General features: G+C 41.1%; 2 protein-coding genes across 12 annotated transcripts; one reads left to right on the top strand and one right to left on the bottom strand.

Moving 5' to 3' along the window:
- Positions 1–96,863: 96,863 nt before the first annotated feature.
- Positions 96,864–275,982, bottom strand: TSEN15 (tRNA splicing endonuclease subunit 15). Of its 10 annotated transcripts, none has more exons than XR_006705804.1 (16): positions 275,760–275,982; positions 272,874–272,955; positions 272,495–272,630; positions 217,341–217,437; positions 215,777–215,890; positions 191,829–191,904; positions 185,402–185,471; positions 182,863–182,926; positions 179,631–179,715; positions 178,590–178,886; positions 168,762–168,938; positions 159,024–159,132; positions 155,269–155,562; positions 140,963–141,067; positions 111,005–111,135; positions 96,864–97,455 (listed from the first exon to the last, which is right to left on the bottom strand). XR_006705804.1 is itself a non-coding variant. In XM_045452662.1 (5 exons), the coding sequence occupies exons 1-5, from the start codon at positions 275,880–275,882 to the stop codon at positions 247,951–247,953; spliced, it is 504 nt and encodes a 167-aa protein (XP_045308618.1). In that variant the 5' UTR covers positions 275,883–275,979; the 3' UTR covers positions 247,410–247,950. The 10 variants fall into 10 exon arrangements, 1 of the variants encoding a protein (XP_045308618.1); XR_006705807.1 differs by lacking the exon at positions 185,402–185,471 and adding an exon at positions 212,980–213,128 and having other exon boundaries at positions 275,760–275,933; XR_006705806.1 differs by lacking the exon at positions 179,631–179,715 and having other exon boundaries at positions 178,590–178,816.
- A 10,858-nt stretch (positions 275,983–286,840) lies between these two features.
- Positions 286,841–399,915, top strand: COLGALT2 (collagen beta(1-O)galactosyltransferase 2). Of its 2 annotated transcripts, none has more exons than XM_045452660.1 (12): positions 286,841–287,158; positions 352,775–352,885; positions 355,662–355,779; positions 358,251–358,385; positions 362,753–362,957; positions 368,767–368,886; positions 379,351–379,427; positions 383,506–383,612; positions 390,522–390,654; positions 392,023–392,150; positions 395,192–395,398; positions 396,876–397,060. In XM_045452660.1, exons 1-12 carry the CDS (start codon positions 286,896–286,898, stop codon positions 396,892–396,894), a joined length of 1,623 nt encoding a protein of 540 aa, XP_045308616.1. In that variant the 5' UTR covers positions 286,841–286,895; the 3' UTR covers positions 396,895–397,060. The 2 variants fall into 2 exon arrangements, with proteins under 2 accessions (XP_045308616.1, XP_045308615.1); XM_045452659.1 differs by lacking the exon at positions 396,876–397,060 and adding an exon at positions 397,067–399,915 and having other exon boundaries at positions 286,847–287,158.
- Positions 399,916–403,917: the final 4,002 nt, after the last annotated feature.

Below are 403,917 nucleotides of genomic sequence, written 5' to 3'. Positions count from 1 at the left end.
TTATGCAACTGTGGTCAACCCTTCTCTGGGGTTTTTAGGCCAAGCCTGAAGCCTCCTATGGTAAAATGAAAGAAACATATGACTAAGATGTGTGTGTGTATGTGTGTGTGTGTTTATATAAAAAGATCCTTAAGGGTAAAAAGCTTTTGTCTCCCCACCCCTTCTTCCCTCTTCTTCATAGACCACCCTGAATAGACCAACTCTAAAAATGTTGACCTATGTTGAATTCTATCCCTTCAGGGCTTAAAAACAGTGACTGATACTGTAGATTTTGGTGGGGTAAGGCAATGTAGATCTCCTTTGACTTGGTATCCTCAAAACTAACAGAAGGCCACAGGGCAAGTCCTTCATAAGTGTGTAAATTAAAGAGTATCTGCACTGTGAGCTTTTAAAGCAAATTTTAAATTATTCGAAGTAATATGTGTTCATTGCAGAAAATTTAGAAATTTTGGAAAGTCAGCCAAGTATGAAGAAAATAAAAGTCACATAATCCTATCACCCAGAGAGAAGCACTCAATAACTATTTTAAGTATATTCATTTTCTCTCCATTTATTTCATTATTATTTCAGCAGAAACCATATACGAAGTCCCTGGACAACTTCCTGAGGCAGAGAAAAGGTTGTAGGTTGTTAAGAAAGTGTTTGTTTCTCAGTAGACACTACTCCTTGGAATAACATTGTAAATGGTAGTGAGCTTCTCAGGATAGTCTGCAAAAAGTCCATGAAGGGATTCTGTAATTAAACAATAATGTTGACCACAAACCATCCAGGTTTTATAGGGCTGGATGCACTTCGAATTTGGGGAGCCATCTTCTGGATAAGGAAGGCAAAAGTACAAAAACCCCTTGGAAAAGTTCATGTAAATGAGGGGTCGTGAGAATTAAGCTCCTTTTAGCTTTTCAGTAAACCCTCTTTGGTGCTGTAATTTTTGTGGAAATTAACTGCTTTGGTAAACATTGCTTTAATGAGAAAACTCATTCTTCATTTCACCTGAGATCCCAGGGACACCTCTCCCCACCTCCTCCTCCACCACCCAACAGATCCGGAAGACATGGGAGTGGAGACTCCCACCACACACACACACACACACACACACACACACACACACCTTGGACTTTGGCAAGGCCTGCAGAAGAGAAGAGAACAGTGGGAAGTGGGGGAGCAGACAGGAGGGGGCGCCGAGGAACTGGAGAGGCTCCTTAGGTGTAGGGATGCTCCACAAACCACGCAAATTGCGCTTGTCCATGCAAGCTAAATCTACTAGACATTTAATCACAGGATCATCTCTCTAGCTATTCATAATTATTAAGATGACTATAAACATACTTATATAAAAACAATAAAAAACACGATTACCCCCTCTGGTCACAAGTAATAAAGCCCTCACCTCTTTGCCCTTACACCACACCAGAATCTCTGAATTCCATACCTTCAAACACTCTAACTATAATTTTGAAAGAAAAAAGATATCCATTTTGCTCAGAAAAGTTCATTTTTAAACTTCAAACTCATTGCTATTATAATTAATTTTTTTTCATTCCTAAAGTTTTAACTTCTAAATTCTTGGTACCAAAGGGTCATTCATAACAAGTTAAGTTTGAATTTTTTGTTTCCTATTTTTCTTTTAAGTAGATTGAATGTTTGCAATCCCCAAATTCCTATGTTGAAGCCCTAACCCTAATGTTGATGCTATTAGGAGGAGGTAGACCTTTGAGAGATGATATGAGGGTGAGGTCCTCATGATGAGATTGGTGCCCTGACAAGAAGAGAATTCAGAGCTCTCCCCCACAGCACTCCCCCACCCCCCGCCCCAGGACACAGCTATCTGGAAATGGGAGCCATGAAAAGGGCCATCACCAAGAACTGCAGGGTGCTGGCACCCTGATCTCAGACTTCAGCTTCCAGAACTGTGAGGACTAAATTTCTGGGGTTCAAGTCACCCAGTCTGTAGTATTTTGTTATAGCAGCCCAAGCTGACTAAGAATACAGGTTCCCTTTCTTATTGACTATCAAAAGGAAACCAAGGAAAATGCAGATTGAAAAAAAAAAAAGTAGTGCATGCTATATATACCACCTCCTATAATTTCTTATCTTGATCTACATAAATTCATTTCGTGGGATTTGTTTTTAAAAGGTACTACTCTGAAATGTGCTTTCTTTGTATTTGCTCTGCTCAATAACAGCTAGCACTGATTGCTGTGTATTAACATAGCATCATGTAATTCATAATGTATGTGAACTCAGTTCATCTTCCCCGACAATGCAATCAGATAGACACTACTGTTCTCATCTTTCCCACGCAGATGTGGAAATGGGAGCACAGAGGGGTAAAGTGATGAATACAAGGCCAAGTGGTAGAGCCAAGATTGGCTCTCACTAGTCAGATGCCAGAGCCCACACTCTGTTAGAAATAGGTTTTCTCTTCAATCTCCTCCACTTTTTTGCTTCAATTTTACTCATCCTTCAAGGCAAGGCTCCAAGTCTAACTCCTAAAGGGAGGCCTATCTGAGTAGTCCCAGCCTCTGAGTCTGAACTTTTGTAGTGTCCATAGTCTTCCTCGCATTTTTTTTTACAACCTTATGCTATTGAGGACCTTCCACATCTTTTATGTTAGCTCCACCAACAAGATCAGTAGCTAGTGGTTTGAGAGTAGGTGTGTGTGTGTGTATGTGTGTATTTAAACTTCCTTTGGGGAGGGACCACAATGCAAACACAGGTAAAGCACCCAGCAAGCAGTTGTGGATTGAGGGTTGTTTATAAACAGGTATGTTTATAATGGTTAATTCCAATGACACCACACAGCCTCTTCTGAAAGGCTGGGGCTACATCAGAGCAGGTAGTTTACAGTCAGTGCTAACAACTTGCTAATGGTTCTAATTGGTCTCTCAGTGATGTGTGAATTACTCTGAGTAACTTGCTTTTCTAGATCTGAAAATTATGACCTGACTTACATCTATTTATTTCTTCCCTGGGTTTCTCCTTAGGGTATGTATTTTCTTTGATCCCACTTTCCAAAGCTAGGTAGATAGAAGATAAAAACGAGGAACACAGTCACTTGAAGCAAGAAGTGTTAAGAACCCATAAACAAGGAGAGAGACTCAGCCCCATATAAAAGAGAAGAATGATGGGGTTGGCAGGGATCTCAGACACCAGGAGGGGGTCAGCGATTGTCTGCTTCCTCTCCTCATTTCACTGCCTTGCCCAGATATTGTAAGGTAGCTTTCTAGCATGGAGCCCCTTTTTCCAGGCCACACAACAGCTCCGGCTCGGTGGGTGTACCAAACAAATCCGTAGACACTCAAGTCACCCAGTTTTTACTGGTATCTGCTTAGAATATCATCCTACTTCCAGCCTATAATGTGTTCATGGTATTGTTATTTCACATGTTGGTCTTGTCTCTCCAACGGATTATAAGCTGAGGGAACAGGAGGTCTTGCTTTCTAGATTTCTGCATCATGCACACAAAACCTTCCATAATTTGGGCCCTGCCTACCTTTGAAGATTAGGTCCCAGTTCCGGTCGCTAACTGGAGGCATGGCCCAGCTACCTGGCTGCTTTGCTGGTTCCCATCCACATTCCACTATTACTGTCCTTAGGCCCTTGCACATGTTGTTCCCTCTGTGTAGACTACCCAGACCTCTACAGAGCTTACCTGTCAACCGATCCTACTCTTTCTCTGCCATTCACCAGCTCTGTGACCATGGGCAAGCCATCTTGACCTCTCTGAACCTCAGGGTCTTGTTTCCAACAAAGGGACCACCCTGTCTATACAGAGAATTAAAAATAAAGGGCTGGCGTTTGGCACATTTAAAGAGCAGATGTGGATGCTTCATGAAGGGCTGTTACTATGTTATCTGTGGTTCTTTATGGCCTGCCCTAAATGTCATTTGTTCTGAGAAGCTTTCCAAAATCTCTGTTGTCAGAATTGAGCTCTTCCTCCCCCACCTCCTGTTGACGTTTTGAGCTTTCTTCAAGCCTTTGAGATTTGGGTTGTTTGTTACAGTACTTAACCAACTCTGACTAATACATGACAGATACGTGTTTTGTAAATTGTACAATTTGGTTGTTTTTCGTATAATCTCATGACCGTATCACCATCACCACCATCTCATTCTGAAACATTTTTATCACCTCAAAGAATAGGAGGGTTTCCATTTTTTTCACATCTTCACACATACTTGTTGTTACAGGTCTGTTTTGTTGTAGCTTTCCTAGTGGGTGCCAAGGGGTATCTCACTGTAGTTTGGGTTTGCATTTCCCTAATGACTAATCACGCGGAACACTTTTTCATGTGCTCTGTTGAAGTTTGCTTGTAATTCTGTGATGGCAGCTGAAACATCCAGCACTTGGTTACTCTCCACATTTCCTATAACCCTCTGCTTAAAACTTTGTAAATTGTGGCACTGAACAAGTGTTTATTGACTGAGTTATTTAAACATTTTTTAAACATTTTTATTTATTATTTTTGAGAGACAGAGCACAAGTGGGGGCAGGGCAGAGGGAGAGGGAGACACAGAATCTGAAGCAGGCTCCAGGCTCTGAGCTGTCAGCACAGAGCCCCACGGGGGACTCATACTCATGACCAGTGAGGTCATGATCTGAGCCGAAGTTGGATACTTAACCAACTGAGCTACCCAGGCACCCCTATTTGACTAGTTATTCGTTGCTGATATCACCCAGTAGGTATCCTGATGTGAACTGACTATAAGAGAGAAGAATGGAGAAAAGAATAGACCAAAATATCGAAGAATCTGATGCCTATTATTCTGACAGTATACAAACATATGTTGAATAATGCTTTACAGCTATTAGAGATATCCTGGTATTTCTCCCAGCTGATCTGCTTTCATTGTATTTTTTTTCCGTGATTACTTCGGAGGATTCAATAAAGAAGTATCATGTAAAAATTAGGACTTTTTCGTTTTAAATGAGAAAAAAAAAGAATTAAACTGGAAAATGTAATTTTCAGCTCATGATGGTAATTGGAGCACAAGGGCTTTAGTAAAGCCCTTCATGCTCCTCCAAAGGAATTTTAAAAACAAGAGCAAACCTGTAACTATTGGAGACACTCAAAGTGCTACCACATTCTAGAAAATCTAAAAAAATATATTTGTTAGACACTTTTGTAAACAAAGTGAGACTCATTTGAAAGAAAGGGAAGACAATCTCTAATTCATGAAATGTGAAAGCAAGACTCAAGGAGCAAGGAAAAGGGGTTGGCAGTGAAGTCTCAGTGTTAGCCATGCTGGAGAGCTGAAGCTACTGTAGCCAGGGAGGAGTGAACTGATCCCTAGAGAACCTCCTGGAAGTGAACCAACAGCAATGCTCAGAGTTAGATCCCACTGCAGTGCTCAGAACCAGCTGCTTAGGGGGACTGTTGCACAGAGGGCCCAACCTAACTAACAGTGAACTACTTCATAACTGGAAAACCCAGCCACTTTCCAAGGCCGCCACACTCCCTTAGAGATCTGTGTTCGAGTTTCACGTCTTCCTCCTCAGGCTACTGATCTGATGTGAACTAGTGCCTTCGTCCAGCATGTGCATGGTGTTTCAGTTAGGCTTTATTGATTGTAAGGAATAGAGGCTTAATTATACTAGCTTGAGTCAGAGGAACCAGGGAGAATTACTGCAAGACTCTCTAAGACATTGTGAGAAACAGAGTCCTTCTGGAAATTCAAGAACAAGAACCCTAGAATGACCAGACCTCCAATGTAAAGATGTGGTTGGGGCGCCTGAGGTGGCTCAGTTGGTTAAGCCTCCGACTCTTGGTTTTGGCTCAGGTCATGATCTCCCAGCTTCGCGGGTTCAAGCCCTGCATTGGACTCTGTGCTGGCAGTGAGGAACCTGCTAGGGATTCTCTCTCTTTCCCTCTCTGTCTGCCCACCCCCCCCAAACTTGTGCTGTCTCTCTCAAAATAAATAAATAAACTTAAAAAAAATAAACAATAAAGATGTGGTTCCACATAGCTTCTACCTGTCTGTCCCACCCTAAAGAGTTGTAATGCCCCCTAGACCTTCTCATAACAGGGGAAAAAAAAAAAAAAAAAAAAAAAATATATATATATATATATATATATATATATTTATCTGTAATGATGGATGTTAACTAAAGTTATTGTGGTAATTATTTCACAATGTATGCAAGTCAACTTACTATGCCTTAAACTTATACACTACTATATGTCAATTATACCTCAATAAAATTAGAAAAAAAAGAAGTATAACACCAATGAATGAGAAAGATATTAGTATTGATATATCAGATGGACTCTAATTCATATATACATCAATCACAAGTTTAAATATTTTATTAGCAGTAAAAATTTACTTTGCAACACACCATGTCATATTGACCTCATCTTGATAACAATGCAGGAAAACTGGAAATGAATAAAAAGGAGATTTTTAAAAAATTTTTTTAATATTTATTCATTTTTGAGAGTGAGAGAGACAGAGCATGAGCAGGGGAGGGGCAGAGAGAGAGGGAGACACAGAATCCGAAGCAGGCTCCAGGCTCCGAGCTGCCAGCACAGGGCCTGATGCGGGGCTTGAGCTCACGGACTGCGAGATCATAACCTGAGCTGAAGTCGGACGCTCAACCGACTGAGCCACCCAGGCACCCCAAAAAGGAGATTTTTTAAACACACAGAAAAACTTAAAATACTCTCCTTGTACATAGTAAAAATGAAAATTCAAATAAGTGGGAATAGATAGATTATGCCATCAGTAGTGTTGGGACAAACTGATAGCAGTATGTAAAATAACAAAAGTGAATTCCTACCTTGAGCAATATAGAAAAATAAATCCCAGATAGATGACATATATATTTATATTTTCTGCCTCAATGTCTTCATCTTTATTTTGTTATTTTTTGATCTTTTCTTATTGGAGTATAGTTGACATAGGATGACACATTTAAATGTGAAAAGTAAAGCCACCTTTATTTTCTCTTCAGTACAAAAAAAAAACAGGTTTAAAATTTTGTATAAACATTTTACACAAATAAGCAAGGCTTAACTAAGCAGAAATCATAAATGAAAAGATTGCTAGTTTTGAATGCATAAAACAATTGTATATCATAAAAACCTCATAAACAAACCGAAAAGTAAATGACACACTGAGATAATACTTGCAATATAGTTGATAGATTAATGATTGGGCCATCGGTATGTAAAGAGTCCTATGAACCAATAAGAAAAGATGCAAATTCAATAGAAAGCTGATCAAAGACAAAATAATTCACAAAAGAGGAAATACAAACTTAATAGTTTGTATAAAAATTTTGTATAAAACAAATATAAAAGTTCAATGTTACTAGTGTTTAAAGAAAATAAATATGCTGCCATTTTCTCCATATCTGACTGGCAAAGATTTTTTAAAATTACTATCTCTAGGGTTCAGGAAAGTTTAGGGAAACAGGCACTCTCATGAACTGCTGATAGAGTAATTTATCAATATATATCAAAAGCGTTAGAAGTTTGTATGCCCTTTGCCCTAGCAATTACTAGCCTTTTAGGAATTTATCATAAAGAGGCATGCAGAATGTATAGTATATACCATGCTAAGGCATTTTTAATGATATGGGAAAATGTATATGCTACATTATACTATAAAAGAAGAGATTATAAGAAGGTTAAAATATATACACATGGGCTTTGAAAAATATTAAATGTGAATAATGGTGGTTTCTGTGGTGGAATTTGGGGTAGTTACTTTTTAAAATATATTTTTTCAAAAAAATTTTTCCTCCACTTTTCAAAGAGCCTAATTTATTATAGTTACAGAAAAAGGCTATTGAAAAAAGAGTCTACTCCTTTAAGAGTCAATTAGAGAAGTACAGCTATTGAGATTGGAAGTCACCTTTAAGATTTTTTAATTCAAACCCCCATTATGCTCCCTGCTAGACCATCAGCACTTCAACTCATGCTATAAAGAATATATATATTTTGGGGATGCTCTTTTATATCTATACACACACACACACACACACACACACACACATATTTGTTTATGTAACATTTTCAAAGGAGAATCATACAAATAATTCAAGGATCAGAACACAAGTCCTATGTGAACAGGTAAAGATGCTGGCATTCTAAGGATGAGAAAAAGGAGTGGCTATTTTAAGTCTTTGCTCTCTTGCAGCAAATATTTTGGCCATGCCTTTTCTAGGTTGACTAAGAGCCTGTAAGATACCAGAGCTGACTTCTGTTGCAGTCATGAAAATGTACCAGGAGACCTTCAACTAGAGAGAACACTATTAACCAAGAGCCCTGGCTCGCTGTGCTCTGAAACCTATTGCTGTGTTTGTGTGGAGGCCAAGCTTGTCTGAAATCTGGTGGTTTCAGACTATGGTTTTCCAGTGGCTGTTCCAAGCCAGTGACCAAGTGCAGCAGGGATACTACAGTAGACCCATTCCTGAGAGACCCAGGACTCCTTGTACCCCTGACCTTGCCCCCAGTACACTCTGCTATTTGCTGAAACATCCTCAGGCTCCATAGCAGCAGCAAGGGACAGTTCCCCCAGCCTTTAGTCCCTCCCTCCTCCTCTACTGTTCTGACTTGCTCTCCCAGGCTTCTCTGGGTCCCTCCCTATTTTTTTCTCACTCAAGTATTTTCCCTCACAAAATCCTTGCATATTTAATCCCATCTTGGCTGTTTGCTTCTCAGAGCACCTAAGCAAACAACACTTCCCAGCAGAATTGAAATCCCAAGCTTTGCTGCCTCCCCTCCCCCTCCTTCTCACAGTCAGTCACCATTAACGTCCCCAGTGCATGCCAGTGAGGCAGAAGGGAAAGAGAACAGGATTAACGGACAGACAGCCTGTTGCAGTTTCAGGCTCTATGAGGTAATAGACATAGATTTAGTCACATCTCATCCATTCAGATCCATCTTCCATTTCCATTACTGTGCATTTTTCATCCCAACTTCTTGGAGTCTGAATAAATTTCTGCTGAACACATTCACCAACGAGACCAGGGCTGTTCAATAGAAATATAACGTGAACCACATGTGTGATGTTAAATTTTCTAATAGCTGCACTGGAAAATAAAAAGAAACAGGTGAAATCACTTCTAATAATAAATTTTATTTAACTCATTTTGTCAAAACATTATCATTTCAACCTGTAATCAATATAAAAATTACTAATGATACATTTTACTTTTTCTTGTAGAATATCTTTAAAATACACTGTGTGTTTTATATTTACAGCACGTCTCAATTCAGACTAAGTACATTTCAAATGCTCAGTAGTGCCACATGATTAAAGGCTGTTCGGGCAGTACAGAACCAGACTATAAATGCTGTTGATATAGGAGTGATTTTTTTCCTTGTCTTCTTGTCTTACAAGAGCAACTGGGACTGGAACGGGCATTTGGTAGATGCTTCATAAATACCTGGTTGATTATTGTGGAACAAATATAAATAAATAGTTGCTTGTTGTGACATGAATGGTTTAGAATGTGTGTGATATAAGGGTCTCTTACTCACTTGGCTGTAAGGGCTAAGGAGTAACTTGGATGATGGCCACAGATGAGGTGGGGACTGAGTCGTGTGGGGGTGCCTTTCACCTCCAGGTGGTTATTGACATCTGTGGAAGTGAGTTTTTTGTACTTTATCAGGAGAGAACAGAAATCTGAATTTCCATGTGAAATCTTTCTGTTTTTAATGCCAGCAATCAATTCAAATTTAAAACGCGCATGGGTCAGTGTTAGCTTGTGGAACACAATGTTTGTGACTAGTACTCTCCATCATATGTACGTCCTTTGAAGGCAGACAAAATATAGTCACAGGTTAATTGGCATTAGCAAGAAAATTAAACAAAAAAATTCTAAAAGCTGCCATATTGCTTTTTGTTGGGAAAGGAGGGTGTCATATGTTCTTCAAAGCTTGGGTTAGCCTATGTCAGACATATTAAAATCCTGTGGTTTCAGCTATGGTTCTTCATCTCTCTCTAAGTGTGTACATATAGCTAGATATTTCTTCAACATTTCCCTGTAGAAATATAATTAGATGGGACAAAACAGCTTTAAATACTTGATATCACCACTGTTAACTGAACGCACGGGGCAGAAAATGCTTATTTAAATGAGACAATGTCCAAGTCCTTCCCACTCTCATCTACAAAAGAGCTTCAATCTTTTGTTGGTAGAGAAAACCTGGCGGGAAGTCACTTTGTGATGTACTATTTTTGCACCACACCGCAGCTGTAACCCACGCTCCTCAGAATTTGCCTGAGGTTCAGAGTGGCCAACAGGCTGAGGCCCCATCCTACCATAGTGTCACCTCTAGCGAAGGTTGAGGAGAGCATATGCAGTAAGAGATAACACCCTTGATCGTGACCAGTAGGCTCTGATTTGAAATATGTGCTAGTTCTCCTAACAAATACCTGTGCATCATCTAAGTTGACTGCTGCATCCATGTGGGTAGGAGATTAAGCACTGATTCTGTAGATCTGGGCTCCAAATGGGCGGAGCTGCCATCTCTACTGGAGGTAATTCCTCTGAAGACAGACATAACGCAGTGGCAAACCTCTGTGAGAAGGGTGAGAACCAACATTCCCTTCATCACTGGTACTGACCTGCTGTCACTCCCCCACTGGGTCTTAGGCAGAAGAGGCCATAGAGCAAGTCAAGAGAATAATTCAGGCTTTAAACCCAGGATCTTCTGATTCCAAGGCTTTTATTCTTCCATGATCCTCCCTGGTTACTGATGTTCATATATTGCCCTCATTGCTCTCTGTTGTGCCACAGTCTTGAAGCTGTTTTAGATCTAACTGGACTTTGCCATTGGATATAGAGGTGGAATACCAATGGTTGCAAAAGCTCATACATATTGAGGTTTTCAGTCCAGCACTAATGGTTTGACTTGAATCATTTCCGTTGGATCTTCATGACATCTGCATGAAAAAGATGCTACTATTATGCCCACTGAACAGACATAGAAAGACACAGAAGCTCATGGAGTTTAGGTCACCTAAAGTTGCAAAGCTAGTAAATGGTGATCCAGATTTGAACCTGGGTTTATTTCTTTACATTTATTTTTTATCTCATACCCTTCTGAAAGTATTTGAGGTTGGTATCATGAGCAGTAATGAATCATAGAATATACTTTTGTAAGAGGAAAAGATTCTAGTGGAAAGTGAGGGTGGGAGGGAAAATTCAGGGCAGGCTCAACCAAACCATCTTATACAGGGGGTGATACATCTAGACTAGTCTGTGTCTAAGACTAATTTAATTTAGGTTGTTAACTGGAAATTGAGGTAATATTTTACTGGGCTGTCCATGCTTGGAGCCATCAATCACTCCTCTCTGTTCTACACCTATTCAATCAGTTAGGACTGAATCTCCTCAGATTTGTCTCTTCTCTGCCCTCACTGCTGCTCCCCAATTCAGGTCCTCATCATCTCTTACTGAATATCAAAGTAGTTTCCCAACACATCTCCCTCCCCTTTTTTTCTCTCACCAAAATCTGGTTGCTTTTACTTCCTAAATAAGTCTTCTTTCCATCTCTTCTCCATTTTTTCCAGTTCAGACCCTGCCGTCTCTTGCCTGGATATTGTGGTCATCTAACCTGTCTCCCCTGCCCCCTGGCCTTGCCCCATTCAAATCCACACTCCACACACCAACTGGAAAATATCAATTCTCTGTTTAAAATTACTTAATGCCCTTTTGTGCATCAAAGGACAATATCAAAAAAGCAAAATGGCAACCCAAGGAGTGGGAGAAAATCTTTGCAAATAACATGTCTGATAAGCAATTAATATCCAGCATATATAAAGAACTCCTGCAATCCTACAACAAAAAAACAAATGAAATGACTCAGTTAAAAAATAGGCAAATAGTGGGAATGCAAGCTGGTGCAGCCATTCTGGAAAACAGTATGGAGGTTCCTCAAAAAACTAAAAATAGAACTACCCTACGACCCAGCAATTGCGCTACTAGGCATTTATCCAAGGGATACAGGTGTGCTGTTTCAAAGGGACACATGCACCACCATGTTTATAGCAACACTATCAACAATAGCCAAAATATGGAAAGAGCCCAAATGTCCATCAATGGATAAATGGATAAAGAAGATGTGGTATATATATACAATGGAGTATTACTCAGCAGTCAAAAAGAATGAAATCTTGCCATTTGCAACTATGTGGATGGAACTGGAAGGTATTATGCTAAGTGAAATCAGTCAGTCAGAGAAAGACAAAAATCATATGTCTTGACTCATATGAGGACTTTAAGAGACAAAACAGATGAACATAAGGGAAGGGAAACAAACATAATATAAAAACAGGGAGGGGGACAAAACAGAAGAGACTTGTAAATATGGAGAACAAATTGAGGGTTGCTGGATGGGTTCTGGGAGGGGAGATGGGCTAAATGGGTAAGGGGCACTAAGGAATCTACTCCTGAAATCATTGTTGCACTATATGCTAACTAATTTGGATGTAAATTTAAAAAAATAAAAACTAAAATTTAAAAAAATTGAAGGTGAAAAAAATAGGCAAATAGGAAGATAGATATTTTCTCCAGAGAAGATATGCAAATAGCCCATGAGCACATGAAAAAATGCTCAACATCACTAATTGTTAGGGAAATGGAAATCAAAACCACAATGAGATACCGCTTCACACCCATTAGAATGGCTACTATCAGACAAAAATACTAGAAAATAACAAATGTTGGTGAGGATATGGGAAACCGGAGCTCTTGAACATTGCTGATGTAAAATGGAACAGCTGCTGTGAAAAAGAGTCCAATGGTTCCTCAGAAAGCTAAACACAGACATATCATATGATACAATAATTCCATTTCTAGGTATCTACCCCCAAAAATTAAAAACAGGGACTCACATAGATACTTGTCCACCAACGTTTGTAGCAGTATTATTCATAATAGCCAAAAGGTTGAAACATCCCAGATGTCTATTAACAGATAAATGCATTAACAAAATGTGGTGTGTGTGTGTGTGTGTGTGTGTGTGTGTGTGTGTGTGTGTATGTGTGTAATTCGGCCTTAAAAAATGAAAACATGATACATGCTACAATTGGATGAACTTTGAAAACATTATGCTAAGTGAACTGACACAAAAGGACAAATATCATATAATTCCACTTCTATGAGGTACCTAGAGTAGGCAAATTCATAGAGATAGAAAGTAGAGGGGTGCCTGGGTGGCTCAGTTGATTAAGCATCTGACTCTTGGTTTCAGCTCAGGTCATGATCTCATGGGTGGTGAGTTTGAGCCCTGCATCAGGCTCTGTGCTGACAGTGCGGAGCCTGCTTGGGATTCTCTCTCTCTCCCCACCTCTCTCTGCCCCTCCCCCGCTCACTCTCTGTCTCTCTCAAAATAGATAAACTTAAAAAAAAAAGAGAGTACAATAGTGGTTGGAAGTAGACTGAGGGTGGAGCAGGGGGAAGTGGGGAATTAATGTTAATGAATAGAGTTTCTGTTTGAGATGATGAAAAGTTCTGTGAATGGACAGTGCTATTGTACAACATTGTAAATACACTTAATGCCACTGAATCGCCTACTTAAGAAATGGTTAAAATGGTAAATTTTATGTTGTGCATAAAATTTTATTTTACTACATTATTTTACCACAATAAAAAAATATTTACCGTCAATGGGATAAAGTCTCCTTAGCATGGCCAATAAAACCTTTCATGACATCACCTCAGGTTCAGTACCCCAGGTTCATCTCCTGCAGGTCTCCCTGGCCATGATAAGGTATTGAACTGTCCCTCCTTGCACCATGGGGTTCCATGCTCTCCTGCTTCATTCAAATCTCAACTCTGACTTCTTCCACCAGGAAGTCCCTCCCTCCCCTTGACTCCTCATGCTTCACTCAGCACCCCTCCCTGTACTTTACATATTGCTGAAACACACAAACTTCTACTCATTGCTTAACATGGAGTTTCATTGCAGTCCTTCTGGGAAAGCCCTCTTCCCTTTCTCTGGCAGGGTGGCTTCTTCCAGCATCATGTTCCTGAATCTCTCAATGTTCTCTTCCCTTTGTGTGGCAATCATTAATTCACTCATCTGTCTCTCTCACTAGCCCTGAAGCTTCTCCAAAGAGGAGCACCTCAACACACAGCAATATAATGAAGCAAAATGCCCACTCAGAAACCCTTTGGTGCACATTTGAATGTCTATGAGTGGCCACACTTCAAGACTTTGAAATTTGGACATGAGAAGAAAAGGCCTTTGTTGTCTTGGGAAATAGAGGGAGAACTTAACTGTACTTTCCCCATAAAAACCATAGACGGTCTTGTTTGCAACTTATGAGAAAATGGACTCTTAAAGACATCCATGGTTTGATTTCATTTTTGGTTACTTGGTTCGTTTTTAGTTCTAAGGATATACCATGAAGACCAAAAGTTGACATAATTCTAGCTTTAAGAAGAAGAAAAATACCAGGAGAAAAATAAATAAATAAAGTTTTAATAACTTCTCGAAAATGTGGTATTTTTCTCAAGCCATGTAACATACCCTCACTTTAAGTGCCATGTCTTCATATTTTTATTCTGACTGGTATTAGCCAATCTCTGCCTTCCTAACATAAATCATGATATCATCACTCCCTATAGTTTTCAGTTGTCTCGTCCAAAATCAAATGTTTAACTGCAGCCAAAGTTGTTCCTTTTTTAAAAAATAATTTAATTTTTTTTAAAATTTTTTGAGAGAGATAGAGGGAGTACATGCACACACACAAGCACGGGAGAGGCAAAGAGAGGGAGGGAGAGACTTTCAACTAGTCTCCACACTCAGCGCAGAGCCTGACACGATCTCACAATTGTGAGATCATGACCTGAGCAAAAATCAAGAGCTGGAGGCTTAACCGACTGAGCCACCCAGGCACCCCAGCACAAGTCATTCTTGACTGTAAACTTCCATGAAAGTCTAGTACAGAAAGAAAGAATAATAAGTACAGATTCTGAATACCTATTACATATACACTGCCCTCTGTTCACGCCACCCCTGTGGGTTTGCTAGGGCTCCCGTAACAATGTACCACCAACAGAGTGGCTCTAAACAACAACAAGTTGTTGTCTCACAGTTTCAGAAGCTAGAAGCCCAAGATTAAGGTGTTCACAGGGTTGGTTCTTTGGAGGGCTTAGAGAAAGAATGTTCCATGCCTCGAGCATCTGTTGGTTTGCTGGCAATCTTTGTTATTTTTGCATGTAGAAATATTACCCCAGTCGCTGCCTTCAGCCTCACATGGTGTTTTCCCTGAGTGTGTGTGTGTGTGTATGTGTGTATCCTTTTTTTTTTAATGTTTGTTTTTGAGAGAGATACAGACAGACAGAGCATGAGCGAGGGAGGAGCAGAGAGAGAGGGAGACAGAATCTGAAGCAGGCTGCAGGTTCTGAGCTGTCAGCACAGAGCCCGATGCAGGGCTTGAACTCATGAAGCGTGAGATCGTGACCTGAGACGAAATCAGATGCTTAACCAACTGAGCCACCCAGGCACCCCCAAATTTCTCTTTTTTTTAAGGAAACCAGTCACGTTGGATTAGGAGCCCACCCTAGGGCAGTATGACCTGGTCTTAACTAATTATGTCTACGGTGACCCTCTTTCCAAATTATGTCACATTCAAGGAGTTAGGACTTCAATAACATGAATTCTGAGGGACCATAATCAACCCACACCACTTTATTTAATCTTCCCAACAGCCTACTGAAGAAATGTGTTGCTATCCTCGTATCACAGAGGCTCAGTGAGATTGAGTAACTAACTCAAAGGAGAACAACCAGTGAGTTGCAAAGCTGGGGTCTGAAAGGTGGTCTTTCTGATTAGAAATCACAATGTCTTCTCATATAAGCAAAGTACCATTGCTTACAGTCTCAGCCTGATTTCTTCTAGGCTTAGTAACTACCTGTCAACTCAGTGAGCCTGAGCCTTTTCACTATTACACAATGATTTAGTTCCATTTCAAAATATTTACTGAGTGCTTGCTACTGTAAGTATTTCAGACACTGGGTTTAAAGGCGCTTAAAATGTAATGAAAGAGACAGACGTGTAGGCAAGTCACCATTTCATAAGGAAACCTTAACTGTTAGGTAGAGATTCAGACTGTTAAGGGATTAATACTGCTGTGGAGGGATTAATACTAATCAATAGGATTCAGCCAATAATTTTTATATCCTTGCGCAGATGACAAGGGACTGAGGGAAGCACATTTAACCCACACGTTTCCTATGCTCTAGTATGCTCTCCCCTCCTTCATGGGACGATTTGAGAAGGGCTATGCACCGAGGAATTCATTTCCGAAGCAGAATTAGCTTCAGAGAAGCCTGGTCTCAGCACGATATTCCTTTCTTTCCCTTGAGGTCATTCAATCTCTCTCAGTGAAGATGATCTGGTTCTTGAGACATTTAATCTTAGCATGAAGCAGTTTCCCTTCTTTGAGACAGATGATGAAGTTTCCACAAGAAAACAAGAGGGCATTTTCCTCCTTGCACAGGCTCAACCTGAATGTCACAAATCGGCCCTTTTCTGGGGGAAAGGGCACAGGAGGTTGAATGAAACCCATCTTTTCTCTACTCTAGCTACCAGAGTCAGTCTAATGGATGAAATAGTTCCAATGAAGGAGCTTCTTCAAAGCGATGTTACAGTCCCTTGCCCTTGAAGTCATCCAAATAAACTAGTTACTACAGAACAGACACAAGTGCATGTGCCTCTCAAAATGCATGCCGTACTCCAGTATGTCACAGACTCTCAACGAGCAATGACGGAATTCTTCGGGCTCCAATAATAATCTTCTTGTGGACATGAAAATACCTGTTTTAAAATTTTTCATAGGACCAGATCGCTTAAGGTTCTGAAACTTCCAAACAGAGCAAGTAAAAGCAAGAGCAAGAGAAAGAGCAAGAGAAAGAGGGGGGGGGGCACTTCATTCCTAAAAGGGGAGCTATAATACTTCCCACTCTGGTTTTAGCTAGATGTCGCAGAAAGAGGCTAGTTAGTATTTGGGTTTCGGCCTCACAAATACAGCCTCAAATATCTTCAATTCTCTAAATCCTCCTTGATGTGATATTTACAAATAATTAGAGTTTATTCATGCATTCATCCAAATAAACATTTATTGAATGACAATTATGTGTCAAGCACCGAACTATAGACAGAAGGTTTTGAGGAACTCAGACTCAGGATTACGGTATTGTCAATGTCAATGTTAACAACCACAAGCGGATAAAAATGTCAGCTGTTGTGTGGTAAGGACTATCCTTCGTTGTGTCTGTGCCTGGGGTGGATGGGATTACCATTCTGTTGTAGGTTGAGGCAGTATCAAAGTTAAGGGCTCACTCAGGTCTTCATGAATAACAGCGGTAGATATAAAGTACTCAGTGAGACATAGCTTTGTGTTGGAAACAAGAGAAAACTAAGAAAGGAATGAGTAAAAAAATGTTTCTCCCAACAGAAAAATCGCCAGTACTAATAGGTATGTTCTTGGAGTAAGCAGACACTAAGTATAACACAAGATTCTTTCAGATCTGATTATATGACTAACACAGATGTATTAATTAGGATGCTTTTGGCTATAAGAACAGACAATCTACCCAAAGTGGCTTAGATAATAAGGATACTTATTATCTTACATGACAATGAAATCTGGAGGTCAGGTGATATCTGAGTTCTTTAATTCAGCAGCTAACGAGCTCATTGTGGAGGCCAGATTCTTTCTATCTTTTTATTACATCATTTTCACTGTGTTGGCTTTTGGCTCCAGACGTATTCCCTCATGGTTGCAAGATGGCCATGGCAGTTCTAAGCATCATATCCTCACAAAACCGTATCCAAAGGCCTAAGAAGAAACATCTTCCTTTGCATGTTTTCACAGCATTTTGCACAGCAAAGAGAACCTTCCAAAAGCTCCCTCTGTGGTCTTCCTCTCAAATCTCATTGGCCAGAATTATGAATCACAAGCTTATTCCTAAGTCAATCACTGACAAAGGAAATGAAATTACTACGATAAGCCTAAATGGTCAAGAGTTGGCCCCTGGGTCTGGAGAGGAGGCCAGGTTCCTCCCTTGAGGAACATGGCTATCTGACTCTTGAACAACATGGGCACACCTACAGCAGAGAAGACAGGCAAGGGTGGTAGGAGGGAATGGGTATAAGGTAGGCAACCAAAGGGACCGCCACAGAAGAGTTACAAAGCAGAAGCACCTCTAGGCAAGGAGTGATTCCATTAAGTGAACCTTTTCTAATGACCACTGGGCTTGACCTTGCTTCACGGGTGAGCTTCTTTTACAGGAATGAGTTTTGCTGATCTTTAGGATAGCTGCTAAGGACACACTGTGCTGTATATTCTGCTGGTTCATATTACACCACCTTGACCTGAAGCCAAATTACGCATAAGAGTTCTAAAATGGTTTATGGCTACAGCAGGCTAGCTGATGTCATTTGTCAAATGTGGCACTCTAGAATTATCTTACCAATATAAAACCGTACGAAGACTTTCCCACAGAATATTTACAGGAAAATGTGATTTTGCAACAAGAATAAAACACCCTACAGCTTACTTGATGTGGAATAATGGAGCAATGGGTGCGGCCCATTGTAGTAATGGTGAAGAGAGAGTGGAATTAGTGACCAATGAAGATGTTTCAGGTTGAAACCCAGTGACGAAGGAAATATGGGCAGTGATTCTTGAGCTGTTCTTTCCTTGTAAAACTGAATTATGAGCTTTTTGAAATTGAGACGTTTGCTTTATATATGCAAATTATTCAAAGGTGGAAAGGACCATATTAATATACTTCTTTTATATCCCCAGTGTCTAGTGCTTTATATGCAGTACTGAATAGCTATCTTGATGAACTGATTGTAGTAAGATTCCTTCAAGAAATTGTCAAAACAAGAAAAGACCCCATAGTATTGAATCCCTTGGCAATATTAGTATTAAGTCTTTCTTTGCAGATGCAAAGCCTCTCCCCCAGCTCTATATGATGGGCTTCCAGCTGCAAATGCACATTGATTCACCTGCAGGGCTTTCAACACCTATGGTTCCACCCACAGAGTTCCTGGTTTGGTGTAGAGTGAAGCCTGGGTATTGAAATGTTTTCAAGCCCTCTAGGTGATTCTAACATGCAGTCAAGGGTGAACATTTACATTAAAATCACCTGGATGGTTTACTAAAACACAGATTCCTCTGTCCGTTTTCAGAGTTTCTGATTCACTAGGTCTGAGGTAGGTCCAAGAATTTGCATTAATGAGTTCCTGGGAGGTGCTGATGCCACTGGTGGGGCTCACTTTAAGAACCCTGACTCTAGAGCATGGTATAGCCAACCCCTAAACCCATATGGATCATGTGTCCAATCTGGAGTGCTTTTTGATAGCCTGTGAGCTAAGAACGGCATCACGTTTTAAAAGGGTTGTAAAGAAACAAAAGCAAAACAACAAAAACAAAGAATATGGAACAAGGACTGTAAAATCTAAAGATATCCAGTATCTGGCCTTTTCTAGAAAACTGCTCCCTCTCGAGACTACTGCTCTAGAGCATCAGGAAACCCTGATGGGAAAAAACAATAAGAATCTTAAAAGGTAAGAGAAAAACTGGTAGGAAAAATTGTTCTGGTAGGTATGGGGGAAACTGTAAACATAGCTAAAAGATTATTAATCTCCTACTAGGTGCCAGAAGAATGGCATACTTTTCATTTATCGTGACCACTATACATTATTACTACTCCCATTTTATAAAAGATTAGGACATTAAAGCTTAAGAGACATTAGCTTACTAGGATATAAAGCTAGTAACTGACACAAATATGATTCAAAGATTTCTACCAACCACACTATGTCATAGAAAATGTTTATAATTCTGCTTAGAAGTGGCAGGAACTCCCAGAATGAGTCTAAAAATATAATAAGTATTTAGAGCGGTATTTTTTCCCCCAGTGGCTCAACTCCATTCATTATTGACAGTTTTTCAAGCACTGTGCTATATATATATATAAAAAAAAAAACAAACATTACTCCTGCTCTCAAGGAACTTACTGTCTAGTGAAAGAAGCAGACATGGGAGGAAACCCATACAAAGTCCAATGAGGGCTTGAAGGACAGAGTGGTCAGGCAAGGCTTCACAGAGCAGGGCCCTTTAAGGATGTTAGTTGTCGAGATGGAAAAGCTCAGGAAGATTTCCTGGGGAAGTCTGAGGAAACAGTATTTTTATTAAGTTCATTTATTTAGAGAGAGAGAGAGAGAGAGAGAGCTAGCAGAGAGATGGAGAGAGAGAATCCCAACACAGGGCTTGATCTCATGAACCATTCGATCATGACCCAAACAGAGATCAAGAGTCAGATGCTTAACTGAGTGAGACACCCAGGCGCCCCAGAGAAAATAGTATTGATAATCCAGTATAGGCAAATCCCAAATGGAAGAATTTTACTAGCTTGCAGAGCCCCGCTGGATTCCTGCAGCCCATAGAACTCACCATAGCCTCAGCCTCTGGCTGTACCAATATGACAGCTAGGCAGCTAACAGAGAAGAGACCCTTGGCTTGCAAGGCTAGGAACAGACAGTGACCACAGCAGTGAGTGTGCAACAGTAAATGTTGGTCCAATTTCAGTAAAATGAGAAGCTTTCAATTCTGTTTCATGGTTTTGGGCAGTCATTTCCAAGCAAAGTTATTGAAAGAAGGGCTTATTTCAGTTAATGATTAGTCTGTTGATGGACGGGGAGAGTTGTAAGTGAGCATGTGATAATGATACAAGGCTTGGGTTTCATATACCACTTCTGGCCAGAACAATCTCAAACCACTAATTTTATATGTACCCGATTTGCTGTGCTGAGTTGAGAAGCAAGCAGGATTGAGTATCATTCCCTGATCCTGGCTTCAAGAGACTAATATTTTCACTTCTTATTTGAATTTGTTTTTAAAGGTAGAGGTGCAAATGAAGCCACTAGATAAGAAGTACTATTCTGATTGACTAGTACTGCGTTCTGAGGCTACAGAGATGAGTAAAATGGGAGACATGTGCACAAGGAATTTGCAGCCAGGGCAGGGAGGGAAGAAAGGCACAGAAAAAGATGATCTCATTAAGGCAGTAAATGCTGAGGGCAAGCCAGAGCAACACCACAAGCTAGAAGAGGAACCCCGAACCCTCCAGGGATTCAAGGAAGGCTCCTGGGGGAAGTGTACTGGGCAGAAAGCTTGCTTCTAAAGTCTGACAGGGATGCCTTTGACTATTTCTTTGTGACATTCTGTCTTTTTCTTTTTCCTAATTACAAGGCACATCTGACCCATCAGATTTGACCTGGCTTTTAGTAATTAAGGTATACTCTTAGAGAAAGTGTATCATCCAATCACGGAAGTGCACCTGCCCCCTGGGGAGGTAAGTTGAGAACAGCTTAAGGACATGAAATGTCAAAATGCAGAACCCAGAAAAGGTGCTAGGAGAATACTCATCTAATTTTTTTTTAATGTTTATTTATTTTTGAGAGAGACAGAGACAGAGTGTGAGCAGGGAAGGGGCAGAGAAAAGGAGACAGAATCCAGAGTAGGCTCCAGGCTCTGAGCAAGCTGTCAGCACAGAGCCCGACACGGGGCTCGAACTCACAAACTGTAAGATCATGACCTGAGTCGAAGTCAGACGCCCAACCAACTGAGCCACCCAGGCACTCCCGGGGAGAATACTCATCTAAGCTGAATGTTTATATGGAAGCATTCTAGAATTTTTCAGTTAGATCAGGCATTTCATTTTTTATTTCATGTGCTGCTTTTTAAAACTTGGGAGAATAATTTATGATCACTATGGAAAATTTTGGAAAATAAGGGAAAAATACAACGAAGAAAAAATTAGTTAATTAGCAAAACATAGAGTTAATGTTTTGGTATATTTGCTTCTAAACTTTTTCTACGCATATACAGATATATTGGTTTTAGGTAACTGAAACTACACTGTGTATATGTCTCTGCACACAGGTTTTTTTTTTTTTTGTCATTTAATATTATTTCACAAATTTTCTCATGATTTCACAATTTCATCAAAAATTTTCTCCATTACATGGTTTACTTATTTTAACCATTCCTTTTCTCTTTAGCCATCTAGATCCCCCCCAACCCCGCTGCCCCCATTTCTTGGCCATTGTAAATAATGTAAGAAAATAATGTGATACATACAACCTTGTCCTGGTTTGCCTGGGAGCCTTAAAGATTTTTGGCACATATTGCCAAGATGCTTTCCAGAAAATCTGTACCTTTGCCAGTATTAAATATTATTATTATTGTGGAAATATATACTAAAGTGATAGATCAGACTGAGTATCTCATTTTAATTTCCATTTATTATTATTAGTGTTGGCCATTTAAAAATGTTTTTAATGGTTATTTTTATTTTTTCTTATTAAAACTGTCAGTGTCCTTTGCCAATCTTTCTATTGAGAAATTACTTTTCTTACTGATTGTATGAGTGCTTTATAAATGAAGGCTATTAAATCTTTACCTATTCATGAAAATATATTCTTACTTTCTATTTGCCTTTAGATTTTTTGTGTGTAGAAGTTTAACTTTCAGGTAATAAAATCTACCATTTTTTATTAATGTTTTTATGGTTAGATTCCTTTTTTAAACTGTGGGGAAAATAAATATTCATCTAAATTTTCTTTTAATTTTTGCTTTATGTATTAATGTGTTCAAGTTTATTTATTTATTTTGAGAGAGAGCAAGCATGAGCAGAGGAGGGGCAGAGAGAAAGTGCGAGAGAGAATCAGAAGCAGGCTCTGTGCACAGTCAGGACGGAGCCCGATGTGGAGCTTGATCACATGAACTGAGAGATCATGACCTGAGCTGAAATCAAGAGTCTGCCGCCTAACTGACCGAGCCACTGTTTAACTGGCTGAGCCACTCAGGTGCCCCTAAATTTTCTTTTAATTTTTAAAAAATCATTTCACTTTCTGCATATACCTCTTAAGTTCCTCTAGAATTTAGTCTGGTTTATGGTATGTGGTAAGGATCATGCATATATCATTGAGAGAAGTTCCCAAATAAAGGCAACATTTTAAGACCAGGAGGTGTCTTTCACTCTCTCTAAGTGAAGTTCAGTAAGAATCAAATATCACAAAACATTCAGAATTAACAAGGCCAGAGTTATATCACACTGATCTGAACATGCAAATTTATCATTATTCAAATGCAAATTGTTTACTGGACAAACTTTCAAAACCTAAAGCCTGTTGGAGAAACTAACATAAAAGGGTTCTTGATATTCATTTATTCAATGAATATTTATTGAGCACCTAGGTGTACCAGGAACTGTTCTTGATTGGGAAGCATCTGGAATTACAATTGCTATGTTTGGGCACACAGCACCAGCGTGTGCTACACTATGGTGTAGAAAAACATGGTCAAGTTAATATGTTTCATATGTTCCCAAGAAGCAACTCTTCCAAAATCTAACTAATTCAGAAACGCCTTATTCTAGGACATAGCAATGTTGTGAGAGAATACAATGACAGAAGTCTCTGGCGAACTCTAAAAATTACTTAAAAGGGAGAGAGGAAGAGTGTTATTTTATAAGGGCTTACTCAAGGATGATACTATTTTTTAGTATCACGGTCATTAGGAAGTTATACTATGTAGTGGGTTGGCAGTTGTATCCCAAATGTAGAAAATATTCTGCAAAACCATCAAATTCCTTCTGGGATTATTCACCCACACTTCTTAGTAGCCTATGTTCTTTTTTTGGTATCAAATTAGAGCACATTATCTTGACCCACTATGAAACTGTCTTCACTGAATTATGCCTAAGGCTTATGCCCTTGGCATTTACTGAGGAATAGCCTTATGAAGTTCATTGCTGCATGTGTCATTGAAATAGGGACACTGCCTAACAAATCACTCATCCCTCATATGACATTCCATCCAAAAGATGTCCTTACTCCCTCCCACCCTTCCTCTCTTCCTTCTTTTTTTCCCCTCCTCCCTTCTTTCATTTTTCTTTCTTAACTTCTGAATCCAGTTAATTTATATGAAGTTCTAACAACATTAACTACATAAAGCCATGCCCCTCCCCTAGCTTGACTTCCTACTCCTTTTTATAATTCCTTAGTTCTGATTTATTTTTGCTTGTGTCATTTTATTTTCTAATTTTTTTTTTTTTGCTAACAGATCATTTGCTCTGATTCCATTATTGCCAATTCTAATAATTTTTTATTTCCTAGGTACCTTGGTATCAGGAAGGACAGCAACGGCATCAAGGTTTTATGTTGTAAACCAGCACAGATCAAGAGCAATGGTTGCCTGGAGTGCTGTGTTAAGAAGGAAAGGAGCTCTACACTCAATTAGCAATGTCTGCTCTGAGCATGGTATTAGAAACTGTTAGCACTTCTACCGGATATTTGACATTTATGTCTTAAGTAGAATACAGGAATACTGTAATAACAAAAAGGCATAAACAAGTTAATAAATTACTTTCTGATTTATGAGCCAATGATTTATAAGTTTCATTAGCCCAAATTCATTCCCCAAAAGCATGAATATACCTGTATAAAATGAAAAAAATTGAGCTTCTAAACTTGACATACAAATGGGATCTTTTTTAGGGCACCTGGTTGCTCAGTCGCTTGAACATCTGACTCTTGGTTTTGACTCATGATTTCACGGCTGTGAGATCGAGCCCTAAGTTGGGCTCTGTGCTGACCTTGGAGCCTGCTTGAGATTCTCTCTCTCTCCCTCTGCCCCTCTCCCTTGCTCACACTCTCACTCAAAAAAAAAAAAGAAAGAAAAAAGAAAGAAAAAAGAAAAGAAAAGAGAAAAGAAAAGAGAAAGAAATGGGGTCTTTTTCATAAATCTTACTAGCACTGGCTTCATGACTAGGTAAAATGGGCTCCTTCCTAGAAGGAAAGATTTAAGAAACCTGATCCCTAAATATCCCCTACTGACTTTTCAATATATGAATATTTACAATTGGCGATTCATTTCTGTAGATTCTAAAATCTAGCTTTTTAAATTTTTATTTACTTTATTTATTTATTTTGAGAGAGAGAGAGAGAGGGGTGGGGAAGAGCAGAGAGAGAGGGAGAGAGAGAGAGAGAGAGAGTATCTCAAGCAGTCTCTCCATGCTGTCAGAGCCTGATGGATGGCTCAATCCTATAAACCATGAGATCATGACCTTAGCTGAAACCAAGAGTGGTGCTTTAACTGACTGATCCACCCAGTCACCCCTAAAATCTAGTTCTTAATGACTCCTTTACTGAAAGATGAATAGTCCTATGGAGGGGTAATACTTTAGTTCTTACTAGCTAATGAATTGGTTGGCTGCTAGTTAGGAAGGAACTGGGAGAGTGGGAGTAGGGAGGTAGGTTAGGAAGATATGAACACCATAAAAAGAAGGGACAACAGAGCAATATTTTTCTTATTTCAGTCTTGTCTAGCTTAGTCTAACAGCTCACTTGAGGTAAGCACTGACTATGCTTATTATAGATGCATTTTTTAAAGTAAGCCCAATGTGGGGCTTGAGCTCATGAACCTGAGATCAAGAGTCGCATGCTACACTGACCGAGCCAGCCAGACACGCCTGTAGTTGTTTTATTATTGGCCATGCAGTCATTCTCTAACAAGAAGTTGAAAGAACTATACAGGCAACCATTAATGACATAAATAACAAGTTAGCATATGCAGATGGAGAATTCTCAAATTTTTCAGTAAATACTTCTCCCAAATCCAACAGACATATGTCTGAGAGAAGCTTATTTTTTTTAAAACTGGCATGTTAGAAGAAACGGGCACTACCATTCATTCATTCATTCACTGCATTCTGTGCATAAATGGACAAATGTTCCTTCTGTGCTTACAGGTACACATTCAGTATGCGAAAGTAATGGAAGACACAGTTCCTGCCTCTGGGGAGGTTACATCTCGGTTGGGAGATGAGTGATATGTACATGAAACAACTGGGGAAAAATACCAGGCTGTGTAGGATCAAGTGTTAGAATGTTTAGTTCAGCTTGCAAGCAGTGCAGAAATTCAAAAGCAAGAAAGATCGCACGAGGAGAGAAATCAAAGAGCAGTCACTCTGAAAAGGATTGTAAGAGGCTGGTCTTCATATCTCAGGTGTCTCAGGTGGCAAATTGTGGCTCTTATCATCCTGAAACAACTGAAATCAAGCCTGTGTGATATTCCACACCTGCCCTGGACAATTCCAGCACATCTCACTCTGAGCGCAGCCTACTAACCACCCACAGAAGGAACTCATCCATGGACCCTTGAAAGTTCTAGAATAGTTCAAAATTGGAAAAGCAAACAATTCCTATTCTTGGCGTACAAGTTCTTTTTGCTGAATTATTTCTCCATTATTTATTTCTCTCCATTCAGGAGAAAGCAGGAAGCATGAGCTATGGGTATGGAGATAACAGGTATAAATCTCAATCTGCAAAGTTACATTCATTTTTTGTTCAAATTTAGGAAGATACTGATACAATCCCATAATCTAATATGCAATACATATTTGAATGTATAGGCCAGCTGTTCAGTAGAATGTTCCTCAATTTCAATTTTTCCAATTGTTCCCTCATAATTAGTCATTTCATGTTTTATAACTCAACTTAATTTCTATGTTATGCCCCCATCAGACCAGTCCCTTGGGTATGGCAACTGAAACTCCCATTTCAGGTCCTAGCTTCAAGGATTTATCACGAGGCATTGCACTTCGTTCATGTTTTCTAAGCATCACTGAAATTAAATTTCAAAATTTCTGTCTTTAACAATATCCCAAAGAGCCTATGAAAGATGCTAACAGCATGGACCCTTTCAACTGCACTATGTTGGTTGTATCTCCCTGGATCCTTCACCCTTTCAGGGATGGCCTTGGCCTCATTCCTACATGGCGGTGGAAACAATCTAGGTCCATTTAGAGATTCCACCACTCTTCCTCAGTTCATGACTGAGTTCTGGAGGCTTATGAGGCACTAGGTATCAGGGTAGGAGGAGCCAATCTTCTCTATGAATTCAATTCTTCACACAGGTATAGATTGACACGCCATCATTGTGGTTGGTCCTTGGGCCTTGGTTCAAGAAGGCCACTTTGAAGATTGTTTGCCTGGCCCTTTGTGGACTTCTGGCTCTTTCTACTGCTTTCCTACAACATGTGGACAGCAGAAAACTCAGTGAGTGAAACTAAAGCCCTACCTGCCTGTATTTTGCTGCCTCCCCAGAGCCCAAAGCAGGCAGAACCTTTCTCTGTATAAATCCTGGACATGTCTATGTGGTCTTCACTTCTCCTCCCCACTCCCAGCTCCCCAACTCCTCAGCCCAGAAAATCTTTTTTTCTAATCTGGAGCCAAGGAAGTCTTGCATTTACTCAAGATCAGTAGTTCTCATAGTGGTCCCAGGACCAACAGCATCAATATCACCTAGGAACATATTAGAATGAAAATTGTCTTCCCTTCTAGCTAACCCTCCTGAATCAGAAACTCTTAGAGCAGGCTCTAGTGATCTTTGTTTTAATAAGCTTTCCAGGTGATTCTAATGCAGGATAAAGTTGGAGAACTACTGATCTGTACCTTGAGTTCTTTTTCTGACCCTAGTGCTATCAGTTCTCAAATTTTAACATAGATAAGAATTACCTAGAGGGCTTGTTAAAATGGACTGTTGGGTCTTGCTCACAAAATTCCTGATTCAGTAGGACTGGGAAGAGGTCTGAGACTCTGCATTTCCGCCCACTTCCTAGGTGATGCTGATGCTGTTGGTGTGGGGACCACATTTCAGAGAATCATTTCCCCAGAGGTCTTAGCTCCATAATTGTCAATCCTCCTCCTTCTATCATTCCTAGTAGGATTTATCTAATTATTATTGTCAATGTAATAAAATATATTTTGTAGAATCTGCTTATATATTGTTATTTCCAATTCAGGACCAATTCAGGACCATTGTTATTTCCAATTCAGGACCAATTTGACATAGGCATATACTAACGTTTTTCAAAGCCAAGGTCTGATGTTAGGTCAACAGTGCTTAAGATTTTTCACTCCTGGTGCCTCTCCAATTCAAAGGCTCCCATAGCTAGTCTACCTGTAAGATATCCCACAAGATTCAGAAAGAGAAAAAAACACTGTTCACCTTGTAAGCTCTGCTTTTCAAAAAACAGATCAGAGTTCCATTGGCTTCTTCCCAGAATCCAGAGATTGAGCAAAATATGGTTCTTGAGGAATACAGAGGAGTCAGAGAAAAAGAGTTGGACAAGAAGGTCAGAGGCAAATGAGTGAGAAAATGCTTTGAATGTCAGTTACTGTTTCTTTAAGGTGAAGACTTTCTGTCACGGTTTGGGGCTCTAGAGAGAAGCAATTTAACCCTATGAAACCTTGTAGTAATTTTTGCTTTCAATATCCCCAGACTTACAGAGAAGAGAAGGTGACTACTACCTCTACTTTAAGTCTGCAGGACACAGCCACGTTCTCAGCTAGACAAGGAGCCGCTCTGCCACTCTAGAGATCCGTGCTTATCCTACATTTGGTCTTTTTTTTTTTTTTTTTTTTAGGTGGCCCACATGGTTCTGGATGAAACTACCTATACCAAAGAACATGCTGAATATTTGTTACCGTAATTATTTGGATGGCTTGGCATCATTTATTAATAATTCCTGGCATTGCTATTATTAGGATAGTCCTGAGGGTTCCCAGAACATAAATAAGACTATTTCACATAAGCAAAGTTGCAAAGACTTTTCTGCTGAAACAGGGCTCTTGTGGCCATCATGGTGGTGAGTGCGGATTTCTTTCCTTACGCTTGTGTTCCAACAGCATGGGATTACTTGTGTTCTTCAAATACTTGCTGTGATTTTCCACCCCCATCTTTTTACCCTCCCTAACACTAAACACAGCATCTTACACTTTATCAACACTCAAAAAATATTTACTGAGTTGAATTAAATTAAAGTAATTAAGTAGAGATTAAAAAAATTTTTTTTAATGTTTATTTATTTGTAAGAGAGAGAAAGAGACAGAGTGGGAGCAGGGAAGGGGCAGAGAGAGAGAGAGAGAGAGAGAGAGAGAAAGATGGAGACACAGAATCCGAAGCAGGCTCCAGGCTCTGAGCTGTCAGCACAGAGCCCGACGTGGGGCTTGAACCCATGAACTGTGAGATCATGACCTGAGCCAAAGTCGGATGCTTAATCAACTGAGCCACCCAGGTGCTCCAATAGTAGAGACTTTTTAAAAGTAGGCTTCACACCCAGAGTGGAGCCCAATAAGAGGCTTGAACTCATGACCTTGAGATCAAGACCTAAGCTGAGGGGGCACCTGGGTGGCTCAGTAGGTTAAGCACCTGACTCTTAGTTTCCACTTAGGTCATGACCTCATGGTTCGTGAGTTTGAGCCCAGAGTAGGAGCTCCATCTCTAAATAAATAAATAAAACTTAAAAAAAAAAAAAAAGACCCAAGCTGAAATCAAGAGTCAGACCCTTAACCAACTGAGCCACCCAGGTGCCTAGAAACTTCTAATTAAAAATTGGAATGAAGACTTTTTCTATTCCACTCTTCTCTGTGAGCCCAACAATAACAAACCACAGAGAAGAACATGAAATAAAGCAACAGCAATGTCAGGGAACAAGTCTATTTGAGTAACTGTCAAATATAGTATTATGTGGACCAAACACAGGAGCACAGCAAGAATGGGCACATACCTTGACAGACCTTGAGCAGCACGTGGGTTTCCTCGAAGTAGTTGGCCCTAGCTGAGGGCCAAACCATTATTCACTTTCTCGAATCAGTAGGTCTGACAGGGTGAAGGTGGGGTTTGGGAGCATCCCAAGCATGGTTTAACAACATAGAGAAGCAGAAGATGAGGGGCTGAATAGTAAGACCTCTCATCTCTGCAAGAAGCTATCAATTTGATGGGATAGATGAATGAAGGTAGGTGATAATCAGCCCAACTGCAGCTTATAGATAAAGAAGACACCCAGGAACAAGAGTCACTAAATCACCACTTAAAAAAAAACATTGCATATAAGAGATAGGTGAACTTTCTGCTTACCCCAAAGGTAGCTCCAGAACGTTAGAATTTGAGAGCTTGCGGTATCGACAGCATGTGGCAGGAAAGTGTGAGAAAGTCCTAAGTCCAAGCTACCTTGTCTCTACTCAGTTTCTGAACCCTTCCCACGCAAACTTTTGTGAGTAATTGGTCTAGAATTGGTCCCTCTCAATGTTGACTAATAATCAGAAAGTGGCCACAAAGAAAAAGGTACATGAGAAACAAAAATCCGATAAAAAGACATATGCCACAGACTATGTTTCCTCCCGATAGCAAGTAAATTAAAGAAAATGTGGTCTCTAGAAATATGATATTGAAGGGGAGATAAAAGTTCAAATATAAGGTAAAAGAAGATGAACAGTGAATAGTCAAAACTTTGGAAAGAATGGAAGTAATATAAAACCATTATAGATACAGAAGCTACAAGAGAAGCAGCATGAGTTAATAAGGGAAAGGAAGACAGGAGAGAGCCAGATAGAAAATAAAAATGTAAAAGAACATATTTAAGGAGACTCTGAGACAAAACACACACACACACACACACACACACACACACACACACATACACAGAAGACAGTGGAAAGTTATTCTTGCTCTATTAGAAGGAAAGAGCAAATTAAATAGAAAAGAGAAAAGTGCTAACTGCATAATCCTGCTTTTGTGGACAGCAGACTCGGATCTCCTCACCTCACTTTCTTCAGGTCTCTGCTCAAATTTCACGGCACCTGTAAGGTTTTTCCCTGGTCACCATATTGAAAATATCCACCCGGAGTCTATCTTTCTTCCCTACTTTATTTTTTTCCGGTGTCATACTGGACATAAAATTATAAGGAATGGGATTAACAGCAGTTGGTCACCAAAAAGACCAAGCCATGATTAGAAGCTTGGGATTTCCAGCCCCACCCCCCATTCTCCAGAGAGGGGAGAGGGGCTGGAAATGGAGTTAATGATTGATTACGCCTATGTGATGAAGCTCCCATAAAAATCCCACAAGGGTGGGATTTAAAGAACTTCACATTTTGTAAAGATATGGAGGTAGAGAGGGAGGGGTGCACCTGGAGAGAGCACGGAAGCCCCGCGAGCCTTCCCCAGACCTTTCCCTCTGCATCTCCTCCATCTAGATGTTCATCTGTATCCTTTATCATGTCCTTTTACAAGGAAGTGGCAAATGAAGCGGTGAACAGTAACTAAACTGTCTTCCTAAGTTCTGTGAGCCACTCTAGCACATTAACTGAACCCAAGGAGGGGGTCCTCGGAACGTCTGATTTATGGCCAATCAGGAGCACAGGTGGCCACCTGGACTTGGGACAGGCATCTGAATAACTGTCAAATATAGTATATATATCAAATATAGGAGGTGGTGGTCTCATGGGACTGAGCCCTTAACCTGCGAGATCCAATGCTATCTGTAGAACCAAGTTAAATGGTAGGACCCCCAGGTGGTGTCACAGAATTGCTTGTTATGGGGACACCCCCACATCTGGTGTCAGAGGCATTGTGAGTGGAGTGTGGCAGTGGGGTCAAAGGGAAGGAGACACAGGGGGAGAGGCGGGTGTGTTTACATGTATTGTGAGGTTTATAACATACATAGAAAGAATGAAAATGTAGGCCAACAAGGTATTTGAGGGGAGAAGTTGGGAGTACACTTTTGTAAGGTTCTTAAAATACATGAGAAATGTTATAAAATTATTTGAAGGGAGACTGTGATGAGATGAAGATATCTATTACCAACTGCCAAGCAACTACAAAAGAAAAAGAGGTGTGCCTAATACACAGTAGTGGGTGAAGTGGAATACTAAAAAAATTTTTTTGGAAAGCAGGTAAAGGGGAAAAAAGAACAAAGGAGAGATGGGGCAAATAGGAAACGGATAGCAAAAGGGTAGATTTAAACCTAACCCTAGTCCATTTGTGTAAATGACACAAAAGAAATCCACCTTTCACCTAAAGACGTAAATAGGTTACAAGTAACAAGATAAAAAGCACTGAGCTAAAGAATGTTGACATGGCTATATGAGTATCAGAAAAAGAGATTTCACAACAAGGACTGTAACTAGGAGAAAATAATGCTTTTCAACTTGTTGTGCATGCTTTGGTTAATTTTTAGAATTTGAAATGATTGTGGTTTTTTTTTTTTTTTCAACAATTTTGTCCAGTTTTATCATTGTTTTTCTAGGACAGTATTTGCTGAGCTCCTCACTCAGCCTTTCTGGAAGTCCCATCCCTTACCTGGAGTGTCACAGGAATGATTGTTGAATTTATTAAATGCCTTTTTAGTACGTGTGATAGGACAGATTTTGGCCTTGTTGCTCTAAAGAATTACTTTGATAGACTTCCTAATGTACAACTACCTTTGTGTTCCTTGAATAAATCTTAATTATTTACGTTGTTTTATTCTTTCATTAAAGGCTAGATACTATTTGCCTTTTTTTAAAAAATTTTTTTAATGTTTATTTATTTTTTTGAGAGAGACAGAGACAGAATGCAAGTGGGTTAGGGGCAGAGAGAGGGAGACACAGAATCCGAAGCAAGCTCCAGGCTCTGAGCTGTCAGCACAGAGCCCGATGTGGGGCACGAACCCACAGAGCTGTGAGATCATGACCTGAGCCAAAGTCAGGCGCTCAACCGACTGAGCCACCCAGGCGCCCCACTATTTGTCTTTTTAAAAAGAAAATTTTGGAGATGCCTGGGTGGCTCAGTTGATTAAGCGTCTGACTTGGGCTCAGGTCATGATCTCATGGTTCGTGAGTTCCAGCCCCACAATAGGCTCTGTGCTGACAGCTCAGAGCCTGGAGCCTGCTTCAGATTCTGTGTCTCCCTCTCTCTCTGCCCTCCTCTGCTTCTGCTCTCTCTCTCTCTCTCTTTCTCTCAAAAATAAATAAACATTAAAAAAATGAAAAAGAAAAATTTACATTTATGTACATAAGCAAGATTGCAGTTATCTATTTCTATACCTTCTTTACAAAGTTTTGGTGTTAAAGTTGTTCAGGTTTTGTAAAATCAATAAGGAGCTTTTGCATTTTTTTCTATGGCCTAGAATCATTTAAATAACATTGGAACTAGCTGTTCTTTAAAGGTTAGGTAGATTTCAGCTATGAAACCAGTAGGTAACATTTTTAGTGAAAGATCTTTTTGACCTTTCTAGTGTCCTTTGTGATAATTAGCTTATTCAAAGTTTTTCATGTCTTCTTCTGTGGTTAATTTTGGTCATTTATATTTTACCGAGAAATTACCTATCTCGTCTACATCTGCAGATTTGTGGCCAAGGAGTTGGGTGTAGTTTCATTTTAAAATTTAAAAAAAAACTGCTATATTGTAGTTTGTCTCTTTTTCCGTTAGTAATCTTTTCTACCTTTCTCTCTTATTTCCTTAAGAAAGTTTGCAATGGGTTATGCTTATTACTGATTCTTTTGAGATACTAGCGTTTGGATTCATTTATTGTTCTACTAAATTTTGTTTCTCATTTGGTTAGGTTCAATTTTTATCTCTATAAATTCTCTCTTCCTAAATAGCAAAAAAAAAAACACAACAACTTTTCCTATTCATTTTCTAAAACCCTAGGTAGATACCAAATTTCTTCATCTTTCAGCTTATTTATTTATTTAAAGATTTTATTTTATTAAAAAAATTTTTAACATTTATTTATTTTTGAAAGTCCGAGACAGAGCATGAGCAGGGGGAGGGCCAGAGAGAGGAGACACAGGATCCACAGCAGGCTCCAGGCTCTGAGCTCTCAGCACAGAGCCCAACGTGGGGCTTGAACCCACAAACCATGAGGTCAGGACCTGAGCCAAGGTCAGACGTTTAACCGACTGAGCCACCCAGATGCCCCCTTAAGGATTTTATTTTTATAATCTCTACACTCAACGTGGGCCTCAAACTTACAATGCCAAGATCAAGAGTCACATGCTCTGCCGACAGAGCCAATCACGTGCCCCTCATCTTTCTTGCTTAAAATAATAAGGGCATTATGACTGTTTTTAAAGCTCTGAATACACCTTTGGCTGTGTCAAGTAAGTTCATGTATGACATGTTCTCCCTTTTCATTACTTTCTATACAGAATTAATGATTTTAGCTTTGAGAGCTTATTGATCTAATGGCTATTTAAAAATATGTGTGTGTGTTTTTCAAAATAAGCTCTATGCCCAACACGGGGCTTGAACTCAAGAACCCGGAGATCAGGAGTCACATGCTCTACTGACTGAGCCAGCCAGGCATCCCTAAAAGTATGTTTCTTAATTTTCATGTAGTCAATGCTTTTTACTTCTGGTCAATATTTTATTATTATTCTTAATTTTGATGGGTTATTTATAATCTCACTTTATGAAGTTTTCTTTATGAATATGTATATTATTGATTTCTGTAAATATTTTATGGTTTATGAAAATTGTATATTTTCCCCTAGAGCTTTTTAAAATCAATCTAAAATTTTATTAATTTGTATTTTTGATATGCTGTTCAGTCCCTCTTGTCCTTATTTTTACTCGAGTACAAGATTCTCTGATTCTGAAGGAAGTATCCTGACATCTTTCACTCTGATTGCACTTTAAATAGGTTCTAATAGGTTTGCTTTATGTATTAAGCTCCTATGTTATTTGGCATAAGCAAGTTTATGACTATTATAACTTCTTTATAAATATTGTGCTTTTTACAATTTTTTAAAATGTTTATTCATTGTTGAGAAAGAGAGAGAGGGAGAGAGAGAACGAGCAAAGGAGGGGCAGAGAGAGAGGGAGACACAGAATCTGATGCAGACTCCAGGCTCTGAGCTGTCAGCACAGAGCCCAAAGTGGGCTTGAACCCACGAACCGTGAGATCATGACCTGAGCAAAAGTTGGATGTTTAACTGACTGAGACACCCAGGCGCCCCTGATTTTCAATTTCTTGAAATCACTTTGTATGAAATGTTCTTATAATGGGATACTTATAAGGCTTTTAGGTATAGCACTGTGATAGTTGCTGTCTCTTTTGAATCTGTTTTATTAAAGTGTATTATACACATAGGAAAGTACACAAATCATAACTACAAATAGTTCATTGCATTTTATGAAATGAACACTCTTTATAACCACTACTGATTTGTGATAACCACTACAGATCAAGATATAAACCATCATTAGTACCCTAGAATGCTTCCCGTCCCCGACTCCCACAAAGTTAACCATTATTCTGATTTTCATAATCATAATTTAGTTTTGCCTTTATTGAATCTTATATAAATCAAATCATATAGTATGTACTCAGTTGCGTCTGGTATCCTTGGCCCAACATTATGTTTGTGCATTTTATCCATGTTTTTGTGTGTGGTAGTAGTTTGTTCTTTTATTGCTGTATAACATTCTATGGTATAAACATAATAACATTTCCTTGTCTCTTCTACCATTGATGAACGCTTAAGTTATTGTCACTTTTGGCAATTATAATGTTGGTGTGATAATTTTGGTACATATGTGTTTCTGTACATACATAGGTTTGATCCACTATGTCTATTCCTAGGTATGTACCTCACAGAAATTCATAGAGCTATATGCCTATGATCTGTACTCCTCCGTGTGTATGTTATATTACAATTTAATGTTGGCATAAGAAAAGATAATAGAGGGGAATGCGAATAAAAAAATGAAAAAGCAGAAATAATGTCAGTCTCAATCAAGATTTTAAAAAATAATAAAAGAGTATTATAATACCGGAAAATCTATATGTAATGGAGAAATGCCAAGAAATTACAAGATGTCAGAATTAGCACAAGAAGAAATGGAGAACTTAAATATATCAGCAAACACCAGTCATCATCTGCTGAAATGAAAATAATTACCTGCTCAAAGAAAAACCATCTCCCCAAATCTCAGATGGATTTACACATTAGTATTAACTAACATTTGAAGAGACAGCCAATATCCGTTTTATACAAATATTACAGAATAGGAAATGAATTGCCCAGACCATTCTGTGAGGTAAGCGTAATCTTGACTTCACAGGTATTTTAGGATAGCGCGAAAAGCACATAGACAAAGAAAGTGATAGGCTTATCACACTTACAGCCATACACGCAAAAATCCTCAATATAAGAGATTAATTATCCCTTTTATCCCTGGAATGGAGGGATGGTTTAACATCAGAAAATCTGTCAATATAACTTACCGCATTAGTAGAGTGTTGTAAAAATATTATTAAAATATTAAATATTTATTAACTTATTATTAAAACATTTTAAAACAGAATTTTATTAACATATTAAAATATTTATATTTATTAACATATTATTAATCTCAAATGATGTAGAAAAGCATTTAATCAACCACAAGTAAGTCAATACCTATTTATGCTAAGCCTCTCAGGAAACAAGGAACTGAAGGGACTCACTTTAACTGATAACCCACAACAAAAACTGTACTCCTGGAAAACCTTAAGAGGTACCTCTTGGTAGATTGGGAACAAGAAAACGGTACTCAGTATCATTGCCAGTGTGTTCCATAACACTGGAGGTCTTTTCCAAGCTGTCAGAAGGGGAAAAAAGAGGTGCACACATTGGAAGGGAAAAACAAGAAGCCTTTATTATTTGCACCTTGGTGGTGAGAAAGTAATGCTTAAAAATATTCAGAAGTGCTAACAATTGATTTTATCAAAGCAGAGACTTGCTATTCGAATAAGGAATAACACTGATAAAGTTGACAGATGATAGCTTGGGAGAAAATATTTTCATTGTTTACATCAATCAGGGAACATTTATAAGCATTTACAAGAAAGTCTTGCAAAATCAGCAAGAAAAATCAATAACCCCGGTGGAAAAAATAGGCAAAAGCCATGATCAGGCAAATCCCAGAAGAGACAGCCAAAAGGGCACACAAAAGATGCTCAAATTCATTAGCTGTCATAAACGTCCCACCTATTTGAGTGGCAAAATTCAGAAAGCTGGATAATGCTTAATGCTGGCAGGGACATTGGCAGGGGGAGATATTGGCCCCGTTATGCACTACTGGGGGGAACGGAGGCTGTAGGCATTCACGAGAGCAATTTAGCAGTACATTTCAAATTAAATATACAAGATTACCCAGAAATTTCACTCTGGTATGTATTGTAAAATAATTCTCACACAAGTCCACAGAAGTGTGACATTTATTGCTTACGGTGCCGAGGAGCAGGAGCCAGTGTAACTTGGGTGTCTGTCTATCCATCAGGGAGCAGATAGTCTAAGGTGGTGGATGCACTGGAGAGTTCTATGGAGCAGCCAGAAGACTCAGACTAGAGGCGACACGCAACTTGCAGCAGGGAGGGATCTCCACAATACGACACTGAGTGAAAAAAGTCAGAAGCTGAATGTGATTTACTCCACAGTATCATTTATATAAGTTAAAAATGTGGGTATATAAAGCCATCAACAAACAATTTATAATAACATGTGTAAAACACATTAGAATGGTTGCTCACATTACGGGGAGGAAATGCAGGTGGGGAATTTGGATCAAAGGAGATAAACAGGCCAACCGACTAACAAACAAGCGGGGGGGGGGGGTCTCATGTGGACGAAAGATGTTAATGTACCAACTAAAGAGTATGATTGACACAACTCCTTGCTTTTGAGTTCCTTTTCCCAGACAACAACGGCAACAATAACAAAAAGCCAATACTAAACAATGAGAGGTTGAGAACTGGCGGGGATTGTTATCCTAAGTGTAGCGGGAAGAAGCCACTGGAGGTTTATAAGGAGTGAGTGAACACTCTTCACAAAGACCGTTATGGCCACTGTGTGATGAATGCCTGAGAGGAAGCAGGTGGCCAATTAGGAGACTCTTGGCTCAGGTGGGAGATTGACGATGGCCCAGATTAGTCCAGAAGTAATGAGATGAGAGAAATGGGCATATTCAGGCTATATTTTGGAAAGAAACCTGACAGGAGCTGCTGAGAAACTGAGTGTTGGTGGGGAGGGAAGGAGAGAAATGCAGGACACCTAAGCTTTTGTCTTCAGCAACTGTGTGGTGCCAGTGAAATTGGGAAAGTGGGGGAAAAAAGAGGAAATCAAAACTTCTGGTCACTTAGCATGTTCAGTTCGAGATGCCTACCAGAGATTCAAGTGGAGATACCAATAAGACAGCTGGATATATGGTCTGAATTTAGGGAAGATATGCATTTGGGAGTTGAATCAGTATGCAGAGAGTTACATATTTGGCTCCAACACTCAGTAGTTATGTCACCTTGGCCAATTCGTGTAATTTCTGGGTCTTAATTTATCTATAAAATGACAATAATATTGTCTCTTTCCTAGCGCTGTTATGAATTTTAATCAGATAATGCCTTTAAGGAATTTGGCACAATGCCTGGCACATAATAAGTGCTGAATAAAAGGCCCCTATGACCAGGGAATAGTGAAGGGAAAGACAATGGCAGGTGAAAGAGGTTGACAGTGGAGTGATCACGTCAGAAGTTTTAGGCACAGTAGATAGTGTTCAGTAAGTGGCTATTAGGGGCCTTTATGCAAGGAGTGATGTGACCCGGCATCGCTAACAATATCGACAGATTATTTAAGTATTCACAGTCGATATTGTTTTGTCAGACTGTAGATAAACAGTCTGGGTTGTTGTAAACACAAACACACACATTTTAAAAACCCTGATTATATGAAAACGCGCTTAGAAATGATAACAAATGAAAACATTTTTATCTGAAAGGTATCAGGCTAGACGTGACAGTTCCTGAATCTGCAGTATTGTGAGGGCTTCTCTGCTATTCTGTGCGTAGCTCTATTTTGTACGTTGACTGTTCTTGAGGAGTAAGCAACGGGAGCTCGGGGACAGCTGGCACTTTGTAGCGAAGCAGAGTTCCGGGCCCATAAAGTGAAGCATCGGTGCTTTGTATTTCTCATGCTGCATTAACACAGATGCTGACATCAGATGTTGCCCAACATTTCAGAAAATATCTTCGTTCCGATGTAGCCAATGGCTTACATGTAGCCAGGAGATGATTCAGTTTCAGAAAAGTTACTTTTCGTAGAAGAACTATATAAATATCTAGTTATCACACAAAATCTTGAGCTTGTTTGCTTTTCGGGTTAGGTGTGCTACCGATCATCTATACTTTCCTTACCCTCGGCAGGCCCTGATGCGGTAACTGAGCAGAGGACCCTGGTGGTTCTGCTTTCCCATTTCTCTTTATTTATAGACTTGATGTAACAAGTGATGATGGGCCTCCACAATTCTTTCAACTGTTCTTATTAAGCCCACGAGTGGGACAGTTATAGTGTCACATCCGGAACACTACAGGGGAAGGTTTCCATGAAGCGCTGAAAAATCCCAGTGGCAACAGAAATGGGAATGCCCTATGATCAGTTTTCCAGTTAACTACTGCTGCGTGACAAAGTACCTCAAACCTTGGGGTTTTAAAACAGCAACCTTTTTATCATCGCTCACGATACTGTGGGTAAGGAGTTCAGGCCGGGGTCAGCTGGGCGAGTCGTATGAGGCAGATGTGCCTGTACCGTGTGATGTTGTGTGGGGTCATTCAGTGGTGTTCGCCCAGCAGTTGTCTGGTCTGGAAGGTCTAGGACATTTCCACTCACATACTTGGTGTCTTTTGGAGACTGGCAAGAAGGTGGGTGGGGTCAGCTGGACTGTCACCTCCTCTATGGAGTGTTAGGGCCTCTCCACGTGGTCTCTCAAGCAAGGTGTTTTGACCTTGTAAGGCATCCCAGGGCCCCAAGAAACCAATATAGTAGCTTCCAGTCTCTTAAAGGCTATCCCAGAACTGGGATAGTGCCATTTCTGGTTTACTCAATTGATTGAAGTGCTCACAGACCAACCCAAATTCACAGGAAGGAGAACTAGACTCCATCCCTTGATGAGAGGTATGTCAAAAGATTTTAACCCACACAATTAGGGACAACGATTTGGATTTAATAGTGACCAAATAGTATGATAGGTGGCATTACCTGTGGTGAGAACACAGACTCTAGAGTTGGACTATCTTATAACTTCAGCTGTAGGACTTCATAAATTTTTAAAAAATCAATATATGGAGATATAATTCATATGCAATGAAATGTATTCACATTAAGTGTTCGTTTTGGTGAGTTTTGACAAATGTATATACTTGTATAACCACCAATACTGTCAAGATAAAGAACATTTTCATTATCTTAAAATGCTCCCTTGAAGTTGTTTCCAGTTCACCTAGAAATCTCCAACCTAAGCAACTACTGATTTGCTTTCTATCATTATAGGTTAGATTAGTCTCTTCTAGAGTTTTCTACAAATGGAATCATACAGTGTGCATTCTTTTGTGTCTGACTTCTTTCACTCAGCATATTTTTTTTTTTTAATTTTTGAGAGAGAGAGACAGAGCACAAGTGGGGGAGGTGTAGAGAGAGAGACAGAGACACAGAATCCGAAGCAGGCTCCAGGCTCCAAGCTGTCAGAACAGAGTCCGACGCGGGGCTCGAACTCATGGACAGCTAGATCATGGCCTGAGCCAAAGTCAGACGCTCAACTGACTGAGCCACCCAGGTGCCCCATCACTCAGCATATTTTTAAGATTCATCCATTTTTTATATGTTTCACTGTTCCTTTTTATTGTTCAGAAGTATTCTATTATATGGGTATCTCAAAATTCCTAGCAAATAGTGTATTAGTTTACTATGGCAGCTACAACACATTGACAGAAACATAGAGGCATAGACAACACATATTTATTGTCTTCCTGTTCTATAGGTCAAATGCTCGACATGGGTTTCACTGGGTTAAAATTGAATTATTGACAAGACTGTGTTCTTTTCTGGAGACTCTGGTCATGGGGAGGCTCTGTTCCCTTTCCTTTTCTAGCTTCTACAGGGCATTCACATTCTTGGCTTATGGGCACCCTTCTTCCATCTTCAAAGCCAACAACAGTACATCTCTCTGTGTCTTCTATAGTCACATCTCCTTTTGACTGTTTCCTCTTTTCTACTTCCCTCTTCCACTTTCAAGGAATCTTGTGATGATACTGGGCCCACCCAAATAGTCCATGATAATCTCCCTAGCAGATTGGCTGATTAGCAAACCTAATTCCATCTGTACTTTTAATTTTTCTTTGCCATGTATCATAACATATTCACAGGTACCAGGGATTAGGCCATGGACACATTTGGGGGCCATTATTCTGCATACCATACATAGTAAGTGTTATAAAAGTGTTAGCCTTTCTTGGTATTAATATTACCATTACTACTAAAGATCCTTAGAGTTAAAGACTTGCATTCAAATCCTGGCTTTTTCACTTATCAGCTTGGGCAAGTTAAGCCTTTTCTGAATTTCCATTCCCTTAGCTGGAAATTTCAGACAATCATATCAGCCATATTTACAGAATGTTTGTGAAGAACACCCAAGACAGGATGAGTGAGCATGCCAATATCCCACCTAAACCAAACACATCTGATTTCCAGTTAAAACAGTAAAGTAAACATACCAAATTATCTTATCTCCCTATGGGAATCCCACTAAAGTGAAGTAAAGCAATAAAAACATGAGCAAAAAATACCAGCAAATTGTTGATAGAGGACAAAGGAGTCAACAAAACGGTGACCTACGTCCTAGCGGAATGAATACCACTGAGAAATGCACTCATTTGCCTGGCAGGCATCTGGGAAGGAGAACGCTAACAGGATCGGCTGTAGAAGGTGTGGATAAAGCCCCAGGCTGGAAATAGGGGACTGATGGAAAATCCGCTAAATGTCTAGGCTTTTCTCAGAAGACCAGCAGTTTATTCCCTGGAGAAATGGAACCAGAGAGGTGCTTGGGGGAGGGCAAGGGAAAGAATTATTAATGGAAAACCTAGAGGGCCAGCAGTCAGGTATACTACGTCCACCCCCACTGCACACAAGAATACAAATTTAAAGAATTTTTCTCTGCAGAAACCAAGTGTCCCCAGAGAAGACACTTTAAGATATTGACATACGGGGCACCTGGGTGATCATTCAGTTAAGCCTCTGACTTCAGCTCAGGTCATGACCTCGAGGTTCGTGAGTTCGAGCCCCACATCAGACTCTCAGATTGGATCCTCTGTCTCCCTCTGTCCCCATCCCTCCCTCGCCTTGTGTACTCTCTTTCTCAAAAATAAATAAACATTAAAATTTTTTTTAAAGATGCTTCCTCATAAAATTTCCAACTGGCCTTATTACTCTGCAGTGCTAAGAACTGCCAGCCAACTTTTTAGTGCCTCACTCAGACATGAACAGACAGTCAAGGATTGTAGACTTTTAGAGAAAGTCTTCAACATGAAGGACAGAGAAGGAAGCAAATAAACAAGAAGAAAGAACTTGGACGAAACAGAGGCAAGGCAGGAGCAGAATAAAACTGAAAATAATCGTACATTCTCAGAGAAAGAAGATATTGCATTGATTAGGAAGAACGATATAGTGCAAAAGCATAAAGCCAAAGAACAAAAAAGTTCTTGGGTATTCAAAATATAATTGCTGAAAATCAAACAAAACCCTTACCTATAATTGGAAAGCAATAGATGATGTCAAAGTTTATAAATCAGTAGATGACAGTATACTATAAGCATGTTATTTGGAAATATGCAGCAAATATTCAAATAATCAGTTTCCCCCAAATCAAAGTTTTAACTGGACACTTTTGGACTAGAGAACTGGGAGCTACAGATCAGTGTGACAGGGGTCAGATACTTTATCACATTTCAACTTCAAAGATTTTTACTTCCATTTGTCTTTTTTTTTTTTCAAGTAGGCTTCATGCCTAGTGCAGAGTCCAATGCTGGGCTTGAACTCACAAGCCTGAGATCAAGACTTGAGCTGAGATCAAGAGTCGAATGCTTAACCAACTGAGCCATCCAGACACTCTTCCATTTGTCTTTTTAAAAAATTATTACAGGGGCGCCTGGGTGGCTCAGTCGGTTAAGCTTCCTACTTTGGCTCAGGTCATGATCTTGAGGTTCCTGAGTTCGAGCCCTGCATCAGGCTTTGTGCTGACAGCTCGTAGCCTGGAGCCTGCTTCGGATTCTGTGTCTCCCTCTCTCTCTGCTCCTGCCCCGCTCATGCTCTGTCTTTCTCTCCCAAAAATAAACATTAAAAAAATAAAAAAAAATTATTACAGTAAAATACACATCATGTAAAATTTACCATTAATAATATTTACCACATTCACAAGGTTGTGCAACCACCACCATTATCTCATCTCCAGAATATTTTCATCAATCCAAAAGGAAATCTTGTAACCTATTAAGCAGTCACTCCCCATTCCTCATTCCTCCCAGCACCTGGAAATCACAAATCTGCTTCCTGCCCCTATGAATTTGTGAACTCTAGATATTTCATACATATGGAATCAAACAATATATGGATTTTTGTAAGTTGCTTCTGTCACTTACCATAATGTTTTCAAGGTTTAACCACACTGTAGCATATAGTAGTACTTCATTTCTTTTTATGACTGAATAATAGTCCATTGTATAGATATACCACATTTTCTTTATCCATTCACCAGTGTATGGACATTTAGGTTTGTTTCTACCTTTTAGCTATTGTGAATAGCACTGCTGTGAACATTTGTGTACAGGTTTTTGTTTGAACACCTGTTTGCAGTATTTTAGAGTATATACCCAGAAGTGGAACTCCTGGGTCATTTGATGATTCCATGTTTAACTTAATGTGAACCCACCAAACTTTTCCTTGGTGGCTATACCATTTTACATTCCAACCAGCAATGTACAAGAGGTCCAATTTCTTTACATTCTCATCCACACTTGTCCATTTGTCTTTTTTTTTTTTTTAATTTTTTTTTCAACGTTTATTTATTTTTGGGACAGAGAGAGACAGAGCATGAACAGGGGAGGGGCAGAGAGAGAGGGAGACACAGAATCGGAAACAGGTTCCAGGCTCTGAGCCATCAGCCCAGAGCCTGACGCGGGGCTCAAACTCCCGGACCGCGAGATCGTGACCTGACTGAAGTCGGACGCTTAACCGACTGCGCCACCCAGGCGCCCCCCATTTGTCTTTTAATGAAATAAAAAACTTATGGAACTCTAATATTTATTTATTTATTTATTTATTTAGAGAAAGAATCCCAAGCAGGCTCAATCTCATGACCATGGGATCATGACCTGAGCTGAAATCAAGAGTTGGATGATTGAACGACTGAGCCACCCAGGTGCCCCTTGGAACTCTTAATAGAGCTAAAAGCTATGTGTATGTAGCAATGTGACAAATTATAATTATTAAAATAAAACAATGAGGTACCACTAAGAGACAATGATGAGAGGAAAATTGGGGGACTACCAGAGCCTTACCAGATGTATTAATTTCCTGTTGCTTTTATAACAAACTACCACGATCTTAATGGCATAAACGAGTAGAAACTTATCCTCTGCAGGTCAGAAGTATGAAAGGGGTCCCACTGGACTAAAATCAAGACGTTGGTAAGGCTGTGTTTCTTTCTAGAGGCTTTGGGGAGAACCCATCTTCATGCCATGACTTCCTTGTTCACTTGGAGGGATTGCCAACACTCCTTGACTTGGGGTCTGTTCCTCCATATTCAGAGGCAGAAGCGCAGCCTCTTGTCTCCTCTCTGACCTCTGCTTCCATCCTTATTTCTCCTCTCTCTAACTCTGATCCTCATGCCTCCCTCTTACAAGGACCCTATGATTGTATTAGGCTCACATGAATGTCCAGAATAATTTCCCCGTGTCAAAACCCCTAACTTAATCACATCTGCAAAATCACTTTTGCCATGTAAGGTTACATATTCACAGGTTCTGGGGGTTTGGATGTGACATCTTTGGAAGGCTATTATTCAGCCTACCACACCATGAAAACCACTGTAGACTAGTCTTACTCCTGGAGAAGCAGCCAAAAAGGGCCTTGTCAAGTAGGAAGTGGCAAAGTGACTTGGAGAAGTGTTCAACCTCCCAAGCTTTAATTTTCTGTTTTGTAAAGGGATAAACATGCTATCTAATGTACATGTTGGGAAAATAAAATAAGAAAAATACATACTTATGCTACTCATATTTCCACCAAGAACCCTTACTGCTCTTAGCAAGCTATGGGCAAAGCTCATAGCTGCAAATTTTAGATATGACATTCCTTTGAAGTCTCATGTTTTATCTGAGAAATTCATGTGAATTATGCATTATAGTTAATAATAGATGTGTTTGTTTTAATACAAAGTAACATTTTAAATGTCTCACCAGCAGGAACAATAAATGGATGCTCTTTATTCTTTGATCTTGTATACCCCTGTCACATCTCTGATGATCTCTGTTTGACAAACAACGTTATATAAAAGAAAGCACCTTATAAGCTATAATGGACAAAGAAAACTCATATTGTTAGATTCAAATATCAAATATTGAAAACATCACATTGGCCTTAGCTCCACATACTGAATCTTAAGAGATAAAAGGGCATTCTTCTCCCCCTGCCCTCAAAAGTTAGGCAAAGCAGAACTCTACAAAATATATGATTCCTAGAATTTACCTTTTGTTAGTACAGAATGAGTTGTTCTTGACTGTAGTGTGGTAGGTTTCTTCAGTTTGGCTGATTGTCAGAGAGGTGTGTGGGGGGTTATTATCAAGGAGAAATACATGAAGGGGAATAAATGCCAGTGTATGTGAGTTTGGGAGATACTGGGGTGTCTACCCCTCCCATAATCTCCATGAACTTCTTGAAAATAATTCATTGAGATGGCTAACTGATGTTTTCTTTATCTTCTCTGGAAATTTGTGCAGCTTCAAAAAACATCACTTTCCCTATCCAGATCACTACTGTCTTTAGAAATTCCAGAGCCGTCATTTTTTTTTCCTTCATTTTGGAAAGAGAGAGAGAGAGAGAGAGAGAGAGAGAGACAGAGCATGAGTCAGGGAGAGGGGTGAGGGAGAAAGAGAATCTTAAGCAGGCTCCACATTCGGCACAGAATCTGACACAGGGCTTGATCCCTCGACCCTGGGACCATGCACTGAGCTGAAATCAAGTGTTGGACGGTCAACTGACTGAGCCACCCAGGCACCCCCAGTACCATCATTTTTTTTTAACGTTTATTTATTTTTGAGACAGAGAGAGACAGAGAATGAACGGGGGAGGGTCAGAGAGAGGGAGACACAGAATCTGAAACAGGCTCCAGGCTCTGAGCTGTCAGCATATAGCCCGACGCAGGGCTCGAACTCACGGACTGCGAGATCATGACCTGAGCCGAAGTCGGCCACTTAACCGACTGAGCCACCCAGGCGCCCTAGTACCATCATTTTTAAATCAATAAGATCAGTATCCACAAGAGTGCCATGAAAAGAGAATCTGGGGTCCCCAAGACCTCCTGCAAAATGGCAAAGAATTGGATGTCTAGGACTGCTAGAAACCTTCCCAGAGAGATCCGTGGGACTTGTGTGTGTTTCCTTCATTTGGTCTTAAAGTGGCTTTGGATCTAGTCACCTGATTAGCCCGAGAAAGAAGCAAAAGGAGCAGATTTCATCAGGGACCCCAGAAATCATTTCCATAATAAATACCACTAGAGGAATATTTCATCTGCTTGCAACTTCTTTTTAATCTCATTTATTTCTTTTAGACTGTATAAGAAGGACTTGGAACATGACCCCTTCTGAAGAAATCCTTAAAGAAAGCAACCCCCACCTCTGCTGTCCAGCAATTGTAAAATGCATAGTAACATTGCTCTTAGAAGGATATTGTTTTAGCACATTAAATGATAGAGATATATCACAACAATTGTATCTTTTATTGAGAAAATTACCGTCTAATTTTGGGAAATAGATGAGCTAGATAATATTCTAAAATGTGTAGTCAGGGTTTAAATGGCTGAAAAATTGAAGTCTAATGAGGATTTGTTACTGGAGGAAAGGAGGAGCTTGGACAGGGCATACAGAATTGCTAACGGCCAGTGTCAAAACAAGCATTCACAAGGGCTGATTGAGAATCCGCAGAATAAAACAAGCAGACACAGGCCTTTGTGAGTTCCTGTGATTAAACAGCTATAGGGGAGTCGGGTCTGCCTGCCTAAGAAGGCGAAAATGAGTGGCTTACAGCAGGAATTTCAAAATAATATTCCTGCCAAATAGCCCTTTTTGATTATTTTCCAAAACACGAAAAATGTTGCATGTTTTTATTTATGCCATGTGGGAAAATAAATCCCAATTCCTTTGCCTTCTACTCTGTAATAAATGATCAGTTTGCTTTTGCTTCTTTTTGGTAAAATGGACGAGTCCTAAAATGCTCTGAACTCCATTCTCATTCAAACTCTGTTCTCAAGCAAGATAAACTCGTTCCCTCTTTGTCCTCCAATACCCGACCAGTGTTCTATTTTTACCTCTTAGCCCTAGAATGAATTCAGCTCTCAATCTGAATTTTCCTCACCTTGCCCATGTTCTAAGGGAACTCGGAGACTTATGCATTTCGTTCACTAGACGCAGTACAATTCCCACTAACTGGTCACTGCTTTGAGCTTCACCTCGGGTTTCCATTATTCATACATCAAATTGCTTCTAGGGGTATGACACTTTGGACGTGATTGGAAGGCCAAGTGAAAAATATTTAGCAGTGTCACATGACAAGGCCACTTGGACAAAAGGACTTTGTACATGTGACTTCACACAATGGAAAATCATGAACTTTTTCTCACCCTGTGAGTGGCGTTGTGCCAGAATAAACTTAGAAGCTACCCTCTGGCATGATTCTGGAAATCTTTGCAGTTCTGATATGTGGAGTTTTTATACTAAAATATAAATTAACATTGGGAAGAACTTAATTATTTTCTATGGATTAAAACTATATAAGCTCCTAAATCTTGTTCAAGAACACTACCCTCTTATAGGCTAGAAATTTTATTCATTACTAACATTTTATTTATGTGGTATTTTTTTCACATTTGGGAATATATGTAAGAGATAAGAGCATAATATAGCAATAAGAATGGAAAAAACAAAACAGCAGATTTTATAAATTTTAATTTCTCTCTCTCTCTCTTTTTCTTCTCTCCTCTGGTTGTTTTTCTAATCAGGCTTTTTTTACTATATTCTTTTTGCACTTTTTCTGTATCTCCTTCTTTATCCTCCTCTCTCTCTTTCTGGATTAAGCCCTATAAATTCTTTGATTCTCTGCCTGGTCTTTCTAACCACCCCTATCGTTTTCTCTCTTAGTTTGGGATAAGGTTTCCTCCCCTCCCCTCTCCTTTTCCTCCTTTCCAGGATTACTTTAAGGAACAAATCAAAGCACACCTGGCAGGCGGTCCAATCCACCACCACAAGTAGTGAGATAAAGCAGCCAGGACTCAACAACAGAGTGCACATAACACCCTCCAAAAACATTTTCTGAAGTGCCAGGCCCTGGACAGTGTGTGACCCCTTTTTAATATAGTCGTGCTGGCAAGGGCAGGACACATAAGAAGATATTAAAACATGTGCAGGACAGAAAACTAGCCAAAATGAGGAGATGGAAGAATTCTCCTAAAAAGACATTCCAGGAAGAAATGACAGCCAGAGAACTGCTCAAAACAGATATAAACTATATTTCTGATCAAGAATTTAGAATAATAGTCATAAGACTAATAGGTGGGCTTGAAGAAAGCATAGAAGACAGCAGAGACTCTATTGCTGCAGAGATCAAGGAACTAAGAAGTAGTCACAACGGATTAAGAAATGCTGTAGGGGCGCCTGTGTGGCTCAGTTGGTTAAGTGTCCGACTTTGGCTCAGGTCATGATCTCATGATTCGTAAGTTTGAGCTCCGCATCGGTCTCTGTGCTGACAGCTGGGAGCCTGGAGCCTGCTTCAGATTCTGTGACCCCTCTCTCTCTGCCCCTCCCCTGCTCATGTGCTCTCTCTCTCTCTCTGTCTCTCAAAGATAAATAAACATTAAAAATTTTTTTAAAAGAAATGCTGTAAATAAGGTACAAAATAAACTAGATGCAGTGACATTAAGGATGAGAGAAACAGAGGAGAAAATAGGTGAAATAGAAGATAAAATTATGGAAAATGATGAAGCTGAGAAAAGGAGAGAAAGAAAATTACCAGACCACAAGGGGAGAATCAGAGACCTAAGTGATTCAATGAAACAAAATAATATTCGTATCATAGGAGTTCCAGAAGAGGAAGAGAGTGAGAAAGGGGCAGAAGGTTTATTTGAACAAATTATAACTGAGAACTTCCCCGGTCCGGGGAAGGAAACAGGCATCTAAGTCCAGCAGGCACAGAGAACTCCTGTCAGAATCAATAAAAACAGATCAACACCTCGACATATCATAGTGAAACTGGCAAAATACAAAGATTTTTTTTATTTTAGTTTTTAAAAACTGTTTATTTATTTTTGAGAGAGAGTGAGCATGAGCTGGGAGGAGGCAGACAGAGATGGGGACAGAGGATCCAAAGCAGGATCTGCACCCATGCGGGGCTTGAACTCATGAACTGTGAGATCGTGACCTGAACTGAAATTGGAGGCTCAACTGACTGAGCCACCCAGGTGCCCCACGAGAGTAGATTTAAATTCACTGTTCATTTAAATGAATGTTGTCTTTTCAGAAAACAACCTTTTCCAGTTAAAGATGTATTTCTGGAGCCCCCACTGTATGCTCTGAACTGGGTTGGATATTATGGAGAATACAGGGGACTAAAACAACCTAGATTCTACTTTCAAGATTAGTTTTGTAGAAAGAAGCATGTAATAAAATTAAGGAAAAAAACAGGAAACCTACAGTTAAATTTAGTACATGCCAGATACTTTATATACTTTGTCTTTTATCTTCACAGCAATTGTGCAAAGATATTATCCTTCTCAATTTATAAGAAAAATGGTTTAAGAAAGTGAAGTAGCTTCCCTGAGGTCACTCAGCTGATAAGTTGCTAAAGCAGCATTCACATTCAGATGTTTCTAACTTCAGAGAACCAAGTGCTTTTCACTATACCCAACCACCCCTATTTCAAACATACCAGTTTGCTTCCTGGAATGAGTCACTCTATCATTCCATGTATTAATTTCTTAGACTATAAAATGAAGAGGTTTCTTTCCTGGAGTGGAAATAGATTCTATTGTCTTTAGACTAACCCATGAAGCACCAAGAGACCAGTATCAGACGGGATGTCTAGGTGGGGTCCCCAACCTCCACACTCAGGACTAGGGCCATTAGTAAAGGAACACACAAATTCTTGGTAAGTGAATTAATAATATCTGAGAGGCGTGTAGATTCACTCAATATTCCAGGAGGGTTAATGAATTTGTCCTGAGCTACCCACTAGCCCCTGTTTCTCTTAGGAAAGCTCTTCTGCACTTCTACCTGTGAGAGAGGGTCCTGACTGAGGGTACCATGTTGGATTGTGAATGTCATTCCTCTGAGAGGGTGGAATGACTGGCCTCATTCAGGGGCTCAGCCTGGTGCAGGCCTGATGATGGCCATGCTCTAGCCAGCTTAGCTGAAGGATATGTGTGCGAGCATAACCACTCAGTAGCATAAAGTGCCACTGTTCAAGCTATCACAAGAACCATCGTCTACTAATGGTGGAGGAACTAGGTGTAAGACATTTTGTCCTTTGGGATTACCGCAATGCAAAGGAAGCCACAAACCCTCAAAAACAAAAGCAAATTAGGTTGATGAACTGTAATATAAATGAATAGTAGTTATCCAAGGCAACATTTAAATACAGTTGTGAAGGAAACAGACCCAAACCCTGCGCTCATGGAGCTTACATTATAGTGGTAAAAGACAAATAACAAGTAAACATCAACAAAAAAAGAATCTTTTTTCAAAAGATAAGGTCAGTTATCTCAGTATATTACTGATTTTGCCCAAGGTTTTAAAAGCCTCCTGAGCCATTATCAAGTTTCCATATATATGCAGGTCTACAAATGAAATATCTATTCTGTTCCCTAGTTCTATTTACCCATCTCTGCTTACACTCTTGATTACTCTCTAGCTTTGGAGTAAAATTTGATGTATGTTATAGCAAGACTCCAAAATCATTTTTCTACAAAAGTGGTTTAGCTGTCTTTATTCCATGTTCCTCAATATAAATTTCAGAGTCAACTCCCTGTTGGGTTTTGATCAGAACTGCATTGCATTTATAGCGCATTTGGCAAGAAATGCTTTCTCAATGATAATGAGTCTTCTCACAGGATAATGGTGAATCTTTCTGTTCTTAGGTTTTCTCTAACATCTTTCATTACATTTTTGTTATTTTCTTCATAAGTTCTTGCACATCTTTTATTAAATTTATTCTAATTTTTATTGCTATTTTTGATGTTCTTTGTTCTAAAACTACTTTCTCTAAGTGTTTATACTGTATATGGTATTCCCACTACCTAGGAATGTAATTTTTTAAAATACTGATTTTATATGTATCAGTTAAACCTGGTGAACTCAAATACTAATTCTGATACTTTTGGAGCAGATTCTCTGAGATTTTCTATGTGGATAATCATATTATCTTAGAGCAGTAGTTCATTCCTGGGGGTGATTTTGTTCACGAGGGGACAGTTGGGCATGTCTGGAGACATTTTTGGTTGTCACAACAGGGGTGTCAAAATTTTATAATCATTGACTCCATAATTATTTAGTGAAGTCCTATTGTGTGTCAGGCCCTATTTGAGGAGTTGAGTATTCAAAACAAGTATGTTCCTATCCACAGCAAATTTAGTGTTTAGTTTATAGCTTGCAAGCAGAAAACATAACTTCCTTCAAAGCACTCATGGAAATATAGAAAGTACAGGAAGTAATCGTATAATAGACCAAAAGAAAAACTGACAATGTTCCGAAGGGCAGAAGTTATATAAAATACATTCTTTTACCACTATTAATAATAAATGTTTAAGAAAGCAAACAACCCCTTGACAATCAGAGATCATGTGTCCTTAAACACTGTATGTATTTTTTTAAAAAGAATAAAAAGAAGTAAACCTAGGATATAACTGAATAAATTAGAAAAAGAATAAAAAAGGAACCACAAACATGACAGAAAAAAATCCATTAAGATTAAAGCAGACATTAACTACTTATTAAGCAACAGAACAAAGCAAAGCAAGCAAAACCAGTGGAATGAACAAATTTTAAAAGCTCCTTATTTGAAAAACACCAGACAAAGGAAGGAAATGGAGTATCTTTATGGTGGAGAAACTGGCAAACATGACCTCAGCTAGGTGACCAAGGTCAATATCAATGGTGATAAGTCATGTTGACAATATGCATCCTTGACATGATGTGATCAAGATGGTACTTTATCCTTGTGGTCCTCATCCCCCAAACCCATGATCCCAGCCTGGCCATGAGAAATCCCAACTGTGGAACATTCTAAACAATGTCTGGTCAGTATTCTTCAAATTGTCAAAGTCATCAAAACATGTGAGAAACTGTCACAGCCGTGAGGTGCCTAAGGAGACATGACTACTAATTGTGATGTGATATCTTGGATCCAAATCTAAAACAGAAAAAAGACATTTGTAAAACTAAGAGAATATGAGTAAAGTATGGATTTAGTTAACAGTAACCTATCAGTATTGGTTCATTAATTGTGACAAACGTATCATACTCATGTAAGATAGTAACAATAGAGGGAACTGGGTATGGAGTAAATGGAAATTCTGTACTATCTTTGCAACTCTTCTGTCCATCTAAAACTATTTGCACCAGTTTCCCATTGCTGCTGTAACAAATTACCACAGATTTATTGGTTTAAAATAACACAACTGATTCTCTTACAGTTCTGGAGGTCAGAAGTCCAAAATGAGTCTTAGGGACTAAAGTCCAGGTGCTGACAGGGCTGATTCCTTCTGGAGGCTCCAGAGGAAATTCCATCCCTTGTGTTTTCTAGTTTCTAGAGGCTGCCCACATGCCTTTACTTGTGGCTACATCTCTCTAATCTGTCTTTCTGGGATCATAATGCTTTGTCCTCTGTCTGACCTTCCCATGTCCCTCTTATAAGGAGCCTGGGATCACAGAGGACCCACCTGGATAATCCAGAATAACCTCCCCAACATAAAATCCCTAATTTATTTATTTATGTATTTATTTATTTATTTAAAGATTCTACTTTATTTATTTATTTATTTATTTTTTCAACGTTTATTTATTTTTGGGACAGAGAGAGACAGAGCATGAACGGGGGAGGGGCAGAGAGAGAGAGGGAGACACAGAATCGGAAACAGGCTCCAGGCTCTGAGCCATCAGCCCAGAGCCCGACGCGGGGCTCGAACTCACAGACCGCGAGATCGTGACCTGGCTGAAGTCGGACGCTTAACCGACTGCGCCACCCAGGCGCCCCAAAATCCCTAATTTAATCACATCTGCAGATAATCTATTGCCATACAAGATAACATTTACCAGTTCTGGAGATTAGGACATGGACACTTCGGGGACCATTGTTCAGCTTGTTCTAAAAGAAATAGACTATTCTAAAAGAAAAAGGTTATTAAAAGAAAACAATAGACAAATGTTTAGACAATCGAGTTGAGACAAAAGGGGGCACACAATTAAATACCAAAGACCAAGGAGGATATAAAAACAAACATAGAGATTTTAAGACTATCAGAGAATAATACATATGACTGAAATAATACATTTCATCGTCTACATGAAATGCTTGCCTTCCTGGGGCAACAGGGTGTTATGGAAAAACATTAGAAAAAGACCCAGGTGTGAGTGGAAAATGTTGTCAAAGAAGGCTTGGGGACAAGACTTTTTATAATGACCATAATTCCTATTTATTGAGTGGTACGAAGTAATGGACCGAGCTGGAATTCAAACCAGCATTTTTCTGGTTTCAAAGCCCATGTATTTTCACAGCATGATTTTGCCTCCTGTATGCATATGGATCAGTCTTTTCATTATTTCAAGGAACAGATTTTTCCTATTGTGTGTATTCTCTTTCAGAGCATGGAAAACTACCCAACTCATATTTAACTCTCCAGAACTATGCAGTACAAGCTGTAGAGACAGGCTTCTCTCTCCAGCTGTGTGATCCTAGCCTCAGTTAAGAACCTCTTTGGGCTTTAGTTCCTTATCTGTAAAATATAGATAATGCTATATCTAATTTTTAAATGTTGTAAAAATCATAACGACAAAATGCAGTGTTTGGAATGTCGTAAGCACTTGCAAAATGATCACAACTGCCATTATTATTACCAGTAGGAAAGCCTAACAAAGATAGGATAAAAAGAAACGAACTAATTTTTTAAAAATTTTATTGATATTTATTGATATTTTTTATTTTTATTTTTTTGAAAGAGAGAGGGCAAAAGTGAGTGAGTGGCAGAAAGAGAGGGAGAGAGAGAATCTCACGAGGGGCAGAAAGAAAGAGAGAGAGAGGGAGAAGGAGAGAAGCAGGGCTCACCTGTCACGGGGCTCAAACTCAGGAACCAACCGTGAGATCATGACCTGAGCCGAAGCAGGACACTTAACTGACTAAGCCACCCAGGCACCCCTGAACTAATATATTTTAAAATTCTAAATGATTTAACAACCAACTGAAGTATAAAAAAATATTTGAAAAAAATAATCCACCACAACCAAATAGAAAATGTCAGTTTAGTTTAATATTAGGAAATGTATTGTTATAACATATTGATAGGTCACAAAGAAAACCCATATGATCATTAAATTTTGAAAGACATTGGTAAAGTCATTTCTGATGGAAAAAATCTCTTTGTTACCTATAAATAGAAGAATCATTCCTTAAAACATTAAAGAATATTTTACACTGGTAGCTCATATCATTATTTATGTGAAAACAGCAATACAGACATTTCCATTAACATCAGGAATAAAGCAAGAATGTCTTCTTTCTTCCCTATTGTTTAATAGTAGAAAGCAGAAATAAGAAGTGTGATTACTGGAAAGGAGGAAACAAAGTTACCATTATTTGCAGATGATATGATCATATATCTAGAAAAACCCTAGAGAATCAGCTACAAAATAATTAGAAGTGAGTTCAGCAAGATGAATGAATATAAGTATCAATGGCTGTCAAACACATCAGCCACAGTCAGAAAATATAATGAGAAAAAAAATCTCTTTCACAATAGTAGCAGAAATATAAAACACCTAGAAATATAAGCTTAATAAGAAATGTGTCAGACCTTTGTGGAAAATATCGCAGTACAACTTCAAGAAACAGAAAATAAGGCTTGAACGAAGAAAGGCATACAGCGTGTCTGTGTGGACTGTTAGAAATGTATCAGTTTTTCTCACATTAATTTTTAGGTTTACTGCACTCCAATACACTTTCGATGGAGTTTTTCTTTGGGAGATTTGCTGGAAGAATAAACAGATGAGAACAGCAAAAGAAAATTTGGAAAGGAAAGCAAATGAGGAGGGGTGAATTTGTTCTACCAGACAGATGATACATATGGTAAGCAGTGGTATCGTCACAAGCAGGGATCAAGAAAAGATTTCTTTTTTTTCTTAAAAAAAGAAATCACTGGGGCGCCTGGGTGGCGCAGTCGGTTAAGCGTCCAACTTCAGCCAGGTCACGATCTCGCGGTCCGTGAGTTCGAGCCCCGTGTCGGGCTCTGGGCTGATGGCTCAGAGCCTGGAGCCTGTTTCCGATTCTGTGTCTCCCTCTCTCTCTGCCCCTCCCCCATTCATGCTCTGTCTCTCTCTGTCCCAAAAATAAATAAACGTTGAAAAAAAAAATTATAAAAAAAAAAAAGAAATCACTCTGTTAGAATGATTTGAGACACCGTAAAGGTGACATTACAAAGCAAGAGCAGGGAAGGATTACTCAATAAATGGATTATGGGAAATATCTAGCTGGATCCTTACCTTGCGCCGTATGTCACACGTGGTGATCAGTTCCAGCCATGTCCCTGTAACACAGCGTATGTCACAAATAAAACAACACAAAGAGTGGAGGAAAGTAAGGATTGCTCTCAGAAGAAGGACTTTTTGAACAAGGAAAAGATGAATAGATTTGATGAAAGGAAGTTTTTAACACTGTATATCAAAACTATCACTCCTTAAACTAAAAAGAAAATGTCACAGAAAACATTAAGTGACAACCTTGGAGAAATGCTTGCCACTGATGGCAGGCAAAGAGTTGGCAACATTTTTGCTCAGTTTTTATGAATCTGTAAGAAAAATACTAGCACTTTAGGAAAAAAAATGTAGAAGAGGGCAGAGGCAATTTATGGAGGAATTATAAATAGTTTTAAAAAAGGAGAGAAAGTTAAATGTCCCTAATACTCCCACAAATCCAAACATCACCTCTCACCAAATTGTCAAGTCAGGGATAGAGAGGGTCAGCAGGTGGATAGTGTCAGGTAACCCTGGGGCAGGGAGTGTCCCATGGTGCCATTCTCCTGGGGGGATACTCAGCAGTGTGTTTTAGGAGCCTCAAAACCCCTGGTCCTTTGACCCAAGGATTCTTCGACAATTCTGTCATTAGAAATGAATAAGAGGGGTGCCTGGCTGGCTTCGTCAGTAAAGTGCGCGACTCTTGATCTCTGGTTGTGAGTTGGACCCCCATGTTGGTGTCGAGTTTACATAAAAATAAAATCATTTAAAAAAAGAAATGAAAAAAGAAATGTGGACAATCCTTTTTGCAGAGGAATGTTCTTTATATTCTACTTATAATATCAAAAACTGGAAAGAAATTAAGTGAGAAATTGTATTGGCATGGTTAGGCTATGGTCCATTGATGGTTCTGAAAAAAAAATCCGATTTTGAAGAACTTAAATGATATGATAGTGTTTGCAACATAATTTTTAAGTAAAAGTGTAGAACTCAAAATTGCATCCTAGAGAAGTTATCTTTAGAATTTAGGGTAGGGCATTTTTTGCTGGAGTCTTTATTTGCATTTTTAATACTGGAATGTTTCTAGAAGAAGATGCATTGCTTCCAGAATTGAAGAAATAGTGTATGTGGGTCTATGTGTATTTAAGATGCAGTGTGTATACTCAGTCAGGATGCTCTTCAAGGAATTAATTGAACTTTGAAAATTGGATGTGGATTTCATTGACATTTCAGGATGTTTTCTGTTTTATTTTGAAATATACACTCTTCTCTCTTTCCAGGCTTATTCTGCTTTCTCTAAGAAACATGGTCCTATATGCAGCCCTTTATACTTATCCCCTCACTTTTTTCTTTAAGAGAAAGGAATATATTTAAGTTTGGATTTTCTTTTACAAGTTTATTAAAAGATTTTGAGATTTCACTTTGCTAAAAATGAAAAAATGTTAGAGAAAAAAAACGCATACTTTGTTGCCTAGGTAGCGGAAATGCTAATGCCATCAAATGTAAGATTTCTAAATAAACCTATGCCTAAATTAAAGTGATATTTCCAGATGGTTAAAGAGTTAAAAGGACATGGAGAACACTGGAGAGTAGAATCAGGTAGTGACTTGGAATGAAGAGGGAGAACTGAATCAATATCCACGTGAAAGCAGTTCACTGGAGACGGCAAACACGGGGATAATCCTCCCTAGAGCATCTGGGAAACGTGTTCCGTTAACTTTTAGACTTTTACAAATTTCTATAATAAGCGGAAAAAACTGAAAGGTACAGGAAAATACAAAGATAAAAACTCATCACCAACAACCCTATCGTCTGTTTAGGTGGAATTACTTCCGATTTCTCTTCTCTTTCTCTTTCCACATCCTCCCCCCACACATCATTTTAAAATTATTTACTTGTAACTCTGAATAAAATTTTGTTATCTGAATTCTTTTTCAGAATGAACTCTTTGGGGAGAAGTTGGGTGTAAATTCTTTAATCTCTCATCTGAGAGGCCCCGGTTTAATGGCCAGCTCTCCTCATGTCCAGCTGCCTTAATTCAATCACTCAGTCTGAAGTGAAATCTGACAGTTGACAAGCCCTACACATGCAGAGGGAGTTTTTATTGCCTCTTCCTTGAATATGAAATAAAGATTTATTTAACAAAGATTTATTAAATACCTGCTAGGACCCAGATAGTGTTCTGGGCACACAATGGTGAAGAAAAAAGATCAAACTCCCTGTCCTCTTACATTCTAGTGATGGAAGAGGAAAAAAAAGTAAGTGAATTATTTTGTTTTATTTTTTATTTTATTTTAGAAAGAAAGAGAGAGAAAGAGAGAGAGAGCATAGTGGGGAGGGGCAGAGGGAGGGGAAGAGAAAGAATTCAGAGCAGACCCCACACTCAACCTGGAACCTGATGTGGAGCTCGATCCCATGACCCTGGGATCATGACCTGAGCTAAAACCAAGAGTCCAATGCTTAGTCGACTAAACCACCTGGACATACCAATTATGCAGTGGTTTAGAGACTGGTGTGTGCCTGAATAAAAATAAAGCAAGGAAGGAAGAGAGATTGAGCACTGGGCATTTCTACAACTTTATCTGGGTGGTCAAGGAAGATCTCACTCTGATGTTGGCATTTGTCATTAGAGAATCACTATAAATTAAGTAGCGAAATATATAAATTCCTAAAAAAAAGAACCTACCTGATGACAAGAAGGCTTAGTGAATGTTTGTACACACCTAGACATAACAGCATGGAATTTGGGTTGTGGGAAAATAGCATTTCCAGACATGGGGGCAGGATTGGAGGGTGGGGGAAGGGTCAAATGGATGAGATCCAGATTGGCAGCAAATTTTTCAACAGTAACAGCAAATGATAAAAGAAAATGGATGAATATCTTTGAAGTACGAAAGAAAATGTCTTCTATTCAAAATATAATGCTCAGCCACATGATCAATCCAATAATAAAACATTCGGATATACAAGTGCTTTAAAAATCTACCTTCCCATGTAGATTTTTAGGAAGTTAACTGATGATGTGCTTCTCAACAAATTGAGGGTACAAGCTAAGAAAGAGTACTGATGGAAAAGGAAGTTTAGGTAGATTCAACAGAGGAAATAAAAATAAGTACTGTATTAGTCAGAGTCCTCCAGAGAAACAGACCCAATGAAATGTGTCTATATAGCTAGAGATTTGTTACGTGGTATTGGTTCACCCAATTACGGAGGAGTCCCACCATCTGATGTGTGTAAGCTGGAGAACTGGGCCAGCTGGTGGTGTTATCTGAAGGCCTGAGAACCAGGAGATAAAGGGCAGGATAGATATCCTATACCAAGCAGTCAGGCAGAAGGAAGGCAGTCCAAACTTCCTTTGCCTTTTTGTTCTATGATAGGCCCTCAGTGTCTTGGATTATACCACCCCAAAGGGGGAAGACTGTCTACTTTTCTCAATTCACTAGTTCAAATGCTAATCTCTTCTAGAAACACCCTCATAGATACACCCAGAACTAATGTTTAATCAGATATCTGGATATCCCATGGCCCAGTTGACACATAAAACTAACCATCACAAGTACATAGGGAAAAAGAGGGGTCAGAGGTAATTTTTTTTAAGTTTATTTATTTTGAAAGAGAGAGAGCATGAGCTGGGGAGGGACAAAGAGAGAGGGAGAGAGAAATCCCAAGCAGGCCCCACACCATCAGCACAGAGCCTGACATGGGGCTCGATCTCATGAACCATGAGATCATGACCTGAGCTGAAATCAAGAGTCAGACGCTTAACTGACTGAGCCACCCAGGTGCCCCAAGGGATAAGAGGTAAATTATGGACTTGCTTCAGCAGAAAGCCAATAACTAATCTAATGCTAATGTTGATCAGTCAAGAAATAATGGAAATAAGCTGAGAGATCATGGTTACTATCTCCATCTACGACGGTGATGATGTTCTTGTCAATGGAAACTGTAGAGAAATACTTCACCATCCACCTGGCCGTCAACAGTGAGGAGCTAGGTGAAGAAGGAGAACACAGCATAGGGATAAAGCAGAAATTGTGGACGTGATACCAGGGCTAGATGGTTTGAAGTTTAGTAGAGCTGAGAGTATTTCCTGAACTAAAAGGGCGAGTACTTACAAAAACCTTCCATAGAGAGTGGGGGGCCTAAGCAAGGAAAGAGGGCTTGAGGGCATTTTCCCTGCCAGCCTATCATGCTGACGCAAATATAGACAAGATAAAATACACTCACACAGTTTTCTTTTGCTTGTAGTTTAAATTTACACAATACTGTGAAAGCTAATTTATCAGCATTTCACTCATTAATTCAGGGGTTTTTATGCCCACTATATATCAGGTGCTATTGAATTGATGGAACAATAAAGATAAAAAGTCTCTTCCAGCAAAGATAAAAGTAATCATGTTAGGGACTCTGGTGAGGGGAGATAGGCATGTAATGATTAAATTGTATAAAATGTTATAGATGCTGGGACAAAATATGTTCAGGGTCCAAAACAGACACTAAGATAGAAATGGTTCCATTCTGTTTGTGGGAAGAGAAATTCAGGAACTGCCTGATAGATGTGAGAATTGTGCTGCCTTGAAAAAGAGCCCACCTTCATGTCTTTGCAAATATAATTATTCTTTTATGACTCTAGCCTAAGGATGTAATCTTAAATAAAGAAAAAGAATTAGGCGAAAACAAAGCAAAGCAAAACAAACAAAAACCTTTCTTGGTGAGTCAGCTTTAAAAATATCCTATAGCACTTACTCTAAGATTAAAATTTTTTTAATGTTTATTTATTTTTGAGGGAGAGAGAAACTGGGAGAGTACCATTTGGGGGAGGAGCAGAGAGAGAGGGAGACACAGAATCCAAGGCAGGCTCCAGGTTCTGAACTGTCAGCACAGAGTCTGACGCAGGACTTGAACCCACAAACTGAGAGATCATGACCTGAGCTGAAGTTGGACACTCAACCAACTGAACCACCCAGGTGCCCCAATTAATCCCCCCTATTGAATAACATTTCAGCTAGTGCGGTTTCTTCATCAGTATATTGGAGAGAACAATGCCTATTCTAAGGATTATGGTGAAAAGTAGAAACAATATACAGGTAGTTCTTAGCATATAACCGATACTCTGAAAGTTTCTGGGATGATGATGATGACAAAAATTTGTCTATAAATCTTCAGTGGTGCATAAATGTCAGGTGAACTCAGCATTCCACATAAGAACCCTTCAGGGAATCACAGAAGCTGGGAAGGCTGGAGCTGGCACGTGACTTAAAGACCAGTCAGTGTTTCTAATTGTGTGTGTGTGCGTGTGTGTGTGTGCGTGTGTAGGAAACTGAGAGACACAGAAGTTTAATAGTTTGCCAGAGAAATCTGCATGGAGCCTCAGAATGTTACGTTCAAGACCTTGAAAAAGACTTCTGTGTTTTGAAGCAAGAGACGCTGGTGAATTTGAGAGCCCTTCACTTTTTCCAAATTATTCAAATAATGTGTCAGTAAAGTCCTGTTTGCAAATCACAGACACAATGTATTTCAGGAATCTTTTATTTTCCTTTGAAATCAGTTGTTGACCCATCAGTCATGTACCAATTGTTCTAGGAGCTGAAATGAGAATACTCAAAGCTCACATCTTGGGATAGAAGCACTGCTTGGATCAAAGTGATGTTTTCCTCCTCTTTAGCATTACATCCTGTTCTAGGCCGTTTCCTACTGTGTCTGCAACTGACTATGTCCTGCAGTTGGTAAGGGGTTAAAGGAGACATTAGTGGTATAAAAGAACTTATAGAAAGGAAAACATTATAAATTCTATTTTCTTTTGTCGTATCTGACAAATAAGGAAGAAATTGACCTCAGTCACTATTAACCAGGGTCTATGTAACTCGTGGGCAGAGCTATGATCTCTTCCCTGTAGTACTGTAGTCAAAGGTAGGAAGCATTTAATACACTTCAGCCTATCACATGCATCCTTTTTGCCCTGGGTCCCCCTCAAGAGGAATTCTGCCTGTCTTATTTACACCTCCTTTCTCCAATGTGCTAAAAACACAGGAGTTCGCATTCTTTGAACTTCAGTTTCCTCAACTCTATATATGGAATATTAATATCTTCATTGGTATTTTGTTGAGATAATTTAATTAACCTGAATAGTAAAAACTATTGGATATATGTATATATGTGTGAGAGAGAGATAGATGGAGAGATAGATAGATAGATAGGACAAATACTACTTACTTTTCTGTCCCTCCTTCTCTGCTTTCCTCCCTCCTTAATCCCCTCTGCTCTCCCCCCCTTCCTCCTCCCTCTTTCTCTTTCTTTCCTCCACCTTCATGCTGCCCAAATGCATTGATTCCACTACCCAGCATCCTGCAATGATCACACCAGCCATAGTCCCCACACTTGTGGGGCTATGTCTCCCACTTTGTAAACTGGAAGAGAAGCATCTGTTTAGAGGCTTGGACCAAGACCCTTCCATCTCTAAACTTCTACAATTCTTTTTTTAAGGCACCAAACAATCCACTGTTAATGGTGGGAACGTTACCAGGGACACTTTGGTTATGAACATTTTTGCTTTGGGATTTGGGCTTTAAACAGCTTCTGCTTAGAATCATTCATTCCATTTTTTAAAAAGCGAATTAGAAATCTGCCTAGGTGGGAAAGAGCATACATTTCCAATGGTGATTTTTCACATTGTTCTGAAGGCAAGAAACTAAGATTGATTTGTATTTTTTTCATTTTCTAAAAAGAAGGGTGGACGTTCCATGTGCTCTTTTTATCTACAGTGGATTTGGGGTTGAAACAATTCTTCAAAAAGATAATATCTTGAGAACTAACCCGGAAGTTTGGTGTAAGTGGATTGTATTTGTACTAGATTTTTCATTATTTCCAATTCCCATTAAACTATACAACATTGCTCTGTGGTATTTAGTGTTTCACTATTCTTTTCCTCCTAAGATCTGGGGACCTGGATTTACAAAACAAAATGAACAAAAAAAGGGAGCATTTCTTGGGAATATTTTTGAAGTAGAAAGTCATTTACCTAGGTGAATACTGTGTTTCATTGCACCTATTTCAGGGAAAGAATATAGACTCAAATATATCATGACAGCAAAAGAGCTATCATGAGTATGGGAAATGAAAATGGGGTGTTAAGGAGAAAAAATTTTCCTTTACGCTCCAAGCTTGCCTAGGAATTAAATCCACATGAGACAGATTAACACAAGAAAATCAAATTTAATTATGTACATATGGGGAATTCACATAAACATGAAAGATTCCAAAGACGGGCAAAATGAAATATATATGTCACTCTGAACTAAGGAGAAGGGAGTAGGGTCCTGGGGTTTCAAAACGAAGGAAGACAATTCACACAGAAAATGGAAAGAGTAAATATTTGGTAATCAAGTGTTTGTTGGGCCATCCAGAGACAATGGGACACAGAGGAATTTTAGCAAACCGTCTTTGCTAGGTTCCTCCCCGTCTACCACACCTAATTCAGAGTATCCTATGGTTATCTGTGGTGATAGCTTCCTTCCTGGAACAGGTACTCTCTCGAAATTCTTTTAGGCAGTTAGGGGGAGAGGAAGGTCAAAAAGAAAAACTTCTCGAGTCTTCTGTTTCTTAAAAATAATCAGCCTCAAATAATGCCCATGCCAAAGAGACACATTTTGGGGTGGCAAGTTTTGCTCTCCTGCAGGGGCAAGGGAGAAGACAGAGAGGGAGGCGAGCAGGGAAACAAAAGACAGCGATGAATGAAAACAGATTCTTTCCTAACCTCACAGGCGTGGCAACCCTCAACCTTCAATATCCAAGTTTTGCCTAAGGAAGATTTTAAAATTCACAGTAGATATTATTTACCTTCTCCTCACACTGGGTGGTTGCCTGACTTAATGTCAGGATGAAAGCTTGGGTTTAAGGTTTGGGCCAGGCCCTTGCTACTTGAATGATACAGAGGGAAAAGTGCTGGATCACAGAGAGGAAGAAGTGAGAAGGTGATGAGTACAATAAAGCTTTGTCCACCCAGCGCTAAGTTTTCCTGGGGGGTCCTCTGTTCCTCAACCTCAAACCCTGGAAGGAGCTTCTGAAGGAAGATGGTCTCAGTTATATTTTTGCCCAGGCATCTACACAATCAAAATGATCTGTCCAGATGAATATATAAGCAAAATGTGCTTTGCACATGTGACAGAACATTATTCAGCCTTTAAAAGGAAGGAAATGATGGCACGCACTACCACATGGATGAACCTTGAGGACATTATGCCGAGTAAGATAAACCAGACACAGAAGGACACAGATTGTATGATTCCACTTACATGAGGTACCCAGAGTAATCCAATTCATAGACACAGAGAGTAGGATGGGGGTTGTCAGGGGCTGGGGGAGGAGGAAATGGGGAGTTATTGTTTAATGGGTACAGAGGTCTAGTTTGGGAAGATGAAAAAGTTCCCGAGACAGACGGTGGTGATGATTGCATAACAGTGTGAATATACTTGGAACTGCTGAACTGTTCACTTAAAAGTATTACAATAGTAAATTTTATGTTTTGTGAGTTTTACCACAATGAAAACAGCAACAACAACAACACCAATAATAAATAATTACTTTTTCAGGACAGAAAAAGTAGCAATGGAGAAAAGTTCTTTACAGAAATAAGTTGCCTCCAGATGAACTAATGCAAGGAAGTGAAGAGAAAGAGAATAATTTTTACTGTAAAAGTCTCCTGCTATTTCAAATATTATGTTCATGTTATCACACTCAGCAAAAACTCTGTAGGACAAATATCATCAGGAAACCGAGGCTCAGAGGTTACTAGCCTGCCTATTCTTACAGTGTGGGGGTGGGCCACGTAAGGAATTCGATGCCAAGCCTGCCTGTGACAAAGCCCACACTTTTCTTGTGCACTGCACTTTCTTTAAAGGGCTAGTTTTCATTGAGTTTGAAATACTGAAGATCATAACTCCATATGTAGGAACATTTAAGAAGATGCAGACATTGCTGGGATATGGAAAGCAAGGCAAGAAGAAAGAACCCCTCACAAAATGAGAGAGATGGTTAGTCTATGGCAGCATAAGAAAGTCCCTGGTAACTTCTAGAGATCGTTTTGGGTTTTTTTTTACCTCTCTTGACTTCTTTTTCTTTATAATTTTTTTTCTTAACATTTTACTTTATTTTTGAGAGACAGAGTGCAAGTGGGGGAGGGGCAGAGAGAGAGGGAGACACAGAATCTGAAGCAGGCTCCAGGCTCTGAGCTGCCAGCACAGAGCCCCACACAGGGCTCGAACTGCCCATGACCTGAGCCGAAGTCGGACGCTTAACCGACTGAGCCACCCAGGTGCCCCCTCTTACCTCTCTTGACTTCTGAATTTGAAAGTTCCATAGCACATACGTCTACTTTTTTCCCCTAATCTGACAAAAGGTGAGCTGGCCTTTTCTGGATGTTTTAATGATAATGGGGGGTTTGGCATTAGTTTTGACTTTGAGAGAAGAGAGGACCAATTCAAACAAAAGACAGCACAGCTCAGAACTGAATTAAAAACTTAGGGATAAGGCCTTATCTTAATATCAGCTATCTTCCCAGCGGTCTTCATAAAATGAGTAAATTGGTCTGTGACAGAGCGCTGGCACTGGAATCACAGAAGGATTTGTCTGTCATTAGATGCTCTCCAGTTGTGTCACTTTGAACTCTTCTCTTAACCTCTGTGAGCCCCAGTTTCCTAATACATAAAATGGGAATAATTCTGCCTGATTTGCAAGACTGTTGAAGGACTGAATCACATGAAAGAAGATGGTATATGTTGAAGTGCTTGGCACATTTTGATTTAATGTAAAGTGGCTGATAATTCAGCAGGCAAAAGATAATTTATTTTTCAAGCCAGTGGTCTTCTGGGTAATAGAATAAGGGTAGGCAAACTCAGCCCTCCCTAGATCTCAGATAAAGTTACTGATGTGAAAGGGAAAGTTTATTTATTTATTTATTTATTTATTTATTTATTTCTAATGTCTACACCCCCAGTGGGGCTCAATCTCATAAACCTGAGATCAAGAGTCACATGCTCTCCTGATTGAACCAGCCAGGAGCCCCGGGGAGATGTTTACTAAAAAAAAATTAAGCCTTTTTATATTCTGAAGCAAAAAGGTAACCTGAAGAATATTAACACCAAATGCAGATCCAACATACAAAATTAGATGGCGTCCTGCCACCATATTGTACTTTAGGCTGGTTATCTTTTTTAAATGTTTATTTATTTTTGAGAGAGAGAGAGAGAGGGAACAGGGGAGGGGCAGAGAGAGAGGGGAACAGAGGACCTGAAGCAGGCTTTGCAGTGACAGCAGAGGGCCCCATGTGGGACTTGAACTCACAAACCGGGAGATCATGACCTGAGCCCAGAAAGAGTCAGATGCTTAACTGGCTGAGTCACCCAGGTTGGTTATTTTAAAGAATCTCCCCATCTTTTTTTTATGTTTATTTGTTTATTTGGAGAGAGAGAGAGCATGAGCGGGGGGGGGGGGGGGGGGGCAGAGAGAGAGAGAGAGAGAGAAAGAGAGAATCCCAAGCAGGCTCCATACTGCTAATGCAGAGCCAGATGCAAAGCTCCATCCCAGAAACTATGAGATCATGATCTGCGCCTAAATCAAAGTCAGATGCTCAACTGACTGAGCCACCTGGGCACCCCTAAAAACCTCCCCACCTTAAATCTTTAGGAAAACTGAGGAATACTTTATAGCATAAATATTATATTTATTAGCGTTTCACATGCTAATATTCACAAAAGGAATAGTTCACTTGACTTGAGCCAACAAGTAGCTGGGCAGATTTAGAACCCATCTGTTCAAAGTGAGATTAATCATTAAAATATAAAGCCACCACTTCTTTTTAAGGTACAATCATTGGCTTCAGCAGAGTGAAAATTCTCCAAGCAACTGGGCTTTACAGTCTCTCATCAATTGCTTTGCAGTAAATGAGGGTGGTTTAAAAAACTAGTTTTGCACTCCTGGTCAGAGCTAGTTGGTCAGTGTCAATTGCCTGAAATGAGCCAGGAAATGGAAAGGTTGATGCGTTTGTTTTTTTTTTTTAATTTCTGTTAAAGTGTTCTGTATCTGTATTCTTAATTTGTACATGAGCATTAAGATAGGCAGAATTGCAGATACCATCCAGCACGACAGAGATCTTCCCCATCATTAATTGCCCATCCTACTTCATGGAGGGGGAGTTACGACCGGCTAGGAAAATCCTGACAAACCTGTAGAGAAACGAGAAAATGGATACTAGCTCCATAAGTGCACAGCTGTTAGCATGCTTATGATCATGGAAATCATTAGCTCTTTACTGGCAATGTGTTTTGTTTTATTGCTCTCTTGGAAGACAGTCATGTTACAGAATATTGTAAGTGTGGGGCAAAGCCGGCTTGCCAGCATTTTTAAGAAAGAAGAAGCAGGACTGTGTCCTGCTTATTCATACGAAAATTCAGCCCCATTGGACTTCTGGGTTAGCCCGTTAACATTCCTAAAAGACAAAAGAGCAGAAGATTTTATTTTTTCCTCTTTCATCAATGAATATTTAGAATGGTGCCACTTATAGGGAATAAATGTAGAGGTGGCAAATGTACCTCTCTATGGAGTACGGTGAAATTGTGATTTATTTGTTTATTGATAACAGCAGTTGAGATCAACTGGAAATCTGGTAACATAGCACCAGCTATTTTTTATGAAAATATCTTCGTTATTCTCAGTTTTGACATTCATACTTGTAGGAGTCACAGGGAGGGAAGAATGCAAGCCAAAAATCAAGATTATAGGCATCCCCCTCCCCCCCACCCATGTCAAAATGTTCCTGATAAAATCAGGTCCCTCTCTTTTTCCCTCACTCCCTCCCTGCTTCATGCCCAGAGGTGGGTGATAATAGTTCAGGACCTGAGCTGAATTTGACATCTTAATTTGATCACCCAAGTCATTTGGAATCTGCTGAGTGCCAAAATTCCAGTGATGATTTGGCATGTGTTAAAAAGTCACTAAATAAGGAAATAATTTCATCTCACTTCCTATCCTCTCTTTTTGCTCAAGCCGATACTCCACTGCTGGTGGCTCATCTGTTCCATTCTAAGACCCAAGAGCCACACCTTGACCCCACCTCTCTGGGATCTCATTCTCTTCTCTGGTTCACTTTACATTTAAACAGACTTCAATGATCCCCTTCTATATCTCTGAAAGAGTTTGTGTTTTTAACTAGATGCCAAATGATGGAACTTAATGGCACCAGCTTTTTTTTTTTCCCCTACTGTTAACTGCTCATTCCTTATTGTAGTTTGATATTGTTATTCAACTACTGTAAATAAATGCTAATTAACAAAATGTCAATTGACTTCCAAAGCAGCTGCAGATGGCTTTTACTTTTCAAGAAACAGTTTCATCTTTATCAGCAACAGATGAAGACCCACCATATCTGACAACGCAGTGATCCATTATGGCTCCAACATATGCATTTTAAATTAGGCTCAATACAATGTCTACTGAATGATATATTTTAATTGATTAATAATGCCTAATGCGATTTTAATAAGTGGGCCTCATTGGGTGGATTCTAAATATAGTTAAAAGATATTTTTTTAAAGGCGTTACCAAGAAAAGGGAGGGATAGCAATGAGCGTAAGAACAGACTTACATAGAGTTGTCTCATAGTTTGTTCATCTTGAAAAAAGGATGGACTCAAAAAGGAAAGGGCCAAGAAGTTATTGGGGCCAAGTAAATGTTTGCAGAATAAATAAGGAAACTCCACTTCTGAAAAGCGGGAAGAGCCTCACTAAATTTGAGAAATTTAGAAATTTGCAGACTAACCTAAAACTTGAAAACACAGATTAAGGAAATGTGTCTTCCCAGACATTGGACTAGAAGCTTACACCACAGCAACATTCAACAGCCAGGTTCTCTTACTTGAAGGCCCAGACATATTCAGAAGTGTGATCTGGGTAGGCTTAGCCCTAAAGTAATGAAGCCTGAAGACCTTTAAGTAGTGTTGGAAGAAGATTTTCACGCATCTGAGAAGGAATCTAGAATGAAAATTTTTCTTGTTCCTGACAAAAGAAGAAAGAGGAGAGCAGAAAGATAAACATGTTGTGTTTCTATTTTAGGAAGCTCACCCTACTTCTCGTTATAAGGGAGTATCTCACAGGCCACGTCTCCTGTTGAAGACACCCAAGAAATCCGTATAAAACACAAAATACACATTTTTCTAAGACATCAAAGAGCAGCCAAGGTATCTAGGACTTGAAGGGTATGAAGATCCGTGAAAGGGAGAGGCTCATTAAGGTGAGTCCAACACTCCCTGTGCCACATTCAGGAAATGTGATAATTTTTGGCCTGAAAGGAAAGGCAGTGATGCTAAGAGGCAGAGAACTTAGCAGAGATTTCAGTGGTCTTGTGCAGCTAGAGGGACACAAACTGGAGGTCAGAGCTGCTGAGGCCGACAGGACCTGAGGAGCCAAGATTGTCTGACAGGAGAGGAGGAGAACCTTTCACCTGGAGGCATTTGTTAAACTCTTAAGGTGTGCAGGCACGAAGCCAAAGAGGAAAGCAGGCAGAAAGCAAAAAGGAGTTTGAGGCAGTGTCATGAGGGTGAGGAGATAAAAATTGGAGCTCAGCAATTTGCCAAGGAGGAGGAGCTCTAGCAAATACCGCAGGCTCTCGGTTGATATGCCAGAGGTATACAAAACCTTAATAAGATTACAAGTTACTTGAATCATCTCACTTTTGGGGGTTTACTATAGCTGTCCATCAGAGGATAGGATAAATCCCCCCGGAGAAACATGACATCGTCCTGAACATCTACAGTTTTCCATAAACAGTGTTGTATATTCCATAAAATATTACTAGAAATACCAAGAAACAGAATTAAAAACAAAACTGACAATTGAAGCAGACCCACAGTTAACCTAGGTATAGGATTAGGAGACATGGACTTAAAAAAACTGATTAATGTGTTCAAGAGACATAGATGTCAAGAGGGAGAATTTTATCAGAAAACTGAATTCTGTAAAAGAATCAAATGGAACTTCTACAACTAAAGAATGTAATAACTGAAATTAGGATCTTAATAAAGGGTTTACCTGCATATTGGACATAACAAAAAAGAGGATGTGTTAACTGGTTGATAGGTCAGTTAGAATATTCAGACTGAAGTACACAGCAGAAAAGGATGAAGAACACAGAAAGTCACATAAGTGATATGTGGACCTTGGAGGAAAGATCCAACATACATATAATTGGAGTCACAGAAACCCTGGGGAGAGATAATAGTTCAGAAGCAGTAGCTCAAAAAATAACAGCTGGGATCTTTTCCAAAATTAATGAAATATATCAAAGAAGTGTTACAAACTCCAAGCTGTATAAATACAAAGCAAATCACCATGATTAAGCTCATAACTGTAAAACTTCTGCAAACCAAAGTCTTAAAAGCATTCAGAGAAAATAGACACATTACCTTTAAAGGACCATTAATCAGAATGATAGCTATTTTCTCAAAAGAGAAATAAAAGCCAGAAAGCAATGTGATGATATCTTCAAAGTGCCAAAAGAAAAAACAAAAATGTCATGCTGGAATTGTTTATCCAGTAAAAATATCTTTCAAATATACTTTCAAATACATTTCTAGACAAATTCAAGCAGAGAATTCCTCACCAGGAGACCTGCACTAAGAGAAATGCTAAAGGGAATTCTTTTCTGGGAAAGTTATCCCAGAAATCCAAGAAGGAATGAAGACCAGTAGAAAGACTAGATGGTAAATGTAATGTGTACTGATTGTCTTATGGGACTTAAAATATAGACAGAATTAGCATTCATGAAAAGCATAACAGAAAATTAGGACAGAGGTTTCAATTGGACTATAGTCTATTATAAGAAGCAAAAAAAAAAAAAAAAAAAAGAATCCTATTGAATTGGTCAAGTCCTGAGGGTCCGTGTGAAGGCATCTGGACAGAGTTCAATCACTGTGAAGTTAGTTACTAAAGCGGTTGGGGGACCTTGGGAGCGTCAAGCTAAGGGCAGCGTATGGGGCTGTTTGAGGAGCACGATTGTGCATCCCTCTCTCTGAGCAGTGGGACTACCAGGGGAGATAATATTCTCATGTAGAGACTTTTCAATAGTTTTAGATGAAGAAATATATTTATAAGCACTTCTTTCATTGTTTTTTCCTCTACTCTCAACTTTGTTCCTGTTTGGTTATTAACCACAAAGACTCTTTGATCAAAGTAGCAGGCTGTTCTTTCTTCATTTCATTATCTAGAGCAAACTGAAACTCAAAGGAAGAATTGGAATTCCACTGCGGCAGATCAAGTGGATGTGCTCATAGATCAAAATTCCTGGACAGGACAAAGACATCAGTGTCCTAGTGGCGTGGTGAGGAATATGTAGTCAGGGGGCAGAACATGGCATCAAAACTGGGTTAGAAATTGTCAGTTTGATATGGAGACGGGGTGAATTTTTCTCTTTCCCTTAGCAATACAAACACCTATGACCACAAAGTTGGCCACAGATTGAAAAGTTTGTGGGACTTTAGGTTCCAAAGAAATAAATTTATTTTTTGGGGTACTTACTACCAGTGGAATATTGGCCACCTTTTTTTCCCCCCCAAATATGGGGCTTCTAATATCTAATTATCTCCTTTGGTGTGTCTAGTCTGCTGTTAAAAACTTGTATTAAGTTTAAACTTTTGGTTATTTCATTTTCCCTTCTTATAAGTTCATTGGTTCTTTAAAGAAAAATTTACACTGTCATTTTTTTATGGCTTTCTGCTATCATGCCTGTTCTTTTTTTTTCCCCCTTTAAGAATAGTAAACACTCTTGCTCTGTAACCTGTATCTGATAACTCTACCAGCTAAATATTTGCAAATCTGTTTTAGTTGACTTCACGGTGCTTTGTTTAATTGTAACCTTACGTTTTTGACTATATGCTAAGTCCTTGTGCTTGGAAAATCATTTATAGGAGTAATTTGAGGCCCAGGATGAATTATACATACCTTCCTCTGAAAAGAATTTATTATTTGTTTCTGAAAGATGTTTGGAGGAACTACAGCCTTAAACCAAATTTCAAGGCTTCAGGGTCCTTGACCTACCTGGGGATATGAAATCCACCCGTTTCTTTGCTGGAAGGCTGCTTCACTTCTGGCTCTTTTACCCCAGGGGTTATTTCTTTGAGGTTCACCTTTATCATAGGGGTGATTTATTGGTAGACGTGGTAGCTCATACAGTCTCTAGGCTTTGATTTCTGTCCTGATCACTCCATAAAGTGACCAAAAGTTCCATTTTGCCAGGATCAGCAGATAGTATCAAGGCAAAAGTTGCTTCTGTGCTTTCTTAATAATTTCCCTCCATTTCGGTCTGCTAGTCCCTTTCTAATGTGTTAGTTTTGGGGTGCTTTTAAGCAGGTGCTTTTCGTATTGTATTTAGCATTTTTGGTTGTTTTTATTGGGATGGCTGGTCTGGATAACTCACCTGCTTATTCCCAGAAACTTAAAGCCGATGATAAAAAATAATCTGCAATATGAAGATATTATCCCACAGAATTTGCAGTTCAAGTAGTTAATATGCACTTTGTAAGCTGACAATAGCTGTTAAATTGTCAGTTATTGCTAGAAAGTGGAAGACAGGGACCTAGTTATTATGTGCTGGCGACCATGTGGGGGTGTGTCATCCCCTCGGAATGACTTTGGTTTTGCAAGCTCCCACTCACTATTTGGCCAAAGAAGAAAACTTACTATGGCTTTACTACAAAGCAGAGATCGCCAAACTATGACCGATGAGTCAAATCTGGTCTGTGGCCTGTTTTTATAAATAAAGTTTTGTTGGAACCCGGACACCCTCATCCATTTGCATGTCGGCTGTATCAGTGTTTGTGTTATAAGGACACAATTGAAGAGTCTAAGCAAAGCCTGCATGGCCCACAAAACATACAATACTTATTCTTTGGCCCCCTGCAGGAAAAGCTTGCTGGAAGTAGTAAGTTTTGCTGCGAAGCATTATTCCTCAGAAGTCTGCCTGACCAGTTTACGTGCTGGGAGCAGGTCAACACTACCCACTTATTTTCTGCATTATCTCCCTGCAATTTTAATTCCGGGAAGCTCGGACTCGATATAATAGAGCGTTCAGTCATACTGAGAAATTTAAATAGAAAAGCACAATAAGAGCAAAATATAAAGTGTATCTTCAAATAAGTAACACAGAAATGAAATCATTACTCTTTAAAAAAATTTTTTTAACGTTTTATTTATTTTAGAGAGACAGAGTGCAAGCGGGGGAAGGGCAGAAAGCAAGGGAGACACAGAATCGGAAGCAGCCTGCAGGCCCCGAACCCGTGAGCTCCTGACCTGAGCCCACGTCGGATAGTGCTTTGTTCAACTGTAACCTTCAGTTTTTAACCCACTGAGCCACCCAGGCGCCCCTGAAATCATTACTCTTAAGCAGTTCAGAAGAACTTTCTTTTCCTCGCACAGGTATTAGTTCACTTAGTTTTTTAGCATTTGTTTTTAGAAAATGCATTTCCCTCTTCATTTATAAGTTGGATTCTTTGCTTTTTCATGGCTCTACTTCTCTGGGCTGTGTGGAATAGAGAAGGCTTAGAGGAGACGGGAATTCACAAGCAGCAAGGAAAGACAAAGGCAGGCCCCGATCGTTTGTGATGGCGTGGATTTTACCGCTCTTTGTGGGGCGGGGGAGCCAGCAGGCATTTACACCAAAGAGCAGTGTACTCTCTGAGACAGTTCCTGCCTCTCAGGAGTAACAGGAGAGACCTTAGCAGAAACATCAAAGAAAGAGAAACTGGAAGAGGAGGTTATAATCAAAGCCCAGCACTACGTTTCTCTTTTCCTCAGCACCAGCTCCAATGAACAGATTCGCTGATCCCGTGTATGATGTCAATTAAGCTACCGCTTCGGCTCCCAATTGCGCATAGGCTTTCTATACATAGACAGTGGTGATGTCATCTGTGCTACCGATGTTAAGACGCAGAACTGTCTTTCTGCGGAATCTTGTTTTAACAGTGACTGCCACCGAGTCAAGAAGATGACCGGGTTGAGATGCATCTTTCTGAACTGAATCAGGAGTCTCGGAAAATGCACTACCCCGCGGGGAAAGTGTTTGTGTTGCTAGATCAAAAATAAGGAACATGATAATTTCGCCCAACCCAGGGGCCTGTTGGCCAGACGCCTTCCAAGACGTGGAGGGGAGTGGATCCTAGGCAGTGGATCCAGAAGTGAGGAATAAAGAAAAAAAAATGAAATCATTTCTTTATAGAGAATCGGCTGCCTTACATGCTTGCCACTTTGTTTATTTATCCATCCGAAATTCCCTGGGGATTTGGAGCTGGCTCTTTGCCTGCTGATGAGTCTGTAACTCTGTGACAATTAACTGTAATGGCTTGGAGACAGACCCTTCTAAATCACCGCCTGGTCCTGGGCTGCCAAAAGCCGTCTGCACCTGGGTGGCTGGCTAACAGCACCCCCATTTTATTCCATTTTCCATGTGGAATTTACTGTCCTCAGTCTTCGCTGGAGAGCCAAGACTGCTCTAAATTCCCTTCTGTGATGTGGAGGGGCAGGAAAGGGGAGGCTGCAGCCCGAGAGGGGTGGGAGGGGGTGGCTATGTGGGAAAAGCTAAGGGGCTCTCTTCTCTAGGACCAGGACACAAAAAGCCCCTCTGTTCCCGACCACCTGGGCTCACCAGGCTCGTTATGTGGGAATCCGAGGCTGGCCCAGGCAGTCAGAGGACCCAGGAGCGTCAGAGAAGGGAGTTCCTATGCCGCCAGTTCCCGGTGGTGCCGGTGCCGGGTGGGAACTGCGTGAGGCCGCTGGTAATTTTCCGGGCACTCAGCACGCCCCGCGGTGCCCCGCACAGGAGCGCGAACACAATGGCCACGTGGCCGGGAAGCCAGATGGGCTCTATTCTAGGCAAAGGCAGAGAAGGGACCGCAGGGTCTGGATTTGCTTAGCTCCTTAGCCTTGCTGCTCTCCCTCTGTCTTCCCACGCTGGCTTTACCTTTCAGTGATCCCCAAAGGGAGGGCACATCCCAGCAGGTCCCCTGGAAGCTGTAGATGTGCTGATTTGCACCCTACTTGTGCATATTTTTATGTGGACTGGGAAAACAGATGGCTCCATCCAAGTCGCTGAAAACCCAGCTGGTTACTGCTGCACTAGAATGACCTGAGTTTGGGGATCTGAGTTTTCCCTGCCAGAGCCCTGGGCAAGCTGGGAAATGTGTCTTTCTGAATTGAGCACAGATGAGGTCTGAATCACTGTGCGCTCTCCTGTGTGCTCTGGGGAGCACAGGCACTGTGACATTAAGCACAGCACGTTACACCCAGCATCCCTGCTCCCTTACATCCTTTTTTGGAATTAGGTGGGTTAAAAATTAATTTTAAAATAACAAACCAACAACAGTCATGTTCCTTTCTTTCCTATTTCTTCTTTTTTCTTTTTATTATTTTTAAATATTTTTTTTTTCAACGTTTATTTTTATTTTTGGGACAGAGAGAGACAGAGCATGAATGGGGGAGGGGCAGAGAGAGAGGGAGACACAGAATCGGAAACAGGCTCCAGGCTCTGAGCCATCAGCCCAGAGCCCGTCTTTTTATTATTTTTAAAATGTTTTATTTATTTACTTTGAGAGAGAGCATGAGCGGGGGCAGGACAGAGAGACAGAGAGAGAGAGAGAATCCCAAACAGGTTCCATGCTCCCAGCGCAGAGCCCAACACGGGGCTCGATCTCAAGAACCGCAAGATCATGACCTGAGCTGAAATCGAGAGTTGACCGTTCAACCCACTAGGCCACCCAGCTGCCCCTCTTTCCCACTTTTTAAACCAAACCTGCACCCCATCCCCCTTTCTAGGTAATGACATAGACTTCCATAAGAGAAATTCAGAAATCATTTCAACCCAACATTTACTGAGCTCCTATTTTATTCCAGGAATTATGGTAGGCACTGGAAATACAAACTTGAATAATACATGGCCTCTGTAATGGGAAAGCTGCAAGTCTAGCTGGAAGAGATATGTGTGAAAAGAAGACAGCTTTTAAATAAGATATAAGTGCTCTCATAGAAATAGGTAGAGAGTGGCATGGGAACATAAAGAAGGACAGATTTTTTTCCCCTTGGGACGAGTAGAACGAGCCCTGGACGGGTGACCGGTGAGGGAAAGTAAGACTTTGTCTGCGGCAGTCACGCCTGTGAATATGCACTCCTGCTTAGACCCTACCGGCTGTCACAGCATCGGTGCCCCAGCTCTTCCTATCTAACCTCCATGTCTTCTGGTGGTGACCTCTGCTAACATGATCCTGGGGAAGCTGACCCCATCTCAGCTTCAGGGGCAGATCCCAATAAGTCTAAGACAGTCATGGCAGCCATGTTCCCGTGAAGGTTGGACTTAGAAATGGGTACAGGACCAAACTCTGATCAATGACACATGACATCTCCTGTGGGGTATCTAGGAAAGCTTCCTCTCTCCTAAGAAAACAATACGTGAAGACATGGCCCCCCTCTCTTCCCACAGATGTTGCCTTGCTTCAGCTAAGCAAAGGGAGGGTGTTCGACAAATCAAATCAATATAGTTTGATTGTGGGTTCAAGTGTAGCCAGAGCAGGAAGCCCCACTGTGAGGTGGCTGGAAATACCTGCTGAAGGGCCTTGGATGCATCAGGGGTTCTACTTCCCAGGGGGCAATGGGGTCATCCCTGCAGCGATGGCCATGGCATAGCAACAAGGAAATGTCTTAATTCAGGCTGATCTTGTGCTGGGGTAAAAAAATGGTGCAGGCAGGTGAGATAGTGCAGCTCTAAAAACACAGGTGGCTTCTTGTTAGCAAAGATTGTGGCCAAATGACACCCTCCATGGAAATCCTGAAGCTTCACACTAGCCTTTTTTAAAACAATGTATTTATTAATTTTGATAGAGAGAGATAGAGAATGAGTAGGGGAGCGGCAGAGAGAGAGAGAGAGGGAGTGAGAGAGTCCCAAGCAGGGTCCACTGCTGTCAGTGCAGAGCCCGACTCAGGGATCATGAGATCATGAGATCATGACCTGAGCCGAAATCAAGAGTCAGATACTCAACCAACTGAGCCACCCAGGTGCCCCTGCACACTAGCCTTTTCAGCCACTTTTGTTATCATCATCCACCATTAAAATAATATATGTAAGGTGCTTGGTAGAGTTTCACAAACACGGCAAGCGCTCAGTACGTGTTAGCTGCCAGCGTTATCACAGATAGCAAAGGATCTTTTCTGGATGCCAAGGACAGCAGAATAATTTACAAAAATAATCCTGGGGGTTCTGTCTCCCCTTCTCTGCCAGTTGGGAAGTCGGTTTGCCTTGTTGCATTGTTGCTTCATTTACAACGTTTGTCTTCTGTGAGTTCTTCCCCCTACCGTTGGGCCAACTGGAGTGGTGTCACCGCATGCGGGGCCCCGGCTGCCGGCTGCATTTGGCCTTTATTGGTCCAAATCCACAAATTTAGGTTGCCGATCACACAAGTGCGAACCTCTTGGCTCTGTGTCTGGGCCTCTCTGCTTTCGGTTAGACAGGAAACCAGCGTTGGGCAAACCTCCAAGGTTTCAGATGGGCCTTCTGTTCAGATAAGCTTCCAAGGATGTTTCTGCTTGGGAACAGTAACAGCTCAAGTTCTTTCCTGGGTTTTGTGCCTCTGTGACATACCAACAGATTTAGAACTGACGTTATAATCGGAGTGAAAATGCCCACATGTGACTTGAATTAAACAGACCTCTGTGGATCAGAGACGCAAGGCTAACTAATCTCAGGGTGTTAAGCTAAAATTCTCTGAGAGGCACCAAGCATCTACCCTGTCAGAGATAAGTCCTTGGCCTATGTGCTTATTTTTAATTGAGTTCAGTTTCACTTTGGGATACAGAGAGCAGCTTCCTTAGTGCCTTTGAGAAGCAGGGTAGGGAAATACGTTTTGGGTCCCTCTGCCCTGAGTTCAGATCCTTGCTCCAGCCCTTATTTGGTGTGGCCAAGTTATTTAATTTCTTTGATCCTCAGTTTCTAGTACCTTTCTCATAGGATTATTATGACGACGAAATTAACTATGTGTCAAATGCCCAGAAAATGATAGACGTTCAACGAGTGGTAGGTATTGTTTCTAGGTCCCAAAGGAGAGGAGATTGCGGTTGTACAAATTTATTTTACAAGTTCAGAAAAAAATCATGAGAATAAAAGTAATGGGATCTAGAATTGAGAACTTGCTACACGCTAGGCTTTCTTCTACACATTTACATGTTATGACTCATTGAATCCTCATAACACTCTTTATTATCCCTGTTTCATAGATGAAGAAGCTCAGGCAGTGAGAGTTATAGATTGTGCCTCTGTGATGATTATTCAAAATAGGTTATTAGTGCTTTTGATGGGCCAATGTGCTCAAAAGAACACATTTTTTTTTTTCAGACATTCTCATCATACTTGGTTCTTTCTGGGTCTTTCTTATTGGTTACCCAGTTTTAAGAATTTCCCATTGTCCCCTAGAAGCAATATATTAGGGACAAGTTCTTTCAAGCATTGCTAAAGCTAATAATAGTGATTTTCACTCAGTTTGGAAGAATGAACATACCCTTGAGGAAAGGAAGTTCCTACTCTACCTTTGCAATAGATTTGGTTTTATCAAAAGCACAAGAAAACAAACTGATATTAAAAAACAAACAGAAATCAACAAACAGAGAATCTCTGTCAGCGTCCAACGCTTGCCCCTTTTAGAAACAGCCCTGACTAGGTGTGGCCAAGTTATTTAATTTCTCTGATCCTCAGTTTCTAGTACCTTTCTCGTAGGATGATTATGAGGACCAAATTAACTATGTGACAAATGCCCAGAAAATGATAGATGCTTAATAAGTGGCAGGTACCCTAGGCAGACAATGAGATCTTTTCATCCAGGTTCAGATTCACTGAAATATGTGAAGTTGCGGTATCTGTGAGGATTTGCTCAGTGGATGCTCTTTTTTTTTTTTAATTTTTTTTTAATGTTTATTTATTTTTGAGAGAGACAGAGACAGAATGCAATTGGGTTAGGGGCAGAGAGAGAGGGAGACATAGAAGCAGAAGCAGGCTCCAGGCTCTGAGCCGTCAGCACAGAGCCCGGCGTGGGGTTCCAACTCATGAGCCGTGAGATCATGACCTGAGCCAAAGCCAGACACTCAGCCGACTGAGCTACCCAGGCGCCCTGCTCAGGGGATGCTCTTTGAACACCTACTATGTGCCCAATTTGACGGGTTCAGAGATTGTAGACAGAGAGCATGTGTCTTTGGTCAGATTTGAACTTGAAGGATTCTAAAGTGAGGCCTTTCCAGCCAAGAATCTGAAAATTGAGACTCAAGAATGCCCAATTCCAAGAAGCACCATGCAACTGGACTCCAGAACATGATCTTGAGCCATCAAGAGGGCGACTTCTCATCCATTCTTTCGCTTCTCCTTGCCCTGGTGGAGTCCTTCAATTTTGTTTTCACTTATCAATTATCTGAAAAATGGCTCTCAAAATATAATTCATGGGACTCCAGTTGGTAAGACCAGTTTCTTAAAGTGTTTATGCTTAAAACCGAACAATAACAATACACTTCTCCACATATAATTGCTTATTTTGCCCTATGCTTTCAAATCCCATGCAATTGGCTCCTTTCAGCATTATTACTCTTATCCCACTTTTTTCTTCATTCCCCAGTACTCTACAAGGTCCTACCTCTTCCTGTCAAAGTTCTATATCTTATATCAAGGCCCTGATACCAGGAGCATTTCCATAAACCATAGCTGAAATAAATTAAAAAAATTTTTTACCATTATAATATTATTGTATTCACCCCACCAAAGTAGCTGAGGTGTTGAAATGCTTTTGAGGGCGAGTAGTTGATTGGTAGCATCCCTTCTCTGTCAAATCTGCCTGAGGATGGAAACCACTAAGAACAAGTGGTCTAATGACTCCACCTGCCGGGACTGTCTTGGGTCACTGCCATCCAGTGGGTTTCTGTGAAATGCCACAATGGAGCTGTGATGCCATTATTGCTAAACCTGTTGCCCTAGTTGATATCTGGGAATGGCTGGCGTTGTTTATGCCTCAGATGACCACATTTTAATGATCCAAGAAAATGAGCACAAGTTGCCACTTCCAGTAAATACTAATTTTAATAACTAAGTGCAAATAATTGTCGGTGAAAATGAACTCCTTTTGATTGCAGCCTCCCTGATTTACTTTTGCTGCAGTGGGAACTCTTGCTAAAGGCTGAAAGAACAGCTCATGTTACAGACGACAGCCACCTTTCACCTCCCATCAACTCTGGAAGGTGCGAGCGTATCCTGGTCAGGGCTCTGGACTTCCAGCCTCCCAAATGAAAGTACAGTCTGTACTAGCCAGGAAACACCAGAGATCTGCATCCTCAAAAACATGCCATTTGTTTCTATGACAACACTGGAAACATGCAAATATTATGCATTTAGCAAAATCCCACATGTTAGAGAGCAAACTCCTGGCTGTCTGAGATGTTTGACAGGATTCAGTTTTACTTGTCATATTTCTTTCAAGTCTAGCATTTCAAGCAAAAAGGATATTGGTTGCCTTAGGTCAAGCTTTGACTTCTCCAACATCCTAAAGGGAATTATGTCACAAAGTTCTCCAAGAATTTGCTATCAGGACTTTGTTCAAAAACTCTCAATGGCTTCTTTTTTCTTTTTCTTTTTCTTTTTCCTTTTCTTTTTTCTTTTTTTTTACATGCAAAATCCAAACCCTTGAGGACTGTGTAACCTGGGACAAGGAACCTTTCTACCCTTCTGTATGTTCACCATTCCTGCCCTTTTCTCAATACCTAACACTCCAACTAAATGGTGTATAACTGACTTTTCTCTAAAAAACTTTTGTACTTTTGAATCCCATGCAGTTTGCTCCTCTTAGCACTATTACTCTATTCTACCCTTCCCCTAATCCCTCAATACCCTCCCTCCCTGATTCTACCCTCTCCTGTGAAAACTCCTGCATCCTGAATCAAGGCTCTGATTCTATGAGTCCTTCCACAAGCCAAAATACATTTAAAAAATTTACCACTATTATAATAAGAACCTGGTGTTGTTATCGCCTGCTTACAGTTTATTCACTTTTGAAATCTTTTGAACTTCTTCATCCTGGAGCTGGCACATAGTATATACTCATTAAATGCTCTAATGTGTGCTGGGTTGAATTAAAATAATGGTTCTGGTTTACTATGACTATCATTTATTAGCATCACCAAAGTAAGTGTTCTAACAAGTATCTTAATTCTATCCAAAATAGATGTACACATGACCCTTTTGCATGGACCAATTTTATCTTTCCTAGATGAATCCAGAGCTTGTTTCTTGGCATTTTCTACTCTTTCAATCCAGCATCCCATAACATTCCTATCAGTCACAGTGAGTAAGGTGTATCTTTCTTCTTAAGAGGTATCAACAAGTTTGTTGGATGTACTGCAATAGGCAAAGTGAGAAGCACAAAAGAAATATTATACATTGTCTCAGGAGCTTACAGTCAAGTTGCGGAAAAGATACTAAAACATATACATTGTTTAGGGAATATCGAGCGGTCACAGTACCAGCTAATAATGTAAAAGGAAACCAGGGAAAGAAGAGTTAAGCGGGAACAGCAGTGGTGGGGTTAGATGTTCTCGAGAGATGATATTGACATGAGCCTTGACAATAGGTAGGATACGAGGCATACAGTGGAGGTGAAGGCATTGTCTGCTGACAGAGAAACCATACAGAGCCACACAGCTGGAGGGAGTGGGGTGGGAGGGCTGTGGGTATGTTGATGGCATAGGAAAGGACACATCCCACTGAACTGGAGTGGAAAATCTTTGTTGACTGGGTGGAACAAGGAGGGTGGCAAACAGATTTAGGATAAGTAGTTGAGATGAGTCAGATAATGAATAAAATAAGGATTTTAGGGGAAAAAAGAAACACAAATAGGGAGCCATTATAGATTCTTGAACAAGTGCTAGGAAAAAGCAAGTCTTTGCCTTTATGGACATTAGTGTGGAAGCAGATTGCAAAATTGGTTGGAGGTGAGAGAGACTACCAAAGGCGAAGCAGGTGAGGAGGCCAATACTGCCTTGTAAGAGGGAGGTGAGGAGGTCAAGGCCTAGGATGGGGGGACTGCATGCAGAGTTGAGAAGGACCACAAGGGATTCTAGAAGAAGAAAGGACTCACTCTTGGAAGGGAGGGAGTCAAAGAGGAACCACCATTCTGGCTTGGCAGCTTTTGTAGCAAAGGATAGTGATTTGCTTTTTTCTTTAGGGAATACTGAGAAATTCTGTCTCAAAACAATATTTTTGGATGATGGTTGCACAATTATATATTAAGTATTGATCAAAACTTATCAAGTGTCTATAACCTTCTAAGTTCTGTGAATGCAGAGGCAATTGAGCATAAATTTCTGTCCTCAAGGAGTCCAAACTTAGTGGTAGCTGTGGTCATAGGAAGGAACAGTGGATATTATCAGGATACCTATCAGAAGGCTTTCTGAAAGAGGTTCCTTGAAGAATGACCAGGATATGATGAGGCAAAGAGGGTGGTTATGAATGGAGCCTCCAAGTTAAGATAGAAGCTTGAGCAAAGATGAATAGAGCTGAGAAACAGGGGTTCTACAAGGGTACTGATGATTGACATAATAGGTTTTGCAATCCGCATGCCAGCATGATGCTTTGATAGATTGGACTCTTGCCCCATCCATCATCCCGCACCTACCAGGAGAACAGCAAAGGAATGTCGAACAACAGCAGCAGCAACAAGAACACCAGCAACAACAACAACTCAGGCATAGGTGGAAGCAAAGAATCCACCTCTGAAATTTGCCATAAACAGTGAAAGAGATTGCTGTTTATCCCTGCTGCAACTGATCTTGAGCTATTTAATGATGCATCTACAGACAAGGGGAAAACATTCTGCAGTGAGAATACAAATGTGAGCCCTTTGTCTGACAGATGAGGTAGGGCAGGAAAACTGTAGTTGGAAGTGAAATTCTGTAAATCTATACTACAGCCAGTAGCCCCTATGGATATGGAAATTGATTTAGTGCTACTAACCTTCTTGGTTCTGAATACATTACCCAAATACCATCTAAGCATCTAGTGGGCTAAGTGAATGTTAAGACTGATCTGCAAACATTTTTTTTTTTTTTTGCAGACAACTCATTGAGGGCAGATGTTCCTTGGTTACGTCAGATAATCAAAGCTAATGAAAGGACATTGCATAAAAGCATGCTTATCATAGGCGTGAACAAACACATCATCTCGGCAAGAAGACGGCTTTTCAAGGAGTGTTATCTATGTTAGGGACATGGTATTATAAGCTGGAGTTTTCCTATTCCTTTGTGATTCTTCTGATGTTTTGTGCATTTTAAGTTGATTTGCTACTGGAAGCATATAGTGGTTCATGGTATGGTCTGTAGTGTAAGGAAATTCCTCCTGAAATCCCAGAGATCCTGATGATGTGATTCATCTCAGACGAGGTCTGGACATCAGTATTTTTTTTTTAAGCCTGAACTTCTTTCTTTAAATGTTTATTTATTTTTTAGAGACAGAGAGGGACAGAGCACTAGGCGGGGGGGGGGGGGGGCAGAGAGAGAGGGAGACACAGAATCTGAAGCAGGCTTCAGGTTCTGAGCTGTCAGCACAGAGCCTGATGCGGGGCTCGAACTCACGAACTGTGAGATCGTGATCTGAGCCAAATTCAACTGCTTCACCAACTGAGCCACCCAGGCTCAGTATTTTTTTAAAAAGTATTTTTAGACTACTGGACATCAGTATTTTTTTAAAAAGCTCCCCAGCTGACTGCAAAGTGCAGCCAGGGTGGAGAGCCGGTTCTGACCAAGAGGACCCCATGGAAGGTGGACATTTGGACCTAGGGTGTCAGCCTAGCCTACAGGTGAAATCCGCACAGCTGTTCCTGGGCTCCCACACTCCATGCAACATGACACTGTGCCCCTAAACCCGGCTGAGTCACTCCCACCCAGGCAGTGACGAATGGAAGCCGCAGGCTCGAGAGTTCCTTTTTCCAGTTATTATCTCCTACTCTTGCTCCCGATCTGTGGCTCCTACAGAGAAAAGGTGCAGGATGGAGAGATGGGGGGCTGGGGGGGGGCAGTGTGGGGGTGATGAGGGTGGGGGTTGGGTGGAACTCTGAGGCTAGTAGCCTCAGGGGTGAGTCAGTCATTGGAGCTTTTTGGAGGCAGGCTGCCTGCAGCTGGCAGGGAGCCTCTGAGGAAGCACCATTGCTGGGAGGGGGAGCTTTTTGGTAAGTACTTCTCCCCTTCCCATTTTGTACATGGATCTCCTGCCCTAAGGTGACTTGTGGCCAGTGCATATAGGGACAGACTGCTGACATCTCCTCAGGAGAAGATGAATTATCATTCCTATCTCACCTGATCCCAGTGGAAGAAACAAGTGTGCAGGACAGCACGGGTGGGGTGAAGGGGAAAGGGCTCCAGGTGGGAGAGTGGGCTTGTAATTTATGAAGATAGAGACCTGAAATATCATTTTAAACAAAAACTTTAGAGGTTCGCTTCATTTGCTTCTCTGAATTCTGCTCTGCTTGGGAAAAGCTTTCTAGTGCATTCCTTTTGCTTCAGCAAAATATCTTAATCTTCAGTCTCAGCCTTTTTTTCTCTTATTCTGTCTCCCTTAAGGAAGACAGAGATTCGTAACTGATAGGCGTATAATTAAAATGAATGACACAGTTACTGCCTGCCTTCCTCTCCTTCTGGATTATAAAAATACTGTGAGACCTGGGAGGACCCGAGGGCTCAGCCAGGCCTCCGTCCTCATTTTACAGACCAGGGAACGGAGCTCCTCAGAGTTGAGGTTATTTGTCTAAAGTCGCATAGCTAGTTGGTGCCAGACATGTCTCCTTTAACCTCCCCTCATAGGTATTCTTTTCCATCCCTTCAATCATCTTGACAACTTTCCTCTGAAAGTTGCCCTTCTCAGCTGAAGCTCCTGGAATTAGACACACGATCCCAGAGGGGCTGATTTTATCTGAGTAGAAAGAGAAGATTGCTCTGGTGTTCCTACATTCAAGTCTGCATTCCAAAACCACACCAGCCCCAGCGGTTATTTCTGACAATGACCTTCTGGTCTATTTCTGACGTGCTTGAACACACTTTCCCCTCTCACGTGTCCCGGGTCTGGTTTTTCTGCCCCAAGTATAACGTTGCCCTTATTGAGTCACGTTGTGCAAGGGATAAAGCCTCAGATGTTCAAAACTGCTTTCTTTCTGGAAACACAAAGCACCTTTCCAAACTACCAGCCTCCTCGATGCTTCGGTAAGGGAGGGTAGGCTGCCAAATTCCAGCTTGGTGGACAGACAGATTGAAGCCTAAGGTTGAATTGATTTAGCCTGAATCACGCATGGAGGTGGCTGAAAATTATTCTGGAAAGCAGTGAGATGTCTTAATCGCTCATCAGCACTGAGCCCACGAGTCCACACTTAGGGCGACCCTCCCCCTCCCTCCCTGCCCTCAATTCTAGCAAATGCCTCTTGCTTTATTATTACAGTGGCTCTCCTGTATTCAGTGTACACGTTTTCCATTCCATGGCAGATATGACACAAAGCAAATCAAAGATGCTGAAGCCTTGCCCTTGCAGGAGTTTACAACTCAGGAATTTTTAAATAATTGGGGGACCTGTTAATTTTAGATCCCATCAAGCTACATTCCTATACATAGGATGATATGCCACCTCCACGGTGCTCCCTGAGCATTTTGTACATTATTTTCTGTCCCTGCACGTATCCCATTGTCTTGGACCTGCTTACCAGTCTCTCCCGCTGCCATACGCACCCCCCCTCCCCGGAAAGCCTGGGAGCTACAGCCGGCAGGGTTTGCCTGCAGGGATGGTCTGTGCATGTTTGTGGAATGGGTGTATGCCCCAGAAAGGTGCCTCTGCAGGTCCTTGCCCTCATCTCTGGGTGCCACAGTTCTGCTCTCTTGGCTGTGTCCCACGATGACAGAAAAGCACTCCCCATATTGAGCTTGTGGGTTCTGCTGAGGAGTTTGGATTCTGCTTCATCCTCAAGCCCACGAACCGGTGGCTGACTTCCAGGGAGTGGCTGTCTCTGACACTTAGGGCTGATACCTGTCCCTGTTGTCTCATGTCAAAGGGTCACAGGGTGGATATTAAGCAACTATGACCTGGAGTAGAGCAAGGAATAAATGACTGCCAAGCTGACTCCATGAATTGGATGATTTTGGTACCCAGCAAAACTGCCTTGGAGAGAAGACATATCCAATCAGTGTTCCTTGACAATTGTGATTATAATCTCTTCATTGTCTCCCTAGAAGTCTCCTGAGGAAGTCTCCTGTCTTCTGCAGTTTCTCTTGCTTCATAAAGTCTAAACCAGACCGCTGAGGACACAGCATTCTAAACACTGAGCTCTCTTGGGATGGTGCCCAGAGCAAGGTTCTGGGAACACAAAATATTTCCCTAATCCCTAGGGTGAGGCTACTGATGGCAGCAGCTGAGGTGAAATCTCAGCTTGGGGCTGTGATTCCCCGCTTCTGTCCTCTGTCTTCCAGCAGGGTTGTAAGTAAAGCCTGTGGCCAGCCCTCTGCAGCTCCTCCCCAAAGGGACAAGTGGCCATTACTGTTGGCCAAAGCCATGCTCCGGTGCTCAGAACTGCTGCACGTGTACGTGTGAGAAGATGATGTCACTGAAACAATCCTACAACTAGCTGGCATTCATTGAGCAATTTTTTTGTTTTGTTTTTTAAGAGAGAGAGAGATTGAATGCAAGTGGGGCAGAGGGAGAGGGAGAGAGAGAATCTTAAGCAGACTCCACAGCCAGCACCAAGCCTGATGCAGGGCTCGATCCCATGACTGTAAGAAATCAAGAGAAATCAAGATTTCTGAGCCAAAATCAAGAGTTGGACGCTCAACCGACTGAGCCACCCAGGAGCCCCAAGCAGTTATGAGCGGGGCTCCTCGGATGGGTTATCTGATTTAATGCAACCCTCTGAAATGGGTACTTTTTTGTCTGAGTCACAGATGAGGAGGGTATGTCGATTTCCCACCATCACACAGTTGAATAAACTGCAGAATTGGGAATTCTAGCCAGTATAGGTGAGGTGCTCACGGGCCATCCTGTTTACATCTCATGGCACTGCTTCTCTGATGGTTGGCAAGGTAGCCTTGGGAGGATCAGGTCTAGAGAATTACCAAGGCAGCAGGATGGAAAAGCAGCAGAGTCAAGAGTTCATCTGGGGAAAACTGGAAAGGTAGCATGCATGCTTTATCCAACAGATAAAGCTCCCACACGGTGACTCGATACTGACTAAGGTTCTTAAACAAAAAGTTCTGTCGGGGAGGCCCAGGGATGGGGTGCATGGCCTGGCAGCCTTTCTAGGAATCTCAGATGCATGAGTGTGTGCCTGTGTGTGCATAGACACACATTCAACATGAAACAGTTCACGAACATCAAAGGCACAGACAGCCTTCTGTTCCCTTCGGTTTTCTGGATTTCTGACGATCTGCGGTGTATCCAGACAGAATTCATCAGACTGAAATTGCAGATGGGAAGTCAGTGGCAAGACTCAGAGAGGAAGCTTCAGGCGAGAAACTCTTTGCCTTTTATCTGGAAAGTATCTCAAGAGAAACACAGAGCCTTTTCTTTCAAGCCATGTGAACCAAACTGAGAGCCAGTGAGCCACCAGGCAACATGGAACACTGGATATGGGAAAGGATTCGCCAGCTATAAGGACCCACACCACAACTTACTCCCTCCATCTTAGAGCTGACCACTGCTTCCTTGGCCCCCGCTGCAGCTTATACATTCCTTTTAAGTGACTCCTATAATACTTTATTGCATCTACTTGTTAATATTCCATCTCCCCTTTTAAACTGCAAGCTACTTAAGGGGTGAGTTTTTGCCTCACCCCTTGGTGACTATGAAACATGGAAACTCAGTAGTTATTTGAGGACCTTGTATTTTGGGGTGTTGTTTTCGTTTTTGTTTTTGTTTTATTTTGGTCTTTTGTCAACCAAGCCAGACAGAACATTCTGCTTCTTCCTATACCTGAGATCTGTATTTCAGTCATCGTGAACTTGAACTGATGTGAACCTAGAAGGTCTTCTTTCAAGGTGGTCAGAAAATGAGCCCAGGCTTGGAAGTCAGACAACGCTCGGTTTGGGCTTAATTCCTGGCTCTGCTACTCACTTAAAGGTTACTTGATTTTTCCACCCTTCAGCTTCTTGTTTGTAAAATGGAATTTCCAGGAACCTCAGAGAACTATTGCAAGGTGAAGTATTATTAATACAACAATCATAGGGATTCTTTAAATTTTTTTTTAATGTTTATTTATTTTTGAGAGAGACAGAGACAGAACGTGAGTGGGTTAGGGGGAGAGAGAGAGAGAGAGGGAGACACAGGAGCAGAAGCGGGCTCCAGGCTCTGAGCTGTCAGCACAGAGCCTGACGTGGGGCTTGAACTCATGAGCTGTGAGATCATGACCTGAGCCGAAGTCGGACACTTCACCGACTGAGCCACCCGGGCGCCCCTGGGATTCTTTAAAAATGTACATTAGACCATGCCACCTGTCTGCTCAAATCTGTGCAATGATTTATTATTTCACTCAGAGTAAACTCTTTCCATTGACCTGCAAGGCCATGCAGGAACTGGCCCCCATTACTGCTCCCCTCTTCTCAGCCATGCTGGCCTCCATTTTCCAGCGAACACTCCAAGGACACATTTTCTTATGGCCTTGTCATCGGCTGTTCCTTCTGCATGGAGCCCTCTTCTGCAAGATACCCATGTGGCCAATATCTTCAGCTGTGTCAAGTGTCACCTTCTTCTCAGTGAGGCCTCCCACCATCGTCACCTGATTTCACATTGCAACCTGACCCTCATCCCCACAGTCCTGATCCGCTGTGCTCTGATCTATTAATTTTTCAAAGGACTTACCCCTTCGAACATCGTCCCCACTTCCCTATGTGTGTGCGCGTTGTCCAGTGCCACTCTCACCCCCAAATATGGTTTCACAGGGGCCAGGATTTGTGTGGGCTTTGTACACGGATATGTCCCAAGTTCCTAGAACGGTTCCCGGCACACAGTGTGGGCATTCGGTAAATGACTTTTGAATGAATAATAGTTGAGTGAAGATAGTATAGAGCCTGGCGCATAGAAGATCTCCATAACTGAAGTTGTCATCCCCACCGCCTCCGTGGTCATTGTGATCATGCTCATCCTCATCTTCATCATCACTGAAACCCCAGTGACTTTCTTAAAGGGCCCTGAAGAGAATGAAAGAGTGAGGGCATATGATGCGTCTGGCACCAGGCTGATACACAACAAATACTTGGTAAATATTACTTCCTTTCCTCTTCTCTTTTGTAGCTTGTTATGTTGCTGCTTTTTTATGGAGGACCCCCAGGACAGAGTTGTAAAGCAAAATCAACTACCCAGTCCACAAAGAAGTGTCATGTAGGGCCATTTACAGAGTACTTGGGAACTGTTTTTTATCGCTATGATTAGCTGAGCATCAAAATTGACTTTATGTGACTTTGCATTCTCTTGATCATGATTCTCTATATTAAGCACACTTAATAACTGCTCCTTTTTCTAGAAGTGACAAAGAAGGAGGAGGAAGAGAAAGAGAAGGAAACACTAAATTTTTGTTTTCATAATGTCTGGGATTACACATATACCGGGGGGAAATATGCCTGTAGAACAAGAAAATTAAATTATCAGTTTAAGGTTGAGCATTCTCGGGGCGCCTGGGTGGCTCAGTCGGTTGAGCATCCGACTTTGGCTCAGGTCATGAGCCGTTCGTGAGTTCGAGCCCTGCATCAGGCTCTGTGCCGACAGCCCAGAGCCTGGAGCCTACTTCAGATTCTGTGTCCCCCTCTCTCTCCGCCCCACCCCTGCTTGTGCTCTGTTTCTCTCTGTCTTTCAAAAATGAATAAACATAAAAAAAATTTTTAAATAAATAAATAAATAAATAAATAAAGTTGAGCATTCTCTAGAAAGTTCTAGAAGCATAAAAATCATACTGAGGAATACAAAAGTAGACATTTTCATCCAAGTAGCTAGAAATATCAGGCTACAGATGTTTTTGAGCCAGCGAGATAGTCACTTTTTGTTTTACATTGTTTGTTTTTTTTCTTCTCTTTCCTATGTCAGTGTGGGGGGAATTATTTCGAATGTTAAGCACGTGCTGATGTGCAAATTCTGCCTATTGATAGTTAACATAAAATCCAGTAATGACATCTCTGTCTCTTGGAAGTTGCCGAGGATGCACTGAAAATGCAGAGATCTTGGGCAGGACAGGCATCAGCAAGACGAGCTCCCTCCGGCTGTCAAATCCAATGTTCACTTTAGGCTGGAAATGCACCCCCACTGCCCTTCTTTCCTTAAAACTCCAGACAATAGTGTATGGCTCGTTCATCCTTACACTTTCGTATAACTTATTTTTTCTTTCTTTCTTCCTTCCTTCCTTCCTTCCTTCCTTCCTTCCTTCTTTCTTTCTTTCTTTCTTTCTTTCTTTCTTTCTTTCTTTCTTTCTTTCCAAATCAAGCAACCTCAAATGCTGCATGGAACAGCTCCAGCAGTTGTTCACGGAATTGTCTTTGCTGTCAGCCTGGTGTTGTGCCATTTTGTTTTTCTGTAAAATGCTTTTACAAGAAGGCATGCTTATCATGTCACATTAGAAAATCAAATGGCTCTTTTATAAATTTGATACTTCTCTGGTTGAAAATCATGCCCAGATGCCGAGTATTTTATCATGTCAGTAAATATATCTTCTGCATAACATGTGAATTATCTTAATTTCCTACCTGCCAACCTTTCTCCAGTTTAGGGGCTATCCAGATATGCAAGTTTGATATCCAAGTGATAGCCAAGTGTATTTTGTTAGGGGTGGTTTCCTGGCGACAAAGCTAGGGTGGGATTCATACCCACATTTAAGTACAAAATTCAAATGGTAAACAGATGCAAACATTAGTCCTAAAGGTCAGAGGCTGGGCTGAAGTTAGAATCCTAAAGCCAGGAGTGAGACTTATATAGAGCTACAGCAAACCAAGAACAAAGGTGTGGCCTGGAGGGATAATTATCTCAGAAGCCAGAGAATGCAAAAGCTAGTAAATGAGTGGGTTAGGTTATCCTAAAGGGCAAGGAGCAAGGCAGAGGTGAAGGCAAAACCCATTGGGCAGTGTTTAAGACTGAAAATAGTTTTTAGTTTGTTTTTGTTTTTGTTTTTAAGTAGAGCTTATTGAACACCATACAAAATGGATTAAAGACTTAAATGTAAGAATGAAACTCCTGGAAGAAAACATAAGGGGGAAACTTCAAGACATTGGTCTTGGCAATGATTTCTTGGATATGATGCCAAAAGCACAGACAACAAACGCAAAAACAAACAAGGGGAACTAAGTCAAACTAAAAAGTTTCTGCACAGCAAAACAAACAATATAGCAGAGTAAAAAGACAATTTATGGAATGGGAGAAAATATTTGCAAGCCATACAGCTGATAAGAGGTTAACATCCAGAATACACAAGGAACTCCTTTAATTCAAAAGCAGAAAACAAATGACATGATTTAAAAATGAGCAAAGGACTTGAACAGACGTTTTTCCAAAGAAGATATAAATGGCCAACAGGTAAGTGAAAGACATTTAACACACGAATCTTCAGGGAAATGTAAATCAATACCTCAATGAGATATCACCTGATACCTATCAGGGGGGCTAGTATCAAAAAAACAAAAGATAACAAGTTTATGAGGATGCAGAGAAAAGGGAACCTTTGTACATTGTTGGTGGGAATATGAAACGGTGCAACCACTATGGAAAACACAGGTGTCCCTAAAAAAAATTAAAGTAGCAATAGCATTATGATCCAGCAATTCCATTTCTGAGTATTTATCCATAAGAATTGAAATCAGGATGTAAAGAGGTATTTGCATTCCCATATTCGTTGCAGCATTATTCTCAATAGCCAAGATACGGAAACAATCTAAGTGTCCCACCAACAGATGAACGCACACACAAAGAAAATGTGGTATATACACACATACAAAGGAATATTATTCAGCCTTAAAAATGAAGGCAATTCTGCTCATGTGGAACAACAAGGATGTACCTTAAGGACATTATGGTAAATGAAATAAACCAATCACAGAAGGACAAACACTATATCTAAAATAGTCAAGCATGTAGAAACAAAGAATAGAATGCTGGTTGCCAAAGTTGCTGGGGGAGAGGTAAGAGGGTACTTGCTACTCATTGCATATACAGTTTCAGCCATGTAAGATTATGAAGGGATCTGTTGTACATCATGATGCCTATAGATAACAATACTGTATTGTGCCCTTAAAATTTTGTCAAGAGGGTAGATCTTGGGGCGCCTGGGTGGCGCAGTCGGTTAAGCGTCCGACTTCAGCCAGGTCACGATCTCGTGGTCCGTGAGTTCGAGCCCCGCGTCAGGCTCTGGGCTGATGGCTCAGAGCCTGGAGCCTGTTTCCGATTCTGTGTCTCCCTCTCTCTCTGCCCCTCCCCCGTTCATGCTCGGTCTCTCTCTGTCCCAAAAATAAATAAACGTTGAAAAAAAAAAAAAAAAAGAGGGTAGATCTCATGTTAAGTGTTCTTGCGACTTACAAAAAAAAACCTTACTGATTTTCTCAATATACCTGCATGATCTTTATAGAATATTTGCAAGACATTTTAAGCACAATAAAGAAAATACAAATCATCCTCAATCCTACCAATAATTCCAATCACCAGAAAAACCCACACATGCCATTTTAAAAATTGTATGTTTCTAGACAGCAGCATGACACTGATTATCGCCATGATTTATTGAACACTTACTATGTGGTGGACACTGATGTAATGGCTTCGCATGTAATTACTTCACTTAATTCTCAAAACGCTCCTGTGAGGTAGGAACTACTATTTACCGCACTTTGCGCATGAGGAAACACAGGCACTGAATTTAGAAACCTTATAAGACTACCCAGCTAATAAATGGTGGAGTCCGGGATCAGAATGAGATTGATTCTACTGTACCCACATCAAAGAATTCAATTTTAGATAAACATATTTCATAAATCAAAAAAAATGTTAAAAAGTATATAATAAAAGTATCACTCCCATCTTTGTCTCCATGTGCCCCATGTCCCCACTGTCACAGGTAACCACTTTTATCAGTTTTTGGAATAGTATTTAAAAGTTTCTTATGCACATACAACCAAATACAAATACATTGTTTATTTTGTTTATTTTTTCTTTGCTTTTTAAAAATAAACTTTATTTTATTTTATTTATTTGAACCTTATTTTATTTTAAGTTTATTTATCTATTTTGAGAGGGTTGGGGAGGGGCAGAGAGAGAGAGAGGGAAAGAGAGAATCCCAAACAGGTTCTGCGCTGATAGTGTGGAGCCCAACGGGGGGCTCGATCTCACACACCATGATCCTGAGATTCTGGAATAGCCTTCAAGAGTCAGATGCTTAATGCACCGAGCCACCGGGTGCCCCCAAAATAGACTTTATTTTTTAGAGTTTTAGGTTCACAGCAAAATTGAGTGGAGAGTACAGAGAGTTCCCATATACTGCCTGTTCTCTCATATGAACAGCCTCTCCCATTGTCAACAACCCCTACCACTGTGGTACATTGTTGCAATTGATGAATCAACATTGACACATTATCAACCAAAGTCCATAGTTGACCTTAGGGTTCACTCTTGGTGTTGAATGTTCTATGGGTTTAGATGAATTTATAATGACATATATCCATTACAATAGTACCACACAGAATAGTTTCACTGCCCCCCAAATTCCCTGTGCCCTGCCTAGTCGTTCCTCCCTTCCCCCAACCCTGATATTTTTATTGTCGCCATAGATACCCCTTTTCTAGAATGTCATATAGTTATGATCATACAGTATGCAGCTTTTTGAGATTGGTTTCTTTCACTTAGTAATATGCATTCAAGTTTCTTCCATGTCTTTTCATGGCTTGACGCCTCATTTATTTTTGGTGCTGAATAATATTCCATTGTCTAGATATACCACAGTTTACTTATCCATTCATCTACTGAAAGGTATCTTGGTTGCTTCCAGGTTTTGGCAATTAAGAATAAAGTTGTTATAAACATTGTGTGCAGGTTTTTGTGTGGACATAAGTTTTCAACTTGTTTGGGTAAATGCCAAGGAGGGAAATTGCTGGATGATATATATGGTAAGAGTGTGTTTCATTTTATAAGAAACTGACAAAATTTCTTCCAATGTAGCTGTCCCATTTTACATCCTGACCAGCAACGAACAAGAGTTCGGTTGCTCTACATCCTTATCAGCATTAGGTGTTGCCAGAGGTTTGAATTTTGGCCATTATAATAGATGTGTAGTTGTATCTTACTATTTAATTTACTTACTTATTTTTTTAAGTAGTCAGACACTGAGGGAGGACAGCAAAGGGAAAGGATTCTCATAGGAAATACATTCACAGCATACCTCATTTTTAAAATACGGTGTTAACTACAAACTCTTGTTAAAATATTTTTGTGGAGGGGCGCCTGGGTGGCTCAGTCAGTTAAGTGGCCGACTTCGGCTCAGGTCATGATCTTGCGGTCCGTGGGTTCGAGCCCCACGTCGGGCTCTGTGCTGACAGCTCAGAGCCTGGAACCTGCTTCCGATTCTGTGTCTCCTTCTCTCTGACCCTCCCCCATTCATGCTCTGTCTCTCTCTGTCTCAAAAATAAATAAATGTTAAAAAAAAAATTAAAAAAAAATATTTTTGTGGAAATCTACTTCTTGTGTTTTAAGCATTCTAATTTGTTATACGACTCTGTTAATTATTGTTTTAATTTGCAATTCCCTAATGACATATGATATTGAAAATGTTTTCATATGCTTACTTGGCACTTACATATCTGTGTCAGTGATGTGTTTGTTCAGGTCTCTTGCCCATTTTTTAATTGGATTGCTCATTTTCTTATTGTTGAGTTTTTAAAGTCCTATATATATTTTGGATAACAGTTCTCTATCAGATATGTCATTTGCAAATATTTTCTCCCAGTCTGTGACTTGTCTTCTCATTTTCTGACTGTTCTTTACTTTTTTTTTCTTTTTAATTATAAGTTCTAGCACAGGGTACACATTTTTCTGGATCTTACTTCTTCACTTAATATTATATGTTGGGGGCACCTGGGTGGCTCAGTCGATTGAGTGTCCGACTTCAGCTCAGGTCATGATCTCACAGTTTGTGGGTTCAAGCCCCACATCGGGCTCTGTGCTGACAGTTCGGGGCCTGGAGCCTGCTTTGGATTCTGTGTCTCCCCTCTCTGCTCCTCCCCTGCTCACCCTCTGTCTCTCTCTCAAAATAAATAAAGATTAGAAAAAATTTTTTTAAATATTATATGTTGGAGATTTTTTCATTTGAGAATGTAAGGAACTCATCCATTCTTTTTTCAGAGGCATTCTATTCCATCGTATGGCGTTATCTTGACCAGCCTCTTACTGAGAAACACTGGGTTTTTTCTAATCTTTGGTTAAGGCAATGTTGCCATGAATAATCTTGTATGCACATCATCTGGTATGAGTGCAGGTGTGTCTGTAGGAGGCAGCTTACATTTCTTCACCGTGTTGAGCTGTGTATGCTTATGGCATTTTGGCAAATCATTTACTGCATGCCCAATATTGTGTGGTTTGCAGGTGTTTCGTAACTGAGGTTGAGCTCTCTGTGGTCATAGAAGTCTCTACTCTTCAGAGATTACCTGGGGCTCCAAAAGAACTTCACACTCTGCTCTGAAGTCACACCGGCTTTCTGGTTCCTTCTCACCTCTGCACTTTCACACAGGCTGGACTGCTTGTCCACACTCTTCCCCTGCCAACTCCAGCTCGTCTCAGCCTAAATGCCACCTTCTCAAAGAAGATTTCCTTGTCTCCCCTAAGTGATATTGCTTCCCTCTCTTGCTCATCCTCATAGTTCTCTAGATCGTCACAGCTCTCTAGATCTTGCGTTTGTATGACCTACAATAACCCTAATTCGTGTATATTTAAATGGTGATCTGTCTGCCATTGCTCCATGATGGCAGTGACCTTATTAGTGACGTTTGTCTTATTCCATCATATCACTGACATCCACCCCAGAGGTTTAAAACAGTACCTTCGTAGAATGAATGAACTTCAGATCATTAAGCAACTGTCTTCTCATTCTTCAGGTCAATTCCATCTTTCAAAAAAATGTTTTTTAAAAAACATTTTAACGTTTTATTTATTTTTGAGAGAGAGAGAGAGACAGAGTGTGAGCAGGGGAGGGGCAGGGAGAGAGAGGTAGACACAGAACCTGAAGCAGGCTCCGGGCTCTGACCTGTCGGCACAGAGCCTGACGTGGGGCTCGAACCCACGAACCGTGAGATCATGACCTGAGCTGAGGTCGGATGCTTAACCCACTGAGCCACCCAGGCGCCCCCAAAAATGTTTTAAAATTTTAAAGTTTTGCTTGCGTTAAGTCAGGTTTGAGAAAAAGCAAACACTTCAGCTGGCTCTGGGTCGGGGGACATGACACTTTCAAAGAGACAAGCCAAGCAGTAGCCACTGGAGTCAAGAGAGCATCAGCTTGTATGTTTTCCAGAGACTCTTAGATTGGCCATCAACTGAAACAGTACCTGGGAATTAGCCAGCCTTAGTTTCCAAACATCTTTTGTATACCAGTCCCTTGTACATATCACAGCTCAGTTCTAACGACTGGGGTTGCCATCTTATATTCTGGGATTCTGATTGCTAACCTCTGGTAACTTCTGAATGGGTACGTTAAGAGAAGTGAAAACACATGTTATGGCCATATGGACTGGTGACTAGAAAATATTAGGAGGAAAAACAAATAGAATTTTGCCTCCAAATACCTATATTCTTCTCAGGAGAGGGAAGGGAGTCACATATCCAATTCTTGGGTGAATCCTAACCTTCTAGTAAACAGCTGAATGCAATGTTGTAATTGTCATGACACGCAATCCCTCATGAGCTACGTGCAACGCATAAAGGGATTCCAAGAACAAAAAGGATGACATTTGTTGTTATGAAAGTTCATGTTTCTGAATATTAGGGAAAAAAATAGGCCCCAAAAGATGCTGCCAAGTCTCCTGTGCATATTTTCTGTATAAACTTACTTATTCTGATTCTGGACCAATGGCATTTTCTTTTTCCAAACACTTCTTTCACTTAGCAAAAAATGACTCATAAGCTGCTGCAGAAGAGGTCAATGATTTGGTTTAATTACTTGTCCAGGGACATGAGGAGAAGCTCAGGTAAATAAAGAGATGGTTTTCTGTAAGAGAGTAAGCATGCATATGTTAACATTATCTTCCCTCCCACAGAGGCCCTAAACGACAGAAGAGGGAAAATAAAAAAAAAAAAAACCTCTGCTGATCAGCATTTGTATTTCAAAGATTAACAAGCTACTTCTTATTAGAGCTCCAGAGAGTCTGGGAACTTCAAACGAGATAAGATTTGATATTGACAAACAGTGTGCTTCTTCCCAGGAAGATCATTTCAAAATGTACACGACTTCCTTGGCTCTGCACATTCATTCCCCATCACAAGGCTATAGAATGCATATTACAGGGCACTAAATGACGTTTTTATAACCCACTTTATATGTAACCGAAACTACTGCGGGTCCTGTATGTGTTCCGCGTCGGTGGAGGCAGTGTCTGGGTACGACGGAGAGTGTCCATTCCGGGGGCAGGCAGGTGTGTGCCTCCTTCTCGCCTCCTAAGGTGGGACCGTGGGCCTCTTTCACCGCCTCTTGGAGATTCAGTGTTTCCATCTGTAAAGCTGGATTGTTTGCATGGATTAAAGAAAACAATGCACATGAAGTGTTTACCAGCTTATCTGGCATCTAGTTAGCATACAATAATCAGCATCTGTTCTTACGGTTACTATTACCAGGCACCTCTTCAGTGCCTGATAGGGCCCCTTGCCCTCAACAATCCAAAAATCCAGTAGCAAGACGAGGCTGGACAAGTATGAGGATAACTAGAAGTACAAGGCCCTGCGCGATCCCTGCCACTGATTATTTGAATGAGGTAATAGCATATCTTGCCACAAAGTCTGAAATTTTTATGTAATGGCAGGTGGAACAGGATCATGCTTTCATATATTTTGCCATGTTATTTCAACTATTAGAATTATTAAACATTTTGCCTCCTCTGGAAACATGGTGGGGGAGGGGTGCATCTAGCTTCCTTCCTTTTTTTGATGTGTTGATGGCATTTTTTTTTTTTCCTAATGAATTTCAGTTTACTGCAATGTGATTTGATCTTACCAGGTCACTATATGAGGTAAAGCGCATCCTGTTACGTGTGTTGGGTGTTATAAGAATAAGCTAAATATGTTGAAAGAGGTGTGAGAAGATAGTATATTCATAAAGAAAGGATGGGATGCTCTGTCAGTTCTAGTCCTCTGGGAAGCAAAAGCCAAGATAAAGTAACCAGTATGAGAGATATATGGGGGTTAACGGCTGTGAAAGATAAAGCCCCCAGGGGACAGGAGGAAGGGGGAGCCTTCAGTCTGTGATGCAGGTCTAACAGCTTTCAAAGGAGAGGGGAAGAGCTTCAGACTGCGGGCCATCTGAGAATGTCTCAGCCAGCCCCCTGGGTTATTGGTGGAAAGGCTCTGGGGTCCCCACCATGCTCAGTCATTGCCTGCGAGCTTCCAGTGAGTGAAGGCTCGGGGTGGATGCTGCTGTGGATTCCAGAGATCTGCACCTGTAGGCGCTCAGTCAACCACACCACTTCTGGCAGGTTCTTCCCAGAGGGAGATTTGAAAGGTACACCTCCACAGCTGCCATCCGTGGGCTCCAAAATGGAACAATCGGAGAAGAATAAAGAGCTCCCTGGGGCTGAATGATGACTGAAACTAGACATTCAATTGAAAGATTGAAAATTAAGGTTGAGAAAACCTCTCAAAATGTAGAATAGGTCAAACAGATTGAAAATATAAAATACATAAAATTGTAAAATGAGGCATTCAAATAGTAATCCAGGAAAGCCATTTTTTTTTTATTAATTAAAGCTTCAGAAAAAAGGGAGGGAGATAAGAAAGAAAATTATATTACAAAGAGAAGTTCCTAGAACTGAAAACTAGGTAGAGCCTTCCCCACAATGAATTTAAAAAAGACCCACACCTGGATACATCTTCGTAAAATCACCGAACACTAAAAAAAGAACATCCCCCAAAGCTTTCAGAGAGATACAACAGTTCACATGCAAGGGAAGGGGAATCAGATTGTCACCAGACTTCTAAAGAGTAAGTCTGGAGGCCTGAAAACAAAAGATACAGTATTTTAAAGATGTTAAAGAAAATTATTTATATCCCCAGACTCTGGCCAATAGTGAGACAAGATTTCAGCATGAAAGCACTCAGAAAATGTAATTTGCAAACAATTTGTCTTAATTCCTGGAGGATGTACTACTCCACATAATTGGGATAAAAAAGAAAAAGGAGGGGTGCCTCGGTTGAGCATTTGACTCTTGGTTTCAGCTCAGGTCATGATCTCATGGTTTGTGAGTTTGAAGCTTGCATCGGGCTCTGGGCTCACAGCACGGAGCTTGCCTGGGATTCTCAGTTTCCTTCTCTCTGTCTCTTTCTGCCCCTCCCATGCACGCTCACTCTGTCTCTCAAACAAATAAAACTTAAAAAAAAAAAAAAAAAAAGGAAGACATAGGATTCGAGAAACAGTCTATCCAACCAAGTTAAAACAATGATGGGAATTTTCAGGGTGACATTTGCAGCAACTCTAGAGCCCCAGTCCCCACTGGAGCAAGAGGCCAGATGGGACCAGGAGGGAAATCTCTGTGGAATAAAATATGTGATTAAAAATGGCATTAACTGAGAATATTAATAAAAGTTTGAAATGCCAACCTCTAATAAATAAGTAAGGGCAAAAAAGACTCTGAGAAAAACAAAGACTATAAGAAAAGTGCTGTGCAATAAGAGGCAATCCAAAATGTGGTGTCAATTTAGGCAAATGACATAATGGAAAAAGGGAAATCTATTTGGCTTTGACGCTAGAAAGAGCTTCTTTAAAGTGGCCCAACCCTGGCACTATAAAGCCTAGAGAAAATGAAAAGTAACCCTAATACACTGCTTTGCGAAGCAGTAGACAGTAGTTACATTGTTATACTAACGCAAACACTGTTTATTCATTTTTCAATTTCAGAGTCAATCCACAAACAAAGCAGGAATATTGGTGAAATCTCAGGACAAAATGTAATTATGAATAAATATTGGATGATGTAAAATAATATAGAGCTGATAGATGGCAGTGGGGGTAGGGGAGATATGGAAAGGAAGGATAAGGCAGTTTTCCAAGTTGGAATGACTCAGTAGAAAATCAATGGAAACAAATAGTTTAATCATATTATTTCATGTTACAAAAGTAACCAATGGAAGAATTAAAAGTCGTATGAATACTAAATATCGGGAAGAGGATGCAAAAGGGGATGTTAATGCGAGGTAAATTTTCATTTCTTATGCATTAATTGATCATAATTATAAATGATAATAAGACTACAGTGTTATAATTATAGTACCTACACTTCTGGAAATAAAGAGTTGAAAAGAGAAACAATACAAAGAGATGAAAATATATCAAGAGGTAGTTGGGGAAATGCCAAGCTTTATGAATTCTTTATTATTTGATTTTTACCACACACAATCATTATTTTGATAAAAACTGAAATTAAAAACAAAACACTTAAATCTTAGATTTTTAAAATTTATTATTTATTTATTTATTTTATTTATTTATTTTTTATTTATTTTTTATTTATTTTTTTATTTATTTTATTTTTTGTTTATTTATTTTTGAGGGAGAGAGACAGAACATGAGCTGGGGAGGGGCAGAGAGAGAGGGAGACACAGAATCTGAAGCAGGCTCCAGGCTCCGAGTTGTCAGCACAGAGCCCAACACAGGGCTCGAACCCATGAACTGTGAGATCATGACCTGAGCCAAAGTCGGAGGCTTAACCGACTGAGCCACCCAGGCGCCCCAACACTTAAATCTTACCTTGTTTAAGGCAATAGTGGTTGCCATAGCAATATTGTATCATGTAGATTTTAAACCCTTTAGGTTTTTTGTCCCTTCAGTGGGCAGAAGATTATGTAGCTCATATGTCCACTTCTTCCCCTCCCTCTGTCTGTCCCTCTGCCCCACCTTCCCCCACCCCCAACAATATTCCAGAATGAATAAGAAATTGGCACATTTCTTAAGGAGACACAAATAGTCACCATTTTGAACTGCCTGCCGTAATTAAATTATTATATCATGTCATAAATAAAAATGTGCAGGCATTGGCATATTGCATTAAATTTGTAGTGACAAAACAATTAGAAGAATATCCTATAGCCACTGACTTGGATATCATCCAGATCTCAAGCCTGTTTCTTATTTAGTTCTCTCTTTGGGCTTTTCAGGGCTCAGGAAAAAAAATGTGTAGTTTTTAATCTCATTTTTGGGTCAGTAGTCAACTTGGTTAGGGAAATGGCTGTCATTGCTAACATCATCATCATAGCATATGAGAACAGCTTCTCTGTTATTCAGAAGGTCACCTTGCTTCCAACATCCTTCTACAGCATAAATGGTTAGATCCCAGAACATCTAGAGTATAAGCTTCCCTCTGGGGCATTTGAGCCACTTGAAGTATGACTAGCATGATGACAGAGAGCCTTTCCTTATATGTTGGCTTTTACAACTTTGTTAAGAGCCAGAAAGAGAATCTTTTGCCACACCTGCTACCAAGATTTAATCCGTGAGAAGGACACTGGTCATTCTCTTTTAGTCGCTGTTGAGGGGCGTGCCTATGTGCCTTGTGCCATGTTAGGAAATTTGCATGTATTATCATTTAATTTTCGCAACGATCCTGGGAGGCAAGGACCATTATTACAGCTGTTTTTCAAACATAAAACTGAGCCTTAGGGGAATCAAATTAGTGTTAAGTAATGGGGACCAGGATTTAAAGCCTTTGTGCCAGTTCCAGATTCTAGACGGTGGTCTACTGTAAGCTTATGGTTTGAGTTTCTCTTCATTAATCTAAAAGCTCTTTACCTCAGTGATACTTTAACAAATACACTATTCTTCTCTGTTTATATCATCTTGTTTTATCCCTATAGGCTCATCCTTTAAATTTTTTTTTTTTTTTTTTTTTTTTACTGGGGCTCCTGGGTGGCTCAGTTGGTTAAGTGTCTGACCCTTGATTTTGGCTCTGGTCATGACCTCATGGTTCATGAGTTTGAGCCCCACATTAGGCTCTGTGCTGACAGTGTGGAGCCTGCTTGGGATTCTGTCTCCCCCTCTCTCTCTGCCCCTACCCTACTCATGCTGTCTCTCTCTCTCTCTCTCTCTCTCTCTCTCTCTTTCAAAATAAATAAATAAACTTAAAACAATATTTTAAAAATGTATGTAGTAAAATTGACCAAAATAACTTCACAGGCTTTATTGCTACTATTGTTTTGTGCACTGAGAGTATATCCCTTCTGCTTTTTTCTAGCATTTTACATCACAAAACCTCAACTAGAATCTGTCTTCATTTACAACTAAAACATTTCTTTGGAAGGGAAGGACTAATTCTGAATGATCAGATCCATTAAGTAATTTAAAGCATTTTACTCCCATAGAAACCTAAAATCTGTCTGTACTGGATAAAATTCTCAGAACACTTTTAAAACATAAGTTGAAATTTTGCATCACTTCCAAAATATTGAAGTTTTAGTTTTTTAAATAATTAAGCAAGAAATTAAATGGCAAATTATAAACACAACATGTTGGTTTTAACAGCACTTTCATATTCATTTATAATGTATGAATATTTAAACAGCGAAAGTTTGTATAATCTACATTTTAGCATATAGTAACAGTAATATGTAGTATCCAATGAGTAGATGCAAAAACAGTGCTATTCTATTAAGAGATTAAATATCGGGACGCTTGGGTGGCTCAGTAGGTTAAGTGTCCGACTTTGGCTCAGGTCACGATCTCATGGTTTGTGAGTTTGAGCCCCGCGTCGGGCTCTGTGCTGACAGCTCAGAGCCTGGAGCCTGCTTCAGATTCTGTGTGTCCCTCTCTCTGCCCCTCCCCTGCTTGTGCTCTGTCTCTCTCTCTCCTTCAAAAATAAGTAAGCATTAAAAAATTTTTTTAAAGAGATTAAATGTTGAGTGGAAGAAGATGTGTAGTTGGGTTTTTTCTTTATTTATTTTGAAAGAGAGAGAGAGCAAGTGAGCATGAGCAGTGGAGGGGGAGAGAAAGGGGGAGACAGAGAATCCCAAGCAGGCTCCACACTGTCAGCACAGAGCCCTGTGTGGGGCTCAAACTCAGCAACCATGAGATCATGACCTGAGTTGAAACCAAGAGTAGGACACTTAATGGACTGACCCTCCCAGGCGCCCCTGTAGTTGGGTATATTTTGTGTAAGTGAATTTGATTAGGCAGAAGTCTGTTATTAAGTGGGGAAAAAGGCAAACAACATGTCATTTGTGTTTAAAATTTTCACTTGTGGGCCAGTTTATTCTTTTGCAGGAAGGAACAAAAATCAGATTTCTCTGAATAAAAATAGACTAATGGCACGAAAATAAGACAGAAAATAAATCCGATGTTTGAAGTGTTATCTTGACTAAGTATTACCTCTAGTTTTTTAAGTCAACTTTATTTAGAAATAATTTGCATACAATAAGATGTACATTCTTTCAGAATACAGCATGATGAGTTTTCACAAACGCTTACAGCCATCAGCCAGCCACCTTCATGGTCAACGCATAGAACATCATTCCAAAAGTTCTCTGATGGTTCCTTCTAGTCAACCTCTTCCCTCCACTCCCAGACCCAGGGAAGCACTGGTCTGTTGTCTGACACTATACATTAGATTCATCTTTTCACACATCAAACCCAGTGGTTTGACTGTGTGTCTACGTGTGGTTTTCTTACCTGCTTAGTAATCAGAATCCTGCTTGGAACAGACTATGCTTCTGGGATTTGTAAGTCAGTTAATCATCAAATCTAAGAAAATGTGAACCATTACTTTTACAGAAATTTTTTATGTACCTTCTTCACTTTGTTTTCTTTCGGGCATTTCAATTACATAGATGTCAGACTGTTTTCTATTATCCTACACATCCCTGAGATCCCATTTTTAGAAATATTTTTATTTAATGTTCTTAAGTGATAATTTCTATTAATTTGTCTTCAAGTTCACTGATTATTTCTCCTGTCATCTCCATTCAGGTATGAATCCTTTCCAGTGAACTTTTCATTTAAGTTGTTGTACATTGTAGTTCTAGAATTCTTATGTTTTTTAAAAAATAGTTTTCACTCCTCTGTTGAGATTCCCATCTGATAGCTCACTGAGACCACATTGTATTTTAAATCTTTAAAAATATTTATGGTTGCTGCATTAAATCTTTGTTTGCAAATCAAATCTTTGGACCATCTTGTAGTCAATTTTTATTTTCTACAATCTTCCTCTGATTTTTGTTCCAGGAGGCAATTCAATTGCTTGCTGAGCACCTTAAATCTACATAAACATGTTTTATGCTTTCTTATGGTAGATATGTGGAAGGTGCTGGTGTTTTCTAAGACTCTGTAAACTGGGTAGAGTCAGCTTCCAAACTCTGATGGCTCTACCAATCAGAAGTCTTGTTTTCAGGTCTTGTTACTGAGTCTATTGTAGGCCTTGCTAGATCATGATCCTTAGTACTAAAGCATGGTGTTTCTGGTGTCTCGGCTGGATACCCAGGGTGTTAATGAGGTCTCTACTCTCTGGCTGGGCTGGCACACCAACATTTCCCAGCTTCATCTCTCAGATCCCTTTGTCCCACTCACATAGAAGCCACTCTCTGGTAAACTTAGAACATGCACAGCCTAGTCCTTAGCCAAGGTCAAGATTTTTGAGTCTCACTTCTGTGTAACTCCTCCCTACCTAGTGTCTTGCTTTGTCTTAAAGATCCTAACTAGTTCAGCATCTCCAAACTCTGAAGTCATCTCCAGGCAGAGAGAGATGGCAATCATAGGGATCACCTTGTGAATTTTTCCTGGTCTCAAGGACCACAGACTTGTGCTGCCTGTTGCTCAAAGCTTGACAACAGTTGCCTTATACATTTTGTACAGTTTTAGTTGTTTGTGGAAGGAGGGCTAATCCCACACCGGCTATTCTGCCATGGCTCAAGTCTTATTTATAGTTTTAAGGAGCTACCTGATGAAATCTGAGATCCATTAATAACAACATCTGAGATTTTGTGGTGATATTCAGGTGACTGAGAAAGGAAGATATAATAACTAAATTCAAAAAAAGAAATGAGAGGGGTGCCTGGGTGGTGAAATCGGTTAAATGTTGGACTCTTGCTTTCGGCTCAGGTCATGATCTCACTGTACTAAGATCAAGCCCCTCATCAGGCTCTGTACTGGGTGTGGATCCTGCTTGAGATTAGATTAAATTTTTTTTTAATGTGTATTTATTTTTGAGAGAGACAGAGACAGAATATGAGTGGGTTAGGGGCAGAGAGAGAGGGAGACACAGAATCCGAAGCAGGCTCCAGGCTCTGAGCTGTCAGCACAGAGCCCGATGCGGGGCTCGAACTCACAAGCTGTGAGATCATGCCCTGAGCCAAAGTTGGACGCTCAACCAGCTGAGCCACCCAGGTGCCCCCCTGCTTACGATTATCTTGCCCTCTCCCTCTGCCCCTCTTCCCCATTCTTGCTCTCTCTCTCTAATAAATAAATACAATCTTTAACATAAAGAAATGAGAGTCAAATTATGGACCAAATGATCACGAGACCTCCTAAAATGTACATTATGTTTCTATCTTCAGTGTATCTTCCTTGGAACAACCATCTTCTACTCGCTTCCTGGGTTATGAGTGGTTTTCAATTGTGGTGCCTACCTAACCACTCCCAGTCACAGATGTGGGCATGCTTGTCCAAGCTGAGCCTATCAAAATATTCCACTCCAAGGACTCCAGTGGCTGGTGCAGGAATGAGCACCCAAACAGTGTCAGAATATTTCCCGAGTTTAACACATGGATATTGTAAGAGAGATGTTCTCTTTCTTTTGGGGTTGCTGCCTGGGAAGATTTGAGCTGAATCTCTTGACAGACAACTTGCCCACTAAAAGGCCAGAGTCTGTATATTAGGGGTTTGTCTGTCTTGGGCTGCTCAGCATCCAAACTTTCTTCCAATTTGAGATTTCTACTGTGTGACTCTTGGCAGGTGGTACCATCCTGCCATGCACCCTAGTTAACCAAACATTCTCTATTCTTACCCTCTGGAAGCTGTGCTTCAGCCAATCGGATTGAGTCTCGTCAATCCAACTCTCTTACCCGAGACTGCAGACAGGAAGGTTGTGATGTGAAGATGGAGAAAGAATGGTGACCATTTGTACAACAGTAGAGGACTGGAAAATGCAACGAGAGCAGTTCAGTGTCCAGTGATGGCCCCTTCAGACGTATTTGCAACACGCGCCGGGGTGGTGCTGACAGTACATGGGCCCTTTCTGGACTTGGTTGTGCCCACAGCTGTCTGGGAACCCTTAGGTGTTTGCCTGCTTTTCTGTTCCTGGTTTTCAAGCCCTCCTGATAATCCTGTGAGCTACCCAATAGCCTTCTGTAAATTCCTTCTTTGTTAAAGTGTGTTTGACAGACTGCTAGCTGTCCCCCAAAATGTGTGTATAAGTGGCTGGAGAAAGACAGATGGATACACACACACACACACACACACACACACACACACATCTCGAGATGTCAAGATCTCGAGGTGGAGGGGAGGAAGGGAAAGAAGGAGGAAAGTCAAGAGAGGGAGAAAGAAAGGGAAAACTTTTGTTTTTCATTTTATATTATTCTGTACTGCTTAAATGTTTAATAAGAAGCATGTATTGTTCTCAACCTTTTTTTTAAAAAAATCAAGTGAAGAAGATTACCTTGACCTCAATTATCCAGACTTCAGCTGCTGTATGTCTAAATGCTCTCACTATTTCTTTACCAATGAAATTATTCCATAGACAATGTAATGCAGGGCCTTGGATGTGCCGTTCTTCCTGAACTTCACTTTGAAAAAGAGAGCAACTGCTCTCTGTGAGGTCCTTTCCTTCCAGACATTTTGGAGGCAGGAATTTATAGCCCTATGTGTTTTGAGGAAGGAAAAAGAATTTCTTCTGCATTGAGTTTTCCTTGGAAGATTTTCCCATTTGCTAAAATGTACTTTCCTCTACAACTGTGTCTCTCTCCTTCACTAGAAATTTCTCCACTGTGAGGAAAACTCTTTCCCCTCAGCCAGTATTCAGCCAAGCTGGTGGTTTTTATTTGTTTAGTTTGTAATTTTTTTCATGAACATGGCATGTGAGTGACTGACACACATAAATGGTTTCTTTGCTTTCCCTACTTTTGGACCTATACCTTCATTGGAGTTATTGCAAAAATGGCATCTGGGTAACCACTGGCAAGATGAAAAGCGATATATAAACCACATAGCCTGCCAGACTAACATTTTGTCCAGGATGTGATGACGACCACCTCTATGTTTACCCATAAAGTCCTGATGAAATGATAGGAAAGTTATGATTCCTTCATGGCTAAACCCTTTGGATCAGTGCTTCATCACTGTGACCCAATGAAATCCTCCCTGTTCCATATAGTTCTGTGTATATATGGTACCTCTTTATTTTTATTAGTTGTATAATATATACGTCCTATAGTGCAATTTCACACATAGGACTTCCTGTAGGCCTTGCAGCTCAAAAAAATTTCCCCATAAATTCCACTTGGGATTTGGGATTAATTTGGGCTAAACTGGCTACTTTAAAATACGAATGTCCTGCTGGGTGGTAGATTCCACTTCTCCTCCAGTAAGAATTATTTAACTAAATAATATGTGTGTAAAGTCTGCCCCAACAGACCAGTCCTTTACCTTTCTCCACCTGCTCTGTGTCCTGAGTTACTGATTTTTATTGGCCACATAGCCTCGCTCCCTTGCCTTCCGGATTGGGCAGGTTTAGTCCATGGACAGTTCTGGGAGGAGATCAAAGGGTGGAAGCAAAGAGAGATTAGGGTATTTATTCCTCTGGCTCCTTCCCTCCTGGGCCATGACTTGGCACTGGCTGTGTTTCTCTACCTAAGGCCATAGCCCTTACCTGGCTTTGGTAACTGCTTCCTCCAATCCTTGCCCCTTTCTGCTATTATTGTACTTAGGGAGCTTTATTATCCCTTGTTGATTTCCTTTAATCCTGCCCACATCTTTGTAAATTGCCCCTTCATTAACTATTTTTCAATCATGGCTTTTGTTTTTTTTTTTAATTTTTTAATGTTTATTATTTTTGAGAGAGAGAGAGAGAGAGAAAGAGGGAGAGAGAGAGACAGAGCATGAGTGGGAGAGTGGCAGAGAGAGAGGGAGAGACAGAATCGGAAGCAGACTCCAGGCTCCTAGCTGTCAGCACAGAACCTGACGTGTGGCTCGAACCCACGAACTATGAGATCATGACCTGAACATGTTTAACCGACTGAGCCACCCCGGTGCTTCCAATCATCACTTTTAAATGTGCTATTTCTTTTCTGACAGGACCCAGACTGATGCAGTGGTCCCACTATGAATGGCCTCAAGAAATAGATCTCCCAAACTGTACATTGGGATTGTATCGTGTGGAAGGCAGAAGGATGCCCTCCCCAAAATGTCCACATCTTAATCCCTGGGATCTGTGAACATGTTAGGTGGTAAAGGACACTTAAGGTGGCAGATAGAATTAAGGTTGCCTATCAGTTGACCTCAAGATAGGAAGATTATCCTGGGTGGGCCCAATGCAATCGCAAGGATCCTGCAAGTGGAAGAGGAAGGCAGAAAAGGAATCAGTGCCAGACTGGTGTGAGGTAAGAAAGACTGACCAGCTGTTTCTGACTTTGGACATGGAAGGGCGTCATGAGCCATGAAATGCAGCCAGTCCCTAGAGATGGAAAAGTCATGGAAAGAGACGCTTCCCTAGAGTCTTCCGCAAGGATACAGTCCTGCTGATACCTTGATTTTAGCCCAGTGAGACCCGTCTCAGAGTTTTGACCTACAGAGTTGTAAGATAATAAATATGTGTTGTGTTAAGTCAATAAGTTCATGGTAATTTATTATAGTAGCAATAGGAAACTGATACAGGTTGCTAACACATTCGATGAGAACATAGAACTTTCTTCTTTTTTTTTTTTAAGTTTATTTATTTATTTTGAGAGAGACAGAGACAGTGCAAGTGGGGGGAGGAGGGCACAGAGAAGAGAGAGAAAGAGAGAGAGAATCCCAAGCAGGTTCCATGCTATCAGCTGCAGAACCAGATGTGGGGCTCGAACCCACAGACCATGAATTCATGACCTGAGTAGAAACCAAGAGTCTGAGACTTAACCTACTGAGCCACCCAGGTACCCCAGAACATAGAACTTTCTTGATGTAAGAAAATGGAATATGTATAATCCATAGTATATTATTAAAATTATTACTAGTAACAGAGATTGGGATGCCATGCAGGTGAAGGGCAAGGTATTAAAAAATCATTTAGCTGTGGTCCTTAGGTGCTATGATGACAATGGTAATTTTCAAGACAGTGGGGTGAGTTGGCTTTTTCTGTCAGTCCTAAATAATGTACACAGATAAAAGTACTGATTTAAAGCTTTGGAGATACAGTCAGGGTATAAGTAGAAAGTTAAAAAACCTCTCTGGCAGCTTTAAACAATGCCTAGGGGCACCTGGGTGGCTCTGTTGGTTAAGCGTCCGACTTTGGCTCAGGTCATGATCTCAACGTTCATGAGTTCAAGCCCTGCGTCAGGCTCTGTGCTGACAGCTCAGAGCCTGGAGCCTGATTCAAATTCTGTGTCTCCCTCTCTCTTTGCCCCTCCTCTGCTCACACATTCTCTCTCTCCTTCAAAAATAAATAAAAATTAAAAAAAATAATGCCTACCTTTGAGACATGGGCTGGGAGTATTTGGGCAGATGCAGAAAAGACAAAGAACTCTGAACCCCCAAATTGTCTTAAAACTTTCTTGCATATAAGCACCCCGATCCAGTTTAGGGGTTGGAGAACAGAGAATTGGTGGTAGATGAAAGAAGCCATGCCTCTCAACTTAGTCCTCACATTAGCCTCAGAAACAGCACTGTGCAACTGTTTTATGTTAGTCATTTTTTCCCCTTTATTTCTCTGAAACCTTATATGAAAGGCACTGGTAATGGCTGACATCTGACATTTAGGTGGGATTTTGGCTGAATTCATATCTCCTACAATGAATGGTAGCTGTGGGCCCTCTGTATTGAGGATGTAAGTTTTTTTTTTTTTACTCAGATGAAAGGATGCTGAGGCAAAGTGTGGCTTAAGGTGAAAGTGTGTTTCCATTTTTCTCCACCCTGCCTTGTGTCCTGAGAAGCTGATCTTTATAGACAGCATCAACCAGGCTTCCTTGTCCTCTGGCTTCTGGCTAGGTTTGGCCAATTTAAGGCACTGGCAGAAGATTAGAGGATGAGCTGGGAGAGAAAGGGCAGGGGATTTACTTTCCTGCCTCCCTCCTTGCAGGGCTACAGTTGGCTACATTTGCCACAGCCACTATTTTCGAAACATAGCTAGAGATCCCAGCCCATGCTGGGCAGCCTGGGTCTACAGCTTGCTGTTGTTTCTACAGTTTCCTGGGGTCCTTCACCTAACCCTTTCTGGGTCTCCTTAACCTTGCCTTTACTTTTCTAAGTAGTCCCTTTATTAATCTCTTCAAATATCCCCTTTTTCTTGCTGGAACTCTCACTGATACCATCATCATCATTGCCATCATCATCAGAGCAACTAACATTTACTAGTCACTTATTATGTTCCAGGCACTGTGCCCAAACTGCTCACACAAATTACTTATTTTATCCTTACCAAAACTTTATGGTATGCATGACTATTGTTACTCTGTTTTAGAGATCAGGAAATTGGCATTTAGAAATTGGTACACAGCTTTCCCAAACTTACCTAGCTAGACAAGATTTGAATCCAGTCTGCAGCATTTGAGAAAGCATGGTAGAGTAAGTTTAGAAGACAGGTTTTGAAATCAAAGACACTTGGTGACAAATATCAAATGATGATCTGAGCCAAAACACTTAGTCCCTCTGAGCTTAGGTTTCCTTATTTCTGAAATGGGAACTGCCTTGCCTCAGCTAGTTAGAGCTCTTTTTTTTTGCAAGCAACAGAAGCAACACTAGCCAATCAAAATGACCGGATTCCAGGGAGTTGTGGAGATAGTAACAACTAATGAATGCATTCTTCAAGGCGTCCATGTTGTCAGTTCCAACCATCTTCCATCCGTGGCTGACTGCTCAAGACTCAGATTCCCAGGAGAGGGTGCCTACCTGGTCTGGCTCATGTTACTTTCCACACCTTTAATTCAGTAGGGTAGGTCATCAAGTATTCATTCAGTGATGGAGAGTTCATCTCCCAAGGAAAACTGGTGTGATTTTACCTGAAAATGGGGTAAGGGATGCTGTAAAGGCAAAAAGGAAACAAACACTATAAAACGTGGTTTCATGAAAGCTACAAAAAGTAAAGGAGATAGTTTAGGCAAAGCACCTGACACAGGAGTCAGGGCTTTCTCTTCCCTTTTGTTGAAACATTCAGAAAAGGGGCATTTAATAGTAGTATAAGAAATGATATTGAATAGAATTTATCCTCCACTGGCTGTTTCTATTGTCTACCTCCTGATAGTAGACAGGAACTATCTGATGTTAACCTCCCTCTTATTCTGCCCAGTGACTGCCAACCTTTCCCCATAATGCCTGTGTTTATATAGATTTCTCCCCATTGCTTATAGGCATCTTTCTATGGTCTGTCCATACTAATGTGCTAATCTGAATCATCTCATTGGTGAGCATCCTGTTTTTTCTCCATCGTTACATTTTTTAAAATTTCAAACATATAGAAAAATTAAAAGAATCAGACAGTGAGCACCCATAAACACACCACCTAGATTCTACTATTAATATTTTAGGTTATTTGCTTTATGGCATGTCCATCCAACTGTCTGTCCATTCATACATCCATTCAAGCCCCTGTTTGACAACATTGTATCTTAATGGATTAATAAAGATTTTTTTTTTTTACAATGAACCAAAATCTTTCCTATCAATGTTAGCAAAGAACCAAATGACAGAGGTCCCAGCAACAACTAGGGGTTGGGCCAGTATCTGTTGGTTAATGCTTTGAATAGAAGAAGTTTTTAAAACATTTGTTTCTCACAGAATGTAACCATCTGTTCTTTCTAACAGGTTCTTGACTTCTATCATTTCTAACTGTCTCTAAAATAGATTTTTCAGAGAACTGCTTTTGGAATGATTGGGAAAGTGTTCTTGGGAAGAATTCACTGACTGAAGTGAGCCAAAATCAGAAAAGTATACGGATGGAGCATTTCCTATGTAATAATAATAATGATAAGTTTTGAAAAATGTCTGGTCACCAAAAATGTCTGTCAGGAGTCAAAGACTCTGAGAGGGATGGTCCCAATCTTGAGAATCAGATAAACAACTCAACTCCTCAGGGCTACTGGAATACCAAGATAATTTACACACCTCACATTGCATTCTATTCTTACTGACTAGGTTTCACTGTGAGACTTGTGGTTTCATTCAAGCTCCTGAATTCAAAATTTAAACATCTGGGTTTTTGTTGATTTGCATACTTGTTGAAAAGAGATGTTGAGCCAGTGCTGGTCAAATTTTAGGTGCAAAGGTAATAAAGTGGAAGAAACATAACATGGCCATTTTTGAAGTGTAAATACAGTTCACATTTAAGTCTACAATACGGAATGTCTAGTCTTGGTGCCATTTGTCTGTGTTCTGGCATGAGATTTTTATATCTTGATGGGTAAGTAGAGGTGGATGAGTGTGTTTGGGGAGTACTAAGGTGGAATTAGCAGGTTGCTGAGGAAAACTTGCTGAGAAAAAAAGGAGATGGAGGAATAATTCTGCCAGCAGGAGAGAGAAGGTCTAATCTGTACTGGAAAGAATAGTGAAATGTAAATAGAATCTCAGGACATGTCAACGAAGAAGAATAAAGATGAAAAGGGGATAACATAGAAGAGAAATGCAAACAACACCTAAATAAGTGAATATAGACTGAATGGAGAAGAGACATCTCTGAGTTTAGGTGAGAAATTCTCAAGTAACCAGGCATGCTATGATAAAGACTGGCCTGGGGTGACAGGATATAATAAAAAAGAAATGAGTACTATAGACAGGTAAAATACCAGGGAGAGGTTCTTATGTGCTTAGGCCAATCAGCACAGCCCATCAGCCTAACCCCAGTCAGCTCAAACGTGGCCACAGAGCCTTTTTAAAAATGCTTGGATAGAAAAGTACTCTCTTCTGGTTGGTGTGCTGTGTGGACCTGAAGCTTGGAACTGCTGCAGCCATGTTGACACCATGAGGGAAGACAGCCTTATGATGATGCTTCCCCTTGAAAGACAGAAAAATCAGGTCATCCAGGACAACACCGAGCCACTGATCAACCTTCTCTGAAATTCAAACCACCCCGGGATTTAACAAATTCAACCTCATCATTGAATAGCTACAAATTGATAATGGTGTCGGTGTAGCCCAGAAGGCATCACTAACATAGTTAATGGTGCCAATTTTACATCCTTATTGGAAAATAATCTTCTACCACATCCTCTGGCACATAGACAATGTTCAGTTAAAATATAAGTGGAGGGGGAAAAAAATCTAGCTAAAAGCCAAGGTTCGAAGCAAAGGTAAGATATCATGTTTGTGACAGCAAAGTGGTGTTGAGTAGGGGGTTTGTGGCCATGCCATTGTAAGGAAGAATTAGCAAAAAATTCTATTTTTCCCATTCACCATTCTGTAACAGAGATAAAGCACCTGAGGATATAGAAATAGTGATCAGAAAACAGGTTTTCTCACATTTTCTCAGCTGCTTTTTCAAATTCTTTCCATTCTTGACAGTCAGCAACTCACAAGATAGGGAGGATAGTACACTTCTCTTCTAATTTTTCAGGGCAGAGGGAACTACCTAAAAAGGAAAATAATGTTCAATAGTGTAGTATGGGAGCTCAGTTCTGATGGTGACTTTTTTAAGGAACCATTATGTCCCCAAATAGTCTCTACCATCAGTAATTGTGCCCCCTTCTCCAAAGCAGGGGTGATAAACTAATACAGTCTTTCTGAGAGGCTTGGAAAACCTGCAAATGCAAACTACTTTAGAAATAGTCAGATACTAACTGAGTAGAGAGTAGAAATTACACCCTAGAGGAAATAAAAACCGCATTTTTCTTAGTCTTTATTTCCAAGGTTTGTGTACAAGGCTAGCGGTTTTCAGTGAGTGGCACTCTGGAGTCCTTTCCTAATGACCCTAAACAAATTTCAGAGATCAAGCAAAGCATCATTTTGGTTAATAAACAAGGTCATAAAGTGAATATGCCAATTTCAAAGCTACCGTTGTGTGGGGGAAGATTTTTTCGTTATGAACTAAACATATTAACTTTTATGGCAGCTCGTTGCCTTCTGAGAGCACTCATGTATCCCATTTATCAAGGCTGTGTGTAGCCTTGAGATGTGCGTGCTGTATCACTGGGAGACAGAGAGTTAATAAATACGGTGCAAATTAAAAAGAGTCTCACCTATGGGGAGAAATAAATGAGATGAACAGAGTGAATAAAGAAAGCATCTTACTCAAGCTGAGTACTGAGGCAAGATTCTCTAAGAGCTACAAGGAAGCATGAGTATAAATAGTGGGAAGGACAGAAATTACCTATGAAGTAAATATCTGATGACTTCTAGGGCTTAGCCTGGAATAACAGAGAGGTCAAGGTTATCATTAAAGCAATGTATGCACTAAATACATAAAGAGGTAAATGAGAAAGTCTCTGTCCTCCTAAGATTTATACTCTACTTAGGAAGACAGGTTATGCACATGGAAAGGTGCTATAGCATGCCCAATATTGACACTTAAGGGTTAAAGGAATTACAGTCCTAATGGTGTGGGAGCTTAGAGGATTGCTGTGGGCTTGGGTAGCTGGGGAGAAAGAGGTGATTCTGAGCTGGGCTTCGCAGAGAGAGTAGTCCCAAATGGGTGAGTGGATGAAAATGTATGTGAAGGGAAGTCAGAAAGGAAGAGGGAAAAGACAGATGAGATGGCCCCCCTGGTGCTTCTGGGACATCTACAGACCCCATGAATTTCCTCATCTCTCCCTTTCAAGCAATAATACTGCATTTAAAGGAAGAGGATTTGAATGAATAAAAGGAGGTCTTCTAGAGATCCTCAAAAAGAGCAATTCTATTGTAGTGCTAGCTTTCTATGATATCTATGTGTATATTTGCTATATCAACACAGAAGTTACGGAAAAAAGAAAAATATAGGCTCTAATCATAATCATGATGGTAACTGACTAAAACCCAACAGGTATTCTTTCCAACAATTTAAAAATAGCAATAACATCATCACCTGAGATTTGAATTCACTTCAGGCACAAAGTAAAATATTACAAAAATAATTTCCCGGACACCTACTTAAGGGGAGATTTCAGGTCAGAAATCACATTAAGGAATTAGTTACTAAGCACCAGGACAAATCCATTAACATGGCAATCTTTGTGGTCATCTGCCATATTGCCAACACAGGTCTCAACATCATCACGTGGACAGGAGGGAAAACATTTTAATATGGGAAATGATGAGCACATCTTCTGTAAGTATCAAAGATCTCAGAGATCTTTCCTGGAATTACTGAACTATTTCCATCTTTTTAGTGAGAAATACCTCTTTAGGAAGGCAGCAGTTGATGTCATCTGGACTGTAGAGTCCTATTAAAGATGAGTTCAACTCAACCACCTTGTAAATAATAATATTCTCATCACTTGAAATATTAAAGCCATGTGTACAGAGCTTACATCATGACATTATCTTTTTAATTTCTTCCCTCACCTGTAGCAATCTCTTTAGCCTCCCATCTTGGAGGATGACACCACCATCAATCCAGTGACCTAATCCAATAACCCAGATGCCTATGTTTTTTCCTCACTGCAATTCCTGCTTCTTTCATTTTCACTCCCTTAGTATTCTCCCTGTCTGTGTCCACCACCCTATCCCTACTACTGCCATTAATCGGGTTCTCACCACTGCACAACTGGAATATTACAGTCTCCTAACTGGCCTCCTTTGCTCTCCTGTAGCCTGTTTTCCTTAATGAATCAAGAGTAACCAATTCTGATAAGCACGATTCTGTTAATGGTACTGGCATAGGTTAAATCTTGCACTGCTTCTAGAAGAAAGCTCAAATAATTCGGCTGGGATAGAAAAATCTTCATGATCTGACCCATCTACTTCATGAACCTTATCTCTTATCACACCCCCCATTTCTTATCTCACAGTCCAGCCAGGATGAATTATTTTCGTGATCTCTGAACGCATCCCATTCCTTTGTTCAGGCTGCTCTCATGTGGAATGTTCTTTTCAGTGACCATGTCTACCTGGCCAACAAAGCCCACCTTTGAAGGCTCAGCCAAAGAATTATCTAGGAAGTCCTTCCTGTCCACTCCTTTAAGTAGAATTATTCCTAATCAGTGCCCCCGTTAAACCTGCACAGTCTTCTGGTATCACACATACTCATTGTGCTTTCTGGTTTCCAGGTCTGTTTTCCTTTTTAGGCTGAAGATAAGGGATGACGATGCCATATTCATCCCCGTATTGTATTCATATTTGTGTTGCCAGTTGGTTCCATGTTAGGCTTTGCCAAAGAGAGCACTAGAAAGAAGTTGCAAGACGGGAGGAGGAAGAAGGGACTTGCTCCTTCCTGTCTGCTACTTTCTGGCTTCTTGTCTGCTTCCTGTTCCTGTGAGCAATGCTCCAGCAACACTTCCTTGCCTTCCTGAAGTAGCAGCTGAATCCCGTTTGCAATGTTTCCAACCCTGGCAGAACAAGCCTCATTGTTTCCCTCAAAGGGACGCCAGCATGAACCAGCTGCCCCCGCTCAGAGGTCTGGGTCCCAGTCTCCAGGGAATCCTCAAAGCCTCAAAGTTTTAATAATTCCAATTTCTTTCCCTGTTCTCCCAGGCTTGGAGGTGGGAGCTGCTTCCTGCAGTTGCTACTTCGAAGGAACTGTAGAATTCTCTTTTTATACTTTCAGTGATCTAGTTAACAACCACATCTGGTTAACAACTCTTTTTTTTTTATTTAAAAAAAATTTTTTTAATGTTTATTTATTTTTGAGAGACAGAGCACGAATGGGGGAGAGGCAGAGAGCGAGGGAGACACAGAATCCGAAGCAGGCTCCAGGCTCTAAGCTGTCAGCACAGAGCTTGATGGGGGGCTCGAACTCATGAACCACGAGACCATGACCTGAGCTGAAGTAGGACGCTTAACTGACTGAGTTGCCCAGGCGCCCCTAAAAAAAACAAAATCTTAAAAAAAAAGTTTACCTCCAAAACATGCACTGAATTAGTAATGTTTTTGCAGGGAGCTTTATTCAGTATACCTTTATTCTCTAGGTCTTAAATTTGACATCATTGTTTCAGAGAATTGACATCATCATTCAGAGAATGCGCAATGTTGGCCACTTCGCACGGGGCCTACACCAGACTGTTTGTGACCAGTCCCACCCTGGACCAAGAATGCTTTTCTCATTCCAGCCCCATTATGACTAAGCCCACCATCTTGATCATCCGAGCAGATTCTCAACTGGTTTGTCATCTGTATATGTTTTCTGCTCTTTTCCTCCCCCAGCCTGAGAGCAGGATTATTTCACTGTTTCTGTGAATCCCCCACAGCTCAGCAAATATTATGCAAACAAACGCATGAAGGAATTAGGTGAATAATCAGGCAAAGAGAAAATTCACTTGCATTGACTTACCACTGTTTATTGATTGGAAGACTTTGGGCACAATAGCGCTTGATAAAGATTGTTAATTAATCATTCACCAGTACAATGTATGATCCCCATTTCTCGTGAGTGATCCTGACTGCCTTACTATTGTTTATGGACCTAGATCTCTCAGAGGAAACATTAATTTCTATTAATAGTGACAGAGGAGGCCACAGAAGGAAGAGCATGAGGTTGGAGTCAGAAAAAACTAGGTATAGATTCTGAAATTGCCACCTGTATGACCTTGGGGGCAAGTTACTTAAGCTCTTGGAGCCTCAATATCCTTTTCTGTAAATTGGAATAATAATAATAATAATAATAACAAACACCTATTAATTGTTTTATACCAGATATATTCTAAGAGTCATACATTTATTAACTAATTTAATCCTTACAACAACCCTATGAGGTATTTACTATCACTACCCCCATTTTAGAGACAATCTCAGACAGGTTGAATAGCTTGTCTAAGATAACCCCGCTAGGAATTCTTTGGGTCCAGATGTAGAGCCAAGCAGTCTGGCTCCAGAGCCCAGCTTCCTGACCATCTGCTGGCTCTTTCCTGATTACCAAGAATCTCATTCCATGAGCTAATACATGTTGAGGGCATGGCCCATATAAGTGCCACATAAATGGTGCTATTCTGGCACCCTGGAAGGGAATTCAGAAAGAGCTTGGATTCAGTAGCATAAGTTCAGATTAGATTTACCATTGAAATGACCTGACTGGTATGAACCGTTATTTTCGTTATGAACATTTTGGCAAAAGCGTCGGCCTCAAATAGTAGCAGAACATTTTCCTCCCATCCTTAGTGGTCAACGTGGTGAAAGGTATTTAGTTCTGTAGTGTTTATTCTGTGTTCCGTTGCTAAGGAAAAGGTGATGTAGCCAGATAATGCAGCGACAGGCGACAGCTGAGCCATGTAAAGGCAGCGTCCTGAGCCCTGAGCGAGCCTTCTCTGAGCCAGCACTCACTGCCTTTACCCAGCTCTGTTTCTTTCCAGTACCTCCCACCGCCTACCATAAGAAACTCGTGTGTTGTCTGTCCTCCCACAGATATGAAGTCCCCGTAGGGTCAGAACAGGATCGGTTTGGTTCCCTGCTGCACGGCCTTTGCTTAAAACACCATCCTACCGAGAGTGGGCTCTCGCCTCGGTACCTGCCGCACAAACAGCGGGCACTGTCTTCAGTACCGGTTTTCCAGAAAATACGGGACGAGTCTGCGTGCACTGTGGCTCATCCCCATTTCTGACGGGGGCTGGGGACACGATCTTAAAACATAACTACAAGCAACAGGTCAGAGACAGCGCAGAGTCAGAGCCTGTATCTCCTTCAGCGCTTGGGTGAGGCTGCGGCTCCAGACGGGAGAGCCAGATAGGAGCCCTCTGAGGCTACGGAGAGGACAGATCTGAAGGAAATATGGAGGTGGGGTTGATGCCAGCACCTCGAATCAGGTCTGCTTTGAGAAATTCCACTCAGAATTTAGTCAGGAAAGTGTCTCTCTCAAAAAACCATGAGGAGTAAATAGCTCTGGGATGTACTGTTTTGCTTTGGCTGCTTGGAAGCTTAGGGCCAAACTTCATGCTCAGAAATGGTAGTAATAATTGTTTAGGCCACAGTTCTGGTATCTTTTTCTCTCTCTGATATACATATATATACATATGTAATATGTTTATTATATTTAATATAAGAATAAATATCATGTATATTTATTTTGCTTGACATAATAATAGATTTGATATATAAGATATATGAAATCTGATATATATGCATTCTGGTTTTTTTTTTTAATTTTTTTAGCGTTTATTTATTATTGAGAGACAGAGAGATAGAGCATGAGCATGGGAGGGGCAGAGAGAGGGGGAGACACAGAATCCGAAGCAGGCTCCAGGCTCTGAGCTGTCAGCACAGAGCTCGACGCGGGGCTTGAACTCACAAACCGTGAGATCATGATCAGCTGAAGTCAGACGCTTCACTGACTGAGCCACCCAGGCACCCAAATCTGTTTTTATTTTAATAAATTTATTACACATATCTTTCTGTTTGGAAACCATCTCAAATTTTAAAAGTAGGATATAAACGTAGATTTCTGAAAAAAAAGAAGTCAGAGAAGTCCTGAGGGTCAGGATGGTGGCCCCGGAAGAAGCCTCTCTTTCCTAGTCCCCGGCATGGCATGCATTTCTGCCCCTCACTGCGTTATCCCCCTCCCAATCTTGGCCCCAGCTCCAGAGCTGCAAGGAGTGTCCACTCGGCACATTTCTCTGCGTCCACCTCTTTCTCTACATCACTGGTACCAGCCACACATCCAGCAAATCCGATCCCGTGCTCTTCCATTTAACCTTCTTCAGGATTCCTCACTGCACAGCAGAGAAAAATCCGTTGAGCCGAATAAACCCTCCAGCCACATTCCATGTCATGTCTTTCTCCAAATTTATGTTTAGTCAGTGTGATTCTGTTTATAAAAATGTATCGGATTTCTACTACATGCCTGGTTCTACGTGCCCTAGAGTTACAGAATGATGGGGCTTAGCTCTTTCTGGGAAGTCCCCGCAACACCCTTGAGGTCATTACCTCTCCATATACTCTATCTTGTCTATCCCATGCATTCTTTTATTATTTAGCTCCAATCCACACTGTTGGACATGGACTTTCTATGGCTTGTGGTTTACTTCTTCTGCTGGACTCTGCATTCATGGAAAGCAGGAGACATCGTTCATCCATCTCCATGACTTCAGAGTCTAGGGGCTAGCACACAGCGGGTGTTGATAAACACATATGTGTGTATATAATCATTTTTTAATGGCGGAAATTAAAGGCGTGAGAAAGAATACCCAGGACAGTACCTTTCACACGGTATTTACTCACTAAATGTTTGTTTATGGGAAGAGAAAATGAGGGTCAGAGACACCCCGTAACTGAGAAAGGGAAAGGGAAAAGTGGTGAATGGGTTGCATGAGAGACAAACGTCCACGTGTGAGAATCATGTGTTTTGGAAGAAGAACAATGACTGAACTTTCGAATGTGTGTATTTAGTTTGATTCAGTAAGTATATTTAGTTTGATTCAGTAAGTATCCTTTTTTTTTTTTAAGTTTATTTATTTGTTCATTCTGAGAGAGAGCATGTACGCGGGGAGGGACAGAGAGAGAGGAGAGAGAGACTCTCAAGCAGGCCCTGTGCTGTTACTGTTAGCGCAAAGCCCTATGCAGGGCTCGAACCCATGAACTGTGAGATCATGACTTTAGCCGAAATCAAGAGTTAGACACCTAACCTACTGAGCCACCCAGGTGCCCCTCAGTAAGTATTTTCTGGGGCGCTTGGGTGGCTCAGTCAGTTGAGCATCCGACTTTAGCTCAGGTCATGATCTCACGGTTCATGGGTTCGAGCCCCAAATCAGGCTTTCTGCTGTCAGCGTGGAGCCCAGAGCCCGCTTCAGATTCTCTGTGTCCCCCTCTCTCTCTCTTTCTCTCTCTGCCCCTCCCTCACTTGCTCTCTCTCTCTCTCAAAAATAAACATTAAAAAAGAGAATAAGTGCTCTAAAAAATTTTTTTTAGTTTATTTATTTTGAGAAAGAGAAAGTGAAGTGGGAGAGGGGCAGAGAGAGAGAGGGGGAGACAGAGAGAGAGAGAGAGAGAGAGAGAGAGAATCCCAAGCAGGCTGCACACTGTCAACAGAGAGCCCAACTCACAAAACCTTGAGATCTTGAGCTGAACTGAAACCAAGGGTTGGATGCTTAACTGACTGAGCCACCCAGGCACCCCAGAATAAGTATTTCTTAAACATCAACTATAAATAGGAAAGCTGACTGGGCAGCTGGGGTTTGAGCAACACGTGAGCGGACGCACACTTGTGAAGTGCTATTTCATTACAAGTGTGGACTCTGGAACCGCATGAGCCCTGGTTGAGTCTGACCAACCCCTTGCTGCGTAACTTTGGGCAAGTGACGTAACCTTTTCAAACCAGATTTCCTATATAAAATAAGGATAAAAATTACCTAACTCACGAGTTGTAAGTCTGAAATGAGACAATTCATGTGGTACGTAAGGGACGTAGAAAGGATGTGGCAAATATTAGCTGTCAGTACCGGTAACCAAACGAGAGATAAAAACCATGGTCCAGATTTATCTTCTACTTCACAGAAAGAGCCACATTAACTCCTCATGTGAGTATAAAAACGTTTATCAAACACCATGATGTTTGAGCTGAACCATATGAAATGATCAACATTCAACTGGTTTTTGACTTATTAAAATGGTAAGATCCTTTTGTGGCCCAATATTTCCTGCATGGTCCAGTTGGTCACGGGCCATTTAGAGGCACATCGCTTAATTTCCTCCGTCTGCTCTGACATCTTTCCTCTCAGCCAGCTTGTTCATTTATGCTTGTTCACGATGCGTGCCCTGCTTACTTCCAGAAAGGACCCGAGGAGGCTCGACCCCTGTAGCCACGAGGCTGTCCGTGTGGTTTATTTGGCAATTAATCATGTGCCGCCCTGTGACAAATCCTCTGTTGTCTTGAACTGTTATGTAAATCTTGTACTGGATTTAGCTTTTTCAGGCCAAAAGCTGTCAATAGTGAGACAGAACAACTTGGCCACGTTGGAAGCAGACTGGAGAGTGTATCGCGTGCCTTGCAGGGCCCTGGCTTCAGGGGCTGGGAACGGGAGCCTGGGGAGGAGGAAATGCAAGAATTACAGGCCAGTGAGCTGTCACCAGCACCCAGACAATGGCCCGAGGGCAGAAAAGGACTTATTCTATTCCACTTGATGACGTAAAGAAGGAGGATCCACCAGGAATCTTGACCAAGAGGGTGGAAGTTCCCTTGACATGAAAGAAACCCCTCTCATCTCTTTTAAGAAGGAAGAAGAACCTTTTTAAAAGAGTGATATTCAGGAGCATCTGGGTGGCTCAGTACGTTGAGCCTCTGACTTTGGCTCAGGTCATGATCTCGCAGTGAGTTCGAGCCCCGCATCGGGCTCTGTGCTGACAGCCCAGAGCCTGGAGCCTGCTTCGGATTCTGTGTTTCCCTCTCTCGCTGTCCCTCCTCAACTCACACTCTGTCTCGAAAATGAATAAATGTTAACAAAAAAAGTTTTGTTTTGTTTTTTTTTTAAAAAAAGAGCGATATTCAGGAGACAGCACTGCAGGTCAATAATAAAAAAAAAAATGTACTTTCTAGACATGGGGCTGCCCAAGAGGATATGGCATTTGTGAAAGGTTGAAAACTACTGGGCCAGAAGATACTTTATTTCCAACTCTTGCCTTGTTTTCTAGTTTTCAGACTGTTGATCCCAGGCCGCTCTGCACATCCCTCCCTGTTCTCCAGGTGGTGGGGCACCTCCTTCCCCTCCCCCACCCCGCCCCATCTCAAGGGCTGCAGAACAGAGGGGCGTGGGCCGAGGAAACGGCAAAGAGCTTCACCGAGGAGCAGGTGGGTCGGGAGGGCTGCATGGAGGCAGGCAAGACGGTCTTACTGATTCAGTCACAGCGTCTGAGCCTAAAACTCACCCTTAAACCTTGACCGAACTTCCTTTTGGCCGCTGTTTTCATGCACAGCCCGTGGCTTAAAAATGCTCACATACGCTCCTCCTGATTACTATGCGCTGTGGCGTCTCACACTTTCGGGGCTGTGTCTCTGCAGAGTGAAAGGCAGATGACAGGGAGCTTTTTGTCTTTCATATGCCACCTAGACTGTGACATGCCCCCACGGACAATCCGGGCAGCAGTGGGGCTCTCCCTTTGGTGAGAGATGTGACATGTGTCAGAAAAGGGAGCTGGCTCCCTCTTCAGAAGCTTGCTTCTTGCCGAGTGTCTGGGAGAGCTACCAGGTGGCTCACTGTGTCTGCCGGGCGAACAAAGGTGAGGCGAACCCCGCCCAGCGGACCCCAGAGCGGCAGCGCTTCTTAGCAAGGGAACCGGATATTCACGATCTGTGCCTCCTGGTCTCAGCCTGACACCCAATTTAAACCGTGACCTTAAGCAAGTTACCAAACCTCCCTATGCCTCTGCTTCCCCAATTGTAAAATAACCGTCCTGAAGTCTGTCAATAGTCCCGGGGAAGAGGTAATAAAATGAATGGTGATACACGTCAATAAGTAGTAATCGAAGCTGACTTTTACGTATGGTTTTGCATACATAAAAGTGCCCTAGGAAGAAAAGATGGTCTGATTCTTCCGAGTGATTTCCATAATGTTAGGCTGGCTCCCAGATTTTGTTATGGAACTGTAATACAAAGAAGGTGATATCTGCACTTTATCTTCTTAGCTCATCCTGCTTTGTTTGTATTTACATGGCTGTCTAAGGGGATACCATCAATATCCTGTGAGGAAAAAGCTGTCTGTATGTCAGGGTCTGTCTGTCTGCAGCGTTCGTGTCGTGGTAACATCCTCATAGCATATGCCAACCAGGATGTCAGAGGACTGGGCTTCATCTCACTGTGGATTACAGTGAGTGGATCATTAAGAGACCAGGAGCTTCCCAGTCCCATATTCTAGTAAACCTGAGGTTGAATGCAGGGTTGTTTTTGTTTTTGTTTTTAATGTTTATTTATTTATTTTGAGACAGAGAGAGAGAAGCAAAGAGAGAATCCCAAGCAGGCTCCATGCTGTCAGCAGAGCCTGATGCAGGGTTCGATCCCATGAACAGTGAGATCCTGACCTGAGGTGAAACCAAGAATCAGACGCTCAACCGACTGAGCCACCCAGGAGGCCCCATGAATGCTGGTTTTGACAAACTAAAGCAGAGATATGCCCCTTGAGGAAAAGCACGCCCAAGAAGTTCAAAACCATTTGTCTCTTGTTTTTTTTTCTTTCTTTCTTTTTTTTTTTTTTTAATTTCAAGGAAGACTGCTGCTAAATTTAAATTAAAGAATTTTTTCCTAGGCTGAAGTTACTCTTGCACTCAATAATCTGTTACTGAGCATGTGCTAAGTACTGTGAGCCCTTCTTCTCAGCACTGGAGATGTTAAGGATGAGAAAAACCACGCTACCTGAATGCAAGGAGCTTACAGTCCAGTCAGGAGGACTGACAAAGACATCCAATCCTAGTACAGGGTGCCATGTGCTGTGGAGAGAGGAAAGTCCAGGGTGCGTCCAGTGGGAGACGGATGAGGGGCATTCAAATGCAGTGGGAGGAATGACTTCTGGTCAAAGATGACCAGTCAGCTCCACATGGTTAATTTCTCTTTCTCTCCTGAGACCAGGGAGAGAGAGCTGACTACAACCATCGATTGTAATGACATCAAAATTGTAAGTATAAACCCACAACGATGTAGAAAATGGGAGAGGTACCTTCAGACAAGAGTCTTTTAACGAATCAAAGGAAGAGAGAACGTGGATATAGAAGGGATACTGAGGAATTATGGAGGACGCAGCTGCCCAGAGCACTGAAGGTGGGTGGTGAGGGAGGGGAGCGAGGGGGGAGGACACGACTGAAAGGGGATGCTCAGAAGTTAGGACCCAGGCTCGACAGACTGAGCCGGCAGGAAACAGGAGGATTCATCAGAAGTCTTTATGAGAAAGCCTCTTTATGAGACCACTTCACTCCCCTCCGGCATATTCAGCAGCCGAGCGTCAATCTCTCGAATAAATTAGGGTGTCCTTCAAATCGCTGGACGGCCCCAGAGAGCAGACCTGCACCTTCTAGCATTTAGAAGTCCATCAGAGGAAAGTGGGGGTAGAAGCCTCATGCAGGGTTCTGGGCAGTGAGCATTTTGCCCCCAGGGGACATTTGGCGGTGCCTGGAGAAAACAGTTTTGGTTATCTGGGAGGACAACCAACTTGGGGGAGGTAGACCCCAGAGATGCTGCTAAAAATCCTGCAATGCACAGGAGAGAGAGCCGCACAACAAAAGAATTACCTGGCCCCAAATGTCATTAGCGCCAAGTTTGAGAAACCCTGCTCTGACATAAAGCCCTCCAGTGTATAGACCCCACACAGTGCTCCGTTACCATTTCAGCAATGTCCCATTTCAGACATGCGGGTCAACTTCACCAAGTGTCTGGCCGGTGCTAGACGCTGTGAGAGATGCATTATGACAGATCCATGAGACTGTCATTGGGAGCAAGGGGACACGGGGTGTCTCAGTGCAGCTCGGAAAACTCTGAGTGCAGCTAAATGTTTTAAAAAGAAGGAAGAGAAAGCACGAGAATCAAGAAGGAGCAAAGAAACCGCTCCCGTTGCACACTGTGCATGACAACGTGCACCCAGAGATGGCCAGCAGTGGGGCAAAGAGCAGGAGGAGGAGACTTTCTGGCCTCCAAGGGGGCAAACCTACTGAGGAGAATCAGTATCAGAAGTCAGGAGTTCAACTGGGATTACAAGCAAGAAATAGGGAAGGCCCTTGCTCCCTGACTCCAGGACAACACAGACTTCACGTGGGTGGGAGATGAGATGTGGAAGAATCGGGAACCCAGAGATGACTGACCCGGGCAGGCATGGCGCTTGGGGCGGAAGGGACCGATGCATCGCCCGGTACTGGGCTCACAACAGAGCAAGTGCCTTCGGCGGCAACTGGGTGCTGGCGGCACCCGCCTCTTCCTCTTCTTGGCCTCCTTTGCTTCTTGTAGGTCCAGTGCCCAGTGCAGCAATCAGAGGTCATCTGAGAGGACCGACCTGCAGGCCGCGAGGTGACGCCAGTGCACCTGCAAGAGGTGAATTCAGAGCTGGTGGGAAAGTGGAATCCCGGCTTTGGTTGGAAGTGGGCCATTCCGTGCGCTCTTTCCTGCCGACCAGTCCCAGGATGGCTCCGCAGACCCACCACTGCGCTCCAGGGTGTTTTGACCGCACAAACCTCCTTCACAAGTCACCCTCTAGATGCTTCTTGTTTTGTAGAAATAAAGCAAGAAAAAAGAGTGAAGATACCTCTAGGGGAGTTCTCAGGGAAGGCCTGAAGGTATTCTGGGACAGCAAGGGTGAAATTCTGATGATCCACAAACAAAAACAGGGCCCCCTTCCGATCTCCACTGTTATCATCACTGATGAGTTACTCACTCATTCTCCAAGTTTATTTCATGGGTGTCTGAAATTGAATCAAGTATGACCATCTCAGAAATCTCCCTTATTCATGGTGTACATCTGGCCAAGCGGGTGATAAGAAAAAGGCTGAATGCCCCCAAATTTGTGCTGGAGCTGGTACAACCTCTATCACGCTTTTAGGGTACAAAACACTGACCTAACCTGGACACATAATTAAACCGCAACCTTATTTGCTGCTTTAAGAAACACTTTGGGGGGCGCCTGGGTGGCGCAGTCGGTTAAGCGTCCGACTTCAGCCAGGTCACGATCTCGCGGTCCGTGAGTTCGAGCCCCGCGTCGGGCTCTGGGCTGATGGCTCAGAGCCTGGAGCCGGTTTCCGATTCTGTGTCTCCCTCTCTCTCTGCCCCTCCCCCGTTCATGCTCTGTCTCTCTCTGTCCCAAAAATAAATAAACGTTGAAAAAAAAAATTTTTAAGAAACACTTTGGGCCTGGGTAGTTTATCAGAACCAGAAATAAAAACCCTCCCATACCAAAAATGTGGGAGAAAGAACTGCATGTTATTTAAGTGCTGGGCACTGTCCTAAGGACTTTGTTCTGGCATTTTAGTCCTCACAACAGCCATCTGAGTTAATATTACTAATCTACTTTATAGATAAAGAAATCAAGGTTCTAAGATATCACTATAACAACCTAACATGTTTTTATTAATTATTAAGCCTTCTATGTCGGGACTGAGCTATCCTCTGGCAGAAATAGATAAAATGATGCAGTCTCTCCCCTCTCTGTAGGATATGGATGTGTACACTGTTAACTACATACCAGAAATATTACAATGGAAGTGAGAGCTCCTGGAATCTGCCCAAAGGAGTAAGGGACAATGTCATAGTGAGGTGACACCAACTGACTCTTGAAGGAATAGGGACCTTCCAGTTCTTCTCCCTACCTGATGTTTTACTCCTGTACTATTGAAGAGTGATATCTTCAATTTCCATAGAAACTCCCTGCAGGCAGGGCACCTGGGTGGCTCAGTCGGCTAAGCATCCGACTTCGGCTCAGGTCATGATCTCACAGTTTGTGAGTTTGAGCCCTACGTCGGGCTCTGTGCTGACAGCTCAGAGCCTGAAGCCTGTTTTGGATTCTGTGTCTCCCTCTCTCTCTGTCCCTCCCCCACTCGTGCCCTGTCTCTCTCTCTCTCTCTCTGTCTCTCAAAAAGAAATAAAACATTAAAAAAAAAACAAAAACAAACCTCCCTGCAGGCTAATTAGAGACCAGCTTATAATTTAAAATAGGTAGACCTTAATATTCTCTGATGCGTGCCAATGTCTACTTTCTGTTGGTAGAGTTCTATGGACCATCAGGAACCTTTTGGGGATCCTCAAGAAAGTCTGATAAAATAGTTTACTAGCTATATGTTACCACCCCTTTTTTAAATCATAGGAAATATTTTATTACTTAAAAAATTTTTTTTAAGTTTATTTTTATTTGTTTTGAGAGAGAGAAATAGAGAGCAAGAAGGGGAGGGGCAGAGAGAGATGGAGACAGAATCCCCAGCAGACTCTATGCTGTCAGCACAGAGCCCCATGTGGGGCTTGAACTCACAAACTGTGAGATCATGACCTAAGCCGAAGTCAAGAGTTGGTTGCTTAACTGACTGAGCCACCTAGGCACGCCTCCTCCTTTTTTTTTTTTTTTCTTTTCTTACCACTCTTTCTTTTATGCACCAGCTATATTTACCTAAAACACCACATGGGGCAACTGAACCACCACTCTCTTCCATTTGCCCTACTATTGCTACTTTGGAGGCTACAGTGCCCTCTGTCCCTTGGCTGGTGTTCTCAGACCAGCCCTGGACAACCTGTTAGTGGCCTTGCCTGAGTTTCCTCACTGGAGTCCATTTCTGGAGGACAGTCAAGGAAATGAAGCTAATGTCAGTGGAAAACTGGGTAGTTCCATGATGGCAGGACCTCTGACCCAGAAATACTATGATTTCTCCAGTGATCAACATTCCTTTTCAAGCTTTGGTGGAAACTGAAAGGAAGAGTCAGGGCTGGATGTGAGAAAGCAGATTTTCATCCCAGATGTTGCTTGGTGGCAATTGCTTCCATCACAGAGCCGGCTCACGATATTTATTGTCGTGACACATATCAAGGCATCCTTTTCATACCACTGGATTGCTTTGAATAAAATGTTAATTCATAGTATGTGCTTTAACTTCTTCTAAAGACTTTAAGTTGACCACTATTGGTAGAGAAGTCAGTGCATGGGCACCAACAACGTGGTTAAGGTGGCTCGTGGACTCTAGCTCTCCAGAAATAAGAAAAAGCTGAAATTCCCTTGGCTTGCCTGGAGACCTTACCGAATATTAATGTAATGGGTTCATAATAGGCAATATAGTTCATTTTAATTAGAATCCCACAATCCTAGAAATTAAGTTGAAAAAGAACTATTAGGTCATCTGGCCTATCACCTTCCCTATTCTCTCCTCAGTGCAAGATTGTTCCCTGGGGTCTCTCAGAAATGCATGGATTGGTCCACATTTAAACGACTGCAAAACTATGAGGTTTATGTCATTCCCCTTGGGAAACTATTACACAGTCTAATGGATTTCACTGTGATTTCTTTCCCCAGAGATTCAGCCCAAATTTCTCTTTGCTTGAGTTTGTCACCTTTTATTTCTCTTTGAATACTCAGATTCAGGAACATCACAAGTAAGAAAGACCAAATCTATTTTCTACTCTTCAGCAATAAAAGGTGGGAATCTCAGCCTAGACCACTTCCTCAGTTTCACGTTTGTAGGTGAGTTGGGACATTACTAACCCTTTCTAACCACTAAGATACTCTCCTTTCCTCATAAAAGGAATCCACAGACTCACCAGCGTGGGGACAATTTTGAGTTCTGATGGTAGTGGCACATTTGACATGATTCTTGCCACCCTGCCTTGTCCAATCTGCCATATATAAATGAGGATACATTTGCCAAGATTTGAGATGCCCTCTGCATCTTGCTGAACAAAGAAAATTATTCTGGCTTTTAGGGGATAGAACTTAAGACTCTACCTTTATTAGCACCATTACCAACCAATTAAGCTACCATATTATATTTCCTAGGATGACACCAAAAGAATCTTAGAAGTGCACGCTGGCTAGGTCAATAAACAGGTATAAATCCCCATGTCATCTATTTCACATATGTTTGTCTGCATGTACAGAGAGAAGCAGCAGCACTGGGAGAGAGACATGAAGGAGAAACAGCAGCAGAGCCACAAAAGGAAACACCCCCTGCATTTATAAAGGACAACTGAGTCACATGCATGGTGGGACTATGATGCATTAGAACTCCTTAATTGAAGAGAAAGGCCTCCCTGGAGATTTTACTTCCTCACGTTTGCTTTTGGTTATTATTATTACTAGAATATGCCCTAATCTGAGAGAGGATCATTCTTCTGAGTAATGCACAATGCTGCAAAAACACTAATGAATTCAGAGCACAGCCAGGACTGAATTGCAAGCAATGGTCCCTAAAGGTAATCCCCCCGAATTATTATACTAGATGGCAACTCAGACTGAGTGAGATGGATGGGAGGAAAATGACTCTCGGAGTGTGATTTAATGACAAAAAAAGGCATAGTGAACATATGACCGGGCCTCCATTTCTAAGGATAGGCCCTTTCATCCATTCATTTTTTTTTCCATCTTCATTTACTGCAAGCCCTTCTGGAGCCATGCACTGTGGCAGGTGCTAGGGGCACTTGTCCCGGGCTGTTGGAAGGAGGTGGCAGGTCATATATTAGCACTTTAATGGCAAACAGTTATGCTTCATCTTCCTTTGTGTTGGAAGTAGGAGCCAATTTACAATTTTTAAAAATGGACTACAAAATCCTGTAAAGGGGGACAAAGTGAGAGAAAATAACATAATGAACACCTGGGTGCCCACCACCTAACTTTATCAAACCTTAACATTTTGACCTATTTACTATTTTTTTAAATAATAAAAGATTACAACTATACTTGAAGTCTCCTGTGCACCCCTTCTCTAAGCCATCCTACAGGTGGCCATCATCCAAAACCTGATGTTTGTCACCCTCCTTCATGTTCTATACTACTCCTCATGTAAGTGTCTTATGTGTCTATCTTTGTTTAATTTGTTTTACTTTTTTAATTTACATCCAAATTAGTTAGCATACAGTGCAACAATGATTTCAGGAGCCCTTTACCCATTTAGCCCATTCCACCTCCTACAACCCCTCCAGTAACCCTCCGTTTGTTCTCCATATTTAAGAGTCTCTTATGTTTTGTCCCCCTCCCAGTTTTATACTATTTTTGCTTACCTTCCCTTATGTTCATCTGTTCTGTGTCTTCAAGTCCTCATATGAGTGAAGTCATATGATATTTGTTTTTCTCTGATCTTTGTTTTACATGCTTTCTATAAATGTTTACATATTCAATTTTGAGGGAGAGAGAAAGAGGGAGCGAGCACAGGAGGAGTGGAGAGAGAGGGAGAGAGAGAGAATACCAAGCTGACAGTGCAGAGCCGGACAGGGGCTCCATCTCGCGAACCATGAGACCATGACCCGAACTGAAATCAAGAGTCAGACACTGAATCCATTGAGCCACCCAGGCGCCCTGTTTTATATGCTTTTAAGTTTTACACAAATGGCATCCTATCGTCTCTATTCTTCTGTCATTTGCTTTTTGTCATTCAACATTATGTTTTGGGGATTTATCCGTGTTAATACATGTAATTCTAGTCCATTCATTTAAATTTCTGTATGATGTTCCATTGTATGGCTATACCATAAATTATTTGTCCATTCCTGATGATCATTTAGGTCATTTCCCCTTTTTTACCCAAGTACTAACAGTGTTGCAATCAACATTCTTCTATAAATCTCCCATGCTGATGCGACACTTTCACTAGGTTATATGCCTAGAAGTGGAATCTGACTGAAAGTGGTCATAACTAGGTACAAAGTAGTATGGGAGGATTTGCGTCTATTATCCTTGCTTATACTTGTTTTGATCAGACTTAAAATTTTGGTCAACATGATGAATGGGTAATGGTATCTCATGGTTGTTTTAATTTGTAGTTTGTCAGTGACTGGGGACCTTGAGCATCTCTTATGTGTTTATTGGTAATTAATGACTATCGTTTTATGTTTTGCCTATTTTCTATTTTTTTCTTGCTGAGTTGTAGTGTTTTTTTAAACTCTGGATACGAGGCTTTTATCAATGGTCGGTTTCCAATATTCCCTCCCAGTGTCTCTCTTAATCTTTGTTTATGGAGACATTCTTCAAAAAAAGTCAGTTTAAAATTTAATGTTAGTGTAGTCAAATGTGCCACCATTTTCCATTATGGTTTTTCCCTTTATACATTGTCTAAGGAATAATTCCTTAGCCCTTAAATCAGAAATGCTTTCCTCTATTTCCTTATAAATGTATTACATTTTTGCTTTCATGTAGAGCTTTTTAATGCACTGACAATTGATTTTTGTGTGTGATGTGTTTTTATTCTTCTCCGTCTGGATAACCAATGGTCCATCCCTCTTCTGCTCTGTAATACCAAACTTTCACTCAAGGATGGGATATTTTAGTTGTTGTCCTCCAGTCTTTGGGTCTATTTTTCTATTCCTGCACTGGTACCACCTCTCATCACTGCTGTAACACTCTAAGAAGTCTTGATATCGGGCAAGGCTAGTTTCCTACTTTTTTTTTTTTTTTTCAAAACTATCTCTCTTTATCCTTTGTCCTTTGCTCTTCTGTATAAAACTGAAGATCAGCTTGTCAAATGCTATCAGTTAATGAATAGACTAGACCCATAACTCCATTCATCTGAGCTAGTTTAATTTTGCTCTGACTGCTATTACTGCACTAAGCGATAAAGAAATGCCAGACACGACTCTAAGTGTTTTATAAACATTGAGTCATTTAAACCTCACCCAACCCTGTGAGGTAGGTACTAATTATTATTCCCTTGTTCTAGTTGAAGGGACTGGGATTGATGATATTAGGTAGTGTGGCCAAGGTCCCTGGGTTATTATGGGGCACAGCCAGAGCACACCTGCTTAAACTCCTTCTAATCACACTCCAGGCCTTATCTGGACATACAAAGCTTCAGAAAATATTTTGCACTTACTGACCATGCAAGCAAACTAAAATTACTATCCTCTTTATTTTACCAAAGAAGAAACTAAAGCAAAGACAAGGTACATGATTTGTCTGATACCCTATACAATGTCCACCACAGAATGGAACTCAAGTCCTTTGACTTTCCCTGTGTGAAAACCCACCCCTTCCACTGCTACCCCCTGGTGTCCCACCAGCTCTTGCCACTGTGTTTTCCAGGCCAGACACCTGGAATGCACAAGTAAGAGGCTGCAGTGAAATCCTAGTCTCCACGGAATGCTACTGAGCCCTCAGTGGGCCATGGCAATGAGCAAGTGGAAATCAACTCTAGAGGTGAAATGGCTTCGTCAGCCTACGGTTCCTGGGATGCTCAGGGACACTTTCACTTCATTCTGGAAAACTAGTAGTGAGGTGGGGGTGGAGACTGACACAACAGAGATGTCTCCTACCTCTGACAGAGCTTGCCAAATGGCAGAGCTTGCACATTTTTAAGGAAATGCATGAAGGAGGTTGTAAATGCTGGCAATAGTGAGGCCAAGTCTGTAGGAACAGATTACTAGAGAAGTAATTGAATAAGAAAACATCGGGTAGGAGCTTTGAAGGTAGCCAAGAGAAAAACATGCCATACAGAGATACTCACCGACCTAGGCTGCTGGTTGGAGGACAGACCCCGTCAGCAGCAGCTTTCCCTATAAATTTGACTCGGCCACCGCACATTCAATGACATTGAGCAAGTCATTCCAGACAGCCTGGGCATCTCCATTCCCTTCTCTGTGAGAGGAGGCCCATGAGGGGCTTTTACTAAGGTGAGGAAATCCGTGTAGTCTGGAAGAAAGAATGCAAGTCCATTGATGGGCTCTTGCTCTGCAAGGGATATGGGGACACCTAACCTTTTGAAGGCTAGAAGTGAGGAGGGCAGTGAAGAGTCACAAAATAAACAAAGTGTACGTTGGGTTCATCTAAGGACAGTTTGTATGCCTGAGAGCTTGATCTCCTCCCACGTTTTTCTTTCTCTGTTTTTTACTGCAAACAAGTTTTTACTGCAAACAAATTCGGCAAGATGCGTATTTTCTCCACATGTCAGTCCTTCATCTCTGCTGTTAGGATTATGGTACTGCCGGTCCTCACGGGGGACAGCACATGTGAAGGCTAACATGAGGTACTATGAAGTCAACACCTACAGCGAGTAGAGGAAGGTGAGGAAGACTGGAAGTGGGATTAGAGGGCGCTCTTGGGTGGTCTCGGCTCCTCCTTCACAGCTGCAGGGGCTGGAAAAACATTGCAAGCCAGCCCCACACCTCAGAAGAATTATAACGCTGGCCAGAGGCTCCTTCTAGAGCATTCTATGCTGGCCCAGCCCTGCCCTCTGGAATGAGTCTGTTTCCTACTGGTTTTCATATTAATGAGGTAATTATTGTGTGTGTTTACACACCTGTGCCTTATTCTCAGCCTCTCTTAATTCTTCTCCAAGCAACGTGGTTCCCTTTGCCCTTCTTCTAGCAGGAAGGGATTCAAAGGAAACGTGGAGAAAAGAAGGTTTTCCTTTCTTTAATTTTAGCTTTAATTCCTGACTTTATCTTTGGTCATAATATTTATAGTCTCAGCCACCATAATAGTAGCCACTATTTACTATATTTTCTGAGTATCACTCAGATCTCAGATAATCAAATGAAATTTCAAACCGTTCTCACATGTACCTTGCTCTTCCAGATAATATATGAGCAAATGAGACCACAACCCTATGGATTCTGTAACCAGCACGACACCCAGTGGGCAAACTTGGGGCAGTAGGCATTGGGCTGGTGTTCTTTGAGTTCTGCACATAGTAGGAGCTGTGGCCACATGATAGGTTGGCAATGAAGCAACAGCCAGAGCCAAGGTCATGAATCGTGATTTACTCAGTTACTGAGCCAAGGATTATACAGCATTAGCTATAAGGAGTTTTTACAGTAAGGAGCACTGTAAAGCAAGAAATGAAGATGTACTAGACGGGATCCCTTCCCTCAAAGACTTCCCTCACTGGCGGTGGAGATCACGCCTGTTGTGTGCACACACACGCACACATGCAAAAAAGTAACCAGACTTCCAAAGTGTGATGTCTTATAAGTGACATAAACCCAGTGCTCTAGGCCTGAAGAGGGGAGAGAAGTCAGGGACAGCCCCCTGTAGAAGTGAGGACCTTTAGACCCTAAGAGATTCAGAGTTGAAAGTGAGGGACACGAATCCAAGAAAGATGGCTAGAATACAGGATTCATAAGGAGGAGCGGTAAGAATAGAAATAGACGAGGAGAGAAGGTTTGTATGCTGGGTTAAAGATTATGCCTTTATCGGGTAGGTCATAAGGAGCCACTGAAAAACCTCAAGGAAGAGAAGTCTTTGTTGAGGACTTGGGGAAGAGAGGAAGCCATCCATCAGATAAGACTATAAAAGAAACACAAGTTTGAAAAGATATACTGAGTAAGAGTCCAGGGTGAAGAGGGAAGACAGCTGAGGAAGGGCCCTTGATGTATCTGAAGCTAAGCTGAAGTGGAAGGGCTGCTCTGGGAACCAAGTGGGGAGAAGGGAAAATGGCACCCGGGGGTAAACAGAAGGGAATTTCCTTGTAGCATAGGAGGATCCTGCGCTTCACAGGCCCAGGCGGCGGATCCCAGTAGGAGAAGACAGGACTCCAAGTGAAAGGCTGTCTCTGCTGGCTCTGCAGGTTCCTGGCAGTGTGGCTTCGTCAAGTAGTGTAACCTGTGGGAGGCTTTGCCTTCTCACAGCTGAGATGGCGGTCATTGCTCCCGCCTTCAAAGCGACTGAGGTAAAGAGAAGTGTGGGTATGTGTGTCTGTGAAACATTAGGGATGGGGTTTTAATTGTCTTCTTCATGTGGGGCTGGGGGGACAAGGTGCCACATGCTGACTACGTGCTGAAGGACGTCAGGGCACACAACCCTGGTTTGTGCTAGTGCTTCTATGGAGAAGGTGACCAGAAACGCTGAGTGGAGGTTGTGTGGGCAGGAACCTCTCTAACGGGAGCACTTTGGTTCCCTGTAGATAGAAAATGGGCCACGTTACTGAACAGGGAGAAAAGCTGGGAGTCAGATGATACTTGACTGTTGGGAGGGGGGTCAGCGTACTGAATGTAGTGCTTTGAGGAGCCCCTTGCCCTCACTCCTGACCCTGAGAAAAATTTACCAAAGGTGTTGGGGCTTTAAGAAACGTTAACATTAGGGAGGTTGTGGAAAATGCAAGAGAAGCCTGGGGCTGGGGCCAGGAGGGACTGCCCTAAGGATCCGGTGCCTCCAGGTGAGGTTTCCTCTTCAGACCAGGATAACCTCCGGCCTCACTGCTTCCACCCCCAAATGGCTCTTCTGAGCTCTTCCTGACCCCTGGGAAACATCCCCAACACCTGGTGGTTGCTGACCTGCTTCTGGTCCATTATATCCTCCTCTTTAAAAAAACAAATTTTAAGTCAGTGGAAAGCGTATCTTTTCCCTAATGGGGTGGCATCATAAGCCTACTTTCCATGAAGCAGTTAGAAGTGAGCAAAGAACACAAGCAGTGGAAACTCTCATTCTAAACGTACAGCTGTTCCAGAGCAAGAACCATGCTGCACGGCCTGCCTGCCCGAAAATCCTGAGCACCTGACATGGCATTCCCAAATCCTTGAGGACTCCAGAGGCCATGTGCCCCGGGAGACCCCCAGGATTCTGACAGCAGAGGAAAGCTAACCAGTGACCCAGCTTCTGCCCCAAACCAGCATCTCCTGAAAGGGGGATGTGCCAGCTAGCACCAGACACTCTGTTTCAGTCCCTATCCTTGAGTTTTCTGGCCATCCATGGGACATAGATACCTTCCAGGTAACAAAATGCCCTTCATGTCCAAAAGAATGACCTAGAGTTGTAACAGACAACACAGTCCAAAGTTACTGAATGATACCAAACTGCAACTCTTGGAATTTGACTTTGCAGGCTATGGATGTTTCAAACTAATACGACACATGTGCTATTTATTTATTTATTTATTTAAGAGAGAGGCTTGATCCCATGATCCTGGCATCATGATCTAAGCCAAAATCAAGAGTTGGACGCTCAACTGAGCCACACAGGCGCCCCATATGCTAATTCTTAAATAAGAAAACTACCATGCCTACCACCAGATGGTTCAGAGAATGACCAGGTTAATCAAGGATTGAAAGGGGCTGGTGAATATTGACTTTATGAACTGAAAATGTAAATTAGAAGCAATGCCGTGGGCCAAAGGAGGCAGAAGGTAGATATATACAGAAGTAGATAATTAATTAGGTTTTGGCTACTATTAAGAAACCAACACAGGCCGAATCTCATTATAACTGACACCATTAGACTAGAAATCTGGGTATTAGCAAGATTATTCAAAAGTCCCTGGTTGGCCCCTTTGTGTATAAGGCAACGGACAGATTGCTGGTGCCCTAGTCTGAATGATAAATTGACTCTCCCTCAGTTCTCTCCTTAACTAGCTGACAAGTCCCTGCTTACTGACTCAGTCTGTACATCTGTCAAATGGGGACAGTAACGCCTGACCTGCCTCCTACTGGAGAAAACGAGAAAACGATGCCATATCACCACAAACCTAGTAAAAACTAGCATTTGTACTCATGTAGTACTGACAAAGCATTTTCAAATAGTTCAGCCCCTTTGATCCTCATAATAAGCAGTGGTGAAGACTCTTTCAGACACCAGACACCCTTTACATGACGTATTTTGCAATGTCCTCTTTACTAATACAAAGTGAAATTAACTGAAAATAAGCTTCAGTACACATATGATTTTTTAAAAGATAAGTTTTTGATAAAAGGAAAATTATTCATTAAATATGCACTCGGGAACTCAACCCGGTTCTTCTGAGGCCACTGCCATTATCTTTCCAGAATCCTCCTCTTAAGTTATTTTTTAAATTAAAAACAACCAAAATTAAATGTTGTTTAAGAATTCCCTAAGGCCATCATGTTTCTCTTCTCCAAAACTAAGACAATATTGCTTTTTCATCACAGTACCTTGTTCTAGCAATCCTGGCCTTGCTGTATTGGTCAGTTCTACTACAGTGACAAATAATCCTCCAATTCTCAGTTGCTTACAGCTGACTTACTCATATTACTGAAGGTTGTGGGTCGGCTGCCGCTCTGTCAAGGGTGTGGCTCAGCTCCAACCTGTAAGCCAGCTGCTGGTCTGCACCATGTGTCCTTGTCCTACGGGGATTCAGGCTGAAGGATCACGGGGTACGTTACGCCCATGGCAGAGCAAAAGAGCCAGACAGCCGGTGATAACCCACAATGCCTCTCAGAGCGTCTGTTTCAAGAATCTGCACATAGTCACATGGCAACAATCAGAGATGTACAATCCTCTTACAGGGAAGGGGAGGTGAACAATTGCAAAGTGCAATGCAATCTGTCATAACTGATCAGATCAATTATGGGCCCCCAGGAAGTCCTGCTAACAGACTTGAGCTGGCACATGGAAACACTTGCTTGCCATCCTTCTTGAGCCCAAGGGTCACAGATTCAGTCATTAATGGGAAGGGTAGAGACTGTGGCAAAGAAAAGAAGTCTTACCTCATTTAAAAGAGCAGCTACATGGGGGCACCTGGATGACTCAGCTGGTTAAGTGTCCTACTCTTGATTTTGACTCAGGTCATATATGATCTTGTGGTTCATGAGATCGAGCCCTGCACTGGGCTCTGTGCAGAGCTTGCTTGGGATTCTCCCTCTCCCTCTCTCTGCCCCTCTTTTCTCTCTAAATAAATAAATAAACATTATAACAATAAAAAATAAAGGAGCAGCCCCTGTCAGCCCTAGGAAGTGGTACAATGTGCAAATGAACACCCAAGTCCTTTGATCTCTCAAGAAAAGTCAGAAAATCTGATATTTGTGTAAAACCTATTTTTAAAATTTTTGGAAACTCTTTTCATTAAAAAAAAAACCATGACTCTGCAGACCAAACAGAGCATCCCAAATCCAAATTTGGATCACAACTTAAAAGTTTTCATACTGTGCTTTAGGGAAGTTTTAGGGATGTGACAAACTGGACAGGGGCTGCTGTCCCAGGAAGGAGGTGAACAGATTTCTTATTCATTTCAGTGACTCAGAGAGAGTCAGTGCTCACCTGGCCCAGAGTCACTCAGACTCCATTAATTGACTCAGGGCTCAGGTCATGGTGTTACTCGTGGCCTTTGGTTTTCCTGTCCTGGGTTTGGCTGTCTGAGCTGTGCCACCTCCCAAGAGACACCTTTCAGGCTGATTGACTTAAAAATTAGAGCTCAGATGGCAAAAGAAGGGGGGAATAATAGGGCGAGAGATTGCACTCATTTGCCTCTTTAAATTTTAATATGGAGTGCGATTTGTTAACAAGGGGGAGGTCCCGAGGTACTGAGGGGTATCAATAATTCAGCAGAGGCTGTCAAGCTGCAAATAGCTGCATGGTGCCCAGCTGATGCTCCTGCTGGTGACACTGGCTACCCTTTCAAGCTTTAAGAGAAAGGGCCAGGTTTCCATCATCCAGCCCATTTCAGTCCTGTCTTTCCCTAGCTCCCGGTTCCTCGTGGAACTAGAGGCGACTCTACTGGAGGCTGTGACCATGTACAGACCCCGAGGATAAGAGTCCATAATGCTAAACTGATCGCAGGTTAAACATAAAAGTTCCCTAAGGACAATGGTCAATGGAGCTCCCGTTTGGTAGGATCTGTAGTGCTAAGGCCATCTCCCAATCACATGAGTTTACTGCCCAGGACTTAATAGAGCCCTATCCCCCAGCCCCAAGATGAACATCACTCCTTCCTGTGTGCCAGATCTCATTTCTCCCCCTTCTTTAAGAAACTTAACAGAAGACCATAGGGGAAGGGAAGGAAAAATAAGTTAAAAACAGAGAGGGAGGCAAACCATAAGAGACTCTTAAATACAGAGAACCAACTGAGGGTTGATGGGGGTGAAGGCTTGGGGGTGGGGGGTGAAATGGGAAATGGGCATAGAGGAGGGCACTTGTTGGGATGAGTACTGGCTGTTGTATGTCAGTGATGAATCACGGGAATCTACTCCCGAAGCCAAGACTACACTGTATACACTGTATGTTAGCTAATGGGACAATAAATTTAAAATAAAATAAAATAAAATAAAATAAAATAAAATAAAATAAAACTCAAAACTCACCTGGACCTGGTCACTGAGTTTCTTGGATGATAGCACCCCTTAGCCAGGGCAGAGGGACATAGTGGGTCCCAGCCTAAGATACTGGAGTATGCAGCCCTAGAATCACATAAATCCATACATCCCCTCCCACCAAGATATAGGCCTTTGGGCAAATTTCTAAAGTCTTTGAGCTTCAGTTTTTTTCATTTTTTAAAACAAGGATAAAAATACTTATCTCATTTAAGGATCAAATAAGATAGCATATGTAAATTTATTATGATTATTATTACAACTTTCTGAATGTGTCTCCAGTTGTCTCCTTCTTCACCCTCTACATGTTGCCACTTGAGGCCAGATGTCCCACGGGTGACACGGGGCATCTTTAGACCGGAGCACCAGTGATACAGCTTCTGTTTTTGATCAGGAGGAGTCGAAATAGAATTAATGCCAGCCAAATGGTAACAGGGGCTGCTTTGGGCCTTTGTCCTAGAAAAGCGAGTGATAATCAAACACACAGTGTCAATAAACTCAGCTTTCTTTGGAAGGCCCACCAAATGTCAGTCCCAACGGGCATTTAGCAATGTCAAGACGGCATTCATTTCCTATCATTGTTGCTGGGCAGACACAAAGCTTTGGATCCTAGACAGTCTCTTCACATAGCAGGACAGGTCAAATAATGTGGAGAGAGCAGGAAAGGGGGCAAATGCTAACCCAGTGGGTTCTGCTTAATGTTCCACATTGGCTGGGATGGATTTCATAAAACATTAGCAGCTGATGCTATTAGCCAGCAGTAGGTCTGGGAAATGCTGTTCAATATTTTTCCCATTTCTGAGTGAAAGAGAGAGCTGAGAGAATAATACTGTAATAAGGAAAGCTTTGCTCCTGGCAAAGGGCATGTCCTTCCCCCCCATGTTATTTGGTCACTTGCTTGAGAACAGGAAACAAAAGCAGAGCTGGGGATGAGGGTGAAGCAGAGGGAAGCATTTGTCCCTTAGAGTAAGGTAAAAATGTTTGTCTACAGTTTTAATAATTTGCTCTTCTATATTATAATTTTGGCCAATTTAATGCTTCAGTAAAGTGTGAAGTCCCTATATCACTTTGAGAAGTCGTGTCATGTGGAATAAAGGGGTGGAAGAACATCAGAGAGTTTTCTTCTCCCCCATTCACACCTTTGCTGGTTCGTTAGTCAAGGAGGCGACTCTTACCTTATCCCCTGGTCCAGGATTTCCAGGTAGTGAACATGAATGGAGTCTAGTGCAGAGTGGCAGTGAGAAATGTCAGGAAGGACGGACAATAAGCCCTCTTGTTTCCTAAAACATACATAGGAAGATACAGAACACAAAGAATACGCGGCTGGTAGGAATAAAGGGGAGGGCAGACAGGCTGATGCTGGGGTTATGCGTTCATAGTCATATAAAGAAAATCCAAATATGAAGGACAAAGTCCAAATATGGTCTGAATATGCCATGATTTTTTACTTTTACTTTTCCTGGAAAGTCTTCTGTGTTCAGAAACATCTCTACTGGCCTGTCACAGTGCCTATAATTCCATCAGGAAGTTGAATGTTTTAGTTTACAGGGAACTTCCACTTGGAAAAAAACACTACATATTGTCTTTGACTTACGACAAATTAGGGTGGATTTCTCAATCTGTCCAGTGTGTCCATTCCTCTGCCACTACTTTATTTTCACTTTTGCCATTGTTGCTAGGTTAGTTTGACAGCCTTTTTCCTCACTGGCCTCCCTGCCTCTGATCAATGTCCCTTTAAGCCCCTTGTCCACAGACCAGACCAAATGGTCTCTACTAAAGGCTAGTCCATACCTCATCCACCTGCTTCAAACTTCAAAGGCTTTTTAGCGTTTTCAGAAAACAGACTGATTTGAATGATACGGATTGCAACAGTCTCTGTTGACCTCTCCAAACTCACAACTCACCCCATCATCACCCCCACTCTGTGAACTGTTTACAGCTCCTGCTCTTGTCCCCAGCCTCTGTACGTGGAGTTCTGTCTGCCCCGTGTACCCTTCCTGCTCTGCTACCTCCCCTGGACATGCCCTATGAAAGCTTCTGGTCTGGATATGGGGCTTCTCCGATGGATTTCCATGGGATTCTGCACAAATCTCTACCACAGCACACGTTATTCTATTATTGTTATGGTGGTCTCATTGTCTGTATCTCCATGTAGACTGCATAGTCCTCGAATGTTGACTTTACTTATGTCTCCCTGGCATCTACCCATGGCATAAGGTGGTTCACATTCAATGATTTTTGGATGAATAAATGCATTACTATAATAAGAAAACTAAAGCTCAAAGGAGTGTCACTCAAGCTGTTTTATTACATGAGTCAGACAGGTACCTATAGTTTTTCTAGTTAAGATATTAATCTTTTCTTCCTAATCAAGACACAAAATTGTCTACATGACAGAAGATCCCATAATTGTAGTTAATGAGGTTGTGAAGGATTGGGAGGAAATATTTGTGACATATATAAAAGGCAATGGATTAGGAGCCACAATATCTAAACAGCACCTCTACTTCAATAAGAAAGCATACCATCAACCTTGTATAAAAATAAGGAAAGATAAATATTCCATTTGTAAATAAGGAAGAAAGCATGTAAAAAGATTCCCAGTCTCAGCAACAAATCAATAATCACTTTTCACCCAACCAAATTGCTAAAAATGAAAAAGATTGATGAACTCCAGTGATGGTGATGGCATTAGGGAACGGGCTTTCTCTTACACTAGTAATAAAATTGTAAATTGAAACACTTTAAAAAATTTTTTATTTAATTTTTTTGAAGCCATTCTTATTATCAATCAAAATTTAAATACATATTCCCTAGGACCTAGTATAATAGTTTTCTGTGGCTCCTATTTCAAATTACTACCAATTTAGTTGCTTAAAACAACACAAATTTATTATCTTTCAGTTCTGTAATTCAGAACAATGAAATAAGTCTCACTGACTGAAAATCAAGGTATTGGCAGGATTATACTCCTTTCTGGAATGTGAAGTTGTAAGGGGAGAATCTGTTTCGTTCATTCTACCTTCTAGAGAGCACCCGCATTCTTTGGCTGGTGGACCTCTTCCTCCATCTTCAAAGCCAGGAACTTTGGGCATACTCCTTCTTACAGCATGATCTCTCTGGTTCTGTGTTCTTTGTTTTTTCCTTCCTTCCTTCCTTCCTTCCTTCCTTCCTTCCTTCCTTCCTTCCTTCCTTCTTTTCTCCCTCCCTCCCTCCCTCTCTTTCTTTCTTCTTTCTTTTCTTTCTTTCTTTCTTTCTTTCTTTCTTTCTTTCTTTCTTTCTTTCTTTCTTTCTTTCATAGCGTGCGGATGGGGGCGGGGGCGGGGAGGAGCAGAGAAGGGTAGAGGGAGAGAATCTTAAGCAGGTTCTATGCCCAGCACAGAGCCCAAAGCAGTGCTCAATCTCAGGATGGTGAGATCATGACCTGAGCCAAAACCAAGAGTCAGACACTTAACCAACTGAGCCATCCAGGGTCCCCTCACTTCTTCTATTTTTAAGGACACTTGTGATCATATTAGGTCCATTTCTGACTAAGAATCTTAATTCCACCTGCAATATTAGTTTCCCTTTGCTGTGCAACCTAACATATTCACAGGCCCTAGGGATTAGGAGATTAGACATTTTGGGGGGGAAAGGCATTCATTATTTTACCTACCACTCCAAGAAGTTCCACTTTTGGCAATATACCCTATAGAAATATACATATATGTATATGTATATGTGCCCAAAACTGTATGATCAAAAAATTGGTATTGAAGTAGTGTTTTTAATAGTAAAAAAATGGAAAAAGGTAAAAAGGAAAAAAAAAACACCTATCCATAAAAAGGAGAATAATTATATAAACCTATGTGATGGTTAATTTCATGTGTCAATTTGACTGGCCCATGGGTACTCAGATATTTGGTCAAACAGTATTTAAAGTGTCTCTGTGAGAGTGTTTTTGAATGCAATTAACATTTAAATTGGTAGACTGAGTAAAGCAAGTGGGCTTCTCTAATGTGGGTGGTCCTCATCCATCACTTGAAGGCCTGAATAGAACAAAAACGCTAGGGGGTGCCAAGTGGCCGACTCAGGTCATGATCTCGTGGTTTCATGAGTTTGAGCCCCGAGTTGGACTGTGCACTGACAGTGTGGAGCCTGCTTGGGATTCTCTCTCCCTCTCCCTCTCTCTCTCTCTGTCTCTATCTCTATCTCTCTCTCTCCCCGCCTCCCCCCCATCTCTGCCCCTCCCCTGCTGGCACTGTCTCTCTCCCAAAATAAATAAATTAACTTAAAAAGAAAAGAACAAAAAGGCTAACTTTTCCCATAGTGAAAGAGAATTTCTCTTGCCTCATGGCCTTCTAACTAGGCCATAGGTTTTTCCCTGCCTCCAGACTCACACTGAAATATCAGCTCTTCTTCGGTCTCGAGCCTGCAGGCCTTCAGACTGGAACTAAACCACTCGCTCTCCTGGGTGTCCAGCTTGCTTAAGTCACCCTGAAGATCTTGAGACTTTCTAGCCTCCACTATCATGTGCACTACTTCCTTATAGTAAATCTCCCCCGTCTCTAACTCATACATACTATTGGTTCTGTTTCTCTGGAGAATTCTGATTAATATATCCTATAGAAAAAGCACGCAGCCATAAGAAATAAGAAGGCAGAGCTTTGTGGACCAACGTAGAAGGATTTTCATGGGATAGAGTTATATGAAAAAGGGAAAGGTTGAGTCTGATCTAATTTGTATAAAAGTCGAAAGGGACATTTATAAATATATAAACACACCCACCTCTCTATATAAATGCATAGAAAAAGGACTGAATGCTATATATTGGATGCATAACAATGATTATCTCTGTGATTGGGAGTTGGATGGGGGCCTGGTGGTGAAAGGGGTTTCCATCTATACTTATTTCAACTGTTTGACTCTCTTACACGACAAAGTATATATGAATTATTTGTGTGATTTAAAAAAACTAAGACCATCAAAACTCAAAGAAAGAATCCATTTGTCCCAACTAATCAAATTTAAAAGAAATAGGCTTACAAGCTGCAATACCCATGAATTTACAAGGAGGAAGGTTTCTTTCTAGTGACTGGAATACCCCTATCTATTATCAAGAGAATATTTTTCTAATAAAAAAAATATGTAAGAAGCCAAATCAGTGAACAGAAGGGACGTGTTAAGCATGAAATCGGAGCACATAAAGTCAGATGTCCTTGAGGGATGTTTTATCTTAGCTGAGGTTTTTAACTCCAATGAATTATCCAATTGACCCTAACACTTGGGCCTGTAGGCACAGCCTCTCTTTCTGATAATAGCTGTCTCTCTCTGCTCTGAAGAGTCACTTGAGAATTACTGGCAAACTCTCACTCTCCCACTGTCATTTTGAGAATCTCCATTAGATCCACCTTTCCTATTTGCACAAAGCACTTGCACTGTGTCCACTCTCTTTCTTAACAGATTCTATCAGACCATCTTCCATCTCTTATGCTGTTTTTCGTTTCTTGGCAGTGGAGAGAAGGTCATTTGCATTCCCCCAGTAAACACAGAATAGAATGGGTAACCTCATTTTCTGCCAAACAACCATGTCCATTCATAGTGGGGCTTTTTCTCAGTCTCCCCAACCTTGTCCCTAGATCTGTGCTTTTAACTTACTTTGGGAAACTGAACTTCTATTGATTCAACTGAATCATCTTCCTGGTTATAAGACCTTGGGTCATGTCATTACTCTTTGCCATAATTGTTTGTTTATTTCTTTTGATCTAAGATAAGGAAGTCAGGGCAGTAAAACAGGAATACTCCTCAACTTTTGCCACCTTGCAGTGCCACTGAGAGATTAAAATGAGGAAACCCTCACCCATTCAATGAATGTTTGCTGAGGTCTTTTGCTCTGCCCAGCTCCATGCTTGGTTCTGGGGATGCATAAAAGAATCAGACAGTCTCTGCCTTCATAGTGCTCACAGTCTCATGGGAAATACATCTCATGAACAACTGCAATACAGAATAGTAAATGGTAACACAGGGTGTTATACTACACCCTGGAGGGGGTAGGGTTAAGAAAGACTTGGGGAGATAACTCTTGAGCAGAATCTTGAAGAAAGAGCAGGAAATAGGACAAGGTGAGAAAGGCATTCAAGACCAAAGGGACAGCGTGTGAAAGCCATGGAAGAAGGGACAGGATGGCAAGAGTCTGATTGGACATAGGACATGGTAGATTAAAGATAGCCCTAAATTCTTTGACACACCTCTCGAGGGAGGGTTACATTTGAATGTGGGTGGGCTCTGTGACTGCTTGACCAATGGAAGTAATGTTGTGCCACTTTTCAGGCCCAGGCCTTAAGAGACCTGCATATTCCACTTCCTGTCTCTTGGAACACTGTTGGAACCCAGCTACCACACTGTACTGTGAAGAAGCCCAAATAGAGACGAACTGAGGCTCCCTGGTCAAATGCCCTGGGTAAGCAACGTGCTGACAACCAGCCCCAGCCTGTCAGCCACGTGGGTGAGTCGTCTTGGAAATGGATCCAGTCCAGGTGGAGCAGGTTTGGTGAGTAGAGGAGGGAGGGTGGGCGTTGGAGGGGAAATAATAGGTTCAGGCTGGGACCTATTGAGTTTGAGGGGCGATGGGTTATCCTGGTACAGACAGATGGTGTAGTGGGACTTGTAGATCTGAAGCTGAAGAGAGAGACTTGCAAAGGATTGTTGACAGGAGGAGAATGCATGACCAAGGATCCAAATACTTATGGGAAATACACATGGTGAGAAGAGAAGGCTCAAGGGAGACAATCGCAGCAAAGGGGTATACAGGAAAAAACAAGTCTATGAAGAAGCCTCTGAAGAAATAGGAGAGGGAAGTGGTGCAGAAAGTCCACTCTTTCTGCTACTAAGGAGCAGCACTTTTGATCACAAAGAGGAGGCTCTGCAGAGCAACACAGGTTCATGCTTCACACTGAGCACGAATCGACTCCAGGCAAGCCTCCACGCTAGGCAAGCCTGGGCTCCCTGGGTCCTGCTTTATTACTTACAGGGGGAAATAAACTCAGGCTGAAACTGGAAGCATTACAACCTGCACGCCAATCACACGAAATCCTTCTTCCCCTCCTCTCCCTAGCTATTCGAGCTTCCCCTTACAAAGCCATCAGGGCTTCTCCCTGTCTGGCAACACACGGGGAGTGCCCTTTGAGAAAAGGACAGGAAGCCAAGAAGTGCATTGGTGTTCTGCCTCTGAGCTAAGCATGCAAAGAGGCCTCTTCCATTTTTGTGAAGCTTTTCTTCTCCAAGCTGCACACCTAAACAGATGGGGGAGCAATGGTTTATTGATGCAGGGGCGCAGTAACTGTAGGAAAGAGCGGATGAATATTTCATGGGCACCAGTAGCAGTTAATAAATCATGAGGTGCTACAGCCGAGTGGGCCGCTCATTCCGCCCTGGACAATGGTTGCTCAGCTCTAGTCAAGTGGAACCTCCTTTTCTGGCAAGTCCAATCTGTCCTGAGTGCTGCAGGGAAGCTTGTGTGTCATTTCTGTGGTCCTTGATTTCTCAATTCAATACATACTGAGGATGGCTAGCAGTTCTATTTTTAGCGACTGCCAACTCCATGGTTATGACGTAGGGAAATTCACAGAAAATTAGCTTAGGAATCAGGAGACTGGGCTTCTGGTCCCAACTCTGCTAGCTGTGTGACACTGGACAATATACTTAATCTCTCTGAATAATATTTTCCCATCTCTAAAATGAAGGAACGGATGGATTGGTAATCCTGAAGTTTCCTGTCAGTTTTGTGATTGTATGAAACAGTGGGTTTCTTGAAGTTACAGTCATTGACTCATGATGTTGGTGATTGTTTCATAAATAATTATTGATAAAAGTGTGTGTGCTGTGTGTTTTGTTCATAAGGAGCATTGACAACCTCCCTTCTGTGTCTAGAGACAAGAAGCATTTACGCTTAACCTTTTGCTTTTTAATGTTTATCATTTATTTCCAACCTACCAGGATAAAAACCCACTTTATGCAGCTGATACGCCTAACTTTTGAAAAAGACAGAACACAGACCTACTCAGTCATTAGCTTTGGCAACAGTACCATTTGGCCAGGCTCAGTATCTGACGTCCATTTATTTATCTATTTATGATTTAAAATTTTATATCCAAAAGTTAATTTTATCTGAGTATACTGGTAATGAAAACAGCAATGGCTGGTCACATAAACAGAAGTTTCAGCATTGTTAAAATTGCCAGTTTTAATAACAAAAATAACACTACCACCGTTGAATGTTTACTCTGTGTTAACCTTTTATAGAGTATTTTACAAACATTATTCTTGTTATTTCTCATTAGTCCCCAAATAATGGCACACTGATAAGAAAATTGGGCTGAGAAAGATGAATTTCCTTGCCCAAGGTCACCCAATTAGCGAGTGGCTGAGAAGAGATTCAAACCCTAGCCTGTCTGATTCCAAACACACTATTATTGTAACAATACATAATAGCTAAAATTTACATTGGATTTACTATGAACTAGAAAGTAAGCAGCTCACCCATTGGGATAATCTCCATCTTTCATCTTCTTTGAGCTTTTCTGCAACCTTGTAAGTTGTAGAACATGGATAATAATGCAAATGATTCTTATCTATAGAAATGCAAATAAATTGATTATCGCCCTATGGGTGGGCACATCTTGCATCTATTCGTAAATTCATTTCTGAAGTCGGGTCCCCCCTATTTCTATGTGGTTCTTGGAGTTCTTTAAGCCAGCTGGAATGACTTATTGGTTCCTTCATTTATTAAATTAAACACAATATTTGACATGTCTTCATCTTACATTTGTAGGACAGCCATGATTTTACTTTCTTTTTTTAAATATTCTTTAACAATATGTAGCACGCACACACTCACAGGATTCTCAGAGAGGCGGAGAGGGACGCAGTTCTGCAACGCAGCTGCTGCTGGTGGTGTATGTGAGCACAGCAGGAGATGAGAGGCCAGGATGCCTCTTCGGGCTTTTCCACCCCTCCTGTGATATGGTGGGGCGTGTTGCTAACTAAGCTGGTGGCAATCAGTGGCTTGGCCGCTCTGCCTCTGGGCGGCCTGTCTAATGATGGCTCCTCCACCTCTCATTGCTGAAGCTGCTGCCAAAGCATCACCTAGCACTGCCTCCTACCCTGCAGGTCCTTTGTAGGGTCTTTCCATGGCCTTCCAGAGCTCTGCTCTCTCCAAGGGCACTAAGGACAAGGACAGTGGACACAAAAGGGCAGAATTAACCAGCTTTCTGGGACCACCCCTTGTCTTTTCGGTAACTGCCTTTCAGATTTAAAGATTGTAAAGCCCCACATAATGAGCATAGACCTGTGGACTGTGACAATTAAGTCACCACAACAGTGTTTCTCATACTGCATGCCATGGAACACTGGTGTTACACACATAACCTGCAGATGTGCTGTGAGTAAATGGAAAGATACTTTCAAGTCTCATGATTCATAATTATTTTATCATGATAATGAAAAATAGTGAAGGAATTTCATTGCCTTACCTTTCAAGATCAAATTAGGTTTTTTTTCTTTTCTCTCTTTTCCCTCCCTTCCTCCTTTCCTTCCCTTCCCTTCCCTTCCCTTCCCTTCCCTTCCCTTTTCTTTCTTTTCTTCCTTCCTTCCTTCCTTCCTTCCTTCCTTCCTTCCTTCCTTCCTTCCTTCCTTCCTTCTTCACCCAAATGTTACTTTGGGGCTTTTGTTGTTGTCCTAACAAAATAAAGAGTTTTTAAAGAAACACTTTACAACTCTACACATAAAAATCTCATCAGTGGGTGTCCTGTGATATCAAAACATTAAGAAATCTTCTGTTACAGACCAGGAGGTGATGAGGGAGCAGGAGGCAGGCTGTGGGGCAAAGCACAAGCTAGCACCCCCTCCCACCCAGGTGGGATCTGTGTGATATTCCTTGGACATTCCTAGCTACCCAAGAACAAAGGAAAGGGGTTTCAGTGCTTGCCATGGTGATGTGGGAAACTGAGGCAAATGAAAAATTAAATTTCCTTACTGCCTACAGCCCATTGACAAGTCCTTGAAACCGGCAGAGTGACCTCCCTCTAGGAGCTCAGCTGCCTCCATGATGCCATTTTGCTGGGGGCAAAAGAGAACCTTGGCTTAATAGTGCCCTGACCTCGAGGATCCTGTAAGTCTATTTCCTTTATCTCAACTGCCCCAAGATATGTGCTGGCAATCATACTCCAAGCTTATGGCCCCCTGACATGCATCTGAAGGGTCTCATGACTGAGGTCTTATTAAATGGTACTAAATGGTGTTTCCCTAGCAACAGCTAGCCCCTCAAGCCCCTGGAACTTTGCTTCCAAAATTCCATAGAGACTTACTCTAGTTCTGACCCCCTCCCAACCTGAGGGTAGGTAATGAGTTACCCATCAGGACCCCAGTGCAGCTCTTTCTGCCCATGGGTCCTGTCCCCATGCTTTAATAAAATCACCTTTTTGCACCAAAGAGGTCTTCAAGAAGTCTTTCTTGGGGGTGCCTGGGTGGCTCAGTCGGTTAAGTGTCCGACTTCAGCTCAGGTCATGATCTCACAGTCTGTGAGTTTGAGCCCTGCGTCAGGCTCTGTGCTGACAGCTCAGAGCCTGGAGCCTGCTTCCGATTCTGTGTCTCCCTCTCTCTCTGCTCCTCCCCTGTTCACATGCTGTCTCTGTCTCGAGAATAAATAAACATTAAAAAAAAGAAGAATTCTTTCTTGGACATGACCCCATGAACCCCCATTACCCCAAACTTCATCATGGACTATATTTTTAAGGTGTAAAACTCTTAAGTGTAAGACTTCTGAGAAGAAATGGAGATCTTTTTAGCAGCACAAAGGTTGAACATAGTTCTCTCCTTTCAGTTTGGGAACCATGAAAACATTCCTGCCCCTCTCCCTCACCACAGGACAAGCTAGAGTAGGAGATACATTTGCTAGTTACCAGGAGGATGTCACATTTCACTGACAATAAGTTAACAAGAGAAAAACTATGTTCCAACCAGGTCTCTAAAGTGGTTGAAAACAGTTGTTGAAGACGCTGTTCTCAAAACCAGAGCTTCAACCAACTGTAAACAGAGAGATAGAATTCTCTGCAGTTGGCATTAAAATCCTGACCTGATAATTCTCTTTCTGATGCAAACCAGCTTAGAAACAGAGAAGACACAGAAGGAATTGACTTTTGAATGTTGGTGATCTTTAAGCATCTGGAGTTAGTCCTCTGTATATACTTGTTTCCTATGATTTTTAAGTTACTCCCTAGACTTCAACTACCTTCTTTATGGAACTGAATTCCACTTCCCATCTCCAGCCCAGATTTTTTGCCTCAGGGGCAATGCTGCTGGACAGCTGTTTGGATGTCATACAGACATTAATTTTTTTTTTTTTTTTTTACTTTATCTTCCTCCTTCACCTCCCAAATGAGTTCTTCCCCTTACATTCTTTGTTTTGGAGAATGACACCATCATCCACTAAAGACATTGGAATCATTCAACCCATTACTAAATCTCTTATTCTACCTCCTAATTATGTCTCCAGTATCTCCCTTTCTCTTCACCTCCATTTGCCATTATAGCCAATCAGAGCCTCATAATGTTTCTTGGTTCCTAAAAGCTCATTTTCACTGGTTTCCCTGCCTGCCGTACACTGCCTTTTAGTCACTTCTCACCAAAGGCAGATTGACCTCTCTATGGTATAGATTTAATAATGTCACTCCCCTTGTGGCCTTCCATTGCTTTTAAGATAGTATATTTCATGATCTGAACCCAGTTTTCTAGTGTAACCTCATATTTTGCCAACTTTCAATTCTACGATAAATTATATTCCAGCCACACTAAATTGCTTGTGGATCCCTAAATGTGACACATTCTCTATCATGCCTATGGCCCTCTATCATGCTACCCTCTCTGCCCCCTCTACTCCTCCAACCACTCAGCTAACTTCTTCCTCCAGGAAACCTCCCCTGAACCTCCCAGTCAGCTTTTAAGTGACCCTCTCATGTATGCACAATATACCTGATGTCCCCTCTATCACATCCCTTTATACTCTACTGGAATTGCTATATGGAAGGAAAGCATTTAGGGAAAAACCTATACTTCTTTCCCTCATATTCTCTGATAACCCTGCTCTTTCCCCATTTAGAGCAGAGGGGCAGTCTATACTCGCTACCCTCCAGAGTTAGGCTGTTCAATAAAAAATCCAAAGAGCAAAAAATGAGTTAATAGAGCTTTTTGAGTTTCCCCAAATAGACTCAAGTTGGCAGTTCATTGTTTATGTTTATGTTTATTCGTTTTTGAGACAGAGAGAGAGAGAGAGAGACAGCACATGAGCCTGGCAGGGGCAGAGAGAGAGAGAGGACAGAGGATTCAAAGGGGACTCTGTGCTGACAGCGATGAGCCCGACGTGAGGCTCGAACTCATGAACTGTGAGATCATGACCTGAGTTGAAGTCAACTGATTGAGCCATCCAGGCACCCTGGAAGTTCATTGTTTAAAGAAGAGTATTTTTAAGGATCAAAGGCCTAGGTCCTAAATTATTACAGCACAAAGTTTCTTTTCCCTAAACTGATTTGGAAGATCCTATGGACTGCAGCCAGAGAAAAGGGAGACTGGAGCAAGAGATAGTAAGCCGTTGATGAATGATCTGAGGGTGGGTAAGGGTGGGCGGGGAGAGGCTATGAGAGAGGGGGCCCGAGAGGGCAAGAGAACACTGAGAATTTCACTTCTCCTATCCAAGAAGGGAACTCAAGGAGCTGGGAGTAAGTTGGTGAAAGGGCCTCTCAGTGGGAAATGGGAAGGCACCGTGTGTCCTGAGTGAATTGGTGACTGGAAACCAGACATGAGCCCACACACCACAGCAGATGCCCACATGCTAAACAATGATGTTCCTTCCACTGATGTCATGGAACTAGTGGAATCTAAATGCTGCCCCACGGAGAAGGGCGTGGGGGAAACCCTGAATTATCTATTACTCTGCATTGACCAAGAGTAAACTTCTCACTACAAACATAGTGAGAGATCAAGATAGAAATTAAATATGATTATAGAAAACAAGTTAACCAATTTTTGCTGTCCTGAATTTATACCCTAGGACTCCCACTCATGGCATCTATTTAAAAGCCAGCTCTCTCCACTCATCTGGAGACTCACTGAACACAGGGACCAGTTGTATTCATCTTTGTAACCTCAGTCTGGGAGTAGAGAGTCCGTAAATGTTCATCAGTTGAAAAAAAAAATGAACGAATGACCTGGATGATGAAAGATGAGGATCTGGACAGAAGAAGGAAGAGTAATTTCCCTTGATCTGATGTGATGGTCCTTAATGAAACCGGAGCTGAATATCAGAAACAAATGGTATATTATCTGTCCTTTTGTCTGTTAAGGTAAGTTGGTTCAAATAACTCTTTTTTTTAATGTTTATTCTTTGAGAGGGACAGAGAGAGAGAGAGAGAGAGAGAATGAGCAGGGGAAGGGCAGAGAGAGGGAGTCACAAAATCTGAAGCAGGCTCCAGGCTCTGAGCTGTCAGCACAGAGCCTGACGTGGGGCTCTAACTCACGAACCGTGAGATCATGACCTGAGCTTAACCAACTGAGCCACCCAGGTGCCCCAGTTCAAATAACTCTTAATTAGCTGTATTTATTTTTCCATATATAATGTGAATTTAATCATTCTCATTTAATCCTCTTGTTGACAATGTTATAGCTAAATTGAAGATTTGTTTTATTGTCCACTTCGTTTTTTTTTTAATGTTTATTTATTTATTTTTGAGAGAGAGAGGGGGTGGGGAGGGGCAGAGAGCGAGGAGGACAGAATCCCAAGCAGGCTCCTTGCTGTCAGCTCAGAGCCCAACGTGGGGCTCGAACCCACGAACCTTGAGATCGTGACCTGAGCTGAAACCAAGAGTTGGATGCTTAACTGACTGAGTTACCCAGGCACCTCTGTTGTCCACTTGTTATGTTGTCGAATTTACTTTAAAATACTTCAGCATAAGTGTGTGTGTGTGTGTTTGTGTGTGTGTGTGTGTGTGTGTGTGTGTGTGTGTGTGTGTGTTGGTTTTATTCTATATGCTAGGAGTACCTAATTAACATTCCTAACCTGGGATAAACTGTCCAGAGGTGCTTAATTAAAATTTTAAGAAGCCCACTCAGGAGTCTACTCCAGAGTACTATGAGTGCTTCAACGATGTCTATCTCCGTCTGTAGTCAAGGGTTTATTCATTAGCATAATTGGAGTTAGAAATAGTTTTTCAAAGGCAATTGGAATAGTGTTCAGTATATGTAAACTGACTCGCAAGGTACAGACACCCTCACTTGTACATGAACCTCTCTTGTGCAGCAGCCTAATATCTCTTGGTATGATGCACCAGCCTAGAAGTCCCATTCGGTCCTGTGTCCCATCTCTTACCAAAGGACTTATTTTCTGATTCTGACTGGATGGCTAGCTGATCCTCCCTAGAGAATACTGCTGTTATCTGTCACTAGTGAAACTGTCATGAAAGGGGACTGGCAGAGTGACCAAGGGAGGGAGCCAATAAGAGCATATTGCATGACTCTTCGTGTCTGTTTGCTAATAAATGTTCACATTTGTGTTGCAGGATTTGGTTTGAGATTTGCTTTTCTTGTAATGTACCACTTTGTAACAAGTTTATTGGGAATGAGATCTTGACCCTTCCTCTCTCTACCTTTAGTCATTAGAGGTCACTGTTATTTGCCAAAAGAACCCAACAGTTGTGAATGAACAAATTGGTCTAGATTACTTGACAACACAACACTTAATACAATGCACATTATCAACACTTTTTCCGGATTAATATTTTAGTTTTCTGTAGATAGAGATATAGATACACACAGATATCACAACTAAAGAACTCCCATATTGTTTATATTTTGAATACCCTGACTCTTATGTTTTCATTGCCAGGCTGACCCTGGGATAGGTCATCCACTGGAATGTTGCTGTACTCCTCATTTGAATTTCTTTCTGGCCTAGACTTTATCTTACTTATCTCTGGTTGAACACACTACAATATCTCCCTCGGATAAAGCCCTCATCATTGTTTGCTGGCCAGAATGTCATATAACAAGATAGATGAAGGACTATGGTGGTATCAGAGTCTTCCTCATTGCAAATTCTATTACCCACTGGGATCACAGATAATCCCTACCAGAGGGAAAGAAAAAACTCAGTATTGTCATGAGGTGGTAGACCCAGGTCCAAAGTAACTGGGGGCAAAATTACAGAACAGGTACCTTGTGAACATCAGCTGAAGAAGGAGAGGGAGAAGACTCCTCTGATTGTAGGTTGCCTTCCCATCACTGGGTAGACAGCAGACTAAGGGAAGTATTGTCCAGCTTTTCTGGGAGTAAGGAGAGCACCATGGAGAGAGGATGAGTATCCCAAGAGAGCATCTTTGTAACAAGTAGGCTTTTTTTACCTGGTAGCCATATCTGCCGTTAAAATATGAGGTTGAAGCATTACTGTTCTACTCACCGCAGATGAAGACTTGTGCAGAAAGCATGGCACCTGTCATCCCTGGACTGCTGTTGCTGAGGAGAAGCCGGGACCCAGTGCAAGCTCTGAAAGAACTAATCTGGCTGCAGAGGCTGGCACAGAGGTCCAGAAAGACAGTAGGTAAGGCACAGCTCGGTCACAGGTCACTGAATGGCCAGCACCTGGTGCAGGGTGTTGTTTTGATGAAAGCCATTTGAGTTACAAACCTAGTCAGACCGTCTTAAGGAAAGGAGGCAATTCCTGAAAAAGGTGACAATGGGAACTTCAGCCAGGCTGTAAGAGAGAACCAGGGATGGCTGTTATGATAAGCAGCTGTTCTTTCCATTTACTTACAGCCCCACAGTTGTTCATCTGAGATTGCTCGTTCCTGCCCAGGAGCTTCACTATTCACTCTTGCATTTGCTTCATCTCCCCAAAGTGTCTCAGTTTTGCTTTCTGAAACACTGTGGGAGCGGCTGGACACAGACTGGCACGCAGGGGGAGATGCTGAAAAGCAAAGGTGATGTGGAGGGGCGCCTGGGTGGCTCAGTTACTGGTTAAGAGTTCAACTCTTGGGGCGCCTGGGTGGCTCAGTTGATTGGGCGTCCGACTTCAGCTCGGGTCATGATCTCGCAGTTTGTGAGTTCAAGCACCACATTGGGCTCTGTGCTGACGGCTCGGAGACTGGATCCTGCTTTGGGTTCTGTGTCTCCCGCTCTCTCTGCCCCTCCCCCACTTACACTCTGTCTCTCTCTCAAGAATGAATAAACATTAAAAAAAAAAAAAAAGTAAAAAGCAAAGATGAACCCTTACAGCGGGGGCTCAGCTCTTGACCTAAGTCACTCTCTGGATCATTCAAACCATCATCCCGTCCCTGATCACTGCCCCCATCCCTTTCCTGCTACCACCACTACCACCAAAGGTCCCACTGGCCAGTCATTCTAATGCAGCATTTCCTGCATTTGCCAGATCATCGGAATCACCTGAGGGCACTTATTAAAAAATATCCTCTGGGCGCCTGGGTGGCTCAGTCGGTTAAGCGTCCGACTTTGCTTAGGTCATAATCTCAAGGTTTGTGGGTTCGAGCCCGGTATCTGGCTCTGTGCTGACAGCTTGGAGCCTGGAGCCCACTTAGGATTCTGTGTCTCCCTCTCTCTCTGCCCCTCCCCTACTTGAGCTCTCTCTCTCTCTCTCTCTCTCTCTCTCAAAAATAAATAAGCATTAAAAAATATTTTAAAAATACACATCCTCAGGCTCCTTCCTAGAAATTTTGGGGTGGGGCCCAGGAACCTCTATTTTTATTAAATATCCCTAGGCCATTTCATAATCAGGCAAACCTGAGGACTGCACTGGAGCAGTTCTACAATTTTATTTGGTTAGCATCAGATTAAGCTGGGTGCTTATTACAATGAAGATTCTTACCCTAGAACCTCCACAAAAGATTCTATTTCAAAAGCTGTGAGGTAGGACCTTAGGAATCTGCAATTTAATAAACACTCCTAAGATTATGATAAAGGGGTTCACTGGCTATGCTTTGGGAAGCATTATTTTAGAGAGAAACCCATCTACTTATGCAGACTCTCAGCCTACAGGCAGTATGATATGGGAGTAGCCCTTTTTCCACCTACTCTGTGATGGAAAGACTTTGGCCTTTGGGGAAATCCAAGGCCATAGAACCCAAACCACTGGGCAGGATAAGAAACTGGCAGAATGGTCACAGAAGTCAGTCACAGTAACAAAGGTAGATCTAACTCTTACACAAAAGATACAAAAAAAGTTGCATTTAAACCAGATGTGGGTCAACCGACCTTTATGAATACTCTAATAAGAAGACAAAGAATTGCTCACTAAAACAGGGAGCTCTTACTGTATGCTAAGTGTTCGAGCTATGCTATCTCATTTAACACTTGCAACAATTTTAATTTGTATTTTTGACAGGATAATAAATTTATTCAAACGCACAGCAAGTAAGTGTCAGAGCCTGGTCTCAAATCTAGGTCCTGTTGAAGTCAAATAACATGGTTTTACCTGCCATGATGTCCTGTAGCTGGGCACATGGATTACTTCTGAAGAAATCCACAATGTGATGCTATTATACGCACTAGGAGAATTAGGGATTAATAAAAGGGAACCCGAATTTGATCACAAAATCCTTTTGCGGTAAAAATAATCCATCTCCATAATTTACCAATTTTGTGAGCTCGGATTTTAATAAATCGTGTTTTATTAAAATTCCACACCTGTATGGTTTAGGAGAGCCCTAGGGCTCCCCCAAAGTGAACATAATTGAAAGACGCAGAAGTTATGTAAAAGGAAACCAGCTAAGGATCTGAGAATAAGTAATTTCCCATTCCTGCGGAAACGCCACCACTGAAATAGATCAGCAGTCGATGCTGCGGTGGGTCCTGCGCCGCCTCATTGGGCATCACATTCAAGGAGCCTGCTCCGTACGTCTTCAGCGCAGACCCTGCGCCATCCGCACTGCACACGGGGCCTCTCACCCACGCGTCACCGGCCGAAGTGGCAGGGCGCAAGGCTGTGTTCCCCTAGCTCTGCCCGGTCCGATGCGGGCTTGCAATAGTCGCTAGGCCCGCTGCATCTGTTCTGGCCGCACGAGGCCTCTGGAGCCCAAGAAGAGGCAGGGGTCTGACCTCCAGTTTTCTGCAAACTCTGTGTGTTGAGAGCAAACAGCCATAGTCAACATGCCTCCTGCTGACTTTGCTTGGGGGAGGAGCTTACAAGTGCCCAACGTACTTTTCAAAATCCTCACCTTGAAGCAGTCCTTTAAGGTACAAGCCTACAAGGAAAGGGGTGTTGGGGTTGGAAGAACAAACCGGGCAGCAAGGTGTGGTGCCTAAAGGACAAAGGAGGACTGAAAAATAGAGCTGTGGCTCCAGCTCCGACCTGCCCCGACCCCTGTCCTCCCTCAGCCGTCCACAGCAGTTCCTTGTCACAGAGAGGGCTGTGACTCTCTGGGAAAAGCCCTTCAGTTTGCTTTTGGTACAACCGGATCATAAGCACAGACAAGAAACCAGCGCTCCCTGGAGCAGTGTGTTCCCTTGAACTCTTTCAAAATGGATGGCAAGAATGGTAACATACAAGTCATTCCCAAACCGCAGACCACCCCAGCCAGAATAATTGTTTCCTAAGCAGTTGACTTCTCTAGGTCTTTCATTAGTCACTTTATTAACAAGTATTTATGGGCCATCGACTGTAACCCCAGCACTGAACTGAACAAGAATCAGAAATATAAGAGCTACCCTGGGGGCCTGGGTGGTTCCGCTGGTTAACCGTCCAACTCTTGATTTCCGCTGAGGTCAGGATCTCAGAGTTTGTGAGTTCCAGCCCCGGGATTCCCTCTCTCTCCCTCCCTTTCCACACACCCCCACCCCCACCCCACAAGTGCCCACACTCTCTCTAAATATAATAAATCTCTGTAAAATAAATAAATAGAAGAAGAAATATAAGAACTGGCTGTGCCTGGAAGAATCTCTCTGTTTAGAAGAGTAGGTCATATAATAATGAGGGCACAATGAACAGCAGTAGGATTTGAGTGCTACCATGAAGAGAACAAGAGATACCCGCTTTTCCTTCAGAGAGGGAAAAGATACTAAGATGGACCAGAGACATCACGGGAGGCTTCATGGTGGTGGCAGGCCCTGAGCCTATTAGGATTTGGAGAGCAAGAGAAAAAAATGCCAAGGGCATTCCAGTTGTGGAGAATGGGGTGAAAGGCATCTCTTCTTTCCACTTACCAGAGTTTTCAAGGCCAGCTCGGATGTGGCTTGCTCTTTAAGCCTTCCACCATGAGGAATGTGAAGATTGACGCCTCCAAATTTCTTTAAGTCTTCGGAGAAAACAAGCCTAGTGTATGTATAGTTACATAAAAGCATCAATGGGATTATATTACATCAGTGGCAACTTAAGTATCACAGACTTTTTTTAAAAAGATACTAAACAGCATAGAATTTTAAAAGCTAGCCACCAAATACCTTCCCCTTTCTCTTTGTTTGGATCCATTTAAAATGTTAACTTCTAGGGGTGCCTGGGTGGCTCAGTCGGGTAAGTATCTGACTTCAGCTCAGGTCATTATCTCACTGTTCCTGAGATTGAGCCCTGTGTCGGGCTGTGTGTGGACAGCTCAGAGCCTGGAGCCTGCTTCAGATTCTGTGTCTCCCTCTCTCTCTGCCCCTCCTCCTCCTCCTCTCTCTCTCTCAAAAACAAATAAACATTAAAAAAATAAAATAAATAAAATGTTAACTTCCAGAGGAAATAATTAATTGAGCTGATAAGAGCAAAAGCACCTTTCTATATTTGGTGATTTATTTCCTCTGGACTGTATAAACCAAACAGCTGCATTTAGAGCAGACACATAAGATTCCATTATAATTACAGACATTCCTAACCTGCTATTTTTCTGAACATTTGAAACATCAAAAATGGAGCTGAAACGATAGTTGGCATCCTATTTGATTACAAAGAGGCAGTATTCTATGATGTTAGGTGAAAGCTATATTGAAACCTTACACCTGCCTGCAAATAGAATTTTAACTGGCAATTTGGCTTCTAGGTAGTGTATTATAACTTATAAAATAATCTTTTTCTTCTTTCACAAAGAACACAAGGCCACAATTAGTGCCAAGTCTCTTCCCCAAAATTACTTGGCAGTGTTCCCAGATGTTCCACCAGCCTTATAGCAGAAGCTTTCCAACCTATTTGCTAGGTGGTGCTTTAATTTTTTTCTTCCAGTTTAATAACTTGCAATATGTCCCCTCCTTCCTGGTATCATTGGACAAGAGTATTTTCAACTCTTCCTTACTGTCTTCTTTTCTCAGACCTGAGGTCTTTCTGAGATTGACCTTGTTAATCTAGTCTGTTACTCTCTTCAAGCCCACATGGTTATATTAATCCCTTAAACAAGCAAATCAAGCTGTAGGAGATTCACATTCAGTTAAAAGGTATTCTCTAGCCTGCAAGTTTCTCAATATATTAATAAATGTTTAATGAGCTAAAGGTTCTGATGTCAAATAAACAAAATTCTGCACACCCTCTACAGTCTATCTGGGGATTTAGAATGCCCATTAGCTGAGAAAAAACTTAGAGAAATCAAGCAGGAAATAAATCTGTTTTGGTTAAGAAAAACTGATTTGACTATAGAATCCTTTCCTTCTCTTTTTCTCCCCCACTTCTCTTTCTTTCCTTTTTTTTCTATAAGAACATAATAATTGCAACTATAATAACAATAATGATGATAAAAGTTAACATTTACAGCTATTTCTATCCTATCCCTTTAATGATTATCCTAGAAATTTTAACATGCATTAACATGTTAAATAATTTTACTCTCCTTCAGAACCATATGAGTCTTCAAATGTTTCAAGCCAATCATCACCCTCCCTAAGCAATATGCTATCCTCTCTTGATATGCAGCCTCACCAATTAGACATTAATTTTGCCATTGTACATAGTCAATATTTATGCTTTCCATTTTCATACATCACAAATCTTCCTTCTGATATGATACACCTTCATTAGAAGTTCTTTTGTGAAGATGTGTTGATAGTAAACCATTTTGGGCTTGTGTCTGAATATATCTTTATTTTGCCTTTACTTTTGAATGATTGTATCACTGAATACAGTTGACCCTTGAAAAACACAGGAGTTAGGGGTGCTGACAGTTGCAAATCTGGGTATAACTTTTGACTCTCCCAAAACTTTACTAATAGTCTACTGTTGACCAGAAGCCTTACTGATAACATAGCTGATTAACACATATTACGTATGTTATATGCATTATACACTGTATTCTTACAATAAAGGAAGCTAGAGAGAAGAAAACATTGTAAAGAAAACCATAAGGAAGAGAAAATAAATTTATAGTATTGGACTGTAAAAAATCTATATGTAAGTGGACACGTGCAGTTCAAACTCATGTTTTCTGAGGATTAACTGTATAGAATTCTAGGTTGAAAGTTATTTTCTTACAGTACTCTGAAAATGTATTTTCAGTTCTTTTGGGTTCCACTGTTGTTTCTGAGAAGTCAGCTATCAGTCACTGTAGATGTCCTCCTCTCTCTCTCTCTTTTTTTTTCCTTTCTGGCTGCTTCTTTTCTCTTCTCTGTGTTTTCATTGTTTTTAATTTGTCACTCATGTGTATTTCTTTTTACTTATGGTGTTTGTTACTTTGGGGAACTTCCTTGGTTTAAGGTTTGGTGTTCTTAATCCCTTCTTGAAAACATTCAGTCATTATGTCTTTTAATATTGTGTGTCCCCATGGTTATTTCTTTTTAGAACTCAGATTATATGTAAGTTGGATCTGTTAACTCTTCTTTCCCTGTTTCTGAATCTCTTTGCCATATTTCCCTTTGCCTTGTCTCTGTCCCACATTATGTGTAATTTCTTCAGCTTTAACTTCCAAATCACTAATTGTTTCTTTAACTGTGTTTAATATAATGTTAAATCAATCTATCCAGATCCTACTTTCAGTTATTATAATTTTCATTGCTGTAGATTCTTTTCAGAATTCTTTTTTCTAATTCTATTCCTTTATATGGATTTATACATATTTATTTTTTATTATATATCTGGTATCTGATAATTATAATATCAGTTTTTGCAGGTCTGATTCTGTGGTTTGCTATTTTTGTTGAATCTCATTTATGGTTGTGTATTTTCTCTATGTGCAGTAACATTTTGGTGAGTGCATGGAACATACAACCTTAACTACGGGATTTCTTTGAGGTTTGTGTTAAAATAGAAAACCACAAGCCCAGAATGGAGTCAGTTATGCTGGACAAAGTCACCAAGTGGGGCTTAATATCTAATCCAATTGCAGTTTCAACCTCCCCAAGAAATATAGCCTTAACCAGTCAGTCAGGAATTTTCTGGTCAGCAGCAATGAGGTAATCCATTTAATAACACTCCCTGTCCTACCCCCTACGAGAAGGTGACCTTGCTGGAAACAATCCTTTCTTTTCTTTTGCTAATTTGTTCTGCCCCATTTCTGTCTATGAAATCCTTCCATTTGGTACAGCTCCCCAGAGCTCCCCTCTGCTTGTTAGATGGGATAATGTTCAATTCATAAATTCATTAATAAACCAATTATATCTTTAAAATTTTTCTCAGTTGAATTTTTGTTCCTTAACAGTTGTAAAATTTGCTTCCTCAGAGAGGATTTGTTTATTTCTGCTGGAGAGGGACAGTTGCCCTACCAAATATAATACTTATTATTAAGCTATAGTAACTAAGAATATGTGGTGTTGGCACAGGGATAGACAAATAGATCTCAGAAACAGATGTTCACATATATGGCAAGTTCATATATAACAGAGGTAGTATTACACACAATAGGCAAAAGATGATGTATTCAATAAATGATGCATGATAATAAAGAAAAAGAGATCCAAATCGTATAAAATTATATAATTAGAATTTAGGTATAATTAGAATTTCCCTATTTATTATTCATGTTAATCATTTTTTCATGGACTTATTATTTATTAATTTTTTTTAACATTTATTCATTTTTGAAAGACAGAGTATGAGTGGGGGAGGGGCAGAGAGCTAGGCCGACACAGAATTTGAAGCAGGCTCCAGCACAGAGCAGCTGTCAGCACAGAGCCTGATGTGGGGTTCAAACCCATGGACCATGAGATCATGACCTGAGCTGAAGTCAGATGCTTAACCAACCGTGCCACGCAGGTGCCCCATTTTTTCATGCACTTATTGAGCATTCTTGTGTTGTTTGTGTTTGTGTACTGATTGATCAAGGGAGTTCTCTGTATATTCTGGAGAGTTCCTTGTATATTCTGGATATAAGTCTTATGTCAGATATGTGTACTGTAAATACTGTCTTCCCTGTTTGTGTCTTGTCTTTTTTTTTTTTTTTTCCCTGTGGCTTGTCTTTTAATTTTCTTAAAAGGGTCTTTGAAAGAGCAGAAGTTTTTTTATTTTGATAAACTCCAATTTATCATTATTTCATTTAGGGTTTATCCTTTTTTTTTTTTTGAACTAAGAAATCTTTGACTATCTGAAGGCCATGAAGATGTTTGCCTATATTTCCTTCTAAAAAGTTTTTTCTTATTATCTTTTTAATATCTGAAGGATGTGCAGTGATGTCTCTTCCTATTATTGATGTTAGTAATTTGTGATTTCTCTGTTTTTTTAATCTTAATAATTCTGACTAAAGGTTTATCAATTTTATTGATTAAATAAATTGCTTTTGATCTTACTGATTTTTTAAATCATTTTTATTATTTTCTATAACATTTCAATTTACTCTTCTTTATCTAGATTTTTACATTGGAAGGTTAAATAATTAATTTTAATCCTTTTCTTTCTTTCTTTCCAGAGCATGCACACAAGTTGGGGAGGGGCAGAGAGAGAGGGAGAGAGAGAATCCCAAACAGGCTCCCCACTGTCAGCACAAAGCTCAACTCGGGCTAGATCTCATGAACCAAGAGATCCAGAATCAGACGCTTAACCAACTGAGCCACCCAGGCGCCCCTCCTTTCATCTTTTTAAATATAAGCTTTTAAAGCTATGAATTTCCCTTTAAGAGTGATTTACACACTAAACAGCTAAGTGTTTTAGCTATGTCTCTCTAATTTTAACATGTTGCATTTTCATTGTTATTCAGTTCTAAATGTTTTCTAAATTCTCTTGTGATGTCTTTTCTGACCCATGGGTTCTTTAGAAATGCTTATTTAATTTCCAAATATCCAGATACTTTTTTTTTTATCATTTCTGATTTAATTCTTATTATAGACAGAGACCATGATTTTTTATTTATATATTTTTTAATTTATTGAGATTTATTTTATGTCCCAGAAAATGGCTTATTTTAGTGAATGTTCCAGGAACACTAGAAAAGAATGTATATTTTGCTGTTAGGTGAAGTATTCTATTGATCTTGATTAGGCCAAGTTGGTTGACAAATTTGCTCAGGACTTTGATATCTTTGTTAATTTTTTATATAGTTTCTGTGTCAATTACTGAGAGATAAAAATTGAAATCTCCAACCATATTTATGGATTTTCTTATTTCACTTTTAGTTTGGTCAACTTTCGCTTCATATATTTGGAGGTCTATTTTTGGGTGCATTTGAGCTGATATATCTGCATGGTAAATTGACTCCATCATCATAAAATGCTCCCCATTATCCCTGGTAATATTTTTGTTCCAAAGTCTACTTCAGCTTTTTTATTAGTTTTTGCACGGCATAACTTTTCCATCATTTTATTATTTTTATAACAGCTTTATTGAGATATAATTTGCATAACATACAATTAGCTCTTTTTAAAGTGTGCAATTCAATAGTTGTTAGCATATTCATAGCTGTGCAACCATCACCACAACCAATTTAGAACATTTTCATCACCTTAAAAAGAAACGATAGGGGCGCCTGGGTGGCTCAGTCGATTGAGCGTCCGACTTCGGCTCAGGTCATGATCTCACAGTCCGTGAGTTCAAGCCCTGCATCGGGCTCTGTGCTGACAGTGCAGAGCCTGGAGCCTGTTTCAGATTCTGTGTCTCCCTCTCTCTCTCTGACCCTCCCCCATTCATGCTCTGTCTCTCTCTGTCTCAAAAATAAATAAACGTTAAAAAAAAAAAAAGAAACTATACATCCTTTAGCAGTCATCCCATTTTCCCTATTCACCCAGACCTTGGAACCACTAATCTACTTTTGTCTCTATAGACTTTCCTCTTCTGAACATTTCATAGAAATGGAATAATACAGGGGCACCTGGGTGGCTCAATCAGTTAAGCTCTGACTCTTGATTTCAGCTCAGGTCACGATCTCATAGTTCATGAGATCGAGCCCCATGTCAGGCTCTGTGCTGATGGTGTGGGGCCTGCTTGGGGTTTCTCTGTCTCCTTCTCTCTCTGTTGCTCCCCCACTTGTTCTCTGTATCTTTCTCAAAATAAATAAAAGTAAACTTAAAAAAAGAAATGGGATAATACAATATGTAGCCTTTTGTGTCTGCCTCCTTTAGCATAATATTTTCAAGGTTCGTTCATATTGCAGATTATATCAGTATTTTTTTCCATCTAATAATTAAATAATATTCTACTATATGGATTTACCACATTTTATTTATCCATTCATTTGTTCATGGATATTTGAGTTGTTTTGGCTATTGTGAATAATATTATGAATACTTATGTACAAGTTTTTATGTGGATATACATTTTTATTTCTCTTGGATATATACATAGGAATAGAATTGCTGAGTCACAATAATTCCATGTTTAACATTTTGAGGAATTTCCAGATTGTTTTCCAAAGTGGATGCACCATTTTACATTTCCACCAGCAGTGTATAAAGGTTCTAATTTCTCCATACTTTTGTCAACTTTCTATTGTCTTTTTTATTCTAGCTATGCTAATGGGTGTGAAGTGGTATCTCACTGTGGTTTTGATTTGCACTTCACTGATGGCTAATGATGTTGAGCATCTTTTCATGTGCTTATTGACCATTTGTATATCTTCTTTGGAGAAATGTCTATTCAGATCCTTTCCCATTTTAAAAATAGGTAATCTTTTTTTATTGAGCTGTGGTGCTTTATATAGCCTAAACACAAGTCCCTTATAAGAGTCCTGATTTAAAAATATTTGTCTCATGCTGAGGATTGTCTTTTCACATTTTGGATGGTGTCTTTTGAAGCAAAAAGATTTAATTTTGCTAATATCCAATTGATCTATTTTTTTGTTGTTTGTGTTAAATCTTCCATCATATTCCTTTAAGGTATCTGTGTCTTTACATGTAAAATGGGTTTCTTATAGATAGTGTATGGTTGGATCTTGCTTTTTTATTAATCTGAGAATTTGTCTTTTAATTGAAATATGTGGGTCATTTATATTTAATGTAATGTTCAATATATTTGGATTTAAACCTATTATTTTGTTCTTTTTTTCTACTCATTCTATCTGCTATCTATCTATCTATCTTCTCTCTGCTTTTTTTTTTTTTTTTGGTTTAGTTCATTATGCTGTAGCATTCATTTTATCTCTATTTTATCAATTTTAGCCTGTCAATTTTATGTTTATTTACTATTTTATTACCTATACTTAAAAGAAAAACTGGTTGCTCTAGGGTTTATAACATACATATTTAATTTATCCAAACTACCTTCAATAATATTATATCAATTGACATATAAGACATTTGCATTATGTTTCCACTTCCTCCTCTTTTCTTTTATGCCATTAATGTCATTTGCTTTATTCATACATCTGTTATAAAGCAAAGAAAACATTATTATTATTATTACTGTAAAAGGTTAATTATATTTTAAAGAAATTTTAAAATGAGAAAATAATCTTTTATATTTATCTACATATTTATTATTGCTGATTACTCTTAATTCTTTTAAATAAATCCATGTTTTCATCTTGTGTCACTGTCTCCTATTTGAGCAACTTTTTTTCTAACTTTCTTGTAATGTAGTCCTCTTGATGATGAATTGTCACAGCTGTTGTCTTAAAAAAAATGGCCATATTTTGAAGAATATTTTAGTTACATATGGATTTCTAGGTTGACAATATTTTTCCTCCTTCAGTATTTTATTTTTCATTATTTATTTATTTATTTAAATAATTTTTTAATGTGTATTTTTCAGAGAGAGACAAAGACAAAGTATTAGTGGGGGAAGTCAGAGAGAGAGGGAGACACAGAATCTGAAGCAGGCTTCAAGCTCTGAGCTGTCAGCACAGAGCCCAGCTCAGGGCTCGAACTCACGCAAGCTTCCATGCTCAGTGTGGAGCCTGATGCGGGGCTCCATCCCATGACCCTGGGATCATGACCTGAGCTGAAATCGAGTTGGACACTCAACCAACTGAGCCACTCCGGGCACTTCCTCTTTTAGTATTTTAAAGACTTTGGTTCATTTTTCTTTCTGGTTTACATAGTTTCTGACCACAGGTATGAATAATTCTTAACTTTGTTTCTCTGTATAGACTATCATTTTTCTTTGGCAGCTGCTAAAATATTTTTCTTTATCACTGGTTTTCAGAACTTTATAATGTGCTCTATGTTACTCCAAATGTGGGTATTACTATGTGTGTGTGAAATCTTATGTGAGGTGCTTTGAACTTCTTGGATTTGTGGGTTTATAGTCTTCATCAAATTTGGAACTGTTTCGGCCATTGATTCTTCCAACATATTTGCTTTCCCTTCCTTTCTCTCTCCTTATTCTGGGATTCAGGTTACATGTATCTTGGAATTCCCGATACTGTCTCAGAGGTCACTGAACTTTTGTTCATTTTTTAAAGTTATTGTTCTCTCTGCTTCATTTTGGATAGATGCTATTGCTATATCTTTTCAAAGTCATTAGTCTTTTCTTCTGCAGTGTGAAATTTGTTGTTCATCCTATCCAGTGGATTTTTTCATTTCACATACTTAATTTTTCTACTCCTGAAGTTCATTCTAACTTATTTTTTATATCTTCCATCTCTTTTCTCACATGTTCATGTCTTTATATACTTGAACACAATATTAATAATGGTCATCTATCATCTGTTACTTCTAGCATTTCTGTAATTTCTGGATCTGTTTCTATTGTCCTTTTTCCTGGTTAGAGATCACATTTTCCTCCTTCTTATAACTAGCAAAAGAAAAACTTATTGGGTCTGTGAATTGTACATTGCACATTGCACAATTGTACATTGTCAATCTTATATTCTTGAGTGTCTGGATTTTGTTGTTCTTTTAAAGGGGGTTGGGTTTTGTATTCATAGACACTTACATCACTCTCAAATCAAAGTAATCTTCCTGAGGACTATTTTTAAGCTTTTCTAAGTAGTGCTAAAATAGTTTTCACTCCAGGAATTGTGTCCTACTTCTAAAGTGTGACCTCTCAAGAATCCCTACTAAATGTCCCAGGTGATCTCCAAAGATTCTCCACCATGGATGATCAAGTTTGAAAACCTTCATCTCTATGCAAGCTGACCCTCCCTTCCCAGTATTCTTTGAACAGTGTGCAATTTCACTCTTTTCATGTGTAGCCAGTACTTAACAAAGATTCAAAGGAATCTTTTATTTTTTTAAGATTTTTAAAATTTATTTTTTTTTAATTTACATCCAAGTTCTTAGCATATAGTAAGATTTTGTTTTTAAGTAATCTCCACACCCAATGGGGGGCCTGAACTCAAAACCCCAAGTTCAAGAGTCATATGCTCTACTGACTGAGCCAGCCAGGTGCCCCTCAAAGGAATCTTTATGCAGATTTCTGGAGTGCTTTTTTCTAAAGCTTCCTCATTCCTGAATATGTTTATAAAATTCAATAGATGACCATTAATTCTTAAAAGTACCCTATAACAAACAATGCATCTGATTATCATACAAACAATAACATGCATTACTATGTTATTCACTTTGAAAATTTACATATACTTAAGTCAATAAAGTAGGTGAAGAAATGAAGTATTATTTCTTTGGTATTTACTAAGTGACAAGTAATTTTATTATTATCCAAATGATAAGATACATTACCAGTTTCAGCCTTGCCATATTGCTTCATGTTGTTCAGTAACAATTTCTAGGTGGTAGCAGCAGCTGTCAGAAATTCTGTACTCCAAATTCTTGCTCTCCTTAAGAGCAAATATAGGTCCAGGCCATTTCAGGTAGCAAAATATGCCCATCTCAGTTTGGATTCCCCAAAATCAGAATCTGAGAAAAGAAATTTCAGCACAAGTAATTTATTTGGGAAGTGATTCTATGAAGAACATTATGGGAATAGGAAAATTAAACACAAAAGGGGTAAAGCCAATAAACTGTGAGTTAATGAATTGTGGGTGACTGGGGCTTAACACTTCTGGGGATGTTATAAGAAAATGGATGTAATACATCTGAGAACTGTCCCTGTGAGTGAATGAAAAGCTGAATTCTTCATCACCTACTCCCATCCTCATTGGTTGAAGGCAGCTCCTAGAGTGTTGGCTCTCAGCATTTTTGGTCTGCTCCAGTCTTTAGAGCATAAGAGAATATGGTTAAGCTTACTCTTGAAACTAGACAATGCTCTCAGGAGGAGAGTCACAGGAATCCACCAAAGTGGGTGGGAACCACTGGCAGGTGACCTTCAGAATAGATGAAGGGGATATGGGTGGGGCATCACCAGGGTTCCCCCTTTCTTTTGAAACAGGAACTCATTCAAATCTTCTTTTCTGTTTATCCTAATCAAGCACAACCACATTAAACACCAAAAAAACATGAAGGGTAAGATAAGTCACTGATGGACACTTGACCCTGTACTATGTTGTGGAGTAAGGACAGAAACAAAACAGTGACACCACAATTGCTGAATGGGCAAAGGTTATAAAAAATATTCTGTAAGCAAACCAAACTTTTGGCCTTTTCAGCAGATTCCTTCCTTTAACCTTCTGTTCATCTGGCATGAGGTTTGTGGTGCAGCTGGGTCTCCATGGCAGTCAGACTCATGGCTATTGTATTTATATTAGCAGTGGGTATGTGTGGTGTGTTTTTTAAAGGAAACGACATAGCCCTTAAGTCTGTTCCCAGAGGATAGTTGTGGCCATTATTCTCCCAGTTCTTCATGCTTTGCCCCAAGGTTTGTGAAGGGGAAAGACTTCCTATAGCAAACAGGTGGCACAAAGTCTAGTCAAGCCAATGGCCATTATGATCAACTTATTTTAAGGCCTGAAAGAGCCCTGTCCAAACTAAAGCAATATAGTCATTCTTTTATCATTAATTTTAATTTTTAAATGAATTCTTAAAGAAATAGTTATCAGGATAAATCCATAAGAGGACAGAGTCAGGGACCTCATGAAGAATAATTTAATGGATACATTCACCATCACCATATCTAAGTCTTGAAGTTCTTTGATAGGATAGATACCTTTGTTTCTCCAATGAGAGTTAAGTCTTAATTGTCAGTAGGCCTGCAATAGGTAACAATCTGATTTAATTAATTAATTAATTCACTCAATAGTGTCAAGCATTGTTTGAGGTGCTGGGGGTTGTGAACAAAAAAACCAAAATCTCTGAGTTCATGTGGGCTCATAATTAATTGGGAAAGACCAATAATAAATAACTAAACATATAATAATCAAGTATCATAATTGCTAAGGCTTAAATCAAGATATAGAGTATCAGGAATACAGAAATGCTATCTTGTTATTTGTAGTAGATGGCTTCTCTAATAAAGTGAGTTTTGAGCACAGCAAAAATTAAATAAAGTAAGAATGATGCCAGTCATGCACATATTTGGAGAAAAGTGTTCCAGACTGAAAAATAGCACATGCAAAGACCCTGAGGTAGGCATACGACTCAATTCAAGAACAACAAAGATACCAAAAACAAATGGCCTAAAGGAAGTTATAAGTAAGAGAGAGAGGTCAGAGAGATATTTGGGTGGGGTTAAAACACTTGCAAAGCACATAGAGCCTATGAACCAGTGAAGGAATTTGGTCATTTCCCCGAGTGACATATGAAGCTATTGGAGGATTTTTAACTTATACTTTTAAAAGAGCCCTCTAGCTACTGCAGTGGGACAGAGTTGGAAAACCTGAGCAATTAGGATACTATTAGGACAATCCAGGCAAGATAATAGAGACTTGGACCAGACTAGTGCAATAGTTATGGAGATGGCAAGAAGGCATTGAATTGTAGGCGTAGTTGATAGTAGAGCCACAGAATTTGTTCAAATGAATATGGGATAAAGAGAGGAATCAGGATGATTTCAAGATTCTTGACTTAAGCAACTGGAAGGGTCGAGTTGCCATTTATGGGTGTAGGGAAGACTGGGCAAAGCAGGTTTGATAGGGAGAAATCACACCTTTGGTCTCGGTTAGTGTTTGAGATGTCACTTAGAAATCCAAGTGGGGATGTCAAGTAGATATATGTGTCAAGTAGAATATATGTGTCTGGGCTTCTGGGACGAAGTCATGACTGAACATATAAATTCAGTAATCACATTTAAAGCCATGTGACTAGAAGGTATCACCAAGGGAGTGAGTATAGTTATGGAAGAGAAGAGGTCCAATAACTAAGTCCCAGGCTTAGAGTCAGGGAAAAGAGAAGGAACCAATAAAAGAGACATTGAAGTAGCAACCACTGAGGTAGAAGGAAATTTAAGAGAGAATAGTGTACCAGAAACCAAAAGAAGAAAAGATTTCCAAGGAGGAAGGGAGAGAGAGATCGATTATGTCAATTGCTGCTGATGGGACAAATAAGAGGAAGATGGAGAACTAAACATTGGATTTGACATCAGCATCATTTGGATGGCAGTGACCTTGACAACTATGGGGTAAACGGCTAATATAGGATTTTTTTTCCTGAAAATGGGTTTCTTTATTTAAAAAAAAAGAGTGAACTGAGCACCTGAAATGGAGTGAAGAGGAAGAAGGTAAAGAATGATGAAGGATGTTTGAAGGAAATACAATAAACTTCGATAACTACATGCAAGTTTTCTCACTACCTTTGGCCTCAGTTTTCAGAAGTGCCCAATGAGAGAGTTGGTCTCTATCCTCGGTTTTATCTTCTGAATAATGGGAATGTTTTTTAAGTTTATTTATTTCTTTTAAGAGAAAGAGAGAGAGAGAGAGAGAGAGAGAGAGAGAGAGAGAGAGAGAATGAATGAGTGGGGACAGGGCAGAGAGAAAAGGAGAGAGAGAATCCCAAGCAAGCTTCATGCAGTCAGCGCAGAACTTGACGTGGGATCAGCCCCATCAGCTGTGAGATCATGACCTGAGCCAAATGAGGAGTAAGGCTCTTAACTGATGGGGCCACCTAACCACCCCTAAATAATGGGAATATTGGTTGTACCTATCTTATAGGGGTATGCTTGGGGTTCAATGAGTTAAAACATGTGAATTATTAAATACTTCCTGGACATATTAAGTTCTTAATAAATGTTTGCTATAATCATTGTATTGTCACATCATGTTTAATATTCTTATTTTCCCTTTAGCTTGGACATTTCACGACTCTATGTCATCATTATCATCTTGCTTAGAACCAGCCACCCCCGATGGCTAGTTCTAGTTTTGTACTGATATGTAGGGTGGATTTGCTTCCTGACAAAATATTAGTCATGGCTTCCTTGTTGTCTTCGCAGTAAGAGTCAATTATAGATCAGAATGAAGTAAGTAAAAAAAAAAAATGAGTTGGGATACTTTTCCCTTGGATGAGTGGTCCTTTATTGATAACCACGGATGAGTAGATACAAGAGGCTTTAATCTTAGGGTTTTAATCTTAGGTCCACTTGGCTTGAGATAAAACATTCTCTTGGAAAACTGGTTCCTGGGTGGCTTTGGAAATGGCTGCTCTCCACAGTTTATATTTTTTTGCCTGGTTGTTTTTGTAGTGTTTACACTGTCCTCTCCAGCTAAAATTGCTGGGCTGACTTTGTTTCATCTGGACTTTATATTACACCATAATGATTAATCCACTTTGTCCGTGCCAAAAGCAGCTAGCATTTAAGTACCACTTGTAATTTCCACATCCAATGAAGTAATTCATCCTAGCCTGCAGTTTTTACTTGATAAATGTCCAATCTTTGTCTGCAGTGCACCTGGGACCTTTGCTATAGCATCATGATGGTGAGAGATTTTTAGAGTTCATTTCTTGCTCTCTTTCACCCCCTATCCATTTTTCAAATCTGAGGAAGGGTCTTTATGGACATGGGTCTGGTATTGACCAAATTCACAGAGAAAGGAAGGGCCAAGAGAAGGTGACAATCAGTTGGTGTCTCACTGAATTTGATCTGTCTTCCCTCCCTGAGGCAAGGATGGCAACAGGGAGCTGCCTCTTTGCCATGGCGCCCAGTCAGTGAGGTGAGTGCTGCTGCAGAGGAGAGGGTGGGAACCTTTGGCTTCCCCTGCCCTGGTTCCTCAGGATACTGTCCAGACTCTTTGAGGTGTGTGTGTGTGTGTGTGTGTGTGTGTGTGTGTGCATGTGTGCGTGATGACTTTATTTGTATTTTCCAGATGTGGAAGTGGAGATTCAGAGAGAACTGTGTGAGAAGTCACACAACCAGTACGTAGTAAAGTCAGTAAACTCAGGTCAGGCTAATTCCAAAGTCTATGTTCTTAAACCCTGTTCAATACTGCCTCCTGACCCAATCTTATTTTTTGAAGTATACAAGTAAGTGGCTTTTAGAGAGTTGGTGCAAATCACTGCAATCAATTTTACAATGTTTTCATTACCGAGTAGAAGCTGTGTACCCTTTTTCCATCTCCCTAAACCTACTATTCTGCCAGCCCTAGGCAATCCCTCCCCTACGTTCTGTCTGCAGATTTGCTTATTCTGAACGTTTCATATAAGTGGAATCATTCAATATTGGTCTTCTGAGGCTGGCTTCTTAGAATTAGCATAATTTTTAAATAAAGACAATGTTTTAAGAGCAATTTTAAGTCCAGAGAGTTCCCATATACTCCCAGCCCCCACAAATATATAGCCTCCCCCATTATCTCCCACTAAAGTGATACATATGTTATAACTGATAAACCTACACTGACACAGCATAATCACCCAAAGTCCATAGTTTACATCAGGGTTCACTCTCAGTGTTGTACTTTCTTTGGGTCTGCACAAATGTATAATGACATACATCTATCAGAATAGTATCATACAGAGTATTTTCACTGCCGCGCCTATTCATCCCTCCCTCCCTGCCCCCAAACCCCTGGCAACCACTGATCTTTTCACGTCTCTATAACTTTGCCTTTTTCAGGATGTCATATGGTTTCCATGCAGTATATAGCCTTTTCAGATTGGCTTCTTTCACTTAGTAATATCATTTAAGTTTCCTTCGTGTCTTTTCATGGCTTGATAGGTTGTTTCTTTTTGCCACTGAGTAATATCAATTGTCTAGATGTACCACAGTTTATTTACCCATTCATCTACTGAAGAACATCTTTGCTGCTTCCAAATTTTGGCACTGAATAAAGATGCTGTAGACATCTGTGCACAACATTTTTGTGTGGACATAATTTTTTAACTCCTTTGAATAAATACCGATGAGCAGGATTGCTAGATCATACGGTAAGAGAGTGTTTAGTTTTATAAAAGACTGCCAAACTGACTTCTAAAGTGATTGTACCATTTTGAACTCACAAGCAGTACATGAGAGGTTCGGTTGCTCTGTATCCTCATCAGCATTTGGTATTGTTAGTGTTGTAGATTTTAGCCATTTTCATAGGTATGTCATGGTATCTCGTTGTTTTAATTTTCATTTCCCTAATAATATATGATGTGGAGCATTTTTTTCATATACTTATTTGCTATCTGCATATCTTCTTTGGTGAGGTGTCTGTTAAAGTCTCTGGCCATTTTTTAATCCAGTTGCTAGTTTTCTTATTGTTGAGTTTAAAGAGTTCCTTGCACATTTCAGATAACAATGCTTTATCAGACATGTCTTTTGCAAATATTTTCTCCCAGGCTGTGGTTTGTCTTCTCATTCCCATGATACTGTCTTTCACAGAAGTCAAGTTTTTAATTTTAATGGAGTCCAGCTTACCAATTATTTCTTTCATGGATCATGCCTTGGGTGTCATATCCAAAAAGTCCTTGCCATACCCAAGGTGATCAATGTTTTCCCCTATTATTTTCTAGTTTTTTAGTTTTGTTTTTTGCATTTAGGTCTCTGGTCTATTCTGAGTTAATTTTTGTGAATAGTATAAGGTCTGTGTCTAGATTTTTTTTTTTTTTTTTTTTTTTTGGCCTGTGGATATCCAGGTGGTCCAGCACCATTTATTGGACAGACTACATTTTACTATATTGCTTTTACTCTTTTGCCAAACATCATCTAACTATATCTACTTGCATATATTCATTGACTCTCTATTCTGTTGCATTGATCTATTTGTCTATTCTTTTACCAATACCACACTGTCTTGACTGCTGTAGCTGTATAGTAAATTCTAAAGTTGGCTAGTGTGAGTCTTCTGAGTTTATTCATCTCCTTCAATATTGTGTTTGCTATTCTGAGCTTTTTGCCTCTCTATAAATTTTAGAATCAATTTATCCATTTCCACAAGATAATTTGCTGGGATTTTGATTTCGATTGTATTGAATTTATACATCAAGTTGGGAAGAAGTGACATCTTGACAATACTGAATATCTCTCCATTAGTTCAGTTTAGTTAATTCTTCTCTGATTTCATTCATCAGAGTTTTGTAGTTTTCCTCATAAATATCTTGTCCAGCTTTTGTTAGATTTATACCTAAGTATTTCATTTTGGGGAGTGCTAATAAAAATGGTATTGTTTTTAATTTCAGATTCCACTTGTTAATTGCTAGTATACTGAAAAGTGATTGACTTTTTAATATTAACTGTGTATCCTAAAACCTTATGATAAGCACTTAATTAATTCTAGGGTTTTTTTTTCTTATTGATTCCTTCTGATTTTCTACATGGACAATCATGTCCTCCACAAACAAAGACAGTTTTATTTCTTTCTTTCCAACTTATATCTGTTATTTCTTTTTCTTGTCTTATTACCTTAATTAGGAATCCCATTACAATGTTTAAAAGCAGTGGTGAGAGGGAACTTCCTTGTATCTGATATTGAAGTTTATCACCATTAAGTATGATGTTAACTGTAGGGGTTTCTGTAGATATTCTTTATCAAGTTGAGAAAGTTCCCCTCTATTTCTAGTTTACTGAGCATTTTTGATCACAAATGGGTATTGGATTTTGCCAAATGTTTTTTCTGCATTTATTGATACGATCATGTGATTTTTATTCTTTAGCCTCTTGATATGATTACATTACTTCATTTTTAAATGTTGAACCAGCCTTACATACTTGGGATAAATCCCACTTGTTCTTGGTATATAATTCTTTTTTATACATTGTTTAATTCAATTTTCTAGTATTTTGTTGAGGATTTTTCCATCTATATTCGTGAAGAATATTACAGTTTTCTTTTCTTATAATGTCTTTGATTTTGGAATTAGGGTTATGTTGGCCAAATAGAATGAGGTAGTTAACATTCCTTCTGCTTCTATTCTCTGAAAGAGATGGTAGAGAATTGGTATAATTTCTTCCTTAAATGTTGGGTAGAATTTACCAGTGATCCACCTTGTTAGATAAGTATCCCAAAATATAGAGCAAAAAAGCAGAGAAGTGAATTATGAGAAGAATGAAAAAAATATGGAGAAGTAATAGAAAAGGGCATAAATCTAATCAGTATGATTTTTAAAAGGTCAAGAGTTTATCCCAAAATATAATAGAGGAAAATTTTCCATAGCTGAAGACAAATAAGAATCTTATGAATGTCAGCAACTTGGAGGTACCCAGCACAATTAATATAAAAAATGTTCACACTTAAATACATCTTTGTGAAATGTGTTTAAGCCAAGGTTAAAGACAAAAATATTTCATGGGGCACCTGGGTGGCTCAGTCAGTTAAGCATCCAACTTCAGCACAGGTCATGATCTCGCGGTTCATGGGTTCCAGCCCCGTGTTGGGCTCTGCACTGACAGCTGGGAGCCTAGAGCCTGCTTCGGATTCTGTGTCTCCTTCTGTCTCTGTTCCTCTCCCGCTTGTACTCTTTCTCTCTCTCTCTCAAAAATAAAGATTAAAAAAAATTAAAAAAAAAATTTCATGCTTATGTGGTGGTGAGTGAGCAGGACAAGTTAGCCTTGCTGGAGTGAAAATCAGATTGACATCAAACTTTTCCATTGGGATAAGAGAGAAACACATTCAGAGTTCTAATGGAAATTGATTTTGAACAAATAATTTTATACCCAGTAAAAACTATCAATGAAATGGGAGAGTAAAATGGTAAAAATAATGTCCTTATATGAAATATGATGCTTCGTGAAATAATGATTTTAGAATTTATACAGAAGGATAAAGAAAAGAGAAAGGCAAGCCATACAAATAACAATTGCCCAAGCCCAACTGCTTAATACAAAGTAAAATTGGAAAAAAAAATACAAAAATACATGCAATAAAAAACAACAACAAAAACCCAGCAAAATGATATTGAAAACCAGGTTTCACAAATTAGCAACCCAAACTACATTAGCAAATGAGGAGGCCTTGGAAAGAATAGCTTCAAGAAGAAGTAAATTTCTTCTAAATTGCTGTAAATTTTAAATTATTATTTTAGTAAGAAAGTGAAGGCATATGATAATAATGCATTATAAAAATTCAGTGCCCTGCTTCCTCTATTTCTCCCTTCTCCTCCCAATTTACATCTGTGCATTTCCTCCTTTCTTCCTTCCTTCCGTCTTCCTTCTTTCCTTCCTTTCGGTAGACTCCATGCCCAACATGGGGGCTTGAACTTACAACCCTGAGACTGAGAGTCACATGCTCTACTTACTGGGCCAGCCAGGTGCCCCTGGGCATTTCTTTTTCTATCAGCACAGGTTAAATGAAATAGTTTCATCACTTTTTCTCTGAGTCCGCACATATACATTAAAAGGTAAGCTCTACGAAGGCAGGTTTTTTTTTTTTTTTTCTCTGTTCTGTGCATTGATGTATCTTTAGCACTTAGCACAGTGCTGGTACTGCATATGCAATCAATAAATATTTTTTTTATTTGAATGGAATGAAATTGTATAATCAATTGTATTCATCTAATTACAATATTATAAATTCTGGCTGTTTTTAGACTTAATACATGGCCAGAACACACCAAAATTAATTATATCAGAAATAATAAATTCTATACATTTGACCATGTAAATTAACTATATGATGAACTGACTCTGTGATACTGTGACCAAGAGAGGAGGGAAAGGTAGGGCTGTTAAATCTCTCATTAACTTAGAGGGAAGTATTGACATCCTGCCTAAAATTGATGGATCAAGAAATGGAAGGTTGAATACATTGTACAAAGCTATCGACGCATCTAAAGGAATAATAAAAAAATGAAATATATCTGGCAGTGGTTGTTGAAGGAAAGTGTAAATGAGCCAAGCTCCTCATCTTTCATAAGGGGGCCCATCAGCTATACTTTGAAGCTGATACATCAAAAATAAAGGGATAATAAATTATTGTTGTGGAGGTTCGCCTCAGAAGGATTAAAAATAGGAAACTCTTAAGCTGTTACTTCTGGGGAATGCCATAGAGAAAGACCTTTACTTTTTAAAAAAATTACTCTCTACTACCAACTGAATTTTATTGCCATGTGCCCATACTTTAAAAGTGACATTTTTAATTTAAAAATAGTTTCTAGAAAAAGAGAAGAATTTTTAGGACAGAAAAAAAATGATCCAACTGTTTGCAATTACATACTGTCTACCAGCAAGGACCATCAAACATTTTGCAAACATTATCTGATGGCGAGTGTCAGAATTTACATTTGCCAGATGGAGAAATTCAGACAAAGATGGAGGTGACTTACCCATTTTCAGTGCATCTGTGACCAGCCAGTGATAAAACCCAGGCTTCCGGGATTCTGAGTCCAAAATAGATTTGGATTCATTTCTTCTTGGAAAAACCACCACATATTAGTATGATGATAGTTAAGGAAGAAATCCAAACTAATAGATGGCACACTCTGTGTTTAGGGCTTGGAAAATGCCTGTATTTTTCCATCCGATAATCTGGTGCCAAAATGCACATTTTTGCCTGTCGAGAAAAAGGTCAGAGCTTCTCTGAAGCACCCGATGGGAATATATATCAATTCAAGAAGTTGTGCCTACAAAGATAAAAAATGATAATCACTGTAACAACCACAATACATTTGTAAATCTCACTATATATGTATGAATAAAGATTTCCACCATTTTGTGGCTACTTAGAAAACTATATATGGTGGGGCGCCTGGGTGGCGCAGTCGGTTAAGCGTCTGACTTCAGCCAGGTCACGATCTCGCGGTCCGTGAGTTCGGGCCCCGCGTCGGGCTCTGGGCTGATGGCTCAGAGCCTGGAGCCTGTTTCCGATTCTGTGTCTCCCTCTCTCTCTGCCCCTCCCCCGTTCATGCTCTGTCTCTCTCTGTCCCAAAAATAAATAAACGTTGAAAAAAAAATAAAAAAAAAAGAAAACTATATATGGTTAATTAGCTTGATGAATAATTCTGATTATTCGGCTGTATGCCTCTATTATTAATTCAGACCACTAGCACAGGTGGAAAGGAGGAAAAATATTTGACTCATCTGGCATTATTTTTCTTATTGGTTTCCCTCTTAATGTGAATTTTAAAATATTTACTTATTTACTTATTTGCCTGGCTTCCCTATTTAGTTAAAACTCTGGAAGGGAGGGAAGGGGAGCCATTAAATGATTATAGCAGATTTCCCTTGTTTTGTCACTACAGTTTCCTCTCCCTCTTCCATCCTACCCCTAACACCACACACAAACACTTCTGCAAAGTCGTCTGTATCAGGTGATACTGGCCCAATGGCTAAGATGAGCACTGGACCAAAGCAGCTGCAGAACTTACATGAGAATTTGCAAGACAGACTTGTGAGAGCCAGACTCAGTGTGGCTGCTTTCTTGAGAAAAGAAGAGCTGTTTTAGGTCAAGAGCTGTCGGCAGCCAGATTTTCCAGGGTGTCGAAGAGAAACAGAGAAACGAAGAAGAAAGTCAATGTACAGAGTGGAGCAGAGGTGAGAGACAAATACAGTGACCATGAATTAACCTTGTTTGTAATTGTGATAGAATATGTACAATGTAGAATTTACTATTGTAATCCTTTTTGAATGTGTAATTCAGTGGCATTCAGTACATTATATTGCTGTGCAACCTTCACCACCATCCATCCCCAGAACCTTTTCATCGTCCCAAACTGAAACTCTACCCAGTGAACAATACTTCTCCAATTCCCCCATGCTCCCAGCCTTTGGTAATTACTCTTCTACATTCTTTCTCTATGAATCTGACTATTCTGGGAATTAATCATTCGTACCAGGGTATTGTTGAGAGCTGCATCAGTTAGCAATTTATTGTCTCTCAGATCCGAATTCACCCTTCCATACAGGTTCCACAATAACAAATGGAGTTCCTTTAAAGCATTTCTCGCCTACAAAGAACACCTGTTGAGGTTTCTCAGGAGAGGGTACTAGAGGGATAATGCAGGAGGAAGGGGCCTTCCTGCTGGTTCTGGCAGCCGCATTGTCAGTTGGTGGTACTCTATCCCAGCCACAGGCTCAGAACTCATGGTCCCTTGGTGACTTTACAGCCCCAACCTGGCCAGTGATCACCTGGCCGTCTTGACATGGACATGGTATATTCCAAGCCTCCTGTCTGCAATGGCACCCCACTCTCTCTTCAAGCTCCTGTGCCAGACCACTGGCTGCAGATTTTCTATGCCCAACCTGTGCCCCAGAGAGTTGCTTCCTGCTTGCTCACGGATTGCAGACCAGCTCTGGTCTGGGCAAATCTCTCTGCCATCCAATGGTTGCAATTCCAGCCTTGGGAAGGGGGTCCCCTTTCATATCTGTCTCTCCTTAGGTACTCTCCCTTGGCCCTAGGATACCACATAGAGTTTCCCTATATCTTATAATTGCTCTTTTATCAAAAATTTAAAAATATTTATATTAAGCTTCCCTTATTTAAGTCACTGTGTGGTTTCTGCCTGTTGTTTACATCTGGCAGATGTAAACCAGGATAGTTCTGTGCAAACTAGGGTGTGTGTTCACCTCCTCTAGGGACAGAAGGGAAAGTCCTGACTGCATTTGAAGCTCTGGCTGTAGTTTATTTCTCTTTTTTTTAATTTTTAAAATGAGTTTATTTATTTATTTATTTAGAGAGAGAGCAGGGGAGGGGCAGAGACAGAGGGAGAGACAGAATCCCAAGCAGGCTCTGTGCTGACAGCTCGATGTGGGGCTCAAACCCACAAACCATGAGATCATGACCTGAGCCAAAATCAAGAGCTGGACGCTTAACCAACTGAGCCACCCATGCACTCCATAGTTTATTTATGAAGTCTACTATGTATCTGCCCTTGGGTCTTGAGACAAATTTGTTTCTTCAAAACAAATTCTAGCTTTGTCTTTAAGAGAGCTTAAATGTGTTTCTGTTACTTGAAACTAAGGGAGGCATCACTAATAAAAATGTAATTTCACATTCTTTCAAATATGGCTCAGAAAAAGGGATAGAGGGATGAAGAAAGACTACCTAAAACCAGAAAAAAAGAAAGGAAGACTATGCCAAGGGTTAACATGGCAGCAAATTCTCAGTTGAGCTTGATGTTGATGTTAGGTCTTCAGGTTCTGTGACTCACCTCTCTTGTCACCAGTGGGGGAACTCATACAAAGGGAGCTAAGTGGGGCACTGGCTGACCCAAAGATTCTGAATGCAAAGAAACAAGGCTGAGGTCGAATGAAGCCTCTTACTCCCACTGCAACCAGACCTTGAGACCTGCTCAACTCAGTGTGTATCTGAGAGTTGGGTATGCAGAGTCAACCCAAGTTCATTCACCAGGCACCTGTGAGGACCAGGGCTGCCTCACACCCTCAACTACCAGGGGATAGAGTAGGAGCCCGCTATCTAGCAGCACACTTCCAGTGAAGGGAACATTCTGGACTAGGTTTGCTCAGCAGACAGAGTAAGTCCCTGCCCATTACTAAAGCATGTCCCAGGAAATGTCAGACTCTTGCCTATCACATTTGTCTTTTTTTGTCTGAGAAGGGGTGCTCAATGGGGAGAAGACAGAGAGGAGAAATCTTCCTCCCCTGCATTTCTCTTCATATAAAGAAAATACCAAAATGTTGGTGTTCATTCCCTCCTGTATGAGCCAAGATGCGAGTCCACTTCTCAACACTACTATTACTATTTTCCAGGCCAAGCCACCATTGCCTCTTGCCTGGATTGCTGTGGTAGCCTCCTCACTGTCTCCTTCCCCACTTCAGTCTATTCTTAACCTTACAGCCAGAGTGATTCCATGAAAATAGAAGTTAGCCTGTATCACTCTTCTCTTGGAAACCCTCCATTTGTTTCGCATCTCAGAGCAAAAGCCAAAGGACTTACTTTGGCCTGCAAGGCCCCACACCATCTAGATTCCCATGACTTCTCTGACTTTATCTCCCACTAGTTTAATGTGGCAGACTCACGACAACAACTGGTCCTAATTCTCCATCCCTCACTATACTCACACCCTTTGCAGTATGACTTCGACAGTCTCCCCCAAAAGAAGTGGGATTTGTTCTCCATCCCTGGAAACTAAGCTGGTCTCATGAATTTCTTTGGTCAATAGAATGTGCCATTGTTTCAGTTCTGAACCCAGACCATAAGAGGTTTTGTGTGCGCTGTGTACTCTCCCTCCTCCCCATCTCCTCTCTCTCTCTCTCTCTCTCTCTCTCTCTCCCCTTCTCTTGTCCTCTTTCTCTCTTTGCTCTCTTCTTACTTTCTTTTTCCTTTCTCTCCTCCTCCTCCTCCCTCCACACTCCTGCTATGAGATAGGAACAGAACATCAACCTACTAGAAGATGCGAGGCACACAGACATATGGAGCAGAGCTAAGTCAATCCAGTTGTCTTATCTAAGACTGAGATGTGTGAAGGAGCCCAGACAAGATCAGCAAAACTGTGCTGACTTGTAGCTGACTGCATAGGCATTGAGTGAGCCTTGATAAACTCAGCTCATCTCAGCAGAACCACCCCAGTGATCTTTAGACTCATGAGTAAAACTAAATGATTGTGTGCCACTGAGGTTCTGAGGTTGTTTGTTACTCACCATTCTTGTGAGATAGATGACTGATACATTCCTCTGCCCATTCTTCTCCAGCCATAATTGCCCTCTGGAAAACAGCAGTCACATTCCTACCTCAGAGGCTTTGTACTTGCTGTTCCCTCTGGCTAGAGTCCTCTTCCCTGACCCACCCCACCCCCTATAGCTGCACGCCTTGATCCCTAACCTCCTTCAGATCATCTCTCCAATGTCACCTTCTTAGTGAGATCTTGTCTGGACATATATAATATGATCTTCTAACACATCCTTTTCTCCCTTTTGAACTTAAAAACATTGTTTTAATGTTTATTTATTTTTGAGACAGAGAGAGAGAGAGAGAGAGAGCAGGGGAGGGGCAGAGCGAGAGGGAGACACAGAATCCAAAGCAGGCTCCAGGCTCTGAGCTGTCAGCACAGCCCAACGCAGGGATCAAACTCATAAGCCGTGAGTTCATGACCTGAGCTGAAGTCTGACGCTTAACCGACTAAACCACCCAGGCGCCCCTCCCTTTTCAACTTTAACTTTCTCCTTAGCACTTGTTGCTATCAAATATATTTTACGTATTCCTTATTTTTCTTGCTTATTATCTAACTTACTCGAAAGCTCCTTGGAAGCAGGGATTTTTGCCCTTTTTTCATTCGTTACTCTATTCCCATGCCCAGAATTATGCCTGGCACATAATAACACAATACACAAATAAGTAAATCAAATGAGTAAATGAATGAGTGTGACTTCTCCATGGAATGATAGAGATGATTGGAAAATGTTTTCTTAATTTTTAAAAACTGGAAAAATTAAAAATCCCTGAATTAAATTTGTTTTATCTAAGTTCTCTTCCACCGCCATGATCGTAGTCACAGCCACCCTGACCTTCTGTCTGGATTGCTACAATTGCTTCCTAACTAGTTTTTCTGCACCTGTCCCTGCTCCATATAATCCATCACAGCCACGGTGGTCTTTTTAAAGAGAAAGCTGGACTGAGACGGATATCCTTAGCATTGCCTAACAGGACCTGAAACATTTGCTCCTCCCTACCTCTCCACCCTCAACTCTTCTTGCTAGCTCATCGGTCCTAAGGTTCCTTAAAATTGCCATGACGCTTCCTGCCTCAGGACATTTCCATGAGCTGTTCCTACCCTCAGGGAATGCTCATCACCATCACCATCATCATCATCATCATCATCCCTTTGCCCAGTCAACCCCTATTCATCCTTTTGATCCCGTCTCAAGGATTATTTCCTCAGGAAAGCCTTCATAATTCAATGTTTTTTTCTTTAAGGCACACAATACGACTTCTAACGGTAAGTTTGTGTGGCTTGTGTGATGTCTGCTTTTCCCAACATACTGTAAACTCACTGAGGACTTAAGCTATTCACCAGGTCATTTGGATGAGTTTGGCCTCAGATTCACCTAAGCCCTTTGTAGAGACTTGCAGTGTCAAACAGGAACCCATGAAGAAAAGAGCTTTTGCATAAGGAGTTGAGTCTTCCAGGAAAGACTCAGCCCTGATGATATTTTTGTTCCTTTCTAAAGCCACAAAGGTCTATAAACCATCCCTCCCCATGACCACCGCCAGTCCATTAGCAGTAGAAGCCAGAGAGAATATTTACATTCTAAGGGGTTTGTACTGAAGAATGACACCTCTCGTCATTCTTGCAATGTCATGATTTATGCAATCAAGTCTTGCTTTAGAGGACAGCCATTAGCCACAGGAATGGGCACAGCAAGAACAGCAGAAGCAGTGGTGATTAACTCTAGCTGGGATTTTAGTCTTCTATTGCCGTGAACAAGTTGCCACAAACTAAGCAGATTAAAGCAACGCGAATTTATTATCTTACAGTTTCGTGGATCAGGATCCAAAGCACAGCTTCACGGGATCCCAGCTCAGGGTCTCACAAGGCTGCAGTCAGGGTCAGGCTGCAGCTCTCATCTGACACTCGAGGTTCTCATCTGAGCTCATTCAAGATGTTGGCAGAATTCAGTTCCTTGTGGCTGCAGGAATGAGTTCCCCATTTTCTTGCCAGCTGTCAGCTGGGAATCATGCTCAGCTCCCAGAGGCCAGTGGCTCTCCTTGCCACATAGACCGTTCACCACATGGATGTTTTTAATTTTTTCCAGGCCAGCTGGAATGTACTGTTCCGACTTCTCTGTGACCAGTGGAGAATGCTCTCTGCTTTTAAAGGGCTTACCTGACCAGGTCAGGTCCACCCTGATAAGCTCCCTTTTTGCCATATAATATAACATAACCATGGGGGTGATATTTCACTGTATTCAGAGGTCCTTCTGAACTCAGGGGGATTAGACGGGCACCACACTGGGGGATCCTGCCCACCACAGGCAGCTAGGATCGCTGATCTTAATAACAAAAAACTACTGAGGTTATATTCTTGCCAACACTGTGCTAATTACATTTCAGCATTTAATCTTTAAAATAACCTATGAGGTAAATTCTATTACTCTCCTTGTTTTACAGGTGAAGAAACTGAGGCTCAGAGGCCAGGTAACTTTGTCTAATTTCACACAATCAGTAAGAAGCATAGCTTACATTTTGAACTTTGGTCTTTCTGACTCCAGAACTCATTCTTTTTCACTTTACCTCATCGAAGCTGGTTCTCCTGTAACCAGCAGAATGATGATTGTCAGTATTTATGGCTATAAATACTGGTAGTCCTGCCCACACCTCAGGAAATAGGTTCTTCATAAAAATGTTCTTAATTAACCTTTAATTAGCTAAAATGCGTTATCCATATCCTACGAAGAACTCTAGTTGATAATCACTTTAGACTCTTAGTGGAGTTATTGACTCAGGTATAAACTGGTGTTAAAAGCTTTCGGCATAAGCTTATTGGGGCACCAAACATTTGTATAGTATTGCCAAAATAACACCACCCAGTTTACCTTCCAGTCACAAGGGTGAAAACTTAGTGCTACAATGGAAGGGTAAGATTGCCATTTGCCTTAAGTTCAAATGCTAGGATCCCTAATAGTGGGTTGGTCAGAACATACTTATCTTACGACAAAATGCAGTATGAATTTCACATCTCCTATGATACAATCTAGATAACAAGGTTTAACCTGAATACATTATGACTTTGCGTTTGACTTCCATTTTATGAAAAATTAAGTGGGTTAGAGAAAGAAGCTCTAGAGAAACACAGAAAAGGAACTAGTCACATCGAGAAAATGGGATGTTTTATAGATAATTGCCCAAATCCATTTAACAAGCATGGTATCATGTCTTTTGTCTATGGCAAAAGAGCTTAAGAAATATCTATGTAATGAGAATCGTGTATATTCATGCCTGAATTGGTCCTTAACTGGACAAACCAGCTAGAGAGGACATATGGGGGATGACTGAGGTAATAAAAGGTGGACCAGGTATGAGATTAGATGAATTGACATGGAAAGTTCCAGATTATTAACCTTAGAAAGAAAGCAATTACAAAACAGTCTGTAACAATTTAAAAAATAGTATATTTCTCATTTTGAAAAAGATATGTAAGAATACATAAAAATTCTGGAAGGGTATACAATAAGATTACCAGTGGTAATCTCTAGTTGGTGGAAATAGTGTTTTTATTTTCTTATTCGTTATTTGTTTACCAGTACATGTGATGCTTTGCAATTATAAGATACTTTAAAAATATATATATGTTAAAGTTTATTTATTTATTTGAGAGAGAGAGCGAGCGAGAGGAGAGGGGCAGAGAGAGAGGGAGAGAGAGAATCCCAAGCACGCTCCATGCTGTCAGCACAGAGCCCAACGCAGGGCTCGATCTCATGAACCATGAGATCATGACCTGAGCCAAAACCAAGAGTCGGATGCTCAACCAACTGAGGTGCCCCAATGATAAGAGATTTTTAATTTAATAAAAAGGAAAGAAAGTCATCAGTATGTAAGTTTTAGCCTAAGCCATGGGAGTAAATGAGATTGCTCAGGGAAGGGGCTATCCAGAATAAGAGGGCTAAGACCACAGCATTCAAAAACATCAAGATTTCAGAGAGAAGACCAAGGAAAGAGAGCTAGTCAGAGACTGAGGACGAGCCATGAAAGAACAGAAGAAGCAGGAAGGCCAGGGAAGGGGAGGTTTCCAGAGGAAAGGATAGTCAGGTGTATCAAATGCTAAGGATGGGCAAGCAGGATGAAGAATACAAGGTCACTGACTTCACGGTAGGAAGTCAACAAAGACTTTTGCACGTGGAGGGATAAGGAACAAGAGGTGGTTCTTGTAAGGAGTTGGTAGTGGGGGAAGGACACAAGACAGCCAAGTAGAAGTCAGTCGTGGTGCCCATCTTTGCACAAGGAGGTGAGCAGCGACAAGTTGCCACTCAGGTGTGTTCCAGGTAAAGGAAACACTGGAACACTGCTCCTTTACACAGCGAGAGTGGCGCCTCCTGCAGGATGTAAAGGGAAGGCTCTATGAAGCCGGCAGAGCAACAGAGTTAAGCAACGTGTCGGTAGACTGGAGAAGGCCAGTGGGAATGGAGAAATTGAAAACCTAAGACTCGAGAAGGCAGGATCATTTATAGCACAGAATGCCCAGGCCACAGAGCAGGGAACCGGGTGGAGCACAGAGGAGGCCGGTGACCCTGTGCAGGACTGAGGCTGGCTTCCTCTGAATCAGAGTGAACGTTCAGGAGCCAGGACCAAAACCAGGCAACTCTCACCTTCTGTTCAAGTCACCAAACTGGTGATGATTAACAATGATAAGTATACTTGGAAAGCAGGTTTTCTAAGGGACAGTGTGCTGGTTTTTAAGTTCTGCAAAGCCACATTAGCAGGCACTAGACCATGTGGGCCTCGCACATTATTGGAGCAGGAGGCTGCCCACATGATGGGATTTGAGGGGTGGCCCATCACCCCAGGAGTATCTCCCATGGGTTTTTCTTAGTGATAGGTGCTGTGATGAGTGAATAGACAGTGGAAGGTATGGGGTCAGTAGATGAGTTTATGGTCTATCCTTTCTGTCACGTATACTTTTTGAACTTCAGTTTGACTTGCTTCAGTGAACATTTATCAAATACCCACAGGGCGAAAAGGGCACTGTTCTCAGTACAGCCCATGACATTTCATTTGATCCAAAAACTGGGTGAAGGGGCTGGAGTAATCTGGGGCTGTACCTGCAATGAGAAATAGACAACAGTTCTTGTGTGCCCGGATCAGAGAATTGCCTCCCTGAAAAAATAAGCCTGAAGAAAGAACAAAGGTGCCATGTTCAGTCTGATCATTTCCTTTCTTTCTCTGTACTCTCTTCCCATCGCCCCATCACTCAATCAGAAAGCCCCGATGTCCTCTGGCCTCTTCTGCCCCATCCAGTCCTGCCTTGGTGCTGCTGACCACACAGCAAACTGTCCCCGGGTCAGCAGGTCTCAGATGTGCCTGCAACACTCCAAACTGGGGCTTCACAGAGACCAGTGACATCTTCCGGGGGACTCAGCAGCTGCTCAGGGTCGTGCAGCTCAGAGTGCATTAATCAAATGTTATTATTCCCCACCGCTCTGTTTGCTGTGTCAGTTAGATCTGGGACAAGCTGTTGGTCAGAGGGTTTGCTCCCTGGTGCCTGTTTGTAGACACTCATCTTCCCAATTTATCCTTCAAGCAATACTTTGTAGGACAAGACCAGTATCCCCCATTTTCCTCACAGCTTTAGGAACTCTGGGGCTTTGCACAAATGTGTACAAGGTGTAGAGATTCCAGCCAAGAGAAGAGAGTGGGAAGGAACACTGCAGCGGGAGGGAGGGCTGGAAGGTGCTGGGCCATTAATTACAGCTCAGTGGGGACAGAGAAGGAAACAGCAACTCGGAGTGGAGCTCCAGAGCAAAAGCAAACAGGAAGGTTTTAATGAGAAAGTCCCTGAGAGGAAATGACTCAATGGTTTGGAAAGAGTGGGCTTCAGAGAGGCTGGAGGCAACATGTGTGGAGCCCCATCCATAGGGAGGGAGTGGAGTCAGCCGGAGGCAGGCGACTGGGGAGGGGCACGCAGGACTTTCTTTTTGGCACCCAGAGATAGCAATCAGCCTGTCCACTCGGGGCTTTGCCCCACATGTCCATGGGTGGGAGTTGGAGAAGGGAGTCTCAGGGCAGGAACAGCTGTTCCATCTGCAGCAAGGTTGAGAAAACCCTCTTGATTCTCAGTATGGCGGTGCGGGGTGGGGAGGGAGGCTGAGATTTCTTGGTCAAGGATCTGTTTGGAAAAGGTGCTGGAATATCCTGGGGCTGGGCTGCCATGAGGGATGCACAACAGCATTTCCAGGGTCTGGAACACAGAACTTGCTCCCTAAAAAAAATGCCGACAGACGAGCAAAGACGATCGTGTTGCAGTCTTGGTGTCTGCATCAGAGACAGAAGCATTTTCTGATTCAAAAGTCAGGGCATGGTATCCGAGAAATTTTTTTCCCTAGTTTCTGAATTTCTGCACATGGAATGCCTTAAGATGGTATAAAATGAGATCATACTTATCATAAATGTACCAAAATGAATTTATTAAGAATTGTAAAATTGTATGAAATTGGAAGTGCCCTGGAGAATCTGGCATGAATGAACACTGTGTTTTGAAACAAAGCCTATCTGAGCAGAGCTCAGGGACAAAAGTCTTCACAAATCATGAATTCATTAGTTTCTTCATGAATCAGGAGTTAGGGGAGAGGGGAAGTGGGGAGAACAAGTTCCCTTCTGCGGGGTGGGGGGTGTGGGCGGAGAAGCTAAAGTCCCTCTGGTGTGTTCAAGGATGTGGATGCTGGGGCCGGGGACCTAGCCTCGAGCCCTTGCTCTTGAGCGTCCTAGCTGCGTCTCGGGCAAATCTGAGCTCCCCGATTTGCAAAGTCAGGACCGCACTGAGTCCACCAGGTGGCTGTGAGAATTCCAGCCATTCCACTGGGTACCTAGACCAGTACCCGGCATGGATGGGGCATGTCTAAGATAGCAGCTCCTTTCCTCTCTCCACCCACACTGAGTGATATAGGGAAGGATGTCCCAGCTTGGAAAGGTGTCAGTCACGGAAAACACCCTGCGGTTTAGCAGACATTTGGGAACTCCGTCCGAAACACTCCTCTCAGGCAAGTGGGTGAGGAGAGAACACGGGGCAAGTCAAGCTGTCTGCTGCCCAGCACCCACCACAAACCAGTAACGGGTTGGGCTTCTCACTGGCTGGAAACCAGCACAGAGAGGAAGCAGCAAACACTATGAGAGGAAACAAAGTTTCCTGTTCAATGAGAGGTGAGCAAGAACCTGACGATTCTGGAAGAGCAAAAGAACAAGGGCAGTAAAGGGAGGAAAACATAAACAAATGAACTGTGGAGCACCCGGGGTGCATTTTATCTGACCGGAGAGCAGCCTGTACAGAGAGGATGTGGGAACCTCGATTATGTTACAAACCATCACGAGGAACGTCCAGCCTTAGCTGATCCAGCAGGCGGCTTTTGCAGCAACTTAAAAGGGCATATAAAAGCCACTCACCAAGGCCCTCCTGCAAGGGGACTGGGGGAGGTCTTGTCATTTCCACCCAAACCTGGCTCTCAGCGCTGTCACTTCTGCATACCCTGGCTTTTTCTAAAAAGGTCTCTGTCTTTTCAATTTCATCATTTGCACCACTTGCTTCAATGATTCTCAACTTGGCATGCTGCTCCATGATTTTGCTACTTTCTGAGTCACATGCTTTTTACCTACATTACTAGTGGGGCTTGGGGTCCAGCCTCTGAAGGAGACTGCCCAAGCTTCCCATTCCTTTCCCAAGGCTAGCCAGTGACGCGTGTTGTCAGAAACACTCTCTGCCTCAAAGTCTCTTTTTCTAATTCTAGATAATCCTTGGAGAAATATCTCAGGCTGGGCCATGACTACCTAAGAGTTCAAGACAATTCAGATGAATACGTATTTGGGCATCTACGATGTGGCCGGCACGATGGGGGAGTCCAAGGTGAAGACTTATTTTCGACTCTCCAGGGCTTTGCTGCCTAGAGGGAAACCATATATAGGGTCTATTTGTTTTAGTACTTACTAAGCACTAAAGTAAAACGGGTTAATTCTTGGTGTTTTATTGTATAAGTTCATATGAGAAAGAATGAAATCTGGCCCTTTGTAGCAATGTGGATGGAACTGGAGAGTGTTACGCTAAGTGAATTAAGTCACACAGAGAAAGACAGATACCATATGTTTCCACTCTTACGTGGATCCTGAGAAACTTAACAGAAACCCATGGGGGAGGGGAAGGGAAAAAAAGTTAGAGAGGGAGAGAGCCAAACCATAAGAGACTCTTAAAAACTGAGAACAAACTGAGGGTTGATGGGGGTTGGGAGGGAGGGGAGGGTGGGTGATGGGCATTGCAGAGGGCACCTGTTGGGATGAGCACTGGGTGTTGTATGGAAACCAATTTGACAATAAATTTCATATTAAAGAAATAAATAAATAACATGCTAATAACATAAACGAAGCCTAACCTAAAGCTACACTAGGTCTCTTACAGGCAGGACACGTGCCAGGAAAAAAGAGCAGGCTGCTGGTGCTCTTTCCAGGCTGTGGAGGAAGGGTTGACCAGAAGTGCCCCTTTCCCAGGTGAGGGACTATGTCCACAGATTCCTGGGAACCACAAGCAGGTTCCAGGAAGCGTTATCACAGAGGAGTTTGGGAGGGCACCAAGGAGCACGTGTTACTGAGAACAGACCCTCTTTCCCCAACTTTCTCCTGCTTACCCTGCTAATCCTGGTTCACAGAGACCTTACCTCCTATTGCTCGTCTCCACTTTAGTCACTGATTCAGGAAGCAGCAGATTTGCCATGTGTCAGCTACTGTGCTAGGCTCCGGGGACTCAGTCCTTGCCCCCAGGGAACTTGCACTGGAGAGGACCATTGCGTTTGCACTATATTCTCAGCTTCTCATTCTTTTCCACAGATGAAGTCTTTAGAATCCTGCATGGAATTCCCACCCTCACTTTTGCAGATAAACAATCAAGCCTCCTTTTATTTGCTCAACCACATACCTCGAAGGGGACGTGCACGAGGTGCGTCATTTTCTCCAGGATTTTTCTTGGTGCCATCTGATTCTAGGCCAGGAACCTGCAAAAAGCAAGAACTTTGGAGTGAGGGAGACATGGATTGGGACAGTGCAGTGCCTCACAGCAGTGGATGAATCTTCCCAGGGGATTTTGGGCAAGAGCGAGTGTTAGCATTAGTAGAGGTATTGTGTAACAGGACACGATGGCTAGGACGTTGGGGATTTCCTGATAAGGCAAGCAGGTCTTATTTTCTAGGGTAAGGTAAGCTAGTTAAAGCTGAGTTGGAGGACTGTGATTGGTGTTTGTTAAGTTTCCTTGACAAGTGCTTCCCGTAAATGCAGGCTGACTTAGGTTCAGATTTGTGATGTGGGCAGGTCCACTGAAGTGGCCTCCATTTTGTGGGTCCCCAGATACAAATTAACATTATCATATTTTTGGTTGGGTTCCTTGGAAGCAGAGCCTGAGGCAAAGTTTTGGGGACATGTGATTTATTGATTTATTCAGGAAAAACTTGTAAGTGACAAAGGGAAGCAGAAAAGTGAAGGAAAGAGTAGAGCAAGGATGTGGTCTCAGAAAATGCCAGACGTGATCCATAGAAAACTCTGAGGCATAAGTGATATCACAGAAATCTTCTCACCACAAGGCAAGAGGGCCAGACTTCTGTGGGTTGGGAAGGTGTGTGTGTGTGTGTGTGTGTGTGTGTGTGTGTGTGTGTGTGTGGCGTGTATGTGTGTGGGTATGTGTGGGTGTGTGTGTTGGGGAGGCTTGACCTCACAGCTGAGTCATCTCCCATTAGCTGTAAGGGAAGCTGTGAGCTGTTAGCACGTGGCTGCTTGTAGGATGGGTTCACCAGCATGGTAAAAGGGACGTGGGTGGGACAGCAAATGAATCCATCACACATAGGTTCAAATGCAGCGTTCACCTTCACAAGTTAGAGTGACCATTATATCAGGTGATTGTGAAAAGCCCCTGGTACAGTAACTGTCCCTCCCTCTCCCTTCAGGCATTACGAGGCAGAAGATCTTGACAGACCAGCCCAATCCAAAAGCCTACCTGATTCATATGCTGGTATGGCAAGAAAGTAAATCCATCACTGAAACCTTATTCCTCTGTACCTCCATCCCCAACCACATGGAGGAATCCAGCCTGCACCTGGTCTCCTGCTCATCCAGGGCTTTGACTGTTGTCACTGCCCCCAAAGAATTAGTGTCTTTCCTGCCTAAAAGTTGGTCCTTTTGATACCTCTAGAGCAGTATTTCTCAAACTATTAAGCTCTAGTTTATTGGGGGTTAGGGAATGGCAGGTAGAATAATGTCTCTCCTAAAGATGCCCACACCTTAATTCCTGGAACCCGTGACTGTGTTGCCTTATATGGCAAATGGAACTTTGCTGATGTGACTAAGAGTATGGACCTTGAGATGGGGAGGCTATCCTGGTTATCTAAGTGGGCCCAACCTAACACATGAGCCCTTAAGTTGAAAATCTTCCTTGGCTGTGGTCCAAGAGAGATGAGACAGAAGAAGAAGGGGGAGAGATTCAAAGTTTAAGAGGGTTTTGACACAGGAGCCAAGGAATTCGGGAAGCCTCTAGAAGAAGCTGGGAATGGCCCTCAGCCAGCAAGGAAACGGAAACCTGCGGTCCTATAACCACAAGGAATTCAATTCTACCAAGAACCAGAATGACTAAGGGAATGAATCCTCTCACTGAGCCTCAAGAAAGAAACACAGGCATACTGACACCTTGATTTTATTCTGGTGAGACCCACATCAGACTTCCAATCTACATACTGTATAATAATACACTTGTGTTGTTTATGTTGTTAAATTTTTGGTAATTTGTTACAGCAGTGATAGAAAACTAATGCAGAGGTCTTGATCAAGTTAGTTTAGGAAATGATGCTATAAATTATAGAACATACTACTCACCTTGTTATGAGAGAGTCATAGTAAAAACAAAACCAGTAACAAAACATTAATTGAATCAGATAATAGATAACTTGTTCACTACAAAGGGAGAGGCTGACGCTATCTTGATTCATAATTCTGTGTTCTGATAGCATCACATATTTTGTGCAAATAGAGGGCCGCAGACCCACAGCATCACGTTCCGTTGTCATAGTTACTCTCTGAAAAGAAAGATGCCCTGACAAAGACCAGATTGGCTGCAGTAAGGGGTGGGAAGGTACCCTGAGGGTAGCCAGATGCTTCTACATTCATGTCAGAGACATTTTTCCGAAGTTTGTATGCAGTCAGCTCTGTCCCCAAAGGAAAATGGTCATTTACATTTAGAAAACAGGAAGCCCATATTAATGATGGATACTTTCTGTTGAGAATTTGTCCTTCCATCCTAACACTTAGGAAACCAAATATCAACAGCAAAAAAAAAATGTTTTGAAATGGATTTTGCCTCAGATTAAGCACAACTACTGGCAACTTCATGTACCTCATTTCTTACCCTTCTCCAACTCAATCCAACTCAATCTAGCTACAGCTTCCTGTATGAACACACCAAGCTTATCCCTCTGCAGGGACTTTATACCTGCTCTTCCCTCAGCCCGGATTGCCCTTTCTTCAGATGCTTGCATGCTTCACTTCCTCCCTCCTTCCCTCCGTTCATTCAGGCCTCTGTTCAAATGCTCCCACTTCAGACAGGTCTTCCCTAGGCACTTTATCTGAACTAGACACTGTCTCCAATATTGTCAATGTCCTTTCCAACTTTATAGTTCCTCATGGCATTTCTGTATTTATTTGAGTAGCTGGTCATTGTTTCCCTATCAGATTGTAACCTACATGAAGGCCAGGCCCTTGTCTCTTATTCACTGCTGTATCCCTGGTTTCTGGCTTGTGGTGAGTACCTCATGAGATTCAACATGTGTTGACTGAAGGCATTTCTTGGAGTCTTGGTTCTCCACTGCCATACTAGTCACCCTACCTCACCCAATTTCTTCCAAACCCACGTTCTTCCCCTAGTCCAATGCAATTGGTATGGAAGATTGTATATTTCAAAGAGAGTCACCATAATGTATATCCCAGTTCACATGTCCCTCTTACAAACTGATGTTGATACTTCTTTGAGGAGTGTGTTCGTGTTCTCTCCTCTTGAATCTAGGCTGGTCTGTGACTATTATGGGACTATAATGGGACACCATGTGACTTCCAAGTCTTGGTCATAAAGGTGAGACAGCGTTTACCTTGTTTACCTCATTCTTAGGTCTCTCCCTCCACGGCCCCCATCCTGTGTAAAATCTCAAGCCATGTGGAAAGGCCATGTGTAGATGTCTTGACAGCTGAGCTAAGGTCCCAGATAACAGCCTAAGGTCCCAACTTCCAGACATAGGAGGAAGCCTTTGAGATGACTCCAGCCCCAACCACTGTCTGACTACAACTGTAGGAGAGACCACAGTGAGAACCACAAGCCAGTCAGACCCCCAAAATCCATGGAGGACAATAATAAAATGATCATTCTTGTTTTAAACCAGTAAGTTTAAGGATGCTTATTCTGTAGGAATAAGTAACTGAAACAGATGGGATATGAAATGGTCTATTAGAAGATCTGATTTCTAATCTGTCTTCTGTGCCATTCACACTTGCCAGTCCCTCTTCTTCACAAAGACTATTTCCAACGTACCAAACCACAGCAAAAGTGTAGCCATCTCTTCTAACCTTCACCTTAGGGTGATTTAGTGAAATGTGCTTATCTTCAGGAATTATACTTAGAAAAATATATGTATATATGATATATATCAAATATATATATTGATATATATAATATGTATGTATATATCATACATATATGAATATATGTATGATATATACATACATATTATATATATCAAGATTTTCCTATTATCACAACTTGGAATTTTCCTAGATTTAGCCACTCTGAAGATTAATAAGTCACCTAGGACAGCTGGATTAATGAACTTCGCCCCATTGTTCGTCTTCTCAGGCCCAGCCCCATGCCACTTCCTGGTGGCAGTTCCTTTTCCAGCAGCCTTATCAGATGAAAGCCAGTCAAACTCACCTCTGCAGCAGGGGCAACCCCTCCTAAAAGGGTGCTCAACTGCTTCTGCCTACCAGTCCTTACTCAAGGGCAGGGGCAAATCCCAGAGCCCCATCACCTCACTTGGCTGGACCCCATCTGGGAGGGGTTTTTATCTGCGGTGGGGTTGGATAACAAACTTGTGGTCAGAACCCCTCAAATGCAGTTAAGCACTGAGTCTGGAAAAAAAGCTGGAGATGGAAATATATGCAAAAAAGTACAGTGTCTGTCGCTGGGGGAAGAAAACAGGGAGACTGTATGGGTAGGGGACATAGAATGGGTCAGTCTGATGATAATGGGTAAAATCATGAGGTCTGGGTTTAGGTAGGCCTGAGTTCTAATTCTGACTCTGCAACAAGTCCCTCAGCCTTTCTCAGCCTCAGTTTCCTTAGCTGTAGAGTGGAAGCAGGAATAGAACCGCCTCGTAGGGGTGTCATATGGACAAAATGGATGGTGTGTGTCCAAGCCAGCACTGGGAAACGCTCAGTCAATGGGAGCTCTTGTCTTTCACTGGTACAGATCAATAAGGCTGTATGGGGAGTTGGTTAAGGCTGTAAGAGTCTATACAACAATGTATGGAGCCAATGTGGGGAGCTCTGAAATGGGCAAGCTTCCCATGTTGCCTCAGGGATGCTGGACAAGAGTCTTGGGCCTTTTATATTCCTTTTCCCCTGCCAGGACTTCCACCATCTCCTCTGGAGTTGCCGCTCTTGCATAACTTTTGAGCCACTAAAAAGTGTAGGCCTCTGGGACTGACACCCTGGGAAAATCCTGCCTCCATCCTCTCCCCTATCTCATCTGAAGGTTGGCTAAGGGGCCAACTCACAACACTTAACATAAACACCAGAAAACCCACTTAATGCCCTTGGTTTCCCACGAACTAGTGGTGGGACAGTGGCATTTGCACAAAACGACATGTACTAAAATAGGCAGCTTGAAATATTCCTGGCAGATGGTGCTAAATATAGACACAGTGACAGATTGGCCCCACAGCTCTTCCCCCGAGCGTTAAGAACGTGCTAGAGCCAAGAAGCTCCTCTTTTCCGGATGATTGTGGCAACAGCCCCAGGCTCTCACCATGCCAGAAAGCTGCTAAGATGTAGAGACGGGAGGTAACTCTGAGAGCGAACACCAGCACCGTGATGTGCAAGGTTCCCACATACCACGAGTGCTGGAATGAAGAAAAACGTACACATACAAAGTTCTGAGGGACTGGAACTTGTTTATCGGACCTTCTGAAGGATCAACTACTCTTCCAAGTGGTGTCTTTCACGAGCAAAAAATCGCTGAATGAAAGTAGAAGCAGTGTACGATGGTTGAGAGTGGAGGTTTGGGGGCTCAGGGTGCTTGGGTTTGAACCCTGGTTCTGCTCCTTAGTAGCTATATGAGCTTGGCCAAGTTACTTAACCTTCTGGAGCCTCCTTTTTTGTTTAATCTGCACAATGGGATAATAATAATATCTATTTCGTGTGAAGATAAATAACAATGTATGTAAAGGCCATGTACAATGCCTGGTACAGAATAACTCCTGCTTGGATGGCAGCTATTTTTTTTTAAGGCTCCAGGCTCTGAGCTGTCAGCACGGAGCCCGACATGGGGCTTGAACTCACAGACTGTGAGATCATGACCTGAGCTGAAGTCGGACGCTTAACCAACTGAGCCACCCAGGCACCCCAGATGACAGCTATTTTACTTAACAGACTAGGAAGGAGAGAGAGGCACCTAAATGGCCAAAGAGTTTTAAGGCTTAGAGGTGTTAAAAAACAAAACTCAAATGAGTAAATTTTAAAGATCTTATTGGCTTTACTCACTGATTCATGAATCAGGCAGCATCCTATCTGGCAGATAAAAAGGAGCTCCGAGGGGCTGTACAAAATGAAATACTTTTACAGGCAGAAGGGAGGAGGACAAGAAAGTTATACCAGCACAAAGCAAATTGGTAGTGGTACAGTCACCTGTCTTTTTTTTCCTTTCTGTTGCAAAAGTTAATGTGCTTCATCAAACAGCTTCTTAAGGGGAATGATTGAAACCAGTGCTCTACAAGGGCACTTCCCTAAGTTTTTCAAAATTATAAATGGCCAAATGTTCAAAAATAATAATTGGAAGTATCATCTGCAGCTTGGTTACCATTTCACCCAATTAAAAAAAAAATTACTTTACGGTCACCTTTCGTTAGGGGATGACAGGATCTATCAAGCAGATTATCCTACTAGTGCTGACCAGGTAATTCTAGATTGACTGGTTTAAGGTTCCATGCCAAGGAAAGGCTGAAATTATAATTAAGTTAAGTAGTAATTCTTGGTTTGGTGATTTGGGGCTTAGCATAAGTGACTCCATTTTGGGCCTATTGTCTCTTTTTAACAGAGGAATACTTTGGATAAGAATGAAGGCAAAATTAAAAATAAAGTCAAGCTGCCATATTTTCTATATCCACTGAGATTGTATTCAGAATGGGCAATACCAAAAATAGCTACCTAGTGGAAAGTGATCACTCAGTGGGTAAGGTGCTGGTGTGTGAGAGGCTGGCTTCCATGGAAGGGAGGAGATGTTTACAAAGGGCTCAGTCATCATCTTAAAAGGAGGGGCAAACCTATCTCTTCATAACTGATAAGAACTAGGACTTTGAACCCTGTGAAATTTGCTATCTGACTTTCCACACAGTAAAACATTTAAAAACCAGGAGGACTTTCTCTTAGATTTTAATGATAGCATATGCCAGTCTGTTGCAGATGAAAGTAGGGGGTCCAGAAGATGGGCCTGTGTTCTGATTCTGTCTTTGCTGCATGTCAGGCTCTGTTGTGGCTATGCTCCGGTCTCCTTCATTCCAGTTTTGTTCACGACAAGTTCTGGAGTTAGAATTTCTCAGTATTTTTTTCTCTGTGTGCTTCTAGGATTGTGTCCCAATTCAAACTGAATTGTCCTTGCGGGACTAGAATACTCCTGACAGCCCAAGTACTGCCCTTTGGAGCCAGAGGATTCTTTTCTAGAGGATTTTCTTGGTGAGAGGTTGTGGTAAAAACCACCTCTGTAGGAGAATTATGAGACTATATTTGGGCTCTGGCTCCAGAAATAGTAGGCCAGTGCATGTTCTCATGGTACAGACTTGCCTATATCCTTACATCCTGTATTAGTTAAAGTAGGTTAGCTGCAGTTACAAACAAACCCAAACGTTTCAGGGGCTTAACAAGGTGAAAGTTTCTTTCTCTCTCAAACAAAGCCCATTGGCATTGAGATGGGGAAGAGTAGAGGTGGGGAAGAGTAGAGGTTGCATTTCTCTGCTCCATATACTTATTCAAGAACCCAGGCTAACAGAGGCCCTACAATTTTCAACGTATGGCTTTCAAGGCTGCCTGGGTGTCACTATCCAGCTAACAGACAAGGTGCACAGAGAAGCACGGTGGGGCATTTTCATGGGTCAAGCCTAGAACAGGTGTATAATTGTGTCACTTCTACTCACATGCCATTGGGTAGAACTTAGTCACAGGACCATATAGATGGCAAAGGAAGCTGGGAAGGGCAGCTTAGCTGTGTGCCCAGGAAGGAGAGAAGATCAGGAATGTTGGTGCTCCATGAGTGCTGTGTCACACTTACTGAAGCTAATTCAAGAAGCCAAGTGACCCTTTGAAGCAACATTTTGAAGAAACTATTGAACTTGTTTTTCTAATTCTGTGTGCTGTTTCCACTCAATGTTTCAATTAGATTTGTTAAATAGTTGCTTTTAATCTTTATTTCTTCCTGTTAAGTCTTGTTGTAATCAAAGAACATCTCAGTTTCCCTACAATAAAAGCGGAGCTGATCTGTCTCTCACAGAAGTCTGTTTCTTTATGAATGGCATGGTGACTGAGTACCTCCTTTTAAGAAGAAAACACCAACTATTTTTTAAAAGAAAGCTTATCTTAATGTAAGACTCGGAGTTTTGCACATTACATCATTGCTGGGGTTTTAGTAGAAACTGCTAATGAATATTCCTGCAATGCTGTTTGAATCTGTTGTATCAACAGGCTGCAAAAGAGCTTAGCAGACAAAGGGAAAAAAGAAAAAGAAAGAACACTTATGAGAGGCCCAGTCCCATAATGACCATTTATTAAGCTCCCCAGTGTTTAAGTAGGAACTGCCAGATGCTTTCCTCATTCCTACTAAAGTAAGTTATAAGCACGAATATCATGATATTTGTATGTTTAGAGCATTCCCTTATCTTTATGATCATTTACAAAGACATTAAAAATTGCTCCAATATTCATGAAACTAAAATCATACTTCTAAGGCTTTAAAGCCCTGACACAAAATTCCATTATAGTTGAAAATTGTAATAATATTGCTGAATGTACAGCCTACTGTTATGCTAAGATACGAATACAATAAAATTTAATATACACTTTACCCTGAACATACTTCTATTTGACACTTCTTACACTTCATTACATTTAAGTTTTTCACTTAATTTTTTTACATGGACTAATAATCCTAAAACTTGGTTGTGCTTCATAATCACACAGAGAGCTTGTGGAAACTCCTGGAACCTACCCGGGACCTGCTGATATGAGGGGTGGGATTGGGGCCTATGTATTTTTAACAAGTTTGCCGGGTGGTTCTGATGCACACAAAAGCTGGAGAACCATGCCTGGCGTGTCTTAACACTTCCAGCATCTGGCATATAGTAGGCACTTAATATATCTTCGATGAATGAATGACTGAGTGGATGAAACAAATAGAATAGTACTCTTACAAATAAATTTGTTACTGAGTCTGAAGCAAGAAAATAAGAATTCATTGAGGATTTGGGGGCGCCTGGGTGGCTTAGTCGGTTAAGCATCCAACTTTGGCTCAGGTCATGATCTCATGGTTTGTGGATTCGAGCCCCATGTCAGGCTCTGTGCTGACAGCTCAGAGCCTGGAGCCTGCTTTGGATTCTGTGTCTCTGTCTCCCTCTGCCCCTCCCCCACTCACATTCTGTCTGTCTGTCTCTCTCTCTCTCTCTCTCTCTCTCAAAAATAAATAAACATTAAAAGAAATTAAATAATTCATTGAGGATTTACTGTCACAGACATTAAACATAAAAACGAGAAATAATTTGATTCCCAGGAATGCTGCTCTGATAATTCAACTTTGTTTGTGCAATGCTTGTTTGTCGTGCTTTACTGATATCAAGTATTCAGATTACTACTAGAATGCCAAAAGTCATAGATTGATAGGAGGGTCATCAGGAAAGGGTATGTCATACTTAGAGGGGGACCCAAGAATTGGAGTAAAATAATTTTGATGAAAACACAGCATCTGAATAACATAAACCTTGGTGTCAAGAACAATTTCAAGACCACCCATTTAATGAGAACTTATACTTCAATGAAGGTACTTTACTAAGAGTTAGACTCCCCCAAAGCAAGGTGTGTCATGAGAATGGTCAGTTTCCAGAAAGCTGACAAACACTTTCCTGTATGTAATATCTTCCCAGTTTTCTTCCTACCTCCTTGGATGCTCCTTCTTTTTCTTTTCAGGCTCATCATCCTCTACTCAGCCATTTTCAATTTTTAATTGAAAAGTGAAATTTCTCAAAGTTTTTCCTGAGGCACTCTCCTCTTCCCATTCTCTAGGGCATATTATCTATTATTCCAAGAGCCTTAACTATCATATATTTATTCATGGTGTCCAAATTTGTGTTTCCAGCCCAGACCTCTACTCTGAGCTCCAGTTGGTTATACAGATCCTAGAAAAACAGTTTACAAAACTTAGGCCTAACTTCAATGAGTAAAAGAAAAAAATATTAATCTTTTATTTTTCACTGATTGAGCTTATAGATATGTAAAGTATCTAATGTGCCAGATACATATAAAACATCTTAAGTTATGTGCCAAGCACTCAATAAATATTACATGATGTTTTTTTTTCCCCTCCTGATGTTGTTTTATAATGTAGCCCTCTGAAAGCAAGATACACATAAAAGTTCAGATCTACCTCAGGTGTACATCCAAGTAGACAGTGTCAACCATGCTAAGATGGGATGATATCTGGCTGGGATCCTGAACACAATCTCAGACAAGCCACCTACCTCTCTCAGGTTCAGGAAGGAAAAGCATATATGTAGGAGAAAACCATTCTGTTCATTACTCTGAAGTTTAAGTCCTACCTTGCCCTCTTCACTTGGGAACTAACCCCCAATGAGATACCCAAGGCCACCTGATGTCAATGGGGTTCCTTTGCCTGGAGAAGGAAACCAAATAGCCCTGACCAAGATCAAGCACAGTAGCCCATATCCCCAAAACTCACCTGCAGTCCTGATTCTCAAGCATCTGCCACTTTCATGACTAGAACGTGGAAGGAGGGATAAATCCAAAAGAAAGGCATGCAGGGAAAGGGAGAGCTTCTACTTGTGGCCAAAAGCATATGCACCCCTTATGTCTCCCACCTTTTGCCTTGAATCTATCTCAGTATTCCCACTGGTGTTGACCCATTTCAGATCTCCTCCAGATGGTGGAGGTGAGGAGTTTTGTACTCATCCAAGAGAGTATGGGATGCCATTTGTTTTGTAATGTTTTTATTCTTCCGACAACTATATTTTGAGTGACGACTATGTGTCAGTCACTGTTAAAGGTGCCAGAAATACAGCAGTGATGAAAAATGACAAAAATCCCTCCCATCATGGGGATTATACATTCTAGCATATAAGTAAAATATATACTAGGTCAGATGATGGTAAGTCCTGTGGAGAAAAATAAAATTGGGAGGGTGGAAAGGGAGTGCTAAGCTATCACAATAACCTCAGCAAGAGATAATGGTGTTCAAAAATGACAGTTGGGGATTTTAATATCCCACTCTCAATAATTGATAGAACAATTAGAAAATCAGCAAGCAGGGCACCTGGGTAGCTCAGTGGGTTGGCGTCTGACTTCAGCTCAGGTCATGATCTCACTGTTCGTGAGTTCGAGCCCCACGTCAGGCTGTGTGCTGACAGCTCAGAGCCTGGAGCTTGCTTCGGATTCTGTGTCTCCCTCTTTCTCTATCCCTTCCCACCTCCCTTTCTCCCCCACCCCTCTCCGTCTTCTCTCTCAGCAATAAATAAACATTAAAAAAGAAAAGAAAAGAAGCCAAGCATATAGAAAATGTAAAGGACACTTTACCTCACTGGTATTTATAAAACATTCCCAATGACCCAATGACATCAGAATAGACATTCTTTTCAAACACACATGGAACATTCTCCAGAATAGACCATATGTTAGGTCATAAAACAAGTTTCAATAAATTTAAAAGGTATGAAATCATACAAAGTGTGTTCTCTAACTACAATGCAATTAAATTAGAAATCTGAGGAATTACCGAATACTTGGAAATTAAATACTTCTTAATAACCCACTGTCAACCAAAAACACCAGAAGGAAATGCTTTAAATATTTTCAGCTGAATGAAACTGAAGTCAACAGATAAAGATTTATGGGATGCAGCTAAAGCAGTGATTACAGGGAAATATATAGCTATAAATGCCTACATTGTAACAGAATAAAGATCCTCAATCGATTACTTAAACATACACCATAAGAAACTAGAAATAAAGGAGTTAATTAAATCCAAAGAGTTAGAAAACAATGAAGTAGAAAACTGAAAAATAATAGAGAAAATCAATGAAACAAAAAATCTGTTCTTGGAAAAGATCAACAAAGTTGATACATCTCTAGCTAGACTGATTAAGAAATAGAAAGAGAAGACAGGAGTTCTCAAAATCAGAAAAAAAGGGGCAAGTTTTACTACCATCTCTACAAAAAAAAAAAAAGGATTATGAGTAAATATTACAAACTACTTTGTATCAAGTCAGACAACTTCTGTGAAGTGGACAAATTTCTAAAAAGACACAAATTACCTAAACTAACTCAAGAAGGAATAGAAAATGTAAATAGAATATTAAGTAAAAAATTGAATTAGTAATTTTAAATCTTCCCACAATGACAAAGCCAGGCCCAAATGGATTCGTTGGTGAATTCTACCAAATATTTTTAAAAAGAAATAATTCTAATTATTTACAAGCACTGGAAAACAGAGGATAGGAAACACTTCCAAACTTATGCTATGAGCCCAGTTTACCCTGATATAAAAGTCAGGCAAAGATATTTTAAGAAAAGAAACCCACAGACCAGTATCCCTCATGAAAATAGACACAAAAGTCTTTAGGATTTTGACAAAGTTAAGTCCAGGAGCATATAAAAAGAATTTTTATGCCATCACCAAGTGGAATTTTTATAAGGTTGGTTTAGCATTCAAAGAGCAATTAATGCAATACACCATATTAGTAGAATAAAGGACAAACATATGATCAACCCTGTAGGTGAAGAAAAAGCAATAGGTCAACATATTGATAAAAACAATACTTGTACTTCTTTTTCCACCATGGACTGTTAACTGCAGATCATTGTTCCTTCGGAAATTCTGGGAAAATATAAGGAGAACATTCACACTCATGTGCCATGAAGACCCTTGGCATGAAGGCCCCCAACTCTATTGCTGAGGTCCTTGGGCCTGAAACTGGTAAGCTATCAGTTGAAATGCAGTGAGTTCTCCTTGGACGATAATATTAGTCTCTTGGGGTACCTGGGTGGCTCAGTTGGTTAAGCGTCCAACTTCCGCTCGGATCATGATCTTGTGGTTTGTGAGTTTGGGCCCCGTGTGGGGCTCTGTGCTGATGCAGAGCCTGGAGCCTGCTGTGGATTCTATGTCTCCCTCTCTCTCTCTGACCCTCCCTGGCTCACACGTTCTCTCTCTCTCAAAAATAAATAAGGTCAGAGGATGGCTCTAATTGGAGGATATGAAGGGATGTTTGCAGGAGGAAGACTCCAGAGTCCTCTGAAAAAGGGAGTGAGGAAAGTCACATTACTTTTTATAAATCATTACAGTCTGTCCAAGGGCATGTTGCTCACAGCCAGTCCTTAGGTAGGCTCCCAAGTCCCTGGGGCCTTACGTGATTTGCCCCCCATGATATCTCCAGACTCATCCCTTAATACTTTCCCCCTCTCTCTGCTCCAGCCACATCCTTCTCCCAGCCCAGATGTGCCCCGCGTCAGGGCATCTGCACTGGCTGTTTCCCCTCCTTGGAGTGTTCTTCCCCCAAATATCCATATGATAAACTCTCACTTTCTTCAGGATTTTACTCACAAACCACCATTTCAGGGAGACCTTCTCCACTGACCTTTTTTTAAAATTGCACCCCTTTAACCCCGCCAATCTCCCTTCCCTGCTTTCTTTTCTCTATACTATTTATTACCACCTGACATACTATGTATGCATTTTCCCTTTTTATCTTTGTAATTGTCTGTCTTTCATTGATCATCTGTCTAGAGACTATCTTTAGAATCCGAAAGAACATATTCCTATATTCTCAACCCTTTAGAATATAAGTTCCATGAGGGCAGATATTTTTGGTGTTTATTCACAGCTGTTCACCCAGAGCCTGTGACAGTATCTGTCATTTAGCAGGCCAGTGATAAATATCTGTTGCATGAATGAACAGCTGACAACCAGAGAACAGGAAAAGCAGTGGAGCTCAAGCCAGGACACCCAGAGCGTAGCTCTAGAGACCCCTTAACCTGAATCCCTTTCTACACCCAGGGAGCTCTGTCCCCTCACACCCCTATGCCCACCCCGTCAGCAATAACCCATGGCGTTTCACACCAGTGTGTTTCAGTAAGCGACTCCGATCCTTTGGAGCCCAGACCATATTTTCACCCTATCTTAACATCTTGCTAAAGCTCAATCTTAAAACCAGTCGGTCAAGAACGCCTCCTGGGAATCACACCATTCACTCAGCTCCTGCTATTCTAAAATTGCTTTTTTTTTTTTTTTTTGGTCTTTAGAATTGTGCTCTGTTCTTTTGCATTTCCGACTGAAAGAAGGGACTGTCTCTCACTTGCCGTCTTGTAAGAATCCAGCCACCAAAAGCATGACCAAAATATTTTTTAAACACATGTTTTAGTGGGAGAATGGTTTTCTTGTGTCCCTATTGCACTCGGATGCTCCACCCGACTCCCGTGGATGTGGTGTTTACAGCGGCACCCGGCCTGACAGTTCGCTGTAACAGCTCCGATTTAGATCCAAGGCCGGCTGGGGGACCACCTACAATGTCAGGCTCTTTGTCTTACCCACAGACTCCCAGACTGTGTAAAAATTTTTGGAGACTGGTTTCCCATTAATTTTTTTTTAAAGGCAAGAAAAAGAAAAATAGAACAATCCTAATGTAAAACCCGACATTTCTGTCCTGTCAGCAGCATGTAGCTTTTTATCTTCTTCATTTATCGCATATGCTGCCCACTCCACCCCACAACCCGTTCATTTTTCTGCTTGCTTGTTTGTAGTTAGTTTCCAGTCCCAAATGTTGGAGTTGGATTCTACATTTCATTTATTAGTGTCACTGCAGAAGCCGCACGTTTTCCTGAGCTCATTCATCATGCCTCCTCCTCTCTCAGCCTCACGTTAAATATGCAAGGTCTCATTACAGTCATAGCTGTCGTGGTCTGCGGGAGGAAATAAAGGAAAGATTGCAGGAATACAACGTTACGACAGTCTGCCTTGGAATTAGCCATTCATTTTCCATGCAGCCAGAAAATTTGTGGTAAGTCACTAACTAATTTGTGAAGGTCACCATGGAGGTGCTTCCAAAAATGCTGAGATACAAAACTCTCTACCTTCAAGGGATTCCTCAGCAAGCAGCGGACATCAGAGATATATGAAAGAAATAGGTAGCAGATGACAGGTACCTGAGTGAGTTGGGGCTTCAAAAGAGTGCAAGATCACTTCAGCTGGAATAGTCAGAGGAGGTCTCATGGAGACGGTGGCTTGGTGGTGGCATTTGAACTGGGACTTGAAGGATGAGTAAGGTTTGTAAAAACAGAGAAAGGAAGGCAGAGGAGAAAGAATTTTAAGGGGAGGAAACAGTATGAACGAAACCATGGAAGCAGAAGAACTTAGCTTGTATTTAAGGATGATAAAGTTAATTTGTATATGGGGACCTACAAAATGGAAGCTCTGCCCACGTCCCAAATCTAAACCCAGGTCAGCCTGCTCTTATGGGAAATACCTGTCAAGGAAACCTAACATACTCCAATCACCATCCTACGACTCAGCTTTAGCTAGCTTACTTTACCCTAGAAAATCAGACCTGGTAGCCTTATCAGGGAATTCCCCAAATCCTAGTCAATCATGCCCTATTTCCGAGTTGCTTCTTCTAAAGCTCTATAATGCTCACTCTTGCCCACAATCCCTTGGAAAGACTCTCCACTGCTTGTGAGGCACTGCACTGCCCCAATCTGTGGACTGTCTTCTCTTGAATAAAGGACATCAAACTCATTCCTAAATTGTTTTTCTTTTGTCATTTGACAAGGACAGGACATCTTCAAGTCCCAGAGGCTCCTTCATTTGAAGCACCCAGGAAACAGAGGAACAGCATGATTTCCAAGTCTTACCCAGAAACTCTGCAGGAATGTGCTTCCCAATTCTGTCAGTAGGACTAGCTCCTTCTCATCCTTCAACTCTGAGATTCTATGTCACCTCCTCAAAAATGACCTTCTCTGACCACCACATGTACAAATTGGACTCCTTCCTGACAATGTTACCTCCTTCAGTTAAGTGATAACATGTACCATAGTTTATAGTCATTATGTTGATACATTTACTTGTCTGTCTCTAACAGTTGCCTCTAAAGTTTCTTTTCTTTTTTTTTAAGTTTATTTTTTAAAGAGAGAGAGTGAGCAGAGGAGGGGCAGAGAGAAAGGGAGGACAGAGGATCTGAAAGGGGGCTCGAACTCACGAACTGTAAGATCATGACCTGAGCCAAAGTCAGACACTTAACTGACTGAGCCACCCAGGTGCCCCCTGCAACTAAAGTTTCTTATGGCAGAAACCATATCTGTTTGCTCAGTGCCTGAAAAATAGTAGGAGCTTAATTAATTTTCAGTGGTTGAATGAATGAGGAGACAAGGCTGCAATTAAGATTTTCAAGATCTCTGGGTACTTTTGCTTTCATTGGCTCCTTCTTCCATAGGATATATTTCAAATTATGTTTTATAACTATGTTGGTATACATATGAACATAATCCAAGGTGGAAAATATTTTTTGTTCTGATTTGAAATAAATTAAACATTTTATGGACCCCAAAAGCACTGTGGGCCCTAGGCATTGTGCCTCTTGTTCCTAATGGATAAGTCAACCCTGTGAATAGCAAAACGTTTTTAAAGATTATTAGGTAGCAAGGCTAGACAAATAATATGGAATAAGATGATGGAAGGTCTTGTACATCTTACTTTGAATATTATGCATTTGAACATTAGAAGGTGTGATATTGTAATTTATAATAGGGAATATATATTTGGTCTTCCTCCATGTTTCTGGCACAGATTTCCTGAAACCCTTGGAATTTCCTTAGTGATGGATGTGATAATGGTGCTTTTGTTATGCTAATGAGGCAACTTTTGGAAAGTCCTAGGTATCCAAAGGATAGAAGGGGTTGCCAGAGGAGCCAACCACAAGATTAGAAGGCTGAAAGTTTCAGCCCCGTTTTGACCTCCTCCAGGGAGGGGAGAGGGGCCAGAGATTGAGTTCAACTGCCAATGGCCAATGATTTAATCAGTCAGGCCTATATAATGAAGTCTCATAAAAAATGGAAAGGATGGGGTTCAGAGATAGGTTGATGAACCAGCACACTTCCAAGTGCCAGTGGCTGGCCCCAAACTCCACAAGGACAGAGGCTCCTTTGTTTGGGAGCTTGCGCTTTGAATCTTTTCATCTGGCTGTTGATTGGCATCCTTTTTTAACTTTTTAATTTTTTTTACCGTTTATTCATTTCTGAGAGACAGAGACAGAACATGAGTGGGGGAGGGGCAAAGAGAGAATTCCAAGGAGGCTCCAGGCTCCAAGCTGCAGCACAGAGCTTGATGTGGGGCTCAGACTCAAGGAACATGAGATCATGACCTGAGCGGAAGTCAGACGCTTAACCAACTGAGCCCCCCAGGCGCCCCTGATTGGTATCCTTTAATATCCTTTGTAGTTAAAGTGGTGAACTAGTGAGTAAACTGGTTTTGTGACTTCTGTAAGCTGTTCCAGCAAATTAATCAAACCAAGTTGGGAGTCATGGGGACCTCTGATGTATAGCCAGTCTGTGAGAGGTTTAGATGACAACCTGGACTTGCAACTGGCATCTGAAGTGGGGGACAGTCTTGAGGGACTGGGTCCTCAACCTGTGGAATCTGACGCTATCTCTGGATGGACAGTGTCCGAAATGAGTTGAAGTAGAGGACACCCAGCTGGTGTCAGAGAACTGGTGGTGTGGGTAAGAACTCCACTGCCCCCTACACACACACCCACACATACCCACACACACCCACCCCCCCCCCCCCACACACACACACACTGGAACTGAGTGCAAAGCTTTTTAGTAGGCAATAAAAATCATGAGAGATTCTGAGCTAAAGAATAATATGGTTTCAATATCCCAGCACCACTGTAAGAAAAAGCCATAGGATGAACAAAGGAAGAAGACGTTAGTCAGGAAGGTTCCAGAATGTGGTCCAGACACCAGGAGGTGAAAAGGGATCTGGACTGTGGTACCAATAGTGATGGCAGTATTGGAAGAATAAAAGCAGAGCTGGGAGAACCTGTGACTGTCTCTCATAGCCCACTAGGGAGGGCACATTCAAAGACGGCTGTGGTTCTGGGTCTAGACTGAGAGAATGGTGTGATCGTGAACAGAAACAGTGTCATCCAGAGAAGAGGGACTTGGTGGGGAACATGATGCATTTGGTTTGGGACACGTTTTGGGGATGGGATGCTGGCAGAGCCACCAAATGGAACTTAATAGTCAGACAGAAATGTGGGTCTGGAACTCGGGAGCTTCAAATTTTTAAACAACCTTCAGCCAACTTCAACGTTATTAAAATCATAGTATATGAATAATGAAATCAGAAGAGAGCACTTCTAACCAACCATTCAAGTACTACCTCCTCTCTGGGCTGCCTGAATTGTCCTAGTAACTAGGGACGGTTAAGGGGGTCCCTTGAGTTCCCTGCCTCTTTGTTTTTCTTAGGCAAAGACATGAAAGAAATTCCAGTGAATTCTATTATAACAGAGCAAATCCAGTGAGTTCACCCTTACTCTAAATTGACTCTCATCAAATGAGCCAACTGACCATAGATGGTTAGCATTATACTTTTAATTAGAAGAGGCTTAAAACTCCTATTTCTATAAACTTGATAGGCAAGTATGAGGCCTGCAGCATTTCAATTAGGAGCCTGCCGAGGAAAAAGTTGGTTGGGAGAAAGGCAACTTCTTCATGAGAGGCTGGGCCCTATGAACAAAGCTGGAACTATGGGAGCTTCCTGGTCCCCAGTCTCAAAGTTTGCATCCGGTGAAACAGATTCTAGGGCAAGCAATTTCACCCAACCTCTATTCCTACCTGGCATGAATTTTTAAAAAAAAATTTTAATGTTGATTTATTTTTGAGAGAGACAGAGTGTGAGTGGGGGAGGGGCAGAGAGAGGGAGACCAGAATCTGAAGCAGGCTCCAGGCTCTGAGTTGTCTGCACAGAGCCTGATGTGGGGCTTGAATCCACGAACCGGTGAGATCATGACCTGAGCTGAAGTTGGCCACTTAACCGACTGATCCACCCAGGTGCCCCTGGGCTGGCATGAATTTTTAATGTTAGAATCAAGCAGTAGGAGTAATGGCTCTCCCTCTGGATGGGATTTGAGCAATCTATCCCTTTCCTGGAAAGTTCTTCTGAGATATTAACATTTTTACATCCTACCATGAAACCGGGTGCCAGTGTCTTCTCAAGTAATCTGTGCCTCTGTCATCCTATTTGTAAAGTGGAGGAAATATTGTTTATCTCAGGGGACTGTGGTGAGGGTTCATGGAGTTACTTTATGTAGCACTTTATGTCTTATGGTAATTTATGTATAGAAGACTGTCTGGTTGATAGTAAGTGGTCAATAAATGCTTTTTAACTTTTAGCACACTAGCTCTCTTCTCTTCCTCTACATTTCTCCCCTAAAAATAGAAATTGTATGTATCTGCATCAAAGTTACTTAAGAGTTTGTTTGAAGGCAGAATCCTGGCTACCACCTAAGACCAAGGAAATCCTGACCCCCTAGGAATGGATCCCAGAAATCTGCCTTTGAACAAATTTTCTAAGAGATTTTAGTCTCCCTGAAGTTTGAGACCCACTAGTCTGCTGGGTTTACAAGAAGTACAGATGAAATTTCTGCCTTGGCCTCCATGTCCTGATCAGTGACGGAACATATTCCATCATCTAGAAACCCAAGACCTGAGATGTGCTGATTGCTCAAGGCATGGAGCCTGGGTCGGAACAAGGCCAACAAGACCGCTCTGAAGAATACCCGATTCCTGCTCCACCCCTCAGTCTTGTTCTAGAACTCGACCTCATGATCTAGATCTGGTACGATCCATTCCCAACCTGCGGCCACTGGAGGAAGCCTCCCATGCCCATCAGTTTTCCAAGAAGGAGGTCTGCTTAGAGACCCTGGTGATGCTTTGAATACATCTGTCATCACATCAGTCAAGTCATATACACAACATACATGAACCCAGCTGCCTCCTGGCTGGGTATTCTCTGATTCCCTGGCACGTCAGGGTATGAGATGATTAATTTTGAATCACAAGCTCACTGGATGTGACATTCAAATTTGACCCCACCGAGCCACCTTACCCCACAGCGGCTATTGCGTGCCTCACATTTTTTTTTTTTCAACGTTTATTTATTTTTGGGACAGAGAGAGACAGAGCATGAACGGGGGAGGGGCAGAGAGAGAGGGAGACACAGAATCGGAAACAGGCTCCAGGCTCTGAGCCATCAGCCCAGAGCCCGACGCAGGGCTCGAACTCACGGACCGCAAGATCGTGACCTGGCTGAAGTCGGACGCTTAACTGACTGCGCCACCCAGGCGCCCCAGCCTCACATTTTAAATATGAGAATCTTGCCACATCATCAGAGCAATCACAATACACATTAATAAGTCCTTCTATTTCTATAGGACTTTATGGTTGGTTATCAGAGAACTTTCACAGCTATCGCCTAGCATGACCTCACATTGGGAGTTAGAAAAAAATAGGAGTCCATGCTGCTTCATTGAAAGTGGAATCGCAAGGAGGCTTGAGCAACTTACCTAAATGCACCTAACAGGTGAATTTGGAGGCTAACATGGAGGTGACACCCATGCTCCGGAACCCCTGGCATGAGTTTGTCTTGTTACCGCACACTGCCTCCAGTCACTGTAGCCCCAAGGGCAGAGACGAGGTGAAGGGCACTAGCTTTGGGGTCACACTTTGAATCCTGAGTCCATCATTCATTAGCTGTGTGACTTTGAGAAAATCTACCTCGCGGAGGTGAGATGAGGGCAAAATGTAAAGCACCGTGCTTGGCACACAGTGAACGCTCCATAGCTGTTTTGTGCCATTATTATTAACAGTAGGTATCACTGACAGTCAGTGATGGTGGTGCTGATCAAAAAGGCTATGATTTTGTCTTCTCCTATGCACCCTTTTGGGTAAGAGGACAAAATAGTTATTATATTCCATTTTTGTCTTCTTGTTTTGTTTTCTTTTAATAAAATAGAGAAACCTTTTGGGACTTATTCTCCAGTTTTCAAAAACTTTAGACTGAATCATTATTATGTGGTGTTATGTTTGACTCAGGGAATAGAACTTTTTCCCCAGAGGACAGAGTGCTATATTCTATCCCAAATCAAATGAGTTCAGCTACTCTGTTTTGTTCCGTTAACTTTTTGACTAATGTTAAAAGCAAATGCTTAAGAGATACACTGGATCAAATGAGTGGGTGAGCCATGATCAGGCAAGAAAAAGATATTTGTTGTCTGAATTTCCCTGATAATGTGCTCGATTTGGTTTAGTTGGTCCCTGACCAATTTCTAAACAACATCTAGAAATTCTGAATGAAATATTAAAGAAAGAAATTAAAAGGTTGATACTCAGGGAACCATCTGCCTTAGATGATAGAATTATCACTTTGAGTGAATTACATTCAGAGAGATTTTAGGTCTCTTCTCACAATCACTTCCTGCTAACAAGTCAAGTCATTGCCATACCTTGCATTTTATTCCACATACAGCGTTCCCCAGGAACTTAAAAGTCCCTTGGGGGAGATTGCAAAGTGAGAGAGGTGAATGAACTACCTGTCAGGCTAACGGCCATGGAGGTTCTGAGTGTAGAGCAAACCCCCAACACAGATGCCATCCTAGAGGATAAAACACATTAAGGCAAGAGCTGGTACTCTCCGTCTTTCTAATGAGGATGACCCTCTTCCTGCCTGCCCCTGCCCCTCCCGTGCAACTCCCTGAGGCAGCTGGTACCCAGGGAATTTGCTCACATCCAGACAAATAAAGCATGAGAAAACAAGACCATGAGCATCAGAGCAGCCATCTGACATGCAGAGAAGTGACCCATGAGGGAATGTAACCCAAGAAAATAACTCAGAAGAAAACAAAAAGATTCCCAGCAGCACTATTTTTAAGGGTGGGGGGGGGGGATCTATACAGAACTAAAAACCACACCAGTGTGTGGAAGGGCCCAAAATGTCCCGATGGAAAGCGTGATGGAACATTATACAGCCATTATGCATAACAAGTTTATGGACTACAAACATGTAGAAATGTTTATGTAGAATAGTACAGAGTGGAAAGCCACAACTAACAATGTCAAAATTAATTTATGTGACTGCATCTAAGTGCTGAACACTGCTATAAAAGAAATCTCCCAACCAAGAGATTAGAATCTTTATGAGTTTATCTTATCTCAAGTTAAATGGATCACACAACTATATTACCACATTTCTCTAGTGAGTTCATTTTCCCAGTCTTGTAACTGCTCTGTCCTTTCTCCACTAGGGCTCAAACTTCGCAGCTCTCTGACAACAGAATCCTAGGAGGCATCTGCTACCCTTGCTCTGCCTGCACGAATTTGGCGACATGATCCTTCTTTCCTGGGTTCCAGCCACATGGGCCTCTCGGTCTTTGAATTTACCAAATGCTCTGCTTTCTCAAGGGCTTCCCCCATACTCTTTCTGCTACCTTGAAGTCCCTTGTCTCAAGTCAGTCAACTCAATTGAGTCTCATATTTAGGACCTCCACTATTAGCCTCGCTCATGGCCGTACGCACTTTTTCTTCACAGCACCTAGCACGCTTTGTAATTTTAAATGCATTTGCATAATTATTGGTTTACAGTGTCCCCCTCTCCTAAATAGACTGTAAGCTCCATGAGGAATAGTAATCTGAGCTGTTCATGATCTGATATCTACCTAGTATACGCCACAGCACTGGGCCTAGATTCCTTGTCTCATAAAACTGTGCTGAATGAATGAAGAGGTGGATGAATGGATGAATGAATGAAGTGATATGAATATAATGTAATATTCAGGAGGCTTTATTTTTTCCCACAAAAATATACCATGTGGTGTAGACTACTAAATAATACCTTGCTCTCATTTGAGTAGTGCTTTCTATTTTTCAAAGCATTTTCCCATACAATAATAAGTTTTTTGATTCACATAAGCCTATGAGGTAGACATTATTCCAGTTCCACATTTGAGAACATAGAGGTTCTGAGAAATTAAGTAACTGCCCCAAGCTGAACTGTGTGGTACAAAGAGGTCTGGGATCCAGACCTGCTAGATTCAGGCCAAGGGTTTGGACCCTCTGCCTCTATGGCTCTGACTATGTCACTGTGTCTACTGGGAGGTACACTGGGAGCACTGAAGGTGCAGAGGCATTATCTTGATAGGTCCCTGCTGCTCAGGAATGATGGGAGGAGGTGACGGCCCTACAGTCTGGGCAGAGGATCCTGGCTTCACCAGGTGGGGCTGGAGCGGTGAGGCGATGGGCAGCGAGCCTCAGACATGGCTCTCAGCCCCTCTTTCACAACGGCCTGCAGTTGTTCAGTGCCTCGTTGTTCATGTTACTCAGGCAGCGTATCCAACTACTGATTAGTGATAATTGCACCGGTGGCTCCATAGTCACTAAGCCTGGACGCCACACAACAGAATGGATTGAGCGTGGGCTAGTTCCTGGGTTGAACACCAAATGACCCGGAGAAGTCAGAGAGAGCCACCACGTATATTTCCACACCGACTGTCACTCTGGCAAAGGCATGACCCTGTTTATCGTACTGTTTGTCTTGTCTGAATATTTACAAAACTATAAGCTCACAGGGCACAGATGTGGTGCCTAATCCTGAAGGCAGAAAATCCTTCCCTGTGCCATATGCTTTTAGCGCACACTTCATCATTTCAACGTTCACATCCTGTTAAAGCCCTCACTTCCGTTCAGCCTCTGTCTACAGCAGCTTTCCACAAGGAACTTGATGACAGCTGTGCCTGTCGGGAAAACCAAAGCCTCATTTTTCTGTCTTCAGAAGCATCTGAGGACTGTGATACTTGCCACCACTTAACAAGGTGGGGTTGTAAGGGAGGCCGTGTCGAGGCTGGTTATTTCTTCCCTTACAGAGAATTCCAAAATTTCGTAATTCTTGCGCTGCCTCTAGGCAAATGGCAGGTAGTACTTGTTGTTGACTGCACAGGACCAAGGCTGAGAGTCACCCCAAACAACAACTAAAACAAATTAGGAGTTGAATGCTCATTGCCTCTCTTAATGCTTTTTGTATTATTAAATTACTAAATTTTTTGCATTATGCTTTTGTATTGCTAAAAGAATGACATAGTTCTTATTAATAACATAATTACTTGAGAGGACCCTGTAAGATTAAAGCAACTCCAGTAATGAAAATAGCTACCATTTTTAACACCTTGTCTCTGTTACATTTTTCATTTCTCGCAATAACCCTTTGCAGTAATCAGGAAAATGAGGTTTGAGATGCTAAGATAGACTTACCCAGTAAGTAGTGGAGTTGGAAGTCAGGAGACTGAGTCTGTTCTCAAATGTGTTATTAAGTAGCTGTGTGGCCTTAGGTAAGTCAGTTTACCTCTCTGGGCTTCTGTTGCCTTCCTAGAGAAAGGAAGAGCGAGATAGACTTACAGATGGTGCAGGTCCCTTCTTGCTCTGAGTGTTTCATGCTGAATTTTATTGCTCTCTTTCATCAATGATTGATCTAGTTCTTATTTGGAGTCTTTGTTTTTGTTTTTCTTAAGCCGCATAACTTTCTCATCATCCAACTCTCAACTTGTCACGCAGAGATGGTTTCCCTGACCAATCCTGCTGAAATAGCCTGTCCATTCTCCTCCCCTCGTTATTACAAACTCTAAACACCTTAGCATGGTACATACAGTTGCCACAAATTGGCCCCCATTTTCTCCTCCAGAACCCAGAAAATGATCAATAAATCCTTGTTGATTGAACTAATGAACATATCCAATGTGTTACAAGTTCTTTTGATTCTGCCACAGAAAACTCTAGTTTTGTGCTGTTCAGTGTGGCTGTTCACATGTGGCTATTTACATTTAAATTAACTAAAATTAAAAGTTCAGTTCCTGACTCTCACTAGCCACATTTCAAGTATTCAAGAGCCACATGTGGTTAGTGGCTGGTGTTATGGACAGTGCCGAAAAGCAGTTCCATCACTGTAGAAAGTTCTATTGGACAGTGCTGGTCTAAATACTGGCCCGTCCTCTCTAACCCTACTGTGATAGTTCACCTGGATTATTATGTCTCAGCCTCTCAGTTGGGCTGATCATAGTCTCCTTCCTCGCTAGTCCATTCTCCACTCCGCCTGATTCATTGAGTTCATTTAACGAAGTAGCAGATACTTAGGAAGGACCTTCTACATGCCAAGTCTTCACAGGAGACCGAGTTGCTCATGAGTCAGACCTAGTCCTGACTCAATGAACTTTCAGCCTAGAGAGCCAGTGTGTGTGTCATTGCCATGCTTAAAAACCACTGTTGGGTCCTTTCTACCAAAGTACCTTAGAGGGTTCCCAGAGTGCTGGGCTCTGGAGGGCACAACTGAGAGACTCAACTGTATTCTCAGGAGGGGGCTAACCAAAACAACAGTTCCTGTGTGTGTGTGGAGGGTGTGTGTGTGGTGTGTGTGTGTGTGTGTGTGTGTGTGTGTGTGTGTGTGGTGGGAGGGCCTGGGCCCCATGGGGTGCACTGGTACCTTCCAGCCCCTGAGGTGGAGGGCCTCCCCCACACCAGGGCTCCTGTTTCAGCTCGCCCTGGTCACCTCTCCCGCACCTTCTGGAGGCGGGCCTCACCCCTACCCTTACTGCTGTCTCCTCTTCTCAGCGAGCCCAGTCACACCCCAGGGCTTTCACACAGACCCTTCCCTCAGTGGGGTTTCCTCCTCGTTCTTTTCACCTGACCAATTCCCATTCGTCCTCCCAGGCCCACTTCTAACGTCCCTTTCTGTGAAGCCTTTCCCAGCCACCCAAGAGGAGTCAGGGGTTCTCCTTCCTATGCGCCCACAGTGACCTGCTGTTAGGTCTAGTGCAGCACTTACTGTGTTAAACCTACTAGCTGTTTATATATGCCTCCCTCCAGCCGAGCCGCAGTCCTCCAGATGAAGAACTTCTTGTTCATCATGGTGGCTCTGCTGCCTGAAATAGAGGAGGCCCCTTGTAAATGACTGGGGACGGATGATTAATGAACGATGCCTGGAAGAATAAATGAGTGAATACATGTATGAAAATTGTGAAAGTGCCCGGCCTGTCTGCAGTTCCCCAGTGAGACTGCACTGGTTCTAGAACTTCTAAATGGAATAAAAAGACCATAACTGTCTACTTACTCTTATCAAAGAGAAGATGTTAATTTTTTTAACATTCTTATTTTCAACCTACTCTAAATGTCTCTTTGCCCTTTTTTTCCCCATAGGCTAGATTTTTTAAAAAATTTTCTGTCCCCTTGTCTCCTCAAGGATCAAATGCTTCCTTTCTAAAGGCATGTGTCCCAGCATGTCCTTTCTTCTTTTTAATTATTATTTTTTAATTTTCTTAATGCTTATTTATTCTTGATAGATAGAGACAGAGCAGGGGAGGGGCAAAGAGAGGGGGAGACACAGAATCTGAAGCAGGCTCCGGGCTCCGAGCTGTCAGCACAGAGCCTGACGTGGGACTCGAACTCAGAAACCATGAGGTCGTGACCTAAGCAGAAGTCGGACGCCCAACCGAATGAGCCACCCAGGAGCCCCCGCATGTTCTTTCTTCCAATTGGAGATCGCGCTGTGCTACTTACGGGCTCCTCCTCACCCGCAGGGTCAGGACTCCTGTCAAAACTGCTGTACACACAATATACAATTTCTTCAATAAACATTGTTACCACTAGGTGAGTGTTTCAGAAACTAATCAGAAAGAGGCCTAACATTTCTTAATTTTTCCAAACCCTTAAAAACATAATCAAGGGGGTGCCTGGGTGGCTCAGTCGGTTAAGTGAATGACTCTTGGTTTGGGCTCAGATCATGATCTCACCGTTCGTGAGCTCAAGCCCTGCATCTGGCTCCACAGCTGGCAGCACGGAGCCTGCTTAGGATTCTCTCTCTCCGCCTCTCCCCTACTCATGCTGTCTCCGTCTCTCTCAAAATGAATAAATAAACTTAAAAAAAAAAAACCATTGGGGCACCTGGGTGACTCAGTCGATTAAGCGTCGGACTTTGGCTCAGGTCATGATCTTGAGGTTTGTGAGTTTGAGCCCCACCCCAGGCTCTGTGCTGACTGCTCAGAGCCTGGAGCCTGCTTTAGATTCTGTGTGTCTCTCTCTGCCCCTCCCCTGCTCTCTCTTTCTCTCTTTCTCAAAAAGGAATAAACATTAAAAAAACAAGCAAACAAACAAACAAACAAACAAACAAAACTCCACAATCAAACCCAAGAGAGAGTTCCACAGAGGTTCCCTTCCAGGTGCCCTGGGTGTGACCCTTGATTCACCCAACCACTTTGTTATTTCTTCAGAGGAAGGGAAAAGGCGTCCCCTAAAGCCCCTCAGCAAGCCAGTTCATCAATTGAAATATTGATTAACCCATTCAACTACCTCACAGACTTTCTGAGATTCAAATAGCTTTTCCTGCTATTTCAGGATATTTTAAGTAAGCGGATTAACCTCCCTCACATCTGCTTCTCCAGATGATTCTGCAGACACATCATCCTAAGAAGGGAACCTGTCTTTACCAAAAGTATACAGACCTGGCTTTCTTGCTTTCCCCAGGGGTTTGAGCTCCATGCCTTTTATTTTAGACTGGGGAAGAAAAATTAGGTTGGGATGCGTCTATAATCACCATTCCTCAGCGTTTCTTCTGTTAAATTTGCTACTGTCAATTACACAGGAAAAAAATTTCATCATTAGAAAATCCTAGTTGCTAAATTCTTTTTTAGTAACTTAATCAGCAATACTCAGAGGCTGAGCTGCATCTAGCCCTTGCTGTATCCAAGATTTTGTTACAATTCCTAGACTTGTTAGAGTATTTTCTGGTAAGCTCCTGTTCTGATTTTAGAAATGATTCAGTAATGTGCATAGCTGTGACCAAGTCTACATAAAAGGTGTCAGATATGCGTGCGTGCATGTGTGCATGTGTGTGTGTGATATCCTCGGGGTTTCAGTAGATATTAAACCACAGCCAGGTAAGGGAGCTTTTGTAAAAAATAAAAGCTTGCCAGAGACTCAGGACTTCCCAACTTTTGAGGTCTCTTCTTTTATGACTCCATAGTAACTGTTTGTGTGGCTCGTGTGACAGCAAGCGTGAAATGATTAAATATAATCCATCCCTCGGCTGTTGCACTTTAGGTGAGTATTGAATGGCTGTGGTTGTCTTAGTCTGTTGGAATTGCTCTAACAGCATACCATAGACTGGATGGCTTATAAACAACAGAAATGTATTTTTTCACTGTTCCGGAGGCTGGGAGTCTGAGACCAGGGTGCAAGCATGGTCAGGTCCTGCTCTGGGTTGCAGATTTCTCCTCATGGTGGAAAAAGCAGAGAGAGGAAGCAAGCTCTCTCATGATTTTCAAGGGTTCCATCCTTTTCAAGGGATCCTATCTCATTCTCATTGCCTCCAAAAGGCCTCATCTCCTAACACCATCACATCGAAGGGTAGGGTTTCAACATATGAATTTGTCTGTGACAGTGGTTTGCTACCCAAGAGCCTTTCCCCTCCTTCTTTACATACAAAGTCCACTTCCAATAAAGAGACCAGTGACTCTCCCAGTTGCATTACAGGCAGCATAGGCAGTGACCTTATCCTGACCCATAGTATTAAAGGGAAACCTGCTAGAGGTGGGGTATATATTCTGGAAAAGATTTCCCTCCATTTTATTTTTTTTGAAAAGAGAGAACTCTAATGGGATGAGCTTTCTCCCTGTCTTTCTTTGGATTTGTAGTATGAAGACAAAGAATGACAGATAAGTCAATCTGGAATCCTGACAACCTTGTTACTATATTAATTATGCCTAGAAACAGCTCCCTGTTTAAGCCAGTAGTTAGTTAGATATTCCGTTTACCATATTAGATGATTCGATGGATTGTGGTGTTACAAAGACAGTTGTATGTCTATGTCTTCGTAACATTGCAGGAAATCCATATTCAGTTGTAGTTTACTCTTCCCTTCACAAGCAAAGAAGTATTTATTCTTTTTTTTCTCATTACATGGAAGGCCAAAGAAAGAATATAAGGAGCAGGGCACCAAGACATAAAGAACATCAAGTGCTGAGTCTGGAAAATCACAGGACCATCAGCAAATAGGCTGGCAACTCAACAAAGTGAATAGCCAGTATTCTGCCATGCATTAGAACAAATCAAGTTCTCCTGCATGACTTAGAAAGGTTGTGTATAAAAGGAAGATCGGATAAGAGCATAAACAAAGACCAAAGACCCTGAAGATGGTAAGAGTCCAGAAGCAAGAAAGCAATTGCCCAGGGGAGAGAGACCACAGTGGGATGCTAAGTGTAGGCGAAGAAGGGGATCAATGGAATCCAGAAAAAGAGAAACTTGAAGTCTACATCAGACCACTGCCTTCTCTCAACTAAGCTCAGTAATTACTGGGTTTTGGTAATTCTCAACTAAATTTTTACTTTTCTTGTAAAGACCCAAGGTAAAGTGCTCCTCAGCATATTGCTGTAAATAGATACCGGATATGTGTGGGTCTGCTTTGATTGTTGAAATAAAGATTCTGGTGCTCTTTCGTCAGATTTTTCTATCAAGGTGAACACCTTTCTGGGGGTATTGCAATTTAGATGTTTATTAAGCACTTGTGTTAGCTGGTGGTACAATAGCTACCTCCAGAGATGATTAAACAGGCACAGCCAGGGAAGGGAAGATGGCTCCATCTGTCCACTAACGATGGCGGCAGCCCTGAGAGAGCTCCAGGCATAAGGCAATATGCCACATCCCAGTTATGGGTATCCCGTGGTGGTTTTAACAGGAACCAAGGTGCTATACTAGTCAGCTGGCCTCTAAGAATGGGACTCCTTGACCAGAGGCAACTAGAATTAAACCACTTCTCCAGAAAAGAAAAAGTGGATTCTTCGATATGGCCTACCCCCTTTCCTCACATTCATATGCCAGTTTTTTTTTTTTTAAGAGAACCTCGAGTTCCTAACAGGAAATGGATCCAATGCTTTGTAAAAATTCATGTGAAAACAAAACAAAACAAAACAAAACAGACGGAAAAAAAAAAAACCCTCAGAGCTGTGAATGAATGTGTACAAATGTCCTCATAAACTGAAGCCCATGTGAAATATGGCTGATCCAACCCATCGGGGAATAGTGAGTCTTCCCACAAGGCCCAGCTTGCTTTCGAGCTAAAGATGGAACTAGAAACTCCAATTTATATCATCTGATTCTGATCAAGGGCAGAGTCTTTTGGCCATTCTCTCAGCATTCAAAGACTGTGGTATTATTCCCCCGATAGCACACAAATGCTCCATGAGTCGCAGAGTCCCAGTGGGGATGTAAGCCTCTGGTGAAAATGGGAATTTCCATGGAAAATGTGACACAAACACTACCTTTCGGATCTCGAATGAATCAGGTTTTATACCAGAAAGACTTTTCCCATTAAAACTGTACTTTGGGGAAGTGGCTTTCAAAGGGCTTCTGGGCTTCCTGTTGGTCCTCCAGGGCTTTCCTGGGGCCCCATGAGCTGTTCTTTTCTGTTCTCTTCTGTTCAAGTTTAAAAAGGGGAACAATGCAGAACAGTGGGAAGAGTGTGGGCTGTGGAGTCCGATCTGGGTTGAAATTGGAGGCTGCTGCTTCCTCATTGTATGATATTGGACAAATTAACCAGTTTCTCTGAGCACCTACCATATACAGTTGATATGAGACAATATACGTAATGTATCTAAGGCAACACAAAGGATCAGAGTGTTAAAGCAGACTCATAAAAATAGAGACCTTGACCAGCATCAAGCTTTACTAATAATTTCAATGAAGTAAACAATCACAAAGCCCAGGTAAAGCAGCCAGGGGTCCAGGACTCATGCAAATCCTCAGGCCTTTCATGCCACATCAAGACACTCTCTTACCCAGATCAACAGAAAACCTTTAAGCCATGTACGTGGCCACATCACCTATACAGAAAAGAGCCATCATCAAGTATCTTCACATTATATTCAGATAGTTGCATAACTCACGTTACCTTTTCCCAGGACCCATGCTCGCTACATCCATAGATTCCAGGTTTGCCACAGATGAGCAACCCAGGCAGGACAGTTACCTCCTTCCAAAAGCATTTCATAGATAAGAACCTGCGCTAGCCATATATCATTAGTGTGTTTACATGAAGATTTGACTGTTACCTTCCTTCTTCCTTTCCCATAGGCCTCCCCCTGCTAAAGAGAGAGGAAGGATGGCAGGCTTATTGCTAAACATTTCCTGCCCAGCACCTAACCCCAGACTGGGACGTGAAAGGTAGTAGCTTTTATCATATTATTTAAAATAATAACTATAATATGGTTATGTCTCTACTTCCATTTTTGCCTGACTTTCCAGGTCCTGCATAATTCAGCCTATTTCCTGCTACCACGCATCTTAGGCTTCCCTTCCCCAGCTGGTGCAATTCTCATCTCAGCCTTTTTTCCTCTTGTTCTATTCCACTGTCCTCCCCATTTCTCAAGGACAGTCATGGGCCCCTCCCTCCTGGAAAACCTCCATGCCCACTTCTGTCCTCTGGTTTTGCCCTTTCTACCATCTATAATCCATGTTCTAACACTGAACCTGGAGCATCTTATATCACACTGTTCCTTACTTTTGCATGTGTGACAGTGTTCCTTCTCCAAATAGATTATAAATCCCATTAGGGCTGAGAACTCTGACTAACTTCATCTGAGTCACTTATCCCAGGAAGCATTCCTTGATCTACCTTCCCAGCAGACATGGTGTCCCTGGCACTGACCTCATCAGCACCCCACTTACCATATTACGATGTTATCATAACTTCTTATAATTTCTGATTTCATTGTTGCCTCTCTTTATGAGCAACAAGCTCCAGGAAGACAGGGTCATGCCTCTCTTGCTCACACTTATATCCCTAGTGCTTTATATAATACCTGCCAAGGAGTAGATAATTAGAAAATATTTTTTAGAGAAACAGATTTTCCAGTAGTACAACTAATAGAGCAAGGAGCCTGTTAATTTAGACACTGAACATATTGAACATCTATGTTGGGTACTCGGAATGCACAGGTGAACATGATTTCCATCACCTGATCTCTGGACTGAGCAAGTTTGAGTGAACTTCTTTACTACCACTAGAATCTGGGGTGTCCACATATGTACAAAATAGCTATGCAGATAGAATCAAAACCAGATCCCACCAGTTAAGCCCGATGAGTGAGTGGGATGAAAGGAAGAAACCAAAGACTTGTATTTTTGAAGGGGTACAGGTGCTTTCCTGAAGTCTTCCTGCTCCTGCTGGCCCTTCTTCCTCCCCAAATGGCCTTTAAATAAGATTCACCATTGACCCCAGTCCATTTGAAAATCCCATAGCAATCCTTAAATTCAGCTTTAATTAGTAGCTAGTAGATCTCTCTCTTGCCCCTCACTTCCCTGTTCCTTATGAGCGGTACTACATTTGTGTAGGCATATGCTAGGGCTCCTTTCTGGAAACTTATTTTTGACACAATCTGAGCAGCATTCCAACTTGTTTATAACAGATTTTGGCCACGAGCATAACAAATTCAAAGCTACATGCTAATTTACTACAATGTTCAAACCACATCATAATATATATTTAATTGTATCCATCTTTATATCACCCTATGTAATAAAAGATATCATACTGTCATTGCTTTTTTAAAAATTTTTTAACGTTTATTCATCTTTGAGAGACAGAGCATGAGTGGGGAAGGGGCAGAGAGAGAGGGAGACACAGAATCCGAAGGAGGCTCCAGGCTCTGAGCTGTCAGCACAGAGCCTGATGCGGGGCTCGAACTCACGAACTGTGAGATCATGACCTGAGCCTAAGTTGGACGTTCAACCGACTGAGCCACCCAGGTGCCCCGTTGCTTTTCTTAAGATAGTGCACTTCTCATGGGTTTAAGGCAAGGTGAGCCCATTCCCCAATCTTCTGAGAAACCAGGCAAACAATGAATTTGGTGTTTATTAGTTGTATCTTATAAGTTTCTCTTAAAGAGAAACTCTGGTGGGCCAATCTCTCAACTCTTTCTGGGAAGGGGGGTTGGAATTATGGAATGGAGGCAGACAGATTCATATACGATTTTTTACCAAGCATATAAGGTGATTTCCTTTCCTCCCTCCCTCCCTTCTTCCCTTCCTCCTTTCCATCCTTCTTCCCTTCCTTCCTTCCTTCCTTCCTTCCTTCCTTCCTTCTTTCCACCCTTCCTTCCTTTGCTAAATTACTATTTAGTGCAGCTCAAGATGAGAAAGATTGTTCTGTTCAGGCTTTCACCTACTGAGGCTACCTTCCTGGTGTTCAAACTAAACTTGTCTGCAAAATACACTGACATCACCAGCTGCCTTCATCCATACATCAGAATGACTGATTCTCTCGAAAACAACCTGCATATTGCTTCTTTTTCCTCATTTCATCTTTCTTCCCACTAATGCTCCTCTCTTTTTCTTCCCTCATGGAAGGTCACTGCCAAATCCTTTGGTACTCTCTTCAAAGACTTTCTCCATGCTCTGTCCTCCTCTGTGGTCATGTGTTAGGAATGAATTCTCTGCTTTCCCATTAAACAGGAGCTCTTTGAAGGCAGGATCTGTGTCTCATTTGCCTTAGCATCCCCACTGCCTTTAAAAGGTCCTGGAACCTGGTGAGTGTTGAGTAAATGTTTGGGTTTAATGAATATGTTGAATCAACATTGAATCAAAGAATACTTAGTGTCTGGGAGATACAAAAAGAAGGGAGTTTAATGAACCATATTTTAGCACTTCATTCATCTGCAAGAGAGGAATAAATGGCAAGAAATCCTATAGGCCACAACATCATACCCTGTGAAGCCAGGTTGATGGAGAGGCAGTAACAGCAAAGGACAATAGAAGTTTCAACTGTGCCTTATGTCGTCTCTGAGGACAATTGGACAACATTGATTTAAAGAAAAACTTAAGGGGAAAAAAACAGACAAAAGAATCCTTTCAACTGCTTTCAATTAAGCCAAGGCAACCCCCTTCCCATTTATGAGAAGTCACATTTTTTTCCTTCTTTCTACACCATTTAGAACTCTGACCAATGAGCCCAGATGGTTCTGTTTTCCCAAATGGATTTATGGATTTTAGTACCATATCCAACGCATGAATTTGGATTGAAAATACAAACAAAAAGAACTGTAGTTGCTTGAGAGGCCTCTTCTTCCCCCTCCCCCACCTGCTCACAGGAGGTCCGTAGCCCAGAAGTCCACGTGGAGGGGCCAACAGAGGTGTCCTGAGGAATGTAAACAACATTAAGAAACCAGAACCTCAGAGTTTTAGTGAAAGAATAGAGTTTTGGGAGGTCCCTCACCCTGATGTGCCCATGAGTCACAGCTAGCTGTACTTCTAAAAGGCCATTATTAGTTAAGGCCTGCTTGAAGTAAAATCTGTCTTATACTGTAAACTCAACGCTGCAATTCCTAAAACAGACCAGCCTGGCCTGCTTCCAGACTGCACAGCCTAAACTACAGAGAGAGTGAAGCAAACACAATTATTTTATTAGCGCCCCTCTGCGCACGGTCCTGGCCTCAGGCACGGGGCCATCTCAGACATTCCCTTAGCTCATCCTCAGGACACAGACGTTTGCCTGATATATAAGTTGTTGGCATGAGCATGTAAAATTCCTCAGAGGAAAGATGCAGGCATATTATTTGACACAAACCATTATGCCTTATACGCAGAAATAGGATTAGAAAACTTCAGTGAGTGTGGTTTGCCTTCTTTCTGATGTCCTCAATTTCTCGTCAGGAGCTTAAAGGGGATTTTCAAACTGTTTGGTATCAGCATTTCCAGATTCTCTTTCTCTTCTAGAAAGGTATTCTTATTGGATGCAATAAGTAATGACAACAGCTGCACTTAATGAATCCCCACCTTGTGTCAGGCTCTGTAGCAAAGCCCTTTAGATGAGTTACCTCCATATTAGTCTGTTAGGGTTTCCATAACAAAAGCCACAGCCTGGGTGGCTTAAGCAACAGAAATCAATTTTCTGACAGTTTTGGCAGCTAGAAGTCTAAGACCAAGGTGCCAGAAAATCTGGTTTATTTTGAGGCCTTTCTTCCTGGCTTGCAGACGGCCACCTTCTCACTGGGTCCCCACAAGGCTTTTCCTCTGTGCACCCAAGGAGACAGAAAGAGATCTCTAGAGTCTCTTCCTCTTTTTATAAAGACACAGGTCCTATTGGGTTAAGGCCTAACCCTACAACCTCATTTTAACTTGATTACCTCCTTATAGGCCCTGACTTCAAATAGTCAAAAATAGGGTTAGAGCTTCACCATACGAATTTGGTGGGGAGGGGCACAATTCTGTTCATAACAACCCCACTGAGTCCACACTATGAGCTCAGGAAGTCAGGGGCATTCTCTCGCTTTTATTGTCTAGTAAACTGAAGGTTAAGTAATTTGTCCAAGGTCTCACTGCCAACAAATAAGTTGTTGTTGTTGGTGTTGCTTTTTTTACAGAAGGCGAAATGGTGATATGGAAAGTTCATTGGTATGAATGTAGGGTTGCTTATAGAAACATCTGAAAGGAACAAGCAGGTGAAACGAGAGCAGGGAAGTGAATTCGTGGCAGGTCTATTCAGTGAGGTAAGTACTGTGCTGAGCTCTGGGGACACAGACAAGAAGACACGGTCACTGTCTTCCCGGAGCTCACTGTCCCAGCAGCAGTGAAGGGAGTCTTCCTTTCCAGGCCCTGATCTGGGTAAAACTGGGGAACAAGAAAATGTCCCTTTGGGCCCCTTCCTTGTCTGAGAGACCCTTCTGGTCCCCCTTTGGTCCCACTGTCCTTAGAGGCTCCCCTTTGTGTCCATCTGTGACCTGGTAGCTAGCACCACAGATTACGTTAGGTCTTCAATGGTGGTGACTCGTTTCTTAATGTTCTTCCTTTACTCCCACCCCTATCCAGAACTTTTTTTTTTTAATATTTCTTCCATTAAAATCTCTTTGCTCCAAGTCCCATTCTCTAGAGGCAGGTCTCTTAGCTAGGAAAGGAAAGGTCATAGCTCATTTGTTAATTCTCCTGGGTTGTGTACCGACATTTTATTGGTGGCCTCTAGAGAACTAGGAACTTGTGACACAAATTTCAGGCACCATGGCAGGCAGCACAGTGGGAATTTTTGTGAGGGTAGGTAGGTCTGTCTGTGGATATCAAACTCACAGTGAGTGAGACATCATCCACCCTGGGCTTTTCACAAATAAAGCTATTCCTGCTACTGCACAGAACTGTGCTAAAGGGTGTGTCACAGACCCTGTCAATGCTTCACTTACATCGCTTAGACCTCACATTTCAGAATGAGGAAGGCCACGCTGTTTCTGGTTGCCTGCCAAGGACATCCCTGGGAGTCGCCCTCAATCAAGGACTCTCCAGAGATGGAGTATAAATACCTCAGTTCTGTCATCCCCTGGGTGGGATCATTCTGAGACATGTGTTTTACTCCGTGACTCACATTTCCCTGTGGAGTTTCAGTCGCTCACTGTGAGAAATAGCATAATAACATACCTACTACTGGCTGCCTTCCCTTCTCTGGATCACTTCTCCACTGCCGAATGGCAAATGATGTTTCCTGTGTTTCACAAATCAGCTGTTAGCACTAAAGTCCTTTCCTTATTGTCAGCTTCTGGAGAGACCCAAGTTGACACAGGAGCGCAGCTGGCCAGCGTGTGCAGGGCTGGCTCTCTCATGACGCCGTGTGGTTGGCAGCTCTCTACTCCTCCCTCCTCTGTATGGCTGTGGAAAGGGGGTGGAGAGCCCACAAGAGCGCTGGTCTGCCTGTGGAGGTGTCTGGAGAGGGCAGACCCGGTTTATGGTGTTTCCTTAACCATAGACCCTAATTCTCTGAGTGGGATCTTAACTAGGGTTGGCTCTGTGGGGGCATGTACAGGGCCCTGGGAATTGAGCTGTTTCAATGGAATGCCTGGGGTTTGGAGTCAGAAAGGCCTTGTTTGGATTCCAGCTCTACCACATATGAGCCATGCAGCTAAACTTCTCTGTATCTTGGTTTCCTCATCTATAAAATGGGATAATAATTACTCTCTCAAAGGATTGTTCCAAGGATGACAGTAATAGCTAATCAGGCTCCAAGGGGCTCACATGAAGTTAATGTAACTCAAAATAATCTTAGGAGGGTGTATCACAGTTCTCTTATCCAAAACCCTTAGAACCAGATGAGTTTTGGAATTCAGAATTCAGATTTCATAAAGATAACAGGATGCAAGTAACATATATGGCAGAAGCCCCGTCAGGGTCTAAGGGAGTCCTCTAGACTCAGTCACAATATTTCTGCACCAAAAATAGGAAGATCTATACTGTGTGGTAATGCACATGAAAGTATCATTTTAGAATTGCAGATAAAGGATTATGTCCCAGAGAAGTTAAGCCACTTGCTCAAGATCACACACTAGGATTCGAGCCCCAAACACTAGTGCCAGAGTCCCTGCTCTAACCACTATACGGCACTGCCTCCAGTAATGAAACCCTCTCATCAGAATGAAGGGAATAAGAGACTTGTATCTGATTCATAAGGTAGGTGAGAGCTGCTTTTTATTAATATCATAAATAAATTTATATAGATTATTTCTCCCAGAAACAAAATTAAAGATATGGTCTCATTTGAAACATTAATGCTATAAAATATCAGGCTACAAAACATAATAGCTACCATTTCTTGAAAATCTACTGAATAATTTACATATATCCATCTCATTTAACCCCCATAAGAACTCTAGAGATAGGTTTCATTAAGATCACCAATTTTATAGATGGGGTTGACTAGCTTACCCAAGGTCCCACTGAAATAAGTGGCCAAGCAAGAGACCCAGTCTGGGACTGTTGATGCCTGTGCCCCTTCCACACATTGCCCCAATGGGCAGGTATGTGCTGCTGACCATCATTGTGTGGTTTGCCTAAGGTCACAGGAGAGCCAGCGTCCAGAGCATTGACCACTCTGGACTTCCTACCTTGGAAGGTCTTGGAGTGATTGACTTCTGGGGTGGAAAGTGCCACAGCTCAATATAATTTCTTTTTGCTGCCCACTCTTGCCACTCGGAGAAAAGAACAGTACCTACTGTTCACTAGAAAATGCAAGGGAATTGATTGGAAAGAATTTTATCTTATTCCAATCCTGTCCATAGTGTTGTACCATTCTATATTTAGATAAATGCCTTGCAGAGCCAAAGAGACAATAAAAACAAGCTAACAAGGTACTAGACCCATGCCGGGAAACAATAAGAAGCTGCAAATTCCCTTTGCCCAGAGAATGACTATTAGAAAACAAGAGACAATAAAAACAAGCAATCTGTGTGCTTTAAAGTCTGGGGCATCTCATACTCTTGGGGCAGTTGAAAAAGGATGGGGCAAACAGGGTTCTCTTCTGCCTTTACGGAAATGAGACTTGAAGAGGGGGAACCTTTTCCAGTTTTAGTCCAAATGACTTGTAAAGTCAGGAAAGAACATCAGTGGAGAAGTCATGGACTTGCTGGAGGCATCGCCTCAATGCTACTACCACACAGACCAAATTTGAACCCTCACATTTCAAAAAGATGAAAATGAGTTTGAAAGATAACTGAGGTTCATTCATTCATGGGTCTGAAGGTTTGATACGTTACCAAGGTCCAAGCTCCTCATTCCCCATGAGAACCCTACTCTGGGCTCTTCTAGAAGGTTGTAATTCTTCCATTATTTAAAGCAGCATGCTGTGATAATTAACTGTCTCCCACCACAGTTATTTGTACATGTCTTTTTAAAAAATTTTTTAGTAAATTATAAACTCTTTGAGGGTAGAGAACAATCCCTAGTTATTTTATAACCTTTCTGGAGGCTAACATGGCATCTACTAAACTGCGATTTTTAAGTGGACCTCTGTTGCTCAAAGCCTTTTTCAGGCATATCTTTGACTAGTTGGGGTCAATAAGTATTTTCTTTTCCAGTCCCAGAAAAGCATCACATTTTTGGACTGTATCTAATCCCTTTTCATTTCATTCTCAAATACACCGAATCTTGCCTGAGCATATCTATCTCACTAAACACAGTAAGTGACAACCAGGATCTGGAGACAAAAAGCTTGTCTGGCACCTGGCCTACCTTATAAATTATCACCAGCAACAGATTTACCAAATTCTTTGCCCTCTCTTCCATGGGTCTCCATCTTCCCAGCCTTCCATATCAGTGTCTGAGCCACCCACCATCCAACTACAGTCAACACAATGTATTTTAGGTTTCTCTGCCATTAACCCTTCACCTCAAAGTGCCAATCTCTAAATTCACTGGAGTAATTAACACTAGCTTGATATAATAAATAAACCCTAGGATGTCAGGGACCTAACATAAAATAAGCTTGTTCCTTGCAAAGTAGGTGTTGCTGGTGACAGAGATGGTGGAGAAGGTACATACCCTCTCCTAAAATTCTCACTCCAGGAGTGACACACAGCAGTCATATTCTATTGTTTCCATGTCACATGTCCACACCTATATGCAAGAGCAGCCTTATAGGTATTATTGCTACCAGAGTCTAATAATCATCATAGCTAGAATATATTACGCATCTTCATTTTGCAAATTATATACTTTAATTATCTCATCTAATATGTATAACAATGCTAAAAAGTAGGAATTATCATCATTATTTTAGAGATAAAAAATACATAAATATATCACTAAGCCTTAGTGCCTATACACACACACACACACACACACACACACACACAATACTGGGGCTCAAAGGGGATAAATAACTTGTTCAAAGTCACAGAGCAAGTGGCAGGTCAAGATGTGAACCCAGACTTGTATGACACTCAAGCCCTTTTCCCTTCTTTTGTATCATGTAGCAAGAAATACATAGATCTGCTTTGAGACTGGTCACTGGAAAGGATTAGGGACAATGACTCAAGCTGGACCTTGAAAAGTAAGCATTTGGCCAGCCAGAGAGTATGGCAGACTGGTGGAAGCCATAATATGTGCAAAGGTACTGAGGCCTGAATGAGCGTGGTAGGTCTATGGAAGACTTATCTTAGAAATAATTATGATGTTTAGATGGTATTTACCCAAGTTCCTAGAAATACCCAAATCATGTCCTCAACCTTAGCTACCCCTCTTCAAAATTCCACTGAGGGAGCTATCTACCTATAGAACAATTGTAAAGAAAAGCAAAGTAAGTCCTGTTCGCAGCTGAAGTTGAGCTCCTACACCATTTATCCACACACCTATTGATGCAGAGCCTTTGTAGGTTGGGCTAGGGCAAGCACCTGAGTAAGCCTGAATGCTCAGAGCAGGAACACCTTTTCTCCCCATAAGCCCAAACCCAACTTCAGGATTTCACCACATCTCATCTGCCATCAATGGAGATAGAAAACCAAACAGGTAAAAATGCTTGATGATGCAAGGTGAGACCCACAGGTTAGCTGGACATGTCCCAAGCAGAAAGGCCCTGGCTTTCTCCCCATTTAGGCCATTTGGAAGCAGAAAGGAGAGCTAGATCTAATAACTGCTTCTTTAGCACAGGTGAGAAAGGTACCGGAGAGCAGCAGAGAGAGCTATACCTTTGTACATGACCTTTTTGTCTAAATCAACTGTACTGAGGTATAATTCACATAGAACAATATATACTTACTTTAAGTGTAAGTTTGAGGAGTTTTGAAACATATAACCGCACATGTAACCTCCACGATCAAGATACAGATAATTTCTATCACCCAACCCCACCAAAAATTCCTTCATGCTTTTTTTTTTATTCCATGGCCCCCACCCCAAGCCCCAAGCAATCATAGATATATTTTCTGTTGCCATAGATTAGATTTGCCTGGGTTTAAGGGTTTCATATAAATCGAGTCACATAGGGGGTGCCTGGATGGCTCAGTCGATTAATCAACCCTCGATTTCGGTTCAAATCACGATCTCATGGTTGTGAAATTGAGCCCGGTATTGGGCTCCATGCCCTCTCTCCCTCTCTTTCTGCCCCTCCCCCACTCTCCTCTCTAAATAAATAAATAAGTAAACAAACAAAAACAAACATTAAAAAAATGTTTTTAATTGAATCATATAGTATGAACTCTTTGGGCTCTGACTTCTGTTCAACAGAATGTTTCATGAGTCATTCATCTTGTTGTGTGTATCATAATTTTTGTTCCTTCTTATTCCTGAGTAGTATTCCATTGTATGGATACACTACAGTTCATCTATCCATTCACCTACTGATAGACATTCAAGTTGTTTCCAGGTTTTGGCTATTATGAATAAAACTGCTATGAGCACTTGTGTATAAGTCTTTGTGTGGACATTGTGCACGAACTTTTAATGAACAGCCCATGATCTTTTAATGGACTTACTGGGAAACATGGTCCAGTGTCCTCGAATGTCACTGATCTATAGCAACTCTGTCCATAGATAGGAAAGAGGGAGGAGGGATAAGAAGCATGATGAAAGAACGTCCCCTCTCTTCTACAAACTTAAAGCACATAGCTCGATAACATCCATGGGTAATGCATAGTACATCCATTTTATCTTACATATTTCTCTCCCATTTTCCCTCACTTGTTTTCTTCTTGTACTTTCTATTTCATTTCATTCTTCCTTCAATTTTTAAAAATAAATGTTTAGTTTTGAGCCCTGGAAAATGTAACATTTTCTCATCACAAGACCTACTACCCTCATAAATGACTTTGATGTTTCATTTTGTTATTAAATACGGATCTACTTTAAATAATCTTCAGTTTATTAGAAGAGTCATCACCAAAACATGGCCAATTGCGTCTTTAGCTACTCCTCTCCTACCCCAATTGTGAGGCCTGAATCTGCCAGGGGAATATGTCATTTTCCATACAGTCTGCTGTTTTAGGTCCTGAAAGAGTGAAAGGTCTTAGCACCTCCTGTAGCTCTGTCCACCTTCCAAATACGAAATTAATCAACAAATAGGGTCTGACCCATTATAGAAGGGGAATAAAAACAAACGAGCAAGCAAAGCAAACAGAAACAACCCATATGAACAATGGTGGTTACAGTAGGAAACCTAAGTAGAAAAATACAAACAAGCATGATATATAATGGCATAAATAGACCGATGTCAAAAACTGGTGGATTGTGGGCCGATTAGAGCCCACAGACATTTTGTTTGGTTTGCAATGCTTAAATACAATTCATCCAATATTTAAAAGTCTGAAAAGTTCACAAAAAAAATCTGCATGCACAAAAAATCAAAATATCTGGCAACTAGGCTCCTGCTGCCGCTTCACGAAAATCTCCGGGAGCTGAGCCTCAGCTGCTCCCGTTGGCCGAGCACACTGTGCGCCCTCTGCATTCACTTCACTCCTACAGGTGCCCCGCTTGGCCCTTCTGGCATTTCAGTCTGCAACCCTTGAGTTAAGGCACCATCTCTAGTCATGAAGAGGAAGAGGTTACGAGTCACACTTCACTCACAGGACAGGTACTATCAGAGGTGCAGACAACATATGAGGTAAACGACCACATTCCAGGACAGGAGTTCTTAACTTCTGATGCCTTATCAGACACTTTCGCTTCCTCCATTCCTCCTCAATGACACAACACAATGTTTAGGCCCAGGGGCTCTTGCCTCCCTCTGAGATGACCACTCGGCGTGGCTCCCATAGCATCTCTCCTGCTCCCAAGCAACCAGGTCACTGGGCTAGGAAAGCAGGACCCCCAGCCTGGTGCCCACTGCTCAGAGGCCTATACATGAGGCAGCTCTGCTCCTTCCTTTCAGCTAAGTCTGCCTCCACGACAAGAAACTGAGAGCCTGGAACTTCCCAAGCTGCTCTGTAATTTCATAGTAATTTTACATAGAAGGTTCTAATAAGTTCTGTAATGATTCTACTTGAAGCTGGGTTTTGTTTTCTTTTTTTTCTGCTAAGCTCCAGATTTATCCATCCAGTTGTCTGTGAGATCTCTCTACCTCTCGCCTGCACAATTATTTCAACCAAAACTTTTCCAAATCTACATTTGTAATCTTCCTTTGCCGCCTTCCCAGGACAAAATATGTTGTGTCCTGTGTTTCCTTTTTATATCCTGTCAACCACTCAAACCTTGGAATCATTCTAGGCTTCTCTCTCTTCTGACCACCTACTTCCCTCCATCCAAGAAATCACTGAACCAATTAGAAACAACCTCCTTGCTATCTATATCTTTTCTTCCCCATCTTCATTGTAACCAGCCTCATCCAAACTCTCACACAGAATATTCCAGTAGTCTCTTTTAAAAATTTTTTGTAATGTTTATTTATTTTTGAGACAGAGAGAGACAGAGCATGAGCGGAGGAGGGGCAGAGACAGAGGGAGACACAGAATCCAAAGCAGGCTCCAGGCTCTGAGCTGTCAGCACAGAGCCTGACATGGGGCTCGAACTCACGAGCCGTGAGATCATGACCTGATACGAGGTCGGACGCCCAAACTACTGAGCCACCTAGGCGCCCCAGAATATTCTAGTAGTCTCTCAGGCCAGTCATGCCTACTCTATCCCACCAGGTCCTAAACACAGGCGGTCAGAGTGATTTCTAAAACAGAAGGAAGTCTGATCATATTACTCTTCAGCTTAAGTCCTTTATTGGGCCCGCTATTTGCATGATGGATTCTGCCCAAAGTACTTTCTCAGTGACTGGTTTCTGGCCTAGCTCTCAAGACTTAAATTGTCCAATATGGTGACCACTAACCACATGTTGCTATTGAGCACTTGAAACAGTGCTAATCCAAATTGAGCGGGGCTATAAATACAAAATACATCTCAGATTTCAAAGGGCTAGTAAGACAAAAAAGAATGTAAAATATCTTATTAATAACTTTTATATCAAGTACATGTAAAAGAATATTTTGCATATGCTGGGCTAGCAACATATTATTAAAATTAATTGTATCTGTTTCTTTTGATATCTTCCAATGTGGCTACTAGAAAACTTAAAATTACATTGTGGTTCACATTATCTTCTAGATGTTTTCCTCACCATGTCTTTCTACCCTTCATCTTTTCCACCTGGTACTCTGCTAACATCAGGCATGCCAAATGACTAACAAAGCAGGCCACCGTATTCTATAATCTTATACAGTTCATTTTAAATGAAAATTAGAATGCCCTTGAACTATCACAGCCCATTCCACCTGTGGTGGTTTAAAAATATATGCACAGTCTCCTTTCAAAAGGTAGACTCTAATTTTTCTCCCCTGCATTTTGGACTGTACTTAGTGACATGCTTCTATGAATGAATAGAATAAAGCCAAAGTGTCACATGTGTTATAAAAGGCATTCTCTTTCCTCCATTCCCTCTCTCTCACATCATTCACCCTGAGTGCAGCCAGCTGCCACATCTCTTTCTAGAGAATCACACAGGCCTATGGAGAGTTCCACATGACGAGGTACTGAGGCATCCTGCCAAGCATCTTGGATCCCCTGGCCAGCCCTAGTCAAGCCTTCAGAGGACGACAGTTCCAGCCAATGTCTTCATGATAATTTCATGAGAGATCCTGAGCCAAAGCCACCCAGTTAAGCAGGTCCCAAATTTCTAAATCACAGAAACTGTAAGGTAATTAATGTTAGCTGTCTTCAGCAGATGAGTTTTGGAATAATTTGTTACACAGCAAGAAATAACTAATACACTACTCGCACCCCACATACCCTCCCCACTCCCACATTAGGAAAGGAAAATAAGAAAGGAAGTTGTTAAGAGCTCACACTTAGGTTTCACTTACTTAGATATCAAGATTTGATTCAAAATCATCCCCTCTGTGAAGACTTTCCTAACAAACCCCAGCCAATTCTCATATGTCTATACTAATATTTTTAATTTAGAAAATTTTGTGTACATTTTGAAATCAGAGTTTTAACTAAAGACATATGTCCTGTTTTTAATTTAAAAATAAAGTTTTTTCACGGGCCCCTGGGTGGCTCAGTTGGTTAATCGTCCGACCTTGGCTCAGATCATGATCTCGCTGTTCCCAAATTCAAGCCTGGTGTCGGGCTCTGTACTGACAGCTCAGAACCTGGAGCCTGTTTCAGATTCTGTGTCTCCTTCTCTCTCTCCGCCACTCATGATCTGTCTCTCTCTCTCAAAAATAAATAAACATTAAAAAACATTTTTTAAAAATAAAAAATAAAAAATAAAAATAAATAAATATATATATTTTTCCCTCGGGCGCCTGGGTGGCTCAGTCAGTTGAGTGACTGACTTTTGATTTTGGCTCAGGTCATGATCCCAGGGTCATGGGATCAATCCCTGGTCAGGCTCTGCACTGAGCACGGAGATTGCTTGGGATTCTCCTCTCTCTCTCTCTCTCTCTCCCTCTGCATCTCTGCCCTGCTCACGCTCTCTCTCTTTCTAAAAAAAAAAAAAAAAAAAAAAAAAAAAAAATTATTTTGAGAGAGAGAGAGAGAGTGGGGGGGGGAGGGGCAGAGAGAGAGAGTAAATAGAGAATCCTAAGCAGGCTCTAGTTAGCACCCGATGTGGGGGCATGCTCTCACAAACCATGAGATCATGACCTGAGCCAAAATCAAGAGTTGGACAACCAACTGAGCCACACAAGCATCCCCAAAATAAATTTTTTTTTCTGAATACAAAAGCGATAAATACACATGGTAGAAATTTTGCAATAGTCGAAAAAGAAGATAATTTAAATTACCTAAAATGTGATCTCACTGAGGAAAACACTATTAATATTTTTAATATCCATTTTTGCATATATTTTTTACATAAATAGGGTTATTTTGCACATGCAGCTTTTCATCCTCTTTTTCTCATGCAGTGACCTCATTTCTCAGTTCCATGACCTCCTCACTTTAGTTACTGACTCCAGGGTCAAGCTGTAGTTTGAACACTTGCTACTGAAAGTGTGGTTCGTGGACCAGCTACACTGGCAACAACTGAGAGCTTATTAGAAATGCAAAATCCATCATGATCTCACTTCAGGACATTTGCATTTGCTCTCCCTTTGTCTATAAGGCTAATCTCCCAGTTACTCGCTGGGCTCATTCCTTCACTGCATTCTGGTCTCCGCTCCAATGCTGTCTGCAGAGAAAAGCCATTCCTGATATCCCACCTGAGGTTGCATTCTGGTTGCACTCTGTTCCCTTACTCTGCTTTACTTTCTTCAAGTATTACCATCACTTGACGTTATTTTAGATGTATGCATTTTTTTATTTCCTGCCACAAATATTTTTGGAACCCCCACTATGTGTCAGGCACTGTCCTTCCTACAAGCTTTGGGAACACAGAAGGGAGCAAAATACACCCTACATCCTGCACTCTAATGTAAGCATGCTATATAGATATGTTGTTAGCTATTATTTCATGTTTCTTTACTTATTCATCCCTTCAGAAGAGGCCCAATCCTCACCATCAACAGAAGGCTCCATGCCAGGTCCCATGACTTAAACCCACCCTGAACAGTCCAGCTTCTCTTTAGAGGGAATTTTTCAATGTGCTTTTGTGCTGTGTTGAGCTAAGTTTAACTTGGTTGTTTGAAACTCCATGAATTGTCCCGATACAATTTCCCTGCAGTGGAAATTTCCCTTACTTGTTGTAAGCTTCCAGCTACATAGCGAGTCTTATTCCTGTGCAATTTATCTAAGTTCAAAGGGGTTCCCAAAATGGGACCAAAAATTTTTATCATCATCATCATAATTGTCGTTGTCATCACCATCAGCAGCAGCAGCAGCTACAGCAGCAGCAGGGTTAGGGCTGATAAAAATTTCCAAAGACAGAGTTTATCTTTAGTGTCTTCTTACTTCATCTGGTACCTCCTTCTTACCCTCCTGCACATCTAGGTTCCATTTCTTGGAGGCCTGGCCCTCAACTGGTTATCATGTATTCCCTCCTAAGGTGGCAAGGTGCACCTCAATGGGAAGGGCTTGGAGACCACAAAGCGGGGTGGGTGAGGAACACTAATAGCTTATTATGCACCAGGCTACCTTTATCCCCACACAATCCTCTCAATGTGTGAGGAAAACACAACCTAAAAGGACATACTTTGTCCATCATTTTCCAGATGAGAAAACTGAGGCTCAAGGAGATTACGTAACCCTCCCACATCACCATCTCCCACTGGATGGTCTGAAGTCAGCTCTGCCTTCCAATCCTTCTGAACCTCAAAAATTCAAAGGAGCACATTTCTGATGATGGATTATCTAAAGCCCAGAATGGAGGGCGTTTTTTAAAAAACGGGCAGAGGTGGGAGCAAGTGATGTAGGTATTGATGACACAGGGTCCATGCAGCCAGACTTCTCAATTACAGGTGCACCAAAATGCAGAGACAGACCGTATCTCAGGTAGTGCCTGCACTGATGCCTTCATCTGGCAGAAGTGCAATGGCAAGGCCCAATGTGGAGGAATTATACTCATTTAAGCCTGAAGGATTAAGATTACAACCTACAGTCCAGGAAAAGCACACCTACGTGATTATATTTACAGGAACCAGATTTTCTAATAGGGGATGAGAGAAGAGGTAACCAGTTTTTGCCCCTTTATAAAATCACAGGGGCGCCTGGGTGGCTTAGTCCATTAAGCATCTGACTTGAGCTCAGGTCATGATCTCACAGTTTGTGGGTTCGAGCCCCTCATTGGGGCTCTGTGCTGACAGCTCGGAGCCTGGAGCCTGCTTCAGATTCTGTGTCTTCCTCTCTCTCTGCCCCTCCCCTGCTCATGCCCTGTCTCTCTCTCTCAAAAATGAATGTTAAGGGGCGCCTGGGTGGCACAGTCGGTTAAGCGTCCTACTTCAGCCAGGTCACGATCTCGCGGTCCGTGAGTTCGAGCCCCGCGTCAGGCTCTGGGCTGATGGCTCAGAGCCTGGAGCCTGTTTCCGATTCTGTGTCTCCCTCTCTCTCTGCCCCTCCCCCGTTCATGCTCTGTCTCTCTCTGTCCCAAAAATAAATAAACGTTGAAAAAAAAAATTAAAAAAAAAAATGAATGTTAAAAAAAAAGCATTTAAAACTGCAGTATCCCCCTCTAAAATCATCAACAGAAGTATCATCACCATAATTTTATAGTTGAGTAGGAAATTACCATTTCTAAGAGGGATTTCTAAATTCAGCAGTGTTCGCATGTCTTCATTCCCCTCCAGAATGGTTAAATGAAAATGAACAGCTTTAGCATAGAACAGAATGTGTAATAAAATATTAAGTAAGCTTTTCAGGCAGATATATTTTGTTTAGAAATCCCCGTCTTGATCCCTAAAATTAACTAAGGCAAGGGATCAAAATATAATGGATCTCATAGATAAGCATGTTTACATGAGCATATAGCATGCAATGAGATCTCTGATGGCCCAAGGAACTTAGGGCTCCTCTTTCTACATGGGGTTCACAGGGCAGAGAGGCTTCCAATACATGTCCTGTCATTAGAATGGGCAGGAATAGGACTGGATGATGAGCAGTCCCTCTCTGAACATTTGAACGTCATCAAACAAAACATTTATTGAGCTCCTACTCTGTGCCAAGTACTGCACTACTGACAGGTAGGATGTGGTTTGATGGGTAAAATAAGATGTACACTCGGAAAGTTAAATAGTTCTTGTGAGTATAAATACGTGTGTTAATGATAATGAACACCTTCTGTTTGTGAATGTCACAGGATAATATTTTGATATATTAAATGATATGTTTTCCCTTCTCAGTAATTCTTGTTACCTGTGAACCTTTTCCCACACAGGATTTCTTGGCACACTGCCTCAGGGATGGGATTAGACTACAGAACAAAGGAGGCAAATTCTTGCCTTTTGAATTTCAAAACCTGAAATCTTGGTAAAAACAATATGTTTGGAAGAAAAATAGATCTGGAAATGGTTATAGTTTTTTTTTCTAATCCTAAGATAAGATAAAACTGGGGGGTGGGGGGTGGGGAATGGCAGGGAGAGTAAAAGCAGAAAAGGTAGACACTTGAATGGGTCACTAAAGAGGCTTATGTTTGTCTCCTCTGCCCTGACCTCATTGGACTGAGTTCCTGGTGTAGAGGAAACACAATAGATAGTCCAGGAAACTGGGCAAATCCCTCATTTTGTGAGGGCAATCTGTGGCCAGCACCCAGCTTCTCATTTCTGGCTGCTGCCTCCAGGCTCAGGGAAAGCCTCACAGACCCCAGGCCCTTAGGGTCACTTACCCCGCATTTTGGGGACACGGCAGAGACTGCCTGGCTGAGGACGTGTATCTAGATGAAGAGGACCCAAAACAGCCTGCAAGTTACCCCCATATGCCCATGGAGTTCAGGGACAGAACAAAATATTTTCCAAGTGCCCAAGAGGAATAGATGAGACAGACTCAGAACTGAAAGATCTTGTGGCCCGGGGCTGGGAGGACACAGTGGTAACTTGTGTGGGACACAGTCACTGTAGTGTGATGTGAGCAGCACAGCAGATGGCAGCATGGACTGATAAGAAACCCTGAGGACTGGTTATCTACCCCCCAACTTTCTCTCCCCATCCCATGCTAATGCACTCTGACAGCTCCCTAGATCTGTACAAATACATCAGGTTCATGATTCCTCCTGATAATTATCCATCCCAGAAAAGAAGCCCCCTTGGGTTCTCTCTCACAAACCCAGCCCCATCTATACATCCACGCTTAACCAGCTTCCTTCAGAAAAATTCTCACAGGGTTCAACTATACTCCTGACATGGTAGGCACATTTTTTTTTCATTCTTAAGAAATAAAGAGAAGACCAGGCAACATATCCTGTGTAACAGCCCATGAGACATCACAAGAGAAGAGTAGGTCTACAGTGATCCTAGGTTCCTGATACCTACAATATCTCCCTTCTTAGCTCAGATTCTAAATCTAGAACCTGAGCAGAATGGTGGGGAAAGTGTCTTCCAAGCTCTCCTCTCCTTGTCAGCCTTCTAAGTTGCCCCTTTTCCCACTTTCGTGATGCCTGGTGTCCAGTGCTTCTTGCAATGTCCCCGTCTTCCCACTGCAACCTGAAACTCATTCACATTCAGGTCAAGGAACTTAGAACAGCATGAGGTTAACCCCTCCTCCTCCCCGGTTTCCACAGCCAATCAGTTGTTAAACCTACCTTGTCGCTATCTCTCCTCCCCTTTCCGTTACATGGAAATGCTGTTCTCTACCTCAGTCCAGGAACATGGCAGAATTGCACTTCCTCTCCTCCTTGAGGCTGATCTTGGCCAGCCATGTGACCCTTTGGCCAATGAAAGCTGGGCAGAGGTGACATGTTGCTTTTGGTGGAAGTGGTTAATTGCAATATGTGAGACTACAACACTTTTTTCCGGCCACTGGAACCGACAACATTTCAGATGGCAGAGGCTCTGCTGACCTGATTCTCAGAGTAAGGACTCCAAGTCTGTGTCCAATGGGTGTGTAATGTGACCAAGAAATAAACATTTTTTAACTAATTCACTGGTTATTACTGCATGTCATCAAGAGGGCATGACCACTGGTTGACCCAAGAGCTGGACCAGGTAATCAGAGGCTCCTCACCCTCTCCCCTATCCTTGGCATGAACACTCTGCCCACCATTCCTACCAGGGAAGCCATTTTCAAGGATGCAGGTTTGACAGAGCAATGTGTTGTTGAAACCATCCGAACGATACATGTGACTGAAGCCAGTTACGATTTTCGCAGAGTGGGAGAGGAGATCTACTTATCTTGCAGCCACCCAAGATAAGCCTTGGATTTAAGGTCCCTTGCTTATTAAAACTGCCATCTACCAATCTGGAGTGCTCTGCCTCTCTCTGTTCTCTCCCTGCCCAGTGTGTATGGGGGCCAGTTTTGCATTTCACCCCGGGAAATCCTTCGGCCGTGAACCAACAGCATCATAATCTAGCTCATCCTGACTCATACCCTTGGGTTCCTGTTGAGCTTCAGGCTCTCATCACTCACCTGAGCTCGAACACACGCTACTCAAAGTGTGGTGTGCACACTTCTGGTATCCATAAAATATGGCCGGTTTGCAATGAAGTGAGTACAGATACTAAGAATAAACATTTAGAAATTCTTATAGCAATTTATCTGATTAATTTTATCTGTTCAATCTAATAAGATATTTGGGCTTACAGTCTCTCAAAATCTTAGCATTGTGCCTCGCCCATGGGGTACTAGAAAAATGTTTGTCAAGTTGGATCAAAGCTTCATGATTAAGAAGTAGAATTACAATAGGCGTTCAAGCAACAGCAAGCAGATCTGGGGGATATTTAAGGTGCAAGACCCTTTCTCACTGAGTGTGAAACGATCATTTAAAAGTTCCTAGAGTCTACTCTGTACCAACACAAAAGTTAGCTCCAACAAGCAGGGAACATTCCTGAGCTCTTTCTCACTTAACACTAAATACTGTTTTAAGTTTGCCTGCAAAACAGTGTGGGCATGAATGTATTTATTCTCTGGAATAAAACTTTGTAAATATATTGCCTCTGAATATGGTTTTCCAAATTATCCACAAATAGCTTGACATTTGACACTCTTGTTCAAGAGTACAAGCAGTTAATGTAAGTGATCCCTAAATCTCTTCCCAACTCCCTCCAGGACTCACTAGAGTTTTCTCCCCCAGAGGTTTTTTTGACATTAATACATGTCTCTGCACCACACAAGAAACAGGCAGCATGGCATCCTGAAAAGAACAGTGAGCTGGGTGTTGGGACACCTGGTTCTCGCCCTCACTGCCCACTCACTTGCTACTACTACACGAAGCCATTGCTTAGCTACTGGGTGCACTAACTTCTCCTCCTGGTAAGTGAGGATACTAAGTTAATAACAACAAGTACGTAACATCAGCTCTGCTGGGAGAATCAAAATAAAGAGTACAGAAGCCTTTGGTCGTAAATAAAGTGCTACGCAATTGAAACTTAGCCTTTATATAGAATACTGCCTTGGAATGCTCTCAGATTATCTTGTACACATGGATTTTCTCCTCTCTGGCCAGACAGTAAGTCCTTAGAGGTGCACTGTGTAAGATCTCTTTGTATGCTACCTTTGGGACGTTCTGTCCTTTGGGACAAATAATATACATACAATGATTGTTTGAAAACTGTTCAATTCACCAAAAGTTGTTGAACCCCTTCACCATCAAGTCAAATGCATAAACTTCATACACTGCATGACAGATATTCCTCCCTTACTGACATCCTTTCAGAATTTTGGTTAAGGAGAGTTGTAATTGGTTATCTGAGTTCCTTGAGGGAACAGGTCATATGTCATTAACCTTTGTATCCCACATTTACCTTAGTGTTGCAGACACACAGAAGGAGCCCAGCTAATGTCTGAAGATAAATTAATAAATGCATGAAGTGACTTTAAGGAAATACTTCCTAATATTACCTCCATTCAGTCACCCCGAAACCTAAAAAGCCAACTTTTGTTTGATTTTGGTTAAACTGGCTTTCAATTTCGCAGAATCCACCAAAACATCTTAAAAGTCCACCTGCCCAGTAAGTCACATGATTTTTCCATCCTCTGTCCTTAGCGAGCACAAGCAGTTCTTATTCAAAGATCATTAAAAGGATTAGGTTGCAAGAGTGGGAGTGGTAAGGAATGGAACAGCTATCAGTCTGAAAGAAAGGAAAATTGTACTAACTGTTCAGATACAACACCATTCTGCACAGTAAACAGAGTGCGGTGGAGGAATAAAGGACTTCTATATAGAGGAGCTATAAGCTCTGGCAAGACCCACTGTGCTGCACTAGTGAAAAGCTTCCTGCTGGGGCTGCAATGGAAAACGTGACCTCACAGAGGAGTTCAGAACAGAAATGCTCAGAAAAAGATGACACACCAGAAGTTTTTTGGTTAAGTCATTTGGTTCCAGGCATATAAAAGTTCCAGTTAAAAAAATAATGCAGGTCACATGAACTTGGTAAGAGATTGCTATTCTCATCAGAGCTTAGAATTCCAAAGTGCCTCTGCCCTCATGTTCTTCACCTTTAGGAACACATTCATCTAGAGAGGCCCACGCCCTGGAAAGCAAAATAGGTTAGTCTGGAGTCACTGGGTCTAGATTCGCCAATGTTCCATTGATCCATCCCAGCACAGAGGGCTCACTGACTAGGGACTCCAAAGAACAAAGGCCAAGACAGCACTGGAGAGAAGTCAGCAATGCCCTTTCCCCGTTCCTGCTCCCACATAGAGAGGCCCCTCTTATAGGGAAAGTCTGTGTTTATTAGGGCAGCAATTTATGTCTTTTACCAACATTATTAGCCAGTTCAGTGAGTGTTTCAGAGCTGGGGTCTCTTGCTATGTGATGGGATCTTGAAGTTTACTTAATAAATTAGGCTTTTGCAAGGAAAAAATGAAATGTGTCACTTCATATGGTTATGAATAAAACCATAGTCTAGGAAAAACACCCACCTCCCCACCCTTGCCCCAAACAAGCTTTTATTTTTCAATATAGATCTACATTTTGCACAAAGCATGAATCAAGTCACATATTTAATGTCAGTAGAGTATAATTTTACAGGCAGGCCAGAAAGGAAAAGGGGGGATGTAAGCACGTAAAACTTATTTATATTTTTTATGTCTACTCCCCACAGATTGAAAAGAAATTTTCAAGAGCACCACTTCTGAAGATAACCTACTCCCAGCGCCTGAAAATTTGGTGCTTATTGAGCACTGCCCTCTGGTGTCCAAATGGATCCCTTTAGTTTGCCTTGAGGCAAAAAAGTAAGCCTCTCTATAATTAAACTACTCTACAATCCGCATTCATTCTTTCACTAAATATTTACGGAGAGCCTAGTACGTGTGAGTTTGTGGAAGGAGATGAGATACACAGATGTAAAAGAAAAAAAAGACACGGTTCCTTGCTGTGTTCTTACGGGGCCCACAATCTAAAAAGAGAAAGCGGCTGCAATCACACAGTTAATTTGATCATACAGAAGAAAACCCTTTACCTAGTTTCTCAGTCAAATGAGACTGACACATCTGGGTTGTCTCCCTTTCCAAACTGTTCTCAACCATTATTCATGTTAGCAGGTATCTGGCAGGCTTTGGATAGAAGAGTCTTTGAAGTACAACCTTTGTACCCCTTTGGTGAAGGGGACATTCTGAAATAGAGAAGCCATCCTCTATTATAATGATCAAGGCCTAGTTTGAAAGGTTTCTGTGGGAATGCTCCTTTGAGTTAACCCCAGAAGATACTTCTGGTCTTGTGGACACCTAAGAGCTCACTGGTTACCAGATCTGACATACAAATCTAACATTCATTAAGCCTCACATTTCTTTCTGAAAATGCCGACTGTTTTTGTAGCACTGGGATGAGAAGGCTCAAAAGGAATCAAGTGGTAGAGACCCTAAGAATAGATCATAAACTGTCTTAGGATCCTTAGATCTACAAATTGCCAACTGGAGTCACAGAAACACACATTGTTTTGAACGGGTGCATTTTCAGACCTTCCAGGAAAGCAGAGGGAGTCTGAAGGAGTTGTCAAGACTTTCCATCAAGAATAAACGTGAAATTCAAATACCATCAAAGGAAAGTAGTCAGGAATGACTACAGACCAAGAATGATGCTTTACACTATTTTATAACGTTCCTCCTTTTTGCCACTTTTGCATTTTTGCTCCTGTTGTCTTTTAGAGTAGTTAGCTGTGACTTGCTTCTCACCATCAGAACATGCCCAACGTAACAGGATTTATTGTAACATTACACTGATTACATGGTAAAATTATGAGATCCATCTTGCTGAGACTTTCTCCCTTGCTGGCTTTGAGGAAAACAACCAGCTGTGCTGGCAAGGCCCGTGTGACAAAGGGCTGAGGGTGGCCTCTTGCCAGCAGCCCACTAGGGACTGAGACCATCAGTCCAACAGCCCACAGGGAATCGAAAGCTGCTAACAACCACACGAGGAAGGCAAGGAAGCCTTGCCCAGTCAAGCCTCAGATGAGACTGGCCTGAATGCAGCCTCACAAAGAACCCAACTTTGAGATATTAAATGTGTGTTATTGTAAGTTGCTAAGTTTGTGGTACTATTATTATGCAATGATAGATGACTAATATTGATCTCAAGATATTTTATTTTAAAACATTGTTATTATAAAAGTGATACAAGAAAAACAGAAGACAAAGTCATCCATTTATTGCTCTGTCACCCTACTGTAAGTGCAGTTAGTAATTTGTCACCCTTTCTTTATATGCTTGGTGTGTTATTTACATCCATGGTCCTACCCATTCATACACTTCAATATCTTGTTTCATTAATTATATATTTTCTCATGTTTTTCATTATATGCATTACTAATGTTTAATGAGTACATAACGTACCATTCATTGGATACAATGGCTATCTGTATCTGTTTAATGACTATTTCCCTATACCAGAGGTTGGCAAACTATGGCTCTACATTTGTAAATAAAGTTTTATTGGAACACAGCCATGCCCACTTACTTACATACTGTCTATGGTTATTTTCGTACTACAAAGAGCACATTTGAGAAGTTTTAAGAGAGACTATATGGTTTGCAAAGCCTAAAATATTTCCCTTCTGGCCATTTACAGTAAAAGTTTGCTGACCGCTGCCTTAAACTTTTAAGTGGTTTACAATTTGGGTTATTACAACTAATACCACTTAGACTATCTTTGTGCATATAATTTTGTATACTCTAGGCAACATAATTGGGAGGTATTAAACAAAAGTGGAATAACTGGGTCTACGTAACAAAGATGTTTCTAGGGCTGGCACTGTCCCTCACCATCTCTCTAACATTCTAGCCAGGGGGCGTCTGGGTGGCTCAGTTGGTTGAGCATCCGACTTCGGCTCAGGTCATGATCTCGTGGTCTGTGAGTTCGAGCCCCGCGTCGGGCTCTGTGCTGATGGCTCAGAGCCTGGAGCCTGTTTCGGATTCTGTGTCTCCCTCTCTCTCTGACCCTCCCCCGTTCATGCTCTGTCTCTGTCTCAAAAATAAATAAACGTTAACATTCTAGCCAGGATACAGTAATGGCAGTGGTAATAAGAATGGAAAGCAAGGCCCCGTACTTTCATAGGTGGCACTTCTCTGGTCCCTATCAATCCACATGTGCATGTACTTTTACGGTTGGAATGAGCATATTTTTCCTTTTGGTGTAAAGTCAACAGTAATTGCCACATAAAAACCAACTGGAAGAAAACTTGGGGATTTAAAAGTAAACTGAGCAAACTCTCCAGATGTCAAGGTGTCCATGAAATGCCATTCCAGGCTAGCTGTAGTGGCCAAAAGGCACTAAGTGCGTTGAATAAGAAAAAGGTGACAGTCTCAACAACGTGTAAGCAGTGGCGGCAATGAACAGTGAGGCAGCTATGAGTGGGGGAGACAGAAGAAACACATGTGTTCTACCCCTCTGAACACATCCTAAGCATAAATTTGTATATAACTATAATTAAACTGTCTCCAGATAAGAAAGTTCTAGAGCAACTATCCTATACCTAGGAACAACAACAAAAAATTCTTCTATCTGGGAAAGTTTTATTCCTCAAAAAGAAAAACTTATGGAATGGGACCAGCTAAGTCAACCCTAACTATCTCTGAGACAAAGGATGAATCAGGTTGACGGATCTCAAATCCAATCCCAAAGTAAGCATCAGGAAGAATAGGTGTCATCTTCTAAGGGAAATATTCTGCAATTAAAAAAAAAAAAAAAAAAAAAAGATCAGGATGGACCTTTTCCCCAGTATGGAAGTAACTTAAAAGCAAAATCAGATATTTAATGTAATTATCCCAATTACACCAACAAAATATATAAAGAAACCATATACAACATATTTACTTTATTAAAATATTCCTATCAAAATGCCAACCCATTTAACATTTTCTAAAGATGTATTCTTTTGGCTGAAACTTTTATAAGCCTTTATATTCCACGTTAGTTAATTATCAAATAATATCATGACTTTATAAAGTACTCTAGGAAATGATGAAATTCTCCAAAGAATAAGTAAATCTAATTATTTTTGTGAAACCTAGGAACATATTACTTTAAACAAAACAGCCAGTTTTCTGAGGTGTGAAAATCAGGTTATTTTTTCCTTGAATTTTCATATTGCAAAGGAAGTTGAATGGCTTGATTCACACTTCAAAACATGTCATAATTTTCTTTTTTTTTTTTTCCACTGTTTACTGATAGTTGCCTCAAAACTGACCTGAGGGTCTGGCAGCATAAATCCATCAGTAAGTTTATAATAGACTATTGTGGAATCGGACTCCACTATGGCCAAAGTAAAAGACATTGGCAAATCTGGATCACCTTGCAATTTTCGAGATGCCTTCAAGATCTCCCTTATCCTGAAAATAAAGCCACAATACATTTAGGATTCATAGTCACTCAATTAATAATAAGATCAAACACTGTAAAATCTTGGGGAAGAGGGAGTCAATAACATTATATCCACAGTGCTGACTCAGGAAATGTCTGAAAGCTCAAATATAAACATCTAAAGTTGCCATCTCATACAGAAAATCCTGCAACTAAGAGCCATTTACTGAAAGCCATCTTTCAGTCCCTTTTGTATTTACCCGTCTCTCCTGATCATCGTACATGAGAGAATTACTGCATTCTGGAACCTACAGAATAGGGTACTAACAGTGTTCGGTGAGTCTACATTGTCTAGGGATCCTGGGCACTCACTGTCCAATTTTCCAACTTGGTATCGTATGGCAGAACAATGTGGTATTCAGGTTTGCTTTAAAAAAAAAAAAAAGGTTATAATAAACATTTCCAAGTTTCTACATGGTATTAATCATTTCTACCTTTAAATGGCTATGTAGTATCTATTGACTCAAAATTTACCCAATCATTCCCCTATTTCTATAAAGTTCTTTGAGGCCTTTTAGGGGGAGGAGGGTACTAACAAAGATGTGGTTATGAGGTTAGTTGTTTCTGTTGGGTCTTTCCAAGGATTGGAATTATTATATATGAATATAAATATTTTTATGGTTCTCAATATGTATTCCGATACTTAACAGAAGCTAAGAGAAAAATATAGAGACGAATAAAACTTTTTTCTTATAAGGTTATATATCAAGCATCAATTTTATAAAGGATTTCAGTTTGCCTGCTATGGAAAATAATGTACCAAATCGAATATCTAGGTCTTCAAAGTGCTATTAGCTTTTGTTTACCACAAACTAAAAATCCTTATTACCTACTCAATAAAGCCTATGTTCAATAATTCAGTAAAATGTATCCTCCAGAGGAGCTTTCTTAAAAAGGCAAATAAAAAATGATCAGTTGTTTTTTTCATTAAGCTAACCAATTCTCCAGAAATTGGAAAAAGATTTACTGGCATATTAACATGCTACAAGTGAATACATAAATAACTCAATACTCTTGTGTTCTTTAGCAGAAGTGTAATTTATCCCCTTAAGTTCTACTTCCCATCCCTAAGTAAAAATTCTTATGGTCACTCTTCACTCATCTTATTAGCTATTAAATCTATAAACAATCTAAAAAGAAAAGTCTCTGCTTTGAAGCATTCTTACTACAATAATTATAATTAAAAAAAACATTATAGAGACTGGAGAATTTAGTGATTTAAAAACAGCAATAAACTTTTAGAAAGCTGGAACTAAATTATTCTTGCTAAAATATCACTTAATCACTTTATGTCACCCAGTGATAAGTGGTTTGTGAAAACAGTTGCTAAAGGCTGCTTACCTACTACCTCTCATTTAAGTGTTCACAGGCATGTAATGATATAAGGAGGGAATGTGTTTCTAACTTTTCTTCCTCAGAGTCAAGCCATTTCTAAAACGACCTTGAGTGAGTCAAGTCAACAATATGGTAATACTTCAGTTGTTAAGCATAACTGTCAGGCAACATTTATTGGATATATAAAATCTGTCTACCTGGCAAAATCTTAATTCCTTTTCAGGAATTAGCAAAACATCATCTTCTCTCTTAAGTCTTCCCTGTCACCTTTCCCCAACATCTAGGCAAAGTCAAGTATCTTACCCTACAGACGCACCTTGTGCAAACCTATACTACTGTAATTGCTACCTTGTATTTATACCTCTCAGTGTCTGTTTTCCATTGGACTGTACCCATTTTCAGTGCTGAAGATAAACACATTAGCCCAATGCCCAATATTGTAGTAGAATATCTGGGCAGAATGAATGAATGAAGCTTTGAACAAAGATTTCATATGGCTAAATATATTTCTGACAAATACTTTTCTAAAGTTTACTATGCAATTCTATTGTACTAAATAAAAGTTTACCTGGTCTTGAAAGATCACGATCATTTTTGGTACTTACTACTGTAGATACCATGGTAGATGGTGTATCAAAGAACTCCCTAGAATTTCTTGAAAGTATCTGCTATTTGCTTGCTTTTTATTCATCAAAACATTCTAATTATTTTATCACTTGTCTCCACACCAGAACTTGGCCAACTATAGTCATCTGTTTCTTCATGGCCAATGAGCTAGGAATGACCTCTGTGTTTAAATGGTACATTTTAAATGGTCATGTAAGTATCTACACAATAGCCATGATTTTGCTACTTTGTCCACAAAGCCTAAATATTTCCTACTTGGCCCTTTCAGAAAAGATTTGCTGACCCCTACTGTATATTATGAAAAAGGTTAAAAATACGAATTGTAAGAAATGACCATCAGGGCAGTGTACTTTTTTTCAAAACTATTTATTCAAAAGGAAGAGCAGAAGGAGGTTCTACTTCTAATTAGAATGTAGAAGACCTCAAAAATGGCCATTCCTACCATAACAAAGAAAAAACACCTGAATTTTTTAAAAATATCACATTTTTCTTTAAAGGCATAAAAGAAATGTGAACACAGAGTTTAGAGGAAATACACTTTAATGAGAAGTGAGTCCTTCTCAGGTAAGTAGAGAACATGAGATAAGCCACTTCCATCCCTGAGAGCAATTGCAAAGTGTGGGCACAGTGGCTAGACGAGGAAGCCAGTCACAGGCGAGCAACTTCACTTTGACAAGAGAAGCCATCAATACCTGTAAGAGCCACACATGACCTAGCATGGTGGACTGAAGTCTGTAGGGACACCAGTCCCTCCAGTTCACCAACTCTCCTTTATAGGACAAATGCTGCATTTAGGGGACAGCATGAGAAGTTAGGGAAGGGACTGGAAAATAGCAAGCAAACTCTAATCACAAAGGCCTCAGGAAGAGAGAGGTCTGATTCCATTCTCAAGACATCGGAAACTAGAAGAGAATGGAGATAACTAAAGTTGTAACTCAGCCATGACTAATCTTGACTTCCGACTACATTGACTAAATCAGGCCCTGACTCTACTTGCCAGATAGAGGAAAGGATGAGCTCCTTGGGGGCATGGAGTAAGCAACATGGGTCTCTTATTTATACACAATGTCCAGACACAGTGAACAATTCTAAGCTATGTGAAGAAGCAAGAAAATGTATCTAATAGGGGTGCCTGGGTGGCTCAGTCAGTTAAGTGTCCGACTTCAGCTCAGTCCATGATCTCATGATTTGTGAGTTTGAGCTCCACATCGGGCTCTGTGCTGACAGCTCAGAACCTGGAGCCTGCTTCTGATTCTGTGTCCCTCTCTTTGCCCCTCCCGTGCTTGCACTCTGTCTCTCTCTCTCTCCCAAAAATAAATAAACATTAAAAAAAATTTTTAATTAAAAAAAAAACAATGTATCTAATAATCAAGAGCAAAAAGTCAATATAAGAAGACCTTCAGAAAACTAAGGTTGTTGAAAAACTCAGATGTTGGTTGGAATGAATAGCTAAAGACTCTTAAAATAACCATTATAAAAATGTTACACTATTGAGGGAAAAACACCGACAAAATGGGTAAGATAAAAAAATTTAAGTAGAAAAATGAAAATTCTGAAGAAAATAGACATTCTAAAATTAAAATAGATATGTTTTTTCAAAGTATCAACTAGGCTTAGTGGTAGACTACATACGGCTAACTAAAGGATTTAGCAAAGCTGAAAACAGGTCACAAGAAACTGAATTAAAGTACAAAGAGAAATAAGAATTTAAAAAATACATGAGAGGGCTTTGGTACAGTATCAGTCTAACATATGTGTAAATAGAATTACAGAAGGAAAGAGAATGGCATATGCCTTAATCCGTTCAAGCTGCTATAACAAAGTATCAACATTAGGTAGCTTATAAACAACAGAAATTTATTTCTCATAGTTCTGGAGGCTAGAAAGCCCAAGATCAAGGTACCAGCATGGTCTTGTCCTGGAACAAGGGGCAAGGGATCTTCACCAATTTTGGAAACGTTTCAGCTACTTCTTCTATACTGCTAGATTCTAAATGTGTCCCCCAAATTTCCTATGCTGAAATCCTAACCCCAATGATGATGATATTAGGAGGTGGGACCTTTGGGAGGCCAAGTCATGAGGGTAGAGCCCTCATAAAGGAATTAGTGCCTTGTAAAAGAGACCCCACGAAGATCCCTTGCCCCTCACCATGTGAGGACACAGTGAGAAGATGCTGGCTTTGAAACAGGAAGAGGACCTCCACCAGAACAAGACCATGCGGGTACCTTGAAACAACACAAGAAACAACAGGTATTGGCAAGGATGTGGAGAAAAAAGAACACTCTTGCGCTGTTGTTGGGAACGCTAACTGGCGCAGCCACTGAAGAATATAGTATGGAGGATCTTCAAAGAGTTAAAAATAGAACTATCTTATGAACCAGCAATCATACAACTGGGTGTTTACCCAAAGAATACAAAGACACTAACTTAAAAGGATACATGCACCACTATGTTTATCATAGCATTATTTATAATGGCCAAGATATGAAGCAGCTGACGTGTCCACTGACTGACGAATAGATGATTTGGTGCGTGTTTATATATATATATATATATACAGTGAAATAATATTCAGCCATAAAAAAGAATGAAATCTTGCCATTTGCAATACATGGATGGAGCTAGAGAGTATAATACTAAGCAAAATAAGTCAGAGAAGGCAAATACCATATGATACCACTCATTTGGGGAATTTAAGAAACAAAACAAACAAGCAAAGGAAAAAAAAAAAAAAAAGAAAGAGAGAGAAAAAACAACCAACCAAGAAACAGACTCCTGACTATAGAGAACAAACTGGCGGTTACGAGAGGGAAGGAGAGTAGGGGGATGGGTTAAATAGGTGGCGGGGAGTAAGGAGTGCACTTGTGATGAGCACTGGGAGATATATGGAAGTGTTAAATCACTATATTTATACCTGAAACTAATATATGTTAACTAACTGGAATTAAAATACAAACCAAAAAAATTAATTTTCTTTAAATATCCCTAATTGGCAGAGTATGACAAGGATGGGACACAGATGGAAGGGGGAAAAAAAAACAACCTATTAAGGCAATTTTTACATAGTTTCCATTTCTTAAGATACGGTATCGTTTGAATCAGAAACATATACGTGTGTGCATGTACATGTGCACGTGCATGTATGCGTGTGGCTTTTTCCTAAGGCAAACTGTTTGCGAATTCTAGCCCATATACTAAACTTTAGGATAGAAATTTCCATCTCATTCATATTTGTTTCCAGAGTTCTTTAATATAAACAGCAAAACATTTTCAAATTTACTCAAAACACCTATGTGGGAAACCTAACATGTGAAAATTAGCTCAGAGTTGTAAAAGGGGTTTTGTCTTCAGAGTTGAGGGAAATCACTGTCAAAAATGAAATGGAAGTTCCCATCTCAGAGCTCTGTTTATCCTACTTGTTTGTGTGTTGGGGGAAAACTACCAGTGAGTTTTCTCAGTAGTAACAGAATAAAACTAAAAGCATTGAAGGGAAGTCTTACAAAGATTCTTGTTCAGGATCTCTTCTGGTCTGTTTTTAGCAAATGTTTAAAGCAACGCCATCAAAGCAACGCTATGATTTTTCCCTACTGGAGATCTTTAAGGACCCTGATAAACTCCTAAAAATGTTACTTTGCCTTTAAGTCAACAGACTGCATTCTCTCAATCTAACAGCAACAATATAACAAAAGCTTCCAAAGTTCTACTTTAAAAATCACACACAGTTGTAAAGATGCTGAGAACAATGAGGCTGCACTAAAATACTATAATCTCACTTGACTTGTAACAAGTTTACAGCCTGAAATCTTAACTCAGAAAGCTCAGAACAAAGTTTCCTATATGTGAAAATTTTTAAAGCTCAGTTCTTTGGAAATATATTGGGGAGATGTGTCATCACACAAATCTAAAATAATTTAGATAAGAAAATTATTTATAGTTCTTATTTCATAGAAATCCACATATGAAAAACACAACCTATGAATTCATAATAAGAAGTTCCCGGTCTCAAGTTCACTGTATTTCAAAGGAAAAACCTAAAGAAAGAAATAAGTAATAATCACAGTTGTTGATCAGCAGTAACAGAAGCTGCGGTTTATGACAGGTTTTCCTTCTCGTAACTTCAGAGAAGAGCTAAACATACTGGACACAGAGTAATTCTGCAGTTTCATAAAAGCTCACTTGAAAAAGTCTGAGGCAAACACATAGGTAACGTTATCTGGCTACTGCCCTTCCTCCAAGGTATGTAAATGCCTTCTGTAAATCTTAGCATTCATTTTTCTGTGACAATTCCCTAACAGAGACTGAGTGATCTCTGAAGATCTGTATGCAGGACAAACAAGTTGAAAACGTTTTTTTTAAGCTCAAATGTTGTAAAATAGAATGTGTAACAGGTTAAAATTATTATTAATTTCAATTCACAGAAAGCAGTGTCTCCTGCCCTCTTCAAGGTGGCCAAACTGGTACATACTGTAACTGTATCAAGCCATACTCCTTGATCTGCCTCGTTATTGGAACAACGCATCATAATGCAACTCTGAAACACAATACAAAATTAAATTGGTGCCCAAGGGTACCAAAGAAGCCTTATTCATTCACAGGCTCGACCTTGATGAAAAGTTTCAAGGATAACAGACCACTTCCTTGGGAATGATGCCAATGTCTTCTTAGTTTAAAAAAAAAAAAATCAAGGCAGCTTAAGTCCCAAGGTTGGATTATTGAATAATTAAGTTCCTGTGTGGCCATTCACCCCAGTGGGAAGCCATTCTGCTAAAATAAACTTCAAGCTCTTTTTTTTTTTTTTTTTTTTTTTTTTTTTGAGGCTAAGAGAAAAAGTGCTGTGTCAGTTGAAAGACACTGCTGGAATTGGGGGTTTCCAGCAACAGATTTCCAGCAGAGGCAGTATGAGGACACACATTTTGATATGCGGGGAACCAAATGACAGAAATTGTTTTATCAGTTATTAGACTTCAGGCCTCAAATAAAATAATGGTCATTAAATGCATTTGTAATAAAGTATATACTTTTGGAGAGAAGAAATATTTTTTGATTACAGGGAAATAATGGAATATCCTTCAGTGACATATGTAGCACTTTAGGATTAAATCTTATAACTAAGAACATCTTTTCAAACATCCTAAAAAAGGAACTCAATTATTTTTAGTAACCTTTTACTCCACCATTAATGTAAGTCCTTTCCTCAAGACACTAAGGAAAAAGAAGGGTTGAAAGGTGGTTGGTGCGCAATGAGGATATAAATGAAAAAGAATTTAACTAAGAAGTAAGGAAGCTATTCATAGCACTGGCAGAGTGCCTCTTCAGACCTGTGAGTGTTCTCTATTTGCAGATGCATATTATAGTTACAGTATAAAGTGTGGGAAACAGTGATAAACCTTGCAAGTGGATGGATTTTTCAGACATTCTAATTTTCTTTGGAAACTCTTGGAAGGTTGCTTGTAGCGTATCTTTATGTTCTTTATAATGTTACTTAGCAAGTCTCTGCTGCAGGAACTGAGTAGTCTGAGAGTTCATTCATTCATTCATTCATTCACGCATTCAACAAATACTTAATTAAGACCAAGTACTACCTAGACACTGGGGCAATAGCAATAAAAAGAGCAAAGTTTCTGCTTTCATGGATGTTATTTTCTAGTGGAGGAAGGAAGATAGGAAACAATCAAAGACTACCAAATATATAATATATTGAGTAGCAATAAATGTGGTAAGTGTTCTAAAGGAGGACTACTTCATTGGCTGCAATTGTAGAGCGGGTGATAGTAGATTACACCAGAGTAATGACAGTGTAGCACAAGAATGGGGAGAAATGACAGATTTGGAATATACTTTTAAGACAGAACTGCCAGAATTTGTTGACGTATTAATTTGGGGTATGAGAATTAGGTGGACTAAAACTAGTAAGAGATTATAGCAAGGCTACAGGATACAAAGTTAATATAGAAAAGTCAAGTAAGTGCTTTCTTATATACCATCAATGAACAACTATAATCTGAAATAAAAAAGACAACATCATTTATACTTGCATAAAATAGGCATAAACCTAACAAAAATATGTACAGGATCTATATAAGGAGAACTATAAAACTCTGATGAAAGAAATCAAAGGAAATCTAAATAAATAGACAGTCTATGTTCCTGGATAGGAAGGCTCAATATTGTTAACATGCCAATTCTTCCCAAAGAGAGCGACAGATCTCAAGCCCAAACAAAGCTTTAACAAATTATTTTGTGGATATGGACAAACCGTTTCTAAAGTTTATATGGAAAGGCAAAAGACCTAGAATAACATAAGACTGAAGAAGATCAAAGTGAGAGGAATGACTTACCCAACTTCAAGACTTATAAAGCTATAGTAAATTAAGACCATGTGGTCTAGGTGAAGGAATAGAAAAATAGGTTAATGGACTAGAATAAAGAGCCCAGAACTGACCCACAAAAATCCAGTCAACTGATCTTTGACAAAGGAGCAAAAAGCAAGTCAATAGAGAAAGAACGGTCTTTTCAACAAATGGTGCTGGAACAACTGACTATCAACATAGAAAGAAAATGAATCTAGATACACTCCTTACACTTTTCACCAAAATTAACTCAAAGATGATCATAGATCTAAATGTAGAACACTAAATCATAAAACTTGTAGAAGGCAATATAAGAGGGAATCTAAGTGACCTTGGAATTTGCAATGAGTTTTTTAAAATTTTATTTTAAAGTTTATTTTTATTTATTTTGAGAGAGAGATAGAGCAAGAAGGGGAGGGGCAGAGAGAGAGGGAAACAGAATCCCAAGCAGGCTCTGCACTATTAGTGGGGCTTGAACTCACGAACCATGAGATCATGACCTGAGCCAAAATTAAGAGTCGGACACTCAACCAACTGAACCACCCACACCAACTGAGCCCCCCGGTGATGAGCTTTTAGATACAACACCAAAAGTGTGATCCACAAAAGAAAAAATTACTTAGTTGGGCTCTGTTAAAATTAAAAACTTCTGTTATGCAAAAGACACTATTAAAAAAATGAAAAAACAAGCCACACGGTGGGAGAAAATATTTGCAAAACACGTGTTTGACAAAAGGACTCGTATCCAAAATACATAAACCCTTAAAACTCAACAAAAAGAAAAACAACCAGACCAAATAAAAAAAAAAAGTGGGCAAAAGATCTAAACAGGCATTTCACCAAAAAAGATACACAGGTGGCACATAAACATATGAAAGATGCTCAACATCATATGTCATTGGGAAACTGCAAATTTAAAAACACAAGATACTACTTATGCACCTATGAGCATAGCTAAAACTCAAAACACAAAAAATGCCATGGTGGCAAGGATGCATATTGCTAAGTGAAAGAAGCCAATATGAAAAGGCTACATACTGTGTAATTTCACCTATACAGCATTCTGGGAAAGGCAAAACTATAGAGAAATTAAAAGTTCAGGGGCTGCCAGGGGTTCAGGGTAGGGTCCAAGGGATGAATACATGGAACATAGGGGATTTTTAGGGTGGTGAAACTAGTCTGTATGTAATGGTGGACACATGGCATTATGAATGTGTCAAAATCAATAGAAGTGTTCAATAAAGAGTAAACCCTAATGTAAACCATGGGATTTAGTTAAAATAATGTATCAATATGGGTTCATTAATTATAACAAATGCACCACACTAATGCAAGATGTTAAAAATAACACTAATAAACACTGCGTTGGGCTGGGGCTTATATGGGAAACCTCTGTACTATCTGTTCAATTGTTCTGTAAATCTGAAATTATTCTCAAAACTAAGTCTATCTATACAGAGAACAGCTCCAAGGGTTTTGGCCTGAGCTTCAGAATGAATAGAGTTGCCATTGACAGACTTGGGGAAAACTGCAGAAGGACCAGTCTAGGTGACAAATTGAGTTCTTTCTGGACATGTTATTTGAGGTACCTTTTAGATCTCAGTGGTGATATCAAAAAGGCAGTCAAACATGGAGAGTTTGAATTGAAGACATAAATTTGGGGGTCCTCAGTATATCAATGATATTTAAAACTGGAACCAGATGAGGTTTTCTAAGGAATGAGTATGAGGAAGAGAAAAGCTCAGAGATCTAAGCCTTAGAGCATTTTAACATGTAGAGGCTAGAAACCTGAAAAAGTTCAGCACAGGAGGCAAAGAAATGGCAAGTGATGGAGAGTTATTAACCTCCTCAAATCCCCAAGTTATACTCTGCACTAATAGCCGATCATTTCCTATCTCTTCGGATGTGTGTATTTTAATTGGAGTCTTTAGAGAGAATGGAAACAAACATTACAATTCCTAATATTCTCATTCAAATAATTTCCCACCTTTGTGTCAGGATATACCTGTGTCTCTCAAAGGCCTCAAAGAGGCAAAACCCCTGCTCTAACTTTCTCTTGTCTTTGGATTCCATTCTGCCTCCCTTGATCTACTACTGCTTACCTGGAGGGTGGTTACTTTTCTCATATTCTGTCTGTCTCTCCTTCCCCCCCACTTCTTCCTCATTCTTCCAACCCTCATCTCTCTCACATCACACACATACACAAATACACACGCACACACACCCTTGTTCTAGGGCTTTCTCACCAGTTGCAGACAGGTACTCCTTCTGCCGTTACTAATACTCTGTCATAATAAACCATTTGCAATTTTCAGGCTCTCGGTCTTCAATACCTGGCTCATGATGTTACTTCTGCCAGGAACTTGCATTCCTATCCCCATTCCATATGACACACCTACACATATTTCAAACAACTGGTCTTTCAAGAACGTTCTCAGACTCCCCCACCTCCCACACCACCAGCCGAGGCTGGATCTTCTCCCTCTGCAGTCTTCCTCAGTGCCATGTATACACCTCTCATTACATCTCTCACACTGGATATAAACGCCTGTTCGTCTCAGCTCTAGACTGTGAGCATTATGAGGGCAAGGTCTGTGATATTTTGTACCCCTTACGTCCAATACATAACAGGCACCCGGTAAATGAATAGAAAACCTAGAAAATACTGCCTTTTTAAGCACCTCTAAAGGCAAAACCTGCTTCTACTTTGCTCTAGTCTATAATTACATTTATGTTCATTATACTTAATGTTAAATAAAACTATAATTATATACATTTTTAACATTTTTACTAAAAGGTACATTACTTTGGTATAAGAACAATAAATAAAATATTAATTTTTCCCTACACATCTCAGTGTTTTAAAATATGGGTTCTTTTTCTTCTCCTAATAAAAACACTGACATAACATATTTAAAGATAAATGTTTGGTCCATTTTTATTATCTGGGTTACTGCTGTGAAAACATAAACAGCTAATATTTCTAAAGTAATCATGTTCTTTAAAAAGGGAAAATTACTATCAATAGTTTTTAAAAAGAATTATTTAAAAGCTGTATTAATTCTAACAAAGAAAAAAGAACTGCAGCTTTTTTGATTCAATGTTGGAAGAAAGGTGAGTGCATTCTTTTGAAAACAATGTAGGGGCCCCCAGGTGGCTCAGCCAGTTGAAGGTCTGACTTTGGCTCAGGTCATGATCTCATGGCTTGTGAGTTCGAGCCCCGCATTTGGCTCTGTGCTCACAGCTCAAGCCTGGCGCCTGCTTCAGATTCTGTGTCTCCCTCTCTCTCTCTGCCCTCTCCCTCTCACAATCTCTCCCTCTCTCTCTTTCTCTCTCTCTCAAAAATAAAGATTTTTAAAAAAAATTTTTTAAAAAGAAAATAATGTTGTACTAAACAGGTTGATAGGGCTTAATAAGCTGAGCATCAAATTTTAAAAAATCACAGACTACGAATCCTAATTTTGGCTCTGACACTCATTTCTATGTGTAATGAATTGTTTTCACCTCTCTTACCACATAAATTCCCTTAACTGTACCAGGATCAAGGATCTTGATGGAAGAGTGTTGATGAAACCAAATGACTACAGTTCTTAGACTGTTAGCCTTGCAGCTGCTGAACTAGCAGATGCCCAATTTGGTATATGGAATGTTGAACCTTTTTCTAAGTTTCTAGAGTAATATTCAGATTGGAAGGTACTAAGAAAGAGAACATTCAGAAACATTTTCTCTCAGATAAAATGGCTGACGGTACCCATTTTAGAGAGGTTATCAATCACCATAAATCAAAATAAATGCCACTAATTTGTGGGAGTGGAGGGATGAAATGGCTGCTGGAAAATCTATCCTCACACGAGCTATCCACTATCCTCTGGACCAAGAGGAGAGAACCGTTTATAATTTAGTCAGGTTTCAAAAGGATGAATGATTAATTCATATTACTAAGCAAGGAATTACAATTCTTTGTAATATAAGAAATCTACAGACCGTTTCAAAAAACAGTATCTTAACTATCCTTGGTTTTCATAATTGCACAAAATACTTCACTCAGCTTTTTTTTTAAAACTTGTAATATCCATAAACACAGATAAGCATAAAATATGGCAACTGTGGTTTCAGTTTTCAGCACATCTCTCATTTTTACTGAAGAAACTAAATTGACATTGAAATTGGGAGATGACACAGGCTCTCTCAGAAAAGAAAACTCATAGTTCAAAAACAAAAAAACAGGCACCTGGTTGGCTCAGTCAGTAGAGGACGTGGGGTTGTGAGTTCAAGCCCCACACTGGATATAGAGCTTACTTTAAAAAAAAAAAAAAAACTTGAAAAAAAATTTTTCCTCATAATTTGCTATGTGTCCTGGTGTAAATTAATCAAGATACTCTCACACTGGGGCACCTGGGTGGTTTAGTCGGTTAAGTGTCTGACTTTGGCTCAGGTCATGATCCCAGAGTTCATGGGTTCGAGCCCTGCACCGGGCTCTGTGCTGACAGCTCAGAGCCTGGAGCCTTTTTTGGATTCTGTGTCTCCCTCTCTCTCTGCCCCTCCTCTGCTCATGCTCTGTCTCTCTTGCTCAAAAATAAATAAACATTTAAAAAAGAAAAGCTAGTTTCACATTTACAGCTACCTATAATACTACTACAGAAACCTGTCATACCATTGTCCTAACTTTGTTATAATATACTTCTCCCATTTAGGAACATTCAACAAATATCAGTGGCCAAAGAGAAGCTAATCAAACTATTTGACTTCATTTGCTACCGTAGCACTGAAAAAGATCTCTGGCTTTCATTAGGATTCCTCTGGTTACCTCATCTTTAAATTCATCAGATCTCTTTGACCTCAGTGAATTCATTAATATGATTTTATACCATTGCTGAGTCTGTGGAAACTCTACTCAGAACATTTGCTGTCATTTACCAATCTTGCTACATGGATTCCTAGATTCACTTTAGTAAGAAATAATGTGCAGTACTTCCCATTTGCATATACCATCCAAATATATAACTTAATATAGTATTTTAAAATGTAAGCTAGAAATCATTCTACAGTAGCTTTAAGAGGTATTTTTAGATGAGAGAAAAAGGAGATGTGTCCTTTCCTGAAAGAGACACAAACAACCTCCTACTCCATCAGCATAATTTTCCCACTACATAGTCGGATGCGGGCACTTTACCAATTCTACTTCCCCACTGGAGATCAGCAATTAGTATTGAATCAATATTTTCACAAGGGACTATTATACACAAGACCTTCTGAGACTTGAAATATACATCAAAGTGTTTTAACTATAGACATATATCATATATAACTGCTTTACAGAAATTACAGGTAGCAAAGTGTACTTTTGCTCAAAGTAATGCATTTACCCACTTCCACTCAAATACACATTCACTCTTGCAAGAAACTGTGTAAATTAAATCATGTCCAAAGCCTGGGAAAACAATTAGGAAATGGATACAAAAACTGTTCAGGCATTCTTATAAATTCACACAGATAAAACATTAGATATTGACTAGAACTGTTAACTTTTAAGGTGTCAGTAAATATATATATACACCAAAAATAAATAATGGAAAGAATAAGCTATGCAAATACCCATGCTACTCTGCACTCAGTGGTCAGGGAGCAAAGTACCTACTGAAGTGATTTTAAGAGATACAGTGAGATTGTTCATTATCATCACTGGGGAAATGCTTTATAACTAAGTTGTCGTTACCTATGTAAATGATAGACTTTGGGCCAGTTTTACAAACAACAGACTCCAAAATTTAGGATGTAAATAAAGAAGACAGCTTATCATGCCTTCTATGCTATATGTCATTTGTAGACAGCATGGGCTTACACCTCCAGCAAATTTCTAACTCCTCTGGCTCTCATGCTTTGTATACTACCCAGATTCCCTAGTAATAAAAATGTGATTTAATGTTTTTGAGGGATACAGAGCGTGCACACATACACACACATGCATGCATGCATGCATACCATCAATCAAGCAGCTAAGCAGCATAGTTTAGGATAGTGATTTACAACTGGGTGTGCTCAGGTTGATTGTGCAGTGTGTGACAAGTAATTTGTTTCTAACAATAAAGTACCAAAGTTGGCAGGTTATGATTCAATATAAAATTAAATAATCATCATTCTCATCCATTTACATTCCACCATGCTTTCCTAAGTGAGAGTCAAAGAGAGAAGTCAGCATCAAGAAGTCCTGGGAACAATACAGGACCAAAGCCTATAATACTAATACTATGTGTCTATGCAGCAATCCAACAAAAGTGAACTGGAATAGTGAGTCAAAACAACTATAATAACAAAGGTTAAAACCACCAGCAAAAGCTAAGCACTAAGTATCGATAGTTACTAAGATCACACAGAGACGTAACCAGACATTATATGCCTACCAATGGAAGAAGAGACCACCAGCTATAGTCTTACTAATGTGATCAAATTAAATCTATAAACCCTCTGGTTGCAGCTGCCACTTTGCAGCAAACACAGAGGACAGGGAAACATGTTGCAATGCACCATGAGTGAGCAATTAGCAAACCCAGACTATGGGAAAGTACACAGGTCCAACTGCCCAGATTCTTTAACAGGAAAATTGCTAAGAAAAGAAAGGGATAGAGGCAGAACCAATACATCAGGGCTAGTAAGCTACTGGTCTGTGAGCCAAATCTGAACTTCTGTTTTTGTAAATAAAGTTATATAAGAACACGGCCACACCCACTTGTTTATGTATTGTCCATGGCTGCTTTCACACTAACATGGCAGAGCTGATGAGTTGTGACAGAGACAAAAGAGCCTGTGAAACTAACAGCCTTTGCTATCCAGAGCTTTATGGAAAAAGTGTGCCAATCTCTACTGCAGATTAATGGAGATTTATAAGATACGACAAAAAAAATTTAATGGGCAAAATTCATGAGACACAAAGAACTCTATAAATTTATTTGCAGAGATAAAGTTGATTTTAAATTTTATATGGAAAATAAAAGGACTAGTATAGCAAAAAAAAAAAAAAAAACAACTTTGAAAAAGAACAAAGTTGAAAGACTTACACTACCTGATTTCAAGTCTTCCTATAAAGCTACAGTAATCAAGACAGTGTGACACTGACATAAGGACAGACACAGAGCATAGCACAGACTAGAGAGTCCAGAAAGAGAAGCACACACACGGTCAACTGAGTTTCAACACAGGTGTCACAGTAATTAAATCACACTGGAACAACGGGACATGCATTTGCAAAAACAAAAAAAGAAAAAAAGAATCTTGACTCTTAGCTCACACCACATATAAAATTCAACTCAAAATTAACCACGGACCTGAAAGTAAAAACTAAAACTGTAAAATTTCAAAAGAAAACATAATTGAAAATTTTATGACTGTGGGTTAATAAGCACACACTTCTTACACAGAACCCAAAAATGACAAACTGTAAAAGAAAATAAAAAGATTAAATTGAACATCAATCAAAATTAAAACCTCTGTTCCTCTAAAGAAATTAGTAAAAGTCATAGACTAAAAGAAAATATTTTCAAAAAAATATTTGATAAAAGAATTGCATCTAGAACACATAAAGAACTCTTACAATTTATGAAGAACACATTACAACCTTTAAAATTTAAGCAATAGATTTGCGCTGATACTTGACAACGAAGAGGTACGGGTGGCAAATCTGTACATGAAAAGATGCTCAACATCGTTAGTCATTAGGGAAATACAAATTTAAAGCCACAATGAGATATCACCACTTAACTGAATGGCTAAAATTAAATAAACTGATTATCCAAATGGTTAAAACTAAATAAACTGATCATCCAAAATGATCACCCAACTGGAACTTTTATACTTTGCTGGTGAGTATAGAAAGTAACACAGTCACTTTGGAAAATAGTTTGGCAGTTTCTCATAAAATTAAAAATATATTTACCATATGAACTAGTTAGTAATTCAATGCCTAAATGTTTACTCCAGAAAACTGAAAGCATATGTCTACACAAAGACCTATATGAGAATATGTACAGTGTTTTCATCCATAAAAGCCCCAAACTAGAAACAATCCAAATGTCCAACAACTGGCACCTGGATAAACAAATGGTGGTGCATCCACATAATGGAACACTACTCAGCAATAAAAAGGGGCACACTACTTTAGGCAACAGCATGGAAGAATCTCCAAAGCATTATGCTAAGGGACGGAAGCATGACACAAAGGTTATGATTCCATTGATATGACATTCTGGAAAAGACAAAATCGTAGGGATTGATGACAGAGGAACATGAGGGAAGTTTGGGGAGAATTGTGTATTGGTTACATGACTATACATTTATTAAAAACTCACAGGTCTATTTCCCTAAAATGAGTGATTTTTACAATATATAAATTTTACCTCAGTAAGATTGACTTAAAAAAAAGGCACAACTTGGGGCAGCTGGGTGGCGCAGTCGGTTAAGCGTCCGACTTCAGCCAGGTCACGATCTCGCGGTCCGTGAGTTCGAGCCCCAAGTCAGGCTCTGGGCTGATGGCTCAGAGCCTGGAGCCTGTTTCCGATTCTGTGTCTCCCTCTCTCTCTGCCCCTCCCCCGTTCATGCTCTGTCTCTCTCTGTCCCAAAAATAAATAAACGTTGAAAAAAAAATTAAAAAAAAAAAGGCACAACTATACTACAGGGAAACACAAGGAAATTATTACTATAAAACTATGAATAACAGTTACTTTTGTGGGAAGGAGAGGGTTATGCTTGGAACAAAGCACATGGAAGGGGTTTGGGGATAGCTGAAAAGAGTTCTATTTCTTTGCTTGATGGTAGTTACAAGGATTCAAGATGTTTGCTATATAACTCAATCTATACATTTTTATTGTGCAGTTTTCTGTATCTGGTTTTATTTTACAACAAAGATTTAAGACAAGAAACAACGTGTTGGCAGGGATATGGAGGAAAGGGAACACTTGTGCACTGTTGGTGGGAATGTAAACTGGTGCAAACAGTATGGAAGACAGTATGGAGGTTCCTCAAAAAATTAAAAATAAATACCATATGACCCAGTAATTCCACTACTGGGTATTTACCCAAAGAAAATGAAAATACTAATTCAAAAAGATATATGCACCCCTAGGTTTACTGCAGCATTATTTACAATAGCCAAGATATGGGGTAACCCAAGTGTCCATCAACAGCTGAATGGGTAAAGATGTGGGATGTGTGTGTGTGTGTGTGTGTGTGTGTGTGTGTGTGTGTGTATACATACATCATATATATGTAATATAAATGATGGAACATTACTCAGCCATAAAAAAAAGAATGAAATATTGGCATTCACAACAACATGGATGAACCCAGAAGATATTATGCTAAATGAAGCAAGTCAGAAAAAGATAAAAACCATATGAATTCACTTAAATGTGGAATCAAAAAAACAAAACAACAAACAGACATAAACCCAGAAATAGACTCATAAGTAGAGAACAAACTGGTGGTTGCCAGAGAGAAATGGGTGGAGGGTAGGCAAAATAGGTGAAAGGGATTACAAACTTCCAGTAATAAAATAAATAAGCCATGAGGATGAAAAGTGTTACATCAAGAATACAATAATTATATAACTTTGTATGGTGACACATGGCAACTACACTTACCGTGGTGAACATCTTATAATGTATATAACTGCATTATACTAACTACATTATACTAACATTATACTATACTACATTATACTACATTATACTAACTACATTATACTAACATAATACTATATGTACTATACTTCAATAAAAAAAAACACCAATAAAATAGAAAGAACTCTAATAGCTATGAGACTTCACTACCTACTATGAAACCTTGGTTCAACTCACTTAATCCTTCATTATCTTTTGGAAACAGCAGAGTATAAATAAAGATACATTTTTAACCTCAGCTTTTTATATGTGAAATTGGGATAAAATAAGTTCTCTATATACTATTTAGAATTTTAATACTGATGAAATGAGAGTATACTTAGGAATATACTTTGAAATATTGTAATGTCTACAATGCAAAATACTCTTACAACCACAAGTTATAATCTACAGTATCACTCCCCCTGCTTAAAGCCCTTCAGTGACACCATCCATCTGGCAGCAAGTTTTACAGTGTTCTTTGTGGAACCTAGGACTCAACAGACATGCTTCAGGGTCAGGGACTCATGTACATTGCACAGATTGTGCCTTGCACAAGAATGCCTGATGCAAGCAGGTCTGAAATCCGGCTTATGCTGCTTGCCAAGCCTTAAGTCCTGGTGAAGAGACTTTTGTCAGTCCAGGAGTATCTCTAACTCAAAGGCACTCTCTGAGCTAGCTGTAGCCCTATTCAAAGACTCCCCCATAAGTTAATACATTCTTTTTTGTCAAACAGTAACAATGTGCACTGTCTGAAAAGCTTCTGCATAGTTAAGACAAACCTCCAATGAGCACATCTTAGGTTTCTCTTTCCCTGGCTACAAATGGAGTTGAGCCATTTGAGTTCCTTTTCTGTGACTTGTCTGTTTCTGTCCATGTTTTTTGTTGGGTTGTTTTTCCTGGAGTCACATAAGTTATTCATATACTATGAATTTGTCAGTTATGTGTCAGTAAATGTCTTCTCCTACTCATGAAAACTTACATATTATGAGACTATAAACCAATAGCCTTTTTTTGTAGTTTTGAACTTTATTTTTTTTTAGTATTATTTATCGTCAAGTTGGCTAACATACAGTGTATGCAGGAGCAATTTACTAACAACCAGTAAAAGGGAAGGTGTAAATGCTAGAAGTCCCTGCCATTCTACGTCTAGACTTTCACCAGAGAAACTCTCATACATGACATCAAAGATATACTTATGAGGCTCTTCATTATAGTACAACCTTTGATAGCAAAAAATTGAAATCAGTGATGGCTTTCATAATCTAGGTAACCTTTTCTGCCTCATTTCCCATACTTCCCTATTTTCTCATGAGTTCTATTTACTCATTTCTTCATCAGCTACCTTATCCAACATTATTAAGCATCTACTCTGAACCAGACACCATGCATACAGCCAGGCAATCATGCTTAATTACTTGTAGTTGTCCTGCTAAAACATGGCCCCTTACCACCTTCAAGAGGTTTTTCCTGTCCTTCCTCTGGATCCTGCTACAACCTTCTATAAAGTACTTTTCCGTACTTGTACTCCATTATCCTTGTTATTCAATTACCTAACAATAAAGTAAGTTGAGACAGTCCCAAATTACACATTTAATGAAATCTCAGAACAAATGAGAATTGTTTTTATTAGATTCCATCCAACAATTACCAAAAAATGAAATAAAATTTATTTTCCACGCCAATATTTAGCGCTAGAACACTATTTTTAAGGAGATGTTTTAAGTACCATCTGATCTCATTTACATGTGGAATCTTAAAAAAAAAAAAAAAAAGTCCCTAGATACAGAGAACAGATTGGTGGTTGTCAGAGGCAAGGGGTAGGCAGTAGACAAAATGGGTTGAGGGAGTCAAAAGGTACAGGGTTCCGATAAAATAAATAAATTATGGGGATATAATGTATAGCATGGCAACCACAGTTTATAATACTATATTGCATATTTGAAAATGGCTAAGAGAGTAGATCACAAAAGTTCTCATTACAAGAAAACAAATTCTGTAAACTACATAAGGTGACAGATCTTGACTAGGCTTATTGTGATCATTTCACAATATATACAAATACCAAATCATTATATTGTACTTCTGAAAGCTAATATGATGTTGTATGTCACTTATACCAAAAAAGGGAGTTGTCTTGATTAACATGGTATCCCCAGTACTTAGATCACTGCCTGACACATAACACTCAATAAATATTTGGTAAGTAAAGACTAAAAAGCCTATTATATTATATGACAAATAATGATGTTTACAAATAAACACAGTGATTTATTATTGAGAAAAGTAAGAGCTGTTAGCTCTCTTATATATATTTTTATGGTGAGCTACCCTCACAAGGTCCTACCCAAATACTTTTTGGACATATCTCAATGAATTTCTTACCTATGCGAGGCTGCCAAAGATTTAAAGCCAACAATTTTCTCCTCTATGTTACTAATGAAGGAAAATTCCTACATTAACCACAAATGTCGGAAATTACAGCATTACTGTTAGATACATAACATTTTATATATAAAGCATTCATGGAAGTAAAAACAGATAAAAGTATGCCTACTACCTAAAATATCATTCCTGCTAAAGACTGAGGAACCATACCAAACACACACTCTCTCATTCACACACACAAATCTTTATTTGTTAAAAAGTTATTTGCATACTTTGAGTTGAGAAAATTTTATGCCATAAAAGGCATAATAAATCTAATAGGTGCTGAGCCTCATTTATGCTATTTTCTATATTATTATTCTACTGCATAATATAACTATGAATATTTATATAAAAACCAATATACAAAGACTTAAGCCCTCTGGGTTATTAAATGGAAGAGTGTAAAAATGGCTTACTAAGTTATCCTTTTAACTAATTCTATTTAAGAAGAAAACAAGCTTTATGCAATAAAGCTGGAAAATCAATAATCATCAGTTGGCAAGAACTAGAAATTAATAGGACTCAAATTTGTACCTCTAGACTTATGAAATCATTTTGATTCAAATAGACTACTGATTTTATTTTTTAGGATTAAGTTCAGGTTAATTAAAAATGGTAGTTCCTTGTCCAAACAAATAATATAACAATAATACTAGATAATATAGTATTTGTTGCAATAACTAAAAGACACAGAGGGGGAGTTTTAAGGAATGAATTATTAAGTCTTTTAGATATAGAAAGGCTTGGAAATCATGCTAGTGAAAAATACAAAGTATCAGTGATCAAATTTGATGTCAACTCTATCAACTATTTGTGATCCAAACACACACAAAAATCTCACAATAAAGGGCCTCTAAGAGAAGGGTGTGAATAGCCTGATATATCAAAACACAATTCTCATAACGAATTATACAAAGCCATACAAAAATACTAATAGAAATCTAAAAATTAGTGTAGTACAGTTTTATGGAATATAACAATAAAAATAACCAATTATAATAGCTTTGATTTGGAAGGGATCTTACATATTATCTATGGATAATCTAGACCCCTCAATAAAGGACAAAGAAACTGAAACCCAGAGAAATTAGGTATGTCACCAACCATCAAACAAAATATTAAGTGTCAGTGCCAAGACCAGAACCCAGGTCTTAAGGTTTTAGTCCAGTGCTCTTTTTACCTCGATCATAGTGAACTAGAAAAAACAGGTATTTATCAAAGTCCTTCATGTTGGAATTTAAGGTGCTATGCCGTCTTCCACGCTTAATACAACTACCCAAATATAGCTATGTTTTTATTTGTCCTTTCTTCCTGACTCACAAGCTCAGAAGCTAGGATCCTCCTCCTTTAGCTCAATATTGATCTCAACTATTTCCTTGAATCCATCCCTTCCCATCTCTCAAGAATGTTGCTCCATGATGGGTGCCTGGGTGGCTCAGTCGGTTAAGTGTCCGACTTAAGGTCATGATCTCACAGTTCATGGATTCCATCCCCGTGATGGGCTCTATGCTAACAGCTCAGAGGCAGAAGTCTGTTTTGAATTTGTGTCTCCCACTCTCGGCCCCTCCCCATTTCACACTCTGTCTCTCTCTCTCAAAAATAAACATTAAAAAAAAATTTTTTTTAAGAATTTTACTCTATCAATAATTTTTTTACTCTTCTATTTTCAGCCTTTCTGAATGACAGTTCACAGGACAGCTGGCTTCCCTCAGAACAAGAAAGAGAGACAGAGTGCCCAAGATAGAAGCCATGGTCATTTGTAATGTCATCTTAGAAGTAACATCCCGTTGTTTCTGTCTCATTTTATTTGTTACAAGCCAGTCAATAAGCACAGACCACACTCAAGGACAGGGAATTACACAAGGGTGTGACTACCAGAGTACAGGAAGCCAGGTTAGAAGGTGCCTGCTACAGCTTCTAAAGGAAAAAAGCAGGAAGGGGAACTTGATAACCAGATACCAGGACTTCTGAAGCAGAAATTACGAAAATGTGGCACTGGCACAAGCATAGGTATATTGACAAATGGAATATAAAGAGAGCCCAGAAACAAGCAGCAAATGCAAGTAGAAAAAAATGATTATCCACATGAAAATAAAGTTCCTCCAGGAACCCTCTGTTTGTTCTCCATATTTAAGAGTCTCTTATGTTTTGTCCCCCTCCCTGTTTTCGTATTATTTTTGTTTCCCTTCCCTTATGTTCATCTGTTTTGTCTCTTAAAGTCCTCATATGAGTGAAGTCATATGATATTTGTCTAGAAAGGAAATATTTCTTAACCCGACACAAAGACATTGATTATTAAAAATATGTAATATGATTATATTCAAATTAAGAACTGTTATTCATCAAAAAAATACCTGAAAACAGATTTAAAAACCAGGAAACAACCAAAATGATTATTATCAAGAATATATAAAGAACTCCTACAAGTCAATGAGAAAACTACAAATAATCCAATAGGCAAAGGATATGAACAGGAATTTCTCAAGAAAAGAAAAAATAAATATATAAATAAATGTTCATTATCAGAGATCAGAAAAATGCAAATGAACACTACCAAGAGATAACTCATTCAACCGGCAAAAATCTCAAAATCTGACAATACTAAATGTCAGAGACAATACTACTCCAAAATATCTTGTTTACATTGCAGGTAGAAAGTGAAGTGAGGCAACCACTTTGGAAAACAGTTTGAAATTATCCCCTAAAGTTGAACACTACAAAACTCCATCATCAGGAGGGTGGATGTGAAAACTATGGTACCATCACACGATGGAATATAATACACATACAGAACAATGGGTGAATTTCAGCAGTATAATATAGAGTGCATAAAATCAACCTCAAAAGATTACATGCCCTTTATATAAGGCATATATACATATGCCTTTTTCTGGGAAACAGAGTAGGAGGAGACCCACAAAGTTAGCTCTAAGTTACTGCCAAGAATCTAGTTTTGTTTTGGGAGGTTGATTTGGAGAATGTGTCATGAAATAAAGATATGTTTTCCAACTATGTGTAACTAAGATTTTTTAAAAAGGTTTAGAAATGCATGACACTTTCTTTGATTTCAACTTGCAGGTTAATCACACTCTTCCCCAACATCTAAAGCAAAAATACCCGTACCAATTATTATGGTATATCTTAAAATATCTGTGTTTCAACTGTAAGGTCTTGCCTCCTTATAAGAATGAAGACATTTTCTGTTTCCTTAAGGACAGTATTTCTAACATATATATTCCTTCTCTGAAAAAGTACTGACCATACAATAAGTGCTAAATACTTGTTACATGTTTATATTTAACTCAGTCCTCAAATAGCCCAGAGTAAAGCTATGATCTCTGTACCCTATATTCCTTTAAAAATATTTACTACTGTGAATTTAATGATTCCTGGTGGAAAGGAAACAACCTGATAAAGACCAAAATCACCCGCCTACCTGTTATGGCTAAGGGAAGCACTGATGGGTGTAGGCACCACAGTCTGTAATCCTTCTCCTTCTATCTCAGTACCGACAAGGCAGATGAGCTGTAGATCTGGTAAGCCCACACAATTCACTTCATGCCAACTTTTACCTGAAAGTACATCATTGAATGGACAATAATGTTAATCAAAAATAAAAGATAAAATTCTAAACTTCCACCTAATACTCTGCTGAGCAAACATCACCCATAATATTATCTTCTCTTCACTTTCTAGTATTTTCTGTTATCCAGTAATTCCCAAAGTATATGAATAAAGAAATGCCATAGCCCAACCCAACCCTCCAGCCCCCCCACCACAGGCCCAACAACAAAACAATAAAACAAATAACTTACTCTCCATGAGGTCCAGGTAAACCAAGAATGCTATGTAAACTTGGCTGGCATCTCCTATATCTAATTCCATCATTTCTAAATACTGGAAATGAAAATGTAATTGTCAGAGAGGCGAGAATGTCTTAATATTTTCTTTCACTCGATCAATTACTCATTACACATATACAAAAAAGTAGAAGACTTTCTTCTAGGTATAGTGCAAGTTAGAAGGCAATTAATACCTGATCCCCATCTCTAAAAAAAAAAAAAAAAAACCCTGAAATTGTTAAGGCAAACACATGCACACTTGCAACTGTTAGGCAAATAAGAACTCATGACAGTAAGTGATGAAAAACCAGTGTGTAGAATAAAAAAGAAACCATGACACAAGTCAGAGCTCTACTCAGGTGGATCAGTTTGTGAATGTTTCATGGCAGAGATGGATACAAGTTGGGCCCTGAAAGGCAGATATGATTTGAGGAAATAGAGAAGTCAGGGTAACAGTGTGAATAATCACACACAGGTGGGAATAAGCCACACATACTCAAGGGCCTCTAAAGAAACCTATCTGCCAAGAATAGAGACTTTAAAAAAAACTTTAAATGTTTATTTTGAGAAAAAGAGAGAGAGAGAGAGAGAGAGAGAGGTAGAGTGAGTGTGAGTGAAGGAGGGGCAGAGAGAGAGGGAGACAGAATCCCAAGCAGGGTCCACTCTGTTAGAGCAGAGCCTGATGTGGAGCTTGAACTCATGAACCATGGGAGTCAAAATCAAGAGTCAGACGCTGAACCGACTGAGCCACGCAGGCGCCCCAAAATATTTTTTAAATAGGATTTCTGTTGCAGCATGTTTGTGGAAGCCACTATTTCCATGATCTCTGTTTGCCTGTGAAGAAAGTCTGCTAAAATACCACTCCTGCTTCATTCAGACTTGCTGGTCAGCGCTCGGGGAGCATTCTTCAGTGGGCTATGCCTGCAAGGGAAGCCTGAGGTTTTCCAACTATCCCAGTGACTCAGTGGGTGAGCAGGCCTAAAGTAGAGGTGAGGCATCGGCAGACCCACATGGGTATAAACTTTCAGTCCTTTCTCCGACTAGCTTTGTCCTAAGTGTGTACAGGTCCGGGAGAACAGGGGTTTTATTAGTTGTCCCCCTCATACCTCAGATGTGTTTGAAAATGACAATGAAAAGGTGACTGGAGACCAGGTTGCAAGGGTCTTGATAGTCAAACCAAAAGTTTGAATTTTACCCACAAAGAAACACTGAGGATTTCTAAGCATGAGACAAATATAATGAAATTGATGTTGCATACTATATATATTTTATATATACTATATAGTACTTACTAAATGTTCAGTGCTTTACATTAACTGATGTAATCCGGTAATGACCCTCTAAAGTAAGTACTATTACTATCCCCATTTTACAAATGAGGAAACTGAGGAACAATGAGATTTGAAAACTTCCCCTTGGCCCCCCTCAAAAAATCACAAAGCTGGTGACATAACAGGTTTTCAGAGTCCGGCAGTTACTCAAAGTCTCAGGCAGAGAACTATTGGGTTCATGCTTCTTAAGGGTGTTATGATTATTCTTTTTTTTTTTAATATAATTTATTGTCAAAATGGCTAACATACAAGGTATACAGTGTGCTCTCGGTTTTGGGGGTAGATTCCCGTGGTTCATCACTTACATACAACACCCGGTGCTTAGTCCAACAAGTGCCCTCTCAATGCCCATCACCCATTTTCCCCTATCGTCCACCTTTCCAACCCTCGGTTTGTTCTCTGAAGAGTTTCTTATGGTTTGCCTCCCTCCCTCTCTGTATATATTTCTTCTCCTTCCCTTCCCCCACAGTCTTCTGTTCTCAAGATCCACATATGAGTGGATCAAGATCCACTCAAGTTTCTCAAGATCCACATGAGTGAAAACATATGATATCTGTCTCTTTTTAGGGCACTGAGTAACATCTCCATGTTTGTTTTTCTCAACTTGACCAGGAATAAGGGGACAGAGGAGGAGGATAAAATCAAGAAAGAGAACATGAAAAGGGGTGAACTCTTTTTCAGACTTCTATCTTCAAAAATGTTTCTTTCCTTGACTGTTTTTAGATAATTATCTATGACATACTGCTCCCCAGCAGAAGACTGCAATGGTACTAAAGTTACTAGACCCCTCTCTGAGATTCCTACAAAACCCCCATCTCCATTCACTGTCCGTTCATTGTTTGGGACATTACTGGTCCAAGGCAGCAATTTGCCAAAGAGAAGCAAGCAAGGTGCTCTATCTTCTTTGCTGCTTTACCAAAAAATACACCCTTATTGTTAAGCAGTTTTGCTTTGGGGAAGTATTCAAATTTTAAAAGATATCAGAAAAATTAGGAATTCGCACTTCAGCAAAATCAACAACGGCACACTCTGGGCTCAATGCTAAGTGCAAACGTAGCTGTGCCTAAACTTTTATCTTCTTATGCATCCAAGGCTCGCAGACTGTTTTTTGCTGTGGTTGTTGGGTTACTGCAAGGATTAAATGAGACCGTTCTCAGGAGGAACCCTACGTTATTATTGGGCTCTGCCTTGAGAGGCGCTGGATTTAATATCTTGCCCTGGAATGGCTGGGGTGCGTGTGTGTGTGTCGGAGGTGGGGTGTCCGAGCAATAGTTCAACTCTGGCTGGGTGTGTGTGTGTGTGTGTGTGTGTCGGAGTGGGGTGTCAGAGCAATAGTTCAACTCACTGAAACCAACAAAAACAACAACTGGCTGCAACAGGCAGTGTGCACACGGGTCCCCCTCCGCGAGGTTCGCGCGCAAACTCGGCGCCAGGGCCCCCAAGGCAGTCGAGGGCCGAAGGGGCGGCGCGGCCTTCCACCTGGGGTAGGGGCCCGAACCGGCGCCCTGCTCCTCTCGCGCCTTCTGACCTTAGGGTGGGTGCCCATCCAGGCGTCCTCCGGAGCCCATGAGTGGGCGCCGCCGCCGCGAACGCCGCCTGGGCCCAGGCCGCTGCAGCCCGGCGTGGGCTCGGCACCGCCGCGCTCCTCCATGCCGGGCCGGGCGGCGAGCCAGTGGTGCACCGCGCCCCGCGCCCGGCCGGAAGCAGTGGCGCGCGCGGCTGGGTTCCGCTTCCCCGGCGTGCGCTGCCTCCTGGCGGAGGGGCGCGGATCCTCAGAGGAGGAAAGTTCCATCGGCCCCTCCCTCCGGCCAACGGAGCTAGCGCCTGATCAAATGCGCTCTATAGTTTCCCTCTGTGCTCACTCAAATCTGGGCAGATGCTTGGGGGAAGAAAGTTCAAGAATACCCTTAGCCCAGAAGCTCTTAATTCTCCTTACAGCAGAGCTATTTGCAGCCCCGTTGAGAAAGTGGGGAATACTTCAGGCCTCTGCCTTCAGCATTGGCTCCAGGGCTCCTTCTCCTGAGAAAAGGAGAAGCCTCATTCATTGCCCTGTCATGTAAGTTTAAAGTGTGAAAGTCGATGAGATCTCTGTAGAAGAAAGTGGAAAGAAGAAAGACCAGACTGCCAAGGGCCATGTTTTTAGGCTGGATACACCTCTCAGGATTAGAGGAGCAGAGCCTGAAGCATAGACTTGTTGAATGAGCCGTCAGAAAACTAAGATGCAAAGCGCAGTGAGTATGTGACGTGGAAGCCAAGGATGAGGAGTTTCAGATAGGCAGAGTAGGACATTTTAAGCATTTATGGCTTTACCGTGAGTGAAATGGGGAGACACTGGAAGTTCCTGTTACGTTTGAACAGGATCCCTGTGACTGGGGTGTTGAGAATAGATCTTAGGGCGCAAGAGTAGAAAGAGGGACCTGTTAGGAGGCTGTGGGATTAATCAAGGTGACAAGTGACTCTGTAAGATTCAAAGTCCCAGGAGGGGATAAAATTCTGTTTTCAAACGCGACAAAGACGCTACTAGACCATCGCCCAGCAGAAAACATCAGTAAAACTTGTACATAATGCTAAAAGCAACTACCTGGATATACTAAAATGTGAACAGAAGCTTGCTGACTCTGGTAGGAAGGGCAAGTTTGCTTGGAGAAGGGCAGATGAGGAACTACACAAGGAAGTTCCCCTTTCCTTGGCATTCAGCTTGAAGCTAAGTGCATTCCAGGAGTCAGGCTCAGCAGCATCAGGGGTACATGCAGAAAACGTCTCAGTTTTGTTTTGTTTTGTTTTGTCTGGTGAACCAGAAGAACGAAGCCAGGAAACAGTGATGAAAAGACTAGAAAAATCCTGGAACGGAATGAGCCAGAGAGGGGGAATCCTCTAATTCTGCTCACATCTCTGACAGATCCTTAACCACCAGAAACAAAATCACAGCAGTTCAGTTACACACAAAATGTCTGAACTGAGACCAGAGCTGCTCCCAAGAGACAGAGTTTACAGTTCAAATCCATGCAAGAAAATTACCTACAAAGAAAGTAACATTCATCATAGAAAAATAATAGAATCCAGAACCTCTACATTCTATCCTTCATAAAAGGGTGATTCAAAATTACTGACATACGAAAGTCAAAATGGATCCCATTTTTTAGTCTGACTCTGGGATGAATCACATGTTGAAACTGACAGATAAGGATTTTAAAGTAACTATTATTACTCTCCTCAATAAAGTAAAACAAAACATGTTTTCAGTAAATAAAATCTCAGGAGACAAAAATCTCATGAGAGAGACAGAAAGAGAGAAAAGAACCAAATGGAAATTCTAAAAATCAAAATTTCACAAATAAAAAACTTCACTGGGTAGATTTAACAGCCAAATAGAAATTACAGAGGAAAAACTAAGGGAACTTGAAGGTAATCATCTAAGAAATCATTCAAGGTAAACAACAAACAAAAGTCATTTAAAAAAATTTAACAGAGCCTCGGAGACCCTCTATATGACATCAAACAATCCAGCATACATGTAAATGGACATACCAGAAGGAGAAAAGAAAGAGAATAAGGCAGTGAAATAATTAAAGAAAAAAAAATTGCCCCAAATTTGATGAAACAGAAATTTGCACATACAAGATGCTACGTGAATAACAAGTAAAATAAACATGGCAAAGCCCACACTGAAATCAAACTGTTAAAAGCCACATGAAAAGCGTGACTGCATTAGAGAGACAGATAGGGAGGGAGGGAGAGGAAAGGAAGTGAGGGAGGGAAACTGAGAGAAAGAAGAAAAGAAAACGATAAAAGAAAGCAATGCTTTCCATACAGGAAAAAGAAGAGCATCTATTCCTGATGTGAGGGAAAACCACACATCAGATTCATAAATTGCCCCGCAATGTATTGCATTTGAATGAGGCCATTAACCTTTATTTCCACAAAGCAGCTGCTAAGCCCCAAAGAAGCAAATGACACTGAAATTAGTAGGCTCCCTGAAGCACTGAACAGAGACACTAATTCAAGCAATTAGAAGTAAATAAATCTCTCTGACTCTTAAAGATCCCAATCAGTTCCAATGATGGTATTTATGGAAGCATTAACAACATTTTGCTCCTAATAAGAGTAGAGGGGAAATTTTGTAAATCAGTAAGGAGATCCAATGGAATTAGGTACTATGTGGACAAGGCTCAAACATCTTCAGGGGAAGATTTTCAGCTTAAGCTTAAGAAAAAAGGGAGTTAGGGAATCCATAAGGATGCAGGAAGAGCTATAGACAAAAAGCAACAGACTAATGCTATCCTTTGGCAAAAAGAAGTTCTATACCTTAGAAAAAAACATGACATTTAAGCATGAATATTAAATGGTTCTAATTTTTTTTGAGAGAGAGAGAGAGAGAGAGAGAGGGAGAATCTTAAGCAGGCTCCACACTGTGTGTGGAGCCCAACATAGGGCTTGATCCCACGATCCTGGGATCATGATCTGAGCAGAAATCAAGAGTTGGACACTCAACCAACTGAGCCACCCAGGTGCCCCTAAATGCTCTAATTTTTAATGTCATTGTCCAGTACAAAGAGTTGAAAACTGAAAATGGACTGTATCTTGGCCTCCATATTAAACAGTAAAAACATACGTAATTCTTGGTAATTGGGAATGACTAAGACAGAAAACAAAGAATTTACGTCTGTAAACTTAGTGTTTAAAGCACACAAAATGACTATAGTGGCCATCTAGAGTGAAATCCACCAGAGAACTGGTTAGAGTTTCAGCTTCTCATGGACTAAAGAATACCTCCTTTTACAAATGCTTCAATAGCTTACTATATTAGAGAACCAAAGTGGTTAGGAAAAAAGCTAGGTAAGTAACAACAAATAAAATTCTCTTTGAGTATTCTGAATGTAATCAAATTCCGTGTAATCTGGCACTTGCTCTCCTGATTTTCCATTTTGATATCTGAGCCAGACCATTTTTATTCCTACCAAAAAAAAAAAAAATGCAATGTCTGGACAGAGACATATTAATTCAGTTAGAGCCTCAAGGGAAAAAAAGTGAACTTTGAATTGTGATGTGAATTTTTAGCATTAAAAACAAAGCTTCTTACACAGTATTATGTAAGATAATGATCTCAAGCTGAAAAATGAAGGCTAGCATTCTGGATTAGCTTTTAAAACATTGGTTGTGAGAATGCTCATATATATCTTGTTGCTGCTTTTGTGCATGAAACAATTTCCCATTCTCTGTGTTTCAAGGAAAATAGGTGAGATGTTTATGGTTTTAGTAAAATATTTAGAATGTTATGATATTTAACCATGCATATGAATGAGCATATATGAGGACCTTTATTATATAGAAGAGCAACACTTTTCAGATTATGTTATTGAAGCTCATTAGAAAAGACCTAAATAAATGGACAGACCTATTATGCTTCTAGAGAGAAAGATTCCGTATTGCAAAGGTGGTAATTTTCCCCAGATTGATCTATCAATTCTAGCAACTCTAATTAGAACCCCAACAGGGATTTTCCTAATATCTGATAAGCTGATTCTGAAATGTGGACATAAAAGGGCCAATAATAACCAAGACCCTTTAGATGAACAAGCAGAGGGAAGTTATTATAAAGGTCTGTAATTAAGAGTATGTGCTATTGGTACAGGTATGTGATAGATAAACAAACCAATGGAACCAAGTACAGTGTCATACAAATATGGACAGAAATGATGTTGTAGATGTGGGGAGGAGTCAAAGCAATTATATATACAAATATATACACATATGTATATTTGCATAAAAGAAATTGGATTCCTAATTGCACTATAAATAAAATCAATTCCAGATAGATTAAAGGCTTAAAGTGAAATCCAAATACATAAAGATTTTATGACCCCCAAGACAGAAAAGGATTTCCTAAGCAAAACACAAAAAGTACCAACCGTATGAAAAAAGTTTGATAAATTTCACTATATTTCAATTAAGAATTTCTGAGACAAACACAGTGTGAGGGAAAAAGCCATACACTTGCAGAAGGCATCTGTAACACATAATTGAAAGAAAAGATTCACATCCAGAATATATACAGAACTTCTAAAAATCAATTAAGAAATGAAACTGGGGTGCCTGGATGGCTTAGTGGACTGAACATCTGACTCTTAATTTCAGCTCAGGTCATGATCTCATGGTTCATGAGATCAAGCCCCACATCAGGCTTTGCACTGAAAGTGTGAGGCCAACTTGGGATTCTCTCTCTCTCCCTCTCTCTCTCCCCTTCCCCCACTTGTACTCTCTCTGTCCCTCTTAAAATAAAAATAAATAAACATTTGAAATATGGGAAAAAAAAGAATTGAAACAAAACATTCTGTAGAAAAAAAAAAAGGAATAAATGGGAAAAAGAGACATAAATGACTAGGAAACATGAACTGGTACTCAACTACATTGGTAGAGTGAGGAAATGTAACTGAGAGAAGAATATATCATAAAATACCTATGAGATTGGTAACAAAAGTCAAGAGTTGGCTGAAAACTAGAGCACAGGAAAGATGCATAAATCCTATGATTCAGCGACCCTACTCTCTCATATGTAGCCCAGTGTGGTATTTTTCAAATGGAGGGCTAGAATCCTTAGAGTTTATGAAATAAATTGAATGACTTGTAAAGTTTAAAACTTCAGTTTTTAAAATTGAATTATTTAAAATAGAAAAGAAAGTATCAGTGTGCATTGCATGTGGTTAGAGTGACTGTTCCTAAGTATTGCTTTATGAACATTTTGTTTCAGTTATATATTTGTCCTATAGCATGATATCAAGTAGATTTCTCACTGAAGGTTATGGTAAAAAAAAATTACCCTCTGTGGACCAGGAGACATGTACACAAATATTTATGGAAGTATGGGTTGGAACAGAATAAACTACAACAACCCAAATATCTATCAACAGTAGAATGGATATGCTATTATCATATAATCCTATAAGCTATTACTATGCAAAAATAATGAACTATAGCTTCAATCAACAACTTGAATGAATCTCAAAAATTCTAGTGTACAGTCAAAAATATTAGTCACCGAATAATATATAAAATGTTATTTGTTTACATAAAATTCAAATACAACTTGTACCTGGATGTGTAGAGTCAAAAATATTAGTCACAGAATAATACATAAAATATGATTTGATTGACACAAAGTTCAAATACAACTTGTATTTGTGATAGATGTTCACAGCAGTGTTATTCACAATAGTCAAAAGTAGAAACAACCCAAGTGTCCATTATTTGATGAATGAATAAGTAAAATGTAGTTTGTTCATACAATGGAATATCATTCAGCAACAAAAAGGAATGAAGTACTGATGTACATGTTACAACATGGACAGACTTGAAAACATTACACTAAGGGATAGAAGTCACAATGGACCACATATTGTTTAATTCCATTCATATGATATTCTAGAATAGGCGAATCTTTAGGGACAGAATAGATGAGCTGTTCCCTAGGGCTAGAGTTAGCTGTTCCTAGGGCTAGGAAATGGGGATTGACCACTAATGAATATGAGATTTCTTTTTGGGATGATGAAAATATTCTAAAATTGATTGTGGTGATGTTGCACAACTCTGTAAATACACTAAAAGCCATTGGATTACATACTTTAAGTAGGCAGATTGTAGGATAGGATATGTGGCAAAAAATTCTCTCTCTCTCTCTCTCTCTCTCTCTCTCACACACACACACACGCACACACACACACACACACACACACACCTTACTGGTTCTGTTTCTCTGGATAACTCTAATACACCTCCTAAATATGTGTGTGTGTGTGTGTGTGTGTGTGTGTGCGTGTGTGTGTGTGTGTGAGAGAGAGAGAGAGAGAGAGAGAGACAGAGAGAGATTGATATTAAGGGACTGTTTCATGCATTTGTAGGGGCTTGCAATTCCAAAATTTCCAGGGCAGGCTGGCAGGTTTGAAAGGATAATCTGTTTTACTCAAAGTTTACTGATTTAATTGTTAATTGCATGGGGGGAAAAAGCCTCACAGCAACATCTAGATTGGTTTGACTTAACTACTGGGTACCTTAACCTAGCCAAGTTGACACATAAAACTATCCATCACTGGAAGTAAAGTTCTAAGCAAAATTAAGAGACTGATTAAGACAAAATTTAGTCTAGTACTTGTCTCTGGGGAGTAGAGCAAAGTATTGTAACAGGAAGGGATGCCCACAGGGTGTCAAAGTTGATGGTTCATGTTCTATTTCTCAAGGTGGATGCTGGGTATATGGACTTTCATTTTATTTGTAGTATTTAAATATATAACATATTAAATATATAATGTATATATTCCATGTTTATTAAATATTTTATATTAAGCTTTTTCCAAGAATTAGAGTAAAAGGGATAGGTTGGTAATTTCTGTATATAAAATATATAAACAGCTCCATATATGCAGTCTTAAGTAATACTTGGCTTTGTAAATGTGAGAAGGCATCAAATGCAATTTACAATCCAAAAACACATGTCATCTGTTGTTTCTAGATATATAGTCACATTTGCTATCAACATGAGTGTTGAATTTCATTGGGAGGAATGAGTACAAACCCACAATGAAAACACCAAATTGAAAATGCCATATTAAAATTATCCCAAAATGTTTAATGGAGGTTGTGATGGGGTAGTAGATTTGTAGTAGTTTTTCTTTCTTTTTCCATTTGCAACATATTTTTTATCCTGTAGTAAAATAGACTTGAATAAATCTGTATTTGGAGCCATTAGCAGAGAAGGACTAAATCCACCCTACACATTCATGTTACAGTATATCTGACAACATACTTAGCTTCTTTTAAATGTCCCTTCCTTCTTTCCTTCCATCCTCCCTCTATTCATGCCTCCTTCTCTCTCTCTCTTCCTTTCCTTCCTCCCCTCTTCCTCTCTTCATCCATGTTGTCACACATGAAAGGATTTCCTTTCTTTTTTGTGGCTTTTTTATAGCTATGATATATATCATAGATATACCCTATCTGTGGTATATCTATATACCATCTATATACCATATATATATGTATATACCATAGATAAGCTGCAATGAACATGTGGGTGCAGATATGTCTTTCAGATAGTCATTTCATTTCCTTCACGTCTAAAACCGGAAGTGGAATCGCTGGATCATATGAGTTTTCTGAGAAACCTCCATACTGCTTTCTTTTCATAGCGGCTGTCTCAGCTTACATTCTCACCAACAGTGTACTAATTGTTCCCTTTTCTCCACATCCTTGACAGCATTCGTTATCTATTGCCTTTTCAATAATAGTCCTTCTAACAGGTGTGAGGTGATATGTTATTGTGATTTTGATTTGCATTACCCTGATGATTAGTGATGCTGAGCATCTTTTCACATACTTGCAGGCCAGTTTTATATCTTTATTGGGCAAATGTCTATTCAGGCCTTTTGTCCATTTTAAAAACAGGATTATTTGTGTGCTATTGAGTTGCAGGAGTTCCTTATACATTTTGGATATTAACCCCTTATCAGACACGTGGTTTGGAAACATTTTCCTCCATTCCATAAACCTACAGAAGCATTTTAGTTTGCTGTGGTCCCTCTTGTTTTTTTTTCCTTTTGTTGCCTGTGCTTTGGTGTCCTATTGAAAAAAATCATTGCCAAGACCAATGTCAAGGAGCTTTTTCCTATGCTTTCTTGTGGGAATTTTACAGTGTGGGATCTTACATTTAAGTCTTTAACCCTGTTTCGAGTTAATTTTTCAAGCGGTGTAAGGGTCCAGTTTCATTCTTTTGTATGCAAATATCTAGTTTTCCCAATACCATTTATTGAAGAGGCTATCTTTTCCCCACTGAGCATTCATGGTTCCCTTGTTAAATATTCACTGAGCATATATGCATGGATTTATTTCTGACCTCTCAATTCTGTCCTATTGGTCTATGTGTTTGTTTTTGTGCCAGTATCTTACTGTTTTCACTATTATAGCTTTGTAATATAGTTTGAAATTAGGAAGTGTGATGTTTCTGGCTTTGTTCTTTCTCAAGATTACTTTGGTTATTTAGGGTCTTTTGTTGTTCCATTTGAATTTTAGGATTTTTTTTTTCTATTTCTCTAAAGTTGCCACTGGAAGCTTGATAGGAATTGCATGGAATCTATAGATGGCTTTGAGTAGTATGGATATTTTGACAATATTAAAGTCTTCCAATCCATGAAAATGGGATATATTTCCACTTATTTTTGTCATCTCCAATTTCTTTCATCCATGATCTTTCACTTCTTTGGTTAAATTTATTCCTAAATATTTGATTGTTGTTGATGCCACTGTAAATTGGATTATCATATTTCTTTTTAAGGTAATTTGTTGTTATTGTATATAAAGGCAACTTATTTTGCATATTGATTTTGTATCTTGTAACTTTACTGAATTCATTTATTGGTTACCCCAATGGGTAATAGGGTTTGCAAAGTTTATGTAATCTATTTTGAAATCTACTTCTGCACCAAGCTTTGTCTGCAGACCAAATAAATCTGCACTACATTTAACATGTATAAACTACTGTTTTCATGTTTTGTATATGTTGTTATGATTAATAAAATACACATTCTGTTAATGTGTATTTTACGAATATGCCACGATCAGGGAAAATCCCATTTTCTTCGCCAGGCCATAACTGATTAGCACGTTCTTTATGTAATCAGCAAGAACATTAAGAAAACTAAATACACCCTGCAATTCTAGGCTTCAGGGATGCCAGCAACTGCCCATCTATCCCCCCTCACCCCAGGGAAAGGACAACGTCTAACGGTCCCTGTGGCCTACACACAGAATCGCAATGGCAGTTTCTGAAGGAGAATGGAGGAGAAGGAAATGTGCGTAAGCCACTAGATATAAAAGTATAAATGTTAGAGAAGAGGTTAGAGCAGGAGACATAGCACATTGTGAAAGGGAATGCAGTGAAAAGGCTCAAACATAAGTACAAAGAGGTCCAGGAAGGTGAGAACTATAAAGAGGTCACTGAATCTCCCAGTGCTGAGGTCATCTGTGGCTTTGCCAGAACAGCCTCTGTAAGGAAGCAGGATACCACACAGCACTCGGGTAGGAGAGGTGGAGGTGAAGAAGTGGAAATGCAAGTGTAGACCCCCGTTGCAAGAAGCTTGACCAAGAGAGGGGGTATTGCAAGAAGGAGACACAGGAGTAAAAACAATTTTTTTCAAGGAGAGGAAAGGACTAAGTTTCTACTTGAGGGGGAGGAGCTGATGACGAAGGACCAGTTGAAGATTTGGTAGAGAGTGAATATACATGATGGAGCAAAGCAAAGTCATGGATGAGAAGGGAGTGAGTGCGGTCAAAGGCTCTGTCAGGAACAGGCGCCCCAAGTAAGGAGGGTACTGGTAGGGATATTAGAGACAGGGCTGTTGAGGGAGTTCTGTAAAGGAAGTGATACTTTTCTGAGGAGGTGAGGGGGTGGGAGGAGAGTGATGAAAACTTCTAATAGTTGCAGGGAAGAAGGGACACAAGTAAAAATCGGGGGGGGGGGGGCAGGGCTGAGGGTGAACTGGAGTTGGAGGTCATGCATGTGCATCGAGTGGTACCAACCCATCCCACATGTGGATAGATCAAAGTCTCCACAATCCCACAAGGAAGGAACTCCAGATTTCATTACTAGCTTTCCTATGTTATGTTCAAAAGTAAATATCCTTTGGCAGTGTATCCTAGCCATTTCATTTTATGTACTAATTGTGTTCTTCCTTCAGCCCTCTTCTTTTTCTTCTCTCTTTGTCTCTGTCTCTGTCTCTCTCCTCTACTCCAACATGTATGGATGGATTTTCCTTGTCTTTGTTACTCTTTGTCCGTTTGGGTCATTAAGGAAAAAGAAAACCATTTAAAGCGAAACTTCTTTTACGCCATCGTGTCAGAAAACTCAGGACCCTGGGAGGGAAAGAGAGAGGAACGGGGCTTCACAACGGTGGCCCACCAGGGGATTGATTCCCTTTAATCTCAAGGGTTCAATCTGACTCTAAACTTCTCCAAGACTTCAAATTTGGTGTAATCGAGGGTCTACTCAGTCGAGGATGAACTTCAAGAGAAATTGAGTGTATAGGGAAATGCAAACACTCTGCCTCGGTGGAAGTTAAAAAGTTGTTTACCGTAGTAATGGATAGCTGGGTGACTTTCCATTTTAGAACTCTACCCGTCTAGTCAATAGGTGCATTATGCAAAACTGGATACATTGCATCACTGTGAAGGACTTTAGACTGCGGTTTGCAAAAGCAGAATAAATTTTCTCGGAGTCTCACCGTTATGTACACACACACACACACACACCCATTGGCAGTGACGGCCACACCTCACAGCTCTGGGAGAGCCACAGACCTCAGCCGGACAAGCTGAGCCCGGACGAGAAGAACTTTCCTCGGGACTGGGGACGCACAACCCCGCCTCCGCCCCCCGCACGCGGCTGTCTGCGAGCCTGAGCCCCCGGAGGGCGCGACGCCTGCAGGTCCGCGGTGCGCCCTCGCGTCAGGGCCTGGGCGGCGGCGGCGGCGGCGGCGGCGGCGGGAGGCTCCCGGGCTGCAGGGCCCGCTGCCAGTGCGCGCGCGCCAGCCGGCCGGGGCAGCCGCGTCCCCCGCCCGGCCCTCGCAGCCGACCTCGGCGCCCTCGGGCCGCCAGTCTCCCGCCGCCCGCCGCGGCCCCGAACATGGCTGCGCGCCGCGCCGCCACCCTCGCCTGCTCGCTGCTGCTCCTGTCCGCCGCTCTGCTCCGCCGCGGCTGCCGCGCGCGCTTTGCCGCCGAGCCCGACGCGGAGCACGACGAAGAAGAGGCGGAGGTGTTCCCCGAGTCGCCGGTGCAGAGACCCACGGTGCTCGTGGCCGTCCTCGCCCGCAACGCTGCGCACGCGCTGCCTCACTTCCTCGGCTGCCTGGAGCGGCTGGACTACCCCAAGAGCAGGATGGCCATCTGGTGAGCGCGCGACGCCGCGGCCGCCGGGGCCCGGGACCGTGGGGCACGCGGGACGCGCCGGGCGCACACCTCCCGCCGCCCGCGCCGCTCCCGGCGGGATCCGACACGGAGGTCGCTTTGGGGAAGGACGAACGCGGCCGTGTGCGCCTGGGGTGTCGGTGGGGACCGCTAGCCGGCCCCGAGCTCCGGGGCGTGCGCGGGGGTGTGGATCGCGGTGGCCTCGCGGTGCCCTTTCCCGGACAGGGGCCTGGGGGAACTCCGCAAGGGGGCTAGCTGCGCCCCCTTCCACCCTGCGAGGTTGCCTCGTTCCCTGCCTCATACCTCTGGCCCTGGAGAGAGGGAATAGGGATGCTCGTCGCCGCCTAGTCCTCCAGACGCGACGTGAAGCGTAACTGTGGCCGGCAAGGGGGCTCCGGAATGTCTGGGAGGCGAACGGTGCGCCGCCCTGGCTTGCCGGTGCCCGGCTCCTGCCCCCGCCTCCGAGCCAAGAATAGTGGCTCCTGGTTCTCCAGGGGATGGCAGGGTGAGCGGTGGGGGGAGAAGGGATATGGACTCAGAGTTTGAGGTTAGGTGGGGCACACCGTGTCTTCCCAGCCGCGCCACCACCGCGGCTGTCCGCGCCAGTGCATCCTCCTGGGGCTCATTCCTCGCCGTTGATGCAGACCGCGCGGGACACCCTGGGGTACGGTGTCCTGGGGACGGAGCTGCCTTGGAGAAGGCAGACGGCCAAGTTTTGTTGTCCCAGGATAGAGCCCCGCGCCTGGTGCTGTGTTTGTTGCGGGGAGGGCCAAGGCATCAGTGCAGGTGGCTGCGCGCACCAACTTTTAGAACTCGGTCTAGTCCCGCACCTTTTAGAAACGCAGGTACCGGAGGGCGAGGAGTTGGTGGTCAGGGGAGCCGCTGAAAGGCCTGTGGAGGAGGAACTGGACACCCGCCAGGAGAGATAGGCAGCCAGGTACGTGGACAAGGGGGCTTCTGAGGAAGACAGAGCCCAGGTCACTCCCGAGCAGTTTCTCTCCTGCGTTGATGAAGGGAGCTGTCCTGGACGGGACACATCGTTAAAGCCTGGTTGGGCAGAAAGAGAGGAGGAAGGATAAAGCAGGAGCTGGAATTGGCAGCCTAGCGGTACCTGGTGGGAGAGGTGCAGAGGTGAGAAAGCAAACAAGTCACAGAGTGCAGCACTGCCCTATACACTGCTTTACTATATACCCCGTTATACGTGACTGCGGCCACGGACAAGGGCACGTTATGTGGAAACGGTGGGGCAGCCAGGTTTTCAACCAGAAAGAAGGCTTTTTTTTTTTTAACCACTTCAATACCAAAGAAAACTTCACAGCTGTCAGTTCTTAGATGCTTTCTTCAAAGAAGATGTTTTATAAGATAGTCTTGGTCTTTATGCATTTGTTTGGTTTAAAGAACATTACAATAGTATAGGAAGTTAGTGAAGGGTGAAGCAGGTACTAGGCACAGGCTTTGCTTGATGTACAGACATTACCTCTTCTATCATAGGGTGAACTTCTGAAAGAGACCCTAGGATCCCTGTTTTACAAACAGAGCAGCTGTGACTACGACCAGTTCAATAACTCAGAGTCACCGAAGTAATAAATGGTAAAACTGGAATTGGAACCCAGGATTGTCCCTGAAGTCCACCCTAAAAAGATAGTGGTGGGAACTTGGGACAAACTAAATCTATATGCACCTATAGGCTATGAATGAGGAGGCAAGTTGTTTGTCACTAACTTGTTTTGTTGCTTTGGGCCAGTGGCCGGGGATCCATAGACATCCATTTCCTCATCAGTAGAATGAAGGAATTTAGAATGAATGATTTCAAAAGTTCGTTCCGGCTCTTGAATTCCATGGATTTTTGATATGATCAGAATCAAGCAGCAATGATTGTGCCTCCGAAGTCCTCTGGATGTTCCACATTCTGCGGACGTTGATGTTCTTTTCATGGCTAGTATTCCATTTCTGCACTGGCTTTTGGGACCTATTTTCCCTTACCTTTGTTAATAGTCCATGTAACTGTACCTTGTCCCTTATGGCCAGTGTTGGAAAGTTAGGGGAAAAAATCCAAGGCTTGAATAGGTTTTGGGCAACCACTGCATTAACCACTAAAGACTCTTCTTTTTTTTTTTTTTTTTTCCTTTTTAACATTTATTCATTTCTGAGAGACAGAGTATGAGTGGGCGGGCAGAGAGAGAGGGAGACACAGAATCTGAAGCGTGCTCCAGGCTCCGATCTCTCAACACAGAGTCCAACACAGGGCTCGAACTCACTGACTGAGAGATCATGACCTGAGCTTAAGTCAGATGCTTGCCTGACTGAGCCACTCAAGCGCTTACAGCTCTCAAAATACTTTCATTAACTATGTCATCTTATTTGATCCTTGCTACCATTCTGTAAAGAAATACAAGTATCTCCATTTCATAAAAGAAGACAGTATATCTAAAGTAACTGACTTAAGATTACATTTATTTATTAATTTCATAAATGCTTAATGAGAGCTCACAATGATTCTAAACACTTTACATTCACTACCAGGCATGTACTATGATTATACCCTTTTATGGATGAGAAAACTGAGGCACAGAGAGGTTGTACAAGCACACACTCAAAATGACCATCTTTTGTGAGATCAAGGCACTCTGCCAGGCTCCAGCCGAAAATAGTTGAGTAATGTGGCTTCTCACAGACAAATATGGCTCTTTTTACTGGGCAGCATAAGATGATCTAAATGACATTTATAGGGTTTAGGGAAGTGACAAAGGACTTCTAAGTCAGATTGGGGCAGTTGTGTGGTCATGGAAACCTTCTTGAGGAGAATTGACACTTAGTTGGAACCCAGTTTTGAAAGACAAATAAGAATCCACTAAAACCTGGGAGGTAGGGAGGGTTCCAGAAAGAGTGAACCGCATGGGGGAAAAAAGACACTGGAACATTAACCAGAATTTCTTGTCAGGGGCAATAAAGCAGGTGGCAGGCTTACTGATTGCAAATCTCCAAACTCATTGCATTGTACCACTGGAGCTGCTAACTTTGAGACTGGCACTAGAGGAGTATTTGGCTGTGAAGGTTATGGGACATTACCCTCCAGGAGGAAACAGTAACTCAGGTTAGGATGCTACAGCGTCGAGGACCTTCTGCCAATTACTTACTTCTAGACTCTCAGTTTCAGGCTCTACTCAACACTCTGAGATGCCCAAGGGGCTAGCTAACATCCACTCTGCAAAGCCAGCATACCCTGATGTCAGAAATGGCCAGTGCCAAAAATGGCATCAGCTACCCTGAACTTTACACAACAGAACCAGGTGGGACACAGAGTCAGGCTGCCAACTTCCATTTAATCTTAGATCAGGAGCTCTGTGCACACTCGCCCTTCTCATTCATCTGCTTATCTCTAACATCAGAGGAGCATCTGATAAGACTTCTTTCCTGTATGCGTGGCAGGTGTGGTTCACGTGAGCACATGCAAGCTTCCCGATGCTGTAATTTTTTTCTCACCGGAAGTTCTGGACCATATGCACAGTCGGTACCAGTAAACTGCCCTGAAAACGTTTGCTGTTGGACAGTGAGGGCCGTTATCTCAGTTAGCATTAAGTTTATCCGGATGAGACTGAATTAAGAAAAGTTTATGTTTTAGAGATCCTTTGTACCAGGCAAAAGGAAAACCTGTCACATTTACCTGTCTGATCTCAAGACCCCACCAAGCGAATTGTTTTCCTTCAAATGTCATAACTAAGGAACTGTGCCCAAGAAGTTCCTTGTGTTCTAATTAAAACCTGCACTGAGTTCATGGGAATCCCTGCTGTGCTGAGATGCAGGGAACCGTGTGGAACTGTGTGCACTGATTGGGGGCGCTCTTCAGTGGAGCCATGGACAGTGGCCTTAGCAACAGAGGGAAGGCTGACTTCATCCCTCTTCTCAAACCTATGATTAAGGGGAGAGTGCCAAGTACCATGATAATGAAAAATGGAGCAGGGCATAAGGAAAAACATTTGGCCCAAAAGATACATTAAGTTTGTTTTTTGGAGAGCTGACTGTTGCCTGTGGAAAACCAGCAGGGATTCAGTCTGTGCAATCATAAGACAGTAACTGCCATGTAATTACAGAACAATTTGGGCATTTCATTTGGTAAAGTTTTGAACAGTAGTATACTACGTTAGGAACCGATGCATGGCTTTCTAAATAAAGAGATGGGTTTCTGTTGACATCAACAAAAACATTGATGAGCGTCAGCTTGTTCTGGGGTGCTGATCCCGACATTTTGCACACTACTTTATTGGTGCAGTATTTGGAAGACTACCTTGGATTATTCTCCACTCCTTGATGCTCAACCAGTAGCATTTTGGCGAACGTTTAACTAGACACACTAATATACATGTATTTATAACATGTTCCAAACTACTAGTTCTGTAAACATTTTTTAATGTTTATTTATTTTTGAGAGACAGACAGAGACAGAGCGTGAGCACAGGAGGGGCAGAGAGAGAGGGAGACACAGAATCCGAAGCAGGCTCCGGGCTCTGAGCTGTCAGCACGGAGCCCGATGCGGGGCTCAAACTCACGAGCTGTGAGATCATGACCTGAGCCGAAGTCGGACGCTCAAACTACTGAGTCACCCAGGCACCCCCCGGACTACTATTAATGATGGTTTTCAGCACCGGCAAGAACAACATCACATTTTATCATCAGAGTCTTGACATGAAATGTTTATGTTATACCTGTGGACAGAAGTTTTAGTTTCTGGGTGAAAAGGTAGATGACGTGTGGGTCCCCTTCTCTCCATTAGTCTGTTTTCCTCACTTTCCCACCTTCTTTTTCTTATTTTTTCCCAGCCTGGTGGTTTAGTAGTACCGAGGAGGGAGTATTCAAGCTTATAGTCAGGTATGCTAGGCTTCAGATCTCCTGTGTGATTGTGGGCACATCAGCGAACCTCTAACTAAGAGTTGTTTCCTCATCTGGAAGTAACTAATAATAATATCTACCTCCAAGAGTTATTTTAACAAGTAAATGAAATAATGTATGGACAAGGTCTTTGATGTAAATGCTACTAAGTGGACAATAGGACACTAGTCCTATCCATCTTTTCCTTTCGGTCCCATCTCCTTCAACTTTCTCTTTCCAAATGAAGATTTTAAAAACAATACATTCACAAGGAACTCTCTTTATCGTCTTTCCAAGAAAAAAAGTATAAGCATAACGAAAGCTAACATTTATCTATTAATGAAAACTACACATTTTGATAGGATAACTAATTTACTCCTGACAACAACCCTGGGCAAAAGGTGCTGTTACTCTCCTCCCTTTACACAGAAGGCCACTGAGGCACAGAGAATTTAAATAACTTGCCCGAGGTCACAAGGGTAGGACATGGCAGAGCCAGGATGTGACTCAGGCAGCTAATGGCCCAGACTGAATACAAATGGTCTGTTTAAGATCAAGAAAGGACCAATTAGTTCTAGTTTTTGCTTCTGTCAGTTGACCCAACTTAGGAAGAGAAGAGTGCCAGTGTTTCTTCCAAACAAGAATGGCCCCTTCTGCTTGAATGACACAAGGGACTCAGTGGTTCCCTTCCGCTGTCTTGATAATTTCGTCACTTAGCTTAGGCACTTTCTAGTTACTGACCTCGGCTTTATGTTGGTGGATTTCATAGGGACAGAATGAGACTAAATTGTACGTAAATATGCAGATCACTTGCTATGATCACAGCCACATAGCAACAGAACGAAATCTGTCAAGTGTTGTTAGTGGCCAATGACTAAGGCAACACTTTCATATTCATGGGAGCTGCAGCATTTGGGGTTTATACTGGCAAAACAGAGCATCAGTTTTTCAGCCTTTCCAATTAGTGGTCTTAGATTTGGTTGACCCTTCAACTCAACCTTCTTCCACATGGTTGGACAAAACTATCAATCATCTCCCCACCCTCCAATTTCAAAACATGTTTGGGCCTCAGAATTATGTGTTTCCTTTGGCTAAAAACTGAAATGACTAATAAAAGGACCCCTCAATTCTCCTGGTTCTATTTTATTAGTTGATGTCCATGGATGGGGGAAACCAAAATACAGGGCAATTAAAGGATGTTCCCCTCATATATTATACAGTGAATAAGTATTGGGATGAGGTAACAGATTTCTAGATTTTAAGCCCTGTGTGGCTGTTTTTAAAAAAATTTTTTATTTTAACATTTATTCATTTTTGAGAGACAGAGCAACTGTCTCAGGGAGACAGAGAATCCGAGGCAGGCTCCAGGCTCTGAGCTGTCAGCTCAGAGCCCGACACGGGGCTGGAACTCACAAACTGCGAGATCATGACCTGAGCAGAAGTAAGACGCTTAACCGACTGAGCCACCCAGGCGCCCCCCTGTGTGGCTGTTTTGACACTGATTATTTCATATCAAATATCACTCATGGTTTAAAGGCATGTGCCAGTGATTCTAAGTAGGGTTTGGTTTTACTGGTTTGTCTTCAGCAACTTTCTCCAGGTGATTCTACCACTGAGCTTCTTTGTGGCTCCAGGTACATAAGCAGGCTTCTTGTGGTCGTCTCCCTTGACTGTCTCTGGTGGTCGTAGGAATGAACAATGGAAGCTTTGTAACCATGAAGGCTGTTGGTTGTGCCTCGATCCTTTTTCCAACACTTTTAAACGTACACATGGGTCATATCACTGTGTGGCACTGTCTTCAAGCCTTCGGCACAGTATAGTAGGGCCATTATAAGGTTTACATAGGGACAAGGGTAAGACTATTATAAGGCTCATTTCTGCCCATTTCTTTAAATAATGTAACAGTGCTGGGTACAGTGGAGTTAATGTCTGAAAAAAAATGAGTAACCTATAGTACGATTGTTTGTCTTGTTCCCCAGTTACCATATTACAAAAAGGTTTCACCGTATGTCTTTAAACCAGAGCTATTATTCATCAGGAATTACAATGTGTCTATTGTATATGTCACGACATCTTTATTCTCAAAGGAGTGACTTGTTCATTTAATTGCACTTACACTGTGAGCATATCAAAAATTGCTGATTTAAAAAATTCTGAAATTCTTTAGGGGCCTTGTAGATTTATTTAATAGTAACTTAATGATTTTAAGAACTTTCTCTCCTGATTTTATTTTTTGTTTCTATTGAAAGAGTAATACGCTCCGATAATAAAGATTCAAACAGTATAAATGGAAACATGATAAAAAGTAAATCTCCCTTCTACTCTATACCACCTTCCAGGGTCAAGAATGTTAACAGATCATTATAAATTCTTCTAGAAACTTTCTGTGCATATATGTGTATTCTTTTAATGTTAAACAAAATATGACTGTTTTATAAATCCTGTTCTGCATAAGTGTGATGTTTTAAAATCTATTTAATCCCAGCTTTTTAAAACCCTGTCAGCCACCTATACTCATGCCCTGGGTGGCACAGAAAAAGCCAGTTTCACACAACACCTGTTCCAGGTAGTTTCTCTGAGTACCTTCTTGATTACCCTCATCCTGTTCCCTTGTCCTTATGCCCTGACCCCTGGAAAATCTGGCCCTAAGGCCATTAAAACACACACACACACACACACACACACACACACACACACAGTTTTTTTTTTCCAACATTTATTTATTTTTGAGGGGGAGAGAAAGAGAGCGCGCCAAGAAGGGGCAGACAGAGAGGGAGACACAGAATCTGAAGCAGGCTCCAGGCTCTGTGCTGTCAGCACAGAGCCCGACATGGGGCTCAAACCCACGCACCATGAGATCATGACTTGAGCTGAACTCTAGTGCTTAATGGACTAAGCCACCCAGGTGCCCCCAAACCACACACTTTTCAAATGAAGTACAATATATATCCAAAAAGTAACTGGTATCATAAAGGTATAACTGGATAACTTCACAAACTGAGCAAGCCTGCATAACTAGCACCTGCCTGGCCAGGCCTGCATTTGTACATGGTAGTGATTGTTGGGGCTGAGGATCCACTGTTTCCTGGACTTTGCCCAGGAAGTCACATTCCTATCAGGCCCATCCTGTGTGCGATTACAATCCCTGCTCAGCCCCTTCCCTGCCATCGCTGTCTGGCTCTTCAACATGACTTGCCTGGCCCCTGTAGGCATTTGGGTGGTGACCCTTGCTCAGATGCTTCAGGAGCACTAGGACTCAAGCTTTCTAGAAGGAGCAGTCATGGCAAGCTGCCAGTGAATGACCTAGTGGTAAAAAGATCAAGATCATATTACTTTTCTCTCAGTTCTTCATTCCTCTGGTAGAAAAGCTATGTGTTAATGTTCATAAAAGTAAAAAAGAATCCTGTTATAGGTAATCATTGAAAAGCCACGCAGAATATAAATAGAGTGGCTGTAATTAATTCACTGGAACATGCTGCCGTTCAGTTCCATGAAAATGCAGCGTTTGTGGTTGGTGGCATTAGCCAAGTCTCTTGCATAAATTAAACCTTAGATCTGTCTGGAGGGCATTTCTCTTCCTCTCTAGGAGCACTATACAGTAATCTTTTCAGATTTAGACTTCCAATAACAACTTCGTGACATCCCTCCAGGGCCGAACTTACGACTTTGTAACACGTCCCATTTAGTTGAGGCAACAATTGTTATTATTTTGGTTGTTTGGCATAGTCATCAAGCTGAGGACTGTCCCTGACTTGTTGGTTTAGCTGATGAGATTTCTACCTCTGCAAACATAATGAAAAATAACCCTTTCCACTCCCCAGCATTTCTGATTAATGTCCCAAGATGTGGGATTTCAGAGATGTGCATTTCAGAGATACAAATAATAATGTGAGCAATGGTCCTGGGCTGCATATGCCCTAAGAATATGGTGGGAGGCTGAGTGTGGGGCTAGGTCTCCTTTAAAGCATTCTCATGAGTACCTGGTTTAAGTGATACATTGGCTGCATTGGGAGAATTCTTGACCCTCTAGGTTGAATTACTTAAATGTCTATTGAAGGATGTGTCAGGCAGGAGAGAGAGGAGGTTCCTTAAAATGAAATGTTCGCCAGTTTGGCTATTGCTGTGGTCTGAGTGTTTGTATCCCTCACCCCACCCCCCACCCCCCATCCTGCCTCAAGATTCATGTGTTGAAATCCTAAGCCCTGGTATTAGGAAGTGGGGTCTTTGGGAGGTGCCTAAATCATGAGGGTGGAACTCTCATAAATGGGATTAGTGCCCTTGGAAGAAGAGCCTCCAGAGAGATCCTCACCCATTCTGCTATGTGAGGACACAAGAACACTGCATTCTGAGAGAGGACCTTCACCAGAACCTGACTATGCTGGTTTCCTGATCTTGGACTTCTAGCTCCCAGAGCTATAAAAAAACAAAACAAAACACAACAAAACAAAACAAAACAACAACAAACCAAACTGTTGTTTGTAAGCCACCCAGTCTGTGGTATGTTCTTATAGCAGCCTACATCTGTTAGGACAGACTAAGACAGCGGTCAACCCAAGAACACCATGAAGGTAGCTAAAAGTGCCTCTGTTTTGGACAATAGGGAAGTAGAACCCTTTCTTTCCAGTCCCCATTCTTTATTTTGGAGGTGGGGAGGACAGTAGGCTATGGAAAGCTTCCTCTTCTCGTAGAACTAGAGATGATTCTGAGAAAAGGGAATGGAACCGATGTACATTGATTGGCATTTTCCATAAAAAATCATGTTAAGTGAGAAATTGCTGCTTTTTGGGGTCTTGGGAAAGGCAAAATTTTCTGGAGACTAAGAGTGGAACTTAAATTCCTGGGATATCTGTGAGAAATGTGGTTGTGGACATTTGGGGCTGTGGTATTCCCCACACGGAGTCCCTTGCTGGACCGCTGGACTGCTTTTTAGTTTCTTGGTTTCCAGCCAGCCCCATAAGCTGTCCAAGCTCCACACACCACAGTGATTATGGTTAAGACCCGCCAAGATAGTGGAAAGTTACTGCCAAGCGGAATCAGGATTTTTCAAGTCATCACCGCACCATTGAACAGGAAGCCTAACGCAGCCCCCACGTTACTGCAGTCCTTCTTCTGGAAGCATGGGGGTGGGGGATGGGAGAGCATTCAGCCCATCAGATCATGTCTGGGGTTTCAGATGGATTTTGTGGAGTTGGTATGGAAGGCTTGGAACAACTAGCATACTAAAATATTTTTGAAAATTACAAAAAGTATAAATCTTTCTGCCTTTCCTTAATCTTGCTAGACCTTAAGGTGAACTGGGCACATGAACTTCCACCACAGAAAATTCTCTTTATTGAGACATACTACAAATTTATAAAGCAATGGACTAAAAAACTATTATGTACATCCTTTTATTTATTTGGCCATCACAGACTGTCTATGTGGATAAATCCAAGTGATCATGTTGAAATTAGTAGTTGAGGTGGCCTAAAAGTGAACTCGCCCCCACTAGTCAAGTTCATTGGTGACAAGTGGACATGGCCCTCATTACTCTTCTGCCAACCTTTTGGTTTAAGGCTGCTGGGCTTCAACTAGTGGTTCCTAAATACTAGCTCAGGGGCCGCAACACCTAGGGCATTTATTAGTTATGTGGATTTCTGGGCCCCTTTTCAGACACATTCGATCAGATGGCCTGTGGGAGTGGCCTGGGAATCTGTATCTTAAACATGTATATGAGTGATTTGGATGCACCTGTGGGTTTGGGAACTACAAGACCTGAGCTCCCTGAAGGCCCTGGGAGGAGTGAAGGACCATCAGGAAAGGACTGAAGGCTGTGTATCCATCTAAGGCGCAGGCCATAGGATTTTCAGAACTTGGAAAGTTGGTATATTGTGTAATCTTCTAAACTCAAGATCCAGATGCTTAAGCAATCAAGAAGGCTAAAGGGGTATCTCATTAAGAGAAGTAGTAAGGTACAGGATTACAAAGGAGAGGCTTGCCAGGCATGTATCATTTGTGTTTTTTACTGAGCCAAGCACTGTGTTCTCTCTCCTTCCAACAGTGGCTCTTTTTAGACAAGTTTTGTTTTGTTTTGTTTTTTAAAGCAGTGTCCCAAGCTTCCTACTATATACAGTACCTTGCACTGGGGCTCAGTATGAAATGACACTCCTTCAAACCCTTGTCTTTGTTCAGTCTATTTCCATCATGAGCTCATCAAGCATTTAGTTTCACGGAAGAAAAGACATCTATTGATGAACATCTCTCAATAGGGTGGAGGGAAACCAAATCAGTGCATTTTCTTTAAATAAAAAGGAGTCATTTAAACCACTTCAGTCCTCGTATTCCCTAAGCTTGGTTCCTTTGTTGCTTGTAATTTTCTTACCTTTGGTTTTCTCTTTGGCTTGTCATGAAGACCTCCTCCCCTCACTTGTGAAAAATAGTCTATCAAATTGCTTCTAGTAGTTGGCAGTTCGGCCTTAATTAGATGATATTATAAAGTCCCTAAGCCTGGGATCTTCATTACATATGAAATCAAAATACAAATTTTGGGAGTTCACACTGTTCTAATCTGCTGTACAAAGGATTGTTGTGAGTCAGTTGCTACTTTACAAAGGTGCGTTCTAACTTGGCATAGTAGTGTTATTATGACCCCACCGACAGTCGGCTTACTCTGGGAAAGATCACAACTCAGTTGCTACATGTCCTGCTTTCCACATCCTAGTTTTACTGTGTTCTTTTGGTGACAGGTCTGTCAAAAATTCCATAGTGAAAGTTCTCGAATTATGCATCCATTTTCTTTTTTATGCCTTTTTCTTCTCAAGGATGTGAGCTGCTCTATAGCTGTTCGAGTGCCTCCCACGAAAAAGATACTAGTCACCTGGGGAGGAAGGTGAGGCCTGGTGTACCTGGGGGTCTCTGGGACAGTTGCCTCTAGCCAAGAGCAGCGTCGTTCATCTTTCTCTCGGTGTGCAGTTGTCATTATTTTGTTATGTAAGTTGTCTTGTGAAAGGGCTGCAGGCGTTATTTACACTGTCATTTTATGGAAGCCATTTAATCTCTCTGGGCCTCAGTTTCCTCGCTAAGGTTGTGGTTCTCAAATTGCTGATTAGAATCATTTGATGAGGTTTTCAAAGACACCGATGCCTGGGCCCAACCCCCCAGACCATTTAAGTCTGAATTTCTGGGGTAGGGCCAGGGCAAGTGACATACTTTAAAAGCTTCCCAAGGGGTGGCAAGGTGCCACCAGGCTTGAGAACCTTTGGATGAGATGTTCTCTGGAGTCCCTTTCCAATCTGACAGTAGCATGTCCTTCATGGAAGTGACCATAGCTGAAGAATTTTCACGAATCATAACTCTGGATGATTGGTGTTTTCTGGACCATCTGCCCAAACTTAGATCTTTTTGGAGTGGGCAAATAAATAAATAAATAAATCTAAAGTTTTTCAGATGCTCATTATATTTCTTTCTTTCTTTTTTTTTTTAAGTTTATTTCTATTTTGAAAGAGAGAGAGAGAGAGAGAGACCACTAGTGGGGAGGGGCAGAGAGAAGGAGAGACGAAATTCCAAGCACTGTCAGCTCGATGTGGGGCTCAGACTCACAAGCCATGAGATCATGACCTGAGCCGAGATCAAGAGTCGGATGCTTAACCGACTGAGCCACCGAGGTGCCCCAGAAGCTCATTGTATTTCACCCTGTTGTATACTGCGCCCAAAGGTGTTCACTAAGAGCCTTGTGTTCCGCAGAAGGCATGTGCTATATGACGACCGAACTGCCAAGGGACAGGGCAACAGGACGGCTGGCTTTGCAAGCCATAGTGGAACCTCAGGGCGCGTGTTGGAACTTCTCATGAAGGGACTGTGTGCACCAGGTGCAGAAGCAGCGGCAGCCCAGCGCCTCCTTCCTGTGGCACACAGATGCTTCCCCTTGGCTAAGGGAGCTGCCTAGATCAAGGCTTCTGAGTGCATCTTGCCAAGCTCCGGCCGCTCAGGACTCCTTCCCGCAGTATGTGTTTTGGTGTGTTGCCCGGCCTTGCTTTCAGGCATTCTATTTCATACTGGTGCAGAGCTTCTAATCATCTCTGGGTGTTGGGTTTCTGATGTTACTTTTAATGGCTTTGGATTTTAGCGTCTTTTGTTTCCAGATTTGCATAAACAGTGGTGCCTTTGTCCTGCGGTCTTGACTCCGCTTCAAAGCCTTGTCTGGGCATCAAAGACACACTGGATCCTCATTGCTTAGGCATTGGATTGCACCAGTGCCAGCAGGTGACTGAAGGTTACAGCCCCACTTCTGGGCCAGTTTTCTGTCTTCCAAAAAAGATTAGATTCTGCCAAGTCCCCTCTGATAATGGTGCTGAATCTTTTTTTTTTTTTTTTAATTTTTTTGGAATGTTTATTTTTGAGAGAGAGAGACAGAATGTGAGTGGCAGAGGGGCAGAGAGAGAGGGAGACAGAATTTGAAGCAGGCTCCAGGCTCCAAGCTGCCCACACAGAGTCCAATGTGGGGCTCAAACTCACAAACCGTGAGATCATGACCGGAGCTGAAGTCAGATGATTAACTGACTGAGCCACCCAGGAGCCCCTGGTGCTGAATCTTAATAGCTTTTCCTAAGGCCTGTGCAAACACTGCTGAACTGAAGGAGAAGTGCAGGCATTTGTCTAAAAAGGAAATGGCAGTAGCTTGCTCATATAGACTGAACTCCCTCTCCCCATGAAAGTCAGAGTATTAAGGGTCCCTCTGGGAAGCACGGAAGCCTCAGGCCCACTGGCCAGTCTTGGCCGATGTCAGTGCGGTAAAGGCCGAACCTCATTTATTTTCCCATGCATCTTGTCAAAATAAAGGCAGCAATTGGACTCTTAGTTATCCGTGATAGGATTATCTGGAGTTTAGATATACAGAGGCCAGTTTTTGATAACAGGTCAGTTTGGTACAATCATCCAGCCTGCCCTTCAGCTGTCTCTCTCTATCTCTCTCTGTGCTGCCCAAGCGTGGTGTGTTTAGACAACAGAGAGTAATTTTTATCTCCGCTCAGAAAAGAACTTGGAAAGTATTCGGCCACATTCCACACAGGGCACTCCAGTACCCGTTTTATCTGGCTTTCTTAGCTGTTTGCTCTTTTGCCTCGTCTATGCCGTGCACTGCCACATTTTCAGATTTTCTTGAACTCTTTGCCTCGCCCTGGTCTCTTCATCTATACAATGAGTTGTGGGTAGGCTGATCTGTAAAAGCTTTCCTAAGTTTTTGTAGTTCTACCACTGATACAACGTAAAATGAAGCAGCTTATTCTGTTGCTATGTTATTTGAGACGTCATTTGGGTCTTCATTTCTTTATTGTTTTTTAAAAAACTTTTAATGTTTTTATTTGTTGTTGAGACAGAGAGAGACAGAGCACAAGCAGGGGAGGGGCAGAGAGAGAGGGAGACAGAATCTGAAGTAGGCTCCAGGCTCTGAGCTGTCAGCACAGAGCCTGACGCGGAGCTTGAACCCACGAACTGCAAGATCATAACCTAAGCCGGACACTTAACCACTGAGCCACCCAGGCGCCCCTTCATTTCTTTATTTATACTTATATTTTACTTCTTCAGTAGTTTTGACGTATCTGTGTCTCATGTCCATGGTGAACAGACTCATGGTTCATAGCTACATGAAATTATAAAATTCAAAAAAATGTTTTGCCCTTTGTGATGGCTAATTTTATAGGTCAACCTGGCTGGGTGATGGTACCCAGAGAGGTGGTCAGACATTACTCTGGATTTTTCCAAGAGGGTGTTTTTAGATGAAATTTACATTTAAATCAGTGGACTCTGAGCACAAGTTGCCTTCCATCATGTGGTTGGGCCTCATCCAATCAGTCAACGGTTTGAGTTGAATAAAAGACTGACCACCTCAACCAAGAAGGAATTGTGCTATTAAATTGACTTTGAACTTAAACTGCAGTGTCAGCTCCTCCCTGAATCTCCAGCCTGATGGTCCACTACACAGACTTTGAACTTGCCAATCTCCACAACTGCCAGGAATTGTGAGCCACTTCCTTAAAATCTCTCTCTCATATATATATAACTAACATGACCTCTAATCTGAAAGAAAATACCTTTATCTCTTTATGAACGACAACAGCCAAAATAAGAGCTGTGATGGGAAGAAAAGGAACCCAGAAAATTATGTCAGAAGAGATCATTCCCAAACCGAACACTGGGAAAATCATTGCTGGCGATGCTTGGGGTGGAGTATTTGCAGCCTGAGTATCCACATTGCAGGTGTTTCATTAAATTTGCCTTTCTCAAACATGCAAAATAAGAAAGGGCAAGTCTTCCTTAGAAGGCCCCCTGTTTTTGGAAAAGGTGAAAACAGGAGTTTGACCTTTGCCATCGTGATGGGAAACAACATATGTTTATTTTTTGCAAAACCTTCTGACCAGCCTACAGGCTTACGTGTTTTGCTCAGTCTATCATATGAGGAAAGCAGCTTGCATGCACAATGGGGACACTGGGAGAACCTGGCAGTTGGAGGTCAAGTTTCACCAGGCTACTAGATTATTGCACTGAAGTGATAGTTGTTCCCCAGGGAGAGGCTTCGCTTCACAGGGGTGTCATTATATGGTAGAGATGCTGAAGATTGGTCTGCAGTGATGCCTTCTGAGGCCAGGAACATGAGTGTGTGTGAAAGGTCCTTGTAACATGAAGCTGGGTGGGACTGTGTCCTTTCCTGACGCTGCTTGATTTGTCTTCTGATTTTGAATTTATGTAAAATCAAGATAAAATCAGAAAGCAACACCACTTTTTTTTTTAATCAAAGAGTGCTCCATTGGTGATTCTTTGACTTAACATTCTTGGGGCTCAGTGTCTCAAATCAAATTCTTTTCTGAGCTGTAACCAGAAAAAAAAAAAAAAAAAAAAAAAAGCAAAACCTTTTATTGGATCAGAATTATCTCAAGAAAGAAAGCACTGCTCTTTGGCTGCCTCTCTCAGCTCTCTCTGATTTTGTCTGCTTAGTTGATTCCCTCGAGCCGTAAGCCCTCTGCCTGTTCCCTAACAATCTAGCGCCAGTTGTTTTGAGTCCCTGAATTAAATACATTTCTCCTAGGATGTCTTAGTCACACTGGGACTCAGGCATGGTAGCATAAAAGGCCCTAATAAGCTGTTCTTCTGATATAACAGTAAATGTGATTTCAAGGGACAGAGGGTCAAACAGTTTCTGCCGTGAAGTAAAATGGATTTTGAAGCTTTGCCTCTCTTCTATGTAATAAGGTCTCTGAGATTTGGTGTTGCTTCCCCTAATCTGTATATCTGCTGTCAAGTTTTAGAAAATAAATTGCATTGACATTCTGTAGCTTTGAGCTAGAAAGCAAATAGTTTCCCTGAAGGGAATACTTAATCTTTTGGATGTCAAAGGAGGAGAAGATAAATAAACCGTGGTCTGTGTTTTACCTTCCAAAACCATTTCCCCTGGAGTAGATTTTGGGGGGTTCTCATTCTAATGAAATCTCCCTGCTTTTACTTTCACTTACTACTCTTACTAACATTGTGGATTTCATTCTTGTTTCTCTTTTTCAATTGTTTCCTTTTTATTTTTCCAAAGAAGCATTTTTCTAGGTAGTTTTTCATTAACTTATTGATGGATTGCCCTGTTTATTTATGGGTAGAATTGGCAATACTAGAAACTCAGGTATCTTATCTGAAGTAATTAGGAGAAGCTTTTTTCATATCACCTTGTAAAAAATGATTAGGACTTTAAAAAATTCAGACAGGTTCATTCTTGTTTTTAGCAACTTTGAAAAAAGTTATTTGCCTTGCTTGGCCTTTGATCCCTGAAAAGACCAAGGTTACACATGGCTCCAGTCTGTAGTTAATTTCACCCTGGGTGGTAAAATAATACACTGTGGTTTCCAGACCTCTGAATAATCAATGTTAACAAGTGAGGTCATTTTTGGTTGAAGAATTGCACATGTCATTGTCTCAAAAGAGATATGGGCTGCAGATCCTGTCTGGGGACCTGCTTCCAAATACTTGTTTGAACTCTTCCCAGCTTAGTGTGAACTTGGCCTTAACCTCACTTTTACGTTTCAAAGAGCTTGAGTGCTGCACATCCACAACTAAATAGATAGCGAAACAAAATCCAGTAACTTGCTGTTAAACGAAAAAATGAGAGGGAGAGCAGTTGTTATTTTATGATTGTTTTCGTTTAATTCTGTCACTAAGAAGAACTTGATACTTTTTTTCAGGCTCCATAGAGAAGTAGAAAACTGTGATTATGTCTTTTAAATATTGAAGTCATACGTAAAAATATGAGTTGCATGGATATTTTCTTGCCTTACCATAAAGGCCTGCTGTTTTTAATAGCGAACTGTAACCAGCAGTGTGGTACCCAAGCTCCACGATGGCCCCGAATGATTCTTGCCCGCTGGTTATTCAACCCTTCAGTAGTCTTCTATTACCCTGAACCACGTGACCAAAAGCACAGGGGCAGTGAGGGTGTGTGATTTTCAAGATCCGATCATAAAAGACATTGCATTTTCTGCCATGGTCTCATGGATTGCTTGCTGTAGGGGCTGTTCCCCACGCCATGAGGACATTGACAGAGTCCCAAGGAGAAGCCCATGTAAGGAGGAACTAAAGCCAACCAACAGCTGTACCATCTTGCTGCCATGTGAGTGATCTACCTAGGAAGTAGATCTTCCAGCCCAGTGTGACTTTCAGATGACATCTAAGTAGGAACTCATGAGGGACTCCAGCTATGAATGTCGTAAACTCCTGACCTGCACAATCTAATAATGCAGTGAACGTCATTGTGTAAGGTGCTGGATGTGCAGATTTAGACCCTGCTCCCATGGAGCTTATGCTGTACTGGGAGGCAGTGATGATAAACAAGTAAATAAATAAACAAGCTGATTTCAAAAGATATGTGTTAAGGAGAAAGTAAAACCAGGTAATGAGGTATATTGTTTGGGGTATAGAGTTTGATAGGAGAGTACTTCATACGTAAGGTGGTGAAAAACGCTTTTTGAGAAGATGATATTTGAGCCAACGTCTGAATGATGGGGAGCTACCTTGTCACCATGGTGGAGAGGGGAGGAATAGAGGCAAGAAGGGGAGCCAGTCAGGTTTCTAAGCAAAGATTTCACTTGTTGGAAGGAAGCAAAGAAGGCTGGTTTAGTTAATTACTCTGTTTTGGACATGTGCCAGTTTTGCCTTTTTTTTTAACTTTTTAAAATATTTATTTATTATTGAGAGACAGAGAGAGAGCATGAGCATGGGAGGGGCACAGAGAGGAGGAGACACAGAATCTGAAGCAGGCTCCAGGCTCTGAGCCACAGGCACAGAGCCCGACACAGGGCTCGAATCCACAAACCGTGAGATCATGACCTGAGCTGAAGTTGGATGCTCAACGGACTGAGCCACCCAGGCGCCCCACCTTCTTCTTTTTTTTAATGTTTATTTATTTTTGAGAGATAGAGAATCCCAGGCAGGCTCCGCGCTGTCTGTGCAGAGCCCGATGTGGGGCTCAATCTCAAGAACCATGAGATCATGACCTGAGCTGAAATCAAGAGTCGGACGCCCAACCGACTGAGCCACCCAGGCACCCCTCAGTTTTGCCTTTTGACTGGCATTCCATTCTTCTTTGAGCTTCTTCCTGGGGGAAATATGGTTAGTTTTCAATATCATCAACAAAAGTATAATATACTTTTATTTTAACTCTTATTGATCCATTTAGCTATACAGTTGAAGTCCCACTAGTTAGTGGAAATAAGTATTATTTGTGCTGTTAGCCTTTGAGTTTTGTCAGAGGTTGGCAAATTTGAATGTCAGCGAATTCCTTACTTTAGCGTCCTCTGCATCCCGATTTCACAGTGGAGTGTTTTCAAAAGACTTTTTTTCGCTCCGTTGTCATCCGTGGCAATGCCATTCACTAACAGGATTCAAAGGACCAGAATCCATAAAATATTAAAGTGCTTTACTTGAAAATAACAAAATAAAACTAAACAAAGCATGCAATTCCAATAATAAATGAGGACATTCTACACAGCCATCCAACAAATCTGAAAAGCAAGTGAGTGTTGGAGGCTTTGATTGCTTTATCTCTTAAGACAGGAATGAGATCAGCAAACATAAAGAATGTGAATTAAAAACAATCTGGCTTGACTGAATATTTATTTTCTTTTTCATCTCCTCCTTTGTCAGTTAATGTAACTGAGAACTTTGTCAGTTCTCAGGCCCAAGAACAAAGGACACTGATTACTGATTTAAAAAAGAAAAGGCCAGTAAACCAATATTCAGGTTATGTTTCCTGCATAAACCCATTAGTTCTGTCCTGGGGAAAAGTCTCAGTGAGTAATTATTTCAGACCAGTGAGCTCATAGCTGTCTGCTTGGCAAAGCTCAGCTCTGGTTTCTTCATGAAAAATAAGATAACTGCCAGGATTTTTCTGTCTCATACCTGCACCCTCACAAATGCTGCTTTTCACCCCCTCACAACTCAGATTCTCTAGGTCAATGACATTTTCTCTGACTTCGTATCGTGAGACTGAGAAGTGAGTTGATATTGAGAAGCCACAAATCAGAGTACAAAGAAATGACTCATGTATTTTTGAAGGGGCAGTTATATTCACAGGGACTAGGAGAAAGGATTCTAGCTGTTCAAATTTAACTGTCCACATTCAAGATGTTTCAAAATCTAATCTCTAATAAAATAATAATTATAATCCGTTTTGCCTTAAGTAGATATATGGTTCCACAATGATCTCTATTTATTTTTTAAAAGTTTCCCTCTACTCCCCTACTCTTGGCATTCTTACTGCTTGCTACTGGCAGAAAATATTTCTTCCTTCTCAATTTATTCTGATCCCTGCTGTCTGGAGCATCTTCCAGAATACTAATTTATGACTGAAAGATCATATATTTATTTTTGTAAGGGCCTCTGTGTCAAATTTGGCTCTAAAATATCTTATGCCTTCTTACTTAAATATTTTTGTGTGCAGTAATCGTATGTATATTTTATTAAATATCTACATTTTTAAGGTGCAGCAAAGAATGTGTGTAGTCTGGAAAAGGTTTGTACTGTTCCTTGAGTTTATTAGCAATAAAAAGATTCCTATGAATGAAATCATTGTTAAGATTTGTTTTCCATTTTGTTTACTTTGCTTCTGAAGATGTTTTCAAACCTTGATTTCTGCAAATGGAAACTTTATATGCTTCTAAGGAAGGAAATATAACACACCATTTATAATAATTAATACTGGAAAAGGTATATCCTTCTTCCCCCTATAGTACAATAGTGGGAACAAACCACCCAGCCCCCAGTTCAGATATAGCAAGATGCGAAGAAGGCGTGCTCAGTTTGTAGGAGTTAAATCTCTTAAAATGTAAATTTTTTAATATTTTTTTTATTTTTAAGTAATCTCTACACCCAACGTGGGGCTCAAACTCACAACCCCAAGACCAAGAGTCACATACTCCCCCAACTGAGCCAGCCAGGCACCTCTCAAAACATAATTTTTAAAAGTAGTTTCATTGTTTCCAGATACACTGGGTAATTTAGGATAATACTATTTGTTTTCCTTGGAGAGTCATTTTTTAAAAAATTTTTAAATGTTTGTTTATTTTTGAGAGAGAGAGTGTGTGTGAGCAGGGGAGGGGCAGAGAGAGAGAGGGAGACACAGAATCTGAAGCCGGCTCCAGGCTCTGAGCTGTCAGCACAGAGCCCGACATGGGGCTGGAACTCACAGACTGTGAGATCGTGTCCTGAGCTGAAGTCGGACGCTTAATCAACTGAGCCACCCAAGCGCCCCAAGAGTCATTTTTATATGACAGTTGTGTTCTGCTTAATGTCTTTACTGTTGGTATATGAATTATTTTTCTAAACAGTTTATTACATTATATAGTGCTCTGCAATATAATACCCTTCACTTAACAATGAGGGCTAATATTTCCTGGACACTTACTGTTACCCAGTATTACCATAACACTTGTCATGAATAAGTTCATTCAGGGCTCACAAAGCTGCAATAGACACATATTGTTATCAGTGGCCTCATCTGACAAAGGGAAAACTGAAATCCAGACGAATGAAGATTGCTCATATGATTGGTGGCAGAGCAGTGACCTGACCCGGGCCCAGATGCAGGTTGACTGTGAAGCTAATGAAGCTTGAACTTCAGGCCCCTGCAAGGGGGCCCATTGCAATGTATTCACATCTGTTTTGGCAAAACGCAAAACATTCTGCCAAATTGGCTGAGACCACTTAGCCAGTTTTCCCTCCAACACTTCCCCTTATTTTGAGTGGTATTGGAGTGGCCTAGGATCTGCTTACAGGAAAGCTGACTTGGGGATATCTTTAGTGTGGGGTTAGTGCAATAATGTGGTTCAGAGTCACTTCCACTTCCAGTCATCAGACTGAACATTTTTTTATGTTTATTTATTTTGAGAGGAGAGAGAGAGACAGAATGGACAGGGGAGAGGTAGAGAGAGGGAGAGAGAGAGAATCCCATGCAGGTTCCACACTGTCAGCGCAGAGCCTGACGTGGGGCTTGAACTCACAAACTGTGAGATCATGACCTGAGCCGAAATCCAGAGTCAGACGCTTAACTGACTGAGCCACCCAGGTGCCCCCAGACATGAGCATTTTTAAATGAATGATTTAGTTCTCATTAACTGCTGGTCAAAACTAAACTTCTATCAGAAACATATGTGATAATGCAGTGACTATAATTGAATGTAACTGTAAACCTATCAGACACTTCTTTTTTCTTTTTCCCATGAAATAGAATTTATCAGAATTGCTGTGTGTGAAGAGCACAGACCCATGGCAGCACGTCTGAGGACATACATGGGTTCTGCAGGGCACCTAACTCACGTTGTGTTCTAGCAGATCTAATGCATCTCAGCCTGACAAAGTCTCGCGGTGCCAGTGGAAAGGGCACACAAAACTGTCACTCATGCAGTGAAGTGACTTGAAAACTTTCTAAACTATTAATAAAAAGCAAATTTCAATCAATTTTAGTTGAGGAAAGACTAAATTATATTTGTATTCTCTATACAAAGAGAAGTGGTAAAATAATTATCACATGAAGAGGTCTGAATTACATACAAAGAGTATGCAAAGAAAAGCCTAAGGAAGTAAATTTATAGGGGTGCCTGGGTGGCTCAGTCGGTTGGGCGTCCAACTTCGGCTCAGGTCATGATCTCCCAGTCTGTGGGTTCGGTCCCCACCTCAGGCTCTGTGCTGACATCTCAGAGTCTGGAATCTGCTTCGGATTCCGTGTCTCCCCCTCTCTGCCCCTCCCTTGCTCGTGCTCTGTCTCTCTCTCTCTCTCTCTCTCTCTCAAGAATAACTAAACATTAAAAAATTTTTACAAAAGTAAAAAAATTTGGTAAATAAAAAAAGAAATAAATTAATAGAAGTAGGTCAGCTGGTTAATAAAATATTTTTCTGACTTTTGGATGTTTGTGGTGTTTCTTCGCTCTTGAAAAGTTTTTATAAATAGCTAATTATAATTATATTTTAATTACTAATGATATAATGATATTTAATTATATTTTAATAATTATAATTAATTCTAAAACAAATTTATTTGTTATAATTATTTATATATTTTTTTCATTGTGAAGATTCACTTTAATATTTAATTTTACATTTGGAACTTTATATTCCTTTTTTTTTAAAGTAAATTCTCCCCGCAATGTGAGACTTGAACTCACAACCTCAAGATCAAGAGTTCCATCCTCAACCAACTGAGCCAGCCAGGCGCCCTTATATTCCTTTTTTTAAGATGAGTTCTCCTGAGTTATATAAACTTCAGGCCCCACAAAACCTTGATTCAACTCTTTCCAAGTCCTTAGATTTCAAACCCAACTCCCGAGCTCCTGCACCACACTGCCACTTGGGGGTACACAGTTCCTTTAAAACCTTGTTTTCACTTTTGATGGTCTCACAAACCAGCTGTTCTTTCGTGTTAGCACTTTCTGAATTAATGAGGTTTGTCCTTATTTAACATAAAAAGCATCCCCAAATCTGTAGTTATAAATAGCATTTTGACAGCCAGACTCACTTCCCACAATAAAATGCTTTGAAAACATTCTGTGCACCTGCTTTGGCATGCTGAAGAGCAAATCCTAGCACAGCACGCCCGCTCAGGCTTGCTACAGTATTCCTTCCTGGATCTTTGGTTTAATTGAGTGAATGATAGAAATTTGAGTGACTGAGGGGCTCCTGGGTGGCTCAGTCGGTTAAGCATCTGACTTTGGCTCAGGTCATTCATGATCTCGTGGTTTGTGAGTTCAAGCCCCACGTCAGGCTCTGTGCTGACAGCTCAGAGCCTGGAGCCTGCTTCAGATTCTGTCTGCCCCTCCCATGCTCATGCTCTCTCTGTGTCTCTCAATAATAAATAAATGTTAAAAAAAATTAAAAAGAAAGAAATTTGAGCGACTGATAATTTATAATCACAGTAGAAATTTATAAGTCATTTTGCCTCTGAGATGAATTTAATAATTAGGGGTCATCTAGTCCATAAAAACTTACTTTGTCACAATTTATTAGCTTTGCATGGCCTCAGCAACCACCATGTGCCTATAAATCATGCTCCCATGACAGCATGAGGCTTGGAGTAAAAATTAATTTTCATAACACCACCTTTGACATTTTAAGGTTTTTAGGCATATTCCCTAGAGTTAATAGTTGGCTGTCAAGAAACTGTAATGAGCTAGAATTCCCAATGTGTTTTCATTTCACACGCCTCTGTGATGTGCACAGCTGGGACCTTAGGATCCCTTCACAGTTGCATGCATATAGCCTGTACTTTATTTACCAAATCCTCTGCACAGCCCAGCAGGTACCCTGTAAACTCGGGCGTGGCACCTGCTGCTGAAGCATCATGTCTTCTTCTCAGCCACGTGGTTCCTTCTGCAGCTTCTGTCCTAACTTGCTATATAATGATTTCCCAGGGCCAGGGATCTGCTACATGGATCTCAGAACTAAGAATGTTCCATATGTACCTATGCAGGGAAAGTGAACAAATAGTCTGCGTTTTGCCAACTTAGAAGTTAAGCAAACACATGGAAGTATTTGGTTTTTTTTATTTGTTCCTTCACCAAAGATACCGAGAATCTTTCTAGTGGGCAGGAACTGAGCTCTCAGGAAGTGAGTAAAATACTGCCTCTCTCTTTCCCCTCAGCATCACTAAAAAGCATAGTGGGTTCAGGAGCAAGGCACTGTTCTGAGAGCTTGGAGGGGCATTGAGACAAGGCTGGAGAGGTTAGCTATGGCTCCATTGTAAGGGCCATACAGAAAAGTAGCCGTATTACATGTGTATTTGCCTTACATCTTCATAGAATTTCCCCTTTTGTAACTAGTTCTCACTCTGCCACGCCCCCTATAATCTGCTCTTTGTCCTTCTTGAGACCTCACTGATCATTCTACTTGCTACCACAGTCCCCTTTTGGTCCTCAGTTCCTTGTCATCTGGACCAATTGCAAATACTTTAGATGCCCCTGTCTTTTTATTCCACACATCTAGAAAAAGCCCAATCCCCGGTCAGCCCTCCTTCAATCTCTACTTTAGGGCACTGGGCACCCCCAGTCCCCAACACACATTCATGCTAATTCTGCCACACAGGATGAGCTCTCTGCCTTCAGGTGGGCCCTCGGCTGCCCAGTGATCCTTCTGTTTCCCAGGTTAGTTCTTGCTCTCTTCTCCGCTTTTCTAGGGCTACTTACTTCATCATCTCCACTGACATTTTCAGCAGAACACCTTGCTTCTGAATTCATCAAGAATAGGGAAGCCATTTGATGACAAGTTATTTGAATTTCCTTGCCTCCTCTAATCCTGTTTTGATGGGAGAGAGAGTTCATCTTGTCTAATGTCAACTTCTCAACTACTGTCCCAAATCCCATCCCCTTCCTTGACTCTGTCCTCCCAGTAGACTTTGACTCATCTTCTTCCCTTTAGCTTAGCATTCATTCAATGGATGTTTATTGATTACTTGTTATGTGTTAGGCTTGAGGATACAAGGCCCTCAAGGACTTAGGGTCAAGCTTTTTGAGAGGAAGCTCTATGCTGGCCACTTTTGCATTCTCGCCTGATGTTCATTCCTCTTTAGTGGTTTCCACAGTCACCATTCCAATGGCAGCTTCCTTGCCGAGATCACCAGCAATCCCAGTCATCCAACCCAGTGGCACTTTGACAACCTCTCTATGGCAATCTTTCCACTGCATTCAATCATGTGGACCCCACTTTCCATTTCTACAACAATGTCATCAGTCGGAGCCATAATTCCTGTCTCTTCATTTTCTTTTTATTGTCCTCTCTTTGACTTACTTCTCTCCTGTTGCATGTTTCTTAAAAAGTGGTGTTCCCCAGGGATCTAGATGTGACCTACTCAATGAACAATCTCATTGGTCTCATCCATTCCTGTAATTTCAGTTATCATATATGTGCCAATGACTCCCAACTCTTTATTCTATCCCTGATCGTTTCTCCTGAGCTCTAGACGTAGTACCCTCCTGGACGTATTCATGTAGATGGCCCATACATTCCACTAGTTTTTAAGTCTCACACTGAACTCACTGCCTTCTCATCTCCTTTCTCAGCCAGCTCCAGATCCCATGTTCCCATCACCATGTACTCATTTTCCCAAAAGGGAAACATGGACCACTCCACCACCATTCACATCAGGTTATCAATTAAATTCTGTCCATCTTTCTTCCCTATCCTCTAGAGGTTTTTTTTGTTTGTTTGCTTGTTTTTGTTTTTTGCTTTTCTGTGTCCGCTCTGTCACTTCCTTAGTTCAAGGCATCATCATCTCTCATTTCCTAATGCACTGCTCTGCCCTCAGTTTCAACCCTCCGACAATCTATTACCTACACTGAAAGCAACATGATCTTCCTTTAGATAAAATCTGGCCACACCACTCCCAAGCTTTCAATAGCATTTGAGGGTAAAATCTATATATTTTGAAATGGCACGCAAGGCCCCTCAACATACGGGGCTTCTGCTAGCTTCCCCAGCCCCACTCTTCCCCACTCCTCCCAAATGCGTCAGGCTGTAGTCATGTCGAACTACCATCCAGGAGACCACACTTTTCTCTGGCCTCTGAGCCTTTGTAAATGCCCTCTGCTAGATCCAGACTGCCTCTCTCCACTCTTAATTTGCCTATTTTTCAGGCTTGTAACAGAATTTACCTTCTTTTAATAGGCCTTCCCAGGGCCTGAACTCTGGGCGAGACTCCAGGGGAGACCTCATTTGTGTGGTTTCATGCATCTCCCAGAGCATTCTTGTAACAGTTTTTGATTACCTTGTATACCTTTTGTATCTGCTTCCTCCCTTCAGCTTCTTGGGAGCAGGGCTTATCCTGACACTTCTGAATGTATCTCCAGATGCTGGCACTGAGGTACCTAGTAGGAAGGGGCTAAATTAATACTTGAGAAAGCATAAATAGGTTGTTTTAATAGATTCTTACATCAATATCCACTTTGTTTATATTTAATGATAAAACTAAGGTCCCCGGAGACAACTAATAGTTTCCTCCCAGTTTCCTCAAGGGCCTGTCTGGTTACAAAGTTAGGACCCAAACTGAGACCTTAGGTTTGTTTGTTTGTTTGTTTGTTTTCCAGAAGCAGGGGAATTGGAATTCTCTTCTGTGGGATTCTTTCTCTTATTTTGTTTATTTGATAATGGGAATAGAGTGCATTTTGAAGAGCCCTGTGAGGATAGATTTCACATTGATTAGATTCCCATATCCACACTGAAAACCTGTAGTTTCTTGATCATGATACTAAGTTCAATAAAAACAAACTGATTCGTTGTTTCAAAGAATGGACCACATTCATTATGAAAATTAAATTCAGTCTTTTTTCTCCTTCTTAAGAAAAAGGATTTTGAAATGTGACCCATCGTTGTGTTTTCATCTGGTTTGGTGGAAAACAGTTGTCTCCTCCAGTAAATCCTAGATGCTTCAGGATACCACACACACAGTTTGCATTCAGATTTAGTGACTGCCAGCATCTCTGATGAAGACATTTCTGTTCTATGTTTGTATGCACACATAAAAATTTACAGTGTTTTTAAACATTTATAAAGACATTTGCACAAAAATTCTTGTAAGGATAGTGGATTTAAAAAATCAGTTGTGGGCGCCTGGGTGGCTCAGTCAAGAGCATCTGACTCTTGGTTTCCGTTCAGGTCATGATCTCACGGTTCACGAGATCAAGCTCTGCTTGGGGCTCTGCACTGGGAGTGTGGAGCCGGGTTGGGATTCTCTCTCTGTCTCTGTCTCTGTCTCTCTCTGTCTCTGTCTCTCTCTCTCTCTTCTGCTCCTGCACTTGCAATCTTTCTCTCTCTCAAAAAGAAGTAAAACAAACAAACAAACAAACAAACAATCATTTTGCACTCACAATCCTAAAGAAGGAGATAACAGAAATGCTATAGGATCTCTGCTTAGGACACCTGATGGGTTGGCCTAAGCAGAGATTCTGGGAAATTTCCATCATTTCTTTTCTTTACTATTCTATTTTTGTTTCGTCTTTTTGGGGAAGAGGGGTATGAGAAGCGCATCTCAACAGGCATGAGGAAGGACAAGGAGAAATTGTTCTTGCTCTGCTCTTTGCTGTCTTGTTTCTTATATTCTTCTTGGAGATAACAGTATTCTGAATTATAATAAAGCATTGTTATAATAAAAGCCAGAGTAAGCATGGAGAACTTGGTGTGATCTGCACTTTCTGCCAAACCATGTGGGTCACATTTATTATGGGGTATGTAACAGTTTGGGAATATATTAACCAATAGATTGGGCTGCTGCCCACTCGTGTGTCCCATAGAGATTTTACACACAGGGTTTACACACTCTAAACGTGAGACAAAACAGATGGCGTAAAGCCCTGCATAATCATCATGACTACACGATTACGTTGAGGGCAAAAGGGAAGTTTAAGATTGTGACACCTTGGTCGCTGATGCTATGTCAGGTATATATTGTGGCAGCTGATTGGAACAAACTGGTTTTGCACATACTGGCTGGCACCTGATAGGCCAGATGGAGGCTGCTTGGGTTTCTGTGTAGCACATAGTAGCAAACAAAGAGGAAAAAGGTCTTCGGCAGCTTTGAAAGTTACTGGAGACGGGATCACTCTAGAATGAGCTGGAAAGACACAGGAGATTGTGAGTAGCAGAATGATTGTCCGTCCGCTGTCTCTTTCTGGATAATTTCTCTTTGCCAGTTAAATCGTCAGAGAGCCATGTTGGAGAAGGGGTACAGAACTGAAAACTTTGCCAGTCCAGATTTCTGCTCTCATTAAATAAGCTCCCCAAACAAACCATGTGGTCGGCACTTGCATAGCTAACATTCACTTAGAAGTGTTCACACTGTCTTGTGTGTTCAACTCGAGGTCGGGACGTGCACTAAGGAGGGAGATGAAACATGAATGTTATTGTCCTGGCAGGGTATCGAATTGTTTCTTTTTTTTTTTTTTTTTTTTTAAATTTTTTTTTTTTTCAACGTTTATTTATTTTTGGGACAGAGAGAGACAGAGCATGAACGGGGGAGGGGCAGAGAGAGAGGGAGACACAGAATTGGAAACAGGCTCCAGGCTCTGAGCCATCAGCCCAGAGCCTGACACGGGGCTCGAACTCACGGGCTGCGAGATCGTGACCTGGCTGAAGTCGGACGCTTAACCGACTGCGCCACCCAGGCGCCCCTCGAATTGTTTCTTGAAAAGGCTGCAAACACCTCCTGGATCTCCAGTAGCTTCCGCGATAGGTTGCTGCCACAGGTAATTATATGTCGAGTGATGGCTTTCTCCCAACTCACAGCTCTTCACTGAGCTGCAGCGTGGTGCCATCAAAAATGAAAAACAGAACTTCCTTCCCACTAGCCTGTTGTATTTGCTTTTGCTGGCTGTAGGGCACCGTCTGCTCTCTGCTCAGTGGCTGTGATCCATCTCCTGGGAGCTGATGATCAGGTTTCAGTTGCCTGAAATCTGGCCAGGAGTTCTGTTGGTGCCACTGTGACAGGTGGCTAGTACTTTTTGAAGCAAAGGCTGGCTCAGGTCCAGAGCAACCTTGTAGTTCTCTCCTCTAGGAGCTGGTCAAAAGCAGGACGTTTGGCAACTGTAGGCTCAGAATTGCTCTGCAATTTTCCCTTCTGTCCTTATAGTAGCCACTGTTCTGATGGACTACAGAACATGAGTAAGAGTGGAATGAATGGAAATTATGTCCGAAAAGTAGGGAGAGGAATCATGTTTTAAAATACCGTAGTAATCACAAATTTTAAATGTAAGCCAAAATCCTTTTTATTTTTATTTTTTATTTTTTTAGGTTTATTTATTTACTTTGAGAGAGAGAGCAAGAGTGAGAGTGAGAGAGAGAGAGAGAGAGAGAGAGCATGAGCAGGGGAGGGGCGGAGAGAGAGAGGGAGAGAGAGAGAATCCCAAGCAGGCTCTGCACTGTCAGCGTGGAGCCCAGTGTGGGTCTAGAACTCATGAACCATGAGATCATGACCTGAGCTGAAATCAAGAGTCAGATGCTCACCCAACTGAGCCACCCAGGCACCCCAATCCTTTTTGTTTTTAACTCTGTCTCTGTTGACTTCTTGGGTTGCCACTATCAGTGTTCTGGGTATTCAGTGATTTGAAAAAACTAGTGTCGTCTCTTGTCAACAATATAAATATAATCCCCAAGATGTTCTACTTATAACTCTCCATATAAAATCCAAAAGAAGCAACAAAGACTTACATGTAGAGGAAGGAACAGAGATTAATATTAAGGGCAAAGTATAAAGCAAGTAGGTGTAGTTTGAAGAGTTACCATTTATAACCCAGCATTATGAAGCTTCTGGAATCATTGACCAAATATAATGCATATGTCTGAGAAAGACCAAAATAAGGATCGTACATTGGTTAATTTACTTATACCTCACCCATTTCCAAAAAGGATTTGCAGGGAATTATGTTGATTATGAAAATGTCAATCTCTTAATAAAATCCAATTTCAAAAATGCTGAAACGGAGGGAAATTTTGGTGCTCTTAATTCTCATTTAACAAATCATGTTTAATGCTGACAAATTCCTCTCTGATCTTGACTTCTTAATTCAGGTTCATTTCTCAAGATCTGGAGATTAATGTGTTGGAACTCCTAACAGCAGGGTTTGCAAATTTACTTGCCTATAGCTCTCATTAGGTTTTTTTACTCAGTTCAAGAAGAGAGTTCTCTTTAATTGTACTATAATCTTACAAATGTAGACAGAAGATTTCATGTAAGTTATCTATTTCTTACTTTTCATTTTGAAATAATTTGAAACATTACAGAAAAATTGTAAGAATACTACAAAGAACTTTCATATACCAACATTTTGTTCTATTTGCTTGATCATTCTCTCTCTGTGTGTATACATATTATTATCATTATTTTTCATACCATTTGAGATTGTATATCTCATTTACTTCAAAATAATTTTTTATTTTTCCTAGGAACAAGAATATTTTCTTACATTACTGCAGTTTAGTTACTAAATTCAGGAAATTTAACATTAAATAATACTTTAATCTGCAAGCTACATTTCAGTTTCATGAATTGTTTCACTAATGTCTTTCATATCATTTATTGCATTAGGTCATTCTCTTAGCCCCCTTTAATCTGATTAAATATATAATTTGACCCTTTCTTTCTCTTCCATGTCATTGACATATAAAAAATATATAGGCTGGGGCACCTGGGTGACTCAGTCAGTTGAGCATTGCACTTCAGCTCAGGTCTGATCTCGCGGTTGACGAGTTCGAGCCCCGTGTCGGGCTCTGTGCTGACAGCTCAGAGCCTGGAGCCTGCTTCCAATTCTGTGTCTCCCTCTCTCTCTGCCTCTCCCCCACTCATGCTCTGCCTCTCTCTGTCTCAAAAATAAAGATAAACGTTAAAAAAAATTAAAAAAAGATACATAGGCCAGTTATTTACAAAATGCCCCCCATTTGGTTTATCTGATGTTTCCTTATGATCTGCTTCTTCTGGTCATGCATTTTGAGTTGCAATAGTCATGTGTCTTCATTATCCATCTGGAGGCTGATGTCTGTTTGCTCCCTTCTGGCCGTATTACTTTTGATCATGTGGCTGACCTGTTTCCAATTTCTTCACTTGTAGTAGTATTTTTCCTTTTGAAATTAATAGGTTGTCTTATTAGATTTTAAGTCCCTTGTTAGGACTTAACATTAGGTTAGCATTCTGTATTCCCCAGTGTGTCCCCCCCAGTGCTGTGCATGAGGCCTGGCAATAGTGGGTACTGAACGTTTGTTGGATAAAATGGAGATGAGCGTATATTTCTACTTTAGTAATTGTGAGAGACTTTTTTAAGATAAAGAAGATAACTTTTAGGAAAGGAAAGATCAAAGAAGAAGAGCCGGGATGGGCTCCTTTTCAAATTAGTTGTTGGAGGACCCTAGCTTTTGCCTGAGGAACCCGGGCATCTGTGGCCACTGGAAACCAGTTTCACAGAACTCCACACCAAATGGAACTGAGGTCTTGAATCTCAGAGTAGCCCCAACCCCAAAGAAATGTGCCCCTGTTCTAACTCTTCTTCAAAGAACAACAACATATAAGGAAAGACGGACAACATGTTAGTAAGAAAAGATGTGATTTGTCACAAGTATAAAATATCATTGAAAAATTATTATTGAGTATGCTGTTATTTTTAAATATGGTGTTTCCAGGTTCCTGGGTGGCTCAGTCACTTAAGTGTCTGACTCTTGGTTTCAGCTCGGGTCAATATCTCGTGGTTCATGGATTTGAGTCCCACCACAGGCTCTGCTCTGACAGTGCGGAGCCCGCTTGGGATTCTCTCTCTCTCCCTCTCTCTGCCCCTCCCTTGCTTGTGCTTTCTCTCTCTCTCTCTCCCTCTCTCTCTCAAAAAAAATAAATAAACTTTAAAAAATATGGTGTTTCATCAAATTTAAGATATACCGTAACTTCAGGTATTGCAGAGAAAGAAAAAGCTGCAAGCTAAACTATTTCATAATTTTTATCACTTCAAATTTTTATGTTATGCTTATTCTAAGAGCTCTTTTAGAGTTACTTACACATAAAGGCTTGTTTCTTGTGAACATATAAAAAGAAAGATATAAGAAAAGAATATAAGACAGAAAACACAGGAGAAGTAAATATAAGAGAAATAAAAATATGAGAGAATCACTTTTTTCTTGGAGCTATGGCGGTCTGTGTGTTCACACATGCTATTATTCTCTGCATCTGGTTCCGGGATTTTCTTCCAAGCCACATACACTTGGCTTGCTCATTTTAATGCTGCCTCTGTCGATCTTACCAAACGGCCGTGACTCACCTTTCTTCCTCAAGTGGTCCTTAACTGCTTTTTGACTGAAATGTTGAAGTGCGACTTGTGTAAAAAGTAATTTGCAAAATTAAAACAATAATAATCATGCAAAGGTTAGGGATGTGAAATCAGGCATAGACCCTCTTACACTCTTCTCAGTAGTGTAAATTTTTACCCTCTGGAGGATAGCCTTAATTGTCTTGGTGTCCTTTGCCCTCATAAACTTATTTTTTTGAGCTCTATTCTAAGAAAAGAGTGAGAAATGCAGATTTGTGAGCCAAAAATTCATCACATCATTATTTTTTTAAAAATGTAAAATTGGAAACAAACGTTCAACATATGGAAATGTAATAAAATAATATTTTTAGAAAATATTTACCAAAATGAACAAATGTCCCCTAGAGGATACAGAACTGTGCATATAGTATGTTCCCAATTTTGTTTAACTGTATATTAGAAGGGTAGGAAAACATGGCAGGATGGGGAAAGAAACTGTCACCAACATGGTTTCTTTTCAATAGCGCTCCTCAGACAACATGGGAAAGCCTTTGCCTTCTTATATGCCCCAAACCCTTCCTAAGCTTCTCTGATAGCAGTAATGGATCAAAAGCATCCCTGGGTCTTTTGACTTTCTCCTATACTGACTTTCTCATCCACCCAAAACTTGCAGTTTTTACCTGAAACATGTCGTAGTGGAGGCTGAACTTGGACCGTGGTTTTCTACTATCACTTGCTGGGGATTCAGGCATGGCTGGACTCATCTGGAGAACTGAGGAGATAAATATCTTAGTAATTTGGGCTGCCATAACAAATTATCACAGATTGGGTGGTTTCAACAACCAATATTTAGTTCTCACCGTTCTGGAAGCTTGGAAGTCCAAGATGAAGTCTCCAGGAGATCCTGTATCTGATGAGAACCTGCCTCCTGGCTTGTAGATAGATGGCCATCTTCTCATTGTACCTTCAGATGACGGAGAGCAGATAGCAAGAGCAAGTTCTTATGTCTTTTCTTATAAGGTCACTAATCCCATATAAAAGGCTCCAGCCTTATACCTGATTATCTCCTGAGGACCCTATCTCTTAATACTATCACGTTGGAAGTTAGAATGTCAGCATAGGAATTTGGGGGTGAGGGGAGACAAACATTCAGTCCATGACAACAGGCCTGATGGAACAGAGGTCTGACGAGTTTGCACCAGGGCTGAGGAGTCTCGTGGGAAATAATCCAAGTTATATCAGCACCCAGGGACCAGATCTGCATGGCATGCAGGGGCTGGGTGGAGTGGAGGTGGTGAGCCATAGGGGGTAGGGTGTGCAGGATGCTGAGAAATATTCTAGGAAAAAAGTTATCAAACTTTTTCCAGGCAGGAAGGGCAGTGGGGTGGAAATTCTGAGTACAGCCACATGACCTTTTTTCAAATCGGTAGGCAGCCCAGATCCCAGACATCTGTCTGGGCCTCAGAGACCATATTCTCTAAGACACTGCAGCAGACTGCTTTGGAGCCCACTTTGGAGCCCACTAACCAGGAATATCCCCACTTGCAGTCATCCTACCACCAACAAAGAAGTGTCATGGCTGGGGAGTGACTAACCAGCTCAGAGAGAAAGACAAGCAACTCACATGAGGTGAGGGGGACCTCAGCAGAAACTGGAGGTCCCGCCTGAGAAGGTAAAGGATAAAGTAGGGCGATTTGGACACTTGACACTTACTGATGGGTTTATGTCCATAGGCTAAGACAGCCTGGAGAAGTTTGTGGCTTCCTTGCTGTTCATTCATGCATTCATTTACAAATATTTCTAGAGCCCCCCACTCTGTGCTGTTCTGCACTGTATTATTGGTCTGTCCTGGTTAACAGGGAGCCGAGGGCAAATGGGTACCTGCTGAGCTTTTTTGCTACAACTCTGCTCCATCCATCCATCAGTTAGGAACTTAAATTGCTCCGCTTTATGATTTCTATTCATATTTCCTGGTATTGTTTGGAGTAAATTCTCCGAGTTACTGGTTGCACCCTGCTTTCTCCATTAATTTTACAGTTTATCAAGTGGATAGGTAAGGATTTTCTTTTTTCTGTCATTACCAGATTTCAGGACACTTGTACAAATTCCAAGATACATGCATTCCTGTAATAATTGGGGAAGAGTGACTGACAACCTTCGCCAGATATGAGATTCTCTTCTGAATGCCAATGCTTCCCTTGGCATGACTGGAGAGGTTTAGGGCTGTGGCTAGCTTGCTGTTTTGAAGATATGAAGTGAAAGTTGTATTCTATATGCACCCCAATCTATGATTAAAATAATGTCGTTTTAGATCCTAGACACTGGGATAGGTGGTGCTAATTTTTTTCTAATTACTAATTTATTGTGGAAAAGAAAATACTGATAAATGTGTGTGTCATGTTGAAATACTATAGTTGCTAAAGTCAGTAACATGTCATCTGATTTTAAAAGTTGGAAAGCCTGGAGTATTATCTTCATCATCTCTGGACTTTTTAGCACATGTGCTCAATGGAATTTAGGGTTTTAGAATCATGTTGCTAGTGGGAGCTGACAGACCTTGTTGTTTCTGGTCTCACACGTCTTCATAACAAACAAAAGTCCTTTTTTCGTACATATTTGAGAAATTCAATAACACATGTATATGTAAAGGAAAAATTGAAATGGTATGAAAAAGCATAGAGTGAAAACTAAGTCTTTTCCCCACTCTAGATCTCCTGTCTCATCTCCAGGAAGACCTGAGGCTAATGACTTTATTATATGCCATTAACGGTCTTCCTGAAAATTTTTATACATATAAAAAACTGTGCTGTTTTTGTACAACAAACCACCCCAAACTTAATGACATAAAAAGACAACCATTCTACTGTACTCGTCAATTCCATGACTTCGCTATTCATAAAAGGCACAGGGATGACTCCTCTGCTCCATGATATCTGGATCCTTAGCTCAAAAAACTCGAATGCTAGGGGGCTGTAATCATCTGAAGGCTCATTGAGTCCCATGCCTGGTCCCTCGTCAGGGCGGATTGAAGACAGTCTGGTTTGCACAGCACCTCCACATGGCCTATCCATGTGGCATGGCTTCCTGGCAGCATGGGAGCCTTTTACATGGTGACTTTGGACTCGGGGCTTGAGTGTTTTGGTCGGTGAGGAAAAAGCTGTCTCACCTTTCCTACTTAGCCTTGGAAATCACAGCGTCACTTTTGCTGTCCAGATTCAAGAGGAGGAAACCAGTTCCCACCTCTTGATGGAAGGGATGTGACATCAAGAGATGGGAAATATTGTTGTGGCTATCTTTGGAAACACGGTATATTATCTTTCTCCCCACAAAGGAGAATTCATTCTATTTGGAGATTATTCCATACAGATCTCTCAGGCTAACAGCTGCATAATCATACATGCTTGAATACAAATCACTTACTTAACCAGTCACCTGCTGTTGAACATTTAATTTGTTTCCAGTCTTTGGATATCACAAACAATCATGCAATAGATATTTTTGATTATTTCTTTATGCACATGTCCCCGCACACTTGTTGCTTATATTTTTAGAGGTGAGATTGCTTGGTCAAAAAAATGTGAAATTTTAATTTTGGTAGATATGAAACTTGGTTCTTTGCATCAGGGTTAAGCTTGGTTAAGTGTGATTAAAACACACACACACATATACACACACTTCAAAATAATAACTGCCTTAAATACACAAGAAAATTCTTCTTGGAAGATGGCGGCGTAGGAAGATGCTGGGCTCACTGCATCCTGCTGATCCCTTAGATTCCACCCACACCTGCCTAAATAACCCAGAAAACCGCCAGAAGACTAGCAGAACGGACTCTCTGAAGCCAAGTGCAGACAAGAGGCCCACAGAAGAGGGTAGGAAGGGTGGAGAGGTGGTGTGCACTCCACGGGCTGGCGGGAGGGAGCCGGGGTGGTGGAGGGGCAGCCCCCCCTGCAAGGCATAGCCCCCGAGTCTGACTTGCAAAAGTGGAGGGGACGGACTGCGTGAGTTCTGACAGCCAGTGGGACTTAACATCTGGAATGTTATAAGTTGACAGCTCTGCTCAGAGAGCAGAAGGGCTAGAGGACAACGGGAGGGAGAATTGTTGAGCCCCAGAGGACAGAGCTCACCTTGGCGGGGAGCAAAGGTGCTGGCCAGCGACATCTCCCTCTCCTATCCCCCAGCCAAAACCCCAAAGGGAACCAGTTTCTGTCACTGAACTTGCTTGCACCATGCAAACACCCAACTCTGTGCTTCTGTGGATCCATCCCTCTGATGGGTCTGCCTGCCTCCCTCCTGGTGCTGCAGGGCCCCTCCTGTAGGGGACCACCTACGGCAAAGTGAGCTGAGCCTGCCCCTCCCGCCCCTGTGCACCTTTTGGATCCACTCCAGCTAATACGCCAGATCCCATCAAAGCAGCACCACAAGCCTGGCAGGGTGCAAGTAGCCCAAACAGGGGCCACATCACTCCACAATGAGTCCTGCCCCTGGGAGAGGGGAACATAAGGTACACACCAGTCTGACTGTGGCCCCAGCGGTGGGCTGGGGACAGACATCAGGTCTGACTGTGGCCCTGCCCACCAACACAAGTTACTCCAGACAGCACAGGGGAAGTGCCCCGCAGTTCTGCTCCACCCCAGGGACTACCCAAAATGATGAAACGGAAGAATTCTCCTCAAAAGAAACTCCAGGAAGTAGCGACAGCTAATGAATTGATCACAAATGATTTAAGCAATATAATGGAACAAGAATTTAGAATAATAGTCATAAAATTAATTGCTGGGCTTGAAAAAAGTATAGAGGACAGCAGAGATCAAGGGACTAAGAAATAGTCGAGCTAAAAAATGCTATAAGTGAGGTGCAAAATAAAATGGAGGCAGCCATAGCACAGATTGAAGTGGCAGAGGAGAGAATAGGTGAATTAGAAGATAAAATTATGGAAAAAGAGGAAGTTGAGAAAAAGAGAGATAAAAAAATCCAGGACTATGAGGGGAGAATTAGAGAACTAAGTGATGCAATCAAATGGAACAATATCCGTATAATAGGAATTCCAGAAGAGGAAGAGAGAGAGAAAGGGGCTGAAGGTGTACTTGAACAAATCATAGCTGAGAACTTCCCTGGTCTGGTGAAGGAAAAAGGCATTGAAATCCAAGAGGCACAGAGAACTCCCTTCAGAGGTAACTTGAATCGATCTTCTGCATGACATATAGTGAAACTGGCAAAATACAAGGATAAAGAGAAAATTCTGAAAGCAGGTAGGGATAAACATGCTCTAACATATAAAGGGAGACCGATAAGACTAGTGGCAGACCTATCTACTGAAACTTGTCAGGCCAGAAAGAAATGACAGGAAATCTTCAATGTGATGAACAGAAAAAATATGCAGCCAAGAATCCTTTATCCAGCAAGTCCGTCATTCATAATAGAAGGAGAGATAAAGGTCTTCCCAAACAAACAAAAACTGAAGGAATTCATCACCACTAAACCAGCCCTACAAGAGATCCTAAGTAAAATGTTGAGTAAAATGTTGCAAGGACCACAAAGTACCAGAAACATCACTATAAGCATGAAACCTACAGACATTACAATGACTCTAAACCCATATCTTTCTATAACACTGAATGTAAATGGACTAAATGTTCCAACCAAAAGACGTAGGGTATCAGAATGGATAAAAAAACAAGACCCATCTATTTGCTGTCTACAAGAGACTCAATTTAGACCTGAGGACACCTTCAGATTGAAAGTGCGGGGATGGAGAACTGTCTATCATGCTACTGGAAGTCAAAAGAAAGCTGAAGTGGCCATACTTACATCAGACAAACTAGACTTTAAGTTAAAGGCTGTAACAAGAGATGAAGAAGGGTATTATATAATAATTACAGGGTCTATTCATCAGGAAGAGCTAACAATTATAAATGTCTATGTGCCGAATACGGGAGCCCCCAAATATATAAAACAATCACAAACATGAGCAACGTTATTGATAAGAATGTGGTAATTGCAGGGGACTTTAATACTCCACTTACAACAATGGATAGATCATCTAGACACAGGCACAGGATCAATAAAGAAACAAGGGCCCTGAATGAGACATTGGATCAGATGGACTTGACAGATATATTTAGACCTCTGCATCCCAAAGCAACAGAATATACTTTCTCCTCGAGTGCACATGGAACATTCTCCAAGACAGATCACATACTGGGTCACAAAACAGCCCTTCATAAGTATACAAGAATTGAGATCATATCATGCATACGTTCAGACCACAGTGCTATGAAACTTGAAATCAACCACAGGAAAAAGTCTGGAAAACCTCCAAAAGCATGGAGGTTAAAGAACACTCTACTAAAGAATGAATGGGTCAACAAGGCAATTAGAGAAGAAATTTAAAAATATATGGAAACAAATGAAATTGAAAATATAATGATCCAAACGCTTTGGGATGCAGCAAAGGCAGTCCTGAGAGGAAAATACATTGCAATCCAGGCCTATCTTAAGAAACAAGAAAAATCCCAAATACAAAATCTAACAGCACACCTAAAGGAAATAGAAGAACAGCAAAGACACCCCAAACCCAGCAGAAGAAGAGAAATAATAAAGATCAGAGCAGAAATAAACAATATAGAATCTAAAAAAACTGTAGAGCAGATCAATGAAACCAAGAGTTGGTTTTTTGAAAAAATAAACAAAATTGATAAACCTCTAGCCAGGCTTCTCAAAAAGAAAAGGGAGATGACCCAAATAGATAAACTCATGAATGAAAATGGAATTATTACAACCAATCCCTCAGAAATACAAGCAATTATCAGGGAATACTATGAAAAATTATATGCCAACAAACTGGACAACCTGGAAGAAATGGACAAATTCCTAAGCACCCACACACTTCCAAAACTCAAACAGGAAGAAACAGAAAACGTGAACAGACCTATAACCAATGAAGAAATTGAGTCAGTTATCAAAATCTCCCAACAAATAAGAGTCCAGGACCAGATGGCTTCCCAGAGGAATTCTACTAGACATTTAAAACAGAGATAATACCTATCCTTCTCAAGCTGTTCCAAAAAATAAAGAGGAAAGGAAAACTTCCGGACTCATTCTATGAAGCCAGCATTACTTTGATTCCCAAACCAGATAGAGACCCAGCAAAAAAAGAGAACTACAGGCCAATATCCCTGATGAATATGGATGCAAAAATTCTCAATAAGATGCTAGCAAATTGAATTCAACAGCATATAAAAAGAATTATTCACCATGATCAAGTGGGATTCATTCCTGGGCTGCAGGGATGCTTCAACATTCGCAAATCAATCAGTGTGATATATCACATTAATAAAAGAAAAGATAAGAACCACATGATCCTGTCAATCGATGCAGAAAAAGCATTTGACAAAATTCAGCATCGTTTCTTAATAAAAACCTTCGAGAAAGTCGGGATAGAAGGAACATACTTAAACATCTTAAAAGTCATTTATGAAAAGCCCACATCTAATATCATCCTCAATGGGGAAAAACTGAGAGCTTTCCCCCTGAGATCAGGAACACGACAGGGATGTCTACTCTCACCGCAGTTGTTTAACATAGTATTGGAAGCACTAGCATCAGCAATCAGACAACAAAAGGATATCAAAGGCATCAAAATTGGCAAATATGAAGTTAAGCTTTCACTTTTTGCAGATGACATGATATTACATGTGGAAAACCTGATAGACTCCACCAAAAGTCTGCTAGAATTGATACATGAATTCAGCAAAGTTGCAGGATACAAAATCAATGTACAGAAATCAGTTGCATTCTTATACACTAACAATGAAGCAACAGAAAGACAAATAAAGAAACTGATCCCATTCACAATTGCACCAAGAAGCATAAAATACCTAGGAATAAATCTAACCAAAGATGTAAAAGATCTGTATGCTGAAAACTATAGAAAGCTTATGAAGGTAATTGAAGAAGATTTAAAGAAATGGAAAGACATTCCCTGCTCATGGATTGGAAAAATAAATATTGCCAAAATGTCAATACTACCCAAAGCTATCTACACATTCAATGCAATCCCAATCAAAATTGCACCAGCATTCTTCTCGAAACTAGAACAAGCAATCCCAAAATTCATATGGAACCACAAAAGGCCCCGAATAGCCAAAGGAATTTTGAAGAAGAAGACCAAAGCAGGAGGCATCACAATCCCAGACTTTACCCTCTACTACAAAGCTGTAATCATCAAGACACCATGGTATTGGCACAAAAACAGACACATAGACCAATGGAATAGAATAGGAACCCCAGAACTAGACCCACAAAAGTATGGCCAACTAGTATCTTTGACAAAGCAGGAAAGAATATCCAATGGGAAAAAGACAGTCTCTTTAACGGTGCTGGGAGAACTGGACAGCAACATGCAGAAGATTGAAACTAGACCACTTTCTTACACCATTCACAAAAATAAACTCAAAATGGATAAAGGACCTGAATGTGAGACAGGGACCCATCAAAACCCTAGAGGAGAGAGCAGGAAAAAACCTCTCTGACCTCAGCCACAGCAATTTCTTACTTGACTCATCCCCAAAGGCAAGGGAATTAAAAGCAAAAATGAACTATTGGGACCTCATGAAGATAAAAAGCTTCTGCACTGCAAGGGAAACAATCAACAAAACTAAAAGGCAACCGATGGAATAGGAAAAGATATTTGCAAATGACGTACTGGACAAAGGGCTAGTATCCAAAATCTATAAAGAGCTCACCGAACTCCACACCCAAAAAACAAATAATCCAGTGAAGAAATGGGCAGAAAACATGAATAGACACTTCTCAAAAGAAGACATCCAGATGACCAACAGGCACATGAAAAGATGATCAACATCGCTCCTCATCAAGGAAATATTAATCAAAACCACACTCAGATACCACCTCACGCCAGTCAGAGTGGCCAAAATGAACAAACCAGGAGACTATAGATGCTGGCGAGGATGTAGAGAAACGGGAACCCTCTTGCTCTGTTGGTGGGAATGCAAACTGGTGCAGCCGCTCTGGAAAACAGTGTGGAGGTTCCTCAAAAAATTAAAAATAGATCTACCCTATGACCCAGCAATAGCACTGCTAGGAATTTACCCAAGGGATACAGGAGTACTGATGCATAGGGGCACTTGTACCCCAATGTTTATAGCAGCACTCTCAACAATAGTCAAATTATGGAAAGAGCCTAAATGTCCATCAACTGATGAATGGATAAAGAAATTGTGGTTTATATACACAATGGAGTACTACGTGGCAATGAGAAAGAATGAAATATGGCCCTTTGTAGCAACGTGGATGGAACTGGAGAGTGTGATGCTAAGTGAAATAAGTCATACAGAGAAAGACAGATACCATATGTTTTCACTCTTAGGTGGATCCTGAGAAACTTAACAGAAGACCATGGGGGAGGGGAAGGAAAAAAAAAGGTTAGAGAGGGAGGGAGCCAAAGCATAAGAGACTCTTAAAAACTGAGAACAAACTGAGGGTTGATGGGGGGTGGGAGGGAGGGGAAAGTGGGTGATGGGTATTGAGGACGGAACCTGTTGGGATGAGCACTGGGTGTTGTATGGAAACCAATTTGACAATAAATTTCGTAGTAAAAAAAAAAAAAAGAAAGAAAGAAAATTATTCTTTTCCCTAAAGGAATTTGGAGATAAAGAGCTCCGGACCAGTATGGTGGTTCTGTGGTGTCATTAGGAACCCAGGCTTCTTCCAACTCTCCACTGGGAATCTCCACTTTGATTTGAATCAAATATAAATGTGTCATTTGTCTTCCTACTTCTCAATGGCTGCTTGCCATCTCCTCCAAGTTCTAGGCAGCAAGATGGACTAAAGAAGGAAGAAAGGCGACCCACTTCCCTTCCTTTAAGATCACTTCCTGGAAATCATGTGCAACATTTCTTATATACCATTAGCCCAAACTTATATACACATAAGTGCGTGATTTTGGGGAGTGTCTCTTTTTATCTGAGTGGTGATGTGCCCAGATACAATCACAGTTCTTATTACTAGCAAAGAAGGAGACCGGAGAGTGGATAGCAGGTAACTAGCAATTTATATCATTCCTTTTTATGTGTCGTGTTTGATTCTCCCAAAGACACAGTTAATATTTATGCCAATTTTTCAGAGGAGGGAGCTGGAGCTCCCTAGCAGTGAGAAGGTTGCACATGGCCCAAAATATAGAAAGTGTGGGACAAGAATTCATACTGAAGTCCTTTGTCTACTGTACCAAACTCGGTATTTAGTAAGGGTGTTCTAAAATACTACTGCTCTTCTCTGACATCCCAATAAGGAGATTTAGTCTTGTTTTGTTTTTGTGGTGTTTGCATTATGTACACAAAGATTAACTCTCTCACGATGATTGTTCTTTAAGTGGAAAATTCTCTTCCTGCCACTACAAAGCAGCAATGACCTAGAACAGCCGCTTTTGCACCTAGGTTTCAGTGACTTCATAATCGACACAGCTTTCCTCTGCTGTTTCTTCTTTCAGAAGATCTCCCAGCCCGAATTCACACAGTGACTCCTTTCATAAAGAACAGCTGAGTCATGAGAGGGACTGCAGATGGCCATGAGTTTATTTACAGGCCTGGAGTCCAACCCAGGTTTCTACTCGCAGCCTGCAGCGGCGCTCACCTGACAGCCGTCCACAGCAGGCCAAGTGGCCGCTGTTTGCTGTCGGGCTCAGGCTCGCAGACACTGCTGGTGCTCGGGGCGCCGCCTGTGGAGCCCCAGACGGGCACACAGTGAGCACTGGGCTCCCATCCCAAACTCCTGGTAGACGAGCGTTTGCTCTGGGAAAATCATAGTCTTCAAAACAGAGGATGGAGGAGAAAAAAGGAGCATGGAGTAGCACAGCTAGAGGGCGTAAACTTCATCATTCCGAATCTCTAATTGGAAGAACCTTATAGAGAAATGAGGTTTTGTGCCAGAGAACCATAAAGCCCAAAGCTGCACACCTGTAGGATATTCTTTTTTTTTTTAATTTTTTTAATGTTTATTTATTTTTGACAGAGAGAGACAGAGCACGAGCGGGGGAGGGGCAGAGAGAGAGGGAGACGTAGAATCTGAAACAGGCTGTCAGCACAGAGCCGGATGCGGGACTCGAACTCACAGACCGTGAGATAATGAGCTGAGCCGAAGTCGGACGCTCAACCGACTGAGCCACCCAGGCGCCCCAAGGATATTCTTGACTATAACTAAGGGTTTGGACTTCTGACTTGACCTAAACAGATTATAATGACTCTGAGATTCAGGGGTAAGAAATCCCTGGAGCAGGCATTTCATGGCGTTTTATAAGTGAGACAGAATATTTCTATGTGATTCCAGCTGACTTTCCTAATAACAAAGGACTCATATGCCAAGCTCAATAATAATTTTAAAAATATATGCACTGGATTGGCCTGTAATGAGGGTGCTTTGGAAAAATGTGATTCTTTGCATGTATAAAAATAAAATATAAAATAAGGATGCGTTAGTCATTTCTAGAAATAAAAAAATATGATGCTTTAAGTTAGAAATACAGAGTTAAGTACAGTACAAGAGTGAGTTAATAAACTGGAAAGTAGACTTGAAGAATTATCCTGAATCAATATAGAAAGTCGGAGAGATGGAAAATATGTTAGAGAGACTTTGACATATGGTGGAAAGGATGAGAAGATTTAATATATGCTTGTTGGAATTCCAGAAGTAGATTTTAAAGAGAATGGGGGAAAGGCAATATTTGGACAGAAAATGGCTGAGAATTTTCCACAGTCTGTAAAAGACACCAATTTTCAGATTCAGATTCCAGTGAATCCCAAGCAAGATAAATAAAAAGAAATGCACAACTTGACATGTCATAGTTAAACTGCAAAATATATTTAAAAAAAAAAAGATAAGACCTTAAAAACTGCAGAGTAAAAAGATAGAGCACTGAAAAAGAACAGCACACTACAGCTGACTTTTCAAGAGCAAAAATCAAAGCCAGAATAACATTTTTAAGGTGCTAAAATAAAACTGCCATCCTAGGATTCTGTACCTGTCAAAACTTCCTTTGAACAAGAAGCGTCAATGGAAACATTTTCAGACAAACAAAAATTAAGAGAATTTACTCTCAGCATCCATTTACTAAAGAGGCATCTAAATGCATGTAACTCAAGAAGAAAGAAAATAATACTAGAAAGAAGACTAAAGATACAGAAAGCAATGGTAAGCAAGGATGATGTTAAACATGGGGGTGAATTTTAACAAATTATTAACTTTATAAAATGATAATGGTAATGCCTAATTTAAAGCATTGAAATTCAAGAGAGACCTTAAATATGATGTGACAGTTACATTTAGTTTGGTATGTGAAATGACTTGGAGTTAAATCATTCTGAGGCCTGAGTATCAGTTTGCAGAGAGTAAAAATGTTTATTAAATTTAAAGTTTGTTAAGTTAGATACCTATGCTATAATTTCTAACTATATAACCACCGACTATTGGAAGGGAAAGTAATGAAATGAGTGGAAAATATTTCAATCTAAAATAAGTCAAGAGAGCAAAATTGGAAATAAAAAACAAACCTACCACAGCTGCAGAACACATATTCTTTCTCAGACATACATGGACTATTGACAAAAATTACATACATTTATGCTAAACAGTATGCTTCAAAAAATTTGAAAGAACTGGTATCATTAAAAATTACATTTTCAGATTATAGCACAAGACAGATAGCAACAACAAAAAGATAATTCAAAACTTGACATACATTTTGAAAATAAAAATCACAATTATAAATAACCTATGGGTTAAAGAAGAAATAATAATGGAAATTTAGAAAACATTGAGGATTGAACACTACTAAATAAGGTAATTAGTGAATTTAAAACACTACGGAAAAACAAAGCAAAACAGGATAAAGCCAATGAGAGATGAAGGAAGAAAGTAATACATGTAGAGACAGAAATTAATCAAATTGTAACTGAAGATACAATAAAGAGGATAAATAAATCCAATATATGAATCTCCAAAGAGATTAAGAAATTCAACAAAATCCAGTAGGACTGATCATACAAAAAGTATAAGAAATGAAAAAGAGAATATATAAATGGTGATGCAACTAATATTAAGAACATAAAAGAGTATTAAGACTAAAAACAATTTTGTACTAAAAATTTGAGAAATTAGGTAAAATATTAAATGCTTAAGAGAAAAATGACAGTATGACTCACGAAGAAAAAGAACTCAATAAAGTTAGTAATTCTCTTCCAGTTGATCTATAGATTTAATGAAATTCTTTTTTAAAAAAAATTTTATGTTTATTTACTTTTGAGAGAGAGAGAGCATGAGTGGGAGAGGGGCAGAGAGAGAGAGAGAGAGACAGAGACAGAATCTGAAGCAGGCTCCAGGCTCTGAGCTGTCAGCACAGAGCCTGATGCAGGGCTTGAACTCACGAACTGTGAGATTATGACCTGAGCTGAAGTTGGGCGCTCAACCAAGTGAGCCACCCAGGCGCCCCTTTTTTTTAGTATGTGAGCAGGGGAGAGGGGCAGAGGGAGAGACAAAGAATCTCAAACAGGATCCATGCTCAGCACAGAGCCCAACACAGGACTTAATCCCACAACCCTAGGACCATGACCTGAGCCAAAATCAAGAGTAAGGTGCCCCAGATTTAATGTAATTCTAATCAAAGTCCCAAGACGATTTTTTATGAACCTTGACAAGCCAATTATAAGATTTATTTGAAAGAGCAAAGGACCAAGAATAGTCAAGCCATTTCTAAAGCAAAAGATAAATGGCAGAGGCAGTCATTTTAATCAAAAGAGACCATGAAAACAGTAGGAAATTGTTTTACAACTGACAGAGGAATAGTATTGAGAATAAACAAAGAATACTTAGGAGTTAATAAGAAAAATTGAAGAACCCAAATAGAAAAATGGGCAAAAAAACATGAGTGAGTATTCACAAAAAAGAAAGCACAAATGACTATAAATATGTGAAACACTGCACTACCTGATCAGTAATAAAGGTAATACCACAGTAAAATATCATTTCCTGCCAGCCAGGTTGGCCAAAATTTTGAGGCCTAACAATATTAGGTATTGCTGGGAATGCACAACAAGAACTCACTGCTAATGATCAGTGCAACTCATTTGAAAACAACTTGGCATTCACTGACAAATTTGACCATTCTCAGACCTCTGGCCCGGGAATTCTGGTCCTAAGTACACTGTGGTTCTGTCCATCAGAGGATACATACAATAAAGGCCATAGTAACATTATTCTAATATCATAAATCTAGAAACACCCTAAATGTGCATGGACCGTCAAATAGATCACTAAATTACAGCATTGACAATGAAATAACTCCAGATATAAAACATCAACATGTCTGAATTTTAAAGTCAGTGTGAAGACCATAAAAAACACATATTGCATGACTCTGTATAAAGTTCAAAACCAGTCCAAACTGTTCTTTATTTAGGATTGCATGCATTTGTGGTGAAACTGCAAAGAAAAGCAAAATAATTAATAACCAAAAATGTAGACTAGAGTTTACTGGCTGAAAGGGAGGAAAAATAACTAGGGAAGGCACCTCGGGGACTTCAAAGATATTGATAATGTTCTATTTCTTTCACAAGGTGGGGTGTACATGGGTGCATTTACTATTCTTTTGAATATATGTTTTATTCACTCTTACATAATTTACTGTAAGAAATATATACTTTTTTACCTTTATATAATGCTTTCCAGTGAACATTTAATTTTTTTATTTTTTTAATTCAATGGTTTTTTTTTAATGTTTATTTTTGAGAGAGAGAGAGAACGAGCATGGGGGGATGAGCAGGAGAGCAGGAGACACAGAATCCAAAGCAAGTTCCAGGCTCCGAGCTGTTAGCACAGAGCCTGACGTGGGCCTCGAACCCACAAACCTCAGGTCATGACCTGAGCCGAAGTTGGACACTTAACTGACTGAGCCACCCAGGGGTCCCTCCAATGAACATTTTTATCTCACATTTATTTTCATAGCACCTCTGTTAAGCAAAAGTTTGTTTTATCATACAGAAAATAATTTTGAGTTGTAAATGTATTTGCTTGAAATTCCATACTACCTTGTCTGGGGGCAGATTCCAAGCCTCTTGCTCTATGGAGATATTTCTGTCACCTGCCATCGTCCCATGCCATGAACTCATTTGTTGATGTATTTGCTCTTCCATTCATTATCTCACTTAATATGGCTAGCCCCCCTTCTTGACTCAGGCACTGTACTGTTGAAATTCTTTCAATAGGATAAAGTTCAAGAATATAAAAAACTTGAGTAGTTAATATTTTGATTGTCTGAGAGGCAGTGGCTTCTGGCTAAATATTGACCCCATTTCTAATAGTCATCATCTTCAGCCTGCACAGTATTTTCTTTCTTCAGTATCTCCAACACCTGCTGTGTGTCCAACCCCATCCTTCCCTTTCTCACAGCAGGTATTTCTCATTTAAGACACAACTGCAAGCTTCCCCAGTCTACACTGTCGCCTCTGTTTAAAGAAAGCCAGTGTGCTGATGTTTGAAGGCAGATAAGCAGCATGGAGCTCATAGGTCTTCACCTCCAGCCTGGCAGGCCTTTGTTGGCAAGATGGAGAATTTACTGAGCCTGCAGGATATGTCATAACATTGATTTTTGTCTGCAGAGAGATAACTTGGCAGAAAATATCTTTCCCTATACAGAGCTTCGGGGTCCCGTGTTTGGAGCTAGGTCTCCGCATCATGTCCAAATAGAGTTTTCTCTTCATGGGTCTCATTGGTCCTGAATTTTGGGTCTCTTTATTGAACACAGAAACCCAATCACTATACCTGTAGTCACCTTATCATTGGATGGACTTTCCCAGCTTCTAGTGGCTTCTAAATGTTACCAACTTGAACTCTCTGCATTCCCCTTCCTCATACAGGTTTTCTTTTTGTTAGCCCAAAAGGATCACATATGTCTGTGATGGGCCTGGCACCGTGTTAGGCATTGAGATTTCAAATTAGTTAGGATGAGGCTGAAAAATTATATTACAACATTCAAAATATAAAAGAAACAGATTTGCTTAATGAGATAACTGTAAGAGTTTAAAAAATCAGTAAGTTTGAAATATTAAAAACTTAACATCTATTGGAGTTGAGATTGAAGATTAAGGGTAAGGAATAAGCAATAAAAGATTAGGAGTAAAAAAAATAAAGTGTTATAGTTTTTAAAGAAAAATGTAAGAATCTTAAAGAGATTAGGGCCAGATAATACATTAGAATACCCCATAAAAGTACAATTAAAAGAGTATAAATGAAGATAATACACATAAGTGTCCTATTGTAACTGGGAGTTTTTAAAGTAAATTGGATTATTAAATGAAAAAATTGGAAGAAAAACCAAAAGATTTTCTTAGAAAAGCAAATAGTCAATTAAAAAAAAAGGAAAAAGAAAAAAACCACATACCAGCTGAAAGCAAGTGCACAAATAATAATACAAGAAGCCTTTGACATGGGTCTGGCTTCCCAAGGCTGAGGGTCTCCATTTATAAAATTATGGCCTGAAGATGTTGGTCGGGGAATTCAACATATTTGTTGTATTCTACTTTGCTAAGGTTTTATATAAGATATTTTTCATTTGTGTTCAGACATGACTACATATATTTGGAACTGTTCATTATAGATTTGGGGTTTGAAAAATCATTTTTGGGGGAGAGGGGAAAATGGGTGATGGGCGTTGAGGAGGGCACTTGTTGGGATGAGCACCGGGTGTTTTTCGTAAGCCAATTTTTGACAATAAATTATATTCATAAAAAAGAAAAAAAGAAAAATCATTTTTGCAAACATATTAGATTTTTAAAGATTTTCTAATTATTTGGGAGATTTTCCACTGAATCAGAGCCAAATGCCTTTTATGGGATTACAGTATGTGTTTCTTTTATTGATGAACCTATTTATAGTTACAATTTCTTGCCATGTAAGTTTGGAAATGTTATATGTTCAAAAAAAATGACAATTGATATTATGCATCAATGTTATTATTTCTCTCCATTTTCTTTCTTTTTATAAAATTCATTCTTTCCATTTGTTGTTTATTAGTCTTTACAACAGTACAGATGAGGAGCTGAAGGCTCAGACATGTTAAGTAAGTTATCCAGGATCAGATAGCTGAAGGAGTCCAGGAGCCACCTCAGTTACACAGCTTCCTCGATACAAGGAAATCCTGTAGACAATGTGGTCAGATATACTTGACCTTATTTTCTATCTTTTACAAATCTGACCTAATATCAAATTCTTGATTTTATGCTAGGTATTTTGTTAATCCTGTCCTGTAGATTTTACCACAAGGAGATCTCTTCACCCACTGCTTTTGAAAATTCACCTTTAATTTGCAGATTAATTGGGCTAGAGTCCTGGGTCTATCACTTACTCACTTTGTGACTGATTCCTCACCCATAAAATAGAAAGAATATCTACTTTTTAGGGTATGGTGAGGATTAGATGAGAAAATATATGTGATTCACTTTACAAATCCTCATCTTGAATGCTACATTGTACTAAAGGTGTTCTGTAATGTCTTCATATAGATAGTCCTAGTGAAAATTTTAGTTCCTCTCAGGCTATGTTCCAATCCTCTAGTGAAAACACTTGGGACAGTGAGTTTGAATCACACCCTGGTATTGCCTAATTCCCTCTGTAAACATCAGCTGTGTGAGACCGAAAATGAGAATTTCACCAGTGACCATACTATGAGATAATTTACGGAGGAAACTGAAAAATTGGTCAGGAGATTCTGGAGAAATGAACTTTGAACATTGGATATTGTTGACTTTCTTCCCATGGTGCCTCCAGAAGAAGATGGCGGCCACTAAAGACCAAAGCATGCCTGAGACATGGCCTGACCTAAGGTTGGGGAAAGATGGGCAGTAAGTGTTATGATTGGCCTTGCTTGGTCTTGGGGAAGCCATTGTACCCTTTTTTAGGTCTGAAAGGGAAGTTGCAGTCTTTGCCCTGCATTGCCTGGAACTGGACCGTATAATGATGAGTGCCAAGTCCTTTTGCTGGGTTTCTAATTTGGCTCAAAGGACACACCCTAATGAAAGCCGGGAAGAAGAATGACTCACCTGTTGCCATATTTACCATTGACCACAACTACATTTGCTTGAACTCTACCCTGGCCAAATGTCTCCTTGGTGCTTCCTTCAAAGCCATTGCTCACATTCCCCACTTTCTCCCAGACAGGTGACTGGGCTCCCCAGAGCCTTACAATAGCTCAGTACCAAACAGCATCCAACTCCTGCCTGTGTCTGGGGCCCACTTGAAGTCAAACTTTCTAGATATGGATTATAAAACAGGAAGTACTCCAAAAGATATTTCCCCAATACTGTCTGATTATGTGTTTCATTTTTACAGGTAAATTATACACATTTTAAATATTATTGATTAAAAAGGAGGGTGAGGACAGCAGTCTTGTGTTCAGTTATTCATTTAGCAACACTTTACTCAGGGCTGATGCCAAGCACTGTCCTGGGCTTCAAGTTATAATGATGTGGAGAGACAAGCAAACATATTTTCATGCTGACATAGCTTATAGATCAGAAAAGGAGAAAGAAATTACTCAATAGCATAGAAATGAATACAGAACTGCAACTCTGATAAGTACTAGGAATAAGAGGTACATGGGACTTGAGCCACATGGGGAGGTCACGGAAGCCCTTGGAAAGCCAAGGGCCAACCACCTGGTAAATCTAAGATCCAGAGTCCCTACCTTCCAGAGTCACCAGATGAAATTTGGGGTAGCTTTTAATTTTTTTAACGTTTATTTATTTAGTTTGAAAGGGAGACAGAGAATCCCAAGCAGGCTCCATGCTGTCCATGCAGAGCCTGATGCAGGGCTTGGTCCCTTGACAGTGAGATCATGACATGAGCCGAAATCAACAGTTGGACATTCAACCGACTGAGACACCCAGGCACCCCAGGGGTAGGTTTTTAAAAAATGAGTGTCTTTGTCATCCTTTCCCTAAATCCCATTTCTCCACTCACCTCAAGGGCAAAGAAGATCCTTAAACTGACCTGCCTGAGAGGAGACAACCAAGGAAACGTAAAGTTTTAAGAAACATTAGAGAAATCCATCAGTCGTTGTTAAGTGCCATTTGCTCTTCAAGACGTTACTCATATGAGGAGCACTTGGTTAGGTATGTTTGTTCCTGAGGCATGAAGACGAGGGCCTGTGACCCACGGGGGCTCTAAAATAATGTTAACTGTCCTGTGGCTGTGGCAGTTCTGCCAATAAATAAAGCCTATTGATGTATCTGGCACTTTGAAGACAAAATTACAATTGATTCTTTGTCTTTCTAAAAATATCTCCTTCTGTTTTAAACTTCACTCCAAAATGGGATTTGGAAACCAGACTCTTAGAATAGGGGTTAACCAGGCAATCATCTGAGGCCCACTGTCGGACTTCGAGTCAGACTCCGACCCTTCCTGCCCTCCGAGACTTGGAGGATGATGTGTTGCCTTTCTGAACCTGTCCCCATCTTTATAATGGGGATCCTAAGAGCACCGTGTCATAGGGTTTTTATGAGGATTAAATGAGGTGTTACAATGCGAGTGTTCCTGTCAGTGCCGGACAGGCGTGTGCGCTTGCCCATTCGCTCTCGCTGCCCCGCTGCGTGGAAGTGTGGTGCGGAATGAAGGTGGGGAAACATCCGTAGACTCTGTATTTGTGCACGTTCCCCGCCTCAGTAGCATGTTACAAAGTCACATGGACCCTGGAAATGTTAGGAGCACAGAGTGTTCTTTCCCTCTGACAGTAGTTTTCCATAATAGAGATGGAAAAAAATACCACCTGAATAGTCTCCTGTTTGCCTCTGACACCATGAATAAGAGTAAAATACTCAAAACTCTAAAAAATACTTCTTAGAACTCTTCAATTTGCATATGAGTGTGAGTATAAAATATGAACATGGATCTAACACCTGCTGAAACACTAGTCCCTGCCCCCCACAGCCCCTTGGAGAAACCTCAAGTGAAGTGATGTGGGGAGGCCAGACTTAACACTTTCCAAAGCAGGTAAATTCAAGGCAAACATTTTCTCTCTCCCTCCTAAGCTGGCTGAGAGTGTTATTACTGGAACCAAAACAACAGGTATCCAGTAACAGTGATGGACTGGACAGAGATTTTTCGTCGGCTGGAGCCAAGGTCTCATTCTAGGTGATTCTGTGGGAAAACAGCCTTGAATCCAGTTTGCAAGTTGGACAGTTTCTGATTTTGTTCATGTTCCTACCCAATTTTTTCAATGGGGTAGTAAGTACTATAGCAGAAAGCAGTTTTATGACTTTGAAAAAAAATCAAAATGCTGTATATGGGTTTAGTAATATTCTGCTATATTTGCTGCGCGTTTTGCTTAAGTAGTGGACCCTTAGTAAATATGGGCACTGTGTTTTTATTGTTCATCAGTTTATGCAGGCATTTATTCGCTTAGCCATTCGACAAGCACATGATGAATGTGTACTGGGCACAGTTTTGGAGCGAGAAATTTGGACACATGGACTGAGAACTCTAAGTGAAGTTTTGAAAAAAATGGGTCAGAATGTTCGAAATCACACTTTTCCCTGAAAACCCATCATATATGGAAGCTGAACCTGTGTCTGTAAATGGAATGAAGTGGACCAATGCTTCATGTGTATTTTGAGCATTTCCTTTGAGGAATTCAAAGAATAGGTTCTATGGAATCTATCTTTCACAATCTGGCAAAATATATTATTTCAGAGAATTCTTCACACATTTATTTTTTCAAGTGGGGCAAGATGCCAGGGACCCACCCAGAAAAGGGCACACATCTTCATTGCTCATCCCTTTCCCAAGGGACATCTATCATCTCTGGACCTGTAAGTCGTAAGCCAACAAAATACAGGTAGCTCTGAAAACACATCATACTGTGTTTGCCTGTCTCCCTGCCTCCACACATATTGTTCCTTCTTCTGGAATACCCTGTCTACCTTCCACCTCCCTCTAAATATCTGCTCATTCTGCAAATTTTTAAAAATGCTTATTTATTTATTTATTTATGTTGAGAGAGAGGGAGGGAGGGAGAAGGAGGAGCAGAGAGAAAGAGAGAAACAGAGACAGAGACAGAGAAAGAGAATCCCAAGCAGGCTCCATGATGTCAGCACAGAGCCCAATGCGGGACTCGATCCCACAAACCATGAGATCATGACCTGAGCCAAGATCAAGAGTTGGACACTCAACCGCCTAAGCCACCCAGGCACCCCTCATTCTTCAAATTTCAATTTGGGCTTCTCATCCTTTGACCTTCCACATCTTTTCAGCTACCCCTCCTCTCTGGCACTTGGACACCTTGCTATGTGCCCACTGTTTCAAACATCACACCCAATCATGATTATTTATTTACTTATACACCTGTATTTCCTTTTAAACTGTGAGAAACCAGGAGCCTCTTGACACCAGTGACAAAATGTTTCCAGGAGGTGCCACGATGCCTGGCACAGAGGAGACGCACAGGAGATGCTCAGGTGTCTATCAAACTGAGAGAGGCATGCAGAGGTTGTCACAGTTCTTGGGTTACAGTTTGATGAGGAAGGAACCATTCAATCAATATTTGTTGAGCACATACTATGTCCTAGGCAGTCTTATAAGTGCTAGGGATAGAGTGGTGAAGAGAACAGACAAACATCCCTGCTCTTGTGGAGCTTGCAACGTGCTCCTTAAGTTGGATGGTCACAGGCGCAGCTAAACATTCTATTACTAAGGAAGAAGAGGAAGACCAATACTGAGACAGTTAGCAGTCATTGCCACACTGTTCTCTCATATTCTCCGTATTTAAATGGACATGCCTATTTTTTCTTCCGAAAAACTGGTAGACTGTGGTAGTTCTGATTTGTTCACCTTAAATGCACCTGTTGAGCTTTGTTGTATACACCTTAAGAGCCACCTCAACAGGCTGTCTAATTTCTTATTTGAAAGTGTGTGTGTGTGTGTGTGTGTGTGCATGTGCACACGCATGTGTGTATGTTGGGGATGACGAGGGAAGGGCCAGCTTTCAAAATAAGTGTTCTTGAGAGGTCCTTCACATGTTGTTGGTGCCTCACAATAACTCACTGAACTCGGTATGTATGGCAGCTGTTATTAGTCCATTTTACAGATGGCAAAACAAAGTACAGAGAGTTCAAGTAAATTCATTAAGGTTGTAGAGCTGGTTGGCAGAAGAGCCATGTCCCCCCGCTTGGTACTTTTTCATTTGATGAAGAATGTGGTTAGTCAAATAATAGTGAGTCTCAAGTAACTCCGAATCAATGGGTGACTAGAGTATTTACTGTCATTTTTGAGTACAGTTAAAAGTCTACAGAAACAAATGAGTCAAAGTAAACCTTTCCGTGTAGAACATGGACACTTCTTTGAGCTTTCTCCTGATTCCCCACTCGAATGACCACTTTGCCTTCATGTTTTCAGCCCAGTTCAGCAGGCTTTCCTTTCCACATGGAGAGTGGCTACAAGGGTGAGGTCCTCCCTAGTGCCTCATTTAGCAAGCCCAGTCCTTGGGCTGTGACTCTCTCTGTGGTCGCACTGGCCCCAGTTCATCATGACCTCATTGCGCATGGGTTCTGTGTTTTGCCAGGGCATTGCCCTGCCAGGCCTGAGCACCGACTGTTTACATTGGTGGCATCTGCTCAGCTCCTCTGCTGAGATGTGACACTTGTTGCATACTTGTGTCTGTCCCTGTGCTCCTGTGCTGCATCTGTCCATGTCACGTGAAATCTGCACATGGATATGGCAAAGCAAGGGATCCTTCTTCACTGCACTGGAACAGAAAACTGGGGATTTCAGAAATTGAGAATGATACATGTCAAAGATGAAGTATAAGTGAAAAGAGCATAAGCTTTGGGAGAAAGTCTCTAAGCCTCAGATTCCTGCTCTGTTAAATGAGCATAGTAATACCTCCCTTGAGAATTACCATAAGGATTAGAGTTGTATATGCAAAATGCCCAGTTAGTGCCTGGGACATAGTGCAGCCCATAAATGGTAGAGAAGAAAATAAAATATATTTTCTTCATTTTCCGTAAGATTTAAAATGTGGGCAGCAATCCCAAGAGAAATGAAAATATACGTCCACACCTGAATGTACATGAATGTTCATAACAGTAGTATTCATGATAAATAAGAAGTAAAACAACCCAAATGTCTATTAGCTGATCATTGGATAAACAAAATGTGGTCTATCCATACCATGGAGTATTATTCAGACATAAAAATAAATGAAGTATTGATACATGCTGCAGTATGAACTGGGGAAACAATACATTAAGTGGAAGTCAGACACAAAAGGCCACAATTGTATGATTTCCTTTATACGCAATGTCCAGAAAAGGCAAATTCATAGAGACAGGAAGTAGAACAGTGGTAACCGAGGGCCGGGGCAGGGGAGAATGGAAAGTGATTTCTAGTGGGTACAGATTTCTCTTGGAGGTGATGAAAAGGTTCTGAAATTAGATCATGGCAGTGGTTGCACAACTACGAATATAGTTAAAAACCACTGAACTGTATGCTTTAAATGGGTGAATGTTAGATATGTGAATTATATCTCAATGAAGCTATCATTTTTTTTGAATGGGCAATCAGTATGCCTTATTTGCTATGCAAAGAGAGGTTATATATGGTATTTGTTGGGAAGTGTACCCACTCCATACTGTCTGGATCACTGCTTTTTCTTTTTTCTGATCCTATTGCTATTAGACTGAGAGAAATATTTAGACCTTGTCCAACTGTGCATGTTTGTCTTTCCTTTTTTTATTGGAAATGCTTCCTTTGTTTGTGAAAGCAGTGGAGTGGTATTATTGCTCTCCTCCCAGCCGTATTTGAAATATTTAATTACTGAACTGTGTGTCCTGAGTGTGCACAGATGGATGGACCGTGGCTATTCAGAGCTGAAATAATGTGGCCTTTGTGTTGGGTCCCTGGTTTCCAGAGGTCCCTTGTCATGCTGGAACACGTTCATGCCTAAAAGTTCTGCCTAAAACTTCTTGTAGGATACAAACAGACTTTTATCTCTAAAACCTGGATATCTGACTTCTCTTGGAACAGTGGAAAATCTAGCCTTTCTGGGCACATGTTCTAGCATGGCAACAGTCTGATAGAGCCCACATGCGTCCCTTCTCTCACACTCTTAGCTCAGACATAGTTTCACTCCTTGATGTTATCTATGCTCAGCCTTTATAGGCATTTGGATTTTATTGGGAAAAGTTTTCCTGAATTGTTCATTCATCAGGCCCATGGTTAGTGCCTGTTTTACACAGTAAACTCTGTTAGGTGCTGGCATAGTCCTGTCCTCAGGGAAGAGAATCTGGTAATGGAGAAAGACGGAGAACCGGATAATCACAGTGCAGGAGAAAGACAATCCTGGCAGTATGGGCAGAGAATCGATGTGTAATTGCAGATTTGGGGCATCCCATCTAGCCTGAGGTGTTTGGTGGGTAGAGAGCTTTAGGGCTCCAGGAGAATGTGTCCCTGGATCCTGTGTGTCCTCTCTTTAGTTTCAGATCTCTAGTTGACCATGCAGGAACATGTTCCACTAGTAATTCCGTTCTTCAGGGCACACCCACATAATGAAAAACTTAAAAGAACTGGAAAATCCAGCAAGGAAGAGAAAAGAGGAAATGAGGAGTGGGTGAAAAATAACAGGAAGAAGAAACAAAGGGCAAAGGAGAAGAAAAACAGGAAGAAGAATATTTACACAAATGAGAAACATATTTATCTTGTCTCAGACACTGCTGCTGATATTTTCATAGAATTCCAAGAGTTTTGACTCCAAGGAAAATTATGCTGAAATGAACCTCAACAAAGCTTGGTGACAGATGGTGGCTGCACTTGTGGCGAGCACAGCATAAGTGTAGAGCTGTCCAATCACTGTGTTGTACACCTGAATCCAATGTAACATTGTGCATTATAACACTGTAATGACAAGGAGTGAAACCGACTATGTCTGAGCCAAGAGTGTGAGAGAAGGGACACACGCGGGCTCCATCAGACTATTGCCATGCTAGAACGTGTGCCCAGAAAGGTTAGGTTTTCCATTGTTCCCAGAGAAGTCAGATATCCAGGGTTTAGAGATAAAAGCCTGTTTATATCCTACAAGAACTTTTAGGCAGGACTTTTAGGCATGAACATCTTCCAGTATGACAAGGGGTCTCTGGAAACGGGGACCAATCTTTCATTCTAAGATGATCATTCTGGTCCTCTTGATCAATGTCCTTGTCAACGCATAGAATTCCTTCCGATCTGACAGGTGAGTGCAGTGGGGGAAGTTTGCACTAGGGTTGGGATGGGGCATCCGAAGGAAAAGTCCAGGCTCTGACATCCACCCTTTGCATGACTTGAGCAAGTCATAACCTTTCATCCTCAGCCTTCTCTTCTATAACATGGGGCGATGTAATTTTAAGGCTCAGAATGGGCTAGTGCCTGTCCACAGGTGAGGGGTTCTTAACACCAAGAGAGGCAAACTATACCTCAGAATCCAAAGTGTCAAGAAATACCTCATTTGTAATATGTTTGATTAAGTTCATCTGCACTTTAGTACGATGGCGTTGGGCTCTTGAATTGACTTCTCACTGGTCAGTTGCCAATTTTTACCATTTCCTTTTCCTATCCTTTAGGAATGAAATTGATTCTTTGGTTGACTGCATTCTCAGAAGTAAAGTTTTGTTTTGTTTTGTTTTGTTTTTGTTTGTCTTTTATATCACTCTTATCCAGTCTTCAGATGTGCAATGCCTGTGATTGTTTCTGCGATTAAATGGGACATCTGGAGGAAGGATGTTGAGGGAGTAGAAACATTTATTTTGTTGGTGAGGAGGGTTTCGTGAGAAGTGAGTTTTCCTGATTCCTTAGTTCTTTGGGAGGAGCTGCTGCTAATTGATGTGGCAGGACCTAGGAAAAGGCTTTCGTTGGGAGAAATCCCCAGCCCCTGGTCCACGTCCATCTCCTTAACCATATTCTGATCTAGTTTTCACCTAGCAGACAGATTTTAGGTCTTTAAACAGCTCTACACAGTAAGCAAGAAGCAGGAATCTATCAGCATATTTTGCCAAGTGGCCAAGCGTATCTCTTCCCCTTGGCAGAGCACTTGGTGAGGCTTCGCCTGAGAGCAGAGAAAGAGGTGGTGGGACTTTGATGACAAAAATAAATTTGTCTGCTTCAAAAAGTGGAATCTTATTTTTAGGTGTGAGCTCTTTATTTTCTACATCCATGAGTCTTCCTTGCCGGATGAAAACAAGTTCAGAGGGTAGTTCAGTTTTTGAAGTCCCAAGTTGGAAAATTCACTTTTGCCAACTTACTAGTCATGGTGTGAATCGTCTGGGTGATGACTAACCTCGTTGTTCATTCCGTCACCATTCCCTTGAGCTTCTGGGGTTTGTATTTTGCAGGTTCTGGGGTAGCAAATATCAAGCACTGTGCACTGTCGCCTTTGTCCTGGCCCACCGATTGCAGCCCTGTTGTTCTGTAGCACTAGACGTCTGGGCTTTCTGGGGTGGCAGGGAAGCTGAGAACATTCCCTAAGGGTCAGTGCAGATGCAAGTAATCGGGAGGACCACGTCCTCAACATCTGTGGTTCACCTGCTGCAAGGTCCAGTCTGCATCCTCAACATGGCTCCAGTGGCCTCGCACTTACCAATGTGAGTTTAGCCCTCACAACCTCGGAAGGACTTGTGGTAAAAATAAATGAGTCAGTTCTAATTATTTCAAGTTGGCTGTTAGTTTAAGAGCCAAGACTGAGGAAAGAAAACTGACCTTCTGGAACAAGGAGAAATGTCAGTGTGTTTAGACATTGCCAGAGAAATCTCAATATTTTTCTTTTGGCCCAGCCGAGTAGTAAAATCATATCATCCTGCAGACATGTTTATTTACTGGTCTGCTCCATGAACTCTCACTTTTCCCTGTAACAGTGACAATGCACTTGCTGGCCCCGGGGAAATTCATTAACCAAGGAGATGCCCTGCACTGTGGTGTTGATGGTATTTGCAGTATGTGTTTCTCTTTTTCCTCATTTGACTTTGAATCTGAGACTCGTGGGCCTTTGCTGATGTGCACAGCTAGAGAACAGGAAATAGGAACTAGAAGCAGAATCAGAAAGTAGAGACACAGGCAGCATTCTGGTGAGTAATGGCCCAGACTTTCCTCTGAAGCCGAGTGGATGTTGCACTTGTTTCTATCAGCTCTTCCATCTCGAATACTAGCTCAAAAGAAAGCCAGCAAGGACCAATGGACAGAGAGGCGACCGACTGCGAGCACCACAGGTGAATCAGGGCCACAGCTCTCCTGGTGGAGGCAGCCCTCTTCATGGCCGGCAGGTCCTGGTACTTCTTAGAGCTAAAGAGAAGCCACTGTCGCATGGTGACCTTCCAAGAAAATCAATTATGTGAGGACTGGCATGGCTCAAGAGCTGAGCTCACCTTACTATCTCATCCTGAGCCAGAGAGACCCAGGGAAGAGAGGAAGCAGGCTGTTGATGTAAGCAACAGTAAATCGTAGGCAGATCACCTCTCCAGATGTCTCTTCACACATTTGTTTTCTTCAAGGAGCCCTTGAGTGATGTCTATTACCTTGCTGGGTGCCTTTCCTGGCCTGAAGGGAGAAGGCTAGCAGACCCAAGGCTCAGTTTCTATGGGACTGGAAGGAGCTTTCTGTGGGGTGACATGCCTGGGCTTCCCCTGAAGGGGATCATACATCTTGACCCCTCAGTTTCTTAGCTTGATGGGAAAAGCCTTCCCAGCTGCAGCCTTTTCTGTGTCTAGTTACTTGTGGAGACTTGCAGCAGGGTAGGCACCACACGGTTCTCCAGGGCTCTGAAAATAGAGCTGTTCACTCGAGACTTGTGTTTCCCCCGGGACCTCACATCTGGGCCGTTGCTATCTCTCTCCCCAGCCCTCTGTGTAGACCAGCGCCCGTGTGCTTTCGTGATTGTGGATTCGAACGGAAACACATTTTTGGTCAGAGGGATGAAAAAGGCAGCAGTTAGAGTGTCTCCCTGGGTTTCTGTTTATTTGCCTGTGCCAGGGGCGTGGAGGGACAGAGCAGTTTGTCTTGAGGGGGGATGGCAAGTCTTCCTCAGTGGGCTGGTGTGGTCAGCGCTGCTCTTCCCCTGGAACAGGGCAGGAGATCAAAGACCGGTGTGCATGGACCTCCGACCACATCTGGAGAATTTGTTCATCTGCCACGAAGCCTGAGAACAAAAAGAATCTTAACAGTTTGGGGAAGTAATTGAACAGGAAATTCTTTGCACTCAAGAAGGAGAGTATTTCAAATCTGTGCTTCTGTTGTCTTTTTTTTTAATGTTTTATTTACTTTTTTTGAGGGAGAGACAGAGAAATAGATGTGAGCAGAGGAGGGGCAGAGAGAGAGGGAGACACAGAATCCGAAGCAGGCTCCAGACTCTGAGCTGTCAGCACAGAGTTCGATGCAGGGCTTGAACTCACGGGCTGTGAGATCAGAACCTGAGCCAAAGTTGGATGCTTAACCAACTGAGCCACCCACATGCCCCTGTTTTTAATTAGACACATCCACTTTTAAATACATCCAAGAAGCTCATTTCTAAGGATGTTTGTTAGTAGTGGATACTTGGGCAGAGTCTGGAGTTGTTTAGTCATACACCGGGAAAATAATTTTCATACAATGAGACCAACTTTGTTAAAATGGTGAGGAGATACATCGATGTAGGCAGGGCAAAGTGTAATGAAGAAACAGCAACCAAGGAAAGAAATAGATGCTGTGTGAATTTGCCCACACTATTTATAGTAATTGGACAAGCATGTAGAATTCCCATAACTTTTGGCTAACACTGCAGTCAAGATGTTTTTTTTTATCTTGTTTGGTTTAACTTACTCTTGTTCTAGTATCTTGAGCAAAGACTAATGTGCATTAGAGTTGATCCTACAATTCAGGAATTGCTCTACCCATGCTTCCTGCAGTGAGATGAATGGGTTGACTCTCAAAGTGCCCTTCATGGCTACTTGGCTGGTGGCTTGTGGCCATGTATCACAGTGGACATGATTGTCAGCGACAGTCTGAGATTCTTCACTTCTCAGCACAATCGCAAGCTAGATGGGGCCCATGGCCTCTTCCATGTTGCTTTCTGGCCCGCTTTCCTGCCTCCTTTTATTATCCCATTTTCATCTGAAAGTGACCACCTGGTGTCACAACACTGCACATGTCCCTCAACAGCTGCATACATCACCTCACTCCCCATCTGGTTAGTGGGATTTCCAAGTGTGTCTTCGGGTCTCCTCCTCTCCTGGACCTTCTCCTGAAAGGAGGAGCTGATTCTAACCTGATTTCCAGAAGAGACTTGAAAGGAGATTGGATTGGCCATTGGCATCAGCTCCAGATTTTCTTTTTTTTGGAATAATATTTTCAGTAAGGCTAGTTTTAGTTCAGATATCTGATCTTGTAAAGTGAGATTTTCAAATATTAGTCATATGCCTCGATCCCCCATTTTTCTGTACCTTATGGCTTAAGTCCCGTAGTTTCAAGCTACTTGGTGTTTTACAGAAATTTACTCTCTATATAACATGGGGCTTCACTATGCTTTGCTTAACAATTTATTGTTTTCTCTTGAGCACTTCTGAATATTCTCTCCTTTAAAGATTTTTGTTACTTTGGGAGTAGCAGTGACTTCCAAAAGCTCAGGTAGGGAGAACAAGAGCCATCATAGATTGTGTTTAACAAAGTCCTATTTACTGAAATAGCCATATATGGAAGAAGTAACCACTGTTCGCTTCTCTTCTTTTGCTCTTATCAAGGCCATGTTCCCAGGGAACCCCTGCTGCTGCTAATGCCCATGGCTTTTCCTTCCAGGAGGGACTGCTGAATTGCCCATAAAATCGAAGCGTTTTTACTCCCTTTGAAGAATCTCAGACACCTCTATCTTCCCATGACTCTTCTGTTTACTCTTTCTGCCTTCTTCCCTTCTTCCTTCCCTTCCTTTCTACCTTCCTTCCTTCCTTCCTTCCTTCCTCCCTTCGTTTCTGTTTTAGTTTTACTCAGTGTGGTTTTTAAAAATCAGGAATAGATGTTGAATTTTGTTAAAGACCTTTTTAGCATTTACAGAAGTAATCATATGATTTTTCTTGGTCCATTAATATAGTGAATCATATTGATGAGTTTCCTTTTATAATGAATAATCCTAGGCTATGCTATATAATGTTTTCTTAATAGGATGTTGGGTTCTGTTTGTTAATACTTTATTTAGGATTTTTGTGTCATATTCATTAAAAGATATTGGTCTGAATTTGCGTGTGTGTGTGTGTGTGCGTGTCTTCCTCAGATTTAGATATTAATATCGTATTTGCATTATTTTTTTAATATGAAATTTATTGTCAAATTGGTTTCCACACAACACCCAGTGCTCATCCCAACAGGTGCCCTCCTCAATACCCTCACCCACCCACCCCTCCCTCCCACCCCCCATAAACCTTCAGTTTGTTCTCAGTTTTTAGGAGTCTCTTATATTTTGGCTCCCTCCCTCTCTAACCATTTTTTTTTTCCTTCCCCTTCTCCATGGTCTTCTTTTAAGTTTCTCAGGATCCACACAGGAGTGAAAACATATGGAATCTGTCCTTCTCTGTATGGCTTATTTCACTTAGCATAACACTCTCCAGTTCCATCCACGTTGCTACAAAAGGCCATATTTCATTCTTTCTCATCGTTACGTAGTATTCCATTGTGTATATAAACCACAATTTCTTTATCCATTGGTCAGTTGATGGAAACTTGCATTATTAAAAGAACTTGAAATTTTCATTTTTTTCTCCTAAGCTCTGGAGAACAAGCTACATAGCATTGGAAATATCTACTATATTAGGATATCTGGGAGAATTCTACCAGGAAACCATCTGGGCCTAATGTTTTCTTTTTTCTCTTTCTTTACTTCTTCCTTGGTAATTGTTCTGTTTAAGTTTTACATCTCTACTGAAGTCAATTCTGTTAACATGCATCTTCCTAGGAAATCCTCCATTATATCCAGTTTTTAAATTTAGTTTTTGAGTTGTGAAAAGTAATTGCTTGTGATTTTTAAAATAATTTCCTTCATATCAATCATATTCCCTTCATCCTTGTCAATTATTTTATATTCCTGGGCTATCTTGATTAGATTAATAAATGGTTGTTTTGTTAATTTTCCTGAAAATTTCAGGGGAGGTTGATGGGAGGATAGGTGAAATAGGCAAAGAGGATTCAGAGTACACATCACGATAGGCACTAAGTAATGTATAGCATTGTTGAATCACTATATTGTACACCTGAAACTAATATAACACTGTATGTTAATTATACTGGAATTTTACAAAAATAAAACATTTAAAAAAATTTTTTAATATTTATTTGTTTTTGAGAAAGAGAGAGAGAGAGCATGAACGGGAGAGGGGCAGAGAGGGAGACACAGAATCCAAAGCAGGATCCAGGCTCTGAGTTGTCAACACAGAGCCCAACACAGGGGCTCAAACTCACAAACCACGAGATCATGACCTGAGCCAAAGTCAGATGCTTAACCAACTGAGCCGCCCAGGTGCCCCAAAACTAAAACATTTTTTAAAAAAGAAACATTTTGATTTATTTGTTCTACTCTTTTCCTGTTTTATGCTTCTGGACTTTCTGCCTTGATTATTTAATAGAGAGTTGTTAACAAAATTTTTTTGTTTTATTACCACTTTCTAGTTTTATTACTTTATTATCAGAGAATATCTTCTTTCAATTTTGTGGAGGTTTCTATGTAGTGTAATTGTTGGTCAATTGTGAATGTTCCACATGTGCATGAGAAGAAAGCATAGTCTCACTGTGTTCTATAGATTCTCTGTAATATTTACTTCCTCCTGTTTGCACCATTTTCAACTGAAAGTGGTGTGGTATGCGACTCTTCATCTCTGGGTTGTAAGTTCAAGCCCCACGTTGGGTGCAGAGATTACTTAAAAAAATAAAATCTTGGGGCTCCTGAATGGCTCAGTTGGTTAAGTGTCCAACTTTGACTCAGGTCATGATCTCACGGGTCGTGGGCTCAAGCCCTGCATCAGGCTCTGTGTTGACGGCTCACAGCCTGGAGCCTGCTTTGGATTCTGTCTCTCCCTCTCTCTCTGCCCCTCCCCTGCTTTTGCTCTGTCTCTTTCTCTCTCAGAAATAAACATTAAAAAAATAATAATAATAAATAAGATCTTTCAAACAAGAAAGTGGTATACTAACATCTCTTATTAATGTTCCTGTTTTTCTTTGAAGTCTCCATAGTTTCTGTTGTCAGGGGTCGACAAACTACAGCCTGTAGATCCATTGTTTGTTCTTGTAAATAAAGCTTTATTGGAATACAGCAATGAACATTCATTTGCATACCACTTATGGCGGCTTTTCTGCTACGAAGGCAGAGTTATAAGTATTTGCAACAAGGAGTGTCTGGCCTGTGAGCCTAAAATATTTACTATCTTGGTCTTAAAGAAAGTTTGCCAGCCCCTGTACTATATGAAGGTACATGGATATTCACATTTATTGTTTTCTTGATGTGAATTATGTCCTTTACCATTATAAAGTATCCTTCTTTGTCATATTTAGTATTTTTTTTGGCCAGAATTCCACCTTATTTGATGTCAAGATTATAATTCTTTCTTTCTTCATCTTTTCCAATTGACTGATACATCTCTTCCTTTTTAGGTGTTCTTTATAACTTTGTTTTAGATGTCTTATATACAGCATGAATTCTTTTTGTGATACAATTTTAAAAAGGTTTTGTTCTAATAACTGAGTTAAATTCCTTGATAAGCAGATTGGTTTGTTAAACTTTTAAGGTAGAAACAAGTTTTGTATACATTTGAAGTCTTCTGAAGGTACTCTCTTTTGTGTAAGTAATGGTAATGTTAATCCAAAATAGGTAAAAATACCTTAGATTCTCAGTTTCATATTGGGAATCATTATCGTCACCTTCCTCTCGAGTGTATGTAATGCCAGTACCCCCGATTAGCAATTTTGCTGTGATCCGAAAACAAACTTGAGAGGAAAATGCAACTGAATTATTGTGTAAATTGAGATCATTGTTAGGGATGTTAAAAGACAGAGTTTACTTCTTGGATAACTAAAAATGAAGCCAAAGAAAATTTCCAAAAAGATTAGTTAGCCTACTCTGGCTAACTTACTCTGGCTTAGCCTACTCTGGCTTAATTCATTTTCTGCTTATACAATTTTAGTACAACCACTTACAGATTCTACTATTGGCCGAGCCCTGTTTAAGGAACTAATGACACAAAAATGATTTTAAGCAGTATCTCTCACTTCAGAAATCCGTTGTCTCGTTTGGACCATGAGGGATATCATTTTCATATATACATTTCTTCCCCCAGAACTGGCCATTCACCTTTCAAATAACCCGGGCTCTTTGGGATTAGCCCTCTCTTTCTTTGGATGGTTACTGAGATATATTGTTCTTTCTCTCACGCAGGGTGGCCACGGATCACAATGTGGATAATACAACAGAAATACTCAGGGAGTGGTTGAAAAATGTACAGCGGTTCTATCACTATGTGGAGTGGAGGCCTATGGAGGAACCAGAGTGAGTAGCAAGACATTTTGTGAACTATTTATCCCTACTCCCTTAAGCAGTTTTCCAGCCAGGCAGGGGTCTAATCTTGGAGGCACATATGACTTCTTGGTTGTCTCTGTACCTAGTAAGTTACAAGGACCTGCCATTTCTTCCTTTGACAGAGCTTCACATTTCTCTCTTCCTCTTTACTCTTGCAGCTACCAGCCAAGTTCAGGTTCTCCTTAGTTCACAAATAAATTGCCCCAGCATACATGGTAAAACAGTTATATTATTTATTTACATATATGTATAAATATTTTGTATTTGATGGGATCATAGTGAAAATTTGGCATAAATTATTGCTTTTTTTACTTATCATATTTTCATAATCATTCCATAGTGATAATTAAGGGGTTTCTTCATTATTTTTATGACTTCTTAGTATTCATTGTACAGAGGTACATAATGATAATGAATAGTCAGTCCCCTACTGATGCACATTTAGGTTACTTCCTCCCGTAACCATAGCAATTTCTTAGTTGTTTCCACCTTCAAGGTCATTCTACATACCATACTGTCAAATCAATTTAACTAAAACCCTAATGACATGGTTTAATTTCTCTGTTAAAAGGACTCCAATGGCTCTCCAATACCCACAAAACGAAGTTCAGTATTTGAAATGAATATTCTCAGTTTTTGAACTGAGGTATTCTCAGACTTCTGTGTTTTAAAGACTCCATGAACTTAACACCAACAGCTATGCATCCATATTGCCTGCTTCTTCCAAAAAGGAAACTGCTTTGTCTAGAATGTTCCTTGTATTTTCAACCTGAAGCTGTTCTCATGCAGGTTTGTTCTTCAGGAAGGCCCGTTCTGTCTTCGAAACCAAATTTTATGCCAAACCCCACCTAGCTGTTCCTAATCGTTCCAGTTACAAAAATCTACCTTTCTCTCAACACGCGTGTTGCTATTTTCTACTTCATCCTTTTTGACACGGCAATACACTTAACTAACTTTGTTAATTAACTATGTGATTTATGCACTTTTTTCTAAGTAAGTTTTGGGTCTTTTGGCAGAGCTTACAGTATACAAATACTTCATATTTTTCCCCAGTGCAATGTTCTTGGCAGGCACTAAATTAATACTTGTTGGATGAACAAATGAATGAGTGACAACATGAATAAGTGTATTTAAAACTGACTATTGTAAATGTTCCCAAGGCCACTGCAATTCTAGCTTAAGAAATTGTAGAAGTAGAATCAATTGAGTTGCCTGAATTTTTGCCCAGGATAAGTCATTTGTTGAAAGCCAAATTTGTATAATAATAATAATAATAATAATAATAAATGTCATTCCAGAACAAGTTTTTGGGTTTTGTTCCTTTCGAGATAATAGTTTTACTATATATGTATACACATATATATCTCAAATCCCAGCATATGGTCCACATATCAAGCAAAAGTTAACAATGAAATTTGAACACTATAAAAGATTTTGAATGCTTTTTTGGAATTTGGCCTGATTAGAATGGCTGAAAAGACTGTGTACCTACCTTGTACCCTGGTCATTTTCTCTGTACCCAGGTTTTGACTAAATATATTGTATGCCAAGGTCAATGGGAAAAATATTAGTGAAGGCATTTGGGGGCAATATATTGAGAAAAACAGGACTTCCACCGGTTTTCACTGAAGCAATAGTTGCAAAGACATCTTAGAGCATTCCTGTGCATACATAGGCTTATTAATCTTACTTCTATAATTGCGTTCTCATTGTTTTTGTGGTTTTTCATTGTCTAACACAAATGTACTGCCAGCACAGCTACAAGAACTTGAAATGATGGCCAGATTGGGGCTACTGTGACAGTATCAATCCCCATACCAGTTGGAAGCCTTCAGAAGTGTTCTTGAGGGGGTGCCAACCCACCTGCTGATGTGGCCTGACTGTTTTGTGGATGTTGATAAAGATTCCAATGACATTATATCTGCTCCACATTCTCACTCTACCTGGGATAGATCAATGTGTTAGGCTCTATGAAATTCTTCACTGACACTTGACCAAGTAAATGTAACCTTCGTTTTTTTTCTGGGAAACTCATATTTTATGCCGCCAGGTTTTTAAATTTATTTGATGGCAGAATATATTTGAAAAGTGCTTAGGAACATGAGCTCTGCGGTTATGCCTGGATTCAAATTCTGACGGTGCCCCTTATTAACTACGTAGCGTTAGGCAAATGACTTAGCCAGTCTATACCAATTTCCTCATCTGTGAATTGGAGAGAATGGTGGTACTAACCTTGTAAGGATTCAGTGGGTTCTTCTTAGAACCCACTGAAATATTTCATATAAGGGTTCTTTTTTTCTTTTTTTCTTTTCTTTTATTTGAGAGAGAGAGAGAGAGAGAGAGAGAGAGAGAGAGAGAGAACGTGCAAGGGAGAGGGGCAGAGGGAGAAAGAGAAGGAGAAAATCCCAAGCAGGCTCCGCACTTAGTGCAGAGCTCACCGCGGGGCTCTATCCCACAACCCTGGGATCATGACCTGAGCCGAAATCAAGAGTCAGACGCCCAACTGACTGAGCCACCCAGGTGCCCCTCATATGAGGATTCTTGTGCATAGTAAGCCACCAGTTACTTAATCCCCCCTTCTCTATCTGTAATATGAGGAAGATGATAACAAAAATACCATCTACCCCCTAGAGCTGATGGAAGTTGAAATGAGTTAGTGCATATAAACATTTAGGACAGAGCCTGGAATATATAGGCACTCAATAATTATAACCTATTATTGCTGTTATTATTATTATTATTTTAGATCTTACCCTGATGAAATTGGACCAAAGCATTGGCCAGGCTCCCGGTTTGCCCATGTGATGAAACTGCGGCAGGCAGCCCTTCGAACTGCGAGGGAACAATGGTCAGACTACATTCTGGTAAAAACAGATGTTTGATTTCTTGACAAATGTTATGTAGAATGTGTCCAAATCAATTGTTCACAATCTAGCACTGTGGAAGGAATTAAAACCATCTTTTGTTTAGGAACCACCTCCCCCACTTTTTAATAAAGGCACAAGGGGTAACCTGGGGAACTTAATTTTGGGGTACCTGGATTTTATCTCAGACCCATCCCTGACATGCTTTTTCAGTGAGGAGGCACAGAATCTCCTGGATTATTAAAAATATTAAAAATTCTGAATCCTTTTAGTTCATAGGGAATGATCTGGGTAAAGAAATAGAAGTCTTTCTTTTTCTTTTTTTTTAATGTTTATTTATTTTGGAGAGATAGAGCATATGTGAGGCGGAGCAGGGGTAGAGAGGGAGACAGAGAGTCTGAAGCGGGCTCTACACTGGCAGCAGAGAGCCCATTGGGGGGCTTGAACTCACAAACCCGAGATCATGACCTGAGCCAAAGTCAGACACGTAACTGACTGAGCCGTCCAGGGGCCCCAAGAAATATAAACATTTTTTTATAATGTGTACTCATTTTTGAGAGACAGACACAGCAAGAGCAGGGGAGGGCCAGAGAGAGAGAGGGAGACGCAGAATCCAAAGCAGGCCCCAGGCACTGAGCTGTCAGGACAGAGCCTGATGCAAGACTCTCAAACCACGAACCATGAGATCATGACCTGAGCCAAAGTCGGACTCTGAAACAATTGAGCCAAAGAAATTTAAAGATTCTTAACTTTGTAGAAAATTTTTCAGATATAAGAAATTAATTCTATAAAAAAGAAAAGAGTCAAATTAACAGCTCTGAAACTCTTGCTCCTGAGTGATTTGGGGGAATGGAATCCCTTCTTTTTTTTTTTTTAATACAAAGGATTATTACCTACAACAAGCAGCACATCCACCAGCATGCCTGTGGCATCACACAAGTGATGTATTGGCTTAGATGGATGTTCTGCATACAGTGGTTTTGTGTTGCAGCTGAGGAACCCAGAGCTCAGGGAGCCCACTGCTTCTATAGCAAGCAGTAAGCAAACCTGCTCTTTCTCTGGGAAGATATGTTACCTCATCCCTAAAGGCTACCAGTTGCACAAACAACCCTGAGAATGTCCCAGTTAAAGAAGCAGTCAGGGCGCGGCAGGGTAATGGTGTCTCTTGCTTGACTTCCGGGTTGCTCCCAATTATTCTGGGTTCTCGTGAAGAATTTCTCTCCATGAAAAGGTTCCATCACTTTTCTTAGAACTTTCTTAGAGTGGTCCAGAAAAATATTGGACTTGATGATTAGGAATCTATGTTATATTCTGTCCTTATCCTCCAGGAACCTATCTTAATTGGAAGAGAGGACAGCTTCCTAGGCAGCAAGGAGCTGCAGGCCCATTTCCCTTCTGAAAATTGACAGGGGCTTTTTTCTTCACAAGTTTATGGGAATCAAGTTCTTCATCTGTAGCACCCCAAACCCATTTAGATCTTTTGGTGAACGTTTTCCAGTACAACACTAGCAATAACACCAAAAAAGCAAAGACAATATTGTTTCATTAGACTTGTCAATATCTGCTCTCTATCACTGAACTCTTAATTCCTAAAAAGAATACTTTTCACCTAGGTCCACCCCCAACCCATAACCACAACAAAAACCATCCCAATAATTTATCACATGCAACCTTTCAAGACAAATAATTTCATATAAGTCTTCAAGTTGATGATATTTAACATTGTAAAGCTGTTTAAATGTCGTTAAAGCACACAAATGATGAATCACATTTTCTTGGTAAACAGATCGACTATCATCAGAATGAAAGCTTCTGATTATTTGTATGTGTGTGTGGTAAAATATACATAACATAAAATCTATCATTTTAGTTATTTTTAAGTGTACAGTTCAGTGAGATTATTTATTTTATATAATAAGCTCTATGGTTTAAACTATCCCTGTAAATGAATCAGTGTTAACATGGGCTTCTTCTGAGAGTGGGAAACAGCTTCGTGGGTTGATATAATGTACTTTAGGCAAAAATTCTACTTGTAACATTAAAATGACATTGATGGATCTGTTTGGGGGCCATTTTGGCATGATTAAGACAACTAAATAAGTCTGTTCATTTGTATACGTAGGCTAGGCACTGAATGAGTGCATGGGGATGAATCTTTAAGAGCTCTTGGGAGCTGTTAGTGGTTAATAACCACTAACCAAGGTGTAGGCTGGGTGCTTGTTGTACCCAGTATGGTAACCCCAATTTATCGCTTAGTGCCTTAGGCAGAGCTAGACATGAGGGAGTTAGTCTAAATGTATGTGCCTGAATGAATACCATCCAGCTTCAACAGGTTTCAATAAGAAGAGCATAGATAACTGGTTCTGTGTCTCATGAGCAAGTTTCTGTGATCCCTCAGAAGTGTCGGGTTTGTCTTGAACCCGTTACTAAAAAGTACTTTTTTGCCTGACGTCTCCTTCTTCTTTTCCTAGTTCATCGATGTTGACAACTTCCTAACTAATCCACAGACCCTCAATCTAATGATTGCAGAAAACAAAACCATTGTGGCACCCATGCTGGAGTCTCGGGGTCTGTACTCTAATTTCTGGTGCGGAATCACACCTCAGGCAAGTCTTTGGCTAATGAGTTAATAAGACATTGAGTTCTAACAAGGCAGCCACGCTGTCAACCATAGCCCTATTCACCCTTGTCTCATTTCCTCCCTTAAAACATGTGTGTCACTGTTATGGGAACAAGCATGTTCAGGAAAGGAGGTGAATCCAGGTCCAATACATAATAATTAATACATAATTTTGTGTTAATGGGTTATGAAGAAAATATTCTAACGACCTTAGCCTTAGATGCTTTAAATTAACCAATAAAGTGTACTGGTATTTGTACTTTTTGCCTCCCTGATTATGGGATTTTTTTTTTAATTAGGGATTTTGGCGTTGTTAAAAGTAACGTAAGAACACTGTAGAAAAATTGCAAAATGGAAAAAGGTAAAAAAAAAAAATTATGTGAATTCCCACCACTCTAACATCATGGATAACAGCTCACATGTTTTTAATAACGGTATCACCAAGTTACTTAACCTTTCTCTTAGTTTCAGAAATATTTAAGTTGTTCACAACTTTCAGCTATTATAATGACCATGATGATTACTGTACATTTTTCTGTGTTTAATATTATTGCCTTAGTACAGTTTCCTAAAAGTAGTATTACTGAGTCAAAGAGTAATAATAAATATGTTGATGACCTTTGATACATGTTGCCAAATATATTTCCAAAGACATCTTAATAATCAGAACTGCTGTGTGGCTTGTTTTTACAAAATTCAGGGGAAAAACAAAATTTTAAAGTTTCATCATCTCTCTTTTCCTTTGTAAAATCTTCAAAATCTAGAATGTCTGTCTGGTTACATTTTTTTATTCTTTAGTTAATAAATTAGATAAAGGGATAAATTAAACTAATGGAGATAGTATGTATCAATATGGAATAAAGATGTGCTAAGGGGGAAAAATGTATGTTAAATGTGTTCTCATGTTAAAAGGGCTAAAGTCTGAGTCCTTCTTTTATATTTGGTTTGGTTTTGGATACAGAATGAGTCCAATGTTGTGCCGAGAAATGTTTAATAACTGCCTCTCTGCTGGGGGAAAGCCCTGATTGGCAGCTTGTGGCAGTTTGCATCAGGTTGGGACTCCCCCCATGCAAACAATCTAAATGTTGTTGAAGCAAGGGAAAGGTGAAGTCATTGCAGTATAGCCACTTGATGATACAATTATTTAATATATGCAAAGCCACTGTCTGTGGTGTTTTAGAATGGTGGGAAATCATGATTTTTTTTTTTTTACAGATTTGAAGCTACCAAAATGTCAAGTGGCTTGCAAAATTTCTGAAAATATAACACACAGTGGCTCTAGCACACTGCTGGGTGAAGCATCCCTCTTTGGTTATAAATGTTTCCTGCAGTTGCTACAGATTTTGCATGCGTGTTACCCACATCTCTTTTAAGGAGACATTAAGTTCATATGTATAAAAGACATTCGGTTCCTTGGGGAGAAAATGTTTTATTAAGTTCATCTAAATTCATACACTCTCAGTTAATAATGTGCGGTGTTTCCCACGGTAGAGTCACTCAAGGGCTGTTTTTAATGAGTTATGCATTGACACCAGGAACAAGGGTGGATTGCTTTAGTAACTACAGCCTCTAGGCTTTTATTATCTCCTTATTTGCTTTAATCATTAAAAGCAAACAGGAGAAATGTGCTCACTTATTTTGCACAGTAAAATAGAGAGCAACTTAGGGGCAATTCTAATTTTTCTCCATTTTTTTTTTTTTTTTTTTTTTTTTTTTGGCTTTCTACCATCGTCAGTCAGTCTTCTGCTAGGGTGGGAACAGAAACAGCCAATGACTTCATAAGCTTAAGGCAGGTCTTGGTTTCCAGAGGCTTTAAACACAAAATGACCCTGGTGTTGTCTGGCCAAGAACAGGAATTATTACCAACAACATTCATTTTTTGTCAAAAAAAGACCTCTATCACCTCTGCCTGTCTGCAGGAGGCATATTAATTCGTTCTCTCTCTCTCTTATTTTCTCTGCTTCCTTCCCCTCACTCTCAGGATATTCAGTGACTCATCATCATAAGTTTTCCAAAATTCTCATTCTGAAAATATTGTTCCTAAGTAGTCTAGAACTTTGTATTTCACATGTGTCCTTAGCAGTCCTTCAAAGAACCAGTGTTTCCTTTATCCCTTGAAAGAATGCTCATAAATTGAAAGATGTAAGTAAACCTTAAGATAAAGGCTAATAAAAAATTGTAGTAATATGGGGCGCCTGGGTGGCTCAGTTGGTTGAGCGTCTGACTCTTGATTTCGGCTCAGGTCATGATCTCACTATTCGTGAGCTCAAGCCCTGTGTTGGGCTCTGCACCAACAGTGTGGAGCCTGCTTGGGATTCTCTCTCTCTCCCTCTGCCTCTGCCCCTTCCCCCCCCAAAATAATTTTTTTTTAATTGTAGTAATAATACTTCATATAACGAATTACAGTTGTCAAAGTGTCTTCATAGACCTTATCGCATGCAATCCATTCTACAACCCTGTAAGAGAGACAAATAAACTATTATCCCAGTTTTCAAGGGAAGAAACTCAGCTCAAAGAGGTTAATCTTGGGCTGAGATCAAACAGCTAGAGGAAGATTAAGATGACTCTAAAACACATCATTTAAGTTCTTAACTTGTGATCCTTCTATGTTATCACGTGGTCAGTGCTCAGGCTGGCTCAGCTAGAACACTTCTCTAGGCACTGAAGGGAATGTCAGAGAAGTAGAAGTGGCTGCAGTGCCTCATGTGTGGGTCCTGACATCACAACAGAATGGGTGACCATAAAATATGGCGACCATGTGGGAACTTCTGTAACCACCGAGTGGGATGCTGGCTTTGTGAAGCCTGACACTCATTCCGTGAGCATGCTGTCGCCTAAAACTTTTTTCAAGATGCCCTTCAAAGCTTCCAGATACCTTTTTTTTTTAAGTTTATTTATTCTGAGAGAGAGACAAAGAGGGAGGGGAAGGGAGAGAGGGAGAGAGAGAATCCCTATGTGACAGCACAGAGCGGGACATGGGGCTCAAACTCATGAACCATGAGATCATGACCTGAGCCGAAATCAAGAGTCAGACGCTTAACCGACTGAGCCACCCAGGCGCCCCAAAGCTTCCACATACTTTTAACGCCTTCACGCATACATCATATGTCTTCATCTTTTCTGGGACAGATTTCAGCTTTGGCAATAGTCAAATTACAGTTGGTGCCACTGGAGTGTAAGCCCCAGTGGGCCTCACATGTCGTGAGGGCTAAGGCTGGGGATGCCCATTTGCTGGTACGTCTCTAGCATCTAGCACAGCGCCTGAGTCATCGTGGGTATTCAGCAGAGGAAAGAACACTTTTGAATGAACAGTTAAGTTTGGGGAAAACAAGTTGGGTCATTCCAAGCCAGTGTGTTCAAAACCACAGAGTAAGGGGGTTGGTTGTCCTGTGTGCTCATCCAGAAGGAACTTTCAAAAGGAGAACCCCCCCCCCCAAAAATGTGTGGAGCTGTGGCAGCTTCACCGGAATATTGAATGAGAAACTGCAGTGGCAGTGGAAGCCCCTAGCTGTGTGTTTAAGTAACTTGCATATTTAATTAAAACCATTAGCCAATATAATACAGTGATTTTAATATTAGCCAATATTTGTTGATGCTCTCTTGGTGCTAGGCAGTATTCTAAGCAGTTTTCAGATTTTACCATACTTAATTTTTAGAGGCAACCCCATGGAGCAGATAATGCCATCATTCCTGTCGTACAGATGAGGAGACAGGCACAGCGAAGTTGAGTAACCTGACGTACAGACGATAAGTAGCTGAGGTGGAATTTGAACTCAGGCAGCTAGACACTGGACCCTGTGCTTTTAACCGCTCTGCTCTACCAGTTCTGTTTTTTTTTTAATTTTTATTTATTTTTGGAAGAGAGAGAGAGAGAGTGTGTGTGTGTGAGCAGGGGAGGGATAGAGAGAGAGGGAGACAGAGGATCCGAAGCAGATTCCCCACTGATAGCAGAGAGCCCGAAGTGGGACTCGAACTCACAAACCGTGAGATCATGACCTGAGCTGAAGTCGGACGCTAAACCAATTGAGCCACCCAGGCGCCCCTGCTCGACCACCTCTTAATTCTATCAGATGGCAACAGAAAATGTACTTTTATAAGATCATTAAATCCAGAGATAATGCTGAAACCCAAATTATTTCTGAAAACAAGACCCTGAAGTACTATTTCATATATAAATAGCATTTCTTGAACTCAGTTGGAAATCCTTAGGCCAAGATGAGAAGAGGGGCAGTGACTTTGCTCGGGGACTTCTCCTTAACTGGTGGGGACTTAGGAGCAGTCCGCCTGGCAGAAGATGGGGAAAGATGAAGCCCTCAGATTGGAGAACATAGCCCACCTATTTCTCTTTTCCAGGGCTTCTATAAACGGACCCCAGACTACCTTCAGATTAGAGAATGGAAGAGGTTGGGCTGCTTCCCTGTCCCCATGGTTCACTCCACGTTCCTAATTGACCTCAGGAAGGAAGCCTCTGGCAAGCTGATGTTCTATCCCCCGCACCAGGACTACACCTGGACCTTTGATGACATCATCGTCTTTGCCTTCTCCAGCAGGCAAGCAGGTACTGTTTATGTTCAGTTGTTCCGTCACCATGGAAACACTGCAGCTAACCAGCTCCTTTGTTTTGTGCATCTTATTATACAACAGTCCTATATAAAGCTTTTTTTCCCCAGGCAGTATTAGAGACAGTTGTTTGCGGTAACCATACCAGCACCCTCTTTATCGTTGTCCAGGTGAGCACCAATGACCAAGAGGCAGGGCCGGCCCCTCCCCAGAAATCCACTCTCTTCTTTTTGAGTGCTGGGAAGACAGTGCCCGTGGGGAGAGCCATGAGCAGGTGATTGGTTCTCGATGGTGCTACTGTATCATTTTGTTCACTACAAGGAATTTTTTTATTAATTAGGAAACTGTGACGGTGGCCCAAAACAACACTGGCAAAGACCCCAGACTTTAAAATCGGAAGTTTATTTCTTCTTTAAAAAGTCTGAGCTGGTACAGTGACTCTGTTCCCCAAAGTTTTCAGAGACCCAGGCTTCTCTGTTGCTTCCCCATCCTCCATGAGGTGTCGTCCTTAATTGTATGGTCCAAGATGTCTCATCAGTATGGATGCATTGTAGCCATTAAGTAAAAGCCAGAGAGGGAAGGCATTTCTTCATTTAAGGAGTTGAACATATTGCTTCCATGCGTATCCCGTTAGCCAGAACTTAGTCACAGGTCAACACATAGCTGTAAGCGAGGCTCAGAATGTGCTCTTTACTCTATGCAGTCTAGAACCTCAGTTCTCTTACTCCAAAAGAGGAGAGGACAGACTTACGGAGGCACCTAGCAGCCTCTGCCACAGTACTCATGGAAGGAAAGGCAGAGCCAGACTTAAGGCTTTCAAGAAGCACTGGGAAGCGTTTCCATTGGTGGGACTTAGGAGGAGTCAGCCTGTACAGGCTTTTTGAGGAAGACAAGTCAGTAGGAGGCTAAGTTTTTTCTCTTGTGCCACCCTGCACATGCAGTCTGGGAGGACTTAATTCACGAAAGCAATTCAACAGGAAGTTCCACGACATTCCTGAAGCAAAGCTGTATTTCAGACCTTCCTGAGAGAAGTCAGGTCCCATCATCAATGAGCCAGAAATGTGCTACTTAAGTGCCAGCAGAAGTGAGTTTAGAAAGTAGGTGAATGGTGAATAAACTCATGTGGCCGTATAAGTTAGGGTGGGTGAGATCAGGACCCCAGGCAGCTGAGACAGCTTGCTGGCAGGTGAGAATGTTAATACAAATTCAAGCCACAGCTCACAGGTCAGGCTATCTTTAAAGCCATAGGTGTCCCACTCAGCAGTTGTAGATTTGGTAGGAATGAGAATATTTGGTAGACATGTGGAAGGCTATTTTCCCTTGGCTGCTAGAGCCGTTTAGACCCTTTGGCCCGGTGTAGGCATTCTTTAGCCCCGTGTCAAGGCAAAAGCATGGTTCTTACCCTCATCTGGATTGAGAGTTTTCATGAAGGTTCTTGTGTCAGTGTTAATGGAAACTGCCTCTTTTAACATGGCCTGTGATTTGCTCTGACTTCTCCAGGATGGGAAGCAGACTCAGGGCCTTCTCATTCCTTTCAGTGTGCCAGTCCCTTTGCTTCAGAGTTTGCAGTAAGGGTGTTCCAAGAAAGTGAACTATTCAGAAGTACAATAATGGTCCTTGCCTAACAGAGTTCTCATTTACAGTCATTGCATAAGGTGTTTTGTGACCCATGCACTAAATTATTATGATGTAGTTTTTCAACCAACAACTGTATTTGGGGCTGGAAGAGTGACACAGGCTGGATAGGAATTTTTCAGCTCTGTCCTGTGCGTGGCCTGTTCACTCAGACTTCATTTCTTAGTGGTCACACTCCCCTTAGGCCTTCCCAGGACATTGAAGGTGGAGAGGCCCAAAGCTGTTTGGCGATTCAGTTGGGGAGAGAGGAGGTAGAAAAGAAAGGAGAGGGAATTGATACTCTAGGTTTTGCCTTTGTACCTAGGATCGTGTTAGGCTCTGTGCTACTTGGGGAGATAAGATCTTTACATGTGGAAGCATGAGTAATAGCTGTCAAACAGGGAAACCTGAGGGTCACATGGGTGGTATAAACTGTGAGCAGGTCCGGGAGTCAAGCAGGAAAGAATCACTGTCATTTGGGGGAAGGAAAGAGCTTTCCTGATAGTCCTGTGGCTCCCATGGTGGCACTTGAACTTCTCTTAAAGTATTTCCAAGAGAGATAAGAATGAGCCTGGGAGTCCTGCACAGCCCATGGATGCTTTTCCTTTCTGACATCCAAAGCAAATCGCTTCCCTTTTCCCTCGCAAAAGTCTTGATGAAAGATAATTTGTGTTCTCTTTTTCTCACTCTGTGAAGCTCCCTAGCTGTGTTTCATCCTCTGAAGTGTCATTTTTTAAATGTCCAAAAGGAAATAAAGGCTCTACATGTTCCCGGCCGGCCCATCTAACCACAGACCTTGCTCCTTAACCTTTCACCTCTGACTCCAGTCGTTGCGATGTGCGGTTGATGAGTGGGAGGCGCAACCCAAGTGTGGTGGTGCCCTGAGGTGTAGCTGCTGAGCTGGCCCCAGAAGAGAGCGCAGGGGTCGCAGAAGAGTCTCTGTGGCTATAGTGAAGCCAGGGTCAGGAGTTCACGTCCCGTTGTGGCCAGAGATGTGGGCTTTGTGTCATGGCCACAGGAACCATCTCTGGCGCCAGCCAGTCATCTTCTGAACGTCTGCTGTTGAGTCAAAAAAGGCAAGAGATGTGGGTGACGGGCGTGCATCCCTGCCTCCTGCACATCACTGGTAGTAATCAGAAGTGCCGGCCACGTGCAAAGATGGCCACCAGAGTCATTACCGGCTCTCAGCCTGGGCTTCAGAACCCTGGGCAGATAGAAAGATACTTGGCATTGGCTCTTTAGGGACAAAGGTTTTGTGCTAATGACTTACTGTATGGCCTTGGACAAGTCCTTGCCTCTCTGGATCTGATCTTTCATCACCGAGGATAAAAATAAACGTATCAATCCAAGTACAAAGGTACTAATGAGTACAAGAAAATGTTTGCTATTTTCATATGACAAGCACAGAGCTTCGAGGTGAAGTTTCATTTACCATTCTTTTTCACAGGGAAAGAAAATTGTTTTCTCCAGAAGTAGCCTTCACTGAGAGTACCAGATTCCTTCATAGACTTTAACTAATTATCAACACGTTTCCTTTTAAAATTGTTACGTTTGGGGCGCCTGGGTGGCGCAGTCGGTTAAGCGTCCGACTTCAGCCAGGTCACGATCTCGCGGTCCGTGAGTTCGAGCCCCGCGTCAGGCTCTGGGCTGATGGCTCAGAGCCTGGAGCCTGTTTCCGATTCTGTGTCTCCCTCTCTCTCTGCCCCTCCCCCGTTCATGCTCTGTCTCTCTCTGTCCCAAAAATAAATAAACGTTGAAAAAAAAATTAAAAAAAAAAATAAAATTGTTACGTTTTTATCAAATTATCCATGGACATAGTTGAAAGAGTTCAAATAGTCCCCCCAGGTTTATTATAAAATTAGAAGTCTCTTGTACATCACCCCCCTGTACCATCATTTCCCTCTTCTAGAAGACAGATACTTTTTTTTTAAGTTTATTTATTTATTTTGAGGGAGGGAGAGAGCAGCAGAGAGAGAGGGAGAGAGAGAATCCCTAGCAGATTCCACACTCAGTGTGGAGCCCGACACGGGGCTTGATCCCACGACGCATGAAATCGTGACCTGAGCTGAGATCAAGAGTCAGACACTTAACCGACTGAGCCACCCAGGCACCCCAGAGACCGGCACTTTTAATGCCTCCAGATGATGACAGAAATATAATATAATGTCTGTGTTTCTAAATAATATGATTGTGTTGCTACCTCTTGATTCTCTGGTCTTACTTTGGATGTGATCTATTGACTGTCCACCACAGAAGAGGGGGAGGTAGCTCTCTCTCCTGCCTGTGCTCCCTCAATGCAAACACAGTCCTCCCAACACTGTCCTCCCGATAGAGTTCCATGGCAATTTAAGACAGATCAATGGCCAGTGTTTTTGTTGTTATAATATGTGAACCTAATTCGAAGCTGAGCCACTTATGGACTATGGCTAGTTTTCCTTCTATATTTAACTGAATGACTGCCTTTTTCCCTTAGTTTATGACTAATACAATCTAAAACTAAGCCTTAATTGTCTAAAGCATCTCTTAGAATGGTCAGATTTATCAGATGTTCTCTTTTTGCATGTTTGTGAAGATTTCTCTTCTGGAACCTTCTGCTGTTGTCTGAGTGGTGCCACAGCTCTCAACCCGGGATGCCCTTCCCTTGTCCCGTACGTTGACCCTCCTGTCAATTATGTCTCAGGGCCTCCTTGTTTTCTGTAATCCGCCCCCTCTCCTTTTCCTTCCTTCTCCTCTCCTCCTTCTTCCACATCATCCAGTCACTTTGTGAGAAAGTGTGATGGTAAGTAAATATCTATGACCTTGCTGTGTGAAAATGCCTTTCTTGTCCCTTCACATTTGATGGACAGCTTGGCTAGGTCTCATCTCCCCTTTTTACTGAAGCTTTGGAAAGTTGCATGGTAAGACGATTTACCTAATTAGGATAGAGAGACAACGTAAACATGAAATCATTTTCCTCCCACTTCCTGAACTCATTGTGACTTTGCAAGGGGGTACATTTTCGTTTGAAGCGACCCTGAAGTATTTGTGTAGGCAAACAGCAGAATTAGTGAGTTTACTTGGTGAAGCAAGAGAAGTGACCACGTTTGCTGGACCAGCCCTGATTTGTGCCAGATTCAGTGAGGAAGAGGCTAAAGGCTCTTTTCTTCCCCTGTTCTTCTCTGCTAATGCCGTGAGACAGCATCACCTGGTCTGGCAGGTGATACAGCTGACTGGAGGAAATTTCATCTGCACAACATAGAGAAGTCACTATGCAGATAATTCTGTCTCTGGAAAGCATAGATGATTATGGCCATTAACAAATCAGAAGCTTGGACACACGGATCAGAGCTTGGCAGACTCATTCTCTCAACTAAGCAATCCTTTCATTAGTCAGGACCGTCAGTTGTCGGATCTTTGTGAGACCATCTTGATTCCTATATTCCTAATTTTCTGGTTAAACACAGATGCTGTGCAACTCTTGGAGTTAGTCACGTGGGGCCTTGGAACCAGTGCTGAATACAGGAGGACTGAGGCATGTTTCTGGCATTGTCATATGACAGATTCTTAGCAGGACTTGAAATGCAGTCTTTTTGTCCCTTTACGAATCCGTCATACAAGTTTCCTGTCTGTTGGTTGACTCCAAATCCATGCCTGCTAAGAGAAATAAAACCTTGGAGAACTGTGGAGAATTCTAAATTTCCTTCTTTTTTTTTTTTTGTTTTTTGTTTTTTGTTTTTTGTTCTCCATATGCCTAGATTTAGCTTTAATAATCTGTCAGCCTCACAGGATTTTCCTGTTTGCTTTCATATCAAATGTGGATTTCATTCCTCATCTTCTTGTTATTTCCTGTAGGCGGATTACAGTGTTCCATTCTGTTCTCTGGAATGGGAATTCCTTGCCTCCTTTTGATCCCTTCATGCTTTTAGTGCTCATTTCAGACCACGGGTATGCTTTTTCTTCAGAGAGAAAAAAATCAATTTCCTCTGAGCTGAAGAGTGGCCCCCGGTTTTTATTAGCCCCCAATGCTGCATTAAATTTTCTTACTAAAGAGCATTTTTGAGGTCTACAGGCAGTGTCTGAAACAACTACTTATTCATTTCCAGTGCCAAACTCAGCTTTAGCCACAGTCCGAGCTTTTTTCCCTTAGTTGTCTCTAGAGAACCAAGAACCGTGTTTTCTGATTGGTTGCTTTTGTTTCTCTCTTGGGTCCTCAGGCATCCAGATGTACCTCTGCAACAGAGAACACTATGGCTACCTGCCCATCCCCTTGAAGTCCCATCAGACCCTGCAGGAAGACATAGAGAACCTCATCCACGTCCAGATAGAAGCAATGAGTGAGTGACCCAGGAGCTCGGGTGATGGCTCTTGCTCCATTGCCACCGTGACCACACCAGCCACCTTTCCCTTCTCCCAGGACTGTGATCTCACAGTCATCCGTCTGCCTTGGCTGAACTATAGCTATTCATTTGTTAATTCATTCTTAAACTTTTCCTTTGTGACATATGAATATGACAAGGTCTGCCTTTAGGGAGCTTCCGATCCAGGTGGAGAGCTGTGTACGCAGTAAATACATTTTGTACAATATCAGAAGGGCCGTATTGGTATTTTGTGGTGTAGATTTAAACTCAAAACTTTTATGCTTTCTAATTATATGACTTTGGAAAAGTAATCTAACCTCCTTAGTTATGAAATGGAGATAAAGCTTTAGTGTTTGGGGGCAAATTCTCCATTCTATCTATCTATGTATCTATCCATCTATACTTTATACAAATAAAGTCTAATAACAATAATTATGACTTCAACTTAATAATAAGTTATCATGTAACAGATACTATGCTAAGCATTTTTTGTATATTGTCTCACTAACTCAACAACAATGACAGGGTTTTTATTATCCCCATATTAAAGATGAAGAAACTGAGGTGTAGAGAGAGAGTGTAAGTAACTTGCTCTAGATCGTTTTGCTAAACAAATGACAGATTGGGATTTTAACCAGTCTTGCTATCTGCAAAACTCACATCCTTAAACACTGCATCGTTATTGCCTCTGGGTCTAGAATGATGTCAGAATTGGTAAATGCTCAATAATCACTCGCTATCATAATTATAACGTATAATGTTCAGTGGTGGCTAAAGGAGAAGGTAATGGCAAAACCCTGCCTAGGGGAGGATGTTGGAAATGGCTTCCCAAAGGAGGGAATATTTTCAGTTCATTTTCATGCAGCATCTGAGAAATTCTGTTATTCATCACTGGAGTATAGGAGGTACGTCTGTGGGCAGTAGCGATGGTTGGGGAGACACGGCAGGAACTGAGGCTGGAAAGTGGGCAAGAGCCCAGCCAGAAGGACCTCTAATGTATAAGGTGGTGTTTGGACTTTTCCTGAAAAGAGAGGAGCTCTTAAAGGGATTTTTATCAGAGAAATGTCAGGTTGAAATCTGGATTTCTAAAGGCCACCCTCATGGTAAGGGAAGTATGGCTGGAATAGGGCGGGACAGTGGATGGCTCAGGCCAGAGGCGAAGACGTCGTTTTTGACATTACATGGTAACCTAGGCAAAAGATGGTGAGGATCTGAGCTGGGGCAGGAACAGGGGGAATGGAGAGGGAGGAAGAGATTAAGAGAACCTTATGACATAGTCTTAAAGGGATTTAACCAAGAGTCTGTAGCTGAGCAAAAGGGAAGCAGAGAACAACTTCTTAGTTCTGACTTGAGTGTTTGGGGATAACAATAAGAGTTTTAAAGGGTATACAGCATGTAGAATTAAGGAGACATTTGCAAAGAAAAGTCATGAGTTCGTTTTTAGACCCATTGAGTTGCCTGTGAATATCTATTTCCTGCTCCCCACCCTCAGACAGTAAATGCCTTTTTTGTCATGTTCATCTCAAAAAGAATGGCAAATAAAACCCAAAACCAGCAGAAGATAGAAAACAATAAAGATTAGAGCAGAAATCAATGCTATTGAAACCAAAACAAACAAACAGAACAGATCAATTAAACCAGGAGCTGGTTCTTTGAAAGAATTAACAAAATTGATACACCCCTAGCCAGTTTGATCAAACAGAAAAAGGAAAGGACCCAAGTAAATAAAATCGAGAATGATAAAGGAGAGATCACAACCAACACAGCAGAAATACAAACAATAATAAGAAAATATGGTGAGCAATTATATGCCAATAAATTGGGCAATCTGGAAGAAATGGACAAATTCTTAGAAACATATAAACTACCAAAACTGAAACAAGAATAAATAGCAAATTTGAACATACCCATAACCAGTAAAGAAATCGAGTTAGTAATCAAAAATCTCCCAAAAAATGAGTCCAGGACCAAATGACTTTCCAGGGGAATTCTACCAAACATTTAAAGAAGAGTTCACACCTATTCTTTTGAAGCTGTTCCATCATGTTCATCTCAAGGCATAGCCCTTTGCCTGTCACCTAGTAGACACCCAGTAAAGATTTGTTGGCTAAGTGAATGAATAAATGAACACATGGGTTTAGGTTGACATGACCAGTGAGTAGATGGAGAGATAAGTCCATCAAGCCTAAAGATGTTGAGTAGGGATTCCATAACAAGATAATGTGATATCACAGAATTTCAGTAAAACAGGAGCATGAGATGTGAGTATGAAAAAGTCCAGTGCAGTTTTTCAGATAATACCCATGATAAGAATGGTTTCAGAAAAGGCTGAATCAGAACTCAAAGTGTTGTAGAAGTAATTAAGAAGCAAAGAAATAGAGAAAAAAGCAGAGAATTTTTTTTAACAAACATGTTTGGGACCAGAGGGTAAGGAAGACAATAATAATTTAAAAGAGTCATCAGAAGTTTTCTTTAAATAGCAGATTCTCCTACTGTATTTATATAAGCTTCTGTTGGCAACATATCAGTCTGCTCAGTATACGGGGAGCACATCAGTGGTGCTGAGCAAAGTACATGCACAGACTATACGTGGGTTGAGGGCAAGCACTCCTCCCATCACAGCCTCTGCATGCTGATGTGCATGATAGCTTGCAAGCCATCCAGTCTTTCCTCATCTCAGTGTCCTGGGTTTGAAAAAGGCAACAAGAGACACTATTGTTCTCTAAGTATGTAGAGAATAATAGGGATAATGTAGAAAAAAATCCCCAGCATTCATGGGGGGGGGGGGACGGGGAATAAGGATTGACTAGGGAGTTGGTGCGGTTATAGTATTTCTTGAATCAGCCCATAGGAAGTTCCTTTGTGAATTTCTTTAACACATACTGTTTCTGCCTATTGTCTATGTTCTAGATGAGGGCAGCATCTTACTGCCTTTTATCCCAAGGACCCAGCACAGGACAGGACATATGGTTGGTACCAAACAAGTATTTGCTCCAAATATGGCCACGCAAGCAAAAGAACAAATGAGGAAATGGATGAAAACTGTATTGCAAAGAGCACTGAACCGGAATGCAGCATAATGAATTTCAACCCAAGCCCTGTCACTTCTGGAGGGAGAATTTTCCACACACCCCCCCCCTCCCCCAGAGCTTTAGTTCCTGTATCTGTGGAGTGAGGATAATAGCACTTACTTTGCAGGGTTGGGAGGAGCAAAAACAAAACAAAACAAAACAAAACAAAGCAATGTACACCAACTCCATAAAATATTGAAGGGTTGCTGTTATTAGGACTCAGTTTGACCTTGGTAATGTGTCACACACACACACACGCATACACACCCCTGCCGTCACTCCTGTTCTGTGCCTGACAGACTTGACTCCAAGTAGATGCCAGCTCAGAGAAGGCCAAAGACTTTTTTCCACCATAGGACTGAGAGCACAGAAGCTTCCCTGTGTGTAGAAGCACACTCATTGTCGATAAAGTTTTTTAAATTATATAAATTATAAATATGCATGGCACAATGCTACACAAGTAGAATTCATCTGAGAAGAACCTGTAATTTATAGCTGCCATTTCTAATCTTCCAGTGCATACCAGCTCTATTGCTAGGCACTTTATATGTGGCATTTTGTTTAATTCTTGAATTTACCTTCGTTAGTTATAATTCTGTTAAAATTTCAGATTCTGAATTTTAAAAGGTAGAACATAATTGGAGTAAGAAAAATAATTAGAAAATAAACCTTGGAGGATAGTAATGCAGAAATATAGGCTGGAGGCCCCTGTAGGATTAAGGATTAATAATGAAATCATATCTGTCAAGTGTCCTCAGGAAAAACGGGCCAGACGTTAAATGCATTTTGCACAGCATCTGGAACCCAATGAACAGTAAAGAAACAGCTGCTAATAGACTACACCAATTGAAGCATTAGAACAGGAATTATATTATATTTATGTACAAACACTGAATGCCTTCCTACAATCTATGAGGGTACTGGGGATTCAAAACATTTTACAACCGGGTCTCTGTTTTGGGTATATATATTTAACTGGAGACACGGGACAAACATAAAAAAGACCCCAATGGGGCGCCTGGGTGGCGCAGTCGGTTAAGCGTCCGACTTCAGCCAGGTCACGATCTCGCGGTCCGTGAGTTCGAGCCCCGCGTCGGGCTCTGGGCTGACGGCTCAGAGCCTGGAGCCTGTTTCTGATTCTGTGTCTCCCTCTCTCTCTGCCCCTCCCCCGTTCATGCTCTGTCTCTCTCTGTCCCAAAAATAAATAAACGTTGAAAAAAAAAAAAAAATTAAAAAAAAAAAAAAAAAAAAAAAAAAAAAAAAAAAAGACCCCAATGATGCAGGATAGTGCTTTGTGAAAGGAGAAGATTTAAGGGCAATTGGAATTTGGAATAGTGAGAAATTGTTCGGGCAGGTGTATTCTCTGAGAGCTTCAAGTCCTGGTGGTTGTCAAGCTGGGCTTTGCTAGAAGTGCACAGTTTACACAGAAGAAGTGATATGGTGAGGGCACTATAACAGAGGAAACTGAGCAAAGATACTGTTCGAAAAGCACTCTCACTCTACACGAGGTTTGGCTTTAAATAATAGAGGAAAATGAAGTTTGAAGGTTAGGGTGGCTTAACTGTCGTGGTCCCTGAATGCTCCACTAAAGCAGAACGCCATCCAGAAAGCAGTAAGGAGGCAAGGAAGGTTTTAGAAGGGAGAGTCAGGCTTTAAGTACTAAACACTTACTATGTTCCATGGATTGTTCAAGATGCTGGGGATACAGTAGTGAGTAAAATCAGTAGAAGCCCTGCCATCAGCGAATGTATATTCTAACACGAGGTGCAGACAATGTATCGAGGGAGCAGCCATATGAATATTTGGGGGAAGAGTGTTCCAAGCCGAAGGAACTGCAAAGGGTGTTTGGAGAGCTGGTAACGCTCCGGGAGCAAAAGGCCCATGTGGTTAGAGTACACAAAATGAGGAGTTGAGTAGAAGGAGATGAGATCATGAAGGAAGAAGTGTCCGGATCATGCAGAGCCTTGTGACCACAGTAAGGAATTCAGATTTTATTCTAAGAGTAACGGGACTCCATGTGGGATGGGGTGGGGGGAGTGGCATGACATTATTAATACATTTAGAAAGATCATTCTGTCTGAGGTGTGGATACTCGAGTATAGGAGGAGCGATACCTCTCTCTTGGTGAGAGGAGATGGTGGCTGGGATGCAAGATGTAGCAAGGAGGTGATAAGGAGCAGGTGGGTTTAGGGTATGTTTATTGGTAGAGCCAATGGGACCTACAGAGAACCAGATGCAGCCCACAAAGGAAAGCAAGGTACCCAGACGACACCAGGCTTGTGGCCTGGCATACCATTTAATGAAACGGGAAAAGATTTGGAGAAGGAAGTTTTGGTCATGTAAGCTTATGATATTTTTTTAACATCTGAATAGAGAGGTTAAGAGATATTTGGATAGGAGTCGAGTTCAGGGAAGAGAGTCCATCTGGAGACAGACATCTGAGAGTCATCAGCATTAAAAGGACATTTGAAGCCATGGAACAGTGTGCACTTGTTTAGTAAAAGATCATAGAAAGAGAAGAGGGGAAGGAAGAGGACAGATCCTTGGGGGGAGTCAAACAGCCAAAAAGCTGGAAGGAAAAACTGAGAAGTGTCTCGGGAAGGAGCCAGATGATGCTGAGAAGCCCAGTAAAATGAGGATAGGGCAATTCTCATTGGTTCTGTCAAGATAAAAATCTGTGATGACCTTCATAAGGGCCACTGCGGTGCAATGATGAGGACACCAGCCCATTGGAGTGAGCCAAAGGGAGGACAATGGGGAGATGGGAAAGTGGAATCTTGTTGAGATGGGGAGAGAGAGATAGGATGGTGGCCGAAAGGGAGTGAGAGATCAAAAGCGAGGTTGTTTTGTTTTGTGTTTGTTGAGATAGGATTTTAGCATATTTATATGCTAACAAGAAGGATCCACTATATAAGGAGAACCGGATGATGTAGAAGAGAAGTTAGTTGTAAGGCTGAAATCCTTGAGAAAATAAGAAACCTTGTCATCTAGGACAATTTTGGAGAAGTTGTCCTAGGTGGGAACAGAGATGCTTCTTCCACTCTAGCAGATGGGAAGACAGAATGTGCAGGTGTAGATGAGGCTGGCTTTGTGCACTGGAGGTAGAAGGAAAAGGTAGGTCTACTTCGACTTTGAGTATTTTCTTTATGAAGTACGTAGTACATCAGCTTGAGAGAGGTGCTAGAGGCTTCAGGAGGGAGGACAAGGCATAAAACAGATCTTTCAGTGAGTGGGAAAGTAGATTGACTATGGAAGTACAGTTGCATCATTTGGCAATGTCGAGTGCCAATTTGACATCTGTGGTTGTAATTTTAAAGTGATTCAGTCAACACAGTTGTGTGAGTTTCTCTTTGCAGTATTCTTGGTGCTGAGTAAGTGGGTAATCAGGTACAAGCAGGATTGTGATTTTGCCAAACAAGATTAGTGGAAGCAAACGAAGAGTCTTTACAAGTGGGGCAAGAGTGCTAGCCCATTGGATTGGGTACCGATGGACATGAGGACCTGAAGGATGTGATGAAAGCAAATGTGGTAGTGAGTCACTGAAAGAGTGATGCAAGGACCTAGAAGCAGCCTGTTGGGTGGGTCACCATGTGGATGCTGAGGTTTTAATAATTATGGCAGGGACAGCAAGATTGTGAGCCAAAGGCTGTCATTATCAGTGGCTGAGGGGGCATGACTAGGAGAGAGAGGGTGCTAAGATACACTTCAGAGAACCTGGGAGTTTTGAGGGATGAAAAGAAAACAGTTTGGAGTGAGTTGGGGGAGGTGAGAAAAATCAGCTTCTACTCTCACAGGTGACAGGGAGACAGCGTCCTTAAAGGAACGCCAAGTGTTTAGTTAAAATAAAAAGATGAAGAGACATTCAGAAAAAATAAGGGACCAAAAATGTCAAAGAGCTGATGAACTACGGACTGGAGCTTCAGAGATCAGAGGGAAAGAACCCGGGTAGGGTGGGAGGTAGGAGATTGTAACAACAAGGAGCTAATACTTGCTGAAAGCACCGTGTGCATCGCTCCACATGTACTTACTCATTTCATATGTTAGGAGCTATATAGAAAATTTGAGAAGGTGCTTCCTGTACAGAAAATTGGAGGGTGAATGGCAGGAGGTTAGATCTTATAAAAGTGATAGAAATAAATGGGCTATATGTGGCATGAGGAGATTTGTCTTACAAGCCAGAGCATGAGGTGATGGGAGATCTTAGGTGCCCATTCTCAGTAACAGCATTTTGGAGCAACGGAATGTCATGTAAAGGTTATTAAGATTACTGCGTGTGAAATCAGAAGGTCCAATAACCTTACCAATTACTCACAATTTGATCTTGGGCACCAGTTTATTCACCATTTGACCTTGGGCAAGTCTACATCCGGGTGGGTCTCAATTTCTTCATCTATAAAAACAAACGACCAAAAAAATAAGTGAAGTTAAATGGTGTGGTTGACTCTGAAAGCCCTTAACTAATTGCAGACTGTCAGGTGTGACTATTGTGGTCACGAACAGCACCGTGCTTGAAGAAGATTATTTTGACCATAGTGTGCATAACAAGTTAGAAGGAGGCGAGACTAAGTGCATGAGTGTTAGAAAAATATTAAAACAGCTCAGGCATGGTGATTGAGGACCTGAGCTAAGGTCGTAACTGCAGCAATTGAAGAAGTTCAGGACGACTTTTGGATTATGATGAAATGATTATGATTTAGTTAGGATTTGGTGCAAGCACAATCTCTCCGAGATTTCGGGTTGCATGACTGGGCTGGTACATTGTACACTGGATGGTGTGTGCCCCAGTATGGACTATAGAAAAGACAACAAGCATCGGTCACCCAGGAGCAAAGACTTAGCTAACTGAGCCACTGTGAACTCAGTCCAGTTGCTAAGGCCAACTTGATGCCAGTGGCTACCAAGGACCAGTTTTGGGGGCAGGCAGAGTGGGGGCGAGGGTCCAGGAGTCAGACTTCGGTTCACCTACCAGTTCTATCAGCTCTGTGACCCTAGGCAAGTTATATTTAAGCCTTTGTTTCTTTATCGGTAAAAATAGGGACACTCATACTTATCCCATAGTACCTGTTGTGAAGATTAAAATAACTGGGATTACATGTGTGGAGGGTGTAACCCAGAGTTCAGTGAGTAATAAGATCTCTACAATAATAGCTATGATGCTTATTCCTAGATCTTGAAACCATCTAGGAGCCAAAGAAGCATATTTTCCCAATTGGTGGTACAGTGGGGGACTGTGTCTAGGGAGGGATTCAGTGAGGGATTGATAAATTGGGAATGATGGCGTCAGAAACGACCGCAAACCGAAGCTGGTGTACAGGTTACCTTCGACTCTGATGAAACAAGGACACATCCCTTCTCCTGGCATAGTCAGTTTTATACGTCTTGCTTGCATCATTCCGTCTTTCCCAGTGGCTTAGCTCTATCTTCAGTGACAAAACCCAGGCATAGTTCTCATATTTTTGCTCAATGGTGGCTTCTAGGAGCTAGCCACTTGTGGCTTTGGGGGGACACTTGTCCTGTGAATGCAGTGACTACCCATGTTTGATGGAAGCAAAATGGCAGTCTCTTTGGCTGAAACGTTAAAGCCACCTAGCCATGTGAGTGCCAGACAGAGACCAACAGCATGAAAAGGGTAACTCAAAATATAAACCCCTCCCAACTCCCAGTCCCAAGGAGGGAGAGCCAGACAGCTCCTCAAACAACATTGTGAACAAAAAGAAGTTTGTGTGTGAAGTTTCTTTCTCTTAAAAGCCTAACTCTGTACATGGTGCCCCCTTGATCAATATTTGTTGATTTAAAAAAAATTAATGAGGAGCGGGGTAAAGCAGAAAGGAACAAAATATTCTAGGCTCCCGGTGGAAACAGAAACACATGCACTGTGTACTCACGGAAATGTGACCATAGGGGTCAGGGTTGAAGTCATGAGACCAACAACTGTTGGGTTTGGTTTAGGAAACCTGTCTCACCATCTTCTAGAACTTCATGTCATTTGATCACAGGTGACACTGGATGTCCTGGTTTCTCTTTAATGTCCCAGGGAAGCATGAGTTAAACAAACAATACTCTATGGACAGTGTCTCAGTCAAAAGGGTAAAGAGGTTATGCTAGGATATCAAACAGTGACAAAATTCCACTGGCTGCATACAGCAACGGCTTACTTCTTCTTATGCAAGGTCTACAGTGGTCCTGGTGCCCTTCTGGGCGGCTGTCCTGCATATGTTAGCACATCATTCTAGGCTACTTCAAATGTGGGATTTCTCCTTTATCAACATCTGCTACTCTGGCCATTGTGGTGGGGCTGGGGTGGTGGGGGGCGGGCAGGGGGAAGGGCTTGCAGAGCTGAGAAGCAGCAGTTCACAAGGCCATGACCAATTTCAAGGGTGAGGAAGTGATTCCTCTCCTAGGCCCGGAATGGAGGAGATGGGTACTGCTGAGTAGTAGTGAAGGCCACCGCCAACAGTTACTCCAACCTCTCGGTTACCAGCTCTGACTTGGTTTTCTTTTTATTATCCCTTTAAGGAAAACGAAATGAGTACTTTGAATTTACAATTCTAAAATTCTTCAAGACCTTTTCAGGTTCCTCACTCAGCGTTGCTTCCGCTTTCAAATGTGTAGTTCGCAAAGAGAACTTTTTTGGAGTATCAAATAAATAAATCTTTTACTACTTAAGAGGCAGTGCCCCTCCCATCTGGAAATTTACCTGTGAGCCCTGTACCAAGTGCGGGGATGTGGTTTGGCCCCCAGAGGCGAGTTTGTGTTAAAATAAAGGACCTTTTGCATACCTGTAGCTAAACCTGCCTGGATGGGATAAAAATAGCCCCAGACTTTGGCCCTTTAAAATAGACAGAGAAAGCATTATTTAGAAGAAGTCTGGCCCAGTTCTGAGGTCTTTCATTATAAGCCACAGTAAAGTAATAGCTTGAAAGTTACTGAGTTTTTACTATGCTAATTTACTGGGATGAGTGCTTTGCATACAGATCTCATTTAAATTTTACTACACCCTAAGAGATACACTTTTATTATTTTGATTTAACACGTGAAGAAACAGGTTTGGAGAGGACACTTAACTAACTCTTCCAGACCTTCACAGACCAAGGTTTGGATTCAGGTCATCTGACTCCAGAGCCTTCACCCTTAATCTTTACCCTTAAGGGAAATGGGGCGAATATTCCAGTCTGCATATAAATAAGTGTTCTTGAAACCCTGACCATTAGGGTTCCTGTGTAGCCACTCAGTCCTGGAGAACTGCTGAGTGGTTACCCCCTGTCCCGGACATCCAGGTGGTGTTCCTAGACATCAGATGTGTGGATGGAATTCTGTTCTCTGAGCCTTTCGCTAACAGAGTGCTCTGTGTGCTTCTTGTGTCTTCCAGTTGACCGTCCTCCAATGGAACCCTCCCAGTTTGTTTCCGTTGTCCCTAAATATCCAGACAAGATGGGATTTGATGAGGTAGGAAAGGTGTCTGTGTGTGCACGTGCACACGTGTGCATGTATGTGGCGTGCTTACACGTTTGTATTAGAGCACAAGCCTGATGACACATTTGAGAGCCAGCAAGACTGACCTGGCTGCTGAAAAGGCATTGAGGTCTTGGGAAAATGACTCCGTTTTGTTGCAGCTCAGCTTTCTTATCTTAAAAACCGAGCATCGTACACACCTGGAACTAAGGTAATATTGTGTGTCAACTATATCCAAATTAAAAAAAAAAAAAGTTTTTTAAAGGAGCATCATGGTAAAGTGAATTAATCATTGAGTTAGAAAGATGTTACTGTTTAGTCCTGAGTGCAATTATATATTTTCTAGGAGCATATATTGCTATATTTTGTAAACCTTTCAATCAAGATTCAAGGGTCAGGTAAGAGGGTATATGTTTTAGGTATTGGAGGACCTTAACTTCATTCTGAGTGGATGGAAACCATTCTGGAATAGTCTGTGCTTTATTTTCTCTGTGCTCTTCTTCCATGGACAAAGATTGAGGGTAGGGTTGAGAGGAAAATAAAAAGAAAAAAGAAACCTATAGTAAAATTCTGCCTTGCCGTGGGCAAGCACTTCATAATAGCACTCCAAGGGCCTTATTTAATATAAAGTTTTTGCTTGTTTGTTTTTTAATTAATTGATTTATTTTTGAGAGAGAGAAAATGAGTGGGGGAGGAGCAGAGAGAGAGCGAGAGAGTGAGAGAGAATCCCATGCGGGGTTCGATCCCATGAACCACAAGATCATGACCTGAACCAAATTCAAGAGTTGGAAGTTAAACCGACTGAGCCACCCAGGTGTCCCTATTATGAAGTTTTGATTGCATGAAGAAGGAAGCAAGAATATAAAGTGATGCCTCTCTCGGTAACGCACACAACAGGCTACTTGGGAATGACGGAAGTGTGCCTCCAAGTCATCGAATCCTTTGTGGGTCCCTTATGTCACGTGGCTGCTGATCAGTCTTCAAGAGCTTGATGATCTAGAGATTAGGGCAGTGCCTCAGGAATCCACAAACTGAGATGGAATTTTTCCATGGATTCTGGATGTGTTGTAGGCCAAGCTTTGTGCTCTGTGCTCACTGCCACAGCTCCATGGCAAGAAAAAGCCTTGTTCATCATCCTGTGCTGTGTAGTACATGTCCCCAAAGTACAGCCGTCTACAAGCTGCTGGGATGGGAATTGGTATTTCTTCTGTAAAACCGATGGGGATCTGGACTTCAGGAATGGGAGGGAGTATTTCATGAATATTAAGTGGAAAAGACTTAGCGGCTGTGATGCTGTTTTCACCGAGGGCAGCATGGGAAGAGATGACTTTAATGTGGTAGAGAGGAATCAGAATGAAGTACAAAGAATTCTTTAAAACAATCAGGCTGCAGGAAAGTTGGTCCACATCACACACCGTACCAGCTTCTACATCTTACTAGAGGCGTCCTTTCCTATAACTCTCATCAGCCCTCGGTTCTCTAGGTGAGAGAACCCGAGTGTCTTTGTATATATTCATTTTCAACACATTCCTATGCGGACTGAAGCAAAAGAGATCAAATGGAACAAAACCAGGATCTTCTAGCTCTGGTCTTCCCATTTGGATGTGCGTATAAGGACTGGGTTACCCCTAGAAGCCTTCTGGAAAATTCCAATTCTAGGAAGGGATATAGATATAGGAAGTGATTACCCTGGGCTCTAGAACAGAGATAAGATGGTAGAAAAGGGGATTTTCAGGGACCTTTTTCTTTCTCCCAGTACTCCCTTGTGGTGGTGTCTGGGCTGCATTTGGCTATGTAGCTCTCTCTCTGTTTGCTGTTCACTAAGTATGAGCAAGCCGTCTGTGTTTTTTCTTCATGGCTACAATTTTTATTGCACTTGTCCTGGCAGAAAACTGGGACTGAATTATTATTTACTAAAGTCTTCCCAGACTAGAGGTCTCTGGTTTGAGGCAACTTTTTGTTGCATATCTGTTCAGTTTTTGTTTTGTTTGGGCTCATTTTTGTTCTGCCGGAGTGGCCTCAGGTAGCTCCGTGTGTACACATGAGGAAATACCCCTTCCTTTCCGTATCTTTTAAAATCATGGGATGAAACATGGCCCGTCAAGGTGTGCCTCTAAACAGGAAGAACACGAAATGTGAAAGAACACAATCTATTAAGTTATAAAGTCCCAAGTAACAAGGCAAGTTAGAGTCACCACAGAAATGATGTTTAAAAAAAAATAATTACCCAGTTATGTAGATAAGAGAAGTAATGAAATCACGATGCACCCAATTTGCTTTGCCTTAACTCAGGTGGATAATTTCTTCAAAGGGGACATCTTGTTTTCCCATCAGTTTCTTTGCCCAGTGCTTTATAAAGGGATGGAAGTGAGAATGTTTTGTAAGGAGAGGTTGAATGTTTAGTTAGTGTAGCTTTTGATCCAGTAAAACATAGAACATGTTGATGATTACATTAAAAGGCTATGTGAACCACAGCTTTGCCCCCAGTAAAGTCTGAACCCCAGCTGGTTACAAGACATAGTCTCTTCTTTATTCTGGACACAGCATAAAGCGAGCTTTACCTAAACCACATATCATAGACATTTTAATCAGTGTTGTACTTGAGAGATGAGGTTGTTCAACTCCCTCTTCTTACAAACAAGGGAACTGGACCCGGAAGCATTAAATGTCTTCCTCAGAGCCATTTGGGTGGGCTAGTCAGGCTGAAGCCAAAGTCATCCCACTTATTCCTTCAGGTTTCTCCTCATCAGTATTTCTTTTTTTTTTTTTTTTAACGTTTTTCCATTTTTGAGAGAAAGAGACAGAGCACGAGCAGGAGAGGAGCAGAGAGAGAGACACACACACACAGAATCCGAAGCAGGCTCCAGGCTCTGAGCTGCCAGTGCAGAGCCCGATATGGGGCTCAAGCTCATGAATCATGAGACCATGACCTGAGCTGAAGTCGGACGCTCAACCGACTGAGCCACCTAGGCTCCCCCTCATCAGTATTTCTTACAGACAGCTGAAATCTCCCACTCTCAGAGGACTAGTTTAATGTTCAAAGTAAGTTTATTACTGCTTATAGCAAAAGGACATTATGAAAACTCATATTTACTTGTAATAGCATTCGTGAGTCTTTAGGTACTTCTGTGGCTCCTTAAATCTGGGAATAGTCAGGACAGTTTCACTACCCATAACGCTCTGCAGTGGCTTCATGATATGCATGTGTTTAGGACAGCCACCAGGAATTTAGGGACTCACGTGAGAGGCTACAGGTGGACCCAGCCCTCATGGAAAGAAATCTGAGCGCATATTTTGGGGGATTTCATGGACTAGTATGATGTGGAGATGATGTCTTTACATTTCTCCATTCCTCAAAGGGCTACTACCCCCAAGAGTAGGGCCCCTTCTCTTTACTTCTTTCAGAAAAACTCTCGTGTCTCTAGGGGAGTTTTGGCAATTCTCAATTCAATTCTGAAAAATTCTGGCAAAGAAGCTACTAAAATTGAGACCTTGATAATTAGAAATAAAAGGGACGTGTTAAGATTAGTTTTCCTCATTCTTTGAATGACTTGAAATGTATTACAGTGGGTATAAACTCAAAGAATAGCTATTATTTAGTGCCCATGAGATAAGAGCAGTATCACCCCAGTTTTACAGATGAGGAAACTGAGACATAGGGACCAGGCTAAAGCAAACATTTAGTAAATGATCGTCAGGGAAAAATCTAACATACTTGCCAAACTACCTACCTCCTACCTCTGAGTCTTATATGTTTTGGGTTTAATTCACCTTTGGCCTCCAGAAGAGCAACGTTTTGAACTTTCCTGTCTCAAAAGCAGGGCAAACATGTCCACCAACAAAAGAAACAAAGAGAGGGTGAAGTCACTGCACATGGCTAAGTTTTGAACGTAACTCTGTTTGGATGATATCATTTGACTTGATATGAAATATAAACAAACCTTCATCACGGTTTTCCCTATTTTCTCCACTCCTTATTCTAACTGAAACTTTGGTCCTTACATTTACTTAACTTTCCATACTGCCTAAGATAAGACTTGTGTTTCTTTTCCTTTTTCTCTTCCTGCATTAGATTTTCATGATCAACCTCAAGCGCAGAAAGGACAGACGGGACCGGATGTTACGCACCCTGTATGAGCAGGAAATTGAGGTCAAGATTGTCGAGGCTGTGGATGGAAAGTGGGTTGGGTTTTTTGTTGAACCCTTGCAAATGTGGTTAGAGCAAAGTGTCCAAACTTGGGTGACATGAAGAAAATATGAGGAATAATGCATAACGAAAGAAAATAATGAGGACAAATGCATAACGATCTGTATATCCTGTTGCTTGAGATGCTTGCCATAGCCTGACTGGGCTGATCACATTTCCCAGGAGTATGGCAGGAAAGTCACAATGGGAACTTGGTTGAATTCCTGCAAGAGTTTTGTTATTGCTTTTGTTTATTATTTTGTTTTATTTTGCTCTCCTTTGTCCTTTTATTTGACACTTTAGTTCAAGGTATAGATTTTTGCAAAATTTACATTCCATGTTGTATGTTAGTTTGGCATATGAATGGCTCTAAGGAGTATGGCTAGAAGCTATTGTGAAGTTTCTTATCACTTCTGGAGAATTTCATCAATGTTTCTCAAAATGTGGCCTGGATACGCGTGTCAGAATCCTTAGGGGATGGTTAAGAGAAGAGCTTCCCGAGTCCCATCTCAGGGTTGCTTAATCATGATCTCAGGACTGGGGCTAGGAATCTAAGAAGCCTCAAGGTGATTCTTGAGTAAGTTTGCCACATAAAATATAGGATACTCAGTTAAATTTGTCACAAATATTGCTTGGGCTTACTTACACTAAGAAATTATTCGTTGTTTATATGAAATTTAAATTTGACTGGATATTCTGTTTTACATGCTAAATCTTGCAACCCTGTTCTTTGGTGCACTAGAGTTTGGGAACCACTGCTTCAAATACCTAAGAGCCCAGGTTTTATTTATAGGCCACAAGGACCAGGGGAAACTAACTAGTTGAGTTGTGAGAGTTCTTTATGTATTCGGCATACAAATCTCTTGTCAGCTATATAATTTGCAAATATTTTCTACCATTCTGTGTGTTATCTTTTCAGTTCATAATGGCGTCCATTGCAACTCAAAAGTTTTTAATTTTGATGAAGCCCAGTAAATATTTTTGTTGTTGCTTATGCTTTTGGTGTCATATCTAAGAATCCACTGCCAAATCGAAAGTCACAAAGACTTATTTCTATCTTTTCTTATAAAAGTTTTACAGTTTTATCTGTTATATCTCCTACATACTCCATTTTTGCTCCATTTTGAGTTAGTTTTTTATATGGTGTGAGGTAGAGATTCAGATTCCTTCTTTTGCACATAGTTTGGGCACCCCTGCACCATTTGTTAAAAAGATTATTCTTGCCTCCCTTGAATTGTCTTATCACCCTTGTCAAAATCAATTGGCCATAAATGTAAGACTTCATTTCTAGATTCTCAATTTAGTTCCACTGACGTATGTGTCAATCCATTTTTCAATCCATATACAGTTGGGTTTTGTTGATGCTTTTTCTGTGTCTATTGAGATGATCATATAGTCATGTGATCATTTTTGTCTATTGATAAGGTGCATTATATTGATTGATTTTCATATGTTAAACCAACCTCACAATCCTGGAATAAATCCTACTTGGCCATGGTGTACAATGCTTTTTATACATTGCTGGATTCTGTTTGCTAGTATTTTCTTGAGAATCTTGGATCTCTATTTATAAGGAATATTGGCCTATAGTTTTCCTATGATGTCTTTTTCTGGTTTTGTTATCAGTATCAGGATAATACTGGCTTCATTGTTCCCACCTCTTCTTTGGAAGAGTTTTGAAACTTTTTGGAAATTTTGTGAAATATTGGTGTTAAATTCTTTAGGTGTTTGGCAAAATTCCCCAAAGAAACTAGCTGATTGTGTGTCTTTCTTTCTGGAAAATTTTATTACTAACTCAGCTGCTTTACTTGTTTTAGGTGTATTCAGAATGTCCATTCCTTTTTGAGTCTGTGGTTTGTAACTTTCTAGCAATTTGTCAGTTTTATCTAGGTTATCTAAGTTGTTGGCATACAGTTGTTCATAGTATTATCTTATAATCCTTTTATTTTGATAAGGTCAGTAGGGGGTTGTTCACCTTTCGTTCCTCATTTTAATAATTTGAGTCTACCTTTTTTTTTCTTGATCAGCTTAGCTAAAGGCTATCAATTTTGTTGATCTTTTCAAAGAACCAACTTTTGGTTTTGTTGATTTTCTCTTTTGTTTTTCTATTCTCCATCCACTTATTTCCACTGTAGTCTATATTTTTTCCTTCTGCTTACTTTGGGTTTAGTTTGCCATTCTTTTCCTAATTTCTCTAAATGGATTACTTAGATCAGATTATTATTTGAGGTATTCTTTTTTAATGTAGGCATTTATAGCTATAACTAGCCCTCCAAATACTACACCAAGCCCATCGTGTAAGTTTTGATATGCTGTGTTTTCATTTTCATTTATCTCAAAACATTTTTTCATTTCCTTCGTGATTTCTTCTTTGACCCATTAGCTATTTAGCAGTGTGTTGTTTAATTTCACATATCTGTGAATTTTCCAAGCTTCCTTTTGTTATTGACTTTTAAATTCATTCCATTGTGAGGGGCGCCTGGGTGGCGCAGTCGGTTAAGAGTCCGACTTCAGCCAGGTCACGATCTCGCGGTCCGTGAGTTCGAGCCCCTCGTCGGGCTCTGGGCTGATGGCTCAGAGCCTGGAGCCTGTTTCCGATTCTGTGTCTCCCTCTCTCTCTGCCCCTCCCCCGTTCATGCTCTGTCTCTCTCTGTCCCAAAAATAAATAAACGTTGAAAAAAAAAAAATACATTCATTCCATTGTGGTTGGAGAACATGCCTTATATGATTTCAATCCTTTGAAGTGTATTGAGGCTTAATTCATGATCTATATGTTTTTCATGGTTTTTCTTAGAGAATGTTGCATGTGCACTTGAGAAGAAGGTGTATTTTGCTACTGTCAGGTGGAATGTTCTATAGATATCTGTCAGGTCTAGCTGGTTTGTAGTATTTTTAAGTCTTCTCTTTATTTGTTGTTCTCCTGCCTAGTTGTTCTATTCATTATTTTTTTTTTAATTTTTGTTTCAACGTTTATTTATTTTTGGGACAGAGAGACACAGAGCATGAACGGGGGAGGGGCAGAGAGAGAGGGAGACACAGAATCGGAAACAGGCTCCAGGCTCTGAGCCGTCAGCCCAGAGCCTGAAGCGGGGCTCGAACTCACAGACCGCGAGATCGTGACCTGGCTGAAGTCGGACGCTTAACCGACTGTGCCACCCAGGCACCCCTGTTCTATTCATTATTGATAGTGGGTGATTGAAGTCTCCCTGTATTATGGTTGAATAGTCTCTTTCTTTCTTCAGCTTCTCAGTTTTTGCTTTATGTTTTTGCTCTGTTGTAAGGTGCATATATATTTGTAATTTTTGTCTTTCTGATGGATTAATTTTTTTTTTGAAAGAGAGAGAGAGAGAACCAGAATGAGCAGGAGTGGGGGCAGAGGGAGAGGGAGAGAGAATCTCAAGCAGACTTCACACCTAGCACAGAGCCCAACGTGAGGCTCAGTCTTATGACCATGAGATCATGACCTGAGCCAAAATCAAGAGTCAGACACTTAATTGACCAAGCCACTCAGGTGCCTCAATTCTTTTTTTTTAATTATAAAATGTTTTTCCTTATCTCTAATAATTGCTTTTGTTTAAAAGTTTATTTTGTCAGGTATTAATATAGCTCCTGCAGCTCTCTTGTGGTTACTGGTTACATAGTATATCTTTTTTCATCCTTTCACTTTGAACCTATTCATACCTTTAAATCTAGCCTGTCTCTTGTAGACAGCATAGTTGAATCATGTTCCTAAAAACCCATTCTGCTAAGCTCTGTCTTTGATTGTGGGGTTTGATCCATTCATATTTAATGTAATTACTGATAAAGTAGGATTTATATCTGCCATTTTCCATTTGTTTTCTATATGTTTTACATCTTTTTATTCTTCTGTTTTTCATTATTGCCTTTTTGTATTAAAAAGATACCTTCTACTCTACCATTTTAATTCCTTTGTTTCTTTTACTACATTTTTTTAAAAAATTTTTTTTTTCAACGTTTATTTATTTTTGGGACAGAGAGACACAGAGCATGAACGGGGGAGGGGCAGAGAGAGAGGGAGACACAGAATCGGAAACAGGCTCCAGGCTCTGAGCCATCAGCCCAGAGCCCGACGCGGGGCTCGAACTCACGGACTGCGAGATCGTGACCTGGCTGAAGTCGGACGCTTAACCGACTGTGCCACCCAGGCGCCCCACTTTTACTACATTTTTTAAAGTTATTTTCTCAGTGATTGCCATGGAGATTGCAATTAACATTTTGATTTATAGTAATCTAGTTTATATTAATACCAACCTCCTAGAAGACAACATAGGGAATATGCTCCTAGACATCAGTCATGCCAATGCTTTTTTTGGGATTTGATGCCAAAAGCAAAAATAAACAAGTGGGACAACATGACAAAAGAAACTATCAATGAAATGAAAAAACAACCCACCTAATGGAGAAAATATTTGAAAAATCATCAACTTATGAAATATTTGAAAATATTCAATATATTAAAAATTCTATATCTGATAAGGAGTTAATTTCTACAATATATAAAGAACTCATTCAACTCAATAGCAAAAGCAACAACAACAACAACAACAACAGCAACAACCAAACAGCTTGATTAAAGAATGGGCAGAGATCTAAGTAGATATTTTTCCAAAGAAGATGTAGATGGTCAACAGGTACATTAAAAGGTACTCAAGGGGCGCCTGGGTGGCGCAGTCGGTTAAGCGTCCGACTTCAGCCAGGTCACGATCTTGCGGTCCGTGAGTTCGAGCCCCGCGTCAGGCTCTGGGCTGATGGCTCAGAGCCTGGAGCCTGTTTCCGATTCTGTGTCTCCCTCTCTCTGCCCCTCCCCCGTTCATGCTCTGTCTCTCTCTGTCCCAAAAATAAATAAACGTTGGAAAAAAAAAATTAAAAAAAAAAAAAGGTACTCAACATTTCTAATTATCAGGGGAATGCAAATTAAAACCTCAATGAGATATCACCTCACCCGTATTAGAATGGCTATTATCAAAAAGACAAGAAATAACAAGTGTTGACAAGGATGTAGAGAAAAGGGAACACTGATGGTCTGTTGGTAGGAATGTAAATTGGTGCAGCCACTGTGGAAAACAGTATGGAGGTTCCTCAAAAAATTAAAAATAGAGGGGGGTGGGAGGGAGGGAAGGGTGGGTGATGGGTATTGAGGAGGGCACCTTTTGGGATGAGCACTGGGTGTTGTATGGAAACCTATTTGACAATAAACTTCATATATTGAAAAAAAATTAAAAATAGAGCTACCATATAATTCAGCAATTCTACTTTTGAGTATTTATCCAAAGAAAATGAAAAGATGAACTAAAAAAAAATGCACCCCATGTTCATTGCAGCATTATTTACAAGAGCCAACCTAAGAGTCCAACAGGTGAGTGAATGGATGTGGCACATATAAATATATACAATTAAATTTTATTCATCCATTTGAAAAGGAAGCCGTCATTTTTAACAACATAGATGGATTTTCAAGGCATTATGCTAAGTAGAATAAGTCAGACAGGAAAAGACAAATACCATACATATGGTCTCATTTATATGTAGGATCTAAAGAGGAAATAAAACCAAATTCATACATATAGAGGACAGATTGGTGATTACCAGAGGCAGTATTGGAAGGTGGATAAAATGGGTAAAAGGAGTGGAAAGGTACAAACCTTAAGTCATAAACAAGTCATGGAGATGTACACCATGATGAGTATAGTTAACAATACAACAATATTGTATTGCATATTTGACAGTTGCTAAGAGAATAGATCTACAAAGTTCTCGTGATCACAAGATAAAAAAGTTGTAACTATGTGAGGTGATGAATGCTAACTAGACATTGTGTTGATCATTTCATAATATATACAAATACCAAGTCATTATGGTATATGCTGGAAACCTATGTTATATGTCAATTATATTTCGATAAAAAAAGCAACTTAATTTCAGTGGCATACAAAAACTTAGCTTCTTATATTGCTTCATTCTTTTCCCCCTCCTTTGTTCTATTGTTGCCAAACAAATTACTTCTTTCTACATTATACGCCCGTTAACACAGACTTATATGCAGCTTTGATTTAAATCAGGTAAGAGAAGAAAGAGTTATAAATGAAAAACACTTATGCTGTCATTTATATTTACCTATGCAGTTACATATCCCCATGCTCATTATTTCTTTATATGGATCCTTATCACTCTCTAATTTCCTTTCATGTTGGCATGAGAACTTCTTTGGCATTTCTGGTAGAGATCTGCTAGTGATGAACCCTCAGTTTTTGTTAATCTGGAAATATTTTAATTTATTCTTCATTTTTGAAGGACAGCTCGAATAGATACAGAATTTTTGGCTTTTTCAGGTAGCACTCTCAATAGGTCAACCTACTGCCTTGTGGGCTCCATGGTTTCTGAGAATCAGCTGTTAATCTTATTGAGAACACTATATATGTAGTGAGTCACTTCTCTCTTTCTGCTCACAAGATTATCTCCACTATTTTTGTTCTTAATCTTTTTTGAAAAAAAAAAAAAAAACAAACAAAAACGTCCAAAGGAAAGATACTGTACATAGTTCCTTCCTGTCTTCATCCTCTTTAGTATTTAATGCCATTAGCCACCTTCCTTCATTAAGAAAATACTTTCTCAAAGCTGTCAAAAACCTGGTGATACTTAGAAGTACATTGGCAATTGTGAAGGATACACTATGCATAACATACCCTCTTGTCTTCCCAAAAGCTTGTAATGCTGCCATGACACATTAACCCTGATGAGCTCCTGAGGATTGATGGGAAACGTGAGAAGTCTTCCTCAATGTGCAGAAAGGCTCTGGGGAACATCCGGAACGCTCTCTTTCTGCCTTTTGTGGTGGGGACATCTCAACTTGTTGATTTTCAGACATGGTCTCTCTCATGCAGGGCACTTAACACAAGCCAGCTGAAAGCCCTGAATATTGAAATGCTGCCTGGATATCGAGATCCCTATTCTTCCAGGCCTCTAACCAGGGGTGAAATCGGCTGCTTTCTTAGCCACTACTCTGTCTGGAAAGAGGTAAATAATGCTTGCTTGCTTGCTTGCTTGCTTTATTTATTTATGAGAAAGCATGGGCAGGGGAGAGAGAGAGAGAGAGAGAGAGAGAGAGAGAAAGTAAGTCTTAAGCAGGCTCTGTGCTTAGCGTGGAGCTCAATGCAGAGCTCAGTCCCATAAACCTGGGATCAGGACCTGAGCTGAAATCAAGAGTCAGATGCTCAACTGACTGAGCCACCCAGGTGCCACAATGATGCTTTATTTAGATATGCATTTTTGTAATGAGGAGGAAGGAGAGTGGGACTTTGTAGGTGAGTTCGGGCCAGATATGAAGTGGACCCCGTAACTCTTCTAGAAGTATGCTTGGAAGTTTCTGTTGCCTTCTTCCTCTCTCTGACATAGGCCAGCAACAAACAGGCAAGGGTAGCCTTATTGCCGCTGGGATGATGACAGGGGAAGATGCCATTTTTCAGGAGGCTACGCTTCTATTGATGCATCCTTATCCTTAGTAGGAATGCCTGGTATTGTACGTATCTAGCATGCCATTGTTTATTAGATGATCTCATACGAGGCGTCACACAGAAATCATATGAAGTGGATCAAGAGGCCTGGACCCATTTTACCCAAGAGAAAATAACTAAATACTTAAAGACATTAAATTAAATATCTTCACAAGAAGTGGCAAAGCCAGGACTTGAAACCATGGCTTAGAGAACAGTCATTGATGGAGGGAGGGATTGGTGTGTGGAGTCTTGATTAAGGGTCAGTTCCCACAAGAAAAGAGAAAGTCCCTAAAGGAAGGGCCTCTGAATGCCTTCTCTCTTTGAATGACCCAGTCTATGCTATCTTTTTTTTTCTTTAAAATTTAAGTGAAATGTAATAGATATGTATAAAATTAGATAGAGCGTAAAATACAGGCCAATGAAATTTCACAAACCGAACAACAATACAGCCATGCTAACTGGTACCCAGATCAAGAAACAGGTTGCCAGCTCTCCAGAAGCACCCTCTCTGTATGTCCTTCAAGGGAACAGTCCCCAGGGATAATCACCATTTGACTTCTAATAGCATAGAATAGTTTTGTCTGCTTTTGTAGTTTTGTTTACATGCATGGAACTACATAGGGTATTGAGGTATATCCTTGCAGTATCTTTTCATTTGTGAGATTCATCTATAACATTGCATTTAATTGTATATCATACATTCTCAGTGCTGTAAGTAAACACCCCGTTTATGTAACCATTCAGCTATCGGATGGCATTTGCTTAGATTCCAGTTATGAGCTATTACCTACTGTGCTACTATATTCTTGACTTTTTAATATGTATTTACCTAATAAAAAATAGATATTGGACTTCTCATAGGGTATCTTCCCACTGATGCCCTTTACAGGTAATTGACCGCGAGCTGGAAAAGACTCTTGTTATTGAGGATGACGTGCGCTTTGAACATCAGTTTAAGAAAAAGCTGATGAAGCTGATGGATGACATCGACCAGGCTCAGCTGGACTGGGAACTGATGTGAGTGACAAGACAAGCTTATCCTAGAGCACTGAGAGGACACAGTCCTTTCCAGGGGGCAGCGGGCCCCACCTCCCCAGTTGATAGGAGATACAGCACAGCTTTCCACTTTCCTGGTTTTCTCTCCATAAATGTTCCCAGAAACAAGAAGTGAGTGGAGAACAGACCCTGGTTTCTGCATCTATACACTCTGCAGGCTGAGAAAGAAACTATGGAAGATGGTTTGCGAGACTTGGAGACTGCCTGCAGGTCAGGGGTCTTCAGATTGAGTGCTCACATGAGAGCACGGCAGAAATCCCACCAGTGAGGCAACAGATGCACGGAGACGTGTGAAAAGAGAGGACGAGGCATTCATTCAAGAGCAGGAGTCCTGTGTCACACTTGAGAGCAGGTTTCCTCTGTAGCCTCTGACAGTATGGGGGCTGAAGGTCAGCCTAAGAGTGCCTCTCTTGGGAAGGGCAGTGTGCAGTGCACACAGTAAGAGCACTGAGCTGGGTTTGATGGAGGGTCAGAGGCTGCCATAGGAAAACCAGCTTACCAGGATAATGCTGGTTCTGAGTTGACATGTAGTCAATGCTTTGGTAGCTGCCTCTGGGAATTAAGTCTCTCTCTTTCTCTCTCTCTCTCTCTCTCTCTCTCTCCTCTATTTCCCTGTCTCCCTCTCTCTCCCCCTTCTCTCTCTGTCTCTCCCTCTCCCTTCATTTTCTTTTTAAACCAGATGATACTTTTTACTTCTCTCTAATGAGGCAGAACGTTCCCAAGCATTACGTTGGCTTCCCAGCTGTGTGTCAAAGGCAATTTCATCAAATCAAAGCCTGTTCATTTGGAGTGGCAACAGGCAAGCTGTCCTTACTCCTCCCATCCTCAGAGGGAAACTTAACTATGGGCCCAGCTGGAATATTTGTCCTCTCAAAAAACATACCATTCTGAGCCCAAAAGAAACCCAGTGATGGCTGAACTAATCCATGGGGGAATAGACCCAGAAATCAGTACTGGGTAATAAAAAGAGACTGGCTCCCTGTCAGATGTCAGCCATGTGATTAGATTCTGCACTGTCCCTTAGGATCCTTGTTTGTTCCTGTAATCCTCCAGAAGTCCTCACGCCTCAGCCTTTCTGAGTCTATAGCTCTGCAGCCTGTGACTACGCCTCATAGGCATGGAGCCTGGAAGCCATTTTATACTCACATGACCTGTGCAAAGGCGACTTTCAGTTAAGCCTCAGAATCAGAGGACTCAACCTGGGGAATCCAAGGCTTATGACAGGCACATGTCCTTGTCCGCTTGTAGTTTAGCTGGTATATTTCTTGGGACCAAGTTCCAACAGATCCAAGAAAGAGGAGTGGTTGGCTAAGGATATGGATACGGGAAATGATAGGGATACAGAAACAAAAATCTTTTCTAAATTTCACAGACTGATCAAGTCAAAATATTCCATTTATGTCAGTTATATACTATTAAAAATGGCAGTGGTTTCAATATTTTTACTTATCTCTTTCTAAAATGAATATGTAAGGTACAAACTTTACTGAAACTCAAAACATGAAATCTGATAAGCTGTCCACAGCTGCTATGTGACATTTCTCCAGAAAAAGGAAATAGGAAATGGGAAGAGTAAACTAACCCATTGGAATGATCTAGGCAGTGCTGTCCAACAGTAATATAACCTGAGCCACATACATGATTTAAAATTTCCTAGTGATCCCATTCAAATGGTAAAAAGACATTAAGTGAAATTAATAATACATTTTATTTAACCCAACATCTCTAAATATTATTACTTTAATATGTAATTGGTATTTATTAATGAGATAGTCTACATTGTTCTTTCTACCATCTTTAATATCCAGGGTGTATTTTATGCTTACAAAACATCTGAATCTAGATGCAAGTTTTCAACTGCTACAATAAACACCTTCTTGTCCTACTGAAACGATTTTGTTAAAGGGAAAAAATATTTTACACATCTTCAATTTTATTTGAAAATCTCAACTTAAACTATGTAAAATGAATCAGTTGAGTAGAGACTGTCCCTCGGGTCACATCTCAAGTGCTCAGAGGGACTTTCTCTTCCATTTGATGGTACATGAGAGAAATTTAGACTCTTTAGTCTGAGGGGACAGTGGCTGAAAAGATATGGTGTTTGATGTCCTGAGAAGAACTGAGGTGGACATAGGCTCCCTCTACAAACCCCCGGATGTTTGGATAAGAGGAATCCTTTACAGGATGAAAGAGATGGTTTAAAGGCAAAATAGAGGAAGTCGGCTTTACCTCAAGGCAGGAAGCAGGCACCTCCTGAACTTGCCCCAGCCAAGTGGAAAACAAACAGATTCCAGACAAAAGTCACGGATCACAGATCTGTGAGTAGACGACGGGAAAGTTGGAATGGCTAAGGGTATATCTTGTGTTGCAGAAGTTGTTTGAAGAGGACAGGACCTGCCTGCATGCTTTTCTCAGAACAAAGTGAGGGCAGAGCTAGGTGTGTGTGAGGAGGAAGCCAGGCAGGCTTTCTTATTCATTCTCCCCAGGAAGGACCCATTCAGGGCCACTCTGGTTCCCAGGTCTTTTACTGTAGACTGTTTCTTTCCCACAGCCTCTTCTGTCCTGTGTTTACCGCTAGCATCTGGAGAGCTGTCCGAAAAATATCGAAGGCTGAAACTCTGGGGACTTGAAAACAAAAAACTCAGGATTCCCACATCTGGCCTTTTTTGTCCATTTCCAACCTCTGTAAACACAGCTGGAAGTCCCAAACCCTCTTTGGGAAGTGATCTGTGAGATCTTGTAGTCTCTCTACAGCTCCAGCCAGGCTGGAACACAGCGCTAGACAAGAGCAGTTGGGATGTTGATAAACGGAGCCAGGAAAACGGCCCCATTAATGGCAGGTGACAGTCACGGTTGGTGATGGGATGCACTTTGTGGCATGATCCATTTAATATAAGACACAGCTGGTCCAAGCTTTCAAAAGTATCTGTAAACCTGTGCCCTGTTCTTACGGATGTCTAATATTCAAACTGGGATTTTCTTCTTCTTCTACTTCCTTTTAGTTATATTGGTAGAAAGAGGATGCAGGTGAAAGAGCCAGAGAAAGCAGTGCCCAACGTGGGAAATCTGGTCGAAGCTGACTACTCCTATTGGACGCTGGGCTATGTCATCTCTCTGGAAGGAGCCCAGAAGCTCGTCGGAGCTGATCCTTTTGGGAAGATGCTGCCAGTAGATGAGTTCCTGCCCATCATGTACAACAAGCATCCCGTGTGAGTCTCCCTGCACTGCCTGCCCGTCCCTTGGGCGCAGCCCTCTCACATATTCTGCTACTCAGCTTCTCAATAGTGCATGACATTTTCTAAAGATGTACTGCTTTCCTAAATGATCTTTCTCTAATCATGACCCAGAGGGGCTGACTTGAGTGATTATCCCCTTTTACAGATAGGGAAGATGAGGTGGAAACGATGAGTTTTGCATAGGGGTCCACTGTCATACCCGGTGTGTAGTTTCACTGGAAATAATATGCTCGGTCCTCTCCTTGTTTTCGATCTTCTTCTTATTATTTTGATCTTCTTCTTATTTTGATCTTCTTATTTCCTTAAACTCATACACCTGAAGGTGAAGGTCATCTTCCTAAGCACCTCAAGGTCGTCAGTTCATTTCTCAGTCTGTCGTATGTACTTGTTGGCCAGGCAGGCATCCTCCTCCTTGCAGAGCTCACGGTCTGGTTGGGAATTCAGACTCACGAACAGTCCTCATGATGTATTGTGAGACCCACAATCATAGGAAATTCAGACCTCATGATATATTGTGAGACCCACAATCATAGAGATGAGTTACAGGCTCAGGGAGGGTGGAGGTGGTCCCTGAGCAGGGCGTCTGTGGAAGAAGGCAGTGTGATGTTCACGGTTCCCACAGCACAGAAGCTTACTCTGACCTAGTGTTTATCAAAGGGCATGGAGATTGGTGGTTCACCTGTCCAGTCTCCCCAGTAACCTGTGAGCCCATTGAGACAGGGACAGTCTTACATCTCTGTGTCCTTAGAACCTAGTCCAAACTCTACACATAATAGCTGCTCAATCAGTGATTCCTAAATTCATTAATGGAGCAGGAGACCAGGTTCCAGTCTCGGCTCCTTCTCTCAATTGCTGGGTGATCTCCTTACTAGATGGGCTTCATTTTAGTGGTTGAGAATTCCTGTCCCGTGTCTTGCTCATTCTGTCTCCTGTACTCAGTAAAGATGGAGCCCCTCACCCTCTTTGATGCAACTGACCTTATACCTACATCCTAGCAGGAATATGGAGGTCAACCATCATCCCTGTAACGGAACGAAAACTAACACCTATGGTACATGGACTGATTTAGGACCTAAGCAGATGTCCCCTCATATCTGCACAGGAGCCCTGGAGCGGGGCGGGGGGGGGGGGGGGCGGGCAGTGGCAGGGAGAGAAGGCCAAGTCCTCCAACACTTGACACTCACAGGGAGCTGGGCTGCAAAGCCAAGTTGGCATGCCTGCAAACCGACACCGTTTCACTCATCCCACCACTGCCATTCAGATCTCAGCTAATTTATTAATCCAGGAACAGGGCATTTGCCACACAGTGATCACATTTATCTATCACTGTGGTCCAACAGAGCTTAGCTCTTAGCTTTTACAGCAAGACCTGAAGTCCGTCTTTTAAACGAGTTCGTCCAAAGACAACAGAAATACCTTGACTGAAGTTTCTCTTTGTGTGTTTGTCTAGGTCATCTGAAATCGTTTAAAGAAACTTTTATTGTGTTTGTAGACTAAACTTTTCCACAAAAGACACAACTTTAAAAATAATCAAAGGCATCCATGACACGTTAAGAGATAAGCAGCAAGGCCCCTATGCTCTTTCCCTCAGTTCTCTAAGTGTCCTACCCCCTCACACACCCCTACTCCTGTTGTTTGCAGAGCTGAGTACAAGGAGTACTATGAATCCAGGGACTTGAAAGCCTTCTCGGCAGAACCCTTGCTCATCTACCCCACACACTACACGGGCCAGCCAGGCTACTTGAGTGACACGGAGACCTCGACCATCTGGGACAATGAGACAGTGGCCACGGACTGGGACAGGACACATTCCTGGAAGTCCCGGAAGCAAGGCCACATCCACCGCAATGCCAAGAACACAGAGGCCCTGCCATCGCCAACCTCCTTGGATGCCGTGCCTTCGAGGGACGAGCTCTGAGGGCTCCATGGGGGATTCACCACCCTTGGTTTTTTCTAACGGGCTATTCATCTGTTTGCTCCAGTTTCTTTTAGTGGCCACAGTCATCTAACCAAAGTGGTCTGATGTAATTGAGCAAAGTTAATATATTCTTGACAGGGGAGGATAATAGGGAAACTTAACCCAAATTTCCTAGGATGGCTAGAAGATAGGCTTTATGGCAACCATCGAGATGAACTTCAATGTAGACACCGAGCCCTTCAGCTTATTATCCAGATGATACTGCTTCCTACATTAAGGATCAACAGTATGGCCCAGAGACTCATCCAAGAGAAGGGTAATCACATCAGTAAGTGGGTGGGCAAGGTAGCCAAGCCACCTGACCACATCTGTTGGTCTTGTGGGCCCATTTTATATCATAGGTATGACCTTGAGAACTTGTGTATGTAATTGGGGAGGGGGATCAAATAATTTAAAATCAAAGTTATTGGGCTTTGGTTTAAAGGAATTCTGTCATAAGCCAAAGTTAGCTGTTCATCTCATTACCCAGTAGGGATGGGTGGGTATTTGGGTCTGTCTGAACTTGGCCTTGACTATCATGGCAGTTGAAGCTCTCATACAGAGATTTTGCCATGTGGGTATAGTTTATTAGATATTTGAAAGTTTGTGTAGATATTTGAGAAAACAAGAACTCAGACTTTGGCCTTTTCTATTGTGGTCACTTGAGTTAGGATGCTCTATTTATGAAGATAAATTTAATATATAAGGGGTTAGGGCTGGTGTCTAACTTCTGTCCCCAGGGTCCCTGTGCTGCCACTGCACGTCACACTCTCCCCTCCGCCCCCGAGCCTGGGAATGAATTGTGAGTGTAAGTTTAATGAGTCACTGTTAAGAGGCAGAGCACATTTTCAGGCCAGCAACTGTCCTTGCCTGAGTTTTTCTATTTTGAGTTATTTATTCTACAAAATGTGGGGGAAATGTGTGTAGGATAAGGCAGAGAAACAGATTTTTCAAGCTCTCAGAGCACCCTAGGGAGCAGTGAGTGTGCGATCTGGTTCTCCTGCATTTCCCAGCCTGGCGTTTTCAAGGGAGGCCTGTTGAGTGGGAGGGTCTCATCACCCGGAAACAAATGCTTCTCCATTTCAGATGACAGACCTTGGTCAGAAACAGGGGACTGAGCAACTGATTTAGGCCAACCATGAGGGAGGCTCTCATAGCATCCTGGGCAGATGACCTCTCTGCTGTCTTCACAGACTGATTTTCTCTAAAGTGCAGTGTTGGGCTACATCTTCCCTGCCAACTCCACAATCTGTGTTCCTCAGATTCTCATGATGGTTTGCCTCAGGTTTGCATTTTCCCCCCCGCAAGCAGTGAAACTTTGCCTCCAGAAATACCCTCCCCACACCCCCCTTCCTGAGCTTCATGCTTTGGAGCAGAGCCCATGGGCAGGGCTGCTGCGTGAACCAAGCCTAGTGCTTCCTGGAGAGGGCCTCCAGGTTGCAGGACGAGGTAGCTTGTCTGCCAAAGAACACCAGTCTCAGCCTTCCTTCTTGACTTACTGCCCGTATTCTTCCACACTGATAGTAAGCAAGGAGGCTGAGGAAGGGGATCTCAGCCGACTTCTATCTTTACTGCTTTGACATACCTGTCAGAGCCTGACTCTCTCTTTTTTTTTTTTTTTTTTCCTAGAAAAACAGAAAGAGCATCTGGGGAGCTAGTGAAAAACCCTTAGGTGATCCCTAAGGTTCCCTTGGGTATTTTGCATTTTGTTTGCATATTTGAGTGTGTGCAAGTGTGCCTGGCTTTCATGATATATATTTTTTAATAGGGTGGGAGGGATATTGGGAGTGAAGAAAGATTGAGTTGACTTTTGTGTGGTTTTGTTTTAATAGAGAACATTTTTTTTTCCCTTTTACTGTCAGCTGGCCTGATGGGTTTATGGATTCTCATTCTTAAAAGACATTGGTCTTAAGTTCTAGAATTTTAGATTAGGACTGTTCTACTGTGAATAAAGTTCTGGCTCTGTTAGCCCAGACATTGCTTCTGCCTGCTCAGGTCTGGGATCCCAAGCAGCGCTCTTTTGTTGTGAACATTGTGATCTGCAACCCCGCCCCCGCCATTTGTTTTTAAAAAGTCACCTCTTCAGCAATTCAGGGGCTCCTTGACCTCATTATTCCTGCCTCCGCCCTAGTTTTACATCAAGATATTTGACCTTTGCAGTCACAGACCTTTGCCTCCGGCCATGGCACCTGTTCTTTGTCTCTATAAGTTAAACCCTGTCTGGATTCCCCCATGTGGATCTCCCCCTGGATCTTGGAAGCCAAGGCGGGATCTCCTGGATAGACGACCCTGACTCCAGCAGTGCTGGTGCTGCTGAGTGTGGACTGAGCACCTACAATTTGCAGAGGACACATGGTGTGGGCCTTGCTTTGGGTTCCCTGGGGCCTGCTGCAGGAACTCTGGAAGAGAAGAAAGAGCCGACATCCCAGCATCCTACACTGTCTATCATGCTGTGTCGTTTCAAGGAGGGGAGATGATAAACTACTTGCCTTCTAGAGCTCTTTGTGAAAAATTAAAAAAAAAAATAGCTCAACACTATGATTGTTCACTCATTCCACCAACACTGACCAATGGCCAATGCTGCTGGAACTTCCAGGTCTGCCCTGGACCAAGGATGTTGGAGGCCGGAGATAGTCATGCTGCTGCTCGCCCCCATGGCAAACGTGGTCACTGACCTTCCTGTCCAGTGGGAGTTGTTTTAGACTCCTGGGTAGAGGTGGGCAAGCAGAAAATTTTTCTAGGCTACAGAAAGACAGGCGCCCCCAGTGGGAGAGTGGTAAGGGAGGGTCCATCTTATATTTTTGTTCTATAGGTCAGTCTAACCATTCATCGAAGATACTGGCTGGTTTAAGGCCAAAGAACTTTATCCCAGGGCAAGAAAGAAAGAAAGAAAGAGAAAGGAAAGGAAAGGAAGAAAAGAAAGAAAGAGAAAGAGAATCCATGCTGGTATCTCTGACCCCTTGAATTTCAGATCAAGCTTCCCCCAAACCAGGTATGAGCACTGCCTTGTTTCAGGCCCTGTGCTGGGAATCTCAGAGGACGAGGAAGGATCCCTACTGCTGGGAGGTCCGCAGTCCAGTGGAGCAGCCAGGGAAGCAGGAAGGCTTTATTTCAGTGACAGGAAAGAAATGGGCTGTAGGACCTCAGCCCAGTTCTGCGAAGGACGGCTGTTGGGGCAGTTTTGCTGGGAAGATGGCTGGGGAGGTGACAGTCGTGTTGGCTTTGGGGGCCTGAATGGGCATTTGTACAGGGAGGAAGGTTGGGTGTGGTACATGGTTTCTAGGCACTGGTTTCAATGCTTTCTAGGCACTGGGAAGGTGTGCAGCTGGGAAGAAGTCTGCTGGGGAGTGATGGGGGATGGGGATGTATTGGGGTTGGTGACGGGAGACAAGATTGAGACCTGATCACGATGGCAAGGTAAATCAGCGGCCCTCCCTCCCCGGTTATCATACGTCGTGAATGCAGAGGCCATTGTTTCTGGGGGAATTCTAGGTGTGGTTACTGACAGCAATGCAAAAGTTTGCAGTAAAACGTTGGTGTCTAAAGAGAAGTTCCCATTCAGTTACAAACTTGTGGGTCTTTTCCCTTTTGGTGAAATGAAGTGTAAAGTAAATGTGAGTCTTCCCAAGAGACGTCTACAATGTGCTTTTGAGACGTTCTCTCCAAGTAAACAGAGTGGGAGAGAGATAATCCAGAAGTTATATCCATTGGTGACAAGAAATCCATTCACCGAGGAGTTAAATAACGACAAAGTGAGAATTAAAATGAGGCTGGTCATTCGATAAGAAGGTACCACATCACAGTGACATAGGAAATGAAAAATAAGAAGCCTGGGAAATAATCATTATGCCCATGTTTTATGTTCTGTGGTGAGGTTTATTATTTCAGAGAGAACGTTCCTCCCGCAGGACATTCTGATTAAATGTGGCCGGGGCGGCGGGGAGGGCCAGGTGGAGAGGGTTTGGCAGGTGAGCAGGCTGATGGCAGCCTTGAGTCAACCAGTGGCAAGGAGACAAGGATGAAGAGTCGGACTGGACTTGTGGTGGCCACTGCGTCCTTCTGGCCTGGTTGGAAAAGAGAGAAAATGATGGTGGTTTTAGCGCATTGCGTTATAGTAGATTACAAGAAAATGGTGCCTCCTCTTATCACGAGCACAGGACAAGAGGATGTGGCTTGAATCACAGCATGAAGAGTTTAGGTTGAACATGCAGGAAGAATTTGACAGAATTATTAAACACCAAGTGGGATTCCAAGGCAAGGTGCTCCATATTAAAATGTGCTGCTGGCAGGAGAACGGTTTCCTTCTGCTGTGTGAATTTACCCAACCTAAAATGGCCTGTGTTTTTGCTTCCACCCATAGATGTATTAATACTTGGAGTGATCTTTGCTCAGGCCACTTGGGTGACACCAGCTGAGCTGCCCTAGCCCAAAGCCATCCTCCCATCTGCCCTCAGAAAGGGTGGAAAGAGTGAAGAATCGCCTCTGAGTATCGATTTGTCTTTATTTTTAATTTGCTGGGTTTATTTTTATGTCCCTCCCTGTAGTTTCCTCAGCATGACTGCCTCTGGAATGGGCATTTTAATAAAATCTCACGTCCCAGGGCATGTAGAGTGCCAGCTTTGCAGCCCCCGTGAGTTCAGAGGGGGCTCCTCCGGTGTTTCTCCTTCCAGGGGAGGCTGGACAGACATCTGAGCTCTTGCTTGTGGGCTAACTTGACTTTCAGAACATAGTGGACAGTGCTCTCTCACTCTCTCTCTCTCTCTCTCTCTGGTCCTCAGAAAAGCTTAGAAAATAATGACAAAGTGTCCTCTCCCAAAACAGAATTGGTGGTTTAGAGATTCCCCCAACCCCCCCCATCCCCGCCATCCCCCGCCCCCAACTTCTGGAATTGAGATGTCTAAATGCTGATGGTGTGGCTGCTTTGAAAACCTCCCACACTGACTGAAAAGACTTGAAGGAGATATTATTGTTCAGGCTGGGCCCAGGGAGGACACCATGCAGGGAGTGTGAGGGGACAGGGGATTTGACTGGAGAGAAGAGGTGTGGCTTCCAGGTCACAACACACACAGCCCAGGCAAGGAAGTGCAAGGAGAGAGGGATAAGAGACAAATGCAGGCCCTGCAGCAGGGAAAGTGGGGCTGGGGAACCTGCCAGAAAAAGAAGGGAGGGACCCAGAGGGGAAAACCCTACAGGGGAGGCTGAGAGCCAGGGTGGCAGCACATGGGCTGAGTGACCACCATGTTGCCTGGCGGCAGGGCCTGCTGAGGAACAGGTGGGATGCCGGCCGCCCCCCAGTGCCCGTGGGACAGCAGCACCTCCACTAGTGTATCAAAATGGCCCCTGACCAGGGCCGGAGGCACAGAGAGCCCCTTGCCCAGAGTGAGCACAGAGGAGAGAGGAGGGAGGATTGAGGAGCAGGGAGCAGGCCTTCTGGTGAGAAAACTGTCCGCTGACCTCAGAGGGAATCCAGTCAGGGCCCTCATGGGAATCTCCACCGGCTCTGTGTGGTGGCCACGGTGTTCGCTGGGAGGGACCCTCCACTGAGTCAGGGTCACTTCACAGCGGCCGGGTGCACCCACAGAAGCCCGCCGGCTGAGCAGCCTGCGGCTGGCCTGGGGGCTGGGCTGATGGCTGCAGGGTCCACCCGCCTCCGTGAACTCCTGGGCTGCGGCCATGGGGCCCTGGCAGCCCTCCAGCCTGAGTCAGCCTGTCCCCAGGGCAGGCCAGCGAGGTTTTCCCAGGGTGCCCATTTGGGGGGGGGGGGGGGGGGCGGGAAGCATGGAGGGCTTCTGGGAAGAGGCCACTCCCTCAGGCCAGAAGCTTCCCACCAATACCGCAGCTAACTCAGAGTCTGTGACTCAGTGAAGAGTGCTTTCTCTGTGCGTGCGGGGTGATTTAATACTGCGTGAACCTCAAGATTAGGACCTATTACCAACCCCTGCTTTCACATGGGGCAACAGCTAAATTACGTGACTTGCCTAAGAAAGGTAGTGAGTGGCCTGGGACCCACTCTTTCCAGCTCCATGCAAAGTTCCTGGTGGAAGTCTGTCTCTCTCTTTTCTTGCTCATATCTAATGTTTCTGTCTCTCTCTCTTTCTCACACACACACACACACAGAGCCCAATATACACTGAAGCTTGCAGCACTAACCCATGTTTACTTCCCAGCTTTGAAATCTCATATATCATTAGCTGATCAAACTGATTCCTTGATGACATTTTGCTGGAGGCTTGTGGGGCAGATATGGTATAAACGAGGGTCACAAATATGTCTGGTGGCGAGCTAACAACGGTCTCATTTAGAATGCTTCTCCCATTTTGAAAACGATGCCTTGATTTCTTTTTAATGGCCGTAGCAACCCACAAAGTTTAAATCATTCATTTTTTAAAAAATTTTGATTTACTAGTGCCCTTTGTGCAAGAAATTGGGACTGTAGCACAAACTGTTACTTTGGGATTAAATAATGGCGGGAATAAAAATGATTGCTTCAGAGAAGCCTAAAATCAAGTACTTGGGTCCTGTTAACTGGCTTACT

This window comes from Leopardus geoffroyi, chromosome C3, assembly GCF_018350155.1.
Source record: "Leopardus geoffroyi isolate Oge1 chromosome C3, O.geoffroyi_Oge1_pat1.0, whole genome shotgun sequence".
NCBI classification, from domain to species: Eukaryota; Metazoa; Chordata; class Mammalia; order Carnivora; family Felidae; genus Leopardus; species Leopardus geoffroyi.
The sequence above is the reverse complement of the archived record's forward strand: the minus strand, read 5'-3'. Positions and strand labels throughout refer to the sequence as shown.

Coding starts and splice junctions, on each gene's coding strand:
- COLGALT2 (XM_045452659.1), top strand. CDS start 286,896: ATGGCTGCGCGCCGCGCCGCCACCCTCGCCTGCTCGCTGCTGCTCCTG. Junction 362,958..368,766: donor CTTCTCCAGCAGGCAAGCAG/GTACTGTTTATG, acceptor TTGGGTCCTCAG/GCATCCAGATGTACCTCTGC. Junction 392,151..395,191: donor CAGCTGGACTGGGAACTGAT/GTGAGTGACAAG, acceptor ACTTCCTTTTAG/TTATATTGGTAGAAAGAGGA.
- TSEN15 (XM_045452662.1), bottom strand. CDS start 275,882: ATGGAGGAGCGCGGCGGTGCCGAGCCCACGCCGGGCTGCAGCGGCCTG. Junction 272,631..272,873: donor TTACCTGGACCTCATGGAGA/GTAAGTTATTTG, acceptor ATGTACTTTCAG/GTAAAAGTTGGCATGAAGTG. Junction 247,972..248,493: donor TTATGCTGCCAGACCCTCAG/GTCAGTTTTGAG, acceptor TTTTAATTGCAG/AATATTTCCCTTAGAAGATG.